This window comes from Hypanus sabinus, chromosome 16 (genome assembly GCF_030144855.1).
Source record: "Hypanus sabinus isolate sHypSab1 chromosome 16, sHypSab1.hap1, whole genome shotgun sequence".
Taxonomy (NCBI): domain Eukaryota; kingdom Metazoa; phylum Chordata; class Chondrichthyes; order Myliobatiformes; family Dasyatidae; genus Hypanus; species Hypanus sabinus.
Genome location: NC_082721.1, coordinates 25840214 through 26382071, shown reverse-complemented (window position 1 = coordinate 26382071; position 541858 = coordinate 25840214). Strand labels below are relative to the sequence as shown.

General features: G+C 43.8%; 6 protein-coding genes and 2 long non-coding RNA genes across 22 annotated transcripts; 3 read left to right on the top strand and 5 right to left on the bottom strand.

Moving 5' to 3' along the window:
- Positions 1 to 19868: 19868 nt before the first annotated feature.
- Positions 19869 to 35112, bottom strand: LOC132406128 (inositol-3-phosphate synthase 1-B-like). Of its 5 annotated transcripts, none has more exons than XM_059991365.1 (11): positions 34888 to 35112; positions 33830 to 33961; positions 28872 to 29033; positions 27670 to 27799; positions 26011 to 26204; positions 25456 to 25605; positions 24244 to 24459; positions 22843 to 23007; positions 21920 to 22033; positions 20827 to 21044; positions 19869 to 20357 (listed from the first exon to the last, which is right to left on the bottom strand). In XM_059991365.1, exons 2-11 carry the CDS (start codon positions 33944 to 33946, stop codon positions 20171 to 20173), a joined length of 1653 nt encoding a protein of 550 aa, XP_059847348.1. In that variant the 5' UTR covers positions 33947 to 33961; positions 34888 to 35112; the 3' UTR covers positions 19869 to 20170. The 5 variants fall into 5 exon arrangements, with proteins under 5 accessions (XP_059847348.1, XP_059847349.1, XP_059847352.1 ...); XM_059991366.1 differs by lacking the exon at positions 34888 to 35112 and adding an exon at positions 34397 to 34626; XM_059991369.1 differs by lacking the exon at positions 34888 to 35112 and adding an exon at positions 29725 to 29802 and having other exon boundaries at positions 33830 to 34624.
- A 59681-nt stretch (positions 35113 to 94793) lies between these two features.
- LOC132405804 (uncharacterized) lies at positions 94794 to 101331 on the top strand. 2 transcript variants are annotated; one of them, XR_009515975.1, is made up of 3 exons: positions 94794 to 94929; positions 96003 to 96119; positions 98326 to 101331. It is a non-coding gene; the product is annotated as an uncharacterized LOC132405804 (long non-coding RNA). The 2 variants fall into 2 exon arrangements; XR_009515976.1 differs by having other exon boundaries at positions 98323 to 101331.
- A 1080-nt stretch (positions 101332 to 102411) lies between these two features.
- On the bottom strand, positions 102412 to 235909 carry ell (elongation factor RNA polymerase II). Of its 2 annotated transcripts, XM_059991363.1 has the most exons (12): positions 235761 to 235909; positions 185001 to 185048; positions 149836 to 149957; positions 147082 to 147245; positions 137362 to 137612; positions 134761 to 134885; positions 122668 to 122761; positions 118910 to 119414; positions 114728 to 114794; positions 113913 to 114084; positions 110151 to 110195; positions 102412 to 109428 (listed from the first exon to the last, which is right to left on the bottom strand). In XM_059991363.1, exons 1-12 carry the CDS (start codon positions 235893 to 235895, stop codon positions 109327 to 109329), a joined length of 1830 nt encoding a protein of 609 aa, XP_059847346.1. In that variant the 5' UTR covers positions 235896 to 235909; the 3' UTR covers positions 102412 to 109326. The 2 variants fall into 2 exon arrangements, with proteins under 2 accessions (XP_059847346.1, XP_059847347.1); XM_059991364.1 differs by lacking the exons at positions 185001 to 185048; positions 235761 to 235909 and adding an exon at positions 180560 to 180618.
- Positions 235910 to 249616: 13707 nt separating this feature from the next.
- fkbp8 (FKBP prolyl isomerase 8) lies at positions 249617 to 271508 on the top strand. 3 transcript variants are annotated; one of them, XM_059991361.1, is made up of 9 exons: positions 249617 to 249729; positions 251507 to 251847; positions 253973 to 254142; positions 254236 to 254324; positions 260366 to 260586; positions 261214 to 261386; positions 269432 to 269509; positions 270680 to 270811; positions 271069 to 271508. In XM_059991361.1, the coding sequence occupies exons 2-9, from the start codon at positions 251520 to 251522 to the stop codon at positions 271153 to 271155; spliced, it is 1278 nt and encodes a 425-aa protein (XP_059847344.1). In that variant the 5' UTR covers positions 249617 to 249729; positions 251507 to 251519; the 3' UTR covers positions 271156 to 271508. The 3 variants fall into 3 exon arrangements, with proteins under 3 accessions (XP_059847344.1, XP_059847345.1, XP_059847343.1); XM_059991362.1 differs by lacking the exon at positions 249617 to 249729 and having other exon boundaries at positions 251422 to 251847; positions 270927 to 271508; XM_059991360.1 differs by lacking the exon at positions 249617 to 249729 and having other exon boundaries at positions 251425 to 251847.
- Positions 271509 to 272799: 1291 nt separating this feature from the next.
- si:zfos-588f8.1 lies at positions 272800 to 390867 on the bottom strand. Of its 5 annotated transcripts, none has more exons than XM_059991356.1 (41): positions 390766 to 390867; positions 364582 to 365486; positions 348387 to 348481; positions 347484 to 347546; positions 345923 to 346022; positions 345559 to 345662; positions 344886 to 345015; positions 343435 to 343524; positions 342406 to 342522; positions 341105 to 341239; positions 331041 to 331162; positions 329791 to 329932; positions 328914 to 329112; positions 328571 to 328646; positions 324261 to 324374; positions 323078 to 323117; positions 321859 to 321981; positions 321691 to 321771; positions 320539 to 320649; positions 313210 to 313332; positions 307002 to 307151; positions 306065 to 306231; positions 299829 to 300707; positions 298810 to 298885; positions 296581 to 296684; positions 296011 to 296147; positions 293704 to 293909; positions 293176 to 293283; positions 291927 to 292103; positions 290541 to 290582; positions 289617 to 289728; positions 285230 to 285300; positions 284603 to 284795; positions 282482 to 282610; positions 281231 to 281336; positions 280347 to 280478; positions 278021 to 278135; positions 277563 to 277610; positions 276648 to 276790; positions 273858 to 273985; positions 272800 to 273698 (listed from the first exon to the last, which is right to left on the bottom strand). In XM_059991356.1, the coding sequence occupies exons 2-41, from the start codon at positions 365416 to 365418 to the stop codon at positions 273250 to 273252; spliced, it is 6474 nt and encodes a 2157-aa protein (XP_059847339.1). In that variant the 5' UTR covers positions 365419 to 365486; positions 390766 to 390867; the 3' UTR covers positions 272800 to 273249. The 5 variants fall into 5 exon arrangements, with proteins under 5 accessions (XP_059847339.1, XP_059847338.1, XP_059847340.1 ...); XM_059991355.1 differs by lacking the exon at positions 390766 to 390867 and adding an exon at positions 390539 to 390755; XM_059991359.1 differs by lacking the exon at positions 390766 to 390867 and adding an exon at positions 390539 to 390755 and having other exon boundaries at positions 273559 to 273698; positions 273847 to 273985.
- Positions 390868 to 397913: 7046 nt separating this feature from the next.
- cpamd8 (C3 and PZP like alpha-2-macroglobulin domain containing 8) lies at positions 397914 to 501087 on the bottom strand. Of its 3 annotated transcripts, none has more exons than XM_059991354.1 (43): positions 499894 to 501081; positions 499325 to 499476; positions 499169 to 499191; positions 490547 to 490712; positions 489461 to 489513; positions 487062 to 487079; positions 486359 to 486413; positions 485285 to 485398; positions 482098 to 482182; positions 480567 to 480675; positions 479686 to 479913; positions 478482 to 478652; positions 477825 to 477953; positions 476668 to 476857; positions 476137 to 476309; positions 475449 to 475598; positions 471737 to 471895; positions 471279 to 471421; positions 470123 to 470185; positions 467361 to 467592; positions 461978 to 462131; positions 461712 to 461854; positions 461319 to 461370; positions 460110 to 460408; positions 459232 to 459457; positions 458512 to 458688; positions 457517 to 457598; positions 448336 to 448492; positions 447582 to 447656; positions 443655 to 443820; positions 441218 to 441304; positions 440451 to 440587; positions 439313 to 439468; positions 433894 to 433956; positions 431565 to 431794; positions 431377 to 431464; positions 425493 to 425567; positions 422885 to 422990; positions 420982 to 421092; positions 411435 to 411647; positions 410657 to 410728; positions 405127 to 405308; positions 397914 to 404932 (listed from the first exon to the last, which is right to left on the bottom strand). In XM_059991354.1, exons 1-42 carry the CDS (start codon positions 499971 to 499973, stop codon positions 405130 to 405132), a joined length of 5541 nt encoding a protein of 1846 aa, XP_059847337.1. In that variant the 5' UTR covers positions 499974 to 501081; the 3' UTR covers positions 397914 to 404932; positions 405127 to 405129. The 3 variants fall into 3 exon arrangements, 2 of the variants coding, with proteins under 2 accessions (XP_059847337.1, XP_059847336.1); XM_059991353.1 differs by having other exon boundaries at positions 410657 to 410731; positions 499894 to 501079; XR_009516070.1 differs by lacking the exons at positions 397914 to 404932; positions 405127 to 405308; positions 410657 to 410728; ... (3 more) ...; positions 425493 to 425567; positions 431377 to 431464 and having other exon boundaries at positions 431727 to 431794; positions 439237 to 439468; positions 499894 to 501087.
- LOC132406123 (uncharacterized) lies at positions 488889 to 494815 on the top strand. Its single transcript, XR_009516071.1, has 3 exons — positions 488889 to 489028; positions 493199 to 493278; positions 493466 to 494815. It is a non-coding gene; the product is annotated as an uncharacterized LOC132406123 (long non-coding RNA).
- An 8748-nt stretch (positions 501088 to 509835) lies between the features above and the next one.
- On the bottom strand, positions 509836 to 522119 carry sac3d1 (SAC3 domain containing 1). Its single transcript, XM_059991352.1, has 2 exons — positions 521380 to 522119; positions 509836 to 517012 (listed from the first exon to the last, which is right to left on the bottom strand). The coding sequence occupies exons 1-2, from the start codon at positions 521933 to 521935 to the stop codon at positions 516552 to 516554; spliced, it is 1017 nt and encodes a 338-aa protein (XP_059847335.1). The 5' UTR covers positions 521936 to 522119; the 3' UTR covers positions 509836 to 516551.
- Positions 522120 to 541858: the final 19739 nt, after the last annotated feature.

Sequence of the window (541858 nt, the reverse complement as noted above, 5' to 3'; positions counted from 1 at the left end):
TCAGTATCTTGGCACGTAACACTTAAGAACCCTATACTTGACTTAAGAACAACAAAATGGAAGCAAAATTGTTGGGACATTAAATTAAGCAAGATCTTGTGAAGATAAGACAATCAAAGGGACATTAGTCTTCATACAGACTCAGCAAATGAAATTGGTAAAAGTAGTTTGAAAGGAAATCATAAAATGCACTTAGAATAGTTTCCTGAAGCACTATATATTATGGAAGCAACTCAGAAAGAGGGTATATCTTGTATAATGGTGCAATTTTAATTAGCAATAGTCTTACAGAAGAGGATTATCTTCAATTAAAGCTAACTGTGTAAAGATGAGAAATTAGTTTAAATGGATTAGAACTTTAACAGATAAAAATAACAAATATCAATTGATTTTGTTTGGTTTTCAGTGAATTTACAATCCATTGAGAAGTGGAAATCCCATGAGGTGCGTGTAAATGAAAATTATTTCATGATCCAGTTCAGGTTATTTGTATGTGTAATTGCAAACAAAAGCAGTCAACACGTGTTCAAGGCCACAAGAAAACACTTTATTACAACTAGCAGAAATGCAATAAAAAAGTAAATGAAACAAATCCCTACAGCTTTAAGTGGTAGTAGTACAGAAATCAAAATAACACTTAGCATCCTCTAAGTGAGCTGGTCCAGTTCTGTCTAACTCTGATATGACATACTTATGATATGATATTTCTCTCCCTTTCTCAGTACTAGTCACCAGCTTAGACCAAGCCTCAGACAAAACTCTCCTTGCACCAGGAAGATGCCCCTTTTATACCCTTCAAAACCCCTTACACTGGTACTTTTCCATGTATTTGGTGCCTGTACTTGCACAATGACCTTGCCTTCTCATGAAGAACATGTTCACCGTTGTTCACTGTTATGACTGTAGACTTGTACTCCCTTAACTTCCTCAAAACTTTGCTGTTGACTTCTGTACTTTCCAAAACAATCCCTCTCCAAGCTAGCAGACTTACAGACTTCCATTCCATCTTCGCATTTTCCAAGGAGGAAGCACACTTAACTCTTTCCTTACAGTAGGTAATCTATTACTAGCTAACTTGGGATGTTAAGGGAAAATTAGATTATCATCTAATATGATGAAGGTAAGAAGTCTGGGATTTTTTAAGGTAATCCAAAATTTGATAGAAGAGAAGATCATTATTAGGTTTATTATCACCAGCACGTGTCATGAAATGTGTTAACTTAGCAGCAGCAGTTCAATGCAATATATAATATAGAAGAGAAAAAATAAAAGCAGTAATAATAATAATTAAGTAAATCAATTACAGTATATGTATATTGAATAGATTAAAAATCATGCAAAAAGCAGAAATTATATATATTTTTAAAAGTGGGCTAGAGTTCAAGGGTTAAATGTTTATTTAGGAATCAGAGGGCAGAGGGAAAGAAGCTGTTCTTGAATTGCTGAATGCGTGCTTTCAGGCTTTTGTACCTCCTACCTGATGGTAACAGTGAGAAAAGGGCATGCCCGGGGTGCTAGAGGTCTTTAATAAGGCCTTTCCGAGACACCGCTCCTTGAAGATGTCCTGAGTACTTTGTAGGCTAGTACCCAAGATGGAGCAGACTAAATTTACAATTCTCTTCTTTCAGTCCTGTGCAGTAGCTGCCCCCCCCCCACCCCACCCCATACCGGACAGTGATGCAGCCTGTCAGAATGCTCTCCACAGTACATCTATAGAAGTTTTTGAGTGTATCTGTTGACATACCAAATCTCTTCAAACTCCTATTGAAGTATTGTCGCTGTCTTGCCTTCTTTATAACTGCATCAATATGTTGGGACCAGGTTAGATCCTCAGAGATGTTGACACCCAGGAACTTGAAGCTGCTCACTCTCTCCACTTCTGATCCCTCTATGAGGATTGGTATGCTTTCCTTTGTCTTACCCTTCCTGAAATCCACGATCAGCTCTTTCATCTTACTGACATTCAGAACCAGGTTGTTGCTGCCACACCACTCTGCTAGTTGGCATATCCCTAGCATTAGATATAAAAATATAAATATTCAAATAATCAAATAAAACTGATTTGAATTGTTACATACCTGTGGGTATCTTGTACTTGTCACATGATAGTGGTGTTGAAGCTATACTGGACTTAAGGTAGTGGTCTTGTGATGGTGGAGTGATGTCATTTTCCCGCCAGTAGAGATCATGTGACAGGTTTTTTTTACAGGGTATAAAAGGAAGACCCCACCCTGTGAGGAGGGGCAGCTCGTGGCTGGATTTGCCATTTTGACTCCATGACACTGCGTGGTCCAATATTATGACGCAGTTTGGTTGAAAGGTGGAGTTTTATTTAATGCCTAAAGTTTAAAAGGTCATTGCCAGCAGTTTCTTTATAATATTGCCAGTTAAAAATCAGTAGAGAGTGAAGATTGGAGTTCGGGAGCTAAAAGATCGAGGAAAGTCGATTTTGATGGTGAAGCAGGTTCGACCTTGTTTGATCTTCATTTGGAAGGAATTCATTGGCTGTCTCCGTGGTACCCCTGTGAATAATAGCAGAAAGGCTTGGGTACACTCTTGTCAAGGAAAGGTCAGTGCCTTTAAGCCGTTTCATTTTCATCTTCGTAAATTCTCCTGGAAAATATAGTTCAACTGGGAACCGCAACAACACAACGTGAAAGAGAATTTAAATCGTCTAAAAAGTCTCTCCTTTAATGAACTGTAAGCATTTTGAACTTTTGCAGTACTACTTTGAAGATCTGTTTTTGCAACATCGCTTTAAGAACTGTTTCAGCTGCCGCACAGCAGCTGATTTCCGGTTGCGTTAGTTGTTTGTTTACTTTTGGGGGGGTTTGTTTCTCAGTGTTTAATAAATGTTCTATTTGTTATAAAAAAAACCCTGCCTCACTTATATATTTATTGTTACTGAATCCGTAACAGAATATTTTTTGGAAAATGCTGAAAAGGTTAGAGAGGAGAGTACAAATGTGTATGAGGGTATTAATAAGAAACATTTTGGATGCTTTACTATAAAAGAAGCAGAAATAGAGAAAAAGTAGTGGGGAAGCATGAGTCTAATGGCAAGAATAGAATCAGGAAATATGAAGCATGAATGCAGTTCAGCCCAGTCAAGGAAAAGCTACACAAATTAATCCCATCTTCTAAACATAGCTTACAGTTCGGCAGGTCATATTTCATTTCATACGAACATTTGTCTCATCATTACTGGGCAGACGCACACACTCCACATTTTCAATAGTATTGCCCTGATCTGGGGGAGATTCCACCTTCATCTACACATTAGGAGCAATTTACAGAGGCCATTTACCCTGTCAATCCTCACATCTCTGGGAGGTGGAAGGACACTGGCGCTCTCCAGAGAAAACCTACGTGGTCACAAGGAAAACACTGAAGATTCATAGAGTCAGAGTTGAACCCTATCTGCTCGGGTAATGAAGAAACAGCTCGACGAGCTTTACCACTGCTCTTCAAGTATGTATTCAATCTTGTAAATCTGATGAGGTTCTGCGTCAATCATCAAGAGCTCCCAGATGTCCTTCATCCCTTGTTGAATGACAAGATCCTCATCTCTCCTCTAATCCAGAGGATGCAGCCTCAGAATAGAGGGCTGGCCTTTTAGAAAGGAGGTGAGAAGGAATTTCTTTAGCCAGCGAGTGGTGAATCTGTGGAATTCATTGCAATGTCAGCACATTTTTTCTAAGAGGCCCAAAACTGCTCACAATACTCCAAGTGAGGCCTCACCAGTGCTTTATATAGTCTCAACATTACATCCTTGCTTTTATATTCTAGTCCTCTCGAAATGAATCCTAACATCACATTTGCCTTCCTCACCACAGCCTCAACCTGCAAATTAACCTTTAGGGAATCCTGCAGTAGGACTCCCAAGTCTCTACGCACCTCAGTTTTTGTATTTTCGCTCCATTTAGAAAATAGTCAACCCTTTAATTTCTTCTACCAAAGTGCATGACCATACATTTCCCAACATTGTATCCATCTGCCATTTCTTTGCCTGCTTTCCTATTCTGTCTAAGTCCTTCTGTAGCCTTTTTATTTCTTCAAAACTTCCTGCCCCTCCAGCTATCTTCGTATTGTCCACAAACTTTGCCACAAAGCCTTCAATTCCGTTATCCAAGTCATTGACATATAATGTAAAAAGAAGCAGTCTCAACACAGACTCCTGTGAAACAACAATAGTCACCCGCAGCCAATTAAAAAAGGCTCCCTTTATTCCCACTCTTCACATCCTGCCAATCAGCCACTGCTTTACCCTTGCTAGTATCTTTCCTGTTATAGTATTATCTCTTGTTAAGCAGCCTCATGTGTGGCACCTAGTCAAAGGCCTTCTGAAAATCCAAGTACACAACATCAACCGATTCTCCTTTGTCTATGCTACTTGTTATTTCTTCAAAGAATACCAATAGATTTTTCAGGCAAGATTTTCCCTTGAGGAAACCATGCTGATGACAGTCTATTTTATCATGAGCCTCCAAGTAGCCCAAACAATTGTCTAGTGAAGCTTTATGGATGGAAATGAGGAATAAGAGAGGTGTGATCACGTTAATGGGAATATATTATAGACCACCCAACAGTCTGTGTGACTTTGAGAAACAAATTTGTAGAGAGATTGTTGCAAGAAACATAAGGTTATCATAGTAGGTGATTTTAACTTTCCACATATTGACTGGGACTCCCATACTGCAAAAGGACTTGATGGCATAGAGTTTGTCAAAAGTTTCATGGAAGTTTTCTTATTCAGTACTTAAAAGTCCCAATGAAAGGGTGTTCGATACTTGATCCGCTATTAAGGGCCGAGATAGGAAGGGAACACTCTTCATCTGGTGACCCTAATGCCATTTAGTTTCATAGTAAATATGGAAAAGAATACGTCTGGTCCTTGGGTTGAGATTCTAAATTGGAGAAAAGCCAATTTTGATGGTATCAGAAAAGATCTCCTTCTCAAATTTCAGGGTGATTTCTATCACTTGACCCAATGGTTCTTTTACCTTAAAACAACCTTAACTTATCTGACTTTTGGTCTGAGATAAACTTGATCTCCTTTGTATTGAAGAACTTGAAGTAATTTGTATCACTGAAGCAGCAGTCTCAGCAGATTGGAAAGTAGCAAGTGGCAGCTTGTTATTCAAGAAAGGAGGGAGGGACAGAATAGCCTGGAGTCAAAGGAGTTAGGGAAACTTCTTAATAAATACATTACTTAAGTATTCATCAGCAAGAGGGGTTGATGAATGTCAGGACAGCATAAAACAGCTTGATATGCTAGAATATGTTGAAATTACAAAAGAGGATCTGCTCAAGCATTTTAAAAGCTTTAGGATAGATGAGTCCCCAGGGCCAGGTGGGATATATTCCATGTTACTTCAGAAGTGAGAGAAGAGGTTTCTGCATCTTTAGCAATAATCTTTATGTCCTCACTGGCTACAGTAGTACCAGAACGTTGCAGGGCGGCAAATGTTGTACCTTTTTTTCAATATAAGGAATAGCAATAACTCTAGGAATTATAGATTAGTCTTCCATCAGTTGTGGCCAAATTATTGGGGAAGGGTCTTGAAGACAGGATTAATGAGCATTTGGAGAAGCATAGTCTGACTAGGAATAGTCACATGGTTTTGTGAGGGACAGGTTATGCCACACGAGTCTCATTGACTTCTTTGAGGAAGTGTCAAAACAAATAGTTGAATATGTTTTTGAGCAGTGGCCAATCGGTGAATGGAAGCATGCGAAGACATGGCTCACTCAGGTTTGCCAAATAAGATCATAAGGCATTGATTCGTGGTACTTTGGTATTTAGAGCAATGGCCAGCCAGCGATTGGAAGCAATCAGCAAGAACAAATAAAAATAAGACAGGGGCAAGCAGAGGAGCCACAGACAGAGTGGTTATTTGAGGCTTGAACTCTTCGAGGGCTAAAAGAAGACATGAGGTAACTTTGGCAGTCAAGGTGAAGGATAATTCAAAGAGCTTTTACAGGTATATTAAGAGCAAAAGGATAGTAAGGGATAAAATTGGTCCTCTTGAAGATCAGAGTGGTCGGCTATGTATGGAGCCAAAAGAAATGGTGGAGATCTTAAATGTTTTTTTTGCGTCTGTATTTACTAAGGAAACTGGCATGGAGTCAATGGAATTAAGGCAAGCAAGTGGTGAGGTCATGGAACCTATACAGATTGAAGAGGAGGAGGTGTGTGCTGTCTTGAGGCAAATCAGAGTAGATAAATCCCCAGGACCTGACAGGGTGTTCCCTCGGACCTTGAAGGAGGCTAGTGTTGAAGTTGCAGGGGCCCTGGCAGATTTATTTAAAATGTCGGTATCTACGGGTGAGGTGCCGGAGGTTTGGAGGATAGCTCATGTTGTTCCGTTGTTTAAAAAAGGCTCTAAAAGTAATCTGGGAAATTATAGGCCGGTAAGTTTGACATCGGTAGTAGGTAAATTATTGGAAGGAATACTAAGAGATAGGGTCTACAGGTATTTGGATAGACAGGGACTTATTAGGGAGAGTCAACACAGCTTTGTGTGTGGTAGGTCATGTTTAACTAATCTATTAGAGTTTTTTGAGGAGGTTACCAGGAAAGTGGGTGAAGGGAAGGCAGTGGATGTTGTCTACGTGGACTTCAGTAAGGCCTTTGACAAGGTCCTGCATGGGAAGTTAGTTAGGAAGATTCAGTCGCTAGGTATACTTGGTGAGGTAGTAAACTGGATTAGACATTGGCTCAATGGGAGAAGTCAGAGAGTGGTAGTGGAGGATTGCTACTCTGAGTGGAGGCCTGTGACTAGTGGAGTGCCACAGGGATCAGTGTTGGGTCCATTGTTATTTGTCATCTATATCAATGATCTGGATGGTAATGTGGTAAATTGGATCAGCAAATTTGCTGATGATACAAAGATTGGAGGTGTAGTGGACAATGAGGAAGATTTTCAAAGCTTGCAGAGGGATCTGGACCAGCTGGAAAAATGGGCTGAAAAATGGCAGATGGAGTTTAATACAGACAAGTGTGAGGTATTGCACTTTGGAAGGGAAAACCAAGGTAGAACATACAAGGTAAATGGTAGGGCAGTGAGGAGTGCAGTAGAACAGAGGGATCTGTGAATACAGATACAAAATTCCCTCAAAGTGGCATCACAGGTAGATAGGGTAGTAAAGAGAACTTTTGGTACATTGGCCTTTATAAATCAAAGTATTGAGTGTAGCACCCACAGTGTCTACACCCTCCTACAGAAAGCCCAAGCCAGATGGGCTGGCCATGTCGTCAGGATGTCTGACAGTCGACTACCAAAACAGCTGTTGTATGGAGAGCTGAGCCAGGGCAGGCGCTCAGTTGGAGGGCAAAAGAAACATTTCAAAGACTGCCTCAAGGTGTCCCTGAAAGACCTCAACATCAATCCCAGTAGCTGGGAATCGCTTGCTCTGGACCGCCCAACCTGGTGGAGCAGGACCACTAAAGGAGCGCATGCAGCAGAAATCAGACGCACCGCAGAGGCTCAGAGGAAACGAGCCGCGCGCAAGGCTCGAGCTGCCTCCACTTCCACTGCAGCACCTACCTCGTGTGTCCCACATGTGGGAGAGCTTTCAGGGCCCGGATTGGCCTCACCAGTCACCTCCAGACCCACCACCTTCCACAAACCCTCCACCTGACAGAAGTCGTGGTTGTCTTCGATTCCGAAGGTCGAACAACAACAACAACAATGAGTATAAGAGTTGGAATGTTATGGTGAGGCCAAATTTGGAGTATTGTGTGCGGTTTTGGTCACCAAATTACAGGAAGGATATTAATAAGGTTGAAAGAGTGCAGCAAAGGTTTACAAGGATGTTGCCGGGACTCGAGAAACTGAATTACAGAAAAAGTTTGAATAGGTTAGGACTTTATTCCCTGGAGCGTAGAAGATTGAGGGGAGATTTGATAGAGGTGTATAAAATTATGATGGTTATAGATAGAGTGAATGCAAGCAGGCTTTTTCCACTGAGGTTAGGGGAGAAAAAAAAAAGAGGACATGGATTAAGGGTGAAGGGGGAAAAGTTTAAAGGGAACATTTTGGGGGGGGGGGGGCTTCTTCACAGAGAGAGTGGTAGGAGTGTGGAAATGAAACCTGCCAGATGAAGTGGTAAATGTGGGCTCACTTTTAACATTTAAGAAAAACTTGGACAGGTACATGGATGAGAGGGGTTTGGAGGGATATGGCCAGATGCAGGTCAGTGGGACTCGGCAGAAAAATGGTTCGGCACAACCAAGAAGGGCCAAAAGGCCTGTTTCTGTGCTGTAATGTTCTATGGTTCTATGATTCAGTGAGGAGAGATTTGAGTGAGGGAAGGCAAAAAAGCTGTTGGTAGATGTTTTTCTCCCTCCAGTTTATTTATTGTTTTCCTTCTTTATATTGCACAGTTAGAACAGAAGGGATGTCAGGCTGGACAGTTGACTGCTCCTCTTGCAGGATGTGGGAAGGCAGGGAGATCTCCAGTGTCCCTGACAACTTCACCTGTGAGAAGTGCATCCAGCTGCAGCTTTTAACACTCCGCGTTAGGGAGTTGGAACCGGAACTAGGTGAACTCGATCATTCAGCAGGCTGAGGTGGGTAACAGGGCATAAAGAGAGGTAGTTACACCCATGGTGCAGGACACAGAAAACTGGGGACAGTCAGGAAGGGGAAAGATGTTATACAGCCAGTGCAGAGTACTCCTGTGGCCATCCCCCTCAACAACAGGCATATCACTTTGGATACTGTTGGGGGTGGGGGTGGGATAACTGATGCACCATCAATAACTCTCGGAGACGTGAGGTGAGATATAGGCTTTTATTGGCTGGAAGAAAGAATAAGTAGCAAGTGACCACCATACTACATCCTGGAGACAGAGAGGCCGGGCTCAGGCCTCAATCGCCTTTATACCGGGGTCTGTGGGAGGAGCCACAGGAGCAGTCAGCAGGGGGGGGGTGGGGGGGGGCATGTCCAGACAGGTATATGTAGTTCACCACAATAACCAAGCAGAAGAAGCTTGCAGTGGTCAGGTCTCTGGCACTGAGTCTGACTGTGACCCAGTAGGGAAGTGGGAAGAAGAGGCGAGTTGTGGTGGTAGGGGATCCATTGGATAAGGGGACAGAAAGGAGGTCCTGTGAACGAGAGCAGAACTCCTGGATGATATGTTGCCTTCCGGGTGCCAGAGTCCAGGACATTTCAGATCAAGTCCTGAGCATACTTAAGTGGGAGGTCGTGGTCCATGAAGGTATCCATGATGTAGGTAGGAAGTGTGACGAGGTTCTGCAAAGTGAGTTCAGGGAACTAAATGCTAAGTTAAATGACAGGACCTCCAGGGATGTGATCTCAGGTCTGCTACCTATGCCATGTGTGAGTGAGGGCAGAGATAGGAAGATCGTACAGTTTAACGCATGGCTAAGGAGTTGGTGTAGGAGGGAGGGCAGCAGATTTTTGGATCACTGGGCTTTCTTTCAGGGATGGCGGGATGTAAAGAAGAGATGGTTTGGACCTGAACTGGAAGGGTACTAATATTCTAGCAGGAAGGTTTGTTAAAGCTGCATGGAGACATTTAAACTAGAGTTGCAGGTGATGGGAACCAGAGTGCCAGAACAGTTAGTGGGAAGGTTGTGGAGGCAGATGTTATTAAGACTTCAGAGAATGTCAGGAATCAAAGGGTTGATTATGGTCTGACTAATATTTTGAGCTGCATATATTTCAATGCAAGTATTGACAGATGAGTTCAGGGCGTGGATCAACACGCGGAATCATGGTATTGTAGCTATTAATGAGACCTCATTACAAGAGGGTCAGAGTGGCAATATTCCAGTGGAATGTTGCTTTATATGTGACAGAGCGGGAGGGATTAAAGGAGGAGGCGTTAGTGAGGCTTTATGGGTGAAAATGAGGAATAAGAAAGGTACGACCACATTAATGGGGCTGTATTATTGACCACCCAACAGTCCACAGGATATTGAGGAAGAAGTTTGTAGAGAGATCACAGACTATTGCAAGAAACATAAGATACCCTGCACTTTACTGCTCTGACTTCTCATTGTTTTTTTCCATAGATGCTGCCAGGCCTGCTGAGTTCTTCCAGCGTTGTGTGTAGGTTGTTACAGTAGGTGATTTTAATTTTCCACATATTGACTGGGACTCCCGTACTGTAAAAGGACTTGATGGCAGAGAGTTTGTCAGATCTGTTCAGGAAAGTTTCCTTCATCAGTACATAGAAGTCCCAACAAGAGAGCATGTGATACTTGATCTGTTATTGAAGAATGAGATAGGGCAGGTGGAAAACACTAGTTGAGATTCTAAATTGGAGAAAAGCCAATATTGACGGGATCAGTTAGGACTTGAGACATGTGGATTGGGACAGGCTGTGTTCTGACAAAGTTGTATTTGGTGAGTGAGAGGCCTTCAAAACAGGAATTCTGAGAGAACAAAGCTTGTATGTTCCTGTCAGTATAACAGGTGAAGAATGAAATGCTTTGAGCAGCTGGTCATGGAGTGCATTAAAACTTTACTCCCGGCTACATTGGACCCTTTCCAGTTTGCTTTTTGCTCAAGTCAATCTACTAACAATGCTATACCTCTGCCCTTCACTCTGTTCTGTCTCACATGGAAAATGGGGTCTCATGTGCTCAGTTGCTACTTATAGACTTCAGTTCAGTGTTCAACACCGGCATTCCACAGAAACTGGCGGGGAAACTGTCTTCGCTGGGTCACAACATCTCCCTGTACAACTGGATCCTGCGATTCTTAACAGAAAGGCCACACAGTCAGTTCATGAGGGCAGCAATGTCTGTACTCCCATTACACTGAGTACTGGCACCAACCACCCCCCACCCACGGCTGTGTGCTCAGCCCACTACTGACACACAACTGTGTCGCAGGGTTCAGCTCAAACTGTATCATCAAGTTAGTAGACGGCACAAGGATGGTTAGTCTTATCAAAAGTGAAGACGAGACAGAGTACAGAGGGGAAGTGGACTGGTATGTGAAAATAACTTAAGTCTGAACGTGAAGATCATCAAGGAGAGTCATTGTGGACTTCAGGAAGGTGCAGATACCCCTCTGTGAATACATGGCCCCTCCATAGGGAGTGTTAAGTGCACCAGCTTCCTGGGAATTCACATTGTAAGGTAACATAATTGGGAAAAACGTACATAATTCACAACCCCTGACACTGAGTTGAGGTTTCACCTTAAGAGGCTGGTCTGACGTGATGACATTGTTACGCAAAGATTTTTAGCGCAATTTTGTGTTCAGTTTGTGGAGTTCAATAAGTGTTACTATGGGTTTCGTTAAACATAAAATGTCTCACTTTGTTTTATTTGCAAAAACCTATGTTGGTGTTCTAGGATGATTCCAGAGTTATTAAACATGTTGGCCAATACGATAACTTCAAAACTGCTAGAGATTTGGGAGCAGAATGCTGTCACTTGGCTAGTTGAGGCTGATGCCCAGTTCATGCTGCGAGAAATCTCTGTTGACAACACCAGATATTTCTATGTGGTAGCCGTGGCAACTCCGCGGCTGTGAGAGTGGTGAGTCTACTGGAACACCTGCCTGAACATGACAAACATCGATTGCTGAAAACTCACCTTTTACAGGCACTTGCACTACCAGAGTCTGAGCGCGCCAAACAGCTGCTCTCCTTGCCCGGCCTCGGTGATGCTAAGCAGATGGAGCGAATGGACCACATGCCGTCTCTCCTGGGAAATCACCATCCTCGTTTTATTTTTAAAGAACTCCTCATGCAATAAATGCCTGATCAAGTTCACATAGCCCTCACTAATGCACCCATGAAAGACTATAGGGAGCTTGCTAAAATGGCTGAGAGTCTAACTTAGTTAGGCAGTGGTACAGCAGCCTCTTCCTTTCTCTACCCCAACAAGCCCAGTCAGCAAGGTCCCCAACATAATCTCAGGATTGCTACCTGTGCCACGTGCGAGTGAGGCAAGGAACAGAAAGATTATTAAGATTAATACGTGGCTGAGAGGATGGTGCAGGAGGGAGGGCTTCAGGTTTGTAGATAATTGGGCTTTGTTCTAGGGAAGGTGGGATCTGTTCCGAAGGGACGGTTTACACCTGAACTGGAGCGGTACTAACATTCTTGCAGGGAAGTTTGCTAGTGCTTCTTGGGGGGTTTAAACTAAATTTGCAGGGGGCGGGGATCCAGAATGTGGGAAAGGATAGCGAGAGGAAGAATAAAGGATAGGTGGGGACTACATGGTTCCGGAATATAAAGTGTGTAGTAGAGAAAGGTGAGGTGGAACAAGTGATAAGGAGGACACATGTACAGAGGGATGGTCTGACGGAACATGGAGTTAAATGTGTTGGAAGAATAAGTAAATTTAGGAAGGACAACAAAATTCTAGGGGCGTATAGCCTGATGGGAGTTCGGGGAGCTGGGTTAAGCACAATAGGCAGTGATTCAAACAGAGAGAGGAGAAATGGGCTAAAAATTCTATATCTGAATGCACGAAGTGTCAGAAATAAGGCAGATGAGCTTGAAGCCCAGGTGCAAATGGGTAACTATGATATTGTTGGGATAATGGAGACATGGCTGCAGGGAGATCAGACCTGGGAAATGAATGTACAAGGGTATACGTGCTATCGTAGGGACAGAAATATGGGCAGAGGGGGTGGGGGTGGCCCTGTTGGTGAGGAATGGGATTTAGTCCTTTGCAAAGGGGGATATAGGGTCAGGAGAAGTAGAGTCTGTGTGGATAGAACTGAGGAACAGTAAGGGCAAAAGGACCCAAATGGGAGTTGTCTACAGGCCACCAAACAGTAGCATGGATATTGGGTGCAAGTTGAATAGGGAGTTAACATTGGCATGTGGCAAAGGTAATGTCGCAGTAGTTGTGGGGGATTTCAACATGCAGGTGAACTGGGAGAATCAGGTTGGTGCTGGACCACAGGATAGGGAGTTTGTAGAGTGCCTACGGGATGCATTCTTGGAACAGCTTGTACGAGAGCCGACCAGGGACAAGGCTATTCTAGATTTAGTGTTATGTAATGAACAGGATTTGATAAGCGATCTTGCAGTAAAGGAGCCATTAGGAGGTAGTGATCACAATATGATAAGCTTTTATCTGCAATTTAAGAAGGATAAGGGCCTCTCGGAGGTGTCAGTGTTGCAGTTGAACAGGGGAGACTATGGAGCCATGAGGGAGGAGCTGGCCAAAGTTGACTGGACGGATATCCTAGCAGAAAAGACAGTGGAACAGCAATGGCAGGTATTCTTGGGAATAATGCACAAGGTGCAAAATGAGTTCATCCCCCAGAGAAGGAAGGATTCAAAGAGGGGAAAGGGGCCACAGTGGTTGACAAAGGAAGTCAGAGATTGCATAGCATTAAAAAAAAGGAAGTATGACAGAGCTAAGGTGAGTGGGAGGACAGATGATTGGAAAGTTTTTAAGGAACAACAGAACTTAACTAAAAAGACAATACGGGGAGAAAAAATGAGCTATGAACGCAAGCTAGCCAGGAATATAAAGGAAGATATCAAAAGCTTTTTTAGGTATGTGAAGAGAAAGAAGATAGTTAAGAACAATGTTGGGCCCTTGAAGAATGAATTGGGTGAAATTGTTATGGGAAACAGAGAAATGGCAGAAGAATTTAATGAGTACCTTAGATCTGTTTTCACTAAGGAAGACACAAGCAATCTCCCAGATGTATGGATGGGCCAAGGACATAGGGTAACAGAGGAAATGAAACAGATTGACATTAGGAAGGAAACGGTGATGAGAAGACTGATGGGACTGAAGGCTGACAAATCCCCAGGTCCAGATGGTCTGCATCCTAGGGTACTAAAGGAGGTGGCCCTGGAAATTGCGGATGCATTGGTAATCATTTTCCAATGTTCCTTAGATTCAGGATCAGTTCCTGAGGATTGGAGAATAGCTAATGTTATCCCACATTTTAAGAAAGGAGGGAGGGAGAAAACAGAGAACTATCGTCCTGTCAGCTTAACATCAGTAGTGGGGAAGATGCTAGAGTCCATTATTAAGGATGAAATAGTGGCATATCTAGGTAGCAGTGATAGGATTGGGCTGAGCCAGCATGGATTTACCAAGGGTAAATCATGCTTGACTAATCTGTTGGAGTTTTTCGAGGATGTAACCAGGAAATTAGATGGGGGAGATCCAGTGGATGTAGTGTACCTCGATTTTCAGAAGGCATTTGATAAGGTCCCACATAGGAGATTGGTGGGTAAAATCAAAGCTCAGGGCATCGGGGGGAAGACATTGACATGGATAGAAAACTGGTTGGCAGATAGAAAGCAAAGGGTAGCGGTGAATGGGTGTTTCTCGAAATGGCAGGTGGTGACTAGTGGGGTATTGGGACCACAGCTGTTTACAATTTACGTCAACGATTTGGATGAAGGCATTGAAAATAACATCAGCAAATTTGCTGATGATACTAAGCTGGGTGGCAGTGTGACATGTGATGAGGATGTTAGGAGAATTCAGGGTGACTTGGATAGGCTGGGTGAGTGGGCAGATACTTGGCAGATGATGTTTAATGTGAATAAGTGTGAGGTTATCCACTTTGGGAGGAAGAACAAGAAGGCAGATTATTATCTGAATGGTGTAGAGTTAGGTAAGGGAGAAATACAAAGAGATCTAGGAGTCCTTGTTCATCAGTCACTGAAGGTGAATGAGCAAGTGCAGCAGGCAGTGAAGAAGGCTAATGGAATGTTGGCCTTTATTACAAAGGGAATTGAATACAAGAGCAAGGAAATCCTCTTGCATTTGTACAGAGTCCTGGTGAGACCACACCTGGAGTATTGTGTACAGTTTTGGTCTCCAGGGTTAAGGAAGGACATCCTGGCTGTAGAGGAAGTGCAGCATAGATTCACGAGGTTAATTCCTGGGATGTCTGGACTGTCTTACGCAGAGAGGTTAGAGAGACTGGGCTTGTACACGCTGGAATTAAGGAGATTGAGAGGGGATCTGATTGAAACATATAAGATTATTAAGAGATTTGACAAGATAGAGGCAGGAAATATGTTCCAGATGCTGGGAGAGTCCAGTACCAGAGGACATGGTTTGAGAATAAGGGGTAGGTCATTTAGGACAGAGTTAAGGAAAAACTTCTTCTCCCAGAGAGTTGTGGGGGTCTGGAATGCACTGCCTCGGAAGGTAGTGGAGGCCAATTCTCTGGATGCTTTCAAGAAGGAGCTAGATAGGTATCTTATGGATAGGGGAATCAAGGGATATGGGGACAAAGCAGGAACTGGGTATTGATGGTAGTTGATCAGCCATGATCTCAAAATGACAGTGCAGGCTCGAGGGGCCGAATGGTCTACTTCTGCACCTATTGTCTATTGTCTATAAGGACTCCTGCAGCAGTAAAATAGACAATGAAAGGCTTGTGTGTTTTTACCACACTTACTTTGGGATGAATGCCAGGAAGAGCTGATCACCTTGCAGCTTTGACAGTGCCAGCGCCATTGGGACATCAGAGGCCCAGCTGCCAGGGTTGTCTTCTGTTCATCACAGACACCTGTGTGACACGGGTGCTCAAGTGAGGGTGCTGCCAGCATCGCCCATTAATGAGAAGGTAAAGAACACCAAAACCTTGCTGGAGGCAGCCAACAGCAGCAGGATCCAGACTTACGAGGACAATGCAGGTGATGCTCTGCTTCAGTGGGTGACATTACACGTGGGACTGCATCCTGGCTATAGTGGCTGGATCTCTGCTCGGTGCAGATTTCCTGTGTGCCCAAGGACTGTAACTTGATTTTAAGAACTGCTGGTTTTTGGATGTCAAGGACATTGGGTCGTTACCCTGCTCTCCCAGTAAGTTCCCCACAACAACTCTGTCAAGTGCGTGCACCACGGAATGTGAGTTATTCGACTGCTGGGCGAATTCCCAGACCCCACCAAGGCCACATTCCTTACTACAGTCACAAAACGTGGGGTTGAGCACCACATTCCCACAGCTGGCCCACTGGTCCATGCCCACACACGTAGACTGGACCCAGAAAAGCTGGCATCGGCGAAGGCTGAGTTTGCCAACATGGAAAGACCCTCGTCAGAGGCTAATCCAGTGGCAAATTGGCTGTTTGGATTCAGAACTGGTTTGCGCGTAGAAGACAGAGGGTGGTGGTTGAATGGAAGGTATTGGAGCTAGAGCTCTGTAATTAGTGGGGATCTGTGCTGGGATCTATGCTGTTTGTGATGTATATAAATTATCTGGATGGAAGTGTAGCTGGGTGGGTTAGTAAATTTGCAGATGGTACCAACACGAGGCGAGCGAAGGTGAAGCAAGTTCAAGGGATGAACTGAGTTAGTACATTGCCAAAACAATGCAGATGGAGTGGACCATTCGGAGAGGAGAAGTCGAGGCAGAGGATCCCAATGCCTGTACAACTGGCTTGGGTGCGAGGTTGGATCGCTCTGGGTGCCAAGCAGATTTAGAGAAATCGAGAGTGGCCTTGGGCTTGGCAGCGAAATCTGGGCCCAGAGCAAGTCGCTGGGTGCCATGTTCTACGCCCAGAGCATCTCAAGGCAGTGATGGCCAGGTTCTTTTGCGAGGTACAAAATGCTGTTTCGACAATTTAAACGACAGGGCATCCAGATCAAAGGCAAGAGCCAATTTCACTCACTCTCCAACGCTGGTGACTGCTCTCTCCATGGTGCCGAGGCTACGACGGCAGCCCCCAGCTGCTACGTTCCACGTCTGCTAATATGATGGACTGATATTGAGGCTTGGGCCTACTGCAGGCTGCTCTGGGACTGATTTTAGTTCAGAAAATGTTGTTGCTTGCTTCTTTTGTTTGCATGATTTGTGCTATTTTTTCCCTTTCTCTGCGCGTCAGGTATGGGTCTTTATTTTTTTAAATTGGGTTTTGCCCAGTTTCTTGCTTTGCGTCTGCCTGTAAGCAAACAAATCTCAAAATTGTATCATTTATGTATTCTTTTATAATAAATGTACTTCGATTTGATTTGAAGATCGGTGGAGTTGAGGATAGTGTGGTAGACCAGCAAAGAATACAGCGCGACATAGATCAGTTGCAGATATGGGCAGAGAAATGGCAGATGGAGTTTAACTCAGATAAATGTGAGGTGTTGCACCTCAGAAAGGCAAATACAAGGAGACAGTACACTGTTAGGGGCAAGATCCTTTAGCAGTGTTGCTGAGTGGAGATCTTGGTGGTAGAGACAAATACGTTAGAGGCTTCTGAGAGATGTTTGGCTAGGGGCATGGATGCGAGAAAGATGGAGGGATGTGGACGTGGGGTAGGTAGGAGGGATTAGTGTTTGGGTGTTTTTGATTCGCTTTTTAGCTGGTTCAGCACAACATTGTGGGTCGAATGGCCTGTTTCTGAGCTTATCTGTTCTATGATTCTGAGATAGAGTGGTGTGTTATGTACCCGTGTCATGTGACTGGGGTTGAAGCTATACTGGACTTGAGGTAATGGTCTTGTGATGGTGGAGTGACGTCATTTTCCCGCCAGTAGAGGTCATGTGACAAGTTTTTTTTACAGGGTATAAAAGGAGGACCCCTCCTTGTGAGGAGGGACAGTTCGTGGCTGGATTTGCCATTTTGACTCCATGCCACTGCGTGATTTAATGTGATGACGCAGTTTAGTTGAAAGATGAAGTTTTATCTAATGCCTAAAGTTTAAAAGGTCATTGCCAGCAGTTTCTTTACAATACTGCTAGTTGAGAATCAGTGGAGAGTGGAGATCGGAGTTCGGGAGTTAAAAATCGAGGAGATTCGATTTCGACAGTGAAACAGGTTTGACCTTGTTTGATCCTTATTCGGAAGGAATTCATTGACTGTTCTCGTGCTAATCCCTGCGAAATAGCAGAAAGGATTGGGAATAGTTCTGTAAAGGAAAGGTCAGTGCCTTTAAGCCATTTCATTACGTAAATTCTTCGTGGGAAAAGTTCGATTTGGGAACCGAAACAACACAACGTGAAAGAGAATTTAAATCATCTTAAAAAATCTCCCCCTTAAATGGACTGTGAGCATTTTGAACTTTTGCAAAATTACTTTGAAGAACTGTTTTGGCAACATCGCTTTAAGAACTGTTTAAGCTTCATTGCTTTAAGGACTGTTTAAGCTGCCGCACAGCAGCTGATTTCCGGTTATGTTAGTGATTTGTTTACTTTTGGTGGGTTTGTTTTCAGTGTTTAATAAACGTGTTATTTGTTATAAAAACTCCTACCTAACTCATATTTATTGTTGCCTGAATCCGTAACAGGTGGGTGTGGTGTATATGGATTTTAGTAAGGCATCTACTATGAAAGGCTCATTCAGAAGATCAGGAGGCATGGGATCCATGGAAACCAGACTACATGGATTCGGGATTGGCTTTCCCGTGGAAGGCTGGCGTTGGTGTAGATGGAGCACACTCCGCCTGGAGGCCAGTGTTCTGTGGGGATCTGTCCTGGGACCTCTGCTCTTTGTGATTTTTATTAGAAGTGGAAGTGTAAGTTTGTAGATGAAATGAAAGCTGGCGGTGCTGTGGGTAGTGTAGAACACTGTCACAGGTTACAATGGGACATTGATAGGATGCAGAGCTAGAGCTGGGCTGAGAAATGGCAGATGTAGTTCAATGTGGAAAATTGATAAGTGATTTACTTTGGAAGGTTGAACTTAAAGCCAGAACATCGTGTTAATGGCAGCATTCTTAGCTGTCAGGAGCAACGGAGGCATGTTGAAGTCCACATCCAAGCTGCCATGCCATTTGATAGGACGGCTAAGAAAGCGTATGGTGGCTTGGCCTTCATTAGCCATGGGATAATGTTGAGAAACTCCATAAAATCCTGGTTAGACCACACTTAGAATATTGTGTTCATTTCTGGTCACCTCATCAACAAGAGAGATTGGAAACTTCAGTGTGTAATAGGCAATTTACAAGGATGTTGCCTGGATTGGAGAGCATGCTTTACGAGGATAGGTGAGAAAACTAGAGCTTATTTCTCTTTGGAGCAAAAGAATATGAGAGGTGACGACATAAATGCACAAGAGGCATAGATCAAATGGACAGCCAGTCAATTTTCCCCCCCAGGACAGAAATAGCTAATACAAGGTGACTGGAGCAAAGTTAATGGGGGGGCGGTGGGGAAAGAGAAAAAGGGGTCATATCAGGCACAATTTAAAAAAAAAGGGTGGTAGGTGTATGGAACATACTGCTGGGGTTAGTGGTAGAAGCAGAGGCAGAGAACATTAGGGACATTTACTAGACCCTTAGGGCACAGGCATAAGTGGGAGGGGAAGGGAAGGGTTAGATTGACCTCAGGAGTAAGTTAAAAGGTTGCCACATCATGATGGCCCGATACAGTTGTGTATCTTCTATGTATGGTGATACAGGAGCTCTCCAGCTCTTAATAGCAGAGCAAGCTAACTGGTTTACATTTGATTAAATTTTCACTTCAAAGAATGGGTAATCAGTTAAAATGATAGTTTATAAAAGATGTAATCCACATCTTTCATCTTTACATGTTTTAAAATATTCTCCGTTAGTAGAACAAACAGCTCCAGAATTTAGTCCATGGAAAATGAAACCCTTCTGTTAGGCTGACAAACCAGTGGCCTCCCATATTATTACATGTGACAACATACATCCAGCTCCTATTAATTAGATGACTATCATACTAATAGTAGCCCAGTGATGTAAAGCAGGCATACAAAAATGACTATAACAATTCTAGGTTCTGAGGCTTCAAAAAGAAGGAATCTAATAATACAAGCCTGAATTTTAAGATTAAAAAGGATTTTAAAATGTTATTCTAAAGCAGTTTGCTTGAAATCATGAGGAACTACAGAAACCCAACTCACAAAACCAAAAATATCCATTTAGAAGACTCACTAAACACAACACAACAAAGCACTAGGCCCAAAATAAATTCACAGTAATCAAAGTCAAGATGAAGGATTTTATTTTAGAGTTCCTAGCATCTCGTTAACTCTTTAGATCATGCTCTTGGTAGAAAACAACTTGAGACAAATGGGTTATTAATACATTTAAAATTAAAACTATATCCCATATCCCGCACTTCCAACAATAAACTAGGTTTATAAACAGCCCCATATCTTGGATGGTTGTAATATGTAACAATAGTTAAGGAGAACATCAAATACAGATGTAGAATAGTTCTGATCCATTATCCAAAAGCTTAGATGATCAGAAATAACCCGACAATGTTTCAATATTATCTGTAAAGTTAATTAACACAGCCGTTTGTATAACCATTTATGATATGGTTCTTGTTGAGGATGCTGTTAAGTTTTGCAGTTTTGTGAGGTACAGGCTGAGCTGCCGAGTGGTCATTTAACCGGGTACTCATGAAACTTCTTTGCATCTTGTGTTCTAGGAGCATGTGGTTCTGAGGAGGAAGAGCCAGACAGGCCCTAGAAAAAGAAGTGAAATCCACATTACTCATTAACTCCATACCACCTTAATCCAAGGATAGCTAGTGTCTTGATGGTGCATCTTTCCAGTCCACCCCCATTCATCAGCCACTTGTGTGTAATGTAAAGGCTACAGTCCCATCCTCGTTAGCACAATCAAAGCACTTTTCCTCCTAAAGGCCTAATGCTTTGATCCAATACTGAACAAAGGATCACTGAATCACTTAGGTGGTAAAATAAATTTCTCCATTAAAACTTCAGTGAACCTTGATATTCAAGTCACCCAGTCCAATTTCTTTGATCCATAATGATGCTCTCCCTGTTCCCTACCCTCAACACCTCAGACACTACTTTTACTGACACATCTTCAAAGTGTGAACCAATTTGGAGTTCACTAGTCCATACCCCCCACCCCCAATATCCCCTTTCACTTTATCACAGAAGGAAGAAGATTGTTCCAAGCACATACCTCAAAATATTTTCAATACATGTCCTTTGCCTGAAAAGAGAATTAACAACTGGTGTTCCATTTGGCACCACTGGGGCCTTGCAGAGGTAGCTGAGAATTGAGAGAACGCTGTGGAATGTTTGAAATTCTGTGTCTGATTCAGTTCGGAATGTTATCCTTTGGCAGAGCTCAGTCAGGATTACCAGATCCAGAATAAGAGGACTGGCAAGCAGGGAATCCTGAATGGAATTTAAAAAAAAACAAACATACAATTAGGGCTCCTTTATAACATATTCAATGGTTTAAGTGAACTTCAAGTGTTTGGTCACAAAGATGGGCCTCCAACTTAAAACTGATTATAGTTAATGTATAAACCATAAACAAAAAAGCTGAAAGAAATTAGGTGGCCATGGACAAAAAAAATTAAAAAGCAAGGAAATCATTAAGGCCCAATGACCCAAATCATACAGTTTGTGGTAGCTACACACCATGGTTACACAGACCCTTGGAACTCTTGGAATTAATAGAACCTTTGGAAAACAAAAGACTAGGTGGACTCTCACAATTTGAAAGGGAAATTATGTTTTGACAAATCTGCAGTATTATGCAAGGTTTTAATCAGCAGAATTTTTAAGGGCAAACCAATCCAAGTAGTATGCATAGACTTTCAGTATGCCCTTGAACAAGGGTGCAGAAAGATCATTAAACATAGTAAGTGACTATGGTATTGGTAATATGATGTACAGTGAACAGAAGGAAGAAGAATCATTTAGGTTTGAGAACTGGTACACTGCAGAATAGTGAATAGCTGGTGTCTAGTCACCTATTTACATAATTTATACAAGGGCAATAAAAGCATTACATCCAAGTTCACCAATGATACAAAGCTATGCGGTGGTGTGGGATGTTAGGAGAATGTAGAGAGGCCAAGGGAATAAGCAAGGACTTAGTAGAAGAGATAAACACAATGGGGGGGGGGGGGGAATAATGGGGAAAATGCTCAAATTTCACAACGCTTGAAGAGGATACTTTTCATTCGTTCTTCTAATGGTATTAAAAAGAATCTACCCTCCAGCCTCTTCAAGAGCACCAATATTCGCCACTTGACACGAACCTCACAAGTGTTATGGAGGACAATGGTGTTGGTGCCTCCCATCATGATCTCAGATGTATACTCGTCCATTGCACGCTTACTATCTCCAACGTACGGGACATATTTAATTACAACCTAAAAAGGGTGGATAAACAAAAAAAAACCATGAGGATAATTAGTCCACTAATGCCCCTTTCAAGTTTATAAGCTTCACATTCAAGGATTGCCAGGTAACTTGTGTCATGTTTAGAAAATGTATTGCTATCATATCAAAATTTAAATGAAAGTTAGCTTAAATCCCCAGGTCCTAAGCCAACTTCATGTTGCAATCACAACTTTTTTTTTCACAAAATTGGGGAGGTGGGGGGAAAGGAACTTAAATTAATAAAGAGGTCCCAAGCTCAAGCTTGTTAACTTCACAACATTTCCTGCAGCTTTGAAGATGACAGTGGAATTTCCATCTCCAATCGAGGAGCTCATTTGGGGCACTGAGTCTATGGCAACCCATAACAATACCATTTCCACATTAATTTTCCCTCTAATCCAGGAGTTCCCAACCTGGGGTCCACGGACACTTTGCTCAATGGTCATGGTCCATGGCATGAAAATGGTTGGGCAACCCCTCTCTAATCTATTCTTCATGCATTTCAATCAGACTAGGGGCAATTTACAATGGCAGATTAACCCCCCAACTTCATTCCTGCAATGGGATGTGTATGGTCACCTGATCAAAGGAAACCCTGTTACCGCGATGAGTTTCCAGAGGCCAAGAGTGACCCGCATCACTGGAACTACAAGACAGTGGCTCTCCTAGCCATTTGCTGATGTCATCCTTGATTTCACAAGTGCAGTTTGATAAGCAGCAGTAACTGGCAAATTGACAGGTTTCAATTCAAAATAAACCAGCGATTTTGTGGACAGAGCAAAGCTCTTTTGGTACTTACACAATGGTCTGGCTTCTCAGATGGCCTGTACAGAATAGGATTGGATTGAACCATGTCGTCTACAACATTGCTCTTTGAGATCTCCTTTGACCTGAACTGTTCTGGGGCAGAAAGATTCTTCCCATCGTTGTTGCCCAAATGGTTATAACTGACAATTGAGACAGTCTGCAAGGAAAATAAAAGTTTAGCACTGACGTGACCAGTCAATCAGTTTTTATTCTCATCCATATTGGAAAAACCTTTGTTATTCCTGTACCAAATAACTGAAATCAGAGGCATAATCATCAGCACAATCTACTAAGCAATGAACTCAGCTAAAAACTTCCAAGAACACAATAACCATGATTTTAAGCAGCAAGGCATTGCTAATAAATGGCACAACACTTGACATTAAACTCTACACCATATGGGGCCAGTGTATAAAATATAGTCAGCCTATTTTGTCAGCCAATACATTAAGTTCCCCTTCATCTAAAATAATTCCACAACAGCCTGCCTAAATTCTGGGACCAATGCTTCCTCTAGCGATGATAGCCACCAAAAAATGCTGACACTGATAAGCTTAAATCTTTCTATAAGTAGAAGCACTATACAATTACACAGCTCAGCTACAAAACATCGGGGTTTCTGTTTTGCAGCCTAATTCCAGAACAAGTTACAGCTTCATTGTTGATTATAAATAGATCAATGTTGCTCCCACTTTCACCTTTTGTTTTAGAAGTGAAGGCTTTGTTTTTTAGATAATATATAACTCCCCAGCAGCTAATTCATACCAGTCCACTCATCACAACCAAGCCATATCCTGCTTGCACTGATAACACGCTGTATCCTGCTTGTACTGATAACACAGGTACACCCATACACAATGTAAAAAGTAAACAGAATCAAACACTTTCCTCTATGCTGCACGGGTGCGTGGCCGTGCAGTAGCTGAAATGCTCCTGTGCACATGGCCTTTGTTGCTGTGCAGCTAGAAAAGGTTTACAAGGCTGGAAACATTTTCTTTGTACTGTATTTCATTATTCCCTTTGATTAACAAATATCCAAAGTGTGTGATTTTTCAAATTTCATTCTAAATATTCACAGTAGGTAAATATTACAAAAAAAGTTTAAAGTGCCACCAAGCTGTGTAAAAATCTCCTGCTCAGGGCAATGGCTGGTCCACACAGCTGTAAAAACAAAAATATAGAGGGAATGTTGGAAACAAAGCAATTATTTCCAGTTGCCTTCCAGCTAACATGAGAACCATGCTATTCAGTTCATTTCAAATTTGTAGTATGTTAAGATTTGCTGAATCAGTACAAGTAAAATAATTTATTGCTCTTGAAGTACTGAATAGGCAAAAAAAGACAGGAGAGAGTACAGTTCACTTATTAGAAATGTCAGAACAGAGCTTCTCACCTTTAGTCCAGCACTGACCAGAAAATCCACCAGAACAGACTTGATTTTAGTCTGGCCAGATTTGAAGTCATCACCCCCAATAAACACCTTGTGTTTGATGGCAAGATCAATGACTCCTGGCACAAAGGTGTTCTGTGGTGAACCATTGATGTAGGCACAGCCCTCCAAAATGCTGGCCACAGCAAACATAGATGATGGTGATACCTCTCCTCCACACTGCAGATGACAGAAAGAAAGAAGGAAGGAACCAAGTTATAATTACCACTGCATGCTTTTAGACATTCTGACAAGCTCAGCTGATAACCTCATGACCTTGAGGCAGCTTGGCAGCCTGAACAGAAACCTATCCTGAAGGGTCTTGAATCTGAAGCATTAACTCCAGCCACTTACCATGGATGTCGGACCCATTGAGTGTTTCCAACATTCTTTTATTTGCCCATCATGAACCTTCAGCAAAATGTTTATTCATGAATCGCAAACAGTTGTCTTGTGGGAACAACAGGTTATTAAGAAGGCAAACAGAATGTTGGCCTTAATTGCTAGAGGGATTGAATTCAAGAGCAGGGAGATCATGCTGCAACTATACAGGGTACTGGTGAGGCTGCACTTGGAGTACTGTGTGCAGTTCTGGTCTCCATACTTGAGGAAGGATATACTGGCTTTGGAGGCAGTACAGAGGATGTTCACCAGGTTGATTCCAGGGATGAAGGGGTTAATCTATGAGGAGAGACTGAGTTGCCTGGGACTATACTCTCTGGAATTCAGAAGAATGAGACATACAAAATTTTGAAAGGGATAAGACAGAATTAGGAAAGTGGTTTCCATTGATAGGCTAGACTAGAACTAGGGCACATTGCCTCAAGATTCGGGGAGAAGATTGAGAACAGACGAGAAGAAACTGTTTCTCCCCCCCACCCAGAGAGTGGTGAATCTGTGGAATTCTCTGCCCAGGGAAGCTGTTGAGTCTTTCTCATTAAATATATTTAAGATACTATATAAAAACCTATCTAACTGTACAAGAATTAAGGGTTATGGGGAAAAAAGGCAGGCAGATGGAACTGAGTTTACAGACAGATCAGCTATGATCTTACTGAATGGCGGGGCAGGCTCGATGGGCCAGATAGCCTACTCCTGCCCCTATTTCTTATGTTCATGCTTTTATTCAGTTATACTAGATTTTTAAAAAAAGCACATTTTTCTAAAAGTCTTTACCTCAATTGTCTTCATTAAGTTTCCTGCTGTATCATTTACTCCACGAGAAACTTCACAGAAGCGCTCCGTATTTGCTGTCCATAGAACAATCACTTTGTTAACGCCGCTCTTTGCCTTGAAGTCCCTGATATCTTTCCTAATTTGCTCCACCTTCAGAAAACAAATTGAAAATTCCGCTGTCAAGACGCCCGATGGCCAAACTATTTTGAAACCAATTACACAAAAAATTACACAATCTCCTCTGCTACATCATTTGTTTCCAATTGAGATACGATTCAAAAGAAACAGTATTTGTTGTCGTTCCTCATCACTAGCTCTCTTGTGCTCTCAGTTTTTAAAGAATAACTTAATCAGGATATTTACCCATTAGGGGGTACAAGACCACTGCAAAGAAACCCAGCAATGCTGCCACTACTTTATTCACAGGCACTAGAGTACCATATGAACCTTGGCAGTGACAGCCAATGTTGCTTGTTCTGTAAGGATTGCCATTAAAGAATACAATCTGTGGTATTCTTCATGTCCTACCATCTTAACCAGCAAGTATTTCTGTACCTGCTCCTTTTTGGAACCGTGAAGTACATTATCTGCCCGTGCTCCCTGATTAGCAGCAATGAATTCTGGAAGGTAAACAGAAGGCCGAGGTTGGAACTTTCTCATGTGAGGCCTCAGCTGTTCTTGAAGTTGCCAGTCCAGGACCTGAGCTCTCTCCATGGCATCACAAAGATTCATTGACGAGATATCCCAGCCTAGAAAATACAGTTCAAGTTTTGTAGTGTCTGTAACAAAACTTCATAACTTCAGCATTCATATCTTCAGACCACCAAGCACGCCAGAGCCAATACATTCTATTAAACTCTTCTGAAACGGTTTAAACCCAAAACTTTTTCTGTAACTTTGATTGGATGTGATATCAGAAAGGTAGGTAGAATAGCATTCAGGAAGTTTCTAATCTGTAGATATCTGAAAAAGTGTGATCTAGGAAAATTATATTTATTAGACAACTGTTCAAAAAACATAAAACAATCATCCATAAATAAATCACAAAAATATGTTATTCCTTTTGTTTTCCATAACAAAAAGGCTTGATCAATTCTAGATGGTTGGAAAAAAGTTAGATATAATAGAGCGTGACAGGATAAATTTATTCAATCCAAAAAAATTTATGAAATTGAAACCATATTCATATTGTATGTTTAACTATTGGATTTATCATTTATTTATTCAGTTTAGTAAATACAAAGGGAAGCCCAGCTCCTAGAATAGAAGCCAACGAAAACCCCTGTACAGACTCCCGCTCGAGGTTCATCCATCGTGGAGATTGAGTTTCATCCAACACTTTGTGTCCAAAACATTAAATATCAAATATTAATACATTGAATCTGGTGTCCCATTTACATAAATCAATGCAGGTATTGATCAAGACATGCAAATAAGTTAATCATTTTAATCTTAGTGCAATGGTGAATTCTGCTTGAGACACTGAAATAAAGCCAAAATGTTTTATATCTATGCATTCAGACAGCAATCATACAGAGCTGGAAAGCTGCACAACACAAGGATAAAGCCATCAAATTCAAAGTTATATTCAAGTCCTAGGTTAATTCTATCTCCAGACACACAAGCAGATATACTATATGTACTGTTGGACAAAAATGATAAAATTCCTCACACATCACACCGTTTACTATCATCCTGCCAATATTCAAACTGAAACACATGAAAAACTAAGTTAAATCACCTTTCTCTTAGATTCCTTCTTCAGCCCTTTACCTGTGACCATCCCCTCCCAGCTTCAGTTCAAGCCCCCCCGCAGTCCAGCCCACCTTATCACCTGTCAGCTTGTACCCATTCCCCTCCTCCCACCACCTTCCGTTCCCTTCCCTTCCAGTCCCGAAGCAATATCTCAGCCTGAAACATCAACTGTGTTTTCCCCTATGCTCCCCGACTTGCTGAGTTCCTCCAGCACTGTGTGTTGCTTAAAATTTCCAGCATCTGCAGAGTCTCTTGTGTTTAAACCTATGTAGGCAGCAAACATCAAGTCTTTATTGGAATGGGACATAACAGAAATTATTCTGCCAAGCAACTCTCAATGTGTTTTGAATGTTCTGATACAACCATCAGTCTTGTCTCTGCTCCTAATGGATCTCACACCCCTACTCTGGGCAAAGTAAGCCATTCATACGATGGAAACTTATGGGAGATGGTACCCACCATCAAAAACTATATCATTTGGATTCACGGTAGGCAACAGGTCTTTGAAAGGCATGTAGATATCCCCAGCAGGACCAGCTCCGATGCATACTGTTGAGGCTTGAAACAGGGATCCATAGTAGTTAGCAACCTGTTTGTTAGCAAACAAAGGAGAGAGGAGAGAAAAAGATTAAGATGTCAAGCTAAATCAAATCAGCTTTCATAAACAAAGCACTTGAATGTGGTATCTAAATAAAAGCTTAGTACAGTGTATGAAGTAACAGCTATGTGGAATTTCTGTCAAAGCACAGCCATTTACAAGCTTTGTCACCTTGGGATTGGGGAAAAGGGGAAAGAATAGTAAAAAACCCAGGATTTCCTCCCTTATCCAAGTAGGGTCATAGTGTCAAGAGCTATTCAGGACAGAAACAGACCCAACAATGAAATCTAGGAAGCAACACTCTGAAAGCTTGACAGTATTCCACACTCAGTCCTAAACAAAGAATTGCTGCCCATTACACTGCTGGCATTTACAGCAACAACGAAGGTCCTCCATCTCTGGCGGTGCTCAGAGCCTCTTTCATCATGTCGGTAGCTTCCTCATGGTTTTCATTACTGTCAGTCATGTAGGTCCTGGGTGGAGACTCGAGGATACAACCGCACTCAGGTGTATGAGGAATCTTCATTGCTGTTTCTGTTACAATTTTGTTCGACCAATCAGGGTTGTTAGTCCTGAACCTGAAGGACTGGTGAATCACCCTTAGCCTGGCCTCTACCCTTAGACCTGCTTAGCATGGGCAACCCTACCAAAAGCCAAAGCATAAAGCCTCGACTCCAGCCAATACAGTTTTGTGTCAGAGGCATGCAAGCCTCCTAACCGCGACAAGGAGGTGGTCCACTTGGGGGCCTAAACAAAGAGCTGATGTGATATAGGATTGTGGGTTTTATATCTTGATGGCCTTAATACTTCAGGATAAAAAGTATTAACAAAATATTTATTAGTTAGTTAAACTATGACTCTTGGGATCAGTGAAGTTTACATGGTGCAATGGGAAAATGCTCAGTATATACTCTAGAACTCAAATTTGCAAGTTTACAACCTCAGAAAACAGCGTATTTGAAACATGAACACACCAAAGACGTCTCAAATATTCCCATCCCTTTAAATTCTACCTGAAATCCTAGAAGAGAAATTCAGCGAGATTAAGTGTTGCAAAACCAACCTTCTTTCCTGTTTTGGTCATCCAGTGAAGTCCCAACTTGTTGGCCAGAACTGCTGCCGTTACAGTGCTGCCATTATTACCACCCCATCCAACTAGCATCACGCCAAGCTTTGGCACATTTCTCTCCGTGCGGAAGGTGAATTTGGTTGAGCATGGCTTCACCTAGTCAGAGCCCAAACACAAACAGATCATTTAAAATAAAATCCAAACTCCATTTCCATCAAGGCAAGTAGGCTTGTCAAGCTTTGGCAATGGATTTCAGAGTCAGCATTCGCCCCTTCTGGCGACAAGTCAACTCTAAAAGCCACAACAAGGCTGGTGCAGCAGCTGTACGCAAGCTTTCCCCACTATTTGCCTTGATGAGTAAGAATGAAAATATGGCCTTGGATGAAGATGCACTCAATACTAAAATGGGGATTGAGAAATCCCAAGTTGAACTGTATTCAAGCAGGTACAAGAACAAGGCAGAGGGAGACCTGGATGAACATCTCACAAGAAAGGATTCTTTATGAAACCAGGTCCTATGGTATATTGAAGAGATTCAAAACATCTTTACATGTGTGAAAGTAAACTGCATATTCTGAGAGAGAAAGAAAACTGCATATTGTGACAGAAAGAAAGAGGAAGAAATCTAACCAACCCAGAAAAAAAAAATGTAAACCCACAAAACTAAAGTTTGATGAAATGGAGTCCTTATCAGGCCCAACCAGTATTACCCAAATTATATTTGACTTGCTAATGAAATCACAATATTTCTCTAGCAAAATGCATTCAACTGATGGAATATTGAAATGTTCTTAAAAGGGCTCCCTAGCAATGCTTAAAACTAGAAATATTGCAGAAAAAATCTCACCCATTGCTACCAAAACATAGTCAGACACGATTTATGATCTGTCACCTTAACGCTCGGGATCAAACGACTTTATTTTACCTAGAAATGTCACAAGCAGCATTAACCACAACAGGACATGTGCTTAATAAGTTAAACGTAGCCAAAGTACAACAGGAAAATAAAACAACCATATTTGGTTTGCAGATTAAGGAGAAGAAATACTGGCATTCAGGTTGCTCCAAGTAGCTGTTCACTACTGAACATTTTCTGTTTGAATGGATCCAGAATTTAGATCACTGAAAGACAGCTCATAATCTAACTGGAATCTTCTGACGGAGGAAGCAATGGTCTTTGTTTTCAAATAAAACGTAGTAACCTATAATGGTTTTGGGACTGACCAATATGGGAATTTATTTATATTTTCCTGTTTGGAAATAACACAAAAGGCTTGCAATTATACTGCATCTTTTATGATCTCAGTACATTTACAAAGTGCATATAACCAATGAACTTTTTTTTAAAAAGCGTGTATTCGCTGATGTAATATAGTTAATACAACAAGTGCCAGTATTCAATAATGACCAGATAACTTTTTATAAAAAGGCATTTGTTGAGGGATAAATATTGACCTGGATACCGGGATTAATTTCCCTGCTCTTCTTCAAAATAGCGTCGTGGGATCTTTTAATCCACCTGAGAGCAGAACAGATAAACATCAAAACAACGTGCTTTATCTATTCAGTTTGGAAGGAACCAGCTTCTCAGAGGAAAGCAATTTAACACATTGTACACAACTTCCATACACCAAGGATTAAACACATGTTTGTAGATGCAGTGTTCAGGGTTCTGCTTCAAACAGGCAACTGATACACCATCAAAACCAATGGACGCCCGAGAAGTCATTCCTAAGTGATTGAATGAAAAGGCAGCTGTGATCTGGCCATTCAAATAAAACTGTTATGAAGCAATTTCATGCATGCTATTCCTTCACTGTATAAAAGAATTAAAGCACCACGGTACATTCTAAAGGCTCAGTTAAAAATATTCAAAACACATACTTAACATGTTGGATTATTTTTGTAAAACCTTAATTACTGTATTAACCAGGGTTTCCACAGTTGTTCTGCTGTGAATTCAGTCAAAGATTAAAAATTAAGCTTTTGAAGGGTCTGACTGGCTGGTGGGCCTCCATTATACTGTCCTACAGCATGGGAAACAACTTCTGAAATAGCATGACAGAAGGTGATGGTTAATCTTTCAGCTAATTACTCTTTACAGATGCACAAGGCTGCAATATGTGAAGGCTGCATGGATAAATGAAGTTTGCAACAATTGCTATTGAGAAAACCGAGTTATTGGGAATGCACTCAAACTTTACAAACTGGGCCATTACAGCAATTACTGCTTCAAATAACACTGGACAACAAAGACTTTGCTCCCTGAATACTTCTGGATATACCTCATGAATTTTATGCTGCTAATCATGGAAAAAACCACTATGAAATTTCCCTATCAGAGACCATTTTTAAAAAATCCTACACATTTGTTATTTCAATTTATAATCCAAGTTAATTAAAACATTGCCCACAATGCAAGCTAAAAAGTTTTCTATATGTGCGTAGAATGGGCTGCCTGCAACGGTGGTGGAGGTGGATACTATAGGGTCTTTTAAAGGACTTTTAGATAGGTACATGGAGCTTAGAAAGATAGAGGGCTATGGAGAAGTCTAGTAATTTCTATGGTAGGGACATGTTTGGCACAACTTTGTGGGCCGAAGGGCCTGTATTGTGCTGTAGGTTTTCTGTGTTTGCCCTGGCATGCTTGGGCAGGGCAGATGCTCTGGGCAGGACTGGTTATAGAAAGGCTGTAAATTTCCATGAAGGATTCTGAGAAAAATCATTGAAAATTTTCTTGGCAACTAAGAGCACCAAACTACGTGCAGCTGGTTGACAACATACTTCAAGCATACAAAACCATGAAGTGCAACATAACACTGAAAATTAATTTCCAGCATTCCAATTTAGACTTCCTCCCTGCAAATCTTGGCACAGTCAGTGTCAAACACGACAAAAAGTTTCACTAGGGCATTGCGGTCACTGAGAAACTGTACCAGGGCAACTGGAATCGATCAATGCTGGCTGATCGTTGGGCACTTAAGCAAGAAAAATGAAAATAATCAACTAATCATTTAGTTTCATTGAACTATTGCAAAGCTTCAGTACTATTGTACAATTAAATGTATTACTTTCAATTAATTTCTTGTTTCTCCAAATTCATACGTGATACACAAGTAGCCAGAAATTATATTTTTGTTCAGCTTCATAAACCAAAAAAGCAACACTTTCAAAAATATTTGTTGTCCAGTGTAATTAGAAATTGAGTTTGCTTCTTTTGTGCCACTTTTTCCCTCTCAACAGAGAAACAGCTGTTGGGATCAAAAGCTCTTTTTTTTCTCTCTGCCATATTCTGAAATCAGACACTCATCCCCTGTAATAAGCCTTTTTTTTTTGACAGGGCTAAGCCACTGGGAAATGGGAACAGATAGTAATGAAGAGTCAAGCATAGGCATAATGACCTTTGCATTAAGATTCTGCTCCAAAACAGTATGTTGCTAATTGAAAACTCCAGCTAAGTAATGTTTAACACCCTCACCCAGCAACACACTGGTTTTCCAGTAATTCTTCCACTTGAGATCACCAGGATCACACTGAAAAAGAAAATCGCATCTGATCCGCAACTAATACCAGCATTCAGTGATAAACAGACAATATCCACATCACATTTCCCATGATGAATTCTTTGTCTGGTTTTAGCGCAAGCTGTCACGGTCAAATACGTATCTGATTAATGCCAAAATATTGACAGAGCCTTCTTTCCCACCACCCCCAGCATTGAGTGAGCAAATAACTATTCCATCTTTTCATTTACAAGTCAATTTAGTTTTACTAAAATGTGCACAAACAGCTTCTTCAATTCTATGGGCTGAATTTTCCACTGTTCTTGATAGTGCACAGTTTAGAGGTGTCTGTGCAGATATATAGCATTTTTATTAACTGATCATTCTTAATGTGCAAACTTCAACAATAAACAGTCTGGAGTTTCATCTGTGGGATCAGCCAACATCCACAGGGAAATTTGGGTGTGAAGTCCAGAGGATACAAGGAAAGGAAGAAGGGGAAAAAAAGAGATAATTATCCGAAGCTTGGGCTAACTTGGTTTTCCTCTGATTCATGGAGAGAGGCAGAATTCAGCAGCCAGCTGTGCCACTGGCTCAAAGCTCCAGCAACCTGACATTTGATCATGACTTTGACTACTAAATACATGGAATCTGCATGCATTTCCCATGACTACACAAATTGCACCCCGGTACTGCAGTTTCTTCCCACATTAAGATATATTAATTGCCTACTGTAAATGATCTTTAGTGTAGGTGAGTAGAATGAAAGAGTAGGTTTGTAGGGTAAAAGATGGGAAGACAGGATTGCTCTGAGAGGGCGTAGACTTACTGAGCTAAGTGACAATCTGCACTGCAAATAAATTAAGAGCTTCAATCGCTCGATTATATACATTTATAACCTGCAGTTAGGAAGACTGTGTAAAACAAGTCACTTCACAGATTGCCAACCAAAAATGACACCTATCCTTGCTGCTTGTTCAGCCAATAAAAGCAACTCTTAATATCACTCCTCACAGCATTTTAAGTAGTAGATTAGGTTTCTCAGCAAGTTAGGATGAGCAATTGGATTGAAATTCAGTAACAAAGTAGAGGTGTTTTGAAAGTAGAGACAATGAAACTCAAAACCCCAACTCCTTGGGCCAAGGAATAAAAGTCAAAAGGCAAAACACTTTTTTTAAAAAAACAAAAAGGAAAAGAATGAACAAGAAGCAGGATTCCTTCATGTCTCACACAACCAAATCTTAAGATATTGAATGCTACTGTAGCTAGACTTGTGCACAAGATGGAATGTGGTACTCAAAAGATCTAGAAACTAGTACTGCTCAGGACAAGGATCTGTTATTAATTGAATCTCATGTACAAATTTAAAGAGCCTGGGATGTCACCACAATACTCACCTTGCTGACAATCCAGCTCACAGCAACAACAGTCAGAAAACAGATGCCTTACCTTAATAGTTCCATTCTCTTCGTAGACCTGTGTGGTCTGATAGGGATATTCTGCCTCAATGTAATCCTTGGTGTAAGTCAGGTCTGGGCTATCAACAATAAATTTCTCCGCCATCATCAGTTGGTAAGGCTCCTTAAAAAGGAATTTGGAAGTCAAGAGTGGTTTTGAAAACACAGTGAAGCACCAGAATTAAACAGCAACCTATTTGTCAACTTAAGGTCATGGCTGGGAGTAGATCAAACTTTCTAAATTGTATTAAAAAGTAAGGCAGTCAGAGACAAGTCACTAACATGCAAAACAGGGATCTAAGTTGTGATGTCCTGTCAACTGGAGTACTGTAAAGAATGCCCAAATTTTAATTAAATCAATTTTGATTAAATAACTATGCCCAAGTTCCCCTGAACATGCAAATCCCTATTATTAGTATATGCTGCTAAAAGGCTCCAGATTTAGAACTTAATGGAGATTACCGAAAAGTAAGAAGATCCCCTCCCTTCCCACAACTAGCGTCTTCCTGAAAGAGAAGCGAGGTTGGAAATAAAGAAATAAAGAAAATGTTTTCCAGACCTTCCATTTTCCTCATGATCAGTTCAGACCATAGATCATTTTTCCTGCTCTTTCGTTCCTGGAGAAATGTCTTTGCACCAGTCTCTTTATTTAAAAATCAGACCTGGGTTTTATTCAATAACTATTCAAACAGAAAAACTCGCCCAGAGAGGACGAGTCCCAGTGAGGAGCACAACATGTTCAGCACAGAAGCTCAATGGAAGTCGGTACAATACCGGCTTTGAATTAGAGAATTTGCCCCCCCCCCCCCTGCAATAGGGGTGCCCTTTGTTCTATAAGCACCACACCCCATTCTCTTCCCCCCGCACCCCCCAAGATGACCGAAGGTAGTAGACCACCCCGCCCACCCGGACGTTCCAGCGTGGCTTTGACCGTCCCCACTTCTCGGGCAGCAGCTGCCGGTGCCCTCCCCTCGCCAGCGGGCCTGACCGCCATTACAGAGCTGCTGAGAGAAACTCCCCTCCCCCCACGTCCCGGGGACCAGCCATTACCGGTTCTCTCTCTCTCAGGGCGTCGACTACTGCCGCCGGCCGATGGGGACTGCTCCGCGTCACCTTGGGATCTAGATTCAGCCACCAGACTTCGTCGAGCCGACCCTCGCCTCTGACAGCCCGCTACCGCCGGCCTCCTTAATATAGAGAGTCAGCCTTCCCTTCCCCGGTTACCTCATCCAGCACAGGGCGGAGCGAGCGGGCAGGAAGACGGGCCACTGACCTCGTCCCTTTCTGCTAGGCAAGCAAATCACCCGTTCCTATCGCAACTGCTCTTTGGAAAGGAGGTCGTGGCTCACCAGAGAGTAAACAATCTTGCTTTAAAGAGCCGGGCAGAGTTTTAGTTGTATTTTTCCAAGCCCATCCTCTGTGCCTGTAATCTGATCTATGAAAACTTCTTATGTAATCTGATTGGTATTTAATCTATAACTCTTCAGGCAATGCAAAGGCTCATGCAACTTCATAGAGAAAAAATAGAACGTTCTGGAAAACTTGTATTTTTCCATGACCTGGTTTACATAATAACCATGTAACAATTACGGCACAGAAACAGGCCATCTCGGCCCTTCTAGTCCGTGCCGAACACTTACTCTCACCTAGTCCCACTGACCTGCACTCAGCCCATAACCCTCCATTCCTTTCCTCTCCATATACCTATCCATTATATTAATTTTTGAAGTAAATAATCATCGCACATCTAATTTTAGAAGTAAGAAAATGGTTACTGTTGAAACTCTTAAGTATGCTCAGAAACAAATCGGAACATTTAATATATACCATTTCCTTTGTTTTAAAATTACATGAATACGTAGCAGAGCTGTGATGGTGAATGTTTGATCAGGTGGTTAAGTATAGTAGTTAGAATTTGGTATGAAGAAGCTTTATCAATTAGGATTAGGGGTCAGAGATGGGGTTGGGGCTGGAGATGCGATTGCTGTGGCGAAAGTGCAGAAGAGATTCACCAGGATGTTGCCTGGATTGAAGGACTTTAGTTATAGAAAAGATTGAATTGGGTGCACTTGTTTTCCCTTAAAGCAAAGGAGATTCAGGCGTCACCTAAAGAAAAAAGACATATACTATGAGAAGAGGTGTTAAACAGCAAGCTTAAGGTGAGGGAAGATGCTTTAAGAGGATCTGAGGGAAAAGCTTTTCACACAGTTGCTGAAATCTATGAATGCATGGCCAGTGATAGTGGAGGCTAACACGATCACAATGTTTAAGAGGCACTTAGATGGGCATTTGAGCAGGCCAGGTTTCAGGATGTAGATCGAATGCAGGAAATGGGATCACTATAGCTAGGTACGGTGGTTGACACAGAAGGCTCTGTTTCTGTACTGTGTATTTCTTATATTCTGTGATTGTCTAGGAATTAGCTGAATTTTATTTTGGCCACCTTTAATGTCAACCATTAGAATTGATAGATAGCCTCTGTCCATTGTCACCAAAGCTACAAAATTGTCATTGAGCACGATTGTCCAGTGGTCAGTGGTGTCCAACAGAGGGGAATGAATATTGCTGACTGCTCGTCAGCAGAACTAGGTTAGGAAATTCACTGTGCAACTCATATTTAATTGAAGCTCGCACCTTATTGTCTCTGCACAAACAACAACATAACTTTGTTGATCCTGGGCCAACAGCTTAGAAGATGAATTTTACCGTTCCCTCTGTACCAACACTTACTCAGACCACTTTTCCAATTTACATCACCGAAATAGGGGATCTCCACTGGACAGGTGATCGATCCTTTCTTCTCCCATCCTGGCGTGGGGGTTCTTCCTCACGATGGTGGGTCTCAGGAGTTATTGCCGATAGCACACTCGAAGTGTTCAATTTTATACTTGTTCCTTACCAATTCAAACATTGCATTCCAGTGGCATTGGCTGTATGTCATCTGATTGACCTTTAACACCTTTTTATTGGCTCCGCTCCATTAATTGCCCTCTTCCTGTCAAGTGACAGTCAGTAATTTATGGCTGTTTGTTCTCTTCAGTAACCAGCTCAAATTGCTCCAGGCAGGCACCAACCCCAACATTCACAAACCTGCTCGTTATGTCCAACCAAAGTACATCTCACAAATAACTTCTTATTTGGAAATGATTTCTAGTCACACGGATTACCTGAGGTATCATTGAGTCTTCTTTAAAACATTGAAAGCAAAGCAGTTTCATCTCACAAAATGGAGGTAAAACCATTCCACAAAATGGCAGCCTCCATCTCCAAGCACATGGCAGAAACAAAGACAATTGATCTGTCTGCTTCCAATGTCCTTGACCCATTTGAGATCGATGTTTTCTTCTATATTTTAAATCCACCATGCCAACAGATATCTTCTAATATTACCTAATCTGACTGAAGAAATAAAGACGGATGAAGATGGGGGTAAAGTAGGGTTGTCAACTTTCTCACTCTCAAATAAGGGATAAAAGGTGGGGTGCTGCGGCGGTGTGGGTATGGTGCAGGCCCGGGGTGAAGAGACTGAGGGGGCTGGCAGCTAGCAGATGGTAACAGGGGCCTTTTTCAAAAGAGAGAGGGAGAGGGAGAGAGAGACAACAACCCTGAATAGGTAAACAAATCCAATATATGAACCATGTATACATATCTTCAGTGTTATATATGAAATGTAACACCAAATTATAACAAAGCACAATACAGAGCATAATCTGACTACCAGTCAGACATGAAATAACACCAAATAACCCTATCTGTGTTTGCCTATAGAGTAGACATATAATCACTGCAAAAGAGGAAAAGGTGGGGTGGTGGGGGACGACTCACCAAGTCTACTTTTTCCGCGATTTTGTCATTTTCTGCTGTAGATTTCACGAAGAGTGCACCAATATTGCTTGTACCTTTAGCTAGTGTGGCCTTCTTGTGCACTTCTGCGGAAGCATGCTGGGTTAGGTCATTCTCACCTACATGGCCAATTGAGAATTCCTGACGGCATAAAGTACAGAAGGCCTTCGTCGATGTCGAGTCACTGCTGATGGGCTTAACCCACGTCTTTTTTGCTTCCCATTGCTTCTTATAGCTGCACAGTCTTTCCTTTTTTGGAGATTTATCCATGTTGGCACATGCCAAACCGACCGAAAAACACCAGACGTTACTGAAACTTTGTTTTGGCAGGAATTGGCAAAATATAGCACACAACTGATGCGCATAAGGGGGCCTGTGAGCGGATGACAGGTGAGTCACTCGTGCGTGGCTCCAACAGCAGATGTAACACGGACACACGCTGTTGTATCAGATCTAGGATCTATCTGTAAGTGTGCCCTCTGGAGATTACAAAGTAGTAACAGTCAAATATGGGACAAGGGCGGTGCCATATGGGACAAACCAATTTAGCCCAATATACGGGACGTCCCAGCTAATACGGGAGAGTTGCCAACCCTAGGTGGGAGAGTAAAACACACTGACACTGATTCACAGAATTTGTAGGAATTTTGAAATAAAAGAGAATGCGGGAGATACTCAGCAGTTCATGTATCACACTATACTCTTTGGTAGTTCTTTACACTGTTTACACTACTGAAAAATGGAAATTGAGCTCATATGCACCACTAGTGCTGGCAGCCCATCCACACTCATGAGCCTCCGAGTGAAGAAGCTTCCCCTCATGTTCCCCTTAAACATTTCACCTTTCACCTTTAACACATGACCTCTGGTTCTAGTCGCACACAATCTCAGTGGAAAAAGCCTGCTTGCATTACCCAATCTATACCCCTCATAATTTTGTATACCTCCATCAAATCTCCTCTTAAACTACTACATTCCAAGGAATAAAGTCCTAACCTATTCAATTGTTCCTTATAACTCTGGTCCTCCAGCATCTGTGTAAATCTTCTCTGTACCGTTTCAACATTTGGATCTTTCCAGTAGGTAAGAGACCAAGACTGCACACAGTACTCAAAAGTGGCCTCGCCAATATCTAATACAACTTCAACATAACATCCTGTCTCCTATACTCAATACTTTGATTTATGAAGGCCAATGTGCCAAAAGCTTTCTTTACAACCCAATCTGTCTGTGACACCACTTTCAAAGACTTATGGCTGTGTATTTCCAGATCCCTTTTTTCCACTGATCTCCTCAGTTAACTACCATTCAATGTGTAAGACCTTGGTCTTATCATGGTTTGTCTTTCCCAAGCTCGACACCTTGATCTTGTCTGCACTAAATTTCATCTGCTATTTTTCAGCCCATTTTTCCTGCTGGTCCGGCTTTCACTGCAAGCTCTGATAATCTTTCTTGCTGTCTACTACATGCTCAATCTTGCTGTCATCCAGTTAACTACTTTCTCATCCAGATTGCTGATATAGATGACAAACAACAATGGACACAGCACCAATCCCTGCTGCACTCCGCTGGTCACAGGCCACCAGTAAGAGAAGGAACCATCTACTACCATTCTCTGGCTTTTCTCATAAAGCCAATGTCTAATCCAATTTACCACCTCATCTTGAATGCCAAGTGAATCTTCTTGACCAACCTCCCACAAGGGACCTTGTCAAAAGCCTTGCTAAAGTTCATATAGAAAATATCCACTGCCTTGCCTTCATCAACTTTCCTGGTAACTTTGTCAGAAAACCCTATAAGATTGGTTAGACATGACCTACCACGCACAAAGGCATACTGCAATCCTTAATCAGTCCATGTCTATCCAAATACTTAAACATCCAGTCCCTTAGAATACCTTCCAAATAATTTTCCCACTACTGACGTCAGGCTCACTGGCCTATAATTACTATTAGGGCCTTTCTTAAACAGCAGAACAACACTGGCTATTCTCCAATGCTCTGGTACCTCACCTATCACTAAGAATGATATAAGTATCTCTGCTAGGGCTCGGCAATTTCTTCACTTGCCTCCCGCAGGATCCAAGGGAACACTTTGTCAGACCCTAGGGATGATCCACCCTAATTTGCCTCAAGACAGTAAACACCTCCTCCTTTGTAATCTGAATAATGTCCATGAAGTTGACGCCACTTTGCCTCATCCCTACAGGTTCTGAGACCATTCCTGAATAAATACAGATGCCAAAAATTCATTTAAGATCTCCCCCATCACTTTTGGCTCCACGCATGGATTACCATTCTGATCTTCCGGAGGACAACCTCATGCCTTCTTTTTGCCCTCCAGATTTTTCCTTAAGTGCCCTCTTGCATTTTTTGTACTCCATAAGCACCTCACTTGTTTCTACCTGCCTATACCTGCTAAAGCACTTCCTTTTCTTCTTAAACAAGGCCTCAATACCTCTTGGAAACTAAGTTTTCCTAAACCTGTTATCTTTACCTTTTATTCTGACAAGCTTTGTACTCTCAAAATTTCACTTTTGAAGGCCTTTCACTTACCAAGTACACCTTTGACAGAAAGTAGCCTGTTCCAATTCACACTTGGCCAGATCCTTTCTGATACCATCAACATTGGCCTTTTCCCAATTTAGCATCTCAACCCGCGAATCAGACCTATCTTTTTCCATATTTATTTTGAAACTAATAGCATTATGATCACTAACTGTACAGAGTTCCCCTACTCCAAAGTCTGTCACCCGCACTGTCTCATTCCCTAATAGCAGATCAAGTATTGCCCACTCTCTTGTTGGGACTTCTATGTACCAATTAAAGAGTCTTTTCCGACAAACTGTATACCATCTAGTCTTTTACAGTATGGAAGGCCCAGTCAATATGTGGAAAATTAAAATCACCTACTAAATTTGACTAAAAACACCTATTTTTTGAGATAAGTTGTGTTAGCTCATAGCCACAAACAGTGAGGGGTTGAATGATGGTAAGGCGCATTCAGGGGATGAGCAGGAATGGTGTGTTGCAGGATCGATGCAGGTGGAGTGAGCCACTTGGAGAGGTAAAGTTGGGGCAGAGGAGATTCGATGCCTATACAACTGGCAAGGGAGCAAGGTAGGATCACTCAGGGCGCTGAGCTGATTTTGAAGAGCTTGAGAGTGTTTTTGGGCTGGGCAGCGAAATCTGGTCCCAGAGTGAGTTGTTGGGTGACACTGTTTAGGCCCCGAGCACTTTGCAGCACCTGGGTTCTCGTGTGAGGTATGATCTGCTGTTTAGACAACTTAAACACTGGGCCAGATCAAAGGTGAGAGCTGATTTTCCTTGTTCATGTCTCTCTCCAAGGCGCCAGAGCCCTTCGTTGTTCCATTGTTTAATCAATTTAAACTCCCTCGCAGATAGACTGAAAAGATGGGGTGTGGAGATCCAAGGTGAGAGTCAATTTTGCTCGCTCCCCATGATGGTTACTTCTCTATCCATGGCGCTATGGCTATGAAGATTACCCCATCTGCTGGGCCCCGTGCCCACTGACATGATAAGCTGACAAGCGAGGCCTAGGGCCTACTCTGGGTTTCGGATCTGAAGACTCAGTCTTCACGTCACTTGTTTACATGATTTGTGTTTTTTGTCCTTTCTGTTGCATTTTGGGTGTTGGTCCTTTTTGTTTTCTTTAATTAGGTTCTTTTGGGTTTCTTGCTTTGCGACTGCCTGTAAGCAGACAAATCTCAAGGTTGTATAATTTATACATTCTTTGATAATAAATGTACTTTGAATCTTTGAAGAAAAGCCTTACATTTCTTGCAACAGTCTGCAATCTCTCTACAGATTTGTTCCCCTAAATCCTGCAAACTTTTGGGTGGTTTATTAGACAGACCCATCAACGTGTTTATACATTTCCCATTCCTCAGTTCCACCCATAAAAATGTACTAGATAAATGCTCCTGACTGAGCACTGCCGTAATATTTTTCCTGACTAATAACACTCGCCTACCCCTTTAATCCCTCCTGCTCTGTCACAAATAACAAGGATACCAGGACCAATTCTTGCAGAACACCACTATTTTTGGACCTCCAACCAGAGTAACAGTCCTTCACTCCTACTCCCTGTCTTCCATGGGCAAACCAGTTCTGGGTCCAATTTTTCAATTCACCCTGGATCACAAGCATCTTTATCTTCCGAATCAACCTACCATGAAGGAACTTAGCTTGCAACAAAACCAGCCAGAAATGGGGGAAAAGGGGTTGGTTATCTGAAAAGTTTAGTCCCAAGGATTAAGTTCTACAGTTCAAAACATGAGTTGCTTTTCCTCAAGCTGACTTCTGGCTTAGAACATTTTGTTATCATTACAACTAATTTCCACACTACTGTCTCAGTCACATGATTTGATTCTTCTCTTCCTATGCTGACTTCCCTATCTTCATCTCAGGGGACAGATTAGCAATCATTAATCTTCACCAATACCCAGTCCTTTTTTTTACAGTGCCGTACCATGCAGCTGTAGGAAAAGTAAAACAATGGAGCAGACTCTGTGAGCCAAAGGACTTGTTTCCATGACTTCAATCTAAGACTCCATTCTGTCCATTTCTGAGCCCCACAGTTGAGGGAAAATATTAAGGCAGAGGAAATTAACTGGATTTCCAAGGAATTTAGTAATGCAAGGGATCCAGTCAGCTCCATTTTGAGTACTAGCCTACAAAGTACCAAGGACATCTTCAAGGAGCAGTGTCTCAGAAAGGCAGTTTCCATTGTTAATGACCTCCAGCACCCAGGGCATGCCCTTTTCTCACTGTTGCCATCAAGTAGGAGGTACAGAAGCCTGAAGGCACACACTCAGTAATTCAGGAACAGGTTCTTCCCCTCTGCCATCCAATTACTAAATAGACATTGAACCCTTGGACACTACCTCACTTTTTAATATACAGTATTTCTGTTTTTGCACGTTTTCTAAAATCTATTCAATATATGTAATTGATTTACTTGTTTATTTACTATTATTATTATTTTTATTTAACTTATTATTTTCTCTCTGCCAGATTATGTATTACATTGAACTGTTGCTGCTAAATTAACAAATAAACCTGATTCTGATTTTGAGAAACAAGAACTTTCATGATTGTGCCCTTTAGAGAAGTGAAAGGGGGATACAAGGCCATTATATAATTTCTTGGAATTAATAGACGGGCAGTGGTGCAGTAGGACCCAGACTATCCACAGTTCACTATCCACTATCCATGAGTCAATGACCATTCAATAGACAATAGGTGCAGGAGTAGGCCACTCATCCCTTTGAGCCAGCACGGCCATTCACTGTGATCATGGCTGATCATCCACAATCAGTACCCCTTCTTCGATGGCACTGAGCACCAAGAATAAATAGGAGAAACTCTTTCTTCAGGCAGATGTGATTGTGATGAGAGCCTACACATTTAAGATAATTTCCAAAAGAATCCAGGTTGTGAACGAGAGAAACATTTGACACCCAGGTATGATGATCTCAGTCCAGTGCCTGATGGAAGATTCAATAGTAGCTCAAGAAGGAATTGGATAAAAACATTTGAAACTAAATGATAAAATATGAAAAGACCCATTAAAGATTTGATGCAGGTGCCTTGGCTTCTCTTCTGTATGTTTTTTTAATTCTAATTCAGTATCTTAAAAAGAAATTCAAAATGCGTATTTGTGGTGAACTACATATACCTGTCTGGACACGCCTCCCAGCTGACTGCTCCTGTGGCTCCTCCCACAGACCCTAGTATAAAGGCAATTGGGGACACCGTCCCGGCCTCAGTCTCCAGGATGTAGCATGGTGGTCAATTGCTGCTTGTTCTTTCTTCCAGTCAATAAAAGCCAATATCTCGCCTCACGTCTCAGAGAGTTATTGATGGTGCATCAATATTTTAATAGCTGTGATAACATCAGTCTAAACTAACTGTCCTGTTTTGACTCCCAAACTAGGTTTTCCAGCATTTTCTATCTTTTTCTTTCACAATCAGTTTTAGTTGAACCCGGGATATGGATGACATGTGCCACGCAGCAGTTAATCCTGTCCAGGTGGTTCTCTGGGCATTGAGTATGAATTGATAATATAGAACTGATGTCACATGAAGCCCAGGCCAAGAACAGGTGGAAAGTTCTAGCAGTTTTCATAGTTGTTTACTGACTTTAACCCAGAAAATGACGAGAAGTTCTGAAGCGGGTTATGCAACCAGAAATATTGATCTTTAGATCTGTGGGTTGATATGAAGATATTGTTTGCATTGTGTCCTGTCTGTCACATACAAGCTAACCTCACATACAGGCTAATCTATTAAAGAGAGAGAAATTGCAAGGCCTCTTTTAAGGGCATTGCCCTTCCTTATCTGAAAATCATGAAGGTCTTAACAGAGAAGTGAAATGGTTTCAGAATGAGTTTTCCATTAAATAGATAGGTGTGCTCATGCACAATCTTTCATGGAGCTGAACCTGGTTACAGAGCCAAGCCCAATCAGAAGAGGTGTTGAAGTAAGACTTAAGTTAGAAAATGGAGAAGAAGCATGGAGAATGAGTGAATGTACTCATTGCTATACATAATCACACCTCTTTACAAAATCTGGTGCCGTCAAATGGCATGCACAAATAGGCAGGTTAAGCAGGAAACTGGTTACTTGGTTAATTGATAGAAGATAGACAGTTGTAAATCTGTCATGTTACTACTTACGAGTAGCAATTGCCTATTGGCCACTGAAGCTGAAGTTAGTACAGGTGTGTGCTTTCAGATTCACTCAAGAAAGTACACTTGATTCACACCAATGGTTTGTGCAGACGTGAGGAACAACGTTATCTCTTCAAAGTCAGATGTTTGGGTTAAATTCACAGGGAATGTCCCTGGATACTGTTCTCAGTGAACATATATTTCTTAGGTTTAGCAATAAATTTCCATAAGATATAGGAGCGGAAATGGGCCATTTGTCCCATCGAGTCTGCTCCACCATTTCATCGTACTGATTCATTTTCCCTCTCAGTCCCAATCTCCTACCTTCTCCTCATATCCCTTTATGCTCTGACTAATTGAGAATCTGCCTTTAATATACCCAGTGACTTGGCTATGAATTCTACAGATTCACCATTCTCTAGCTAAAGAGATTGTTCCTCATCTCCATTCTAAATGGATGTCTCTCTATTCTGATGCTCTGTCCTCTGGTCTTAGACTCCCCTACTATAGGAAACATCCTCTCCATATCCACTCTTATCAAGGCCTTTCAACACTTGATAGTTTTCAATGAGGTCCCCACTCATTCTTCAGAATTCCAGTGAGCAGAGGCCCAGAGTCATCAAAAGCTCCTCATATGACAATTCTTTCAATTCCAGAATCATTTTCGTGAACCTCCTTTGAATCCTTTCCAATGTCAACTCTTCCGTTCTTAGATAAGGTGCACAAAACTGTTCACAATACTCCAAGTGAGGCCTCACCAGCACTTCATAAAGTCTCAACATTACATCCTTGCTTTTATACTCAAGTCTCTTCCATTCCAATCTCTCTATGCAAAGGACGGTCAGAGTGTTATCTTCGATTTATCTGTTCGGATTTGCTTTCTCTCTCAGTTGTGAATTCCCCTGGGTCAGAAGACTGTTATGATTGTGCACCTTATGCACATCATGCAGATTGGCCCTGCACTGAAATACTGAGGGTGTACATTGTCATAGGGGCAGTACTCTGGGAATGGCAATGTTGAGAGAGAAATACACTGCGGGGGAGACATAAGCAAGAGAAAGCTGCATTATTGGAGTGGCAGTACTAACATTCTCACTTCCCTTGGGAGCTAACATTCCCGTTTCCAGGACATCTATCACTAAGACCCAAATGCATGAGGAAAGCCGCTAATACTAGAATTCACAAATCCCTTATAGTTCTACTAATTATAAGAAACCAAAATATTAAGACTGCTCTGGTGATTGAAGGGTTGAGAAAAGGTGCATAAAATACTTGCTCCACAAAATTAGCTGCATTAATGGCAGATTGCTGGAGAAAGGTAATTAATATAGAATTTCATTTTCAGTGATCTGGAAATAGGTGCCAGGGCCAGCTTTTATTTCCTGTCCCTAACTGCCCCTGGAGAAGGCGTTGGTGAGACGCTTTCTGGAAGTGTGGTAGTCTTTCTGGTGAAGGTGTAAGGACTTCCAAGATTTATACCCAACAACAATGAGGAGCCTGCGATCAAATCAAGATGATATGTGACTTGGAAGGGATAATACAGGAGGTCGTGTTCCCATGAATCAGTAGTCCTTATCCTTCTTAGTGGTAGAGGTCATGGGTAATGGAGGTGCAGGCTGAATAACCTCAGTCAATGCAGTTTGTAAGTGGTGCACAGAGCAGCCATTCTACAGAGCTACTTGCAGAGTTAAAAGTTTAGTGTGGCTAAAATGGTACCTAATCAACTCAGGTGCTTTCTCTTAAATGAAGACAATCTTCCAGAGTTGTTGGTGCTACATTCATTTGCTGTAAGTAATCAATGGAGTGTATTCCACCTCGCCCTTGATTTGTCTTGTGGGAAAGTGCTTGGAGTTTTAGATGGCAAGTCATTCCCTGCTGGCTACTCAGCCTTGGGGAGATGACATTCATTTCCCTGCTGTGGTCAAGTTTCTCGTCAACGGTGAACTGCAAGACAATGTCAGTGGAGGGCTTAGATTCAATCAAGAGTAGACGGCTAGATCATGACTTATTGGAAATGGTTAATGTCACAAATGTTACCTGCCCCTTATCAGCTTATCCCCGAATGTTGTCGAGCTCCTGTTGCATGGATTACTGTACTTCATTTGCTGAAAGTCGCAAATCATCTGTGAGTTTCTGCACTTCTGACACTAAGGTGGAAAGAAGGCCATCAATGAAATATGCAAAAATTGTCATGTTTATTGCTTCAAAAGAGTAAACTAATTCAAAAGAAGACACGGGAGTCTGAGGTGTGAGTCTAACTTTGTGTTTTACTTATGCGAGATGCGCATGTATTACATGGTAGCATGATGACGTGTACAACTCACATAGTTTTTACGCGTAACCTGTAATGAATTATTAAAATGAACAAGAATGCTTAATCAAGCAATATATATATATATGTATACACACACACACACAAGATTAATCAAATATTACTAAAATTTTAAATACACAACAAAAATTATTCAGTGAAGAACACTAGCACACATGACTTTTAGACCATAAGTCATAGGAGCAGAACTGGGCTGTTCAGTCTGTTCAGCTATTCCATCATGGCTGACATATCATTCCTATCAATGCCATTTATTTATTTAGAGATACAAAACAATAACGGGCTATTCTAGCTCAACAAACCCACGCCACCCAAGTACACACAATGACCCAGGGCCTGACAAGGTGTTGCTTCGGACTCAGTGGGAGGCAAGTGCAGAAACTTCAAGGGCCCTAGCATACATTTTTTAATCATCCTTAGCAACAGCTGAGGTACCGGAGGATTGGAGGATAGCTAACGCTGTTGTTCTGTTTAAGAAAGGTTCTAAAAATATCAGGAATAAACCAGGAGGTTATAGGCTGGTGAGTCTAACATCAGTAGTGGGAAAGTTCTTCTTCTTTCTGTTTTGCCCATTATGCCGCTGGTCCTCCATCTCTGGCAGCGTTCATGACTTCCTTCATTGCGTCAATAGTCAGTTTCCTGTCAGTCATGCAAATCCTGGGTGGAAACTCAGGTATACCATTGCACTCATTTGCAGAAGGAGGCTTCTATTACAGTTTTGTTTGACCAATCAGGGTTGTTAGCCCTGAGCTGAACCCCTGACCCTGGTGAACTGATGGACCATTCTTAGTCTAGCCTCTACCCTTCGACCTGGGTAACCCTAGTGACCCTAGTGACCCTACCAAGAGCCAAAGCATAAAGCCTTGACTCCAGACAGCATAGCTCTCCAGGTCATTGAGGCACACAAGCCTCCAAATCTTGACAAGGTTGTGGTCCTCTTGGAGGAGAGGGAAAGTTATTGGAAGGTATTCTAAGAGGCTGGATATATGAGTATTTAGATAGACAGGGACTGATTAGGGGTAGTCAGCATGGCTCTGTGTGTTGTATGTTGTGTCTAATCAATCTTGTAGAATTTTTTGCGGAAGGTGCCAAGGAAGTTGACAGTGGATGTTATCTACGTGGACTTTAGCAAAGCACTTGACAAGTTCCTGCATGTGAAGTTGGTCAAGAAGGTTCAGTCTATTGGCATTCAAGATGAGGAAGTAAATTGGATGGAATGGTAGTAGATGGTTACCTCTCTGACCGTGCTAGTGGAGTGCCACAGGGATCGGTGCTGGCTCCAATGTTTGTCACTGATATCAATAATCTGGATGGCTGTGTGCTAACTGGATCAGCAACTTTGCAGGTGACTCCAAGACTGGTGGTGTAGTGGACAACGAGGAAGGTTATCATGGCTTGCAGCGGGATCTGGACCAAATGGAAAATGGCAGCTGTGATTTATTGCAGACAAATATGAGGAGTTGCATTTCAGTAGGACCAACAAGGGTAGGTCTTACAGAGTGAACGATAGGACATTGAGTAGTGTGGTAGAAAAAAGTGTTCTAGAATACAGGTCCATAATTCATTGAAAATGGTGGCACAGATAGGTAGGGTCCGTAAAGAAAGCTTTTGGCACATTGGCCTTCATAAATCAAAGTATAGAATACAAGAGATGAGATGCTTTGTTGAAGTTGTTTATTGTGTTACTGAAGCCTAATTTGGAGTACTGCGTGCAGTTTCGGTCACCTTCCTACAGGAAAGATCTAAATAAGGTAGAAAGAGTCCAGAAAAAAATCACAAGTATGTCCCAGGACTAGAGGCCCTGAGTTACATGGAAAGATTGAATAGGTTAGGTCTTTATTCCCTGGAATGTAGAAGATTGAGGGGAGATTTGATAGAGGGGTATAGATAGGGTAAGTGCAAGCAGACTTTTTCCACTGTTGGGTGGGACTACAACTAGAGATCATAGGTTAAGGGCAAAAGGTGAAAAGTTTAAGGGGAACATGAAGGGAAACTTCTGGAGAGTATGGAATGAGCTGCCAGTGTAAGTACTACATATATGCTTGATTTCAACATTTGAGAGAAGTTTGGATAGGTACATGGATAGTAGGGGTATGGAGGGCCATGGTCTGGCTGGAGGTTGATGGGAGTTAAAATGGTTCAGCTTGGATTAGATGGGCCAGTTTATTTCTCTGCTGTACTTTTCTATGACTCTATGACCAATTAATCTAACATCTCTTATATCTTTGGAGCGTGGGAGGAAACTGGAGCACCCAGAGGAAACCCATGCAGTCATGGGGAGAACGTGCCAACTCCTTGCAGATAACGGTGGCAATTGAACCCAGGTCGCAGGCACTGGAAAGTGTTATGGGCAGGTAGTCAGAGGGGGTGGCGTGGCTCTGCTGGTAAACAAAAATAAATCAATTCCTGAGATAGAGGTGACGAAGGACTGGAAGAGGTAGAGTCCTTGAGGGCAGAGTTAAGAAAACTGTGAAGATAAAAAGACCTTAATGGGAGTTATATATAGGCCTCCAAACAGTAGCCAGGATGTGGGCTACAAATTACAATGGGAAATAGAAAAGGCTTATCAAAAAGATAATGTTACAATAGTCATGGAGGATTTCAATATGTAGGTGGATTAGAAAAGTCATGTTGGTGGTGTATCCTAAGAGAGAGAATTTGTAGAATGCCTACAGTGTGTCACTTTAGGGCAGCTTGTTGTTGAGCCCTCCAGGGGATCAACTATTCTGTCTTGGGTGTTATATAATGAATCAGATTTGATTAGGAAGCTTAAGGTAAAGGAATCCTTAGGAGACAGTTATCATAATATGATAGAATTCAACCTGAAATTTGAGGGGTAGAAGCTAAAATCATATTTATTAGTATTATAGTGGAATAAGGGGATTTATAGAGGCATGCGAGAGGAGCTGACCAAAACTGATTGGAAGGGGACACCAGCAAGGGTAACAGTAGGGCAGGAGTGGTTTGAGTTTCTGGGAGCAATTGGGAAGACCCTGGACAGATACATCATACATCCTAAAGAAGTATTTTAAAGGAAGGATGATGCAACTGTGGCTAACAAGGGAAGTTACAGTTCACATAAAAGCAAAAGAGAGAACATATAATACAGCAAAAATAATGGGAAGTTAGAGGATTGGGAGGCTTTTAAAAATCAACAGAAGGCAATTAAAATACATAAGGAGGGAAAATATGAAATATGAAGATAAGCTAGCCAATAATATCGAAGAGGATACCAAAGGTTTTTCAGTATATAAAGAGTATTAGAGCGGAGAAAGGAGATACTGAACTGCTGGATAATATCACTGGGGAGGTAGTAATGGGGAACAAGGAAATGGCAGAGTGCATCAGTCTTCACTGTGGAAGACACTAGCAGCATGCCGGAAGTTCGAGAGTGTTGGGGGCAGAAGTGACTGCAGTTGCTTTTATTAGGGAGAAGGTGCTTGGGAAGCTGAAAGGTCTGAAGATAGTTAAGTCATCTGGACTAGTTGGACTATAATGCAGGGTACTGAAAGAGGTGGCTGAAGAGATTGTAGAGATTTTGGTATTGATGTTTCAAGAATCAATAGATTCTGGCATGGTCCTGGAGGACTGTAAAATTGAAAATGTCACTCCACTCTTCAAGAAGGGAGAGAGGCAGAAGAAAGGAAACTATAGGCCAGTTAGCCTGACCTCAGTGATTGGGAAGATGTTGGAGTTGATTGTTAAGGATGAGGTTTCCAGGTACTTGGAGGCACATGATAAAATAGGCCAAGGTCAGCATAGTTTCCTTGAGGAAAGATCTTGCCTGACAAATCTGTTGGAATTAGAAACATAGAAAGCCTACAGCACAATACAGGTCTTCAGCCCACAAGCTGTGCTGAACATGTCCTCCATTTTTCTAAGCTCCATGTACCTATCAAGAAGTCTCTTAAAAGACGCTATCGTATCTGCCTCCACCACTGCCGCTGGCAGCTCATCCTTTGAGGAAATAACAATCAGGATAGGCAAAAGAGAATCGGTGAATATTTTATACTTGGATTTTCAGAAGGCCTTTAACAAGGTACCACATGAGGTTGCTTATCAAGATAAGAGCCCATGGTATTACAGGAAAAATACCTGCATAGAGCATTGACTGATTGGCAGGAGGCAAAGAGTGGGAATAAATGGAGCTTTTGGTTGGCTGCCAGAGACTAGTGGTGTTCCACAGGGGTCTCGGTGTTGGGACCACTTCTTTTTTTGTTGTACGTTAATGATTCGGATAATGAATTGATGGCTTTGTGATCGAGTTTGCATATGATACAGAGATGTAGATTGTGCTGAGGAAGCAGGGAAGCTGTAGAAGGACTGAGACAGATTAGGAGAATGGGTAAAGAAGCGGCAGTTCAAATGCAATGTTGGGAAGTGCATGGTCATGCACTTTGATAGAAGGAATAAACAGGGAGGAAATTAAAATATCCAAGATGCAAAGGGACTTGGGAGTCCTTGTGCAGAATTCCCTAAAGGTTAACTTGCAGGTTAACTGCTCCATATTGTGAGCAGTTTTAGAACATAGAACATAGATATCTACAGCACATTACAGGCCCTTCGGCCCACAGTGTTGTAACGACCATGTAGAAACCTACTAGAAACTGCCTAGAATCTCCCTAGTACATAGCCCTCCATTTCTCTAAGCTCCATTTACCTATCTAAGAGGCTCTTAAAAGACCCTATTGTATCCACTTCCACCACCACTGCTGGCAGTGCATCCCATGCACCCACCACTCCCTGTGTGAAAAAATTACCCTTGAGATCCCCTCAGTACCAATTTTCAAGCACCTTAAAACTATGTCCCATGTGTTAGCCATTTCAGTCCTGGGAAAAAGCCTTTGGCTATCCACACGATCAATGCCCCCCATCATCTTATAGTTTAGGGCCCCTTTACCTAAAAAAGAATGTGCTGACATTGGAGATGGTTCAGAGGAGGTTCATGACAATGATTCCAGGAATGAAAGGGTTACCAGATGAAGAGCATTTGATGACTCTGGGCCTGTACTCACTGGAATATAGAAGAATAAGGGAGGATCTCATAGAAACCTATCGAATGTTTAAAGCAGATGTGGAGACGATGTTTGCTTTAGTGGGGGAGTGTAGGGCCAGATGTCATAGCCTCAGAAAAGTGGAACATCCATTTAGAATGAAAACGAGGAGGAACTTCTTTAGCCACAGGGTGGTGAATCTGTGGTATTTGTTGCTACTGGCTGCTGTGCGGGGCAGGTCGTTGGGTATATTTAAGATGGAGGTTGATGGGTTTTTGATTAGCCAAAGCATGCAAAGTTATGGGGAGAAGGCATGAGAATGGGGTTCAGAGGGAAATGGTGGAGTAGACTCAATGGGCTGAATGGCCTAATTCTACCCCTGTGTCTCGTAGTCTTATAATTATTCTAAACACAGCACCTGGTTATTCTAACCTGGCTGAAGAAATTCTTCCTCATCTTCATTCTAAGTGGACAACTCTCTATTCTGAGGCTGTGCCCTCTGGTCCTAGATTTCCCTCACTATAAGAAACATCCTCTCCATGCCCACTATAACTGGTCCTTTCAATATTCGATAGCTTTCACTGAGAGCCCCTCTTATTCTTCTGAACTCCAGAGAGGGCAGGCCTCAAAGCCATCAAACTCTCCTCATATATTAACAGTTCCATTCCTGAGATCTTTCTTATGAACCTCCTCTGGACCCTCTCCAATGCCAGAACAAACTTTCTTAGGTAGAAAGTCCAAAACCGGTCGCAATAGTCCAAGTGTAGACTGACTAAGGCCTTATAAATCCTCAATATTACATCCATGCTTTTATATTCTAGTCCTCTCGAAATGAATGCTAACACTGCATTTGCCTTCCTCATCACTGACTCAACCTGCAATTTAGCCTTTAGGGAATTCTGCACGAGGACTCCCAAGTCCATTTGCACCTCTCCTTTTTGAATTTTCTCCCCGTTTAGAAAATAGTCTACGCCTTTTCTCCTTCCACCGAAGTGCAACACCATGCAATATTCCATCTGCTACTTCTTTGCCCATTCTCCTAATCCATCTAAGTCCTTCTGCAGACTCTCTGCTTGCTCAACACAGCCTGTTCCTCCACCTAGCTTTGTGGATACTTTTATGAATACCTGCAGTTGAGTTATTGATCACCAACTCAATCATTTGCAAAGTATGACTCCAATCACAGGAGTGTTTTCCCTTTGGTAACCATTGACTTTAGGATGCCTTAATGCCAAACTTGGTCAAATCCTGCTTTGACATCTGTGGACTTCTAGAATTCAGCTTTGTGGTCTACTTTTGAACCAGAAACTTGATAAGGTGAAACCGTAAATGAGCATCAGTGAACAGGTTAATTGATTCCATTTGATATCAGTGTCAATAACACTTTCCGTCACTCTGTTGATGATCTGCTGTGGACTGATTGGACAGTAATTACCAACACTGGATGTGTCCTGCTTTTTTTTAAAGAGGACGTACCAGGGAAATGTTACACCTTGCCAGGTTTGTCCTGGTGTTTCAGAAGAAATCTGGTGAATTGAAGCCCACAATCAGGAACTCTGATACAGCTGGGGGGTTTGTCAAAGCCAGATATTCTGGGGACATTGTCAGCTTTTCCAATCCCCACAGTAAAGCTGGTGGAAGAATTATGAGCCAGTGGAGCCAAGAGATAAGGGGTAGGAGAATGATGGTGAGAGTGTGGTGAATATATTTCCCATGATCTAGGATTTTAACTATGAAGGGCTTCCATTGATCTTTTCTAGTTCACAAATTACACTTAAGGAAGGAATCCAAAGCTTGCGGACTTCAGAAAAAAGTAGGGCAAAGGAAAGCAAATCATTCCTCAGAGAGGGATCACAACTGGAGAGAGTGATCAATTTCAAGTTCCCGGGTGTCAGTATCTCTGAGGATCTAAGCTGGTCCCAGTATATTGATGCAGCTATAAAGAAGGCATGACAGCAGCTATACTTCATTAGGAGTTTGAGGAGATTTGGTTTGTCACCCAAAACACTCGAAAATGTCTACAGAGGTACCATGGAGAACATTCTGATAGGTTGCATCACTGTCTGGTATGGGGGCAGGGGCTACTGCACGGGACCGAACAAAGCTATAGATAGCTGTATAATTAATTAGCTGCATAATAGGTACTAGCCTCTGTAGTATTCAACACATCTTCAAGGAGCAGTGCCTCAGAAAGATGGTGTCCATTATTATTAAGGACCTTCTTCACTCAGCACATGTCCTTTTCTCATCATTACCATCAGGAAGGAGGCACAGAAGCCCAAAGGCTTCAGTGATTCAGGAACAGCTTCTTCTCCTCTGCCAAACGATTCCTAAATGGACATTGACCCCATGAACACTAACTCACTTCTTAAAAAATTATTTCTGTTTTTGCTCAATTTTTAATTTAACTATTTAATGTACACATAAATACTTACTGTAAATGATTTGCTTCTTTATGTTTTCCTCTGTATCATCATGTATTGCGTTGTACTGCTGCTGGTAAGTTAACTAATTTCACGACATATGCCGGTGATATTAAACTTGATTCTGATTCTGAAATGTGACAACTTCACGACTTGACCTAGCCTGCATGTCAATCACCAATTTCTTTGACTTCAATTTGTTCCTTAATTCAGGGATAATCAGGACTTCGGGTGTACATCAAAGTATGGCATCCACAGTCCTTTGTAAGTTCTTATAGATAAATGCTTAACTATAAAGGACTTCTACTCACTAAACAAAGCCTTCCTTTACTCCCATGGGAAGGAGCCCTAGCAGCAGGGAACAAGAAGGCACAAGTCTCCATCAGATAAAAGCTAATAGTATAAGGAACCTCATGAGTCTCTCTGTCCACCTGACACACAGTAAACTGAGGGACTCAGATGCTGCTCTACAAACCATTACTCCTCAGGATGACACTTGCAAATGGAGTGTTGAGGCTGTTTTATCTTCATGAACTTTTAAAGGGTCCAACCTTTAGATTAGGATCCATTTTTCCTTCATTTTTAACTTATGTTATGGATACGGATATTGCTGGCAATTCCAGTATTCATTGCCCATCCCCAATTGCTCCAGAATTAGGAACAGCTGAAGGTAAGTGAAATTGGTGGAAATACAAGCCAGAGGTTCCTGAGGTTGTCCCAGCCGGGAGTAGTCGTGGGGATAAGTTCCCACTACCTACAAGGTGCTCTAAATGGCGTGCAACTCTAACAGACTCTGACAACCACGTCCAAGTCTTGGCCTTCACGTGTGGCTTTGCTACTAGGCCCGATGGAGCTGTTTCTACTGACACGAGAAGGGACAAAGACGGACCACTGGTGCTTCAAATCCAGTTGCTTCGGGCAGGTGGGGCTCATCAGCCTTGGACGGCAGCCCGCCTAGGAGAAGGAAAAATCTGATTTTAAACCTCCGCTGCCTTGTGGCCGTACCCACCCATGGGAAAGGCTTTGGGAGTAAACTCTGAGGAAGAAATCTGGAGTCGGGGTCCCCAAGGCAGTTTGATGTTGTTTACAACTTCACCGTGGCAACCTGTGCGACGACACTGGTGCCGAGCTGTATCGGTGCTTGACCTTCCCTCGGACTACATCAGTGACGTGGAGAGGGGGAGCCCGCTGCATGGGCAACAGCCGGTTCTTCAAATCATCCCACCCAGGCTTTTGCCCTGGAGAGGACACAGTCCAGCAGAGGCACAAACCCATCATCCCGAGATCGGTGGCTGCCTACTACAGGCTAGATCAAGGCAAGGAAGCATGATTAACATTTTGAAGAGGTTCCCATAGTCTTTTGAGAGTATGAGATCAGCTTTGCTAACCAAGTAGGTCTTTGCAATCATCTTGCACGTTTGTAGCCTCCATTACTGATATTAGAATTTGTTTGAAATTTGTTATTTATTTAGTTTCCATGCTGAATTCAAACTCACATCACTAGATCAATGATCCAGACCACTGGCTGTTAATCTGTAATCTCTAGCTATATCACGGCTCTACATCAAGGGTGAGCAGGTGGGTAGCTGAGCTTGAGGTCCTAGCAGGACAGTGGTGGGTGAACTATAGATAGTGTTGGTGCCCTTGTTCAAAGGTGGAATTCTCAAGTACATAGTATTGCCCAATTCTTGTCCATGACTCCCAGTTGAAAGTTTTTTTGTGCGTGTGGAGCAGGATTAGACTTTGATATATTTGAGAAAAAAATATTCTGAACTTTCTTTAATAATACTAAATAGGTAAGGTGCCTGGTCTCAGAAATGATCAGATGAAGAAGCAGGTTTGATGAGTTGAATAGAATTTCCCTGGTATGTAGAGGTCAAAATTCCATTTTGTTAATCAGAGCTTGGGACTCACTCTCCCTCAGCAGTACAAATTTTACCCCTTTGTTTTTTGATTATTTTTTGCTGTTTTTTATTTTTGAAGTTACACAATACAAACAACACAAGGGATGATTAGAATCAGTTTCGCAACAACATAAACCATTTCAGTTACCGACAGTCCTTTAACCCTCCTGGACCACGCGATATTAGACATTAGGATTGTAAGTAATGCCAGAATAGACAAACCTAAAAGCAATGCCAGAACAAGCTATGTTTAGAGTTTAGAACATTTATTTTTGCTGAAAGAAAAGGAATACAAGGAGGTGACAACAGGCCCAATCTTAAAGTCTTGGTATGAGTACATAAACTCACCCAAAAAAATTGTTGTAACTGTGATTGAAGGCACCAGAAAGATGCTGCTGGTAGATATAAACTTCTTTATTTGGGAAACACACAAGCTGATAGCCTTTGGAGAGAGGGAGGGAGGGAGGGAGAGGGAGAGGGAGAGGGAGAGGGAGAGGGAGAGGGAGAGGGAGAGGGAGAGGGAGACGGAGAGGGAGAGGGAGAGAGAGAGAGAGAGAGAGAGAGAGAGACTCCCTGACCCAACATTACAGCACATTTTTATATGTTAAAGGACAAAAGTTACAAGACATTTCTAAAGTTGCAATGCCTCCGTAATGCTTCTTTTGAGTACATGTAATTTTTCGAATTCCTGGGTTTTCCCACCAATGCTCCCAAAATGAAAGTTAATTGCTGTGGTCTTCTGAGTCATGTTCATGCAATAGGGTGTCGATTGCATTCATGCATATGCAGACATGTATCAATCAGTTGGATGTTTCCTGGTTTGCAATTTACTGTTCCGACCTACATTTTAAATTCAATCTACAATCTATATTCAGATTTAGATTTGGTTGGTTGCTGATGAGGTTAATATTTGCTGTATCTCACTTACTTGAAGAATGATATTCACTCCAAATCTCTCACCCACCCAAAGAATGTCTCAAGCAGATTTGTAACAATCAGACTCACCAGAATTCCTCACTTAAAGAGAAACATACACATTCATAATCACACAGATTTAGAATCTCTCACTTGCTCACTTAGTTAGTCTGACACATTCAGAATCTCTCTCTCTCTCACATGGAACTTCTCTGACATAATCAAAATCTCACACTCACTCAAAATTCTACATGTACCTAAACTCTCTGACATATATTCAGAATCTCTCACATTTACTCAAAGAATCTCTTATGCATACTTCGAATCTCACACCAATTCAGAATCACAAAATCCCTCACAAGCAAAATTTCTCCCACTCAAAATTTTTCCAACTCACTCAGAATATCTTGAATACTTTTGAGTCTTTCACTTACCCAGAATCCCCAACACACTCACTCAAAGTGCCACTATACTCAGAATCTCTTACATACAGTACACTCAAAACCACTTTTACCGTCCAAAATCTCACCTGAAACTGCACGTTCAAAAGCTATCTCACTCAGTCTTATACAATTAATTTTCCTATGGTTTAAAAGTCTCAGTAAAAAAATTGTTGATTCTTTTTTGGCTTATTCAGAATGTTTCTCACATTCAGAATCTCTAATACTCACTCAAAGCCCCAGACTTACAAAGTCTCACACACTGGTGTAAAATTTCTCTCAGAGTCGCTCTGAGTATCTCTGCTACTATAAATTATCTGAAATCTTTGCTTTTAATTAGGCAGCCTTCCATTCCATTGTCCATAATTTCCATGGCTGAGTAAGCATTGAATACAGACACTAAGGGCCTGTAGTAGTTAGTTTTCTATTGTAACACCCTGGTAAAGGTAAATGGGACGCACAGTAAAAGGGGGTTTCTCTGTTAATTACACTGGACAAGAAAGATTTTGCTTCCTAAATATTTTAAAGTATACCTTATGGATTTTGGGCTGCTGATCATGAAAATCACAGTGAAATTTCCCTAGCATGTACCATTTGAAAAAAAATGTCTATATTTGTTATTTAATTTCATAATTCAAGTCCATTAAAATGTTTCCCACAATGTAAGCTGAAAAGCTTTCTAATTTGTTCAAGCATGCCTAAGTATGCTTAGGCAGGGCAGGTTTTAGAAAGGCTATACATTTTTGTGATGGATTTTGATATCTGAAGCCAGATGTTTCCCAGAATAATTGGTACCATAATTGGAGCTTTTGTTGATTGACAAAGTCATCAGTGACAGGTGATTCAAAGAACTTCTGGTGGGACCAGAAAAAATTGGATGGAAGGTACTCAAGGATGTTGTTGAAAGTTTTGTTGGCAACTACAGAGCACAAAACTACGTGCAGCTGGTTGACAACATGCTTCAAGCATACAAAACAATGAAGTGCAACATGTCACTAAAGATTCACTTTCTGCATTCCCATTTAGGTTTCTTCCCTGCAGATCTTGGTGCTGTCAGTGACAAGCACGGTGAAAGGCTTCACCAGGACATTGCGGTCATGGAGAAACAGTATCAGGGCAACTGGAATCCATTGATGCTGGCTGATTATTGTTGGACACTTTGTGTGAAGCCTCGGACACTGAGTACAAACGAAGAGCTTCGGCAAAACATTTTTAGCCGAGTTGAACTATTGCAAAGCATCAGCACCATAATGCAATTAAACATATTACATTCAATAAAAATTAATTTCTTGTTTCTTCAAATTCCTCAAGAAGACCAAACTGATATTTGGGTTCCGTTTCAAGCAGTCTATCAGAAACAAAATAAAATTTCTAAGGAAGAAACACGTCAGAAAAAAATTGTAAACAGTATTATTGAATAGGGATGACTGTGGTTTCTTTTAAGTGTTGGCATTTATAATAAAGTGAGGCAAAGGCTGAATGGAATTCAAATAGTTGTAATGCTGGTACAAAGGGCTCCAGACTGTTAATGTCTTGGAGTAGGTACAGATTCTTGCCAAGTGCATCTATTTAGCAGAAGCATCATTTGAGTGTTTCAACCTGATATTTTTAAAGGTGGCAGCACTTTAGTAGGCTGACTCAGCTACTGAGTCTGTGTTTGCTGACTTGACCCATGAACCAGCTCTGAAGGGAATATCCCTTGTGAGCCTGTAGCCAGAAAAGGGCCTTGTTTTACAAGATGTGTTCATCAAGAGTGATGCTAAGATAACAGCCTGTGTGGTCTATGCTAAGAAATCAGTAGTGTGGCTTTCTTTATTTTCCAGGAGCGTACTGTAAACCAGGCAGTAACGGGGCAATCTAAGCTTTCTGAGGGGTAAAACCACACCTTTTTCTTGTGTGGTAAACAGCACTAATAGTCAATTAAAGACCCTGCTAAGACAAAACAAAATATGAAGTTGAGCAAATTGTGTTCGAGGTAGCAGAATGGTTTTTACACCCAGGATCATGCATTCAAATGATTACCCTCAGAAGCTGCTGGAACAATTTGTGAATATTGAATCACTGGAGAGGACATCAGAGCTTAAAGTGCTCTCTCACAGCAAGCATAGTACAAGTGAAGAAAATGCTGAAGGGAAATACCAGGCCAGGAGGATATATCTACTTAACTCATGCGGCTACCCAGTAATGTCTGTTAATGGTGAGCCCCAATAATGTTATGGTGGTTAACTCAGCAGTGGTAATGATATTCAATGTCACGAACAGGTGGTTAGACTTCTCTGTATTCTTGTCTGCTAGTTGCTTGGCACTCAGTAGCCTATATCTAAATGTTGTTCCGATCTTGCCGCAACCAGTCATCGACTGTTTCGTTATCTGATGAGATGTGACTGGAGCTGAAAGTTGTGCAATCGTCAGTAAACATCCCAAATCCTGACCTTATGGAGGGAGAAGGTCAATAATGGAGCAGATGTTTTAGCACATTGGGCACAGTGCAGTGTAGGCCCTTTGGCCCACAATGACGTGCCAGCCTGTTAACCTAGTCCAATACTAACCTAACTTTCCCTTCCACATGGCCATCCATTTTCTTTCATCCATGTGTCTATATAAGATCCCCTTAAATGTCCCTAATGTATTGGTTTCTACCACCACCCTGGGCAGTGCGTTCCATGCACTTATCACTCTCTGTGTAAAAAACCTGTTAAATGACAACCATATCTTCCGCCAATCACATGACTTCTCTCTGCCAAAATCCATCAAAAGCTGTCATGCTTTTAAGGAACACAACTTTCATCTCACATCTGCAAATCAACTTTCCTGATCAAAGCGCTTTAAATCTCTGTATAATTATAAATATCTTAATTAGTTGGTTTGGTTTATAAAGATACTAGAAGCTGTTAATGAGACAACTGATAGATGGGTTAATCCTTGTCTGGACTTTGTAAAGTACCCATTGTGAACCCTCACAATAGCCATATTTCGATGAATAAATATTGACTCAGAACAAAGCAACACACACAAAATGTCGGAGGAGCTCAGCGGGTCAGGCAGCATCCACTGAAACGGATAGATAGTCAACGTTCCAGGCCTGAGAAGGAAGGTGGGGGGTGGGAGACACCTGAATAAAAAGGTGGAGGGAGGGGAAAGAGACTAGCCAGAAGGTGAAAGGTGAAGCCAGGGTGGCGGGAAAGGCCAAGAAGGAATGTGATAGGAGAGGAGCGTGGACCAATGGAGAAAGGGAAGGAAGGGGGGACCGGGAGGGGAAGTAATAGGCTGGTGAGAAGAGGTAGAAGGTCAGAGTGGGGAACAGAGGAGGGGAAGGGGCAAAATTTGTTTACCAGAAGGAGAAATTGATATTCATGTCATCAGGTTGGAGGGGACCCAGATGGAAATAAGGTGTTGCTCCTCACCTTGGCCACTGGGAGGTCCTTGTGGCGGATGGAGCTATGCCCAGTTTATGATGGGTCTCAGCAATGTAGAGGAGGCTGCATCAGGAGCATCAGACACAACAGGTAGCTCAGTAGATTCGCAGGTGCAGTGTTGCCTCACCTGAATGGACAGTTTGGGGTCATGAATGGAGGTGAGGGAGGAGGTGAATGGGTAGGTGTATTACTTAGGCTGCTTGCAGGGATAAGTGCCAGGAGGGAGATTAATGGCTAAGGGAATCACGGAAGGTGTGACCCCCCCCGCAGAAAGCGGGGTGGGGGAAGAGGTAAAGCTAGGTATGGCAATGGGATCCCTTTGGAGATGGTGGAAGGTGTGTTGGATGAGGAGGCTGATGGGGTGGCAGGTAAGGACAAGAGGAACTCTATCACTATTAAGGTGGTGAGGAGAAGGCGTGCGCATGGATTACGGGAAATGGAGGAGATGTGGGTGAGAGCAGCATCAGTAGTTGAGAAAGGAAGAAGGGGGGACATCTCTGATGTCCCAAAGCGGAAATCCGTGCCCTGAGAACAAGTACAGCAGAGGCAAAGAAACTGAGAAAAAAACAGAAGTCCTTTCTCCTTAGATGCTAATTTTCCTCCTTGCCAAACATCCATAAGTAAAGCAGATGGACTTTTACTATAGCTCAACAATTTCCTGGTCACTGTTACCATGGCTGAATTTAAAACTGTTCACATTATCAGTGCACTGTAATGAGTTTTGAATTCATGTTCTTTGGATAATTATTCTGTAGCCCTAAACTTAATGGATGTGTTTGCCAATTCTAGTAATAAAAGAGTAAATTGCCAATGAAAATGTCTTTTAATCAGACTGGTTTATATACTGTCAGGCTGAACCATCCTGGGAGAGATCTGCAGAGATCTTAATCTGTAAGCCACTGAAACTTCAAGGTGTGCTACCTCAACAGTGTTAACAAACTGATGGAAGGCAGATTAGTTCCTTTATTCATGCAGACAATACTGACAATTCCAAAATGTATTGCTTGTTTTTAATAATCCGGAGCTAAGTACCTACTCCGCTGGGAGTTCTAGATTCAAATATAGGCCAGACTACCCTTTAAAATATTAGTGAACAACAGAAATTACCATCACTGGGATTTCAGTTTTTTTTTGAAATTTCAGATTGATTTAATGACTTGAATTTAAATACTATAACTATCATGATGAGATTTCAAATTCATGTCTCTGGATCCACGGTCCAGAAGATGCAAATCCTTTTCTAGTGACTTAATTAGTAGTGTATCATTAGCTTTGATAGAATGCTGTGCGACCCTTTGCACGAAGGCAAGAATCTGAGTTGTCAGTCTAGCAGTCATAGTCAACGATTTCAGCATCTCCACTAGCCGTGACTGCAACCACGTCCCAATGGTGACCAGCATTGTCGCATGCAGGTGAGGACCTGCACTTATGCTTACCCTTTTCTGGTTGTTTGAAGCTGGATTTGGTTACGTGACTCTCTGTCCTGCAGCTGAGAGGGACGTGGATCAATGAGAGTTTTGGAATATGTCCGGGCCACATCACTGTTGGGATTGAAAACTTTGCTTCATGAACACTGTAATGTGTGGGTGTGAAGATAGTAGAAGTGCTAATTATTCAGGCATTTAAACAATTATGCATCACTCTCACAAGTCAAGCTGTGGGTCAAATAGAAGTATATCTGTTCAATTGGACCTTCAACTTACGGGAGAGAGAGGCCTAACCTCCCTGCTAGTGCAATGTCATGCACAGATAGTCTGTGTTCAAAACATGGCATTCTATACACATTTAGATTCCAATACAAATGTTCAGTTGTCAATTCTTGTTCAATGCAAGATGAGAAGGTATGTATAATCAGTTGCTTCTTAACTCACCTCCTTGAATGATCATCTTATGCCAGAAAGCCTCCTACCTGTGATCAGAGACTGGTGGTGCTGTCCTAGAGCACCATTCCTTTGTTCAGCTAGGATATTAGCGGGGGACATTGGCGGGGGAATGGAACTAAAGGGGAGATTGGATCAGCTCATGATGAAATGGCGGAGCAGACTTGATGGGCCAAATGGCCGACTTCTGCTCCTTTGTCGTATGGTCTTATGGACATTGGTAATTATAACGATAAAGCCCATTATAATTACATTCTTCCAGGAGGCTAGTCTCTTGTAACACATGCTGTTTTGGTAAATCACCTCCATAAGCCAGCAAGTATCTAGCATTGGCTCCCAATGTGTCACATACATCTACATGGTTCTATCCTAACCCAGTCCTCTGCCCACTGTTGTCTCAATACATTTGTTACTCTGGTCTCGTAGGCACTCAGAGTCATCTTGCAAGTGAGCCTCCCAGTCTAGCTACATAACAAGGCATAAGCAGGCTTTTTTCCTAAATCCTAAGACATGCATTATAATAGAATGAGCATGTTAACCCTGTTTCCTAGAACTTCAGCTATGAGCACTGGTTTTGGCTGGTTGCTGGTTGTGTGGAGAATTGTGGGGTTAGGACTAAAAGTATTGTTGGTAGATAGATATGGTATTTGAATTTGCATCCACAAATTTTGACCAGATGTATGAGGTTGTTGCAGAACTCTTTCTCAGTCCACGTCTTCTGCTCATGTGGTTGCCGAGGTTCCTCTTATCCTATATCAACTGACCAAAGTTTATACTTCGCACCTTCTCAACCGATGTCTCGTAGAGTGGTGTGTAACACAGGTGTAAACTGGTCTTCATGGTCATTCTGAATAAGAATAAGTTCTTTAGAAAATAGGAAAAAAAGAAAAGCAAATTATTGGGGTGGAAAGGATCCTGCTACACATTCCTTTAATGACATGATATTGAAAAACCTCCCTTCTGACGCAGTAACTGAAAACATCTTGTTATTTCACTTTCTTACATTATAAACAATGACTATCACACAATCCTGATTGAGAAGTTGCAGAACCTGGGCCTCTGTACCTCCCTCTGCAACTGGATCCTCAACTTCCTAAGCGGAAGACCACAATCTGTGCGGATTGGTGATAATATCTCCTCCTCGCTGATGATCAACACTGGCGCACCTCAGTGGGGTGTGCTTAGCCCACTGCTCTACTCCCTGTATACCCATGACTGTGTGGCTAGGTATAGCTCAAATACCGTCTATAAATTTGCTGACAATACAACCATTGTTGGTGGAATCTCAGGTGGTGTCGAGAGGGTGTAGAGGACTGAGATATGCCAACTAGTGGAGTGGTGCCATAGCAACAACCTGGCACTCAACGTCAGTAAGACGAAAGAGCTGATCGTGGACCTTAGGAAGGGTAAGACGATTGGTATGTACAATACCAATCCTCATAATAGGATCAGAAGTGTACAGAGTGAGCAATTTCAAGTTTCTGGGTGTCAAGATCTCTGAGGATCTAACCTGGTCCCAACATATCGATGTAGTTATAAAGAAGGCAAAAAAACAGCTTCATTAGGAGTTTGAAGGGATTTGGCATGTCATCGAACAAATTTCACGTCATATGCCGGTGATAATAAACCTGATTCTGATTCTGAAATACACTCAAAAACTTCTATAGTTTTACTGTTGACAGCATTCTGACAGGCTGCATCACAGTCTGGTATGGAGGGGCTACTGCACAGGACTGAAAGAAGCTGCAGAGGGTTGTAAATCTAGTCAGCTCCATCTTGGGCACTAGCCTACAAAGTACCCAGGACATCTTTAGGGAGTGGTGTCTCGGAAAGGTAGTTTCCATTATTAACGACCTTCAGCAGCCAGGGCATGTCCTTTTCTCACTGTTACCATCAGGTAGGAGGTACAGAAGCCTGAAGGCACACATTCAGTGATTCAGGAACAGCTTCTTCCCCTCTGCCATCCGATCCCTAAATGGACATTGAATCTTTGGACACTACCTCGCTTCTTAAAAAATATACAGTATTTCTTTTTAAAATCTATTCAATATATGTATACTGTAATTGATTTACTTATTCATTTTTAAAATTTTATTTATTATTATTATTATTTTTCTCTCTTCTAGATTATGTATTGCATTGAACTGCTGCTGCTAAAGTAACAAGTTCCATGGTGATAATAAACCTGATTCTGATTCAGTATCACTGGTCTTAAAGGTACCTGTGGCTGGTTGAGATCATGAAATGCACAATAAAATGAAATTGTTCTCTTTTTAACAGTCCTGCTGTTTCTGATGACTTTAAGTGCCTGACTGAATACTCAGTTTTGAGCTGCCAGATCTGTTCTGTCTTAATCACGTTCAATGTGACAGCAGAGCACAGAATATAATGACGACAGCTTTGTGAGACTTTGTTTCCACAATGACTGCATAGTGGTCACTTTTGCTAATATCATGGACAGATATAGCTGTGATAAGCAAGATTCATGAAGTATGGTCAAATAGGCCTATTCTCCATGAAGTCTCATGGCATCAAAGAATATACTGCAGGATCCTAGATCCCAATAATTGGGAAACATCCTCCTGATTAAGGAACATAGAACACACAGTATCACAGTACAGATCCTTCATCTCAAGATAAACACAAAGTACACTGCAGATACTGGGGTCAAATCAACAGGTACAAACATGCTGGAGGAACTCAGCAGGCCGGGCAGCATCCGTGGAAACGAGCAGTCAACGTTTCAGGCCAAGACCCTTCGACTGGACTCAGGTCAGCACTTAGAGTCATCATGTCCTGACAAAGGGTCTCGGCCTGAAACGTTGACTGCTCGTTTCCACGGATGCTGCCCGGCCTGCTGAGTTCCTTCAGCGTGTTTGTACATGTTGACTTCATCTCAAGATGTTGTCCTGACCCTTAAGCCTACTCTAAGATCAAATCTAACCCTTCCCTCCCACACAGCCTTCCATTTATTTTTCATCCATATGCCTATCTAAGAGCATCTTAACAACCGTGATGTATCTGCCTTTACTACCACCCCACAGTGTATTGCTCTGCCTTCATCAGTTTGTCTCATTACTTCCTAAAAGGATTCTATTGTGCTCACAAGGCACTACCTGCTCCTTATAAAGCCATGTTGACTATGAATAACTGGACTATGCTTCCCCAAATGCTCATAAATCAAGTTTCTAAGAATCCTCTCCAATAGACTGCCCACCACTGATGTAAGGTTCACTGGTCAATAAATCCCAGGAGTATCCCTATTACTTTTCTTAAATAAAAGGAATAACATTTTCCACCCCCAATCTCCTGATACTACTGTTGTGCGCAGGACACAAAGATTATCACCAGAGGCGTAGCAATCTCTTCCTTCGCTTCCTGAAGTAACCTAGGGTATATCTCATCCAGCCCCGGGATTTATCTATTCTAATATTTTTCAAAAGTTCCAGCACATCCTTTTTCTTATTGTCAATGTGTCCCAGCGTATCACCTGTTCTACACTGACCTCACATTCATCAAGGTCCCTCACACTGGCGAATCCTCAAAGACCTGCCCTACCTCCTACAACTCCATCCATGTGTCCTTGTTTATCCATGATCAATCCTACCCTCTGTGATGTTCTTAGCTTCATTTATCTATTACAATCAGGTTTTATGTATACCTTACATTAATTATTATTAGAAAAACCTATTGAGGTGTTTGGATTTAGATCACAGATTGGCTGTTACCTCAGTGAGGAGGTTCATCTGTGTCAGTAATCTAATTGTTTGGCTAAGAATGAACTCAGTCTTGATACTTCCCATTGATATTTTGAAGTAGTTCACATGATAATGGAAAAGTACTGACTTTTTACTTTCTCATGGTTAGGCTGAGCATTCAATGCTCTGTGCCTGGGGTATTCGATGCATGGGACTCAATTCAAGAGAGTACTTGCGTGCTTGGACTGGACCCTGGAACTACAAGCTTAGAACTGGACATTAGTGTTGGCCCCCAAAGTACTTATCTTGGAGAACACTAACACTAGAAAGTCTGCAGATGCCAGAAATCCAAAGCAATACACGCAAAATGCTGGAGGAACTCAGCAGGTGAGGCAGCATCTATAGAAGAGAAACAAACAGGAGAACATACAAGGTAAATGGTAGGGCAGTGAGGAGTGCAGTAGAACAGAGGGATCTGGGAATACAGATACAAAATTCCCTCAAAGTGGCATCACAGGTAGATAGGGTAGTAAAGAGAGCTTTTGGTACATTGGCCTTTATAAATCAAAGTACTGAGTATAAGAGTTGGAATGTTATGCTGAAGTTGTATAAGGCAGTGGTGATGCCGAATTTGGAGTATTGTGTGCAGTTTTGGTCACTGAATTACAGGAAGGATATTAATAAGGTTGAAAGAGTGCAGCGAAGGTTTACAAGGATGTTGCCGGGACTCGAGAAACTGAGTTACAGAGAAAGGTTGAATAGGTTAGGACTTTATTTCCTGGAGCGTAGAAAAATGAGGGGAGATTTGATAGAGGTGTATAAAATTATGATGGGTATAGATAGAGTGAATGCAAGCAGGCTTTTTCCACTGAGGCTAGGAGGAGAAAAAAAACAGAGGACATAGGCTAAGGGTGAAGGGGGAAAAGTTTAATGGGAACATTAAGGGGGAGCTTTGTCACACAGAGTGGTGGGAGTGTGGAATGAGCTACCAGATGAAGTGGTAAATCTGGGTTCATATTTAACATTTAAGAAAAACTTGGACAGGTACATGGATGAGAGGGGTTTGGAGGGATATTGGCCAGGTGCAGGTCAGTGGGATTTGGCAGAAAAATGGTTCGGCACAGTCAAGAAGGGCCAAAGGGCCTGTTTCTGTGCTGTAATGTTCTATGGTTCTATGGTTAAAATCTGCGAGGATTTTCTGGAGAGGAAGGGGGAAGACTCCAGAATAAGAAGTTAGGGGGAGTGAGAAAAGGGGCTAAGTGATAAAGGAAGCAACCGTTTATGGGCTGCAAACCTTTCCTTTTGATTGGCTGGGTGGGTTCAGAAGTGTTTGATTAGATGACACCTGGGCATTTTTCAAGGCTGCCATAGTAAGGTCATCGTATTTGAAAAATAATGTAAGAAAGAGAGGACTGAAAGCAGGTTCTGGAATTAGGACTTCAGGAGATTTCAGTGATGAAACGGAGAAGAAATTGGTCTGAACCTGGAGACCAGTGTGGTGAACTACATATACCTGTCTGGACACGCCCCCTGCTGACTGCTCCTGTGGCTCCTCCCACAGACCCCTGTATAAAGGCGATCGAGGCCTGAACCCGGCCTCTCAGTCTCCAGGATGTAGTATGATGGTCACTCACTGCTTGTTCCTTCTTCCAGTCAATAAAAGCCGATATCTCACCTTTACATCTCAGAGTGAGTTATTGATGGTGCATCAGCTGGATTAGTCTGCATCTCAATTAGCCCTGTTTTTAGATGGGTTTGTGTCGCCTTGGGAGTTGGCCCACTGCCCTGAAGCTATTTTCTGTTTGCACAAAACAAGTTGATGAAAGACCTCATCAGGTCAGACGGCATCTTGTGCCTCTATTTTTTGTTTACCCATTCTTGCTCTCCTGTCATATTGTCTTCGTGGTGAGTACAGTTCCAGTGAAATCTAGTTCCCCAAACAGCTTAATTATTCTTAAAGTGTGGACCTAAACAATAGGCTGTTGAGTTTTTTAAAATCTGGACTGTGATGGAAATATACTGAAGCAGGCTGTTGGGTGGACTGAGAATACAAGGGGTGGAGAGGGCTGGGAGGAGTGAAGAGTGGACAGAGGGTAAGGGTCAATAGTAGAGAACGTACAGAGGTGCTGGATGTGAAAGGGGCTGAAAGGCTGGGGCTGATAAAGTGGATGAAGGGCATTATCACATTATTTAAGATAGTGAAAGGTTTTGGCTCTTTGGCTTTAGTATTTGGAGCTATGCACGCTTCTGAACAGAACCAGAGGGACAGGAATGGAAGGAGAGAAGCAGGAGGCCCTGAAGGGGAAACAGGAAATGCAGCTTCTCCTGGTCCAACGTGGGTTTGCAAAATCCACAGAAAATTCGTTAAGGACCTGTGGGTAGCACTTCCACAACTCTGGCCCACGAGGAACCCTGTGAACATCAATATCAGCTTACTGACCCAATTCCAGCGACTACTTGTAGCAGGTTGGACAATGGGAAAAGTCCCCTCCACTCTCATTTTGGCGAAGTAAGTCTGATATGGCTATCATTAAATAACCCTGTAAATTGAATAAAATACATACTTTAAGGCAGCTGAGGCAAGGTAGGTAATGTATTGCTGCCCTAGTATGTGAGAGATGATGGCTACCGCAGGAATCCATGGCAAATACATCTGCAGTAGCTATCTGTCACTCAAAGAGCTTTGTCTCAGATTTGATGGACTGGAGTCTGGATTCCCGTACGTAGGAGGAGGAGAGTCAAGAGGGAGAGGAGAGGTGAGTGAGAAGGTAGTGTTGCACTTGTCCAGCACCTGACGTTCTTCCAATAGATAAAAATCATTTCTATTTTGCGGAAGCCAAATGCCTGCTCTCATGCACACCCTCACACCACTCTATAGACTGAACATCCTGGCAGTAATGGACTTCAAACCCTCAGGAGATTGCCCTTCTACAACTTCCAGCTCCTTTATCATGTAAGAGACATCCTTGTATGTTTCTCCAGATCGTGATTCCACCACAAGATATCTGTCCAGAAAGGACTTCATTTTCATGGGAGATATTAAATCCACAGCTTGATACTTGATACTAACTTATCACAGAACCATAGAACATTACAGTACAGAAAGAGGCCTTTTGGCCTTTCTTGGCTTGCCGAACCGTTTTTCTGCCAAGTCCCACTGACCTGCACCTGGACCATGTCCCTCCAAACCCCTCTCATCCATGTACCTGTCCAAGTTTTTCTTAAATGTTAAAAAGTGAGCCTGCATTTACCACTTCATCTGGCAGCTCATTCCACACTCCCACCACTCTCTGCGTGAAGAAGCCCCCCCCAATGTTCCCTTTAAACTTTTCCCCCTTCACCCTTAACCCATGTCTTCTTTTTTTTTTCTCCCCTAGGCTCAGTGGAAAAAGCCTGCTTGCATTCACTCTATCTATAACCATCATAATTTTAAATACCTCTATCAAATCTCCCCTCATTCTTCTACACTCCAAGGAATAAAGTCCTAACCTATTCAACCTTTCTCTGTAACTAAGATCTTTCCAAGTTCTGACAGAGCATAAACACGAGAAAGTCTTCAGGAGCTGGAAATTCAAAGCAATGCATACAAAATGCAGGAGGAACTCAGCGGGTCAGGCAGCATCTGTGGAGACGAACAAATAGTTGATGTTTCAGGCTGAGACCCTCTGGCAAGACCAGAAAGGAAAAGGAAAGATACCAGAATAAAAAGATGGGGGAGAGAAAGGAGGATAGCTGGAAGGTGATAGGTGGGTGGGAAAGATAAAGGGCTGGAGAGGAAGGAATCTGATAGGTGAGGAGAGTGGACCAAGGGAGAAAGGGAAGGAGGAAGGTCACCAAGGGAGGTGATAAGCAGGTGAGAGGAGTTAAGAGGCCAGAGTGGGAAATAGAAGAGCAGAGGGGAGGGAATTTTTTTAGCAGGAGGAGAAATCGATATTTATTCCATCAGGTTGGAGGCTACCCAGATGGAGTGTAAAGTATTGCTCCTCCACTGTGAGGGTGGCCTCGTCATGGCACAGGAGGAGGCCGTGGACTGAGATGTCGGAACAGGCACGGGAATCGGAATCAAAATGTTTGGTGACCAGGAAGTTCTGCTTTAGATGGGTGGAGCGGCAGTAATCAATGAAGTGGTCCCCCAGTTTACGACAGGTGTTGTCAATGTGGAAGAGGCTGCATCAGGAGCACTGGGCACAATAGACAACCCCAGAAGATTCAGAGGTGAAGTGTTGCCTCACCTGGAAGGACTGTTTGGGGCCCTGAATGGGGGTGAGGAAGGACGTAAGTGGACAGGTGTAACACTTAGGCACTTGTAGAGATAAGCGCTGGGGGGGGGGATTAATGGGGAGGGCCAAATGGATAAGGGAATCACAGAAGGAGCAACCCCTGCAGAGAGCAGGGTGGGGGAGAGGTGAAGCTATGTTTGACAGTAGGATCCCTTTGAAGGTGGCAGAGGTTTTGGAGGATAATGTGTTGGATGAGGAGGCTGATGGGGTAGTAGTTAAGGACAAGAGGAACTCTTGTCGGGAAGATGGAGAAAATGGGGATGCTTTGGGAAATGGAGGAGATGCAGGTGAGGGCAGCGTCTGTGGCGGAGGCAGGGAATCCCCATTCTTTGAACAATAAGGACACCTCTGACATGCTGCATCTTGGGAACAGATGCGGCAGAGATGAGGGAACTGAGAAAAGGGAGTAGCACTTTTACAGGAGACAGTGTGGGAAGAGGTATAGTCAAGATAACTGTGAGAATTAGGTTTCTAAAAGATGTTGATCGATACTTTGTCTCCAGAGATGGAGGCAGAGAGATCAAGAAAGGGGAGTGAGGTGTCAAATGGACCAAGTGAATTTAAGGGCAGGGTGGAAGTTAGATGCAAAGTTGATAAAATTGACGAGCTCAGCATGGGTGCATGAAGCAGCACCAGTGCAGTCATCAGTGTAGCGGAGAAAGAGTTGGAAGCATTACTGCAAAAGGCTTGGAACATGGACTGTTGTACATAGCCAGTGAAAAGGCAGGCATAGCTGGGCCCGTGTGGACCCCCATGACTACCTCTTGAGTCTGGAGAAAGAGGGAGGAGCTAAAGGAAACATTGTTGAGGCTGAGAACCAGTCCTACCAGACAGTAGTGGAGGAGAACTGGCTGGTTCTTTTGTGGGAAAGAAACAGAGAGCTTTAAGGCCTTCTTGAATGGAGATAGAAGTGCACAGGGACTGGGCATCCATGGTGAAAATTAGGTGGTCAGGCCAAGGAATTGAGGAGACTGAGAGCATGAGAGTTGTTATGAGTGTACGTGGGAAGGGACTGAACGAAGGGGGGTAGAATGGAGTCAAGGTACGAGGTCACCAGTTGATTGGGGTAGGAGTAGGCTGAGACAATGGGCCTACCCAGGCAGTCAAACTTGAGGATCTTGGGTAGGAGGTAGAAGCAAGCAGTGTGGAGTAAGGGAGCTATGAATTTGGTGGCAGTGGATGGGAGTTCTCCAGAGCAGATGAGGCAGCGATGGTGTCGGAGTCAGTCTTCTGATGGTTTGGGTTGGGGTCCTCTTCCAGGGTTAGGTATGTGGAGCTGCCTGGCCTGAGCAAGGTAGAGGTCACTCTGTCACAATACCACAGCACCCCCTTTGCCTGCCTGCAGGTTTGATGGTAAGGTGGAGATTGGTGTGGAGAAAGTGGAGGGTGGTGCGTTCAGAGGAGGTAGGGTTCGAGGAGGAGAGAGGAGTGCTGAAGTCGAGCCGGTTGACGTTTCATTGGCAACTTGAGATGAAAAGATCCAGAGCAGTCGGAGAACCAGAGCAGTTGTCCGAGAAGATGGAGAGGGTTCTGAAAAATCATCTTTGACGTGAAACCTACTTCTATTTATCTTTGAACAGACTATGCTTGAGCTGTTGAGTACTTCCTACATTTTCTGGTTTTACAGACAGACAGACAGACTTTACTGATCCCGAGGGAAATTGGGTTTCGTTACAGTCGCACCAAGAATAGTGTAGAAATATAGCAATATAAAACCATAAATAATTAAATAATAATAAGTTAATCATGCCAAGTGGAAATAAGTCCAGGACCAGCCTATTGGCTCAGGATGTCTGACACTCCGAGGGAGGAGTTGTAAAGTTTGATGGCCACAGGCAGGAATGACTTCCTATGACGCTCAGTGTTACATCTCGGTGGAATGAGTCTCTGGCTGAATGTACCCCTGTGTCTAACCAGTACATTATGGAGTGGATGGGAGTCATTGTCCAAAATGACATGCAACTTGGACAGCATCCTCTTTTCAGACACCACCGTCAGAGAGTCCATTTCCACCCCAACAACATCACTGGCCTTACGAATGAGTTTGTTGACTCTGTTGGTGTCAGCTACCCTCAGCCTGCTGCCCCAGCACACAACAGCAAACATGATAGCACTGGCCACCAGACTTGTAGAACATCCTCAGCATCGTCCGGCAGATGTTAAAGGACCTCAGTCTCCTCAGGAAGTAGAGACGGCTCTGACCCTTCTTGTAGACAGCCTCAGTGTTCTTTGACCAGTTCAGTTTATTGTCGATTTGTATCTCCAGGTATTTGTAATCCTCCACCATGTCCATACTGACCCCTTGGATGGAAACAGGGGTCACCAGTGCCTTAGCCCTCCTCAGGTCCACCACCAGCTCCTTAGTCTTTTTCACATTAAGCTGCAGATGATTCTGCTCACACCATGTGACAAAGTTTCCCACTGTAGCCCTGTACTCAGCCTCATCTCCCTTGCTGATGCATCCAACTATGGCAGAGTCATCAGAAAACTTCTGAAGATGGCAAGACTCTGTGCAGTAATTGAAGTCCGAGTTGCAGATGGTGACGAGAAAGGGAGACAGGACAGTCCCCTGTGGAGCCCCAGTGCTGCTGACCACTCTGTCTGACACACAGTGACACATTTGAGTGTGTAGGAACAGGAGCAGAAACCTTGAGGCTGATGAGCAAACTGATCACACAGCACCACACCACTGGAGGCCATTCAAGTTGGGGGAGTGTCGAAGACTTGCTGTGGTAATAAAAAACAGTAAAATTCAGGGGGGAGAATGTTGAAAATTGTTATTTTTAACCTAATCTTAAATCCAAAAAGCTAGATTGCTCACCTGGACATCTCCTTGGGCCTGTAGGAGAAACTGGAGCAAATGATTGTGGACTTTAGGAAGGTGTAGATGAACCATCCCCCACATGGCTCCTCCGTAGAGAGAGCTAAGTGCATCAAGTTCCTGGGAGTTCATGGCACGGATTACCTCACCTGGTCGCTTAATATCACCTCCATGAATAAGAAGTCACAGCAGTGCCTCCACTTCCTAAGGGGATTGAGGCAAGTGAGGCTCCCCCCTCATCCCATCTTAACTGCGCGTTACAGGAGCACCATTGAAGGCATCCTGACAAGCTGCCTCTCCATCTGGTAGGGGGGCAACAGGGCATCAGACCTGAAGATCCTATAGTGAGAACATCTGAGAGGATCATAGGGGTCCATCTGGGTCCACCATCCATCTGGGACATTTATCAGGAGCGCTGTGTACGCAGGAACCCTTAGTATCATCAAGGATCCCACTAATCCATCCAGCGTTCTCTTTGTCTCTCTACCATCAAGCAGGAGACTCCGATACTTAAAGACAAGAATGGTCAGGGTGGGAAACAGTTCCCTCCCTCAGGCCATCAGGCTTCTGAACGCCCTGCCACTTGCCAAGAATGATCCACTTAGTATGATCCAAATGGAAACTAATGACATATAATAATAGAGGATATTGACATTATTGATGTGAAAATAAACAGTCCTGCTGGGACAAGCTTCACTTGAAGGAGGCTGGGATGAAGGTGCTAGTGAATTTAATAATTAGAATTGTAAGTAGGACATTAAGCTAAATTATGAAATGCTCAATTGTAATATTTTAATATGTTAAAATGTAATTAAAATTTTGAAGTAATTTATTTCAACTTGAAGCCAGGATCTTAAATCTGAATGAAGTAAACTATGATGCCAAAAGCCATGACTTAGTAAAGGGAGAGTGGAAAATGTTTTGAAAGACATGATCATAAGAAAAAAAAAGGCTCTCACTTAAATAATTAATATTTAGTTAATAGAGATTCTTTTAAGGCAAAACAAATTGTGAAAGTGGTCTGACGGTGTCTAGCAAGAGAAGTTAAAGACAGTAAAAGGAAAAGGAAAAGGCTTATGTTTGCCAACAAAATGAGCCCAAGATCTGGGAAATTTTAGTAAGAATGATCAACGCATTGATGAAGGGAAGTTGAAGACCAGAAAGCAAAAGACAGACTGCAAAAGTTTCTTAGCAATGTAAAGAGGAAAATATTTTTTAAAGTTTGTGTCCCCTGCAGATTGAGAGAGGAGAAACTGGGAAGTAAGAAAAGAGTCAGAAATTAAAGAAATACTTTCTGTTTCTGTCTGCGGAAGACAACACAGAAAACTCCAGGAAATAGTGAGAAACTGAGTTTAGTGTGAAATAAGGGTTCAAGAAATCAGCATTTATTTAAGAAAAATGACTTTTGAAGAAATTAACTTCAAAAGTACAAAGTAAATTTATTATCAAAGTATGCATCTGTAACCATACACTATGCTGAGATTCATTTTCCGGCAGGTACTTACAATTGAACAAAGAATACAATAGAATCAATGAAAAAATGAATGAAATTAATAGAAATGAAAGGCAAACAATCATCAGGACTTTACAAGCTGCTTTCTTGTTCTTTGAAGGTGGTGATTACGGTGATGTTGACGCTGCCAAGATTCAAATTATTCATGAGTTGGTCAAATGTCTTGAAAGGTAGCATATGTAATTCCACTACTTATGAAAGATATAAAAGAGAAATTAGGAAACCAAGACCAGTTGTTCAACGATCCATAGTAGAGGAAATGCTGGAACCTACTATTAGGGAAGTGGTAAATGGTATATATATTAATGAGATTAGCCAGAGACAACATGGGATTTATGAAAGAGCAATCATGTTTGATTAATCTATTGGAATTTTGAGTTTATAGTTTTGCAGAAGAGAATAATGCAGTTGAAATGGTGCATTTGGACTTTTACAATGCTTTGCTAATGTACCTCACCAAGGATTATCAAACAACATTAGAATGCAAGTAATGGCGTGTAGACCGAGGATTGCTGAGTGAGAATAAGTGAGTCATTTTTGAGTTGTCAAGGTGTTAACTAGTTGGATATGATAGGGATCAGTGCTGGGGCTCCAGTTCACAACTTATATCAATTTATTTGCAAAGGGGATGAAGAGTAATGTATCTACATTCTCAAAGATGGCTGACAGGTTGGACTGTGAGAAGTATTTTGAGGCTTCAGGGAGATGGAGGTTAAGTGAATGTAACAAGGTAATGTTACAGCTATACAAGACCTTGGTCAGACCCCACTTGGAGTACTGTGTTCATTTCTGGTCACCTCACTACAGGGAAGATGTAGATACTATAAAGAGAGTGCGGAGGAGATGTACAAGGATATTGCCTGGATTGGAGGGCGTACCTTATGAGAACAGGTTGTGTGAACTTAGCCTTTTCTCTTTGGAGCAATGGAGAATAAGAGGTGTATACACCTGATAGAGGTGTATAAAATGATGAGAGGCATTGATTGTGTGGATAGCCAGAGGCTTTTTCTCCAGGGTTGAAATGGCTAACACGAGGGGGCGTAGTTTTAAGGTGCTTGGAAATAGGTACCGAGGGATGTCAGGGGTAAGTTTTTCACACAGAGAGTTGTGGATGCGTGGAATGCACTGCCGGTAGCGGTGGTAGAAGGGGATACAATAGGGTCTTCTCAGAGCCTCTTGGATAGGTACATGGAACTTAGAAAAATAGAGGGCTATGCTTCAGGGAAATTCTAGGCAGTTTCTAGAGTAGGTTACATGGTCAGCACAACATTGTGGGCCAAAGGGCCTGTAATGTGCTGTAGATTTCTTTGTCCTATATTCTATGTAACATGGCAAATAAAATATAACATGGAGCATTATGAGGTCATTCACAATTTGGAAAGGAGGTGCTACTTAATATTATTAAAATTTAAAAGGGTCTTGGCCGGAAATGTCCACCGTACTCTTTTCCATGGATGCTGCTTGGCCTCCAGCATTTTGTGCGTGTTTCTTGGATTTCCAACATCTGCAGATTTTCTCTTGTTTAGGAAAGTTTGGAAGTTGCTGCTCTCCAGAAGGACACGTGTACAAATCACTATACATTTTTATGCAAGTACAGCGAGCAGCCGGGAAGACAGTGTATTTGATTTCATTGTAGGAGGATCCAAATATGAGAATAGAGCTATCTAGTTTCAGTTACATAGGGCTCTGGAAAAACCAGATCTGGACGATTGAATACCAGACAAGGCTGTACTTAACGACTGATTCCTGGGATGGCAGATTTGTTGCGCACGGGCGGGTTAAACAGTTGGAAACCTCATTAAAACATAAAACATTCTTATAAGCAACAGATTAGTTGCAATGATGATTCTCTTTTTATCTCGGGAGCCTTATAGACAATAAACAATAGGTGCAGTAGGCCATTCGGCCCTTCAAACCAGCACCGCCATTCAATGTGATCATGGCTGATCATCCACAATCAGTACCCCGTTCCTGCCTTCTCCTCATATCCTTTGACTCCACTATCTATAAGAGCTATAACTCTCTCTTGAAAGCATCCAGAGAATTGGCCTCCACTGACTTCTGAGGCAGAGCATTCCACAGATCCACAACTCTCTGGGTGAAAAAGTTTTTCCTCAACTCCATTCTAAATGGGCTACCCCTTATTCTTAAACTTTGGCCTCTGGTTCTGGACTCACCCAACATCGGGAACATGTTTCCTGCCTCTAACGTGTCTAATCATATGTTTCAATCAGATCCCCTTTCATCCTTCTAAATTCCAGTGTATACAAGCCCAATAGCTCCAATTTTTCAACATATGACAATCCCGCCATCCCTGGAATTAACTTCATGAACCTATGCTGCACTCCCTCAATAGCAAGAATGTCCTTCCTCAAATTTGGAGACCAAAACTGCACACAATACTCCAGGTGTGGTCTCACCAGGACCCTGTACAACTGCTGAAGGACCTCTTTGCTCCTATACTCAACTCCCCTTGTTATGAAGGCCAACATGCCATTAGCTTTCTTCACTGCCTGCTGTACCTGCATGCTTACTTTCAGTGACTGATGAACAAAGACACCTGAATCTCCTTGATGATAGATCAATCTTACAATTAAGGACTGGCCTTTCAAAAGGGGGTGGAGGGAGAGGAAGGAGAAGAAATTTCACCAGCAAATGGTGAATCTATGGAATTCATTATCTAAGGGGCCAGAGAAGGCATGGTTGCTGAGTATATTCAAGCCAAAGACAGATAGATAGAATAAATTTTAAGAGAATCAAGAGATTATGAAATGTGCTGGAAAATGGCATCGGGGTAGAAGATTAGCTATATTTTATTTGAATGGTATTGGAGGTACAAAGGAGATTAATGGCCCATTCTTGCTTCTATTTCTTATGTTTTCTAAGATTCTCTTCCTCCTGCTGGATTCCCCTATCAGAAAAAATGGATCCTCTGTCCTGTCCACTCCTTTATCAGCGTAGGCATCTCAATTAAATCATCCCTCAATCTAAATTAGGAGACAGTGTAATTTGTCCTAGTATGTTAACCCTTACAGCCTTAAACATTGCTAAATCTCTCCTTTCCATGTTCAGAGCCCGCAGGACAGAAATTGGTATGCTAGGTGTGGTCTTAACCTCAAACTCCTTTGACTTAAAACATTTATTTGTTTATTTCTATTTAGAGATATAGTATGGTAACAGGCCTTTCTGGCCTAATGAGCCCATGTTGTCTGTTGTTGCGTGATTGAAGTCACTGGAGAAAATTACTGGTAGATACAAAGCAGCTTCTTTATTCGACAAAGCAAGGTACAGCAGGCATCACACGGAGATGCTTTCAGTGGGAAGGTCTCCCTGGTCCAATGTGGGCTCAATATTTTATGTGCCAAATATCAAAGGACAACTCCATATTTATAATGTATGGACAATGCTTTCTTTAAAACTACGTACAACCTTCACACCTCCTGATTCACATGCACGCCACAGACCTCCAAATGAATTTTAATCAGCATTGTCACAGCTATTAGGAACCCATTGTTCAGAGCTGCACTACATTTTCAGACGTGAAGACCAGTAACCAAAGTCAATTGTTAAATGTATATGTCCCAAACCAAAAAATCACTCTAACACTGACCATTTACACCAATATGACCAATTTAACCAACTATCCTGTACGTCTTTGGGATGTGCGAGGAAACTGTAGCATCTGGGGGGGAACCCATGTGGTCACGGGGAGAACGTACAAACTCCTTACAGACTGAAGTGGAACTGAGCCTGGGCTGTGTTGGCCAGTTAATCAATCTTTTATTTATTATATCTGTCCATGTGATTTCAGGCAATTTCTGTAAATAGAGCCATATAGCTTTGCCCTATTCTATTTTCTCACCAATTCAATGGCAATATTGCACTCACTTGAGGGTTCTGTTCTTAAAGTGCTGCACTATCTCAGTATTGTTCCCTGATGGTATGGCTACTCCTTAGTTCTGTCCCCCTGACAATGCGACGGTACCAATTTGATTAAGAATGTGCAAGGCTTTGTTAGTAAATTTGTAGATGATGCTAGAAGAGGTGATATAGTGGACAGTGAAGAAGATTACCAAAATTCCAGGTGGGTCTCGGTTACTTGGGTCTGTGAACTGAGGAATGTCAAATGGAGTTTAATTCAGTCAAGCGTGATGTGTTACATTTTGGAAAGTCAAATCAAGGCAGGACTTTCACAGTGAATGGCAGGGTCCTAAGGAGTGTTGTAGTACAGAGGGCTCTTGGAGTTCAAGTATATTCAAGGAGAATCTGATCATTAAATTTGCTGATGATACCACAGTGGTGGGGCTCATCAGCAAAAATGATGAAACAATGTACAGGGAGGAGGTCAAACACCTAGAGAGCTGGTGCAGTGACAACAACTTGATGCTTAATGTCACCAAAACCAAGGAGATGATTGTCGATTTCAGACGGTCTCAGCCTGAGCACACACCCCTCAGCATCAGCGGCTCCACAGTGGAGAGAGTGGAAAACATCAAGTTCCTTGGGGTGCAGATCTCCGACAATCTCACCTGGTCCAGGAACACCACTAGGATTGTGAAACGAGCCCAGCAGAGATTGCACTTTCTGAGGAAGCTTAAACTAGCATCACTCCCCACTAACATCTTAACTACATTCTACAGAGGCGTGGTTGAGAGTGTGCTGACCTTTTGCATCACAACCTGGTACTCCAGCTGCAGTGCTGCCAACAAAAAAGCCTTGCAGAGGGTGGTTAGGGGAGCAGAGAAGGTTACTGGGGTCTCCCTGCCTTCTGTCCAAGACCTCTTTCAGAGTCGATGCCTCCAGAAGACACGGTACATCATTAAAGACCCCCCACACCCTCTCCATGAACTGTTTGTTCTTCTGCCATCAGGTAAACGTTACAGGAGCATCAAAACTAAAACCACAAGGCTACTAAACAGCTTCCTCCCACAGGCAGTCAGACTGCTAAATACCTGACTCTGCTTTGGACACTTAACTTGCGCTGGACACTTATAACTTGTTTTTAACTGACATGTGGCTGTTGTGTTTTACTATTTATTGTTATGTTTATTATTTAGTGTTGCATTTGTTATGTTATGATTGCACTGCTCCTGGGAAATGCTGTCTCATTCTGTCCTGCAGAGCTGATGTACGGTTAGAATAACAATAAAGTTTTTGAATCTTGAATATGATTCACAACCAGACAAGGGGGTGAAGAAGACTTTTGGCACACTGGCCTTCATCAGTCAGGGCATGGAGTATTGAGGCTTGGAGGTCATGTTGTGTCTGCACAAGATGTTGGTGAGGCTGCACTTGGAGTATCGTGTTCAGTTTTGATCACAATGATATAGGAAGGTGCCATTAAACTGGAAAAGGTGGAGAATATCATCGGGACTTGAGGGACTGAGTTACAGGGAGAGGATCAACAGGTTCAATACAGGTTTTCAGCTTCAAGCATAGGAGACCATGTGGTGATCTTGTATTATCCCTTGAGGGGGATTGATACGGGAATATACTCAGTCTTTTTCCTAGGTCCATGGAATCAAGAACCAGGGGAAATAGATTTAAGATGAGAGGGGAAAGATTTAATAGAAACTCAAGGGGCAACCTTTGTTTTTACACAGAGGCTGATATGTATGTGGACTGAGCTGCCAGAGGAAGTGGTTGAGTTAGGTAGGATAACAACTTAGAAAAGACAGTTGGGTAGGTGCATTGATAGGAAAGGCTTAGAAGGTTATGGGCCAAACTCAGACAAATGGGACTACTTGGAGGAGCATTTAGGTAAGCATGGGTCAGTTTTCATGTTGGATGACTCCATGAATACATTTCTCAAACAGAGCATCTCTTCCCCAGTACACTCTCAGCCCCATCTTGCTTGTAAAACTGCTCAGTATAACACTTGACATTGATGATGGTATTCCCCCTCCTGGGTACTGACTCTCTGACGGTGTGGCACTCGCCCAGTGTCGTCCCTTTACAGTTCAGCACTTCCACAGTATTGGTCCCTGATTTTGGAGCTATCCCTCAGCTTCATCTGCCCGGCAATTTAGCACTCTCCCAGTACAGTCTTTACAATCATCATTCATTCCCTGAGAATCGGACTTGTCAGACTGGATAAAAACAGAAGACCAGAGAAAATGTTCTGAGAAAGGGTATTGAGCCTGCAAATGCTAATTCCGTTTCTCTTTACTCAGAGGGATGTCTGAACTGACGAATATTTCCAGCATTTGTTATGTATTTTGTTTCATATTTCCTATATTTGCAGTTTTTAATTTCTATTCACCCATCACCCTACGTTATGTCTCAAAACTCTTGAAAATTAAAATACGTTTTAACTCCATTGAATGAAGTTTATGGGAGCAGCCCAAAGTGTCCAGCTCTCACTTTTTCGAGAACTCTCTTTACTGAGTCAAAATGATGGCCGAATTGAAGGCTGTTGGCAACCTCCCAGCACAAAGGGTAACAGCCTTATCTCAGGACCAATTAAATATTAATCAGGATAAGTCTAAGTGTCATTAAGTGCGGTAAGCTTGCAAAGTGTAAACATGAGAAGCACTGTTTTATCACTGACCCCGGTATCAGTTAACAGTCTCTGACCTCACTACGTTTACTTGAACGCTCTGAAAACATCACTGCAGTTCCAAGAAAAATATGCAAACAGCTGAGCAAGCACCAATGTTATCAGTACCACATAATCAAAGGAGACCTTAAATCAGAGGTAAACACACACATTCATGTTGGCCTGCTTGTCACAACAACCCATTCCAATCTTTTTACTTTGGGTCATCTCTCTCTCTGCAGTATTTTCCCTCTCTTTCCCTTCTTTCCTAAACATCAGAATGCACCTGTATTGCCTTTGATGAAAACTCAAAAAGGCTTACAGCAGAAACTTCCTATGTAAATAAAAACAGAAGACACTGTCAATCTGAGATAGAGAGGGAACGAGGGAATGTGAGGGATTTCATATTAAGTCAATTATTTATTGTCAGAGCTGGGAAACTTCAGAGAAAAAGACATGTTTTATATTATAGGAAAGGAAGAAGTGTGTAAGACCAAAGGAAATGTCTGAGATAAGGTGGAGACAGAGAACATGGACATCACAGAGCAGCAGGAGCAGACTTGTTAATGGCAGCTCAGCTGTTTGGAGGGGACATAAATAGAAGCAAAGCAGAGGAGAGATCAGAAACAATAGAAACATCCTGAAATGATGAGATGCAGAACGTGAAGATGGCTGGAAATCTAAAATAAAGGAGAAGGCTAAGCAAGCCCAGCAAATCAAGTAGAATTGTGGAGAGATACCAGCAAAACTAAAACCTACAGATGCTGGAATACTGCAATGAAAAGAGAAAATGCAACATAAAACAGAGAGAGAAATAGCATTGATGACCTCTCCAATCTCTATCATGAATGGTTATTGTCCTGAAATTCCAACCCTACCTCCCAACCCTGTAAATATTACTCTGTAATGCACCATTTTGTCAGTAGTGGTAGAATCACAAATTTATAAATGGCATTTTCCATAGTTAGAAAATGGTAGAAAGATACGTTAAGTTGCACGAAAGGGTAAGACTAACAATGGGGGAAATTATTCACTTTACTTTGATGGACTTTCTCCCTATCTGTCACAAAAATGAAAGAGAAAGATGGGACCTTTCACAATTTTTGTACCAATTGAGCATTAATCAGGAAAAGCGTCCTTTACAGCCAATGCATTATTTGAAAAGTTATTGTAGGAAATGTAGCTCACATTCATGCCATCTAGATACCCCACCTATCTCTTCCAAGTCTGCTCTCAAATCTGTGTTGAAAGCCAGTTTCCATTCAAGGTTCCAACATCTGCTCATCAGGGACCTTCTGTGAAATGCAATAATGCATCACTGATAAATGTGGATTGTAATTCCTTGAATTTATAACGTTGAGAAGCAACTTAAACTGATCAATAATAAAAGAGATTTGATATAGACCATTTTCCTTGGGGCAAGCCACTTTGGCAATGAAGAAGGGCTTTCTTGCAGAAAAGTAAGTGAAACTCTAGAACCCACTCCATAGATGGAAGTGATCACTGAAGGTCAGTTGGAATCTGCAAGACTGAGACTGATAGATCTCAGGAGCAGCTTCTTCCCTTCTGCCATCTGATTTCTAAATGGACATCGAGCCCATAAACACTACCTCACTATATTTATTTCTGGTTTTTTTTTTGCATGACTTATTTTAACTTAACTACTTAATAGTCATATGCAAATACTTAATGTAATTCATTTTTCCTCTATATTTATTTATCATGTATTGCATTGTACTGCTGCTGTAAAGTTAACACATTTCACACCAAATGCCGGTGACCCTAAACCTGATTCTGATTTTTTTGCCAAGTAAGGGAATTAAGAAAATGGAATTTAAAAACTAAGAGGGAGCTGAGAAACAGTCTGGTCATGATATAATTAAATAGTTCAAATATTACACACTTAAGAAATTCATTTCATAAAATTGTTAGAAATTAAAAACTCTAAAATTGGTTTAGTTGAAGCAAAACTATTAAATTACTGCCATTGATGCCGATCACCTCAGCCAACTTGTTCAACCAATTCAGAGAATTGCTGGTCTTCCCTACCTTTGTAGCATCAAGATATACATCAAGTGAATCCACATTTTTGACTTCAACTAAACTGTGAATTAGTGCCACCCATAACTTAGTTTGTACAGAAATTCGCAAAATCAAAAAAGCATTGTTTTCTAATTCAAACTCATGGTTCCCAGCTCATAGGGTTTGGTACCTGTAAACTCAGATGAGCCCCTTGGGAGAGATGGCATTACAGAAACGGTGAGGAGTTACATAGGGAAAGGAGTAGGACCTTTATCTTCCTGAGGCAGTTCAACCATTGTTTGAGACCATGGCTGATAGTTGGCCTTGCTTTGTTTAAGTGCACCAAAGATCACTGAACGATGAAAGATGAATAAAGATTGGGGATAGAGATTCAGATTTAGGGCCTCAAAGATAATAACTCCTGGATTACTTCTTTTACCACTACCAATCAATACAGGAATAGAAAGACTACACAGACAAACTCTTTTGCCTATGATATGTTTTCAAGGGAGTTGGAAGGGCAAGGGTAATTGCTACCCTTCCAATTCATTGAAATTTGACTCAATTACTATGTTACAAGGCATTTATACAACCACATCAATAGGCAAGGCATAGAAGGATGTGGTCCCGCTGCATGTTAAAATGGGGAAGGCTAATTACAACAGTGTTAGTCAGGAGCCGGGGACTGCAGATTGGGAGTAACTGTCATTTCGGTGAGAATACTTCTTACACGTGGGAGTCATTCAAAGGCTAGCAGGTCAGAAGTCAGGACTAGATGAACCTATGAGGAAGAAAGACAAGGATGGCGAGGTTTGAGAATCTTGGATGATGAGAGATGTTACAAGTCAAAAAGGGAAGATGTACAAGGTTTAGAAAGCTGAAATTGAACAGGGCTTTTGAGGAAAATCAAGGAAACAGGAGGAAATCAGGCCGTTTCTGTCGAGTAGCATTAAAGGGAATCCCGAAGTATTTTTACATACATTAAAAACAAGGTGCTAACTAAAGAGGGGGTGGGAGACATTTAAGAAAGAGAGGTAAGTTATGCCTGGAGCCAGAAGCGGTCGGCAATATGCTAAATAAATACTGCTCATCGGTATTCAGCAATCGCCTTAATAGTTTTTAAAAAATGTATTGCTCTCTATTGCTGCTGCAAAACAAATGTCATAACATATGTCAGTGATATTAAACCTGATTCTGATCCAAAGAGAAGGGCATGGGGGATAATGAGGGCGGGGAGAAGTATGCTGATATTCTAGAGCACTTTGATATCAAAAAGATGGTGGTGTTGGAGAATATTAAAATGGATTATTCCCCAAAGCCCAGGTTACTGAAAGACGCAGAAGAGGGGATGGCTGGGGCTTTAAAGAGATCTTTGTATTCTCCTTAATCACAGGTGTGGTCCCAGCAAATTAGAGAATAGCCAATGTTGTTTTTCTGTTTAAGAGTAAAAGAGACACATCAGGAAATTAAAAGTCTGTGATTCTTACACCAATGGCTGGGAAGCTATCAGAGAAGATTCCTTTTGAATACTATCTACATGCATCTGGAAAAGCAGAGACAACATTAAGGGGAGAAAGAATGCTTTGTGCAGGAGAGGTCATATAAAAAATGATAGAGTCTTTTGAGGAAATGACAAAGATGATTGATGAGGAAAGGGCAGTGGATGTTGTGTACAATAAATCTATTGATGAGATCCGTCTGCATCTGTATGCCTGGGACACTGTTTACAAGGCTTTAAAAAAAATTGGACCAGCACCTCTCTGCATTTGTGCATACGACAATAAACTTGACTTGACAGGCTGGTTCAAAACACTATAGCACAAGGGATCGCTTCGTAAATTGGATTCAAAATTGTCTTGGCCACAGAAGACAGAAGGTAGCGGTGAAGAATGTTACTCAACTTCAAGTTCATTTGACTGTACCACCAAACGAGACTTCAATGATGCCAGGGCATTCATTAGTCTCATAGACTGAGGAAAGAAGCTATTACCCAGTCAGGCATTCCTAAAAATTGCTAGATACATTGTAAATGTAAAATTGTCCTTTGACTTTTAACATATACAAACGTTTGTAAAATGTAATGTAATGTTGGATCGAACAGGTCTCTTCCTCAAAAAGGGTCTCAACATGATGCCTGCTGTGCCTCATTTTGTTGAATAAAAGACTACGTCAGATCTACAAGCTGCATCTCCCTGGTGACTTTTTTCACATTACAACATAGATGCTACTGTGCTGTCCTGGCTAATGAGGAAGTGTTGTGGGTTCAGGTTAGTGCATTTTGTGCACATCAAGGAACTTGGTGCTCTTCACTCTCCACAGCAGAGCCACTGCTGTGCAATGGAGACTGGTTGGCCTGCACCTTCCTGAAGTCCACGATCATCTCCTTTGTTTCATCCACGTTGAGACTCGGGTTGTTGTTCTCAGACCATCAGACAAGTCTCTCCAGCTCTTCTCTGTGTGCCGGCTCATCACTGTCACAGAAGAGGCCAGTCACTGTTGTATCATCAGAAAACCTGATGGTGTGGTTGGAGCTGGATCTGGCAGTGTGAACAGCAGCGGGCTGAGCACTTGGCCCTGAGAGGGTGTCATCAGTGCTCAGCGTGATAGAGCTTGAGACGTTGTTGCCCACTCAGACTGACTGGGGTCTGGTAAGTCCAAGATCCAGTTACAGAGAGGGGTGCTCAGTCCCAGTGAGCACAATTTATTCACCAGCCTCTGAGGGATGATTGAGTTAAGCACTAAGCTGAAGTGGATGAACAAATCCTGGTGTATCAGGCATTGTTTTCTAGTTGGGACAGGATGGAGTGGGGGGCCAAGGCTGAAGCATCATCAGTTTGAGCAGAAGGCAAACTGGAAAGGTCTGATGTAGCTGGAAGATAGGATCTTATACAATGCATTACCAGCCATTCAAAACACTTTGAGTTTAGTGCCACTGGTGTATTATATACAGCTCTGGTTGCAATATTATAGGCAGGATGCAGTGATTTTAGAGTGAGTGCAGAAGAGTTTGACCAGTGCCCTGGATTGGAGAGTATGGACCATGATGAGGCTTTGGATAAACCTGGATTGCTTTCTCTAGAGCACGGGAGGCAAACAGGCAACCTGACAGTAGTACTGCATATAAAATCATGAACGGCATAGACAGGGGAGTTAGATTTTTATTTCAGCCCAGGGAAATCCAAATACTAGAGTAAAGTGAGAGGGAGAAAGTTTAAAGGAGATTTGTGAGGCAAGTTATTACTTTTTAAAACAGAGTACCTCTAAACTAACCAATAAGCTTCAAGACCTTGGCTTGAATATCTCCTTTGCGCAATTGCATTCTCGGTTTCCTCACTCGGAGACCCCAGTCAGTTGGGATTGGCAACATCTCCTTCACGATCACCATCAGCACATGTGGCACATGGCCGCGTTCTTAGCCCCCTGCTCTACTCGCTTTACACTTATGACTGGGTGGCTCCAGTGCCATATTCAAGTTTGCTGACAACACCACTGTGAATCAGAGGTGTTGACAAATCAGCATATAGGTGGGAGACTGAAAATCTGGCTGAGTGGTGCCATAGCAAACTCTTGCTCAATGTTGGCAAGATCAAGCAGTTGATTATTGACTCCAGGGGGAGCAACCCAGAGGTCAATGAGTCAGTCCTCATTAGAGGATCTGCAATTTTAATTTCCTCAATGGTAGTGCTTTGGATGACCTGTCCTGGGCCCAGCACATAAGTGATATTACTAAGAAAGTATGACAGTGCCTCTACTTACACAGGAGTTTGCAAAGATATGGCATGAAATGTAAACCTTTGACAAATTTCAATAGGTGTGTGGAGGAGAGTATATTGACTGGCTGCATCACAACTTGGCATGGAAACACCAATGCCCTTGAATGGAAAATCCTATAAAAAGAAGTGGATATGCCCAGTCCATCACGGGTAAAGCTCTTCCCACCATTCATCATCAGGGACACCCTCCACCCAGGACATGCTCTCTTCTCAATGCTGCCATCAGGTAGAAGGTACAGGAGTCTCAGGACTCACATCACCAGGTTCAGGAACAGCTATTACCCCTTAACCATTAGGTTCTTGAATCAAAGAGGGTAATGTCACTCAATTTCACTTGCCCTATCATTGAAATGTTCTCAACCTCGGAACTCACTTTCAAGGACTCTTATATATTTATTATTTCTCTCTTTTGGTATTTGCACATTTTATTGTTTTCTGCAAATGGTTGAATGCCCAAGTTGCTCAGGTCTTTCCATTGATTCTGTCATTATTATTCTATTATGTTTTTTTTAAAATTGAGTATGCCCTCAAGGAAATGACTTTCAGGGTTGTGAAAGGTGACATAAATAGCACGTACAGTACTTTGATAATAAATTTTCTTTGAAATTTGAACCCGGAAAACAGTGCCACAGCAATTGTTGGACTGCTGGAGGAACAGCAAAGATCAGAAGACATTTAAACAAGCAAAAGTGAATAGGGAGGAAAATAGAGATATCTAAACCATTCAAGGTTTTGGACCCAGACCCCTCTCTCAGGCCCAAATGTCCATACTTCATTTCCCACCACTGATGCTGCCTAATCTGCTGAGCTCCTCCAGCACTTTGCTCAAGATTTCCAGTATCTGCAGAATGCTTTGTGTCTCAATTTTGAAAGCTTTTAAACAGAATCGAACTTAGAGAGTACAAGGTTGATGAAAGGGTACAGTATGTGTATGTAAATACAATAACAGTGTTAAAAAATGTTGGAAAGTTCCAGGTGCAATCAGCCACATGGGATTGTGATGTAATGGCAATAAAAAGACCCTATCTCAAAACAAAAAGGCAGGGGTGCATTCTAAATACTGTTGAATACATAACATTATTGATCACACGGATGGAAAGAAAGGGGGAGGGGTGGATTAAGGAGAATACTGCATTGCTAGAGAGAAAGAATGTCACGGAGTATTCAAGGATAGAATCTAGATGCTTAAAATTTGAAAGGCTACCAGCCAGTGAGAACAGTATATTTGCAGGGACATCGCAGTAATAGTCAGAATAGTCAGAATTACAGAATACATTCAGTGGCCACTTTGTTAGGAACAGCAGATATCAATGCAGATATCTAATCAGCCAATCACGTGACAGCAACTCAACGCTTAAAAAACGTGCAGACATGGTCGAGGTTGGGTAGTCGTTCAGACCAAACATCAGAATGGGGAAAGAAATGTGATCCAAGTAGCCTTGGCTGTGGAATGGTTGTTGATGTCAGATGGGGTGGTTTAAGTGCTGATCTCCTGGGATTTTCATGCTCAACAGATTTTGCAGAGAATGATGTGAAAAGCAAAAAAAAAATCCAGTGAGTATCAGTGGCAGTTCTGTGGGTTAAAATACCTTGTCTTGTTAATGAGAGAGGTCAGAGGAGAATAACCAGACTAGTTCTAGCTTACAGGAAAGGAACAGTAGCTTAAATAACCATCGATGTTGTGCAGAAGAGCATCCCTGAATGCACAACACATTGAATCTTGAAAGGGATAGGAGACAGCAGGAGACGACCACAGACATACATTCAGGAGCTACTTTATTGGGTTCAGGAGGTACCCAATAAAGTGGCCAGTGACGTGTAGTTGGAATGGAGGATTTCAAATATCCAGATATTTGAAATATAGGGGCAGGAGTACAAGTTGGCAGGTGATAAGTGAGGGAGAAGGTAGGTGGGAGAGGGAGAGAAAATGAAAAGGAATCATATAACCATATAACAATTACAGCACAGAAATAGGACATCTCGGCCCTTCTAGTCCATGCCGAACACTTACTCTCACCTGGTCCCACTGGCCCGCACTCAGCCCATAACCCTCCATTCCTTTCCTGTCCATATACCTATCCAATTTTACTTTAAATGACAATACCAAACCCGCCTCTACCACTTCTACTGGAAGCTCATTCCACACAGCTACCACTCTCTGAGTAAAGAAGTTCTCCCTCGTGTTACCACTAAACTTTTGCCCCTTAACTCTCAATTCATGTCCTCTTGTTTGAATCTCCCCTCCTCTCAATGGAAAAAGCCTATTCACGTCAATTCAATCTATCCCCCTCATAATTTTAAATACCTCTATCAAGTCCCCCCTCAACCTTCGATGCTCCAAAGAATAAAGACCTAACTTGTTTAGCCTTTCCCTGTAACTTAGGTGCTGAAACCCAGGTAACATTCTAGTAAGTCTTCTCTGTACTCTCCCTATTTTGTTGATATCTGTCCTATAATTTGGTGACCAGAACTGTACACAATACTCCAAATTCGGCCTCACCAATGCCTTGTACAATTTTAACATTACATCCCAACTCCTATACTCAATGCTCTGATTTATAAAGGCCAGCATACCAAATGCTTTCTTCACCACCCCATCCACATGAGATTCCACCATCAGGGAACCATGCACCATTATTCCTAGATCACTCTACTCCACTGCATTCTTCAATGCCCTACCATTTACCATGTATGTCCTATTTGGATTATTCCTACCAAAATGTAGCACCTCACACTTATCAGCATTAAACTCCATCTGCCATCTTTCAGCCCGCTCTTCTAACTGGCCTAAATCTCTCTGCAAGCTTTGAAAACCTACTTCATTATCCACAACATCGCCTACCTTAGTATCATCTGCATACTTACTAATCCAATTTACCACCCCATCATCCAGATCATTAATGTAAATGACAAACAACATTGGACCCAGGACAGTTCCCTGAGGCACACCACTAGTCACCGGCCTCCAACCTGACAAACAGTTATCCACCACTACTCTGGCACTTCCATCCAGCCACTGTTGAAGCTATTTTACTACTTCAATATCAATACCTAACGATTGAACCTTCTTAACTAACCTTCTGTGCAGAACCTTGTCAAAGGCCTTACTGAAGTCCATATAGACAACAACCACTGCTTTACCCTCGTCAACTTTCCTCATAACCTCTTCAAAAAATTCAATAGGATTTGTCAAACATGACCTTCCACCCACAAATCCATGTTGACTGTTCCTAATCAGATCCTGTCTATCCAGATAATTATATATACCATCTCTAAGAATACTTTCCATTAATTTACCCACCACTGATGTCAAACTGACAGGCCTATAATTGCCAGGTTTACTCTTAGAACCCTTTTTAAACAATGGAACCACATGAGCAATATGCTAATCCTCCGGCACCATTCCCCTTTCTAAAGACATTTGAAATATTTCTGTCAGAGCCCCTGCCATTTCTACACTAACTTCCCTCAAGTTCCTAGGGCATATCCTGTCAGGATCTGGAGATTTATCCACTTGTATATTCCTTAAAAGCGCCAGTACTTCCTCCTCTTTAATCGTCATAATTTCCATAACTTCCCTACTTGTTTCCCTTACCTTACACAATTCAATATCCTTCTTCTTAGTGAATACCAAAGACATTGTTCAAAATCTCCCCCATCTCTTTCAGCTCCACACATAGCTGTTGACTCTGATTCTCTAAGGGACCAATTTTATCACTCACTATCCTTTTGCTATTAATATAACTGTAGAAACCCTTTGGATTTATTTTCATCTTACTTGCCAAAGCAACCTTGTATCTTCTTTTAGCTTCTCTAATTTCTTTCTTAAGATTCTTTTTACATTCTTTATATTCCTTGAGCACCTTATTTACTCCATGCTGCCTATATTTATCGTAGATAACTTTTTCCTAACCAAGTTTCCAATATCCCTTGAAAACCATGGCTCTCTCAAACTTTTAACCTTTCCTTTCAACCTAAAAGGAACATAAAGATTCTGTACCCTCAAAATTTCACCTTTAAATGACCTCCATCCCTCTATTACATCCTTCCCATAAAACAAATTGTCCCAATCCACTCCTTCTAAATCCTTTTGCATCTCCTCAAAGTTAGCATTTCTCCGATCAAAAATCTCAACCCTGGGTCCAGTCCTGTCTTTCTCCATAATTATATTGAAACTAATGGTATTGGGATCACTGGACCTGAAGTGCTCCCCAACACATACCTCCGTCACCTGACCTATTTCATTCCCTAACAGAAGATCTAACACTGCCCCTTTCTAGTCAGTACCTCTATGTATTGCTGCAAAAAACTATCCTGCACACATTTTACAAACTCCAACCTATCCATCCCTTTTACAGTATGGGCTTCCCAATCTATGTGTGGAAAATTAATATCTCCCACAGCACAACCCTGTGCTTACTACAAATATCTGCTATCTCCTTGCAAATCTGCTCCTCCAATTCTCGCTCCCCATTAGGTGATCTATAATACACCCCGATAAGTGTTACTACACCTTTCCAATTCCTCAACTTCACCCAAATAGTCTCCCTAGACGAGCCCTCTAATCTATCCTGCCAGAGCACAGCTGTAATATTTTTTCTGACAAGCAATGCAAAACCTCCCCCTCTTGTCCCTCCTATTCTATCACACCTGAAGCAACGAAATCCAGGAATATTTAGTTGCCAATCACACCCCTCCTGCAACCATGTTTCACTAATAGCTACATCATCATATTTTCAGGTATCAATCCATGCTCTAAGCTAATCCACCTTTCTTACAATGCTCCTAGCATTAAAATAAATGCATTTAAGAAATTCACCACCTCCTCCTCTCTGTTTATCTCTAACAGTACAAAGAACATTACTGTCTTTTTCTTCTTTCTCCCATACATCTGTTCCTACACTCTGGTTCCCCTCCCCTCTTGTATCTAGTTTAAATCCACTGGAGCCTCTCTAGCAAACCTACCTGCAAAAGAATATTTGTCCTTCTCCAGTTCAGATGTAAACAGTCCCGCCGGAACAGGTCCCACCTTCCCTGGAAAACTGCCCAATTATCTATAAATCTGAAGCCCTCCCTCCTGCACCATGTCTTCAGCCACGTGTGATCTGCACTATCTTACTATTTCTAAACCCACTTGCATGTGGCACTGGTAGCAATCCTGAGATTGCTATCCTGGAGGTTCTGTCCTTTAACTTGGCACCTAGCTCCCTAAACTCACCTCCTCACTCTTCCTACCCACATCATTGGTCCCTACACGGACCACGACATCTGGCTGCTCACCTCCCTCTTGAGAATACTGAGAACTCGATCTGAGATATCGTGGACCCTGGCACCCGGGAGGCAACAGACCATCCGGGATTCTCGATCTCTTCCACAGAACCTCCTATCTGTCCCCTTAACTATTGAATCCCCTATCACTACTGCTCTCCTCTTTTCCCTCCTTCCCTTCTGAGCTGAGGGTCCAGTCTCGGTGTCAGAGATGCAACCGCTGCAACTTGTCCCTGGTAGGTCATCCCCACCAACAGTATCCAAAACGGTATACTTATTATTGATGGAGGCGGCCACAGGGGTGCTCTGCTCATTCTGTCTATTCCCCTTCCCTCTCCTGACAGTCACCCAACTACCTGCCTCCTGACTCCTAGGGGTGACTGTCTCCATGAAACTCCTGTCTGTTTCTGCCTCTGCCAAATGATCTGAAGTTCAGCCAGCTCCAGCTCCCTAACATGGTTTGTCAGGAGCTGCAGCTGGATGCACCTTCTGCAGGTGTTGTCATCAGGGACAGCTGTGCTCGCCCTGACTTCCCACATACTGCAAACAGAGCACTCAACCACCCTAACTGCTGCCTCCATTACCTACTCCTAAGCTAATTAGATTAATTAAAGGAGCTTACTCAGCCTTACCTCACCTGGAGTGAAGCTCATACTCAGCCTCTGCTCGCTTTTTAAATTCCCCTGCTGATCTCAGAGGCCGACTTCCACACGCTTGCATGTGAGAAGATCGGAGGTGACAGGTGTAGGAGGTAAGGGGCTGAAGAATTCCTGCCCCCACATTTTTATTTTGTTTCTGTTCCCTTCCTTTCCATTCCTGATGAAGTGACTCAGCTGAAAATGTTGATTTCCTTCCTTGGATGACTTCCTCCAGCATTTATGTGGAGTGCTCAAAATCTTGTGCCTCCGTATTAAAGTAAGGACAGGATTGACTGGAGAGGAGACAGAGGAGATTCACAAGTACATATCTAATGTGAGGGAACATGTGTTTGGAGTACAGGTCAAGAGATTGAGAGGGCCTGAGGAAGAACCCTTTCACCCAGTGGGTGATGGAATCAGGATTGCATTGTCCAAATGGCTAATGGAAGGTAGATACTTGCCCAGTGGTAAAGATCAATTACTGGATTAGTATCAGGACATATTTCATGGCTGGCATGTAAATGGTGGATTGAAGGGCCTATTTCGGTGCGGTGAGACTATATATGAAAGCAAGCAACAGATGTGTAAACAAAATAAGGATTTCAACTCCTCAATATTAACTGTATTTCCCTAGAGTGCAACACTTAGCAGTGCCGGTGCAAGACAGCCCTTCAACAGAGCTGTACCGAACCTAATCTTTGGCAATATATCCAGGTGAATAGAAATATTGACCATAATTCAGTAAGCTTTAAGCGTGTTAAGGTGAAAAGCAAGAATAAGCTCCTGAAGGGTGATTTTGATGATGACAAGACAGAGGCTGGTGAAAATGGACTGGGAGCAGGTTCTTGCAGGTGTAAATACATGCATGGCCAGTGAGAGATCAGGGCCAATATTTCCATAACAGTGAAAAGTACAGAAACCACCAAGGAATCCTGGATCTCAAAATACATCGAGGGTTGAATAAAGAAACAAAAGGTAACCATGGCAGCATAAAAACAGTCAAGAACAGGTAAGGCCTATTGGAATATTGAATTTAGGAGTGATTCTTGAAAAAAGGATTGAAGGGAGTGAAGAGGGAGCATAAAATAGCACTTGTAGACATCTCAAAGCACTTTATAAGTACACAAATAAGAGGTGTAATCAGTAATGGTCTTTAGGAACCAATGCGGTGAACATTGGTGAGGTCTTAAATGAATACAACTTAACTGTGTTAACAAGGAGATTGTAATTTCAGAATTTAGGAAGTGGGGTAGAATTCCACAATAAATTAAAATTGGAAACGTGGGTTTAAAGGTGAATAAATCCTGCATGCTTGATGAGACTCACGCTGCTATAGGAGACAAAGGGAAAGAGATTGCTGGGACTCTGACAAAAGTTTTCAAATGTTCTCTGACCGCTGAAAAGGTGAAGGATGACTGGAGGGCAACACATACAGTACTTTTATTCAAGAAGGGAAGGTGAAATAAACCAGGTCATCACAGACTCATGAATTTAACATCAGTGGCAGTGAGCATGAATTTGCAAGCGGGAACCCAGAACAATTTGGCTCCAAACCTGACTCGGTGAGGCTTGGAGGCAGTGGGTAATGGGTGAGGGCTGTTTTGGAACTGGAAGCTTGCACCCTGTGGTGCACTGCAGGGATTGGTGCTGGGACCCTTGATGTTTATTAAATACATTCATGATATGGATAAGATGGAGAGGTACGATTAGCAAGGTTGCAAACTACACAGATATTGGTGTTGTTGACAGCAAGCTAGTCTGGCTATAGAAAAATATTGGTAAGTCAGGAAAGCAATGGTACATGAAATTAGATCCTGAAAAATGTGAGGTAATGCATTTTGGGAGGCTAGGATACACAACAAACAAAGATTTTTGAAGGCAGCAGCACAAATACCTGTGGGACCCTTGCCTTCATAAATTGGAACATTATTTTTCTCAGATCAAGATCAGAGTACAACTATACATTAGTCAGGTGACAGCTGATGCATTGCATGCAGTTCTGGTAAGCAAAATTGGGATAAGTGTGATTGTATTGGAAGTTTTTATTTGGGAAGGAGTATTCCAGCTAAGGAAAGACTAGACCATATGGTTTGTTTTGCTTAAGAGCACTGAAGGATGAAAATCAACCTGATTAAGTCAAACAAAATTAACACTAGGACATCAATGGGAGTTTGGGGGAGGGAGGGACTACTTTATCCCTCTTTGCAGAGATACTAATAAGCAGAAACCATATATTTAAAGCACAGGATTGGAAAAGTAGAGGATCTGAGGAAAATCGTCAGCCAGAGACATGCACTCCCACAACACTGGGCTGAGATTTAGTTAATGGGGTAAGTACAGTTAGGTATGGAGTGGAATAAGGAGTTGACAGCTCTGACTGAGATCCTTCATCAGGACTGAAAAGAAAGACGGAAGAAGCCAGAATAAAGTTTTTTTTTGGGGGGAAGGGGGTGAAGAAGTACAAGCTGCCAGCTGATAGGTGAAACTATTCTGGCTCCCTTCTTACCTCTTCCCTTCTCATCTGCCTCTGGTGCCACTTCCCCTTTCTTTCTTCAATGGTCCACTCTCCTCTATTAGATTTCTTCTTCTTCAGCACTTTACCTCTTCGACCTATCAGCTTCCAGCTCCTCACTTCACCTCCTCCCACACAAACCCATCGTCTCTCACCTGGTTTCACCTATTACCTGCCAGCTTGCACTCCTTCCCTTCCCATCCTTCCAGTCCTAATGAAGGGTCGCAACCCAAAATATTGACTGTTCATTCCTCTCCATAGATGCAACAACATCTACTATGGAAAGTACCCGCAGTATGCCAGATATTCGAGTGTGTCAAGGGGCAGAAGTGATTGCAATTGCAATTATTAAGGAGAACCTGAAAGGTTTGAAGATAGGTAAGTTACCTGGACACTCCATGATTCTGAAAAAGGTAGCTGAAGAGATTGTGGAGGTATTAATATTGATCTTTCAAGAATCACTTGATCTAGGAATCACACTAGAAGACTGGAAAATTGCAAATGTCACTTCACTCTAAAATGGAAGGGAGGCAAAAGACAGAAAATTATAGGCCAGTTAGCTTGATTTAAGTGGTTGGGAAGATGTTGGGAGTCTATTAGATGAGGTTTTGGGATACTTGGAAGAACATATTAAAATAGTCCAAAGTCAGCGTGGTTTCCTTAACGGGAAATCTGTCCAACAAATTCGTTGGTATTTTGAGGAAATAACAGGCAGGTTGGACAAAAGGAGAGCCAATGATTGTTGTGTTCTTGGATTTTCAAGAAGGTCTTTGACATGGTGTTACGTATGACACTACTTAATAAGAGCCTATGGTATTACAATAAAGATACAAGCATGGATAGATTAGCAGGAGGAAGAGAGGGGAATAAAGGGGGCCTTTTCAAGTTAGTTGCCAATTACGTGCTGTTCTGCAGGGGTTGGTACTGGGAACATTTCTTTTCACATTATGTCAACAATTTGGTTGATGGAATTGAGGTTTTTGTGACCAAGTTTGCAGACAAACTTGAGATTGAGAGGGGATCTGATTGAAACATATAAGATTATTAAGGGATTGGACAAGATAGAGGCAGGAAATATGTTCCAGATGCTGGAAGAGTCCAGTACCAGAAGGCATGGTTTGAGAATAAAGGGTAAGTCATTTAGGACAGAGTTAAGGAAAAATTTCTTCTCTCAGAGTTGTGGGGGTCTGGAATGCATTGCCTCGGAAGGTAGTGGAGGCCAATTCTCTGGATGCTTTCAAGAAGGAGCTAGATAGGTATCTTTTGGATAGGGGAATCAAGGGATATGGGGACTATCAAGGGTATTGATAGTAGATGATCAGCCATGATCTCAGAATGACGGTGCAGGCTCAAAGGGCCGAACGGTCTACTTCTGCACCTATTGTCTATTGACAATGCAAAGATGGGGCAGATAGTGTTGAGGAAGCAGATCGTTTACAAAAGGACTTGGACAGATTGGGAGAATAGATAAAGAAGTGGCAGATGGAATACCGTGTACGGAATTGTTTGGTCATGCACTTTGGTAGAAGGAATAAATACGAAAATCATTTTCCAAACAGGTAGAAGATTTTTTAAAAATCACAGATACAAAGGGGCTTGGAAGTCCTTGTGCAGTATTCCCTAAAGGTTAATTTGCAGGTCGAGTTGGTGGCAAGGAAGGCAAATGCAATATAGGGTGTTTGATGGCTCTGGGACTATACTTGCTGGAGTTTAGAAGAATGAGGGGGTGATCTCATTGAAACTTATTAGAAAGAGTGGGCATGAAGAGGTTTCCGACAGTGGGGAAGTTTAGAATAGATGAGATTGTAGCGGTGTGCTACACGCAGCGCTAAAATTACGACACGGAGTCGGTAACTGCAGTCGAAGGAAAAACTTTATTCGAAAACTTCAGCCTCACTTTTAAGCCTCTGTCAACCGGCCCCCCATGGCGAAGAGGCTCCAAAGCTCTGTGCTCGCAAACCCCCGTAGGCTATCTAATTGTGAGTCGGTTCGGATACGCTAGGAAATGAGTCGCCACAAGATGGTATTTCTTTAGCCAGAGGGTGATGAGTCTATGGAATTCATTGCCACAGATGGCTGAAGAGGCCAAGTCTTTGGGTCTACTTACAGCAGAGGTTGATAGGATCTTGATTCATAAAGACATTAAAGGTTATGGGGAGAAGGCAAGAGAATGGGATTGAGAGGGATAATTAATGGAATGGGGGAGCATACTTGACAGGCTGAGTGGCCTAATTCTACTCCCATGTCTTTGTGTTGCTCTGGATTTTCTGCATCTGCAATATGAAATATCAGCCGGAGGCAGAAAGGTGGAGCAGATGGAATAGCCTCATGCCAGGTATGACTGCATAACGAGGTGGTGGTGGATTTTCAGAGGGTGTTTGTGGGGAGGAAGAACTGAAAGGATTAACAATGAGGATCTTGAAATTAGTGTTCTCCTGATAATGTCAAAACATTTGAAAGAAGGAGTGCACATTTTAACCTATTATTTTCAAAATGCATTCATTCCTTTGTGGGAAATTACTGGCATGTCTGCCCCCAGGGACTATCAGTATAATTTGGTGTTGCTATTTTGTTTCCAAAGCAGGTGAGCACCTTGTTTATGCATCAGATCCATTCATCTGAACGTAACAACAAACTCATGAGCTGTGATACAGTAAGATCTGAAGAAATGGCCTTTTAAGATTTCTCTATTCTGGCCAATTCAGCAAGCGGGTGTTTTTGTGGAAACGATCGTACCTTCTTCTAATCGTGCAGGGAAGTCTTGAGATAGCAAGTGAAGCATGGGCAAAAGAAATGAGACGAAAGACCTGCTAACATGAAGAAAAATGTTTTGCCTACATTAGTTTTGAGCTTTGAACTCCTCTTCAATTTTGTGCAAAGATGCATCGTACAAAAGCTGGGAGGTTTAATGTCACAACTCAAGGTAGTGATCAGAATTACCTCTGATCCTCAGAAACAAATGTGAACATTTTCATATCGCTTCTGATTAGTTTTGGGTATTCTTTGTTTTGCTTTGTTCAGATTTGGGCCCTGGACGCTACCCACTCCACATTTACAATTAAACATGTCCATCTGGAAACACTGCATATAGATAGAATTAATTTGTTTGATGTTAAGTAGCTGGCTCCTTATTCTCATCAGTGTGAATTATAGATTGCATCAGACTAAACCATTCCTTGGTCACTAGCCTTACGATATTTTCTGTATTTTCTCTGGATCAAGATTTGTTAAGTAAGTACTTCATGAAACAAAGGTGATAAAAAAGTGTTGAGGTACAGAACCAACATCATCTAACTGACCCTTCATTGATCTGAAATCTTAATTCTGTTTTATTTTACCATCTATAAATACCCAGACATGGCTTTTCGTTACGACTGAAAAACAATTTGTAAATAGTATCAAGTCTATATGCACACTCCGCCACTTCCCTTTTGTCTACTTGTTTAATAATCTAATATTTCTTCAACATATATACCATTCCATTTACTCTGTAACCACATGATTACTCCACTTAGACTGATTTCTTGTCTGGCAACATATTTTTAAAATTAAGTCTTTGCTTTCAAATGCCCAAACAGCTTTGATCCTACTCATCACCAGATTCCACCTTCACAATTATCAGGTTCCCCACTCCCTGAATTCTGGCCAGCTGCATAGTCTCAACTTCCACTGCTTAACTGACATCATCTGTTCAGCCTCTAAGCCTCAGAGACAGAGTTGTACAACTTTGGAACAGACCCTTCAGCCTACCATCATGGCTATTTACACTAATAATACTTGCCTGAATTAATTCCATGCCTTACTTATTCAAGTACTTGTCCAGATGTCTTTAAATGTTGTTACGGTTTCTGCTTTCACCACCACTTCTGGCAGCATGTTCCAGATACCAATATTTTGTGTAAAAAAAAATTACCACTCACCCATTTTAAATCTCCTTCCTCTCATCTCCATCAGGTGCCATGCCCAGTTTGAGCTTTGACTGCCATGGCCCACACTCTCCTGTTTCGGGTCAAGTGGATCAATTCATTGGTATTCATTTCCAGTTTTCTGGCTGCTGTCTCTATCATCATTTGTCTTTGCCTTCCTCTTGCTTTCTTCCATTCAATCTTTCCCATAATTACCATGCATTCTAACTCCTTTCCTAGTTACATGTCCATTGCCTTTTATTGATCTCATTCATTATTTCTCTTTTTGAGCTTACTTTGTTCATGATATCCTCGTTAGATATTCATTTCATCCATTTATATTCTTTGCATCCTCCTCAAAAACCACATCTCTGCTGCTTCAATTTGTTTCCTCATGTTACTAAATATTGTCCAACATTCTGAGCCATATAACTGGATAAACGTAACAATTCAGTACTCTGAGGTAGGTTGTCATGCCTAGCTTAATGTTGGTCAATATACTCCTTATTCTCATAAAGGTGTCTTTTGCCATACCTATTCTTCTTTTGATGTCCATGTTGCACCTGCCATCTGATGTCACCCAACTTCCTAAGTAGCAAAAGTTCTGTACTTGGTTTATGTCTTCCCCGTCTATTCTCAGCCTGCAGATAGGATTCTCCTTCTTTTTGAATATCACCATACATTGTCTTTTTGCAATTGATAGACAGACCCATTTTTGCACTTTCTTTAACAACTGTATCAATTAAGTTTTGTAGTTTTTCCTCCATACTTGCAACTAACAGTGTCATCCGCATATCTGAAATTTGTTTTCACTGCCAACTTCGATTCCCAAGATCTCTTATTTTTTTGTAATATCGCTTCACCGTACACATTAAACAAATCAGAAGAAAACATACCCGTCTAACGCCTCTCTTGATTTTCGTAAACTTACACACTTCTCCATCTATTCTTACAGCGGCAGTTTGTTCCCAGTACAGATTTCTGATTAGGCGGAGGTCTTTCGAATCTATATCTAGTTTCCTGTAATATTTCAAATAACTTATTGCTTCACTTTATCAAATGCTTTTGTGTAGTTGATAAAATAAATCTTTTTGCACTTGAATAGCTCGTTCTGATAGTATCCTTAACATATCACAGTTCTTGTACCTGTCTTTCACAAACCACATTGTTCTTTACCTATTTCAGCTTGTATCTTACTTTTAGCTTGTCGTAGAAGGATCTTGGTGATATGAATCATTAAACTTATGGTCTATGTAATTCACATTCTATTGCTCCAGGTTTCTTAGGAAGAGTGATACTGATTTTTTCATCTCTTCTGGTATTAATCCAGTCTCATAAATGTAATTGATTAAATCAGTAAGTTTTTCAATTCTATAATCTTCAATGGCGATAATTTGTTCTATTACTAATTCATCAGGACCTGCTGCCTTTCCTTTCTTCATCATCACGAACTTCAGATTTTAAAATACTTGGACCTTCAATGTTCTTCTTAATTTCTGGTTTTTCACCTCAATCGTCTTCAAACAATTCCTGAATATACTCAGTCCATCTGTTCATAATCTCATCTTTTTCCACGATAATGGTACTGTCCTTTGCTTTCAAACATCCACCTGAAGAGCAGAGGAGCTTTTTACCAGTGATATTCTTGACTAGTTGATGTAACCTTTTTGGATCAGTAATAGCCATACCCAGGACTACTTAAACCTATGCTCTCTAGTTTTAGACAGCATGGCCTGGGGAAATACTCTATCAATCTACCCTATCTAATTATCATCCTTCAGCCTTCTTCATTTTAAGAAAACAAACCAAGCCTATCCAATCTTTCCTTATCCTTCAAGATCTCTAATCCAGGCAACATTCTTGCCTTTTCTACACCTTCTCAGACATATTCACATACTTCCTACTCCAAACACAGTCTAACCAATGTTTTGTACAGCATGACATCCCAAGACTTATGCTTGTTGCTTCAACACATGGAGCCAAGCATACTACGTTTTCTTAGTCACCCTAATGTTGCCATTTCCAAGGAATTATGTACTTGTATCCCAATGTCTCTCTGTTCAACAACATTCTGCAGGGTGCTGCCATTCACTGTGCATGTCCTGACCTGGCTTAACTTCCCAAACTACTTTATTTGCACTTGCCTGTTCCTCTACCACTCCCTTGCCCACTTTCTAAGTTGACTTGACTATTTCCTGATGTAATTTTAGATAACTTTTTGACTGCCTAAAGTTTAGGTGGGCAACCTCTAATGTCCTGCTTTGTCAATCCTCACGTCATGATGATTTCAGAATCTCTAAACTAAAATTCTCTATATCTTTACCACTCAGTCCTACCTATAAACCTACATCTTGAACTGTGCAGTCACATTTTTTGATATTCTTTGTGGCCTATGTAAATTTTATTTGAATGATCTTGGGATTTACGTGTGTGTTTTTCATATTTGTTTTTGCAAAATGTACGCTATTTGGCTCACATAACTTTGGGACATGAGAGGAAACTCAAGGTCACAACAGGTGAACTCCACACTGCAGATTAGGATTGAACTTGGGTTACTGTCATTGAGAGGTATCAGCTCAGCTATACTACTGTGCTGGCATCAACATAATAGCATGTAAATTGTTGTTTTAGCCTTCCAAAAGCTCCTTCATCTTCTCAACAGGATTCTTCAATTGTATCAGTACGCCAGTTTTACTAGTGCTTGTAAGATTCAGGTTTGCAAGCATTCTATAGACAATGGAAGCTCATGGCAAAACCCATCTTGGTCGCATTTAACTTCTAGTCACCATTTACTGAATTTCAAAACAACAAAAAAAAATCACAAATCAAGTACAAACCTTATCAACAAAATCAATAGTATTAACTACTCCCTGATAGAGAGCGGTCTGATCAAAGGACATCACATTACCAGATTTATTGCACACACAAGTTTCTTGAGAGCACAGTATCTTTCAAGCACAGAGTGGCATTGGCGGGATTTAGATTAACCCCCAGTAAAAATAAAGTGCAGTTTTAGCTAACAATTCCCATTCAATTCATACTCTGTTCAAGGTAGTCATTTGGTCTGATTTTAATACCTATAACAAAAATGTAGTAACACATCCCTGTCCGTCTTTCATATGTGTAAGCGGATGACAACAGTGGAAAGAGCAAAGGATCAATGGTTGGTGTTCACATAGGGTTCTCTTTGTCCAGTAAGATCCCATACTGCCTACACTTGCCTCAAGACATTCTCAGTCCTTAATGGAAAGTGGGGGAGAGTTGTTCAGGACATCCCTAGACTGAAACCTATTTGGCTGATCCATCCCAGATAATCAACAGATGGCGCATCATGTACCAGTAGCAGGCAGGGGTGGGTGGGGACATGAATTGAATAATTAAAGGGCTGATGAAGTATCAGACTTTCACTCCAGGCCTGAAATACAGAAGACTGTAAATTAATCTAATAACCCATCTGGAGTAATTGGATCTCTGGAAGGAGATTGGCATTGGAGAAAACTCACCAGAACAACACTGGGGCCAAAAGATTTATGCTAACAGACTGCATAAACTAGACTTGTACTCATTTTGGCTCAGGGGATTAGGAGATGATCTGATTGAGAAGCTTTAGGAGGAATAAAGGAACTAAAAGGATTAGAAATAATCTATTTTTGTTGGAGAGGTGGGATGGAAGCAGGAGCTCATATACCTAAACAATCTCAAAACAGAGTCAGCCTGTTCATCAAAGATGTCAGGAAACTCTTCTTTGCACTGAGCAATGGAAGTCGTATGAAACACTATTTAGACCGCATCTGAGGTAACTGAGTTCACAGGAAATCTAGAACTCTCCCCATCAAGACTGCTACTGTGGGTAAGGGACAATTTAAACATTCTATACTGACACCAGTTATTCTTTTTTGGGAAAGGACATTGTGGGCTATGGAATCCAAACAGTTAAATGATTATTCAAGTCATTATCCAGGTGTGAGGAGCTGAATGGTCACTTCCTGCTCAGTACCACAAAGAATGTTTGAACAATTCAATCGTTATAAGCCAGGAAATAAAAACACAAGCAAGTAGTTATATTTATACATAATCATTAAATATTTGGTAATTCTACAATCTTCCTAGCTTGTCTTCCTCAATATTTACAACTTCATGATCAATTCCTTACTTATACAGGTTCACTCAAAAATATTACACAATGTAGAAACGCTTTAATCTGACATCTATAATATACTGTTCTCAAAAAATAGTTTTATTTAAACTGGAAGGTTCAAAAAAATTCAAATTCTTAAATTCGTAAGTATTTTCTCAGACCCAAGAGGGACTGGTATTGTAATACTGTGAACAAACTTGGCAACAGGTAGCAAGGCAGCAGAACAAGCTCACTACTCAAAATCTTGGAAAATTAAATAAATCAGAAAGGGATTTCATTTAAACTCTGGCATCGTGAGAGATAGAAATAATGTGGATCTGTGAAACAGAATGGACTGTGTCGCAGTTAGAAAAGTCAGCCAGTGCCCAAAAGGTAGGCTTAGTTCTTTAAATCCCCAATCTGCCAATAGTGTCTCCCCAGCACTATTGTTTCTGAACTCCAGGTAACTGCATTGTGTTAGATGAGGAACTGCAGTCACTCACTCACTGAACACATTTCCCTGGAGCTCAGGCTTTGGGGTACGGCAGTGGCATTCAGTAAGATCATGCAGGTAGTTCTTTACCACTGCATGTGCATAACAGAGGAAGGAAGAGATATAGGTTTCTACTCATCGTATTGCACATGATCAAAAGGGGATACTGTATATTTATATTGTGCCTTAATGCAAATTTCAGATTCCTGCCAAGGAATAAGTTACTTTGAAATACAAAATGTGTGCAGGCATTGATTCAATTTGTAATCCCACAAAATGAGCAAAGATGGATTGCACTGTGGGACTTTATGTACACATGGAACACCTAAATAAATCATCAACCATATGGCTGTCCTGCATGGACTAGCCAGCAACTCCACTATCTTCTAACTCAGGGACAGGTCAGAAGAACACAATGAACTGCATTGATTGATACTGGCTAGAAAAAAAAGCATCAGGCAGATTTGGGAGAAGTTGAGAGATTAAAAGAAGGGGAGGTGGTAAATGGAAATAGATAAGTAGAGAGCTTCACTGCAAAACCAGTGAAACTGAAGGGGAACACTGATTCCTAAACGTGTCTCATTTCCGCATGTCAATTGAAAAACCATACACAAGTTCACTGGTTTTATCCAGTGAACTTGAAGGAAAGGTCGTAGTAGCCATGATCTTTGTACAAGGTTCGTCAAAGGCATCATATTCAATAATATTTTGAACAAGTGAAAAGTTTGAATTGGTGACTAGGGCAGAGGAGTTAATGCAATAACATTGGAGTAGCACTCAAAAACTGGTTGGAATCCAACATGGGAGAGCACCATAATCAGGAACTCATTCTCCAACAAATATTCTATACTTAACTGTGTGAAATGCAAATATCACTCCAGTACCTCAAAGGCTTAAAGATATAGCATGTACAAATCATCAACAACACAGACCTGTGTCTTGGAACTGTCCCCTTTTCAATTCAAAATATACATTTGATTAACCAAAATTTAAGGCTTCATTTGCGTAGAACTTTAGATGTTCATGTGATATCTGGGAGTACAGTAACAACTTTAAAACAGAATAGACAAGTTTGCTGGTTCAGCTTCTTTGTTGAAATGTCCTGAAGGCTAAGACCAAAGTGAGGACTTACTCCTGGAAGGTGCTACAGAGTAATCTGGGAGACATCACAGAAAGAAGCTGGAGACAGAACATCCTCACTATCAATCAGCACTATGTGCAAAATGTAAATGGTTCCAGAACCAATTTAAAACCACCTGATACTGGGAAGTATACTGCTGGGAAAGCATTGCAATGCAAAGCATTCTGTGACTTCCCCACAAAAAGTAATGTTTACATTTTTTAAATTATTACTTACTCAGTAAGTGGTCATTTACCCATTAGAGAAAGCTGGAAATCATTTAACATTACACTAGTTAAGACTTCAGCCCCCACTATACTGAGCTTTTCAATGCTATTATCTCTGGATATAGAAGTGCCCAGTACTGCTTTCTATGTTAGAAATTTCTTGCTGCTTTCCATTTTAGATACTTTTGCACCTAAAGAATTCATTGATAGAGCTGCTAAGTTTTAAACTATATATATGTATATAAATATATGTATATGATGTTCGAATTTCCTGTGACCAAACATGCTTTGATTACTGAACATCACTAATGCAGGGCTATTGGTAACAGTGGAAAATTTTCCAAATGCAATATTAGTTTTCCTCAGTTACTGGTTGGGCCGTTCCATGCTCATTCCATTCTACCATCATCAGTTACAGTGAAAGTGGCTACATGCCAAGTTTATTTAACCTTTCCTCAAGTTGATGTTATTTAACCTTTCCTCAAGTTGATGTTAACTGCCTGGAACCAGTACGATGCAGCAGGAGGCTCATGCCAGCATGAAAGGAGGCTCCCTGAAATAGCCCTGTTCTCAGTAGCCTTCACTAGGCAATACGGTTAGTGAGATTCTGCCTCACTGATAATCTCAGAAGCAGCCAAGCTATGCCAACCAGAACCTGACTATCTAATTTGAGCCTGTGGGATTGACACCATGTTGGCTTTTGGTTTGATCATCCAAGATTAAAAAAAAAGACAATTCCTTTGGCTTGGGCTAGCTCACACCTTACTAGTCTGAAATGCATTAACCATGTTTTAGCAGGTGCACATTTGTGTGAGTTCTGTCAGATATTGTCAGTAGAGAGGAGGTACCCTGGACAATAATAATGAAGGTGATGGTCACAGCTGGTGTGGAAAATACTGGTTCTTGGGACTTGTGTCAGGTATAGTGGCCAGTTGGGTTTTAATGTTCTACCCAGATTACCAGTACCCAATACCAACATCTGTATTTGGATAATAAATATTTGGTATTTCACTGTGAATTCCTACTGCCAGCACAAAAGTTAGACCTGGTCAGTCAATCACCCCATTTATGCTGCGATTCAATGATATCATGAATTTGGAAAGCATCTTTCCAGATTCTTGGGATGGGAGAGCATGTACAGACCCTAGGGAAAAGTGACTGACAGTTTACAGTCAAAAAATATTTGCTGCAGGATTCAGTTTGTGAACTCAAACAAGTTCCTCTTCTCTACCATCAACCTTGAATATAGAATCCTATCCTATTCAAAAAATAGGACTTAAGCCTTCTTCGGTACTACTGTTTAATGAGGAGGGGCAACGTTTTCTGATTATTTCAATCGGTAGTGAAGAAATTAAAACTCAAATCTGAATATTTAACTCCTGACCATAGTCTGTGTTTAAGGAATTAACAGCTTACATTTCAAAGAATTTTTTTTTACTTAAAATAAGATTGTGGAAGAAAGGATTATAAAATCTCAAACCTCTGAGGAGAGTTCACTGTATGTAAACAACAGCCTGAACAGCTCTGTAGACACTGAGAATGAAGTGTTGGGAGAAAGGGGACAGAGGGGCAGTGAATGCAGTAGGAACTCAAGGAATCTACTTTTTCTCTGACTGACCAGAGTTCCATTCAAAACTTTTAGAAAATAGATAGCAGAATGAAATAGATGAACCCTCTTTCCTTGTTGTCTGCATGAAACCCCATCTCCTAAATACACAGACCAGCCTGAACAATATGTGGGATGAAAGCTAGTTAGCACTGAATGTATTTCCTGACTGTGACCCTCAGGTTACTCACTGTAATGAAGTATAGAGCTGGAAATTTCTTTGCTCCAATAATAAAATTGTCAACTGTAGTTCTTACACATCTCAAATACATATTCTTCAAAGGGCTTTTCTGACAAGTGTAACATGCACATATGGGCAAGTTTGGGACTCAGAGAAAAGTACAGCAATTACAAAGTAGTAGAAATTAGAAGACTTAAGAAAGAATTTTAAATTGTTGGTTAAATTGTTTGCTTACTCAATCTCTGGTACGAGACCAAGATGCTGCCAATGACCTTTGCAATCACACAAGCCTGGACTAGCTTGGGCATAAAAAGAACATATACTAAAAGGAGGAAGATATGTAAAGATCTAAGATGGGCAATTATCTAACACTTAATCCCATTTGAATCTTTTAACAGTTCTCCTAGATAATTCAAACTGTAAGAATGTTCCTAGTCTTACTGTAGAGTGCTCATTGTGATGAATAAAAAGTCTTTTCTCAGATATTTAAATTAAACCAAATGTCCCTTTGTCAATGCTTCAATCCAGCATCCATAGAAAAGCTGTTGGGTCTTCTTCTGGGATGGGGGGAAAAAACTCATATCAAGAGGAAGAGTAGGATAGATAATGGTGTTGATGCCAGTATCTATTGTATGGGACAAGAACTAAAACAGAGATATGAGACAGCAGCCATTAACTGCCCATAAAAGTATACAATGGAAATTACAACTTTGAAAAAGGTGGAAGCAGCAGAATTTTAGACTATGGTTATTATAACCACCTGCCTCACTGTGACAGATCCACGAGGAGAAAGGGGAGAAACAAACCACTAAATTCTTACTTCAGATGATGAGGATCTAAACACCAATCCATCCCTTGCATGAAATACAAGGGATTAAAATGACCCAAGTGGGCACTGATGTACTTACAGTAACTCAAAACATATTTTCTTAAAGTATGGGTCCCACTATCTATTTTTGAAGCAATGATTCATGAAAAAAATAATTATAAAACAATCACTTAATGGTAAATTCTATCAATTCCAAAAGATGGCTAGTGGGTGGGTTCAGCACCTTGAATACTGATATTGGGGGCAATAGCATTGCACTGACCCCAAGAGGTAATGCTTGAGTAGCAACCTCTTCTCCAGTGAGATTTAGAATTAGAACCAGGATCCTTTTCATTTCAGGCTTACAGACAGTCAGCAAGTAGACCCTGAAAAGCTGATGTAACTCGGGTCATTCACAGCTGATTGGTTATCTTGGGAGTGACATGTCCTGTGGACAACCCACAGGGCTCTAAGTTTAGCTGGAGCCGGCATCCTGTATAACTTGCTGAAAGTGCAGCTAACCTTCCAATTTCTTGCAAGGATTGCAGCTTCTGTGCGGCTGAGGAAAGGGGCACCCAACAACCGGGGTAAAAGGGCAATCCACAAATTGCCTCTCTGGATGGCAGTTTACAGCTGATGTTTTAACTTTGTCTTAGTACAGTGGAGGAGGCAAATAAAGAACAGCAGCAAAAATATCACATCAAGGAAAGATTCTGAAAAGTCAGGTTGTTGTGGTGGTGGTGGTGGTGGTGGGGGGAGGAGGTGGATTTTTATTGTACAGGAAGTACGAAGAGCTTGACTTATAACACGGCGGTAGGAGGGACATTCAATTAACAGCGAGTCCTGAATATTGCTTCCATTTTTTTTTAAAGCCTTGGTCTTTTTTAGAACACTAATCTCTCCTCACTATAGACACCTATTGACAGGGGCTCCCTTCCCCTCCCTCCCCTTATTCCCACATCTTATCTAATTATTAAGGTTAGTGCTGGTCTCAGTTGCTGCAGTTTCATCTTCTTGAAGCAGACACACAGGAGAAGCTGGAAACATAATTAGATGCAATTGTTTGCTGTTGCGCTCCCTCTCTCTCTCACACACAATGGTAAATAAGATGGGCTAACGCCAGGATTATTACTGCTTCTGGTCATACTCTGCTATTAGTTTCTTAATGTGAGCCAGTTTGTTGTGCAGATATTCACAGCGATACTTCTCTTGGCTGTATTTGGGATTCGTCTGCATAAAACACAAAAACATAATGCCATCAGACACAGCAATTCATTCACACAGCTTGCATTCCTATAACAATATTTCATTAACATTGCCATTTGGGAATATGAGGAGAGTGGGATGGTGGAATTAGTGTGAGATGGATACAGAGCTACAAGGAGTCAGCAAGGCAGTGGGATTTCTTTGGGATTCAGGTAGAGTGGAACAATAAGATCAATTTTGCCCAACTATAGGAAAGAATCAGTACACACATGAAGATTCAAATAATTTTCTTCTGAGGTGTAAACCCAAATGACTGCAACTCTCAGCAAAGCGCAAAAGCAGAGGATCAAAATAATTGACTCCAAGATACTTATGGATTCTATCCAAGCAACACACACAAAATACTGGAGGAACTCAGCAGGCCAGGCAGCATCTATGGAAAAGAGTACAGTTGACATTTCAGGACGAGACCAGACCTGCCGAATGGTCCCGGCCCAAAACGTTGCATGTGCACTTTTCCATCGACGCCGCCTGGCCTGTTGAGTTTCTCCAGCATTTTGTCTGCGATGCTTGGATTTCCAGCGTCTGCAGATTTTCTCTTGTTTGTGATTGGATTCTGTCCTAATGGTCAAGTAAGAAATTACCTTCACTACCCACTATGTCATTGGTTTAATCCCTGGTCTGAGAAAGGGCTTTGCAATTAACTTTGGAGCACAATCTCTGTGCTACTTTGCTCAAACTCTTACCTTTTTAATTTTACGATATTCCTGTAAAATTTGATCATGGATGCTCTGCAGGAAAGCAACACATACATAAAAATTCAGTAAACAGTTTTGTTACAAGAATATAGGCATGACATTATAGACTTTACTACGAACAAGTGACAATTCCCCTAGTCAAACAATAAGGACTTGTTCATTCAATCAGAAACCAATTGCTCTGGTACACTCTGTGCAGACAAACAAATCCATTCAGAATTCCATGAGCACTGCTCAAGTGTACCATAGCAAGGCAGAGCTAAAGAGTGATAAAATGCCAGCTCTGTCTTTCCCTAGTTTTCCCCACTCAACGATAGCTCAAATCAGAGAAAAAACAGCCACATAAATATAAAAACAGCTTTCAGCTACTGTATGCATGCCAACACACAGTGGCACTCCCTAGTTGCATTTTGATTGCTGATTTCAGTTCAGATAAATATAATCATATAACAATTACAGCACGGAAACAGGCCATCTTGGCCCTTCTAGTCTGTGCCGGCGCTTACACTCACCTAGTCCCACTGGCCTGTACGCAGCCCATAACCCTGCATTCCTTTCCTATCCAATTTTACTTTAAATGACAATATTGAACCTGCCTCTATCACTTCTACTGGAAGCTCATTCCACACAGCTACCACTCTGAGTAAAGAAATTCCCCCTTGTGTTACCCTTAAACTTTTGCCCCCAACTCTCAAATCATGTCCTCGTTTGAATCTCCCCTACTCTCAATGGAAAAAGCCTATCCATGTCAACTCGATCTATCCCCCTCACTATTTTAAATACCTCTATCAAGTCCCTCCTCAACCTTCTACGCTCCAAAGAATAAAGACCTAACTTGTTCAGCCTTTCCCTGTAACTTCAGTGCTGAAACCCAGGTAACCTAGTAAATCTTCTCTGTACTCTCTCTATTTTGTAAATTAAGGTTAGTAGGGTTTGGAAGACACATCAATACGATATGGCATTTAGTCAATCCGGATTTTAAAAAGAACAATGGATTATGTCACTCCTAAATAGACAGGCTATGCCTGACAACCAGTTCAAACTGGATGATCACATCTGACTGCTTTTAAAAAAACATGAAAGACAGTGCAAATTAACCTGACATATTTCACTCCCACAACGGATAAGAGCATATAGCACAGCTGTCAACAGCCTAGGGGATACACTTGTCCAGGATGGTCTGGGTCAAGTAAAGAGGCAATTAAAGGAGAGGGAGAATAAAGGGCTAGATAAAGCAGTGGCTGAAAAGGGTGAGAAATTGGGAGAGGGTGAATGAACTGGGACCAGAATCAAAATCAGGTTTACTGTTGTCATTATTTGAGGTAGCAAGTGAGAGAATGGCATATTGCCATTTGAAAATGGCAAGTCTCGTCAAAAGTCTTAATTGTACCAATAAAAAGAAAGAAGTTGTAAATGAAGTGGCCATTGAAGCGTTAGAGTCAGGCTTTGGCTCAATGGGCTAAACAGAGGCAAAAAGATGCTGCAGCTTAAGGTTGATTGTAGAACTTCAACTTAAGAAGTTACAGCCAAAGGCAGGTTGGTCATTAATGCAATGGAATGCTCCTCTTGTAAGATGTGGGATTGCAGGGTACTTAACTGATGACTTACACCTGCAGGAAGTGCACCCAACTTCAGCTCCTGACTGACACGATCAAGGAACTGGAGTTGGATGTACTCAGGAATATCCAGGAGGCTGAAACTTCACACGAGACTTTTACTGAGGTGGTCACAGCCAGAGAGTAGGCTTCCACCAGATAGGTGACCGCCAGAAGTAAAGGGAGTAAGCAGTTAGTGCAGGATTCCCCTGTTGACCACTCCTCTCAGTGACAAGTATGCCCTTTTGGACACTGCGGCCAAGGGAAGGGCAAAGTCAGGTAGTGTGAAAGTGATAGGAGAGTCAATAGATGGGGGACTGACAGGAGATTCTGTAGCTGTGAAAGACACCAGGATGGTATGTTGCCTCCCAGGTGATAGGGTCAAGGATGTATCAGAGCAGCTACAGAATAGTCTCAAGAGGGAGGGTGAGCAACCAGAGATTCTGGTGCACACTGGCACCAAAGACATAGGCAGAAAAGAGGGAAGAGGTCCTGCACAGTGAGTATAGGGTGTTAGGAAAGAAGCTGAAGATAAGGACCTCCAAGCTGGTAATCTCAATATTACTCCATGCTAGTCAGGGTCGGAAAAGGATGATAGTACAGATGAATGAGTGGCTGAGGATCTAGTGCAGGGAGAAGGGTTTCAGATTTCTGGATCACCAAAATCTCGTCTGGGGAAGATATTGTATGACCTATATGACAAGAACAGGTTACACCTGAAGCCAAGGAGGAAGCAATATCCTTGCAGGTAGGTTTGCTAGAGCTAAACTAACCTGGCAGGGGATGGGAACCAGAGCGATAGGGCTGAAGATGAGGCAATTGGTATACAAGTAGATGTAATGCGTAGTGAGAATGTGAGAAACCACAAACAGATGATAGGGAAGCTAGTAGGTAAAATTGAAAAGGGTGATGAATACAGGACTGAAGGTGTTATATTTGAATGCATGCAGTATATGGAATTAGGTAGATAATCTTGTGGCAGTTATATATTTTTCAACTGCGCCACAAGATCATCTACCTTATTCCGTGGCAGTGACAGTTATGACACTGTGGGCATCACTGAGTCATGGCTAAAAGATCATAGAACTTAACCTTCAAAGATACACATTGTATTGAAAGGACAGGCAGGTAGGCAGAGGGAATTCAGCAAAAATAAAAGGTGATATAGAATCGGAAGATGTAGAATCCTTGTGGGTAGAGTTAAGAAACAGCAAAAGTGAAAAGACGACATACACAAAATGCTGGAGGAACTCATCAGATTAGGCAGCATCTATGGAAATGAACAATCAGTCAACATTTCAGGCCAGGACCCTTCTTCAGGGCAAGACAAAGTAAACATGGTTTCCTTAAGGGGAAATCTTGTCTAGCACATCTGTTGGAATTTTTTGAGAAATAACAATTAGGATGGACAAGGGAGTGTCAGTGGATATTGTTTACGTGGATTTTTCAGCAAGCCTTTGACAAGATGCCACAGATGTAGCTGCTTGTGGGGAGAACATTACCCTTAGCGGGAGAGTCTAGAACAAGAGGGCACAGCCCCAGAATAGAGGAATGTCCATTTAGACAGAGATGAGGAGAGATTTCTTTAGCCAGAGAGTGGTGAATCTGTGGAATTCATTTGCACAGATGGCTGTGGAGGCCAAGTCATTGAGTACATTTAAAGCATAGGTTGATAGGTTCTTGATTAGGCAGAGGCTCAAAGTTACAAAGAGAAGGTAACAGAACGGATTAAAAGGAATAATAAATCAGCTATGATGGAATGGCAGAGCAGACTGAATGGCCCAATTCTGCTCCTATGTCTCTTGGTCTTATTATCACTCACATGTTGTGAAATATATTGTGTTTTGCGGCAGCAGTACAGTGCAATACATGAAGAGGTGAAGAGGTTGTACAGTCCGGGGGGGGGAGAGATTAAGTGACGGGATTGTTAGGGGAAGGAACCAGGATTAGGGTGAGAATGAAGGGACTGGAGAAGTTGGATAAAAGGATGAGAGTATTGAAGGAGTATATGAAGAATTCAAAGAAGAAAGGTTTGCCTACTACCTTGCTAGGTATGCAAGTACATACAAACACATGAATGAAAAGAGGCTTGCAAGGAATAGGCACTAAAGACAGTACAAGTGCTTTATAGAAAGCAATACAAATGTTCTTATACCTTGTAGTCAGCAGTCCCCGGTGAAAGTTGCTTCAGTTCAGTGTCCAACTGTGTGAACCTCCTGGTGATGCTCTCTATTCTGGAGTGCAGGTCTCTGTACTCATTATACTCTGCATTGAAATCAGTTTTATAACCTTGCCTCTGCTCCGGTGACGTAATTGCTGCATACTTCCTGAGGGAGAAACCCAAACCAGACAGCGCTTATGTGGCAAATCCAGAAGAAAAAGCATCTCCAGCTTTTACTTTATTCATAATATAAAAACAATGCAAAGGTGCTCAGATACAGAAGGTACTTTGCAACTGTTAAAATGACCATGTAATCTCTCTGAAATACTGACTGAGGAATAATTATCAGCCACATTTGAAACTAGCTTGCTCTTGGTTGGAACAGAACCATGGGATTGCTAATATTGACTTGAGAGGGCAGACATGGCCTCTTATTTAATGGTTCACCAACAATGCAGCATTACCTCAAATATCTGAATCTGTCTTTGAATAAAGACAACTGAAACAGACTTCTACTCACAGCCTTCTGACTCAGAGGCAGATATGATACCTACTAAGTCACAGCTAATAATGTTTGAGTTATTGAACCATCAGATCCCGAACATCCTATTCAATTTCCAATGTCCAGAAAATCAGCTGACTGGGACAGAAATCAAACCAATCTTGATTGTAGTGACCTGCATTGGTGAGAATGTTTTGGAGAAATCTGGACCAGTTTTTGAAACGGACAAGAATACTAATTGCAAAGCAGCATCGAAGCACCAGAGGGCAGTTGTTGCATGGGGAGCTCCTTCACAACTTTTACTTACAGTAAATAATCAGGCACATCCGATGTTGAATCCGGAACACTGGAGCTGTTGCACATCCCGTTCAAGCCTACAAGAAGACAAAGTGATGTATACAACAAAGAAAGAACAACTGAAGACATTACTAATCACAGTTAGATCCTCCAAAGTGCCTCTTCCAGACTTTTGATTATATCAGAAACATTTCACCCCTCCAAATCCCACTCTCTTTACCCCCTTAGTTGGAATTGAAGCTTCTCCTCAAACAGGGCACAAAAAGCTCCTGTAACATTTACCACTAACCCTCATATCCCAATATGGGTGATCACAGTCTTACCACAACCAGATTGTTCTAGGCCAAATTTTCTACAGAAGTGGTTTCCTATTGCCTTCTTTGGAGCAGTGTCTTTCAAAATAGGTGACCCCAGCCATTATCAATACTCTTCAGAGACTGTCCCAGCAACACACACAAAATGCTGGAGGACCCTAGCAGGCCAGGCAGCATCTGTGGAAAAGAGTAAACAGTCGATGTTTTGGGCCAAGACCCTTCATCATGCATTTTGCGTGTGTTGTTTGGATTTGCAGCATCTGCAGATTTTCTTGTTTCTGTTCAGATTGTCTGTCTGGTGCCAGTGGTCGCCACAACACTTAATGAATGAAGCTCAATACCTTCTAACTAGAGAGCAGGATTGGCATAAAATCAGAAAATGTTGCAAGTACTCCACAGGTCGGGCAGCATCTGTGGAGAGTTGAAGATCATTAACTTAAAACGTTAACTGTTTCCCTTGTCACAGATGCTGTTAACCATTGAGCATTTGCAATATTCTGTTTTTATTTTAGATTTTCAGCATTTGCAGCCTTCTTTCAAAGTAGTTTGGAGGTCCTTTCAATGGGCCATTAGTCCCCTGCAATACTACCTCATAGACCTTGATAGTCCAAAAAAGGAGCTTCCATTTTCCACCCATTTCTCCCTCTCTGTAAAGGAATCAGAACAATTCTACTGCAAAGCAAATGACAAGTTGCAGGCATGCATTTGGTTGCCATAGGGATACTAGTTTTCTCAACTACTTCTATGGTATCGGAGGTTTGTAAAACTGTTCCCAACAATAAAGGTATCAGGTGAGATTCTGGAACACGTAGAGCCATCACTCAGTGAAGGCAAACACTGATGGAATTCAGCATCCCCTTCGGTGTGCTGGCACAGCCTTTGGTATCTGACAAACTGATGGTCTACCAGAGAAATAATCCCTGCCCACCCACCTACTTCTGCGACCAAAAATACCTACAGCTGGCACAAGACACCATAAAAAAATACTGTTAATGTTCTCCAACCCACTGAAAGGGTAAGTGAACTTGCCCTAGCAAACATCACAGTATCAAGTTGTAATTACATGCATTAATCCTGTGCCCAATATAACACTCACAAACATTCTACTCTGTAACAGGAAGAGATTACCAGGACACCAGAGCAAAAGATTCTTGACAGCAAAAAAAACACACAGCACTCCCATCGAATCCTAGAAATCCGAAGTGCAGCAGCATTTGGGAAATATTGAAAATGTTGAATTGGTGCATTGGGAGCAGATGGAGCCCATGTAAACAGGAGAGCAACATCTCACAGACTATCCACCTTCTGTCCCATCCATGGAAGTATCTGCTCTCATCTATCACCTTCAAGTCAGACAAGCAGCCTGATCGAAAAATGGTAGTGGGAGTATACTGAGTAGTTTGCCAATGGTGCAAAAATCACCAAAAAAAAAATCTCTGCTCTAGCCTACAAGTGCACATCCACTGCACTATGTTCACATCTAACAGAGGACAAGATAGAGATGTTGGCTGCCGTGAAGATCTGCATCCTAGATGTGGAACCTATCGTCCCTGCTCTTTTCTAGCAATGTTTTAAGGTCCAACATCTGCCAATAGTGGAGCCAGCAAGCAAGAAGTTACTAATTAGAACTAGTAAGACCAGAGAGAATTCTACCATTTCATGCCCTTGCATTCACATACACTATCAAACTAAGTGAACAATGCAGTAATTCCCAGTTGCTGGGTTCACCAAACGGACTAGGAATCCTTGGCCTGAGAAAATACTGCAGGCAGAGCCCCCTGGTGGTGTCTTTGCATGCAGAAGACTACTAAAAGGTGAAGCCAACACCGTTGCTGGGAAAATATGGAAAGCACAATAAACAGAGAAATACTGACAAAATAAAGCAAGTCTGCCAGGCACAGGAAAGATAAAATGCAGGATCACAGTATTTCAGCATCCATGTACGACAGCTTACCCCAGCCAAAGTCAAATTTGCAGAAAACTTCCACTTCACTGCAAAAAGTATTAACGGAAGTTGCTTTCAATTTTTAATGCTAGAATTTACCAAAACTATGATGAAATGTTAAGGGAGCCTATCAATCACATCCAGCAGGTTTTCTACAAAAGCAGAAAATGTTGGAAATACTCAGCAAGCTAGGTAGCTATTTGTGGAGAAAAAGAGCAGTTAACATTGCAGTTTGAGGGCCTTTCATCAAAATTACATAATATTCAGCTTTGGTATGGACGCTTCCATGGTAGTGTCCCAACACCATAGCCCTGGCAAATTATTTTGCTCATTTCTTGTTCATTTGTTTGCCTCTTTTGAACTTCAGAGGGCTTTGGGTTATCTTGTACTGGTGTCTCATTGCTAGTCAAATTCCAGGTCAGAACTGCAAGATCCATCAGTGTTGGTATCTTGAGATTCATTTTAATTGCTGGCAACAGAGTTCACATGGCTCCCTCAGAAATAACTAAATCCAACACAATCCTAAGGAATCTTCCTCATAAGCAGCAAAAGTGTTGAAGCAAAATGGAAGATCTATTAATAGAACAACTTGATATATTCAATGCACATTAATCACATCATACAGCAACTTCTCAGATTATGTTACCACCATCCTTGTGCATCTCCTGAACTCACAGCAAGACAGAGCTACAGGTCTAGATGACAGATAGCTGATTTAGTCAGGAGGATGTGTCCTTAGTACTGACTCCAGATCCCATTAAATCGAAGGACATTGTCGAAGCATGATTTGCTTACGATACTGAAAGAGTGCTTCATGGAGAATAATTCTCAGTGAAGATGACAGATTTAAGAGAAGTTTGGAAAAGCACATGGATGGAAGAGGTATGAAGGTCACGAGGTACACTCTGAAAAGATCTGAGGTCAAAGCTGAGCATCCACGAACACTGTAGGCTATCAGAAACCCAAGAGATGTACTCCACCGAAATCTGTAACATGAAATGTCAACCAGAGTAGAACATTTACCATGAGCCCCCACCACTGACTCTGCTCTGCCAATGAACAGGATCATGACCAATCTAACAACCCTGAAGTCCATGTTCTGGCCACTGCCCCAAGTCACACCTTTTACAAATGATGTGGACTACCGCTCATAATGCAATATCTTCAGCTGCTTCAATGACATCTTTCCTCCTTTGGTATCAGATGCTGATGCTCATAGATGTTAAGTTCCATATACATCTCAGATAATGAAATAATCACTGAATCCATCACAAACATCCTTGGGTGTCTGCAATGAATAGAAGCACACTTGGACTAGCCACATAAATTCATCGATTACAAACCAGGTCAAAACCTGGTACCCTGTAGGAGTGACTCACCTTTTCTCTGCTGAAAGCAGTTCCAATATCAACTACGTTCAAGTCAGAAGAGATCAACAATCTTCCACTAATTTGAATAACAGTAGTTCCAGCAATACTGAAGAAGCTCTCTAAACCATTCAATACAAAATGTCACTTGATTCTCATTCCAGCTACCGACTAACCTGACATCGAAAGTTAAGTGCCTACATTCCATGACGGATGTTAAAAGTTTGCTAAACAACTACAAAGTTGTATTGAAGTAAAACCATAAAGGTAGACTAATGGTAGATCACATGATGATAATGGAGACAGTCATGCACATTCAAATAGACATAGCACTGCCTTCTCTATCGTCAGTAAGGCCTTAATTGTAGGGTGATACATGCGCAAGTTTTAGACGAAATACAGTGGAGTGTGGCAAAGAAAGCTCGAGAAGACAAACAAATTCAGTAAAGACAGCAATGATGTAAATCTCTGAACTGGAACGGTGGTGTCCAGTACTCTCATAACTGGAATTACTAACAAATGGAACTAACATTTTTTTTGAAAATCCTGGCCAGCACAACACCCACCTGCAGGTTTCGGTACAGAATCTTTTTTTTGCTCCCTGCAGCTTTGAAGAAAATCAGAATTTCTTTCTCGTTCTCCACTATCCTCCTCACCTCCATCCTTCTCCCTTATTCGTTCCTTATCTTTGTGCTTTTTAGATTTTTTTCTTGACCTCAGGTGAGATAAAGAAGTGCTTGACGCGCTCGAATGAGGCAAATGCGAAGGGAATGGACAACCAGGCCTCTCTGAGGCCCCTGGGCCTTCACAACCCCTGCCATTCTGGGTAGAATCATTGCTGACGTCCAAGAGAGGTTCATGAGATCGCTGAACATCCCCCAGCATCGGCAAGGTGGAAGATGAGCTTCTAGAGTCAGGAGCAGCTGATTCACCAGTGGGAGCTGCTGCCTCTTTCCCATTAGAAGGATTAAACCTGCCGTTCAAAGTTGGAGGAACTCGACTGGTCAAAAGAGATATCCTGGTTTTCTTATTGGCCAGTGGATCGATGAAATCATTAGGTACGGGCCGTTTCTAGAGAGAGGAAACACGTCAAGTTATTTTGGTACAACTCAGTTTAATAGAAACTGTTCAATGTCACATCAGTGAATGGCTTTCTTCTTCACTAGGAACAATATTATTTTGAAGACTGAGAGAAAATTCTCCAGGGAGGAGGCAGGTGCATTAAAAAGAGATATGTACAAGAAAATATGTTAGTTAATGGGATGGATAGAGAATAAACATTGCAGCTTACAGTGACAAGGTCACTAGTCCTCACAAGTTAAAATATGAGAATATATGTATTTTCCTCCCTCAGCTTGATGGGAATGTTTCATAACATAAATTGTGAGTCACCCATTGTCTTTGAGAGGATGAAGTCAGTATCTGATGAGGAACAAGGTTACAAGTTATGGAAACTACACCAGATCAACGAAACAGTACAAGACAAGATGTTTCCCTGGTCATAAATGCCCAACTTTTCAACCCATTCATCTCCCTGTGAACCATGTGGGTTTTCTCTGGGTGTTCCAGTGTCCTCCCACAGTCCACTTACTGGCTAATAGGTTAATTGCTCATTGTCAATTGACCTGTGATTAGGCTGGTGTAAAACAGGCGGCTGAGTGACGCGGCTCGCTGGGCTAGAAGGACCTGTTCCATACTGTATCTCTAAATAACGTATGAATGAGAGATGGATCTACCAGCTGCTGTGGGGCTAAATGCATCTTTTGCTGGGTGGAATGGAGCATTTCCTTTGGCCTTCTCTTCAGTGATGTCAATGGCAACACTGGGGACTGGACTGAGTTGGCAATGCTGAGCAGACTCACTGAATCAGTGAAGGCAGCTGACAGGAACTGTTTCCGTACCTACTCACTCTCCAATTACATTCTATTCACTCTGACTTACGAACAGTTTGGTTACAACAGTTCTCCAGAACTGAATCCTGTCCTAAGCCAGTGACTGCATATACGCCAAAACCAAAGCCCATAAGGTCACAACTCAAAAATTCAACCTCATCATACTTCTTTCTCATTCTGAGTTTAGCTGGAATCTGGAGCTGGGTGTCTAGAATGGAGATGAAAAGTTCAGGTCCAAATCGTTATTCTAGGATAAGCATGAGGAACTGATTCTGGCATCTTAGTGAATGATGCAACCAATCATTTGCTTAATTCAAAACTACATGGTTATTTGGATACAATTTAATTATTTGTCACTGAAATGCATGATGGAAATTGTTAGTTAACTTGTCCAGGGACCAGGACAAAGGTAGTCAGTCTCCTGTCAAGTTCACTTTTTAAAAAAATTAAACACTGGAAACCCAGGGCCAGTTATAAATTGCTGCATTCTAGGCTGGAAAAGGCAGAATTATGGGCGATTCTGATACAGATGGCTGGTGAAGCACATTACTTAACTAATTCCCAATCCTAATACCCTAATTGGATCCCATCAAGACTTAATCACAGAACACCCAGGTGCATATCCACATTAAGAATCATTGGCGAATAGTCGATGGAAGAAATATTACATCTTTCTGACAAGACTACCTCTGAGTGAGCTTGTTAACCTTAGTCAGGAGATGAGAATGTGTTTGGTATTGGCTTCACAAGACATCAGATATAAAACTTGCCAAGATAAGATCAGAATTGCCCAATTTTCAAAACTAATTGAAGAGTGCTCACTGGGTAAAAGACAGTATTTTAATCTGCTATTAATTTAGCAACTAGAAATAAAGCCTCTAAATTGTCTCATGATTTAATCAACAGGAATGCCTTTTATGAAGTTCAGATAAGTTGAAGTTAGTGGATGTAGTGTATATGGATTTCAGCAAGGCATTTGTTAAGGTATCCCATGCAAGGTTTATTGAGAAAGTAAGGAGGCATGGGAGCAAGGGGACATTGCTTTGTGGATTCAGAATTGGCTTGCCCACAGAAGGCAAAGAGTGCTTGCAGATGGGTCATTTTCTGCATGGAGGTCAGTGACCAGGGGTGAGCCTCAGGGCACTGCGACCTCTTCTCTTTGTGATTTTTATAAATGACCTGGAAGAGGGAGTGGAGGGATGGGTTAGTAAATTTGCTGATGACTCAAAGGTTTGGGGTGTTGTGGATAGTGTGGAGAGCTGTCTGAGGTTACTGAGGGATATTGATAGGATGCAAAACTGGGCTGAGAAGTGGCAGATGGAGTTCAACCCAGATAAGTGTGAGGTGGTCATTTTAGTAGGTCAAATATGATGGCAGAATATAGTATTAATGGTAAGACTCTTGGCAGTGTGGAGGATCAGCGGGATCTTGGGGTCCAAGTCCATAGGACACTCAAAACTGCTGTGCAGATTAACTCTGTGGTTAAGAAGGCATACAGTGTATCCTTCATCAACCATGGGATTAAGTTCAAGAGCCGGGAGGTAGTGTTACAGCTATATAGGCCCCTGGTCAGACCCCCACTTAGAGTACTGTGCTCAGTTCTGGTCGCCTCACTACAAGAAGGATGTGGAAACTACAGAAAGGGTGCAGAGGAGATTTACAAGGATGTTAAGCAAACACGAGGAAATCTGCAGATGCTAGAAATTCAAGCAACACACACAAAATGCTGGTGGAACACAGCAGGCCAGGCAGCATCTTCAGGGTCTCGGCCCGAAACGTTGACAGTGCTTCTTCCTATAGATATTGTCAGGACTGCTGTGCTCCACCAGCATTTCGTGTGTCTTACATGGATGTTGCCTGGAATGGGGAGCATGCCTCATCAGAATTCTGCTTGGAGCAATGGAGGATGAGAGGTGACCTGATAAAGGTGTATAAGATGATGAGAGGCATCGATCGTATGGATAGAGGCTTTGTCCCAGGGCTGAAATGGCTAACACGAGAGGGCACAGTTCTAAGGTGCTTGGAAGTAGATACAGAGGCGATATCAGGGGCAATTTTTTTAAAACGCAGAGAATGGTGAGTGCTAGAATGGGATGCCTGTGGCAGTGGTGGAGGCAGATGCAGTAGGGTCTTTTAAGAGACTCCTGAATAGGTACATGGAGCTTAGAAAAATTGAGGGCAATGGGTAACCCTAGGTGATTTCTAAAGTAAGTACATGTTCGGCACAGCATTTTGGGCAGAAGGGCCTGTATTATGCTGTAGGTTTTCTGTGCTTATATGTTTCCATGTTAATTACAACCACATTTTAGATATGATCAGTTAGTTAAATATCCACCAGGTGGCGCTATCACTGCCGTATAGAAGGGAATTTGGCTTTAACTGAAAAGCAAGACACAACAGGAAACAGCACTAAACCATTGCAGGTATCATACCTGTGGCGGGGAGGCTGAAGCTGTGCTGTCCTTTGGACTTGATGAAGGTGTCTCTCCAGAGCCCCCTCCAGAATTGTGCAGCTGAGAAGATTTCCTACACAGAGTAAATGAGTAGTTCAGGTCCAGGCAGAGGCAAAACAGTATTTTGTATGCTAACAATGCAGCAAAGATGAAGGGAAACCAGTTGCAATTAGGTTATCCTGCTGTACATTATTCATCTGATCACAACAGAATGTACATGAATCAAAGCAAAAAAACAGGAAGATCAAACCTGTCCATAAAAGGCTGACATCAAACAAATGCAAAGCTTTGATTACATGGGAATGCTGAGGGAAAACAGAAGGTCTGAACTGAATAGGTGACTCTTAACCTAAAAGATTTCAGATATGTTTATTTAAACAAATATATGCAAACTCTTCATATGAAACAAGTCACAGATCAATGGCAGAACAGAATAGAAGCATGAACTGTAAAACCAGTAATGCTAATCCTAAAACAGTGAACAGAACTGGTCCCTACTTCTTTTCCAATGTTATAACATTAACACATTGGATTCACCAGTTATATTTATAAAAAAACAGTACAGGGGTATTTGATAAATGTGACAATGATTAAAGATGTGTCTGGTCAAATTTAAGCATGATATAATATAACAATAAATAATAATTGAAACAGGCCCTTCAAGCCCATCTTGCTGATGCTGAACTATTATTCTGCCTGGTTTTCAGGGAACAGAGAAAAAACTACAGTCTTTCATGTGAAGTAACTACTCATGTCCACCCCCACCTACAGCAAGACCGTGGCAAGTGCAAAATACTTTGTCATTGAACAAAAGTTCACTTGGCAAATAGATATGAGTGAGAACTTTGTAGAAGTTTACCTCAGATTCCCTATTGGGGTTATTAATTCTCAATGCATTTAAGATCATGGTATATGGCTCTTACCTCACTCAGATTAGAAACAATTTTGCCATATTTATCCTTGTGAACCCTATGATCATATAGTACGTTTCTATCTGCTCATCCCTGTTATTGAAAATAATCATTCAAGTAAGCAAAGATGATATGCTTTTAACCTTAATTATAGGCTTGATAGAACATAACTCTCTCTAAATTTGTCCAGACTTGCACTATACTGTCTTTGCTGGATTCCTAGAGTGAAAATTCAGAAGCAAATACACTAAGTAAAAACAGTATCTAAATATATTGTCACGATATAAGGAGGATATGAGCACATTGTTGTAGTTTCCATGGTGTCCACCATAAAAATGCCATCACATCTGGTAAAAACTTCAGGTGATATATTCCCTGTTGCCTGGCAAGGAACTACAGGTCCTACTGGCTCAGCTGAACCTATTTGTGTCTATTTAAGGGAATGGCGGTCTCTAAGCCAATAGCACGGCTCATGATAAAATTTATTTCCAAGTTAGCCCATCTGAGAGCATACTGCAAACAGCAACCAATTAACTCTTGAGAATCTTAAGCTTCAAAAATACAAAACAGCAATCAAATCACACTTGAGACTGCCTTTGCTTGATTTTTACAGTAATCAGTATAAGAGAATGTAAACCTTATGCAAGTGTTGAATACAAAAAAAGGAAAAAGGATTCTATTGCAAGCAAAACACCTGCAAAAACTAATCCATATTTGTTCTAGAAGCAAAGTATTAATTTTATTTGTGAGGACTCCACTCCAATGATTTAATAAGGTTAACAGCACAGAATAACCAAGTAATCAGGTGAATATTGTAACTGTCAAATAATAGTTTCAGATTGCACACTCTTCCCAATTGCTGAAGAGCTGTTCCCTGAATAAGTGTGGATTCCACCCATCTAGAGGCACTATGTACATGAACCTCGCAATGTGGTAATTCAGAGAGTGATGCAGGGAATAACACATTAAAGGCCTTTGTTGGTTTCAACTCTGTCAATCTAGAAGCACTGTGGAGCACTTCTTCAAAAAACACCTGCAAACAAATTCTCATTTTATGACTGTTTCATAAAGCCATACAAGATGTGATTCTAACCAACAGGTGCATTATAGCACCAATCTCAATGAAGATCTATATCAAGTCTCTGCCTTGACATTTTTTCCCCAATCTTCCTCACTGCAAAATGTTATTGCTGGAGCAGTCCTATTCTACATCCGAAATGGGAATTATTCATTCAATGTCCATCTCCACTTGATGACTGACACCTTATTACAGAAAGTGAGCAGGAGATAGAGAGGAGCTACAGAGAGTTAGTCACCCCGAGGTTGTAGGAGTTAGATAAATGGGTGACTGTCAGGGAAGGGAGGAGCTCTGATAGTAGAGAGACATCCACCTCAGTAATCGTTATCTCGTTTTGGATGTGGTTGAGGGGGTGACCTGACAGAGGACAACCACAGCAATCGGGTCTCTGGCACTGAGCCCATTTCTGTGATGCAGAAAGGAAAGAGGAAGTTGACGAATGTGGTAGTCATAGGGGAATCCATAGCAAGGGGAACAGACAGGAGGTTCTGTCAGCCTGACAGAGATACCTGCATGGTGTGACACTTCCCAGATGCCAGGGTACGGGATGTCTCGGATCAGGTGCAGAGTATTCTAAAGGGAGAGGGTGAACAGTCAGAAGTCTTGGTACACATTGCTACCAATGACATAGGTAGAAAAAAGGGAGGAGGTTCTGAAGAGAGGACTCAGGGAGTTAGGTAGGAAGCTGACAAGCAGGACCTCCAGGGTAGAAATCTCAGGATTGCTGCCTGTGCCACATGCTAACAAGCTCAAGAATAACATGATCAGGCATATTAATGTGTGGCTGAGAGACTGGTATAGGGGGCAGGGCTTCAGATTCATGGATCATTGGAGCCTCTTCTGTGGGAGGTACAACCTGTACATAAAGGACGGGTTACACCTGAACCCAAAGGAGTCCAATATCCTAGCAAGCAGGTTTAGTAGAACTGTTAGGGAGGGTTTAAACTAATTTGGCAGGGGAATAGGAACCAGAGTGATAGGGCTGAGGAAGGAGGAAACATAAATAAACCAAAGATAGCGTGCAACAGAGATTTATAGAAAGGATAGGCAGGAGATGAAGCATAATCACAGGCAGGATGAGTTACTGGGCAATAGAGGCATGATGCAGTTAAAACAGAAAGCAACAAATACTGGACTAAAAGTTTTGAATGCACATAGCATAAGAAATAAAATGGATGATCTTGAAATTCAGCTACAGATTGGCAAGTATGACGTTGTGGCCATCTCTGAAACTTGGCTAAAGGATGGTTTCCATTGGGAGCTGAACGTCTAAGGATATACGGTGTATTGGAAAGATAGGTTAGTAGGCAGAGAGGGTGGTATGGCCCTGTGTTTAAGAAATAATATTAAATCATTAGAAAGGGATGACATAGGATCGGAAGGTGTAGCGTCTCTATGGATAGCTTTCCAGAACAACTTGTTGTTGAGCCCTCTAGGGGATCGGCTGTGCTGCATTGGGTTTTGTGCAATGACCCAGAGGTGATAAGAGAGCTTAAGGTTAAGGAACTCTTAGGGAACACTGATCACAGTATGACTGAGCTCACTTTGAAACTTGAGAAGGAGAAACAAAAATCCGATGCGCCGGTATTTCAGTGGAATAAAGGAAATTACAATGGCATGAGAGGGGAACTGGCCAAAGTTGAATGGAAATGGACACTAGCAGGAAGGACAGCAGAGCAGCAATGGCTGGAGTTTCTGTGAAAAATGAGGGAAGTGCAAGACAGATATATTCCAAATAAGAAGAAATTTTCAAATGTAAGAAGGACACTAAGTGGCTGACAAATGAAGCCAGAACCAAAGTAAAAGCAAAAGCAAAAGAGAGGACATACAAGGAAGCCAGAGCTAGTGGGAAGATGGAGGATTGTAAAGTTTTTAAAAACTTACAAAAGGAAACTAAGAAGGTCATTAGGAAGGAAAATGGCAGAGGAACTGAATACGTATTTTGCATCAGTCTTCACAGTGGAAGACATCTGTATTATACTGGACAATCAAGAGTATCAAGGAAGTGAAGTATGTGCAGTGAAAATTACAACTGAGAAGGTGCTCAGGAAGCTTAATGGTCTGAGAGTGGATAAATCTCCTGGACCTGATGGAATGCACTCTTGGGTACCGAAGGAAGTAGCCAGAGAGATTGTGAAGGCATTAGCAATGATCTTCCAAGAATCGAGATTCTGGCATTGTACCGGATGACTGGAAAATTGCAAATGTTACTCAACTACTTAAGAAGGGTGGGAGACAGCAGAAAGTACACTATAGACCTGTTAGCCTGACATCAGTGGTTGGGAAGTTGTTGGAATCGATTGTTAGGGATGACGCATGTGACAAGATAGGCCAAAGGTTTCCTGAAAAGGAAAATCCTGCCTGACAAACCAACTGTAATTTTTTTTGGAAATTACAAGCAGGGTAGACAAAGGAGATGCAGTAAATATGGTGTACTTGGATTTTCAGGAGGCTTTTGACAAGGTGCTGTACATGAGGCTTCTTAGCAAGATAACAGCTCATGGAATCACAGGGAAGTTACTAGCATGGGTGGAGCATTGGCTGATTGGCAGAAAACAGGAAGTGGGAATAAAGGGATCCTATTCTGGTAGGCCGCCAGTTACTAGTGGATTTTCACAGGGGTCGGTGTTGGGAAGTCTTTTTACGATGTGTGTCAATGATTTGGACTGTGGGATTAATGGATCTGTGGCCAAATTTGCCGATGATACAAAGATAGTTGGAGGAGCGGGTAGTGTTAAGGAAACAGAGCCTACAGAGAAACTTAGTTTAGGAGAATAGGCAAAGAAGTGGCAAATGAAAAACAATGTTGGAAAGTGTATGATCATGCACTTTGGTGAAAGAAATAAATGTGCAGACTATTATTTAGGTGGGAAGAGAATTCAAAATGTAGAGACACAAAGAGACTTGGGAGTCCTTGTACAGTATACCCTAACGGTTAACCTCCAGGTTGAGTCAGTGGTGAAGAAGGTGAATGCAATAGAAACATAGAAAGATAGAGAACGTACAGCACAATACAGGCCCTTCGACCCACAATGCTGTGCCGAACATGCACTTAATTTATAAAATTACCCAGGGGTACCCATAGCCCTTTATTTTTCTGAACTCCATGCACCTATCCAGGAGTCTCTTAAAAGACCCTATCATATCTGCCGCCACCACCGTTGCTGGCAGCCCATTCCACGCACTCACCCCTCTCTGCGTAAAAAACTTATGCCTGACATCTCCTTTGTACCTACTTCCAAGCACCTTATAATTGTGCTCTCTCGTGTTAGCCATTTTAGCCTTGGGAAAAAGCCTCTGACTATCCACACAATCAATACCTCTCATCATCTTATACACCTCTATCAGGTCACCTCTCATCCTCCACTACACCAAGGAGAAAAGGCTGAGTTCACTCAAACTATTCTCATAAGACAAGCTCCCCAAACCAAGCAACATCCTTGTAAATCTCCTCTGCACCCTTTCTGTGGTTTCCACATCCTTCTTGTAGTGAGGTGACCTGAACTGAGCACAGTACTCCAAGTGGGGTCTGACCAGGGTCCTATATATGTTGCATTCATTTCTGGAGGTATAGAATATAAGAGCAGGGATGTGATGTTGAGGCTCTACAAGACACTTGTGAGACCACACTTGGACTACTGTAGGCATTTTTGGACTCCTTATTTAGGAAAGGATATACTGACATTGGAGAGGGTTCAGAGAAGATTCATGTGAGTAATTCCAGGAATGAAAGGGTTACCATATGAAGAACATCTGGCAGCTCTTGGGCTGTATTCCCTGGAGTTCAGGAGAATGAGGGGGGATCTCATAGAAACATTCTGAATATTGAAAGATCTGAAAAGATTAGATATGGCAAAGTTATTTCCCATGGTAGGGGTTTCTAGGACAAAAGGGCATGACTCCAGGATTGAAGGGTGTCCATTTAGAACAGAGATGCAGAGAAATTACTTTAGTCAGAAGGTGGTAAATCTGTGGAATTTGTTGCCACAAGCAGCTGTGGAGGCCAAGTCATTGGGTGTATTTAAAGTAGAGATAGATAGGTTCTTGATTAGCCAGGGCATCAAGAGTATAGGAAGAAGGCAGGGGAGTGGGGATGACTGACAGATTTGGATCAGCCCAAGATTGAATGGTGGAGCAGAGTCAATGGGCTGAATAGCCTACTTCTGCTCCCATATCTTATGGTCTTACTCCAGAATCAAACTTACCCAACTTTAGTACTGGAGCTGCAGTAGGCAAATGACATTTGAAAGCAGAGCTGCAAGTAATCTCCAAATCAACTAAGGATGTATGCACTTTGCACTCAACATCTACAAGGTTCACTATACATTTAACATATTGCACAATACTGCCTTCCAACAGATTCAGCCCCTGATGAGACTCTGGGTGATGTACTTCACTTTAATCTTCAGTCAGCAGCAGCCTTTGGCTATCTGAGGAGAAAGGTACTTGAAATTCAAGGTACAGGAGATAGAGTAAATGTTGGAAATCTTGAGCAGTACACACAAAATGCAAGTCAATATTTTGGACTAAGACCCTTCATCAGGACAGGAAAGCAAAGGGGCAGAAGCCAGAATGAAAATAGGTAGGAGGTAGAAGAGCACAAGCTGCCAGGAAGTAGGTGAGTCCAGGTGAGTTGGATGGAGGAAGGAGGGTGAACGTGAGAAACTAGGAGTTCATGAAAAGCCGGAAACTAGATGATGTGAGGCCACCCTGCCCTCAAAATCTACTTGGCCCATCTCTGAAAGCTCTCTCTTTTTGATCTCTCTGTCCCCATCTCCAGAATAGATCATCTATACATGGTATCCACAAACCCATTGACTCCCAGTTACCTTGAATATACTATTTCCTAGCCTGTCACTAATAAGAAAGCTATTCCCTTCTCTCAGTTCCTCTGCCACTGCCACATCTGATCTCATTATGAGGCTTTTCATTCCAGAGTATTTGAGATGTCCTCTCTTTTAAAAAAAAGAACAATGGGATTTCCCTTCCATCACTATCAATGCTACTCTCAACCATTTCTCCTTCAATTCCCTCACGTCTACCCTCACCTCCAACCTAACAATGTAAGCTTCTTCTTGTTCTCACCTTTCACCTCTGTATCCAACACATCATTTTCCGCAACTTCTGCCACCAGGCACATTCACCCCCCACCCTACTGATCAATCTGCTTTCTGCAGGGATCGCTTTCTCCATGACTCCCTTTGTCCACTTGTCCCTCTGGTTCCCACCTCCTTCTCTTTATCCCATGGTCTACTGCCCTCTTCTATCAGATTCCTCTGTCTTCTATCCTTTGCCTCTTCCACATATCACCACCTAGCGTCCAACATCATTTTCTTTCATAGCTCCTCACACCTACTTGCCTTCCCCCTCTCATCTGGACTTGCCCATTTCCGGCCAGCTTGTGCTCCTCTCCCTACCGTTTTGTTCTGGCTTCTGCCACTTCCTATACAGTCCTGATCTCAGTCCAAAAAATTCCTCCATGGATGCTGTCTGATCTGTTGAGTTACTTGAATATGAAGATTTCAAACCAGACACAAAATTTAACTTATTCTGCATCAGTGATTCTGGTGCTCCTACTGGCTTGGACTACCAAGGGAGAAAAAAATGAGGTACGAACGCAAGCTAGCCAGGAATACAAAGGAGGATAGCAAAAGCTTTTTTTAGGTATGTGAAGAGAAAAAAGATAGTTAAGAACAATGTTGGGCCCTTGAAGAATGAATTGGGTGAAATTGTTATGGGAAACAGAGAAATGGCAGAAGAATTTAATAAGTACTTTAGATCTGTCTTCACTAGGGAAGACACAAGCAATCTCACAGATGTATGGATGGGCCAAGGACATAGGGTAACAGAGGAAATGAAACAGATTGACATTCGGAAGGAAATGGTGATGAGTAGACTGATGGGACTGAAGGATAACAAATCCCCAGGTCCCGATGGTCTGCATCCTAGGGTACTAAAGGAGGTGGCCCTGGAAATTGCAGATGCATTGGTAATCATTTTCTAATGTTCCTTAGATTCAGGATCAGTTCCTGAGGATTGGAGAATGGCTAATGTTATCCCACATTTTAAGAAAGGAGGGAGGGAGAAAGCAGAGAACTATCATCCTGTCAGCCTAACATCAGTAGTGGGGAAGATGCTAGAGTCCATTATTAAAGATGAAATAGTGGCATATCTGGATAGCAGTGATAGGATTGGGCCGAGCCAGCATGGATTTACCAAGGGCAAATCATGCTTGACTAATCCTATTGGAGTTTTTCGAGGATGTAACCAGGAAGTTAGACAAGGGAGATCCAGCGGATGTAGTGTACCTCGATTTTCAGAAGGCATTTGATAAGGTCCCACATAGGAGATTGGTGGATAAAATCAGAGCTCATGGCATTGGGGGGAAGATATTGACATGGATAGAAAACTGGTTGGCAGATAGAAAGCAAAGGGTAGCAGTGAATGGGTGTTTCTCGGAATGGCAGGTGCTGACTAGTGGGGTGCCACAGGACTCTGTATTGGGACCACAGCTGTCTACGATTTACATCAATGATTTAGATGAAGGCATTGAGAATAACATCAGCAAGTCTGCTGATGATACTAAGCTGGGTGGCAGTGTGACGTGATGAGGATGTTAGGAGAATTCAGGGTGATTTGGATAGGCTGGGTGAGTGGGCAGATACTTGGCAGATGACGTTTAATGTGAATAAGTGTGAGGTTATCCATTTTGGGAGTAAGAACAGGAAGGCAGATTATTATCTGAATGGTGTAGAGTTAGGTAAGGGAGAAATACAAAGAGATTTAGGAGTCCTTGTTCATCAGTCACTGAAGGTGAATGAGCAAGTGCAGCAGGCAGTGAAGAAGGCTAATGGAATGTTGGCCTTTATTACAAAGGGAATTGAGTACAAGAGCAAGGAAACCCTTTTGCATTTGTACAGGGCCCTGGTGAGACCACACCTGGAGTATTGTGTACAGTTTTGGTCTCCAGGGTTAAGGAAGGACAACCTGGCTGTAGAGGAAGTGCAGCGTAGATTCACAAGGTTAATTCCTGGGATTTCAGGACTGTCTTACACAGAGAGGTTAGAGAGACTGGGCTTGTACACGCTGGAATTAAGGAGATTGAGAAGGGATCTGATTGAAACATATAAGATTATTAAGGGATTGGACAAGATAGAGGCAGGAAATATGTTCCAGATGCTGGGAGAGTCCAGTGCCAGAGGGCATGGTTTAAGAATAAGGGGTAGGTCATTTAGGACAGAGTTAAGGAAAAACTTCTTCTCCCAGAGAGTTGTGGGGTGTGGAAGGCAGTGGAGGCCAATTCTCTGGATGCTAAAAAGAAGGAGTTAGATAGGTATCTTATGGATAGGGGAATCAAGGGATATGGGGACAAGGCAGGAACTGGGTATTGATAGTAGATGATCAGCCATGATCTCAGAATGACGGTGCAGGCTTGAAGGGCCAAATGGTCTACTTCTGCACCTATTGTTTATTGTCTATTAAAGTAGTGCAGAGATGATAATGCTGTCGCCAAAATATCCACTACCAACTGCAGTATCTTCACCCAGGCCAAATAAACTGACATCAGAATACTACTGGGCAGACAGAGGAAAAAATCCCAGAATGCTTTCAAAACCTCAACAAAAAATGCAGCAACCCCACTGACTCCTGGGAATTCCTGGTCCACGACTGCTCAAACTGAAGGAGGAACATTTGGGAGCACACACAAGCCCAGAATAAACAGGAGTGCACCACCCACCCACCACCTGCCCCATTTGCAGTAGTCTTCATCAACCACCTTGGAATCCACCATACTAGAGTGAAAGTCATTCTGACACTGAGGGATATGTGAGATGAGTAACATTTTTCAGCGTGGCAACTGATCCTATAACTACACGGAGCAACTTTTTTTTCTAGAATAATCATGATTTATCATGCAACTTTATCAGCAGAGTAAGGTTTGGTCAATATGAGATTTAGTTTGAAATTGAGAACAACTATTTATCAGGAGTTGGAAAACTGCCAAACTAAGACTTTGAAAGAGCAGCCACTGCAGGGGCCCATTTTGAATAAAATGATTGTGACTGTCATGTATTTTGTTGTCAAAAAGAACAAAACTGCAAAACTTCAGATTTAGACAGAAGTTTGGATGACACAAACTAACTGGTGATGAATACAGCAGGTGCATTAGCTAAGGCCACCATTCTGCAACAGTACATCTTACTCAAAGTGATGTGGGAACAGCATGTGGGTAGAGGGGAATGGACTGCCATTTATATGGAATTTTGAGTTTCACTCTGCTAACTAAATACTCTCAGCTTGATTATATCAAACAACCTAAAAATTCACAGGGAAAATGCAGGAGAAATAAAAATAACCAAGGAAATAATAAAAAAGAGGTTCACAAATTAAGGATCATGAATATCCTTGCATTTCAAGCTGCCAGACCATTTCTGCATGGGTGCATAATTGTTGCTGCACCTAGTAAACATCCTTTAGAAGATGAAAAACAAACATGCCAAAATGATGGTGTTAAAATGGTTGAAGTATCAGGGTAGTTTCCACAGACTGTGCTGCGTTCCACAGAGTTTAGAAAACAAAGGTGCAACTGGGAGGTAACTGGAAAAACTGCATCAGAATCTTTAACTTCAATGATCATTACATAAAGGCAATGATTTTTTAAATGGCAGTGCCATTCTTTCAGAGGTTGGAATGGAGAATCCCTGTAAATCAACATTTCCTGGGCAATATCCTGGAAGCATCAATACTTCCGTGTGAAATGGCAGTACAATACATGTCATCATCTCTAAGGGAACTTCCAGTCTTTAACTGTTTCTGGAATGGAAGGAATGGTCCCGGGGAGGGTGAGGTGAGGGGAACATTCACAGTTTGTCAATATTTCCAGGGATTTCCCCACATGCGTATTTCCTGCCCTATGACATCATTTCCTGAGTGGTATCATACAAAAGAAAATTTAAAAAGGATGGAGAAGCAAAATACCTGACTGTTATTAAACATCCAATTGTTCTTAAACCCCTCTCTTCATGAATCCAACTACGACATAATACTATTGTGCCTACACAATAGTTATTGCACTTGAAATAATTAATTGTACCTTGTGCAATTCCAATGTAACAAACAGCCGCCAGATAAAAATTCAGAAAATCCCTTTACCAACCCTTATGTATTCAAAATTTGCAAACATTTGCCAGGAGACATCTTTTACACCTCAAAACTGGAACTACAATGCTCAGGTGGATATTCCATCATATGCTAAGTGCAACATTTAAAAAAAAATCTTCTGGGTTCAAATTTGATGCTTAATATTGCTAGCGGTGGGTTCCACAATGATTCGGTGGGGCGGGGGCGGGGGGGGGGGGGAGCTTGGATATGTTAACAACACATTGCCTTGTCCTTCTACGTGCTGGGGTGTAAAGAGTTGCATTCACAGAAACTTTGATTTACTGCAGTGAATTTTACAGACAACATGCACCCATGAGCTCTGGTGGTGGAAGTGGACAGTGTGCTGTCACAAGTAGGCAGCTTGGTTCAGAATGAAGAGTTATTTTAGCATAGCCCTACAGACAGAGGGGTTTCTGAGTACCTGTCTGTTGCAGAGTGACAATAACCTATGTCTGACCTGCTGTAATGACCAAGTATTTTAAGTGGCTGATCCAATGGTGTTACAGCTCAATGTGACAATTCCTCTCCATGATTCCCTGCCTACTCCCACCATTTGGGCATTTTGTCAGTGGCAAAGTCATTGATCTTGATAACATTAAATGGAAGCAGGCCCCAAAGGTCAAGGAGAGATACCTGTGCTCTCAATCTTAATGATTAGTTCACAATTTTTTGACTTGGTCTGTGCCTGTACTTAACAGCATAGTGTAAGTGTTGATGTTCATCTGTTCAATCCTAATGGAGTGTTAACAGTGTTTCCTCACTATCATTACAAACCTAACTGAAAGCCTATCTTTTCAGAGCAACTCTGGTAATTTCAAGCTTTTATTTCCTTTATTGATTCTACGAATCCACCACCACTCAAGCTCTGTAGAACTGCTTAAGGTATTTTCTATACAAGTGCCAATTGTTAATGTAACCTACCGAACAAGAACTCTCTTTAGTAACTGCTGGTCACCATCTGAGTATCCAGGCCAGTCCCTTTGGATCTCCTTGTATGCAAAGTCTTTCAAGGTGAACGTACCATCCTTCACATTCAGGTTAGCAACCTGCAACACAGCAGAAAACAACTCAGCCATTGTCATTATCTAACCCCTGCAATATTCAAGTGCTTAGTACAGATAAAATGGAGAAAATGATTCAATATTCTCAACACTAATACTGTCCCCATGGTCAGAAAACTGCTTTGCAGTCAATTGTGGCTGTCATTTGGGTTTCAAGCAATTTCCAAGAACACTGGACTGGATCAGTTGCCCTTGAGTAACTGACCTTAACCTTGCCAACCACAAGCAAAATCTGTTACTTGTACTCTGGAGACATTTCCCAAGGTATCATTATGAACTTTATCAGAAGAGATCTCATCAGCAACAAATTCAGCACACCACATTGTGAATCTGGAACCAACATTAACTCAATGAAGAGACCAGAAATTGAGAGAGACATTGTGTTATTCACAAAAATTCCAACAAAGGATAACAGCTGAACAACAATCCCTTTTGTGGGAACTTTAATGGTTACTTCAGAAAGCTCTTGGTATCAGTGAACTTTCTAGAATGTACACAGATATGGACCTCAAATGGAAAATTGGTAGCAAAGTCACTGGTACCCAAGACAGAAATGAATGATCTATAATGCCTGGATCACGTAGGATTCAGTGTTACAAACTAATGGACAGTCTGTACTACAACAACTTTTCTCCTAATGATACCAATCTGCCTGGTTTCACTAATCCAGAGGACTGATTGATAACTGACATTTATTTTCAGGTTTGACAAGACTTTAGTTCTGGGAACTAGAAAGTGATACCAAACCAATCAACCAATCACAAGGAAAGATTTTTGATAAATAAGAAATAAGGAGATCACTGATATTAAAGGTCAGTAACCAAAGGCTAGAGATTTAAGGTAATCAGTCAAGATGTAGATCTTGTCCTCCTGACAGTATTCTTTTCCAAGAGTGAATTATTAATATTAGCCATTATTTATTGAGCAGGCTTGTTGGGCTGAGTGGCCTACAACTACACCTAATTCATATTTATATGACTACATGGAATGTCTTAGCTGAATAGTGGAAGAATTTGGTACGTAGAAGAAATAACCCAAGAACTTTTCATAACATAATACATCCCAAACAGATACATTACCAATGCAGTATTTGTAAAAGAGAAATTACTGGGATATGAGGAGAGGACAGTGGAATGGAACTGATTTAAGTGGTTCCAAAAAGCTTCTAGGCAAACAAAATGCGTGGAATAGCACTTGTCTGTACTGTATGATTCTTGGTACCAAGAACTTCTGAGTATGTACACACATGGAGTGCAGCATCCTCTCAATGTCCTTTACCCATTTTCATCAATTGCTAAATTGATTTATTATTGTCACATGTACTGGGGTGCAGTGGAAAAACATGCCTTGCGCACAGACCATACATATCAATTCATTATAACAGTACATTGAGGTAGTCATGGTGAAAGAATAACCTTGCAGAATAGAGTTACAACACAGGGAAAGTGCAGTTCAGATAGGCAACATGGTGCAAAGTCACAACGAGGTAAATTATGAGGTTAAGAGCCCATCTTAATGTACTAAGGAACCATTCAATAGTCTTCTTATAGTGGGATAGAAGCTGTCCTTGAGGCTAGTGGTGTGTGCCTTCAGGCTTCTGTATCTTCTGCTTGATAGGAGGGGAAGAAGAGAGAATGTCTGGGGAAGATGGGATATTTGATTATACTAGTTGCTTAATCATAATTGGTAATGGTGCTAATTACCAAATATGATTACGGTAGCGAGAAGTAGACAAAATACCGATGAATGAACTCTTCTCAGGCTTCCAGCTGGGTACAGGTATCGAATACATCCAACGTCTTGAAGACAAACTGCCATCTTCATCAGGGATTATTCCCAGGCATGTCTGGTCTGGTGGTACTTATACCACACTGTAGTCTGTCCCTCCTGATTGGTTAGTCCTCATCCAATCAGGTTTCCATTCTCCCACTTTGCTTACAATCAAATTCTAGTTCTTCCTTAGAGCAAGACTTCCGTTTTTGTTAAAATTCTTTTCCTTTATTTTATTTCAATGGGTTCCTTTACCAGGCAGTCCCAAAAGCCATTCATTCGTACGGCACAGTAGTTTGTGTGCCATTGAAGTCAATCCTGTGGCCATTGCGAATGCAGTGTTCTTCTCCTGGTAACCCAAATGGATAGACCACCGGTGCTCCTTGATGTCAGTTTCCACCGTGTGTCCTGTTTGGCCAATATATGCTGCTCCACATTCACAGGGAATCCTGTAAACACCAGCAGACCTGAGCTTCAGGTCATCCTTGACCCACATAAGCTGTGATTTGACACACTAATGTTCTCAACAATCCATGCTACTGTCAATGACACTGATTGTTTGAGCTGCTAAAGACAACAAGCAAGCAGATACTTTTAAAAGAAAATCTCATTGGAACACCTAGCCCTCTTTATTTTGGGTTACTTTCAGAATGGGGAAATAACTTAAGACATACTTGGAGAGGTTGATTACCTGTTGCAGGAGATTTTCCAAGGAGTCCTTGTCCTGCTGACTGACTCCGTCCTTCTGCAATCGAACAATTAGCTCTGGTTTTTTATAGGGTTTCAGAGCCAGTAAGTGGATGACTCGGTCTCGATAGGGTCGTTGGGAAACACTGTTAGTGCATTTCTTCATCACATTCGCCACGTTCACTGGTGTGGGCCGTCTCCTTTCAGGAACGGCATCAGGAATGCTGCCAGTTAGTTTGCATAGCACTCTTTTAACTGAAAGTAGAAGAGAAGCCAAAATTAAAAGTGATCACAGCAGCTACAATGAAACCCAAAAAAGCCAAATATGATAAACCAATGCCTGGAGTATTAAAACATATTCACATTTTATGCTGCATGTATCTACCAAAATTAAACACTACCTTTTCAGCAGTCATGGAAATAAAACATTAGTTAATAATTGCATAGCAGGATGCACTGGGATTGGTAATTAAAATATAGTGATAAGAGTCATGGGAAATTTATAATATGAGAAGTTACTTGGCCTATTGAGTTCACGGCAGTTGAATAAAAGTGCCCCCCAAGCTAATCCCACCATTCAGCATTGGGTCTACTCTCCTATAGATTATGGTTACCTGGAGAAGGCAAATTTCAGAGTTGTATTTGCATGCGTACTTTGACAATAAAACAAACCATTGATCTTTAAAGTGGTAGGGTTTTCACTCTGCCTGGGCCAATTGAGGGTTCTGTTAAGAATTAATCTCCATGATTTTCTGAGTCATAGAATTTTAATCTGGTAATTCTTATCTTTGTGTCCTAATAGGAGGCAGGAAGGAAAGAAAAATAGCAAGATTGATTCGAATGTTAAAAAAAAGTTACTAGAATCTTTCTTGTAAAGCTCACTGCAGAGGAGTGAGATTACTATGAACACATTGAAAGGAGTGGTGATGGTTAAACTGGAAATGTTGATTCACACATTGTCTGAGTAGAGCACAAAGAAGATGAGTCAGGCTTATCAAGATCTGGGAAATAGCTTGCACAGAAGATGCTGTTCTTTATATTGTCAGTCAATTGTTTCCCCCACTTATGATAACTGATGAAAAACTGGATCCAAAGTATTCCACATTCTCACATGGTTTGTCTAAACGGCAAGATCATTCACGGCACAAAAGAGGAGAGAATACAAACATTCCTGCTACATTTCATGGCAGTCCTACCAACCTTCTGGGGTTTACCACTGATGAGAAACTTAACTGGACTAGTCACACAGTTGCTACAAAGACTATGACAAGCAACTGACATCTTAACTCTCCAAAGGATAAATTATATCTGGAAGATGATAGAATATTCTATTAGTGGGTACATTTTAATAACACTCAGTAAGCTCAATAATATCCAGATAGGTACCAAGTTCTCCACCAATAACATTCATTCCATCTTCCACAGTCATAATGTGGCCATTGTGCACCATATACAAAATGCAGTTGTTCACCCCAAGACGATGCATATTATTTTTATTTAGAGAAATAGTATGGAACAGACCCTACTGGCCTTTCAAACCGACTGCCCAGCAACTTAGCAATTTAACCCTAGCCTAATCATGAGATAACTTACAATGACCTACTAACCGGACTCTGTACTATGGGAGGAAACCAGAACACCCAGAGGAAACCCAAGCACAGATGGGAAGGAACACACAAACTTGCTTACGGAATAGCACCTTACAATCTGTGAACTCTTATTACCAAGGCAAGATTAGAAGGCACACAGGAAAGCCACCATTGTAAGGCTCCTTTCCATGTCATACTTCATCCTGATTTAGAAATACATAAACCATTCCTACATCTTATCTGAACCATAAGCTAGCCAACAACACTGCACATAAATTCAAAGTTCAAAGTAAATTTTATTATCAAAGTACATATGTCAACCATATACAACCTTAAGATTCATTTACTTGTAGGCATACATGAAAATAAAAATAAAATCAGATCTGGAAACCTAGAACAAAAACAGAAATTGGTGGAAATACTTCGCATGTCAGGTCGCATTTGTCTTCGACCAAATTATTAACTGTTCCACTTCTCACAAACAGAGCTTCCAGCATTTTTCAGACTTTGTCTTAGAACAATATAGATTACCATTTTACACAAGCAGTCAATGGTATGGCTTTCCAAATAACAGCCCCAACCCACGAGGAAATTTTTAAAAATTTAAATGACAAGATAATCAAACTATCCCACTGTCTGTGGACACCCAAGTTTATTGAGATAATCCAGACAAAGACCTCATGGGTAATTGAAAGGTATGCACCAGTATCTCTTAGTTCAGATGTTTGAAGCCAGAAAACCCAGGAGGTCCCCAGTGTGATGGGGAGGGAAATGAGAAGGTGGCTACCAGTTATAAATTCTCCATTTCTGACTTCTGAGAGACTGCTTCTTCTGTATCCTAAACCAATTCATTGCCAATGATCACAGTCTACAGATGAAGTATCACAAGATGTACTTTGACTCTGTGGGGACGGAAGGAATAAGTAGCCAGTAGCCTTAAAATGCACTATTCTCAATTTAGCCAATTATATTGTCTCAATTGCAAACTGCACAGAGTCCACAAAAATCATCCTCAATTATATATATATTTAAAAAATGCTTTCAATTCCAAATGTCGGACCTCTGAACGTATTTTCATTTCCAGAGAAACATCAAATCTGAATGTACTGAAAATTCAGCCTCTTTCTCAATTACTTTCAGTTGAATTTCTGCTGGCTGGCTTACATTTCTGATGAATGGTGAAAGCTGTCTTCCCGTTTCACTATTTTCTGTACACTGCAGGTGTTAAGTCTTGTTGGACAATTTCTCATGCACAAACTGCTCTATTGGGTCTCACCTATGAAGCATCCAAGTTCATGTGGTACAGCCACAGTGTGAAGTCAATATGGATGATTACCTGTATATCCTAAGACAGGTTCTGCCAATACCACAGTGTTGCACTGTACAGGCTAACCCTCCATTTATCTAGTATCATGCAAACTCACTTTCCAGAAAGTGCCTGAAAACCAGGACGATCTTCTGCTAATTCAAAGCATGAAATCAACAGCAGCCTAATCAAAATAAGACTTGGAATCTGGAAATTTGGAATGAACTAGGAATATAATTACGCATTCTTTTATTGTTCAATGTTGATTAAAAATATCATCCCCGAACTGATTTACTCTGCAAAGACTTTGCCCGAGTATTTTATATTTGTTTCAGATTCTCAGCATCTGCAGCTATTTTTTTGGTAAACTTTAGCTCATTCAAAATTGCTACAAATAAACTAACTTGCACCTGGACGAAGGGTCTCGGCCCGAAACGTCGACAGCGCTTCTCCCTATATATGCTGCCTGGCCTGCTGTGTTCCACCAGCATTTTGTGTGTGTGTTGTAACTTGCACCTGGTCCCATTCTCCTATCAAATGACATTGGGTCATAAGTATGGCAAGTGTTGTATATTAGAATTCCCATTCTTGTTTTCAATATCTTCCACGTCCCTTACACACTAGAGCAACAGGTCCACAGCAGATGCCACCTCATTGGCTCTTCACTCAACCTGGAACATATGGACAGTGAAGGTCCACACATCAGGGTGCTCTTCATTGACCGCAGCCCAGCGTTCAATACTATCAACCCCTCAAAACTAACCAGTAAGTTTCAAGACCTTGGCCTCAATACATCCTTGTAACTGGGTGCTCAATTTCCTCATTTTCAGATCCCAGTCAGTGCAGATTGGAAACAGCATCTTCTGCACAATCTCCATCAGTACAGATGCACCACAAGGCTGTGTGCTTAGCCCCCGATCTACTCACTTTGCACTTGACTGTAGTTAAGCACAGCTCCAAAGACATATTCAAATTTGCTGGTGACACTATTGCCAGAGGCTGAATCAAAAGTGGTGAGGAATCAACATGTAGGAGGGAGATTAAATCTGATAGAATGGTGCTCTTACTCAACATCAAGACTAAGGGGTTGATTATTGACTTCAGGAGGAGGAACCAGAGGATCAGAAGTGGAGAAGGTCAGCAAATTTAAATTCCTAGGCGTTATTCTATCACCAGGGATGCCGCAACATGGATTAAGGGTGAAAGATGAAAAGTTTAAGGGGAACATGAGGGGAAACATCTTCACTCAAAGGGTCATGAGAGTGTGGAACGAGCTTCCAGAACAAGTGGTGCATGCGAGCTGAGTTTCAAAGCTTAAGAGATTTTTGGATAGGTACATGGATGGTAGGGGTATGGAGGGCTCTGGTCCTGGAGCAGGTTGATGGGAGTGGGCAGTTTAAATGGTTCTGCATTGACTAGATGGGTCGAATGGCCTGTTTCCCTGCTGTACATTTCTATGACTTCTATGACTTATTATTTCAGAGGACCTGTCTTAGGCACAGCACACAAGTGCAATTATGAAGAAAGCATAGCAGCGCCTCTTGAAGATTCAGCGTGACATCTAAAACTCTGACAAACTTCTACTGATATGTAGTGGAGAATATATTCACTGGCTACATCACAGCCTGGTATGGAAACACCAACGCCCTTGAATGGAAAATCCTATGAAAAGTAGTGAATATTGTCCAGTCCATCAGGGGTTTACGCTCTCCCCACATCTACACAAAATGTTATTGCAGGAAAGCAGTATCAATCATCAGAAACCCAACACCCAGGACGCATTCATCCCACTACTTCCATCAGGGAGGTGGTACAGGAGCCTCAGGATGCACACCGTCTGGTTGAGGAACAGTTATCATCCCTCAACCATTAGGCTCTTGAACCAAAGTGGATAACTTCACTAAACCTCACTCTACCCCCATCGTTGAAATGTTTCCGCAATCAATGGACTTGCTTCATCAACTCTTCATCTCATATTCAATATACTCATTGCTCATTTATTATTTGTTTATTTTTGTATTTGTACAGTTTGTCTTTTGCACACTAGTTGAACGCCCAAGTTGGCATGATCTTTCATTGATTCTATTGTTATTGTTCTATTATGGATTTATTGAGAATGCATGGAAGATAATGAATCTCAGGAGCAGTTCTTGGAGGCTTGTGTGCTGGAATGGTTTCTTGGGATATCAAAGTTCAAAGTAAATTTATTATATGGTGACCTACAGTGCCTGTAAAAAGTATTCACCCCTCCTTGGAAGTTTTCATGCTTTATTGTTTTACAACATTGAATCACAGTGGATTTAATTTGGCTTTTTTTTTTGATACTGATCAACAGAAAAACATCTTTTGTACTGAAGTGAAAGCAGCTCTCTATAAAGTGATCGAAATTAATTACAAATATAAAACACAAAAGAATTGATTGCATAAGTATTCACCCTCTTTAATATGACACACCAAATCATTACTGGTGCAGCCCATTGATATTAGAAGTCAAATAATTAGTTGAATGGAGACCTGTGTGCAATCAAGGTGGTTCAACTGATTGTAATAAAAATACCCCCTGTATCTGGAAGGTCCAATTGCTGGCGAGTCAGTATCCTGGCAAAAACTAAATCATAAAGACAAAAGAACATGCCAAGCAACTCCACAAAAAGGTTATTGAAAAGCACAAGTCAGGAGATGAATACAAGAAAATTTCCAAGTCATTGAATATCCCTTGGAGTACAGTTAAGTCAATCATCAAGAAATGGAAAGAATATGGCACAGCTGTAAATCTGCCTAGAGCAGACCATCCTCAAAAACTGAGTGACTATGCAAGAAGGGGACTAATGAGGGAGGCCACCAGGAGACCTATGATAACTCTGGAGGAGTTACAAGCTTCAGCGGCTGAGTCAGGAGAAAATGCGCATACAACTGTTGCCCGGGTGATTCACCAGTCACAGCTTTATGGGAGAGTGGAAAAGAGAAATCCGCTGTTGGAAAAAAACCTCACAAGAAATCTTGGCTAGAGTTTACCAGATGGCATGTGGGAGATTCTGAAGTCAGCTGGAAAAAGGTTGTATGGTCTGATGAAACCAAAATTAAGCTTGTTGGCCATCAGCCTAACACTATGTTTGGTGTAAGTCAAATACCGCACATCAAAAACACACCATCCCTACCGTGAAGCACGGTGGTGGCTGCATCATGCTGTGGGGATGCTTCACTACAGCAGGCCCTGGAAGACTTGCGAAGGTAGAGAGTTAAATGAATGCAGCAAAATACAGGGAAATGCTGGAGGAAATCTGATGTAGTGTGCAAGAGATCTGCCACTTGGGAGAAAATTTGTTTTCCAGCAAGACAATGACTCCAAGTGTAAAGCCAAAGCTACACAGGAATGACTTAAAAACAAAGTTAATGTCCTGGATGGGCCAAGTCAGAGTGCAGACCTCAACCCAATTGAAAATTTGTTCAGGACTTAAAAAGGGCTGTTCACTCACGATCCCCAGGCAATCTGACAGAACTTGAACAGTATTGTAAAGAAGAATGGGAAAAAAATTGCAGTGTCCAGATGTACAAAGCTAATAGAGATCTGTCTACACAGACTCAAGGCTGTAATTGCTGTCAAAGGTACATCTTATTAAATACTGACTTAAAGGGGGTTGAATACTTAATCCAATCAATTATTTCGTGTTTCATATTTGCAATTAATTTAGATCACTATGCAGAGATCTTTTATCACTTTGACATAAAAGAGTCTTTCTGTTAATCAGTGTCAAAAAAAGTCAAATTAAATCCACCGTGATTCAGTGTTGTAAATCGATAGAACATGAAAACTTCTGGGGGTGGGGGGGAGAGGTGAATACTTTTAATAGGCACTAAATATGCACTATAATAAATTAACTTTGAAATCCCAAGAAACCCTTTCAGCGTACACCCCTCAGAACTGCTTCTCCAATTCTGCCTCTCTTAGAACTGCACTACAGTCTCAGTCCAAATTTTGTAAAATTTCTGGAGAAGGGCACAAAATTCAGATATATGAGACCAAAGCTTCACCAACAAATTAATGGCTGACACACCAAACCTTTGGTCATCTGTCCTGTATGTTAGTGGCAAAATTTGTTTAATACTGCTTCAGTGAAGCACACAGCTGCAGTTTTCTACATTCAGTGTTGACCAAATATTGTTGAACAAATTGTTGGAACTCATTGTAGCTTAAATGAAAAACCTGGACATTGTACTATAAGTGAATATATAAAGTAAGAATCAAATGGCCAGGCAGCATCTAGGAGAAGAGTATGGTCGACATTTTCTAGATGCTGCCTGGCCTGCTGAGTTCCTCCAGCATTTTGTGTATGTTGCTGGGATTTCCAGCATCTGCAGATTTCCTCTTGTTTGTGATAAGAATCAAAATTTGGCTTTTGCATGTGTTGGTTTTGCTTTCATCAACATAAATGTTTAGTGCCAGTATGAACTGTAAAAAGAAAAGATCCAATGTTGTGGAAAACAGACTGTCACCACTCATCCTTGAAATGTCACCCGACATTGAGCCAATTCATTAAGAACCAGAGAATATTTGGATCCAATATATGTAAACCAGCTGTTCAACTTAAATGTTAAGTCACACCAATGGGAAGATGTTAAAAGATTGTGATGCAAGCAAGGAATTTGAAAGAAGCTGCACGTTAAAGCAATAGACAAGAGTCTGCTCCTTCCCGACATCACCAAGGTACTAAACTACCACCCACTTTCCCTAATTTGCTCTCTGGGCTTCTGCCAGATTAACCAAAGCAAAGACTTCCTTAGAAAGTGTTCATGCTTCATGCTGCAAGCTTCTTTCTTCCCTTTTGTCTATGGCCTGAATCTTTTTCTCAAAATAAACTGTGGTTACTTCCACAGAATTCAAACCTCCACACCTGAACAGCACAGCAAGTTCAAAATAAATGATTGACAATCAGGAGACTCTGATAACCTTCCTACAAGTACAGAATATTGAAGTCAATTGCAGCATCCCTACCACATTATCTTCTTCATGTCAGCAGACTGGGCTCATAGTGATGCTGATGGAAGAACTCAGCAGACTGAGCAACGTTTGTGAGGCTGGGTGGTGGGAGTGAAATCATTAATGTTTTGCATCTCAATCCAGCATCAGCAGTTGGGGTTTCAATCTAAATCATTAACAATTCATTCCCTCTCACAGATAAAGCTCGACCCACTGATTTCTTCCAAGATTATCTATTGCTCCTGATTTCATGATCTGCATCTCCATCTCCAATGGGCTGATCATGGCTATGTATGCTCATTTACACACTGTAGAATACACTCAACCGTCAAGAGCAGGGATGATCCGCTGCCCCTGTTTGACCACACATTACCCGTATGACAAAAATAACGCATCCAACATCTGCAGGGGTTCTGCTTTCTGTCAGGGTTTAATGTGGAACATCTACAAATGCAAATTAAGTATGACATGTAGAGAGTAGTCCAGTATTTCTGCATTGCTCAATCAATTACGTTTGTGTTTAAAGATGTTTAATGAGTTTAACATCTTCAAGGACATCACAGCTGGAAGCAGAGTCACCCAAGTTTGAATAACGAAACAAAGGGTACACACAAAGCTCGAACTGGCAAGACAGACTCTTCAGGTTTTAAGATTGGAATCGGAAAGCAGGAGAAAGTCCCAGCAGAGATTTGAAAACAAGAGTGGGAATTTTAATTGTGAAGCTAGAGCTTTAATCAGAATGCAGCAGTGATGTGAATAGTTATTCAAAGGCAGGAAGCAATTCCAATCTCACCATCACAGCTAGAGAAAAAGGAAATTCCAACTTCTCTCTACAAGACAAAATGGTTTCACAGCAGATATGATGCTCATACTCCCTTTTGCTTTAGCAAATGCACCAACTTACATGTCCCAGATACCAGCAGAACCCTGCTGCCACTTCCCTTCTTTACCCTATAGTAGTATTTTACTCCTAGAGAACTGCATGGTTCTAGCATGACTCATCACTACAGGGAGAATCTCTTAGCTGTCACCTTTAAGCCAAATTTTATTGTTGCAGTTACTAGTGCAAAATGCTTACGAAGTAAGCATTATTTCAAAGTAAGCATTACTAGCAAACTGTTATCCTGTTATGATGAACTTTGCGGCTTCCTCCTGACCAGCCAGAAAAAAATGAGCTTCATTCAATGAAAATCATTTATATTCGAATTGTAGGCATGTGTGATGACTGTTATGAATCAGTGATAGACTAATGTATTACAGAGATGGTTAAGCTTTGGACCAGGAGACTTGAATATATCCCTCACTTAAAATTTGCCTACATCTAAGCAAATAAACAATGTTTTACTTTAGGTGGCAGCTACTAGTTACAAGGAACTAAAATAAGCTTTCACATAAAATAAATTGCACCAATTAAAATAAAATGTTTTTTTATTGGTAATGAAATATTTTGCTTGGTAACAGCTGAGTTTTCAAAAAGAATAAAGCTCCTTCTGCACGGTTCCATCAAACACTTATTTCCAGGGTAGAGGATTAAATACATAATCAAGCTAAACCATATACCTTCCCAACAACCTGCATTATTCTAAATTCACACAATTCCCAGACTCTTAATAACTTAATACCAGGTAAAATTAATGTAATTAGCAAATATTGTCACCTCCAGGAAGTGGCAAAAGGGTGGATGTTGTTTATGTATAGCTTTCAGAAGAGTGTCTGAAAACAACAATATCCAGTAGCCACCACTTGAACTGTGAAATGTGACTGGGAGAATAGTATGAAGAAGCCTTAAAACTTGCTCAGCTCAAAACAAAGCAGTGGACAGGATTAGTGACAGATCCAGCAAATTCCTACCTCTGACTGGACCTCCGGGTTTAATAACTATTGCTCCCCGGCTTCGAGTCTCCTCTTCCGCTTGAGTCATACGTTCCCTGGTCAGTTGGTATGAGTCATCAGTTGCACAAACAGTGATTTTATCCTGTATGCCTCCAAGACAGTCCAACTGCACATTCCCAGACCTGTCAGGAAGTAAATGAAGAATAAACTCAGGGGTACTTTTAAATGCAAAAAAGCAAACACAGGATGGAGACCAAAATAATCGACAGGTCAGGGAACTGCCTGGCCATTGTACAGCCTGCTGGAACCCTGTGTGTGAAGTGGAGTACCTGAACCAGAAGAACAGAAGGAACAAGACTCGTCTCCAAGTGCAGTGAATTTGCTCAGAGCCAAAAAACAGTGAAACGTTAGGACTAGCCGTGTAGTAGGTGAATCAAGCTTTACCAGATTTCACAAGAATAACCACTTGCGCAATTGTAGAATAATTTTTTTGGGATTTTACTCCAACAATGTCTTTACCTGGGCAACGAGTACGCAGTTAACATAACTCTTACAGAATTTAAAATTCAAGCGATTAAGTATATTTTAGAAATTAGAGAATGGTACTTCTGAAAATATTAGATTGTTGTAAAACACTTGATCCACTAATATTTGCTACAATTACCTAGTTTGGTCTGTGTGCAACTGCAGGCCCACTCAATGCCACGAACTCTTAACTGCCTGGGGTTCAGGGTCAATTAAACATGCACATTAAATAGTGACATTACCAGTGACATACAAATCCCTTGAATTAATAAGTGAAAATAAGATGCCAAAGACTCGGCTGTATCTAAACCGAGACAGGGAAGATGATATTAAGTGAAATTAAAGAAATGGGGAAAACAACCAACAGGACCATATTGACCTACTGAAACCAAGAACTTGCCTTGGAAATCAGCGGTCGAGTTTTGTACCATTTTAGTTTTCAAAAACAAATTGTCCAATAACATATTGAAATAATGTGGTACTAAGCTACTAGGCAACTTATTTGTGAAAACTAGAACAATGCAAAGCTCAATACTTGATTTCCAAGATGAGTTCTTGGTTTCAATAGTCCAACGTGGTCCACTGGCACACAGAAATGGGCATCAGTCTAGGAATGCGGATCTAGAGGCATGCAAAACATTAACTTATCCAAAACCCAGAAGTAAATAGGAATCAGATAACAAAGCTCCACTGTGTCATAAAAGCTTTCTTAATATTGAGCACCACAACAATGGAGGCTACCTTAGCTATACCCTTCTCTAATGAGCATTTCTATATACGCCACCTTCTCCCTTCCCTTCTTTTCAAAATTACATAGCTTCATTGCACAATCACTTTGCAAGGGATCATTGACTCAAATTTAAATCATTCCCCCCATCATAGTCACTTAGTTAAAATAGTAAACTGAAAAATGTATGAGTGATGCGAAAGCAACACACACAAAATGCTGGTGGAACACAGCAGGCCAGGCAGCATCTATAAGGAGAAGCACTGTTGGATGTTTCGTCAAGTCTCAGCCCGAAACGTTGACAGTGCTTCTCCTTATGGATGCTGCCTGGCCTGCTGTGCTTCACCAGCATTTTGTGTGTGTTGCTTGAATTTCCAGCATCCGCAGATTCCCTCGTGTTTGCTTGAGCAATGCAAAACACTGGATTGTTGAAAAACCCAGCCCGATTATTAGTGTACTTTACAGAAGAAAACCGGCCTTCCATAAGTCGAGTCCACAGGTAAAATCAGATTTAAACCCTAAAAAACCCAGCAAGCTCCTCTGAGGCTTCAAAATCATTGTGAGAACATCTTCTAAAAATGAATGCAAAAAGGCTCAAGTTGGTGATTCACTATCACAATCTACTTAAGAAAAATTAGAGATGGACAACAACTGCTGGCAGCTAGCAGTACTCACATCACACAAATCCATCAAAAAATTCTGCAGATTGATAAACCGGCCATGGATCTGACTACTGCATTAAGGAAATACTCTTCTCTGGATGAGACACTAAACCAAGATTCTGTGGCAGAATTCATAGACCTTAGAGTAATCCCGTACAAATCAATCAATATTCTTCCTTAAATTAAGACTTTAAAAACATATCAATTATCACCAACTTCAATTGCTCTCTCAGAAAGCTGTGAAGTGCTTTATAACACCTTTGATATTCTTCACCGGATCTACATGCTAAACAAGACAAACTGAGTTTTCACTAGGGAAGTTCCAGGTGACAATAATCACACATTACTTCCGTTACAGAGTCAGTAGGTGATGGTTGGTGGAAGGTCTGAGGACAGCTTTCAAGGCTGGGTTGTATTTGAAATTCCAGCTCTGAATGTGCACCTGGGTCATTGCCAAGAAGCCTGATCATTAAAAAGAATATGATTTTTGACCTCCTCTTACTAAATTGTAAATCACTTCAATGCCACATTGCCCATCCCCATCCCTTCAAGATTTCCCCACAGTAAGACCATATTCACAAACCCAATGTCTTCTTTCCAACAGGGAATTCCATTCAAATGCGTGAAGCAGCAGCAGGGCAACAGAATAGCACACATAGAAGAGTTGGTGGCTCATGGTGATCAATTCTAACCTCTGGAGTATTCATGCAGAGTTTGTGATATAGTGAGGAATGTGAGCAATTGGCGTGAAGTGCAAACACTGCCTAAAGAAAAAGATTTGGGTTAAATTGCCTGTTCTGTGCATGTAAATTTTAATGCGCCCACTCAGAAACTGCAAGTGCAACTGAGTTAACTTACCGGGATTGGTACTGCTGAATACAGTCAAAACTGCATTGAGGATTATCCCTTCCAACACTGCAGAGGTAAAACGTGAATGTCCGCACATCATTTGGGCTACCTGCCCTTGGAATGGTGATTTGCTGCAGAATAGAAATTAAGTGTCTTTAAAAAAAACAAGCATATTCCAAACATTCAACATTCCTGAATGCAGCACAAGAGCAGAAAACAAAATTCTACAAATTTAAACCACGTGAAACTAAATCAAGATTTATCTTCTCAGCTTGAACTGCCTTCATATTACCTATTAGGAAATGTGTTTAGACCACATTTTCAAGCTCAATCTAAACTGACAATTCACGGTGAGACTGAAAGGATAGTGCTTAGTAGTAAGTGCTGTCTGATATGACATCAAAATAAAACTCATGATTAGACCTAAATGAAAAATTAAATGGCACAATAGAAAGGACAGGGATTTCTCCCTTCACCCTTAGACTAATGCCACTTATACCTGAATCATAGGCAATTCTGCTTATTATTAACAACATCTTATTATGACGGTTTGCAAATAGAGTACTGCAGTCTACAGTAAGCACCCAATAATGGTTAGGGCAACACAAACAGTAAAAATTTTATTTATACACGAGAATAAACATTTGGTACCACTCCAAGTGACCTCCTGATGTTAGATGTCAATGACTGTGCTTTCAGCATTGTGCACCACAGAACTGGTGAAATTCTAAGGTTCTTAAAATTATCCATTGATTTCTGTCCATCAAATATAACTAGGCCAGGGCTCAGCATTTAATGTGATGCCCACTATATGGATGATAAAATAGCAAAACTGAGAAACAGTGATTGCAAGGAATGGAGTGAAAAGTAAGAATTTTTTTTTAAAAAAAGTAGAAGTTGTACAACCAGAACAAAAGGAGAAACTCCTACCACAGCTTACCTATAGAACTTTGGGTTGCACACACCAAGAGTGCACTTAAGTGGAAAAAGTATTTCAGGAAATCTCTAAAAGCTATTCCAGCAGTATGGAATGTTGGAAATTCTCAGTAAAAAAAAACATGTAGCTAAATTTAGCTGCGTATTTCCATATATTTGACTTGCTGTCTGATAACACTAACAGAGAATGCATGTACTGCCTGATCCACATCTCTCAAATGCCTCCTGCCCATCACAGCAGCACCATTATGTATAATAATCTAATGGCTAACAGCCCACACACTGCAGCAGAATGCACAAGCTTTTGGTAAAATTGGTTTGGGAAGAAATACTTGAAAAAGAAGTTAGCAAGATTTACTAGCTGTAAATTTGTCTGACTAGATTTAATAATATTTGAAGTAGCAAGTAGATTGATGAAAATCACAATGTAGAAAATATTCAGTGAGCATCTGACCATGTCTGACCTTAAAAAATTAGTAAAACTGAGGACAAATCCTACAGGCAAAAAAATTTGAATTATAAATAAGTCAGTCATCCATCAGTGGTGGATCAACTATTGGAAAGGATTCTTAGGGACAGGATTTATGAGCATTTGTAGTAGTACATTCTTCGAGACAATCAACATGACTCTATGAAGGACAGGTCATGCCTCACAAATCTAATAATTTTTAAGGTGACAAAACAAATTGATGAAGGTAGAGCAGTGGATGTGGTGCATATGTATTTTAGCAAGACTCCTGCTAAGGTTCCCCATGGTAGGCTTGTCCAGAAAGTTGCAAGACATGGAGGGAGACTTAGTTGCATGGATTCTGAATTGGCTTGCCCACATAAGACAGAGAGCGATGGTAGATGAAGGCCAGAGTCGAGCAATGTTATACAGGATCTGTTCTGGGGCCCCTCCTCTTGGTGATTATTATAAATTACTTGGATGAGGAATGGATGGGCTGGTTAGTAAATTTACAGATAACATTAAGGTTGGAGGTAACAACTGAAGTAGGTTACAGGACATAGAGAGGATGCAGACTTAGATGGAGAAGTTCAATCCAGGAAAGTGTGAGGCAACACACTTTAAAAGATCAAACTTGAAGGCAGAGCACAGTGTTTATTGAATTGACTTTATTACTTATAACCTTCACACACGAGTAAAAATCTTTGTTACATCTCAATCTAAATGCGAAATTAACAGTAATTTACAATAAATAGTATGTACAACACCACAGTCAATATAACATAGAAATATAATTCCACCAGCATGAATTAAATCAGTCTGATGGCCTGGTGGAAAAAGCTGTCCTGGAGCCTGGTGGTCCTGGCTATCATGCTGTTTGCCGGATGGCAGCAGCTGGAACAATTTGTGGTTGGGGTGACTCAGGTCCTTCGGGTCCCTTCTTACACACCCGTCTCTGTAAATGTCCTGAATAGTGTGACAGTATGTGAATAGTCACATCCACAGATACGCTGGGCTGTTTGCACCACTCTACAGAGTCCTGCGATTGAGAGTCGAGCTCCCATACCAGGTAGTGATGCAACTAGTCAGGATGCTCTCAACAGTGTCCCTGTAGAAAGACCTTGGAATTTGGGGACCCATACCAAACCTCTTCAGCCGTCTGAGGTAAAAGAGGTGCTGTTGTGCTTTTTCCCACCACACAGCCGGTATGTACAGACCACATGCGATCCTTGGTATGTAATGAGTATGCCAAGGAACTTAAAGCTGCTCACCCTCTCAACCCCAGATCCACTGATGTCAATAGGGGTTAGCCCGTCTTCATTCCTCCTGTAGTCCACATCCAGCTCCTTTGTTCTTGCGACATTGAGGGAGAGGTTGTTTTCTTGACACCACTCTGTCCGGGTGATGACTTCTCTGTAGGCTGCCTTGTTATTATTTGAGATTAGGCCAATCAATGTAGTATCATCACCAAATTTAATTAGCAGATTGGAGCTGAGGGTGGTGACACAGTCATGGGTATATACAGAGCAAAGTAGCGGGCTTAGGACACAGCCATGAGGGGCGTCTGTGTTGAGAGACAGAGGGGCAGAGGTAAGGGAACCCACTCATACCACCTGCTGGTGATCTGACAGGAAGTCCAGGATCCAGCTGCACAAGGCAGGGTGAAGGTTGAGGATTCTGAGATTCTTGTCAAGCCTGGAGGGAATTATAGTGTTGAATGCTGAACCGTGGTCCAAGAACAGCATTCTCACATAAGTATCCTTCTTCTCCAGATGTGTAAGGGCAGGGTTTAGATCTGTGGCTATTACGTCATCTGTCGATCAGCTGTGTCGGTAGGTGAATTGTAAGGGATCCAGTGTGGGTGGTAGCATGCTGCAGATGTAGTCCCTGACCAACCTCTCAAAGCATTTGCTTATTGAAGTGTGTGCAACAGGGCACCAGTCGCTCCAGACATGTTACCTTGGTCTTTTTAGATACAGGGACAAGCAGGAGGGCACTCTACACTGGGAGAGGGAAAGATTAAAAATGTCTGTAAATACACCTGCCAGTTGTGCCGCGCACATCCTGAGTACCCGCCCTGGGATGACATCCGGTCTCGCAGCCTTGAGACTTTCCAGGAAACACCTGCGTACTTCAGCCTCAAGAGAAGACCAAGGTGCAGGTTGCTTCAGCGGCTCTCCTCGGGGGCTCAGTGTTGGTGACATCGAACAGAGCGTAAAAAAGATTTAGCTCATCTGGGAGTGAGGCAGCAACGTTGGCAGCACCACTGCACTTAGCTTTGAAGACTGCAATGATGTCAAAAGCTGTGTGTGTGGTTGGTGGAGAGTTGCGTCTGGATCTTGTCCCTGTACTGTCGTTTTGCTGCCTTGATGACCTTGTGCATATCATTGTTGCATTTCTTGAGCTCCTAATTCCCGGTAATAAAAGCTCTGTCTCACACGGTAAGTGCTGCCTGCACAGATCCAGGGTGTCTGGTTAGACCCTGACCAATTTCTGGGGGACAACATCCTCGATGCAGTTTTGGATGAAGCTTGTGACTCCATCTGTGAACTCTGAGACATCCCCATCATGAAAGACATTCCAGTTGATGTATTTAAAGCAATCCTGTAGCATGGAGACCGAATGGTCGGACCAACAGTGGACAGTTTGAATTATGAACAAGAGAAAATCTGCAGGTGCTGGAAATCTGAGCAACCGAGTTTTAACTTTGGCCACCTCTTGTTTCAGCTTCTGCCTGTACATCGGCAGAAGCAAGATGGAGGAGTGACCCTACTTTCCAAAGGGCAGATGGAGAAGTGCTTTCTAAGCATTGCAGAAGGGAGAATAGCACTGGTCAAGTATGCTATCTCCCCATGTGCTCATCTGAATGCGTTAACAAAACTTTGGAGAGACTTCAGATAGTGACGCAATATTAAAGTCGCCGGTGACGATGAAGGCAGCCTCTGAGTGTGCAGTCTCTAGGGTGCTGATGGTTTCAAAGCATTCCATTCATGACAGGATTCTTAGCAGTCTGGAGGAACAGAGGGATCTTGGGGGTCTTTGAGGTTGTTGAGCAATTTGATAGGGTGATCAAGAAGGCATATGGTATACCTTCGTTATTTGACAGGATTGAGTTTAAGAGCCGCAAGGTGACGTTGCAGCACTATAAAATACTGGTCAGAGCAGGAAGCTTTGAAATGGTGTAGAGGAGATTTAGCAGGATGTTGCCTGGATTAGAGGACATATCTTACATGGAAACATGGGAGTGAGCTAGAGCTTTTCCCCTTGGAGTGACAGAGGATGAGTGGTGAGTTGATAGAGGTGTATAAGATTATAAAGGGCACAACTGAGTGGACAGAACTGCAATGGCCAATACCAGAGAACGCATATTCAAGATGAATGGAGGAAAGTTTAGGGAAGTTGTGACAGGAATTTTATTTTTTTTACATTGAAAGTGGTGGTTGTCTGGAGTGCACTGCTGGTGCTGGTGGTGGTGGTAGAGACTGATACAAAGAGGATATGTAAAACTCTCAGATAAGTACATGGTTGTAAGAAGAATGGAGAGTTATGGGCTCTGGAGGAAGGATGGGTTAGATGGATTATGGAGGGGCTAAGCTGTTTAGTACTGTTTTCTGTTTAAATTGTCAGGATCTAACAGGGCCCCTCTCAGTGCCAGCCAAGCAATATCTTAGAGAGCTCTGGCAATGAGACATTCTGTCAAATGATTTTGACAGTATGCTTAGGAAGTCATCCCTTAAGGTCCATTGTATAGTTCTTCCACAAAGCCTGTAGGCTGTTCCATGTCAACCACTGCCTGATGGACATGTGGTCAAAGATGTTTCTCTGAAGGAACTTTTCTTTAATGGCAGTATAGCAAAGTCCGACTGAACGGCTTGGCAAAAAGGCTGCAGCGCACAATGACACTTGGTGATTGTACACTTGGGTTCTGTACATATCATGCTGCAGCTTCACACAAAGGTGGACATCATGATTAGAGTAGTGCTGGGTATGTTTTTTTCTCTCCACATTTTCCAGAGACCAGAGGCATTGTGACCCGCCACCTTCGATCCTCCAATGAAACAGAAGTGGCTCAGGTGATGGGCCACACCTGCAACATGTACAGCAACAGCAAGAGCACATTGTACCTGATGACAGGTTTCTTGTCTGTCTTTAGGAGTCAATGCTACCTCTATGCTTCCAATTTGTCTCACTGCTTTGCAAATTTTTTCAGTGCAATCTTGCTTCTTCAAGACAGAATTTGAGCACATTGGATAGTCAGACTGTGCTGAAAAGAAAGATGATTGATCAGGCTAATTCCCAAAGAATGCAAAGAAAGTATGTGACTCTGGCCCCCAAGGTCAGTTCAAACAGGGCACAAATGCTGTGGAATTGAGCAGAATGCAAAAACGTCATCCATGTTGAGTAAGGCTTTTGTTCCAAAAGCCCCACAATCTGGCATCATCACTCATTTTATGCCCATGCACTTGGAAAGGGATTCTACACAACGCACTAATGAAGGAGAAGGGCAACCTTTCCCACTCATTAGTTTGGACTGCACAGTGGATGACAGCGAAAATCAGCTAGATTCAATTCCTGACTTGCATCACACCCCTTTCTCAAGCACATTCTACTGACATAAGACGACCAGAAAATTCACCACAACCCTATCCCACACATAGGTGATGGTATTCCTGAGCAGCAGAGACTATGAATTACTTTCTTGCCAGATACAGCACAGGATTCCCAACTTGGGGTTCAGGGACCCCTAGCTTGATGGTATTTGTCCATGGTATAAAAAAGGTTGGGAACCCCCAGTCCAGGTAGATCACCTGCCCCTCAATAGGCTTGATTTTAATGGCAATGAACTTGGACAAGATCCTGTAATCCACATTCAATATCTTTCTTTTAGTGCTCCCTTCTCTTTTTCTCCACACTTCTTTAAAACTCTTTCAATTCTTACAATATCACCAAGACAATAACCTATCCCTCAACATCAGCAAGATGAAGGAATTGGTTGTTGACTTCAGAAGGAGTAGCGGACCGCACAACTCCATCTACGTCGATGGTGCGCAGGTGGAACAGGTCAAAAGCTTTAAGTTCCTCAGAGTGAATATCACAAATGACCTGACTTGGTCTAACCAAGCAGAGTCCACTGCCAAGAAGGCCCACCAGCGCCTTTACTTCCTGAGAAAGATTAAGAAATTTGGCCTGTCCCCTAAAACCCTCACTAATTTTTATAGGTGCACCTTAGAAAGCATTCTTCTAGGGTGCATCGTAACCTGGTATGGAAGTTGTCCTGTCCAAGACTGGAAGAAGCTGCAGAAGATCGTGAACCTAGCCCAGCACATCACACAAACCAATCTTCCATTCTTGGACTCACTTTACACTGCACGCTGTCGGAGCAGTGCTGCCAGGATAATCAAGGACATGACCCACCCAACCAACACACTTTTTGTCCCTCTTCCCTCCAGACTTTTTGTCCCTTTTCCCTCCAGGAGAAGGTTCAGGAGTTTGAAGACTCGTATGGCCAGATTTGGGAACAGCTTTTTTCCAACTGCGATAAGACTGCTGAACGGATCCTGACCCGGATCTGGGCCAAACTTTCCAAATATCCGGACCTGACTTGCACTACCTTACTTTCCCTTTTCTATTTTCTAATTATGATTTATAATTTAAATTTTTATTATACTTACTTCGATTTCTACTTCAGGGAGCACGAAGCGCAGAATCAAATATCGCTGTGATGATTGTATGCTCTAGTATCAATTGTTTGGTGACAATAAAAGTTAAGTAAGTAAGTAAGTAACTAAGTTAAATTACATCAGACAGATTCAAGCCATTCTATGATTTGCAAGTTGAATTTGTTCCGCATTGGAATGCAGTAAGATGTTGCTCCAATCAGCCAGCTGCTTTGTCATCCAATTGAACACTTCAATTCATAAAAGGAGTGGATTTTTTGAAGAATTTCCTAGAAGGTATTGGTTATATCCAATGATGTCTGAAAATTAGTTATGGACAAACAACTTGTTTTAGGCATGTTTTGAATAGCAGAGCACATTTCTTTTCTCTCCTCAAGAAGCCTGGCAATATCAATCTCTTAGCTATTATAGTGCACATTCCTTAACCTGGTTATTTGAAAAAAAAATTAGCTACACTATCTTACTCATTATTGTAACAAAATATAACATGGTAAATCAACAAAAATAACATTACATTCATGGAATGGTTTCCTGTTAAATTTCCACCTATCAAAACAAAATTGCAGAGAATATGAGTAATCCTACACAGGTTATAATATGCAATAATGTTCAGGGATAGTTGGATCATGGCTCAATTTGGCTGCCTTGCAAGATATGACGGGAAACAGCACAAACTCACCAGATGCAAGCAACCCTATCAAGTGAAACTGCAATTTTTAACCATCCACTTTATAAATACATATGAAGTGATACGACTACTGTAGGATAAAGCTGCAATTCAGTGACCCACAGTAATATTCAAATTAATTTCCAGTAATAATACAAAATAAATTGGCAAGCAACTAGATATGGTCTGATAATGACTCAAGCAAGATGGCAAAAGCCTGCTTGGGTTCACTTACAGTGCACAGCCACTGAACAAAAGGCCCTACTCAGAGCAGTACTACATCACACAGTCCCGCACATCTCAGTTTACAGCTGCAGTTAACTTTAATACTCAAGAAAACTAATATATAAACACCTATTCAAATCATAGTAAGCAATATGCAAAATAAAGTCACCAGCTTTCCTTCAATCCTGTTTCTTGACACCAGCTTTAATAAATTGTACCTTCTCCCAGAAAGTGGAAGGAGATGGGAAGACATTTCACAAGGCAGAAACTTACTATAATAAGAATGTTGTCATGTTTCCGAGTGTAAAATCAACATCAAGCGAAAATTGGAGTTTCTGCAGTTCACTTAACCTTTTGAGTACAGAACTGGCTCAAAACTCATTAAACAACTGCTCCTGAGATAATGACTTTCTAAGTGCACAATATATAGGTGAGGAAAATATACCAAATTGAAAAGCCAAAACTAAAATATGTGAAGTGTTTCTGACTTCTACTAATGAATAACATTTCCCAGCTCAGTTACTTTTAGGAAACTGATAGAAGCTCATTTCACATTTTATCAGATCTTGTCTGAACAGAGGAAACATAAGATACTGCAAATGCTGCAATCAGGACGATAAACGATCAGTCAAAAATCAGACTGGAAATCAGCCAGTCAAGCAGCATCTGTGGGAGCAAAGGAATTTTTGATATTTCGGACTGAATCCCTGTTCCAGTTCTGATGCATGGTTTTGACCTAAAGGTTAACAATTCCTTTCCTCCCTTAGATGTTACTTGATCTGCTCAGTTCCTCCAGCAGATTGTTTGGACAGAATCTCAATTCTATTATCTGTATTAGTGTTACCTAACAAATACTTCATAGCTTTAAGGGATTTTTTTTTAAGCTGCAGTATAATAGTAGGAAGAGTCATAAGCAAGGTGTATTATCTGAGGATGGCAGTGAGTATCCGGTTGAATGAGATGTCAACTCAGTGAAAATGAACACCTTTGACATCAAGGCAACATTTGACTGAATGCGGTATCTAGGGACCCTTGTAAAATTGAAGTTAATCAATAAAGGAAAAACATCCCAATGGTTATAGTGTTGTAACTAGCAAAAAGGAAAATGGCTATGACTGATGGAGTTCAATCACCCCAGCCATCGTGTCCTAGGTCCAGCCATCTTCAGCTGCTTCATCAATGACCTTCCTTCCATCACTAAATCAAAAGTAGGGACATTTGTTGACAAGCATATAACATTCAATTCCATTTGTAACTCCTCGGACATTGAAACAGTCCATGCTTACCTGTAGCAAGACTTAGACATCGTTATGGCAAGGAAATGTTTCAACACCAATCTTTGATGTTCAATGGCATTGTCACTGCTGTTGACTGCTGTCATATCCTCGTCGATTCATGGCACCCTATAGATAGTGTGGTGATTGAACTCCATCAGCCACAGCCATCTTCCTTTCTGCTAGTCACGACTCTATAACCATTGGGATATTTTTCCTTTTTTCCACACAGATATTGCTGCTGCCACAACACCACTGGCCAGCCCAGTGGCACTGAAACTCACACCATCAACATCATAGATAGTGGCATTGTCCAGAAATTCAATTGGACCAATGGAAAATACTGTGGTTTCAAGAGTTGGTCAGAGATTGGGTAACCCTTCAGTTTGACTTATCTTCTGATATCTGAAAGTAACTCTGCAGCGCAAAATATGATGGAATACCTGCCAGTTGCCTGAGGAACTGCAAGATCCAACAGAGGATAGTAAAACTCCCCCCCCCCCCCCCATTTATGTCATTTACCAGAAGCATTGCACATGAAGGGCCGGAAACATTTTTGAGGACCCCTACCACCCATAATTACAATTTCTTTGATTGACTACCATCAGGAAGGAGGTAAAGGAACATTATTTCTAGGACTGCCAAACTGGAAGCAGCTCTTCTCAGACTGTGAGACTAATGCATACCCTGCCACCACTAAGGACAGCAAGCTGTGCTATGCACTACATGCACTTTGAATCTTATTTTATTAGCGTATTTGTGGTAATAATTTGTTTTACGTGCTGTGTGCAATACATGTTTTGTGGGTGAACCATGGCCTGGAAGAGAATGCCGTTTCATTTGGTTGTATACATGTAGTCAGCTGACAAACTTGAACGGAGTTCCAAAAACACTCAGATCAGAGGAAGCAACTCCCATAACTAGTACCCATTTATTCATTCACCCATTAGTAGATCAGCGTCTGCAAGTCACTAATTACAAAATGCACTGCAGTTACTTTCCTGAGCTAACCTTCCAGCAACTCCCAACTTGTGACCCCTACCACCGAGGACAAGCACTTTAGATGTATGGGAACATCATCTGAACATTTCCTACTCAGTTACATAATCCCAGAAACAACATGTAGTGTTGGAAGTCCTGGAACTGCTGCTGCCCAGTAGGCTAATAGGACCACGTGCATATTGAGGACAACAGCAGTGTGGTGTTGTCCTCAAAAAGGTGGTGTTTTTCAATTGGCAATAAACACTGGATTTCCAGTGTCTCTCAAAATCTACCCAAAAACATTGACTTTTTAAAGTTCCATGGGTTTGGGCTGGATGACAACTTAAAAGGTCCATTGCATCTAAATAAATTTCTCAATTAATATCATCAATTTTACAGCTAAACACCTATTATTGGTCACACAAACAGTTGAAGAGCAGCAGTACCTATTAACACCTTAAAGGGACAAAATTCAAAAGCCAATCAGTCACTCTTTACAATTACCTACTGAAGGAGACATGAAGGAATAAAAATGAACCAGACATAATTAAAAGAAATTTAAACACATTTAAAGAAAAGTAATTTAAAATCTGCTGTACTGACTCCTCAGACAATTTGCTATCTCAGCTGGACACTAATAGTTCTGTTAGCTATGCTCAATTGTAATTATGTCATGGAACTCACATGGTTACTGAAATGGACTGAGTCATTCCATCTCTAATACAGGCAGAACAAAAAAGCCTCATCACTTCAGATGAAGGGTTTTGGCCCAAAATGTTTACTCTTTTCCATAGATGCTGCCTGGTCTACAGAGTTCCTCCAGCAATTTTATTTGTATGCTGCTTTCATCACTTCCATATCCAAGAAAATACACACGTGCCGATGAAGGAGCGCACTGGATCAGTCAACTACAGAACCTATCCTATTCACCAAAACAGTCTGCCAATATTTATCTCTCGCTCATTGTTAGCTTACTTGAAGTGCAGTAACACCCATTACTCCAAAGATTCGGGAGTACATATGGTAGCATTAGTTAAAATCAACAGATAATGTTGTCATTATTGCATCTGTGTTGTGGGAGCTTGCTTCTTGCAAATTGGTTGTAGTGTCTCAAACTGCAACAGTAAATAGATTTCAAAAACACTTAAATTGAATGTAAATAATCTTGAGATGTCTCTTGTTGTGAAATACTTGCAATAGAGGTAAACAACCAGTAAAATCCCAATTATAATCAAAAGAGATCCTGCAGATGCTGGAAATAACCATTATTTGAATCACTACAACTTAGTAACACGACCACCTTGACCATTTTGCACTAAATGGAATGCATTTTTATTGTTCTAATTATGTTTTCCTGTAAAAGTTATGAATAATTTTTTTTCTTGTGAATGCTGCTTATATTTAGCTATGTTCACAAGTTCATTGAATGTGGCATACAGCTCTGAGATTCATCTTCTCCAGATAGCCATGAAACAAAGGAAACCATGGAAAGTCCACGAGACACAGAAGCAGAACCAGGCCATTCAGCCCACTGAGTCTATTCTGCCATTCTGTCATGGCCAATCCTAGATCGCACTCAACCCTATACACCTGCCTTCTGGCCACATCCTTTGACACACTGCCCAATCAGGAAACTATAAACTTCTGCTTTAAATATACACACGGACTTGGCCTCCACCGCAGTCTGTGGCACACCATTCCATATATTCACTACTCTCTGGCTAAAAAAAAATTGCTCCTTACCTCTGCCCTAAAAAGTCACCCCTCAGTTTTGAGGCTGTGCCCTCTAGCTTTGGATACCCCCACCATAGGAAACATCCTCTCCACATCATCTAGTTCTTTCAACATTCAGTACGTTTCAATGAGAACCCCCCCCCCCAACACACATTCTTCTAAATTCCAGTGAGTACAGGCCCTAAGCTGCCAAATGCTCCTCAGATGTTAAACCCCTCATTCCCGGAATCATGCTCATGAACCTCCTCTGGACACTCCCCAATGACAACACATCTTTTCTGAGATATGGGGCCCATAACTGTTGACAATACTCCAAGTGTGGCTAGTGTCTTATAAAGCCTCAGTATTATCTCTTTGCTTTTATATTCTAACCCCCATGAAATTAATGCCAACATTGCATTTGCCTTCTTTATATAGACTCAACCTGTAAATTAACCTTCTGGGAGTCTGATATGAGGACTCCGAAGTCCCTCTGCACATTTGACGTTTGAATTTTCCCCGTTTAGATAATAGTCTGCATTTTTGCTTCCTTTACCAAAATGCATTATCATAATGCTCCAACACTGTATTCCGTCTGCCATATTTTCCCATTCTTCCAATTTGCCCAAGTCCTTCTGCAATCACATTGTATCCTCAGCACTACCTATCCCTCCACCTATGTTCATATCATCTGCAAACTTTGCCACAAAGTCATCAATTCCATTGTCTAAATCATTGCCAAACAATGTAAAAAAAAATAGAGGTCCCAATACTGACCCCTCAGGACCACCACTAGTCACTGGCAGCCAACCAGAAAATTCCCACTCATGCCTCCTGCCTGTCAGCCATTCCTCCATCCATGCCAGTATCCTTCCTGCAACACCAGTCAGTCAAAGAGAAACGGCACGCCCCGGTCAAAAAACTAACAAAACACAAAAAGAACACTGACTCTCAACAACCCCCCCACACACAAAATTATAAGAAAGAACAGGCGAAAATGTAGAATATAAAAATCATAAGACTGAAAAAGTAGCTGGGATGTGTTGGCAAATAAGCTTTTCATTGCTCCTGTGCATAGAACAAGCTTGACTTTGAATTTCATGAAGGTTCACCATAGTGACACGAGATAGCAGAACTGTCATCTGAGGATAGGCCTGCATTCACATAATTAGAAAAAAATTAATTGAAACAAATTGCACCTCGTTCCTCACTCATACAAACTGTGACATAGCTTTGGGGACAAACAGTCTGGTAACATATACTGCAAATTCAAGGAAATCTGCAGATGCTGGAAATTCAAGCAACACACACTGCTGGAAAGGTGATTGGCAAAAGGGATACAGAGCTGGAGAAGGGAAAGGATCATGGGACAGGAGGCCTAGGGAGAAAGAAAGGGGGAGGGGAGCACCAGAGGGAGATGGAGAACAGGCAGAGTGATGGACAGAGAGAGAGAGAAAAAAAAAGGGGGGGGAACTAAATATATCAGGGATGGGGTAAGAAGGGGTGGGGGGGCATTAACAGAAGTTAGAGAAGTCAATGTTCATGCCATCAGGTTGGAGGCTACCCAGACGGTATATAAGGTGTTGTTCCTCCAACCTGAGTGTGGCTTCATCTTGATAGTAGAGGAGGCCATGGACAGACATATCAGAATGGGAATGGGACGTGGAATTAAAACCTGTGGCCACTGGGAGATCCTGCTTTCTCTGGCGGTCAGAGCGTAGGTGTTCAGTGAAAGTCTCCCAGTACACGTCGGGTCTCACCAATATATAAAAGGCCACACCAGGAGCACTGGACGCAGTATACCACACCAACCGAGTCATAGGTGAAGTGTCGCCTCACCTGGAAGGACTGTCTGGGGCTCTGAATGGTGGTGAGGGAGTAAGTGTAAGGGCAGGTGTAGCATTTGTTCCGCTTACAAGGATAACTGCCAGGAGGGCGATCTCCCCTCCCCTTCTTACCCCATCCCTGATATATTTAGTTTTCCCCTCCTGTATCCCTTTTACCAATCACCTTTCCAGCTCTCAGCTTCACCCCATCCCCTCTGGTCTTCTCCTATTATTTCGCATTTCCCCTTTCCCCTCTTACTTTCAAATCTCTTACTATCTTTCCTATCAGTTAGTCCTGACAAAGGGTTTCGGCCCGAAACATCGACAGTGCTTCTTCCTATACATGCTGCCTGGTCTGCTGTGTTCCACCAGTATTTGTGTGTGTTGGTAACATATACTGACTGAGTGACATACAAACAATAACTTGTACCCAAAGAGAAAACATCCAGCATTAATACCTCTTCACAGAGTCTGTTAGGTGCTACACTAATGTATGGAACTTAATAAAGGCATTCATTGAACACACATTCAAGTTGAAAATGTTCTTTTAAAATATGTAAATCACAAAGAGCTTTCGAAGATCCAGATAACGACTCTGGTCTTTCTGGTAAATGCTAGCAGGGTACTTGGTCAAATTTATTACACAAATAACCTCCTGAAACTGCACATCGAAAGATCTCCGGGGAATGCAAATGAACAGGGGGGATTTTCTTTGTGCCATGTTTAGAATATACAAGGTAAGCAATTGTTTCCGATTTTATATCTGCTGTTCATCACCTTGAAACTTAAACCCTAATGAAATTAAATCTTTTGCTGCCTTTTTGATTTCACATGTGGTGATGATTTCAAGCTTAATACTTCAGAGTATGCAGTCAAGCAACCAAAAATGGCTTCATTGCAACCAATGGTTTAGTTTGAAAATATGGATTTCATTCAGGTCTACAGCAAAGCCCTTTCTAATAAGCATACTGTATCAATCTGCTAGCCATCTTTTTCAAAGCCATGCATACACAATTTGGAACATGAAAAATATGCAAATGCCAGAAATCCAAAGCAACACACACAAAATGCTGGAGGTACTCAGTAGGTCAGGCAGAATCTATGGAATGACGTTTCAGGCCGAGACCCTTCTTCAGGACTGTTGCAATACATAATCTAATTTCATTCCATGAGTTCTGCTGGAACAAAATATGTTATATACCATATTTGAGTAGAGAAATGTAGTATGTGGGAAAGTGCAGTAGCCTAGCTTCCCATAAAGGCATCTAATCAACTGACATTTTTCCTCTCTAGTCCACAAGCGCAAGCTGTTGATAGTCCTCGCAATCTATAAATATTTCTGCAAAACTTCCAATATGCCTGGATGGAGTGATAACAACTTCAATTCACTATTCAACAACACTTGCCAATACTTGCCAATATGCGTAATGTATGAGGCACTAATAGTTGTCCAATTGTCAACATCAGGATTTAGTGGAACCACTATGGATCACTATTATAAAATGGTGAAGCAAAAGTGTTGGCACCAATTCTACAAACCAATGTGTCTTTTAAAAGGAAAGCAGATATAAAATAATCACTATCTTCTCATGAACCTCAACCTCTGTAATTGAACCAAATTCCAAACCTTTTCACAAATTACAAAGAGCAAATAAAAATCTATATCATCCCTATGTTCACCAGCTCATTGTTTGCCCATTCCAACTACCATCACATCCACCCCAAATACCCAGACCTTCAAAAAGCTCCCGTTTAACTGAAAAACCTAAATATCTGGGAAACCACTGAAATGAAGCTGACTGAAACATTGAGATCAGGGATTCCCGAAATGAGGTTCACAAATCCCTTAATGGTATTGGTCCATTGCATAAAAAGGCTGGGAACCCTCGATCTAGATGATAGCTGGGCATAAAGCTGACTTTGATGCAAGTAACTCATCTCATGACATCAAAGCGGTCTTCAGGAATTAAATTTGAAGCATGCTGTAACATTCATTAATTGCGACATCTATGCAACCAAACATCACCTGCACACTTTCAGCAGCAGGACATATGAACAGGATGTACTGTTGCAAAACACCACAGTTAATTCAACGTAATTTCCTTCCAGGCATCTCTACTGCTGGGAATACCAAATCACACATGATCCAGATTTGGGCATACAGTACATGCTTGTTTGCATTGTCGTTGTTATTGTTCCTTTTCATCCCTTGTGGCATATCAGGAAGTACTTCTGCTGTTTCCTTAGCATTTGCCTGTTTTCTTCTTAAACAAGGCTGAGTTGCTTGCTCCACACTCAACTTGGCATGCATGGAAAGTGTGCCAGCCAGAGTTGAACCCAGGACTATTTGCCTTGAAGTCCAGCACTGATTCTTTATATTGAGTGATCTAATAACCTAAAACCCACAGACACAACTGTCTACCACATTCATGGCTTACAAGAACGTGCAAAAACAAGAACTGGTGTTTGATTTGTAGAAAACATGAGCAGAAACTGGGCTGATTTCGTCCTGTAATCCAGATATTCTCATATTGCTCTGGTTTACATGAGCACAGACCACAGAATAAATCTGGGAAACTGCAGTTATAGCTCAGATTTCACTATTACAGGAAAAAGTAAACCTGCTTCAAATTACTCTAGATTGAAAAGTTACAAGGACAACCAGTGGCCAAGACTGTATCCCATTTGAAAGTACAATACCCAATAGAAGCTGCAAACCTACAGTCAACAAAAAGAACATAGAGCAATTCAGCAGATAATTAGGCCCTTCAGCCCACAATATTTGATGCCAATTTAAATTAATCCCATCTGCCTGTATGAGTTGTATATCCCTTTATGAATGGTGGGCCATTCAGCCGTTCAAGACTTCACTGACCATTTAATACAAACATAACAGATGTTTCACCTGAATGTCGTATTTCTAACATTTGTTCCATTAATATTTTACTGAGAAGCTGGGCATGTACCTGAAGAGAAAGGTTATGGCAATGTAAGAGAGCAGAGGAATAGAACTAGTTGGACCGGTCTTTAACTGCAAAGACTTGATGGGACGAATGTTTTTTTTTCTATGCTTCATCCGTTTTGTGATTTGACCTCCTAAAAAAATATTGCTATAGATTTTGAATCTTGTTTAAAAAGCAGTTTCCATATGAAATTGTAAACAATTTAGAAAAATCACCAGTCTCCAAGGAAACAGCAATTGATTCTCCAGGTTACTGAGCAAATCAGCCAGTTAGTTTATACTTTTGCCTAGCATTCTTACAATAGTTTGCATGGAGTCTACATATAAATAACCCATCAAATCAGCAAAGGGCCATTTCAGGTGACAGAACCTGCATATTGGAGTTCGATACAAACAAAAGAATAATAGCCCTGCCTTTATCAACAAGCCATATGCAAAATCTTTCAATGTTAGTTACTGGGGTCTCAACCCTGAACTTGCTAATTAGTAGAGAATATACTGTAATCAGATCACAATACAAAATGTCACAGCACTTGTGACAGTGATCGTAAGAGCTGCTGAGTAGAGAGAAACATGTTATGTCTATCTGAACTGTCCATTAAGTATCATGTTTGTTTATTGCCCAGCAAATATTTACTATGGTATACTACTGTGTTTATATAATTGGAACTGCCTATGCAAATTCTTCTGTCTAAACAGTATGTTGGGATTGAGGATGACATGCTTCCCCTCAATTACTGTGGTTTTCAAGTGACTTGAGGCCAATGTGGTAACTGCAAACTCTTCAACGGATGGGTCAGGAAATGCCCGATGGTGGGTGAGTAGTTTATGAGGTGGTGCCATCCATCTGTTGTTTATGCTGGGTTTCTCTCTCTGTGTGCCTGAAGCATGGACTCAGGTTTTCAGTATGATCCTGAATGCGCCTGCTCCAACAAGCACCAGGAGACAGGGTTGACATTGCATTATCTTCCAAAGAAGCTCTGAAAACAATTCTCTAATTTCTCTTTTCTCTCCTGGGTTGGGATTGAGTGCCTGTTTCAGTAATCTAGCATAGTAAATGACGTCGCCTGTCCAACAAACTGATTGAATGCCATTAGGATATCAAAAATGAGAACGCTATCCTGGGAGACAACACTAATACAGGTTCGTTTATGTGTGCAGATTATTCTTCCAGCAGATTTGCAGAATTTTGTGTTGACAGTGCACCATCTTTCCAGTGCCTAGAAATGCAATTTGGAGGAAATCTTAGTCTCACAGGTTTGAACCACAAGTCTTCTGTGATCAAACACCCTGTTCCTTAGTCAAACAAAGGATTGGTCGACCCACAGTATTAATGGTGAATTTGATCACTGATATATCTCTGCCTTTGCAAGGGTCTAACTCCCAAGACTGGGAAGTGGTGCATTTCTTGTGTCTGTTGTGAGGTCGAAGGTCAGTATCTGCAGGCTGAGTCGGAGTCCAATGGAGGCCTGCCCTGGGGTTAAAGGACTCTGTGAGTACATGGATGGGAGGGAGGAACAGGGCTTGAGTTTTCTGCTTTGTTGCTTGTGTTCTGTGCTGTTCTGCCAAGCATTGTGGCCACGCTAGGTTGGCACCAGAAAGTGTGGCACTTGTGGGGTGCCTCTAGGTTGGTTGTTAAAGCAAACGACACACTTCACTGTATGCTTCAGTGTACATGTGACAGATAAATTTGAATCTTGAACTGTGGATGTTGGTGGAGGACATTATTGTACAGCAGGAGCAGCTTGATGGAAAACTTTACCTTGCAGAAATTCAACATAAGGCCCATCCTTTGTATGCTTTAGTGAGCAAGTTAGCTACATCTTAGAGCTTGTCCTCTGACCTTGGGCAAATACAAGTGTCAGTGTCATTTCATACTGCTGATCAACTACTGACATTGAACCTAAGAACATTAGTCCAATAGAGTAGTTCTAAAACCGGAACTTTTTTTAGGGGGGAGTTGAAGTGATGATGCATTGCAGTGAGAAAGATAGAAGGAAAAATGTTTGGCTACAACTACATTATTTGATATTAATCTTCACTGAGATTAACTCTGTTGTTAACCAGTTAGTTAGGACCAGGGTGTGCTTAATCAGACACACCAATGTGATTATTAAGTGCTGTTGAAGTAGGCCATCAAACCAGAATTTTCAAGGATATTTAGGAATAAATATTGGTCATTAATTCTTTCACCCTTAGGCAGTGAGCTTCTTAGCTTAATTCCTGAAGATTCCAGAAAAACCATTGTGTTTTGACTGCATTCCAAGCACTGAAAGGTTTGTCTCAAAGAACTAATGCTGCACTGAAGGAGAAAGGAAAACACGATAGTCTTGTAAGTCACAACTCAGGCCCCTCAGAACTTTCAAACTTAACTATTATTAGGTTTCAGAAGATGAGACAGATTTAGAAATATTGAGCAAGATTAATGAGGAGCCAATTCCACTAGCAATGCTCAGCATAGTTAAATGTTAACATAGCTAGACTGCATTTAGTTTAAGTACTTTCTAATGAAGCCCAAGGCTGCATGACATAAGCACTTGAATAGATTCATCCAAAACCTGTCAGTTGCATCAATAATTAATAAACTGAATGGTGAAAGCTGCAGCCCCACTAATCATCTAACATTCATGCCCTTTTCGACTTTTAAATTTTAAAAAGACATTTGATTTTAAAATTGTCAACCTAAGTTGCCATCCTAAATTCAATTTTTCAGAAACTAAACATTAAAAAGAAAATATTGCACGTTTCCGAAGCCTCATTCTGTAGATACTGGCCCTGATACATATTTTACAAGTAAGAGAACCCTGGGAAAGTTACAATCACCAGAGAAGTGGCACTGAGCAAATGCTGAGATTTGCAGACTAAAAAGTCCTTTTATCCTAAGGTCTTTGGGAGCTATTTAGAGAGGTGATTGGTTGGAGAGGTAGTTAATGCCTTGACAATAAGTTCCATTAAATTAAGAAGGGTATGGAACAACTTCTTTCAAAAAATGGAAGCCAGACACAAAAATGTAACTACAGTTACCTTACAGCTTAGGGAATAAGATAGAAGTGGTTAGAACATAATAACATCTAACATTACAGCACAGCTCTTCCACCCTTAAGGTTATGTTGAACTAATAATGCATACTCCATATCACTTTATTCTCTACACATGCATGTGTGTATTGAATGAACTATCATAGCTGGCACCTCCACCACCTCTGGCAGTATATTCCAAGCACATACCATTCTCTGTGTAAAATAAACTGGCTCCACATGTATCCTTTGAACATCACCCTTTCATCTTAAATGCATGGCCTACAGTATTATTGACATTTCAACCTTGGTAAAAAGATATTGGTTGTCTACTCTATCCATGTGCTGGCTGGTGGTGTAGTGGCACCAGTACTGAATGGTCCTGGATTCAAATCCAACTGGCTCCTTGCAAGCTTTCCACCCGTGCTGGGTTGAGTGTTGAGCTAGCAACTCGGCCTCGTAAAAAAAGGACAGACAAATGCTAAAGAAACAGCAAGGCTGCCACCCGATGCGCACAAGGTGCAGAGAGAAACAACAACAAGCAACAGCTCGATCTATGCCTCTCAGTGTTATGAACCTCTATCAGGTCTTCCCTCATCCTCCTCTGCTCCACAGAAAATAACCCTAGTTTGTCTAACATCTCCTTACAGGATATGTTTTCTTGTCCAGACAGCATCCTGGTAGACTTCTTCAGGGTCCCTCTCCATATTCTCCACATCATTCTTCTAATGGAGTGACCAGAAGTTTATGCAATACTCTAGATGCAACCTAGCCAGAGTTTTATATAACTGTAACATACCTTCCTAACTCTTGAACCCAGTGCCTTCATTGCCACTCTATCAACTTGTGCAGACATCACAGCATGGCACTCAGAAATATTCAAGATTATCAAATAAAGTCCACGTTGCTTTGTGAAAGGGAAAGCGTGTTTGACCAATTTACTAGAGAGCTCTTTAAAGAAACACAAGATGTACAGTATATGATGGGAAAATCTATCGATGGACTCCACTTAGATATCCAGAAGATATTTGATAAGGTGCAGCTGCATTAAAGGTAAATGCAGAAAATACAAACTTTGTTATAGGACATAATATATTGGCTTGAATAGAAGTTTGGTTGCTAACAGGAAATAATAGGTTGAAACAGGTCAGTTATGCCTTGCAAGATGTAAGAACTGATAAATAGAGATTGTTGTATGAAGTCACCAAAGTTATGGTTGCAAATTTGATAATGGGATAAAGGTAGATACCAAAATGAGTTGGGAAGAGAACAAAGAGAATACAAAAGAATAGATAGGTTAAATGAGGGGTAACTGACTATAATATTGAAAAGTGTAAAACAGTCCATTTTAGAAAAAAATAAGAATCATCTAAATGGTATGAGTCAGCAGAGCTCTGAGATGCAACAGAATCTAGTTGATCTAGTATACAATTCAAAAAGCTATTATGCATATACATCAAGATGCAAGATTTTCACAAAGAGAACTGATGCAAAAGCAGAGAGATTACAGTTGTCCTAGGAAGATCAGATCCTTTTTAAACAACGATAAAAAGTGTTGGAAGCAGTTTACCAGACTGATTTCCCAGATTCGTGAATGGCTCCATGAGATTCGTAAGTACCACACAATTTCTATATTCAAAACCCGAGGTTAGACACAAAACAGGAAACTACAGACGAGCAACACATACAAAATGTTGGAGGAACTCAGCACGTCAGGCAACATCCATGGAAGTGAATAAACAGTCGGCATTTCGGGCTAAGACTCTTCTTTAGGACTGAAATGGAAGGGGAAGATGCTAGAATTAAAAGGTGGGAAAAGGGAAAGACAACAAGCTAGGTGATAGGTGAAGCAAAGCAGATAGGAAAGCTAAAAGTCTGTAGAAGGGGAATCTGGTAAGAAAATAGAGTGGACCATAGGAGAAAGGAAAGGAGGAGTGGACTCCAAGAAGTGACTAACAGGTGAGAAGAGGTAAAAGGCCAGAGTGGGGGGAAAGAAGAGGGCAAGGGGGGATTTTTTTTCTTAAACAGAAGGAGAAATCATGCCATCAGATTGGAGGCTCCCTCTTCAGAATATAAGGTGTTGCTCCTCTACCCTGAGTGTAGCCTCATCTTGGAGGCCATGGACTGACATGTCAAAACGGGAATGGGAACTGGAATTAAAATTAAAATGTTTGACCGCAGAGAAGTTCTGCTTTTAGCACATGAAATGGAGTTGCTTGAGAAAGTAGTCCTGCAATTTACAACTGGTCTCACCAATGTAAACCAGGCCACATCGAGAACACCGGACACAATAGATGACCCCAGGAGATTCACAGGTGAAGTCTTGCTTCACCTGGAAGGGCTGTTTCAGGCCTTGAATGGAGATGTGGAGGAGGTGAATGGGCAGCTGTAACACTTGGGCCACTTGCAGGGATAAGTACCAGGAGGGATGAATGGTCAAGGGAATCACAGAGGGAGCAATTCCTGCGGATGGGAGGGTGGGGGTTAAAGATACGTTTAGTGATAGGGTCCCTTTGGAGATGGCAGAAGTTGTGGAAGATGATGCATTAGCTTAAGACTTAAGAATAAAGTTAGCAGTTACTGAAGTTGATACAGCAGGGTACTGAGAAAATTTCAAGATAATCCTATACAGTCAATGGGCAGGTCATATTATGCTCAACATACTAGGCTTGTGTACAAACTCTCGTAAAGTAAGATGGAACCTTTCTGAAAACAGTCTCGTGAGCGGATCAGTGGATCAGTTTAAGTGGATGCCAAAGATGAATGATTTTTTGTTAGGTCCTGAATCTTTGCAATTCTGGAAGCAAAGATTTAGAATTTTATCTTAAAGGCAATGTTATATAGATTTTTGATAAAGGAGATCCGGTTCTCGAGGATAGTCAAATGAGTGCAGTTAAGATGATGGTTAAATCAGCCTTGACTTTATTGAATAGCTGAACAGACTTAAGGAGCTTTGCACTTAACAGCCGTTATGGTTATATTAGCATGGATTTCAAACAGGTTCCCAAAGTGACTATTTTGCTGCGCTTCTATTGATAGTTTCTGATGGTCCTAATTAGCCATCACAATGTCTCAGGAGACAAAGGCCAAATGAGCAACAATTTGATATGAGCAGGAAACAGAACGTCAAATATCCAGCTTCTTTCACAGCTCAGCAGTTTTGTCTCATGACAATCTAAACCACACAGAGCACAGCACGTTCAACCTAAAGTTGTGCTAAATTAGCAGAATGAAGTGATGAGGGAAAAATTGTCATGATTCCTAGCTCCTGATCACTGTCCACAGGCGCATGGCTGCCATATCTACATTCCATTGTATTTACGTTACTGGACCAGTGGATCAGAAGGCCAAAAAAGCTTTGCAAAAGTGACTAGGAAATTTAAAGTATTTAAGATATATCTGGAATTTTTAAAAGTTAGTATGGGTAATGGTGATCACAGAAGTACCACACTGTTGTAAAAATTTGTTTGTAACTCATTCCCTTCAGTGAGGAAAAGCAGTCAATCATACCCAATCCTTTAGACTCACTAACATCAGCAACTCGATTGTTCAAGGCAATTTCAAACGTTGGTCACTACAGCAAAGTCCGCATCCCAGATTAAAATAAAAAATGTGAATGGCAGACAAGGATTAGCCCTAAATAGTGAAGTTGGTTCTCGGTGTCAAGAATCACAACAAAATGATCAGCAATTTAAATTTTGCAATAGCTTGCAGTGATACCCACATCCCATGGAAGTGCACTGTGTGCAAAAACAAAACTGCTGCGCAGTTGAGGAATGATAAACTAAGTGTGCTTCAGAACACATTCTGTGCAGAATATAAAGTTTTGTGCAAATGGCAACTGGACAAGTGGCTAAAGATATTAAAGATAGTAAAAGTATTGAAGCTAGAAATAACATGCGTAACACATTTCAGCATGCATTTCATCAGAGACACAAGAAACTGCAGATAAAAACAAGGAAGTGAGTCATGTAAAAAAAACTTAGAAAGAAATTGTCAACATTTCAAGTTGAGATCCTGTATCACAACTGAGAGTATGTAGCAAGGATAGATAATATAAAGGAAAGGGGAGAAGGAATGAGACAGGCACTATTAGGTGATTGGAGGACATAGGTAAAGAGAGGGATGATGGGCAGATAAAGTCAGACCTAGGGTATTAGATGGAACCAGACAAATAACTAATGGGTAAAGACAGAAACTGAAGATGAAGAGTAAGAGATGGAGGCACACAGGGCTTGAATCCGATTAGTAAGGAAGATGGCAATAACCAGACAAAAAAAGGTTGGTGGACAGCTGGAATCAAATGGAGGAGATAGGAGACAAGCTCAAGCGAATGGAACCAGATTGGGGAGAGAAGCTGTGGGGGTGGGAGTGGGGTTATGGTGGAAAGAAAAAGATGATTCTTCACATCTCAGTTATTGAGGAGTAAGAATATAATTCAGAGTTCCCTAAATCTAATAATGTACCATCAAGGCAGTAATTGGGTCTCCAGAATGTGAATGGATTTTTTAATATTATACTTTAATCCTTTCAAAAATTAAAGGCCACGTAGTTGGGAACAGCCTGTTTTTAAGCAGTGAGGAGCAATAATACACTCCCAAACCAGAAATTAAACTGCAAACATGTCCCAATACTCTCAAAACTACTGCAACTCACAGAACAGTTTGGATTCTAGAAATACATTAAATTTTGTTCCAAACTTGCATGTTACCACCTGTAAATTTTGTACCAGTTAAAAGGCATATCTACCCTTTGTAAACGCAACGTAGAAGTGTAAATTTTGAGAGCAGCTCCCTGCGAATGCAAGCATCAGGGAACACAGGCCTGAGCTGAAGTTTCACTCATACATTGCCAACACAATCACCAGATTGCTCTTTTCTTTCTGACAGCAACAAATTTAAAGTACTTGAAGTAGTTGAGAGAAAAATGTTTTAAAATTGCTCTACATTGACTCCAATCAATTGAAGTGAAAAACAAATCCACCACTAAATTTTTAAATCACAGACACTGTCGCATGGAGTCTTTAGCCCTCATCAGTTTATTTCATCTATGCACTATCTGTCTTAGTCATTCACTGAAAAAGCTCAACCCATCTCAATTTAGAAAAACAGGTCAGATCTACAAAAGAGCAAAAGATGAATGTTCCTCTGTCATCGCTGCATCTGCTCTCAGGATGAGGCTTTTCATTCTAGAATGAAGATGTCCTCCTTTTCCAAAGAAAGGGGTTTCCCTTCCTCTACCATCAACGTTGCTCTTTATTCAACCTCAATCTCATGGTCTAGATAACTGCCAAATATCTTATTAACAGGATTGGAAGTTTGTATATTATGTAGTGGTGGGTCCTATTCTCTTCAATAGAAGGGAAAGTAAACATCCAAGTACTATGGAAAGCAGAAGAAGTGAGAGTCGATTCCTTGTACAAGACTGAACAAGATGGAGATCTTAGAACAGGAAAGACTAGATAACAAACCTGAAAAGTGATCTTTAGATAATGACTTGGCTTGTTAAAATGGACATTTTGTAGCGGTGTGCTACACGCAGCGCTGAAATAACGACATGTAGTCGGTGAGCTGCAATTGCAAAAAGAGGTTTATTCAAACTTCACGGCCTCACTTTAAAGCCTTCCTGTTCCCGCCCTCCCCGGGTGGGAATACTGTAGGGGGCGCATATTCACAGTCCTGTCCCGTGCGCAGGCTTTTCCCCTTGCTGGTGAAGCAGGCTTGGCGCCCTCTTTGGGACCGGCCTCAATGCCGGCGCGCGCCACTTTGTGAGCCGGTTTGAGCGCGCAGGGAAGTGGGTCGCCACAACGTATCTAGTTGGGGGATCTCTAGAATAGAGTTATTAGTACAAGACAACTGCAAATAAATGCAATATGGAATTCAAGAGGAACCACTTTACTCAAAACCAATGGGAACAGGAGTTTGGATGTTGTGTTGAACATGAGTAAGACATTGGCGAGGCCTAATTTTCTTTGAACTATGAAGTTATATGCATTAAAATACCATAGTTATTTCGGCTCCCATTATTGAAGACCAATCATTGACAGAATAAAGGATGCGAACTTTCCCCTATTCAGTACATTTACAATGACAGGCGTGTAAAAAGGGCCACGAAGGATCATTGGAGACCCAAGTCACCCCAACCATAAACTGTTCCAGCTGCTACCATCCAGGAAACGGTACCGCAGCATAAAAGAATCAGAATCAGGTTTATTATCACCGGCATGTGTCTTGAAATTTGTTAACTTAGCAGCAGCAGTTCAATGTAATACATAACATAGAAGAAAACATAAAATAAGTAAATCAATTACAGCATACGTATATTGAATAGAATAAAAAATGTGCAAAAAAAAATGCGCAAAAAAAATGCATTTTAAAAGTGAGGTAGTGTTAAAGAATTCAATGTCCATTTAAGAATCGGATGGCACAGGGAAGAAGCTGTTCCTGAATCACTGATTCATGTGCCTTCAGGCTTCTGTACCTCTTACCTGATGGTAACAGTGAGAAAAGGGCATGCCCTGGGTGCTGGAGGTCCTTAATAATGGATGATGCCTTTCTCAGACACCAGTCCATGAAGGTGTCCTGGGTATTTTGTAGACAAGTATCCAAGATAGAGCTGACTAAATTTCCAACCCTCTGCAGTTTCTTTCGGTCCTATGCAGTAGCACCCCCCCCCCCCCCCACCGCCCCACGCCCCATACCAGACAGATGCAGCCTGTCAGAATGCTCTCCATGGTAATCTATAGAAGTTTTTGAGTGTATTTGTTTCATACCAAATCTCTGGACCAGGACCAACAGGCTCCAGGACAGCTTCTTCCATCAGGCCATCACAGTGCTTAATGCATGCTGACACAACTGTATTTCTATGTTATATTGACTATCTTGTTGTACATAATATTTATTATAAATTACTATAATTGCATACTGCACATTTAGATGGAGACATAACATAAAGATTTTTACCTCTCGTATATGAAGGATGTAAGTAATAAAGTCAATTCAATTCAAACACTTTCATTTGAGTTAAAATTTCCCTTCATATGGTCAGAAAGTGATTGACTATCCAAAATAGTCTGCCCTATGAAAAGAAAATGCTGGCTAGCAGACATCTACCAACAAGTAACCAAATGATCAGGAACAGAAATTGCAATTGTTTAATTTTGTCCCTATTTGAGACACTGCTGACCTGAGGTTATGTCATTCAGCACCAATTAAGGAATGAAGTACATAAACAACTCCTAAACACTGATTTGTGTATCTTTCTGATTAAGGGGAAACTAGAAATTCTAACCATGGTAAAGATATAACTAGACAGGAAAATTCTTTTAGCTGTTGAAGGTTTCCAAGGCATCTGCAATTATAAATGGATTTGAAATGGAAAATTTAGGGTTTGGGAGGTCTATTACATGCTGTTACCTATAATTCTTACTCATGTGTTAACTGCCAACAATGTAATCTCACTCCCTTTGTACTATTATAACTGTTACGTATGTTCTTGAAAAATTCAATAAAAAGATTGAAAAAGAAAGAAAGAAATGGAAAATGGTGATAAACTAATACAGCCCAGTTGAACTATTTGAGAAAATAAGGATCTCTGCCCTGATGACCACTACTCATAACAAGTTGGGAGGATATGAAAATAACTCTCTTTCTGGGTACCTGTAGCTTTAGTTCTGCTGAATGCTGTATGATAAACAACATGCGGCTCAGATTAAAAAATATATATCAAAGTTTGCAACCCTAGGGTCCATAGACAGTCTTTCAAGAGGAAAAAGTTCAGCCCATTAGAATCACAATGGCCCATGGTCTGGATGATGGAGGGAGGGAGGGAGGGTGGGTGGGTGGGTAGGTAGGTAAGTAGATAGATAGAGCTAATAAAAAAGCAAAAATATGGCTTTTACAATTAAGGATGATGTTTGGATTAATTTACTTCTATTGAAACAGTACATTACATTTCTGGTAATGATATACTGATATAAGCATATCAAGAAGGCAAGAGGGGTTGAGAGACAGCAATGACTACAAGAGAAAGTACCAGTAGCAGTTGGCTTTAGGAGAGCCAAACCCTAGGTCAAGCTCCATACAATAAAGAATTGATAGATTTTAAGGATTGTCTTGAGGATTTTGGGAGTCAGCCTGCTCACCAATAAGAGGTGCTTGGTGGTCAGTGATCTCTTTCCTCAGGGCTGTTATCGAACCACCTGCTAAAACAAGCCTTCTTGGATCTAAGTGTGAAAGTGATGGAAGGGTACCAAGCACCAACCCACTTATTAGCCGCACCCTGGCCATCAGTGCCAAGCGTTGTCTAGTCCTTCCATAGAAAATAGGTGCAGGAGTAGGCCATTTGGCCCTTCAAGCCTGCTCCACCATTCAGTATGATCATGGCTGATCATCCAACTCAGAACCCTGTACCTGCTTTCTCTCCATATCCCCTGATCCCTTTAGCCACAAGGGCCATATCTTCTTAAATATAGCCAATGAACTGGCCTCAACTGTTTCCTGTGGCAGAGAATTCCACAGATTCACCACTCTCTGTGTGAAGAAGTTTTTCCTCATCTCGGTCCTAAAAGGCTTCTCCTTTATCCTTAAACTGTGACCCCTCGTTCTGGACTTCCCCAACATCGGAAACAATCTTCCTGCATCTAGCCTGTCCAATCCCTTTAGAATTTTACACGTTTCCATAAGATCCCCCCTCAATCTTCTAAATTCCAGTGAGTATAAGCCTAGTCGATCCAGTCTTACTTCATATGAAAGTCCTGCCATCCCAGGAATCAATCTGGTGAACCTTCTCTGTACTCCCTCTAAGGCAAGAATGTCTTTCCTCAGATTAGGGGACCAAAACTGCACACAATATTCTAGGTGCAGTCTCACCAAGGCCTTGTACAACTGCAGTAGAACCTCCCTGCTCCTGTACTCAAATCCTTTTGCTATGAATGCCAACATACCATTTGCCTTTTTCACCGCCTGCTGTACCTGCATGCCCACCTTCAATGACCGGTGTACAATGACACACAGGTCTCTTTGCATCTCCCCTTTTCCTAATCGGCCACCGTTCAGAAAATAATCTGTTTTCCTGTTCTTGTAACCAAAGTGAATAACCTCACATTTATCCACATTAAATTGCATCTGCCATGAATTTCCCAGGTGAGGCAACATTTCACTTGTGAATCTGTTGGGGTAATCTATTGCATCCAGTGCTCCCGGTGTGGCATCCTCTACATCGGTGAGACCCAACGCAGGTTGGGGGACCGCTTCATCCGCCACAACAGACAGGATCTCCCGGTTGCCACTCACTGCAACTCTGCTTCGCATTCTCATTCAGATATGTGCATACATGGCCTCCTCTACTGCCATGATGAGGCCAAACTCCGGTTGGAGGAGCAACACCTCATTTACCATCTGGGTAGTCTCCAGCCCCTTGGTATGAACATCGAATTCTCCAAATTCTGGTAATTCCTTCCCTCTCCCTTCCCCCATCCCACTTTCAGTCTGCCTCCTCTTCTAGCTGCCTATCACCTCTCTCATGATTCTGCCTCCTTCTACAACCCATAGTGCTTTCCCCTAACATTCCTTCTTCACCTCTCCAGCCTATCCCCTCCCTGCTTCCCCTCCCCCACCCCTTGATCTTTCCTCTGATTGGTTTTTCACTTGCACCTTCTCCCTCCCCCCACCTTCTTTATTGGGCCCCTGCCCCCTCCTTCTTCAGTCCTGACGAAGGGTCTTGGCCCAAAACGTTGACTGCTCATTTCAAAGGATGCTGCCCGATCTGCTGAGTTCCGACCTGCTTGTTTGTTTGTGTTGATTTGACCACAGCATCTGCAGTGTACTTTGTGTTTACATCACTGAGAAATGATACCTAGAGACCAAGTGAGGATAGTAAATGGTTAATGAAGGAGCTGCAACACCATTAAGTGGTATTTTTTCTTTTAAAACTAAAGTACTGAAAGCAGAAAAGCTTTATCTACCTTTACCCATCAATATGCCAACTGACTTTTGCAAATCACAACAATTAAACAATCAATATTACTTATCTGCAATTTTGCATCCCTTGTTGCTAGCTTGGTATGATGTTCAGAAGCTTAATCAGGGAGAACTTTAGCCATCTATGTTGTGTAATTAATCTCCAACAGAACACTTCATTCTATGCAAGCAGTCAATTCAGAATTGGGGAGAAAAGCAAGTTCAGAACCATTTACTCCTGGGCAAAGGATTAAATGAACTGTAGTCTGACAGTTCAGGTAGATACTAAAGACCTCATAGCAATATTCAGCAAACAGAAAAGTCAGCCAGAATTCTAATCACCATTCTCCTTCGAGTAATGCCACCAAATGAACTGCTTATTAGGTGCATTGCTGCTTGAAAAATTGCATAGCACTTACTAACACCAATACTCTATTCGCTGCATAGTCCTTAGTTGTATGAAATACTTAAGCCATTTCTAAAAGATGTCATAGTGTTATGCATAAATGTCCCTCTTTAGTCAGTTTGTTTCTGTTGCTCACTTTCTGAAGTAACTGGCTGCAGAATGTAGAAGCTACAGGTAATAGATTGCCTTTAAAGTTTTGCTCTGCTGGACAAGTTCTGTACATGGCGTGTACCTCTCCTGAAAGTACTGATTTCCATAGTCACTCTCCGGTACCTCATCTTAATGAACGTGTACAAAGACGCAGTATTGAGCATCAATAGAATAATCAACTGCAAATAGAAGTGCAGGTGCTAAATCTGCATTCACACAGTAGGCAAGCTTGTGTGCTGCTCATCCGGATCACTGAGTGGAATCTGGAGGACGATTTCAGGAAAATTTCAACCAATCAAACTCTATATTACTTTCATATTTGCAACTTAATAATGCAACAAATGCTGAATTCCACACAGTTATGAAACAATTTTCTATTACTAAAAATCATCCTGAAGAAACGTGGCAAGCTGTGACTACATTACACTAAATTGTATCTGAATCGTGTCATTTGCAATGGCAGAAATATAAATTTACGGTAATCTGCTCACCCATAGATCAAACGTGAGAGCTGCAGACATAGTGCCAGAAGATGCAGTGGCAGTTTCAGTCTATGAATAGCTTTGTGTCAGGTTTCAGATTTCTATAAAAGTGTATGAGATTTTTTTTAAAAATAAGAACAGAAACCTAGAACAGGCCTACTAACTTGTACATATAATGCAAGTATCTCCATGGTACTGATAGCACTGTGGCAATCAATCTGATATAATTCCATGCCATTGCTGTGCAACTGAACTTGATCCAAATTTACTTTTTTCTTGAAATTTTAAATGGTTACCTTGAAAGCACTCATTCAAAAGTCACAAGACTGTGATTGCAAATATCGATCAACATAGTGTTAAATCTGATACTGCTGGGGCACGGAAGTGTAATAGTCAGGAAAGATCCATATCATTATTTACTTCTGAATAATGTTTGGAAGAGAGCACATACTGGTGAAGTAGGTACAAGGCAGCTCGTAACAACTTGGACAAGGAAGGCTTTTATATTGTTTTGATCTGATAAGTTTCTGGAACTGCATTCAGACGTATCCCAACATTGCAAATAATGTGATGCTATTGTCAGGGAACATTTGCACTGATGAGAGTTGTAGCTTTGGTTTGAAGTCACGATGAATACAAGCTCCAGCTCCAAAGTGGGCAGAATTACTGTCTCAGCAATAGGGACGTGCTATATTCCAGGGTCATCCAGTGAATGGAAAGACGAAAACAGCCAATTTGTTTTATCCATGGCAACACCCTGTGGGCCGTTGATGAGTGTGTTAGCATATATCATGATGAGGACTGGATTAGGTCCTACATAGTTGGATGTTCAGATTCACACATCAGTAATGGACGGAGGCAAGATCCCAGAGGATGGAAGCTCTGGGACTTTGCCTCTTACTCCACTATTGGAATGTAAATTTGAGTATAATAATGAGAAATCTCTCCAATTAGATACTCTGATTTTACAATTGTTGCAAATTATAATTGCAGCAAGTTATAAATTCAAATTTATTAAGTTCAGGTCCTGTTAACAAGATTTTTAAGAATCTGTTTATTGAGATACAGCATGGAATAGGCTTTTCTGGCCTTTGAGCTGCCCACCCAGCAACCCCTGAAATAACCCTAGCTTAATCATGGGATAATTTACAATGACCAATTAACCTACCAGCCAGTACATTTTGGACTGTGGGAGGAAACTGGAATACCCAGAGGAAACCCACACAGCTATGAGGTAAAGGTACAAACTCTTTACATACAGCGGCAGGAATTGAACTTAGGTTGCTGGTTGTAAAGCACTGCACTAACCACTATGCTACCATGCTGCCCCATTATATTAGAATAGTTCCAATCACAAACCTATGGAGAACTTACAACATTCTGTAGCTTTGCATTTATTAGAAACAACAGTGCAAATATCAAGAGCCCAAAGGCGTTGGTGGAGCCTATTTGTCATTGGGAATTGCTTCCAGATGCACAGCAATCATCACCACCTACCCAACAATAATTATACTCAAAAAAACATTAATCATGACATTTACAATGTTGGGATAGAGATGGGGTGGCCAGATGCCTCACAATCTCAAGACCCATCAAAACAATTTTTAAATCAGTGATGGAATTTTGAGGGGAAATCAAGCCTGTAACACAGGAAACAGTGCAACCAATTTGCATAGAGCCAACTGTCAAAAGTAACTTTGAAATAACAATGAGATAATATTGACATAAATACTGGCCCTGGATCATGAGAATTGGATAAGTAAAGTAGAAAAATACTGTAGCGGGAGCAGGAATAACTGAACTGTGGAAGGGTATGGGATCACAAAACTAGAGGACGTAGGTTTAAGTGAGAAGGGAAAGATTATGGGGAACTTTTTCCACAGAGGACAGTGAGTGAAACCCCCTTTTAGCAGGCATCTCTAGAGATGCGACTCATTAGCCTCCAACTAACAGCCACTGGACAGCGGTGAGAAAGCCACCTTTCTCAAACTCTGTATATCTATGACTTGGGTCCCACCAAAACGGGAAGTTGGGATGTCTTGACCATCCAAACCCCAATCTGTGCGAATACTTCCCTTGTGCAATTAGCTGTCGGCAAGAAATAATATATTGTACACTGCATACAATTATAAAGAAAACGTATTTACTAATGTCAGCTTTAGGTCAAACAGTTAGCAGGAAAAAAAGGAAAAAAAAGAAAAAGAGCCCATTACAGTAACCCAGCCCCAAGTGTGCACGTAATTGGAGCTCATCTTGAAGTTGTCTTTAACTCATGTGCTGGATCCACAGTCTGCATGAAAGAACACACCATCTTCCGAATGAAGCTCAAAGTCCATCTCGAACAAACAGGTTCCCCCACGGGAGTATTGGTCCTTCCTCCTTGAAGCCATTCATCTGCACAAAGCACCTTGTGCAACAGGGACGGGATCCTCGGGCATCTTCCCTCCTGTCTTCCTCCAGCTCCCACCAAAAAGATCTCGACCCACACCAGAGTCCGTCACAAAAGCCTTTCCACCCAGCATTCTCTAAAACCTTCTCCCAGTTCCACCATCCTGACTGGCTGACACAACAGTTCTAAGTTGAACAACATAGCTCGTTATCTTTAGCTCAAACCCAAACATGCTCAAAGCAGAACAGATTGCTCTTACAGAACTGCCAAAATTAAACATCTACCACATAGCAGTAAAAAAAATCTTAACCAGGGTGTTACATGAGTATATGGAGTAAACTGCCAGAGGATGCTGTACATGCAGGTATGATTACAACACTTTAAAAAAGGACATTTGCTTAGGTACATGGATAGGAAAAGTTTAGAGGGATATAGGCCAAATGACACTTGCTCATATAGTTTATTTTTATTAGCATGGGCAAGTTGGGTCAAAGGGTCATTTCCTTGCTGATAGCAATGACTTTTCTCCTTGATACTCAGTACATACCCTGATGGGATGAATGGTCTCCTTTGCTACTAGATGAAATAGGTTAACCTTCTTGCATTTCTCATTGTGTCATGGGAATTTTCAGTCCAGAAGGAAGTTGATGTACATCTTATAATTAGTGTAGCAAAATCAGATGCATTATGTCCTGTAGTTTTTTTTTCTCTTTAATGGACTACATTTTTAAGCTACAGCACTGAGAACCTCAGAATTAATATGGGTTCAAGCTGCTAAAAAAATGATTAACTCAATAGAAACAGGTAACAACTTTGAGTCACAGATAATAACTTTCTCACAGCTTAGAGATTGCCTTTGCTCAAACATCTCACCGACACTGAAGGGCGTTAACTGTGAACTCAAGTATCAGCAGTCATTCAACACAGAAAAATTCCACAAGTGATGATCAAACCTACTTACTCCTCCCCTAACCAAATAAAGTATAGCATTTGCAACAATCAGTACAGACTCTTTTCAACAGTACAGATTGAACCAAAAGCAAGAATGGCCCTTGAAAGGATACAGTTGATAGCTAACATCTTGTAAATATTAAGTTCCCTTGTTTGTTCATGGTTCAAGTGGAGTTAGCTAATCCAGTTTTGGGGTGCTGACACAGAAATGGAAACTTCCCAAAAACATCTGCTGCTAACTGGTGATAAGCAATTTTATACAAAATATACAAGGATTAGAAAATTACATTAAATTACCTTTATCTCAAGGAGACTAAAATGGTAACAGAGTCTGGTTGGATTCCAAATTGCATTGTTTCAGGTTTGGACCCAACATTGGAGTATCTGGCTTAGTCATAAGTACAGCACTGGGATTGCTGGGCCTGATTTTGGTCACAACTCTAAGAAAGAGGGGTTCACAAATATGGGCAACAGTATCTTAGAAAAACCTTGAGAGAGCAAAATTCACCAAAAAGATGAAAGGTCCAAAAGTCTTGCAGCAATCTCTGTAGATCAGATGTGCAATCCATTCAATATAGATCTAATTTAGTTATTTAGGATTATTAAAGCTGACAAGAAACAGAGAAAATACGTTATCAGAAGGAGATTTTTGATTTAAGCCGGGCCATTTAGAGTAAAACCTGAAGTTGTGTTCTCACATGTAAACAAATGACAAGGGATAGAGTACAATAGATAAACTTTTACCAGGCAAATGAGTTAAGGGTTATGAATCAAGTAAGATGAATAGAACTAAAGTACAAATCAGCACTGAGTGGCACAACAGAATCTACAACTCGAAGGTCTGTTACTATTTCTAAGAGTTGTTATTGCAACAAAACAGATGCTTTCCCTCACCATTGCACAAGATTAAATAACAATCATCTACTCAATCTGAAGGCTGAAATATGAATCATGGCTACTTGGAGACAGTTCAATCACCACATGCCCAAGGAAGATTACCCAGAAATACGTCAATGGCTCCATAAAGAGGGAAGGGAAAAAAATCTGACAAATTTGAAACATGCTGTTCCTCAAGTTTTGGAAAAACAGAGCAAGATTCTAGAGACTTACCCCTTGATTTCCTTCAAAGCGTATAGCTGGCTGGCAGGAAAGTTTACCCTAAAGAGACAACAGAAACAAAGTTAAGCATACTCAATAACTTGCAATAAAATACGAATGCTCATTTTCCATAAAGAGCACTAGAGAGTGTGGCAAACTTGAAGACTCACAATTCAAAGTACTGCCTATATACCTAGGGAGCAACATTGTCAGTTAAATCATATTAGGCAGGAAGAACAGAATCAGAATGAGATCTTATCACTAATCTTTACCTCATAACCTTCTGAAGCATAAAATGGAGAAAAGACCAAGGAATCCCTTGAACCTGCTTCACTATTCAATAAGATCATGACGGACAACGTATTGCAGCTTGATCCCCACATATTCCGATGTAAAGACATTTTTAAAAAAAATTGTAATGATTAATAGTTTATTTTTGAATTTTTGAATTTGAATTTTAGGAATAATTACCTATTGATCCAACTTCTAAAAACTATTTACCACCCCTTTCCTTTGTAGGAAATTTCAAAGATTTCAGACAACACCTGAAGGGTCATTTGTCGAGCTTTAGTTGGGGTCGAATTAACATAAAGAAATGTCTCTCCAGCATCCTAAGCAGCTGTTCCCTTATCTGGGGCCTTATCCTGGCCCACAAGTTCTAATCTTATCAGTCAGATAAAACAACTTTTCAGCATTCACCTTAAAGGCAATCCTTTATCTCAGAAATCAATCAAGCTATTCCAAGGAAAATGTAACTGCACAGAATGGGCACATGCACACACACAAACAATACCTCTGTCCCAATGCAGCAAGTCCCATTAATGTAAAACCACAAGGAATTATGCTATTTGTCAGTAAAGATTCACAGCAGTTCATTCAATACATTTTCCAATTAGTCTCACTCCTCTACTTTTTTCATAGTCCTCCAATCATTTTTTCAAGTAATCATCCAATACATTTTAAATTTACTTTTTTGTACTTCTAGATCATAATTTTTTGCATTAAAAATGACCTCCTCCCTTTTTTGGCCATCTATTTCAAATGTCTTTTCTAGTTACTGATTTATTCAGTCAAAACAGTTTACTGGTATCTACATAGGACACCGGGTTGCATGATGCCACAACAACCTAAATGAACTGATTGTTGACTTCAGAAAGGAGAAGAGCATGAAACTGTACCAATCTATTGGTAGGCTGGCAGTAGCTTTAAAATTCTTGGCATTAACATATTGGATGGTCTGTCCAGGGCCAGGCATGACGATACCATCAAAAGGAAGGCATGCCAACGTCTTTACAGGTATGTTACCAAAAGGTATGAACAAACTTCTACAGATCTACCTTTGAAAGTATTCTGACTGGTTGCATCATGGTCAGGCACAAGAATGCAAGAAACTGCAGAGAGTCATGGATTCAGCCAAATAAAACACAGGACATCCCTCCCCACTATCAAAACATCAACATTAGACACTGACTCAAGAAGGCAGCATCCATCATCAAAGGTCACCGCTATGCTATTGACCACAGCATCTGCAGTGTACTGTGTGTTTACTATGCCATTGTTTTGCAGCTATCATCATGCGGGAGGTACAGAAACCTGAGCCCTACACCACCAGGTTCAATGACAGCTATTTCCCTTCATTTAGTTCTTGAAGAAATCTGCATAACTCTAATCTCAGTATAGCAACACAATGACCACTTTGCCCCAAAAAGAATTTTGTTTTCTTTTGTTTTGTGTTCTTTTTTTTAACTTATGAATGTTTTGCATCTAATGCTATGTGCCCATGTTGTTGCTGCATGTTTTTAAAAGCACACTTCTGTAATATACTTTATGAACATATGACAATAAGCTTGACTTTAACCACTTTGATTTTTACTCTCTTGTAACATTTCATAAAAAATCATAGAAACTACTGAAAGATGACCCAATCAGTTTCCTATCCCACCACCTCATCCACATTCCCATCAAATACTTACACACTAACAGCAGTTTACAGTGACCAATTAAACTACCAAACTACAAGTTTTTGGGTTGTGGAAAGAAAGCAAAACACTCAGGAAACCCACAAAGATAGCACAAGAGTTCAAAATTGAGCATAGGTCAATGAAGCTGTAAGGCAGCTAGTCTATGAACTATGAGAGGGTTGATTAGATGGGAGAGAGGCAGCAAATTAGGAAGTCAATGGTTTTTAAATAACACAGCAAGGCTTTTCACTCCAACAGGCTTATATTTCACCTGAACCATATATTTTTACATTGTTCCTATATTTCATCCTAATAAATCTCTATTCGTTTCTCTGTGATGTATGCTTAATAGTTTAAATACATTTCTACTGAACCACTCCCCAACAGAAAGCACCACACATCACTACAAAAAAAGAAAGTCATCCTCCGAAATTCTATATTAGATTCATTATTAAGAATTATGAAGGTTATATCATTAACCTTTGACATCCAACAATAGGAACAGTGACTGCATGTGCAACTCTGGACAGAGTCAGTAGTTATATGCTGAAAATAAAGACAGATTAGAGAATCAGCACCCAGATTTCAGACTGCTCCCCTGAAGTACTGATGGTGCGATGTGAGCAGGAGTCAGACAGGGTTCCGCGAGCAATGGAAAGCCACCTTTACTGCTGCACAGATTTAGAAGGCCTTTTTGGTAGACGCTGGCAAGTTGCCCCTATCTACAAATGCAAAACTCAGTTATATCTGAAAGTCAGTTTATTGCAGCTACTTTGAAACCTGCTTTATTTTTGCAAATATTAAAGTACACTCTTAATTTAATCTATGTACATATGCCTTTTAAAATCTACCCACATCTCTTTATCTGCTCTGTCATATCCCATCATAAAGCAAGGAACAAATTCAATGTTCTCTAAAGGGTCATTCCATAACCTCAAAGTTGTTACGTCCTGAGTACCTACCAATCATAATTCTGAAATATAAAATTGGCCCTCAGCTGCAACTGCATTTTAATTGTTTCAGACCTCCACCTTGTTCTGTTGAAGTGTTTTGACCACACCTAAATAGCTTCGATCAAATGTTAATGCTGTGGCGACCCATTTCCTATCGTATCCGAACCGACTCACAATTAGATAGCCTACGGGGGTTTGCGAGCACAGAGCTTTGGAGCCTCTGCGCCATACGAGGGGCCGTTTATGGTGCTCCGGAACAACGGGTCCACGTTCGTGCTGGACGTTGGGGGGAAAGAGGAGGTTTTCATGGTGGACCGCCTCAAACCGGCCCATGTGGACCTGGTGCAACCGGCCGAGTTTCCGGCGCCTCGGCGCAGAGGCCGACCTCCCAAGCAGGTTCTGGCCCAGACTGTGGACATTGGGGGGTGTATCGCCGGTTCTGGGGGGGGGGGGGGTTATGTGGCGACCCATTTCCTAGCGTATCCGAACCGACTCACAATTAGATAGCCTACGGGGGTTTGCGAGCACAGAGCTTTGGAGCCTCTGCGCCATGGGGGGCCGGTTGACAGAGGCTTAAAAGTGAGGCTGAAGTTTTCGAATAAAGTTTTTTCCTTCGACTGCAGTTACCGACTCCGTGTCGTAATTTTAGCGCTGTGTGTAGCACACCGCTACAATGCCTCCTTTATTCAAAACCTGCTACGACTAGCTGCTTTTCAGTGACCCCTTCTCTCCATTCCTCTCAATAAACCTAGAAGAAATGGTTTTCATCTACCTACAATGTTAAATGTTTCAATCCCGTTGAGCATCTCCAAAATATCACCCACTTATCACATATTCTTGAAAGAGTACAAACATTCATTCATTCATTCCTGAGGCAAGATACCTTTTCTATGATTATGCCCTAGAACAAAATATTACAAATGTGACCTGGAAAATTATAGTATAATTCTCAGCTCTTGGAATAAAGCCCATAATTCCATTAAACTTTTGAATGACTTTGTACCTATTCATGAACATCTCTACAAGAATTTCTAAATTTATTTTAATTTGGCGATACAGCGAGGTCTGCCACGCAGCCCCAGCAAACCCATAATCCCAATGAACTGGACCTAATCACGGACAACTCACAATGACCATTTAATCTACCAGGTACGTCTTTGGACTGGGAAAGGAAACTGGAGTACCTGGGAAAATCCCATGCATTCCACAGGGTCACCGGATAGAGGTTCTTTACAAAACAACGTCAGAATTGAACTCTGAACTCCAGAACACCCCGAGCTGTAACAGCGCTGCACTAACAGCTACACCCTGTATCATTATCTTAAATATGCTGGCCATCTTCCTTCCTATCAAAGCAAATATTGTGGCTTTATAATAGATATATAGTGAACAAAAGGATGTCATGCCAAACCTTTACCAAACACTGGTTGGTTTCAAACAAGTGTACTGTATCCAATTCTAAAGATCACTATTTAGGAAGTATTTTGAGCCTTAAAAGCAAGGGTTTGCTTTTTTAAAAAAGAAAATTCTCTAAAATATTCTACTTCTTTTGAAGTAAAGATCTGAATTTAAAAAAAAACGGTTTTTAAACAGGAATTCAGGGATGATTTATTGGATAGAAAGCAGCAACAATTGAGCAAAAAAAAAGAACAGATTTGTGACAGGTCTTCAAAATCATGAAAGGTTTTGATTGTATAAATAACAAAAACGATAGCAGACTTAAAATATTTGGCCAAAGAAATATAGGATTTACTCGTGATGCTATGGTGGAAACAACTTTCAAAAGCGAAATGAACAAATACTCAAAAATGTATATGGTTATGGGGAAAGGACAGGAAATAGAATGAAGAACCAGCAATAGAATTATTTCTAAAAGGGTTCTTTATCCTGATTCTATAATTAGCCACCTGTTCAGCTTCTCAACATACTTGCTTGGAAGTCTATACCAAGATGCATCAAGAAGTGTGCAAACACTGAGGAAGGATAATTCCTTTACACTTTCCATCTAAAACAAGAGCCACAAGGGATTTTGTTTTCAGCAATTCAGTGTCCCCCAATATCCCCAGTGACTCATGATTTTATACAGTATACCTTACCTGTTTTTGCAAAGATTGAACCCTCAACAGAAATGTCAGTTACAAACAAGCCCCACTGAAAATAGACTAAAAGACTATAAATGAAACTGAAATGCTCAGAGGAAAACAGTTAAACAGTTTTTAACCATTTGCCCTCCTGAGGTCTGAATGAAGGTGCATAAAACACTCCCTAGTTCTTTCTAATGTTTCCAACATCCTAATATTGCAGAGTTTACTCTTTAATTAAAAGCATTTAAATCTCCTGTCTGATTTGGTGAAATCTGAACTGTCTTTATGTCATTAGTACAGTCTTCCAAGTTACAAGTGTAATAGCTTAATCACCATGTTCTCTGAACACCTAGAGTGGCAAACACTGAAACACTTGAGTGTTTTTCTGTTGTGCTTCTTCAACAGAACTGTTAAAATCTCAACCACCTGAAAAAAAATCTAAGGTTGGGCTTACAATATTCTCCTGCAATTGTAATCTTGTGTTGTAGATGGAAATTGCATTCCTGAAGCACAAGACAAGAGATATTGAGCAGACATCTGAATCAGAAATAATAATATAGGCGAGCCTTGACTTGTGAGGACTACTTGTTCAAGCAGGTGGTTAAAGGCTTGATTCACAAGCTAAAACACATTATGAAACATTTGGTGTAACTTGAACAAAAGTCAAAAAATGTACTTTCAGTGGAAGGTACATAAATAAATTGGCATGTAACATAAAGTTTTGTTGAAAAATCATTTTGTTGCAAACTTTATTAATCCCATCCTATAAAACTACTACTAATTCCACAAACACTACCTGGATATTCTATATTCTGACCAGGTGATTTTGATCAATACTCAAGCATATACCTGCCAGCAGGAGCCTTTGGATTGCCACAAGGGAAACCGGGAGAGAGAAACATAAATTGTCAGGTTCTTCCTGTGTTGAAATCACTATCTCTGTACAATCTGCAACAAGTAATGTCTTTTAATAGAGAATAAAGTCTCAAAGTACTTGATTCACACCCAGGGAAATGTAGGCAGTAACTGACAAAGCCAGAGTGGACAGGAACAGAGTCAATGAAAAGTCTGATCTAAGAGATCAGTTTTAAAATAGGAAGATGGAAGTTGGGAGGAGGGAGGGTATCCTAGAGGTACGTAGAATAGTGAGCTTGGGTAAGAAATTCCAGAACTTAGTCTAGATAGTTGTAGATCTGAAGGAAGTTACAAGGATAAGGCTTCTAACATGCAAATGCAAATTTTAAATCAAAGGTGTTGAAGCCAATGGAAGTCTTAAGTATACAAATGATAGATAAACAGGAAATGGTACATGATCCAGTATACAGTTAGAAGTTCTTTGGATAAGCCAAATTTAAATTAAACATTGCAACAGTTAATTATAAAGTGAAGAATGTGATTGCTGGATGTTGAAACACAAGCCAAGTGATGTGATGAAGGACATAATAGCCAAACGCAGTTCAAGATTAAATACAGCACTAAAATTGTGACACTAACCAGTCTTCAAGTTGGGATGTTGGCCAAGGAAGATACTAATTAAAGGGCATATGGGAATTGTGGAAGTGTCCTTGGAAGATGGGTTTGGTCTCCTTCCTTAGTTGTTGAAAATCTTCAGCTTACCTTGTTTTGGGCATCAGTGAAGATGCAATGCAGATGCTGAGAAAAGCTTTCAGAATTATGTAGCTGGATGCCTTTAATATATTGTGAAGAAATCTGAAGATGTGGTGTCAAGAGTAAACATGCTGGCATAGACGGAGAGATCCTTAAGTGACTCCAATGGGAATAGCAACACAAATTTAAATAAATGTAGATAAACCATTTGCAATGTTCTGGCAATATCTGCTTTAATGGGAAAGGATTGAGATGCAGTCACTCAACTGCAGAACAAGTGATATGTACGAGAGGAATGCATAGCCAACCATGCCAAACACATAAAAAAACTTCACAAGTTCACATTGATATACAGAAATTTAACTTAGAACATGGAATGTAGAACAATATAGCACCAGAACAGGCACTTCAGCCAAATACTGTGGCAAACTAATAAAATTAGTAATCAAATACCCAAGTAATTCCTTCTGCATACATAGTATCTATACCCTTCCATTTCCTGCACATTTACATCCTATATCTAACAATCTTTCGAATCTCTAATTCCTATTCGTCTCCAATACAACCCCTGGCAGCATATGACAGACACCCATTCACAGAATAAAAAATGTTGCCCCACACATGTCATTTGAACTCACTCCTCTCACCTTAAATACATGCCCTCTGCTATTAGACATTTTAATCCTGGGAATACTGATACTGGCTGTCTAAACTATCCTTGCCTTTCATAATATGGACTGATGAAGGGTCTTGGCCTGAAACATTGATTGCTTATTCCTCTCCATAGATGCTGTCTGACTTGTTCCTCCAGCCCAAGTCTGTCCAACCTCTCCTTACAGCACATGCTCTCTAATACAAGCAATATCCTGGTAAAGCCCCTTCTGCAGACACTTTCTTCCTTCCTGTAATGGAGCAACCAGAACTGAATGGTCTGGAGTATTACACAGTATTATAAAGCTCAACATAACCGACTCTTGAACTCATTTCCTCCATTAATCAAGGTAAGCATACCGCATGCCTTCTTTACCACCTAATCAATGTGTAGCCACTTTCAGCAAGCCATTGATTTGGACGTCAAGATCCCTCTACACATCAGCAGAGGTCCCAATATGGATCCCTCTAGAACAACATAAGATCACCAGCCAGAATAAATCCCATCGACCAGTTCCTCTGTCTTCTCTGGGTAAGCTGATTCTAGTTCCAAATGGCCAATTCACTATGGATCTTAATCTTCTGCATGAGCCTCCAATGAAGGACCATGTCAAATGCCTTTTCTCTCATCCTCGAAAAACTCAATCAAGCTTGTAGGATGCAAATTCCCCCACACAAAGCTATACTGACTGCCCCTAACTAGGCCATGGTTTTCCAATTGCTTGTAAATCCTATCCCTAAGAATCCATTCCAATAACTTCCCTGCAAATGACATAGGACTCACTGGTCTAGGGTTTCCAGGATTATCTTTATTTCTATTTTTGAATAAAGAAACAGCAATAGCTACTCACTAGTCTTCCGGGACCTCACCTGTGGCTAGGGAAGACACAAAGACAGTGGCCAAACCCCAGTGATCTCATCTCTTACCTCCAATCACCTGGGGTGTATCCAATCAGGCCCCGAAGACTAATTCACCTTCTTTAACACTACCTCCTTCCCAATTTCAAAATGCCTTAGGAAATTAGCATTCTAATTTTAAACTGAAGTGGTGCTGTTTTGAGGCAGGAATTCCAACATATAGTCAAAGCCACAAACACTTGGTGAAATGACAAAAATAACCCAGGCGAGAAAAATGAGCCTTCAGGTGGAATTTGTGAAGTCTAAGACCCATGGCTAGTGTTGAGAAGTGGGAGGCACAGGAGACTGATAGCAGAATTTCTGGAAAGGGCAGCGATTAGAAACATGATTTGTGATGCATTGGGATGGCTTTATCCATTTTGCCCAAAGGAAGATATGAGTGTTATCTTTGGATTAAGTGTACCCATCTTGTGTTATCCAGATACAAAAACAGAAAGAAATTATTAGAAACATCCAGGAAGTCAGGGCTCGTATTCTATGCTCAGAATTTAATTTGTCCACAGGTATCTCCAGAGTGTATCTGCTGCTCAAATCTGTGCTTCAGCAAATTAGAAAAAGAAATTTAGTGATAATACCACAAATACTACTGACCTACTCAATTTATCCAACATTTTCCAATGCTCGATATATGCATTTTTTTAAATTAAGATTTCACTATGAACATTGCTATGTACCCACCTTTCCTACAAATACACATCTGAAAATATCTAAATCAATATGGGACAGAAATTCGTCCATCTGCTTACAATGTTACTTTCCATTGCACTGAGTTCTATTTTAAGCGTGAAACTTACATCTCTTTTGCTGTTGGTGTAATCTAACCACTTCCTGCTAGTTTTTGGCCTTTGACCCCTCATATGGATTTCTCAAAAACAAATTGATAAGAGATGGCAAAACCACACAAGAGCTTCAGCTAATCCTATAACAAGAAACAAGCTCCAACCTATATCCCAAAAATCCACTGAAGCATCCAGAGGCTCTAGGCTTCACAAGAACATTTACAACTTTTGTTTAAAATAAGCTGAATATGCAGTTAGCAATTGCATGACAAGATACTGAGTGAGAAATCTGCTCAATTAGCAGCACTACATTGTAACTCCCAGTAATCTTCCATTTTACAGCCTCAACAGTTTTGCAGACTGGTGACCAGTGTACACTAGAGTTCTTTTCAAGAACAAAACAAAATGTGCAAGAAGTCAGCAGCTAAGTTATCCATGAAGTATAAGGTCAACCAAGGTAATGTAGTTGAAAGCTTTTACATCAGGCATATTAATCAGACATTAATCAAACATGTAATCATTGAATATCAAAATGAGTCACTTCCAACACTTAATTCAACCAAGAGTTACACGAACCAAGATCATCATTGGAGAAGGAACTGAAAACCCTGATAATCAAAGGATATAGCCCCAAATCTGCATTTTGGCTTAACAGCACTGACTTACATAAAAAAAAGTTAGGTGCCCATTCCAATTACTTTTCAGAGATTGGCGCTCATGTACTTCAATGTGCAGCAATAGGATTTTATCCACGATAATGTTCTGAACTGCAACACACTGCAACTTCCCAAATCAAATCAAAAATGGTAAGGTAGTGGGTGACTGATCTCAACTGTGAGGCTGTATCCTGTATGTCAGTGCCAGTTGGAGAATGCAAGATCAATAGCATCAATGCAACAACTGTAGGTTCCAGACATGAGATGTCTAGGAACGACCCTGACACTTATGCAACGGTGCCATTTTTAGCCTGAATTCAACAAAATAAGCATACTTCTATTGGTCTATAAAGCCAACCCAACTTGTTTATCTTGAAAACAGGCTTAGGAAAGCTGGCTTGGTTTGATTTTTTTCACCTTTCTATTGCAATGAAGCAGATGGCCGTGTACACAGATGTTGGTTCTTAGAAACATTTCATTTGCACTCTGGAAGAGGAAAGCAATCTGTGCAGAGCTGTTGGGAATTGTGAGTACACAGAGTACAAACCAGATTAATCCCTAATCTTAGTATGAATAAAATTCAGTAATATTCTCTCTTTATTCAGGTGATAAGAAGGAATTTCATAGCTGAGCAATGCACAGCAAAAGAAGTAGCTTTAATTTCTGGGTTCTACTTACTGATCTCGAGGGGTGGAGAGCTACAATTGGATTTCAACATTGTCAGATTGATGGTGAGATGAATTAGAAGGGATTCCTCTCTAACAGCTACAGTTATTCAGTGATTACTGTTAAGACACACATGTGTCAGCAGTGGGTTACTCAGCATGAAGACACAAGAGATGGCAGATGATGCATACTGGAGTAAAAAGATCCCAACATTTCTAACCTGTGTGCCCCCACTCACTTTACAGCCTGTCTCCACCTTTATCCTCCACATCTACCACCCCTCCCATGTGTATTGTTTATTTCCCCTTATCTGATTTCATCTATGACCCATTTGCCTGTCTCCCAATTCCCACCTCTCCTGGGTCCATCTGCCCAACATTCCTCCTCCTTGCTCCTCGCTATTCTGGCTGCCTTCCCTCCCCACTCTTAGTCCCAAGGCATGGTTTCAAGCTGAAATATTGACAATTCCTATCCTTGCATAGATGGCACTCAATTCACTGAGTTCCTCCAGAAGTGTGTTTTTCATTTGTTGGTATACTGCAAATGGCTCCTTGATTTGGCTGTCAGTAATATCTCCTCCTCTGATAATCAACGCAGTGCATCACAAGGATGCATAACTGGCCCACTATTCCATCCTCTCTGTACCCATGGCTGCATGGCTACAGACAACTCAAATGCTACCAATGTTGTTGACAGGATCCCAGATGTCATAAGGAAGCCTACAGAAGTGAGATAGTTTAGCTGGTTGAGTGATGTTGCAGTAACAACCTCACACTCAACATCAGCAAGATCAAGGAATTCATTGTAGTCTTCAGGAATGGGAACTTGAGAGAACATACACTAATCTTCACTGAGGGGTCAATGGTGGAAAGGGTGAACAGCTTCAAGTCCCTTGGCATTAACATCTCTCCGAGACCCAACACAGTAATGCAATCACAAAGACGGTGCACTAGAGCTCTACTTCATTAGGAGTTTGTGGAGATTTGATATATTGTAGATATTTACAAATTTCTATAGAAGTGCAGTAGAGAGTATTCTGACTGGTTGCAAACCAGTATGGAGACTCCGATGCAGAGGACCACAAGAGGCTGCAGAGTGTTGTAGTTAGCCAGCTCCATCACAAGCACAAACCTCCAACCACTGAGGACATCTTCAAGAAGTAGTGCCTCATCGTAGTGGCATCCAACAGTCAAGGACCCTCATCATCTTTATTACCTTCAGAGGGGTGGTACAGGTGCCTGAAGACCCCCTCTCAATAATTCAGAAACAGCATCTTCCCCACCACTGTCAGATTCATGAACACTACATGAAAACTACCAGAATTTATTTTATTTTACACACTGCATTTTTCTAATTTATAGTAACTTTATGCCTTTGCAATGTACTGCAGACACAAAACAAATTTCATGTCATATATTAGTGATAATAAATCTGATCCTGAGTCCTTTTTGTAAAAAAAAAACTGCTCTTCAAATTCCTATTAAAACCTGCCCAACCCCTCCCCACTTTAAACCTATGCCTTATAATGCTCATTTCCCCAACTCTGGAAAAGATTACAGCACATTCATTTTATTTATGTCCTTCATGATTTAATGCCCTTCTATAATATCACCTCTCACTCTCCTACTCTCCAAGAAAATTCCTAGCCTGTCCCAACAATTCAGTTCCTCTAGTCCTGGCAACATCCTTATAAAGCCTTTCTGCACTTGTTCCAGTTTAATAACATCTTTCCTATAGTAGGCTGACCAAAACTGAACACAATAAACCAACTGCAACTTCAAGTGAACAATGACCTCTCAATTTTCTTAATACCCTGACTGATAAAGGCCACCATACTAAAAGCCTCTTCACTACCCTGTCCACCTGTGACTCCACTTTCATGGACCATGTACTTGAAACTTGTTCAGCAACAAGGGCCCTACAGCTCACTGTGACATTGCTACACGAACTTGACTTTCCAAAGTGTAACGCCTCAATTATCTGAATTAAACTCCATCTTCCAATCCTCAGCCTACTTACTAGATCCTCCTGTAATTTTTGAATACCTTCTTCACTGTCCACTATACCATTATTTATTGTCATCGCCTTGTACATTCTTATCCAAATCACTGATATAGGCACCAAAGAATAAAGGGCTCAGCACTGTTCCCCAAAGCACACCACTGGTCACGGTGGTTCTCCAGTCTGAGAAGTTACCTTCACCATCACCCTCTGCTTCCTACCTTCAAGCCAACTGTGCATCAAATCAGCCAGCAACTGAACCTCTCACAGCAACCTACAGAGCAATAAGAACCACAACAATCTTATCAAAAGCTTCACGGAAGTCCATGCACATCATGTTTACACCCTGCCCTCATCAACTTTCTTGATCACATTAAAAAACAAGTTTGTTAAAAAGGGCCAACAACCTTTTTTGCACCACGGACCAGTTTAATATTGACAATATTCTTGTGGACCGGCTGATGGGGTGGGTGGGGGGGGGGGGTGGAGGAGTGTTAATCATGCCGGTATACAGCAATACTCAAAGGGGTTCCTTATGTCCAGTCTATTCCACAATTTAGTTTTCATGGCTCACAGCACTTGCTTCTGTCCCGTTTGCTCACACTTTTTCCGCTCAAAAAACTCAATGGGTTTGTCTTTAAGTGCAAGGTGTTTGGACTCAAGGTACTGAAGTAGTTTTGAGGGCTTCATCACCTCATTAGAAGCCTCCCGCCTGCCGGCCGCCAGACGCCTCGGCCAGGTGCGGCTGGTCATGGGTGGGGTGAGAGGACAAGGTAAGGACTGGAGGTCCCCGTACCAGAGCCACGATGGTCCAGTCCGGAGAGAGCAACCAACAGAGTGAGGAGTGCGACAGGGCGCGTGCACGCCCGCCCCCCTCATAGGTAGGTAGGATCTATCGACCGACAAAAGTTTAGCTCAAGGGATGACTTTTAGTAGACCATAGCGAGGTAGCTGCTCTGCTACTTATGAAACCCTGAGCCCGAATTAGCACCGGGTTTTCCACGAACATTCGGTGTGCTAAACAGGTTTAGAGATGGCGCTGATCTGTCCACGTTCCAGGCCAGTAACAACAGCACTTCTCGGTGGCGCGTGAGGAAGCCAGTTACACAAGGCCAACCAGTAATCCCTGGCACTAGGGTAGCAGTGTGTTTAGGCAACTGATGACCTTGCGTGCGTTCAAGTTCAACAGTGGGCGTGACAGGGAATGAGGACAGGTGCAGCTGACTCATATCGTTTCATATCGCTTCCTCGCGGCCCGGTAGCACATGCTTTGCGGCCCGGTACTGGTCCACGGCCCAGTGGTCGGGGACCACTGCTGTAAGACATGATCTCCCACGCAAAACTGTGCTGTCTACCCCTAAACAACCAGTCATGTACATCTTAGTCAAGTCATAACTATGCAGCTTATCCCTCTAAATCCTTGCCAGTAACTTGAAACAGTGACTAATGATGAAGAAACAGAAAATACTCAAGCCAGGAAGCAAATCAGAGAGAAAAACAGCCAAAATCCCAAGTCAACAAGACCGCACATTGAATGATTGTTGATCTGAAGTGCTTAAGCCAGAAGCCAACACACAAACCACCCTTTTGAGTGTTTCCAGCATTTTTAAAAAATTATTTCTGCTTCAGATCAGTACTTGCGGTTTTTGTTTTTCAAACTTTGGCCAACACTCATGCATGGTAATCAACCTGTAGAAAAAAAAACCTGCTGGAAAAATTCAGTAGGACAAGCAGCAACTAAAGAGGCAAAAGGACAGTTGATGCTTCAAGTCAAGATCCTGCATCAAAACAGAGTATCAAGAGAAGATAGCCAGTACAAAGAAGTAAGAAGAGATGACACCAAGGCTGACAGGTGAAACAAATTGGGGCTGAATGGAGCAATAGAAAAGGTGAAGAAAGAGAAAAATATGGATGGACTGGTAGGAGTGGAAGTGGTAAGGAATCAGGGAGCAGGCAATCTGAAGTAGGAAAATTTAATGCTTATGTCACCAGGCTGTATGCTACTCAAGCATAATATTTCTAATTTACATTTCACCTCACCATGCCAGTGGAGATGAAGACGGACAGGTCAGTGTGGGAACAGGAAAGAAAATTGAAATGACATGCAATTGGAAATTCAAGATGGCCGTTTTGAACATATTATAGATGCTCAGCAAAACAGTCACGTAGATGACACTTGATCTCACCAGTGTGGTGGCACACCATGTGTACTGAATGCAACAGACCAGATTGTAGGTTGTGTACATGAATCTCTGTCTCACACAGAAGGACAATTTAGGTCCTCGGATGATAGTAAGGGACAACGTGCAGAGGTTAAGTGTTGCATCACCTTCCAGTGCAGGGGAAAATACAATGGGAGGGAGATGGATTAGGATAGATGAATGGATTGGAGAATCATAGAGAGAATGGTTCGTACAGAAATTGAAAGATGGTGGAATTGGGTTGGGGAGAGAGGAGAAGTGGGTGGTGGAGGGATCCCATTGTACCTTGCAGAAGTTGCATAGGATGACTCCCTGTAGTGGAAACCCAGTTTCATTTTTCACAGATGCTGCTTCATCTGCTTGGATTTGCCAGCATTCTTCTTAATTTCAGTTTTTCAGCAATTACCATGTTCTGCAAATTACAATTCTAGCATTTTTCCTTTTAATGTTCTTTTTTCCTCCTCCCTTACTCTGCCCTGTTCTCAATATCTTCCTCTATTCATACCTTTGCCACAGAGTAGTTTTTCACCATCCTTTCTCAGCCAACGCCAATCTTTATTACAAACAAAAGAAAATCTGTAGATGCTGGAAATATAAGCAACGTACACAAAATGCTGGAGGAGCTCAGCGAGCCAGGTAGCATCTATCGAAAAAAGCACAGTTGATGTTTCGGGCCAAAATCCTTCAGCAGGACCATATTATCTACATTCAGACATTCCCTTTGGTCTCTCCATCTCTCTACCTTCTCTGCAACTTTAAAACATCTGTTTTCTAATTTTTTTCTAGTCCTGATGAAAAGTCTTCAGTTTGAAACATTCATTCTGTTCTACCCTTAGCTGACAAGGAGGGTGAGGACAAACGAGCTAGGGGACACAAGTAGAAAAAAAAACAAAATTTCAACTTTTTTTCCCCACAGTTTATCAAGAGAAAAAACTACTTATGCATTTGTCTGCACCAGTTGAAAACTGACCAGATTTCCAAAGATACTTTGGAAGGTTGGGGATCATTCTGGAGTTATAAATTTATCAATAGCATAATTAAGGATTAACTAAAATGAGAACCAGTCCTCAGGAAATAAAACATGTACACAATTCCAACTGAAACTTTGAGGCTTATGAAACCATCATTGTGTGTGAGAGACATTTTCCGTTCCATTGAAAATACTTAGGGGAAGACAGTACGTGAATATTCCTATTAGCACATTATTAAAGGTGTATCCCTGTCATTTAAGGCATGGTTCAGAACAGATCTATTTTGTCACCTTCTGGCTAGTTATCTATTCATGGCACCATCCCTGACACGATAACAAATGAGGTACATTTTGCATGCCTGCAGTTTGTACATGGAGACTTTCACAACAGACGCCAGTTTGCATATTCAAAGCCGTTCTGCTAATTGGGATGTGCTGCCATTGTAAATATATAATCCTGTAAATTTACTTGATCATATTCCAAATGTTAAAGTATGTGATCGTAGCAAATGAAACTAATTAATTATTTAGTGTTACATTTGTGGTGAAAAAGTATAAAACATCATGTTAGGAGATTCTCCTGGAGGATTGCTGTATGAATGAAAACTTTTATATTTCCCAGTTACAGCTTTTGGGTGGCTCAGTTTTAGCCAGTCACAACACAGAAATCTGCTATACGAGCAACCATATTTCAACAAATTCAGACCACACACATCCATAAACCTACATATTTACTAATTAGTCTAGTGCCCAACTTCTGAAATTACTATTATCATCAGCAAATGAAGTAATTTTTACTCTGTCAATCTTCATGTCCCTTCATTATAAAATTAATATTCACTTTCAACTGAGAAACACTAAAAAAGCCTATGGTTCATCGTATACTGCACAAAGGAAATGAATGTTTAAAGGTGTAGGACTGGTTAGGCAGGATGTGGAATGGAATGGATGGTTTTAAAAATGTGTATATTGCCAACGTGAGTGGACACTTAGAAAGGTGATGAAAACTAGCTTGAAGATCCTTGGATTAAGGAGATGTGAAACGATTCTCTGTCTAATTTGCCCCTCTAACCAGGGGCACTTAATTTGAACTTACATCCTTTATACTTCAATTGCAAATCTTGCAAACTATTCTGACATACCATACTCTCACAATATAGTGGTTCTAATATTTTTTAGAATGTTCAAATGTTCAGAGAAAGACCCAGAAGCCTGAGCTCAAATTGCATCATGCCAAATGGAGAATTTGGAAATTCAAATAATTTTTTTTGAAAAATCAGGCAAAAAAACTAGATAGTAGTTACAATGATTATGAAACTACCAGAACTTCATAAAAGTCTTATCTGACTCACTAATGTCTTTTAAGGAAGGAAACCTTCTGGTATCTATGACTCCTGGCACACAGCAATACGGTTGATGCAACCCTTTTCTAAAATGGCCAGTTAAAGCAGTTGAAGTCAAAGTCAAAAAATGTTAGTCTTAACAGCAACATTCACATTCCATTCACTACTTAAAATTAAAAGTCTGTATAGTCAAGACTATGGCAAGAGAACACCACCACAAAGTTGTCCTAGATTGGTCAAACATCATTCCGACAGAGAAGCATAAAATAAAAGCCGTTACTTTATCAGTGCTGGCTATTGAAGAATTTCTTACCCAATAACAGCAATATTGAACAGTTCAACCTGATACCAACTATTAGAGGCCAATAACTTAAAACTTAAACAGCTGGATCAGTGTTTTAAATCATCTGCTTCTCTAGCACTTACAATGCTAAAATATAAATCAACCCATTACCCCAAGGTAGCCACAGTAGTGTAGTGGTTACTCCCCTTGACAGCATGGGTTTCCTCCTATGGTCCAAAGACCTACTGGTTGGTATGTTAATTGGTTACTGTAAATTGTCCTGTGATTAGGCTAGGTTAAACTGTGGGTGAGTGGGCGGCATGGCTCGAAGGGACGGAACTGCTTATTCCGCTTTATATCTCAAGAATAAATAAGTAACTTCCTTTCTCCCAGGAAATGGGAGAAAGTGTTGAAGTAAGCAAATTGATTTCCCACATGGTTACCATGTGAGGATTTACCTCATCATTATTTTATTCTCCAGCTAAGCCTCCATCAGTACAGCTGCAGTTACAGAGAACAACATCAATAATGCATTATGTTCTTCAGTAGCATTAAATACCAAACATTAGACCTGTCCAATGAAGAGAAAGCATCCACCTGAACTACAATGCAAAGATAAGCTGAGTTACTGGTACTAATACAATACAGTGACCTGACATTTATAGCTTAGGATAAGTCAGCAATTTGAAAAGTAAAAAAAACTGGACCTTTAAACAACACACAAAATACTGAAGGAACTCAGCAGGCCAGGCACCATTAATGGAAAAGAGTACAGTCAACGCTGCAGGCCGAGACCCTTCAACAGGACTGGAAAAAAAATAAAGCTTTTAAACAGCTGGTTATCATTTAGTATTTTCAATTCATAAAACAAAAGTACATGAGCTGATGTACTGCCCTATAGTTGTGACTTTTAAATGCAATCCTCAATTCTAGCATTTACTACATCATCAATTTAGTATGGATATACTGTTATGTGACTGGTTAAATGAATGTGAGACAAATAACAGCTGCTCAAATCCCACTGGATTTTGACTTCAGTCTTAAAATATGTAGAATGAAAAGCTAGTATCAATAGCCATAAAGGTTGGATTAATAACCCAACTGGCTCAATAATATCGCATTTGAAAGTGAGTCTACAAGCTTGCCTGGGACTTTAGTCCCACATTAACTGTCAAACACACAAAGTTATTTCAAACTTGCAACCATAGATTCAAAGAGGAAGTAACCAAACACCATCATCTCTGGACAGTTAGGAATGGACAATAAAAAGTGGCCTTCTAAACACTGCTCACATTTAGAATTTTTCAGTAAGTTTTATTGTATTAAAAGAATGTCTAATTGTTCCTATATTAGTTTATCAAAATTCTTCATTGAAAAGGCTATTCATTCAGTCCAGTCCACTTGATCCCACATCAACTGAAGAGTTCACAGTCCAGTCTTAATTCCAGTTTCCACCTCTTGATCTGGAATAGCTTACCTCATGCCATTTCCATGGCCTGAGCAACTGTAAACTTTATTTCCTATCTCCCTGTTGTAAACTCCTTAATTATATCTTTTTTGTGTTGCTTTAATTTTTGTTTCATGTGGGTTTAGCTAGCTAAATGAAGTCATGGCTCCATCAATTTTGGTCATTAGAATAATAAAAATCGGCCACGCACCAAACTCCATCCCCCCTCCTCCACCTGCCAGCTAGTACTCCCTGCCCTCCACTCACGTTCCTATTCTGGCTTCTGCCCGCTTTCTCTCCTGTTTATTTGCCTCCATAGGTGCTGCCTGACTTGCCAAGTTCCTCCAGCATATTGTGTGTGTGTGAGCTCTTAAACCTGTGTCACCATTCAAAATGGTAATGGCTTATTTGCCCAGGTCTCATCTTCAGTGCCAGATATTCTCTGAATATAGTAATTCAACTGAGGTTCAACAGCGTTGTTGCCTCCAAGCTTCACAGGTGTGCAGCCACGCAGTAACTGAAACACTCTCACACACAAAGCCTTATTGCCACGCAGCTGAAATTAAAAAAAAATATCTATACAGTATGTTGATATTAAAGTGCCATGCAGTTTTTAGGCCATGTAAAAAATATTAGAGGGAATGTTGCTCAACAATGATGTCCTCATCATTAATCAAATGGGTGCAGGTATGAATTTTCAGAGGTCACAACCTTCGGGTAAAACACATCAAGATGTATTCCTTTGATGGACTTTAAATGCATGACACCAGTCAGACAATTATGGGAGTTCCTTGATATTATAGGTCTCTTAAACAACACCAAAACACTGGCTGAGTTTCACATCCTCTGCGTGGACCTGGTAGTTAAGACTGACTACTGTACTTCAAAATTCAAAGTAAATTTATTATAAAAGTACGTATGCATTATCATATACTACCCTGAGATTCATTTTCTTGCATTCACAGTAAACACTAAAAAACACAATAGAATCAATGAAAAACTGAACATGTAGAAACAATTGATGTACAAAAGACAGAAGTTGTGCAAAAATTAATAATAAGCAAGTAATATTGAGCATACAAATTGCAGAGCCCTTGAATCAATTCAGTGAGTGGATGAGTGAAGTTTTCTACTCTGGTTCAGGAGCCTGATGGGTGATAGGTAATAATTGTTCCTGAACATGGGTGGTGTGGAACGGAAGGCTCCTTGATAATGGATGCTACTTTCCTGCGACAACTCTCCTTGTAGACATGTTCAACAGTGGGGAGAGCTCTATCTGTGATGGACTGGGCTGTATCCACTATTTTTTGAAGGCTTTTCCATCCAAGGCATTGGTTTTTCTACACCAGGCTATGAAACAACTTGTCAGTATTCTATCCACCATGTAGCTATAGAAGTTTGCCAAAACCTTAGATGACACAAATATTCACACAAACTTCTAAGAAGGAAGAGGTGCTGCCATGCCTTCCTTGTAATGGCACTTATGTTGTAAACCTACTAAATAACAATAACTGCAAAACAAAGGCAACTTATTGGTTGTAAAGGGCTTTGGGAAATAGTTGAAAGGTACGGAGTGAATAATTCCCGTCATCCCACAGATGCTGATGATTCACTGAGCTTCTCCTGCATTTTTTTCCTCCAGATTCCAGCATCTGCAGTCTCTTATGACCCCACTAAATGAACATTTGTTTGTATAAGTTGTTCTTGCTGTAATAATCTATACATCAAGTATAAGCACGAGATTTAAATTTAGAACGTTAAGCAATTCTTGCTTGTACCCAAAATGTATCGAACTGATTCAGATTTACTTTAGCTTTGCTGCTCAATGACAAATGCTATTGTTGATTCTTACCATTCTCTCAGAAAACCACTACAACCCCCCCCCCCCCCAATCAATTTAGCCACATCCCTGGGTTACAAATGTCTGGCACTTATACATACTATTTATAGAAACTCATTCACAAGTGCAACAGGGGAAATAGAAAATCTGTTTATGTGAAACTTCCCCACAGTAATCAGACACTGTTGTCTCTTAAGAACAGGCTGAAAGAGAAAATTGCTTTGGATATTGACAAGGTAATTGCTTCTACTGACACTTCTGATTCTAGCTCAAAGCCATCCATTGAGTATGGGACATCCTGATTCTGTACCACCATAAATAGTAACAAATTTTGCATCTAAAAGGAATACAGAACAAATTAGAGCACCAACAGTATCACTGTATTATAAATGGAATAATTAATCATTCTTTTGATTGACTATAAATGAACAAAATCAGCACAATTAATGCAGATAATGATCTACCTTCACTGTCATCCTGAATAGAGTCGAAATAAAAAACAAAATGATCAAATATCACTGCTCTTTGAATCAACGTCCACCATCTCTTAACTTAACGTAAGTACACGCAACTGACACTATTTAAAATGTTCACTCTATAATATCTAATAGCCATTTCTGTCATCTCCAAGCCTGAATGCTTGAAACCAGAGCGAGCAAAACTCTGAACTGTCTTACTGCTTATTTCTCTCCAACTATCATGACAAAAAAAAATCACTGCTTTTTCAACACAAACACATGAAGCTACTTAAAAACCTTTAAGAATGGTGTGGGGTCCAGCAGACACACAAGTGCACATAAGAAACATTAGTCAGACTCAGGCCAACATTTTCTGTCCCAATTAAGTGGTATAGCGTCCCAAATAAACACAGAGAATCCCAGCTACTTCTGTCAGTATTTTTTTCCTTTTAAGAGTTTTCCCAAATAAGCAGCTGTTCCAATCAACCAGAATCCTCTGTATATGCTCATACTAACTGCAGCCCATCAACACCATTTATTAGTACTATGGAGGTAATGACTACTGTATCGTATGGTTTTATGTTTCTTTTGGCTTATAGACAAAATCATATGGATGCCTGCAAAAATCAAACTTGTTCATAATGCAGGGACAGCCTGTATAGATGTACAAGTCCTGGAATTCCACACAGCTGATTCCCACTATTACTTCTGTTGCACAAGGGAAATGGTGTCTACAAATGCCTATAATTTCCCAGCAGTTCAACTGGTAAAACAGTCAACAGGTTAGACCTGCCAGGGGCTCAGTGACTTCATTCATCTCAAAGATGAGGAACAATGTGACAGAGATGTGTTGCCTGCAATTGCCAAAACTTTTTTAAATATTCAGTTAATTTAAACAATTATTTTGCAGTATTTTCTTTTTAAAATTGTACTAGTATTACAATTAAATGTTCTTGAATGTATTTGAATGAGAATGAATACCAGTCATACTTCAATGGCAGGTTCACATGGTGTATGGTTTTGCTGATTTCATTTTTTTGCACCTGATGTAGGATGCCATTCAGGCCTTCAAGTTTGCGCCAATCCCATTCCCCTACTTAGCGTTTTACAGTCTGTTCTCTCCCATATGCTGAACTCTATCCTGATTCTCTTAATATCCACCTATTTTTGAAGTAATTTACAGTGGCTAATTAACCGACTTTGGGATGTGGGAAAATACTGAAGCACCTCAAAGGAAGCCCATTTCAAACTTCAAACAGACAGCTGAAGATCAGAATCAACTCTGGATCTCTAAAACTATTAAGCAACAGCAACACCACTTTACTACCTGGCAGCTGGGTGACCAAAGGTATGACCACCATTATGATCTTGAATTGTGCATCGCTTCTCAATCAAGCTAGAACCATATTCTCTATTGCGACACTCACTGAAGGAAAAAGTTGGTCCAGTAGGTAGACTACCAGCAAGAGGCTTTGCAGAAATATCAGGCTCAGATCCCTACAGTCTACATGAGGAAATCTGCAGTGCTGGAAATTCAAACAACACACACAAACAAAATGCTGGTGGAACACAGCAGGCCAGGCAGCATCTATAGGGAGAAGCACTGTCAACGTTTCGGGCCGAGACCCTTCGTCAGGACTAACTGAAAGGAGATAACTCTTAGTATCTTTCCTGTCTACCTTTAATTTCTAAAGCAAGCAGATGGACTCACAAAGTGATACCTTCACTGATGTAACATTGACTCAATAACTCATGCATTTAACTGGTAACTTAAGCAACACACTCATAGTTTAGTATGCAAACACTGGATTTACGAAAAGTTCTGACTTAACCAGCAATATTGCTGACTGATCTAACAAACTCAAGTAGCCATCACTCATTGGTTAACTCCCAATCGAGGATTAAATAGCTTCTCCCCAAGAATGTTGAATGTATTCATCTAACATTAAACACGAGGAAATCTGCAGATGCTGGAAATTCAAACAACACACACAAAATGCTGGTGGAACACAGCAGGCCAAGCAGCATCTATAGGGAGAAGCACTGTCGACGTTTCGGGCCGAGACCCTTCGTCAGGACTAACTGAAAGGAGATATCTCTTAGTATCTTTCCTTTCAGTTAGTCCTGACGAAGGGTCTCAGCCGAAACGTCGACAGTGCTTCTCCCTATACATGCTGCCTGGTCTGTTGTGTTCCACCAGCATTTTGTGTGTGTCATTTAACATTATCTTGCCCATCCTGACCGTACATGCCTAACTAAATGAATTTGTACCGTTCTAAAAGTAATGGTTTACTACATGCTGGTAGACACACCCTGTATTTAAATCAAGTCTTCAAAATCTCTAGTACTCCGATTCAAGTGTGTTTGGATGCTTCTCTTTAAAGGTGAGCATCTGGTTTAACAAAAGACAAGACAGAGCCATCATTAAATGTCGTATTCAAATAAAAACAAATTTATATTTTGCATAGTTGAAAGCTATCTTTCAAACTTAATACACATATCACTTTCTGTTCCACAGGTTGAGCACCTCTTATCCGAAGCATTTGTGGCCAGAAGTGTTAAAGATTGTATTTGTGGGATTTTAGAATATATTATGAGATAGCGTGGGATCGTCATTACTTGAGCTGCCAGTAAGCAGTCTTTGTCTTTCAACTGTTCATCACACATGTATTTAAAAACAAAGATTATATATTCTTAATATAATGAAAACTTAATGAGCACAGAATAACAAAATCAACACAGCAGCATCAGAATATTTGAATCAGCTGCTGAACAACAACAGGCTTTCAATCTGCACCTACGATACTGTGTTTTGATTAAAATATTACAATACACCGTTACTTTATTTTAATTTTTAAGCCTTTATGCAAGGTATAAAAAAAGGCATTGTAGACTTGTTCTGGTGTTAGATGCTAATTGCTGACGATCTTCGCAAATTTATCAACACTTAGTGAACATTAAATTTTTTTTAAGTCTTTAATGCTGAGCCTTTTCTTACATTTCTGCAACCAGCCTGCAGAATATTCAAAATTACCTTCAATTTTCAGATTGTTGTGAGATCTTTGCTTGTTTCATAACCAGAATACCATTAAGCGACGACTGCTGATGAATGCATTCTTCCAATACGGATCAAGATCTTCGTTTTTCACGTTATGCAGCATTTTTCTATTTTTCCATTAACCTCTGTTCATTATATAAGTGAGGTCACTGTCACTTCTCAGAACAGTCTGTGATGCACAAAGACCTGTGCATCATCTGGGAACCTTTCCAGCAGCGTGGAATTTTCCATTTGTGACATCACATCAGCACTCGGGGGGGGGGGGGGAATGGATTTTGGAGGTTTTCAGATATGGGGTACTCAACCTGTACCACTAAACTAATTAATCCCCCCCCCCAAACCTGGGTTTTTCTCCAAACCAATATCAGTTACATATTAAAATGTGCAACTGCTCCACAATGAAAACAATTTGAACATTACAGCTGTATTGTGAAATGGTGTTAGTAATGTTAACACAATGCAATTGGCACAGTTAAAATGAGCAACTGTACTGTAACAAAGCCAAAGAGCCTTAGCCGTTGCACAACAGTCTGCACACGTTCCATTCCTGCAGTTCAAGTTGGATAGAGTTATTGTACTGATGTAACCCTGGCGTAAATTCCTTAAAATAACAGTCTTATTCATCATCAGGCAAAAAGAATTATTTTGGAAGTGAGTATGACACCCATAGTTAATATCCAAGGATTCTGGCTTCTCTATTACTGGATACATGCAGGTCCAAGACTCACTTCTACTTTAAAATGGCAAATCTCAGGTTTCCACAATTAGACTCAGTGTTTCTGAAGTAGGTCTTGGAAAATCATCTGGAACACTGGTCCCAATTATTCTCCAGTGACACTGTTGACCTGCACATATAGATAACTTATAGATATAGACGTGTTTAGATGAGCCTCGGATGTTTCCAGACCTAAGTTCATGGACAATCTTTACTTGCATACAAGGAAGATTGCTGGCTCGTGGTTGCAGAAACACTCAGTAGGTCCCACTTATTTGTGGATTGAAAACTTAACATTTCAGGTTGAAGAATTTCGCCAAGATTCTCAGCAGGATATGGCACTACTGTTATCGCCATGTTTACTGCCCCAAGATGATGATGTTTGGGCTTTTCAGCGACCAGCTGCAGTCCAAAACATAGGTGTCCCCTGCTTTATGCCACTTCGCTTTTACGAAAGGCCTACATTAGTACCCGTTTTCACTAACCGAAAGAAATCTGAAGAGGATTTTTGCTTTTACGAGAAAAGGCGCCAGTTTTAAACTTGTGTTTATCCCGAGAAAGACTACCGTGACTGTGAAGCCTTGCATGGGCAGGTGTGTGCACATGCGTGTGCGTGCCGATTTTTTTCTACAAATCAGTTTTGGCTAAATCTTCCCGATTCTGGTTAAGTGAAACTACACTGTACTTATATTATTTCTACCTTATATAGGCTGTGTATTTATCATATCATTCCTGCTTTTACTATACTTTAGTGTTATTTTAGGTTTTATGTGCTATTTGGTACGATTTGGTAGGTTATTTTTTGGGTCTGGGAACGCTCAAAAAATTTTCCCATATAAATTAATGGTAATTGCTTCTTCACTTTACGACATTTCAGCTTACAAACTGTTTCATAGGAACGCTCTACTTTCAGATAGCAAGGGAAATCTGTATTTAATTTAGTGTAAATCCTACAAACAGCTTACAGTTTATTACCCAGTGTGGTAATTGATTTATGAAGATAATTCACAAGAGAGTTCCAAATATACAATCGCTGACACTGAGATAAAAACTACATTTACTGAAAATCTGCAAAATAATTATCAAAGTATCCTTCAATCTCTCTTCCAAAATTTTATTGTCTGGGAATCACAATCTGTTTTAAAACTAGACACACATTTGTCAGGCACGGACACATTAGAAATGCGGATGACGTGAACTTAAGATACATATCTGTCATATTGTTTTTCCTGTTTCAAGATGCAAAACTGTTCTATTGCAGGTGTAGCATCAACTCTGCCTCAGGTTAAGTACTCCCAGGAGCAACCCATAATCTGCACATAGCTACAATTCTTGTATTGCTTGTGAAGAACTGGGTGTACTACAATTTAAAGTGTCTGGAGGTCAGATATGATTTCTAGTGTCCTCTCCACTGGTAAACAAAATGCACAGAGGAAAGAGATAAAGCCAGTTTTCTTCTTTAGGGTACTGGAGCAAATTAGAAAACCTCAGCTAGAATAAAAAGCAATGTACCCTAAGTCGATAAATAAGACAGCATCAGCCAAGGCACTACATCAAAGACAAGTGAGACAACAGATGACGAAATATAGAACACAGAACAAAAATACTGGAAGATTTCAAAGTCAAGCAGCACCTAGCTTGATAAAAGTTGAATATGGATGTTTCAGGTTGAGACTGGACAGAAAGACTGGACTGGACAGAAAGAATGCAGCACAAGGAATGACTGCGACAAAGCTGGTGGGTAAGCAGCTGAAGAGGGAATTGTGGACAGGTGGAACCAGGTGGGGGAGGAAGAGGGGCTGGGAAAGGTAAACAAAGGAGGAAGAAACCTGGGTGCATATGGGAGGAGAACACTGGGAATGTAGATTTCTTAAAAATGAAAAACTGTAAGTTCGAGCTTTTGGGTTGTAAACTGCTCGCGCAGAGTAGAACATGATGTTCTTCCAAGTTGAGTTTGGCTCACAACAGCAATGGAGAAGGCAGAGAACATTTTAATATGGGACTACAAAGGAGAGTTAAAATGACATGCAAACAGAAGCTTGAGAAAGCTGTTGTGAGCAGAATAAAAATTCTGCATATAATATTCTGTTAGCTTGGTTTCTTCAAAGTAGACAAGATAATATTGTCAGCAGTGAACGCAGCAGGCCATGTTGGCAGAAGCGCAGGTGAATCTCTGCCTTACTTAGATGCTGTTTAGATCCCAGATGGTGGTGTGGGAGAAGCTGAAAGAACAGGTTTATGCTATAATTGCAGAGGTAAGAGAGAAGGGTTTAGCAGATCAGAGAGTCATGAAGAGAGTGGTCCTTGCAGAAAGCATAAATAAGGCAAGATGTTACAAGCAGTGGGATCACACTGAAAATGATGGAAATGGCAAAGGGTGATATACTGGATGTAGAGATTAGTGGGGTGAAAGCTGAAAACCGAGGGAAACTTATCACCACTATTCTGTCAGAGTGGTGGACTCTCACTCCAGCTGGAAGCAAACTAGTGTGATTTCTGGAGAACTGAAAAAGGCTCAAAGATGTTATTTCCATGGCCAAGCATCACACCAACACACTGGTATTATGACTACAGATCTACATGGAATCACACCAACGTATGTTTGTAGCTGTGATATCTCATCCTGGTCTAGCTATGACTGATTTTGGTTTCAATATTATTAGCTGCAATCATGCCTCCTGCTAAATAACACAAGCCAAAGAAAGTTTGAATATATCTGCAACTTTCGTAAAACTGACAGCATTACCGTAAATCTCTAAATTCATATGTATAAAAGAATTGCAGGGGAAAAGTGAACATCCATAACTCTTGAAGCTAAAGGCAAAAATCAATACTTTTAGCAACAAATTCAGATTTTAAAATGTTCTCTTAAAACAAGATCTTGGCAGAAACAGGTTTGCTGATAAACAGAGCAATAGCATTGCTTGGGACACACTGATGACGTTCAGTGAAAGCACAGATTTACCTACAATCATTTTCACTTCATCAGATTTTCTGAACATAGGGCAATTCCTGTCTTAAATGGCCTTCCAAAAATATATGTAAATTTGAAAAGCAAACAGAAATAGCAGACAAGAGTTGGCAAAAAGACCCTTGAGCAGATTGCAACCAAGCTCATACTTCAGGTACACTTTCCTGCTCTATCCCCATATCCAAATCTCTATTGATACCATTTCCACATACCTAACTGACCATCCACAATGAGCAGAGAACACCAAAGATTTATAACTTCTAAAGAAATTCCCCTTTTCCTCTGAGTAAAAGGCTAAGCCCATCACCTAATCCTATGCCTTTTATAAAATCACCTAACAGCCACTTGGCAATTACTCTATCAGAACAAGATTTCAACAACTTTTGATTCTCTCAACCTATTTAGTTTCTCTCTGTAGGCCAACATCCTCATTTCAGGAATATGCAAGAGACAAGAAAGACAAATAAATCGTTCCTAAAATAAAGGGCTGTCAAACAAGATGCAATAGAGTTAATTAAAAACAGTCCAAGAGAAACAAAATTTGGCAAGAAAACAGGTTTAACTGAGAACACAAAACTGGAAGAGCTTTACTCTACAGGTTGTGCAACTGTATTTGCATAAGGCTCTACAATCAAAATTGCATTAATAGCTGTTAGTCCACATGCCTAAACCCAACTTTCCAGGGGCATAGCAAGGACAAATATGGAGTAAAAAGATTAATGAATATTAATCTGTTGTATCTTTGGTGTTGACCGAAAGAAGATGCACAATCTGGGTATCAGCAAAGGTCCATCCATTCTAAAGAGTGTGCTGGAATGTTGATGCCAATCAGAACCACTACAAACAAATAAGACACTTGGCTTCACAACTCTCTGAGTGGTATCATACAGTCAAGGTTGGTGGAGATGGGTATCTGAAGTTGGAAAATAAAAATGCCCACATATCCTTACAATCAATAATTGGTCTAAAAGTATTCAGTTTCCAAAACTGGAATTGTTTTCCATTTATTTCCTTTTAGTTTTCAGTGCCGTGGAAATTAATGATGACACAAAGGTTGGGTGTGTTGTGGATAGCATGGAGAGCAGTCAGAGATTACAGCAGAACATTGATAGGATGCAAAACTGGGCTGAGTTCAACCCAGAAGTGGTTCATTTTGGTAAGTCAAATATGGTGGCAGTATATAGTATTAATGGTAAGACTCTCGGCAGTGTGGAGGATCAGAGGGATCTTGGGGTGTTTGTCGATAAGACACTCAAAGCTGCTGCGCAGTTTGGCTGTATGGTTAAGAAGGCATACGGTGTTTTGGCCTTCATCAATTGTGGGATTGAGTTTAGGAGCCAAGAAGTAATATTGCAGCTTTATAGGACCCTGGTCAGACCCCACTTGGGAGTACTGTGCTCAGTTCTGGTCACCTCACTACAGAAGGATGTGGAACCCGTAGAAAAGGTACAGTAGAGATTTACAAGGATGTTGCCTGGTTTGGGGAGCATGCCTTATGAGAATAGGTTGAGTGAACGCGGCCTTTTTTCCTTGGAGCGATGAAGAATGAGAGATGACCTGATAGAGGTGTATTAAGATGAGAGGCACTGGGCTGAAATGGCTAGCACGAGAGGACACAGTTTAAGGTACTTGGAAGCAGGTACAGAAGAGATGTCAGGGGTAAGTTTTTCTTAGAAAACAGTGAGGCAAGTGCATGGAATTGGCTGCTGGTAACGGTGGTGGAGGCGGATACGATAGGGTCTTTTTAGAGACTCCTGGATAGGTACATGGAGTTCAGAAAAATAGAGGGCTATGGGTAACCCTAGGTAACTTCTAAGGTAAGAACATGCTCTGTATGGCTTTGTGGGCCAAAGGCCCTGTAGTGTGCTGTAGGCTTTCTATGTTTCTACGATATCTTCAAATACAATGCACTTAAGTCTCAGCAAAAAAAATTGCTCAATAAAACGTTACAGAGGATATCATGAAATATAAATCTTCCCTAACGAATGTACTGATTGGAACTATAGTTTTCAAAAAGCAACAGGAGTATATTCTTCAACAAAAAAAATCAGTCAGTGAGACTGACTGAATAAACAGATTCTTCAACACAAGCACAACTAAAGCAAATGATATCCTTCTGTGAGCTTAACTAATCAGGCACTAAACTTTCACCTGTCTGAAGCTTTTTCTTACAAATACACTCAGGCCCAACTTAACACTGAGGATTCCTTCATCAGAGGTGATGTGCTATGTAAATCAGCACTACGCGGGGTCATTATAACATAGAAAACCTACAGCACAATACAGGCCCACAAAGTTGAACTGAACATGTCCCTACCTTAGAAATTACTAGGCTTAAAGAATAAATATAAAGTATCAAACAACACTCTTTTTTGTTACTTTCAACTAAGGGCTTATTTAAGAGAAAAATTAGGTCAAACAATGTTATTGCCAAAATCTAATGAAATAGAAACTTTAATTCAAAAAGAATAAAAAATTCATTTCTTGTATGTATAATTTGATTCAAAAACAGGCAATTAAACAAGGAGTCCATAAGTCAAGACAAAAATGGAAAAGTGACTTGAATATTAAAATTGAAGAAAAAAATTGGTCAAGACTATGTCTTGAGTATGACAAATACAATAAATGTCCGGTTAAGATTAGTGCAGTATAACTTTTTACATCAATTATATATTACACCACAAAAAATAAATAAATTAAACCCAAATTTATCCGATCAATGTTTCCGATGTAACCAAGAAATTGGTACTTTTTTATGTTCTACTTGATCTTGTTCTAAAATTCAACCTTTTTGGGCAAATTTAAGAGTTTTATTGGAACAAATTATTGGAATACAACTTCCACATAATCCAATATTATTTTTATTAGGTGATATTGAAGGGATAAAACCGATACCCAAATTGAATAAATATCAGAAAGAATTCATAAAAATTGCACTGGCAGTAGCCAAAAAGGCTATTGCAGTTACTTGGAAATCAGATACATATTTAAGTATAGATCGTTGGAAGAAAGAAATTTATAGCTGTATTCCACTTGAAAAAATTACTTATAATTTAAGAGATAAATATGAAACATTTTTGAAAATTTGGCGCCCTTATTTACAAAAGACAGGATTAAATATATAGGTGCTCCGAAGATGAAATAATTGGTTATTTGGGGAAAGAAATAAATATATATACTAAAGTTATTACGAACTCCATGGAGCATGTGGAGATCTCCCGATATCCAGGCACTCTTGCTTTCTTTTTTTTTCTTTCTTTCTCTTTTTTTTCTATAGGGATGCTAAGGGAGAGGGGTTAAGGGGAGGGGGGGGATGGGTAATATACATTTTTTTTCCCACTTTTATTTTGTAACTACTTGAAATACAATAAAAAAAAGTTTAAAAAAAAAGAAATTATTAGGCATACCTATAGCCCTCTATTTTTCTAAGCTCCATGTATCTATCCAAAAGTTTCTTAAAAGACCCTATCGTATCCACCTCCACCACCATTGCTGGCAGCCCATTCCACTCACTCACCACTCTGCATAAAAAACTTACCCCTGGCAACTTACGCCACTTTCAACAGGACCCCACCACTAAGGACACTCTCTACCCCTCTCTGCCTTTCTCAGGGATCGTTCCCTCTGCGACTGCCTGGTCCACACGTCCCTCCCCACAGATCTCCCACCTGGTACTTATCCCTGTAAGCACAAGCGTTACCACCATTCAGGGCCCCAAACAGTCCTTCCAAGTGAGGCAACACTTCACTTCTGAGTCTGTTGGGGTAATCTATTGCATCCGGTGCTCCCGGTGCGGCCTCCTCTACATCGGCAAGACCCTACGCAGACTGGGGAACTGCTTCGTCGAGCACCTCCGCTCCGTCCGCAATAACAGACAGGATCTCCCGGTTGCCACCCACTTCAACTCTACTTCACATTCCCATTCGGTTATGTTCTCACATGGCCTCCTCTACTGCCATGATGAGGCCAAACTCAGTTTGGAGGAGCAACACCTCATATACCGTCTGGGTAGTCTCCAACCCCTTGGTATGAACATCGAATTCTCCAACTTCCGGTAATTCCTTCCCTCTCCCTTCACCAATCCCACTTTCATTCTGCCTCCTCTTCTAGCTGCCTATCACCTCTCTCATGACTCTGCCTTCTTCTACTACCCATAGTGCTTTCCCCTTAGATTCCTTCTTCACCTCTCCTGCCTATCCCCTCCCTGCTTCCCCTCCCCCATCCCTTGATCTTGCCTCTGATTGGTTTTCCACCCTCCCCCACCTTCTATATGGGGCCCCTGCCCCCTCCTTCTTCAGTCCTGACGAAGGGTCTTGGCCCAAAACGTTGACTGCTCGTTTCAAAGGATGCTGCCCTCCACTTCAACCCTCATTTCAACAGGACCTGCTGAGTTCATCCAGCTTGTTTGTACGTGTTGATTTGACCACAGCATCTGCAGTATACTTTGTGTTTACTCCTGATATCTCCTCTGTACCTACTCCCCAGCACCTTAAACCTGTGTCCTCTTGTGGCAACCATTTCATCCCTGGGAAAAAGCCTCTGACTATCCACACAATCAATGCTTCTCATCATCTTATACACCTCTATCAGGTCACCTCTCATCCTCCTTCACTCCAAGGAGAAAAGGCACAGTTCACTCAACCTATTCTCATAAGGCATGCTCCCCAATCCAGGAAACATCCTTGTAAATCTCCTCTGCACTCTTTCTATGGGTCCCACGTCCTTGCTGTAGTGAGGCAACCAGAACTGAGCACAGAACCAAGAGGGGTCTGACCAAGGTCCGATTTAGCTGCAACATTACCTCTCGGCTCCTAAATTCAATTCCACGATTGATGAAGGCCAATACACCTTACGCCTTCTTAACCACAGAGTCAACCTGCACAGCTGCTTAGAGTGTTCTATGGACTCGGACCCCAAGATCCCTCTGATCCTCCACACTGTCAAGAGTCTTACCATTAATACTATATTCTGCCATCATATTTGACCTACCAAAATGAACCACTTCACACTTATCTGGGTTGAACTCCATCTGCCACTTCTCGGCCCAGTTTTGCATCCTATCAATGTCCTGGTGTAACCTCTAACAGCCCTCCACACTATCCACAACACCTCCAACCTTTGTGTTATCAGCAAACTTACTAACCCATCCCTCCACTTCCTCATCCAGGTCATTTATAAAAATCACAAAGAGTAAGGTCCCAGAACAGATCCCTGAGGCACTCCACCGGTGTCCGACCTCCATGCAGAATATGACCCATCTACAACCACTCTTTGCCTTCTGTGGGCAAGCCAGTTCTGGATCCACAAAGCAATGTCCCCTTGGATCCCATGCCTCCTTACTTTCTCAATAAGCCCTGTATGGGGTACGTAAATGGACATGTGTGTCTCATAGAAAAAAATCAAACCCGAGATGTATTTTATTTTCTGTATACACAGTAATTGGTGGAGTAACAAACACACAAACAGGCCTAATATCAGTGGAGCAACAACACATCGCAGCAGCAGCAGAGGGAAGTGGGTGGTGGTTACATCTTACAGGAGGGCCCAGGTTGTGGGTTCTCCTTCTTCAAGTAGGCATTGAGATTTGACTGCCTTTTCTTAAGTTTCTTCTCATGAAGCAGTTCTCAGTTGCAGGAAATTACATTGAGAACTCCTCTCTTTGTCTTATTGCTTCACTCCCAGTCAGGGTAATTATCGATGAACTGGTCCATGATTTGTGTCATCATTGACGCAGCCAATTTCAAAGAGGCGCCAACATCAACTTAATGCTCACCAGCTTCCCAATGTCATATCACTTGTAGTTTCACATCCCAGCTAATGCTTTTCCCAGACATCTGAGGCATACTACCCTCATGGAAATTGCAGGGCATTTTCCAGACATTATAGGTGTAAAAAAATTTGAATAAATTGGCATGGGAGCAAGAATGTTTACACATGCAGGGGAGGCAATGTCATTGGCTGTGAGTGACTCAGCGCATACGTAAAGTGCTCTCATTGGCTGACTGAATGTTTACTGTAATGGCAGCTGCTCTTGAGAAATTTTAAGTGTTGTTTAGAATGAATTTTTGTCATTTTAAAAAATTTCAATAATTAATTGAATAACTGCATTGTAACAAATCAGCACTATGCCGGGTCTGAGTGTACTTGTTTGTGGTTTCAGTGTCAAGTATTCAATTACCCGACTGCAACCATAACCGATGCTCCCCACCTTCCTAAAACTATCCCCATTCAGACAGAACACAAATTATTCCCTGGCTATCTGCACCTCCATACAAACACAGCTGGCCTCTCACATCAACAACAGCCCTTTTACCATTACCTTGTAAACAATAAATAACCTTTGTTGGTGGGAAAGACTTAATCAGATCTCTGCAAAATTTAATTTCATACACTCTCAGGTAGCCTAAGGATACAAGGAATACAGATTCAAATCTACAGTTGCAATTAGCATGAGATAATGAAAACTTGTAACCTTGTCTCAAAAAAAATTTTAAGCAAGACTCCCTACTCAACATCAGGATTCCACTATTTAAAGAAAACATTATAGCCATACAACACAGAAAAAGGCTATTCAGCCCAGCAAATCCACACACACCAGTGAATAACCACCCACATTAATTCTATCTTCCAGCACTTGGCTCATTGCCTTTGAATCTGAGACAAATTAAGAGCCCACACATTTCTTAAATGGTATAAGCAATTTTGTGCATGCCTGGACTCCCCATGCTGTCCTAATAAAAATTCTCATCAGAACCCCTCTAGGGCTCTTACACATGACTCTAAATCTATGTCCTCAAGTTTTATTCACCATTGATAAAGGGAAATGTTCAGTGTAATCTATCCTGCTTATATCCCTCTCTCTGCATGTACTAAATATTGACCTCCTTCTCCACCCCTCCCTCCTCACTCTTCATCCTCTTGGCACTTATGCCTGCAAGAAAGACCTGTGCATACACCTACCAGTACAGCTCCTCCCTCACCATCATTCAGGACCCCAAACAGTCCTTCCAGGTGAGGTAATATTTCACCTGCGAGTCTGTAAGGGTCACCTATTGCATCCAGTGTTCCCAGTGTTGCCTCTGCCATGTTCATGGGCTCCAATGTAGATTGGGGGAACTGCTTCATCAAGCTCCTTTGCTCCATCAACTGTAAAAGGTGGGATTTTTCCAATGGCCATCATTTCAACGCGACTTCCCATTCAGACTACTGTCATGACAAGGCCACACTCATTTTGGAGGAGCAACACCTCATATTCCATCTGGATAGCCTGCAATATGATGGCATTCTCCCCCTCCCCTTCTCTCTTTTATCATTCCCCATTTTAGCTCCCATCTTATCCTTTCTCTTCTCCTCAACCAGACATGATCAAGAGATTCAGTTGTTCAGACCAAACATCACAATAGGAAGAAATATGATCTAAGTGACCTATGTCCCAGCATCCATAATCAATAAATCTTTCAAATGACACATTGAAGGATCATGATGACATCTGAGAAGGTTCAGGACTGTAACAGCTAAACTAATTAAAGTGTCACACAATAAGAAAGTGAGGTATGTACTGGGTTCAATTCAAAGTTAGCACTGTTTAAGAGAATACCTATTCTCTTCAAATATACAACAAACACAAAATGCTGGAGGAACTCAGCAAGCCAGGCAGTGTCTATGGAAAAGAGTAAACAGTCAACATTTCGGGCTGAGACCCTTCATTGGGACTTTAAAGAAAGAGAAGTCAGAGTAAGAAGGTGGGGGAAGGGAAGGGAAGGAAGAAGTACAAGGAGGTAGGTGAAACAAACCAGGAGCAGGGGAGGGGTGAAGTCCATTGGTGAAAGAGATAAAGGGCTGGAGAAGGTAGAATCTGATAGGATAGGGCAGAAAACCATGGAACAAAGGTGAGGAGCACCACCAGAGGGAGGTGATAGGCATGTAAGGAGATAAGGTGAGAGAGGGAAATGGTAAAGATGGGGGATGAAATTACTAGAGGTTTGAGAAATTGCTGTTCATGCCATCAGTTTAGAGGCTACCCAGACGGAATATATGGTGCTCCTCCTTCAACCTGAGCGTGACCTTATTGCAGCAATAGAGGAGGCCATGGACTGACATGTCAGGATGGGATTGGGAAGTAGAATTGAAATGGGTGGCTACCAGATCCTGCTATAGATGCAAATATTCTGGCAGATGGAGCGCAAGTGCTTGGCAAAGCGGCCTCCCAGTCTTACATCAGGTCTCACCAATATACAAGAGGCCGCACCAGCAGAACCAGACACAGTAGATGGCCCTGAAGGACCTGTAGCTGAAGTGTCAGCTCACCTAGAAAGACTGTTTGGGGGCCCTGTATAGTATTGAGAAAGGAGGTGTAGGGGCAGGTGTGGCACTTGTTCTACTCCAAAAAATAAATATCAAGAAGGAGATCAATTGGGAGGGGCGAGTGGACAAGGGAGTCACATAGGGAGTGATCCCTGCAGAAAGTGGGGGAGGAAGAGAAAGATATGCTTGATGGTGGGATCCTGTTGGGGATGGTGGCCGTTACGTAGAATTATGCGCTGGACACGGAGGTTAGTGGGGTGAAGGCAGACGTGTGCGAAATGGAAGAGATGTGGGTGGGTGAGGCAGCACTGATGATGGAAGAAGAAAAGCCCCTTTCTTTGAAGAAGGACATCTTAGTAGTTCTGGAATGAAAAGCCTCATCTTGAGTGTAGAAGCAGCAGAGACGGAGGAACTGAGAGAAAGGGATGGGATTTTCACAAGTGACATGGCAGAAAGAGGTATAGTCCAGGTAGCTGTGAGAATCAGTGGATTTATCTCAATGTTAGAATAACAATAGCTAGAAATAAACAAAGAACAGGTTTTTTTAAGTTTAAATATTTATTAATCATTTGGACTGAAATCAGATCCTCCCATCACCCATGCTTTCACTCCCCAGCCCAAATAACCTCATTTTACCCTTTTACTTTTTGAAAATGTTTTAAAATGAAAACCCAAAAGTAAAGGTCAAATACCTCTTATCCAAAATCCGAAAAACTCCAAAGACAAATTTTTTGAGTGCTGATATAACAACAAATGGAAAATTCCACATGGCACTGGGATGGTTCCCAGGCAATGTGCAGGTCTCTGCACACTGCAGACAGTTCTGAGAAGTATATAATGACAGAAGTTAATGAAAATACTACATAAAGCAAGAAATGAAGATTTAGATCGTGTATTGAAAGGCAGCGTCAGAGTGAACATATGCTGCTTAATGATTTGCTAATCATGAAACAAAGATCTATCATGACAAACTGAAAATTGAAGTTAATTGCTTCTTGCATAAAATTATTAAAAATCCTTTGTAAAACTACCACCCCTCCCATCATAGTTGCTGTGGTACGGGCAGCCGATTGAAATGGATAGTGGATATAAAGGCAATCACAACACTGGAACCTGATAATAGATGCAGTTGGAGGCTGCCATTCAACTCCAATAGTCTGTGGAGAACCCAGCCCCATCACCTCAGATTGCGCTCCGACTGCAAACTCTGTGGTGCTCACGTCAGCCACACATAAACAGAATATGTAGTATAAATGGATTTTGTGTTTAGACTTAGGTCCATCTCCAAGGTATCTCATTATATAGATGCAAATATTCCAAAGTCCAAAAAAATCTGAAATCCAAAACACTGCTGACCCCAAGATTTCAGATAAGGGATGTTCAACCCGTACCATTTTAATCAATTTCTTGTACTTCAGCATAATTTTCCTATTCCCTTCACTGCCAAATTTACATTGCAAATACATTATATATTTGGAGGGAAGATTTCATAATTGGACAGAATGCACATCTGAAATTGTGGACTGAATTACACTTACATATTTGTTCTTAATATCCTCTGACCTCTAATCTGGCCAACTAATCATAATATAAATGCAATCTAGGGGAATTTAACTACCATAAAGTAATTGCATTTTGATCTTAAATTTATCACATGGGAGTTCTATGATTAGGATGTTAAACATTAATTTAACTAATTAATTTAATGAGTTCTGCAGACCCATGAGAATTCCCATTATAAAATGATCAGCTGCAGCCCAAGGCCCTGTACAAATCAAACAAGAGACAAACATGAGTCAGTATTCTCATTTGAAAATGAAATCAATAAACAATACAACTTCTATCAGTAAATATCTTCAACTTAGAAAAGAGTTCAATATTACAAAGATTTAAAGAAAGAACTGATTCATAGAAGATTCTATGGATTATGAGGAAAATGACATTTTTCGGCTTAGGCAAATAAATGCACAAATGTCAGTAGCTGGATGACCACAAAGGAATTTAAACAATAGGACTCAACATAGATTAACAAGTATGGGGCAATGAATGTAAGCAGAACACAAGACAAGATTTTACAAAAGCTCTTTAAAACTGGAAGCCAGACTGGAGAACAGCCTTGGTGAAGGAGCAACAGGGAAGGGTTACTGCAACCAAAGGAGGTACTCAGGTACCATTAATGTAGTTCTACAGATGAAGGGGACTTCAGGTTTCATTAGATAAAGTTTGCTACAGACTAGTTCAACCACTGACAACGTGACCTGTAGATGCTGAGGAACCAAAATAATGGTTTTGATGCTGGCTTCAAGAACTAAATATTAATAACTCCTGCTAATTATGGAAGCTGCAGGTCCACTACAGCAGTGGTCCCCAACCATCAGGCCGTGAGGAAACGATATGATTTGGTGGTATGAAACGATATGAGCCGACCAGAAAAGGGTGGGGGAGGTGGGGTCAGGGTGAATCTTCCTAAGAAAAATTTAAGTCAAATACAAAGTTACACACTCAACACAGTGTCAACAGCAACGACTTAAAATGGCAGACAGCGTCGTGATTCGACAAAATGGCAGACGGCATTCACCTTCCTCGGGTCGTAAGTACGAGTTGTTCGTAAGTCAGACGTTCGTAACTCGGGGACTACCTGTATATTTCAAGACGATGTGCATGAGGATACGTTGTGAGCACTGCCGCTGCCAACTAACACAGTTGGAGCAGAACTATTCAAGTCTTTGAATGACTACATGTCAGGCAAACTGGACTGGTCATTCTGTGTTGGAATATGCACAGATGGAGCTGCAGCAATGACTGGACGGCGGTCTGGTTTCACTACCCGAGTCAAAGAGGTTGCTCCTGAATACCAGTTTACACACTGTGTCATACACAGGGAAATTGGGTCGAACAACATTGTGGGCCGAAGGCCCTGTATTGTGCTGTACTGTTCTATGTTAAATAATGGCTAGCCGAAAAATGTCACCTGATCTTAACAGCATATTGAGTGACGTTGTTGAAGTTATCAATCACAAAGCAAAAGCCCTTAACTCACGTCTGTTTGAGCAGCTTTGCGAGGAAATGGATGCAGAGCACAAACGCCTTCTCTGACACACTGAAGTCAGATGGCTATCAAGGGGGAGAGCCCTGGCCAGGGTTTTTGAGTTAAGAGAGCTGCTACAGAGATTTCTTTCAGGAAAACAGTCACCACTGGCAGCACACTTCAGTGATGAGGAGTGGACAGCAAAACTCACTTATCTGTGTGACATATTCAACCTGCTCAATGAACTCAATTTGTCACTTCAGGGGAGAATGACAACTGTCTTCAAATTAGCAGATAAAGTGTCTGCTTTCAAAGTCAAACTAGATCTGTGGGGACAGCGAGTAGACGGGCATATTTGACATGTTCCCAACATTAGCTGGGATTTTGGGAGAGACTGAGGCTACACCATCCTTCTCACAGCTGGTGCGCAGTCACCTATCTTTGCTGTCGACAGAATTTGAGCGTTACTTCCCAACCGCAAGTGACCCAAGATGTGCAAAGGAATGGGTCCGTGACCCATTTGTGAATGTCCCCGGTGAATCATCCATGTCAGCGCGGGAAGATCAACTCCTCGAGCTTGCAAATGACGGTAGGCTGAAAAATATGTTTGACATAACATCTCTGCCTGCCTTCTGGATCAAAGTCAAGGCTGAATATCCTGAGAAAGCCACAAAAGCACTGAAAACGTTGCTTCCATTTCCAACATCATATCTCTGCAAAGTGGAGGTTTCTGCAATGAAAACTAAATTGCGGAATAGACTGGACATAAGGAACCTCACTCGAGTATCGCTGTCTCCCATCACCCCTCAATGGGACCATCTTGTTGCAGGGAAACAAGCCCAGGGCTCCCACTGATTCAGCGATATTGGTGTGTTGCAATGATTTAATATGTTCATGCGAGGAAAATATGTGCTATGTGTTTAATATCCAAACGTTACTTAAAATGTTATGATGCTATTGACTTATAAGTGACTTATAATTCACTTAACACTATATTCATGTGAAGAAAATGTGCGCTGTGTGTTTAATACTAAATTCGTCAGATAAAACCTTTTAGAAACCAAATTGAGTGTATTAGCCACTTATAAGTGACTTATAGTTGACTTATCACCTATATTCCGGTTGTGATTAACACCGCCCCTTCCATCAGCCGGTCCGCAAGAATAGTCAATATTAAACCGGTCTGCGATGCAAAAAAGGTTGGTGACCCTGTACTAGAGTAACCGGTGTCTGTTGAATTAAGGATTGCAGTGGCACAGCTGGTTAGATATGCCTCGTGGCATCAGAGAACCAGTTTAAACCTGATATCAAGTGCTGTGTGGTGTTTGCATATCCTCTCTCTGACCGCCAAGGTTTCTTCCAAGTGCTCCAGTTCCCAAGCCCTGAAGATCAGTGGTTTAGTAGGCAATGGGCCACTGTGACTCGTGTACGTAAGTGGTGAAACCTGGATGAATTAATAAATGTGAGAATATAAACAAAATCTGTGTAAGATTAGTGTAAATGGGTGGCATATGGTTGATCCGATCTTGGTGGACTAAAGGGCCCATTTCCATCCAGCATGTCACAACAAACTTATCAGCAGTGAAGAGACGAGAGAGATGAGGCAGAATTGGAAATCACTACTGTGAATGTGGAAGCTGACTTTTTATAATGGTATAAACAATACAAGCACACAGATGATAAACAGAATTATGGGTGAAAGCCAGGGCCAAAGATAAAATTGTGACTGCCCATCCCACTGTCTACTGGAAAGAACCAAATTGAGATCAACAATGTTTTTTTACTCTGAACTTGAGAGAGCCAAAAAATTTCTGGTTTTGGAGTCAGTTAGAGGAGGGCAGAAAAACATACATTTAGGAAGATGCGACACACAAAAAGATCTGTAAAAGTCAATCTCAGGATACAGATAATCCCAAGGGACATTACCTTGATGCCAACTCACACAAAACCTAGTTCAGCAGCAAGCCAATCGTATTTCAAACTGCACAGTGCAGATACAGGAATTTCCAAACCGGTTTCAGTTAAAATTTAAGCTGTTATTTTTTTCTCAAGCCCACAAGCTGAGAATGGAGCCGTGATGTCTATGGCAAGTTGGCCAGATTGTTTGATCTTCTACTTCAGCATTTAATAGGAAACCATATTTGTATAAAGAGGCAGCCAATACATACATCAGCACAAACATTCCCTGGATATCACCACAAGTTAGTATGGAAATTCAAGCTTCCCTTCATTTTGTTTTAGCTCAATATTGACAAAATAGCTCAGTCCATTCATGGCCTGGTTTCTGAAGCTCAGTTCAATTAGACAAGGAGAAGTTTTTTTTAGATAATTTGTAATATGAACACACTATCCATAAGAATGGTGGAATCCAATACAACTATGACTTTCAAAAGAGATTAGACAAAATGAAGGGTATATATAGCACGTTATGAGGAAGTCAAGATGGATAAATCTTTCATTGATCTGGCACAGAATGGTTTTATTTAGTCCTACAATTGTAGGAGTCATGCTTAGAACACTGCAGTGGGACCACTGTGGTAAATCTGTCTGCTTACATAAAACTAGTTCAAGCAACTCAGAGTTCCAAGTGTGGTTTGAGAATTAAGCCATTTTAAGCCACATTCCTTAGGCACTGATTATTTTTTGACCCAATTGATCAAGATTGGATTCTCAATTAGATTAGGAAGATACATTTTTCAGCCCATTATATTTCCAAATGTAACAACATACACCAGAGCACGATAAACACAAGCCCAAGTTCAGTTTGTACAGGCTATGGTGTTACATAGAGAAGGGTTTCCCCCCTATTTAATAGAATTGCAGCAGGTTCAAACTCATTTCTACTCAGCCTAGAAAATCAGAACAAGGAAATCCAAACCTCAGTAGTTATAAAGTACACAGCCATTGAGGCATCACATCCTGCACCAACTATATCATAGGACACGGCACTGATGCAGCAACCATCACCTTAGCCTTGTTGCTGGTGGAAGATGCTGTGCCACAGGTTTCAAAACTTGACTGTACCTCTCATTGTACAAAATCTAGATAATACTCACAGAAACCAGGAGGAGGATAAGACTATATCATAGACTATATTCCAGATCACTCATTAAATTCTTATCACTAGTTCATACAGGGAATTTGTGATGGTGAACAAGAAAATTGAAAGATGGAGAATTAGAATTAAAATATAAAATAAATAGCAGCAGACTCCTAGGTAAGCAACTATGACTTCTATTTACACTTTTGATGTTGCCACTAGAAAACATGTTTCAAATATAATGAATTATGTAGCAGGATAACTGACTCAATTGGAGCAAACAGAGCACCCAATTTGCTTCCAATAGCCCCACAAACAGCAGAAGGATAATCTGGCTTATTTCTTGCACAGAGGCTGAGGGTGGAAATCTGCCCAGGATGATGAGGAAACAAGTCTTAACCCAAAACGTTGACAGCGCATACCCCTCTATGGATGCTGCCTGGCCTGAGGTTTCTCCAGCATTTGTGCACATTGCTCTGCATCTGCAGAATCTGTGTTTATGATGGGAAAACTTGCTGCATTTTTTGCAACAATGCTCTGAGCTCTTTAAAATCCACATGAACAGGTCCTCAGTGTTATAACTCATCCAAAGCTAATAATGCAGCATTTAATTTCTATTCATACAGCACTAATACAATAAAATGTATCAAGTTCTGTAAAATGAGGGTTATCAAAGAAAATTTAATGACTAAGTTCAAAAGGTACAAATGAGAAGAGTTCTAAGTAGTTTTTACTGAGCATCTTAGAGGAGTGAGGTTTAAGGGAGCATCCAATATATAAAGCCTTAACTCCCACAATGTCAGCTAAAATTATGCACTAAGTGCTCAATTGTGGACCAAAATATAGCAATTAAATTTAGCTTGAGGGAGGAGGGAATTCACAACAGGCATTAACGTGACATATTAACAGCCATGGACTAATAATTTATAAAAACACAATGAGCTGAAGCACAACTATTATTCAAAGGAACGCATAGACCAATTACAGGAAGGCACTTATCTAGTTTGGTGACAACTAAACAAAGATTTTGAGTTACTGGGCTGACAGGTTAATGTTCACAGATGGCTGAGTTAGAATACTGGACAGTCAATGCTTTCAAGCTGTTCTTAGACAACAGAATCTTTAAACTGAATTTAGGCCATATCCTTACCTCCAACCCTTGCGTCCCTAATACAAAAACCTTGCATGTCCTACCAGGAGACAAAAGACTTCGCATCTGCCCAGATTCAATTCATGCAGCGTGTTAGCTACGCAGGGCAAACCATCCTGCATCTAACTGAAGGTGACCTGTCACATATCTACAACCACTTTTGCATAAGACCCCAAGAATAATAAATGTAAAAATGCAAAAATCATGTTAGGAGAATAGTCAAGTTTAAATAACTGCACTAATGATCAAGAATAACACCAATGTGTTGTGTAGAAATAATGCAAGTGAAAACAGATTTTTATCCAAAAACATTTGCAAAACACCTTTCACAAAATTAGAAAATCTTAAATCAATGAGCTATTTCTGAAATATAGTAACTACCATAATATACTTGCTGGAACAGCTAATTTGCAGACAATATCATCCACAAGGAGATGGCGGCTAATGTTTTAATGAAATAAAAGTTAAAAATGGCTGATCGGTGCAGACAATTACAGACTTTGAAAACACAGCTAACATTAAATGTTCAAAATTCTTCTCCACAAATACAGGATGACTTACTAAGTGTTATCAGCATTTTCTGCTTCTATTTCTGATTTCCATTAATTCAGTAGTTCATTTTTATATAGTCTGTCTTTAGCAATATTGGCTGAACCATTAAACCAGACATGAGTAATAATCTGTCAAGTTAAGAAATCTCAGCATTTAATGCAAAGACTTCTTCAATGTCGACTAGCATTAAGCACTCATTCTTGAGCGCAAACCAATAAATAGCATGTAGATTTGTCTTGCAGGAGGAAGGAATCTACACCAGTCCTCGATTGATAGGGAGACATTAAAATTTATGTGTCTACTATTTAAGTGCAAAAGATGTCACACTGCATTGGAGAGAATCAAATTTAGGCTCTGGAAAGGAACAGTGCCAGGTTTGATTCTGCTGACTATGTTGGTCTCAATTAAGCCACCATCAACATACCACTTCATATCACTGGCTACAGAAGAACCATCCATGATTCCACTGCCAGCTCCCTGATTATAACCCTCAACCGTTTTGGAATGTTTTCTGGTATTCAGAATCAGGTTTAATATCACTGGCATATGTCATGACATTTGTTAACTTAGTGGCAGCAGTAAAAATCAAGACATAATAATACAGAAAAATATGGAAATCAATTAAAGTATATATAAAAAACGTTAATTTAAAAATAGTTCAAAAGCAGAAATAACAAAAGTGAGGTGGTGTTCATGAGTTTAATGTCCTTTTAAGAATCAGATGGCAGAGGGAAAAAAGCTGTTCCTGAATTGATGAGTGTGCGCCTTCAGGCTTCTGTACCCCCTTCCTGACAATAGCAACGAGAAGGGAGCATGTGCTGGGTGATAGGGATCCTTAATAATGAGCACCCCATTTCTGAGGCACTGCTCCTCGACAATGCCTTGGATAGTGCAGAGGCTAGCACCCAAGGTGAGCTTCAAGGCACATTCGAGGCATTGCATCATTGCAAATTACAGCTGTTCCAAGTGCAAATAAGAAATTGAGACTAGGATACATACAACATTACTATTCTCAGGAAAGCAGCAAGTGCACCATAGGAACAGGATGTGATGAAAGGTACTGACTGCAATTTACAGAACATTCACTAAGTGTACTAGTTCAACCATCCATCTGAAATGTTTTGGATGTCCAATTCTCCTTCCTTAATTTCAAATACTTCCAACCACTATCATCTTTGTAAACCGTTTTTTTTGCACTACTCCAAATCTGGTCTTACAATTCCCACGTTCCACCACTCCAGCATTGACAAGCATGGTTTCTGAGGTTGAAAACTCTGAAATTCTCTAACCAAAACTCAGTTTGTTTATTTCTCTTATCACCTTTTAAGACATTCTGTCTACTCCTTAAACAAAATGTGGTGGCTCTGGTCAAAATTTGGCACAATCACTCTCAAGAAGTACCTTCCAATATTTTACAAATTACAACATTTATAATATATAAGGTAAAAATTATAAGCCCGGAATAAGATGGATTGAAGGAGACTATTGTGACATTGTAGAACATGAAACAATTCAGAGATATTAATACAATAAGGCACACTTATCCATCCTAAAGTGAAAATGGAAGGAATGTGAATAAATTCAATATGGATTACTGAAAAGAAAATCAAGTTTAACTAATCTACTGAAATGATTTAAGAAAATGGTGCATTTAGATTTGGATTTCCAGATTTTTAAAAATATACTGTATGATGCTGCACAGGATCAGTCAACACAGCTATAGCACATTGGGGGTAATTTACTGGCATATATTGAAAAACAGTACTCACACACACACACACACACACACACACACACACACACTGAACGAGTATCATGAGAATCAGAGTTTGAATTCCACAAATTAACTAAATTATTAAGAAGATTGTTAATGCTAGAAAACTAGATGGGATTCTCAATACAGTGGGTATACAGAAAAGCTTCAAGGGGATGGTCAAAATAGCAACGAGACAAAAACCTGGCAAACTGGATATATGGAAAAATGTGAGGTCAACAGTGCACTGAACAAAAACTTTTCAGTTAAAAATGGTAATAGATTGAGAAAAGTTGATGGCCAATGTTTTTGTGCATAAGCCACTGAAAGGTTCAATAAGCAGGACGACATCAAATGATACATTAGCTCATGAGAATTGAGTTCAAAAATAAAGTTGCCCTATGATCCCTGAAAACTTGTGTACAGCTTAGGGTTCCAGAACTAAGAAAACGGGTGTCATTGTTTTTCAGGGAATGCAAATATTCAATAGACTGGCTCCTAGGACGATGATTTTGTGGTATATGGTTTGTTAAGCGTCAGCTTCTACTCTCTGAAGTTCAGAAGAATGCCATGACCTCACAGATGACCTTCCCAATTTTTATATACATAAGACTTCACAGGGTAGATGTAGCATAAAGGTATCCAATGGTTAAGGAATCTAGAAGTAGTGCACAATCTCAAAATAAAGGGTACTCATTTAGAACTGAGATAAGGCAGCACTTCTTCACCTGGAAGACTGGACAGGTTTAGTCATTGAATTTATTCAAAAGCAGAGATCAACAGATTTCCGGATAGTAAAGAAATCAGGTGATATAGGAACCTGCAGAAAAACAAAGGTGATATAGAAGGAACAATAACACAGGCTCCAAGATTCAGAAGGCCTCTAGGGTCATGTGAAATTGCACTGGGGCTCCTCGGGGAAGTAACTTTTGTCCAGCTACTTCATAAATGACATTCACTCATCTTTCCATTGGGTACCTTATAGATTTGAACTGCCAAACTGTTTTCACACATTTATTATTCTGGATGAGAGCCTCTGTGACAACGCCAGCACTCATGTGGCAAATAGGCATGGATAATAGGTGCAGCAGGTAACATTGTTTATTGCTAAATAACAATTAGATGACAGAACCTGGACAAAGATAACAGACCAGTATTTGCACAAATACAGTTCAAAATCTGAAGGAAGTGCCCTGTAGACAACCTTCAAAAACTCCATTCAGTGTGCTCTACAGTAGAATGTTCCGGAGTTTAAAAAAATCCTTCTTGAAAATACACTCTATATTCAATAATTTTACTGCAGTCCCAGGAATAGGTATACTGATAATAGGCAAGCTGCTTAATAAATGAAACCTACTGTAGGTATTCAATAGACTCCTCCTCTTACACTCAGGAACTCCCTCCCTAAATTTACACATCAGCCCGAGAAACCCTTTTTTAAATTTAATACCATTCATGTTAAGTCCATTAGGACAATTTACTACAGTAGAGATTTATGCATCTCTAATGTATAAATGCACCGTTTGACCAGGAATACATAGTCATGCATGTACCCATTTCAAACAGTGCATGTGGAAAATTGAATTCACTCTCAGAATTTTAAGATCAGTGTTACAGCATCAACCCTTTAATCCAAGGAGGATCAAACCTGAGGTATTGCTGCCACAAATTCACAGACTGCTAATTGACAAACACATTTAAGGCCAGCTTCCAATCAAATTGCTGAAAACATTTCACAATGTCACACTGATTGCTGAACTTGTGTATTATTTGGTGTAACTGGTACACTCTCTTCCCCAATTTCCCTTCAACATATTAACCACTTTCCACTTTGAATATAGTTGAGGGTGAAGGCATTTCTAATACAAAATAAAATGTGAGCTACTGCTGAAATCCCAAACACTCTGATTACACAACACAGTGGAAGTTAAATCAAATGAGTGAAATGCATATTCCACACTCCAGCTAGGTAGGATTCAGCCAATTTATAACTGACAAGCATCTTCCAGTAAAACCCCAAACTACTATTTCATCTTCTTTTCCAGAATAAAAGTATTCAGAAGAGAATGGCAGATTTCCAACTATGCAAGATTTGGCAATATTTATGAAAGTGATTTACATTTGCAAGATTCTCACATGAGTGTCAGTAAAGGATATTTCACTTTTTTCAGGAAGTTTCTGAATGCATCACATCCTTTCATTTGTATGGAAATTTACATCTCGAAGCATTCAGGGATCTTTTAAGGAGCATGGACCCAATAGCCTCGTCCACTGTTTATTCTTAATTGTTTTTTAACTTCCAAATTCCACAATAAACCCAGCTGCTACATGCCATCAATTATAATCCCAATCAGATTTATGTCACACTATCAGCCCATCCTTCTCCTTTCTCCCTTATAGATTGGTTGTTTTAAAACAAATTTCAGCTATACACCTCAACCACTCCTTGCAGTAGTAATTTTATCATTTACACCAGTCACTGGGAAAGAAGCCATTCCTGAACTTGTTATGGAATTTTCAGTGGCAACCTTGAGTTTATTAGTAATTACAACTGATGGTTGAGCTGTGGCCTAAACTGTAAGCACAATGCCTCCTGTACACTCTATGCTATCCCTTCATAAGTTTTACGGCCACCAATCAGATTTGGCTTCCAGATTCTGCAGAAGTTTAATCACAGTATTTAAAAACCAGGTGGCAAGTAATAGACCAACACAGTGAAATAACTATCTGAATCCTTGAGTTCAGCATGTCTGTAGCTACTGCCAGGGCATTTAAACACAACGTCATTGAAGGCAATGGCAGAGAGCTGAATTACATGAGCTGTGTTACTGCTGCAGTGTTATTTTAAAACCTATTCTCCAAATCCTTGAAATAAATGTTGCAGAAATTTTTAGAACGTTATGGGGTTTGGGGGAATTACAGAGGTGTGATGGGGATGGAGGGGGCAGTTCAAGGAAAGCTCTAGTTAGGAATTCAGGGCTAAGGAGGGGGGAAATCAAAGGGAAGAAGGGAGATAGCAATTAGTAGAACAGTACAGCACAATACAGGCCCTTCTGTCCACAATGTTGTACAAATCTTTTAACCTACTCCAAGAACAATCAAACCCTTCCTTCTCACACAGCCCTCCATTTTTCAGAAAAAAAGCTACCTCTGACATCTCCCCTATACTTTACTCCAATCATATTAAAATTATGCCCTCATATTAGCTACTTCCACCCTTGGGGAAAAAAATGCTGACTATCCACTCCATTAATGCCTCTTATGATCTTATACACCTCTGTCAACACGTCTCCTCTCATCTTCCTTCACTCCAAAGGGAAAAGCCCTAGCTCACTCAAACTTTCCTTATAGACAAACACACAAAACGCTGGAGGAACTCAGCAGGACTGCTGAAGGGTCTCACCCTGAAACGTCGACATATTCTTTTCCATAGATGCTACCTGACCTGCTGAGTTCCTCCAGCATTTTGTGTGTTGCTCAGATTTTCAGCATCTTCAGATTTCTCTTGTTTGTGATTGCTTTCCTTATAAAACATGCTTTCTAATCCAGGCAGCATCCTGGTAAATCAACTCTGGCCCTCTCTAAAACATTCTCCCTATAATGAGGCCACCCAAACTAAACACGATAATCTAAGTGTGGTCTAAGCAGAGATTTATAGAGCTGCAACATTACCTTGTGGCACATGAACTCAACCCCCACCACCCCCCACAACTAACAAAGGCCAAGAATGTTGGTGCCAGAAGTGTGGCAACACTTGCCAGCTGTCCCTAGCAAAATCCTCAGACTGTGCTGATGCATAACAATGGATTATCATGCATATTTCAATGTACATGTGACAAATAAAGTTCATCTTTAAACTGTTATCTATAAACACACTTAACCACCCTATCAACTTTCGCAGCAGCTCTGAAGGATCTGTGGACGTGGACCCAGGATCCCTTGTTCTTCCAGTCTGCTAAGAATCCTGCCATTAATCCTGTACCCCGGCCTTCAATTATGACCTTCCAAAATGTGTCACTTCACACTTTTGCGTACTGAACTCCATCCGTCACTTCTCAGCCGAGCCCTGCATTCGATCAATATCCTGTTATAACGTACGACAGCCTTCTGCATAATCCACACTACCAGCAACCTTGTGTCATCTGCAAATTTACTAATGCACCCTTCAATTTCCTCATCCAAGCCAATTTTTATCATTTTATTTTTTTTTTAATTACGAAGTTTCTGCAGAAGACTACTGGTCGCTGACCTACAGGCAGAATAAATGCCATCTATTACAACCCTCTGCTTTCTGTGTGCATCAATTCTGAATCCATGAAGCCATTGCCCTAGAGGCCATGTGTCCTGAATAAGCCTGGGGAATCTTGTCGAACACCTATCTAAAATCCATACACCACCTCCACTGCTCTACCTTCTCCAATATATTTTGTCACTTCCTCAAAAAATTCAGACTCATGAGGCACGATCTGCCCTTCACAAAACCATGCTGACTATCCCTAATCAGACTACGCTTCTCCAAATGCTTGTAAATCCAGTCTCTTAAGAATCCTCTCCAATAGTTTGCCCACCACTGATGTAAAACTCACTGGTTCATAAATCCCAGAATTATCCCTTTCTTGCCACCCTCCAATCTTCTAGTACTACTATGTGGCCAATGAGGACACAAAGATCATTGCCAAAGGTGCAACAATCTCTTCCTTCAGTTTCGGTAGTAACCTGGAGTATATCGCATTCATTCTTGGGAAGTAATCTATTCTATTCTAATGTTTTTCAGAAACATTACCTTATTCTTATTTCTTCATCCTTCAGAATTGATGGAGTGTGTCCAATAGAAGTCAGGGGAAATGGGTGTTTAGTGAGAGCCCAGGAAGGGTTAATCGGAGGGAAGTCTGGTTTGTGGGAAGCAAAGGGGTTCGGAAAAATTCCAGATGAGGCTGGGATCCCGAGGAAGCAACGGGTTGGTGGGGGAGGGTTCAGATGGATTCAGACGTAGAGTTCGTTGGGGTGGTGTGCTTCAATGGGGAATCCCGGTTGGGGGGGTATATGGGCCCGGGAGGGAACTCAAAGAGACACTAGTTCGGATTTTTGCGTCACTGAAGGCTTGATCAACTAAGTATACGAAGCAACCTACCATTAATTTCGCTTCTAGCTATTACTCCCAGAACAGATAGCCACAGGGAAAGGACTACACCACGGAGACCGAGGGAAGGAAGGGGGTTAACTCGGCATTACCATAGCAACAGTCCCCAGGATAGAGGCCTTAAAGTACGGGGCTCAAGTGGACATAGTGGCTGTAAATCCGGCCCTGGACACAGACGGGGAGGCATTCGGACCGCTGACCACCTCTTTCCATGTCCCCATCCGCCACTCTCCTAACCTCACCTTACAGTTCTGGTAGGCCTCGAGGGCACGCAGTGCAGTGTCTGTGAGCTTCACGTGAAACACCGATACATTGCTACCCGAGCTGAGTTTGCCACAGGAGAGCCCATAGCTCTGCTCCTCCTTCAGCGTCGCCATCTTCCCTCGCGCTGTTTCCCACTCCCCTCCCCTCCCCCCTCCCGTGCAAACTGAGCCTGGCCACCGGGACAGCCCGCCAGCAACAAAGATGGCACCCAGCCAATCAGGGCATCGAGCGCCCCTCCGCCCGTCACAAAGATGGTGCTGTCGGGCTGGGCTGGCCTGGGGCGGAGATAGCGCAAGCGAGCCAACCTGCTACAAAGATGGTGCCCGTCAAATTAGACCACGTCCACCAGCAATAGCTTCAGATTAGCCCATATTAAAGATGGCGAATAGGGGAAGCAATTAAATACGGTGTGAGAATAGCTTCTCAAAATGCTGGTTGAGGTTGTCAGTGTTAACCATCAGTTTTTAACTGTAGGGAATACTTTGTTCATTGAAAACAGCAGGTAGTGTTAAAAATAAAATAACAAATAGGATTGAATTACCTTTGTTGGCATAAATAAGCCAATACTGCTTATAATTGTACTTTGCTTTAAGAACAGTACACAGGCCTCTACCTGGACGAGCCTCTACCACTCAAAATGTTATTTATACTACTTCTGTTAAATTTGAGAAGAGGTTAATTGAAAGACTTTAATAGAACTGGCCGGAGCACTAGCATTATCAGTTTTAACTTCCCAAAAACAAATGCATTAACTCCCTGTGTGCTTTACGGCAGATTCTTGTTTAAATCCTGTCGGGAAAGTTTTCAAAACGTTAATCAGAACTAACTCATCGATGCAACAAGCATGTTCTTGGCAGTAACGTGATCGTTTTTAAATGGAACGGTTCAAGGATAATCAACTGATCTGAAGCATAAAGTGTTGATATCCTGCCATCTATAGGTGTACAGTGAGAATTACACTTGAGCTTCAAACGTTTGGACATTACAGTACTGTATTATATTAAAAACAATCAACGGTGTATTTCCTGTAATTTTCTACCTGCATATTTACTAAGGAAATTATGTTGATTAGACATTTACATCCTATGTTACTAAAAAGCCATAACCAAAAGACAGATTAATGTTCATATGCATTTTTTATGTGTGACAAGGGCATTTGTCTTCAGTTGCAGCAATGAAGGCCTGCCTTTAAAATATGAAGTCAGTAACATACACAAAATATTGGAGGAATTTTGTGCAAGTCAGTCAGCATCCATGGAAATATACAACAAGTTGACGCTTTAGGCTGAGACACTTCTTCAGGACTGGAAAGGAAGGGGGATGACGTCAGAATAAAATGGTGGGACGAAGGGAAGAAGGATAGCTAAAGGGTGATAGGTGAAGCCAGGTGGTTAGGAAAGGTAAAGGACTGGAGAGGAAGGAATCTGACAGGAGAGGAGAGTGGACCATGGGAGAAGGAGGATGGGCACCAGTGGGAGGTGATAGGCAGGTGAGGAAATAGAAGAAGAGGGGAGAGGGGAGGATTTTTTTTACTGGGAGCACAAATCAATATTCATACCATCAGGCTGCATCACCACCCTGAGGGTGGCCTCATCGTGGCACGAGAGGAGACCAACCACTGGCATGTCGGAACAGCAATGGGAATCCGAATGAAAACATTGAGCCACCGGGATGTTCGGCTTTTGGCAGATGGAGTGGAGGTATTAGATGAAGCAGTTCCCCAGTTTACAACAGGGCTCACCAACGTTGAGGAGGCTGCATTGGACACAATGGGCGGCCCAAACAGATTCGCAGTTGAAGTGTTGCATCACCTGGAAGGACTGTTTGCGACCCTGAATGGAGGTGAGGGAGAAGATTAATGAGTAGGGGTAAGTGGTGGGAGGGACGAATGAACATTGAGGGACAGATGTGTAAACAGATTAAGGAAATGTGTAAAAATGATAAGATTGTTGTCACGGGTGGGTGTTTCAACTTCCCAAATATAAACTGAGACCTTCATTGAGCAAGGGGATTAGATGGGGCAGAATTTGTTAAGTTTTTCCAGGAGGGTTTATTAAATCAATATGTAGACGGTCCAACGAGACGAGGGGCTGTACTGGACCTCATGGTGCAATGAGCCTGGCCAGTTGACTGACCTATCAGCAGGTGAGCAGTTAGGGAACAGTGACCACAACTCTTTAACATTCAGGATTGCTATAGATAAGGGATAAGGGATATTCCTTATGGAATAGTTTTCATTTGGAGTAGGACAAATTATGAAGGCATTAGGCAGCAACTAAGGAGAGTTAATTGGGAACAGCTTTTTTCCTGGCAAGTCAACATCAGACATGTGGAGGGTGTTTAGAGATCAATTGCACAGAATACAGGATAACGAGGGAGGGGTTAGGACCACTCAAGAGTAAAGGGAGGAACATTTGCTTGGATGTGGAGAATGTGAGTGAGGTACTTAATGAATACTTTGCTTCAGTATTTACCAAGGAAAAGGACAGGGGGATCTAGGAGATGGGAGCTGAGTGTATAAATATGTTAGGGCATATAAAGGTAAAGGAGAAGGAGGTGTTGGGCTTCCTAATGAATAAGTCCCAGGGCCTGATGGGATTTACCCCTGGTTATTGTGGCAAGAGATGAGACTGCCGAGGTCTTGCCCTCTACCTTTGTGTCCTCTCTAGGCACAGGCAAGGTCCCAAATGACTGGTGTGTGGCTAATGTCACAGCTTGTCATGGCTTAATGTCATTAAGTAGGGAAAAAGGGAAAATCCTGGGAAATATACACTGGTGAGTCTCATGTCAGTTGGAGGTAAATTGCTGGAGAAAATTCTTAGGGATAGGATATATGAGCATCTGGAAACTCATGGCCTAATTCGGGAGAGCCAGCATGGCTTTGTGTCGGGCAGATCATGAATTATCAACTTGATAGGTTTTTAACAAGATGATGAGAGAGATTGATGAAGGTAGGGCAATGGATGTTGTCCACGTGGATAAGGCATTTGAGAATGGTCCCTCATGGAGGCTAATCTAGAAAATTAAGATGCATGGGGTCTGCAGCAAATTGGCTGTTTGGATTCAGAACTGGCTTGTGTATCGAAGACAGATGGTAGTGGTTGAAGGGACTAACTTGAGCTGGAGGTCTGTGATTAGTGGTGTTCCGCAGGGATCTGGGCTGGGACCTCTGCTGCTTGTGATGCGTATAGATGACCTGAATGAAAATGTAGATAGATTGGTCAGTAAGTTTGCAGATGATACCAAGATTGGTGGAGTTCTGGACTGTGTAGAAGACTGGCAAAGAATACAGTGTGACATAGACCAGTCACAGGTATGGGCAGAGAAATGGCAGATGGAGTTTAACCCAGCCAAATGTGAGGTGTTGCACCTTGGTAGGACAAATGCAAGGAGACGGTACACTGTTAAGGGCACAACCTTAACCTTAACAGTATTGCTGAGCAGAGATCTTGCGGTCCAAGTTCATAGTTCCATGAAAGTGGTCATACAGGTCAATAAGATGGTTCAGAAAGCTCATGGAATGCTTGCTGTTATTAGTCCAGGCATTGAGTTCAAAAGTCAAGAGGTTATGTTGCCACTTTATAAAACTCTGGTTCGGCGACATCTGGAGTATTGCATACAGTTCTGGATGCCCCACTAGGAACAACGTTGAGGCTTTGGAGAGGGTGCAGAAGAGGTTTACCAGGATGCTGCCTGGTTTAGAGGGCATGAGCTAGCATGAGAGACTGGACAGACAGACAGACATACTTTATTGATCCTGAGGGAAAATGGGTTTCATTACAGTCGCACCAACCAAGAATAGTGTAGAAATATAGCAATATAAACCATAAATAATTAAATAATAATAAGTGAACCATGCCAAGTGGAAATAAGTCCAGGACCAGCCTATTGGCTCAGTGTGTCTGACACTCCGAGGGAGGAGTTGTAAAGTTTGATGGCCACATGCAGGAATGACTTCCTATGATGCTCAGTGCTGCATCTCGGTGGAATGAGCCAAACTTGGTTTGTTTTCTTTGGAGCGGTGGGAGGCTGTGGGGAGATTTGAAAGGTTTATAAGATTAGGAGGAATATAGATAGAGTAGGCAAGAAGTATCGTTTAACCAGGATTGAAATGTCTAATACCAGAGGGCATGCATTAAAGGTGAGGGGGTAGGTTCAAGGGGGATGAGAGGGTAAGTTTTTACTCAGAGTGTCATGGATGCCTGGAATGTGCAGCCTGGTATGGTGGTAGAGACAAATACATTGGAGGCTTCAAAGAGATATTTAGATAGGCAGATAAATGTAAGGAAGATGGAGGGATATGGGTGTGGTAGGTAGGAGGGATTAGTTCTTTGGGGGTTTAGATTTACTTTTTAGCTGGTATGGCACAACATGGTGGGCTTGGTTGTGTACTGTTCTATGTTCTATGACCAGGGAATTACAGAGGGAGTGACTTCTGCGGAGAGTGGGTGCAGGAGGTGGGGTGGGGGGGTAGTTGTGTCTGGTGGCCGGATCCCTTTGGAGATGGCAATTAGTGTACCTTGGTCTACAGTTATTGCACTTTTCTGACTACTTCATTAACGCCATTGCTGCAGGAAGGCCATCAATTTGATGAAAGAAGCTCTTTAGTGTGTCCAAAACTTGTCTTCCAGTACAAATGGATGTCTATAAATTCCCACCAATCACATCCCAGGCTGCAGTAGTACATGCCAAGGGATGCACTGAAGCTTGATGCAGCCAACGCAAAGACTTTTTGGGGCAAGTCAGCAGATTAAGTTCCTGCTTCAACTAGGTATTTTCTAATCCCTGTATAAAAGCACTTGAAGTTTATATCATCCAAGGAGGCTACATGAGTGGCAATGGTGCCTTGTGCATAGAATATGCAAACACCATAAACGTACAGACCCAATAACACTCTGAATATCTAGACTGACTGACACAATGAATGGAATCAAAATATAAGCACAGTTTTTGTATTTATTCAGTTTTATGAATTAAGTTGGTTTGATAGAAAAATGGCTATGTAGGAGGAAAGAATTAGAATAATCTTAAAGTAGGTTAAAAGGTTGGCACAACATTGTGGGTGAAAGGTTCTGTACTGTGCTGTAATGTTCTATGTTCTATATTCTATAATAAAACAGTGACTCCCTTTGAGTATTCCATGACTCTAACGTCCAGAACTATGTGCTGATGGACACACAAAGATTGGCCCCACTGCTCCAAGGTTCTATGGTTACATGCCAAATTTCAATAGAGGTCAAACACGAGGAAATCTGCAGATGCTGGAAATTCAAGCAACAACACACACAAAATGCTGGTGGAACACAGCAGGCCAGGCAGCATCTATAGGGAGAAGCGCTGTCGACGTTTCAGGACAAAGGGTCTCAGCCCGAAACGTCGACAGTGCTTCTCCCTATAAATGCTGCCTTGCCTGCTGTGTTCCACCAGCATTTTGTGTGTGTTGTTGTTTCAACAGAGGAGTTCCCCCCCCCAATTTACAAAGGTACAGCATTCCTATGAAACCTTTCTTGAGCCAAAATGGCGTAAAGTGAAGAACCATTAATTTATTTGGGAAAAATTTTCATAAAAGCGAAAATCCTTTTTGTACTGTGAAAACGGGTTACTAATGTAGGTCTCTTGTAAGAGCGAAGCGGCGTAAAGCGAACATTCGTAAAGCGGGGGGGGGGGGTCACTTGTAGTGTGTGAGAAAATGGCAGCTCTGGTGAGCTTTCTTGGCCGTGGAGTCAAAGTGGTTGGACCAGGATAGGCTAAGGGTATTGCTCTAAGATTCCACGGAAAAAGGGTTGCTGGGCATTGAAACTAGGAAAGTGAGAGGGAAGAGGTGGTGGTTGTGGTTGATTGGAAAAGATGATACCACCATGGTGGGCTATATCTCAAATAGTGATGAGTCAGAGTACAGGAAGAAGATTAGAGAGTCTACTGACACAGTGTCACAGCAATAGCCATTCCCTTGATGTCAGCAAAACAATAGGCCTGGTCATTGACTTCAGAAAGGGTAAAGTTTCTGTTTGCATCAACAGTGCTGAGGCAAAGAGGGTTGAGAGTTTCAGGTTCCTAGGAGTGAACAACATCAGCAGCCTGCTCCAAACATGGTGATTTCCCAGCCAGGAAAGCTCACTGCTGCTGCTTCTTTCTCAGCAGACTAATGCAACCTGGAGGCGGGGCGAAGTTAAGAGGGCACTAAACGGTGACTCCTTTGCTTGCATCTTCAGAAACAGCTCTATTTCCATCTTTAATATCTTTATTTTCCCCTTTCAGGGTTCTTTTGAAGACCCTGGCCTGGAGTTACACTCTGACTTCAGTTCTTTGCAGGAATGGGACCCCGCTCTCGGGGTTCCATAACTGGCTGTTGTTCGGCCTGAGAATCCGGCTCGAATTCATAAGTCTAAGATCTCAGGGCTCTGGAGATGGGCGGATCGAGGGTCGGTGTCACAGCAGGAAACCCGTGTGTCATCGGGGGAGTCAGGATATCTGCTGTGGGTCCAAAGACCCGAGATCTTTGCAACCTTCGGGCACAGAGCTCGGAAAAAGCGATGTAACGGACTTTTAACATTATAAACCAGCGAGTTGTTTGTCATGTGGTGAAAAATAGAGACACCTTTTTCTCCCTCATTAGGGAGAAATAGAATCTGCGGTATGTCATATGCCAGACGAAACGCAAAGTCTTTGGGTTAATTGCAAGTCTGTGTCTTTGCTGTCACTGGGTGCTGATGCTTTTTTTTGCCGGTGGGGGGAAGGGGGGATTTTTACTTGTTGCCACTTACACACAGGAGGGAGGGGAGCTGGGGGGCACTTTGGGGTTCTTACGTTTATCTCTTCTTCATTCTTTGGGACACTTCTCTGTTTTTGTGGATGTTTGTGAAGAAAAAAACATTTCAGGATGTATATTGTATACATTTCTCTGACATTGAATTCGACCTTTGGACCTTTGAATTTGGCATGTCCCCCCTTAATGCACCATAGAAAGCGTCCTACCCCGCATCACAGCCTGGCATGGTAACTGCTCTAATGAAGTCTTGATGATGTGCTTTGAGAGTTTGGTCATGGCCAGAATCAACTCCTGAATAATCAAAGACCTGGACTCATTGCAGTCTGCCTATCGCTACAATAGGTCTACAGCAAATGCGATCTCACTGGCCTTGTATCACCTGGACAACAGCAATACCAACGTCAGACACTGTTTATTCCTCATTGCGAGACCACAGGAGATTGGACATAACATATCCTCCTTGCTGACAATCCATACTCGCATACATGCTCAAGGATGTGTGTTTAGCCCACTGCCTTACTTTCTTTACACCCACGACTGCCTGGCTAGGCACAGCTCAAACACATCTATAGCTGATGACACAAATATTGTAGTGGAATTTCAGATGGTGACAAGGAGACATGAGACAGATCAGCTGGTTGAGTGGTGTTGCAACAACAACCTTGCACTCAACATTAGAAAGACCAAGGACTTATCTCCAGAGGATCGTGGATTTCAGGATGGGTAAGTCAAAGGAACACGCATACCAGTACTCATTGAGGTTTCAGCAGTGGAAGTGATGAGCAGTTTCAAATTCCTGGTGGTCAACATCGCTGAAGAACTACCCTGGGCCCAACATATTGATACAGTTACAAAAAGACATGACAGTGGCTATATTTCATTAGGAGTTTGGGGAAATGTTGTATGTTACCAAAGGTACTTGTGAATTTATACCGTGAAGAGCATTGTAACTGGTTGCATCACCATCTAGTATGGAGGGGCCACTGCACAAGTTCGGAAAAGGCTGCAGAATGTTGTAAACTCAGCCAGCTCCATCACGGGGCACTAGACTTCCTGGCATCCAGGACATCTTCAAAAGATGATGCCCAAAAAGGCGGCATCCGTCATTAAGGACCCCCAGGACATGGCCTCTTCTCATCGGTCTCATCAAGGAGGAGGTACAGGAGCATGAAGACTCAGCATTTCAGGAACAGCTTCTTCACCTCCACCATCTGAATGGACAATAAACCCATAAGCACTACCTCAGCATTTTCCCCTCTTTTGCACTGATTATATATACACTTCAGTAATTTATAGTTTGATTATTCTGGATTGTAATGCACGGCTGCTGCCAAATAACAAATTTCATGACACTTGCCAGTGATATTAAAACTGATTCTGATTCAGATTCTAACACGACCACAAGAGATGACACAGAGTAGTGAATATTGAACACCACATCATGGAAATTGGCTCCCTTCCATGAACTCTGTCTATACTTCTCACTGCCTCAGGAAAACAAACACCAGAATCAAATGTCAGTCATTTTCCACACACCCCAGTTATTCTCCCCTTTCCCCTTTCCCATCAAGCAGAAGATACACACACCTGAAAACAAATATCACCAGGCTTGAGGACAGTCCTATCCTGCCGTTAGAGGACTATTGAATGCTTTCCTGATGTTCAGATGGACTTATTACCCCTCAATCTACTTCATTGTGACCTTGTACCTGATGCACCATCAATAACTCACTCTGAGACGTAAAGGTGAGATATCGGCTTTTATTGACTGGAAGAAGGAACAAGCAGTGAGTGACCACCATACTACATCCGGAGACTGAGAGGCTGGGCTCAGGCCTTGATCGTCTTTATACAGGGGTCTGTGGGAGGAGCCACAGGAGCAGTCAGCAGGGGGCGCGTCCAGACAGGTATATGTAGTTCACCACAGTACTTTACTGTCTAGCTGCAGTGCACTCTCTCGGTAACTGTAACACTTTATTCTGCACTGTTACTGTTCTCCCTCGTCCTACCTTGATGCAGAATTGTAATGAATTGATCTGTATGGGCAGTAGGCAAGACAAGTTTTTCCACTGTACCAATAATAAACCAATTTACAATTTACTGAGAAGTTTGACAATGGACAAGTGATGTCTAGCATTTGAAAAAAAAACTGTATACCTTTAGGGTTCAGAAACCCAAAAAGACAAGTTATTCATCCATGACTGACCAGAGAAATGAAAGATATTGTTACATAGAAAAAGGCTTATAGAATTCCAGAAATAGCAGTAAGCCTGGGGATTGGAAGCACATTCAAACTTAGCAAAAGGGGCCCAAGAAATTGATCTCAAAAAGGGAAGGAAGAATATAAAGTAGTGAAAAATGTACAAACAGGATTTGAGAGCTTCTATGTAAAAGGGAAAATATTAGTTTGGGCAAAGCTGGGTCCTTAAAAAAATGAGAGTAGTTATTTAAAAAAATGGAAAGCAGACAACTGTGGTGGCATCCGTCAGTCTCAAGAGACCATGGATCTGTGCCTGGAGTTTCCAGGGTGCAGGCCTGGGCAGGGTTGTATGGGAGACTGGCAGTTGCCCAAGCTGCAGGCCTTCCCCTCTCCACGCCACCGATGTTGTCCAAGGGAAGGGCATTAGGACCCATGCAGCTTGGCACTGGTGACGTTGCAGAGCAATGTGTTGTTGAGTGCCTTGCTCAAGGACACAAACACGCTGCCTCAGCTGAGGCTCAAACCAGTGACCTTCAGGTTACTAGTCTGATGCCCACTAGGCCAAGCGCCAACACAGCAGACAAACTTAAGCTATATTTTACATTTGTCTTCATGGAAAAAGACACATTATTTTATATTAATAAACCAGGGTTCTAACAACAATAAAGAATTGAAGGAAATTGATATAGTCAAAGAAAGCACAAGGATTGGTAAACTCAAAGCTGATAAATCCTAAGGACTCACATTCCAGAATTTTGAAAGCAGTAGCTACAGAGATCACGGTCACTCTGGTTATCATCCAAAAAAATGCTATGTCCATGAGGGAGGCATTTTAAAAAAAGTATGTATCAAAAGCTTTGATAAGAAAACTAGTGGCCTAATGTCAATGCATGTGAAAATGCTGGAATTTTTAATGAGATAGGTAATAAATGTAAAAGAACACCTTGAAAGCAATAACAGGGTCGAAGAGAGTCAGCAATGGATTTTTGATTTGGCAAACCAACTGGAATTCTTTGAGATGGAACAAATAAAATAGGGGAAACCACTGGAAGTGATGAACTTGGATTTTCATAAGCTTTTGATATGACGATGGTGAAACACTGACACGGATTGAGAGTCTGTAACCAGACAGAAAACAAATAAATGGGAATAAGTGGATCCTCCTCAGTTTAACAAGCTGTGACTAGTACCAGCATTAGGGTTGATGCTTTACACAATCTACATCAATACTTCAGTTCTAAATTTGCTGCTGACAATAAACTATTCAGGATTGTAAACAATGAAGGATGTAGCGAGGCTTTAAGAGCGATTAGGAACAATATGGAAGATGGAAAATGTGAAAACATCTCTTTGGCACAGAACAGAAAATCAGTTTTTTTGAGAAATGGGAAGGAGATACAGAAGCCTGAAGGCACACATTCAGAAATTCAGGAACAGCTTCTTCTCCTCAACCATACAATTCCTAAACGGACGTTGAACCCATGAACACTACCTCACTTTTTAAATATATATTATTTCTGTTTTTGCACTATTTTAATCTAACTATTGATTTACTTATTTTTCTTTCTGTATTACCATGTATTGCATTGTACTGCTGCTGCTTAGTTAACAAATTTCACAACACATTAAACCTGACTCTGATTCTGCTTATGATCTTGTGCTTGCACACAAGAGCCAACATGCAGGCACAAAACAAAATGGCAAAGGAATATGAGCTTGAAAAGTAGGATACAGATATATCATTGTGATTTTACTGGAATGCAGTGAGATCGCCCTGCAGTACTGGATCTCCTTACTTCAGGAAGGCTGAACTTGCCGTAGAAGAAGTGCAGCGAAAATTCACTAGGTCAGTGCCAGGGATGATGGAGAGAATGGGAAAGGTTGATGAAAATGTGAGTGGAATAGACTACAGGGAAAATGGTTATGGAAAAATGAGTTTGTGGAGTAAATTGGCATAGAATTGATCATCTGAATGGCCTCCTATGTTGTAATGAAATATCCAGAGACACGTGGTAATGGTGCAGCTCTATAAAACTCTGGTTAGACCACACTTTTGGAGTTCTGGTCACCTCATTTTAGGAAGGGTGTGGAAGCTTTAGAGAGGGCGTGGAAGAAGATTTACCAAAAATCTGTATTAGGTTTTCCTCCAGAATTTCCCTGTATTTTGCTGCATTCATTTTACCCTCCACCTTCACAAGCCTTCCAGGGCCTGGTGCAGTGAAGTAGATACAGTAGGGATGGTGTGATTCCGATGTTGTGCAGTGTTTGGCTTATGCCAAACATAGCACATAGTCTGATGGCCAAAAAGTTCAATTTTAGTTTCATCAGACCATAGAACCTTCCAGCTGACTGATAGCGGAGTCAAGGGATATGGGGAGAAGACAGGAACGGGTTACTGATAGTGGATGATCAGCCATGATCACATTGAATGGCGGTGCTGGCTTGTAGGGCCAATTGGCCTACTCCTGCACCTATTGTCTACTTCAGAGTCTCCTACATGCCTTCCAGCAAACTCCAGCTGAGATTTCATGTGAGTCTTTTTCAATAGTGGCCACTCTCCCATAAAGCTGCGACTGGTGAAGCACCTGGTCAACAGTTGTATGTAGTTTGTCCCATCTCAGCCATTGAAGCTTGAAACTTCTCCAGAGATGTCATGGGTCTCTTGGTGGTCTCCCTCACTAGTCCTCCCTCTTGTATGGTCACTCAGTTTTTGAAGACAGCCTCTTCTTGGCAGATTTACAGCTGTGCCATATTCTTTCCATTTCCTGATGACTGACTTAAGGGATATTAAGTGTCTTGGAAATGTTCTTGTATCCATCTCCCAACTTGTGCTTTTCAGTAACCTTTTTGTGGAGTTGCTTTAAGTGTTCTTTTGTCTTCATGGTGTAGTTTTTGCCAGGATACTGTCTCACCAGCAGTTGGACCTTCCAGATACAGGTGTATTTTTTACTACAATCAATTGAAACACCTTGACTGCACACAGTGATCTCCATTTAACTAATTATGTGACTTCTAAAATCAAACGGCTGCACCAGTGATGATTTGATGTGTCACATTAAAGGGGGTGAAAATTTACGCAATCAATTATTTTGTGTTTTATATTTATAATTAATTTAGATTTGTTTTCATAGAAACATTGAAAACCTACAGCACAATACAGGCCCTTCGGCCCACAAAGTTGTGCCGAACATGTCCCTACCTTAGAAATTACTAGGCTTACCCATAGCCCTCTATTTTTCTAAGCTCCATGTACATATCCAAAAGTCTCTTAAAAGACCCTATCGTATCCGCCTCCACCACTGTTGCCAGCAGACGTTCCACGCACTCATCACTCTCTGAGTTTAAAAACTTACCCCTGACATCTCCTCTGTACCTACTTCCCAGCACCTTAAACCTGTGTCCTCTTGTGGCAGCCATTTCAGCCCTGGGAAAAAGCCTCTGACTATCCACATGATCAATGCCTCTCATCATCGTATACTCCTCTATCAGGTCACTTCTCATCCTCCTTTACTCCAAGGAGAAAAGGCCGAATTCACTCAACCTTTTCTCATAAGGCATGCTTCCCAATCCAGGCAACATCCTTGTAAATCTCCTCTGCACCCTTTCTATGGCTTCCACATCCTTCCTGTAGTGAGGCGACCAGAACTGAGCACAGTACTCCAAGTGGGGTCTGACCAGGATCCTATATAGCTGCAACATTACCTCTCGGCTCCTAAATTCAATTCCACGATTGATGAAGGCCAATACACCACAGAGTTAACCTGTGCAGCTGCTTAGAGTGTTCTATGGACTTAGACTCCAAGATCCCTCTGATTCTCCACACTATCAAGAGTCTTACAATTAATATTATATTCTGCCATCATATTTGACCTACCAAAATGAACCACTTCACACTTATCTGGCTTGAACTCCATCTGCCACTTCTCAGCCCAGTTTTGCATCCTACCGATGTCCCGCTGTAACCTCTAACAGCCCTCCACACTATCCACAACACCTCCAACCTTTGTGTCATCAGCAAACTTACTAACCCATCCCTCCACTTCCTTATCCAGGTCATTTATAAAAATCATAAAGAGTAAGGGTCCCAGAACAGATCCCTGAGGCACTCCACCGGTGTCCGACCTCCATGCAGAGTATGACTCCTCTACAACCACTCTTTGCCTCCTGTGGGCAACCTTGTCTGGATCCACAAAGCAAGGTCCTCTTGGATCCCATGCCTCCTTACTTTCTCAATCTCACTTTGACATGAAAATCTTCTTCTGTTGATCAGTGAAAAAAAAAGCCAAATTAAATCCACTGTGGTTCAATGTTCTAAAACAATAAAATCTGATAACCCCGACCCGGGGGGTGAATACTTTTTATAGGCACTGTAGATAGGCACATAGAGAGTTATGAGGGAGGGAAGGGTTAGATTGATCTTGCATGATTTTAAACTGTGCTGTTATGTTCTATGTGGATGAGCAGGCTCAGACTCTCCTACTTTATACTGATGTTTAACTTTAAAACTTCTTGACTTGAGGTTGCTATTTCATTGTAGGACTGCCGTTGGTTTGTACCCGAGGGGTATGTTTCAGGAGTATGTAATAAGTGATACTTGGAGATAACGTTTGGGTGTTAATGGGGGAGGGGCTTGTTGCTATTTGCACAATGATGTCTGGGTGCTGATGAGTGGAAAACAGATGATACTGAAATACTGGGTTCGAATCCGATGATAAACGTGCACATTTGATGTGTATCTCATGCTGAGGGTTTTTCACTGGGTGCCTGAGCAATGTGAGTACGGAAACAGGCGCTAGGTCTCCGCCGGCCGGTTCCACGCTAACTGCGGTTCTCTTGCAGGGGAACCTGAATGGCGGATGAAGCGGAAAAACGTCTGATTGACAAAGAGCAAAGCCAATCGACACAAGGGACGCTCAACTCCGCACCTTTGACCCAGTAGAAAGGCGGGGCTTTTCAGTCAGAAGCGGAAACTGGGAAGGTGAGGAATGGACGCGATGAGCGGGGTGGAAAACAGAGGGCTGGGGGCAAAGGCAGATAAGAGGAGAGGAAATGGAAAGAGGGAAAGACGAAAAAGAGGAAAAGAGATGGGGAGAGAGAAGAAAACAGGAGGCAGATGCAGGGAGAGAGTGTGAAATGGAAGCTTAGAGGGAGATTGGAAAGATGGATAAATGTAGAGGGAAGATGAATGGAAGAAGAGGGACAGACATAGATGAAGGAAAAGAAGTGAACCGTTGGAAGTAGGGAGGGTGGGAAAAACGAGCAATGATAGGGAGGGAGGAGGGATAGATGAATGGAGGGGAAGGGAGAGTCGGATGGAGGTGGAGAAGATGTAGATGGACAGAGGAAGGGAGCAATAGATGGAGGTGGGGAGGAGGGAGAGACACGCAAGGAGGAAGGTGGGGAGAAGAGATGGATAGATAAATGGAGGGGGAAGGGAGAGACGGAGGTGGGAAGATGAGAGGAGTTGGACCGAGGTAGGGGGGAGGAAGGGAGAGATGGAGTGGGGAGGGAGGGAGGAAGGGGAAGCAGACGGAGTGGGGAGGGAGAGACGGAAGGAGTGGGGAGGGAGGGAGGAAGGGGAAGCAGACGGAGTGGGGAGGGAGAGACGGAAGGAGTGGGGAGGGAGTAAGGGGGAGGCAGATGGAGTGGGGAGGGAGGAAGAGGAGGCAGACAGAGTGGGGAGGAAGGGGAGATAGTGGGGAGGGAGTAAGGGGGAGGCAGATAGAGTGGGGAGGGAGTAAGGGGAGGCGGAGTGAGGAGGGAAGCAGACGGAGTGGGGAGGGAGTAAGGGGAGGCAGATGGAATGGGGAGGAAGTAAGGGGAGGCGGAGTGGGGAGGGAGTAAGGGGGAGGTGGAGTGGGGAGGGAGGGAGTAAGGGGAGGCGGATGGAGTGGGGAAGGAGGGAGGAAGGGGAAGCAGACGGAGCAGGGAGGAAGAGGCGGACAGAGTGGGGAGGGAGAGGCGGAGGGAGTAGGGGGAGGCAGACAGAGTGGGGAGGGAGTAAGGGGAGGCAGACAGAGTGGGGAGGGAGTAAGGGGAGGCAGACAGAGTGGGGAGGGAGTAAGGGGAGGCAGAGAGTGGGGAGGGAGTAAGGGGAGGCAGATGGAGTGGGGAGGGAGGAAGGAGAGGCAGACAGAGTGGGAAGGAAGGGGAGACAGACAGTAGGGAGGGAGTGAGGGGGAGGCAGACGGAGTGGGGAGGGAGGAAGGGGAGGCAGACAGAGTGGGAAGGGAGACAGACAGTAGGGGAGGGAGTAAGGGGGAGGCAGGCGGAGTGGGGAGGGAGGGGGAAACAGACAGAGTGGGGATGGAGGAAAGGGAGGCAGACGGAGTGGGGAGGAAGGGAGAGAGAGAGATGGAGTGGGAAGGGAGAAATGGGGTAGGCAGAGGGATGGAGTCAGAGTAATGGAATGGATTGGAAGTGAGGAGAAGAGGCAGGAGGAGGGTTGGAGGAAGAAACAGTATGGAGTTTGGTGAAGGAAAATGGGAAAGGAATGAATGGGAGAGGTGAAAAGGGAACAGATAAATGGGGAGTGGTTTTGAGGGAAGGACTGGGGGGTGAGGGCAGAGGAAGAGACAAAGACACATTGTAGTTTAAAGAGTGAGGAATGGCACAGAGAAACTGAAGGTGAGAGAGAGAGATGCACTTTTGAGGTGGGTAGTGGGTGTGGGAGTGAGTGAGCTAGTAACTGTTGGGCACGGGAGGAGTCTGAGATATGATCACGAAGAGAGACTTGGTTAATTTTTCACTTGCAGTTTTTGATTCACAATGGATGAGAAGAGCCTGGAATCCCAGGAAGCCGCTGGTGATGCGAATTCACAAAATGTAGGAATCAAACAGGATGACACGCCACTAAACACTTCCCTCTTAGCAAGTGGTGATAACATCGATAGCACCAATAGCGGCACAGATGAGGATGGTTCTGATGACCCTCCATCTCTGGAAGATATTGGCTTCTTGGAGGAGCCTGATGTCCAGAGCGTGAATCAGGAAAATTCAGCACCCAGCACCAGGGAGATCAGTGCTGAGCCTCAAAGCGGAGCAGGAAACCTGGATAACATCCCCAAGCCAGATGATGAATGGCTACAGGTCCTTGGTATGATTCATCTGTCCTTACCCATAATGTTCTCTCACATCTAGCCTTTTTGAAGTATTTATGCTGCTCTGTTGATAAGATTATCAGCAAGCTCCACTATCAGGCGTAGTTCTTAAACTGAGGCTGTTTCTGGCTTTCATTCACAGTATAAGCACAAAGTTTGAAGTTTTCTGTTATCAATCCTGACTTAAGATGTTTTTACTAGCTTTCTCCTCTCAACAGATAAGGGAAATCCTCTGGTTTTTAGTTTTATTATGAATTCTCAACACTGTCAAACCATACAGTGGATTCTGGTTAATTGGGACTCATCAGGACCAATAAGTTTTAGCCCAATTAAGTGCCTGTCCCAATTAGCTGAAGTTTCATAGAAGTAGTTAAAAAGGTATTAAAAAAAGACAAACTGTTTAATTGAGTAAAAAATTCTGTATTTAAATGAAATACAGAACAAATTAGAACACTATAAATACTACTTCAGTACTATAAAATAGTTCCTATAGTTACCGATGGAGGAATTAATTCAGTGAAATGCTACCGCATTCTTTTGATTTTTTTGTCAATGAGCAAAATTAGCTCAGACCCCCAGTGTAGATAATGGACTGCTTAATACAATGCTTTTGACATTTGTGTCCTCCACATCTTCATTTTCATTATAACATTCAAGATGATTGTCGTTACCTGCAAATTCTTTGTAATTCCTAACTTGTTGAAGTAGTGAAATCATTTCATTTTCACTCTTGGTCATTTCTGACTTCACCAAGCCTGAATGCTTGAAATTACAAAACATGGTCTGAATTGTCTTATTGCTTATTTCTCGCCAACTACCAGTGAGAAAAATCATAACTTTTTGAACACAGTTGCACCCAACTGACACTATTTAAGAACTGTTTGCTCTAATGGTACAGTGTCGAACGGTCACACATGCATCTGACATCATTAAGAAACTGGCACCAGACTAATTAAGCAGTCCAAATATGCAAAGGGAATTTAGCCAGAGGGCGGTGAATCTATGGAATTTGTTGCCACGGGCGGCAGTGGAGGCCAAGTCATTGGGTGTATTAAGGCAGAGATTGATAGGTATCTGAGTAGTCAGGGCATCAAAGGTTATGGTGAGAAGGTGGGAGAATGGGATTAAAGGGGAGATTGGATCAGTTCATGATGAAATGGCAGAGTAGATTCGATGGGCTGAATGGCCAGCGTCTGCTCCTTTGATTTATGGGAATCCTGGCTATTTTTTTGATTAGTCTCTGTTCCGTAAGAGTTGTCCCAAATAAGCAGCTGCCTCAATTAACTGGAATCCACTGTATTTCCCTTTGTACATTATGTGCATCCTGGCTTTGAGCACCAAGCATTGTAGCTGTGTCCTCGTTGTGGGAAAGCGAACAGAGAGAAGTTTACTGCTTATATGGACAGCCTCAGCCAGTGTTCAAGAAATTGACTAGTGGAGGACAATGTGAGGAGTAGGGTGGGCAAATTATTAGGCAGAACTGCAAAAAGAATATATTTTTAATATTGTGAAAAACTAGTAAATAGCGCATAGAGAGGCAGGGAAGGAACACAGTAAAATAATATGTAATATAAAGCTGTTCAGAGAGCAAATAGTGTTGCCTTTTATTGCAAAGCAGCGGAGTGCAAGGGAAGGAGTCTTTACTGAGATCTCACTGAACTTTTTGAGATCACAGGGAGTGAATGAGGGCAGTGTTCTTTATTATTGATCCTTACAATGATGGGATGGTGTTTTTAAGTTGAGAATGAGAGATGGTGTACATGACCTTGAGAAAGATGGGCATAAGGGGCTGTTTCTTCTTTAGAGAATCTGGAAACAAGTGGGCATACTGTCATGTTTAGAACTGAGAAGACAGAAGTTTCTTTCCACAGTGTGTAAATTCTTGATTCCAGAAGAGTGTAGATGCTCAGTATCTCTCAAGACTAAGATGATAGACTTTTGGCTATTTAGGGGTACCAGTGGATATGAAGAAAAGCAGGAAAAATGAATTTGAGACAGAGCATCAGTCATAAATGATAAAAATCAAAAGGCCAAATACTCAACTCTCTCAAATTTTTGCTATTAATCCAATGTGTTTGGCAATATAGATATGTCGGGACTCATTAATGCACTTTCCTTTAGGAAATGAGCTGCTGAGGAAGAAGATTCTGGTAGCAGGTCGGAATGATGAGCCAAAACCACAAAAAGGTCAGAATGTAACTGTGGGGCTGAAGATGACACTGGAGGATGGAACCGACGTAGAGGAAGATCCCTCCCTCACTTTCACCGTGGGAGACGGGGATGTTATCCAGGTTGGTGCTGGTAAGCAGTTGGTATCTTAGTGTGTTTGCAGGTGCAGGTTGTGTGACGAATTTGTTTCAGTGTCTGTTTCCGTCTCTCTGCAGGCATTGGATCTTTGCATCCAGCTGATGGAGCCAGGGGAAGTGGCTTTGATTGTCTCTGATGCTAAATATGCCTATGGCTCTCTGGGCAGGTAGGTGCTTAGAGGCTCTCAGTAAAGCTGAGCCACTGGAAACAATAGACGTAATGGTTGTTCACTGTGCTTCTTCACTTCCATTTCTCCCGTGGGTGCAGATCCCATGGAACCATCAGCACCACCTAGCCAGTAAAGTTCTTCTACATCATCCCATCAAAGAGGAATGGTGTTGCAGTTGTTAAGTGGCTAAACTAAAAATCCTGAGGGACAAATTTGATCTCTTGCATGGGGCAATTCTTGGACTGCTGATAAATATCAAGTAGTGTTCCTGTGAAGAATAGGACAATGACCAACTTTAACATTATAGTCTAATCATTTACCATGATATGTTTGCCAATGGCCAGAAAATTGACAAAAGCTGCCAAATAGCTGGTCAGTGGGTATACTATAGCTGATAACCCACTACCTGACTTCTCAAAGCTTTATCATTAGTTATGTAGTGCTTATCAGGAGTGTGATAGAATATTGTTCTTGACTGGGTGAGCACGCAGGAGCCTTTACAGCATCCAAAACAGAACAGCCTGCCTGATTGGCATTCTAAATCACTTTAAACATTCACGCCATCCACCATTTGTACTACCTTGACAGAATCTTGCAAAAACATGACTATCACCACCAAGGAAAAGGACATTGGGTGCATAGGAACACAGCCATCTGAAGTTTCCTGCCAATCACATACCATCCTGACTTAGAAGTACAGTGGATTCCAGTTAATTGGGACACAACAGGACCAATACATTTTAGCCTAATTAAGCGGCTTTCCCAGTTCATTGAAGTTTCATGGAAATAGATAAAAAGATATTAAAAAAAGTCAAACTGAGTAACAAATTATGTATTTAAAATATATACAGAACAAATTACACTACCAATAGTACTACAATGCTATAAAACTATTAGGTCCTAATGGTTATCAACGGAGTTCATCCAGTGTATGTAATGACCAAAATCAGCGCAGGCACCTAGAGCAGGTAGTAGACTGCCTTCATACAACGCTATTGACAATTACATCCTCCAAATCTTCATCTTCATTGCAACATTCAAGAGGATTATCAATGCCTTCAAATTCTTCGACGTTCCTAATTTGAAGTAGTGAAATCACTCCCAGTTTCTGACATCTCTAAGTCTAAATGCTTGAAGCCACAGTGTGCGAAACAGGAATTGTCCTACTGCTCATTTCTTGCCAACTATCAGTGACAAGATTACTGCTTTTGAACATAAGCATGGGCAATTGATACTACTTAAAAAACTTTGCTCCAAGCATGGTACAGCAGCTAATGGCCACACAAGTGCATGTGATTGACGATAATTTGACAACAGTCTTCTGCTCCAATTAAGTGGTATACTGTCTCAAAAAAACTGTGGTAATCCCAGCAATTTTCTTATTTAGCTTTCGTTCTTTAAGAGTTGCCACAATTAACCAATGGTCCGACTAACTGGAATCCACTGTATATACAGACAGTCTGTGGCGACCCATTTCCTGGCACATTCGAACCGGCTCACAATTAGATAGCCTACGGGGGTTTGCGAGCACAGAGCTTTGGAGCCTCTGCGCCACGGGGGGCAGGTTGAGGGAGGCTTAAAAGTGAGGCTGAGGATTTCGAATAAAGTTTTTTCCTTCGACTGCAGTTACCGACTCCTTGTTGTAATTTTAGCACTGTGTGTAGCACACCGCTACAATTGGTGACTCTGACGGTCCAAACGATTTTTGGACCAGAAATGACCGACGCTGCCTCTGTTCATGCGGTTTCGTTGAAACTGCCGGGTTTCTGGACACAGCGACCGAACCTATTGTTCCAGCAAGCCGAAGCCCAATTCCACGTTCGCCAGATCACCTCAGAAGACACCCGCTACTACTATGTGGTGAGCTCCCTTGACCAGGACACAGCGGCCCAGGTCGCGGAGTTCGTACAGTCGCCCCCGGCAGACGGCAAGTACACGGAATTCAAAGCCCTGCTCCTCAGGACTTTCGGACTATCATGGCGCGAGCAGGCTGCCCGTTTACTGCACCTGGATGGCTTGGGCGACAGACCTCCAACGGCTTTAATGAATGAGATGTTGTCTCTAGCCGACGGACACACACCCTGCCTCATGTTTGAGCAGGCATTCCTGGAGCAGCTGCCCGAGGACATACGCCTGCTGCTGTCCGACGCGGATTTCAGTGACCCCTGGAAGGTGGCAGCTCGGGTGGACTTGCTGTGGAATGCCGAAAAGGTGAGCGGGGCGTCCGTCGCACAGATCTCCCAGCCACGCTCCCAGCAGCAAACCAGTCCAGGCCCGGCCGCAGAGCCCGCCAACCCCCGGCCCAAGGAACACTGGTGCTTTTACCACCAGAGGTGGGGCGCAGAAGCCCGCCATTGTCGCCCGCCCTGCGAGTTCCCGGGAAACGCCAGGGCCAGCCGCCGCTGATGGCTACGGCGGCTGGCCATCGGGATAGCCTCCTGTATGTGTGGGATAAAAGGTCGGGACGCCGGTTTTTGGTTGATACTGGTGCCGAGATCAGCGTTTTACCTCCGACGAGTTACGACACCCACAGCAGGGCACCGGGTCCCCCCCTGAGGGCCGTGAACGGCAGCACAGTAAGGACCTATGGCACCCGTCAGGTGCAGCTACAGTTCGGCTCCAGCCTGTTCATGTGGGACTTTACACTGGCTGCCGTAGCCCAACCGCTTCTGGGTGCGGATTTTTTGCGGGCTCACAGCCTACTGGTGACCTGCCCAGGAAGAGACTGGTACACGCCGAGACCTTTCAGACGTTCTCCCTGGGTGCAGCCCAGTTGCCAGCCCCTCACCTCGGCTCCATTACGCTGTCCGACAACGACTTCACCAGGGTCCTGGCGGATTTCCCATCGGTTCTGGCACCGCAGTTCACAGCGGCCATGCCCCGACACGGCGTACAGCACCACATCCCGACCCAGGGACCACCCCTCCACGCCCGCGCTCGGCGGCTTCCCCCGGACAAGCTCCAACTGGCGAAGGACGAGTTCCAGAGGATGGAGGAATTGGGGATCATCCAGCGGTCCGACAGCCCATGGGCCTCCCCCCTGCACATGGTGCCCAAAGCGACGGGAGGCTGGAGACCGTGCGGCGACTACCGCAGGCTGAACGAGGCTACCACACCAGACCGCTACCCTGTGCCGCACATTCAGGACTTTGCAGCAAACCTGCACGGCGCACGGATCTTCTCCAAGGTAGACCTCGTCCGAGGGTACCATCAAATCCCGATGCATCCTGACGACGTCCCCAAAACGGCTCTCATCACCCCGTTCGGCCTTTTCGAGTTCCTCCGCATGCCGTTCGGCCTGAAGAATGCCGCACAGACGTTCCAGCGGTTAATGGACGCAGTGGGATGGGACCTGGACTTCGCGTTCATCTATTTGGACGACATCCTCATAGCCAGCAGCAGTCGTCAGGAGCATCTGTCCCACCTCCGTCAACTCTGCGCCCGACTGAGTGAGTACGGTCTTACAATCAACCCCGCCAAATGCCAGTTCGGACTCGATACCGTTGACTTCCTGGGCCACAGGATTACTAAAGACGGGGCAACCCCTCTGCCCGCTAAGGTAGATGCGGTCTGCCACTTCCCCTGACCCACCACGATCAAAGACCTTCAGGAATTCGTAGGTATGGTCAATTTCTACCACCGCTTCCTCCCTTCAGCTGCCCGGATCATGCGCCCCCTGTTCGCCCTAATGTCGGGTCCAAGCAAGGACATTACCTGGGACGAGGAGTCCGCCGCCGCTTTCGTTCAAACGAAGGAAGCTTTGGCTGACGCCGCAATGCTAGTACATCCCAGAATGGACACCCCTACCGCCCTCACAGTGGACGCATCAAACACGGCAGTCGGTGGGGTGCTGGAGCAACTCATCGCAGGTCGCTGGCAACCCCTGGTGTTTTTCAGCAAGCACCTGCAGCCACCCGAGCTCAAGTACAGTGCTTTCGACCGGGAACTGTTGGCGCTCTACCTGGCAATCCGGCATTTCAGGTACTTCCTAGAAGGTCGGCCCTTCACCGCGTTCACGGACCACAAACTGCTTACCTTTGCGTTTACGAAAGCGTCCAACCCCTGGTCGTCCCGCCAGCAACGCCACCTGTCCTACATCTCTGAATACACGACGGATGTCCGGCACGTCTCGGGTAAGGACAATGTCGTGGCGGATGCGCTCCCTCGCCCTACCGTTCATGCCCTTTCCCAAGGGGTAGACTTTGAGGAACTGGCAGAGGCGCAGCAGGCAGATGAGGAGATTCCGAGTTACAGAACCGCAGTCTCTGGTTTGCAGCTCCAGGGCCTCCCCGTAGGCCCAGGTGAGAGGACCCTACTCTGTGACGTCACCACCGGCCAGCCCCGTCCCGTTGTCCCGACAGCCTGGCGGCGCCGTGTTTTCGTCTCCATTCATAACTTGGCGCATCCCTCCATCTGGACAACTGTCCGGATGGTTTCCAGCAGGTTCATTTGGCACGGACTCCGCTAACAGGTCAGTGAATGGGCCAAAACGTGCATGCACTGCCAGACGGCCAAGGTGCAGCGGCACACCAAAGCCCCACCGCAGCAGTTCCATCCTGCCCACCGGCGTTTTGACCACATTCATGTGGATATCGTGGGCCCCCTTCCAGTGTCGCGCGGAGCACGGCACCTCCTGACTATCGTGGACCGGTTCACAAGATGGCCATAGGCGATCCCGCTCACCGACACCACCTCCGAATCTTGCGCCCGAGCCCTGATCACCACCTGGATATCTCGCTTTGGTGTCCCGGCCCACATTACCTCCGACAGAGGCGCCCAGTTCACCTCCAGCCTGTGGTCAGCTATGGCCAGCCTTTTGGGGACTCAGCTGCACCGCACAACTGCCTACCACCCACAGTCGAACGGGCTAGTGGAGCGTTTCCACCGTCACCTGAAGTCGACCCTCATGGCCCTCCTGCGAGGAGCCAACTGGGCGGATGAGCTTCCCTGGGTCCTACTCGGCATCTGCACAGCGCCCAAGGACGACCTGCACGCCTCGTCGGCCGAGTTGGTATGCAGCGCGCCCCTGGTCGTCCCCGGGGTGTTCCTACCAGCCCCACGGGGGCAAGAGGAAGATCCCGCAGCAGTCCTGGGCAGACTACGCGAGAAGCTCGGTAACCTGGCCCCCATACCCACTTCACAGCACGGGCAGAACCCGACCTGCATACCCAAAGACCTGCAGAACTGTAAGTTTGTGTTTGTACGCAGGGGCGGGCATCGGCCACCGCTGCAGCGGCCATACGAGGTGCTCCGGAACAACGGGTCCACGTTCGTGCTGGACGTTGGGGGGACCGAGGAGATTTTCACGGTGGACCGCCTCAAACCGGCTCATGTGGACCTGGCACAACCGGCCGAGTTTCCGGCACCTCGGTGCAGAGGCCGACCTCCCAAGCAGGTTCTGGCCCAGACTGTGGACATTGGGGGGTGTATCGCCGGTTCTGGGGGGGGGGGTTATGTGGCGACCCATTTCCTGGCACATCCGAACCAGCTCACAATTAGATAGCCTACGGGGGTTTGCGAGCACAGAGCTTTGGAGCCTCTGCGCCACGGGGGGCAGGTTGAGGGAGGCTTAGAAGTGAGGCTGAGGATTTCGAATAAAGTTTTTTCCTTCAACTGCAGTTACCGACTCCGTGTTGTAATTTTAGCGCTGCGTGTAGCACACCGCTACAAGTCCTTCATTTCTGCTGAGAATAGATCCTGGAATTCCCTTCCCAAAACCAAAAATACTTCAGTAGTTCAATGCTACATTTCAAGGGCAAGTTATGTGTACTAAATAAAAGCTAGACCCACCCAGAGTGGTTTCTCTCCATAAATAATTTAATCTAAAAGAGACACCACTCAACTGATTTTCCTTGGTCTGGGGGAATTTTTTATTGATTTATCTAGTTTGTGTCATTGAGGTAGCCAGCACATTTGTGCTTTCATGTTTCTTTTAAAGCAAGTGACCCAGTATACCTCTTACAAAGGACCTGTGGCAAGGCTGGAGGTGCAGAGGTTGTGCAGTCTTTTTTAACATGCTGTATCTCGTCCCCTGCCAGCATCCAGCCCACAGTACCTTCAAATGCCACCGTGCACATTGAGGTTCAGCTTCTCTCGGTGAAGGACGCCCCAGATATCGAACTCCTGTCGGGGAAGGAGCGCTTACTGCTGGCCAACAAGAAAAGGGAGCGGGGGAATGCCTACTTTCTACGGAACGAGTATGTCTTCGCAATCAACTCATATGACATCGCCCTCGATATTGCAAACTCGAGCTCCAAAGGTACGTTTAGGTATTTTGAATTGTAGTGGTAGGTAATAGCTAACAGGAGGTGACCAATCAGTGGCTTTAGACCCTCCAGTATTCCATCATTTCAGTAAAACTTCAGGCAGCATGGTGGCAGAGCAGTTACCGTAACACTATTATCGTGCCAACAATAGCAATACTATCCCTGTCTGTAAGGAATTTGTACGTTCTCCCCATGACCGTGAGGGTTTCCTCTGGGTGCTCCGGTTTCCTCCCACACTCAAAGAAACATTTGGATTAATAGGTTAATTGGTCACAAAGGTGTTAATGAGCAGCGTGGGCTTGTTGAGCTGGTAGGGCCTGTACTGTGCTGTATAAATCGATAAAGTAAGTAAATACTTCGGTCAGTTCACCTTTGGTCCAAAATCAATAACTCACGATTACTGGTATTGATCTCCATTTGCTGAATAGTCCTTCTGTCCTACACAAAGTGCTGTTCACTCATCCTTGTATCGTTGGCAATCTTGGATCGAACTTGTAGGTTCCTTCCCCTCTCTGGATTGCTCACTCTCGGGTTCCTGTCCCTTTTTCATTGTTTCAAGCAATTCCCCTTGTACCTACTGTTGCTGTCAGGTGTCTTTCTCTGTGTCCAATTCCTTGCAGTTGAATTTTCACTGGAGGAAGAGCAGGAGTTGTTGGATGTGAAGGTGAAGTGTCTGAATAATCTGGCGGCAGCCCAGCTGAAGTTGGAACATTTCGAGGCTGCACTTAAATCCTCCAATGCTGCGCTCGAGCATCAACCCAACAACATCAAAGCACTTTTCAGGAAAGGGAAGGTAGGCACTGGCCCACCGGTGGAAAACCTCAATCTTCCAAATTTTCTTAAATTAATCTCTCTATGTACATTACTAACAGATTTAATTATTATTACATCCGTGTGTTTGATGGGAAGTGCCAAATAAACTCTGCACAGCACAGCCAGTGGTGGAATGCTAACATTATAATGTAATATTCTTATGAGGAATTTCAAATACACACAGAAATTTACAACGAATTGTTAAAAAGGCAGAACATGGACCAGTTTACCTCTGTGCACTAATTCAATTATCTGTGTTATTTCAGTCCGTATCTAATTTTAAATTGGCCATGATAGGTATAATGGTGCACATTGCAGTCGAAGTTTACTTCCTGTCAGCTACAGGAGTAGGAACAAGTCCATGATACATGGCAGAATTAGACCATTCAGACCCTGGAGTCTGCTCTCCATTTCATCATGACTGATCCATTTCCCTCTCAACTCCATTCTCCCGCCTTCTCACCTTAACTTTTCACACCCTGACTAATCAAGAACCTGTCAACCTCCACCTTAAATGCACTCAATGATCTTGCCTTCATAGCTGCCTGTGGCAACAAATTCCACAGATGCACCACCCTCTGGCAAAAGAAATTCCTCCTCATCTCAGTTCTAAGTGGACATCCCTCTATTCTGAGTCTGTACCTTCTGGTCCTAAACTCCCTCATGGTAGGAATCATCCTCTCCACGTCCACTCTCTGTATACCTTTCAACACTCGATAAGTTTCAGTGTGATTCCCCTCTCAGTCGGCTAAAGTCCAGCCAAGAGCCATCAATCACTTCTCATACGATAAGCCTTTCATTCCAGAATCATTCTTATGAACCTCCTCTCAAACCTCTCCAATATCAGCACATCCTTTCTTAGATTAGGGGCCCAAAACTGCTCACAATACTCCAAGTGAGGCCTCACCAGTGCCTTATAAAGCCTCAGCATTACTTCCTTGCTTTTATATTCTAGTCCTCTCGAAATGAATGCTAACATTGCATTTGCCTTCCTCGCCACCAACTCAACCTGCAAGTTAATCTTTAGGGAATCATGCACAAGAACTCCCAAATCTCTCTGCACCTTGGATTTTTGAATTTTCTGCCAGTTTAGAAGATAGTCCATGCTTTTGTTCCTTCTACCGAACTCTGTGACTTTACACTTCACAACACTATTCCATCTGCCCCTTCATTCCCCGTTATCCTAATCTGTCTTAAGTTCGTCTGCAGCCTCCCCACTTCCTCTACACTACCTGCCCCTCTACCTGTACTCATATTTTCAACAAACTTGGCCACAAAGACATCAATTCCGTCATCCAAATCATTGACATACAACATAAAAAGAAGCAGTCCTAACACTGTACCTGCTGAACACCGCTAGTCACCAGCAGCCAACTAGAAAAGTCTCCCTTTATTCCTACTCTTTGCCTCCTGCCAGCCAGCCAATGCTGTATCCATACTACATTCTTTCCTGCAATACCATGGGCTCTTGTTAAGCAACCTCATGTGGGGCAGCTTGTCAAAGGCGTTCTGACAAACTTAACTACGCAACAACCACTGACTCTCCTTTGTCTGTCCTGCTTGTTATTTCCTCAAAGAAATATTTCCTAAAAGGTTTGTCAGGCAAGATATTCCTTTAAGGAAACCATGCTGACTTTGACCTATTTTATCACCTACCTCCAAGTACCCCAAAACCTAATTCTTAATCAACTCCAACATCTGAGGTCAGGCGAACTGGCCTATAATTTCCTTCCTTCTACCTCCCTTGCCTATTGAAGAGTGCAGTGACATTTGCAATTTTCCATTCCTCTGGAACCATTCCATAATCTAGTGATTCTTGAAAGATCGTTACTAATCCCTCCACAATCTTTTCAGCTACCTCTTTTAGAACCTGGGGTGTAGTCCATCTGGTTCAGACCTTTCAGTTTCTGAAGCACCTTCTCCCTAGCAATAGCAACTTTACTCACATCTGCCCCATGACACTCTCAAACTTCCAGCTTATTGCTAGTCTCTTCCAGAGTGAAGACTGATGCAAAATACTTCATTCAGTTCATCCACCTTTTCCTCTTTCCCCTTTGATTACCTCTCCTCCGTCATTTTCCAGCAGTCCCAATATCTTCTCTTGCTTCTTTATTTTACTCCTTTTAAATTCCAGTGTCCTTGTTGATATTGTTGGCTTGCTTACCTTCTTGTTTCATTTTCTCCCCACCCCCATGGTTTTTTTAACTTGCCTTGTGTTATTTTTTTAAAATTTCCCAATTCTCTATCTTACCACTATTTTTGTTCTTTTATATGCCTCCTCTTCTTCTTGACTTCCCTTGTAAGACCACAGTTGTGTCATCCTGTATTTAGAATACTTCTTCCTCCTTGAGGTATATCTGTCCTGCGCTTTCTGAATTGCTTCCAGAAACTCCAGCCATTGCTGCTCCGCCATCAACCCTGCTAGTGTCCCCTTCCATTCAACTTTGGCCAGCCTCCCTCATGCCTTTGTGATTCCCTTTACTCCAAGGTAATACTGATACATCTGACTTTAGCTTCTCCCTCTCAAATTGAAGGATGAATTCTGTCATGTTATGTTCACTGTTCCTTAAGGGTTCCTTTACCTTAAGCTCTCTAATCAATACTGGTTCATTGCACGATTAATCCAGAATAGCTGATCCTCTAGTGGGCTCAACCAAAGCTGCTCTAAAAAGCCATCTTGTAAGAATTCTATGAACTCAGGATTCAGTACCATCCTGATTTTCCAAATCTGCCTCCATATTGAAATCCCCCATGGCTATCGTAACATTGCCCTTTTGACATGTGTTTTCTACCTCCTATTGTAATTTGTAGCTGACATCCTGGCTACTGTTTGAAGGCCTGTATATACAGTGCCTATAAAAAAAAATATTCACCCCTCCCTCTTGGAAGTTTTCATATTGATTTACAACATTGGATCACAATGGATTTAATTTGGCTTTTTTGACACTGATCAACTGAGAAAGACTTTCGTGTCAAAGTGAAAACAGATCTCTACAAAATAATCTAAATTGATTACAAATATAAAACAAGATAGTTGATTGCATAAGTATTCATCCCCTTCAAGTCAGTATTTAGTAGATGCACCTTTGGCAGCAATTATAGTCTTGAGTGAGTCTGTGTAGATAACCATATAACAATTACAGCACGGAAATAGGCCATCTTGGCCCTTCTAGTCCTTGCCAAACGCTTACTCTCAACTAGTCCTATGGCCCGCACTCAACCCATAACCCTCCATTCCTTTCCTGTTCATATACCTATCCAATTTTACTTTAAATGACAATATCGAACCTGCCTCTACCACTTCTACTGGAAGCTCGTTCCACACAGCTACCACTCTCTAAGTAAAGAAGTTCCCCCTCGTGTTACCCCTAAACTTTTGCCCCTTAACTCTCAACTCATGTCCTCGTGTTTGAATCTCCCCTACTCTCAATGGAAAAAGCCTATCCATGTCAACTCTATCTATCCCCCTCATAATTTTAAATACCTCTATCAAGTCCCCCCTCAACCTTCTACGCTCCAAGGAATAAAGACGTAACTTGTTCAACCTTTCCCTGTAACTTAGGTGCTGAAACCCAGGTAACATTCTAGTAAATCTTCTCTGTACTCTCTCTATTCTGTTGATATCTGTCCTATAATTTGGTGACCAGAACTGTATACAATACTCCAAATTCGGCCTTACCAATGCCTTGTACAATTTTAACATTACATCCCAATTCCTATACTCAATGTTCTGATTTATAAAGGCCAGCATACCAAAAGCTTTCTTCACCACCCTATCCACATGAGATTCCATCTTCAGGGAACCATGCACCATTATTCCTAGATCACTCTATTCTACTGCATTCTTCAATGCCCTACCATTTACCATGTATGTCCTATTTGGACTATTCCTACCAAAATGTAGCACCTCACACTTATCAGCATTAAACTCTATCTGCCATCGTTCAGCCCACTCTTCTAACTGGCCTAAATCTCTCTGCAAGCTTTGAAAACCTGCTTCATTATCCACAACGCAACCTACGTTAGTATCATCTGCTTTCATTATCCACAACGCCACCTACCTTAGTATCATCTGCATACTTACTAATTCAATTTACCACCTCATTATCCAGATCATTAATGTATATGACAAACAACATTGGACCCAGTACAGATCCCTGAGACACACCACTAGTCACAGGCCTCCAACCTGACAAACAGTTATCCACCACTACTCTCTGGCATCTCCCATCCAGCCAGTGTTGAATCCATTTTACTACTTCAATACTAATACCTAATGATTGAACCTTCCCAACTAACCTTCCGTGCAGAACCTTGTCAATGGCATTACTGAAGTCCATATAGACAACATCCACTGCTTTACCCTCGTCAACTTTCCTCGTAACCTCTTCAAAAACTTCAATAAGGTTTGTCAAACATGACCTTCCACGCACAAATCCATGCTGACTGTTTCTAATCAGACCCTGTCTATCCAGATAATTATTTATACCATCTCTAAGAATACTTTCTATTAATTTACCCACCACTGACATCAAACTGACAGGCCTATAATTGCTAGATTTACTTTTAGAACCCTTTTTAAACAATGGAACCACATGAGCAATATGCCAATCCTCCAGCACCATACCCATCTCTAATGACATTTGAAATATTTCTGTCAGAGCCCCTGCTATTTCTACACTAACTTCTCTCAAGGTCCTAGGGAATATCCTGTCAGGACCCGGAGATTTATCCATTTTTATATTCCTTAAAAGTGCCAGTACTTCCTCCTCTTATGAGGTCTCTTGCATATCTGGACGCTGCAATTTTTCCCCATTCTTCTTTGCAAAACCGCTCGAGCATAGTTGCATGGAAATTATGAGTGAACAGCCCTTTTCTAGTTCAGCCACAAATTCTCAATTGGATTGGGGTCTGACACTTTGATAGGAAAGAATCTTTTTCAGTTGATCAGAGCCCCTTATGCCTCCCTGCCTGTCCTTTTGATACAACATCCTTGGATGTTAAGCTCCCAGCTATAATCTGCTTTCAGCTGTGACTCAGTGATGTCCACAATGTCTTGCCTGCCAACCTCTGACTATGCTACAAGATCATCTAATTTATTCCATATAGAGTGTACAGTGCCATGCAAAAGTTTGGGCACCCCTGGTCAAAATTTTTGTTACTGTGAATAGTTAAGTGAGTAGAAGATAAACTGATCTCCAAAAGTCATGAAGTTAAAGATGCAACATTCTTTTCAACATTTTAAGCAAGATTAGTGTATTATTTTTGTTTTGTACAATTTTAGAGTGGGGGAAAAAGGAAAGGAGCACCATGCGAAAGTTTGGGCACCCCAAGAGATTTGAGGTCTCAGACTTTAACTAGCTTGTTAGGGCTATGGCTTGTTCACAATCATTATTAGGAAAGGCCAAATGATCCAAATTTCAAAGCTTTATGAATACCCTGACTCCTCAAACCTTGTCCCAACAATCAGCAGCCATGGGCTCCTCTAAGCAGCTGCCTAGCAGTCTGAAAATTAAAATAAATGATGCCCACAAAGCAGGAGAAGGCTGTAAGAAGATAGCAAAGGGTTTTCAGGTAGCTGTTTCCTCAGTTCGTAATGTAATTAAGAAACAGCAGTTAACAGGAACAGTGAAAGTCAAGTTGATGTCTGGAAGACCAAGAAAATCTTCTGAGAGAACTGCTCGTAGGATTGCTAGAAAGGCAAATCAAAACCACTGTTTGACTGCAAAAGATCTTCAGGAAGATTTAGCAGACTCTGGTGTGGTGGTGCACTGGTCTACTGTGCAGTGACACCTGCACAAATGTGACCTTCATGGAAGAGTCATCAGAAGAAGACTTTTTGTATGTTCTCACCACAAAATTCGGCGCCAGGTTTGCAAAGGAACATCTAAACAAGCCTGGTGTATTTTGGAAACAAGTCCTGCGGACTGGTGAAGTTAAAATAATACTTTTTGGCCACAATGAGCAAAGGTATGTTTGGGGAAAAAAAGGGTGCAGAATTTCATGAAAAGAACACCTCTCCAACTGTTAAGCACGGGGGTGAATCGATCATGCTTTGGGCTTGTGTTGCAGCCAGTGGCATGGGGAACATTTCTCTGGTAGAGGGGAAAATTAATTCAATTGAATACTAGCAAACATCACAGCATCTGTGAAAAAGCTGAAGATGAAAAAAGGATAGATTTTACAGCAGGATAATGATCCTAAACACACCTCAAAATCCACAATGGATTATCTCAAGAGGCGCAAGCTGAAGGTTTTGCCATGACCCTCAGAGTCACCTGACCTAAACATCATTGAAAATCTGTGGCTAGACCTCAAAAGAACAGTGCATTCAAGACAACCCAAGAATCTCACTGAACTAGAAGCCTTTTGTAAGGAAGAATGGGTAAAAATTCCCCAAACATGAATTGAAAGACTCTTAGCTGGCTACAGAAAGCGTTTACAAGCTGTGATACTTGCCAAGGGGGGTATTACTAAGTACTGACCATGCAGGGTGCCCAAACTTTTGCTTCGGGCCCTTTCCTTTTCTTTGTTATTTTGAAACTGTAAAAGATGGAAATAAAGTAACCTTGCTTAAAATACGTCCTTGACCATGGTACCTGGGAGGTAACATAGCATCTGGGTGAATCTATCGTGTCCACTGAATCTCGTGTCTGCTCCTTTAACTATAGACTCCCTCCTCTCTACTGCATTCCTCTTTCCTTCCTTCCCTTCTGTGTTCAGTGCCAGTGATGTGGTCGCTGAAGCTCCCATCCACATCCTCCCCCCATTCCCCTGAATTCCCACATTGCAACCAACACAGCCTCTGAAGCCATTCTCTTTGCTACAACTATGCACTAATGAACGATGAACAAGAAAAATGTAGATGAAACTTACCAGATACGTACCTCACCAAACCATGATGAGCCAGCCTCCCCGCTTTAACACTGATCCACTCCAACAATGACCGCTCTGCTCATTCCTGTCTTATTTTTAATTTGCCATTGCTAATGTGTGAGGCCTTGTGCAGCAGTTTGACTGCAACTATGCCGCCCATAAAAGCCCACCCCCCCCCCCGTTTCCCCTGCAGGTATGATAGGAATAGAGGCATGAAAGCTCGGACTGAGTTATCTAGTCTAGCACTATTTCTAATCCTTTAACTCAGAATTCAACCTATCCTTTGGTTGTGTGATATTCACTGAGGAGGCTATGTCTGATCCAGGACATTGGTGATCAATTAGTTTTACTCTTTATTCACCTGCAAGATTTGGGTGATGCTGACATTGTCATCTGTGTATGTCTTACTGATGGTGTGGCAGTGAGTCCCCACCTTGGAACAGCTGCGGTCCTTCTGATAAATCTATCCCACAGCTCAAAGGGGATTCCAGAATCTGTACCCCGGGGAAATAAAAGAACCACATTATATTTCCCAGTTGGGATGGGGTGTGACTTGGAGGCAATTTGCAGGAAATATGCTTCTCTGTTTCAAATGTCAATTTCACAAGTTTGAAATTTGAGCAACATGCACAAAATGCTTAAGGAACTCGGCAGGTCAGGCAGCATATATAGAGTGGAATAAACAGTTTGTATTTTGGGTTGAGACCCTTCATGAGAACTCAGAACAGTGTTGGTGTGTGTCTGGAGTCCTTCATGTAGATGTTACGTATTGCAGCCTTGTTGAAGGAAATGATTGTTCAGATGGGTTCTGTCGACCTTTAAGTATTACTAGAGCTGTACCTATCCAGAATGTTGAAGAGTATTTCTTTGTGTTCTTTTTTGTGTCAGGGCTAATCCATTCTCCCTGGGTACCCAGCTCAGTCATGCCAGTGCGTGAGGTTAGTCCAGTTGAGTCACTGGTCAATAGTGGTCCTAGGATAGTAACTGATCTGTGAGAGAATCGCATGTACTTGCCTGTCCATTAACAAGTGCCACAAGGTTCTGTGGTCCTTCACATGAGTGGACCATTGGAAGTTGCCATTCTGGAAGTTTAATCAACAGGATGAGGAGCCATTACCTGACCCCTCCTGGTTAATTCTCTGTTATCAGGTTCTGGCCTTGCAGGGTGAATATGCAGAAGCTATACCAGTCCTGAAACAAGCTGCAAGACTGGAGCCATCAAACAAGGTGAGTAGGAAGCCAGCAGAGTACAAGTGGACTTGGTCTTTGTTAACTGTAATTGATAGGGAGCATTGGGAACATCTCCATCAATGTAAGCATACTTTGCATGTGATTCAAAGTACATTTTGTACTTTGTGTCTTTTGGCCTTAATTTGTGTGGATGAGGTATACTTTAGATTTGTGTGTGTCTATGGTACATGAGAACTGGGCTGTGTTTTAAGTGCCTGATATGTCACTGCATTTTCACATTCACAGATACTTTCATAGCATCATTGAAAGTTTATGACACGGGAGAAGGCCGTTTGGCTCATTGTGCCCATACCAGCCAAAAAAAAGTGATGTGTAGCCAAATCTCTGGCTTTCAACACTTTGTATATAGCCCTACAGATCATGGCTTTTTAAATACACACCAATGCTGTTTAGAATATGATGAGAGTTTCTACCTCTACCTCCATTTTAGGCAGGGAGTTCCACTCGGTTTAAAACACTTCTCCTCATCTTCCTCCGATCCTTCTACCTATTACTTTAATCACACTAGTTTTGATACCTCTGCAAAAATAAATAGACCCTTCTTACTTATTCTAAAAAGGGTTCTTTTAATTGTCTACACTCTTAGGTCTCTTAGCCTTCTTTGTTCCAAAGAAAACAACCACAATCTGTCCAGCTTTCCAAACTCTGGTTGCCTGTTGCCTTGATTCTGCCCTTTCTCCCATTATTGGACCCAGACCTACTGAGGTTGCAGCCCATCTGACAAGAATGTAAGGCCAGTTATCCTTCCCTTAGCATCTCAGCAATTCATTTACTGACATTACCTGGAGCTTATGTCCTTTTAAGTTTGTGATTTTTAATCCCTTTAGTGACTCCTTTATTGGTAATGATATGCACCATAATCTCTGGCTAGTCACCCTTTCCCTCTGCAATTGCTCAATATCGTTGAACCTCACACAGAGTCAACTGGAATCGTATCTGCTCCCCTAACAATGCAACCCTCTCTAACTTGATTGAGTGACCTTGCTCCTCCCTCTGTGTAACTGAGCCTCCTGCGAGTCTTGGCTCTGGTTTAGGTTGCCATGTCCTTAAAGATGTCCAGGGTCTTTTTTGTTAGATGGAATCATGTTCTTGCAGAGTGCTGCTGATAATTGTGTGCGATTTTTGATCGCTGCTGCTGCTATGTAGGCGATTCACGCTGAACTCTCCCAGCTACTGAAGAAGCAGTCTAAGCAGAGGACCTTAGAGCAGGCGATGTACCGGAAGATGCTCGGAGATATGGCTACGCCCCCGCTCTCCTCGCCATCTCGATTCTCCTGGGTATGTGAATTAAAGGCTTTGTTTATGTTTTCCAAGAATCAGGAAAGTAAAGGGTACAGTAATGGATTGAGACGGTAGAGGGAATTTTACTCTTCGTAACCTATGCTCCTTCCAGGTGGGAGGAATTGAAGGAATATCTGGAAGGAGCTTTAGCCTGCATCTAACTCCTGCTCTCCGGCCCCTGGGAAGCTGATGAGGGAGCCAGCAGTTGGGGAAGTGATGATGTGCGAGTGGTCTGCTGTTCTCTACTTTTGCAGAATATTCCATGGAAGTGGCTGTTAGGAGCGACCATGGTAGCAGTCGGCGGCGTGGCTGTGTCTGTCATTGTTGCTGCAAGAACCTGACACTCGGAGAGTGGACTGAATATCCTCACAGGGATTGTGTCCACGCCAAAACTCTTAACAGGGCCTCACCGGTGCTGAATTTAGTTACCTGTCCCCTCCCCTCACCCAGAACATTCTGAGCCTCAGACTGCTTCAGGTACTATACATAAAGTTACTGGACAACGGCCACCCCTTCCTTTAACACCCCAGTACAGAAATGACCACAATGGAGCATGTAGTGATTGATGATCAGTTCTCATTATAACACTGATTGGATTTAATTTATTTCTTGGGGGTGGCTTAGAGCTTCCTGATGAATGAAATTTATGCAAAATGTTTATATAATTATAATAAAATGTTTATATTGAATTCCATGTTGCTGAGTGTTGCTATCAATATTAATGGAGAGGGAGCTAGGTGTCCTGAGGGGTGGGAAGAGATCATTTCCTTCCTCTAGAGATTCTAGGACTAGTATAGGGGTTGACAGTGTACGACTGATGTGAAGAGAAATTACTCAAAGGGCTGTGAACCTTTCACATTCTCTGCCCCATGAGTTCTAAATACTTAATTCCTGAGCAGATTTCAAAGCTGAGATCCAGTAGAATTTTTGAGGGAATGGGGAGATCGGGCCAGGAAATGGAACTACAACCTTAATAAAGACTGAATTGCATGCTGCATGTCCTTGCCAGGGTACCAACGCCCCACTTCGGATGGGCTATACATATGGACAAGCATTTGGAAGACTGGCAGAATAGATTTGCCAGCTGTTCGGGGCTGCAGGCAGCTTCTCCTGTCTGGGACTACCTGCCGCTGACTGTAAGGAGTTTGTATGTTCTTCTGACCACACGGGTTTCCTCCCAAGGTCCAAAGACAGCTTATGGCTGAACTCCCGACTTGTTCACAGCTGTATTCATGGAGGACCTAGATTCATTTTAAAGGTCATGGATGAATGAGAGCTCTGATGTTGGCTTCATCTAATAAGCACACCTTATTAAAGAGAATGGCTTTGGAAGCAGAGATTCAAATGATTTTTGATAGACTAACCTAACTTCCAGGACTTGTGTGTCTGAACATTTCCTGGCTAGAAAACATCTAAACACAGCAACATCACCATCTACTGGTAAATGGAGCAGAAGTTTAAAATATTTAGATAGAAAAATCTCTGTTGGCCCTCTGCCCCACTTTATCCCTGTGCTAGAAACTGGAACTCTAATATTTTTGATTTTACAAACATGGGTATTATTGGGACTTCATCCTGTCTATGAAAACAACATTTTTAACCTGAGCATTAGTTTCTGTTCATTACCTCTCACTACCTACTCTTGCCACTTGTTCAAAAGGTGATGTTGGCGTGTTGTGTTGCACTGGTAGAGATTATTCTTGCAGCTGTTCTTTAACTGAAACTCCTTAGGTCTAAAATGGATTGTAGATTCTCTTAACAACTGCTTTGAAGTGCCTTCCTGAAGTCAGGCACATAAACCCAGTCATAGAAACCACCAGATAACCACTGATTACTGCCAAAAATCTGCAAGAAATAATCACCTCCTTCTGCTATTGCTCCTCTTTCACACTCTTCCCTACTGCTCAAAGATACTCTGGACTAAGAACCAATTCAACCCATTGTTGTATCTGAGTTAGCAAATATTTTACATTTACTCCATCATGACAAGTAAAAAACAAATGACAACATTTATTTATATAAAAACTGTACTTTTTCACAAGTAGGGAAAAATGGTTACAGGAGGGCAAGGGAGGAGAATGACCTTCTCACAATACCAGGCGGGACCGCACAGTGCAACTGAGAAAGTAATCCCTGGTCAGCCGAGGGAATGTACTAACAGAGCAAAGTGTCAGAGAAGGTCACTCAAGTCACTCAGACATTTGGTCCACATGGTCATTCATTCATTCTCCTGATCACATTCAGCCCAGGCATCACTCATTCACTCTTCACATTCAGATCCCAATTTCTCTCACTCTTGGTCCCGAGCAGTCACTGCTCCCCCTTGGTTCCAGAGCATGAAGCCAGAGAGAGAGAGAGTAGTTCAAACTGCCTTGGTGAGGTAAGTATATAAATGGGGATAATCCACTGCCTTCTTCAGTAGGTGGTGGGCAATGTTACAGGGCAGATTCGTCACCTCCATGGGGTAGGTCAGCTAGTGGGTCAGAAAACCTCCTCTGGACCTTGGCTGGGATGGGATTCGTCTCACCAGTGTTCGGTAGCGGCAGGAAGTCCTGCACATACATGGAGTGGATGTTGTCAGATCGCTGGGAGGGGAGGTTGCGTCGTCGCATAGTGACTGCCAGTGGGTGGGGCTCTCCATCCTTGGTGCCAGGACTGTTGGGGACACTGCCCACAGCGCTGACGATGCCGGGGGGAAGCTTGATGTTCCGCGTGGGCAGCACGGCTTTCCGACAGGGCAGCTTAATGCTGGTGAGCATGGAGAACGCCCGTCGCTGCGCGATAGGAGGGCGAGTTGGCAGCACGGGTTTAGTTGGGGTGACAGTGCCCTCTGGAGTGGCAGGAAGAGGCTCGTGGCGTCCTGTGAACTGGAACACTGCAGAACCTGGAGGGAGAAAAGTTTACACCTTACATCAGTTTTGCAGCTGTCTATCTTCTCGCCTCTTGTGCAGACTACAGATTCACGCTGTCTAACACACTTGCCATATTGAACAAATGAAGGAGCCTCAGAAGTACACAAGATGGCAACCTACTTTTTACTGACCTCCGGACTCCACTTGTGCTGGTCGGTCATCAAGGAGGCTCTCCATACTCCATGAAGCCTCAGAATCCATGTTTTCCTCATCAGACCCTCTCTGCTCCAATTGTGGGAGCTCAAGTGTCAGCTGATCCCTGCGGGGGAGCAGCAGACAGACAAAGGTATGGTTATCACGTAACAAGAACCCAATTTTCTCCTTAATGCATCGGCCATGTACAGCTACTTTTAGAAGTATCGAGCAATAAATTGGGCTCTCTTAGGTAGTCTCTGGGCTAGCAAGAGACCAAATGCTATCCAGTGACAGGTGATGCATACTGGGTAGGGAGAGGATTGGGGGAGCAATATTAGACTGTAACATAGGAACAGAAGTAGGCCATTTGACCCATTAGGTCTGCTCTGACATTAAGTCTTGGCCAATTTACTCTCACTCTCAACCCCATTCTCCTCATAAATCTCTAAGCCCTGACTAGCCAAGAACCAATTAAAACTCTGCTTATACACGATTACTTGGGTTCCACAGCCATCCATGGCAAAGAATTCCACAGATTCACCACCCTCTGGCTAAATAAATTCCTTTTCATCTGTTCTAAATGGACGTCCCTCTATTCTGAGGCTGTGCCCTCTGGTTCTTTGACTCCCTTACAATAGGAAACATCCATTCTGTCTAGGCCTTCTAATATTTTTGGTTTCGCTGAGATCTCCCCTCATTCTTCTAAACTCTAGTGACGGGGGAAAAAAAAGAGCCATCAAATGCTCCTCATATATTGGCCCTTTCATTCCTGGAATCATTTTCATAAACCTCTGGATCCTCTTCAATGCCAGCACACCTTAGATAAGGGGCTTAAAACCACCAACAATACTCCACTGCAGTCTGACCAATACCGTATAAAGCCTCAACATCACACCCTTGCTTTTATTCTAGTCCTCTCAAAATGAATGCTAACGTTGCATTTGCCTTCCTTACCCCCAATTTAACCTGCAAGTTAACTTTCAGGGAATCCTGCACAAAAACTCCCAAATTCCTTTGAATCTTGGATTTTTGATTTTTTTTCCCCCTCATTTAGAAAATAGTCTGAACCTTTATTCCTTCTACCAAACTGCATGACCATATACTTCCCTACACTATATTCCATCCACCCCATCTATTAAAGTCCTTCTGCAGATGCCCTGCTTACTCTCGTGTCTGTTCTGCCTGTTGTTTCCTCAAAGAATTCCAACAGTTTTGTCAGGCAAGATTTCCCCTAAAGGAGACCATGTTGACTTTGGTCTACCTTATCGTGTACCTCCAAGTATCCCAAAACCTCAACCTTAATTATCGATTCCACCATCTTCCCAGCCACTGGAGTCAGGCTAACTGACCTATGATTTCCTTTCTCCTGCCTCTCTCCCTTCTTAAAGAGTAATGTGACATTTGGAATTTTCCAGTCCTCCGGAACCGTTTCAGCATCTAGAGATTCTTGAAGGATCTTTACTAATGCCTCCACAATCTCTTCAGTTACCTCTTTCAAAACCCTCAGTAGTAGTCCATCTGGTCCAAGTGGCTAACCTACCTTCAGACCTTTACATTTCCCAACCATCTTCTCCTTAGTAACAGCAGCTATGCTCACTTCTGCCTCCGATACTCCCAGATTTTTGGCATATTGCTAGTGTCTTCCACAGTGAAGATGAAGCAAAATACTTTCTTTGTCCTCTATTACTACCTCTCCAGTGCCATTTTCTAATAGTCTATTATCCACTCTCACCTCACTTTTTATATCTGGATAAAAAACTTTTGGCATCCTCTTTGATATTTTTAGTTAGCTTACCCTCAAATTTAATCTTTTCTCCTCATGCTTTTTTTTGTTGTTTTCTGCTGGTTTTGAAAAGCTTCCCAATCCTCCAACTCCCCTAATTTTCCCCACTATATTATATGCCCTTTCTTTTGCTTTTATGCTGTCTTTGACTTCCCTTGTCACTCACATTGCTTCATCCTCCCTTTAGAACTCTTCTTCATCTTTGGGACATATCTGTCCTGCACCTTCTGGATTGCCTGCAGAAACACCAACCATTGCTGTTCTTCCATCATGCCTGCTAGTGTCTCTTTCAACAATCATCTTTGGGACATATCTGTCCTGCACCTTCTGGATTGCCTGCAGAAACACCAACCATTGCTGTTCTTCCATCATGCCTGCTAGTGTCTCTTTCAACAATCATCTTTGGACAGCTCCTCTCTCAAGCCTCTGTAATTTCCTGTACTCTATTGTATTATTGATACATCTGATTTCATCTTCTCCCTCTCTAACTGCAATTCTATCACATTATGATCACTACCTCCCAAGTGTTCCTTTATCCTAAGCTCCCTAATCAAATCTAGTTAATTACACAACACCCAATCCAGAATTGCTTTTCCCTTCATGGGCTTAACCACAAGCTGCCATAAAAAGCCATCTTGTAGGTATTCTACAAATTCCTTCTCTTGAGATCCAGCATTTCCCCAATCTACCTGCATATTTAAATCCCCCTATGATAATCATTTCTTTGCCCATTTTACCTGCTTTGCCTATCTCCATTGTAATTTGTATCCCACATCTTGGCTACTGTTTGGAGGTCTGTCTATAAATCTCATTGGGTTTTTTTTTTAAACACTTGCAGAATCTCACAAGGATTCTACACCTTCTGATACTATGTCACCTCTTTCTAAGGGTATTGGTGTCTCTTGCAATAACCCTGGAACAGTGATTTCATTCCTCAGTGAGAATTGATACCTAAAGCCCCAGGCAGTGTAGTATTTCATGATGGCGTTCTTCCCTCACTGACCTCTCCTCCTTTATTGACTGGATCTGCTCTATCAGGATCTCCTCCTCGTGTTCCATGTCACTGTCCGATGGCTCCTCTTCTTCCAGGCTCACTAGGCTTGGCGGGTTCTCCTCGGTAGGCTTTGGGGTTCTAGGCACTTTGCTCTAAAATGGAAGTGGGGAAGAAGATGATCATTGTTACAGAGGTCCTCCTTGGTGCCTTGGATCCAACCAGAACACAGTCAGGGTGACAGCTGTGGGGGTGGCAAAAGTGGGATCAGCCAGTAATCCTCCTAACCCAGTGACTTCACTGTGGTAGGAGCGAATGGAGCAAAACCATGACAACTCTCAGACGGCAGGGAGCCCATGAACCTGCACCATATTGGAGTTGGATTGACGGAAAAGGGTGGAAGAACTTATTACAGTCCCAGAGATCTCAACTGCGGGCTGTAATGATGTCTTTCACGCTACAATGGTTTGCCGTGGGGTTGACCTGGAGGAGCGAATGAAGGCGCAACAGGAGGGAGGTGAGGTAACCTCCGATCTGATGCTGCTACCTTCAACCATATTTAGCTAAAAATAACTCCCCCCCCCCCCCTTAAAATTTTACAGCTGAAATCTGCGGACAATAAGTTTATTACATTTGGAGACACCACATAGCCGCTCGCGGGGCAGGCACAGCAACGCCTGGGTAGTGGACGTTGCCGGTGTGAAGTGGAAAGGGATACTTGGAGTGAAGGAACACTTCAATACAGAGAACACAGTGAGCAGAGTGAGGGTTCAGGTGGTAGGATGATCCAAAGTGAGGTGGCATGCACAAAACACATGCTTCGCAATGGGTGCATGCCAGTGATGGCGATCAGGGAACATGCATGAACTGTGGAATGAAAGCAGACATGCAGAGTGAGGAGATCATCCAAACTAGCCCAGTACCTACCAGTACCCCATCATACGGAGCAGAAAACCCGACTTCAAGAGGCCAAAGCTGGAGAACAAGAGTAAGAGTGAGGAGGAGTAGCAAAGAAGAGAAAAAATAATCACCAAACAGTCCCAAACTAATCAGATACAGAAATATAAACAGAGCAATTGTTCCAACGATTCTCAGAGCAAGAGGGAAGCCCAGATCCCACAATAGGGCTGGGGTAGTTTGCAAACTGATTTCTATTTGCAGAGGTTGAAATGACTCCTCCTCGCCGACTCCTAAGCCACATTGTCAGTCAACTTGTGCCTTCATCACCGTAATCTTGCTTCCTTGCAGATGACACACAGTCCTCCATAGAGAAACAAAATTAAAAAGGGGGGAGGGGAATGGCCTCCCAGTCGTGTGCCACAGATACCAGGACCAAAAGGCCTTCAGTTTCTCAAAACCCCGTTACAGTGCGTTTACCAACTCACACGTAGGAACGAGAGGCGGCGGACTGCAAGCTGTTCTGCTGTCTCCAGTTGGGTGATTTCATCCATTTTCAGTTTGTATTTCCGCATCTGCTCAGTGATCAGCAGCTCCACACACCTGCAAAAGGAGTAACTCAATAAGACATAGTGTCAATCATCAGCCTTCTTCCCTCTGCTCATCACAGCCAGGAAAGTAAATTTCATCTGTTGGAGCAATGCAGCACAATGGCACAAAAAAGTTTGATTTGTATATAAAATGTTGGATGAACTCCTTTACTCTTCTTTAAAATAATGGGCACTCCCACTTGGGAGTATTCTAACTGGTTGCATCACCGCATGGTAAAGGAGGGGCCACTGCATTGGATTGGAAAAAATTCCATCGAGTTGTAACACAGCTCCATCATGGGCAGTAGCCACCCCACCATCAAGGGCATCTTCAAAAGGCGCTGCCCCAGAAAGGTAGCTTCCGTCATTAAGGACCCCCCCCCCCCCCCACCACATGTGCTCTTCTCACTTGTACCATCAAAGAAGAGGTACAGGAGCCTGAAGACACACTCAACATTTTTCAGAACGGCTTCTTCACTCCATCATCGGATTTCCAAATAGCCTATGAACATTACCTCACAATTTTGCTCTTTTTTTGCACCACTGATTTCTTTTTTATATATAATTTTATTTATTGTAATTTATCATTTATTTTGAATTGCACGGTACTGCTTCTGCAAAACAACACATTTCATGACATTTGTCAATGATAATAAACCTGATTCCGAGTTTAATATTTCATCTGACTACGGAGGATTTCCCCCAGTAAGACAGTCTGGAGTATCTCCTTAACAAGAGCCAAACATCTTTCCTAAAGTGGTTCATAGTTGTACCTCTCCTCCAGTTGAACTCTTATCAATGATTATAATAAAGGTACTTTATTATATAGAGAATTTTTGTAAAGAAATCAAGCCTTTGCAGCACACAAGGAGATAGCTCAATCTTGTTGCTTGATAGGGCAAAGAAAACACATTCTCTACTGACATTGATAGATCCATAGAGATGTTTTCAGTGAGACTTCAATGAAGTCATGACCAGTTTGTAGCCCAACCCCGTTTTATTAAAATTTATCCATCTCACAATTAGAATACAACACTGACCTGTTAGCAGTTGTTATTCATAGATCTTCCTGTTCTCCTATACTTCAATCCCCACAGCTCGCTAAACAGATTCTCTCCATCTACTCTCATATCCCCTTCAATCAGTTTGTGTCATACATCTGCTGTGGAATTACAGCCCTAGTCCACAAATCTTAAACTCGAAGCATTAATCTGATCGTCCCTGGGCAATATATAAACTGTTGGGATCTTTTAAAGTGAATTTTGTAAAGAAGAAAAAAAAGGTCTGGGAAAAGAGCCGCAGTAGAGCAGTATGAGGTTAGCAAAACTAATTGGAGAGTACTTGGAGCTGGCACAGGGTCAGTGATCCAAATAGCCTCCCGCTGTGTTGCAAGATTCCAAGATCTCACTGGGGATATTTACTCCTGGACAACAGCCCAGTAATTCCTTGTTTGAGTGTGCAGAGGGGTGGTTTGGGCTTGGATTAGGTTAATGCCAATGAATATTCTGCTCTCTTCGATCTGCAAGTGGGTACATGATGATTAAGCAGTTAAGTAAGGCCCCAGGGTGATTGATGCTGTTGGATTGCTAAACCATTTGGGGAAAGACAGAGGAAATGCCATTAACTCAAGGACGGCATTTTTATTCCCTTAAGGTCTTGTGTTCACAATGAATTACTTCACTTATGTTCAGAAAGGATCCCACGGGGTGTAATCAGTCCAGTCACAGTGAGACAGGGTGGTGCTGCTCGAGGAAGTGCTGGCACACAACTGCTGTGTCACAGCCTCTTTCAAAGGTTCAGTGCCACTATTTTGATCAGATTTTGAGCAAAATAAACACCAAGGTATGATGCCTCCAAGGGGGACCTGAAATATTAACTTGTTTCTCGCTCCATGGATGCTGCCTGTCTCTTCACAGGCTGGTTTTCAAGCGTTCAGCAAAGCCTCACTAAAGACACAGACTTGCAGTACCCCAACGGTACCCCATGCCGTTCACCCGGTATTCGACATACCACAGGCGCTCGCTCTCCCTAATAAAGGAAAAAGAGACGTCCCAATTTCATACAACAGGTAAATTCAGGCAGTGGGTCCCTGAGAACCTGTGTTACACACACACACACACACACGCACACGCACACACACACCCCTACCTGCTGAGGCTCTCAATCCCCTACACACAACCAGTAGAATTAATTCCTGATGGATTTAAAGAGAATAAAGACTCACATGGTTGTCTTGGAGACGTCTTTCATGCTCATCAGTGGGTCACAGCTGTCTGGAGACCGGAGGATACAAGGAGCAAAGACGATCGCTAGAGCATTGGGAGACATTCGATTCATCTCTTCTAACACCGCTACCCTGAAAACAAGAACATCATCATCCCATAGGAACTGCATTCCCAACAAAACACCACCACTGAGCCTAACCAGGAGTAACTTAAGTTATGGGTATTCTGTACAATCACCACCTCTATACATATGGTCTCTCCTACAGAGAAAACTTGCTAAGTCGCCCCATCAGCCTGTCAGAATGGTGGAGCCGGGTCTGGATATCCTTCATCGATTGAGTTACGACCACACATCTCCCAAATAAATATTCAAGTAACAACCCCAGCCCCTGGTAATTCTTACCTTTCTGGTCGGGCAATGAGCAGAATCTAGGACCCGTGCAGTGTCCATTGAGTGTTCCAGAGAGCCAGTCGTACAAGAACATTTGAATAGAGCTCTCTCCATCACGGAGAAGGTAAACTTTTCCCTCAATAATACAAACCACTGCTCCCACCCAAGAATACATCCCACCCCACCCCAAATTCATCTGCCTTCCATTCCTTCCCAACCCAGATGGTTCTCTATCCTAATTACACAAATCTCATTGAGCCTACCCTCACCACAGGCTCTCTTAGCAAGAAGAGCTTCACTGTACCCTCTTCTACTTCCCACCCCTTTTCCTACCTCGCCCTTCTCTTCCCTTTGGGAACCAGAAGGCAAACTCAGCTTGTGCCATGATTCTGCATTTGCAAGATAACATCTCTAAGGACAGTGGTTTAAAACATCTGTAACTGTACCTACCAGACCTTCCCCCTTCACCCACTTTTCAAGTGACTCACTTACTTGACCAGGTGGAAGATGAGGCGTTCAAGAGTGTGGAAGATGCCGCTGGGTAGTTGCTCAAGGACACTGTAAACTGCTTGTACCTGCTCTTGCCTCCCCGGGTGTTCTAAAAGAAAGCAATGTCCATGTACAGAGATGGTTCACTTATGTGTGAAGGATAAAGAGTTAAACTAAATTCAAAGCTTGGAACAAGGCTGAAGACATGGGTGTGGGATGGTTAATGAAGTAATTACACAAATCATTTAAGATGTAAGGAGAAATTAAAAAGGCCATTGAAGAAATACAGGGATAAACAGGAACATAGGACTATAAAACAATTGTTTACACAAGTCACTGCTGAGGTCCCAGGAAGTTTGGAGTTCTGGCCACCTTATTGTTGGTGGAATGCAAAGGCATGGGAAAGGCTGTGGATATGTACTGGAACAAGTCCGGGGGCAAGTAATGATCACTATGTGGTAGAACAAACTCAAAGGCATGGGTTTCCTCTGGGTACACCAACCTCCACAGTCCAAAGATGTGGGTTAATTGGTCATTGTCAATTGTCCCAGGACTAGGCTGGGATTAAACTGAGGGATTGCTGGTCGGCATGACTCAAAGGGCCAGAAGGGCCTATTCCACACTGTATGTCAATAAAAGACCCTTCTGTTCTTAGGCAAGTCACTTTGAAATTATGATCCACACCCCTTCTAGTAAAGAACAATGGATTGAATGACCACTTTGTGTGCTAGATAACACTATGAGCCAATGAAACTAAACCTGTGCAAACCATTCCCTACAGTCCTTCTGGGGTTAAGGCAAATTTAGAGCCCAACACTCTGGTCATGAAACAATAGACAATAGATTAAGTGAAACAATGGGGTGAGTAACATCAATTTTGCAGCAAGACTGAAGAAACTGGGATTGTTCTTGGAGCTCAGGAAGATACGAGGAGATTTAATCAGGTTCTGTGGCAGGATTGATGAGCAGTGGGACATAGACTGACAAAGGGACGGGGTAGGAGGAAATATTTTCTTCCGCATCCAGTCATTATAAGTTGGAACAATGCCTTAAAAATGTGTGGAAATGATTTTTTGAAAGGGGAAAAGAAACATACTTGAAAAGAAAGATTTAAAAAAGCAGGAAAGAGGAGAGTGGGAATAATTAGAGGGTTCTTTCCAAAAGCCAGCAGAACTATTTTGTGCCAAATGTTCCCCTTCAATGATTCATGTCTCAAAGCTATGAAATGCCCAAAGATCAACTGGTGTAACTCACCAATAGCACGCAGGAAGTCACCGTACAGATCAAAGGTCATCAGTGGGACTGGGAGTTCCCGCAGCCACTGTTTAAGCACTCCTGTAATGGCGTGAATGTGGTAATTCTCCAGGTGAACCGAATCTGGATCTGAGAAACACATTTAACAAATATTTCATTTGGAGATAGCTGTCTGCATGGGTTAATTGTATAAGTCTCCCTCCATAGTGTCTATCAAATAAGTCCCATGAAATACTCCTAAGGTTAAGGACAGCTCCCTTACTGAGATGCATGAGCTCAGCTGGGCTGTTTCCTTGCTGTATGACTGGTTATAGGATACCCTCATAGGTCTGCTCCTAAACCTGGCAGATCTGGCAGTGGACTGCCAAGAATTATCTCAATTGCTTGTAGCTTTTGAGTTTGCATCCATGCCTGGGTATTCCTGGAGACGGAGAGTGCAGTGTGGTCTGACTCTTCGAAGGCCTTGATCCACTGGTGGTCACCGCAGTGGCGGAATATATCCTGCACACTTGGGAAAATATTTAAAATGTTCATTACTCTGCTTCATAAACTTATTTTCAAACAAAATAACCTTTACAAAAGGGTAAAAAAAATAGTGGTCTAGACATGAAAGTTTAAAAATAACACTCCCAGGGCACAGAAAGCACAAAAAGAGCTCTAATCCTCTCCGTTTAATCTTGCATAACATCCCAAGACTTTCTTAGGAATGTTATCTAAAATAAACTGAATAGCTTTAGGACATTCTAGAGCAGCTGACCAGCACTTGGTGTTAAAGGGAGAGGGAGCGAGGCAGAGAACATTCTGTAAGGGAATTCCAAAGTTAAGGGTACAGACAGCTAAAGGCACACCTACCATGTTGTTATAATATTTATGGTTGATCAAGGTAACGCTGTTAAATAGAGTAAACACAAGCAAGTCTGCAGGTGCTTGAAATCCAAAGCTACTCACACAAAATGCTGGAGGAACTCAGCAGGTCAGGCAGCACCTATGGAAATGAATAGATGGTCGACGTTTTGGGCGAAGATCTTTCTTTGGGACTGAGGAGGAAGGGGGAAGACCCCAGAATAAAAAGGTTGGGGGAGACGGAGAAGGAGGGCAGCTGGAAAGTGACAGGAGAAGCCAGGTGGGAGGGAAAGGTCAAGGGCTGGAGAAGAAGGAATCTGCTAGGGGAAGAGAGTGGACCATAGGAGAAAAGGAAGGAGAATTGTGTTCAATTCTGGTCACCTCATTATAGGAAGAATGTGGAAGCTATGGAGAGGGTGCAGAGGAGATTTACCAGGATGTTGCCTGGTTTGGAGAACAAGTCATATGAAGCAAGGTTAGCAGAGCTGGGGCTTTTCTCTTTGGAGCATAGAAGAATGAGAGGGGACTTAATAGAAGCCTACAAGATTATGAGAGGCATAGATAGGGTGGATAGTCAGTACCTGTTTCCCAGGGCACCAATAGCAAACACCAGAGGGCATATGTACGAAATTAAGGGAGGGAAGTTTAGGGGAGACATCAAGGGTAAGTTTTTTTTTACACAGAGGGTTGTGAATGACTTGCCAGGGATGGTGGTGGAGGTATTAGGGGTATTTAAGAGCCTCTTGGTCAGGCACATAGATGAAAGAAAAATAGAGGGTTATGGGGTAGTGTGGGCTTAGTACTTTTTTAAAGGATTATATGGGTCAGCACAACATGGGGGTCTGAAGGGCCTGTACTGTGCTGTAGTGTTCTATGGTTCTATGAGGAGGGGACCCAGGTGAAAGCAATAGTCAAGTGAGGAGAGGTAAAGCGAGAAGCAGAGGAAGTGGGGGTGGGGACTTATTTTACGGAAGAAGTCGATATGCTATCAGGAGGCTACCAAGACGGAATATGAGGTGTTGCTCCTCCGCCCTGAGGCACAAAAGGAAGCCGTGGACTGACACGTCAGAATGGGAATGGAAATCGGAATTAAAATATTTGGTCACGGGGGGGGTCCTCCAGCATTTGGTGTGTGTTGCATTGGAGTAGTTTCCTTCTACACTACACCTCAGGTTCACGCCCGGACCCACGGTGTCGGTGCCTCACAGGGACGGCTGTCACACTCTATTCTCACATAGCTATGTGGACAGAGGCAACAATCTGAGGACCTGGACCCACCCTCTTCCAGCTGCTGCCGCAAATCCTTCATCTTGTTGGCTGCTCCCGACTTGCGGTAAATTCCTTCAGTGTACAGTCCATGCATTTCCACGTACTCCAGCAGCTTCTCCATCACCATGGGCAGCGTCTGGTTCTCATCCATCAGAGCAATAACCTGCACCCCAAAGTGTCGCGACACCACGTCTGCATCGTTCTGTCCACGGAGAGAAAACCATGGGTGAGATGGGTGCAACCAGAGCACGCCGTGGATTGCTGCGCAGTAAAATGGCGTCTGAACACCGACAGAGCCCTTTCAGGGTCGGAGAACCTGGCAAGGGACAGCATCTTGAACAAGTGGGACGGTGGGGAAACAGCTGGGAACCAGAGAGACATGCAAGGGTTGATGTGTGTTAATGGAGTGTGAAGTACCACGTGCAGAGCAGACTTGGGGTCAAAGAGCCTAATTCTGCTCTATTGACATGAGGCCTTATGGTATGCGCAGGAGGGGTCTGTATTCCCAGTGGTGACCAGAAAAGGATGTGTAGTTCTGCATGTAATAGTACAGTATTTGCATGCTATCTGAATGCAGAGCAGCAGGGGATCCTGCAATCTCCATTGGCCTAACAAATTCATGCTGGAACTGCTCACCTTGTTACAGCCAGATTGACAGGGATGTTGAATCTTTGTCAGGCATCTCTTGTGACAAGTCATCCTGCAGGCTGTGAACAGAAAGGAAACAGGTAGTTTAGCATCTTCTGGCCCTGTTATCCATCAAGTAAATTCCATCTGGTTCCTCCAAATCAAAATCTAACCAGAAAATGTGCACGGCTTAAGAGAGAAGAGATCTTTGTCAATCACCTTGATTAAATCTTCTATCAAACGAAGATGCAATACTAATGGACAGTGACACCACAGGCAGTTAATGAGTATGTAGAATTGTGAAAGAGGTTGACACCCAAAACTTTTACTGTTTTCTTTCCACCACTGCTGCCTAACTTGTTGAGTTTTTCCAGCACTTCCTGCTTGGTTTCAGATTCCCAGCATCTGTGGTTTTTTGTTCAATTGTTAGTGGGAGATTCTGTCATAACCTTTACAGGAGAATTCCAAGAGATACAAAAGACTAACAACATGTGGAAAATTATCTCCAGTTTACTCAAACCAATGACTGAGCAAGGAAATTAATCAGCTCCGTTTCATTCAGTCTAGGTTGACACCCAATGTTGACCCAACCAATCAACTTCCCAGCTCTTTACTTCACTCCCCCCCCACTCCCAATTTCACCCATCACCTACTACCACCTTGTACTTCTCCCCCCACCCAACCTTTTTGGTCTAGCTTCTCATCTTTTTTTCTCAGTTCTGATGAAGAGTCTGGGCCCGAAATGTTGACCGTTTACTCTTTTCCATAGATGCTGCCTGGCCTGCTGAGTTCCTCCAACATTTTGTGTGTGTTGCTTGGATTTCCAGCATCTGCAGATCTTCTCATCTTCAAGTTAAAGATGTGCCATTCCCCCACATCCTGCTCAGTAGAGTAGTGAATGGCAGAACTACCCATCTCCCCTGTAGCTGGGATCCTCCATATATTTAGAAGGATGATGCCATTAGATGGCTCTTTGCGTGCAGTTCCAATGGGAATCATACATTATTCCTATTTAGGACTATGACAGCTGAAATCCACAGTCACAGCCACGGGTACTTTAGTAAAGCACCATTGTCTTAAGATGTTTAAAAAATCTGTTGATACTCAAAATCGATGAACCTTGGACAGCAGGTTCGGCTCGCGAGTGCAGCTTCCCTCTAAGAAAGCGCAGCAGTGATGCCGCACTGATTTAAAGTTACGATTGAAGTGGAGAGGATTTAGACCCTCCCCCACCATTCCTGACTATCCGGCTGGGAAATGTATAGTCTCTGGAAAATAAAGTTGAAGACCTGACAGCAAGATTGCTGCACCAGAGGAACATCAGGGACTGCTGTGTACAGTGCTTCCCCACCATTTCAGATGCCAGGCTGTAGCTCGGTGGCTTCACTATTCTCTGCAAAGGCAGGACAGCTCAGTCCCTCAAAGGCAGAGGAATTGGAGTATGCATCAGGGTGCACAGATTCTGTCTCATTCCTGCTCACCTGCCTTGGAACACCTAGTGATTAAATGTCATCCATTTTATCTTCTGAGGGAGCTTTCCACCATTATCCTGGTAGTGGTGTACATTCCACCTCAGACCAGCGTCAGACAGACACTGGAGAAGCTGAGCAATGTAATCAGCAAGCACAAAACTGTGCACCCTTATGCCTTCCATATCATTGCAATTGATCTCCAACACACCAGCTTGAACAACTACCACCAGTACACCACCTGTTGAGCTAGAGGAACCAACACACTTGGCCACTGTTATACCACCATCAAGAATGTCCCGTGCCATCCCAAGCCCACTCTTTGAAAAGTGCAATCATCTGGCTGCACTTCTACTCCCAGAGTATAGGCAAAGACTAATGACTGTAGTACCAGTGATGAGGACCAAAAAGGTATGGTTCAGGGAGGTAGAGGAGCACTTACAGGACTGTTTTGAGTCAGTGGAATGGATAATATTCAAGGATTTATCTTCAAGTCTGAGTGAATAGTTGTCACCGACTTCGTCAAGGCCTGTGTGGATGAGTGTGTGCCTTCGAGAACATGCCACACATACCCAAACCAAAAGCCATGGATGAACCAGGAGATTCGTTGTCAGCGAGTGCTTGATCTGTGGCATTCAAGACTAATGATCCAGAACTATACAAGGAGTCCAGGTATGACCTATGGAAGCCTATTCTAAAGAGTATGAAAACAATTCTGATTGAGGTTAGAAGCAGAATCGCGTGCACACCAGCTCTGGCAGGGATTGCAGGCCACTACTTCCAAGAAAGCAAAACCTAACATCATGAATTGCTGTGATGTTCCACTCCCAGGTGAGCTCAATGCCTTTTATGCTCACTTTGAAAGGGAGAATAAAACCACACCTGTGTGGATCCCTAGAGCAACTGGTGACTCCTGTGATCTCTGGCTTGGAGGCCAATGTCAGAACACATTCCAAGAGGGTGAACCCTCACAAGGCATCAGGCCCTGGTAGGGCTCTGAAAACCTGTGCCAACCAACTGGCAGGAGAGTTCAAGGACACCTTCAATTTCTCAGTGCTGCAGTTAGGAGTTCCCATCTGCTTCGAAAGGATGATGATCCAAGAAGAGCAGGGTGAGCTTCCTTAACAACTATTGTCCAGCGGCACTCACATCTACAGTGGTGAAGTGCTTTAGGAGGTTGATCATGGCTAGAATCGACTCCTGCCTAAGCAAGGACCTGGACCCACTGCAATTTGGCTGTGACCACAATAGATCTACAGTAGAGGCAATCTCACTGGCTGTCCGCTTGGCCTTGGATCACGTGGACAATAGTAGAACCTATGTTAGGCTGCTGTTTATTGATTGCAATTCAGCATTCAAGATCCTCAGGTCTAATCAATAAGCTCTAAAACCTGGGCCTCTGCAGCTGGGTCCTTGACTTCCTCACTAGGAGACCAACCACAGTCTATGTGGATTGGAAATAACATCTCCTCCTCGCTGACAATCAACACTGGGGCACCTCAAGGACATGCCTTACACCCACTGCTCTAGTCTTTCTACACCCACGAATGAGTGGCTAAACTCAGCTCAAACACCATCTAAAAATTCTCTGACAACACAACTATTGTTGTCAGAACTTCAGATGGTGATGTGGAAGTGAACGGGTGAGATAGATCAGCTGGATGATAGATGTCGCAGCAACAACTCGACATCAGTAAGACCAAGGAATTGATCGTAGACTTCAGGAAGAAGTCAAGGGAACGCACACCAGTCTTCATCGAGGAATTGGAAGTGGAAAGGGTGAGAAGTTGCATGTTCCTGGGTGTCACCACCTCTGAGATCTATCCTGGGCCAACTTGTTGCAATTGTTAAGCAGGCATGATGGTGGCTATATTCATAAGGAGTTTGTGGCCTGTTGTATGTCACAAAGACATTCGCAAATTTCTACAAATGTACCGTGAAGACCATTCTAACTGGCTGCATCACGGTCTGGAATAGAGGAGGCACGATTCAAGATCAGAGAAAAAAAAGCAGAATATTTCAGCTTCAGCCGGCTTCCTCATGGGCTGTAGCCACTCCACCATCTAGGACACCTTCAAAAGGTGATGCCTCAAAAAGGAAGCATCCATCATTAAGGACCCCCATCAACAAGACATGCCCTCTCCTCATTACCACCATCAAAAAAATAGAACAGGATCCTGAAGGCACATGAAGTTTCAGAAACAGCTTCTTCCTTTCCGCCACTGGATTTCTGAATGGACAATGAACCCACGAACACCACATCAGTATTTTTCCCTCTCTTTTTGCACTCCTTACTTTACTTTATTTTTTTTAAATATACAGTACTTATTGTAATTTATAGCTTTTATTTTTATGTATTGCAATGTACTGTTGCCTCAAATCAACAAATTTCATGACATACAGAACAGTACAAAAATATTATGTGTATATATCTAGGGCGGCTAAGATGTTTGCCCAGTACGGCATTCGTCAATGTGGATCTGACAGCGAGTTTGTAAATCTGTTGGGAGTAATGGATGTCAGGAATGGCGAGGGTGGTGGGACAGGTGGCAGAGAAGGAGTGACAGGGGTGGGGGGGTGGCGCACCCAATCCTGAGACTCCTGGCAAGGTCATTTGATTCCAAACAATTGGTTTACTGATCATTACAGAATGTCTCTCTGGTGCATACTCTCTCCCTGTCCCCTTCCCACTCTCAGTCCACAATAGAGACCCATACCAGAATCAGGTTTATCATCACTCACATATGGCATGAATTTTTTGTGTGGCAACAGTACAGTGCAATATGTAAAATAGTTACAGTCCCGTGCCAAAGATTTAGGCACCCTAGATATATATATCTCTAAGAATTTTGCACAGTGCTGTGTGTCAGATCAAATCTGATTCTGATTCTGGGCCCAAAGCCAACCTTGATCCTTTGGGAACTTACAGCAGCATAAAAGAGCCTTCTCCATGGGCCAGATGTAGGATGAGCACTGTTCACACGACTGCCCAATGTTCACTTGGTAACTGCGGAACATGTGCCCACAAACCTCCTCTTTCTGAAAGATTAAATTCAGCAAGTCATGATCCCCTGGTGGCACACATCCAAATGGTATCCCCTATAGAAACCCGCCAGGGCACCCCCCCCCCCCACCACGGTGCCCACAGGAACCCACCCACCAAAGCAGCAGCCACGTTGGCATCTCCAGACCACCCCCCCCCCACCACGGTGCCCACAGGAACCCACTCCTTCCACCCACCAAAGCAGCAGCCACGTTGGCATCTCCAGACCACCCCCCCCCCCCACACAACTACCCTGCACATGCGGGAGTGTGGGCCACATTCCCCCACAGAGCTATAATGCAGAGATATTGCATGATTTGGAACGCGAGAGGAAACCCACACGGTCAGAGAGAAAACGTGAAAGCTCCTTACAGACAGTGCCAGAATTGAACCCACATTACTATATAACAACTGTGTTATGCTAGCCATTATGCTACCATGCCATCCATTTGTGTGCCCCTCCACTATGACAAGAGATTCCAAGTGACTATGGCCAATGCCTCCCCCCCCATCCCCTCCCCCATCCCTTCTCAATGACCAAATGCAGGATGTCCAGAATGACTGCACAAATAGACCCACCAAAACCATTAGATTAAGATCTTTCTGCTACTGTGGGCGTTTGTTCTGTGAAAACTAAGTACTGACGTCACTGCTACACTGAACACTCCAGAACAGAGGCTAACCATTCTCTGAGGTCCCAGGCTAACACATCATTAAGAACCAAGTACTGGACTAGAGCTCTTGGTTGATGCAGGTCAACAGTCTCAAAGCAGATGAGAAAAAGAGGGAACGTTGACCCTAAACTTACAATTCGATTGCGTTTCCGCCTCTTCTTCTGGGATTTTGTAGGCTGAGAGAAAGGAAAAAAACAGGCCAATGATGTAAAATAGCTTATCACCTCCCACTCTTTGTGCCCAGCTCAACCCAATGAGTGGCACAGCTCCTTCACTCCTTCTCTCCATTCCACCCCCCCCCCCCCCCCCGCAACTCCAACAAAATATCCACCTGTGTCCAATCCTTTAAGATCCCACTGATCTCAAACATCCAGGGAAAGAGTTTGAAGTTCAGAATTAGCTCTGTGTGCAGAGGATCTTTCCAGCCCGAGCACTCATTTCAAGATTCTCCCTTCTTATTTTAGAATCTCGAAAGGAAACAGTTTCTGCCCACTCTGACCAATTTTGTTTTCAATTATATACAGACCACTCCTCAATCAAACTAAGGTGAACAACTAGAGAGGTTTTCATTTCCTTGTTCAGTTTTGTTTACTTCCAGCTGGAAGCGGTGTTGATCTGCCTCTTTGAAGTGCTGCTGTTCTGTTGTTTTTCAAGATTTGGATCTAATGACAATGAACACCACCAAGTCAGTGTGGTGTACAAATTGGAAGGCAACCTGGAGGCTGCAGATGGAATGTACTCTCCTTGTCTTTGTGGAACATATTGTACACTGGGGAAGAACAGAGTAATCACAGTGAGTAACTACATGTATTTTAAAATGATATGTGTAACATTTATGTTGGGGGTCCAAATGGACAGTGGTTGTTGAGATACCAGTTAAGAGGACAGTATTGTCCTGGACGTTCCTGAGTGCTGTTAGAATTACACTCATCCTTGCAGATCAAGAATATTTCATCATACTCTTGGATGTGCCTTGTTTATGGTAGAGATGAAAAGTTTCTGGCTGGAGATGGTTATTGATTGCCACTTGTTGGGATGGATATAGCAAGTAGTCAGTGAGAACTGTGCCTCAGAAATACCAGACAATGACAATCCCAAACAAGGATCTAGAAACTTTGCCTTGGTTTTCAACAGAATTTCATCACTAAGTCCGCTCGCATCAACCTCTTGGAAGCTGGGCTAGTATTCGCTTAGAACTACTGAAGATGTCACCAAATGAAACTTTTTCCATCTCACTGTCAAATTCCAAATCGCAACAATATAGTGTTATCTACAATTGATATTATCTGGTTACCGTTGCTTCTGTGTCACTAGAGTCAATTTTACCTTTTGTGTGCAATGCCTGTGAGGTAAACTTTTGTCATCTTGCTTGAACACATTTTCCTAATTTTAAACATCTCAGCAGAATTATCTCTAAACCTTTCACCTAGAATAGTTGCATCTTTTAATATTTCCCTGCCCTAGGGAACTGTTCTATCCCCTCCCTCCCCCCTTCAACCAGATATGATGCCCATATTTACCTTCAGTGTCTCTGTCTCCTCTTTCCTGGAATAGCCACGGGCAAACTCATCCAGGAGTGACTGGAAGAGATTCAGCACAAACTGAACCTCAGTTTTCTGCCTCTCGCCCACCAGCTTGGCCAGTAGCATCTGGTAATTCTGTATCAGGTCCCTGTAGCCCACTTGGGTTTGTCCATTCTGGAGACAAGCAGCAAGGCATGATGGACAGTGAGAGAAAAAAACCCAGCAAAACTAATCTGTTGCTTTAAACTGGGTTCACGGACTACCTGCTGGGAAACAAACGTCCGCTGTACCTATCTGTGCTGATCCCACATTCACTACCAGGCTGGAGAGTACAGGAAGAACAGCACAGAATGGATTGAGATGACGAGTAACATACACTCTCCGGCAATTCATCGGTGATGGTAAACCTGTATCTCAGCATCATTAAGGACCCTCATCACCTGGGACAAACCCTCTTCTCATTAATATCATCTGGAAGGTGGTACAGGAGCCTGAAGACACACACTCAATGTTTAGGAATGGCTTCTTCCCCTCTGACATCAGATTTCTAAATGGACCATGAATACTAGGTCACTAGGACTACAAGGTCATAGAGTTGAGGTTTTTCTTTGAACTGCTTCCACAGTTTTCTTTGTTTCATGGTTGTCTGGAAAAGATCTCAGAGTTGAATACTACATGCTTACTTTGATAATAAATGTACCTTGAACCTTGAATACTACCCTGCTACTCCTCTTTTGTACTAGTTTATTGTATGTTGTAGTCATTTTTTATGTCTTCCTCTCTATTGCTCCCACAGAACAAATTCCATGATGTACGTCAGTGATAATAAACCTGATTGAGATTCTGAGCCCCTGTAACAGGGCTGGCCAGTGAAATTGATGGCTGAAACTCGCGTACTGCATACAAGGAACTTCTAGAATCTGATAGGAGTTGATGGAAACAAGGGGGGAAATAAAATAGGAATTGTGTAGATTAGTGTAAATGGCTATTGCTGACTGGGGCTACTTTTGGTGTATTATTATGATCTGCACGGATCACCACCCAAACACCATTGAGTCAGTGTTTGTTGGCCCAAATTGGTTCAGTTTGAGAATTACTAATCTATATCCCAGCAAGATAAGGGTTATCTGCACACCATAAACCTTTGTGGTTAAGTTCTCTGGGAATGTTTACCCTCCATTTGAATGGTAACTTCACTCTGGTGAATGAGACTGCAGATCAATGACAGGTTACTGACAATACTCACGTGGACAGGATACATGCTTTTGAGTGTGCACCGGAATTTCTCAGTCACCCTGATGAATAAAGCCTCGATGTTTGACTCCTGGGAAACTCGGGAACTGAGGTCATTTACCTGGCAACAGAGTATTTTAGTCATCACGGAGTTCGAGGCATTTTGCATCGTGACTGAGAAGAAGAGGGCAGAGAGAAAGGGAGACAAACTGAGAGGAGGCAGAATGGAGACCAGGAGGAAGACTGGAGAGGAAAAGAAGACAGAGACAGAAATCGTAGCGATAAATAGGACGTTTGGGAACAGAGAGCAGGTGCGAGGGGGAGAGACGTGAAGTGGGCAAAAGCACGCAGAGCAAGACGGTGAGAGAGAGAGAGAGGGAGAAGTTGGCGTGGAGGGGGAGATTGGGGGGGTGGGCGGTGTGACGGGCTATCACAGATACAAGGAGAGTGTGGGTTAGAAAGCCCCAGGTGGAGAGGCTGACGATGGAACACGAGAGCAAAGCACCTGTGGTAGACCAGCCATCAAAAGCTGCCAGCTCACCTTGTTCAGCAGGAACTCGTCCAGATGTTTCAGCTCATTGGCGTTGGTGATACGGCCTGCGTGCGCGCCCCACTGCTCGGACACAGTGCTGATTTTGATGCTGCGGCTCCGCTTGACTTTACCGGACTGGTCTTTGGCTGCGTCTACGTACGGGTGTTGCGTGGAGTGCGCCATCGGCAAAGTAGCAGATTTCCTCGCCTCTGGTTCTGCAAAGAAAAGATCAGCTTTATTCCTCACACATACACTGAAGCAGCGAGATGTGCATCGTTTGTGCCAAAGACCAATGCAATCTGAATATGTGCTGGGGGCAGCGCCCAAGTGTAGCCGTGTTTCTGGCACCAATATAGCATGCACACAACCTACTAAACCATCCGTCTTTGGAATACAGGAGGAAACCGGAGCATCTGGAGGAAACTCATGCGGTTACGGGGAGAACGTACAAACGCCTTACAGACAGCGGCAGGAGTTAAATCTTGTTCACTGGTGCTATAAAGCACCGTGCCGGCTACTAGGTGCCAAGTTTCATCAACGTCACAATCTCCAGGGTTGAATTTGCAACTTGTTCCAAAGGGCGACCTTGCTGTTGCATGGTGCAGTCAAAAGAGCCCAGAGCTGTCCTGAGGGCAGGAGGCAATGAGAGTGGGTGCCTGCCCTCTTGCTAATTCCACACTCTCTGACCAGTCAACTAGTGCCAAGTCTTGTACCCCACACCCCCACACTTATCAGAGATACCCGTGGCAAACACGAGGAAATCTGCAGATGCTGGAAATTCAAGCAACACACACAAAATGCTGGTGGAACACAGCAGGCCAAGCAGCATCTATAGGGAGAAGCGCTGTCGACGTTTTGGGCCGAGACCCTTCGTCAGGACTAACTGAAGGGAAAGACAGTAAGAGATTTGAAAGTAGTGGGGGGAGGGGGAAATGCAAAATGATAGGAGAAGACCGGAGGGGGTGGGGTGAAGCAGAGAGCTGGAAAGGTGATTGGCGAAAGTGATACAGAGCTGGAGAAGGGAAAGGATCATGGGACGGGAGGCCTCAGGAGAAAAAAAGGAGGAGGGGGGAGCACCAGAGAGAGATGGGGAACAGGCAGGGTGATGGGCAGAGAGAGAGAGAAAAAAAAACAACTAAATATGTCAGGGATGGGGTAAGAAGAGGAGGGGGGCATTTACGGAAGTTAGAGAAGTCAATGTTCATGCCATCAGGTTGTATCACCAGCTCTGTATCACTTTTGCCAATCACCTTTCCAGCTCTTAGCTTCATCCCCCCCCCCCCCCCCCCCGGTCTTTTCCTATCATTTCGCATTTCCCCCTCCCCCCACTACTTTCAAATCTCTTAGTATCTCCCCTTTCAGTTAGTCCTGACGAAGGGTCTTGGCCCGAAACGTCGACAGCGCTTCTCCCTATAGATGCTGCCTGGCCTGCTGTGTTCCACCAGCATTTTGTGTGTGTTACCCGTGGCAAGGTGGGTGGGGTCAGGGGTGTCGAGGAAGTGGTTGTAAATGTTTCCGTGTTCTTGTGAAGGTTTGGGAGTTTCACTACCTTTGTGCATTTTATGTCCCTGGCTGGAGCACTTCCTTAGGAAATAAGAGCAGATTCAGAAGGCAGTGGAAGCAAATCTGCTGAAGAGGAGGGAGATTCTAATGAGAGAGGGAGAGAGAGAAATGGAAACAGAGTGGTCTAACATCAGAATAGTTAGATTTAGAACAGAAAGCAAAATGTCGAAGGAATTCAATGGGTAAGAGGGAAAAGGACAGTCGATATCTCAAATCAAGAACCTTCATCTCATTGAGTTCCTTCAACAGTTTGTGTTTTGCTCTAGGATCCAGCATCCTGCAGTCTCCTTGTGCATCTCCTAGTGGAGTCTGGGTGCAGGGGTACTGGTTGGAAAGGTGATGCAAATAAAGATGACTCCTTTCAAACTGAGGCAGTGACTAAAGCAAGGGTGCTACACAAAACCACCGCCAGTCCCAGCTGAGGTTTTGTGCACAGTTCTGAGCACAAATGTTGTCAAGGCGTTGAAGAATGTGGAGAAGAGATTTATCAGGATGATAAATGCAGGTGTTTGTTCAGGCCAGCAGTGGTATTGGCAAAACTAGTTGGGAATAATAGGCAAGTAGATCACTGGTCAGAAATTTTTAAAGTTGCTGGAATTAGTGAGGAAACATGGAGAGGGATTGATGATTCGTTTTACCATAGTCACATGATAAGGTCTGGAATAGTTGATAGAATGGGGTTGATGGGCTGAATGGACTTTGTTTGTTACATTCTCCAGGGATGCTCCTGACCACACAAGTGAAGATACTCACTGTCACCGAAGTTCTTCATTGCTTCATTGGTCAAGGTGAGAGCAACGTCCTCCAGAGTGGGCGTCCCCTCCTTGGAGAACTTTTTATCGGCTTGCCGCTTCCCCAGGAGCCTCCGCAATGGAATGCGGAACTGGGACCTGGGCGGGGACAGATAACGAAACTCAGCAGGCACAAGAACAAAAGCAGCAACACTGCCTGGAACCAGCACGTCACAGGGACCACCCAATTAGATCTGCCTCCAATTCCCTGCATAAACCACTCCCCTTCATCTCTACCAGGATAACCATCCCGTAGCCCCACCCAAAACCGTCCAGTGGGAACAGTCTAGTGCTGATCTCGTTTTCCGACTTCCACTCCTCCTACTTGTAGTGGCCTTCAAATTCATCTCCCCTTCCCAAAGATCTTCAGCCTTACAGGATAGAATCAGGAGCCAAGTGCCACCCCAAAGGAGGTGGAAAGCAATCCAGGGAAGAATTATGCTTGAAGTAATGTTGTAGCTTAGGAAAGTTATAATTTCCCAAGACTGCTAGGGCTAGCACCCAGGGCAGCCCTTGTATGTTTTGAACGTACTTGGGAGATTCAAGGTGTTGGTTAAGATTCAGCTCTTGGGAAGTCTTCTTCTGCACTGCTAGTTTTGTTGGCGTTCTGTCACCGTCCTGTGATTCATTCAGAGTCTAAATGGATGGGTCAAGAGAGGAGGAGTGGGAAAAGGGGACAGAAGCAACAAGAGAGAGGAAATAAAATCATTGATTAGTGAAAACAGTATTTTATTTCAATCAAAATTTAATAAGGATACTTTGTAACCTGGTTGGGTGAGGGTGGAAGGGATGACCCTCAGCATCCAATACGGTAACAGAATCCAACAGACTGCTTGCTTCAGCATCTCACCCTCGTTCGGGGTGGGAGCGTTAATAGTAAGTGACCTTCCACAACTTTATCCCCAGGCTCTTCCCAATGCTTCCATCCCACTCTCTACAAACACAACTTTCCAAAGCTTTTAAACCAAATGTGCTGTGAGGTTGATAATTACTTTATTCTCAGGCACACCTGAGAAGAACCCACCTGGACAAAAAAGACACGTATGTTCGGATGCTGTTCATAGACTTCAGTTCAGCATTCAACACAATCATCCCTCAGAAACTGATTGGAAAGCTGAGCCTACTGGGCCTGAACACCTCCCTCTGCAACTGGATCCTAGACTTCCTGACTGGGAGACCTCAGTCAGTCTGGATCGGGAGCAGCATCTCCAACACCATCACACTGAGCACGGGGGCTCCCCAAGGTTGCGTGTTCAGTCCACTGCTGTTCACTCTGCTGACCCACGACTGTGCTGCAACACACAGCTCGAACCACATCATCAAGTTCACCCATGAAACAACCGTGGTGGGTCTCATCAGCAAGAACAATGAGTCAGCATACAGAGAGGAGGTGCAGTGGCTAACGGACTGGTGCGGAGCCAACAACCTGTCTCTTAATGTGAACAAAAGAGATGGTTGTTGACTTCAGGAGGGCACGGAGCGACCACTCCCCGCTGAACATCGATGGCTCCTCGGTAGAGATCGTAAAGAGCATCAAATTTCTTGGTGTTCACCTGACGGAGAATCTCACCTGGTCCCTCAACACCAGCTCCATAGCAAAGAAAACCCAGCAGTGTTTCTACTTTTTGCGGAGGCTGAGGAAAGTCCATCTCCCACCCCACATCCTCATCACTTTCTACAGGGGTTGTATTGAGAGCATCCTTAGCAGCTGCATCACTGCCTGGTTCAGAAATTGCACCATCTCGGATCGCGAGACCCTGCAGTGGATAGTGAGGACAGCTGAGAAGATCATCAGGGTCTCTCTTCCTGCCATCACAGACATTTACACTACACACCGCATCCACAAAGGAAACAGCATTATGAAGGACCCCATGCACCCCTCGTACAATCTCTTCTCCCTCCTGCAATCTGGGAAAAGGCTCCGAAGCATTCGGGCTCTCACGACCAGACTATGTAACAGTTTCTTCCTCCAAACTATCAGACTCCTCAATACCCGAAGCCTGGACTGACACCTTGCCCTGCTGTCCTGTTTATTATTTATTGTAATGCCTGCACTGTTTTTGTGCACTTTATGCAGTCCATTGTAGGTCTGTAGTCTAGTGTAGCTTTCTCTGTGTTGTTTTTTTTAATATGTAGTCAGTCTAGTTTTTGGTACTGTGTCATGTAAACCATGGTCCTGAAAAACGTTGTCTCATTTTTACTATGCACTGTACCAGCAGTTATGGTCGAAATGACAACAAAAGTTGACTTGACAAATCCTACATTACTCCGACAGGGAATAGGGTTGGAGCCTGACTCACATCCTGTCAGGAACTGGGAAGCCACTCAGTGATTTAGGCAGAAAGATGTTCCAGCATTGGGCCTCTCCTCCCATGAAGCTCTGAAGAAGACCATGGGAGTGAGAACCTAATTGGGATCTCACCTACTAATCCCAGGGTATCTGAAACGCAGTGGGACAGGTTGGTCTCGGTTCTCCACCAGGGCACTGAAGCCAACTCCCCACTCAGTTTTCATGCGTTATCCTTCATCTCTCTCCCTGTGAACACCTCCCGTGCTTTCCAACTGATCAGGTGAGAAACCAAGAGTAGACTCCCTGCCTAAGTGTGTAAAATACTTGGCGGGTGTTACTGAGCACAGTGGAACAGACAACACTCGTACCATGTGGGAAGGCAGAAGAGGAGTGGGAATCCACATACTCACACCCTCCCTCCACTCTGAACCTCGGCTCCCCAAACTCGAGAGTTACCAGGATCATACCTACCTCAGACACATATCCCGTGGGAGAGGGCAAAGTTGGCAGCAAGCCCTCATCCTGAGGAAGCAAAATCTCTTTGTTCCTGTTTGGAAATGGGGTGGGCAGGGAGGGACGGGGACAGGTGAGTGGTTCACCAGAGAAATGAGGAGGCATGAGTGAAAGGAAGTATGGGGGGGGTGGGGGGTGGGAAAGAGAAGTGGGATGGGCAAGGTGAAGGGACAGGGGAAAAGAAAAGAGAAAACTGATCAGATACTTTTGACAGCAGCCTCCAAACCTCACCCTTCCCCACCTCAGTTCACAACACCGGACCGTCATGAGGTTGTAAAGCAGCCAGAGACCTCCTCTTCATTGCTTCACCAAAGGACACCATAGCTCCAAAGCAAGACTCACAAGACACTGGAGGAACTCAGAAGGCCAGGCAGCATCTATAGAAAAGCGTAAACAGTTGACGTTTTGAGCCAACGCACTTCATCAGGACCGTCTCGGCCCAAAACGATTTCCGGATCTGCAGATGTTCTCCTGTCTGGGACACCACAGCCCCAGTTCAGGAGGGCCACATCAGGATATCGGTCACCCGACTGCCACTAAAAGCGGGCAATATCGTATTCACAATCTCTGACCCAACTCAATCCTGGGGCTGGACCGCTTCGGACCAATTGAGAGAATGCAGCATGTGTACGTGCAGCCAATTGACCAGGAACTGATTGTAATGGGTGACTAGTCTGGGGAATCAGTGTAACCAGTCCTCGTGGGGCTTCTTTTAAGGCTTTGATTCTGTGCTCCAGCAATACCCCTTTATAGGAGAGGGGGGCGGAGGGATGAACCAGCAGGAGGCACGGGCTTTCAAATGGGCAGGTTTTTCTGTCTCAGCTGGCCTGGTTCATCGGTCCTGCATTGTAAGGTACCCAGCAATTACCGTGACTAAACTGTAAAAACATTTAATCCTGTTATTCTGTTGTTCTTGCTCCATACATTCATAACAGGAACTACATCACTGACCCCAGGAAGTAGAACTCAATTCATACTTTGTGCTTTTTGACGGAGACTGGTTTTCCTTCTTCTCTACTGGTGGACTGGACTGCTCATAGTTATGCTTGTCCTTCCACTTCTCCGCCTTATCCTTCAGCTTCTTGTAGTCATGGTAACGGTGAATGGCCCCCGATGAGGATCCAGGACTCTGCGGAACTTTCTTAGCTGCTTGCCCGCTCTGTATCTCATTCCCATTGGCGCAGGCGTCCTCTTCTGAAGCATCGCCGGCCGGTAGAGAGTCACCAGTGTGAAGTTGCAGAGATGTCGGTCGCTGCAGTGCTGCTGGTGGCTGCTGGTTTTCTACCTCAGCACTTGGACCTTTCCCTACTTCACTGTTACGGGCCAATCCCACATCCAGCTGCTTGTCACGGTCTCCACCGTCTGGCCACTCGAACCGAGAGTCACCTGGCACCATGGGTACCGGCTGCTCCTCTGCCAGAGGCTGGAGATCGTCCTGCTGCCCCGCACTCTGCACCACCCTTTCGATATTCTCCCGGGTCTCAAACGTCGGAGGGGCGGTGGGATTGTCCTGAGGAGTGGGCGACACCAACTGTCGCTGGAGCTTGTCGTGTTCCAAGCCACGCATCCGCCGAGTCTCTCGTTTCTCACGGGCGTTTGACTTCTCTCCGCCCTCTGGCTGTGTTTTCCGGTACAGGACCATAATGTTCTCCTGAGGTTTTGGTGACTCTTCTGGGCTAACAGTATCCGTGGATGTCTGCTTTTCTGGACAGATCGCAACCTCCGATGGAACCTTAGTGTCTTGGTCTGCGATTGTGGGCTGCGATTGTTTGGAAACTTGTTTCCTCTCTTCAGCCTGTATTGCACTCTCCCCTGTGTCTTGCACACCCTCTTGTACCTGCCGCAGTAAACGGACCCTGTAAGGGAGCAAAACACTTTAATTGAGCATTCAGAAACAGGAGCGAGTTAAAATAATTTACAACTTGACAACAGGAGCAAACAATTTGTCAGAGTTCAAAATAAATTTACTATTCAAGTATGTAGGTCTATGTCATTTTCTTGCAGGCATTTACAGGAAAATAAAGAAATACAATAGACTTAGCCAAAAACTATACATAAATAAAGACCGACAAATAATGAATGTGCAAAAGAAGACAACTTGTGAAAAGACAGACAGATAATACCGAGAACATGAGTTGTAGAGTTCCTGAAAATGTGTCCATAAGATGGGGAATCAGTTCAGAGCTGGGGTGAGAGAAGTATTTTCATTTTTATGTATTTTATTCAATTCTTTAATTTATTTAATTTCATTTTATGCGGTGCCCAGAAAAAGTATTCATCCCAACCACCCTTGGAAGTTTTCATATTGTTTTACAGCATTGAATTACAGTGGATTTAATTTGGCTTCTTTTGACACTGATCAACAGAAAAAGACTCTTTTGTGTCAAAGTGAAAACAGATCTCTACAAAGTGATCTAAATTAATTACAAATATAAAACATAATTCACCCCTTTTAATATGACACCCCCAAATCATCACTGGTGTAGACAGTTGGTTTTAGAAGTCACGTAATTAGTTAAATGGATCATCTGTGTGCAGTCAAGGTGTTTCAATTGAATGTAGTAAAAATATATCTGTATCAGGAAGGTCCAACTGCTGGTGAGTCGGTATCCTGGAAAAAAATCACACCATGAAGACTAAAGAACACTCCAAGCAACTCTGCAGAAAGGTTATTAAAAAGGTCAGGAGATGGATACAAGAAAATTTCCAAGTCACTGAATATCCCTTGGAGTACGGTTAAGTCAGTCATCAAGAAATGGAAGGAATATGGCACAGCTGTAAATCTGCCTAGAGCAGGCTTTCCTCAAAAACTGAGTGACTGCGCAAGAAGGGGACTAGTGAAGAAAGTCAGCAAGAAACCCATGACAGCTCTGAAGGAGTTGAAAGATTCAGTGGCTGGGATGGGAGAGATTGCGCACACAACAACTGTTGCCTGGGTGTTTCACCAGTCGCAACTTTACTGGAAGCGGCAAAGAGAAAGCCACTATTGAAAATAACTCACATGAAATCTCAGCTAGACTTTGCCAGAAGGCATGCGGGAGACTCTGAAGTCAGCTGAAAGAAGATTCTGTGGTCTGATGAAAACAAAATTGAGCTTTTTGGCCATTAGACTAAACACTATGTTTGGCATAATCCAAACACCACACATCATCAAAAACACACCATCCCTACCGTGAAGCATAGTGGTGACAGCATCAGACTGTGGGGACGCTTCACTGCACCAGGCCCTGGAAGGCTTGTGCAGGTAGAGGGTAAAATGAATGCAGCAAAATAGAGGGAAATCCTGGAGGAAAACCTGATGCAGTCTGCAAGAGAACTGTGACCTGGGAGAAGGTTTGTTTTCCACTGAGACAATGACACCAGGCAAAAAGCCAAAGCTACACAGGAATGGGAATGGCTTAAAAACAACAAAGTTAATGTCCTGGAGTGGTCAAGTCTGATCCAGACCTCAATCCAATTGAGAATTTGTGGCTGGACTTGAAAAGGGCTGGTCACTCACAATCTCTATGCAATGTGTCAGAGTATGAACAGTTTTGTAAAGAAGAATGGGGAAAAATTGCAGTGTCCAGATGTGCAAAGCTGATAGATACCTATCCATAGACTCAAGGCTGTAATTGCTGCCAAAGGTGCATCTACTAAATACTGACTTGAAGGAGGTAATTATATAATCAATTATTTTGTTTAATAATTATAATACATTTAGACCAATTTGTGGAAATTTGGTTTTAGACATGAAAGAGTCTTTTTCTTTTGATCATGTTAAAAAAAGCAAATTAAATCCATTGTGATTCAAGCAAAAAAACATGAAAACTTACAAGAAGGCTGAATCCTTTTTATAGGCACTGTATGTGTTTTAATTCCTTCATAAAAGGTGAACCTCCTATCCTCTTCCAACATTGCTGCTCTCCAGTGTTTGCTCCCAAGTAGACAAGCTGGATTGCATTTGCAAGAAATGAGGAACTGCTGCGACTTGTTCTTGCAGAAACGTGGCTCCTGGGTAACATCTATGCACCATCAATCTATAGGCTGTGATACTCGAGGACTTGGGCTATACTATTTTTTTATACATTATTTCTTGTAACTCTATTTTGCTATCATAATTATAAGTGTTGTGTGTGTGTTAGTACTGTGATTTACACCGTGGCCCCAGAGGAACGCCGTTTTATTTGGCTGCATTCCTGTGTATGGTTGAATGACAATTAAACTTCAACTTAAGGACATCACTGGCATTCACTGCCCATTGCTGTGGAGGCAGCTTGAAGCCAACCACAATGGTAAATCAGGGGACCAGGTAGGAATGGCAGCTTTTCTTCATTCAGGTACCTCGGCTGAGCAGGTGTGGTCTTGCATTCATCTGGTGGCTCCACGATCACCATTAATGAGAGACAGAAGAGCCGAACACTGCAAGAGGGGATGCTGCCTCACAGATCCAGCCTGGGCTCGACTTATACCTCTGCTGTTGACGGTGCAGAATCTGCACATTCTCCTTGCGATCCTGTGGATTTCCTCCAGGTGCTCTGGGTTCCTCCGACATCGCACAGGCTCGCTGGTTGGTAGCTTTATTGACTACTGTAAATTTCTCCTGGGGTAGGCAGCTGGTGGGAGAGTCAGGGTGAAGTTGACCGGCATGTGTGGATGGGTGGGAATAGGTTAAAGGAAAATACAGTCGATACTCTGCATGACTTGATGGGCTAAACAGCAATAAGGAAATACAATAAATTACTTTTTAACTGCAGATTTATTTAATTACAGCGCCGATAAAAAGCATTCACCCCCCCACCTCACCCACCCACTTGGAAATATTTCATGTTTTACTTTTTAAAAACATTAAATCACAGTGGATATAATTTGGCTTTTTGACAGTGATCAACAGAAAAAGACTCTTTCAAGTCAAAGTGAAAACATATCTCTACAAAGCAATCTAAATTTTAATTACAAATGTAAAACATAAAATAATTGGTTGCATAAGTATTCACCCTCTTTAATATAACACACCAATTCATCACTGATGCAGCTAATTGCTTTTAGAAGTCACACAATTAGTTAAATGGAGATCTGTTTTTGGAGACCTGTGTGCAGTCAAGGTGTTTCAACTGATTGTAGTAAAAATACACCTGTATCTGGAAAGTCCGACTGCTGGTGAGTCAGTATCCTGGCAAAAACTACACCATGAAGACAAAAGAACACTCCAAGCAGCTCTGTGAAAAGGTTATTGAAAAGCTCAAGGCAGGAGATGGATACAAGAAAATTTCCAAGTCACTGAATATCCCTTTGTGTACAGTTAAACCAAACATCAAGAAATGGAAATAATATGGCACAGCTGTAAATCTGTCTAGAGCAGGCTATCTTGACCGTGCAAGAAGGGGACCAGTGAGGGAGGCCAGCAAGAGACCTAGGACAATTCTGGAGAAGTTACGAGCTTCCGTGGCTGAGATTGGAGAGACTGGAGTAAAACAACTGCAATCGCAGCTTCATGGGAGAGTGGCAAAGAGAAAGCCACTGCTTGAAACAAAACTCACTTGAAACCTTGGCTAGAGTTGGCCAGAAGGCATGTGGGAAACTGTGACATCAGCTGGAAGAAAGTTCTATGGTCTAATGAAGCCAAAATCGAGTTTTTTGGCTATCAGACTAACCACAATGTTTGGTGTAAGCCAATCACCACACATCAAAAACAGACCATCGCTATTGTGAAGCGTGAAGTTGGCTGCATCATGCTGTGGGGATGCTTCACTGCAACAGGCCCTGGAAGGCTCGAAGGTAGAGGGTAAAATGAATGCAGCAAAATCCTGGAAGAAAACCTGATGCAGTCTTGGGAACTGCAACTTGGGAAAAGGTTGGTTTTCCAACAAAGCAATAATCTTGGCATAAAGCCAAAGCTACACAGGAATTGCTTAAAAACTAAATTAATGTCCTGGAGGGGCCAAGTCAGAGTCCAGACCTCAATCCAATTGAGAATTTGTGGCTGGACTTGAAAAGGGCTGCTCACTCACGATCCCCGTGCAATCTGACAGAACCAGAGTAGTTTTGTAAAGAAGAATGGGGAAAATTGCAGTGTCCAGATGTGCACAGCTGATAGAGACCTATCCACACCGAAAGTCTGTAATTGTTGCTAAAGGTGTATCTACTAAATACTGACTTGAAGGGGGTGAATACTAATGCAATCAATTATTGTATTTTATATTTGTAATTAAGTTAGTTCACTTTGTAGAGATCTGTTTTCACTTTGACACTGAAGAGTCTTTTTTCTGTTGATCAGTGTCTAAAAGCCATTTTAAAACAATATGTAAACTTCCAGGTTGGGGGTGGGGTGAATACTTTTTATAGGCACTGTACCTGAATTGGAATTTTCCTGCAAAATTTTTAATTGGTTCAGTAACCAAACATCAGTTCAGAACAGCCTCTACCGATTAAACACAATTGCTGCTACAATGTAGGAAACACAGTGGCCAATTCACAAATAGGCAGGCCCCACAAACAACTAAGTGACAATGGCCAAGTAATGACTTGTGGTGTTGACAGAGGAATTAAATATAACATTGGGAACACGGATAAGCTCCCTGTGTTTCTATACAATGGTGGGATGAGACCCCACCTGGACCTTTGACAGTGCAGTGATCTCAGTACTAAACCAGAGCATCAGCTTAAAATGCCACATCACATCCTGGACTTGGAACTTGAGTGTGGGGAGAGGCTTTGGACTGCTGGAGGAGAATCGCTTGCCAGCTAACACTCAGCCTTTTATTTGCTCTCGAAACTACACGGTTGGTCCAGTTAAATTTCAGGTCAAGGGCAACAGCCAGAATTTTGAAAGTGGCTGTTGCTTTTAAATGTTAGGGCGAAGTGTTAATCTTTCTTGTTGGAGGTGGGCATTGCCTGGCACTTTTGTAATGCGAATGCTGTTTCCCAGTTATCAACCTACTGTTCCAGTCCTGCTGATCGAGGAACAAAGAGTTTCATTGTGTAGTTCAGCAATATATTCTTTCTATCTTAGTCAGAACTGGAGAAATTTGCTGATTATTGCACAGTCTCCAATTACATTGTAAATCCTCGGATACAGAAAAACTGAGCCTCATCATGTTCCACAAAGACTCGGTATCAATTTACACTTCTATTCCTTTTGTGAGCCACAGAACATCTGGATTAAAGGCCTTGGGTGAATGCATGGGCTGCTCTTGTAGAACTTGGAACAACTTTACGCATGGGTCTCCTTTACCTTTTGCGTGCCAGGTAGCCACGGCACACAGCCTGGCAGAACTTGATTTCACGGACTTGCTTCAGATATGCACATCTCTGCACGTAGCCTCGCCACACCAGCTGGATCAGTTTCGCTGCATTCAGCCTCTGCAGAGCCAAGCGAACCAATAAAGATCGAAAATGGGCCTGGAGAGAGAGAGGGGAGAGTGACTTCACACTGATTACCAGCCTGTGACACCGCACCCCCCCACCTCAAACCATCCTGAACAGCTCCCACCCTGAACAAACAGCAAGTGATGCTTACTTTGACTAAACAAGATATTGACCCCAATGCCTCTGATTAAACAGCAACCGTCATGCAGGATAAAAAGCGGGATTAGTGATTTCTGTTCTAAACAAACAGCAAGTGACGCCCACCCTGCATAAACAGTGGCTCTGTGCAGTTGCACGGTGAGTGACCCTGTAATGTTTACAGTTTCACATGCTGATTTAATTTTAGATGCGGTGATGGTTATCATGCAAACATCAGCTGCTACTGGAAGACTGTCAATTCAGTGAAAGGTACTCTGTGGGCTACCCAAAGCTCTTCAAACATCCAGTGCGAGGACAGGACTGTAACCTGCTGCTGCTGGGGTGTAGGAGTACATGATAAAGCACAAACTGAGCTCAGTGCTGTCTGTGGACACCGAGCTGCTGGACCCTGTGTAATAACCTACTGCTGACGGAATGTTCAGAACTAAAAAAAGCTGAATTGTTGACATATTTTGACCAAATATAACAATGCATTTGATACTGTGAAGGAGGACAATGTAATTTCTGCATTGAACATTTAAATATTTTATGAGCAAAGTTGGGTTTTTTTGGGGGGAGGTGGGGGAGGAAGTAAAACCTAGCATGCAGGCACTGCCTCATGGCGAGGACTGAGAGCTTTTGTTGGGCCGGCCACCTCCACCCACCTGTATGGTGATCACTGCCCTCCTCATCTTCAAAAACCGCTTCCTTTCCAGGACAGTCCGGAACCAGTTCTGCAGGAGCAGGATCTTCCGCATCACTTCCCGGTGCAAGACATCCTGGAGCTTCTGACGTTCTGACTCCTTCATAAAAACCTGGCAAGGATAGGGAGAGAAAGGAGGGGATGATGAGCCTCCAGAAGCATGAAACGCACAGACCATCAACCCAACACTAGTGTCGAGGTGCAAGGCCAGGCTGAACCCCAAGATTTCCACAGCTGAAACCAGTATTTGCTCCAAAAACAGTCTGACCTTAGCTGGAATACAATTCCTTCCAGTGTTAAAGGATAAAGTTAAAGATTGGCTTTATTTATTTATTTGTTGAGATACAACGCAGAGTAGAGTAGGCCTGAGATAAAACACAGAGTAGAGTAGGCCTGAGATACAAAGCAGAGTAGAGTAGGCCTGAGATACAACGCAGAGTAGAGTAGGCCTGAGATACAACGCAGAGTAGAGTAGGCCTGAGATACAGCACAGAGTAGAGTAGGCCTGAGATAAAACACAGAGTAGAGTAGGCCTGAGATAAAACACAGAGTAGAGTAGGCCTGAGATACAACGCAGAGTAGAGTAGGCCTGAGATACAACGCAGAGTAGAGTAGGCCTGAGATACAACGCAGAGTAGAGTAGGCCTGAGATATAACGCAGAGTAGAGTAGGCCTGAGATAAAACACAGAGTAGAGTAGGCCTGAGATACAACGCAGAGTAGAGTAGGCCTGAGATAAAACACAGAGTAGAGTAGGCCTGAGATACAACGCAGAGTAGAGTAGGCCTGAGATACAGCGCAGAGTAGAGTAGGCCTGAGATACAGCACAGAGTAGAGTAGGCCTTTCTGGCCCTTCAAACCACACTGCCCAGCAACCCTCCCCCACCCCCCAATGTAATCCTACCCTAATCATGGGACTAATTACAATGACCGACTAACCTGCCGCCCAGCAGGTCTTTGGACCGTGGGAGAAAGCTGAGCACCCAGAGGAGACCTGCACGGTCATGGGGAGAGCGTACAAACTCCTTACAGGCAGTGGCAGGAATTGAACCCAGATCACCTGCACCGTAAACTGATGTGCAAACCACTATGCTACCTTGTCCCAAGCAGAATGAAATATAAAGTGAAATGTGTCATTTGCACAAAATCAAATCCGGGAGGATCAGGAAGCAAATACCACCAAGCTTCCAGCACCAGCATCGCATGCCCACAACTCACTAACCCGGAGCATACATCTGTGGGAGGAAACTGGAACATCTGAAGAATAGACATGTGGTCACGAGGAGGACATGCAAATTCTTTCAGGACGAGCCTCAGCACAAAACATCCACTCTTTATTCCCTTCTATAGATGCTGCCTGATCTGCTGAGTTCCTCCAGAATTTTGAGCGTGTTGCAAACCCTTTACAGGGCAGCAGCGGGAATTTAACCCCGATCTGGCACTGTAAGCGCTACACTACCACGCAGCCCACACTTGCTGTCTGCACCTTTCCTTAGCGGAGAATGAACACTGGTTACTAAGCCGAGGATCATGACAGTGTTAATCAACACAAAGGCTGCGAGGCAGAGATGGCTCACACAGATCCCTTGCTCTCACTGGTGCGATGGTGGAGGAAACACGGACAATGGGTTCAGATACAAGAAGGGTGTAGCGATCAATAAGGTGAAGGGGGGCGGGGAAGGAGGTGCGGAGCAAGGGTGGAGCACGGTAGAAATCAAGGCACTTTCTCCTGAGGCCACGTGTGTGAGAGAGAGGAGGAACAAGAGCAAGTCAGCACTAGTTTTACAATGTATGCCCCTAGCATTAAAAACTTTTACAAACTTGGCTTCAACAATGAGGATTCTCATCCAATTCTGCCTTTGCCTGGACCTCCCCTCAAGTGCTTCTGAGCTGCGGGCTTAACAGCTCCCTATGGGGCCCAGGGAGTGGTTGGCATTCTCAACGTTCTCTGGGTGATGAATCTGTTTTTTCCAAATTCCCTGCTGGATTTCTTGTAGCTATGCTTTTCTCCAAAATGGAAACATTTCATCTGCATCCCCTCTTGTACAACCATCATAATTTTAAAGCTTTTGTGTAGGCCACTCGTGTCTTCTTTACCCAAGAGATTGTCTGTTTTTCCCTTCCTAATATCTACATCTTTGTATTACTAATATCTAATGCCCTTCCCTTGGACAACATCGGTGGTGTGGAGAGGGGAGACTTGTAGCTTGGGCGACTGCCGGTCTTCCATTAAAAAAAACCCTGCCCAGGCTTGCGTCCTGGAAACTTTCCAAGGTGCAAATCCATGGTCTATCGAGACTAACGGAGGCCTACATTACTAATATCCTCCCCATCTGTGCAGTACCTTTTATCTATACTAACAGTATTCACAGTAAGGTTCAATACAACATCAGCATAATGTCCCTACTTTTTAAATTATATTTTTTCAGAAATAAGCCGACACTTTTTTTTTGAGTAAGTCTTGTAAGCTTTTTTTAAAATGATCACAAGTCATTGCTGGATACTGAGAACATCCAAGTACCGCAGGACTATCCCGTCAGCGAGTTGGTCGGTATCGATGGAGTTAGATATTTCACACGGTCGCTGTGCTGTCGCCTAGACTTTTTGTGTATCGTTAGACAGTTTGCAGTGCGAGTGATTGCCTTTCCATTTTCATTGTGGTTGCAAGACTCTTTTGGACATTGGTAACTTAGAATACTGCAAGTCCAGTTCATAGGTTTAATCGGTGAGACCGATGGAGGGGGAGCTGCGTCACCTCAGTTACGGCAAGGATTAGTCCGAGGCCACGGAGTCGTCTGCTGCAGCCACCCAGGCAGCGTGGGTGGGGGCTGGCTCCTCCCATCTGTGCTGTCCTCCGGTATTCAGTAGAACCAGCTGGACCAGGACAACTTGCCATCAATTCTACAGACACTCAGGCACTTGGGCTATTTTGTGGGTATGTTTTTTTCTGAAATCTTAACCGTATGTGCTATTTGAGCTATGTGCAGTTTGCTGTTGGTAGTGTGTTTTGCATCTTCTTTTGTGTACTGTTCAAGACATTTGTTTCATTTGGCTAGATTCATCTATGGTTTAATGATAATCAAACTTGAAATTGAAGTGTTTGTCTTGTGGTCAAACTATTGGTTCAACTTTTAGAGACTGGTATATTTAAGCTTCATTCCACTTCCCCACCTTGATTCATGCTCTCCAAGCATTACATCACCTTCCTACTAAAACATGGTATCAGTGTGCACTTTGAGAGATACATTCTTGGTTTATCAATGTCTGTCACTTGTTGCTATCTTCTATAGATATTGATGATAAATCAAACATTCAGGCCCTTTGGCCCATGATGTTGTGCCAACCTTTCAAACTACCCTTAACCCCCCCCCCCCCCATATTTATATCATCCACAAACTCTGAAATCATTTTCTTTCGACTCCGGTGTCCGAAGTGCAAATGTAAGTTGTGAACAGCAGTAGTTCTAGCACGGATCCTTGTGGATCACCATTACACAGCTTACTCGACAGCAGACACATTTGCTTGCAGTCCCCAAGTCTGCTGCAACCCATTCCACTACATGTCCCCTGAATCTGCTCTCTGACCTTATTTCATCAGTCTATCATGTACCACCTTATTAAAGTCTTTTTGAACATCTAGATAATTTATACCTACTCTACCGCCTTTGTTAATTTTCTGTGGCATCTTCTTAAAAGCTTTGTAAAGTAGGTGATGCAAGATATTCCCTCTTGCAATCCATGCTGACTATTCTGTAAAGATGTCATATTTCCTAGAACTAATATTAAGCTGATTGGTATATAATGCCATATTCAACCCCTCCCCCCTTTTAAAACATTGGCTTATTAATTATCTTATTCCTAAAATAATATTAAACATGCATAGTAATGTGTCTGCTCTCTCTTCCAGGATAGTTTTATAATGTGTTGTTGCTATCTCTCTGGATCAGTGTTCTATCCTCTACGTTCATATACAGTATGTAAAGAATATTTTGTTTATTAAAAAATAAACATATTAATTTCATTAATCATCTCATCACTCACTCAACATTCTATCTTCCTGGAAAACACTGAAATAAAATATATTTTTAATAGCTCCACCACCTTATGGTTGACTTTGGCCTGTTTATCCCTTAATGGCCCTATCCCCGCCTCAATATGTTTGTTATGTGTTTGTAAAATATTTTATTGTTTTATATTCCTTTACAATTTAATTTCATCTTTCTTCTTTGCCAGACTGTCTTTCCCTTGGTGAGTTTCTTCCCAGAAACTCCTTCATATTCTCCCTTACCGTGCACTCCTCCACTGCCTAATCAACTAATTTGTGCCCCTTGTATTTTCCCATTTTTCTTCCAGAGTAGATCAGGGGTCACCCTCTTGTGTCTGCTTCAGCATTACATTACTTGGCCTGAATCCCCATGGGGCTGCTGTAATCCTGTTCTGAATGGAACCCATCATTCAATGATGTCAATGAAAGTAAGCATGCAGGTACAGCAGGCAGTGAAGAAAGCTAATGGCATGCTGGCCTTTATAACAAGAGAAATTGAGTATAGGAGTAAAGAGATCCTTCTGCAGCTGTACAGGGCCCTGGTGAGACCCCACCTGGAGTATTGTGTGCAGTTTTGGTCTCCAAATTTGAGGAAGGACATTCTTGCTATTGAGGGAGTGCAGCATAGGTTCACGAGGTTAATTCCCGGGATGGAGGGACTGTCATGTGTTGAAAGATTGGAGCGACTGGGCTTGTATACACTGGAATTTAGAAGGATGAGAGGGGATCTGATTGAAACATATAAGATTATTAAGGGATTGGACACACTGGAGGCAGGAAGCATGTTCCCGCTGATGGGTGAGTCCAGAACTAGAGGCCACAGTTTAAGAATAAGGGGTAGGCCATTTAGAACTGAGATGTGGAAAAACTTTTTCACCCAGAGAGTGGTGAATATGTGGAATACTCTGTCCCAGAGGCAGTGGAGGTCAAGTCTTTGGATGCATTCAAGAGAGAGTTAGACAGAGCTCTTATAGATAGCGGGGTCAATGGATATGGGGAGAGGGCAGGAACGGAGTACTGATTGTGTATGATCAGAGTGAATGGCGGTGCTGGCTAGAAGGGCCGAAGGGCCTACTCCTGCACCTACTGTCTATTGTCTATAACCCATCTAAAAACAAGCGCAGACTGTACCCTCAGATAGTGAGTGGGGTGCTGAGGAATTACCCTTCAACCTTCAGGATTCTGAACCAATGTGGTTAGCTTCACACACCATAACACTGAACCAATTACACAACCCATGGACCCCACCTTCAACGACTCTGCAATTCACATTCTCAGTGTTATTTATTATTAACATTTTTTTTGTATTTGTCTACTTCTACATAGTGGTTGTTCATCAGACTTTGTGTGTAGTTTTTTGTTGATTCTATTATATTTCACACGCTCAGCGATTCTGCCATCCGATTCCTAAATGGACATTGAATCTTTGGACACTACCTCGCTTTTTTTTTTAAACATATTTTTAAAAAAATCTATTCAATATACATATACTGTAATTGATTTACTTAATTATGTTTTTATTTTATTTACGTTTTTTTCCTCTCTGCTAGATTATGTATTGCATTGAACTGCTGCTGCTAAGTTAACAAATTTCACATCACATGCTGGTGATAATAAACCTGATTCTGATTCTTAATTCTACTGTGAATGCCTGCAAGAGATGTATCTCAGGGTAGCACACGCATATCTCCGCTGGTTAATCTGTTCCATACCTTACAATATTTAATATTAATGCATTTTAATTTATTATTTATGTGCGATTCATCTGTAGATTTCATTCTTACCATCAATAATTATAATGTGTTATGTGCTTTACACCCCAGTTTGAAGAAACGGAATCTCCTTTCTATATACATTGTATGGTTAGATACATATATGTAGCTAAGTGACAATAAACATCATTTAACTTAATAAATTGACTTTGAACTTTGAAATAGGAAATGCTTCACTTCTCTCTTCCACCACTAGATGGAGCACATTGCAGAGCTAGGCCCCCTAGTGGTCCAAGCTGCCAGTGCACATCCATCCAACACAAGGATGTAGGCAGGTCCTGGCTTTGGCACATCATGATTCTCGGCTGTTCCTGGACATTTTGCCAAAACGCTGGCAACTCTTAGCTGGTCTTACCTTCGTTTTTCCAATCTGACAGTTATCCCTGACCAACTCCAGCCTGTTGAACAAGGCAGCAATAGCTTCCTGTAGTGGCTCGGCGTTCCTGGGGAGTAGCACCTGGAACTGGTTCCTGAATTCCTGGAACAACAAACATCCAGAGGTGAGGCTAAGGTTGACCTCACAGAGGGCAACTCTGGGGAATGAGCCCCACAACGCTCATGAAATTGGGAGAAAGGTCTCAGCACGGATGAGTATAGGAGAAGAGATTGAAACAACACATACAAAATGCTGGTAGAACACAGCAGGCCAGGCAGCATCTATAGGAGAAGCACTGTCGACGTTTCGGGACGAGACCCTTCATCAGGACTAACTGAAAGGAGAGATACTAAGAGATTTGAAAGTAGTGGGGGAAGGGGGAAATGCAAAATGATAGGAGAAGACCGGAGGGGGTGGGATGAAGCTAAGAGCTGGAAAGGTGATTGGCGAAAGTGATACGGAGCTGGAGAAGGGAAAGGATCATGGGATAGGAGGGCTTGGGAGAAAGAAAGGGTGGGGGAGCACCAGAGGGAGATAGAGAACAGGCAGAGTGGTGGGCAGAGAGTGAGAGAAAAAAAACTAAACATATCAGGGATGGGGTAAGAAGGGGAGGAGGGGCATTAACAGAAGTTAGAGAAGTCAATGTTCATGCCATCAGGTTGGAGGCTACCCAGCCGGTATATAAGGTGTTGTTCCTCCAACCTGAGTGTGGATTCACCTTGACAGTAGAGGAGGCCATGGACAGACATATCAGAATGGCAATGGGACATGGAATTAAAATGTGCGGCTGTGTCGACCCACTTTCTGCGCAGGGGAACCAGCTCACAAATAGCCAGCGCGCGGGGGGAGACTTCGGTAATGCACCCCTGACATCATTTCCGCCCGGAGAGGGCGGGCACTAGGGATTAAATGCCAGCGCCGCGAAGTTTGAATAAACTAGTCTCGAAACGACTTACTGACTGCGTGTTGTCTCTAGCTCTGTATGTAGTAGATTGCTACATTGGTGACCCCGACGGTCCAAATGGGATTTGGACCAAAGATGACCAATTCTTCATCTGTTCACGCAGTTTCGCTAAAACTGCCAACTTTCTGGACGCTGCGACCACGCGTGTGGTTTAGCCAAGCAGAAGCCCAGTTCCAGTTTCGGCAGATATCCTCTGATTCCACGCGTTACTACCACGTGGTGAGCGCCCTTGACCAGGAGACGGCCGCCCAGGTTGCTGATTTCATACAGTCGCCCCCGGAAGAAGGCAAATATGAAGCATTCAAAGCACTGCTCATTGGGACCTTTGGCCTCTCACAGCGTGAGTGAGGTGCCCGCCTGCTTCACCTGGACGGTTTGGGAGACAGGCTGCTGTCAGCATTGATGAACGAGATGCTGGCCCTGGCTGACGGACACAAGCCTTGCCTCATGTTCGAGCAAGCATTCCTAGAGCGACTGCCCGAGGACATACATCTGCTGCTGGCCAACGCAGATTTCAGCGACCCCCGGAAGGTGGCGGCCCGGGCAGACGTGCTGTGGAAAGCCAAGAGGGAGAGTGTGGCGTCTGTCGGTCAGATTACCAGGCCACGCGCCCAACAGCGGACCCGACCAGGCCCGGCAGGGGGGCACACACAATACAGAGGCAGGAGTGAGGAGGCCAGTGAACAGTGGTGTTTCTACCACCAGCGGTGGGGCACAAAAGCCCGCCGTTGTTGCCCGCCCAGCAAGGGCCAGGGCCAGTAGCCGCTAATGACTATGGCGGCTGTCCACCAGAACAGCCTCTTGTACATCTGGGACAAACAATCGGGACGCCGCTTCTTGGTTGACACCAGAGCGGAAATCAGCGTCTGGCCCCCGACGGGGTACTACACCTGCAACAGGAAGCCAGGACCCACCCTGAGGGCTGCAAACGGCAGCACGATACAGACCTACGGCACCCGCATAGTGCAGCTGCAGTTCGGCACCAGCCGGTTCACGTGGGACTTCACACTGGCCGCCGTGGCCCAACCACTCCTGGGGGCGGACTTCTTGCGAGCTCACAGCCTGCTGGTCGACTTGCAAGGGAAAAGACTGGTACATGCCGAGACTTTCCAGACGTTCTCCCTGGGTGAAGCCAAGTTGCCGGCCCCACACCTGGACTCCATCACACTGTTGGACAACGAATTCACCAGAATCCTGGCGGACTTCCCATCGATTCTGGCACCGCAGTTCACAGCAGCCAATTCCCAGACATGGGGTACAGCACCACATTCCGACCCAGAGACCACCCCTCCACGCCCATGCACGAAGGCTCCCCCTGGAAAAGCTCCGCCTGGCGAAGGAGGAGTTCAAGAGGATGGAGGAATTGGGGATCATACGGAGGTCTGACAGCCCATGGGCCTCCCCCCTGCACATGGTGCCCAAAGCAGCTGGGGGTTGGAGACCATGCGGCGACTACTGCAGACTGAACAAGGCTACAACTCCAGACCGCTACCCCGTGCCGCACATATAGGACTTTGCAGCAAACCAGCACAGGGCAAGAATATTTTCCAAAGTAGACCTCGTCCGGGGATACCATCAAGTCCCGGTGCACCCTGAAGACCACCCCAAAACAGCACTCATCACCCCGTTCAGCCTGTTCGAGTTCCTCCGCATGCCGTTCGGCCTGAAGAATGCTGCACAGACATTCCAGCGGCTAATGGACGCAGTGGGACGTGACCTGGACTTTGCGCTCATCTATTTGGACGACAGGAGCAGCTGTTCCACCTCCGCCAGCTCTACTCCCGCCTGAGTGATTTTGGCCTCACGATCAACCCGGCCAAATGCCAGTTCGGTCTCGATACCATCGACTTCCTGGGTCACAGGATTACCAAACACCTCTGCTCACCAAGGTAGACGCGATCTGCCACTTTGCCTGGCCCAACACAGTCAAAAGCCTACAGGAGTTTGTTGGTATGGTGAACTTCTACCACCATTTCCTCCCCTCAGCAGCCCGTATCATGCGCCCTTTGTACACCCTGATGTCGGGTAAAGACAAGGACATTACTTGGGATGAGGAGACCGCGGCCGCTTTCATTAAAGCCAAGAAAGCCTTGGCAGATGCCGCGATGCTGGTGCACCCCAGAATGGACGTTCCGACCGCACTCACAGTGGACACATCCGACACAGCAGTCGGTGGGGTGCTGGAGCAGCTCATTGAGGGGCGCTGGCAACCCCTGGCGTTCTTCAGCAAGCACCTACAACCACCCGAACTCAAGTACAGTGCTTTCGACCGGGAGCTGTTGGCACTGTACCTGGCAATCCGGCATTTCAGGTACTTCTTAGAAGTTCACGCATTCCCGGACCACAAACAGTTGACCTTTGTGTTCACGAAGGTGTCTGATCCCTGGTCGGCTCGCCAGCAGCGACATCTGTCCTACATCTCCGAGTATACGACAGACATCCAGCATGTCTCGGGAAAGGACAACATCATGGCGGACGCACTCTCCAGACCAGCTGTCCAGGCCCTGTCCCTGGGGGTAGACTATGCAGCACTGGCGGAGGCGCAGCAGGCAGACAACGAGATGCCCAGCTACAGGACCGCAGTCTTGGGTTTGCAGCTGCAGGACTTTCTTGTAGGCCCAGGTGAGAGGACCCTCCTGTGCGACGTGGCTACCGGCCAACCTCGCCCCATCGTCCTGGCAGCCTGGAGGCGGCGAGTTTTCGACTCCATACACGGTTTGGCGCACCCATCTATCAGGACAACCATCTGGCTGGTCTCCAGCAAGTTCTCGTGGCACGGACTTCGCAAGCAGGTCAGTGAATGGGCCAGAACATGCACGCAGTGCCAAACAGCCAAGGTGCAGCGGCACACTAACACCCTGCTGCAGCAGTTCAAACCCACCCACTGGAGGTTCGACCACATTCAAGTGGATTTTGTGGGCCCCATACCTGTGTCCCGAGGAGCGCGGTACCTCCTAACTATGGTAGACCGGTTCACGAGATGGCCAGAGGTGGTCCCACTCACCAACACATCTGCCGATTCCTGCGTCCGAGCACTGATTGCAACCTGGGTAGCACGCTTCAGGGTACCGGCCCACATTACCTCCGACAGAGGCGCCCAGTTCACCTCCAGCCTGTGGTCGGCTGTGGCCAGCCTGTTGGGAACGCAGCTACACCACACAACTGCCTACCACCCACAGTCGAATGGACTGGTGGAACGCTTCCACCGTCACTTGAAGTCCACTCTCATGGCCCGCCTGATAGGACCTAACTGGGTGGACGAGCTTCCCTGGGTCCTGCTTGGAATTCGCACAATGCCCAAGGAGGATCTGCGTGCCTCGTCGGCCGATTTGGTGTACGGCGCACCCCTGGCTGTCCCGGGAGAGTTCATACCAGCCCCAAGGGGGCAAGAGGAAGAACCCGCAGCAATCCTGGACAGGCTACGCGAAAGGGTCGGCAACCTGGCTCCCGTACCAACTTCACAGCACAGACTGACCCCAACCCATGTACCCAAAGAACTGCAAAACTGTAAGTTTGTGTTTGTACGAAGGGGCGGACACCGGGCGCCGCTACAGCAGCCGTACGAGGGGCCATTCAAGGTGATCAACAACAATGTGTCCACGTACGTTCTGGACATTGGGGGGAAAGAGGAGGTTTTCACGGTGGACCGACTCAAACCAGCCCATGTGGACTTGGCGCAGCTGGTTGAGGTTCAGGCCCCGCGGCACAGAGGCTGATCCAGACAGTAGACATTGGGGGGTGTATCGCTGGTTCTGGGGGGGGGGGGGGGGGTTATGTGGCGACCCACTTTCTGCACTGGCGAACCGGCTCACAAATAGCCAGCGCGCGGGGAGAGACTTCGGTAATGCACCTCTGATGTCATTTCCGCCCGGAGAGGGCGGGCGCTAAGGATTAAATGCCAGCGCCGCGAGGTTTGAATAAACTAGTCTCGAAACGACTAGTATGTAGTACATCGCTACATGGCCACTGGGAGATCCTGCTTTCTCTGGCGGACCGAGCGTAGGTGTTCAGTGAAACGGTCTCCCAGTCTGCGTCGGGTCTCACCAATATATAAAAGGCCACACCGGGAGCACCGGACGCAGTCTACCACACCAGCCGACTCACAGGTGAAGTGTCGCCTCACCTGGAAGGACTGTCTGGGGCCCTGAATGGTGGTGAGGGAGGAAGTGTAAGGGCTGGTGTAGCACTTGTTCCGCTTACAAGGATAAGTGCTGAGAGGGAGATCAGTGGGAAGGGATGGGGGGGACGAGTGGACAAAGGAGTCGCGTAGGGAGCGATCCCTGCGAAAAGCAGAAAGGTGGGGGGAGGGAAAGATGTGCTTGGTAGTGGGATCCCGTTGGAGGTGGCGGAATTTACGGAGAATTATACATTGGACCTGGAGGCTGGTGGGGTGGTAGGTGAGGACAGGGGGAACTCTATCCCGAGTGGGTTGAGGGCAGATGTGCGGGAAAAGGGAAAATGAGAAGAGATTGAGTGTTGGTCAACAAGCAGGAGGATCAATCGTGCCCTCCTTGGGTAGTCAGGTTGTAATTAATAGGGCACAACGGAGCTCTTGTTCTCAAGCCCCAGCTATTCACAACCTACCTCAAAGAATTTGTCGACAGAATCAAATCTAACATCTTCAGGTCTGGTGATAATGAGAAACTAAATGGGAACACGTGTGGTAAAAGGGGGCTTCCAGACGATGGAGAGAAGTTCAGTGAGAGAGTAACCACATGAGAGATACAATGTGACAATACCCACTTACATACAAAAATCCCAGAAATGCCAAATAATCATTCAAAATGGTGATAGATTGGAAATGTTCATATTCAAAAAGCGAATGTCATCGTACACAAATAACTGTAAGCAGTTATAGCAAGTAGATTGGAAAGTATTTTGGACCTTCCTTACAAGAGGATGTGAGTACAAAAATAAAGATGTCTGCACTACTTTAGAAGTCTTGCTGTTAAAAGAACTGCAGCAAAGCTTTATCAGATTAGCAGCCGCAAAGCAACATGAACACATCTATGTCATTGTCGTGATAATAATCTAATTCTGGTTCTGAGGACAGATCTGTCATGAGGTGAGACTAAAGAGACAACTATCCTGCTTAAGAGTTTCCCCAGTGAAGTGTACAAAATTGTTCGAGGAGTCAGCAAGGTGCTTCTGGCTGAGGAGTCAGAACAGCGGATCCTGGTCTCAGAGTGGAGGTTGGCAGCTGAACTGCAGCAGCTGCACTCAGAGAGCTGCAAACCTTCCAAAAGTTCTCTTCCTCTGGAACCGTGCAGGCTCAGTCAATGACTCCATTTGACACCAAGACTGACAGATGTCCTTGATATTTGATGATTCGAGCGATTATGGGATGAAGTAGAAAAAGCCACCATCATACTGAAGGGCAGAGCATGTTCAAGGGGCTGAATGGCCTATTCCCCACAGCAGAGGAGGTGAAAGTCATGGACCAGAAGGTTCAATGTAGCTGCTGTCAAATTAAAAAGAAACCCAGAGGAGGGAGTGACTCTGGAATTCACCGCCTGAAAGGACGGTGGAGACAGAGACCCTCATCACATGGAAATAATGCGAGTGTGCACATCTAGAGCTGCTGGAAGGAGGGACTAAGTCCTTTTGCTCATAGTCAAAGCAGACATGATACACCAAGTGGCCTTCTTCCTTGTAACAAATATCATTGGATACGGATCCCGTGCACACCGGTCCTTGCCGGGGCACGGACCCCAGGGATGAGAAGTTGGGAAAAGAATCATGTGACAGGCAGAAACTGGATGAACAAATCAGATACAGGTGGCCCCTGTTTTTCGAACGTTCGCTTTACGACAGCTCGCTGTTACGAAAGACTTACATTGGTACCTGTTTTCGCTAACCAAAGGGGATTTTCGCTTTTACAAGAAAAAAAGACGCCCACTTTATTTGTGTGTTTACCCCGAGAAAGATTACCATGACCGTGAAGCCTTGTGTGGGCAGTTGTGTGTGCATGCGTGTACGTGTGTAGGCATGTACGTGCCGATTTTTTTTTTCTCCAAATTGATTTTGGGTTGCTGTCTTCGCGATTTTGGTAAGTGAAACTACACCATACATACATTATTTCTACTTTATATAGGCTGTATATTTATCATATCATTCGTGCTTTCACTATACATCCATGTTATTTTAGGTTTTATGTGTTATTTGGTATGATTTGGTAGGTTATTTTTTGGGTCTGGGAATAAACTTTTCCCATTTAAATTAATGGAAATTGCTTCTTCACTTTACAACATTTCGGCTTTCAAACGGTTTCACAGGAACACTCTCCCTTCGGATAGCGGGGGGAGACCTGTATCCTGTTTCACGCCCCTTCCCCGACTCCGTACCTGCAAGGTGTATTTGGCACTGTATCCGGAGCGCCGGATGCGGACGGTCTCCAGCATCCCGGTGTACTTAAGCTGCTGCAGTACGAGGTCGTCGTCGAAACAGAGTTCCATCTGCAGAGAGACAAGCAGGAAGATCATCAGCAGACAGAAGCCAGGCCTGAGCCCGTGGGAGCGGCGTCTATGTACAGTTCAGAGCCAACAGAGGCCATTAATTCCCCAGTAGAAAAAGTTTCTGACTCACAACAGTATAGAGTTCAGCATCAGGCCATCACAGACCCCAGATTACAGCATAAAAGTGGGGTACAATGTGGGTACCCCAGGTTCCTTGCTGCACAGGGACTGTCACCATATCACAGGATAAGACTGGGGTACTAAACTGGTAGGGAAAGGATCGTCACTATACAAAACCAGAGAGACCTGTCAGTGACACCTGTGGGTACAGCTCCATTGGGATATAGAAACATAGAAATCTACAACACAGTACAGGCCCTTCAGCCCACAATGTTGTGCCGACCCTCGGTGAGGTTTGCAGTGGAGTGTGCGGCCTAGAGGCCTGGAAGCCTGGAGACAGACGCAAGCCCAGGATTGGATCCATTGCTTCTCTCCATTTGAGGCATCAAGCAAGGTTGAAGTCAAAGAGGACGAGAGCGGGGCATAGGCGGGTGTTTGGTGCCTGTATCTGACCAGTGCTCCTCTCCCTCTCCCTAGCTCCTTTCGGAGGAAAGTGCAGGAGTCTTGGGATCCAGATTGTAAAGACTGATTAGCGAGGCTCATGGCTGTGGACTTTGAGGTTCGTGTTGCATGTGTTTCTGGTAACATAGACCACCTAGCCATTACACCTTTTTGAGAACAGGCCACTAACGTTTTTGATCAGCTGCAAGTAAACCCCATTACTATTTAATTGAATGTGAGGACCTTTGGAATTGGGAAGTGTTTTCTGGAAAGTTATGGCTTGCTCTGAAGCATTTTGTGATCTCTGGAAGCCCACGTTCCGAGTTCTCCGAGGAAGATCTCAATTAGAAGGCTCAGGTTGAGGAGCCCCCAATCCTTCAGCAACTTCCTTCTGGTGCACAGACACCGGATAATCACAGTAAAAGCAGTAAGGTCTTACCAAGCCCAGTCTGTCACACTCTTCCCAACATCTCGCCTCACCTTTTTGGCGTTTGAGCGAATACACCGAATGAAGAAAGGCTCAGCTTTGCCCAGGGCTTCCATCAGTTTATTCAGGGAGGCCTGAAAAATCAAACCCAGTCACTGTAAAGAATCTAAGAAGCACGCTGAACCACCGGTCGGGTCAGAGAGAGCGCCCGCCGTACCCACCTGGAACTGTGCACTGATGCTGGGCGGCTTCTTCTTCTTGTGCAAGTGCAGCAAGGATTTGGTGGTGCGATCGTGGAGAGTCATGCCCATAATGTGCTTTAAGGAACTCGAGTCAATGAGGTTCTGGAGGGAGGAGAGAAACAATTTGTCACATGTATGGTTCACAACACAACCGACGTTTACATAGACAGCAATAGTTGATGGGGTAGAGTCTGTTTGCATAGTTATTGGCCTAGTCCACTCCCAATCAGTTATTCAGCTACCACCAGGGAACGATGGGAAATTGTCCCATTATTCCAGAATGATTAAATTATTCCAACATTAGAAACCTGACTGCAAGGTTGTCAAATCCTGCAGGGTTCTCAATCTACCTGCTGAAAGCTTGCCTGCTTAACCATCGGCACGGGTAACAAGGCGGGCATGGACTGAGCTCACTGGCCTCTGGAGAAGGAGGGTTCTCCTACCCACAACCCACAACCGTCACGCTGCCAGTTTACCCATCTTGGCCTTGGACAGTTTCTATGACTTGGCCTCTTCCAGTTCTTTCGGGCAGAGAAGTCTAAGTATTCACAAGCTTAGAGAAGTAACTCATCCTCATTCACCCTAAATGGGCCACTTCTATTTGGGAGCTGAGTAAACATCAGGGGACTCCACTCTTTGAGGGGGTGGGAGTCTGGGATTCACTGTCTAAACCCAACTGGGGACTGAAAAGGTCTCCTTTGTTCTAGATTTCTCCACAAGGAGAAACTTTGCCCCAGTCATCCACATAATTCTGGAAGTTGTAGTGAGGCCACCTCCCATTCTTCTCAATTCCATTGAGTAGAGGCCTAAATTACTGAACCTTTCCTTGTGAAACAACTATTCACCCAGGAATCAATCTAATGAACCTTCTCTAATGCCTTCTGCCATCTTAAATGTATTAATTATGAGTATAATTTACATCTTCAACCTCTTCAGCAAAAGCTAGCAGCAACATTAAATATCTACTCACATTGCACCCAAATATTTAGAGTTAATGCAAGGGGTATTTCTTTCTCAGCTTTGTTACTGGCTTGTCAGCACAACCAATGACAGGCCTCTAATCTGTTTATCCAATTAGAAGAGCTGATGCTGAAGGGGTCCCATTGGGCAATATCTTGTGAATTTTACCACTTGTGTTCTGACCAAAATGTCAAACAGGGAAAAAAACATGAATCAGCTATTCAAAGGAACCACTTACCTTAGGAATTACCAGCTTTTGTTTCAAACCTTTATTTTTCCTGTTGAGATACCAAAATGTTTCCTTTTTTAAGTTCTTTTTACAAGTGACAGTGGTAAAGGTTAGTCCAATCAACAAGCAGCAGAAGGCAGGCAGAAAGGGGCAGCAAGTGGCGGAAAGTGGCAATTCCGAGAGTGCAGAGATTAGTTGAATTAAATAATAAGGTCAAAGAGTGGCGTCTGGTTTTAAAGATCAGCTGAAGGCCCAAAGAGGTAACTCAGTGGGTGAGGGCCTGCAAGGCTGAGGTTGGCTGCTGTGAGAAGTACATCTCATGTGGCTCTGTCTTGGGGCTACTTCTTCAGAAATCTCTGCACTCTTGGTCAGCCACCAGCATTCCTCCTATTATTTGGTCAGCTTTCACCCGTCTCGTTTCCCTGGGAGTAGCTGCATCTAACTGGTCTCTTTCCTTCCCCTCAACCACACCACGGAGGCCTAGCGGTCAGCGAGACTCCATGACAGCTCTGAGCTCCAGAGTCCAATGCGGTCGGTCGTACGTTTGCGCGTCCTTCCCGTGAGCATGTGGGCTTCGCACGGTCCACAGGCATACGGGCTAGTAGGTCAATCGTCCTGTGATGGGATGGGGTGAGATAGATAGGGTTGCCAGGCAGTGAGCCAGATGGGCCTGTCACACCCCTTCCTGAAGCCACACATCCTCTCCCTCTCTTCATACTCTTCGTTCTTCCTTCCCCACCCACCAGCCTCCCTCTCTGATTCATCACACCCCTGCACCTCATCCTGCCTCATCCCCCACTGTCATTCTACTTCCCTGTCCTGTTCTCTCCCCTTATTCCCCTTCTCCTCACAGCCCCCCTCTCCTTCTCCTGCTGCTCAACTGTCTCCCTCTCAAATCAACCGTCTCCAATTCACCCCATCCCACCCTCCTTCCCCTCCCTCATTCTCTCTGCCCAATCTGCCTACCATCGTGGCAAGGGGGGGGGGTTCGGTTTCTTTTGGCCGATCGAACAAGGCAGAGCAGAGCTTCAAGCAGGTAGGACAGAGCATCCAGGACACTTTCAGCACCCTGATACCTCTTGCTGTTCCCATTATACCCAGACGAAAGACCCAAGGAAACTGACCTATGGGGCAGAGAGGCAGGAAATTGACCTAAGAGGCAAGGAGGCAGCACATCTGAAAGGAAACTCACAAAAAGTAGCTGTGAGGTCTCTCAAAGCGTCTCAGTGGTTTGAGGAGGCTGTGAGGATTGTCAAGGGACTGAGCCCTTCCCCGGATACTGTTCATCAGCTGGGCATGCAAGTCACTAGCAAATCATTCCAGGGAAAGAGGGAGAGAGCAAAGGAAAGGTTGAGAGAGGACCAATCACCGAAGAGTGCACCCAACCACCGCAGCAAGAGGCCCGATTATTGCCTTGCGATCCCACACCATGCAGTTAAACGGAATTCCTCCAGCAGCTAACACCAAACGGGACCGACCCAAATGCTGGGCCACCAGCCCAACACAAGTCACCAGTTCAACTCCTGGCACAGCTTGTGGAGGGAGTTAAGTCAATGAATTTTCCCTAAAGGTCCCGTTGCAAACTGTCAGAATGCAGTCCGATCCAAAGTGAGTCACGGATCCCCTTTGGATCGACATTCCAATCCATTCCTTCAGTCACAAAGGGACTGGCACATCCCATAAAATCATTAACAAACACCACATTTCTCAGTTAATCTATTAATGGAGAAGATTAATTCATTCAACATTATTCTGCAAGAGGATTAAACATTGAAATGGAAACCCTTGGCTCTAAGACAATTTGCAGACTGGAACTTGACTGTGGCAGCTCTAGACTGAGGCATGGTACCCCCCGACCAAGGCAAAGTAAGCCCAGCCCATGCTAGTGTCACTCACCTCAGCCCTTGTTTCCACGGAGGCATCAGACAAAGAGAAAATCCAAAGGTGTGAAATTCCATCTCCTTACCCAAGAGGGAATAAAAACACCAATACCCTCCCCCTCACTGCCACCCACTTATCACCACCCCTCTCAGGGGGCAGCAATCACCTCGAACTTGAACCAAAGTCTCCAGCGAGCATATGGACCCGCATCTCCGGGTAGGGTCAAGAAGATTGGGAGGGTTACCAAGCATTGGGCCAACAGAGCCAATTACATCTGATCAGCGTCCACCAGTTTTACCTGTGTCAGTGTGGAGCATTCTGACCTCCCACAGTCCAGACACAGGTGTTGGCTCAGGTGTAATCCTCAGATCAAGGGGCCTGGAATACCAGGACATAACGTGGCTGTATGGCTGGAAGGAGCTTCTGGGGATGACAGTACTCAACACTGTCCTTGAAAAACATCACAAACATATTAAACAGGCTAAATTGGGAGGGTAGGGTGTGTAGGCCAAGTTCCAGTTCTCTTGTGCTTTAAATATTGCCGTCAATCTTTCAAAAGTTAAAAGGATTTAATAGGGTAAAAAGGAAAGGACCGTGGGGAGGACTGAAAGAAACTCTACACAAAGAGAGTAAGTGGATGGGGCTTGGTGAATATTTAACCCTGGTCAACAAAAATAAACAGGAACAGCTCCAGACCAATGAAATCTTTGGCTTGGATCTCAACATGGTTCAGCTCTGGTTGACTGAATGATCACGAGGTAGTCGATGCTAAGGTCACGCAGAGTGTGGAGGACGTTTGCCTGGGCTCATGCCTCCACTGAAGAGGAATTACCTCTTAGTTACTTCTTGCTGACGTCCTCAAAGGGCTCAACATTGAAATCTTCACAAGTACTTTCAAATGGATAACCGAGCACTGAAAACACACTGGGACACAAGGCCGGACGGAGCACTAAAGATCCTAGCGATTCCCCTTTTGCCTATCGCATGCAAAAACACTTGGTAAAGGCCACAGGCCCAAGAGCGGCAAGGTACACTCAGTGGCCACTTTATTAGGTACACCTGTACACCGGCTCATTAGTGCAAATATCTAATCAGCCAATCGTGTGGCAGCAACTCAATGTGTAAAAGCATGCAGACATGGTCAAGAGGTTCAGTTGTTCAGACCAAACAGAATGGGGAAGAAATGTGATCTAAGTGACTTTGACAGTGGAATGATTGTTGGTGCCAGATGGGGTGGTTTGAGGATCTCAGACACTGCTAATCTTCATGCACAACAGTCTCTAGAGTTTACAGAGAATGGTGCGATAAACAACCAACAACATCCAGTGAGGGGTATTCTCTAGATGAAAATGCCTTTTCATGAGAATTCAGAGGAGAATGGCCAGACTAGTTCAAGATGACAGGAAGGTGACAATAACTCATATAACCATGCATTACAACAGTGGTGTGCAGAAGAGCATCTCTGGATGTATGACATCTGAACCTTGAAGTGGAAGGGCCACAGCAGCAGAAGACCCTGAGCATACACTCAGTGGCCACTTTATTAGATACACCCCTGTCTCGAATAAAGTGGCCACAGAGTGTATTTCACCACTGGTTTTTGACAGAATAAAATGTAAATGCAATGGTAGCATTACTGTTCCAAATCTGAAATAACCTGCATTCCCCCAACAGCACAGATGTACAGATGAATAATTTCCCCCAACAAGCACAGATTTACAGATGAATAATTTGCCTGGGGTCACCTCAAGACTTGTGGAACCAAGAGTATGATCCTGAAGTAGTAATCTAAAGGTTGCAAGTTCAATCCCATCAGCTCAGTTTAAAGAGCTAAATCAAAATTTAAAAGTACGGAGGTACAGTAAAAACGATAATTTTCCAACCAGGCTGCTGGAAAAACCCATCATGTTCACTCATGTCCTTCAGAGGTGGAAACTTTGTGTATTTACCAGGTCTTTCCTAAACCTCTTTCTGCTCTTAAGGCCCCGGAAACCTATCGTTCTGATCAAGCTTCACTTTTCTTAACAGCCCCTTAAATGGGTCTATGCTAAACTTCTTCCATTACATTCCCAGAACATGGTTTAGTGGGCTTTCCTGGATTAAAGTTATGTGCTATTCTAGTTCTAGGTCAATGTGACGGACAGTGCCCTTCGAAGTGGTGGGACAAGGCCAGCAGTGGATACCTTCCTGGGTTTCAGTCATTGCCTGTGGTAAATAAATAGCGCTGCTGGCAAGCTATGGTCTGCCACTAGAGGGGGTGCCAGAAAATTGGCCCCACACCAGTAAAAACCAGGCATTCTAAACCAAGCAAAGCGTACACACCCGAATCATGAGCTTGTCTTTCCAGACTGTGTACTTAAAATACTAGAATACAGAAACGCACAAGAAAAGCATATGGCTCCTCCAAATGCACCCACCAATCAATAACTCTCAAGGCTGACCCTCAGAACCATTGTGTGTCCATTCCCTCAGTGCAGGAAAAAGCCCTCAGAGGCTGCCCTAATCAGCTGCACATCAGGTTTTGGGGATAGAGCACTTCAAGGATTCGTAACCACAAACATAACTTCTAACCCAGCCCAACCCACTTTGGGGGAAAATACATCTTGGAATTAGATACAGACAAGTTTCATTAACAGTAACTGTGAAACCAGCACGTTCGTGCAAAAAAATTCTTAAATTCACTCACTCTTTTGGGATGAATATCTGCCATCCTTATCTGATCTACTTGCCTATCCAGACTCACCAATGCAATTGTCCCTTCACTACCTCCTCACTTTTGGGGCAATAAATATCAGCGCAGTCAGTGACATCCAGACATGGTCAAGAGGTTCAGTTGCTGTTCAGATGGACAATAAATGCCAGTATTGCCATTGGCGTCCATGTCTTTCAAATGAATAGCGGCCATATTATTAGGTACCAGCTCGTTAATACAAATATCTAGTCAGCTAGTCATGTGGCAGCAACTCAACGCATAAAAGCATGCAGACATGGTCAAGAGGTTCAGTTGTTATTCAGACCAATAGAACGGGGAAGAAATGTGATCTAAGTGACTTTGATTGTTGGTGCCAGATGGGGTGGTTTGAGTATCTCAGAAACTGCCGATCTCCTGGGATTTTCAGACACAAAAGCCTCTAGAGTTTACAGAAAAGGGGGATTAAAAACATCCAGTGAGCAGCAGTTCTGTGGGCGAAAGTGCCTTGCTGATGAGAGGGGTCAGAGGAGAATGGCCAGACTGGTTCAAACTGACAGGAAAGGCAACAGTAACTCAAATAACTACAGTGGTTATTTATCAGTGCAAATCAGCATGTCTGAATGCATAACATGTCAAATGCTGAAGTGGATGCAACAGGAGCCTGCAAACATACACTCAGTGGCCAACTTTATTAGGTACAGGAGGTACTTAATAAAGTGATCTCTGAGTGTCTAACAAGGGATCCCTTCTCAGGGATCAAAAAAAAAATCCCAAGATTGTGGCCCCATTTGTCAGAGGAACCTTTGCGCCATGCCAAACAGTCTTGCTACATTAAAACGTTACCACTGGTGGTGGTTGCACTATCACATGGCCATCACTTTAACGATTAACCAGTTTCCACCCTCACACAGTCCGCCCAGCATCCTTACCGGTAGACCTTTTCTATTGGAGTGTTTGGCCACTGCATCTCGCTGAGTGGAACGCGGGGTGTGGGGCGTATTATCCCTGTGAGGGAAGGAGGCAAGGTCAGAATAGCCAACACACATCCAATCCCGACCTCTGTCTTCCAAAGCAGCCTCTAATTCCGTACCATTGCGCCTCCATCCATAAACACCACGCGTAATAATACCTCTCACGGTGCCATTATCCACCTGTACACCAGCCCGTTACCCAAAGCTAGCACCCCATAATACCCCTCGTGCTGTTACCCACCCACATACCAACCCATTTCCCAAACCTCTCTCCTCCTTGGCAACCTCGCCCGGTGCGTACCCATTTTGTTTTTCTTTGCCCGCAGTCGCGCAGCCTCATTGAAGGCGGCCACCGCTCGGATTGCAGCCCGGAGGGTGGCCCAGCGGAACACAGACACGGGATCCATCCCGATTAGCTCACGGATGAACGCACTGTCACTGCCCCTCAGGAGTGCCACGATATCCGGCCGCATGTAGTCCGTGTTCTTCTCCCGAAAGTCCTGTGGTGGAGGAAACTCAGTTTAGTTCACAAGAAGTTTAAGAGTGTCAAATACCAACCAGAGGGGCTTTTGGGGGCTGGGGGTGGGAGGGTTGCAATTGGGAGAAGTAGTGCGGGAGAGGAGTGGTTGGGAGTAAGAAGCGAGACTTAGAATGAAAGACAAAAATAAAAGAGTGGCGCGTGGCCAAGTGGTTAAGGCATTAGACTAGCAACCTGAAGGTCGTGAGTTCGAGCCCCAGCTGAGGCAGTGTGTTATTTCCTTGAGCAAGGCACTTAACCACACATTGCTCCAGCTGAAAATGGGTACTGGCAAAATGCTGGGGGTTAAACTCACGATAGACTGGCATCCTAGTCTTATACTCTCAGTTGCTTCACGCCACAGAAACCAGCATAAGCACCTATAAGGCTCGGGACAGACTTTAACTTTAACAAAATAAAAACAGAGTAGGAACAGGGCTAAAAGATGAGAGCTTCCGAGCTGAATTTCAACATTTCAGGCCAAATGTGGTCAGCAAAACGTGGGTTCTGGGTGGGTACACGAAGGAAATGGAGTCAATATAGGTTGAGGAGTTTAGTAAAGATGGGACAAAGGACCTGATTCTATACAACTCTATGACTCAGTGTTCTGCCAAAGAACTTGCCCAGAGGGAGGGAGAGAAGCTGAGGAATAAAGGGACACCTTGATCTGGTACTTGACTCTGCCAGCAAAGTGCTGGATGATGAAGGCTGGCTCCAAAACTGGCGTCCCCACGAAATACCGATTGTCCTCGTGCTGCTGCTTCAGCTTGGCCAGCAGGGTCTTATTGGTGGCACGCGGGAAACTGCAGCCGGGAGAGGAGAAGCCAGTCAGTGTGGCACACGGGCAACAAGCACACCCCCAAAACACACAGAGACACGGACACACACAAAGAGACACGCACGCAGATAGAAACAGAGACTTGTGCACACAGACACAGAAATAGAGACAAGTACACCCACCCACCCACACACACACACGTATAAAGACAAATATGCACAAACATACAGTTACCAACACAGACAAGCACACACTCACACAGAAACAGAGACATAGAGACAAGCATGCACTCACATACACACAGAAACAGACAAGAGTGCATGGCCACACACACACACACAGATATAGAGACAAATCCACACTCACATACACAAGACTGCACGGACATACAAACAGACACAAGTACACACACAGCCGAGCGTGCACTCACATACACACAGAAACAGACAAGAGTGCATGGCCACACACACACACACAGATATAGAGACAAATCCACGCTCACATACACAAGACTGCACGGACATACAAACAGACACAAGTACACACACAGCCGAGCGTGCACTCACATACACACAGAAACAGACAAGAGTGCATGGCCACACACACACACACAGATATAGAGACAAATCCACACTCACATACACAAGACTGCACGGACATACAAACAGACACAAGTACACACACAGCCGAGCGTGCACTCACATACACACAGAAACAGACAAGACTGCATGGACATACACACAGAGACAAGCATGTGTGCACACACACACCAAGAAACAGGGACAAGGACATACACAAAGAGACACACACAGATAGAAGCAGAGACTCGTGCACACAGACATACAGACACAGAAATAGAGACAAATACACCCACCCACACAAAGACAAGCGTTTACGGACATACAGTTACAAAAACAGACAAGTACACACACACACACACAGACAAGCGTGCACTCGCACAGAGAGAAGCAGACGAGTGCATGGATGGACACAAACACACACAGATACAGAGACAAATGCACACTCACGTACGCACAGACACAAGCACACAGAGGCAGAAACACGCCCCTACACAGATACACTGAAATGCACCTTACACCCACCACCCCTGCCCCTGTACTGGTCTGACGTACTTGCTTTCCTCGTCCAGGAGGTGGAAGAGTCCCGTTGGCTTCTTGCTGATGAGGTGGATGCAGCCTACGTTGTCGGTGTAATCGATGTTGTGCCAGGTGATGCCTTCGCTCTGATACTCCTCCTGCAGCGAGGCAAGGTCACACCGTCAGACACGCTCGCAGCCGAGCTTCGAACAAACCCCGGGATTCCTGGATATACCTGCCACAGTGCACGGAAATTCCTCCCCAAAATTCATCTAAACTCCGTTGCTACATTTCCTGCGACCCAAGAGATCACAATGCTGACTGGCTCCACATTTCACACCGCGACCCCTGTATTCATTACCAGATCCCACATAGGAGACTGGTCCAAAAGATTGAGCCTGTGGGGCCGCGTCAAGTGGTGAACCAGTCCAAAATCAACTTGGCAGTAGGAGGGAGATGGTGAGTTAGTGAAAGGTTGTCCTCGTGATTGGAAGACTGCAACCAGTGGGGTGTCACAGGGTTTGGTGCTGGGGCTCGTACTGTTAGTCATATACGTTAATGATCTGGTTATGAATTACAGGAGATATGATTGGTGAATCTACAGCTGATATGAAGATTTGGGATATTGTTGATACCGATAGGTTACAGGATGACATTGTTGTCCCTTTTCGCACCTTGCGGCACAAAATGCCGTTTCCTTAGCATTTGTCTGTTTTTCTTTACGAGGCCAAGTCAACCCAGCACGGAGGGGAGGCGTGTGAGGGGTCAGCCGGATTCAAAACCGGGACCATCACCGGCCAGCCCAACTGGATGACATTGCTCAGTTAGCAAGATGGGGAGAGCTACGGAAGGGGAATTTAATCCTGGTGTGTGTGTGACATGGTGTACTCTGAGACTAATAAGGGTAGAACGTACACAGTGAATGGTCGCAGGGGAATGTTGAGCAATAGAAGGACCTCAGTTTATATGCAAGGATCCCCAGAATTGGCCTCACAACCAAAGCAGTGGAGATGTCATATGGTATATTTGCCATCATTGGCCAGGACATAGGATATAAGAGCAGGGAAGTGATGCATTGGTATTGTTATACCTTATTCTACATCAGTGCAGTGTGTAATGATCTGATCTGTATGAACAGTATGAAAGACAAGCTTCTCACTGTATCTTCATACACGTGACAGTAATTAACCCAAGCAACAAGGTTTATAATTGCCACATTTACCAAGGCTCAGGTCACTACTGGGGGTCTGGTCGCCGCACTATAGGGAGGGTGTGATTGCGCTGGACAGGGTGAGGAGGAGATTCACCAGGGGTGGGGCAATGAGAAGAAACTGAGTTGGATGGAGCAGAGGAGGCTGAAGGGGGACCTGACTGAGGTCTACAAAAAGATGAGGGGCATAAATAAGGTAAATTTCGCCTATAGCTAAAATGAGAGGGTAGAGGATTAGAATAAGGATTAAAGGGTTTTAGAGAGAATCTAAAGATTAGAGACAGAGCTCGCTCAATTTTGACCCCAGGTGGGGGTAGTGCTCCCTCAGTAATACCCCCCAAATGGAGGGGTAGCGATCTCTCACTATGCCCCCCAAATGAAGGTAGTGCTCCCTCACTATGCCCCCCAAATGAGGGTAATGCTCCCTCACTATTGCCCAAATGGGGGTAGCACTGCCTCAGTACTTGCCTTCTGACAGGGGTAGTGCTCCCTCACTATGCCCACCAAATGCGATTAGTGTTCCTTCAATATTGCCCCTGAAATGGGAAAAGTGCTCCCTCAGTACCAGACGAGGATGTCAGAGGGATTGTACTGAGGGAGTGCTGTGACGTCAGAGGGGTTGTACTGAGGGAGTGCTGTGATGTCAGAGGGGTTGTATTGAGGGAGTGCTGTGATGTCAGAGGGGTTGTGTTGAGGGAGTGCTGTGATGTCAGAGGGGTTGTATTGAGGGAGCGCTGTGACATCAGAGGGGTTGTGTTGAGGGAGTGCTGTGATGTCAGAGGGGTTGTGTTGAGGGAGTGCTGTGACTTCAGAGGGGTTGTGTTGAGGGAGTGCTGTGACATCAGAGGGGTTGTGTTGAGGGAGTGCTGTGACATCAGAGGGGTTGTACTGAGGGAGTGCTGTGACATCAGAGGGGTTGTGTTGAGGGAGCGCTGTGACGTCAGAGGGGTTGTGTTGAGGGAGTGCTGTGACATCAGAGGGGTTGTATTGAGGGAGCGCGGTGATGTCAGAGGGGTTGTATTGAGGGAGTGCTGTGACCAGAGGGGTTGAGTTGAGGGAGCACTGTGATGTCAGAGGGGTTGTGTTGAGGGAGTGCTGTGACATCAGAGGGGTTGTATTGAGGGAGTGCTGTGACGTCAGAGGGGTTGTATTGAGGGAGTGCTGTGATGTCAGAGGGGTTGTATTGAGGGAGCGCTGTGACTTCAGAGGGGTTGTGTTGAGGGAGTGCTGTGACGTCAGAGGGGTTGTGTTGAGGGAGTGCTGTGACGTCAGAGGGGTTGTATTGACGGAGTGCTGTGACGTCAGAGGGGTTGTAATGAGGGAGTGCTGTGACTTCAGAGGGGTTGTGTTGAGGGAGTGCTGTGACGTCAGAGGGGTTGTATTGAGGGAGTGCTGTGACGTCAGAGGGGTTGTATTGAGGGAGTGCTGTGACGTCAGAGGGGTTGTACTGAGGGAGTGCTGTGACGTCAGAGGGGTTGTACTGAGGGAGCGCAGTGACGTCAGAGGGGTTGTATTGAGGGAGTGCTGTGACGTCAGAGGGGTTGTACTGAGGGAGTGCTGTGACGTCAGAGGGGTTGTACTGAGGGAGTGCTGTGACGTCAGAGGGGTTGTACTGAGGGAGTGCTGTGACGTCAGAGGGGTTGTACTGAGGGAGCGCTGTGACGTCAGAGGGGTTGTACTGAGGGAGTGCTGTGACGTCAGAGGGGTTGTATTGAGGGAGCGCTGATGTCAGAGGGGTTGTACTGAGGGAGTGCTGTGACGTCAGAGGGGTTGTGTTGAGGGAGTGCTGTGACGTCAGAGGGGTTGTATTGAGGGAGTGCTGTGACGTCAGAGGGGTATTGAGGGAGTGCTGTGACGTCAGAGGGGTTGTATTGAGGGAGTGCTGTGACGTCAGAGGGGTTGTATTGAGGGAGTGCTGTGACGTCAGAGGGGTTGTATTGAGGGAGTGCTGTGATGTCAGAGGGGTTGTATTGAGGGAGTGCTGTGATGTCAGAGGGGTTGTATTGAGGGAGTGCTGTGACGTCAGAGGGGTTGTACTGAGGGAGTGCTGTGACGTCAGAGGGGTTGTATTGACGGAGTGCTGTGACGTCAGAGGGGTTGTACTGAGGGAGCGCTGTGATGTCAGAGGGGTTGTTCTGAGGGAGTGCTGTGACGTCAGAGGGGTTGTACTGAGGGAGTGCTGTGACGTCAGAGGAGTTGTACTGAGGGAGTGCTGTGACGTCAGAGGGGTTGTACTGAGGGAGCGCTGTGACGTCACAGGGGTTGTATTGAGGGAGCTCTGTGACATCAGAGGGGTTGTGTTGAGGGAGTGCTGTGATGTCAGAGGGGTTGTATTGAGGGAGCGCTGTGACATCAGAGGGGTTGTGTTGAGGGAGTGCTGTGACATCAGAGGGGTTGTGTTGAGGGAGTGCTGTGACTTCAGAGGGGTTGTGTTGAGGGAGTGCTGTGACATCAGAGGGGTTGTGTTGAGGGAGTGCTGTGACATCAGAGGGGTTGTACTGAGGGAGTGCTGTGACATCAGAGGGGTTGTGTTGAGGGAGTGCTGTGACGTCAGAGGGGTTGTACTGAGGGAGTGCTGTGACGTCAGAGGGGTTGTACTGAGGGAGCGCAGTGAAGTCAGAGGGGTTGTATTGAGGGAGTGCTGTGACGTCAGAGGGGTTGTACTGAGGGAGTGCTGTGACGTCAGAGGGGTTGTACTGAGGGAGTGCTGTGACGTCAGAGGGGTTGTACTGAGGGAGTGCTGTGACGTCAGAGGGGTTGTACTGAGGGAGCGCTGTGACGTCAGAGGGGTTGTACTGAGGGAGTGCTGTGACGTCAGAGGGGTTGTATTGAGGGAGCGCTGATGTCAGAGGGGTTGTACTGAGGGAGTGCTGTGACGTCAGAGGGGCTGTACTGAGGGAGTGCTGTGACGTCAGAGGGGTTGTATTGAGGGAGTGCTGTGACGTCAGAGGGGTATTGAGGGAGTGCTGTGACGTCAGAGGGGTTGTATTGAGGGAGTGCTGTGACGTCAGAGGGGTTGTATTGAGGGAGTGCTGTGACGTCAGAGGGGTTGTATTGAGGGAGTGCTGTGACGTCAGAGGGGTTGTATTGAGGGAGTGCTGTGATGTCAGAGGGGTTGTATTGAGGGAGTGCTGTGACGTCAGAGGGGTTGTACTGAGGGAGTGCTGTGACGTCAGAGGGGTTGTATTGACGGAGTGCTGTGACGTCAGAGGGGTTGTACTGAGGGAGCGCTGTGATGTCAGAGGGGTTGTTCTGAGGGAGTGCTGTGACGTCAGAGGGGTTGTACTGAGGGAGTGCTGTGACGTCAGAGGAGTTGTACTGAGGGAGTGCTGTGACGTCAGAGGGGTTGTACTGAGGGAGCGCTGTGACGTCACAGGGGTTGTACTGAGGGAGCGCTGTGACACCAGAGGGGTTGTACTGAGGGAGTGCTGTGACGTCAGAGGGGTTGTATTGACTGAGTGCTGTGACGTCAGAGGGGTTGTATTGAGGGAGTGCTGTGACGTCAGAGGGGTTGTATTGAGGGAGTGCTGTGATGTCAGAGGGGTTGTATTGAGGGAGTGCTGTGCCGTCAGAGGGGTTGTATTGAGGGAGTGCTGTGATGTCAGAGGGGTTGTACTGAGGGAGTGCTGTGATGTCAGAGGGGTTGTATTGAGGGAGTGCTGCGACGTCAGAGGGGTTGTATTGAGGGAGTGCTGTGACGTCAGAGGGGTTGTATTGAGGGAGTGCTGTGACGTCAGAGGGGTTGTACTGAGGGAGTGCTGTGACGTCAGAGGGGTTGTATTGAGGGAGCGCTGTGATGTCAGAGGGGTTGTATTGAGGGAGTGCTGTGACGTCAGAGGGGTTGTGTTGAGGGAGTGCTGTGACTTCAGAGGGGTTGTGTTGAGGGAGTGCTGTGATGTCAGAGGGGTTGTATTGAGGGAGCGCTGTGACTTCAGAGGGGTTGTGTTGAGGGAGTGCTGTGACGTCAGAGGGGTTGTATTGAGGGAGTGCTGTGACGTCAGAGGGGTTGTATTGACGGAGTGCTGTGACGTCAGAGGGGTTGTACTGAGGGAGTGCTGTGACATCAGAGGGGTTGTGTTGAGGGAGTGCTGTGACTTCAGAGGGGTTGTGTTGAGGGAGTGCTGTGACGTCAGAGGGGTTGTGTTGAGGGAGTGCTGTGACGTCAGAGGGGTTGTATTGAGGGAGTGCTGTGACGTCAGAGGGGTTGTATTGAGGGAGTGCTGTGACGTCAGAGGGGTTGTACTGAGGGAGTGCTGTGACGTCAGAGGGGTTGTACTGAGGGAGCGCAGTGACGTCAGAGGGGTTGTATTGAGGGAGTGCTGTGACGTCAGAGGGGTTGTACTGAGGGAGTGCTGTGACGTCAGAGGGGTTGTACTGAGGGAGTGCTGTGACGTCAGAGGGGTTGTACTGAGGGAGTGCTGTGACGTCAGAGGGGTTGTATTGAGGGAGCGCTGTGACGTCAGAGGGGTTGTACTGAGGGAGTGCTGTGACGTCAGAGGGGTTGTATTGAGGGAGCGCTGATGTCAGAGGGGTTGTACTGAGGGAGTGCTGTGACGTCAGAGGGGCTGTACTGAGGGAGTGCTGTGACGTCAGAGGGGTTGTATTGAGGGAGTGCTGTGACGTCAGAGGGGTATTGAGGGAGTGCTGTGACGTCAGAGGGGTTGTATTGAGGGAGTGCTGTGACGTCAGAGGGGTTGTATTGAGGGAGTGCTGTGACGTCAGAGGGGTTGTATTGAGGGAGTGCTGTGATGTCAGAGGGGTTGTATTGAGGGAGTGCTGTGATGTCAGAGGGGTTGTATTGAGGGAGTGCTGTGACGTCAGAGGGGTTGTACTGAGGGAGTGCTGTGACGTCAGAGGGGTTGTATTGACGGAGTGCTGTGACGTCAGAGGGGTTGTACTGAGGGAGCGCTGTGATGTCAGAGGGGTTGTTCTGAGGGAGTGCTGTGACGTCAGAGGGGTTGTACTGAGGGAGTGCTGTGACGTCAGAGGAGTTGTACTGAGGGAGTGCTGTGACGTCAGAGGGGTTGTACTGAGGGAGTGCTGTGACGTCACAGGGGTTGTACTGAGGGAGCGCTGTGACACCAGAGGGGTTGTACTGAGGGAGTGCTGTGACGTCAGAGGGGTTGTATTGACTGAGTGCTGTGACGTCAGAGTGGTTGTATTGAGGGAGTGCTGTGACGTCAGAGGGGTTGTATTGAGGGAGTGCTGTGATGTCAGAGGGGTTGTATTGAGGGAGTGCTGTGCCGTCAGAGGGGTTGTATTGAGGGAGTGCTGTGATGTCAGAGGGGTTGTACTGAGGGAGTGCTGTGATGTCAGAGGGGTTGTATTGAGGGAGCGCTGCGACGTCAGAGGGGTTGTATTGAGGGAGTGCTGTGACGTCAGAGGGGTTGTATTGAGGGAGTGCTGTGACGTCAGAGGGGTTGTACTGAGGGAGTGCTGTGACGTCAGAGGGGTTGTATTGAGGGAGCGCTGTGATGTCAGAGGGGTTGTATTGAGGGAGTGCTGTGACGTCAGAGGGGTTGTGTTGAGGGAGTGCTGTGACTTCAGAGGGGTTGTGTTGAGGGAGTGCTGTGACATCAGAGGGGTTGTATTGAGGGAGCGCTGTGATGTCAGAGGGGTTTTATTGAGGGAGTGCTGTGACCAGAGGGGTTGTGTTGAGGGAGCACTGTGATGTCAGAGGGGTTGTATTGAGGGAGCTCTGTGACATCAGAGGGGTTGTCTTGAGGGAGTGCTGTGACGTCAGAGGGGTTGTATTGAGGGAGCGCTGTGACCAGAGGGGTTGTGTTGAGGGAGCACTGTGATGTCAGAGGGGTTGTGTTGAGGGAGTGCTGTGACGTCAGAGGGGTTGTGTTGAGGGAGTGCTGTGACATCAGAGGGGTTGTACTGAGGGAGTGCTGTGACATCAGAGGGGTTGTGTTGAGGGTGTGCTGTGACTTCAGAGGGGTTGTGTTGAGGGAGTGCTGTGACGTCAGAGGGGTTGTATTGAGGGAGTGCTGTGACGTCAGAGGTTTTGTATTGAGGGAGTGCTGTGATGTCAGAGGGGTTGTATTGAGGGAGCGCTGTGACTTCAGAGGGGTTGTGTTGAGGGAGTGCTGTGACGTCAGAGGGGTTGTATTGAGGGAGTGCTGTGACGTCAGAGGGGTTGTATTGACGGAGTGCTGTGACGTCAGAGGGGTTGTACTGAGGGAGTGCTGTGACGTCAGAGGGGTTGTATTGAGGGAGTGCTGTGACGTCAGAGGGGTTGTGTTGAGGGAGTGCTGTGACGTCAGAGGGGTTGTATTGAGGGAGTGCTGTGACGTCAGAGGGGTTGTACTGAGGGAGTGCTGTGACGTCAGAGGGGTTGTACTGAGGGAGCGCAGTGACGTCAGAGGGGTTGTATTGAGGGAGTGCTGTGACGTCAGAGGGGTTGTACTGAGGGAGTGCTGTGACGTCAGAGGGGTTGAACTGAGGGAGTGCTGTGACGTCAGAGGGGTTGTACTGAGGGAGTGCTGTGACGTCAGAGGGGTTGTATTGAGGGAGCGCTGTGACGTCAGAGGGGTTGTACTGAGGGAGTGCTGTGACGTCAGAGGGGCTGTACTGAGGGAGTGCTGTGACGTCAGAGGGGTTGTACTGAGGGAGTGCTGTGACATCAGAGGGGTTGTGTTGAGGGAGTGCTGTGACATCAGAGGGGTTGTGTTGAGGGAGTGCTGTGACTTCAGAGGGGTTGTGTTGAGGGAGTGCTGTGACGTCAGAGGGGTTGTATTGAGGGAGTGCTGTGACGTCAGAGGGGTTGTACTGAGGGAGTGCTGTGACGTCAGAGGGGTTGTATTGAGGGAGCGCTGACGTCAGAGGGGCTGTACTGAGGGAGTGCTGTGATGTCAGAGGGGCTGTACTGAGGGAGTGCTGTGACATCAGAGGGGTTGTACTGAGGGAGTGCTGTGACATCAGAGGGGTTGTACTGAGGGAGTGCTGTGACGTCAGAGGGGTTGTATTGAGGGAGCGCTGACGTCAGAGGGGCTGTACTGAGGGAGTGCTGTGACGTCAGAGGGGTTGTACTGAGGGAGTGCTGTGACGTCAGAGGGGCTGTACTGAGGGAGTGCTGTGACATCAGAGGGGTTGTATTGAGGGAGTGCTGTGACGTCAGAGGGGTTGTATTGTGGGAGTGCTGTGACGTCAGAGGGGTTGTGTTGAGGGAGCGCTGTGACACCAGAAGGGTTGTACTGAGGGAGCGCTGTGACACCACAGGGGTTGTACTGAGGGAGCGCTGTGACACCAGAGGGGTTGTATTGAGGGAGCGCGGTGACGTCAGAGGGGTTGTATTGAGGGAGCGCTGTGACGTCAGAGGGGTTGTACTGAGTGCTGTGACGTCAGAGGGGTTGTACTGAGGGTGCTGTGACGTCAGAGCGGTTGTATTGAGGGAGCGCTGTGACGTCAGAGGGGTTGTACTGAGGGAGTGCTGTGACGTCAGGGTTGTACTGAGGGAGCGCGGTGACGTCAGAGGGGTTGTACTGAGGGAGTGCTGTGACGTCAGAGGGGTTGTATTGAGGGAGCGCTGTGACGTCAGAGGGGTTGTACTGAGTGCTGTGACGTCAGAGGGGTTGTATTGAGGGAGCGCTGTGACATCAGAGGGGTTGTATTGAGGGAGCGCTGTGACGTCAGAGGGGTTGTATTGAGGGAGCGCTGTGACGTCAGAGGGGTTGTATTGAGGGAGTGCTGTGACATCAGAGGGGTTGTACTGAGGGAGTGCTGTGACGTCAGAGGGGTTTGTGTTGAGGGAGCGCTGTGACGTCAGAGGGGTTTGTGTTGAGGGAGAGCTGTGACATCAGGGGTTGTATTGAGGGAGCACTGTGACGTCAGAGGGGTTGTATTGAGGGAGCTCTGTGACGTCGGAGGGGTTGTACTGAGGGAGTGCTGTGACGTCAGAGGGGTTGTACTGAGGGAGCGCGGTGACGTCAGAGGGGTTGTACTGAGGGAGTGCTGTGACGTCAGAGGGGTTGTACTGAGGGAGCGCGGTGACGTCAGAGGGGTTGTATTGAGGGAGCGCGGTGACATCAGAGGGGTTGTACTGAGGGAGCGCTGTGACATCAGTGGTTGTATTGAGGGAGCACTGTGACGTCAGAGGGGTTGTATTGAGGGAGCTCTGTGACGTCAGAGGGGTTGTACTGAGGGAGTGCTGTGACGTCAGAGGGGTTGTACTGAGGGAGCGCGGTGACGTCAGAGGGGTTGTACTGAGGGAGTGCTGTGACGTCAGAGGGGTTGTACTGAGGGAGTGCTGTGATGTCAGAGGGGTTGTACTGAGGGAGTGCTGTGACGTCAGAGGGGTTGTACTGAGGGAGTGCTGTGACGTCAGAGGGGTTGTACTGAGGGAGTGCTGTGACGTCAGAGGGGTTGTATTGAGGGAGCGCTGTGACATCAGAGTGGGCACACGTGATGAGACCATCCAACCAAAATGTATAGAAGCAGAATTAGGACATCTGGCTCATCTAGTCTGCTCCACCAGTCAATCATGGCTGAATATTGTTAAACCCCTTTCCCTATTACCCTTACAAATCAAGAACCTATTCATCTCTGCCTTAAACACACCCAACGACTTGACTTCCATAACCCTCTGTGGCAAAAGGAAGCGAGGATCGGGTCTCCAAGTTGAAAGCAGAATATCACACAGCCACCCAAAGCAATGAAGAGTACAGTCCTCCCCTTCCTTCAGCATGACCAACAACAGGTGACTTGTTCATTGCCATGGTGATGATTGTTGGGTCTTGCTGTGCCGGGGCAGCCTGCCCTGTGTTGTGGACTGACCACAAGCAGCGGACCTTGATTAGGAGACTCTGTGTTATTTCCTTACAACAGTTTAATTCCTTTTTTTCAGTAAAACCCCCAGGTAGAGTGGGGTGAAAAGTTCACTCCTCACCTGCTCCAGTTTGAAGATGTGTTGGTTGAAGTAATACTGAAGCTGCTCGTTTGCATAATTTATGCAAAACTGCTCAAAACTGTTATTTGCAAAATCCTCAAAACCGAATATATCCAGGACTCCGATCGACAAGCACTGTGGGCACAGGTGGGGAGCGGGTACAAAATGACAGGAAGGGTGGGAGGGTGCAAAGAGGATGGGGAGGGGGATGAGGGGAAGGGAAGGATTGGGAGAGAGGAGGAGTGGGAGAGGAGGGGTGAGGGGAGAGTGAGAGAATGATGGATCAGGTGACGGGAGGTAGGGAAGAAGAAACACTTCAGATGATAAGCAACACCATATTGCGAAATATCTTTCATGTAAACCTCCTCCCCCCACCCCCCTCGCCCTGTCTGTCGTCGTCATGTCCCCACGTGCTCAGCCATACTGAAAGTCAAAGGAGGCCGTCGTTGTACCCTAGGGTAACTGGATCTCCACTCTACTGCTCTGTGCTTGCAACAGGGTGCCTGAATATGATGCAGGGAAGATTTGCACATTGAAACACACGCCATAGAAATTCCCAATTTGTTCAGAAATTTAGCCAGCTCCTCTTTAGATATACTCAGCAGCCTGGTCTCAAGTATCCTGAGACCAAGAGCCTCAGTTCTAGTTACCCCTCTTTGCCCCCCCGTGCAAGGGGCCCCTGCATTCTGTCGAACCCTTTCAGAACTTTATGCACCTGAATGTATTCATCCATGAGAAGCCGGAGTCTGGTTACAGAAGAGAGGAAGCCACGCAGTGCAGTAAACCTGCATCATCATGTAATTACCTCAAGGCTGATCAGTATCTGAACTCCCTTTAGCTGCCTGGGCTTCATTATATGCATTAGTCCATCCAGAAGCGATCGAGCAGTGCAGATAAATACCCAGCCGATGCCCGTCCTCTGCAGCTCTCTGTAAGAGAGAGCTGCAGCTGCCTACTGCCCCCTCTGTGAACAGCGGCTTATGCATATCTGCCTTGAATGGCCTTCAGCTCTCCCCCTCCCGAGCACTTACTGGATTCCACACTTACCCCTCCCATCAGCAAGGAGGCTATCTCTCCATCTAATGCATCACCGTCGCTTTTTTTTAAAAAGGCACTCCATTTTCTGAACTCAAGTAAGAATTTAACTCTTTCAGCCCCAATCCCATTGCAGATTTTCAGCTTAGACCCTTTCTCCTGCCTGGTACACTGCCCAAGGCTCCACACAGCTGAATGCAACTCTCGACCTCCCTCCATATCGTAACCCGGCCAGAGCGCGGAGACTCTGATGGGTGTGGCCTTACCATGACAGACTCCTCCATGTCCTTTTTATTGAGGAGAGCGTGATTAATCCGAAGGACAATCCAATCAAAAAGTGCAGCGTAGAGAGATTTGGCCATGGAGTCTCGTGTGGTCACAGCCTGTGAAAAGGACAATCAACAGTAGTTCAGAGCGCAGAAGGACCCAAGTTCCCAGCTGGGCCAGCCCAGTTGCCGGGGACTATAGCTGGTTCTTTGACCTAGCTAATCCGGACTAGTGCCCAGCTACCAGAACGGGACTGTACTGACCTCTGAGCAAGCATCCATTGCAAATCCAAGATCACGTCCATCACCATGACACACCCACATCGACAGCCAAACATTCCTGATCCAATCAGCGTCAGGAGAATGACTTTCACCCCCAAGTGCAAGGCTACCTTAGGAACCCACAGCTCCACCCCTGCCCCCCCCCAATGAAGAGCGAGACTGGTGTGGCAACTCAAGCTATTGATGCTGCTTCAGAACCTTCTAGAGTCTCTCCACCACCAGTTACTATGGCCCTGGTGGCCAAGTTGACATTTCCTAATTTGGAGAGGCAAGAATGGCCATCATTTTGTTTGGGTGAAGGGGAACAAGTACTCTCTCTGGACTGGTATGTATGCACTGGATCAGTACAGCAGTTCACCCACGCCAGACCAGTAACCCACCCGCCAGCCCGAACCCTCGCTGCCTCTAACACAGCTACAAAATGCACTGCCGTTACTCACGGACAGCACCCTCAGATGAACAAGCTCCACCGCCAGTAAGGATAAAGGCAGCGGACCTGTGGGAACACCATGACCCCAATCCCCCCTTCAAGTTGCACAGGTTTGACTTGGACATTGCTGCAGAATTGGAACTCCCTCGCCTGAGGGAGCAACAGGAGCTGTCTGAGGCAGTGGCTCACCGCCACCTGCCCATGACAATAATACTGGCCTTGCTGGCGATCTCCACATCCCGGAAAAACAAATTATCAAATTGAGCCAGACTACTTCACTGTGGGCCGGAGAGAAGGCACACTGTGGAATAACCAACCTCATTGAGGCTATATGGCAAAATCAACTTCTCGCCAACTGTCACAGTCTTCCTCTTTGTTAATGCCTCGACCAACATGTCTCGTTTCACCTGAGAAACACACAGAGAGTACAATTAGCTCACCTAGGGTACAGTTCTCATATGACTGTATGGCAGAGGGAGCAAAATTAGGCCACTTGGCCCAAGGAACCTGCTCTCCCATTCAGTCAAGCCCGATTTATTATCCCTCTCAACCCCTTGATCCTGCCTTCTCCTTCATCTTTGATGTCCTTATTAATCACTCTGTTTTAAATATACCCAATGACTGTGGTGTGGTGAACTACATATACCTGTCTGGACACGCCCCTTTGCTGACTGCTCCTGTGGCTCCTCCCACAGACCCCTGTATAAAGGCGATTGGAGGCACTGCTCCTCCCTCAGTTTCCAGGATGTTGTGCGGTGGTCTCTTGCTGCTAATCGTGGTCTCTTGCAGCTAATAAAAGCCTATCGTTTGCCTCCCGTCTCAGAGAGTTATTGATGGTGCATCACTTGGCCTTCCAGATTCGCTACCCTCTAGTTAAAGAAATCCCTCCTCATCTCTGTCCTAAAGAGACATCCCTCTATTCTGAGGCCACCTCTGATTATACAACTCACAAAGGCATTGCAGAAGATGACAATGGACCAGTGGGTGATACACAAACTGAGGGTTTGCAGCTTTCAGGAAAGATTGTTCAAACTGGGGTGTTCTTTTGCCTTGGAAATAAATTCAGGAGGTGGTTGAAAATGCTATCGCTCTATCTCTCTAGAAAGAAATGCCTCCTGAATTCCCAACTGAATTAGTGAGGGATTAGTTTGCACTGATAACCAAGTTTTGGTCTCCTTTGCGAGAGTTGCTGTCTTTTCCAGAAGTACAAAAATGTATTAATTCAGTTGCGAATACAGGAGGCATTTCTTGCTCCAGAGATCAGTGAAAACATGGAACTCACTCCCACAAGGAATGAATGAGGTGTGAAGGGTGGAGGTAGATCCAAGGGACCTGTTGAAGCACAGGAAGGGAAAAAATCTGCAATGGTGATCAGAGAGATTCAGGGCTTGCTAGAGAAGTTGGCGATTGTAGGTTTTCACTTATAAAGCAAACTAGATCTCAAGGTATCTCCTGTGAAACCCAGCAAGGACCCAGAAGACTCATGTGGGGGGGAGAAACAGCAGAGTGGACCAGATGAACCATACACTCGATGTGACATCTAAGTCGATGTTCAGGGAGAAAGAAGATGAAAAGACCTGACATGAAATCTCTGACGAATTGGACGTGTTCTGCTTTCCCTGTGGAATGGAGATGAACATTTCCCTATGAAGATGCTGAGTCCCTTTTTCCCTCCCAAGCTCAATGTAAGGATCATCTTTGTCCTGTGATGGAGAGGACTGGTGAGGGAGGGGGAGAGGCGGGGAGAATGCCCTTGGCAGTCACTTGCCTTCAACAGCTCCGACAGGGTGTCCAGCACCTCGGGAGGTCCCACCTCCAATCCCTCCTCTCTTCCCGTTGCTTTCTTTATGTAGGCAACGTTCCCCAGATAGAGGATTGCAGAGAGCACAAAAAATATCCTGCAGAAGCAAACAGAGCCGTCAGAAGCTCGGGCAAGGACTGTGTCTGAGATCCTGCCCATTCCAAAAACTTCACAGACCGGTCCGTAGTTAACAGGGTCGTCTGCTCCGTCACAGCCCACCCGCGGACAGTTCTGCTTCTCCATGGGGCTCAATACTGAGCAAAGGAAAGGCAGAGACTGGAATTTGCACCCAACATCCGCTGGGACTGACTGCCCACAGGACAAGCTCACACAACGCGCTGCTGGGACAGTCCCCCCATTTCCTCCAAAACCTATAGAACCCTTTCCACCCACAACGTATGTCCAGCAGAGGCACAGCTCACACCTAGACATCACCAGGAGGAGGCAGTACATAGGCCGTTGATAAACACTTCAATAGAAAGCAACGACCAGTGGTTGAAGAGCCACAGTGGAACCCAGTGCCTTGCTGGACTAACAAATTTTCCAGATGATTGTACCGTAGAGCGACCGGGTAAAAATTGCCTTTGGAAGCTCTAAGCAACGGAACCAAGAGAAAGAAATGAAAAGATGAGCATCTCACTGATTCTTGGTGACATGGAGGAAGCCCACCATGTCCATGGCCTGCTTCAAACGCTCAAAGTCATGCTTGAGGTCCTCGCCATCGTCGATACAAAAGTTTTCCTTCTGGAAGAGCGGGAACAGACAGACAATATTACAAGAGGGTGGGGAGAGAGAGAGTAGGGGTCAGGCAGAGTGTGGGAGGGGGTCACAGATTCTGGCGGGAGTGCGGGGTGCAGGGAGCCCATGGGCAAGCAACAGGAGAGAGCCCGCGGGGTGGCAGAGGCAGGGAGAATGGGATAAGAGCAGAGGAGAAAGAGACTGGCAGAGAGACGACTATCCCAATGGTCCGTCACTGGGCTGCCTCTCTGGCGTCGTGACCCCACCTGGTTGAGGTAGTGATAATGCTGTGGCGGCTGCAGCTGGAAGTCCCTGCGCTCCTCCTCACTGGCCCCCAGCAACAGGTAGTAGAAGACGTGGTAGTTCCTGCGCAGAGAGAGGGACGGCAGAAATCAAGAAGGGGAAAGCAAAAAGGCAAATAACTAAGGCCGTTAATCACGTCACGGCAACGATGGGTTACGGCAACAAACCTCAGCTCCTGGTGAGGGCTCCTGGTGCTGGAGACGAGAGGGTCGGGGTACACATGGGACGATGGATAGTGCTTACATAGAACAGTTCAGCACAGTACAGGCCTTTTGGCCCACAACGATGTGCTGACCTTTTAACCTACTCCAAGATCACTCCAACCATCCCCCCCACCCCCAGTCCTTCATTTTTCACTCATGCACCTATCTAAGAGTTTTTAAAAACATCCCCAGGTAATCAGCCTCTACCTCCACCCATGGCGGCTCATTCTGTTTTTTATTTTCCGTATAGAAAAAGGTATTTTCTGACTCCACCAGCCCAACGTTCTTTCCTCCAATTACTAAAAAACTATGCTTTTTTGTATTAGCCATTGCCACCCTGGGATAAAGGCCCTGGTTGTCCCCTCTATCTACATCTTTCATCACCTTACACACCTCAAACAAGTCACCTTCTCATCCTCTTCCACTCCAAAGAAGCTGACTCAACTTTTCCTCACAAGACACACTCTCTGCTCTAGGCAGCACCCTGGTAAATCTCCTCAGCACTTCCACATCCTTCCGATAGTGAGGTGACCAGCACTGAATTAGCTCCAAGTACGGTGCAACTACAGTTTTATACAGTGCAACATTACCACGGCCACTGAGTCGAAGAGCCACAACGAATGAAGGCCGACACACCACAATGACTTCTTAACCACCCTATCAACAGGTGTGGCAACTTCGAGGGGTCTTTGAACGGGGACCCCAAGATCCCTCTGTTCCTCCACGTGGCTGTCCAGATCTCTCAGGCTTTGTCCACAGGACTAGGCCGAGATGTGATGCTTCTCGCCGTGGAGTGGCCTGTCAGTCCTGTTTGTGGGTGCAGGCCCACTCTAGGAAGGTAAAAGGCTGAACCGTGGCGAGCAATCGTACAACACTGAAACAGGCCCTTTGGCCAAATTGCTCCATGGGGGGGGGGGAGGTGGGAAAAGAGCCGGCCCTCCTCCCACCCCAAACAACACCCCCCCCCCCACCCTGTGGTAGGCTGGGCCAAAAGGCAGGGATAGTCAACGTTTCAGGAATCTGTCCCACTCAGGGTCGCACAGCTGTCACACCAGAAGGCAGCCACACTGTGACCAGCTGAGACACACCGAGAAACAAAGAGGCCCAGCCCCCGCCAAGACCCCAGTCCTGGCCCTCTCTCTGTCAACCTTTTGGCAGCTCGTAAACCAACACTTTGACACAAAGCTCTGCACTTTGATCTCCGGCTTCTGCTCTGGAGAGAGCCTGCCCTGCCCACCGATCAAACTGCCTCCTGACAGGAGGTCATCTCAGGTTACCCTGCGCAGGTCATGGGGTCAACGGCCACCTCAGTGCCTCTTACCTCTCGTCAGCCTCTTGCGACACCAGACGGGATTTCTCCAGGAGGTATTTTTCCACTACAGCACTGAAAAAGGAGGAAAGGTTCATCTCAAGCATGGAACAGAGAGATCTGAATGAACGTCATTGGAAGGGCAAATGCAACATTTGCAAAAACACAAGAAGGGTAAAAATGACAGTGGGGAAATCAAAAATCAATCTGACATCAGAGAAACACAAGGACACCGAGCAACACACACAAGATGCTGGAGGAGCTCAGCAGGCCAGGCAGCATCTATGGATAGGAATAAGTAGTCAATGTTTTGGGCCGAGTCCCTTCAGCAGGGACAGGACAGGAGGGGTGAATAAGAAGGTGGAGGGAGGGGAGGAAGAAGTATGAGGTGGCAGGTGATAAGTGAAAGAGGAAGAAGGGGAGAGGATGACGTAAAGAGCTGTGAAGTTGATTGCTGGAAGAGATAAAGGGCTGGAGGAATCTGACAGGAGAGGGTAGAAGAACATGGAGGAAAGGGAAGGAGAGGAGCACCAGAGGGAGGTGATGGGCAGGTAGGGAGAGAAGGTGTGAGGGGACAGTGAACTCAATCAAAATGTGCTGGTGATGCAGAAGTTGGGGACAGGAAGGGGACGGGGGGGACCATGGTGGCTGGCAGTGAGAGGGGAGGCGTGCGGTGGAGGACTGGGGGGTTGATGGAGAAAGGCAAGCTGAGGAGAAAAGCAGGCAGCAATAAAGGAAGGGCAAGTGGGAGGCAGAACAAGGGTAGGTGAACGAGGGAACATTTGCCGTGCAAGGGGGGGGGACAAACAGAGCACCTTTCCTGGGAAGTGAATCCTTCCACAGGTAGGGCCAATGTACGTTGGCGCATTGTCACTACAACCATCTCTCAACAGCTCCACTGAAGGTCACACTCACCCTCGGACTAGCCCGTTCTCCAGGTAATTGACTTGGATGAATTTGCCGAACCTGCTCGAGTTGTTGTTGTGAGCAGTTTTTGCATTTCCAAAGGCCTGCCGAAACAGAGCAAGGAGTTACTCCAGAAGAGAGCTGATCCCATCAGCATGACTCCCACTTTCTCCTTCACCATCCCCCCCCCCGTACTAGGATCCTTAACAAGGCTCCCAGTTCTCAGCTGGGAGTTTCAAAGGAGACCTTGGTGGGCAGGCACTCTGTTCCGCTCCAGAGGGCAATTGTTCGGTTTGGGTCAATATTCATCTGGGGTGCGGTGAGGTTTTTGCCCAGATTAAGGCTCCCACTTTATACAGTTAAATAGATTATAGCACAAATAAATTATAACTGAAGTAAAAATTAAGATGGAAATTTATTTAATTCAGATAATAAGACTATAAGATACTGGAGCAGAATTAGGCCATTTCGTCCATCGAGTCTGCTCCGCCATTTTGCCACGGCTGATCCGATTTTCCCCTCTGCCCCAATCTCCTGCCTTCTTCCTGTATCCATTCATGCCCTGACGAATCAACATTAATAAAGACTTGGCCTCTACAACTGTCCGTGGCAAAGAATTCCACAGATTCGCCACTCTCTGGCTAAAGAAATTCCTTCTCATTCCGTTCTAAAAGTAGGCCCTTCTATTCTGAGGCCATGTCCTCTGGTTTTAGACGCTCCCACTATAGGAAACATCCTCTCCACATCCACTCTATCAAGTCCTTCCAGCACTTGATAGGATTCAGTTAGGTCACCCTTCATTCTTCTGAATTAAAGTGATGAGCAGCCCAGAACCATCAAACATTCTTATATGACAAGACATGGAATCATTTTCTTGAACCTCCTTTGAACCCTCTCCAGTTTCAGCACATTCTTTCTAAGATAAGGGGCGCGAAACTGCTCACAATACTCCAAGTGAGGCCTCACCATCACTTAATAAAGTCTCAACATTTCATCATTAAATAAATCTCCATTAAGATAACCAGGAATGGACGTGATTGTCGTTAAAACCCGTCTGGTTTGCCCATGTCTTTCGGGGAAGGGAATCGGCCTTCTTTACCCAGTCCGGCCTCGACATGACAAAAGAGCAGAACACAACCAGCAAGGGCAGTTGGGTATGGTGGGCATAACCTGAGAATGAGGTAATTAGAGGATGAAGAGGCAATTGGTAAATTGCCCCAGGGTAAAGGCACCAGGATGACTTCCCCATGAAAACATTAGATTTTTCCAGCAGTCGCAAGCTTCATGGTCACTTTGTATTTAATGGATTCCTCTACCTAAACTGGAGCAGAATTTGAAGACATGATTTCTGGATTTGATGAACAGTACGCGATGTCATGTTGCTGCAGCCGGAAACTGTACACAGCCCACGCAAGGGACTCTGGATCGCAGACTGTGTGGGCCACGGCAATGATGCGCACAGGACGCTGAGCAAAACCAACACGTGGAAGTGACCTCAGATGAAGAGGGAATCAGGAGGATTTATAATTAACTCGAAAAGATCTAAACGGTGATCTCATTTCCATATTTGAGTTCATTCACTTCTCCCTGACTCCCTCCTCCTTTCAGACAGGGTTCAGACGCAAGGCCTGCAGAGGGGAAGCTACCAGCAGGTGCCGTGTTCAGATGTGCAAAGAGGGATGGAGGAGGAGAGGAGTGGGTGAGGAGAAGGAAGGGGGGGCTGAGGAATGGAGGTAAGGAAGAGAGAGGGTTGAGGATGGGGATGGGGTTGAGAGGAGGGAAAGGTGGGAAGAGGGAGGGGGGATGATGGAGGGAGGGGGATGGCGGAGGAGGGAGGGGGAGGGCCAGAGAGGGGGGAGAGTGGGGTCAGGGATATGGAAGGAGTAGTGGGGAGAGGGTGGAGCTAGGGTAAATGAGGAGAATGTGAAGAATGGGGGAATTGGGGGGAGTGGGGGAACGAAGGATCAAAAGAGGGAATAGAATGGTTTCGATGAGCTCAGGGATTCTGTGGCTGCTCAGTCAGAGAGTTCTCTAATTAGTCTTGTTCCCCTGCAAAATATTCTCTCCTGTTCACCCTATCTGCCTGTGTGTTCCACATTACAACTGTCTATAAAAAGTAACTTGCTACAAGTATAGAGAAACCACACAGCAAAAACTGGGTGAAGGAACTGAGACATTTTCAGTCCTCAGCCTGACTCAAAGTCACACAGTGAATGAATCATTTTTAAAGAATGATCACTGAAGAAATGTAGGAAAAATGAGCAATATCTCACTCATGAAACACCGAGTTGATAGGTCAGTTTAGTCTATTTTTGGAGCTTGGTGCTTGGTGAAGGAGTGCTGACCAGGTCATCAGAAAAATATCCCCACTCTCATTAGCAAAGCATCTACCATCCTCTCCACACCAGCCCAGACTCTTCCATCCCATTCCTGCACTACATCCTCTATCCATCTCCAACAATTCTTTCCACCCATCCTGGACTTCTTCCCTCACCCTTCCACTCAGCCCTGGATGCTGCCCCATCACCAAAAATTGTTTGCACAATGTTCTAGGCACGTCCTCAATTCCTCCTAACCCTACACTCAGCCCTGGATGCTATCCTTCAATTGTTTCTGGCATGTTCTGGACCAAACTCCCTCTTCACCATCCCATCCTAGAACCCACACCCTCCTCTACACCCCATACCCGCTACCCGATCCTTCCCAATGACCTCACCCTGAGACCATTCCCCCTTTGTCTCCCGCTCTCTACCCTCTACCCAGTCCCCTCCCCATCTAAAGTGTGGCATTCTCCCTCTACCCTACCCTGCACCATTCCCCACCACCACTCTAATACCCCAAGCCCAGTCCAGCAAATGCTCAGAAACACTCGCACATCACGTAACCAGGTTCAGAAACTCTCCACACAGGGAACTGAGTTCATTCACTGGAGTCAGCAACACAGAGAGTCGTCACGTAAACAAGCATTGCACAAATCTAAACACTCAATGGCCAAACGCCCGGGAATGCTTGAACCCAAGACGCAAGAGATCCCGCAGATGATGGAAACCCTGGACAACACAAACCAAATACTGGGGGAGCTCCAGCAAGACAGGCAACAACAAGGAGGGATGAAGGGTCTCGGCCTGAAACGTCGACAGTTCATTCCCTTCCATGGATGCTGCCTGACTTGCTGAGTTCCTCCAGCATTTTCTGCGTGATGCTTCAGTATGACTTCCTGCTAAGTTTGCTGCAGTTCCCAGTTTGAATAAATTGTACTTTCCCTCCAAGCGAAGGCAGCTAATGCCCCCCCCCAACTTGTTCCTACTCTGTCAGCCACTTTTAAATTTAGACGCTTTTTAAATCATCATGCAGCCTCTGTAATAACAGCCCAGTACAAATAAAGACCAAGTAAAATGAGTACTCTGGATGTATTAAATTATAGGCTGCACACGGAGCCCAATCCACAAGAGGCCTGTCGGTGTCCTCACTTAAACTCCTGCTCCAGCAGAGGCCTCGAAAGGAGGGGAAGATCCCAGGAGCGTGGGGAAGCAGCATGCAGGCTGCACACCTCCCCCAGCCACGCAGGTCGCCCTATTAGTCAGCACAGGAAATTGAGACACCAAGAGCTGAGCAGCAAGCTAGAAGAGTTTAAGCCTTCTGCTTCCTCCCCCCCAACCCCCGGTTACGCGTTCCCACAGCCACCCTGTCTCTAATTAATCCTGCCATCAAGTTCGACTCCAGGTTTAATCCCCGTCCCTGGAGATGTCCATACTGAACCAATAGAGTTAATGTCCATTAATCCTTTGAGCCTCAGCAAGGATCCCTGCCAAAGGAAACACAGACAGGAAGCTGTTCTGGTGGCTTGGTCGGTCCAGGCTATGTACTCGTGATTGCCACAGAGCCCCGTCTGATCCTTGGACCAGATAGCTAAGGCAGGAGCGATCAGCTCACATCAACCCGGTTCGCACTCCGGAAAATAAATCCATTGCCTTCTTCATTTCAGCAGCCACCCCCCCCCCCCGCCCCCCGCCGTCCTCTCCTGAAAAGACAGGCCTGTGCGCACACACGTGGAGGTTTGAGCATGCACACGGGTGTGATTACGTGTGTCAGGACTCACTCTAAGCGAGGGGGCAACAAAAATTGGGATGCCTTTCGAGGTGAAGTTCACGGGTGGCACTCCGTGCCGGGCCAACTCTGTGGAGGGATACTGTGGCTGACAGGGTAAGCAGCTTGTGGGTTTGCTCACAAGGAAAGCAAAGTGCTCATGACACCAAATAGACGTGCTTCAGATGTCCTGTCTGAGGGGTAGGGCTGAGGGTAGCACGTATTATCTGACTCAGCCGTGTGTCATGGCAGAGCGTCAGGTCTGCCACCCAAGACTCTCACTCAGACATTCTTAGCTGCATCACCCAGCCCAGAACCGCTTGCTTTCCAATTTCTGCAAAAATGACATATTTGGAGTTATTTCTGACCAGTTTCCAAAGCTTCCCCCTCAGCAGATTCTATAAAAGGTCACCCAATAACTCGAGGAAGCACCAAAGTCTGAATTCCGAATTCTCATTTAACACTGAGAGCAGCCACGTTTCTCAGTGAGCAAGACCTCAGACTCAATTACACAGATTAAAAATACATTTCAGTAACTGGGTGGGGGTGCAGGAGGCAATCTTTCCCTACTTCCAAATTGGAGGAAAGAGTGAGACAGAGCAAGGCAGATGTACAGATCTGGAGAGACAGGCTGATGCATAGACAAACAGGAAAAGAAAGGACTTAAATTTCTACAAGTCCTTTCATGCGTCTAACAGCCAACAAACGCTTTGAAGTTTCCCTACTGTTGTAATGTAAGAACTGTGACAGCCGATGTGAAATTAGTCACTGTAGCTGGTAATGTGGTACTAATCTGAACAAAGCTAGATCCCACAAAGATGTAGGAATAGGGGACAAAGCTGGAAAGGAACAGGCCAATCCTCCCCTCGAGCCCATTCAACCACAAGCTCATGGCTAATCTGGTTTTTCTCAAATTCGATTTCCCTGTAACTTTTACAGATTGGGAGTTTATCTTAGTCTTAATCTTAGTTATAGCTTGGGGTGGTAATGGCGACAAGCACCTTTTAAATGCCTATTAAATGCTCCCATTGACACACACCTCAAGTAGCCTCTGACAAGCAAGCCTAGCGTGTGGCTTAGCTCCTAAACCTGGTGGAACCGTTTCTACTGACAGGAGAAGGGGGAGAAAGGTGGGTCACTGGCGCCTTAAAAGCAGTTGCTTCAGGCAGATGGGGCTCATCATCGGTGGCTGGCAGCTTGTGTAGAAGGAAAACTCTGATCTCAAACCTCCGCTGCCTTGCACTCAAGGGGAAGGCTTTGGGAGTAAACTGCGAGGGCAAAATCCAGAGCTGGAATCCTCTAAGGCAGTTCTACATTGAGTTCAATGCTGACTGGCAACTCCTGCGACACTGTTGGAAACAAACTGTGTTGGTCTCTGCCGTTCCTTTGGGTTCATCAGATGCATGGAGAGTGGGAGCTTGCTACATGGGCAACAGCTTGCTCTCCATGTTGCACTGCCCAGGCCTGCCTATCTAGACAGCTGGGATGCAATCTCCAGGGTCAGCTCGGACCAAAGGGGGCCTCAGAAACATGCACAAAGAATATGTCCCAAAGAAGGGTCTCAGTGCGAAGTATTGACTCTTCATTTCTTTCCATAAATGCTGCCTGACCTCCTGAATCCCTCCAGCAATTTGTGCGCATAACACAAGGGACATTGTGAGAAATTCAAGGCAGAAAAGCCTTCCTCATCTCCATCACAAAAGGGCATCTCTCTCCCTACAATAAGTCCATGCCCTTTGGTTCTGAACTCTCCCACATTCGACAAAACATCCACCCAGAACTTACCCCTACCTAGCTCCCCAAGAATCAGAATCAGAATCGGGTTTGTTCTCACCAGCATGTGTTGTGAAATTTGTCAACTTAGCAGCAGCAGCTCAATGCAATACGTAATACAGAAGAAAAAACAAAACAATAGGTAAATAAATTACAGTATGCGTATATTGAATAGATTAAAACCATGCAAAAAATATATATATATTTTTAAAGTGAGGTAGTGTTCATGGGTTCAATGTCCGTTTAAGAATCGGATGGCAGAAGGGAAGAAGCTGTTCCTGAATCACTGAGTGTGTGCCTTCAGGCTTCTGTACCTCCTACCTGATGGTAACAGTGAGAAAAGGGCATGCCCTGGGTGTTGGAAGTCCTTAATAATGGACACTGCCTTTCTGAGACACCGCTCCCTAAAGGAGTCCTGGATACTTTGTAGGCTAGTACCCAAGATGGAGCAGACTAGATTTACAACCTTCTGCAGCTTCTTTCAGTCCTGTACAGTAGCCCCTCCATACCAGACAGTGATGCAGCCTGTCAGAATGCTCTCCATGGTACAACTATAGAAGTTTTTGAGTGTACTTGTTGACATACCAAATCGCTCCAAACTCTTAATAAAGTATAGCTGCTGTCTTGCCTTCTTTATAACTACATCAATATGTTGGGACCAGTTTAGGTCCTCAGAGATCTTGACACCCAGGAACTTGAAGCTGCTCACTCTCTCCACTTCTGATCCCTCTTTGGAGATTGGTATGTGTTCCTTCATCTTACCCTTCCTGAAATCCACAATCAGCTCTTTCATCTTACTGACGTTGAGTGCCAGGTTGTTGCTGCGACACCACTCCACTAGTTGGTATATCTCACCCCTGTACGCCCTCTCATCACCACCTGAGATTCTACCAACAATCATTGTATCATCAGCAAATTTATAGATGGTATTTGAGCTATGCCTAGCCACACAGTCATGGGTATAGAGAGAGCAGAGCAGTGGACTAAGCAATCACCCCTGAGGTGCACCAGTGTTGATCATCAGCGAGGAGGAGATATTATCACCAGTCTGCAGAGATTGTGGTCTTCCAGTTAGGAAGTCGAGGATCCAATTACAGAGGGAGGTACAGAGGCCCAGGTTCTGCAACTTCTCAATCAGAATTGTGAGAATGATGGTATTAAATTCCAAGCTATAGTCGATGAACAACATCCTGACATTGGTGTTTGTGTTGTCCAGGTGGTCTAAAGCCGTGTGGAGAGCCATTGAGATTGCATCTGCCATTGACCTATTGTGGTGATAGGCAAATGGTAATGGGTCCAGTAGAAGATTTAGTGGCATCACAACCTAGCATCTCTACTTCCTTAGGAGTTTGAGGAGATTTGGCATGATATCTAAAACTTTGACATACTTCTATAGACATGTAGAGGATAGTATATTGACTGGCTATGTCGCAGCCTGGTATGGATACACCAATGCCTTTGAATGGAAAATCCTATTAAAAGTATTGGATTTGGCCCAGTACATCGCGGGTAAATCCCTCCCAAACTTTGAGCACATCTGCATGAAGTGCTTGCTGGCATAAGAAAGTAGCATCCATCATCAGAGATCCTCACCACCCAGGCCATGCTCTTTTCTCACTGCTGCCATCAGCTAGAAGGTACAAGAGCCTCAGGGCTTGTACCCCCAGGTTCAGGAACAGTTACTACCCCTCAACCATCAGGTTCTTGAATTAGAGGGGATAACTAATAACTTGCCCATGTTCCTACAACCAACTCTTTATCTCATGTTCTCATTATTTATTGCTATTTATTTATATTTGTATTTGCACAGTTTGTTGTCTTTTGCACTCTAGTCGATGTTTCATTGATTCTGTTAGAGTTACTATTCTATAGATTTGCTGATCATGCCCATAAGGAAGTGAATCTTAAGGTTGTATATGGTGACGTATATTTACTTTGCTAATAAAATTTACTTTTCCTTTTCCTTAATCTTTTCTCTGAGGACAATTCTTTCACCCCGTGACGATCCTCATGAAACTTCCTAGAGACATTTCTGATTAAGGATTCCTGTCCTTAAGTAGTGGAACCAAAACTGTTCTTGCTGCTTTGACGAGCTGTCACCAGAGCACTGTAGAATTTCAGCAAACTTCCCTTTTGTATTTGAGAGCAACAGAAAAATGACCAGATAATCTACCTCACTGTTGCTGGTTGATCTGATTATGAACAAATTTTGTCAACATCGCTGCCTCTGTGGGATCTTGCTCTGTGTATACTGGTTGCAACACGCCGAATGATCTTTGAAAACACAAGTTATTGCAAGTGCTTCCTTCTTTTCACTATAGAAGGTCACATTCTATCTTTAGACTACGAACAGTAATCGCAGACAGGAAAACAATTTCCCAGGTGCAGTGGAGTCCTTTTGCTTACAAAGCTGGAGGGAGTCGAGCCCTGGGGAGTACCGACGACAAGAGCAATCACAGCACAGGCACCCCCACCCCTCAGCAACTTGAGGGTCAGGGGGAAGGGGCATGCGAGGCGAAAGGTAATATTTCCTCACTCACTTTGAATCTTAAGGATTCATAATTGGAATTAACAATAATTTTTTTTCTCTTTAAGAAGAGTCAAAAATGTGCCAGAATCGACATCAGTGCTTGGGAATGCTCAGCTCCGGGAATGTGCTACAGCAACTTCCTGCTCAGCATTGCCCAGGGGAATAACCAAGTCAGAGAGACACACGAAGAGGGCGGCATGATCCAAGCTTATGCCTCATAGTCCTGTCGTCTGCCTACTCCAGCAGCACAATAGAATATGCACCAATGGTTCAAACCACAACACTCGGTTGCTAACTACTCAGTCTACACCGGTCGGGGGTGGTGGTGTTCAGACGGGGAGGGGTAAGAGGGCAAGGGACGGTGACAGGGATTGGGGGGGGGTGTGTAAAAGGTCCAGTAGGGAAGAAGGGTCTGGGGAGGATGTGAAGGGGACCGGGTGCTGAGAAACCCAAGTATGGGGCCAAGGGGCTGTGAGGCTGGGAGACCTGATGAGGGAGGGACAAGGGGCCCAAGGCCCAAGGATGGGGTCAAAGGGACCGGGGAAGTTGGGTGGCCGGTGGGGAAGGGGACCAGGGGAGCCATAAGGCCAGAGAGGGATTGGAAAGGAGAACAGGAGGACAAGGTCTGAGAGCCTAGTTATGGGGCCAAGGGGCCAGCAAAGCTGGAGGGGGGGGTGCAAAGGGGCCGGAGGAGCAGGGAGCTGGGGGGGAGCAAAGGGGCCAGGGGGCCAAGAGGCCGTAGAGGGGAAGGGGGAAGGAACCCGAACTTGGGGGGGGGGGTTTGGGAGAGAAGGAGGGGGAGATTAGGGGCCAGTGTTGCCTTTAGCACGCCAGTTTCCATCCGCATTTCAAAATCACACAGACTGTGGGCTGTCGCATAACCTAATAATGAGAAGCAAAGGCGCCCACTTACTACTGCTGCTCCCCTACTGTCTACTCATTTTTGCTGTCGGTTTGCAGCGCGTTATCAGATTGAAAGGAGAAGGAATGAAGGCCCTCGCGCACCTCACTGCAGGATCGCAGTCGGCCAGCCCATCATTAGGCCTCTGGCAAAAGCAAAACAGGAAGGAACTTTTCTTTCTTCCTCTGAGCCAACAGGGAATGGTGTGTGGTCGGTCAACGCAGTCCCTCACAACAGCAAACCACCAACCACATCTTCTCTATTCTCTCTTTGTAAAGGAGGTTCAGAGAGAGCAAAGTTGCAGCAACAGCTTGTGGTCCAGCGACGGGGAGGAGCGAAACCTCTACACTGTCCAAAAAGATCATTATTTATCCCCAAGATACCAATGGAGAAAGCAGGGCAGGAAATAGTCTAGTAATGTGTGGGCTTTATAAAAAGTTCTTTCCTTCTATTTCTTCTGTGAACCAGATGTAAGAATCGGGCTCAGATCGATGACTACTAACAAACAGAAACCATTCCATGTGGTAATGCAGAATCCAGCTGGCTGTGGGAAGGCCAATTGTGACATGAATAGGCAGCTTGGATAGCCAATGGCAGAGCTGTGGGGGCAGGACCAATGAAAGTAGGCAGTCAAGCAGGGAAAACTTCATGGCAAGTTCGTTGGGTTCCTTGAAACTCCATACCAACCCTTTTTGGGGCAAGGGAAAGGGAAGGGCTGAGCTGGAATCGGACACTCCAGTGGAAAAAGGTGACGGAGATGGGTGGGTAAAAGGTTATTGGATTAGTGGGGCAGAGGGAGCTGGGGGAGAGATATATGGAAACCATGAGTGAGGCAGGAAGAGAGAGGGGGCTGGGGAAGATCCAAGCAAAGCAGGAGAATGGAGCAGAGGGTGGACAAGAGAAGAGAGAGCACTGGAGGAGGGTTGAGGATCAGGGAGAGTTCAGTTGCCACTTGCTAAACTGAGAGTGATCCGCTTATCCTGACTCTGTTTCCTGCATGTCAGAAATTCTCTTGTCTATGCCAATATATTGCCAACCCTCTGCACTCCTGCCTTATACCTTTACACATGGCAGCTCATTGAATACCACCAGGAAATTTAAATACCCTACACCTTCTGGTTACCCTTTATCCACCTGGTTTGTTGCATCCTCAGGTGCGTTCTGGTACAATTACCCCTTAATAAAATCATGCAGACTCCAGTTGATAAATACAATATTTTTTATGTTGCCTGTTATTACTTCTTCAACAATGGATTCTCCAGTGGCAGGTCTTTGCTCATGGATTATGGATTTCTCTTTCCCTCCTTTCTTGAATAGTGGCAATGCTTCCACTGCTTTCCAATTGTCTCAGACTTCTCCTGAATCCAGGGAATCTTGGCAAATTATAGCTAGTAGCTTTAACCAAAAGTCCTGGATGACTACCATCCAGTGACCCATGAAGACCCTACAGAAACTGGCCCTGGCTCACCCCAACCCCTGGTCAGATCAGCCCTCGATCCCCCTCGTTTGCCTACCAGGAGAACGTTAAGAGTCGATGATGCCATCATCTACCTGCTGCACAGAGCCTACTCTCATTTGGGTAAGCTGGGCAGCACTGTGACAATCATGTTTTTTGATTTTTCAAATGCCTTAATACCATAGAGCCCTCATTGCCGGGGGGGAAGCTCCATTCAGTGCAGACTGGCACTTTCATTATATCCTGGATAATGGACTACCCGACTGGCAGACCACACGCTGTGTGTCAGACATGGTAATAATCAGCACTGGGGCCCCACAGGGGACTGTATTGGCTCTCTTCCTGTTTACCCCGTATACCTCAGATTTAGATAACACTGAGTCATGTCATCTGCAGAAATTCTCTGACAACTCAGCAACAGTTGGGTGTATAAAGGGAGGACAGGAGGATGAATACTCCTGGTGGAGGACTTCGTCGAATGGTGCAAGCTGAATCATCTGCAGCTCAACATCAGTAAGACAAAGGAGATGGTGATGGCCTTTAGGAAGACCAAGCCTGCACTGCTCCCTGTTACTATTGATGGTGAGGATGTGGATGTGGTGAGGACCCACAAGTACCTGGGGGTGTATCTGGATGACAGACTTGTGTGAAGCTGTGTACAAGAAGGGCCAGAGTTGCCTCTACTTCTTGAGGAGACTTAGGTCCTTTGGAGTATGCAGGCCTCTCCTTCACATGTCCTACCAATCTGTTGTCACCAGGACAATCTTCTATGTGGTGGTGTGCTGGGGCAAAGCCAACAGGCTCAATAAACTGATTAGAAAGCCTGGCTCTGATATAGGAGGCAAACTGCACACACTGGAGGCTGTCGTAGAACAAAGGACCCTAAGGAAAATCGTGACAATTCTGGACAATGTTTCTCACCCTCTGCATGCCACCTTGGCTGAAGAGAGGAGCACTTTTAGTAATAGACTGAGACAACTGCACTGCTCCAAAGACCGATAAATGAGGTCATTCTTACCCTCAGCCATTAAGTTCAATAATGAGTCAACCTATGGCCGGGGAAGTAATGTTAGACTGTTTGAGGTAACTTATTTTATATTCTTCCTCACTTCTAATATTTGTATATCTGTGCACTTATAATGCTATTGTGACACTGTAATTTCCTTGGGGATCTATAAAGTATCTATAAAGTGTCTAATGAATCTATTAATTCTGCAGCCCAGTCATTTAAGACCCAAGGATGCAGGCCATCAGGTGAGGGACTTGTCAGGCATTTGCCCCTTGGACCTTTATTTTCTGCTGGTCCTGATAAGCCCTGGAAGATGTATGCTGGTGTCTGACAGACCACAAACACTGCCTTCCCCTGCTCAGGGCTGCCTGCTGAACTCAGTCTCAAGCTTGTTCTTGCTCAGTTTACGTGATGCCACAAATCAGGAAGTGGAATCCAAGACAAAAATCACTCTCACATAAACAACATCCCCTTCCGACACAAAAGTAAAAAGCTCTCAGAAATCTTCCTCTTAGTGACATACTTTCACTGACACTAGTAAATGAACACTGCTTCCCAACTCCCAAAGGTTTACCTCCTGCCCTCAGAGGCCACCATCATTTCCAGTGGTAGCTTTGTTGCCGCAATTAAATGTAGAAGGAAATGATTTTGCAAAGGATTTCCTCATCCAATAACATTATTATCCTTAAACATGGAAAATATTATCCATAAACATCGTTCTCAGGACAAGGATACCTTGGATTAGGCAGAGAGTAAAGCTTCTGCACAGTCTCATCGAATAGTCTTGGGTGAGGTCAGCTCAGGCTAGTTTACTGAATGCAGTCAATGTAAAACTGAAGAATGTAAACAGCGGAAGGAGTTTCCCGTCTATACTTACTGGCCAGAAGAAGGGAAGAGACTTCAGCCTTGCTTTCTGCTTTCTCTAGGCTTCGTTGGCATGCACAGGAAAATTGTTTGAGTGGGAGGGGTGTGGTGGGAAAGAAAAATACTTCACATCGTGGAGTGGGGTGTTGGATTTCCACAGGAATTTTAGCAAAGGTAAACCTCCCCTTCAGGCAGAAGCTGCCTGAGTGAGGCAAGTTTATTCCTGAAACTTGAATGATCTTAGCAATTTTCAGACAGATGATGGCTTCTGCACACAGAAACACAAAACGTAAAGCCATGGTCTACAGCCTTCCCCTCACTTTCTCAATTCCATTCAACCTAACCTCATATTTTGGTATTATCCTTTCAACCAAGAGTGGGCAGGCCCTTGGGCCCGGAAGGGCATTCCATCTTCTGTGATAACAAGGCATCAAGAAGGGAGATGACTCTATCTTTTAAAAAAAACAGCATCCCACTGTGTCTCCTCCTCTTCCCACCATTTTTTCACTGGTGAAGGAGGACTTTGATGGAACTTTCAGTGTCTTGTCTCTGGGGGTCTGCCTAGAGCATCTTCTGGATTTGGACAGGCCGCAGAGTTATGCGTACACCATGGTACAAGGTGGGTCACCTTTGGTAGGAGGGCTGTAGGGTGGAGGAAGGGAGAGTCATTCCCTCTCTCCCAGGACCTGGATCCAGCTGGATTTCTGGGATTCTGACCACTGTTTGGCCTGATGCCCTGGGTGGAGATGGATCTTGGCTACTGCCTGGGGATCTACATTTCTTGGCAAAGCCCAAAGAAGGCTATTCCATCATCAATCCTGAAGCATCTGAAATGCTTAGCATAAACCTTTTGGGTGGGTTCAATGCTCTTGGCAACTGCCCGTGGAGTAATGGTACTCAATGTGGGGCATTCAGAAGGATTTAGTGTCCGTCAAGGTCCATCATGCCCCCAACCAAATTTCCCCTCATCCCCACAGGGAATTCCTGAAAAAGGCTGTGAGTTGCCGCAATGAAGTCTGACTGGCCATTGACCGGTAGTTGGAATTGGTGCTATTCCCAACATCTGTGCCAGCTTCAAAAAGATGGAGAAGGGGCATAACCCCACTTGAGAACCATCAGTTCATGGTGTTCTTCACTGGCTGAAGGAACAAGTGGCTCTACTCCCTCCCGAAGCAAGGTGGATGTGATAGCGTAAACAATTCCTAACACTAGGAAAACTAGAACCATTCTCAGCATCAGTAAGAAATCTTCCCAAACATTTATCAATCTTCAGGAAGGGAGATCTGAGGATGTCCCGGTCCCTGACGATGCCCCTTCGTGTTGAGAGGGCAGTGTGCCTGGACTGCCCCATGACCAGCCGAATGCATTCTAGAAACTCATCTGCGGTAGTCTACAGCAGAGGTTGATAGTTTGGCCCTTCTGGGCTGGACCCAGGGGTTGTTCTCTCAGCTTCTGCTGACAATTCACTCCTCACATTCACAGATTCCATCAACCTACAGGGGATGAACAGGCCTTTGGTGCTGTTTTTTCTGCCTGAATCAATTGGGAGAAGTGTCCTGGTCTCTCAGTAGGTCAGTAGTGGATAGGCTCCCTTCCAGTGGAAATGGGACAACTTGCACAAAACGCTTCCTCTCTCCGGGGCTACCTAAGCACCATTGAGGAGACGTCTGGCCAACAAACGGGCATCCGGAAGATGTCATTACTCAGTTAGGGACTGCTCTACACAGTGGGATTTCCTGTTCGGGCTGCCACCTTTCCACTTTCTTGCCTTCAGCGCACACTATGATGGCCTGTTCCCTTATCCAGTCGGGAGGTGGGTCCCCAGTGGAATCCTGTGCAACAGGTTTCTAAGTTCGTTCACAGACTTCTAGACCCTCTTTTTGCCCTTTGCTCCATACATGCAAGAGGAATGTTTGAGGCTGCGAGGCGTCTTTGAGTGCTTTAAGGGGCTGCTTCCAAAATCCTGGCTGACGTCCACCTCAGCCCCACATTACTGCTCTTTGGCCATGAATTGATCAGGGACACCCCCTCACCCCAGCCTCCAAGCCCGGCCAAAGCGGGCATTCACAGATACATGCAGTGCTCTTGCTTGTCCCTCTCCTGAGATTATTTTTATACCTAGATATCCCTGGAGAGGGAGCACATAGCTTCTGCAGGTTTCTGAAGGACATTTATTTATTTCTGCAATAGGCCCCTTCCGGGCCTTCGAGTCACACCACCCAAATCCCCCGATTTAAACCCGGCCTAATCATAGGACAATTTACAATGACCAATTAACCTACGAACCAGTACGTCTTTGGACAATGGGAGGAAACCAGAGCACCCGGAGGAAACCCACGCGGTCACGGGAAGAACATACAAACTCCTTTACAGGCAGCAGCAGGAATTGAACCCGGGTCGCCTGTACCGTACACCGTTGTGCTAACCATACTGCCCACTTGTGAGACTGGTGGGAGCAACGGTGGATACTGAGAACAATATATTAATTTTTGCCTCTTTTGTTGATGTTTGAATAAACTTATTGTGAAACAAAAGCATTCAAAATGGAGGTCGTCCGTACAGTGCTGGGTGAGATACTCCTTTTATTCTCCTTTAATTCTCTCCCATCAAATATCCCCGGATAATGACAGCAAATATTCAAACCAGAAGAGCCTGTTCCTCCGACGACTTACTGGATCCCAATGTTAAAAACTACAAACCTAGTGCAGTTCTAACATTTTCTGTCAGAAATTCAGTATCAACAGTCAGCACCACCCCACCAAAAGCAGTGAAAAACTTCCACTGAGTTAAATTTTTAAAAACATTCCCTGTGGCAAAAGCGTGAGGGACCAGGGTGCGGAGATCAGAGAGGATTGACAGAAGCAGATCTGCTGTGGGCGAATGGCCTCTTCCTGGGCTGGGCCACATCCAGAGTAATCAGCCCAGTTTGTAAGCAGCGCACACAGAAAGCTGGAGGAACTCAGCAAGCCAGGCAGTATCTTTGGGGGAGGAGCGCACGGTTGACATTTTGAGCCCAGATCCTTCACCATGATGGGTGTCAGCCTGAAATGTTGCTCCCTTCCACAAACCCTGCCCGGCTTGCTGAGATCCCCCCCGCAGTTTGCGTCTGTTGCTCAAGACTTCCAGCGTCTGCAGAATCTAGGATTAGCATTAGTTTTAATTTGTCACATGTATGTCGAAACATAAAGTGCGCCAATTTGCGTCAAACCAAATCAGCGAGGATTGTGTTGGGCAGCCCGCAAGTGTCTGGAGTCAATTCACTTGCCCTAACTGTATGTCTTTGGAGCACGGGAGGAAACCAGAGCACCCGGAGGAAACCCGTGTGTCACGGGGAGACGTACAAATTCCTTACAGACAGTGGTGGGAATTGAACTGTGATCTTACAGTTGTTACTGTAAAGTGATTGCACGAACGGCTGCAGTAACGCGCCACCCTGGTACGGTAGAACCTCTTGTGCTTATGATTGGCAGCCTGGTTTCTGCTGAGCTTTTACAAGTGACAGACTAATTAGTGATTACTTAGAAGGGTTTTGAATGCTGGGAGATGCTGATTTCTAACCGGGTCGAAGGGATGTGACAGTCTTACCTCTAATACTGGTCCAGCGCCCAGGATGGTTCTCTCAACACCGCTGGCGTACCCCTTCTGACTGAGAGCGGTCAGGCAGTGGATGAGGAAGTTGGTGCTTTGGGTCTTACCGGAGCCACTCTCCCCCGAGATCACGATGCACTGGTTCACCTGCTTCTTCAGCATGGTGTGGTAGGCGACGTCAGCCACGGCGAAGATATGAGGCTCCAACTTGCCCAACTGGTGGTTCTCGTACATCTTCACGTACTTGGGGTTATAAATGGGCAGGAACTTGAAGGGGTTGATGGCAATGAGGATGCTGCCGGCGTACGTGTAGATCTTGTGTTTCAAGAAGCGGGTCTTGAAGGTCTGGAGGATGGTTTCCTCGGTCAGGGTCGGCAGCTTGCACAGATCATTATACAGGTGGGGCTCGGGCGGCAGGAAGCCGCGTTCCACCAGGCTGTGCTTCTCCCGCTCCTTGGCCACGACCTGCAGGTTGATGTAGCGGATAGTGCCGTCGTTGTTCCTCTCCTGGAGGAGGAAGTAGTAGCCTTCGCTCTGCGAGTGCTTCTCCTGCGCCCGCCGGGGCCACAGCAGCACCCGCTGGACGGGCAGGTCATTGGCGTCAAGAATCCACTCCTCGCCCCCGGACTCCTTCACCTCGGCCAGCACGTAGCACTTGGAGTTGTCCAGGTTCAGCTTGCCCGTGAGCTCGCGGATAACCTCGGCCGCCGTCACATCCTTGGTGGCCGGTAGACAGTAGCACACCGAGTCCTCGCTGTAGAGGCTTGGGCAGATCTGGAGGGTGTAGATCTTGCCCTCTCGGTTGTCTGATCCATGTGTAGCTTTAGTACTCATGGTTCCACAACGGCAACAGTGTCGTCCCTCACCATTCCACACACTGCTCAGGGCACAACTCCATCAACCTGGGGGCAACGGGGGTGAGAAAGAAGGGAGAGGGAATGTTTGGTTGGGGGGAAAAGAGAAAGAAGGGGTTAACAAACATTTTTCAACCCATCCTGTTGTTAACCCTCTCTGTGCCCTGTGGTGCATCGGGCAGCAACCTTGCCATTTCTTTAGCATTATTGTCTGTTTTTTTTTACGAGGCCGAGTTGCTAGCTCGACGCTCAACTCAGCGCGGATGGAAAGCGTGCGAGCAGCGGGCGGATTCGAACCCAGGGCCACTCGCCTCGGAGTCCGGTGCCGATACCGCTCGACCACCAGCCAGCTAACCCATCTTGTGTTTGTGAGTAAAAGAACGTGCATGTTTTGGGCACCACCAAAAAAAAACATCGGTTTTGCTGAGCAAAGACATGAATTCACTATTCGGCACGCAAGTTCTTAAGCTGCCACAGTAGGAAATACTGTCAACAACTTTGCAAAAATAGACCTCCACCATGTTGTCCTGTGAGTAGTCAGGAGGGAAGAGGAGATCCTGCTCTCTCGACCTTGAGGTCTGGCCCTGGCTTGATTCCTTCAGTTGTGAAACGAGGTTCCACACGAGGTTGCACTCACATGTCCAATTAACCTACTCATCCGCAGGTCTTTGGATTGTGGGTAGAAACCGAAGTAGCTGGAGGGAGCTGGGCAGTCACAGGCCAGGAGGGTGAAGTAAAGAGCTGGGACGTTGATTGGTGAAAGAGATACAGGGCTGGAGAAGGGGGAATCTGATAGGAGAGGACAGAAGGTCATGGAAGAAAGAGAAGGTGAGAGGGGGAATGGGGAAGGAGAGATGAGAGGGCATTACCAGAAACTGATAGTCATGCTGTCAGGTTGGCGGCTACCTACTCAGGATATAAGGTGTTGTTCCTTCAACCTCAGCGTGGCCTCTTCACAACAGCGGAGAAAGCCATGGATAGACACAGTGTAGGTGCTCAGCGAAGCAGTCTTCCAACCTATGTCCGGTCTCACTGATATACAGGAACATCGGACACAGTATACAACCCCAAGAGTCTCGGGCAAAGTGTCGCCTCACCTGGAAGGACTGTTTAGGGCCCCGGATGGTAGTGAGTGAGGAGGCGTAGGAACGGGTGGAGCACTTGTTCCACCTGCAAGGATAAACGCCAGGAGGGAGAGCAGTGGGGAGGGACAAATGGACAAGGGAGGCGTGTAGGGAGTGATCTCTGCAGAAAGCAGAAAGTGGAGGAGAGGTGAAGATGTGCTTGGTCGTGGGCTCCCATTGGAGATGGCAGAAGTTTCGGAGAATTATGTGCTGGACGAGGAGACTGGTGAGCTGGTAGGTGAGGACAAGAGGAACCCTATCCCTGGTAGGGTGGCGGGAGGATGGGTGGGGGCAGAATTGCGTGAAGTGGGAGATGTGTGGTTTTGGGTATCATTGATAGTGAAGGAAGCCCCTTTCTTTGTTCTAGAATGAAAAGCCTCTTCCTGAGAGCAGATGCGGTGGAGATGGAGGGATTGAGAGAAGGGGATGGCGTTTTTACAAGTAACAGGGTGGAAAGAGTCCAGGTAGCTGTGAGAGTCTGTGAGCTTATAACAGACATCAGTAGGTAAGCGGTCTCCAGGATCGAGACAGAGATCGAGAAAGGAGAAGGGGGTGTCAGTAATGGACCAGGTAAATTTGAGGGCAGGGTGGAAGTTGGAGGCAAAGTAGATGAAGTCAACGAGTTCCACATGGGTGCAGGAAACAGTACTGATGCAGTCATCGATTCAGCGTAGGAAAAGTGGGGGACGGCCACCAGTGTAGGCTTGGACCAACACACGTCTGGAGAGACCAACACCAACAACCCTTCAGACGCTCAATGCCACCGAAGGCAGAGCAGTGCACCTAACTGACATCCAAAGCAATCGTTCCCTCGGATAACCTCGTTCTTCACCCCATCACCAATATTCCTTAAGGCTAGGAGCAAAAGATGCCATTTGGTTTGTCAGATCTAACCTGCCATTCAAACATGGCTGCATTTTTTTCCAACCTCATTCCCCTGCCTTCTCCCTGTAACCTTTAATGCCTTTACCAATCAAGAACATATTAACCTCTGTCTAAAATACACCCCATCACTTGGCCTCCACAGCTCTCTATAGGAACAAATTCCTCAGATTCATCGCTGTCTGGCTGAAGAATCTCGACTCATTCCAGTTTTAGAGGGATGACTGTGTATTGAGGCTGTGCCCTCAGATTTTAGACCATCCTATTAATTGCCTTTATTCTCTCCACCCCCCTCGGTCTCTCGCCAATTTAAAACACGCTTGAGTTTTCGTTTTTCGGGTTCTGGTGGTCAATGAACCAAAACATCCACTGTTTTTCTCTCCACAGATGACCGTATGACCAGATGGGATGTTTTGAGCACATTCTGTTTTTATTCCCCAGGGAAAATCCATCTGTTTTCATTCCCCAGGGTGACCAGTGACCTTCTCGTTGCACAGAGCAGCCATTATCCTGCTGCCAAAATGGGGAAGGTCGCTCCCTTTCATAAGAAGTGGCACCGTCTCCCTCAGCACCAAAACTCTGCTCAAGTCCATACTCACTTGCCCGGGAACTGTGCTGGTCCACTCTGACCAGCCCTGTACAGTACACAGGCCTATACGATACTTTTAAACAACACCCATCTTGTCCTGCGTTTGATCTGCTTGTCCTGGAGGGCTGGTTTGTTGGTCATCTTTCACTCCCTTGGTCAGGAGAAGCTGTTCAATAGGGTGAATTGTAAGTCCCTCTCTGGGACACTGCACATACTTGGACTTGAGCCACATCATGTGGCTTGGGTCCAATTTCTATACACTGCTGCAGAATATCTGTTAAAGTTACCGTACCCTCGAAGCATCCTCTCGCATACATCATGGTCCTCTCACAGTCCACTGGTCATCTTCGGAGGGGATTGACAGCTTTGGCTCTTTGCCTACTGAACTCAAGGGGATCTGCCCCTCTCAGCTTGTCTGTGGCAAGGATCAAACGGGCAGCCCGATTGTCCTGACACTGCCCAGTGACATGAGTCAGAGGGGGTGAGAACTTTGGCAGAAGACTACAGACTTCCTCAATCTGGGGGTTTACCCAGACACAGCCAGCAAACTCACAGGAGTTGGTGCCAGGGCGCTGAGCAGGACATTCCAAGTACTTTCCCACAAGGGCAAAGCACTGGTCACAAAACCAGATATAAACAGTAACTAATCATTTTCGTTTTGATCCAGAAGATGCTTGTTGACTTACTTTGGGCCAAGACTAAACTCTGCGTCTCTGCCATTGCTCTGAACAATGGGACCATCCATAGCCAGAGTACTTCAATACTCAAGTTGCAACAGACCTCCTTTTGTTCGAAGGTAGGTCCCTGCACCTACAGCTTCCTGCCAGATGGTGTGTGCTGGTGATGGATGTCCAGATGACATACAGTCCCCAGTGAAAAAGCACTCACTCCACCCCTCAGGAAGAGAAGCTGATTTTTTTTTAAACTGGGCCGTTTTTTTGAACTTGAGACGTGTCCATCTTCAGTCAGTTTGCACCAGAGCTGGCAGGGGAAAGGATACTGGATCGAGAGGACTGGACTGGAGAGTCATAGGTACTTTCCCAAACAGCATCCCTTTAGAACAGAGGTGAGGAGGAACTTCTTTAGGCAGAGGGTGGTGAATCTGTGGAATTCATTGCCCAGACATTTACAGAGGTCAAGTTACTGGGTATATTTAAAGCAAAGGTTGATATTTTCTTGATTACTATGGGGAAAAGGCAGAATGGGTTTGAGAGGGAAAAGGAATCAGCCATGATTGAATGGTGGAGCGAAGTTGATGGGTTTAATGGCCTAATTCTGTTCCCATGATTTGCAGGTAGATTCATTGATGGGAGTAATCTTGTATCTGAAGACCCTCAAGACCTCATCACTCTGAGTGTCAAGTGAGGATTTGATGCTCGTTCGGATATCCGCTCAGGAGGTGCTGCCCATTAGACCCATGCTCAGAGACAGGAGCCAGTCACACACAACTGAGTTCCTTCCAAGTTCTCCCATCGTGCACAAGACACTTTCCAGTACAGGTTGTTCTTACACACTCCAATTCCACACCCCACACCCTTGTCTGCTGGTCTGTTCTTCCTTGTTCTCTGTTCTGCTTTCTAGTGAAAAAGGACACACACCCACAGCAGAGAGAGTCTCTCTCGCTCTCTCTCTCTCTCTCTCTCTCTCTTTCACACTCTCTCACTCTCACATATATATATAGAGCCTTTGTTTTGTTTGGGGACCTGCCTGTATTGCACAGACATGGTCTATTAAACAAGTGCATGGACTACCAGGTCATCGGTGATTTCTGCAGCATAGACAGTTCCGTATTTCAAATATATAAAGAATGTGAGAAGTTGCACCAGCTCTGTGAATACTTAAGGTGATGTCTCCTCACTGAAATGCATCCCATATGCAAAAGGCAACATTTAAATTTCTAGAGGAATAGAGTATAGGAGCAGGGATGTGATGTTGAGGCTCTATAAGGCACTGGTAAGACCTCACTTGGAATACTGTGTGCAGTTTTGGGATCCTTATTTAAGAAATGATGTGCTGACATTGGAGAGAGTTCAGAGAAGATTCACTAGAATGATTCCGGGAATGAGAGGGTTAACATATGAGGAACGTTTGACCACTCTTGGACTGTACTCCTTGGTGTTTAGAAGAATGAGGGGGGACCTCATAGAAACATTTTGAATGTTGAAGGGCATGGACAAAGTGGATGTGGCAAAGTTGTTTCCCATGGTGGGGGAGTCTAGTACGAGAGGACATGACTTGAGGATTGCAGGGCACCCATTCAGAACAGAGATGCAAAAAAATATCTTTTTAGCCAGAGGGTGGTGAATCTATGGAATTTGTTGCCACGGGCAGCAGTGGAGGCCAGGTCATTGGGTGTATTTAAAGGAGAGATTGATAGGTATCTGAGTAGTCAGGACATCAAAGGTCATGGTGAGAAGGTGGGGGAATGGGACTAAAGGGGAGATTGGATCAGCTCATGATGAAATGGCAGAGTAGACTCGATGGGCTGAATGGCCGGCTTCTGCTCCTTTGTCTTATGGTCTAAATTTAATTTTTGTTTCTCTTAACAAAATTCTTTTAGAACAAAAACTAAAGGAAAACATTAAATGATTCTGGGATTGTAAGGACTGTCATATGAAGAGTGTTTGATGGCTGTAGGTCAGGGTCTTTACTCGTTGGAATTCAGAAGAATGGGGGGTGGGGGGGAGATCAACTCAAGTCAAGTCACTTTTTATTGTCATTTCGACCATAACTGCTGGTACAGTACACAGTAAAAATGAGACAACGTTTTTCAGGACCATGGTATTAAATGAAACAGTACAAAAACTACACTGAACTATGTAAAAACAATACAGAAAAAAAACTACACTAGACTACAGACCTACCCAGGACTGCATAAAGTGCACAAAACAGTGCAGGCATTACAATAAATAATAAACAGGAAAATAGGCACAGTAGAGGGCAGTAAGCTGATGTCAGTCCAGACTCTGGGTATTGAGGAGTCTGATAGCTTGGGGGAAGAAACTGTTACATAGTCTGGTCGTGAGAGCCCGAATGCTTTGATGCCTTTTCCCAGACGGCAGGAGGGAGAAGAGTTTGTATGAGGGGTGTGTGGGGTCCTTCAAAATGCTGTTGCTTTGCGGATGCAGCGTGTAGTGTAAATGTCTGTAATGGTGGGAAGAGAGACCCCGATGATCTTCTCAGCTGACCTCACTGTCCACTGAAGGGTCTTGCAATCAGTGATGATGCAATTTCTGTACCAGGCAGTGATGCAGCTGCTCTGGATGCTCTCAAAATAACCTCTGTAGAATGTGATGAGGATGGGGGGGGGGGGGGGGGGGGTGGGAGATGGACTTTCCTCAGCCTTTGCAGAGAGTAGAGACGCTGCTGGACTTTCTTTGCTATGGAGCTGGTGTTGAGGGACCAGGTGAGATTCCCCGCCAGGTGAACACCAAGAAATTTAGTGCTCTTAATTACCTCAACCGAGGAGCCGTTGATGTTCAATGCAGATGTGGAGAGGATGCTTCCTATAGTGGGGGAGTCAAAGACCAGAGGACACTGCCACAGAATAGTGGGACGTCCATTTAGAATGGAGTTGAGGAAGAATTCCTTTGGCCAGAGAGTGGTGAATTTGTGGAATTTGTTGCCAGAAGTCACTGGGTATATTTAAGGTAGAGGTTGACAGGTTCCTGATGAGTCAGAGCATGAAGGGATATGGAGAGAAGACAGGAGATTGGGGCTGAGAGGGAAATGGATCAGCCATGATGAAATGATGGCGCAGACTCAATGGCCCAATTCTGCTCCTATATCTTATGGACTTAAATAATTGGGGCCAAGGAACAAAGGGAAGAAATGATTGGACAGAAAGATAAACTCTCATTAACCTGTTCCTTCAAATCCTCCCAAGTGCGGAAACTCTGATTTTCCACGTCAGCACTGCATCCATTAACCCCCACCGCCCCTCCAGCCTTCCCTGCTTCATTGGGCTCAGATCTGAATCTGTCTCTTGCTGCCCACTCTTCCCACCAGCGTGTCAACACATGGACTCACACCCTTCCTCCCCAACTTGTTTAACATCGACATTCCACTAATTGGTATCTGAACATGGAGATAAGGGATCAGTCCCATTTACTTAAACATGCAACCACACCTCCTGTCCTCTCTCCCATCAGATAATTAATACACTTTGCTGCAGTGTCACCCTCCCACCACACACAGCACTGTGGGACCTCAGCTTTCCCTCCCAGATCATGGGACAGTGAAACTTCAATGAATCAACTGATTTATTTTTCTCTTTCGTCATCATTGCCCTCTGTCCGCAGATGGAGCTCAAGAGACAGAGTTCCCATCTCTACTGTTGTCCACAAGTCTACAAACAGTGGGCACCAGGAAGAGACAGGAATAAGCTCATATGTGCTTCTCCCACCCTCCCCCCACAGCCTGCTCACTATTACAGCAGTGGGATCAAACTCCAGTAGATCTGCTGGTAAATATCGGGCAATAGCTGCTAAACTTATACAGACTCCAAACGTCAGGAGGAGGCAAGCTTCCAGGACAAACCCCAGCTCAATAGGAAACTATCCCAGGATACAAACCCCTGACATACGGACACCTTGGGCGTCCGAACGAGAGTCTGGGAGGCCAGCAGGTTGGACGTGGACGGATCTGCCAGCTGCCGCGAAACCGTGGGCGCCTTCTGCTGGGGCATTTTAGCGCGCCTCGTCTCCGTGTCCCCCGCAAGCCGCGGCAAGCGGGAGCGAGCCGTGCTGAGGGGGCCTGCCCGCTCCAGGAGATCCCTCTTCCTGTGCCTGCCCACTCTCCTGTCCTTCAGCGAATCTGCCCCATACATTGTTTGTGTTCATAATAGTTCAGGATATGAACACTTTTCACTAACAGAACCCTGTTGCAACCTGGGCACTCCCTGCATATGGAAAAGCTTGCTATCGTGCACTCGCTCGGTATTAACAACTGGCCACTGTTTACTTTCATTATTTGTAGATTTTCTTGTCTGCTCTTTCCTGCTTTACACTGCCCACATGGATTCTGTCTGAGTAAGATCACTTCATACAGTGTCCACCAGTTCCCTCACACGTGGCTAAGCTTTCTGAAATTTTTACCGCGTTCCACTTATTTTCAATGTACATGAAATTTCTATTGTCCCAAAATACACACTCAATGGCTGCTTTATGACGTACATCTGCTCGATAATGCAAATATCTAATCAGCCAATCATGTGGCAGCAACTCAAAGCATAAAAGCATGCAGACATGGTCAAGAGGTTCAGTTGTTGTTCACACCAAACATCAGATTGGGGTAGAAATGTGATCTGAGTGACTTTGGCCGTGAAGTAACTGTGACAGACAGATGGTTTGAGTATATCAGAAACTAATCTGTTGGGGTTTTGTGTACAAAACGGTCTCTAGAGTTTACAGCGAAAAGCACCCAGTGAGGGGCAGTTCTGTGGGTGAAAATGCCCTGTTAATGAGAGAGGTCAGAGGAGAACAGCCAGATTGGGTCAAGCCGCCGGGAAGGTGACAGTGACTCAGATAACCACGCATTGTGACAATGGTGTGCAGAAGAGCGTCTCTGAACCCAACACATCGAACCTTGAACCAATGGGGGTAAGGCAGCAGAAGAGCACACCAGGCTCCACTCCTGTACCTAATAAAGTGGCCACTGAGTGCACATCCAACAGATTGTGTTAGACTTAACAGGACAATTAAAATAACACACTGAACTTGATTTACTGGTCTCCTAATATTGTCATTCACGCTAATCTGGGATCCGACCAGCATACATCTGCCTGGAACCAGGACTTGCAGACCAGAGTATGCGTGCGTGCTCAATTTAAGAATTGGCATCGTTCGCCAAATTATACATTTCTTTGGCTTTTTGCAAACTTCCTGGCTTCCCACAAATTAAAACAAGTTTGGATTTTGAAAGTTTTAATTTTGCTGGTGTTTTTTTTAATGCTTTGAGAAGGCACGATAGCACAGCGATGAGCTAATTGCTTTACTGTGAAGCTGCAAGATCAGGGCCGCTGTCTGTAATGATTCTGCCCGTTCTCCCCTTGACTGCGTGGATCTCCAAGGGTGCTCCGATTCCCTCCCACATCCCAAAGGCGTATGGTAAGGGTTAGTGAGTTGTGGGCATGTTGTGTTGGTGTCAGAAGCCTACCCAACACAATTTGACTGGATACAAATGACACATTTTACTGTATGTTTCGTAGTACGTGTGATAAGTAAAACTAATCTAATCTAAGGCTGGGGGTGGGGGGATGGTGGTGATGGTAGAACAAAGGAGTGTAAAGAAATGGTTACAAAACATTACAATCAAGTTTTGCAAATGTTCTTTTAGATACCAGAACACTCCTGCCAAAAACCACATACCAACCCACTCCCCGATGCAGACAGTCCACAGTCCTACTCTACAGGAGAAAAGGCATGGCCTGAAAAGTAACCCCAGGACCTTCAGAAGAATAGTTCAGAGACGTAGCTGAACTCGGGAGAGTGTCAGAACTTTGAACTCTCTTTCATGAGCAGAAATTGATTCTGAGTCTTTTTTGCTAATTTTAAATCGAAAATTAATAGACCTTTGGTAACCAAAAGTACCTAGGAATTTGACGCTCAGGAGTAAACGGAGTTATGGTACAAATCAGTCTGAATGGCTTCCTACCATTGCAATCTTTGTCTCTACAATACTGACAAATGAGAGCCCAACAGAGTAACTCACTTGTCACACATAAGCACGGACATGTGAATTAGAGAGAGTAGGCTGCTTCACCCCTGGAGCCTGCTCTGTCACTAATTCCACAACCCCACTTGGCCTCTGGCAAACTTTCTCCCTCTTATTTATCAAGAATATATCTAACTCTGCTGTGAAAGAAACCAAAGACTTGCTTCTAATGGTCTTTGAGGAGCAGCACTCCAAAGTCTCATTGTTGTCTAGTCTAGCCTCATCTCTGCCTTTAGCGACTGTCAAAGTAGAGGAGGTCTGGTTTTCCAGGTGTGGCCTCCTCTGACACAGACTGGGCAACCGTTTTGTCGAGCACCTTCGCTCCATCTGCTGCAAAAGGCAGGATCTCCTGGTGGCCACCCATTTCAATTTGTCTTCACATTCCCATTCTGACAGGTTTGTCCGTGGCCCCCTCTACTACCACAATCAGACCAAACTCAGTCTCCTCCCACACTCAAAGACGTACGGTTAGGGTTAGTGATTTCTGTCCCTGCTACGCTGGCGCCGGACGCATGGAGCACTTACAGCTTCCTAGCGCCATCCTCACTGATTTAATGCAAAACAACGCATTTCACTGCATGTGACAAATAAAGCTCATCTTTAAATTTACGATACCATGCTGAATAGAAAAGGTTTAGAGGGATAAGGGCCAAACGCAGACAGATGGGACTCTATCAGAGAGACAGCTTGGTTGGCGTGGACGAGTTGGGCCAAGGGCCTGTATAACTCTCAGTCATGCTACCCGACCACAGGAAAACACTAAACTGAAGAGAACCTCTCCCCTTCATCCCATCCCCAACTAGTCAACCATTCGATCCTCCCTTCAGTGTGACCAACCTCCAATCATTGCCAGTGGAAGGGCATTTAAACCCCGCACCATTCTCAGCTCCAACCAATGCTCCTGCCACCCTCTCTTCACCACATCCACAGTTATTATGGATTCAGCCCATTATAGTCTCCACCGAATGGGGAGTATAATTATAGTGGGATAAATTAATGCAATGTGCTCCCAAAATAATTGTATGCAAGTGAAATTAATCTTAATCTATAAATGGCAGGATGCACAATTTTAAAAATGGAAGCTAGACCAATGCAAGCACTCTGGTCTAATTATTCCCAGGTTTACTGCCCTTCACATCAAGGTGATACTTCGTTCTGATGTCCCTGACACAACGTGCATGAAGGTTGACTATTTATTCCCATTTTCAGAACACAACCCTGGAGGCTGTGTTCACCAAGCTGATTTCCCTTGGTGCTTTAATCCATGCCAACAAGTTGACTAACCCTGCTTCACACTCAGATACTGCTTCATTTGGCAGAAGAACACAAATTAACACAGATTTTCAGCCACAAAGGACGTGCTTCAACAGACGTTCACTACAGGGTTCTTTTTAAATTAAAAAAACATCTAAGCACGGTCCTGCATCAGCCACGCTTCCTGTCACATGACACCATCTGACCTGCTTTTACCCCGCTGGATCATCAGACTGCCTAATATATCAGTGAAAGACGTCTCGACTCCATTCAGCCGATCTTGCTCACGTAGACAGCAATGGGAGGTGCTAGAACCTGCCTTACTGTCAACCATGACACAATGGGTAATGTCATGCCTCAAAGTCAGCAGGATGTGGGTTCGAGCTCCACTCCAGAAATTTCAGCAGAAAATTCATAAGACACAAGGCCATTAGACATGGGCATAGAATTAGGCTGTATGGTCATCGAGCCTACTCTGCCATTCCATCACGGCTGATTTATTATCCCTCTCAGCTCCATTCTCCTGCCTCCTCCCCATAACCTTAGATAGCCTTGCTGTTCAAGAATCTATCAGCCTCTGCTTTAAACTGTCCCAATGACTTGTCTCCATGTCCGTCTGAGGTAATGAATTCCACACTCACCACCCTCTAGCTAAGGAAATTCCTCCTCATCTCTGTTCCAAAGGGGCATTCTTCTGTTCTGAGATCATCTCTAGTTATACAACAGCACACAGAGGCACTGGAGAAGGTGACAGAACACTTACACTGGGTGATACACGAACTAAGAGGGTGTACCTCTTGGGAAAGATTGTTCCAGCTGGGTTCCTTCCTCTTGGAAGAAATGCACCAAGCCTATCTCATTAGCTGTAATAATATGTTGGGCAGGATAATGCAAGAGGTTCCTGCTTTTTTCACAAATAATTCCCTGGGATCTTCATGTCACCAGTCTTGCTCACGATGCTCCCTCATCTTACTGCCCCTCCATCTGCTCCTTCAGTTCTGATGAGTGCTTGGAAGGAGATCAAAGCCCACGGCATTCCGACCCGGAGGGAAGAATGCCATCGGCTGGACCACGCGGACACTGCCCACTGACCTAGTAGAGAAGATGCGGCCTTCTTTTCACATTTGCACTGAGCTCCCATTTATAAATAGACCAGAATAAATTCTTTAAATAGCGTTTGGTAGCCAGGCATGTGTAGCTCTCTGTTGAGAGTCGCAGGACAACGCAATTCCTGCCAGGGTAGCCCATTCACCCGCCTCTGCTCCATTCATAACCATGGAAGGGTCATTTGACACCAACCAACTGAAATGAAAGAGCTCGATTGTCATACAACCCTGGACCTCAACAGAGACAAAGAAGCAGGGGTAATTGGAGGAACCTAGCACAACCTCTGGAGTTTTAAGTAACACCAGGTTACTTCAGAACAATGCAGTCAACACTTATCTAGACATCTGATTCCCCAGCCTACAGAATGCCACATAATCTATCTGCAGCTGCATTACCAACAAGACCCTCCCCTGGGCTAACCCAGAAGTATTCAGACACTGCAGCAAGTGACCCCAGTGGAAGAGACAAGGGGCAATCAGTTTTTTCCCCAATAATGTCTGTTGAACACATTTTAACTGTGTGAAGTTTGGGCAATGGATCTGATCACTCAACCAAAAGAAAACTTCAACACTGCATAGGAAATTGTCGTCAGTGAGAATCTAAGAAAACGTGTGAGAAGATTTTTTTTATGATCTAAGCATTTCCTCATTCTCCAAAACTCCCTGCAGAGTCATTGAAAGGGGTTTTACAGCAAACCAGATTCAGGACACACCCACACTTGAAATCTCCTCCTGCTGGTTCAGAGACTGATCTTGAGTCTACACTATTTTTCACACTGGAATATGACACCACTATAAAAATAGGGCCTCCAGGCTTGGTTCAAGGTAAAACATGGAGTGAATACTACTGGCTACGGCTCTGTCAGTCCATTACTGGTGGGTTCAGGTCAGTCATACAATGCTGGAGTACTCTGCTGATGGGACAGGCTTGTCACTGTATAACACTGGGGTACTGCTTGGCAAGTACTTGTCTGTCACATTATAACATTCAGAACAATGCTAAAGGCTGGTAAGACAAGGGAACACAAACCAGTCCTCATAGGGGGATCAGAAGCAGAGAGAGTGAGCAGCTTCAACTTCCTGGGTGTCAAGATCTCTGAGGATCTAACCTGGTCCCAACATATCGACGTAGTTATAAAGAAGGCAAGACAGCAGCTATACTTTATTAGGAGTTTGAAAAGATTTGGCATGTCAACGAGTACACTCAAAAACTTCTATAGTTGTACCGTGGAGAGAATTCGGACAGGCTGCATCACAGTCTGGTATGGAGGGGCTACTGCACAGGACTGAAAGAAGCTGCAGAAGGTTGTAAATCTAGTCAGCTCCATCTTGGGTACTAGCCCACAAAGTACCCAGGACATCTTTAGGGAGCGGTGTCTCAGAAAGGCAGCGTCCATTATTAAGGACCTCAAGCCCCCAGGCCATGCCCTTTTCTCACTGTACAGGAGCCTGAAGGCACACACTCAGCGGTTCAGGAACAGCTTCTTCCCCTCCACCATCCGATTCCTAAATGGACATTGAAGCTTTGGACATTACCTCACTTTTTTTAAAAAAATGTACAGTATTTGTTTTTGCACTTTATAAAATCTATTCTATACACACACACACAGTAATTGATTTACTTATTACTTTTTAAATTCTATTTTTATTATTATTTTTCTCTCTGCTAGATTGTGTATTGCATTGACCTGCTGCTGCTAAGTTAACAAATTTCACGTGGCATGCCAGTGATAATCGCCAGTGATAATCAGTGTTTACTGATGGTATAGGAGTGTGTGACTCTGTCACTGAATAACAATGGGGTATGGGTCCTACTCTGCATAACAATGGTGTACAGTATTGGGGATGTAAGTCAGTCTGGGAGACATTATTGGTGGGTTCTCATCAGTCTCTCTAGCTGATCAATTCTACGAGTTGCAGCCAGCATTGTGCCAAGCTGCAGTCCTGGTACCGCCTGTTAGCGGATAAAGAGGGTCAACCTATTGATGAGAAATGGAAGTGTGGCTTTGCATGGTGAGGATACGCTACAAAGCCAGGCACCCTTCTTTTGGCAGGCTTTGGAAGCTAGTTCCAACACAAATCCAACCATTCCTTTGGAGAGCACACCCATTATTCTCCAAGGAAGTAAATTCTCCCGGTAAACATCACTCAAACTTTTCTCCCACCCCAGACAAATGGCTCCCAGTTCCCTTGGGGAATGTTCCCAAATACGTTCAAGTCGCAGCAGGCTGACGGGAGCTTCAGAACCAGGCCAACAACTAAAATGCACGAGTAGCCGAATGTCATGGCTCAGATCCAAGCAGCGTGCTTCCCTCTAACCACTGCCAACACACCCACCCTCAAGCATCACCTTCCCTCCTCGAGGGAATGACCATGGGAAAACGGCAATAGAATTAGTATTCGTCAGGAAGTCCACATGGGAGAACCAAATTAAGCATATTCCAACAATGCTTCATTCCTGCATGTAAGAACCAGTTAATGAGCATTGCCTCTCTGACATGTAGATACTTGTAGTGTATCCTTCTATAACATCTTTGCCATCATCAAACATTTCCAAGAAATTTACTAAATATTATGTAATGTGGTGACGCAAGAGACTGTAGATGGTGGAACTACAGGAGAAAACTCAACTGTTAGAGGTCAAGCAGCATCTGAGGAGACAAAGGGATAGTCAATGTTTTGACTGAATGTGCGCATCAGGATTACAAGTGTAGAGGGGAGATAGCAGTAAAGAAAAAGTGAAAGAGAGGGGTGAGGCAGGGGCTGGTGGGGAATAGGTGGCAAAGGGCAAAACAACAGCAGAAACAGAGAGAGGGAGAGAGACAGAGATAGAGATTAGTAGGGGAACCCAACTCCGCAAAGCAGACTCTGCAGAGTGAAGGATCTGGCAGACTGGGGTGTGCTGATGCCCAACCGGTGGAATGCAAAGCTGCCAGAGTCAAGCAATAATAATAATAAATATTAAATTTAATTATAATAAAAAAGGGCAGAATCAAACCTAGGAGTAGAAGATAGCAGGGATCAGGAGATTACAAGGAAAGGGATGAGATCGTGGAGAGGACTGAAGATAAGAATGGGAATTTTAACAGCAAAGTGTTGCAGAACTGAGATCCAGTCCAGGCCAACGGGTGAACAAGGCTCAAGCACGGAGAAATCTGCAGATGCTGGAAATTCAAACAACACACACAAAATGCTGGTGGAACACAGCAGGCCAGGCAGCATCTATAGGGAGAGGCGCTGTCGACGTTTCGGGCCGAGACCCTTCGTCAGGACTAGATGAAGGGTCTCGGCCCGAAACGTCGACAGCGCTTCTCCCTATGGATGCTGCCCGGCCTGCTGTGTTCCACCAGCATTTTGTGTGTGTTGTTGGGTGAACAAGGCTCTTTAGTTTGGAAACTGCGGCAGTTCAAGTTAATGGAATTTGCTTCAAGTACAGCCAGGGGACCGTTAGAATGGTCAAAAAGAGTCACATAACACTACAGTAACAGGAACATTTACACATCCAGTTAAGCCGACCCAAACTTCTGCTTAGTTCCACCTACCTGTCCAACCAAATTGCTCTCATCCATATAAATATCCAAAACTGTCCATCTGAACCCCCACCTACCACATTCATTCTTCACACACACACTCCCTGAGTGAAAAAGTTTCCCTTCAGATACCTCTGGAATATTTCAGAATATCTATAACTTCCAGTTCTGGTCTCGCACAATCTGAGGGGAGAAAACCTGCGGGCATTCACCCAATCTATTCTGCTCTGTACAATCCCCCCCTCATTCTCCTGCACTCAGGGAATGAATTCCCCTCTTACTCGACGGTTCCCTATTACTCAGGCCCCCAGGTCCTGGCAAATATCCCTGCCAATTTTCTCTGTGCTCTTTCAGGCTTATTGTCAGATTTCCCGGAGGTGATCAGAATGCCAGGGGATGGAGCCTTTTGAACGAGGAGGAGAAAGCAGATGGGTGGCTGAAGCCGAGCACCCAGACGTGAGCAGTTCAGTGGAAACCTTCTGACACCCAAAGCTTGGCCAAAGAGGCAGCTTCCAAGAAGATGAAGGCACGGCAGACATCTTCGGTAGAGGGAACTGCTGAGCTATGGGGTCTCAGTAGATGAAGACTGGACCATCAACGGCGGAGCACTTAAATTCAGAGATCTACATCTACAGATTACACCAGGAACCCTGCCTCTGCTGAGTTCACTGGTTTGTCAAGGGCCCCTCCCAACCGTCCCACAACCTCATCAAGTAGAAGGCACCACAGTATCAAGGGTTGCTCAGCTGGGTAAACCATTTTCTGCTCATGGACTGTTAGACTTCTCAACACCTTGCAACCACCCGGGGCACACATGGTAGTGCCAGTACAGTGGCATATTTAACTAAATGCCCTATATGCACTTTATGTCAACTTGTTCATCTATAGAATACTTTTAAAATCTATTCATGTTATTTTATGAGGTGGATTTGTGTTTTTGCACCTTGGTGCCCAAGGAACCTTTTTGTTTAGCAGTGTTCATGTGAACAGTTGAATGACAATAAACTTGAACCTGATTTGCAACGAGATGGAGTAGATGTTCCAAAATCTCAGAGGGCTGTGGGGTTGGAAGGCATGAGAGACTGAGGGTGCAGTTGACATCTGTAACCACCTGGGGATAAGAAGTTTCTCAGTTTGACACACTTGGTTCTGTTCCGGGACTTGTCAAGCAGAGAGACGAGGTCCCCTGACAAAATTGGGTCCAACTTTAGCTGAGTGGCTGGCTGCAAGGTAAAGGATAAGAACGGCGAGTGATTTTATCAGCTACTGCAGGGCTGAATCAATCGGCTTCTGTAGTGCATGATAACGATTAAGACTAAAGTGTGATTGCAAATGGTGTCAAAATGAGCTGAGGGTCAACAACAACGAGGGAGGCTGATACGGAGAGTCCGGTCACTTAGGCTGACAAGTAGCAACAGGTGCGTAAAGAAATGAATTTGAGTGGATGTAACAAGGCAAGGGAATTGTTCATAAATGGGAGGATTGGGTGTTCTGGAGGAAGGCAAGGACCTCAAAGTGTTACTTGAGATATTTAAAAGTAGAGGACAGGTCAATGCAGTGGCTAAAAAAAAAGGCAAAGTGTGCAATGTTTAATTAACCGAACTATAGAAAATAAGAGCAACGTACACAAAATGCTGGAGGAACTCGGCAGGTCAGGCAGCATCTGTGGAAAAGAATAAACTGAGACCCTTCTTCAGGACTGGAGAGGAAGGGGTAAAATGCCGGAATATAAGTTCATCCAGCATCCGGATGAGCGGTGACCTGACAGAGGTGTACAAGATGCTGAGAGGCATTGATTGTGCGGAGAGTCAGAGGCTTTTCCCCAGGGCTGACATGGCTAACACGAGGGAGCACAGTTTTAAGGTGCTTGGGAGTAGGTACAGGGGAGATGTCGGGGCAAGTTTTATACGCAGTGAGTGGTGAGTGTGTGGAATGGGCTGCTGGCAACAGTGGTGGAGGCGAATACGATAGGGTCTTTTAAGAGATCCTGAATGGGTACATGGAGCTTTGAAAACTAGAGGGCTACGGGTAAGCCAAGCAATTTCTAAGACAGGGACACCTTCAGCACAGCTTTGTGGGCCGAAGGGCCTGTATTGTGCTGTAGGTTCTCTATGTTTCTAAAATGGTGGGGGGAGGGGAAGGGGGACTAGCAAGAGAGTGATAGGTGAGAAAGGTAAAGAGCTGGAGAAGAAGGAAGCTAAAAGGAGAGGAGAGTGGACCATGGGAGAAAGGGAGGAAGGAGGGACACCAGGGGCAGGTGAGGCAAAGAGGTAAGAGGTCAGAGTGGGGAATAGAAGAGGGAAAGAAAAATAAATTACCTGAAGAAATCATTGTTCATCCCATTAAGTTAGAGGGTCAGAGCAAGAGGTTCTGGCCAGAGCATTTAATGTCTAACTCAGCCCTTTACCTAGAATATCACAATGTTCTCCTTCAGTTCTTTTCTTTCTTTCATCCTGTGTCACGTTAAGAATCTGCTGATTTTTCAGATAGTCAGTCTAAAGTACAATCGTACATGTTCTCCTCTCCTTCCAGCGCCAGATTCAGCTGCTGGAATGAAACATCACTCCCCTCCCCCTTTGCATCACTCCTGCCCAGAAAATAGCCTTTCCTCATCCTGTTGCTCCCTCCCACAAGAAAACACCTCGAGAAGTTTTACTGCAGGCACCCGGCACAGTTTGGCGTCGCCTTAACAGCTCAGAGGAACTGGATCACACCTAGTGTTAACAAGTCATACCGTAACTGTTGCTGAACGGCAGCAGTGGAAAGCAGGGAGCTGAGGAAACGGGTTTACGGAGGAGCCCACATTCACCGAAGTTTTCCAAAAGACTTTCGTATAAGAATCCTTATTCAATCCAGTAAGAAATACTTTAATAAGATGGTGCTTAGTCTCATACGGAGCACAGTGCATAATTCTAGTTACTTAACCTAAAGGTTCAGCCTGAGTGATAGAAATGTTATCATGCGAGGTTTCAGCTACGAGAAACCTCTTGTGGGTTGTTCTCAATGGAACAAAGCAAGGCCTGGTTTAGATTGGTGTCTCATTCAGGACTGGTTCAAGAATCAGGGGACAATTTAAAATCTACCAAAGAAAACATAAAAGGGCTGTACAAGGAAAAACAAATATTTTGAGAAAATATAAAGGCAGCTACAATTTGGAGCTCTGGCTGAAGATGAAGTGGAAGAAGAATTTGTGAAGCGTTTCATCAAGGGACAGTCAAGCAGCAAGGAGAAAAACTTCACAGGGTAATAGGACAGATGGCACAGCTTTTCTGGGAGCGAGCATAGTCTTGATGGGTAAATGGCCTCCTTCTATGCATTAATGCTTGGTTTAAAAAGAGCCTATAGTGACTTTCCCAACCCCAGGACACTTTACAGCACACAGAGTATTTTCAGCATCTAACCCACACCCTGTAAGACTGCAGTGACCTGATGGTACTGGTTGAACGTTGACCTAGGATGGAACATCTCTACTCTTCAATCGATCCTCTTACTTCCACCTGTGAGGACAGATGGTGCCTTAGTTTAATCTCTTATCAGAAAGACAGCACCTTCAACAATGCAGTGCCCCCTCAATATTGGAGAACTCTATTGTTTAATACCAACCTAGTTAAGTTCAATTCACTGGAGTGAGAGTTTAATTTACAGCCTTCTAATCTAGTCACTAAAGCACAGTTCAATGTGGTACTCTTCAAATTACTGCATTCAGTCAACCAGCAATGAAATTGGAACTTGCACATACTCCGCAAGGCCCCTGGCCAGAATCCTTTTCCATTATAGAAAAGGAATGTCAAAGACTCAGAGAGGAGATTTTACTGGAAAGAGCTCTCGATTACTCATCAGCAATACGGAGAAGTTGGAGAAAGTGGAGTGACATCCTTGAAGAACATTACAAGGAGAACAAAGGGTTGAAATAGAATTCGGTAAAATAAGTAAGGAGAAATGGTTTGCTGTGGCAGGAGGATCGTTAACCAGTGGGCAGAGATGCCATAGGTGTCAAACTCAAGGCCCGCGGGCCATATCCGGCCCGCGAGATCATTTTAGATAGATCTATTATTTTAATTATTAATGGCCCGGCGAAATGAAGCCCATGATTGTAAGTTAATACCAATCATAAAAATAATGCTTGCTCAGCAGTCTTCTTCATAAGAAAAGGAATTTGTGAAGTGAAACACTTTGTAGTTATAGCAGAGACTGAGACACATGAGAACAGGCTGAAAAAACAGAGGCAATGAAAGCTGCGTTCGCACGCGTCCGACTGATCCAGCCCGCATGAAGCTGCACTTTGCCCAATTCGGCCCGTGACCTAAAATGAGTTTGACACCCCTGCCCTAAACAAACCAATGAGGAGACAGTGAATTGTAATCAGTAATGTGCAACTGGCAAGCAGAGTGGAGACAAATAAATGTTTTTGGGGAAAGATTGAGATTATTTCTGCAAATATCCACAGGCAAAATAGGCTGCGCGGATGATTGGCCTATTTTGGCTACTTTAACCCAAATTGGCCAAAAGTTTCTGATTTCAGCCTTGGCACTTTGTTTTCCAACGGCTGGTGAACGGCTGAATCCTCCAAGGAACTACGTGCACTTTAACGGTCACAGTTCTGCAAATTCTAACTCTCAATAATGACAAGATCACTCAAACAGAGAAGTGAATGTCTCATCTGCAAGGGGCCACCAGCTCCATCGTTTGTCCTTCTCTGTTTGACCCTCCGCCCCCATCTCTCAATGTCCTGCGTACTCAAGGCAAACACACAAGTTCTTCAAAAGCACAAAATCTGATAAGCAACGTCTCCTCATCAACAGCATCCAATTACATGATATCCTATTCTTTGATATTAGAACACTTTTCTCACTTCTCCCTCCGAATTCCCACTACATGTCCAAGGCATTCTCTTCACTTCTTTGGAATCCCAGCTCCATACAAAAATACTAGAATAGGAAGAGACTCAATGAGCCTTCTCCACCATTTAACAGAACCTCATTTCATCCTCCACCTGAAATATATCTGCTATAATCCTGAGATTCCTTTTTGCACCAATTATCTCCCAATAACAGGGGCAACACAAAAGCTTAGAGGTTAACGTAACATTATTACAACACTAGTGACCCAAGTTCAATTCCACTGCTGTCTGCAAGAAGTTTGTACGTTCTCCCTACAATCGCGTGGGTTTCCACCTGGTGCTCCAGTTTCCTCCCACAGTCCAAAGACGTACGGTTTAGTAGGTTAACTGGTCACATGGGTACATTTGAGCAGTGTGGACTCATTGGGCAAGAGAACCTAGTTACCATGTTGTGTCTATAAATCTAAATCTTCAATATACCCAACTTACTCAAAACAAAATGACCACCGGTCTCCTCAATTGCTTGCTCTGTGCTAATTCAGTGAAGCTGCACGAGTCTTCTTCTCAACATCACTTACTAGTTTTCAGCATTTACCGAAAGCTTCTGCTCCTATTCTTCCTACCAAGGTGAATAACTTCACATTTTTCCACAGATACTGCATGAGGACATGGCATCATAGAGCTACAGAGCATGGAGAACAGGCCCTCGACCATGGTGTTCATGCTGGCCACCTGCTCGAGGGGCAGAGAGACAGAACACTCCAAATCTGCAGAAAGTCACCAAGATAGAGAAGGACCAAATGATTAAAGAACTGAAATACATCTAAGCATTAATTTGTTGAGCTATTACAGTAATATGTCAACACACAGTTTACATATACCGTAAGACCATAAAACATAGGAGCATTCATCCACTCCACCATTTCATCATGGCTGATCCCAGATCCCATTCACTTTCCCTCTCACTGCACCCCTTGATGCCCCGGCCAATCAGGAATCTATCAACTTCCACTTTAAATACACCCACAGACTTGGCCTCCACTGCTGTCTGTGGCAAGCATTCTACAGACTCAGCATTCTTTGGCTAAAAAAAAAAAGTCCTCCTTACTTCTGCCTAAAAGGTTTTGAGGCTGTGCCCTCTAGTTCTAGATACCTCCACCAGAGGAAACATCTTCTCCACATCCGTCTTATCTAATCCTTTTAATATTTGGTAGTTTTCAATGAGATCCCGGCCCCCCCCCACCCATATTCTTCTAAATTCCAGTGAGTACGGGCCCAAAGCTGCCAAACATTCCTCACATGTTAACCCCTTCATTCCTGGAATGGTGAACCTCTTCTGGCCCCTCTCCAATGACAACACATCCTTTCTGAGACAAGAGGCCCAAAACTGTTGACAATACTCCAAGTGTGGCCTGACTAGTGTCTTAAAAAGCCTCAGCATTATCTCCTTGCTTTTATATTTTATTCCCCATGAAATTAATGCCAACATTGCATTTGTCTTCTTTACATAGACTCAACCTGTAAATTAACCTTCTGGGTGTCTTGCACGAAGATTCCCAAGTCCCTCTGCACCTCTGATGTTTGAATTTTCTCCCTGTCTAGATAACAGTCTGCACTATTGTTCCTTTCACCAAAATGCATTATCATACATTTCCCAACACTGTATTCCATTTGTCACTTCTTTGCCCATTCTTCCAACTGGTCTAAATCGTGCTGCAATCGCATTGCTTCCTCAGCACTACCTACCCCTCCACCTATCTTCATATCGTCTGCAAACTTTGCCACAAAGCCATCAATTCCACAAATTGACGAACAATGTGAACAGCAGCGGTCCCAATACTGACCCGCTGAGGAACACTACTAGTCACGGGCAGCCAACCAGAAAAGGCCCCCTTTATTCCCACTTACTGCCTCCTGTCTGTCAGCCCATGCCAGTATATTTTCTGTATAACACCATAAGATTTTATCTTGTTAAGCAGCCTCATGTGAGGCACCTTATCAAATGTCTTCTCAGGGCAAAGAAAACAACATATTAAAATAATGGTTAGATAAACACTGAAATAAAACCAGCAAGAGCCAGAAATACTCAGCTAGCCAGTCAGTGTCTGCAGAGAGAACAACAGAGGTAATGTTTCAGGTGAAGTAACATTTTCAGTTTTGTTCTTCCCACACAACATGAAACTAGAAAGCAATTAGTCATGAATTTCAGTAACTGTTAAACACATCAATCCAGCTTTGCTGAAGAACAAAGAGACAACAGAAAATAGCTAAGCCAAGCTTTAAAAAAAATGTGTTTTTGTCCCCTCCCTTTGCAGTCCTTATGAAGAGTTTAGGTCTGAAATGTCAGCTGTTCATTCCCTCCATAAATGATGCCCGACTTGCTGAGCTCCTCCAGCATTTTGTGTGTCTTGCTTAAAAAAAGTGATATGGCAGACTTCAGCACATTCCTTACTTTGCTATTGTAACAGATTCAACATCCACTTAGCAAAGGCAGAAACTAGGGAGTGGTGTACAGCTTGAGATTCTATTCTGCCGTGATGTTAGATCAAGCTTATGTACACATTTCACAATAACCCAAGCCTTGTGAAGAGTGGGGACTTCTCCCAGGCTCTGGGTCAACATACCACAAAAACATACCTACCACTCACTTCTTGAATTGGCCATTTTATCTTTATGATTTTACCTGAATGCTAACTGAGAGATAAGGAAACCTAGTCTCAGGCCTACTCTGGAGAACCAAACGACAAGATGAGAGACATTATGCAAATCCAGCTACAGTGCTCTGCAAGAAACACATTACTAATGGCCCATTGAGTTTCCTTGAGGAGGCATCAAGGGTGAATGATGAGGTGGGGGCTGTGGATGTTTGGGAAGGCATTTGACAAGGTTCCTCATGGTAGGCTGATCCAGAAGATTAAATGCATCGGATCCAAGGTTGTGTGGTAGCTTGGTTCCCTCAGAGAAGACAATGGGCTGTAGTGGCAAGAAGTTATTTTGGCTGGAGGTCTGGACCAGTCGTGTTCCACAGGGATCAGTGCAGTGGCCTTTGTTGTTTTGTGATATACCAAAATGACTAGGATGTCAGTGGAGTCGGGCTAGGGTTACTAAGTTTGCAGATGACATGAAGATTGGCGGAGTTGTGTAGAGGGCTGTCAAAGGATACGTCAGAATATGAATCAATTACTGATACGGGTGGAGAAACGGCAAAAGTAAGTGATGTGCTGTACTTTGGGAGGGGGAATAGAAAGGATACAGTTAACAGCAGGAGTCTTAACAGAATTGACGTAGTGGGGTGACAGCAGGGAGAGCAATGCTATTACATCTCAGGGTGTCAGAGTTCAGAGTTCATTTCCAGCACCATCAATAAGGAGTCTGCACGCTCTCCCCATGGGCTCTGGTTTCCTCCCACAGTCCAAAGACGTAGCTGTCAGTAGGTGAATCAGTCACTGGAAATTGCTCAGTGATTAGACTAGAGCTAACTTGTGAGTTGGAGACTCACTCTACTGAGCCGGAAAGGCCCGTCGCACGCAATATCTCTAAGTAAGTGTATACAGCAGGGTCCAAGCCCAGAGCTCACTCAAGGTGGCCAGGCAAATAATTAGAGTCATTTAGAAGGCATTTGATGTGCAGGCCCTCATTGATCAGGGGACTGAATACAAAGATGAGAAAGTCATGTTACAGTTATATGAAACTTTGATCTAGCCACATTTAGTCAGTTCTGATCACCCCATTACAACAAGAATATGGCAGGGGTCCTGCCTCGATTGGAGGGTATGAGTTATAAGGACAAACTTGGGAGTATCAGAGGCTGAGGGTTTGTAAAATTATGAGCAGTATAATTAGGATAGACAGTCAGGGTAGAAATGTCATACACCAGGGAACATGCATTTATGATGAGAAGTGGAAAGTTTAAAGGGGATGTACCAGATAAAGTTTTTTTTAAACACAGAGATTGGTAGGTGCCCAGAATGGACTGAAGCGGTTGTGGCAGAAACAGATACAAGAGTAGTAATTTAGGAGTTTGTTAGATATATGAATATGCAGGGCATAAAGGGATATGGATCATGTACAGGCATCGTGTTCACATACATGTCATGGGGCCAAAGAGCCTTTTCCTATGCTATGTTTTTAACCCCACTCGGGCACCCCCGGGGCCGAACTATTGAGGGAAGAAACACTAATAGAATTTGGAAATTGGTTACATTATGGATAGAGCAATGGAAAAATGTGGGTAATTTGTAGGGGAGGGGGAGAAGGGAGGGTGAGGGGGCGAGGGGAGCAAGGGGTTGGTGGGTGAGAGAGTGGTGGATGGGGGGGTTAATAGGGCACATAGAGGGAGTGGATTGGGGTGCCCAGGGGGAGGGAAGGAAGGAGGAGTGGACAAAGGGAAAGGAAGGGACACAAATGAGGGAGGAGTGGAGGGTGGTGAGAAAAGGATAAGGAAGGAGTGCGGAGGGGGAAAGAGTCAAGTGTGAAAGGGGAAAGGCAGGGGACAGGAGGCCAAGGGAGGGGGCAGGGTGGGCCATCATTAGACGCTTTCGTTCAAAGAAACAGGAAACTTCCAAATGTCATCAAAAACATAGTTTTAAACTTAGGTTGGATTTTTAGTCGGTTTCATCCCTTTCACAGGGAGTGTAATGCTCTAACAGATGGGCATAAAAATGAACATTCTGCTTCCTCACTACAGACATAAATTTTCCCCACACGGGGTGAAAAGTAAAAAAAACTTATTCGGTTTTGAGAATCGCTGGGCACCGCTCATTTGTTGGTAGCCCTGTAGCCGAGCTCTCTTCTGAAAAAAGACACATTTGAAATCATTTTCACATTTGCAACGCCCTATGTGGTCGGAAGCGGCCCGGACTCTTGATTAATGCAGGGAGCTGATAAATGGCTCCTTAAGAGTCTTTGAGCGTCAGTCACCGACAGGCTCTAAGACCCCGCGGAGTCCCCGGGCGTTCAAAAAGCTGGAACTCGAACACGGATACATTGTGACTGTTGCCGGAAACCGGCTAAAAACTCGCAACAAAAGTGCAACATTGTAGCCAAAGCGGAATTCCTCACCGGCCCACTGATGTTCCTTCAGCCCGGCGCTAGACTCCGGGTCCAGGCGCTCCTCTCCAGCCCGCCTTGCGAAAGCCGCTCGGCCCGTCTCAGCCCGTTTGAATTTCAGACATCCCGCGGCCCGGGCGCCAGTTCCACCCCAGATCGCTGCTACCGTGTGAAGACAATCAGCCCGACCCCTCCCGGCACCTCCCCGTCCAGTTCAAGCACCACTCAGCCTCACTCACCCGCAGCTTCCGGCTGCAGCAACTAAACTACTAAAGGCTGACCCGTTTTCCTGTCTTGGCTCGGCTTCTTTCTTTCTCTCGCTGCCGGTTTCCGATGGCCAGCCAGCTCCAGACTCGAACCAGTGGCGCCTTCTGATGGGCGCAGGCTGAATCTTCATCCTGTCTCCCCGAAGTTCAGAGGCATCGCCGATCTCTCTGCGATAACGGGACCTTTTCCCTCTTCCTCAAACAAGCAACCGAGTCTGCGGTGGGACGGGTCACTCGACCTTGTGAGGAGGCACTTTGCATCTGGGGAACGCTTTAGACTTTAGTTACGCGAGATGACAGTGCTCCAAGTTTTATAGAGGAAGAATTGATTTCTTTTGCTGCCACAGGATTTTTAGTCTTAAGTGTAGAAAGGGAAGTCTGCAAATTGGGGAATAATACTCACAGCATAAAGACACGAGGAGGAGATGTATCTGCCCCTTGGGCCCGGTCCGAATGCCCATCGGTCCCTGTAAATCTTGATTCCCACTGACAGTAGCTAGTACAAGGATTGTTGCAGGGGGCCCAGAACAACCCCCCAAAATGAACGTTGTGGGATATTTTGCAAATGTCTGTGAGGGGCGGGTACGTTATTACTTTCAACGGATCCGTTGGAACACGGTACCTGGAATATTGTACCTCGCCCCCTCACATAGCAACCCGACCCCGGCGACAGTGCGGCGCTCCCTCGGCAAATTGCTTCCGGCTGCCCAGCGCTCCCTCAGAGCTGCAGCGACGACAGTGTGGCTCTCCCTCCAGACCTGCGGTCCTCCTTTATCAGTACTATTCCTCTGACAGCAGGTACTCTCCCCACAAGTCATGCAGCGTGATCATTGGTGTCATTTTGGGGTGGGAGGGGGTGGATTTCATTCCAAAGTGATGCAGTTGTAAGTATTTGTTAGATAGACTCATAGAGTTATACAGCTGTGAAACAGGCCCTTGGGCTCAGCTTTAAATTCCTTGGTGTTATCATATCAGACGATCTGTTCTGGGACCAGCACATGAAGTGCCATCACAAAGAAGGCAGGGCAGAGCCTCTACATTGTTAGAAGTCTGCGCAGATTCAGGGGTCTCCTCTCTCTGCCGTGCCAAGCCTGTGAGAATGCCCCACTCCCAGCTGCTGTGCATCATGTCTGCAACTTGCCCCCACTGGTGTGATGAACTGCATCCCGAGGTTTTAGGCCTATAGCAGGCTGCTCCGGGGATTTGGATGTAAGGACTCAGTTTGGTTGGGAATACTGTTGTTGATCCTTCTGTTGTTTTGACTTCAAGAAGGATGAGAGGAACAAGCGCATTCCAATCCTCATAGAGGGATCAGAAGTGGAGAGAGTGAGCAGCTTCAAGTTCCTGGGTGTCAAGATCTCTGAGGATCTAACCAGGTCGATGTAGTTATAAAGAAGGCAAGACAACAACTAAACTTCATTGGGAGTTTGAAGAGATTTGGCATGTCAACAAATACACTCAAAAACTTCTATAGATGTACCGTGGAGAGCATTCTGACAGGCTGCATCACTGTCTGGTATGGAGGGGCTACAGCACAGGACTGAAAGAAGCTGCAGAAGGTTGTAAATCTAGTCAGCTCCATCTTGGGCACTAGCCTACAAAGTACCCAGGACATCTTCAGCGAGCAGTGTCTCAGAAAGGCAGCGTCCATTATTAAGGACCCCCAGCACCCAGGGCATGCCCTTTTCTCACTGTTACCATCAGGTAGGAGGTACAGAAGCCTGAAGACACACACTCAGCGATTCAGGAACAGCTTCTTCCCCTCTGCCATCCGATCCCTAAATGGACATTGAATCTTTGGACACTACCTCACTTTTTTTAATATACAGTATTTCTGTTTTTGCACATTAAAAAAAATCTATTCAATATATGTAATTGATTTACTTGTTTATTTATTATTATGTTTTATTTTTTTCTCTCTCTGTTAGATTATGTATTGTATTGAACTGCTGCTGCTAAGTTAACAAATTTCATGTCACATGTTGGTGATAATAAACCTGATTCGGATTCTGATTTGTTTCTTTTCTCTATCTTTCTCTGTGTGCCTTGGGGGGTTGGGCTTTACTTTTAATTGGGTTCTTTCAGGTTTCTTGCTTTGTGGCTGCCTGTAAGCAAACAAATCTCAAGGTTGTATAATTTATAGTCCTTTGATATTAAGTGTACTTTGAATTTGCATAAAACTTTGACAAACTTATACTGATGCACAGTGGAGAGATTTAAACCTCTGGTTTATTTTTGGCCTGGCATGAAAACACCAATGCCCAAGAACAGAAAATGCCCACAAAAACCCAGTCCACCACAGGAAAAACCTGCCATGCCATGAAGCACATTTACAAGATGCACTGCCACAAGAAAGCAACAGCCATCATCATGGGCGCCAGCTAATCCGGACCATGCTCTCTTCACAGTCCTAGGAGGCACAGGAACCTTAGGTACTACAGCACCAGGTTCAGGAACAGCTATTAGCCTTCAACCATCCTGACCCTGAATGAGATATTAGTTACACTCACCTCAACACTGAAATAATTTCACAACCAATGAACTCACTTTCAAAGACTCCAGAACTCATGTTCACAATATTATTTGTTTGTTTGTTTCTTATTTGTTACCATTTGCAACATTTGTCTTTGCTCAGTGGACTCACCTTCAGGCACTCTACAACTCATCTTCTCAATATCATTTGTTTCTCTTATTTATTTATTATTGTTATTTTAATTGTTTTCTCCGCTCCAGCTGAGTTACGGGCATAGACAAGCACACTCATTTCTCAATTGTTTTGGGCTACTCTGGTGGTGTTTAGTATTGTGGCTTTCTGAAGATTTATATACAAACATTTGTACATATTTCTGTGTAGGCCTAATTGTTTAATGCTATTGTGTAGTGACTTTGAGATGATACCAGTTGTAGACATTACTATTGGGACAATGTTCATGTTCCATAGTCTTCCAATTTCCTCTTCTAATTCAGCATATTTCTGCTATGTGTGTCTGGAATAGTTATATCTATTAAGTAAACTGGTCTTGCTTGTTTATCCTGTAATATTATATCCAGATAATTATTATGGATTGTTCTACTAGTCGTAATGGATTGGTTGGAATATAATTTGTAGGACTCTGACTCTAAACTGGATCAAACTTGTATTTACAGAAACGTATGGTGTTGTTTATGAGTTTGTATTTTAATGCAAGGTTTTGGTGAATGATTTGTGCCTGTGTAAGTGATCAGATTGAGTTAAGCTGCTGCAGGATCCTGGAATGTGTTGGATCATTTCCGGTTTCTCTTGGCATTTTCTGCATTTATCATCTTGAATTTATTGATCTATTATGCATTTTTGATTTTTTTGTATGTTGACCACCTGGTCCTATATTGCCAAAGGAACCCTTCTGTTTCTGGGAAGAGGTCTCCATCTCTGAGCTGGGCGTTCGATGCTTCCTTGCCAACATCCAGCCTGCTCAGACCATGGGATGTCTTCTGTGGAGGATCGTGCTCTTTCATTGGTTAATTTTTTCTCCTATGGTGATAATGTCTTCATTTTTCTGTGTTGTGCTTTTATTTAGTGGTTTAGTGGTGTGTACTTCTTATCAGAATTATATATGCTCGTCTGGACTGCCGAATCCTGTTTCCGTTGATGAAAATAAGTCCCTAGACATTTTATCTGACTATTGTGTCATTTTTTTCATGTCTCCTATTCCTCTTCCTCCTTCTGTTCCAGGTGGAGTTAATCGAAGTGCATTTAAGAGTTTTCCCAAAATTTGTCATTTCAGTTCTTCATTTTCTTTGTAAATTTTCCAGGTTGGTTTCAGACTGATACTTTATGCCAAAAGAATACATTAATATGGATATAGAAAAAATGTCTTTGAGCATTTGAGCTCTGATTGGCAGATTTTCTTAAGTCTTGAAGTAAATTCTGTTGTAAGTTTTCACTCTTTCACACTCTGATCTATTTCTTTGCCTGTTGATATTCCAGATATGTAAATGTTTCATATTCATCCATTGGTCCTAATGTATCCTGCTGCTCTGTGTTATGTTCTTCTAGCTCTATTGCACATTTCTATATGTTTAATATTCTGCACCTATCCTATCCACTATCTTTAGAAAATAGTTCTGCTATTTGAATTAATTGCTTTAGCTTTACTGATGAAGTCTAGAAGGTGTGTCAAGATATAACTCATTTGGTTGTCTCTGATTTAATACCCTATTTTCATCTGATTTAGTAAATCAAAGAGTGGGTTTAAAGTTGGACAAAACCATAGTGAGCTTAGAGAGTCTCCCTGGAAAGTTTATTTTGAAATGGTGGTTATTCATTTTTTGGCTGTTAATAGAAAGGGTGATTATAGTACTCCATTGCTTCATCAGAGATTATAGGAATTTAACAAGTATTGGGTATAGTTTGTAGTATATATATAAATTTCTATTAACAGAATCAAATGTTTCTTTAATTTAATTGACTTTATTACTTACATTCTTAAAGTACATGAGTAAAAATCTTTATCTTACATTTCTGTTCAAATGTGCAATGTGTAGTTATAGTAATTTATAACAGAATAGTCAATATAACATAGAAATACAGTTGTATCAGCATGAATTAATCAGTCTGATGGCCTGGTGGAAGGAGTTGTCCCGGAACCTGTTGGTCCTGCCCTTCACGCTGTGGTACCATTTCCCGGACGGTAGTAGCTGGAACAGTTTGTGGTTGGGGTGATTTGGGACCCAGTGATCCTTCGGGCCCTTTTTACACACCTGTCTTTGTAAATGTCCTGAATAGTGGGAAGTTCACATCTACAGATGCACTCTCTACAGAGTCCTACAATTGAGGGAAGTACAGTTCCCATACCAGCCAGTCAGGATGCTCTCAATTGTGCCCCTGTAGAAATTTCTTAGAATTTGGGGTGGGGGCCCATAACAAACTTCTTCAACTGTCTGAGGTGAAAGAGGCACTGTTGTGCGTTTTTCACCACATAGTCGATATAACCACATGAAAAATTTCTGCTTATTGTTGTTATTATTCATATTTTCACAGTTTGTCTTTTTCACATTGGTTGTTTGTTAGTCTTTATGTGTAGCTTTTCATTGATTTTATTGTAGTTCTTTATCATGAAATGCTTGCAAGAAAATGAATCTCAGGTAGTATATGCTGACACTTGATGGCCACTTTCTTAGTCCCACCAGTACACCTGCTCATTAATGCATATATCTAATCAGCTAATCATGCGAAAGAACCACAATGCATAAAAGCACGCAGACATGATCAACAGATCAAACATCGGAATGGGGAACAACTGTCATCGAATTGACTTTGACCATGGAATGATTCCAGGATGGTTCCAGATGGGGTGGTTCGAGTGTCTGAAAACTACGTATCTCCTGGGGTTTTCACACACACCGATCTCTAGAGTTTTTAAGAGAATTATACAAAAAAACAAAGATTATCCAGTGACCAGCAGTTCTGTGGGGTAATGAGAGAGGTCAGAGGAGAGTGATCAGATTGGTTCAGGTTGTCGGGAAGGCAAGAGCAACACAAATAACCAAGCATTATAACAGCTGCGTGCAGAAGAGCTGCTATGAATACACTGCACTTTGAGCCATGAAATGGATGGGCCACAGCAGCAGAAGACCACACCGGGTCCCACTATTACAGTGGCCACTGAGTGTATGTGCTTTAATAATAAATTTACCTAAAACTTTCCAAGAGCAGTTAGATCCTGTCCTCCAATAACTTCCCCACCTCCACTGGTGGGCTCATTGGCCTCTGGTTCCTTGCAGCCCTTCTGACATGAAGGCATGATGTCGTCCATCCTCCAGACTTCCAGTATCTTACCCATGGCAAATGATGTAGTGTAGGCCTCCGTTAGTCTCAATAGACCGTGGATTTGTACCTTGGAAAGTTTCCAGGACGCAAGCCTGGGCAAGGTTTTTTTTATGGAAGACCGGTAGTTGCCCAAGCTGCAAGTCTCCCCTGTCCACGCCACCAATGTTGTCCAAGGGAAGGGCATTAGGACCCATACAGCTTGGCACCGGTGTCGTCGCAGAGCAAAGTGTGGTTAAGTGCTTTGCTCAAGGACACAACACACTGCCTCAGCCAAAGCTCAAATTAGCAACCTTCAGATAACGAGACGAATGCTTAACCACTTGGCCACGCGCCAACACAGCAAATGATACAAATATCTCCAATGGGCCCCTTGCAACTTCTTACCGAGCTTACCTACAATGTTCTAGGATATGCTTGATCTGACCCAAGGGATTTATCCTTCTGAATATGCCTCGTCTTCTAGCACCTCCTCCATTGTAGCCATGTTCCCATACATCACTATCCTCCATTGTAGCCATGTTCCCATACATCACTATCCTCCATTGTAGCCATGTTCCCATACATCACTATCCTCCATTGTAGCTATGTTCCCATACATCACTATCCTCCATTGTAGCCATGTTCCCATACATCACTATCCTCCATTGTAGCTATGTTCCCATACATCACTATCCTCCATTGTAGCCATGTTCCCATACATCACTATCCTCCATTGTAGCTATGTTCCCATACATCACTATCCAGAGACAATTGAAGACAGGCCTCAGACACCTCCTTACCCACCATTACCTCTCATTCCAGTTTCCCAACTCTCACCCATCTAGGACTTTGGTGTTCAGACATGGATCTGCCACTTTTTCCCTGACCATCCGATCTGTGTTGGAACTGCAACAGAATCTTTCCCAAAACCCATCAGACAGTGTGTACAGGGGAAACATCAGCAACTTTAGGTCACTGAACTCTCTCAGTGGGTGTCAACAGCTGGACAGGTAATGAGGAACAGCCTCCCAGTGAGATCAGAATCTGAGGGAGATGAGGGAACTTGGCGCAACCCAAAGCACAAGGACACAGGGAAAAGGGAGCATGAGTTCGCCACCAACTCTTTTAAACCTGTTCCGCCTTTCAATATGATTATGACTGATCAATGCTGGTCTCAACTCCTGTTCCAGCAGTCCATAGTCCTCAATTCCTTAATCTTTATTTATCTCCTCCTTTAATGTACAGTGCCTATAAAAATATTCACCACCTTGGAAGTTTTCATATTTTATTGTTTTACAACATTGAATCACAGTGGATTTAATTTGACTTTTTAGATACTGATCAACAGAAAAAGAATCCTTCGTGTCAAAGTGAAAACAGATCTCTACAAAGTGATCTAAATTAATTACAAATATAAAACACAAAATAATTGATTGTATAAGTTTTCACCCCCTTCAAGTCAGTATTTAATAGATGCACCTTTAGCAACAATTACAGACTTGAGTCTGTGTGGATAGGTCTCTATCAGATTTGCACATCTGGACATGCAACTATCCCCCATTCTCCTTTACAAAACTGCTCAAGCTCTGTCAAATTGCACGGGGATCATAAGTGAACCAGAGGTCATTTCCAAGTCCAGCCACACATTTTAAATTGGACTGAGGTCTGGACTGACAGCCACTCCAGGACATTAATTTGGTGTTTTCAAGCCATTCCAGTGTCAGCTTTGGCTTCCTGCTTGGGGTTATTGTCTTGCTGGAAAACAATTCTTCTCCCAAGTCGCAATTCTGTTGCAGACTGCATCAGGTTTTCCTCCAGGATTTCCCTGTATTTTGCTGCATTCGTTTTACCCTCTAATCAATCCTCTATCCATGCTAATACATCACCTCCAACTCTTGGCATCCTTATCTTACGGATAAGTCTTTTATGTGGCACCTTATTGAATGCCTTCTGGAAATCCAAGTAAATAACATCCATCTGTTCCCCTCTATCCACTGTGTTGTTATATCCTCAAAGAACTCTATTTTATATTATTACTTATTTGAAACTTCTATGGATGTACCGTGGAGAGCATTCTGACAGGCTGCATCACTGTCTGGTGGGTGGTGTTACTGTACAGGACTGAAAGAAGCTTCAGAGGGTTGTAAATTTAGTCAGCTTCGTCTTGGGTACAAGCCTACAAAATACCCAGGACGTCTTCAGAGAGCGGTGTCTCAGAAAGGTACCGTCCATTATTAAGGACCTCCAGCACCCAGGGCATGCCCTTTTCTCACTGTTACCATCAGGTAGGAGGAAGGCACACACTCAGCGATTCAGGAACAGCTTCTTCCCCTCTGCCATCTGATTCCTAAATGGACGTTGAATCTTTGGACACCACCTCATTTTTAAAAATATATATTATTTCTGTTTTTTGCACAATTTTTAATCTACTCAATATATGTATACTGTAATTGACTTTTTCTTCTATATTATGTATTGCATTGAACTGCTGCTGCTAAGTTAACAAATTTCATGACACATGCCGGTGATAATAAACCTAATTCTGACTCTGAGATTCTCATGACTGAAAACATCATCTACCTTATCAGACTCCCTTAGGACTTTATATTTTTGGTTAAGGTCATCCCTCAAATGAGAACACAAAACACAGAGCCTAAACGTTCGGCCTCTGTGGTAGGACAACTCTCTCAACCCAGGAATTAAACTGCTGAATTTCCTTTGAAGAAGTTTCACTTTTTCACATATACATCAAAGTGCACAGTTTGCATCTCAATTCAAAACAGAGCAAAAAGTCTGCAGGCATCATCAGTACAGCATGCCCACAACTCACTAACCCTAACAGTGTGGAAACCCATGCAGTTAAAGGGAACGTACAAACTCCTTATAGACAGCAGCAGCAAGTAAACTCAGTCTTGTAGCTGGTGATGTAATAATGTTACGCTAACCACTACACTACCATGCTATACTTTTTTGCATTGCTTCCAACTTTACTATATCCCTTTCTTATGTGAGGGGAACAAAACTTATGTACATTATTCCAGGTGAATACCAACTGTAACAAAACCTCTCTATTCTTAAACCCCAACCCCTCACAACGAAGGCAAATGTATTTGCCTTCTCCACTGTTGGACCTGTTTGTGATACATCCGCGGCCCGGTGGTTGGGGACACCGAGATCCCTCTGTACTTCAGTCTCTTGTACACCTTGTGAATCCTCTGCGAGTGCCCAGCCTCACACGTCCCCACATAAAACTCCATTGCCGTTGTGGTCAGTCACTCAGTCTACCCGTATCCTGTTGCAGAACGACAATATCCTCCCCACAACAGGCCCTTCCACTGATTTTCATATCATCAGGAAACCTTACATTTCATTCTCTCCTGCAGGTCATAAATAGCTGAAGACCAAGAGCAGTTCCCTGGGCACTCTGGTAATTATACCCATTGGCATGAAAAAGATCCATTTATTCCAACTGTTTTCTATATGACAGCTAGTTTTCAGTCTGTGTCAACACACTTCCTCCAATACCTCAGGCTCTTTAATTCAGCAGCCCAGGTCAGCATCCTGGGGGAGACGAAGGAACTTGTACCTCGGAGACTGCCTGCATCATGGGAAGTGGATGGGAATCCTGGGATCATGTGGAGCTGATTCTGTGATTGTGCAAACTAACGGGCCACTGCAAATCATTGTCCTCTTGGACAGGTTTTCTGAGATGCCTCTGTTAGTGCGTCTATTCCAGGCCTCCCTCATGCCGGCAGTTTGGTGACTGTCAGCTTTTGTCCCTTGTGCTGGCAAGATACCGTTTGACTAATCAGCCGACAGAGGGAGTATCCCTGTTACTCTAATAGTAGGTTAGGAGGTGAGTACATCAGCCCAGTCTAGATTTCCCCACAAGGATTCAATCAAGCCAGGGACAGAAACATTCCTGGGTTCATCCCATATACACAGGGTTCTGGGATATGAAAAGAATAACTGATGTTGCGCTGACAAAGCATAAACTCTGTCTGCAATTGGAATGATGTGCCATATTCTTTAAGGGCAGTGGAATATGTGCTAGGAGAGTTAGTTAAGAGGGAGATGAGCTGCGTGAGGATGAGGTGAAGTTATATATCAGCGTTCTACAGCAGTTGGTACAGGGATCACTGGTCCCTTTGGTGCCCATGATAACCAGGATGTGGGAAACAGATTTCAAAGTTTGCAAGTGATGCAAAAGTTTGAAATGTTGTAAACATCTGGAAGTATGCAAATAGGGTTCAGGAGAACAGGACAGTGGAATGGGAAAACACTTGGTGGATAAAAATTCAATGCACAGAAAAATGAATAATTCATTTTGGTGGGCAGAATGTGAGACTAATTGAGGCATTTCTGAGGGGACCATTGGATTGGAGACAGAGTTGGAGAGGGTTATATATACAGCAAAACAAAATTAGATTCAGATTTAGATTATTTATCACATGTACATCAAATCAGTGAAATTTGTTATTTGTGCTAATAGCCAACTCACCCGAGGATGTGCTGGGGACACATTCTGGTGCCAATATAGCATGCGCGCGATGCTCAGTAAAACACAGAACACAACAAGCAACTGAGCAAGCCCCTTTCCTCCCTCCTATCTACCCACACGCAAGGAAATGCCTCCATACTTCAGCCTTTGGGTATCAACTCCTGGACGTATCAATGTTGGTACCCTGAATGCTGGGTCATGCCAGGCGTGAACCTCTGAACCCTGGGCCCACTCAACAGTCATGGATGTTCTTCATCACCCATGCACCTCACTGGACGTTGAATGCACAACACATAGTGGAGGTCGAGAGTCCAGCCTGACCTTCAACTCTCCACATCCCTATCCTTAACCCCAATCTGACCCCTGACTCCCCTTTGTCCCCAGAACCATACAGCTAGGTCTGAGCCACAACCTGAACAGAGACTGCAGCACAGTGGCACCTTGACCGGAAGCCTGCGGTCGCTGAAGTTTTGATTTTTCACAGTGGTCCTGTGGATCACCTGTAGCTCTCATATTGTTAGATCAGCCACACCTACACAATATTCCCATATTCCCACTCTCTGTTTTCTGCCAACCAGCCAATGCTCCACCCACGCTAGTAACTTCCCTGTAATTCCATGGGCTCTTATCTTGCTAAGCAGCCTCATGAGCGGCACCTTGTCAAAAGCCTTCTGAAAATCCAAGTACACCATGTCTACTGCATCTCCTTTGTCGACCCTGCTTGCAATTTCCTCAAATAATTACAGTAGGTTAGTCAGGCAGGATTTTACTTTCAGAAAACCATGCTGGCTTTGGCCTATCTTGTCATGTGCCTCCTGGTACTCCGTAATCTCATCCCTAACAATCGATTCCAACAACTTCACAACCACTGATGTCAGGCAAACAGGTCTATAGCTTCCTTTCTGCTGCCTCCCACCCTTCTTAAATAGCGGAGTAACGTTTGGAATTTTCCAGTCATGCCAAGATCTACCAATTCTTGAAAGATCATTGTTAATGCCTCTGCAATCTCTCTAGCTACTTCCTTCAGAACCCAAGGGTGCATTCCTTCAGGCACAGGAGATTTATCCACCCTCAGACCATTAAACTTACTGAGCACCTTCTCAGTCATAATTTTCACTGCACATACTTCACTTCCCTGACACTCTTGAATGTCTGGTATACTGCAGACATCTTCCACTGTGAAGACAGATGCAAAATACACATTCAGTTCCTCTGCCATCTCTCATTACAATATCTCCAGTGTCATTTTCTATTGGTCCTATATCTACCCTCAACTCTCCTTTACCCTTTTATATACTTAAAAAAGCTTTTAGTATCTTCTTTGATATTAGTCACCAGCTTCCTTTCATAATTCATCTTTTCCTTTCTAATGACCTTCTTAGTTTCCTTATGCAAGTTTTTAAAAGCTTCCCAATCCTCCATCTTCACACTAGCTCTGGCTTCCTTGTATGCTCTCACTTTTGCTTTTACTTTGGCTCTGACTTCACTTGTCAGCCACGGTAGTATTCTTCTTCCATTGGAAAATTTCTTATTTGGAATATATCTGTCTTGCACTTCCCTCATTTTTTGCAGAAACTTCAAACATTGCTGTTTTGCTGTCCTTCCTGCAAATGTCCCTTTCCAGTCAATGTTGGCCAGTTCCCCTTTCATGCCATTGTAATTTCTTTTATTCCACTGAAATACCGACACATTGGAATTTAGTTCCTCCTTCTCAAATTTCAAAGTGAATTTGATCATATTGTGATCACTATTCCTTAACCTTAAGCTCTCTTATCCCTTCTTGCAGAACACCCAATCCAGCACAGCCAATCCCCTAGTGGGCTCAACAACAAGCTGTTCTAAAAAGCCATCCCTTAGACATTCTACAAGTTCTTTCTCGAGGTCCAGTACAGGCCTGGTTTTCCCAATCCACTTTCATGTTAAAATCCCCGACGATTATCATGATGTTGCCCTTCTGACACGCCTTTTCTATCTCCTGCTGTAACTTGTAATCAACATCCCAACTGCTGTTTGGAGGCCTGTATACAACTGCCAGTAGGGTTCTTTTACCCTTGCCATTTCATAACTCAACCCATAGAGACTCTACACCTGATCCTATGTCACCTCTTTCCAATGATTTAATATTGTTTCTTATACACAGAACCACACCAACCCCTCTGCCTACCAATCCATCTTTCCAATACACCATATATCCTTGGATGTTCAGCTCCCAATGGAAACCATCCTTTAGCCAAGTTCAGAGATGGCCACAACGTCATACTTGCCAATCTGTAGCAGAATTTCAAGATTGTCCTTTTTATTTCTTATGCTGCATGTTTCAACAGAGTAAATAAACCAGAGAGACAATTTTAACGTGGAAAATAAATAACTGGGAGAAGTTGTGATCTAATGGCAAGTTGTAATAAGCAACCTGATGCCTGAGAGGAAGGTAAAAACAGATTCAAGAGGAGCCTTCAAAATGAAATTGGATCGATACTAATATGGAAAAAGTCTGCCGGGTTGTGGAAGAAGAGCAGGAAAGCATTTCAAAGAGATGGCCCAAGAACGAGGATCGTGGCCTCCTCCTGCACTGTATCACATCATGGTGTATCGTTGAGCTCAGGAAATGAAATGCTTGGGTAAAGCTGGAGTCAAAATGGAGATCAGCTGCGATCTAATCTAATCTCCAACAGCACTGGACTTTGCGGCCAATGATCCTGGATTCGAATCCGGCTGGCTCCTTTGCACGCTTTCCGTTCGTGCTGGATTGAGCGGCGAGCTAGCAACTCAGCCTTGTAAAAAAAAACCAGACAAATGCTATGGAAACGGCAAAAAATACCACCGGATGCGCAACATGGCGCAAAAAGGAACAACATTCTAATCTCATATTGCGAGTTCCTCAGGGTGAATGGAATCTTCCAATCTACAAGTGCTCCCGAGAAAATGTGTTTTCTGCTCCCGAGGCAGATTCAAGATGATGTGATAGAAACCACAAATTAAGAGTCAGGATAAACAATTTTAAGAGATTGTCACTTTTATTTTTGGAAGGTCTGACTTATCACCTGCACCTCACCTGGCCACGTCTTGTCCACTGGTTACCAGTCCTCTTAACCCCTGCAGGTAGCCAGTGACACCACAGTGCATCACCTCACAGTCCCCTTCTGAGGTAGGCCACAGTATCCAGAGCAGTGGCAAGGGACAGAGCCACCACTTGGGGAGTGAGGTGCAATGGGGGAGCTGGAGATTCAGGGGTAGAACAACTTTTATACATTGCAGGATGGGTTAAATTTCAGGGTGGCTGTAAATTAGAGAACCCATGAGGAAAAATCAGTGACCAATCTCTTTCGGCTTGGACATTACTCCTGAATGGATGCAGGGGTAAAAGAGATGGGGAGGAGGCAGAAGGCAAGATGAAGGGATGAGGAAAAGGGGATTTCCTGTCAATCCCTTCTTCTCTACTCTCAGCATGTTTAACTGCCCTGTTTAAGGGTTCAGGAAGGAGGAGAAAAATCGTAAATTAAAAAAATTTAAATAATGAAAGCTAGGAAGTTGACCAGTAACCTTTGACCCAGCTCTGGAAGGGAGAGCCATGAAAGAATCTTTAACTAAAATCACAATTATAAATATCAGAGAGGTGAAGATCAGAACACATAATTACAAAATATAAATACCAGCTTCCTCTAACGTGCCTGTGTGGTTACAACACATTACTAAAGGATAGATATGCCTAGTCTATGTATTAGTTGGGCGTGGATATATAGTGCTGTCTTCAGCAACAGTGCTTGGTCCTTGTAACATATAAACACACATGTACAGGTTAGAACATCCATGTTCTTTGATTCATCCTCTTCCCACGGCTGAGAATCCATATTCTGTGAGGAAGGAAACAGAACGAGGTTTATCAGAACGTCAAGATTCACACACTGTACACATTTGCAAGTGCTCACTCTCAAATATGTGGTTAATGTGCGCAAATCCACACACTCAAGAATCAACGGCAAATAACACCGGCGGTTTGGTCAATCAGCACAGCCCTGTCACATGAGTGCTATTTACTGGCGATTACCGTTCATTTTTTCCCTGATGCCCTCTTCTGTTCTCCTTTGGCTCCCTGGCTCAGTCTCTCCACCTGATCTTCGTTCATCTGAAAAGCATCGTCCACGTCGCTCTCAAACAGCTCCGGGTCATACTCGTAGCTCGTTCCATAGGAGTAATAGGAAAGTTCTGACTGGGCCACCGTGACATCACCTGTGTGAGGGGAGGGAGAGGTGAGGAAAAGAAATGGGCAGGTTAGGAGGTAGAGGAGAGAGAAAAGAGAGGGTTAAAGAGGGAGGGGGAGAGAGGAAGATATATTGTAATGGGGGGAACAGAGGGACAGTAAAAGATTGAAAAGTTAAAGTGGGGTATTTGAGGGAGAGGGTGGTAAACAAAAGGAATGACAGAGGGAAGAAGAGAAGAATAGAATAGAAACAGAAGAGAGCAAGTAATAGAGAGACAATGGCACAATATGCTGTGGGTTAACCAACAGACCATTAATAATCTGAGAGCTCCCAAATACAGCTCACACACATTTTAAAATATATATTTAGGGCTTGAATTTTTAGCTCAATTCAAGTGTACTTGCTCTTTGTCTGTCAGTTGGGCACTTTGGGTACAAAATATTCATTCGTGAAGTATAGCAACTTCTGGTCTCCGTGGAGTGCAGTTAATTTGAAATTAATAATAGTAATAGCAGTTTCTTAATTATAGTGTGGACAGCTTTCTTTTCACATCACCATGAATTTATTTCATGCTCCCCCTCCCCATTTCTTTCCTGCTTGTGACTTTCCCACCACTGTCAGAGGATTACGGCAAATGGTAGAGGGAGACGGCAGAGGTGGAATTCATTGCCTGAAGGGCTGAGAGTGGTAAAAACCACGAAATGTAAACACCGGTGAGAAATTGTCATCTACAGACCAGTTGTTGGAAGACACAGTAGGAGAGGAACATAAAAATGTAATTCGGTACCCTCAAGCGTGCTCCCTCAGGTAATTCTGAGGAAGCAGTAGTCTGCAGAAAGACTAGGGGAACGGGCAAAGAAGTGACAGGTGGAAGAGAGTGTGGGGAAGTGTGTGGCCGTGCACTCGAGTAGAAGGAATAAAGGCGTAGACTGTTTTTTTTCTGCATGGGGGAAGAACATTCAGAAATCAGATGTACAACGGGAGTTGGGAGTCCCCAAACAAGAGAGAATCTGCAGATGCTGGAAATCTGAGCAACACACACAGAATGCTGGAGGAACTCAGCCGGGTTTCTAAGGAGTTGTGCCACAATCTCAAAATAAGAGATTGCCCGCCTAAGGCTAAATGAGAATAAATGTGTCCTACTGAAGGGTTTTGGCCCAAAGCATCGACTGTACTGTTTTCCACAGATGCTGCCGGGCCTGCTGAGTTCCAGCACAACACAACATTTTGTGTTGGGAGTCCTCGTGTAGGTTTCCCTAAAGGTTAACTTGCAGGTTGAGTTGATGGTACGGAAAGCAAGTGCAATGTTAACATTCATTTCGGGAGGACTAGAACATAAAAGCAAGGGTGTAATGCTGAGGTATTGATCAGACCTTATTTGGAGTTTTGCAAGTAGTTATGGGTCCTGAACCTAAAAAACTATGTACAAGCATTAGGGAGGGTCCAGAGGAGATTCACAAGAATGACAGGTTCACATACGAGGCAGCGTTTGGTGGCTCTGGGCCTGTGCTCGCTGGAGTTTAGAAGAACGAAAGGCATTCTCATTGAAACTGATTGGATGTTGTAAAGACCTAGACAGAGTGGATGTGGAGAAGATGTTGCCTACAGTGGGGGAGTCTAGGACCTGAAGGCACAGTTTCAGAATAAAAGGCTGTCCCTTTAGAACAGAGATGAGGAGGAACTTCCTCAGCTAGATGGTGGTAAATCTGTGGAATTCATTGCCACAGATGGATGTGGAGGCCAAATCATTGGGCGTGTTTAAAGCAGAGGTTGGTAGGTTCTTGATTTGCAAAGGCATCAAAGGCAATGGGGAGGAGGTAGGAGAAAGGGGTTGAGAGGGTTAATAAGTCAGCCATGATTGAATGGTGGAGCAAACTTGATGGGCTGAATGGCCTAATTCTGCTTCTGTTTCCAAGATCATAACTGATTTTCTATACTTTTTACCGTTATATCCCCATATCCCTTGAAATCCAGAAGCATATCAGTCTGTGGTTTGATTGCAACCAGTGACTAATGTGCCGCAGTTCCCAGGGGTGGAGAATTCTAAAGATTCACCATCCTCTACGGGAACAGATTTATCATCATTCAGCCCTAGGTTGGGAGACTCTCATTTTGAGACTGTGGCTCAAGTCCTTAGCCTCAACGTTAAAGCGTCTGAATGTTTCAGCAAGAAGCAAAAAAAAAACTGCTGGAGAAATTCAGCAGCTGGAGCAGCATCCAAAGAGGCGAGGGTAATTGTCAATGTTCTGGGTTGAGACCCTGCCTCTTTTGTGCTCCAAATTGCAGCATCTGTAGTCTCTGGTGTCTCCACTTCAATGAGCAGGTCTAACCTGAGCAGTCTCCTTTCATGTGAGAACTCACCACCAATTGTGAGGAATTACCCCCTACAGTAGATATCGTTAGCTTGGGCCGTTCAGCACTAACATATACAAGCAGTGAAACTGTCAGTATTTTTCCAAGCTTCATCAGATGACTGACCAGCACACAAGAAATGGCATCAGTCAGCAGTGTACAACATCATCTTGGAAGCAATGTGCAGTATTCTTAAAGCAAAATGAATGAAAATATATATTCTGTATGACTGACACTGTTAGCACAGAGCTTTGTCAGTTTAAAATTTTTCAAGTTGGCCTTCTTCAAATTTTGCTAAATTCAAAACCACAAGGCATAGGAGCAGAATTTGGTCAATTCAGCCCATAGAATCAGCTCTGAAATATTTGCCCTGAAGACCCAAATGTATTTAATATTGAAAGCTAACACCAAAAAACACAACTGTAGAACAATTTTCTAGCATCATTGTGGAAGATGCCCCAAGAAAGTGTGGTTGTGATGGAATGCAGGAAGAGGTGAATCCAGATTTGCTTCTGACGCCTATTGATTCCTATTTGTTTGGAGCTGCAGTATGTGTCCCTGACCGCCAGGTGGTGCTGCTGCTCCAGCTCAGGAGAACATTCCCTCAACAGCCTCAGTGGAAACTTGGTACAAGGACAAAATTGGGAATTCCTGTAAAACACTCAACCGGATGAGATTCAGCCTCTTGGAACTCTGAGCAAACAAGACATCCATTTCCATCTGAGACTCTCTGCATAAATTTTGCCTATTTTAATGCATTTTATTTATGAACTCTCTGTCCAAAACGTTACTGGAATATTTTCAATGCATCAATATAAATCTCAAACATTCTTCAGCAATGACATTTAAACAAGGAGTTAGTATTCCGATGGTCACTAATCAAGAGCTTGCCCCTGCGCCAAGTTGGCTGATGGTGGTTCAGGCATTGCTGGGTCTCAATATTGATTGCATGTTGAGGCCATTCAGCCCCTCATATCTGCTGCTCCATTCTATTAGGCTGTGGCTGATTGTTCGCTCAACTCTGACAGCTCACCTTAACCCCAGATCTCTCGATCCTCTTACCAGACACAAATGTAAGTGATATAATTTGGGGAAACTCCCTTTCTGTCAGAGAAAGTTCCAGATTTTTGGCCCTCTGAAGATGCACTTTCTGATTTCACTCCTACACAAGGCCTGGCCCTATTTTAGAGTCACAGAGGTGATTCAATTTGCGCATCAAATCAAAGTCAGGTTTAGATCGCCTGTCTGAAACCTCTGCCTGCAGAGTTCAAACAACCTGGTTTTGCAGTTTAACTTCTTCAGCCTCAGAATTGTGCAGCCCAGTCCACACCGAACCCACTCCCCACACATCCTTGGGCACTATGTCCTCTCCCTTGTGTGGGGCCAGATGAACTCACAGGCACTCCCAGATAGGATATCAGCAAGGTTCCTTTCAATTGAGGAGTAGCTCTCCCCCCTCCCGCCCCCACCATGTTCACGTAAGTGGACACCCAATCTCTCTTTATCCACATGTTCTTCATGAAAATATTACAATTTATTTTCTCGTTTTTAAGGATTTCACACTACCACTCAATAATGCAAACTTTGAAGAGGGGTGTGACTTCTTTACTCATCCCCACCGCTTTCGTCCAGTTGTTGGTCACTGGTCAATGTTCCAGTGCCCTGACTTTTCACATCCTGGGAGATGGGCACTCGGATCAGTAGTTGTTCTGAGGATGGCTGGTGACACCAGGACCTCCCTGCTCTGTGACCTGGTCAAATGCCGCATCACCAAGCGGCTGGTTCCACATCTGGATAACAAACAACTGCTTGATTGCTGAGCAAACATGAGGAAATCTGCAGATGCTGGAAATTCAAGCAACACACACAAAATGCAGGTGGAACCCAGCAGGCCAGGCAGCATCTATAGGGAGAAGCGCTGTCGACGTTTCGGGCCGAGACCCTTCGTCAGGACTTGATTCCTGAGCTGGACAAGCATTTGTTTCAACTTTTGCACAGACACTCAGAGAATGTCTCTGGCTGCCAGTGCCAACCCTCAAAGCCCTTATTAAACATCACAGTTTTGTCTGTTGGATAAAGTAGTTTACAGTCTGACTGCTTCTGCTGAGGTGTAATCACCCAAAAATTGAAATGTAAAAAGATGAAAGCAGCTCTAAATTAGCAATCACTTCCTTTTCACCTGCCCAGAACTAAAATCACTAACACCTTTAAATTGGCAGGGATAGGTTCAAAGAATGTCTGGTTCTCACTGGGTGGAGGCAGATGAACAAGTGAGGAAGGAGCGCAGATAAGAGGCTCGACTGTTGTGGGCTGGAACATTCAGGCACATAATGATTATTATCCTGATGTGGGGCAGCAGCTACTGAGCACAGCTGGACCCGGACATCCTGTGCACAGCTGGATGGACCTCCAGCACCACTTCCCAATCCCGGAACTTGGCTGGGCTCGGACCCCACACTCAGCTTGAGGTCGTGCGGAAGCAACCCTTTTGCTACCGAGCCCTGATGAGTGCAAGTGAATGTCCAGGCTGCACTGTTAACTGATTATGGGACAGGGAGTGGCCATGTGGCCCATCGAGCTCGTACCAGCTTTTTTGAAATCAGTCCCATTTCCCAGCCCTTCCTCCACAACCCTGCGTGTATTTCTCCTTTGAGTATTTATAAATTTTATGTTCCATTGAATCTGACTCCACCCCAACTTTGGGTGGGGTGGAGAGCTTGAAATTGTAACCATGTTCCCCTTCTCCCCTCCCCCCACCAGTGGTTTCTTCCAGCAAGCGTCTCGGTCACTGAAAACAGTTCCCCTCCACTGAAAGCCTTCTGTTAAAAGTCCCCTCCTCTGCTCTTAGGTGAACAAATCCCAGAATCACTCCTTCCACCCGCTGGGCTGTTTCATACATTCCAAGATTTCGGAATCGCTCATGCAGTTTACTGGACTGATTTTGCCTACAAGGAGACCATCCAAGGACAAAAGACATGCTCCAGTGAGAACGTTGGGGTCTGGACCATCAGGAGGTTGACCTACCTGACTGGTTCCGCTCTGTCATCTCTGGGTCTATGGGCGATGTCACAGGCTCTCTCTCTTCAGGGGCTGCTCCTGCTGCAGGACGGAGGCAGAGTTGGAGGTCAGAAGTTATTGGGCCAGAGGGATGTCCCAAAATAAAAGAAATGCACCCCTCATGCCAACCTCATTCCCAGAATTAGACCCGTCCTTCCAAATGTAATAACCACGCCAATGAAGGAGAAAGCAAGAAAAGAGAAGGGCAGATCGGTGGAGAGATGCCCAAATGCCCGAACCAGAGGGGAGAAACATGGCATGAAAGACAGAGATAGAGAAAGACTGAGAGGGGTAGACACAGAGTGAAGTGAAGGGGAAGAAGGCAAGAGATCCAAATGGACCAGCAGTGTAACAAATGGAAACACACAAATCGAGTGACAGAGACTCTCAAACACATAAGCCCCAGCCTATAAAAGTCAAAAGTGTGCAAATACTAGAAACCTAAAATCAAGATAGAAACTAGCAGGAACACTGAGAAGGTCGCACAGCTTGTGTGGAATAAATCAAGCTAAGTTTCTGATCTGCACCATACTTCTGACCAAGGGTGATAGAGTGCACTGTTAACTTGGTTTTAAATTGCACTGACTGCTTATTTCCATCATTTTCTGTTTTTATCCCATCCTAGGAGGTTGTTCTGAAATTTCTGAGGCAGGGAAGGGGAGAAGGATGCCCCTCCATCTGACGGTGACCTTTACCCCTCCTCTGGGCTCTGAGAAGGTGCCGTGCTGGTAGAGTAGGGTCTCACCGGAAGGGCAGTGTGACAGGGGGACTTGGTCGATTCGCGTGTTGTTGCGGCAGGCAGCCACCTCCATTTGACACTGGTTCTGGTACAGGACTCCATCGGAGCCGCACACTGGCATCCCGTCAAAGCCACAGTCACGGTAACAGGCGCACAGCTCGTAGCGTTCTTCCTCCAGGCAGTCGTACACGTTCTTGCAGGTGGCAGGCTGGACAAACCCTATTGCAAACACACAAAGTATCAAACTTGGTCTAAACCTTCACCATTCTAGAGAACTTAGCTCTCACCCCCTGTCGACAAGGGGAATCCACGACAGAACATTTATATAGCAGCCTAAATGAATAAAATAGTTCACGGTGTTTCACTGGAGCCAACAGAAACTGACTCTGATCCAAAACCTGGATGACACAAGATCACTTCTTAGGGATCCCATAAAGCGAGAGAGAGGAATGGAGAGGACAGGGGTTTGGGGAGGGATTTCTGGAGCTAAGGGCACGGCTGTCAATAACACGTTAGAGCACAGATACCTCAGCGTACTGGAGATAACAGAAATAGGGAGGAGTGGGAACAAGCAAAGTACACAAAAAGCTAGAGAAACTCAGCAGGCCAGGCAGCATCTGTGGAAAAAAGTAGTTGACGTTTCGGGGCAAAATCCTTCAGAGGACTGGAGAAAAAACTGAGTATTTCAACGCTTGAGGTATTGCTTAACCAGGAGCCAGTGTGGGTTAGTGGTGATGGCTGGTGGGGGGGGGGGGGTAACAGCTGGACAGAATGGTCAACTTGAGGTTACTGAGAGAAAAGCATTGGATAAATTGGGCCAGGAGCCGAGTGATATTAATTGAGAGCCTACAGAAGAGGCCAAGAGAAGTGTCATTCAGCTGACATGGAAACTAAAGCAGATGCTGAGGGCCAGGGCATGGTCAACAATTCAGAGAGAGTCCGTAAACACCTTCCAACACCAACACAGCTGCCTTCACTATTTGGCCATTACCCCAAACAGCAAGGAAAAGTAACAGAATGAACAGAAGACTGACATTTTGGACAGATGCAATTTCAACCCAAGTTGGTCATTTGGCAGAGAGGAGGAGGAGAGAAAGGACAGGGTTAATGGCACAGCTACACAGGGTGTTTATGTGCAGAAGTCTTTTAAGGCAGCAAGGCAGAGACTGTGTTTACTAAAGTGTTCAGGATCTGAGATTTGTAAACAGAAGCGCAAAGTACAGAAACAACAAGGTTATGATGGACCTTTGTAAAACACTGGTTAGACTCCAGCTGGAGCACTGCATCCAATTCCCCCTGCAGTAAACTTGGAGAGGAGATTTGATAGAGCTGTGAGCAACACACACACACACACAAACAAACAAGATGCTGGGGGTTCTCAGCCCAAAACATTAATTGTACTGTTTTCCATGGATGCTGCCTGGCCTGCTGAGTTCCTCCAGCATCGCGTGTGTGTGTTGCTCTGGACTTCCAGCTTCATTGCTCTTGTTTTACAAGATTGCGTCAGGTTTACAGAGGGTAGCTTTTCCCATTAGCAGATGGTTTAAGGACACTGAGTGTGGATTTGGTGAAAGATCTACGGATAAAATGTCTTTTAAGGACAGAGAGTGTGATAAACTGGAACCTTCAGCCTGTGCAATTGTAGAAACAGTGAATTGGAGCTTTAAAGAGTGGAGCAGACAGACATTTGAGAGGGAGTAATTTGTACAGCTAACAGCAAAGAGAGGAATGGGATGGATGGGATTTCTCTACAAAATGATGGGATGGACAAGAGGCTGAATAACTTCCTCCAATGGTGGAAAATTCCTATCAAAAAGCATTACCCTCAATCTTAAATGTTCAAGAATATAAATTACTTTATGGATTTGATGGAACCTTTTACAACATAAGCACATTTCACAGATGAAGTAGTATTTTGGAAGTATAGCTATGTTGTAATGAAAACAAAAATAACGGATAGTTTGTTCACATGAACAAACGACCATGCAATAAATGAGCAGACAGTTTGTTTTAGACTGGTAACTTTGTATGATCAGAAATTATGCCATTTGGAAGAGATGCTGAACAGAGGTGGACATGCAAGATCATATAATTCAGTCCATGAATTGGCTAACATTTATCCTTCACACGGATTATCATATTGCTAATTGTCAGAGCTTGTTTGCAAACTGGATGCTTGGTTTTTGAGACAGTAACTGCACTTGAACTCTTTGGCTTACTGGCTGTAAATGGCTTTGGGGACATCCTTAGGATGTGAAAACTGCTATGAAAATGCAAGACAAATTTTTAAATGAAACTTGAGCCCATTCTGTGCAAAGTGTGTGTCCTTTTAGTTTAATCCTTCAGCGCCAAAATCACTCCTTTTCGAAACCCGTCCTTGTTCTCTGAATGCCCAACATCGTGGGGAAATCCCCAACATTATTAATAATTGATGATGGAAGGATAGAGGAAACATGGGAATATTTGTTTGTAGTTTTATTATGAGTGGTATGGTTACCCTGGCGATGGAAACTGCTGGATTATGCCCAAGGTGTGTTTCCAAAGCAACAGGAGTGTCTTGGTTACATCACTGGGGCAGCTGCAGTCTGCACTGCCCAGCCGCTCTCAGCTGTGACTCCACGCTCCAGGAGAGATTAAGGTGCTTGACAGCTCATTTACCAAGGAATGTGCTTACAACCTCCAGTCCTCTCACTCTTCCTGTGATAGCTGAGTTCCAGTCATCCATCACCCCTGTGCTCACTGACCTGCACAGGCTCCTGATTAAGCCATCTTTTTAATTTAATTTTCAAATCCTTCCACGGCACCACCCCTCCCCTATGTAATCGCCTTCAAGTCCCATAGTCCTCCAAAATCTCTGTGATCCACAGAGTGGATAGTGAAACCCTTCATTTTTTTCCATCATCGTCACTTCATCGGTGCTGTGTAAATGTCATGTGTTGCTCAAGGTGCAGGAGTGGTGGAAGGGGATAACAAGTGACAGCGTGGGTTTCTCTGCACCCTTGACCTGTTATTGAGTCTAGATACATTCAGCAAAGGTGGGAGTGGGAGGTAGGGTTAGGCAGAAGCTTGGCATATCCATGCAGTAGCACCTCTCCTGGTCTGTGGCTTGCTCATCCTGACAGTGACCACGGGGTGCACCCAGTACTCATCCTCCCCCGATCGGCAAAGCTGAGGGCATTTCATGAGGGTGAAAGGTGGAACATCTTCATTTCCACAGCACTCATTGCAACTTGGACATCCCAAATGTTTCACAGCCAAAGCAGCACTTCTGAAAGTTCATCATTACCGTAATGTAGGAAGCAAGATAGGCAATTTGTGCTCGGACATCTCCCGCACACAATGACACAGTTACAGTAATGGACAGTTATAGGAATATACAACTCCCGGGACCGCAGGAAGAATTTCTCTGCTCTTGTTCAATATAGTAGCAGGGGCTCAATTAGAAAGGGGTGCAATTGCTCAGTTTTTAAGGACAGAAAATGACCATTTATTGCCTTCAACTTGCTGTAACTTTCAGTGAGATTGTAGCTGATCTGAAACTCCAGGTTTCTGCCTTTTCCCCTGATCTGATAATGCACTTGGTGAATAAAAAAAATCAGCTTCACCTGTAAAACCTGTAGATCTGGTTATCAGTTACTGTTTATAGAAGAAATACAAATATCTAGACTTCCTGTATTTAGAAGCATCTCTGAACTTCACTCCTAAATATTTTGCCTCTAATTTTAAAATCTTTGCTTATCAATAGAAATAGTTTCTCTATCGACCTTATCAAATCACAATAATATCTTGATAATGTTGATAAATATCAGCTGTGAGAACTTTAAAAGAAAAGTACTAGATGAAAGACTTGAGGCAAAAATGTTATTTTTATATAATAAAAATGACTCAGGTAATTTATCGACAAAAGGAAAGGAGAAAGGAATGGATGTCAGGTGCAAAGAGAAACATGATTGTAAACTATAGAACAGTGGGATTGCTCGTGGTGCGTGACACTGAAAGTGATTCTTTCCACAAACACACAGGGAACAACTGATGAACTGAAGATGTCAATTCTACTCAGAGTATTTAATATGGTAATCGTTGTTAAAATATGTTTATAATGCAGTCAGTACTGGAAACTACATGCAGCAGGTTATAAGATCAGCAGGAAAAACAAGAAACGCGACAAATCAGGGGGAGTATTGTCAGTGATGAAAGCCAACATGAGAAATGAATAGGTGGCGAAGACATTGTGGGTACAATTAAGAATCAGAAAATGCTTCAAGTTTTTAATGTTAGTTGAGCACAACCTTCCTCAAAGTTCAAAGTAAATTTTATTATCATAAAAAAAATATATATATAATAAATATATATATATATATATATAATATCACCGTACAAAACCTTGAGATTCATTTGCCTGTGGGCATACTCAGCAAATCTATAGAATAGTAACTATAACAGGATCAATGAAAGATCAACCAGCGTGCAGAAGGCAACAAATACAAGTATAAATAAATAGCAATAAATAACAAGAACATGAGATAATGAGATAAAGAGTCCTTAAAGTAAGATCATTGCTTGTGGGAACATTTCATTGATGGGCGAGTGAGTGTAGTTATCTCCTTTAGTGCCTGATGGTTGAGGGGTAGGAACTTTGTTGAACCTGGTGGTGAGAGTCCTGAAGCTCTTGTACCCTCTACCTGATGGCAGCAGCGAGAAAAGAGCATGGACCGGGTGGTGAGGGTCTTTGATGATGGATGCTGCTTTCCTATGACAGCGTTTCATGTAGATGGGCTCTGTGGTTGGGAGAACTTTACCTGTGATGCACTGGGCCGAATCCACTACTTGTAGGATTTTCCATTCAAAGGCACTGGAGTTCCCATACCAGGCTGTGATCCAGCCACTCTCCACTACTCATCTATAGAAGTTTGTCGCAGTTTTAGATGTCATGCCAAATTTCCACATACTCCTAAGGAAGTAGAGCTGCTGCCATGCTTTCTTTGCAATTGCACTTACGTGCTGGGCCCAGGAATTTAAAGTCGCTAACCCTGGTTAGCAACCAGGTTCCTGGTAGTGGTTGTGAAATTGTAGAATGGATAAGTGCAGAGAATAGGGAAGCACATCGCAAAGGCACAATGTGTATGGGGTATTTTAAATTTCAAACAGATTGAGGTAAACAGACCAGCTCAAGTATGAAAGGTAATGTTCAAGATAGTTTCTGGCAATGATATGCTCCAGAACCAACAAGCGATTAAAGCATTTTGGATTTAGCAATCAGTGAAAAGATAGATTTAGCTAATAGTCTGATGGTGCATGTGGCCGATCAACTCTCAACAGAGCTGAACATAATGCTTGTGAAGGAGAAGAATAAAGTAGTTGTTATGACGACATTTGGTTGAGGTTGATCTTGTTTTGATGTTTGTGGAGAAGTGGGAAAACTTATTCGTGGTTAAGATGACGGTAGATCGTGGGAGTGTCCCAGAAAGGGTTTATGGATTAGTTGATAGCCCAAGGAGCAAAAGGTCTGCTCAAAACAAGATGACTGAAGGCACATGTGGTTCCTCAAAATTATCAAAAAGCAGGCAATAAGGCCAAAAATCAGCAGATCCTGGTGACTGGGAGAAACAAAATAATTTGTTCTTAAGGATGCCACCCCTGTCATTGCCTCACTTTCCCAGATTGACATGGGGAAGGTCAACCCAGATAGCGTTCCCAAGTCTCAACGTGGCTCACTACAATTGTTTGCATGATTTTTGTTTTATCCCCCCTTTCTCTTACACAATGGGTGTTGCTCTCTTATTTTTATTTATTATTATTTTTTGTTTCTGGTTTCATGCTTTGTGGCTACCTGTGAGCAAACAAATCTCAGGGATGTATAATTTATACATTCTTTGATAATAAATGTACTTTGAATCTTAGAGAGTGAGCACGGCTGACACTTCGATTTGAGGGCTTTCGAGTGTAAATATTGGGGCGAGGAAATCAGCTGCAGCATGGAAACTGCAGGCAGGCAAGGTTCAGTACCCTCAGACCTATTCTAGGGGGTTTGCAGAAGGGGTGGAGGATGGGAAGGAAGGGGGGGAGGGGGAGTAAAGCTACTTGTTCCAGTAAATTTTATGAGCTTGCTCCAAATGAAGGCTCCTTTCATTACTCAACAATGTCCCGTTCTAATCAAAGGGAATAAAGCCACTGCTGGCAAGAGCCAAGTGTCCAGCCATATCTCTCCAACGTTACACAGGACTGTGTTTCATTAGCTCCCAGTTGACAGCTATGAGGTAAGTTTAAAACAAGCCAGAATGCTGGAATGGTGGAGCAGGCTGGGGCCATAAACTACCTGTAATGAGGAGGTCCAACTTTGGCAAGCCTGCCTTGTAAATTAATACCTCAGCGAGGAGTCTGCCCCAGGGCTGTGACATGCTGAGGAAAGGCCTGGTTTGGCAGCTTGCCTTTGCATCAGGAGACTGGCTGTAAATTGTCAATGGGTTTAGGGGACAGGTCTCGACAGGAGCAGATTGACTCGTTTACAGTGATCTTCAGACATTGGTGCTGGTCAGAGAGTAGGGGGAGGGAGAGAGGAAGCAGGGGAGAATTGGGAAGAATTATACGAACTTCCCTTGGGCTCAGTTATAAACTTGCAGCAACCAATCTCAGGCCTTATGAGTGACCCACATTAATGGCCAGGAGCTTGGCCTAGCTGGCTGTGAGTTATCCATTGGTGCTTTGTTCCACAGCAATCAGCCAACCACAATTGCCTCAGTTACTTGCATCATTAAACAATTATTAGAGAAAGAAACCATTTGTTTGAGAGGAACTCGCAATCAGCTATCTGACAGGCGGCAGCATTTATCAATAAATGTAATTTCTTCAAGTACTAAATCCTTTACAATAGATCTTTAAATCTACACGGAGGTAGATTTTGCCTCTTTGTCATTGTTTACCAAACAAGTCATACTTGCAGTTACACCCTCTGGCCAGCAGAGGGGCAGCTGCTGTAATGAACAGCTTATGTAGGGAAATCCATTGTAAATGTGCTTGATCTGCACTGCCAACAGGGCATTTTAAATGGTTTAGGTGGTCAGTAGATCCCAACCCCCCCCCCCCCCCCCCACTGCACTTGTGTTTCCCACCTTGCTCCATCACCCACACCATGACATCGGAATGATCGTACGCCGCCGCAGCTGTTAATTGCCAGAGTGTGTCCAGCAGGACGCGCTAGAGCCTTCCCTGGTAATGCTCCCCACAACTCTTTCATGCTACATTGACGACTGCATTGGTGCTGCTTCATGCACCCTTGCTGAGCTCGTCAATTTCATCAACTTTGCCTCCAACTTCCACATTCCCTTAACTTCGTCCATTTCTCACGCCTACTTCCCCTTTCTCGATCTCTGGGTTTCCATCTCTGGATCCAAATTGTCTACTGTTACCTTTTACAAACCTATCAATTCCCACAGCCATCTTGACTATACCTCTTCCCACCCTGTCTCCTACAAAAATGCTAAATTCCATTTTCTCAAGGAACCTTCATCTCTGCTGCATCTGTTCCCAGGATGAGGCTTTCCTTTTCAGGACACCAGAGATGTCCTCCTCCTTCAAAGACTGAGGCTTCCCTTCCTGCACCTCCTCCATTTCCCAGACATCAACACTCACCCTATCTCCCCGCCACCTTAACATTGAGTTCATCTTGTCCTCACACCTCACGTCCCCAAGCCTCTGAATTCAACACAGCAAACTCCACAACCTCTGCCACCTTCAGTGGGGCCTACCACCAAGGTATCCTTACCTTCCCCCTACTTTCTGCAATGATCATTCCCTCCATGATTCCCTTGTACATTTGTCCCTCCCCACTAATCTTCCTCCAGGCATGTATCCCTGCAACCAACAGATGTGCTATATCTGCCCTTTCACCCTCTCCATTCGGGGCCCCAAAGTCTATCCAGGCGTGGCAACACTTCACCTAGGAATCTGTTGTGATTGTCTATCGTATCCTGTGCTCCCGATGAAGCCTCCTCTATGTTGGCGAGACCCGACGTAGTCTGGGGGACTTGTTTTGTCAAACACCTCCACTCCATCCACAAAAAGTGGAGTTACCCGGTGGCCAATTATTTTAATTCCCATCCCCATTCTCGTTTCGACACACCAGTTCACGGCCCCCTCTTTTGCCATGATGAGATCATTCTCAGGATGAAGGAGCAACACCTCATATTCCGCCTGGGTAGCCCCCAATCTGATGGCATGAACATCGATCTCTCCAACTTCCAGTAATTCCCTCCCCCTTCTTCTTCATTTCCCCACTCCAATCTCTTATTTCTTTTCCTCTCCTGCCTATCACCTCCCCCTGGGTCCCCTCCTCCTTCCCTTTCTCACATGGTCCACTCTCATCTCCTGTCAGATTCCTTCTTCTCCAGTCCTTTGGATTTTCCACATATCACCTCCCAGTTTTTTACTTCATCTCCCTCCCCTCTTCTTATTCTGGCACCTACTCCCTTCCTTTCCAGTCCTGCTGAAGGACCTTGGCCCGAAATATCGACAGTTTATTCACTTCCATCAGCGTTGCCTGACCTGCTGAGTTCCTGCAACATTTTGTGCGTGTGGTGGTAGAGCCGTTTCAGGAATGCATCTGAGAATGTCATTCTTTCCCTGAGGCACACGCACAGGTCTGGAGCTGCAGCTTTCCACAAAGGGGATGCTAAACATTTCACTGTGAACAAATTACTTTTTAAAATTTGGAGACTGGAAACGGGTCAGCCAAACCGTGCACAGAAAGATGCCAAATGGATCAATACTGACTAATGTTTTCTGTTTGGTGAATAACCCTGCCAGTCTCGTCAGAAAGTTGACACCTACGGCTGTGCTGGTGAACAGTAACTTTGCAGCTTTATCATCAACAGCAGCGACTTCAGTAACACCGTCCCAGGCCACTGTTGGCTGCTGAACCAAATCAGTGATATTATCACCAGAGGGTTTCTGTAAAGTGACTCATCTCCTGATCTCTCAACAACCCCACTCCCTCTGCAACCTCCAGGTTTCAGGGTCAGAGCGTGACAGGTACTGACCACTCACCTGCACTGCTTTAGCCCAGCAATACTCTCATTCAAGTATTGGCACGTGGCCTAGTGGATAAGGCATCAGTCTAGTGATCTGAAGGTCACTGGTTCGAGGCTCAGTGTGTTGTGTCCTTGAGCAAGGCACTTCACCACACTTTGCTCTGCGACGACGCCGGTGCTAAATGCATGGGTCCTAGTGCCCTTCCCTTGGACAACATCAGTGGCATGGAGAGGGGAAGGCCTGCAGCTTGGGCAACTGCCTGTCTCCCATACAACCCTGCCCAGGCCTGCACCCTGGAAAAACCTTCCAAGTCACAAATCCATGGTCTCACGAGACTAACAGATGCCTATACTCTCATTCAACCACAAGCACCCTTGGGGCCGCGTCATCCCGCCACTGGCACACCGGTCAGCTGCACGATATTCCAACTGCAGTACGATACAGCATCTCCTCGTACCGGTCTCTCAGGTGGCCAGTGGTTTTATTAGAAACAAAGTTATTAATGCATGGTCAGGTGATTACATACCGACCCACTGATTGGCTGAGCTCTCGACCTCATTGCATGTAGTCCCATCGCACAGCTCGCGGGCCAAAGGGCTGGTCTCACTTACGTTGTAGAACCTTGTTGCTTCGAAAGCTGCACGGGCAAGAAGGTCACGTTGCATTATGCCAGTACAGAGACATTGCTCATTGCATTACACACGGTATTAACACTGGAATCCTTTACTGAGCAAATGATAATCAGGCACTCACAGACATGCTTAAGGCAGAGTCAGCATGCTTTAACAAAAGGAAAATTATCTAGACCAAATTTATGAGAGTTCTTTAAGAATGTAGCTACCACAAAAATTAAAAAGAAAGCCTGTGGATTTGTATATTTATATTTCCAAAAGATGGCTGATAAAATGCCAGATTAAAGGTTACTTTACAGGTACAAATAACAAAGGTCTAATAGGCTTAAAGATAATTACCAATATGGACCCTAACTTACAGGAAATACAGGGTAAGAATAGACATGTAATTTTCAAGCTGGCAGACTGTAAGTAATTGATGTGAAGGGTGGGGTCTCAGCCTTTACAATCTATAATCAGCTTAGATGAATGGAGTGACTTCAACTTGTCTGACTTTGCTGACAAGACAACAATAAGTGGGGAGGATGCAAAATGCCTGTATAGGAGGTTGCGTGGAAGCTGGAGCAAAATGGGCAAAATACGAGGTTATCCACCTTGTCTGGAATGGTACGACACCATTAAATGGTATGACACATGGTAGTGTAGTGGTTAGCACAATGCTTTACAGTGCTAGTGACTGGTTGTGACTGGAACAGTTCTCACAATTGTGTATAACCTTCAAAAGGTCATTTATCAACAGAGAAATTAAGTATCCCTGGGCCAAGAGTAGTCTAGTTTTTCTGCCTGCCCCCCCTACAAATGCATGGGTGTGTCAATGGCTGTATCATATATAACCATATAACAATTACGGCATGGAAACAGGCCATCTCGGCCCTTCTAGTCCATGCCAACACGTACTCTCACCTAGTCCCATTGGCCCGCACTCAGCCCATAACCCTCCATTCCTTTCCTGTCCATGTACCTATCCAATTTTACTTTGAATGACATTGAATTTGCTGATTGGCTGAGAGACAGGACAGAGAAGTTGAAGCTCTTCCTTGCCCTTAGAATCAACCATAACTGCAGGTAGCACTCTGTGGAATCCCGAGAAGGAAGGGGAGGAAACTGAGCTTCTTGGAGTGAGTCCATCCAAGCCTCAGCTTAACACCTTGATGCTAACCTATTGCAAGCTGCCCCACTGCTAGTTAGTGCTTTGTTCTGTCTGTTAGCAGTTCTACTTGTTTAACTTTTGATATTGTATACTAATATTTACAGCAACTGTTAGATTAATAATTCAAATAAGCCACTTCAATGACAATCCTTTAGATAATCTCCAATCCTTGAATACAACAAAACAAGAAGATTTCACTGGTAACACCATCTACAATGTTTAGTCTTTCTTGGTCTCCAATAGAATATCAACCTCTCCATCTCTCCTCCTCCTCTGCAACTTAAAACATTGTTTACTTGTCTGTTGAAAGGTTTTCAACCTGAAATGTTAGAGCAACACACACAAAATGCTAGAGGAACTCAGCGGGTCAGGCAGTATCTATGGAAAGGAATAAGGAGTCAGCGTTTCAGGCTGAGATCCTTCATCAGGACCTAATAAGTTAATTATGTTTCTCTGTTTATTGTTGAGTACTTCCAGACTTTTTTTTTAAACCTTAGAACGTACTTTCTGCATCTGCATTTTTTACAAGTTTTTCTAGACAATAATTAATTCATAATTAACCCTGCTATTGCTTCCTGGTGCTTCTGGTCCCAGGTGCGTCTGAGAAATGAACCTTCACCAAAGGACCCCCCTCTGTTCACACTTACCAGGTTCGTAGTAGTCATACACCTTGACTGGGACTGGAGCAGTTTTGCCAATGATGTACTCCCGGTACGCGTAGAACTTGACACAGGTCATGCACTGGCTGGGAATCTGAGCAACAGCAAGAGGGAAGATGGAATTCAGGACATTTATATTTCACTCAGTTAATATTTAAAAGACTCAGATTGGTCCAGCCCATCTCACAGTCCTTCTGCAGACAGGAAGTACCTTGGAAGCGGAGTCATTGCTATAAAGCAAGAAATTCAGCAGACAAATTGTGCTCAAGATTCTGAAAATAGCAATGAGATTATGTTGGTGAAATTGTAAGTACTGAGCCTGGGCACTATCGTGCTGTAGTGGCCATGAGATCTTACATATCCACCCAAAGGAGAGACCAGCATCTTGGATTAGGATCCCATTCAACTGATATTATCCGTCGAGAAAGAAGACACACACTCAACTTTTTAAGAACAGCTTCTTCCCGTCCGCCATCAAATTTCCAAACAGTCATTGAGCCAACACATGAACACTATCTCACTACTTTTGCTTTCTTTTTGCACTAATTTAAATGTTTAATATATATTTATGATAGTTTATAGTATTTGTATGTATTGCACTCTACTGCTGCCGCAGAACAACACTTTTCACAACAAACCCGATTCTGATTCTAACAATGGAGACCTCCCTCGGGGTATCAGCCTGATTAGACACTCAGAACTCTCGACTTCAACTTGAACTCAAGATTTTCTGTTCAGAGACGAGCACGCTCCCCACAGATGCACACTTAAGGAAAGTATTTTTCCCTCCCTCTTCTCCCCAGTCTTCTCCACGTCTCCTGCAACTGTTGGCACCCCCTCCTTCAAAATAAGGGGTCAGAAAATAAGGATAGATATGAAGTGAAATTTCTTCAGTGTGACAGTAGTGGATTGTTGGAGTTCTCTACCAAGAGAGCTATGGACACTCAGTCATTTTGTATATTCAAGACAGAGATAGATTTTTGTATATTAAGAGATCCAAGAAAAGTACAGGGAAGTGGCAATAGTCATAATCTTATTGAAACAGAGCAAGCAGAATGGGCTGAGTGGCCTCCCCATTGTTCTATTTCCGATGAGAGTCCAGAGAGCTTTGTGTTGGATCCACTGAGTGATCAAGGCTGTTGATCAACGTGAGATTAAAGAGAATGGAAAGCTGCAGCCTCGGTATCTATGGCAGCATATTATTGAATGAAAAAGGATTGAAAGAGATCTACAAAGAAAGCATTTACACAAGTTTATCAGAATGATCGTGTGGGGAACAATACCGCCAAAAGCAGACAGAATCAGTGTTCGCCCCTAATGAGATCACCTCACTCTGTACAGGCACATAAAGAGTGTAGTTACTCAGGTTCTAAGTCTAGATAAAGTAGAGATAATTTCTAATCCCCCTGACAGTTATGTTTGGTAACTAACTGAGTTCAATTTAAGCATAGCTATCTTGCACTGAACTGAGTATTTCTGAGAAAAGCAGCCTGTTTTTACTGGGAGGAGTTGGTGTAATTTCTGTTTCCTTTGCAGATAGAATCTGTTTTGTTTTTGAACAAATTGAATCTGCTTACAGGACAATAGGTTGTCGCTATGAGTCACATCACATGTTCCACCTCCACGGCACTGGCTGATGACATGTTAGACTCATACAGCGCAGAAACAGGCTCTTCGGCCCATCATGCCCATGCTGTCAATCAAGTGCCTATCTGCAAGAATCCCATATGTCAGCATTTGGTCCCATAACCTTGGTTGCTGAAGTATTTGAATGCTTAAATGTTGTTGGAATATCTACCGTCAGAACCTTCTTAGGTCATGAATCATAAACACAAGGAATTCGGCAGATGCTGGAACTCCAAACCAACACACACAAAATGCTGGAGGAACTCAGCAGGTCAGGCAGAAATGAATAGATAGTCGACATTTCTGGCCAAGCCCCTTCTTTAGGACAGAGAAGGGGGAAGGTGCCAGAATAAAAAGACGGAGGGGAGGGCAAGGAGGCTAGCTGGAAGGTGATAGGTGAAGGCAGGTGGGTGGGAAAGGTCAAGAGCTGGAGAAAAGGGAATCTGATTGGAGAAGGAAGTGGACCATAGGAGAAACGGATGGAGGAGAGGACCCAGGGGAAGGAATCAGCAGGTGAGAAGAGGTAAAGAGGTAAAAAGTCAGAGTGGGGAAATAGAAGGTTGGAGGGTGGGAGTTTGTTTACTGGAAGGAATCAATATTCATGCCATCCAGATTGGAGGGTACCCAGATGGGATACAAGGTGTTGTTCCTCCACCTTGAGGATGGCTTCATCGTGGCACAAGAGGGCATGGACTGACATGTCAGAGGGAGCTTCAGAGTGCAAACCACCCTCTTACATGCCACCTTAAATCTATGCCTGTTGGTCTCAAGATACCTCTACCATGGGAAAAGTTTTTTTTTAAAAAACCATGTACCCTATCTGTGCCTCTCATAATTTTGTTTAATTCTAACAGGTTCCCCTCAGCCTGCTCTGCTCCAAGTAAAACAAACCCAGTCTCTCCTCATATCTGAAAGATCCCATCAAATATAATTTCTTATTATTTCACTGCATCTTTAGTTTCTCTCTTACCTCATCAAAATAAAACAGAATTTTTCTTCCATCCATTTCGTATCGTTTGAGTTCAATCTGTTTGCCCAGGAGCAGCTGTGGGAGGAAGAATGTTGTGTTGAGTGTGTTACTTTCAAACATGCAGAGTAAACCCAATTTAGGTTCATTGTTAATTTTCACTATATTTTGGGATCCTAATTGAATAGATTAGCTATCAAAATAACCAGTTGGGCACTGGGAGTTTGGGCCTTGTCTCCAGATGAGTGGGCTGGCACTAACTTTCCTATACAGCATCAGCCACTTATTGTTTAGCTTGGCCTTCCACAGTCCTTCACTATTCACAGGGTGTAACTACAGTGTGACTTGAGTATATGGGCAATTCCTACTTAAAATGAGACCAGAGAGGTTGAGACTGTTAGCTGTAAGTGTAATATAAACTTTATCTGCTTAGTTCAACATGGCACAGCTATGCTTTGTAAACGGGTACGCGCAGTTTTTCCTTTGAGTCCGGTGAAGCAGAGTTTTCTCCAGGATGCCACAATAGCTCAGGGCATCAGAGATTAGAGTACTATTCCGGTGCCGTCTGTAAGGAGTTTGTGCATTCTCCCTGTAACCTTGTGGGTCTCCAGTTTCTTCCCACAGTCCAAATTGTCCGTACTCCCTCAGGACAATTTACAATGGCCAATTAACCTACTTGACTGTAAACTATCCTGCGACTAGGCCAGGGCTAGATATGTGGGTTGCGGGCTCATAGAGCCAAAAGGGCCTGTTCTGCACCATATCTTGAAATAAAACACAAACAAATAAATAAAAGGCTGCCAACTGACAAGTGGTTCCTTTCTCCATTGAATCACAGTACGATTGGAAAGAGGCTGCTCAGCCCAATGTGTCTAGACCTGCTCCATGAAAGAGCTCGCGTCTTACCCCCCACTTCCCTGCTCTTTCTTCATACTTCTGGAAGTCTGTCTTTTTCAAGAGTATACACAGTTCCTTGCTGAAAATTCCTGCTTTCACCTCCCTTATGTGGAGCATTCCAGATTACAACAATTCACTGTGTAAAGCAAATCCTTGTGTCATTTTGCTTTATCTTTAATCTGTATTTACCAGTCCTCTGGTCACTCTAAATGGTTTAGTTTTACTTTTATCAATTCTTTCTCAACCTTCTCTGCTCCAAGAAGAACGATTTCAATCCCTCCTAAAATTGCTCATTTCTGGAACCACTCTGCATCCATTTCCAATGTCCTGACATTTTCCTCAAGTGAGGATACTAGAAGTTGTCATGAAATTCCAGTAGGTGCCTATATGGTGTTTTCTCCCCCAAAGTTTTAGCCTCAAATAGCTCTCATTGAGAAGCCAGAGGGCTGAATCTGGGACTTTTGATTCCAGTTGCCGGTCTGCATTCACCAATGAAAGCCTTTGCAGGCATTAATGAGTTAACCTAATCCCAGTGTTAAGAGATGGTTGATCTAACAGATAAGTGGGCTGTGATCCAGGCAGTCCCTGTGAATGGGAGGCCTACGCTCCACCCCGGAAAGTCAGTCTGCCAAAAATGTTTAATATATTAAAAGAAAGTTATTAAAATGAACCCTCCCCCAACTCCCCAAAGTTGTGAAAGACCTTTGTTTTAATATCAGGGGGTTCTTTACCAAGACCCCCACTGTGATACTAAAATCACGAGGCTCCGCTAGCCGATATAAAGTTACATACATACTCTGTATACACAATGTACACATGGAAACACGTACATACACAGATATAGAAGCAGATAGATATATATATAGAGAGAGATGTACATCTGCACACACACACGCATGCACTGAACCACATTTGCACAGATACACATGGTATCTGAAGGCCGAAGCAGATACACACACACACACACGAGAGGTGGTGGGACGAGCTCATCGGCTCCGAGGCAAGGGCAGTGTGGGTCTCACAGGCAGACACACAGAGTAACAAAGGGGAAGTTTGTTGGAGCTGATCGCAGCTTCTCACATTGTGCCACATAACAGTTCTATCACGAGAAGTTTTGCTGTCCTCGGGGGACGTTTCATAAAAGAGCAAACTGCAGTGAAAGCTGCATCTATTCAAGCCCATGATAAGCGCGAGTGGCCTCAGCTTCCAGCCGAGGCCAGTAAAGAGCCACACTTAATTTAGTGTTGGGTTTTACAGGGCCTGAAGGCTGTTGTTAATATTTCATAGATGGAAGGGCAGTAACTGGCCGCAGACAGACAGTTTACGACATTCTTTTGCACTCTGGCGCCAGGGAGAATTGTGCTCCCCAGTGAGAGCCGAGTTTTACAGGCTGGCCTGATGGAAGTCCCAGCTCCAGGTCCTGCCCACTGCTCAGGCAGACTCCTCAGGCTGGCAGCGAGGTAGGTTCAGGTAGCACACAAGGCAGCAAACTGCTGGTGCCTTCCATCCCTTCACATGTGCCCCTCCCTGCTGCTACCTCCATCTCTCGCTCTCTGCCACTATCCTCTCACCTCTCTCCCTCTGCTATCTCTCCCTCACAAACCACCCCCCGCCATCCACAAACATGCTCTTCACTCCCCATGCAAAGTGTTGGGTTTGGGAAAGTTTCAGGAAAGTGCCCAGCTCTGAAGATACTTGGGGATTTGTGTCACACAGTGGTGATGGGCATGCTGTGGGAGGAGGTGGTCTCGAAATTTGTGGGCTGAAGAGGAGAGGTGCAATGAAGGGGTCAATAGATACAAGGAGAGGATATGGCGCTCGGGTGCAGTGAAGAGATTTGTGAGGAGTGTAACAACGGTATGGGCTGAATGGCCTGTATTTGTAACGTCTGCTCTGGGTACCTGCGGGAGTGATAGACTCAGATGTCGAGAAGCAATGAGCAGATGGAGCAAAGAAACGAAATATTGTAATTACATTGGCATGACAGAAGCCCTTGCATGTTCTTACAACAGCATTTATTTAAACGGAATGCCCCTCTAAGTGACCTTTGGCTGCCCCCTGGATATCCTTGTTTCACAGTCTTTGGGAGGTTACTGGTTAACGACTCAGAAGTAACGCAGTGATTCTTTGTCACCTTTGGCCTGTGGCCCTCTTCTGCTGACCCCACAGCTTTGGCTCCTTTGAAGTTCCTTTTATTGCGCACACACGTACCGCGTGCTTTCTCTTCTGCTGCGCCTGCCAGGCAATTCACACTCGTGCCCACCCTTCAGTGAGAATCTGCAGGCCGGTGAGCCACAGACAGCATCACCCAGCCAGATTCTGACATCTCTCCCCCCCCCCCCCAAAAAAAAACACACATATGTACAGACATGCCCACACACGTCTGTGTGCTTGCACAAGGATATGTGTGTGCGCACACACAGAAATGGACACACCTGTGTGTACGTGGGCACTCATGGACTGACATATGTACACACACTCACAGAAACTTTAATACTGATAACAGATAATACTGATACAGATAATACTGATAACACCAATAGGTGGACATCCTGTCAAAACTCCTTCCTGAGGTGGACTCCCCAGGCATGGACAATAGATGCAGCCCAGTGCTTCAACTCAAATATGCAAAAGACAATGAAGAGCAAAGATAACGTAAGATTTTATTTTTCTAAAACAAATTTTGCTTAAAGGTCTCAGCCCCACTTATACACAAACACTTGTAAATGTATTTGGTCAATGATCTTTCCCTTGCTATTTCGAGTTATAAAATCACTGGATAAATCTTCTGGTTTCCGTGACTTTTTGGGTCTCTGGGGCTCCATAATTTTTTCTTTACAAATAAATAGAATTCCAGTCCTGCTGACAGTACCTGAGCCCACAGCTGCTCCCCCCTCCTACTCCTGTGGGCTGTGGTGACACCAAACAAGTTCCAGGTCACACAGTGTGCACAAACTCTGACCTTAGACCAGTGTCAATGGCTGTAAGAGATTCCCAGCACAGGGTTGCCTCACATCCATCCTGGTCCAAGAGTCACTAGAGCGCAGCTGAAACATTGTAACCTTCTGCCCTTTCCCCAACCTCATGGATTGCCTGACATCCAGAACTGAAAAGTAGGTCTCCTTCAACTAAACAGTGGGAAGACTAGAGTCACTGCCTGAGTCTCCATCACAAATTCCGTTCCCTGGTCACCGACACCATTCCTCTCCTGCAAACGTCTAAAACGTAACCAAGCTGTTCACAACCCTGATGTCAAATTTAACCCCAGAATGAGTTTTAGAACATATATCTCACTGAAACCACTAAGATCCAAGTAACTCTCCCAGCTCCTGGAATGCCACTCCTGGATCGGTACTCTTACACCTCTGGATGCAATCCATCATTCTGCTCACCGTGAACTGGAAGCATCCAAATCTTTACTCCTTACGCCCCAACTCACAGCGATTTCTGTTAACTTAGGAATGTGCAAAGGAGAATTGTAACACCAAGAGCACAATGGGGACAAAGGGCAAGGCCAGGAGGTCACTGGGGACAAAGGGCAGGGCCAAGAGGAAGTTGTTAGCTGAGAGAGTACATGCACCTCAAGAGAAAAGGGTCAAAGTGGTGTCACTGCATTAAGGGCAGCAGGAAGAGTGAATTACAGGTAAATGTTAATTGTATGTAGCTGAAATGAGATCACGTAAGTCCTTAACAGAAAAGTAGAAAGCTTTCTTTTGTTAAAATATATACATTTTAATTAATTACGTAAAACAAGTTCGATAGCAGTGGAAGACTGTAATATATATCTGTAGCATGTGGGAGTCTGCGGAGAGCAATAAATTCTTGGATAACCACAGCTGCAGAAAGGTTTAAGGTCTCGTGGCTCGAGGTCACTGGAGTCCGAGTGCACACGTTGCAGGGGACCAGAACTAAGCTGAGCCCTTTACTCCAGGAGGCTGCCAAACTCTCCGGGTAGTGGAGCCACCGGGCACATATTCTGGGTGGGAATCCTGACCCAACTCCCTTGACGGGAAGCAGAAGAGCCGGGACTGAGTTTAACACTGTCCCTTCCCAATCCCAGGAAGCCCAACAATTCTGCCTGGTCCGGAGATGAAAGCAAGGAGCTCCGCAGCTTCAGAATCTCGTTATTTTAAGAGAAACTTTATTGCGTGGGAGGTGGGGGGGGGGGGAAGGTTGGAGGGCGATTGAGGATTAAATATGCAATTCATTAAAACTGTCATCTCCCAGGGAAACTATTATGAGGAGCATTTCAGGGCCACTGGAACTAGAGGGAGCACAGCTCCGGAAGACTGAAAGTCACAGAGCAGACCAGCTCATGGCCTGGTTCTGAGGGACTAAGGGACCCTCTGTCCCCAGAGGGTGGAACCTAAAATGTGAGATGCTCACAGCACCAAACAGATTCATTCCAATACAGAGTCTCCACCAAAATGAACTCCAGATGTTGCAGGGATCACTCCCAATAAACAGCTGCAAACTCCAATTACAGAGGCACCAAGATCAACACCCCCATCCCCACCCCCAAAGGAACCCCAAACAAGGACAGAGCCTCACATTGCTGTCAGGCTCTGGCTCACAGCCCAAGTCAATCCCACTCCTCCCCCTTTGCACAGTTTCGGTCCCATATCCCATACACAATCCCCAAGCGCTCAACTGCGGCTACCCAGGTCCGTGCCGTCAGCAGGAAGTTGGAGAGAAATGGTTTCAATTAAATCTGACAGAGGGAGAGAGACGGAGTGGGGTGAGTGGCAGGAGGCAGAGAGAGGGGTGAGGAGGCAGCTGAGGAGCAGAGAGAACTTTAGAAGTGGGGAGAGAACATGAATATATTGAGGGGGACGAATAGTGAAGCGTGTGCGGGTGAGAGAGATTGAGTGTGTCCTCTCCATTGGCATACAATCACAGGGTCATCTTTAAATGTAAATTTTAAGGGCTTGGAGACTCCAGGGATCCAACATAGAGCCTTGATTTTTTAAAAAAGTGTCTGAAACGTCACCTGTTCGAGACTCTCCACATCTGCTCGGAAGCCTGACAGGAGAGGGACCTCCAGGACTGCCATATTCGAAGAGCCAGAATGTAACCACCTAGGGAAGAATAATCAGTAAAGTACAGTTTAGAGAGAGGGAAGAGTGATGGGGTGGACTCCAACAAAGGGCAGGCACAGTGAAACTGAAGGCTGTATACCTGGCACAGGCCTCCACAGTGAGTTTGTACTCCTGATGATCCTGGTCAGAAGCCGGGTCATCATCGTGGTGCAGTGCCCGCTCCTGGCGTGACCTCTTTGACCGGTTGTCGCTCCTGGAGGCGGGCCTGGCGAGGTGCCGGTGCCGCTCGCGGCTTGGTTCCTTCAGATTCACCGACAGCTGGAAGGCTGGTTTGGCCACCGGATCTGGCACGTTGTAGCTCACGTCAATCTATGAAGATGGAGACTAATTTACAGTCAGCATAGACTTTTGTCAGCACTCCTTCTGACTGAACCGCAACACGAGTTTCCCAACCCAGCTGCTCTCAAGCCCCAATGACTGGGCTTCCACAAAATATACATTTGTTCCAATTCCTTGAAACTATATTTTCTTAGTTTAGATTTTAAGGATCTTGGAGCTTGCTTTTCATTCATCAATGACCCTTAATGTGGCACAGATCCCAGAGATACCATCTTTCACTGGGATACAGTTTGTCAGATTAAGGTTTGAGTCCCCCACATACTGACACCCACAACAGACTGAAGCCCACAGACACCCCCTCTCTGGGATATATGTCCCACTGGACTAGGTCCTATAGTCACTGACTCAGGAGTGCAAATCTAACTGATGTTGACCACTCAATTGAACCCTTTTTTCCCCCTGCTATCTATTTACAGACTTGTTCCAGTAAGAGTCAGTGGAGTGTGAGCTTAGATGTGGTTTCATTCTCTACCCCTGCACCCCCCTCCACTCCTGGCCCAGTAACTGTCCCTGGATGCTGATGTGACCACAGTCAATAAAGACAAGGATTACATCAGTCTTTTCACATGCAAGGTGTCAGCTGCAAGTTACTGGCCGAGCGTCAAGCTCGTCACAATAATGTGGTATCTCAAGTAAACTGTACGTGTAGATTCTGAGAGAACTTTCAAAATGGAAATGGATCGAACTGGTCAAACCAGTTCAGGGGAAGATAAAGACCTGGCTAGAAGGGACCACCTCAGCATTACAGGGCTGCTTTGAAAATACAGACCAGAATATGTTCAGGGAGACAGCTACTTATGACCATCACGATGAATATGCGGGATCTGTGACTGGCTACATAGAGAAGTGCATTGAGGATGTCCCTGTTATTAAACATAACTCTGTGAGGGCAAATCAGAAGCCATGGTTGGCTTCTAACAGACTGTTCTCACTGTCCCTGCAGGCTTCAAGGCAGCCATCATTAACCTGCTACCCAAGAAGGTGATAGTAAGCAGCCTTAACAACTACTGTCCAACAAAAATGAATTGCTTTGAGCAACTGGTTATAGATTGCATTAAATCCCATCTTCCTACTACATTGGACCCTTTCACTCAAATTGGTCCACTGGCAAAGCCATCGTCTCTGCCCTCCAATCCGTGCTGTTTCTCTGAGAAAACTGTGCCTCACACACCAGGATGCTGTTAATCTACTTCAGCTGATCATCCCCCAGAAGCCAGTGAGTAAATTGTCCTCATTGGATCTCAACGCCTCTCTCTGTAACTAGATCTTGGACTTCTTGACAGAAAGACCACAGTCGTGTTGGCAGCACTTGCCCACTTATCATCAGGCAAGAGGTACTGTAGCATTAGGACAAGGACCGTTAGGATAGGAAACAGCCTCTTTCTCCAGGCTGTGAGACCACTGAACTCCCTGCCACCACTCAGATCTCATCACATATAAAGCACCAGTAGCACTATACCACTTACTTTTTAAACTTGTGCCGTAAATGCACCCTGTGTTAAACGTTACAAGAACATGTTTTACAAAGAAAATTTGAGCAAGCTGGTCTTTTCTCCTTAGAGCAAAGGAGGATGCGGAGCGACTTGATAGAGGCGTAAAGATTATGAGTGGCATAGATGGGGTGGACAATTAGTGCCTCTTTTCCCCCAAAGCAGCAAATGCTAATACCGCAGAACATCCATTTAAGGTGAGGGGAGATGTCAAAGGCAGTTTCTTGCTTTTTTTCTTTAAACACGGAGAATGGTACGTGCCTGGAAAGTACTGCTGGGGTAGAGGTAGAGACTGATATCAGCAAAGATATTTAAGAGACTTAGATAGGAACATGGATGTAAGAAAAATGGAGGGTTACAGGCTGTGTAGGAGGAAGAGTTAGATTGATTGTTGAGTAGGTTTGTACAGGTCAGCAGAGCATCATGGACTAACGGGTCTGCACTGTGCTGTACTGTTTTATGATCTATAATGGAGCACGTGACCTCCTTCTCCACTGATTCAACTAGTATTTGGCATTCAGGATCTCAGGCAGAAGAAGCAGAGGACTCAAAAATGACAGGGCCATTTTTCATCCTTACCTGCATCAAACAGCAGCCTTCTCCCTTGGCACTAACAAAGAGACCAGTCGGAACACTTGGAATCTAGAACGGCAGGGAGCAGACAGAGAAATATCAGAACATCTTCAATGGTTTTTACTGTAGCAGTTGAGAGAATTCAACAAAATCCAAGCCTTGCAAGATTCAGTCCTCAGGCAGACCCTGCCCTGTTTTAGTACAATTTATTTTGGGTGTAACAAGATTCCCAGATTCTCATTTATCCCAAGATCAGGCTTTCTTTTTTCTCCCCACTGCTGCTATGAATCCATTAAAACATCTGCCACTGGTTCATGACAACCTTTTCCTCAGCATCTCACTGAAAACTACTGTTGCAAAGCCGATCAGCATTACATCATTGCCCCTTGACTACTCCTCACTCTGCCTACAAAATATCTTCTCCAGAGGAATGACTGCATCTTCTACCCCAATCTTTAAAATCCTTCCAACTTTACTACATAAGAAACAGAACCGGGAGTAGGTTGTTTTGTCCCTAGTACCTGTTCTGTCATTCAGTTGGATCGTGGGTGATATTCTCCCTCAGTGCCATCTTCTTGCCTAATCACATAATCTTTTATTCCTTTAATATCTAAAAACCTGCCAGTCTCAATGCCTTGAATGCATTCACAGCTGTGCCTCCGCAGCCCTCTCGGGCTGGGAATTCCAATCACTCACCATTCTGTGTTGTGTTGTGCACAACTACATATATATTAAATAAAAGCATGCACACGCGAGATGGCTTTAACGACTGCATTCACATTGCAATGAAAGAGAGCAATGTTAATGTGTAGACAACAGATCAATACGAAGTGTTTGGGGGGGGGGGTCATTGCTCTAAAAGAAATAGATCCAAACTTTACACTTCCTCCCCCTTTAGATTAGTGCAACATATAACTATATATGTACAAAACATTCAATTTCCCTTTCGTAAGCCCATATTCCAAATTCGCATAACACTCCATAACTAGCTTCACAGTTCTAAAGGTTCAATCCTTTGGGTGGTGCTCTGTTTCTTTCGGGATAGTGTCTCTGTACCTGTGGAGTGGCATCAGTTTTGAGAGGTGTCTTGGCTAAGATAACATTCTCTGTTTCCAGTGTCACATTGCTGTCAGTGACATCATCACTGAGAGGCAAGTCCGAAGGCTGTAGTCTGTCTGTTTTATTGGAGGCAATCAACTCGGGTGTGTTCTTCGGTTGAGTATCCATTAGCTGGTCCACATGATGTCTTCATGTCTGATCTCCAACATCCACTGTGTATATCAGTGGTCCAGTTACTGTAGCTATCCTATCAGGTGTCCACTTGCCTTCTTAGTAATCACACATTGGGATTTCCTGTCCAACCTCGAAGTTTCTCGCTGCTTCACTTGGCAACTGGCTGAACTGTTTATTCTGCACTTCCCTCTGTAGATCTGGGTTCAGGTCAATGCGAGATCCCAGAAACCTGTTCATGAACAGCACTGCAGATGTTTGATTTGCCGTTGCATGAACGGAGTTCCGATACACGTCTGCCTTGTGCTGTACAGAAATGTTCTCCTTGTCCAACACTTTAATGGACTTCTTGAAGGTTTGAATAAATCTTTCAGCTAACCCATTCGTTGCTGAGTGGTGAGAAGCTGGCTTGAAATGTCTGATGCCATTTTTCTTCATGAACAATCGGAATTCTTCTGACATGTATTGTGGTCCGTTGTCACTCACAATTTCTTCTGTTATGCCATTTCTGGCAAAAGATTGTCCTCAGAGCAGAGACAGGCTTTGCTGAGCTGGTTGACTTCATTTGTATAACCTCTGGCCACTTCGAATGAGCATCCACAGCAATCATAAATGTAATCCCTGTTTAAGATTTTTACTGCTATGTTGTAGGTATTTCATTTTAGCAGTTCTGTAAGAGCAATCTGCTCTGCTTTCAGCCTCTTTGGGTTTGAGCAGAGATGAGAGCCTTTGGTGTTCAGCTTAGGAATGCGATGTCATCCAATCAGGATGGTGGAATTGGGAGAAGGTTCTGGAGAACGCTGGGTGGAAAAGTTTTGTGAGGGCTACAGGTATGAGTTGAGGTCTTTTTGGTGGGAGCTGTGAGAAGAGGGGAGGGAAGATGACTGAGGATCCCGTCCCTGTTGCACAAGGTGCTTTGTGCAGATGAATGGCTTCATGGAGGAAGGACCAAAACTCCCGTGGGAGACCTGGATTTCGAGTGACATTCGGAAGGTGGTATGAGCTTTCACACAGACCAAGGTTCCAGCGCACGAGTAACAGACAAGTTCAATATGTGCTCCAACTTAAGTGCACATTTGACTGTTTAAGAATAATGGGCCCTATTTGCTTCCCCCCCCCTTCTTTCTTTTAATAACTTTGCTCAAGTTAACACTCTTAAATATAATTCTTTATAATTGTATGCAGCATACGATCTGTTATTTCTTGCCGATGGGCGATTGCCGGGAGTAGTAAATCACACTGCATTCACACAAACCGGGGTTTGGGTGGGAGAGGCAACCCAACCTCAGGGATTTGGCAGGACCAAAGTCCAAAGCACCCGAGACATATGTATGGAGTCTGAGAAAGGTGTGTTTCTTGCCACGGAGTCCAATGGCTGTTAGCGAGGGTCTAACAAGCAGCATTTCCAGAGACACCCAGTAAAAAGGGATTGCAGAAACATGGAGTTCATGAATAGCTCAGTAAAGTCAAAATGTACTCATTGCCATGGTGAAGACAGCCACTCCCACGGGTGTAACAGTGCCTTGGGGTACATTTTAAACTTTTTGGCACCCTAAGCAGCTTTTGGCCAAGCCTTCGATTGATCTGTTTATCTATTCCCTTCTCAAACACCTTCTCATCAGCATCAAGCAGCTGTGACAGTCTCTGGTTAGTGCTATCATTTGGGCTGCCGTTGCCCATTGATGTTACACTGAGACCTTTGACTCAGTGCCAGTCTAGTTGGATTTTTTGCAAACATTCATTTCCGAAAAGTGCTGGCCCTTCACTTTTCAAAACATAAAGCTCTACCTGTTGTGTTTGGCCTCCGCACATCCCATTTACTTTCAGTTTGCCTTTGGGAGACACTTTCTCACCTGTGCAAGTCTTGGATATCACTGAGGTCTTCTCCAATGGTACCTTAGCAAATGGTCTGTTGTAGTCAGCCTCTGGAATTATGGGCAAAGCTGGCCCTGTATCCAACTCCATTTTCAGTTTTACGCCAGCCACATCTATTGTGATCCAAATGATTTTGTTATCTGCTTCAATACTATGCAGTTCTAGGCATGACAGTTCAGCTTTGTCAGACTCTATGTTGTCTGATTCTGTTTTACATTTGGTCACCTTATGCATTTGTTTAGTTTTGTGTTTGAGCCTTTTCTCTCGGTTGTGCTTTTTGTCTGCATTGCACACTCTCTCTATGTGAGGCTCTCTGGGACACTCTGAAGACTTTTTCTTTGAACCAACAGTCATTTGCATCATGGAGGATTTGCCACATCGATAACATCTTTGTCTTTTTGCACCATTCAGGGACATTTTGTGCATTTCACATTCTAACCTTTACTGTAGTTTGCTGCATCCTTTGCTGTGGTCTCTAATGATATTGCAATGGTCAATGCCTGTTCTAAGGTTAGGACTCTTTCTGCCAGGAGCTTCATTTGAGTGCTTTGACTATATATGCCACATACAATCCTGTCCCTTAATGCATCAGAAAGTCCATCTCTAAAGTAACAGTACTGGGAAAGTTTGTGCCATTCTGCAACATATTCAGAAATGCTTTCATCCTCTGACTGGTTCCTTCTGTAAAATCTAAATCTTTCCACTAATACCAGTGGTTTAGGGCTCAGGTGGTTTTGTAAAATTGCAACAACTTCATCGAACATCTTGCTTGCGGTCTTTTCAGAGTTACTGGGTTGCATAAGAGACTGTATGCTCTTGGGCCCATTAAGCTAAGAAGTCTAGGGGTTTTCTTTTGCTCCTCCAAGTTGTTCACATTACAACAGAGTTCCACACTCTCAATATATGACTCCTAACCTTCATCAGTGCTATCAAATTCATCAACTTTCCCGACTGAAACCACCACCACTTTATTTTCACTTCAAATTCAAACTGGATTTCACTAACATTCACGCGTCCTTTGGCTTTCTTGTGCTGTTTAACTCTTGCTGTTTCGTCCTGTAACTGCTGGTGCCATTCATGATATTTTCTGACGTTCAAGTTCTCACTCGTCGCCAATTTGTTGTGTCTGTGCACAACTGCGTGTCAATTAAATAAAAGTATGCATGTGGGAGATGGCTTTAATTGGTGTATTCACATTGCAACGAGAGAGAGAGAGAGAGAGAGAAAGCAATGCACATGCATAGACAACAGATCAATACGTAGTGTTGCTCTAAAAGAAATAGAGTCATACATTATACTCTGCATGTAAAAATGTCTTTTCAATCTATCTTGAATGGCTTACTTTGAGACTATGATCCCTGGCTGTAGACACTCCTGCCAGGGGAAACCCAAATTCTGCACAAGCTTCGTAGGCCCTGTTAGCCTTTGGCACATTTCAATGAGATCACCCCTCATTCTTCTAGTGAACCTTCACTGCACTTCTGTATCTTTCCTTGGGCCATGAGCCCATACTTGTACACAACGCTCTCACTGTGCTTTAGATACTGCAACAACATTCTTTAGGATTGAATCCCCATGACAACTTGGCCACACCAGTTTAATTGCCCCACCTTAATCTTCAAAATGCCATTGGCATTTCAGCACCAGAGAATTCTCCCTCCGCTCTTCCAGCTTGTTGCTTTTCCTCATTCACAGTTGCAACCTGATGGTCAAACACTGCATCTGACAACCTAGCATCCCTCTCCAAGGATTCTTCCACCTCCCAAGCTCTGCTCTCTGGCTGCTAAACTCCAGACTTAACTCAAACTGTTCTTTACTCTCATCACTTGATCTCCACCTACCATTAGACAATATTTTCTCGACCCACTAACTCTCACATACCTGCCCTACTCTCCAGGGTTTGCTATAGACAGAGACACCAAGGAGAATTTTGGTGGCAAGATTGACCAATTTTCCCTGAAATCACTACAGTGAGTGATTGGGACTGATTTTATACAAATTATTTATGCTCCAGAGCTCCCTTCATTCCATGTAATTTTCTCAATAATCCTGCCTTTTCTATAGATTTCCTCAGGAGTTTTGTTTACTGTATTTTATAAGAATACAGTTTAAGTAAACTCTTCTCTCTACTCGGCATTGGTCTCTCTCTCTAACTTGTTGACTAATGAACCCTTCCCACCTAGACGACTTCACGTACATTTACACCACTTCCTTTGCACAGATTTAGCCAGTCTACACACTCACACGCTTTACTCTTTCACGTGTAGAAGTGTGAAATTGAAACGTGTGCTTTCACAACAGGAGACTGACTGCTTCTCACCGCCGCTGTCTGCAGAATCTTCTTGTTGTCCCTGTTGAGCTCAAAGGATTCCTGGAAGTCCAGATTCGTTGATGCAAGTGAGATAGTGAGATTGACCCCTCCAACATAGGAGAGGATGGCATACTCCGACAGTGCCTGCAGGGCTACACAGGTATCCTGGAAAGAGATTAAATGGTAATAGTTCCACAAACTCTGGGCCACACATTCAACTCACACACTCCACCAAATGAAACTAAACAGGCAAGAGAGGGAGGGGCCTGTGTGCATCTACCACGGGGATGTGTGTCTATACATGTCCTGATGAAGACTCTCAGCCCGAAATGTCAACTTTTTATTCCTCTTCATAGATGCTGCCTTATCTGCTATGCTCCTCCAATATTCTGTGTGTTGCTCTGTATTTAGAGCATCAGCAGAACCTTTGTGTCTATGCGTGTATTGTTTGTGCAAATACCAGTGTACCAACCATCAGTTTAAGGAAGCTTTCCCATGCAAAACTGAGGGGTTGCATGTTTCCCTGTTATTGGCCTGCAACTTGCTTACATGTATAGTGTCCAATGGCTTAGTATTTTTACACACTGTTAGGGCGTTTTGTGGTTAGCACATATAGCAAATAATTTCAGCTGCCAATCTTCAAATCTGAATATGGACTGTAGGTTAAATTGAAAGTGCAGCTCTGAACAATGGGTTCCCAAGGGTCATGAATTACAGTTAATGGGAAGACCAAACAGTGCTGATTAAAATTAATTTGGGTGTCTGTGGTGTGGGTGCAAAGAGGGAGGTGAGCAGGTTGTGTGTAGTTCAAAGGAGGCATTGTAGATGCATTGTAAATATGGAATTGTCCTTTGATCTTTAGCATCTAAAATGTCATGTAGCACTGGATCGAACAGGCCTCTTCCTCCAAAAGGGGTTTCAATATGATGCCAGCTGTATCTCATTTTATCAAATACCGAGACTACTTCATACCTACCAGTATTATTGGTCTGCAGTTTGTTTACATGTATAATGTCCAATGGTTTTGCATTTTTACCCATTACAAACTGATACAATGCAAATTTACCCAAACATGAGCTCGTACACCCATGTACTGACCTGCAGTGTGTACATTCACCTGTGAATTGCAAGCGATGGGTGAGTTTACCTGTGTGGACGAGAATCCTCCCAGTGCATTGCGTTGCTGTGAGAGCCATTTCACGACGGGAAGGGCTGATGCCACGTCCCCAAGGGAGGTGTAGGTGAGGAGGGCATAGGCTGTCATCTCCACCTCTGCTGACACGACTGTGAATAGGAGACATGAGAGGCAGATTCACAGAACAATCACAATCACTTAATCAGCTTCCTGCCTTGCACTCCTGCTTGTGAAGTGACTGCGGAGCTACACAGAGTGATCAAAATTATTGCAAACCCCTCCTCCATCAACATTGGAGCCTTAACCTTGAGAGAAAACCCTTCTCTCGTATAGTAACACAGTTTCCGTTACTCCTCCACATAATGTGAATACTTCAGTGCAAGCTCCATCCTCATTACACACAACCCACAGTATAGATCCCTGCCCCATGGTGTGAGATACCTCTTAGTGCACAATTCCCAATTCTTCAATAAAAAAAAATACAGAAAATGCTCAGCAGCTCAAGCCCCATCTCTGGGGAGAGAAAAAAAAACGAGAGAAACATCTTCCTACAGATACAACCTACTATATTTCAGGCATTTTTCTATTTTCATTTCTGATTCCTATGGTGTCTACAGCTTTTGCCCCCCACCCCCGTTCCTGAGCAGTGTTTGAGCCCCTCTGGTTGTGACTGATGATAGGGACTTCCCCTGCATGGACAGAGGACATGATTGAAAACCTGTGTACCAACTACAGATTTAACAGGTGGGCCGCGCCGGCGTCCCAAAGTCGTGCCTTACCTGACTGCGAGAGGCCATCATTGAAACCCATAAATGTATCCTCATCCGTGACTGTGGTGCCCATCAGACTCCAGTGTGTGAAACCATCTACAATTCAGACAGTAAATGAATGCATTCACAAAAAAGGGAGAGATTCCTCCCCCACCCCCACACCTTACTTATGATAGTTACGATCTGAGATACCTCCTGAAAGGTCAGATTCCATAAAAGATTTCACAAAGTAATCAAATACAATATGTCAATTAAGTGATCTAATTTACATGGTTATACGAAAACAGTTTGAGGCCAGTACAAGTACATTGGAATAAATGGCCTTTCCTGTGCTGTGGGATTCCAAAACCACCCCTGTGTTTGGCGGGTTATTCATTTTGGAAACAACCGTGTGTATCGCACCTTCATTTAAGTGCGTCTGAGACAAAATCCAGGCCAATTTGATGCACATTACAGATTCTCCCAATTGCTCAGCCATTCGAACCAATCCAGTGTTTTCCTGGCTGAGCTGGTGTCAGGGAAGGGGGAAGCTCCTGATTCTCTAGTCTATCCAGTTCTCCATCACACCATCACTAAACTAGATGACTCTCTTTCAGCATAATACTCACAAGACCTGCACTGTTGTTATTTAAAGAAATCTCACACAGCAGTCCCAGTCCACGAAATCTAGTTCTGGGAACCTATTTTGGACCCTTCAGGGAAGAAGCCAGAATAAGGTGGAGGGAAGGGAAGGAATGCAAGCTGGCAGGTGATAGATGAAACCAGGTGAGGGAGAAGGTGGGTGGGTGGGTGGGGATGGGGGATGAAGTTCGAAGCTGGGAGGCAATGGGTGGAAGAGGTAAAGGGCTGAAGAGGAAGGACAGGACAGGACAGGACAGTGGGACGTGGAAGAAAGGAAAGGAAGACAGGCACCAGAGGGAAGTGATAGGCAGGTGAGGAGAAGAGAAGGTAAGAGGGGACTCGCGCTCGGAAATGCGAAAAGACTGAAGGGGTAGGGGGTGGATTTGGTATACTGCGTCCGGTGCTCCCCGTGTGGCCTTTCATATATTGGTGATACCCGATGCAGACTGGGAGACTGTTTCACTGAACACCTACGCTCTGTCTGCCAGAGAAAGCAGGATCTCCCAGTGGCCACACATTTTAATTCCGCATCCCATTCCCATTCTGATATGTCTATCCATGGCCTCCTCTACTGTCAAGATGAGGCCACACTCAGGTTGGAGGGACAACACCTCATATACCGGCTGGGTAGCCTCCAACCTGATGGCATGAACATTGACTTCTCTAACTTCCGTTAATGCCCCTCCTCCCCTTCTTACTCCATCCCTGATATATTTAGTTTTATCCCCCCCCTCTTTTTTTCTCTCTCTCTGCCCATCACTCTGCCTGTTCTCCATCTCCCTCTGGTGCTCCTCTCCACCTTTCTTTCTCCCTAGGCCTCCCGTCCCATGATCCTTTCCCTTCTCCAGCTCTGTATCACTTTTGCCAATCACCTTTCCAGCTCCCAGCTTCATCCCACCCCCTCCGGTCTTCTCCTATCATTTTGCATTTCCCCCTCCCCCCTCCTACTTTCAAATCTCTTACTATCTTTCCTTTCTGTTAGTCCTGACGAAGGGTCTCAGCCCGAAACATTGACAGCGCTTCTCCCTATAGATGCTGCCTGGCCTGCTGTGTTCCACCAGCATTTTGTGTGTGTTGTAGAGAAATTAATGTTCATTTTCATATCATCTGTAAACTTACTAATCCATGCATATACATTTTCATCCAGGTAACATAAACTCTATCACAAAGAGGGGACACCATCATCATTTAAGGTGGATTCTTGCCAATACTCCATCCCTCTGCCTGCAACTGAACCAGACTGCTAGCAAATCTGGTGTCATCTCAGTTGCAAACCTGATATTTGCACCTCTTCCTCTGCCGCAAAACTAACAACTTCACCCCAGCTCACCAGCTTCCTTGCCCTCAGTGTCTTTACACTTCATCAATCTAAAGTTCTTCTGCCTGGCCTATCTTGCCCTTCTCTCCACAAGTTTCAAATCACACAAAACCTTGCTGCCTGTGTCAAAACTTGCCTCAAGTCCCATCACTGTGTGCTGACTAACCAACACCTCACTTCCACAGCCTCAACCCTCCCTATCTACTTGAAGTCCTACAACTCCCCTGACACCTAAGCTTCTTGGATTCTACCTCTTCATTACCCTTTTAATCGTTTCACCACAGTGGCATCATTTTCCGGGCTCTATGTTCCTGAATTCTCACATTAAATCTCTTAGTTTCTCTCCCTTTCTCCAATCCTTTAAAACACATCTCAAAGCTCTCACTCACATGCCCAAATATCTCCGTAGGTAACTTTGAATTAATATATTTGATGGAGATTTTGAAAACCTCATTCTGATACGTTGCTGTGGTTGTATACATCCAGGCAGCACGGGCTTGGACGCACCTTGCATAATTGCCATGTTGTTGAGTTTTCTCAGTGCGGCTGGCGCGTGCTTGCTCCGGAGCAGGGTCAGTGCATAGGCAGAGAGGGCTGTGGTGTATGGATCATCTGCTGAGTACATGTTTGCTTCCAGGAAATGTTTAGCCTTTCCAACTGCAGCTTTTTCCTCCTAAAACAACAAAATATAGAGGAGAAAGCAACAACTAAAAATGTACAATCTTCATTCAGGACAGGTTTTCCTGTCCTGATAGACATCATTCTTCTCCCAGACCAAAGGACATTCAATACCTTCAACCTCCCCCTCTCTTGTCTCTGTCGATCAGGCACACAACACTCTTGTTTTCATTATGTTGTGTACACGGTGCTTTTTATTTTTCCGAACTGCCTGTTAGGAACCCAGCACACTATTTTCTCTAGTTCTTCTCTTTCAGTCAGCTGGCAGGTGCACTCTCTCTTTCTTTTGGGTATTTGGCTTCCCACCCATTTCTCTCTCTCTCATGCAATGACTTCCCACCATTGCTCCCTTTAATCTGCGTGGTGCGTGGCCATACGGTAACCGAAATGCTTCCGGGCACATAGCCTTTGTTGCCACGCAGCTGGAGTTTTCTTAACATTTAAAGTGCCGCACAGTTTGCAGGTCATGTAAAAATTGCCTGTTCAGAGCAATGGCTGGTCCATGTAGCTGTTTAAAAAAAAATTAGAGGGAACAATGCCTCTCACCCATCTCTTTCTTTTGTACACGTGCCTTCTCACCTATCTATCTACCTATCCCCCCTCTCTCTGCCTGTCATGCACAAGTAACTTTGCCTGTCTATTAGATCACCATCTCTATACATCTCTCTCTTTACCATTCTTATAAACTAACAGCAAGCTCTTTCTCTCTGTCTATGAGGTAACTGCTGTGAAGCTGTTTCTCCGTATCAGACACTTGGTGTCCTCTGCTTCCTCACTCAGTCTGACTGCATGCTTGCTATCTTACCGTCTATTGAGTACATGATGTGTGCTTTCTTCCCCTCCACCCACCCCATCACCTCTCTCTCTCCCTCCATTTATCAGGCACATTGTCGTCTCTCTCATTCTCTCGAACTGCACTAATCTTTTGAACGAGCACTAGTTTCTCAGCCTGAGCCCACAGTTGCTTGCAGGGAGTAGCAACAATTTCATTTAATCACAAATACGCCAAAGATGGGCAGGTTTGGGAAAGACAGGCTATATCAGTGTTCAGTCTCTGGTTTGAGGCATGTGAGGTTGGACTGTACAAGCAGGTGAATCTTGCTGTTCCTCTGATTATTGCCAGCTCCCTGTATCCTGCTGGTGAGGACACAGATTTAAGAGCTTTAGTTGCTTCCTGTTTCCTGACCCCTTGAGAGCTGATGTGGAGAGGGAGAGAGAGCAGCAAGTGCCTGAGAAATTAGGAATTCAAGGAATTCATACTTTCTTCCAGTTCCCTGTTTAACAAACCCATGGAATCCCCTCCGGCCCTTGTTAACCTGTGTCCATCCCCATTGCAAACCTCTTCAAATTACAATCAGTGACTGAAACAGGATTAACTCTACCTAATTAGTGTTCATCTGTCAGATCCTATTGACCCTTTCATTCCACTTACCCTAATGACAACTGAACAGAGTTGTTTAGAACTATGTGATCAAACATCTGGATCAGAACATTTTAGGGTGTTCCTGCCTTGACAGGATTTAACGGGACAATGTTAAGCAAGCTTCCATGTTTAAACTGTTCTCCTTTCACTGGTTTTGATGTCACAGTGTGCATATATCCTCTTTGCCCAAAACAAATCTCTCTAGTACACTCCACATTAGAAATGTTAAATGCTATGTAAATAATATGTTCCACTGGGTGACCACACCACCAGGTTCAGGAACAGTAATTACCTTATTACCATTAAGCTCCTGAACAAATATTGATAATTTCGCTCACCTTAACTCTGAACTGATTAACGACCCACAGAATCACTTTTTATTTTCTAAGATACACACACACACACACACACACAATATCTATTGTACAGATATTGTATAGATACAGTGTCTATAAAAAGTATTCACCCCCTCTAGGAAGTTTTCATGTTTTATTGTTTTACAACAATCACAGTGGATTTAAATTGGCTTTTCTGATACTGATGGCCAAAAAGCTCTATTTTGGTTTCATCAGACTGCAGTACCTGATTTCAAAATCTCCCACATGCCTGTGGCAGACACTTCCTGAGATTTCGTCTGACTTTTTTCCCCCTCAACAGTGGCTTTCTCTTTGCTACTCTCCCATAAAACTGTGTCTGGTGAAGCACTCGGGCAACAGTTGTCGTATGCACAGTCTCTCCCATCTCAGCCACTGAAGCTTGCAAGTCCTCCGGAGTTATCACAGGTCTCTCGGTGGCCTCCCTCACTAGTCCCTTCCTGCACGGTCACTCAGTTTTTGAGGATGACCTGCTCTAGACAGATTTATAGCTGTGTCATATTCTTTCCATTTCTTGATGATAGCTGTATTCCAAGGGGTATTCAGTGACTTGGAGATTTCCTTGCATCCATCTCCTGACTTGTGCTTTTCAATAACCTTTTCTGCAGAGTTGCTTGGAGTGTTCTTTTGTTTTCATGGTGTAATTCTTGCTAGGATACTGACTCACCAGCAATTGCACCTTCCAGATACAGGTTTACTACATTCAATTGAAACACCTTGACTGCACACTGGTGATCCATTTAACTAATTATGTGACCTCTAAAACCAATTGGCTGCACCAGTGATGATTTGGTGCAGCATATTAAAGGGGGTGAAAACTTAACGCAATCAACTATTTTGTGTTTTATATTTGTAATTAATTTAGATCACTTTGTCTTTATTGTTCTGTTAGTGCCTGTATTACAATGAATCTCAGGATAGTTTACAGCGACATACACATACTTTTATACTAAGTTTACCTTGACTTTGATTTTGACAGTAGAGACAAGTAATGTGGATATTAAGACATATTCTGGTTTTATCATTTTCCTTATTAAACCTGCTGTTCATTCCATTGTATTGGGAAGAGTCACTGAACTCCCCAAAACATTGGGAGCCCATCAGAGAGCATGTTGGATTTGGGTAACTCGAGGGACCTTCAGTCCAGAACTTTGCAGGACAATGTCAATCAGGCCAACATAGCCTTTCACGGGATTGTTCTGCTTCTAAAGACACAGGTTGTATCCAGAGAGCCATGCCTGTCACGTGACAGCACTGCTCCACCCGGTCGGAAGTCACACTACCTGGCAGTCAACATTTCACCCCTCCCAACTTAATACTTAACCACTGGCCACCTTAATTGGATTAACCCATCTAGCACCAAGCCGTTGGCCCCCTGGTGAATCACCTGGGCTGGACCCTCCAGCCCCCTGACCTATAAAGGGTGCTACATGTGCTTGGCTCGCTCTCTTTTTGCCATCCTCGAGGGAGCACCCTGCTTCACCCCAGGCTGAAGACTGCAGAACAGCGCTGGAGGTGTGTGGTGAGCTGTGCATTGAACAGGGTTGTGGGAACGTTTATTGTTGTCTCTTTAGCAAAGAGCCGTGCCTGCTGATAGTCAAGGGATGGCAGGTATTGTAGTTACTTTTCCCTTGATTGTATGTGTACCTGTACTCTGTCCCCACACCGTTTTCCCGTGTATTGTACTGCCGACCAGACTTTTCCCACGCACGTCTGTTCTAAACGTGTTTGTGCGAATATTGTAGCTGCTTGTGTTGGTCCCAAGCTTTTTCTCCCCTTGTAAAAAAACTCCTTATTGTTAACACTGTGTGTCCAGAGCTCTTGCCTGTGAGACCCAAAGAATCTTTCTCATTTCCATCACAACACAGGTCATGTCTGTTGAGGGTCTTCCCATTCCATCCACACTTCAACCAATTACCAGAAAAAACAAAAAAAGCTGTGTGAGAAACTCAACCATACCTCAGAGGCGATGCCAGTCTCCAGAAGTGCAGTAACAACATAGGCAGTCAATGAGATCTTCCCATGGACTCCACCCTATATATATATAAATATCAGAATAAGGAAATCATTGCTGATGTCAAGTTTGGCCCTGGAACTTAGAGGTCAACAGTACAAACAGGCAATCACACACAGAAAGATCCCACAAACAGCAATCTGATCACTGACCAGCCAAACTGCTTTGGTTGTGTTGGTGGAGGGAGAAATGTCGGCCAAGACACCCGAAGGACTCCCCTGCTCTTCATCGATTAGTTGCCGTGGGATCTTTAACATCCACCTGAACAGGGAGATGGACCTTGTTGTAACGCAGTGTTGGCCAACAGAAATCACTGACCAGCCACAGCTGGGGGCAATGGTGACTGTTTTAGCCAGATGCACTAATATTAGTAGATCCTATTTGACACGCAGTCACACAACGCAGATAAAACATAATTCACTTGTGCACATTTATGTAACAACTGTCACCCTTTGGTATCCAAATATGTAATCACTCATCCACCCTACTTGTTGTCGATGATTTTACCAAAAAGATGTACAAATCGGTTGAAGTTCACCAATACACAAAGGCATTTATAAATCGCATCCCAACGGAGTCCAATCCCTTCACGTTCCCCATCTACACTTACCCTCTCCCTCTATCCTTCTGCCTCTCCCAAGTGCATTGTTTTGGTGAACGTGGTGATATTCTTGTGGGAGAGGCCACCCATGGAATTACCTGGATGTCCTTGTTCAGAATGCGCCCAACCGCAGGGAATGAGCCATCTTCCTGCTGATGCTGTATAATCCATTCCTTGGCCGTGGCGAGTTCCTTCAGGTCAATGTAAATAAACCCACGGGACTGTGCGAAGGATTTCAGTACAAACGCCGTCAGCCTAGGAGAAATAAGAGATACGCAGGAAGGAGACATTAACTTTGCTTGCTCTGACTCCAAACACAACACACCGGCAGAGTTAAAAATTATTGAGTTTTAAGTCAGGAGATACTGTAGCATTAGAACAAGAACTGTTAGGGGTCGAAATAGCTTCTTCCCCCAGGCCATGAGACTGCTAAACTCCCTGCCACTACCCAGGTCTCATCACACATGAAGTGCCAGTAGCATTGTACTGTTTACTTTTTTACTTGTGTCATAAATGCACCTAATGCTGGAAACTATTACTTGTGGTGATATCATTTTATGTGTTGTGTGTGGAACATATGTACACAGGCCCGTGCACATGTGCACGCTGACCCAGAGGAACATTTTTTCAGTTGGCTATATGTATACATGTTGAATGACAATAAACTTGAACTTGAAGTGATGCCCTTAACACTTGATCACTGATTCATTAAAGGGGAGTATGGATATTAGCTAGGTAATAGAGAGGGGGCCAGGGATACAGGAATTTACCTTGACCGCTTTTCAAAGACAGTTTAAATGTGTACACGTACACACACACACACTCAACATGTTGAATGATTATCCAGAAGAGGGAATGTCCCTGCTGCTCCACTCAATCCCAGGAAGTGCTGATGTTGATGGAAGTTGAGTGGGCAAGTTGGGAATAGGGCAGTAAAAACCTTTCTGCTGACCAACTCAAGGCATCAGCGAACTCTGCAAATCGTTGGTGTGGCTGAGTCAATCCGAATGGAAGCTCAGATTCAGGCTAAGATTAAACTCTCTGAAAATAAGCTATGTGTGAGTTTTTTTTTTGTAAATGACGTCAACATAATGAGTGATTAGAAAGACTTGTTTAGGGAAAGAGAACTTTCACAACTAAACTGGCATCTCGGGTTAAATGTTAAAATTGCAAGATTGGGTCTGTGCTTTAAAACTCCCCTGAGGCCCCAATACCTATTAAGAAAACTGCTGCTAATGACTCCTAGGCCTTTGCAGCTCACAGCAGATTCGCCAGAGAGAGAGAGAGAGAGAGGGAGGGAAAGGGAGCGCGCAGTCTCTCAACTACTGAATCATGCTATTATTACCCCCTGCCCTTAACGCAGTGGGAGGGACTCGCCGTTTAACCAACAGCCCGCAGTGAATTTTTCAAGTGTTAAGTAACGGCCTGTCACAATCTTTCACGGTGAGGGACTGAATCGCGCCAGGCATTGTGCAAGGGGTTGCTACCTCTCTCAAATGACTTACTCTGGTATTTTACATAGACTTGGCTGTGGGGGGCAGGAAAGGTCAGTGGCTCTGCAACAGAACTGAGAGTGTGTCTCCACAATAGCTGTTTACATCTGGTTTTGTGTGCTGTGTTGGTTAACGCACTAAAGCAGTTGATTCCATTTCAGCGACTAAAGAGAATTGTCAAATGTTTATTGAATGGACTAGATTCCAACGATGAAGATCTATTGTACCCTTTCCTGCAACTCAGAGTTGAAGATTTGCACTGTACCATTGTTTTAGTTCATGTCATGTTAAACATGGAAGCAGGAGATAGCAATTCAACCCCTTGAGCCTGGTTACTTAATCAACAGCACCATGAGTCCTCTGTATTTCAGCTGCACCTACCTGACTCAGTTCTATAACCAATAAAATATCTTTGGCTGAATGAAGGGAAACTTAAAAGTTACCCAAACTCTTTCAATATCAATTCCCAGGAGCTCATGGAACAAGCCAGTTCACCCTTGCTTAAAAAAAATTCCATCACAAAGGGGCTACCCCGTGCCCAAATCAGATGCTACGATTCCCTTGTGTCCATCTTCAAAGGCACTGACCTCCCATCAAGTGACTGTGAGGTCATTGGCTTCTTTGGGATACATGCGTCGGAACAAAAAACAGCCCAACAGCTTTGCCACTGGGACTCAACCCTGCCCATTGATCTAACTGTTTGGGGTTTGGCTGTTCTGTGTTCCTCTGATCCATTCCAATACCTCGAAGGGGGCCACAATTCGGCCCACGCTATATATAAAATAAAACTGCAAGTGCTGGCCTGAGGTGCTCTGGGAGACCAAGCCTGGCAGATGCCTCACCTTAGAGACCAAACCACCAGCAAAATCAGACAATAAACGTTCAACAGTGGATGGCACCGCAGCAAATTCGACACTGCTTTCTCCTGAACCACACGTGCTCAATTCGCCCACCTATACCAATCCTATTTGCCTAAGCGACACACACAAGATGCTGGAGGAACTCAGCAGGCCAGGCAGCATCGACGGAGAGAAGTAAACAGTCGACGTTTTAGGCCGAGACCCTACATCAAGACTGAAGAAAAAGAATGAGAAGTCAGAGTGAGAAGATGGCAGGAGGGGAGGAAGATATACAAGGTAGTAGTTGATAGAAGGAACTGGGAGAGGGGGAGCGGTGAAGTAAAGAGCTGGAGAAGGGGGCATGTGACAGGAGTCCATGGAAGAAAGGGAAGGGAGAGGAGCACCAGAGGGAGGTGATGGGCAGGTAAGGAGATAATGTAAGGGAGGGAAATTGGAATGGGTATTGGAGATGGAGAAGGAAGGTGGGGGAAGGACAATTACCAGAAATTTGAGAAATTGACCTTCGTGCCATGAGGATTAGAACTGTATCCTTCTACGCCTTGTCTAAATGATTGTATCGGGTTTTAGAATTTTAATTAAAGATTCAAAGATTTAAAGTACATTTACTGTCAAAGAATGTGTGAAGTATATACCACACTGAGATTCATCTTCCCACAGACAGCCACGAAACAAAGAAATTCATGGATCCTGTTGAAAGGAAAACATCAAATTCCCAACACTCAAAAAATAAATTGCACAAATGGCAAAAATTGAGTGAAAAACAAGGATACAAAACACCTAATCACAAAGCCATTGAAAGAGTTCAGTTACATTCAGTTCAGTTCAATCCAGCACCGTGTCACTCGCTATCGGCAGGCAGCAGCGCCAGTCCACCCCGATCAAACTCGCACAAAACAGGAGCAGAAGGATCGACCAGAAACTAGAAGCACATCATAACCTGAACTACAGAGTCCAACACAGAATTTCCATTGATTGAAACCTTGCCCAAGACTCTTGACTCCAGCCCCATCCTCCAGCAGCATCAGATGAGAACGAGAGAGACACCATTCGTACACAGGCACCTTCCTCCGGGGGCAGCAAGAGAGGGGGGGGGGAGGGAGAGACTGGTCACACGCAGCACACCTGCCCGTCTTCTTCTCTTTCTTGATTTCAGTCTTCCTTAATGCTTTAATCAATGGGATCAGCGGGAAATGGAGTCCATCGTGGGCTCAGGCTCAAGCTCCGCCACCAGGCTGCTCACTCTGCTCGAAACCTTGCCGAACACCCTCAGAAACAGCAAAGTGCTAATTGATCTATCGGCCCGAGGAAACACCAAAATGTAGATCACAGGACCCAACAGCAGCAGAACCACATTTGAAAGAAAAAGATGAAGTAAACAAAGCGAATCTAGTTGTTTTGTGAACTGACTGAGGGATGTCACACTTGGTCGTGTAGCTTGCTGGTGCCATCTTAATCAGAAGAATATCTTTCTATCATCTCCCCCACTCTGCTGCCTATCATAGCAATTTTGGATTGAATTAGCCAGCTTGCCTTGGATCTCATGTACCTTAACTTGCTTTGAACTTCCAGTAAGGTGGCAGCATGCATGGTCACAACAGTCACTCAGTATCCAACCAAAGGTGAAATTGTTCATCCTTTACATCTTTTTTCACGATCACACAATAGTGCTGATTATTAAGAAGATAGAGTACTGCTGGTCTACCCCTCTAGTGAGTTGCTCGATAGTGGAGGAGCTGGACTTGGTGCGGATCGTGTTGCCGCCTGCTACTTAAAAGGCATTGCAGTCGGCACGCGGACATGGCGTGCAGTCTAACAAACTGTGTGAGTGATTGTCTAGGGATGTGGCCGACTGATGTTTTTCCTGGAATAGCAAGACCCTGTTAACACACTGTAATGCAGAATACTGGCAGTTCACCAGTTTATTGATGAGACTGACGGCAGCGGAGTTACTTGGCCTTGGTTGTAGTGCAGCCTAGGCTCTCGTGCCCATGGGTCAGCCGTTGCAGCCACACAGAGGAGAGATGCCAGAGGTGGTCTGGGGTCCATGCTGCGTGGAGACTGACCCCTTTCATTGGTGCTGCCCTCCAGTATGCGCTCGGTGGAAGACAAGCTGGATCGCGTTTGTCTACGGACTGCTGCAGGCTTGTTCTTGGACAACAGCATCCATGCACCATCAATCTACAGGACACGAAGCTCAAGGATTTGCACATTTTTTTGTCTGTGACTGTTCACTACTGCCTTATCAGGTTTAATATCACCAGCATATGTTGTGAAACGTGTGCTATATATGCCTTGTGTGTACTACGATTTGCATCTTGGCCCTGGAGGAACGCCATTCCGTTTGCCTGTATTCATGGATATTCATGTATGGCTGAATGACAATGAAACCTGATCTTGAACTTAAACCCTTTGGACCAGCATATAATGTGGGACCTCAAATTCGATACAGACAGCACCTATTGACCTTCCTTCATCAATCTGCTCAAATTAGTAAGATGGGATTTTGCCCACTCAAAGCTATGCTGACTACCTTTTATCAGCCCCAGTCTTTCCAAATGTACATAAATCCTATCCCTGAGAATTTTCTCCAATAATTTTCCTGCCTCCGACATAAGGATCAACTTTATCTGCCATATACGTTTACAAACTCGTATTAGGAATAAGACTCACTGGCTTGTAACTGCCTGGTGTGTTCCTATCGGCCTTCTGAAATAAAGAAACATTAGCTGACTTTCAGTCTTCTGGCACCTCATTGTGTCTAGTGAAGATGGAAAGATCTCCGACAGGGTTCAGTTATTTCTTCCCTTGCTTCCCATGGCAACCTTGGGATAGATCTCTCCTGGCCTGGATTTCAACCCTTGTACCAGCATAAGCCTAGTGGGGTGCAATTGCAGTTGATAGAGCAAAAATCTGAAAAAGGAACCGGGGAGGGTGAAGTCCAGGTAGCCTATTCTTCCCTTGGGACTCACTGCTTTGCCATGGGAAAATTCCAGCTGGGCAGAGGCTTCCCATAAACCAAGACTCACTCGCTGCCCAGGCAACACTCTATGGGGCTCACTTACACTCTGGATGGGGTATACCTTCCCCACCAACCTTCTTGAGCAATATAATGCCATCAATTGATAATAAAAAAGTCACTAAGGGGAGAAAAGCAAGCTTTGGGTCTCAAGGGAGATGAGATTGTAAAAAGTCAACTGCAGCTGTTCCCAATGTTCACCTGTAATCCAAAGACATTTCACCATGAATGTCCTGGCAAAAAAAAAGCCCAGGCTAAATCTCTGAATGGAATTCTGTCTGGGCCATAAGCCAAGATTTAAAAATTGTTAGCTTTTCTCTCCTTCTCATTGATCGAACCATGAAATGTCTTGGCAAACGTTGGGTTTCCCCGTACAGCACTACAGTTTCATGTGTGCAGGGATGGGGCTTTGACAATGAGCCACAGCACTGTTTGGTGATTGTATCTTGCGATCTGCTCCAGTCAATTTGCTCCGTTATTCATGCCCTCAGGAAAAGGTGGAGCTTTGGCACAGAGCCAATGACATCATCCAAACAAGAGACATTTCAGCATCACACTAATCACAGACCAGCCGATTACCCAGGCCAGAATTATACCCTCAAGATATTGACAGTGGAATACAGGCTAGTTTCCTAACATCGTGGAATCATTCCTGATTGAAAGGTTATGGGGGTTAACAGATGAAGCTGAATCTTATAGATGCAATTAAGAAAACATTACCTTTCTTAAAGTCATACTAAGAAAATTAAAAGTAGCATACATGAATCAGAAGTCCCTTTCCCATCTCTAGACTCCAACCCTTCTACAAATCCTTCACCACTCACTCACTTACTCTTCTTTGCCTCTCCTCCCCATCTGAGACTTCCCAACCACCCTCCATACCTGGACTTGGGAGTCCTTCTGCAGGATTCCCTAAAGGTTAACTTGCAGTTTAAGTTGGTAGTAAGGAAGGCAGATGCAATGTTAACATTCATTTCAAGAGGACCAAAATATAAAAGTGAGGATGTAATGTTGAGGCTTTACAAGGAATTGATCAGACCACATTTGGAGTATTGTGAGGAGTTCTGGGTCCCATATCAAAGAAAGGATGTGCTGGCATTGGAGAGGGACCTAAGGAAGTTTACAGGAATGATCCTGGGAATGAAGGGGTTAATGTAATGATGACTCTGGATCTTACTTGCTGGAGTTTAGAATAATGGGGGGGCGGGATCACATTGAAACCTACCGAATATTGATAAAGTGGACAAGCAGAGGATGATTCAAATTGTGGAAGAGTCTTTGAAGTACTTTTAGAACAGTAATGAGGAGGCATTTCTTTAGGCAGGGATGCAATTATTTGCCATATACAACTGTGGAGGTTAAGTATATTTAAAGTAGAGGTTGATAGGTTCTAGATTAACAAGAGTGTCAAGTAAGGGTGAATCATTATCCCTCTTTCCTGATGCCTCTGAAAAGTGGAGACCAGAACTATTCATGGTGTTTGAGTAAGTCCAAACAGATTTTGGTAAGAGGTTGACAGTTTCTCTGCTTGTGAATCCTGCGTACAGCTTGCTCTCATGGTGATCTGAACTTCACATCCTCATTCCTGTGATTGTTAACACCTTCATTCTGTCTCTCAGCATTCTCTCACCAATTAAATAGCTGGAGAGAGATAAAGTATCAAGTTCCAATAGGGAAACATTGGAATTTGGAAAGCTGGGGTAGAGAGATAGATATTTTATTGATCCCAAAGGAAATTAAGAGTGTCACAACAGCATTCCAAGTTCACAGGTTTACAAATATTAGAAGGGAACAAAGAAAGAATAAAAAACAAGTTACCTCAGGAGGGGGTCACCACTTCCCTGGCTATAGGTTGACTCATTATAGAGCCTAATGGTCGAGCGTAAAAATGACCTCGGAAAAACACAGTTGATTTGTAAGATGCTAAGATGGCAGCATGTTCAAACTCAACAGCCTCTTGGGGGCCAACCAAAGGTGCATTTGTCTAATTGTATTTTTTATGGTTGTCAGACTATACTGTACTCCAAGATCAATGAGTACAGCAGGCCTACTGCACCAGTGATCTGTTCGCTGTTCGGAGCTGCCGGCTGGATTGTCGAAGGAGAAGCCGGCGCTCGGCCGGGAAAGGGTCGGATGAGCTGACCATGCTGCTGCCTGCTACTGGAAGACACTGGAGTTGGTGTGCAAAAGCAGCGTGCAGTGTAACTGTGAGTGACTGTCTTGGAAAGTTCTCCTGCAATCGCAAGACCCTGTTGGATAATGCGAGATGCCGCAGGCCTGCTTCCCTTGTTTGATGGTGAGACTGGCGACAAGTCAGCAGTGTGGCCTCAGTTGTAGCAAGGAATCTGTGCTTGGCTGAGAGCTGGCCTCTCCCGAGAGTGCTGCCCTCTAGTGCCAGACTGGCAGAAGGACAGCTGGATTGCCAGGAGCTGTACCATCACGTTACTCAGGGACTTGGACTATACACGTGTTCTCTTGTGTAACAATGTGTGTTTGTTTTTTTTTCCTCTCTATTTTGAATGTATGCCATGCCTCTGGACCCCAGAGGAACACTGGCTCGTTTGACTGTATCCCAGTACGGTCTGAATGATAATTAAACTTGATTTGATTAGATTGAAACACAGACAAAGAAGCCCAATTTGTTGCTCCTTAAAACCTGTCCTAGTGAACCTCACTGACCTACACAATGCTAACCATCACCATTTTATAAAGGGATATAGGACTGATCGTGGTAACGATTAATGCATTGTCAGCCTCTTCATCACTGCGAAGATTCTTGTTAGAACCCAACTAAATTAAACACTTCCTTTTGCAGACGACATTCTCCCAAGTCCCAGTGTGGCTTCAGAGCATCACAAGGCACTTTGCTATGACCTTTGCAGTTAGACAAATCCAGGAAGAGGATCAAGAACAACACCTGGAATTATGAATGGCCTTCAATAGATCGAATTTTCAATTGCGGGGTTCTGCACATTCAAAGGAGGCTCCTACCCATTTCTCTGCTGTTAACAGCCCAGTATTAGCAACGAACATGAGCGAGCAGGACAGAAGGTTTTCACCAGCCTGTCTCCAGTCAGCCATCAGACCCAGCAAAGACCTACAGAGGCAGTGAGGAACTGGAAAACATCCAGCACTTTGTCAGCTGCCTCTCTGAGGCAAACTTCATTCCTGGGATCAGAGCTCCAAAACTTCTCTGAGTTAGTTCTAAGTTGTTTATTGCTGGCTTCAACAATAAATAACAGGGAAACATAGCATGGGAAATCATTGGAAGCTCAGAAGGATGAGACTGTCAACCCAAAACAAGATCAATACATGGTGGATAGAGCAGAAAGCTTCACCCCGTGATCTGACCCTGTGAATACATAACCTTCCCCAAACAGCACACACACAAGATGCAAAGTGAAGATGCTTCCCTTCTCTACTCGTTCCTCCCCACTGATTTCCCTCCTGGCATTTATCTATCAGATTCCTCCTCCTTTGGCCATTTACCTCTTCCACCTATCACTTGCCAGCTTCTTATTCCATCTACCCTCCCCAACAAACTCTTCTCATCTGGTTTCACCTCTCCTCTGCCAACTTGCACTCCTTTCCCTCCCTCCCATCTTCTTAATCTGGCTTCCTGCCTCTTCTCCTCCAGTCCTAATGAAGGGCCTTGGTCTGAAATGTCAACTGTTCATTCCCCTCCATAGAACGCGCCCAACCTGCTGAGTTCCTCCAGCATTTTGTGTGCATTGTAGTAGAACAATTTCAGGAATGCATCTGAGAATTTAATTCTGTCCTTGAGGCACATCACATGTCTGGAGCTGCGTTTACACTTTCCCAACCCTCTACTCCCCATGAGGAAATATATAATTCTTCCCCAAAATGTTCTTGATCCTTGTATTGGTAGAGACTGAATAAATTCACGCACCACATACTCCCAGAAGAATCCCTCTCACCGAATGCGCTGTATGATCCATCCTCCCGTTTGTACGTCAGCTGACGCTGATATCCTGCAGGAGAGAAAATGCAGGGGAGAGTCTGCCAATAGTTCCATTTTTGTTTCCTGTCAGTTATCACTTTAGTGGAAAATATTTTTCAAATGAACAGCAGCAAAGAGGTTTACCAACTCTTGAGGTTTTGGAAGCAGGGGGCTGTCCTCATTGGAGGAGGAGGAAGAGGTTAACCTTGTGTGCAAAGGATGAGGCAATGAATTCAATTCAATCCTTGCTCTCACTATATTGGTGAGCTTGACTATGACTTCAAAGTTCACTCCAACCTTGCAATGACTTTTAACTGACATCTGAAGTAGCTCAGCTTTAGTTACAGTGACATATTATAAGACAACAGAACTAAAGAAGGATACTCAATTCCTTAGGATACTCCAATACAAAACAATGAATAATTAAATAATTCCAGCTGGGCAGAATGGATAAAACCTCCTCACTTTTGCTGATCTCAGAAACAGTAATGTTTGCTCCTGTCCCAAGTTTCCCCGTTGACTTCATGAAGTATATACACAGCTATGCAACCCACTGGGACAGAAAACAGAGAAGGTCCCTTCCTGATAGGACCACATTCCAGTGGTCATGGGTGAATGATGTGATAGGCATATTCCGGCCACTCTTGTAAGCCCTTGGTTCATTTTTAGAGGTCACAAGGTAGTTCTTTTGTTCCTCTTCTCCCCAAGGAGGGGAGACAAGATTCCAGGTTCCCCTTTGAGGCCACAAGAGTTCTGGTTGTGGGGTCTGTGTGTGTCTCTCTGACTGTGTGTTTGTGCACACACGTCTGTGTCCATTGGGGTTTGGGTTCTGAATAAAGCTTTGTCTGCAGCAGACATGGGGCAGAAGGAGCCCCTCTCAGGGTCCCGGTGAAGAAACTCTTTGCTGGAATGAGCCACCCAAGGATGCTGAGACAGGGACTCACCTTGCAGTAGGTAGTCGGTGGCCTCGGTCTCCACCTCGGCGAACAGCTGCTTGGTCTTCTGTAGGTATCTCAGCACAAAGACATTCGGGGCAAAATGGATCATGTTCTGTTCTCCACAGCCAAATGGAAGACGCAGAAGGTTGTCCAGATTATTAAGGGTGGGTCCCATCACATCACCTGATGGAAAACAGACAACAATGAGGGTTAGCAAATGCAGAAAGGTCACAGAATCCCAATGAGAGGAGGGTCCTCGAACCCCACTGAGTGTAGGTAGCCTGGGAGAGGTGGGTCTCAGAGGCATGGTATCTGCACCCTGGGGAGAGCAGGGAACCCAGAACTAGTGGATATCAGCATCCCAGGGAGCGATAGAACTTCTACCTCACTGATTGGACAATAAACAAGAGCACTCAATCTGTCTTGAGTGTGGGGGAAAAGACCTAGTGGGAAGACGCGAAGCCACCCTAAGTGATGGTTTCACAAGTCACCTTAACAAAATTAGTTCCCTCTCTCACCCTGAATACATTGTCCAAGAGGAGCTACCAACTGTTGAGATCTGGTTCTGTGAGAACTGGCTGTTCCTAGTAACTCAGAGCCACTCAAAGTAATCACAAACCTCTTTCCAACATACCACACCCAGTCCAAGCCTTCTATCTGTCACCAGTATTTCATGATGAAATGGTAGTGGATCCTGCATTGCACGGGACCTGACTGTGCTGTTACCTATCATGGAAGCCGTGGCTCTCTCGGATCCAGGGACCACGTTGTGCGGCACACCAAGAGTAAAGGCCTCATTGTGGTTCTCCTCCGATTCCTCTTTCCTCCAGATTTTGAACTCGCCCACCGAGCCCCAGCCCGTTGAGAAGCCAATGTATTTGACGTCTGGAACTTTGGTCAGTGCCCACTCAACAATCAGCGACTCATTGCTGGGCACCGCGCCATGGCCCACCTAGAAACATAACAAGAGAACAGCTAAACCTTTGTTGATTAAAGATTCTTAAAGATTAATTCTATTTATCACACGTACATCAAAATATACAGCAAAATGCGTCATCTTATCAAATCAAATTATGCTGGGCTGCCCACAAGCGTCTCCATGCTTCAGATGCCAACATAACATGCCCACAACTCACCAACTTTTTGGAATGGGAGAAGAAACTTCTATTACCATCAGGTAGGAGGTACTGAAGCCTGAAGGCACCACCCAGCAATTCAGGAACAGCTTCTTCCCCTCTCCCATTCAATTTCTGAATGGACATTCAACCCATGAACACTACCTCACTACTTTTTTTAATATCTGTTTTTGCACTACTTATATAATTTAACCATTATAGTGTTACATTAACTGCTACTTAATCATATTGCCCACTACTATAACTGCACCAGATTGTACCTTAGCTATTAAAGACAACATGAAAGATGATGACCTAGTGAGATCGGGGAAATCCCAGCTGCTGACTAATGCCAAAGTGAATACAAAGCAAAAACGCCCCAGACTTAGAAACTGAAGGAGCATCAATCCCATGGAGGGTCCCTCTCATGTGAAAGGTAAAGACCAAAGGTAGCTGTTTCCTGTGCATACCACGGAAACTGCCCCTTACCTGGACTATGCCAGCCTTCCAACGGATCCAGAAGTTTCGGAACTCATCCCAGGACAGGATGTGAGGTGTGCTGGCGCTGACCACCGGCTCACCCATCTTGCTCACTGTGATCCACGTCCTCGTGTTCTGCTGCCCTCCAATCACAATCTCTACCATTTCCGCTGTGTCACGAGGACCCGTCGATAAGGCAAAGTGGGCATCATTGTGCGCTTTTACAGCCACGTCAAAGTGTGTCATCCAGGCCGGTTTCTGGATGTACTGGTACTCGTACTTGTTGGGGGTGGAGATGTGAATCTTTTCTGAGAAGACAAAGGGAATAATTTGGCCAAAGTATTGGAAGAATGTCAAAGCATTGGAGAGGAGTGGGTAGAAAGGTGGTTAAATGGGAAGACACTGACGTTGAGGATTATATAACAGGGGAGCTTCAACAAATTATACTCATGTAGATTTTTAGGAGGCATTGGATGAAGTCCTTCATCACAATCTGTTGGCTATTACTGAGGTTCATGAAATTGGAGGTAAATTGGTTGGAAAGGAAGTTGGGAAAAAAAAACAGCTCTCCAAAAATTCACTGTGTTTATAAATGATTTAGAAAATGTAATATCCAAGACTACATATCCAAGGTTGCAGCATTGTAATCAATATGAATAAAAACATAAATGGATATCAATAGGCAAAACTGTGGAAAATGAGGAAACTGTGTAAAACTTTATGAGAAAATGAGAAATAATTCCTTTTGGACCTAAAAAGATCAGAAAACTGTACTGTCCAAATAGTGAAAATTTGTAAACTGTGGACCCAAAGAAATGATTAACATGCGATGAGCAGGAACAATCAAGTCTGATAGAACGTTTACCGTTATCTCCAGAGTACTGGTAAACAAGGACTTGGGTTAGGGTTATACCAGACCTGGTGTGGTCTGGACTTCACACTAACAGTAATGCGTGCATTTCATAGAAGAAGCTGAGGTAGGGAAACGTATTATAGTGTTACTATATGTATTATAGTTAACCCTTCATTCAGAAACTTGACCAAGTTGGGAAATAAATACACACAATTGACAATTTGAAAGGTAGAGAATTTAGTTAACAAATATAATGGAGTTGGTACGATTTGGATGTGCGATTGTGGGCACCTATAAGGAATGTACTCTCCACCATCCAGACAGAAATGCTGTTCTATCACGTCGACCTGTCTAATTACACATACCGTTAGGGCAGAAGAAGATGCTGTAGGTGTACTCCCTGGGCAGTCCTTCAGGCTGTGGAACACCAAGAGAGAAAGACAGGGTAAGACAATGATCAGTACAAAGTCCACAGAGCCAATTACCCCTCCACATTACTGAGTTTGCAGATACCTCCCCAGCAACTAGGAAAACTTCAGCTTCTGAAAACACACCAATCATCTTGTATACCGTTTGCTGAACTGATGAAACCTCACTGACCTGAGACACTAACCATATTTCTCTCTCCACAGATGCTGCCCGACCTGCACATGTAGCATTTTCTGATTACATTTTGGTCTTCAAGTCTCTAACATTTTGCTTTTGTACTACACTCTTAAGTCCCGGAACAGAATACACAGCAGAAGGGGCTCTCTCACCTCCACCAGGACACGTCTCTTCACATAGTCTATGCCAGCCGGGTTCCTCCTGTCCAGGTAACTTTCATCCAGGTACTTGCCATTCTTCAGTGTCTGGAGCCCACCCTGGCAGCAGCTGCTCCCACTGTAAGCAAAGCCTTTGGCTGTCAAGGTAAAGTGACAGGACTGTCAACGCACTCTGATACGAACGTAATACGTGAACACAGCACTGGGAAAAGATGCTGGAAACAATCCAGAACTCTGGGAGCTCAGAATAAACCCCTTACCTGTGATGTTTGCAGGACCCAGCTCACTGAACAAGAGGACGATGGACGTGGGCTTGGCTTCATCCGAGCTGATGCACATCTTTCGAGTCAGGTGTCTCTTTCCTGGGTGCCCAATAAATTTAATTCCTTTTGGAACTGTAACTTTAACATGAACCTGGAACATTTGAGGAGACTGATCTTAACACCGTGCAATCACAAATGCTGACAGAAGCATCCAGTCCATTGTCATCCCCACTCACAATAGAAGGAGTCTGTTGAACCTAATGTCACATTCTGGTTTATATAAATGTATTCCCATTCTCCTGGTACCCTTACTCAACCAAAATCCATCAGTAAAAATGAAAAAAAAAACTTCAGATGCCCAAAAATGGAAATAAAAACAGAAAATGCTATTAATATTTTTAGATCAAATACACTTCATCGGAACAATGGGATAATGACTGAAAAGTTAACTTTGTGCTTCTTTTCACAGGCACTGCCTAACCTGTTGACTGCTTCCATCATTTTTCTTTTGTTTCTATTTCAAAAATCCTTCTGCCTTGAGAGCTCAGATTAATTCCCAATATCAATGGCCTTTTATGGAGTGTTATACAGAGTTCCATTGCCTTTGTGTGAGGATATGCTTCTTGACATCACCTTTGAGGTATTCTCAGAATATTTCAGTAGATAGATGAGAACTTGACCTGCCAAGAGATAGAAAGATACAGTCTAACTGCTGACATATAGAATCAGTGTGGACAGATAATTCATGAACGTAGAATGGAAGGCTTATTTTTGTGTTTTGAGACTATGAATAGAATGGCTCCAATTTCAGGACTTTGCATCATGTTCTAGACACCACCAGCAGAGGGAAGAGTTTCTCTCTCCACCCCATCAGCTTTGATGCTCTTCAATTTCTTGATTACATCACTCTTCCGTCTTTTAAATGAATGGATGCAAACCAAATCCATGCAATCATCCTTTTAACTTAACCCTTCAAGTCTAAGTATTAGTCCAGTGAATCGACGATGCAGTCCTCCTAAAGGAGTCTCTTTCTTGCAGCGTTCCCCAGAATATAACACAAGTACTACAGATGAAGTTGGACTATATCTTTATGGAACTGAAGCAAGGCTTCCTTTGCATTTGAGTTCTTGGAATCCAGGGTTGTACAGAGCAAGTGGGTACAGTCCATGACCTATTCCAGGATCCTGCTGATACTTTTATCCCTTCATGATACAGAGGGGTCACAGCGAGACCACAACTGCCTTCAGAAATGGTGTGGTGGCAATCAGCCTTCTTCAGTCACTGGAGTCTGTATAATGGACGTACGCTTTTTAGTACTTTTAGAGAGGAATTCAGGATATTACACAGTGATGAAAGAATAACAAAGTGTGTGTGTGTTTTGGAACACGCCATAGGAATCCTGTTTTCAAATAATGTAATGGACCTGTCCTCTTAGGTGGTAGAGCTTACTGTTTTAGGTATTGTCAGAGTAGTTTAGGTGAGTAGCTAATGTATTATGCAGACTACAACATGCCAGCTGTGGAGGGAATGGGTCAAAGTCAAAAGTAAAAGCAAATTTATTATCCAAGTACATAAATATCACCATATACAACCTTGTGATTCATTTTCTTGTGGGCATTCATAGCAATTACAAAAAACACAATGGAATACGTAAATGGAAAAAATGCATCCAACAGGACAGATAAACAACCAATGTGCAAAAAACAACAAAGTGTGCAAATACAAAAAGAAAAACAATAACAATAATAATAATAAATAACAATAAGTATTGAAAACATGAGATGAAGAGTCCTTGAAAGTGAGTCCAGAGGTTGTGAGAACAGTTTAGTGATGGGTTGAGTGAAGTTATCCCCTCTGATTCAGGAGCCTGATGGTTGTGGGGCAATAACAGTTCCTGAACTCGATGGTGAGGATCCTGAGGCTCCTGTACCTTCTTCCTGATAGCAGCGACGAGAAGACAGCATGTCCTGGGTGGTGGGGTTCCTTGATGATGGATGCTGCTTTCCTGCGACAGTGCTCAGTGTAGATGTGCTCAACGAAGGGGAGGGTTTGACCAGTAATGAACTGTGCTGTATCCACTACTTGTTGTAGGTATTTCCATTCAAGGACATTGGTGTTTCCATACCAAACCATGATGCAACCAGTCAATATACTCTCCACAGCACAGCTATAGAGGTTTATCAAAGTTTTAGATGATATGCCAAATCTTTGAGTCAAGTTTAACTATATACGTGTATATAATATGTAGAACCATATAATGTATATAGAAACGAGATGTTTCTTCAAATTAGGATGTAAAGCACAGTAGTACACATAACACAGTAGTACGATAACTTCTGAAGGTACGAATAAAATCGACAGATAATCACACACAAATAACAAACTAAAGTGCATTAATTTTAAATATTGGAAGATATGGAACAGATTAATCAGTGACACTTTAAATATGATGCAGCCAGGAGTTCAGAAGCCTAATGGCCTAGGGGAAGAAACTGTTTCTCACCCTGACTGTTTTTGTTTATATGCCTCAGTCTCCTGCCTGATGGTAGAGAGTCAAAGAGGTTGCTGGATGAATGGGTGGGATCTTTAATAAGTATGCAGCGCTCCTGATAAATGTCCCTTATGATCCTCTCAGCTGTTCGCTCAGTCTTTTGTATGGACTTTTTGTTCGATGCTCAACTGTTCCTATACCAAATGGAGATGCAACTTGCCAGGACGGTCTCAATGGCGTTTCTGTAAAACACAGTTAAGATGGTGGGTGGGAACCTAGCTTGCCTCAATCTTCTTAGGAAGTGGAGGCACTGCTGTGCCTTCTTGTTCAGGGAGGAGATTTGAAGGAACCAGGTGAGGTCATTTGTGATGTGAACTGCCAGGGACTCTCTCTACGGAGGAGCCATGTATTCGCAGAGGGAGATGGTTTGTCTGCAGCTTCCTGAGGTCTACAATGATTTCCTTTGTCTTCCTCACATTCAGGCTTAGGTTGTTGTTCTCGCACTAATCCACCAGCTGCTCCACTTCATCTCTATACTCCATCTTGTCACCGTTCTTGATAAGGCCAACCACTTAACGACATGCTTTGAGCTGGGTCTGTGGCACAGTCATGTGTCAGCAGTGAGGACAGCAGCGGGTGAGTACACAACAGCCAGTGCTCAACATAATGGGACAAGAGACTGACATGGACTGACTGCGGCCTTACTGTTAAGAAGTCCAATATCCAATTACAGAGGGAGTGTTGAGACCCAGCAAAGCCAGTCTCCCCACCAGTTTCAGGACTATGATGATGTTGAATGCTGAACTGAAGTCCACAAACAGCAGACTGACATACGAGACCCCATTTTCCCGGTGGGACAGGGCAGAATGGAGGGCAGAGGCTATTGCATTATCAGTGGATCGATTTGAGCGATAAGCGAACTGTAGAGGGTTCAGTGTAGCCAGGAGAAAGGCTTTAATGTACTCAAAGCATTTCATAATGGTTGATGTTAATGCCATCAGATGATAGTCATTGAGGCAGGTTACTGACATCTTCTTTGGAAAATTCTGAAAAAAAATTGAGGTACTGCTGTTGTTCCTTCGTAATGACACTTACACACTAGACCCAGGACAGATCCTCTGCACTAATACCACCAAAAAATTTAAAGTTGCTGACCCTCTCCATCTCTGATGCCCTGAAGAGGACTGGCTCATGGCCCTCTGGTTTCCTGAAGTCAATAATCAGCTCCATTGCCTTGCTGATATCGAGTGAGAGATTGTTGTAGCACCATTCAGCCAGATTTTCAATGAGCAGTCTTTTGGGCAATTTTAACTCAACTGGGCAGTCTTTTTCTTAAGCTTGCAGCTGGTGCTGCATTAATTCAACCAAGTGGAAAATATTCTATCACAGTCCCGACATAAAACCTTGTGAAGAGGCTTTTGATGTTAAGAGGAAAGTCACTTACTACTGAACATACCAACTCTGTAGCCATAGCATTTATGTGTCTGGTCCAGCTGGGTTTCTGGCCAACAGTAAATCTCAGGATATCGAGGGCAAGAGACTTGGTGTTGTTAATGCCTTTGCATGTCAAGGGAAAGTTAGTGGTCCCTCCCTTGGAGGTCAAGTGTGGTATAAATGTTATTTTCCACATATCAGTTGGTGTTGAATTAAATCTAGGTCTTCATGTATGGAGGCATTCTCTGATAAACTGCAATTGCAAGTAATCAACAGTGCACATCCCCTTGGTTGAACTTCCGAGGAAAGGAAAATTGCTGAAGATGATTGAACCTTGAAAAGGGACTCCTATAATAATGTCCTGGAGCAGAACGATTGACCTCCCAACAAGATCAACCATCTTCTTTTGTGTAAGGTGCCATTGGAGTGTATTCCTTTGAAGTCCATTGATGTCAGATTTATAAGAGCCTCTAGCTACAGAATTAGGTCAAATCCTGCCATGATATAAACGACAGTAACTTTTCCTTTGCAATTTACCTCTTTGCCGTTATGTCCATAAGAAGGTCTGGTGCCCAGTGGCTCAATCAAAACCCAAACTAGGTGTTAATGTCAATGACATCTTCCGTCTCTTTGCTGACTATTGAGACTAGACCACTCTGGTAGGAACTAATCAGACTGGACTTGCTCTGCAGCTTCTAGACACAACTTATCTAGGCAATTTTCCACCTTGTTGGGTAGATGGGGGCGGAACAGCGGTAGTTAGCACAATGCTTTACAGAACAGGGTTCAATTCCCATCGCTTCCTGTAAGGAGTTTGTGTGTTCTGCCAGTGTCTGCATGGGTTTCCTCTGGGTGCTCCGGTTTCCTCCCACAGTCTAAAGATGTACTGGTTTGTAGGTTAATTGGTGATTGTAAATTGTCCTGTGATTCGGCTAGGATCGAATTGGGGGATTGTTGGGCGGCAGGGCTGGAAGGACATATTCCGCACTGTATCTCAGTAAACAAATATATATACTGTATGTAACTATACTAGTGCACGCCATTAACCCCAACCCATATGCTTACCCCAAAAATGCCCTCACCCCTCATCTCCAGCCGGCAGCACAGCGGCATAACACTTTACATTGCCAATGATGAAGGGTCAATTCCCATTGTCTGTAAAAAGTTTGTACATTATCCCCATAACTGTGTAGGATTCTTACAGGTGCTCCGGTTTCCTTCCACGTTTCAAAGGCATGGGGATTAGTAAATCGTGGGCATGCTATGCTAGCCCCTGAAGCACAGCGACACTTATGGGCTGCTCTGCCACATCCTCAGACTGTGTTGGTCATTGATGCAAATGATGCATTTCAATATGTTTTGATGTTCATGTAACAAATAATGTTAATCTTCATCTTTTCCTTCTCCATTCCCTTCCCCTCTCCCTCTTTCCCGATACAGCAGCTTTGGTCGTACCTCAGCACAAGTCGGCAGATAGTTGTGGACCATGAGCGGGATCTTGGTTTGCTCGCCGCGGATCACGAAGCTGGGCAGGGTGAAGTCCACAAAGAAAGCTTTGAACGTGTGGAGCTCAGTGGGCTGTGCAAGTCCGAGACCGCTCTCCCACGACAGGCTGACTGCTTCGGTTACCCACGTGGTGATCGAGTCCGGAACCTCCACACGTAACCGAGCCTCGCCTGCAGAATCACTATCAGAGGTAATGGCAATTACAGAACAACCAGTGAGACCGCTGGCAGGCAATTCACAATGAACTTTGTAACTGAATGACAGAGCTGAATACAGGTGTTCCCCCCCCCCCCCCTTTACAAAGGTAGAGTGTTCCTATGAAACCTTTCTTAAGCCAAAATGGCGTAAAGTAAAAACAGGTTATTAATGTAGGTCTTTTGTAAAAGTGAAGTGGCATAAAGTGAACATTCATAAAGCAGGGGACACCTGTAATTGTTGTGGGATTGATACAGGAGTCCATATTGAACAGCTTTCATACAGTTTAACAGTGCAATACATCAGGAGCTGTGGGTATTGAATAACATGTTATAAAGGCAGTTGTGTACTGGATGAAGTATTACACAGGATGAAGGGTCAAATGGTCAGTGCATTACACAAGAAGTTGTACCAGGCACCTGCACATATTGATACAGAATATGGTGTGTAACAAAGGATGATGTGTATAGGAGTCCCTGGATCAGATAAGCATTCCTGTGTTTTTGACAATGTGCTACATAGAAATATGTGCTTATCTGATGGTATGTTGCATAGCAATTTCGATCTTGAATCATGTACTGCAGTGGAATCCAGTTAATTGGGCCACCAGTTAATCAGGGCAGCTGTTTATTTGGGATACTAAGCCACTTAGTTTGGGCAAGAGACTGTTACCAAACAGTTTCTAACTAGCATCAGTGCATTTGCTTGGCCATCAGACACTACACTGTGCTTAAAGCAAACTGTTTTTAAATAGTCTCAGTTCTGTGTGTTTGTGTTCAAAAAGCAGCGATTTTTGTCACTCATAGTTGTTGAGAAATAAGCAGTAAGACAATTCAGCATTGTTGTGCTCACTGCGGTTTCAACCATTCAGGCCAGAAACGGCCGGGAGTGAAAGTGAAACAATTTCACTACTTCAACAAGTTAGGAATTATGGAGAATTTGAAGGTATGACAGTCATCTTAACTGTTACAATGGAAATGAAGATTTGGAGGATGCAGCCACTTAAATCATTGTATGAAGGCAGTCCATTATCTGCACTAGACATATGGCTGTGCTGACTTTGTTCTTTTACAGTCAATCAAAAGAACATGGCAGATGAATTCCTCCGTCAGTAACTATTAGGATCTAGTCTCAGTTTTATAGTGCTGTAGAGGCATTGGTAGTATTCTAACTTATTCTGTATTTCAGTTGATGGTTTCGTTTTAACACATTAATTGTTACTCAGTTAAACTGCAGTTTGTCCCTTTTATATCTTTTAAATATTTCCATGAAACTTTGGCTAATTTGGCTGCTTAATTGGGTCAAATTGTACTGATGCGTCCCCATTAACCAGAATCCACTCTATAATCGGGAACTGTGTTTATTGGCAAGTCTGTTACAGCAAACTGTGTGTACTGGGCGGCATGTTGTATATTGAACAGTGTGTTACACAAGGAGCTGTGCATCTTGGATGATCGGATAGTATGAGATAAGTAGCTGTGTGTATTGGATAATGTGTTAAACATGGAATTGTGTGTATTAAACAGTTACAGAGAATTAGGGACTTAGCATGGGTTACAAGGGAGTTGTGTATATTGCATAGTTCAGCATAGCGAGCTGTGTTAATCATATGGTGTGTTAAACACGGAGCTGTCTATCAGACACAGTATCACTTGAAGAGCTGTGTTTACTGGGCAATGTGTTATCCAGGCCCTTGTGTATTGGGCAATGTGTTAAACTGGAAGTTCTGTGTATTGAATAGTGACCGTAACTTGACAGAATATCAAACGAAAGCTTTGCAGTGCTGATTGTCAGGGTGCACAGGTGTACGAGTCTGACTCCTCATTGAGCCCATTGCCCTCGTTCCTTCCCTCCCCTTATTCAAGGCTGTGAAATGCCGTTCCACTCCGACGCAAGCTGTGCTCTCCACCGTTTGGGAGCTTTGGAAGTAAATAAACTCAAAATTCCTTTCATCCTTTGGCCCAAAAGCTGGTAATGTTTTAAATTCTCACATGGGAACACTTAGCTGAGGAATGCAGTAATGGAAAAGCATTGGAAGATATTCTGGCAATGTGTTAAGTACTTTGAAACAATATCTTTTGGAAGATACAGGCTCCACTAAATACTTCATTTTTTTTTGCACTGGCAGCCACAGTGATAACATCCTTCTTTTATTAAGCTACATTCTGCATAGCTTCCAATATTTCCTGCTCATCCACTTGTTCTGATTTAATGGGAAATAAATCGATCTGTGATATTCACAGACACAGAATTTCTAATCTTCTCAGTTCCTATCCCTTATACCCACATTTGGGTCAGCCCAGTCGGTGGACCTTAGTATCCTTGGGGTCTTTAAATTTGACATTCAGCTAACTCTTGGCAGTAGCCTCCAATATTCTGTGGAGAAGCTGGATGTTTGTCTTATCGGGAGCCGGAAATCATATTGCCACTTTAGGGATTGTCAATAGGAATGGGATTGGCATCTATCCTGACCCACTGTTGCACTCTTGAATAAATCCAGTTTTTAATGCTTCTACCTGATGTTGAGACAATGCCAGATCCAGGTTTCTGGAAAAAACGTCCTTTTCCTCTTCTCAGCTCTGGGCAGAAAGAAATCAGCTACATGTTAGAGGAGAGCAGAACATCAATGGCATCTCGCAGGACGACGTTTCTCCCAGCCACCCCAACTATAACACCTAGTCTGCCTGCATTATGGCCAGCGCCAACCCTCCCTGCACTCTCTACTTCCCTGGCAGCTGCATAATGTACTTTCCCTGAGTTGTTCGTCCTGCCCCAGAACCACCAGCCAGACTGAGGTTCAGGAGGCTGTGGAAAAGCTCTCTGGCTAATTTTCAAGTGCAGTTCTGAGTGAGTGCAGCACAACCAGAAGTGCCAGATATTTAAGGAGATGTCTGACTGACGTTACTGCAGAAAGGCACGATTGTAAAATTACGCAGCAAATTGGACCATTGACCCACGATATTTATATTAGATCTTTGAGAAAGCCCTTCACTTACTGGATCCTCTAAGTCTTGATCCCCTTTACCCCATCCCTAACTTCTTCATTTTAGGTACAGTAAATAAGAAATTCTTCCGCTGAGGCTCTAAGTATTTCCACAATTATCAGCTGCCTCCTGTATTCACCACTGTATTACTGGAACCATGCATGCAGATGACATATCATTCAGATGAAACATGCACAATTCCATATTTCCATGCAACATGGAGGGAAACCATTCATCCCATTCAGTCTCTGACAATTCAGAGAGCAAGTCCATACCTTCACTAATTTTCTCTGTAATCCTGCATTCCCACCAATTCTACCACCCACCTATGTGAAGGGCAGTTTAGAGTGGCCAGTTAACTGACCAACCCATGCATATTTGGGGTATGGGAGGGTACCCACATGATCACCAGGAGAACGCGCAAACTTCACTCAGGTAGCTCTGGAGGTCACAACTGAACCTAAGGCATCACATCTGTGTTAGATGTGCTGCATAATATTGATAGCAGCAACCAAAAACGTCTTGCTAATGCCTCTGTCCCAATGAGTCTGAAACTTAGTTACACCAAGAAGCCGTGGAGAAAACTACGGTCGACACTGCTTCTTTGAACCTCAAAGGAGACCCTACAGTTTTACAGTGAAGGATTAACCCATTCCAGTTAGTGTAAAACATAAAGATCTCCTCTTACCTAGGGCTGATCCTTGGTTGTAGGGCTGCCACCAGGGTGCCAGTGTGAGGCTGGAAGCCTGGCATGGCCTCGTCAGTGTACATCCCCCCATTCTGTCTGTGGTTCAGACTCACCACGTCTGTCATGACCACCAGGCCTGTCTCCTATGTAACCGGGGAAGCAGACACAGATCAAAGAATTGGTCTTGGGTAGAAGAGCAAAACAGTATCCACGAGCAAATCTGGGGACCTGTGCCCCTATGAGAGTCGGGGTCTCAGGAATCTGTATTGTATTAGGGCTGGTGCTTGCGGGACAATTATCAAGATTCAATACCTAGAGAACCTATCCCAGTAAGAGTTGATCCAACCCAATCAGATTCAGTGTCTGGGGCACCCTTGTCTGAATGAGGGCAGGACGTGGGCTGAAAACAGGTCATGGGCGAGCTGAGATGGGGGAGGTTGCCGTGACGCGGTGCTTACGCTGAAGGCGAAGTGAGCATCCTTGGTGATATCCCAGTGCCAAGGGAACACGGATGATCTCCGTCTTCGTGAAGACAGCCCCGGCCACCAAAAGTGACCGTCCTCCTTCGGAATTCCAAAAGCATCAGAGACATCGTAATCAGCCAGTTCCTGAAAGATCTGGAGAAATGAGTGGACAGAGTTAAAGGCCAGCTGATGGTCGGTACACCCTGGTTTTGCCTGCAGATAAACACTACACGGAAGTAAGATAGCTGTGCTCCCTGGTCCAGCACAGATCACAGTGTCTGCACACCAGGCATGTCCCATCTGCAACATCCATCACCAAAGCCCCTTGCTACCAGAGTGAACCACTGGACACCATGTGTTCAGACTCCTTGAGAATGACTCTGAATTAATCAGAATTATACCACTCAGAGCAGTCCTGGGCACAACACCTTAGAAGGTATGCACTATACCTGAAGAGGTATACCTTCAAATGACCAAAATGAGACTGGGTCTCATGAAATAGGCATCACTGACAAAGATAACATTTATTATACATCTTTAATTGCCCTCAAACTGAATTACTTGGTAGGACAATTCAGAAAGAAATTAAGACACAACCACTTTGCTGGTTGAGACAACATATGGATCACAATAAATACGGACAAAAGGTTTCCTCCCCAAAAGGGCATTAAAGAATAAATAGATTTTGATGATAATCCAGCAGTCAACATTACTAAACTTTAAATTTTTACTGTTGGCTATTTCATTGAGATTTAAACTCCATGTCCTATTGCGTGGGATTTGAACACTAAAGTCCAGAACAGGGCGCCGTGGTAGTGCAGCAGTTAGCGCAACACTATTACGCTCAGGCTGTTCCTGAGTTCAATTCCAGCACCATTCTATAAGAAGTCTGCACATCCTCTTTGTGGAATGTGTGGGTTTTCCCCAGACATTCCTGTTTCCACCCAAGGACATTGTAAGTTGTCCCGCGGTGAGGTTAGGGTTAATCAGGTTTGTCAGTGGTTGCACGATGTGGCTCAAAGGACCGGTAGAGTCTACTTTGTGCTTTCTATATAAATAAAATTAACAACAGTTCAGAGCTCTGATGCTGGCCACTGTGCAGCAGACCTGGTGCTATATTCCCAGGAATTGGTATGGATAGGGAAGAATTTAATTACAGCCTTCAAGACAGTAAGGGTGAAAGGTAGCATAGACTAAGATACAGAGAGCTGAATTAGCTCCTGGTTCTTTGTGTAGCCTTAGAGCAGGAGCTCCCAACCTGTTTTTTAAAAAAAAAGGCCATGGACCTTTACCATTAACCAAGGGGTCGTTGGGAACCCCTGCTTTACAGGCAAGACTCTTCTCTCACATGTATGCACACTTGTAGAACTCAGGAGAGGGAAGCCAGACGTCCATAAGCCAGCAACCATTGGAAGGAGAGTTGGAGAGGGTCAGTAACTTTAAATTCCTGGATGTCACAATCTCAGAGGACCTGCCCTGGACCAATCATATTAATTATTATTGCAAAGCAAGCACAACGGCACTCCTACTTCCTGGAGAGTCTGCAGAGGTTCAGCGTGTCATTGAGAACTTTCGAAAACTTCTATAGAAGTGAGGTGGAAAGTGTGCTGACTGGCTGCATTACAGCCTGGTATGGGAACACCAATGCCTTTGAGTGGAAAATCCTACAAAAGCTTGTGGATTCGGCCTAGTGCATCATGAGTAAAGCCCTCACAACCAGTGAGCACACCTACATGAAATGTTGCATAGGAAAGCATTACCCATCATCAAAGATCCTCACCACCCAGGCAATGCTCTTTTCTTGCTGCTGCCATCAGGTAGAAGATACAGCAGCCTCAGGATCCCCACCACCAGGTTCAAGATCGGTTACTATCCCTCAACCATCAGGCTCTTGAACAAAAGGGGATAGCTACACTCATTTAAGGACATTGCTATTTCAAGTTCATTATTTATTGCTATTTATTTATATCTGCATTTGCACAGTTCCTGATGTTTACCGTTTACAATTACTCTTCTATAGATTTGCTAGGTGTGCCCGCAGAAAAAGAAAACAACCTCAGGGTTGTATGTGGTGACGTACTCTGAGTTTACTTTTGAACCCTCACCAGCACACTTACTGGATGTCCCTCAAACAACACCAGGCTGACTCACAGCAGTGACAGCAGCCAAGAGTAGCAGAGCAGAAAAGAAGTTTTTTGCTGGGAACTGGAAAGCAAGAGATGACTGGTCCCCCTAGTCACAGTAATCTGAACAAAGGGGAACCAAATCAACCAACATTCCCACTTCTGAACTCCTGTAATGAATCCAGCAACAGAAACAAAACTGCTAAGAACGGATAAGGAGATTGGGGCCAATGTCGAACCTTTCATGGTCACCCTGAGGGAAGTGCAGGAAATGATGTAAATGGTGGATTAAAAGAACACAAGTCTTTATTTTATCCCATTCCCATGAATAGAGACTTCCAAGAGCTTGGCGATTTGGGAATCTTGTTTAACAAAATCAAGGATAAAGTCTGATCAGATCTCATCCAGTGGCATGGTGTTCGGTCCTGGAGATGATGTCAGAGTTTTGTAAGGACTACAGCCCAACATTGTCAGAATCCCAGTCGGGTGGAGGGGATTCAAACAGACAAGTTGCACACACTGGGCTTGAATTTGTGTCTTCCGTCAATGACTGAGGAAATCTAATCAAGGACTTTAAAATGACTAAAGGTGTTAATGAAGTAGATGAAGTATGGAGTGCCGCCGTAGTGGTTAGCACGACAATATTGCAGCTCCAAGCGTTGGAGTTCGGAGTTCAATTCCAGCACAGTCTGTAAGGAGTTTGCACGTTCTCCCTGTGATCACGTGGGCTTCCTTTGGGTGTTCCAGTTCCTCCCCCCACAGCCCAAAGACGCAGCGCTAAGTAGACAAACTGATCAATGTAAACTATCCTGGGATTAGGCTAGTGTTAAACAGCTGGGTTGCTGGCAACGTGGCTCATTGAGCCAAAAGGGCCTGTTCTACACTGTATCTCTAAGAAAATAAATCTTCCCACTGGTGGATGTGTACAGAAGAAAATAGTAACAGCCATAATAGTAGAGCCAGACTATTCAGGGGTGATATTAATTGTGATCAACTTCCAGGATTTTGAATATCATTCAAAGCTCAGCATTCATTGCCCATTCCTAACTGCCTTTCAAAAAGGTACCTTTGGGAACTGCCACATTTATTGTGGTGAAGATATTACCAATATAGATGATAGATTTCCAAATCAGAATGGTATCACACCAGAAGTTGGTTCCTTTCGCCCACTTCCCTTGACCTGGTGGTAGAGATCACATGTTTGTGAGGTGCCATTGGAGAAGCCCAGGCGAGCATTTTATAGACAGTGTACACTGTACAAGTCTTGCACTAATGGTGGAGGAAAGGGATGCTTAGGATAGCAAACAGGTGCCAGTCAAATGGTCTGCTTTGTCTGGATGGGCGTGGAAATCCAAAGCTCCCTCCCCAAGTAAGATTGTTAAGGCTGGGGGTCAACTGAAGGTTCCACACGGGGGTTTAAATAGGTTTTTAAAGTTGGGAGATTTAAGTTAATAGAACTGAAGGAAGTAAGAGCATTTACAATGCAGAATACCCTGGCCTAAATAAATAATAAATCAGTCTGAACGATGGAATGACCATCATACCAAGGAAGAGTGTCGGTGAGAGGGGTAAGCTGTGATTACCTTGTCAGTTGTGAGCTGGAAGCCAGGTTTCAGCAGGTACACACTCTTATCCACAGATGCAATGCAAACGCACGACTGTGCCTTGCCCTTCACCGTCACACTGATGGGGTCACCAGGCATCGTTTTGTTGGAGGAGAGTGAAATCGATACCTGGATATTTCAAACAGAAACAAGTCCAGCTGTCATGAATCCAGCACATTTAATGAACACAAACAGGCCCCCCACCAATTCAAACTTCATTGCACCCCCAAAACAAATCTGGCACTGTTCTGGGGCAGCAGTGGGCTGATCTTGAAATTCTGATTCATGCTTCCAAATCCCCCAAAGCTTCCGACTCAGCTTCCCATTTCTAAAATCCCTGCTATCTAAACAACTGTCCTCCAACCGATTCTGGACATTACTGAGTCTCCACTGACAGCCATGTCTTCAGCTATTTGGATCCTAAACTGGGGAATTTCCCTTCCTAAACCTCTACTTACTCCACTTTGCTTCTCCTTTAAAACCGTCCTTTGACCCAGCCCCCTAACTCAGTCATTCATCAAGCATGGTTTAGCCAGAAACAGGCCCTAGTGCTCGCTCCATAAAGTGCAACTCAATGTCCAATTTTGTCTGGTGACACACTGAAGCCTCCCCTTTGTTACAGGTGATACATACCTGTAAACAGTGACCCATGTTGTTGCTCACCCACCTTGTTTTCATAGGATGGCTGTACTGGAATCTGGATGCTGTCGGTGATGCCCTCGCCATTTTCTCGCACGTAGTACAGGAGCAGACGACTGAGTGGGCTCATGTCATGCGTGACCCTGAAGTGGAGGTAGGTTGTGCACACACCAACTTCACCGGCTGGAGACATGGCCCGCTCTGAGGGGAAAGCAGGGTGTTTAATTCTGTCCGTCTCCCTCTGTTTGACCACATTGTCCAACCACCCTGGCCTTCCACATTGTATCAGTCCAGTTTCAACTCCGTCTATCTGTCCATATCTCTAGCTCTCCAGTTAACCCTTTCCCTCTCACTGTCCTGCCTCCTATCAACTGCTCATTCACTCGGACTCTCCCCCACTCCATCTATCCAACCTCACCTTCTCTGATCCTCTCTCCCTCCTCATCTGGTCTTTTAACCATCCATCCATCCAGCACTCTCTCTGTCCTCTATGTCAACCTTCCAACCCTCCCTCCATCCAGCGGACCGTACTCTCCGCCTGGCTCTCCCTCTGACTTACGGTTCTGTGGGGTCTGTGATGACTGCTTTTTCTTGTCAAAGATGACAGTGGCCCTCCTACTGCGCAGCCGGGTGATGCTGGCCGGCTGTAGCCCGGTTCGCACGATGTTGCCCCGTGAGGCGATCTCAAAGTGTAATGCAAAGTCACAAGGACAGGTGGATTTCACTGGAATCCAGGCCTCCTCGCCCACCTGGAGCAGTCAGAGACGAAAGAGCATCCTCAGCAACAGAGTACCAATGAGCCCACCCCCACAGGGCACGTAGCCTCCTGCAGATAATTCAGCAGCAAGAAAGGCCACAATTGGCCTTAGCACATTGGGCTCCATAGGGGACAGAGATTTAAGGTGATCAGATAAGAGACCTAGAGGGTTGCTGTGATCATGCATCATCTAAAAGAGTAGAGGAACTTTCAAAGGGAGCTAGATAAGTACTTGAATTACCCAGTAATGAAAGGCTGAGGGAGGACTTCATTAGAACGTTCCGAATATTGTAAGGCGTAGATAGAGTAGACGCGGAGAGCAAGTTTCTAATAGTGGGAGAGTCTAAGACTACTGGGTGCTTCAAGGGTCCACAGGCTCCTTAGTTAATGGCATAAAAAAGGTTGGAAACCTCTGCTTTAGATGGACATCCCTTTAGAAATGAGATGAGGAGGAATTTCTTTACCCAGAACGTGGTGAATCTGTCCAGTTCATTGCCACAGATGGCTATGGAAGCCAAGTCATTGGGAATACTTAAAGCAAAGGTTAATAGACTCTTGATCATTAAGGGCATCAAAGGTTATAAGGAGAAGGTGGGAGAATGGGGTTGAGAGGGAAACTAAGTCTGCCATGATGGAATGGCAAAGCAGACCTAATGGGCCAAATGGCCTGATTCTGCTCCCCTGCCTTATGGTCTTGACAGGAAAAAGTCCTCAGAGCTCAAGAAAAAGAACAAGGAAGTGGGACGATGAGAAAAACTCCTTCAGAGGGGCAGCACAGATTCAATGGGATGAATAGATCTCCTGCAGGATGTGTATTACAATGATCGCATTCGCAAATGTTAATCGGTGGGTGAATGTTAGTTGAGGAGACAGGCTGTAGTTTCCAGAGTCACTGCAATGTTCTTCGACTCTGGCAGTGAGAAAGGGAAACCACAATGCTACAGGGCATAATACCTCACCTGCAGCACCCGCTCTGGTCCCTGCATCTGAATATGGCACTTGCTTGGTGAATACCAGCTGCTAATGGACAGGTAGCTAGGCAGGTACTGCTCACCAGCTGGCGTTCCATTGATGGCTGTCACCTTAGTCTGAAGAGAAGTAAGAATATAATTAGCAATGAAGCCCATGCCCTTTATCATTGGTTGTCTTAGGTGAAAGGAATGAGAGGTGATGAGAAACATTTCCACTTGCTGTCTATCGCCCATGGTCCATTGTGTCAAGTCTGAGTGAGCAACTATGTGTATGGGCATCCTTTCCAGGAACACATATTCATGTTTTCACATAAATTCAATGTATTTGTACAAGCACGGATGTGTATACACATTATTGTGTCTAAATACGTCTGTGTGAAAGGGAGAACACAAGGAAGTATGAATGTGTATGCAAGTTTGTGAGGGTACACATGCACGTGTATGTGCGATAAACATGTGCATGAGTAAATGAAAATTTACTTTAAATTCCTAGGTGTTATTATCTCGGATGACCGGCAGATTTGAGTATTAATCTACGTGTGTCTGTGTATGCACGCTCGTGTATGTGTGCATGCACAGATGCACATACCCATGTATTTGTGAGGATAAGGTTTCTCTCACCACGTGGCATCTTTCCCTCCTCACCTCCAGCCAGACATACTGGGCAGCAGTGGGGATAGATGGAATCTCAAACTCCACTTTGCTGTCCTCAGACACCAGTTCACTCGTGTAGACATTGTCCTTTGGAGTGAGCTCAGCTTTGATCCGCACAGTGATGCCATTTGCAGGACTTCCATCGGGGTACGTCACCTCCACCTACAAGAACAACAAGGAGGAATTTCTTTAGCCAGAGGGTGATGAATCTGTGCAATTTATTGCCACAGATGGCTATGGAGGACAAGATATTGGTTATACTTAAAGTGGAGGTTGATAGGCTCTTGATTATTAAAGGCCCCAAAAGTTACAGGAAGGTGGGAGAATGGGGTTGAGAGAGAAAATAAGTCAGCCACGGCTGAGCAGAGCAGACCCAAGGAAGATATTTCTGGGATTCGGCTCTCACTCCTGCAGCACCTTTTACAAAGCTCTTCACCAGAGAGATTTTCAAATAAAGAGTGACTCTGGGCCCTAGTAGACGATATTACAGTAGTGACCAGAAGCATGGTCAAAGGGCTTGGGTGAAAATCTTAAAGGAGAGAAGCAGAAGGAGAGGGTGGTGTGTCAGACCCAGGACTACCCGGTCTTCTATGACCAAGACACCTTGCCAGGCCAGGGATGCACTGTGTTCCAGAGCCAACATAGTGTGCCAGGGCCCAGAGAGCCTTGGGTACCCATTTCACCATGTACTATGGGTGGCATGGTAGCGTAGTGGTTAGCGTTACATTATTACAACACCAGTTCAATTCCCTCCACTGTCTGTAAGGAGTTCTCCTCATGACCACATGGGTCTTCTCCAGCTGCCCTGGCTTCCTTCCCACTTTCCAGACACATGATAGGGTTAGAGAGCTATGCTAGTGGCAGAAGCACGGTGAGACCTGTGGGCTGCCCAGCACACTCCCTGCTGATTTGATTTAATTTGATTTGACACATTTCAATGTATGTTTTGATGCACATGTGACAAATAAAGCTGATCTTTAGATTTTCTTTCATCTCTTTTCCAGGCTCAGGACTTGCACCAGGCCAAGGATAATTAGCACCCTAGGGAGTAGTGAGTCAGCACTCAGTAAGAGTGAGGGTGGTGGGGTGTCTCTTTATGGAGTTGAGCTGGTGATGGATTAGGATTACACTGTAATGTCCTGAGATTTGGGAGGCTTAATTCCAAGGGTCCCTTGCTTCATGAGCTCGAGGTTACCTTTCCTTTGTAAGGAAGGCCTGGTTTGAACTGCTTGCGAGTGTCCTTGGAATACTTGATGTCGATGAGCTGCTTGTGAACCGGGGTCGAATCGTCAAAGGTGATCTGTGTGCTGCCGTCGCCACTCAGCACCGAGGCCCAGATGTTGAGCGAGCCTCGGAAATGTTCCGGGACATCCACGGGCATCATTTCCTTGACGCAGATGGGGAAGGAGGCCGAGCCGTCAATCTGTAGGGTTAAAAAGAGGGTCATTTTCAGTGGAAGAATGAGAGAGGCAACAGGAACACACAAATTGCTGGAGGAACTCAGCAGGTCAAGCAGCATCTACAAAGTGAGTGGACCATTCCATAAATGTGTGAACTTGGCAAGACACATCAGAAGACATTGGGAGATCGACCGTCATCAGAGTGGAGAATAAATTCAGCTGTTTGCATGCCTTGGAAGTGTTAATCAGGGCAACAAAGGGAACTGTTTTCTGAATCCAACCCATGCTTATCTACCCTGCAAATGTTTGACAGAGGGAGAATTACAATGTACTTAGCCTGACTGCCCTTGCCCTGGGAGTGACAGCACAAGGAGAGCTTCAATCTCTATCCTTCCCTGTATGTCAGCAGTACAGACTACCTGTAAAACCCATGTTGTCCCCTCCCTGGGAGTGTCTGTATCTAACCTATACTATTATCATCTCAATATAAATGGAGTTTTGTAGTGCTGATCCCAAACTGGGAACATTTGATGGGACAATGCAAAGAGAGATTAACTTTTTATCTGTTGTCCCCGTTTACATGTTTACTTATTGCTGAAATGAAAATTCATTCCTTCTATAAGATTAATGCTTCCTCGGTTCAAGAAATTGATCTTGGTAGGCAGAGATTCCATACCTCCATGATCTTCACCACAGGGTGTCCCAGTTCGTGCCTGTAATAACCCACTCCATTCACCGTCATGTTCACCGTCAGTCTCCCCAGCACCGGTTTACCAAACGTGTACCTCAAGAGAAAGAGAGAGTGCACAAGGAGGAAGAAGTGAGAGAGTCTATTGCTTTTCCTGTAGTGAGCGTACATTCCCACCCAACACCATGAATGAACATCTCCAAATCAATGTTGTGTAGCAAGGCTTTGATGGAGAATTAACCCACTGCCACATCCCAACATTCAGTGAACACCGTTACCAGTTTACTTTTTGTTAAAATCTCGAAGCCTTCACTCCAACCATTTTAGTAGGGCACAGAGGGTCCGAGGAAGTCTTCTCTTAATTTGTTCCCAGACACTTCCTCTGATGGATCAGTTCAAGGACCTTACTGTCCAGACCGATCCTTATTAAATCCAACCTCTTAAAATTCTTCTGTGGGAAAAGCAATGAATGTGGAGGCAGAATTTTGAAATCAGGCCATTCAGTCCAACATCAGGAAGCACCTCTTCAAAGGCCAATGGAAATCTGGAGCTCTCTCTCCAGAAGATTGTGCAAGCCAAGCTCAATCGGTGATTTCAAGACAATGGTAGATCTTATTTTGTTGTGTGTTGAAAACCAAAGAATGTGGAACACGGGTGGACAAATGGATTAGTGATAGATCGGCTGGGATTTACTGAGGCTGAATACAGGCTCTGGCTGTAACAGTCTGCTCTGGAAAACAGTTGGCATCTGAACTTGATGAAGGAGTAAGAGATAGATTGGACCGAGATGTTCCAATTTATCGAAATCCACAGTGAATCCATTCCACAATCCTAGACTGGGCACTAATATGTGGGTTTCGTCCACTGGAATCGACTGGGAAATTTACCAAGTCCTTATATCAGACACAAATAGTTAAATAGAGGCCAACTAGTAATGAAATAGTTGCACATTCAGATGTGCAAATCTGGGTTGAAGAAATAGATGTTTATGTATCAGCAGAACATTTACTTCTTGAAAAATGTTGTTCACTCCCAAACCCTTCTCCCTTTCTACCACCTCCTAAGCTGCTAGTTGGTTATATTAGTAGTGCTATAGCCTCCCTGTGATAACCAGGCTTCGAGCTGCAAGGGCAGTTTAAAATTAATACAGTCCATCTGCAGTCAGGTTCCGCTCTGTGGTGTTGTGTGGGGTGGGGACTGATCTTTCAACATACCCTGTTCTAAATGTACAGGCTCAGCCTCATACATCAGAGGGCAGCCGTGGCGGTCAGACTGAAGATGAGAAAAAGTTGCAAGGTTGTTATAACTTTTAGGACTTTAGCGACTGGTGTTGAGACGTTCAGGTTCTGGATGGTCTGTGTCTGTGTGGTCTGAGCTACTGGCAGAGAAGTAAAGTTTAGTGAGACACTGACTAAACTCCTTGATGTTTCGAGTCAAAGGTCCTGAAGGCCCTTACCTCGGGCTGTGTGCTGAGAGGCTCCGTTAGTCAGCTTTCTCCCCAGGAGTAAGAGTAGCTTACCTGGCATGGACTGTTCCCTCCTCGCACTTGTTCAGGTCCTGGATGTACTTGGGAGGATCAATAGTGAGCTCAAACTTTGGTAACACTGTATGGAAGAATAAAGGGAATATTCTCACTCCAGTAAAACATTATGTCGTCTGGGTGAAGAAGCCACAAGGTGGAATGAAACATTTAGTAGAAATCACAGAGTGGTATAGCATGGAGGGCCATTTTTCCTCTTCAAATATTTACCCAACTCCCTGTTAATAGCTCTAACTGAAACTATATCCACCACTCTTTTAGACAGTGCATTTCAGATCATAACAACTGACTGCAAAAATATTTCTCCTCGTCTTCTCTGATCTTCTGCCAATTTTAAATGTGTGTACTTTGGTTATCAACCTCCTGCTAGTGGAAAACATATTGCGTTTTTTACTCTGCCAGAAAACTTTAAAAATTGCGAACACCATGGATGCGTGATGCAGGGAGGTATGTCGTAACCAATCACTTTTGGCACATAGAACCTGACGCCAGCCCACGATGACACTTTGCCAGTTGCTAAATCTTTGGGAGGCAAGTTTGCCGAGTCTTTGCCAAGAGCCATGTGACAAGTCCCCAGAGTGGTCCAGATCCGTTAGAAGCTGATAACCTTGCTCACCCTCAGGAGGTTAGTGCTTAAGGGGACCAAGTAGAAGCAGCTTTACATTCTATGTAACCGGTGCTTTTCCTGTACTAGCAGTGTGTGCGGGGGGTGGGGGAAGGGGAGGTTTACTCTGTATCTGACCTGTGGGCTCCAAGAGTTTTTGATGGGACAGGGTAAAGGCAAGTTAACGCTTCATCTAAATCATGCTATCCCTGCCTTGGAAGTGTGCGATAGGAAAGTGGAGAGGGAGCTTTACCCTTTATCTAACATGTGCTGTCCCTGTTCTGCAGTAATGGAAAACAGATAAAACTGCAGATGTGAAATCTGAAACAAAAACAGAAACACTGGTAAGAACTTCAGCCAGATTTAGCGTGTCATATCTTCCTCTTTCAGCATTTTGCAGGGACTCTCTGGTTCACTCTCTGTCCTCATCCACCACTCCCAGCTTCATAGCGCCTCCCTGTGCAACTGGCGCAGATGCAAAGCTCTTCTTCCCCACTACCCAGCACCCTAAACAATCAAGCGAGGTGAAGCAGCAATACACTTGCACTTCATCCAATACAGTGTATCGCACTCAAGTATCTGCTTTATCAACAGAGGCCATCCTAAACTTTCTGTTGCATGCCCCTTTAATTCTGAATCCCACTGTCACTTTGACCTTTAGTCTGTGACTTTCTGCACTGCTACAGCAAGGCCCAAGGTATCTGAAGAATAACACCATACTTCATCTTGGCATTTTGCAACCTTCTGGAACGAACATTGAAATTTCACACGTCTGGGTAAAGGACCTGAAAAACTGACTGTCCGTTCCCTCTACAATTGCTGCCTGATTCACTGAGTTCCTTCAGCTAATTGTTCGTCGCAGTAACACACGCCTTTTGTTACTGTATTTGGTTACTGTTACAGTATTTGGTGTTGACTTCAGATCCCGTGTTCTATCAGCCCAAAAACAGGGTCATCGGTAGTTATTATGAAAAGGGATCAGTATTTCCCCACGCTCCCTCCTCCAAGACACACCATAGTGTTCATCTCTGGGCAAGCTTTAGGTCACCAGCTGTAGTAATGTTCCTCACTCTCAATTTTTTGACATTTACCACTGGGAAGCAGCGTTGAAAACCAGCGGGTCATAGGATCATGGGTTACAGAGACAGGAAGGGTAGAAGCTAAAAAGGGGATCTGGAAAAAGAGCAAAGCAAAATTTTAAAAATCTAGGTGTTAGCAGGCAGGGAGCCAGGGTAGGTCAGGAAGGAAGGAGTGCCAAGTGAGTCAGACTCGGTGCGTGCTGATGGCAGAAAGCTGCACAGGAGATGGAACGTCAGGCAGCAGTGGCCTGGTTTGGGGTTGTACAGGGATGAAGAGGAGAGGAGAACAAGCACCCTGAACCAAACAGCTTTCTTCAGCAGTCCTCGTCCAAACCATTCCCAGATGGATATGAGAGAAGGGCTTAAAACTCCTCCCCCACCTCACTGCAACCACCCACTAAATCTGGAATCATTCCTCAAGGAATCTTTTCAACTCCCTGACCCAAATTCCTGACATAACTTGCATACCATGTGTGAGAGAGAGAAAGAGAGAGGGAGGAAGGGAAAGAGAGGGGGAGAAAGAAAGATAAAGAGAGATACAAGTCAGCGAGAGAAAGGGAAAGAGAGACAGACAGACAGAAAGGGCGCAGAGGCAGAGAGCACATGAGAAAGACCAAAAAGGAGTTGGTGGCAGAGGAATAAAAGAATAGAAAAAGAGAAAGAGAAAAAAATGGAGAGAATGAGAGGAAAGAGAGAGAAATGAAAAGCCAAACAGAGAGAGTGGTGTTTGGTGAATTCAAAGGTACTTTCAATAGCGAAGTGATTAAATTTGGGGGAGCCAGGTATCTGTGGGTGGAAGAGACATTATGTAAAGGGACAGGTGAAGTATATGGAAGGTTTCTGCACAAGGACGATAACTTTTAAAATGGATGTTGCAGCAAGGCATAGCCAGATGGATCTGGGCAGAAAACCAAGGGTCACCTGTGTCACACAAGCAGCAAAATCTGTGACCAATAACAGAGCAGCTGACCTGGTGCTCAGAAGCAGTAGGTCAGAACTCGAAAACTCTGCTCTTCATGACAGCCCTGAAGCTGGTATCTCGCTTCTGGTATCTTGCCCAGGTAAGAGCCAGTCTTCCTCCTTTACTCAACAGTATCTGGTTTCACCGGAGCAACATAGAATTAATGCTTTTAATTTTGGTGAATTAAAAACAGACCCTACCCCTTGGTTAAAATTCCAGCCAAGGTAACTAGAATCTGATAGAAACCCAGTCCAGCAAGGGTCTGTTAGTGATCCCCGGCTCCAAGCACCAGCTGCACATTGGCAGCCCACATATGGGGCTGTGCAAGTACAGGCAGTACACGCGCAGGACAGTGTAAGTTCTGGCACTCCATGTGCATGCCTGAGCAAGTCCAGCCAGTCCACGTACTGGGCTGTACTTGTGTGTAAGCCTGTAATCTCCACGGTCTGTGTTGCCGGCTGCTTGGTTCCTGGTGAAGTGTAAAGCCAACAGACTGTATTTGAGGTAAGGTGCCACACTCACCGTATTTCTGCACTTCAAACGTTTTGTTGTAAGTGTATCCTTGAAGCTCCACGAAGATTAACCACTCTCCAATCACTGGCTGATCCGAAAGCGGGAAGCTCATATTTACAACCCCTGAAATGAAACAAAGATGAATGATTTGCCATAAAGCAGCAGGAGTTTGCTTATTCAATTCTTTGCGGATCTGGGCAGTGCAGGCCTGAGGATCCTACAGATCTGAGTACCAGCCAGCAATCCCATTGACAAGCACTGAATCCTACTCTCCTCTCTTCACCCAACTATTCACCTCATTGTATTTCCCATACTTACCTCAGTCCAGCGGCCCATACCCACCTACACCTCCAAACCCCACATCATTCCATTCCGCCAACACCTTGCCTCCACATCATCCATGAGTTGAAGGGAAATGGGAACATGACTGAGGGGTGGCTAACAGGCAGAGCTAGTCGCACTCACTTGGTGAGTTAATGACAAAACAGTGGCCCAAGTTCCTCTAGAAGAGGGGATCCCAACCTGGGGTCAATGGACTCTTTGCTTAATGGTATTGGTCCATGGCATAAAAAAGGTTGGAAATCCCTGCAGGGTGAACTCATCCTTCATTGTAGTGAACTGGATGGCACTGAGAAACACTCAGAACCAGTCATATGTCCATGACGTTTCTCAGTCATCCAGGTCATTGTATATCAAGCAGTAGTAAATCAAGGCAATTGGACTTGCTGTGTTGTCTAGACGATATTTCACCACTCTTCTGAGAGGCTTCTTCAGTTCTGATCCATGGTGGGTAGTTTTCCGGTTTATAAACCTTCTCAGGCCCTCTCATTACCACTTAACTCTTAACGACACTCACGTATCTGCTATACCTTTAAACAACTCACTGAGTTTGCGAACCGGAAAACTTCCCACCATGAATTATGGGGCCTGTGAAATGGAAAAGGGGGACTTTCTACAGAGTTTAGTTTCTGTTAGTGAGTTGAATGATGCCTGGAACTTGTGGGAAATCAACTTTCAACTTAACATGAACAGCCATTGGGGTTAATTTTATGGGAATTTCATAGAAGCAATTACATGACTTACCACAGCAGATTGGCTTTAGGTCAGTCCACTGGATCATCCGAGAGCCCCGGGGATCCTGAGGAAAAGACCAGCAATGAGGCAAAGGGAACCATACACCATGGCAGATATTGCCCTTCACATTCTGAAGGGATAAGAATCTGTAATTCCCCAACAAGGTGATGGGACGGGATCTCTGATTATCCAACACAAACGTGTCTGCAATCTCTCCCCCACCTTATTTACTTCTGATTCAATCACACATGATCCCATTTTCTGTTATTAATCTTAAGCATGCATTTCCTCACAAAGATGGGATGGGGTGGGGGGTGGTGCTGTGACTGCAACCCACGGATGTCCACCACATGGAACAGGCCCCGTTGTGTGCAGAGTTCCCGATTTACGCTACTGCTGTGGTTGGGGAGAACACGGTGCAAAGCACCAGTTCTCAGAAGCGGCAGCAACACTGCTAGAGTCATTTAGAATATTTGAGTCTGGTATAGAGAAAAGATGGGAAAGCAGGAGAGAGATTCAGAGTGACAGATAACACGGAGAGAGGAAAATTGGAGAAACTGACGGGCAACATGCAGAATAAAGACGGGTCTCGCTCTGTGTCAAACTGTCAGACAGATAAAATGACGGATGCCCAAAGGATAACAGGGTGCTTTTAACATCCCAGTTGTGGCCATGCATGCTTCTGGTTGGATGGCATCTCCCTGGCACTCACCACGATATAGGCTTCAACCTGCAAGAGAATAATGTTTGAATGAGGAATCAATGATTCACTTCAATAGCATTCTTGAATTACTGAAAGTTTAGCCCCTGGTGTATGTGCAGGCAACATCAATATCCATAGTGCCAAGGAGCCATTCTGCAGAACTCAGCAGTCGTACCCAATTTTCTCATTTATTCTTATGACAAATCCCAAGCTTCCTTCAACTCAGAAGCAAATAACACACAAAATGCAAAGAGGAGGCACCAGTAAATGACAGCAATTTTATTAATATGGATTTTTATTCACATCTAAACCTCCTCTTCAGACTTATGGAGACCAGTGACCAGAATGAAGTGGAATTGCAAAAATAAAACATTTGTCTCACTAAGCCCTTTAGGGCAGGAAACTTCCCATCTTTTTCCTGGCTGTGGAACAGGGAAACCTGTTTCCTGTACCAGCTGAACCAGCCTGACGACAACTTGGCATTAAAAATGCCTTGCAAAGAGGCTTTGCAAACACTGATCTGTTTCGCAACAGCTCCACGGATTACCACACACACAATGGGGGACAAAGACAGCTCACCATCACTTCGTCAGGATAGCTGAGAAGCGGAAAAGCAGTTTGACCTTACCAGCTGTGCCCAGAGGCAGAGAATGAGAGAGGAAAATAAAACACACTGGTGCCTTTTTGAACTTTGACAGCAAATCAACACAACTATTGAGGTCCAAGAACAATTCTTTTTCATACACAGGATGAGAACATCACTGAGGACACCAGCAATTATTCTGTGTCCCTAATTACTCCTAAACTGAGGAAACAGCTAAAGAGTCAATGACATTAGCAGATCTGGAACCACACTGAAGCCAGATTTGGTAAGGATCACAGATTTCCTCCTCTGAAGGAAGACATTATTGAACCAGATTGCTTTACAACAGTCTGCTCATTTCATGGTTGCCTTTACCAAGACTGGCAACTGGCATCATTGTTTTTTTCCAAATTTAGTTTATTATTGAGATACAGTGCAGAATAGGCCCTTCCAGCCCTTCAAACTGTGCCACCTGGATAAATCCAATTTAACCCTAGCCTAACCACAGGGCAGTTTACAATCTCCAAATTAACCTCTTTGACTGTGGGGGGAAGCCCAAACAGTCACGGGGAGAACGTACCAGCGCCTTACAGACAGTGGTAGGAATTGAACTGGGTCTGAGTCCCTGGTTCTGTAAAGCATTGTGCTAACTGCTACACTACCTTAATGTTACATTCCCCAGCTGCCTCGGTGGGATTCAGACTCATGAGTCTGGAACAACGATCCAGAACTCTGGCTGCTTGTCCACTAGCAGGGCGAAAATGACTAATACAAGGGAACACAACTTTAAGGTTATTGCAGCAAGTATAGGGGGATATCAGAGGCAAGTTTCTTATTATTTAAAAAACACAGAGAGTGGTAGGTGCATGGAATGTGCTGCCGGGGGTGGAGGTAGAGGCTGATACACTAGGGACATAGATAGGCACATGTATGAAAGAAAAATGAAGGGTTACGTGGGAGAGAAAGATTAGATTAATTTTGGAGTAGGTTAAAATGTCAGCACCACATTGTGGGACAAAGGTTCGGTACTATTCAATGTTCTGCATGCTGTTAACCATTTTGCTACCATGCTAACCTGTGTACTTAGAAACATCATTAACCAAGACAGGGATGTTCAAACCATCTCCAAAACTAATATCCTGTAAGAAGCTTGATGATGGGCCGGAACATAGCCAATGGCTTCATGCTGGACACGGCATTAATGTGGATTTGCAGTGTTTCAGTCCAAATCTCTGACCCATTCTCAATGGATCCAGAACTTCAATATGACTGCTGAGAGTCTGAGTGTCAGCCTGAGGTGAACCCAGCTATCCTCTGCCCTCCTGCTACCCACTGGGTTTGGAAGTAGGATGGACCAGAAGGCCTGCTGCTATTGTCACTAACATTTCATTGGGTAAGTCAGTCTTTCTGTATATTCTTTCTTTATCAATCTTTTTATTAGTTGAATAAAAAGTACATATATATATAAACAAGAGGAGAATTATCACAAATATCTATATTATTAACAGTTTGAATAAAAGAAAAACTAAACATTATCAAGATCAAAGTATTAATCTAATAGTATATAATAGAGGGAAAGGTAATTGATTCTCCTCTTATCCATAAAAAGATAAAGAAACTTTTATAATTGACATATACAGAAAAAACCCCAAACATAAAAAAAACAACAAAAAAAAACAACTGGACTGCTCAAACTGAGAGTGAAAGCCAAAAAAAAAACAAGGAAAAACTTTCTGATCAAATCCAAAACTTCAAAAAGGTAACTGGGTGTATATTCAATTTATACACAAAACTGGAGACTGGCAGGGACAGTGACAAATCCTACCTTCTGATTGGTGGGTCGGAGGTCAGGGGTGACAGTGAACACATTAATCAGCACTGTGAAGGAAAGAGGGAGAAAGGCACTGGTGAAAAAGTAGCACAAATTATGTCATTACTAAACACATATTGCGTGCTTCCCCAATTCTGGATGGAGCTCCAAGTCTCTGGTACCTGTGTCCCTCTGATTCTAACTGTTGAATTATCCCCAAATTTAATCGCCTTACAACCAATTACCATGCTCTCAGTGGTCTTGCCCATAAGCTCTGCAATTTCCTCTCTAAATCTCTCTTGCCTCCCTTAAGCACTCCTTAAAATAAATCCTTCAAACCAACCCTTTGGTTACCTCTACAAACATCTCTTTAAGTGACGCAATCTGTGAAGTCAATAGGTTTCAATAGGTGCATTTAATATCACTTGATTAAGCTAAAGGGCAACTTAAGTTAAATGAAACTAGTTTTGATCGTGCCACATAAACCGGCTGCAAGTAAAATGGGGGCACAAATTGTGTGGATACTGGCCAGTACATTTTCCCAATTAATTTAAAAAGTGGGACACAAATTATGTGGATGCTGACCAGTACACTTCACCAATTAATTTAAAGCTCTTCCCTCCAGTTACCCTCAAAGAGAAAGAAGACAGAAGAAAAATAAGATAAAGAAATGCAGAAGAGAGAAAGAGAAAGAAAGGATGTCATTAAATGGAAGAGAGAAAAGGAAAAAAGTGAATAACAGAGAGAAAGAAGGGAAGAATAAGACAGATATTGAGGGTGAAAAGGAGAACTCACAGATGCAAGGCAGGTGCACGTAGGGATTTAATCTCTATGGATTGAACCAACAGAACACCAAATTGAATGGTGCAGTTCTTGCTCAGTATGTTCCCTCTAAGGACTTGAATCATGACTTTGATCTGAAAAATTAGCTAAATTGAAATATTTGGGTAATGAGGATATTCTGTCTCTCCTTCCTTTCATCTCCACCCCCCTCCCTTACCCTCCTTTTCTTTCGCTCAGTCTCTCAGCATTTAATACAAGTTGATACATTCTGAGACTCGGGCCATGGGGAATGCAGAGAGGGGGGTAAGGAAGGGTCACCTCTCTGCTTCGGTTTATAGACGGGTTTGTCTGTCTGGATAAACACCGATGATCCTTTAGAGTCGATAGTGACGGTTGTAAAGTTGTGGAATATGTGTCCATCATCGGTGAGATATCGATTGCCCCACACTTTTAACTGAGCCTGTCCACTGAATCCTTGCGGCACCTGGAAAATAAAGAAGAGGTTAAATAGGAGGAAAATGGATAAGAAGGACTGGAGGCCACTTTTCAGCTGCTCATTTACTCATTCTTCAAGATTGGGACAATGCTGGAAAAAGCCAGCATTTATTGTTCATCACTAACATCTCATGACAAGGTGGTACCTGATGTAAGTACTCCCACAATTGTGATGGGAAAAGCGCATAGGGGCTCTGCAGGTTATGGATAACCCAACTAACGAAATACAACTTTACGTAACTTTCCATTACATTTTTTAAAGTATTTTTCAAGCTAACATCAATAATGCTTCATGGGTCTCATTAATGAATTAATACAACAGATACAGTGGACTCCAGTTAATTGGGCCATCAATTAACCAGGGCAGCAACTTATTTGGGGCAACTCTTTATTTATTTATTGAGATTCAGTACAGAATAGGCCATCAGCAATCCCTGATTTAGTCCGAGCCTAATCACGGGACAATTTACAATGACCAATTAACATACCAACCAGTAGGTCTTTGCACTGTGGGAGGAAACCCACGCGGTCTCAGGGAGAACGTACAAACTCTTTACAGCAGCGACGGGAATTGAACCTGGGTTACAGGTGTTAAAAACCGTTGTGCTAACCACTGCACTACTGTGCCGCCCCACTAACTGTTAGAGAATAAAAACTAAACTCCTGCAATGGGCTGACTGCTTCGGTTATCCACGTGGTGATCAAGTCCGGAACCTTGACACGTAGCCGAGTCTTGCCTGCAGAATCACTATCAGAGGTAATGGCAATCACAGAACAACCAGTGAGACCACTGACAGGCAATTCACAATGAACTTTGTAAGTGAATGACAGAGCTGGATAATTGTTGTGGGATTGACACAGGAATCCATATTGAACAGCTTTCATACAGTTTAACAGTGCAATACATCAGGAGCTGTGGGTATTGGATAACATGTTATAAAGGCAGTTGTGTACTGGATGAAGTATTACACAGGAAGAAGGGTCAATTGGTCAGTGCATTACACAAGAAGCTGCACTAGGCACCTGCGCATACTGATACAGTATACAATGTGTACCATAGGATGGTGTGTATATTAAACACTGGATCAGATAAGCATATCTGTGTTTTTTAACCCAGGCTGTTACATAGAAATGCATGCATATATGATGGTATGTTATATAGCAATTTCAATTCAGAATAGTGTACTGCAGTGGAATCCAGTTAATTGGGCCATCAGTTGGTCAGAGCAGACATTTATTTGGGACAATTCTTAAGAACAAAAACTAAATCAAGAAATTAGCTGAGATTCTTTTCATTTATTTGGGACAGTGAAGCTTAAATGGGCCAGAGGACTATTGCCAAACAGCTTCTAACTAACATCAGTCACGTGTACTTGCTGTGACCACTACACTGTGCTGAGAGCAAACAGTTTTTAAATAGCATCGGTTGTGTGTGTTTGCATTCAAAAAGCAGTGATTTTTGTCACTGATAGTTGGTGGGAAATAAGCAGCCATTCCAAAAGGAGGGAAAATTAAACAATTGCACTACTTCGGCAAGTTAGGAATTAGAGAATTTGAAGGCATCAACTATAATCTTGAACATTATAATGAAAATGAAGATTTGGAGGATGCAATCTGCTTAAGTATTGTATAAAGGCAGTCCATTATCTGCACTGATTTTGTTCATTTACAATCAAACAACATGGCATTGTACAGTGGATAAATTCCTGTGTTGATAACTATTAGGAACTTGGTAATGTTCTAATTTGTTCTGTATTTCCATTTAAATACAAAATTTGTTACTCAGTTAAATGGTCGTTTGCCTTTTTTTAATAGTTTTTTATCTATTTCCATGAAACTTCAGCTAGTTGGGGCAGCCGCTCAATCGAGCCAAAATGTACTGGTCCCACTGTGTCCCAATTAACCACAATACAATGCATTCCATTTGTTTAATTATAGGTAATGTTAGGGTAATTGTTCAATGAAATACAAGACTTACAGTAAATACATGCAGAGCAATACATTATGGGATACTGTAAAAAATGGACATCTCTGATTTAGGGAGAAATGGGTTTATAGAGTGTTCTCAGGAATGGAAACCTTGTGTAACCCAGGGACCGCTGTACCAGGATTTACACACAGTGATATATTTCCTAGTAAGGATGGTGCACAACTTGAACAGTAACGTGTAAATGGTGATGTTCCCATGGGCTTGAAGCCCTCGTCAATCTCAGGGAAAGTGGTCCTGAACGGTGTCGCTGGGAGTAACCAGAAGAGTAACCGCAGTTTTTTTTTGTGAATATTCTTGGCCACCGGTGTGCGACTGATGGAGGAAATTAATTTTTTGGCACATGGCGGGTGATGGAGAGCCTAATGCTTTTTGCTGGAATAAGTGGGGGGAGGGTTAATTGATGTCTTGCTGCTGCTTGTGCGTGGGAAGGTGGGGAAGAGGGGGATTTGCAGTTCTAACATCTTTTGCTATCATTCACTCTTTAGGGTTGTTCTTCTGGATGCCCATAAGACATAGGAGCAAAATTAGGCCATTTGGCCCATCAAGTCTGCTCCGGCTGCACAGAGTAAGAGTTTCAGGCTGTATATTGTATACATTCTCTGACATAAAATTGAACCATTGAACATGGGACAGATTTCTTAATGGATAATGAGCACTACCCTACTATTTCTGCTCTTTTTGTAATATGTAACTAACATATTTGTAATAATATACACAAGTACAATAATTATATTTCTTATTGTAATTTATAGCGCATTTTATCTATTGGACTCTACCGCTGCCACAAAACAACAAATTTCACCACATGGAACAGTGATATTGGACCTGATTCTGACATAGATGGGAGTTTCAGTAAAACTAGCAACTTTATCCCAGATGGCTTATTGAAGTGTTGGAGCTGTATTCATCCAGGCAAGCAGCGTATTCCATCGTATTCCTAGCTTGTGCATTGTGGATGGTGTTCATCCTATCAGATGCTAGGAAGTGGCTCACTCACTCCAGGACACCCGGTCTCCTGCTTGGTCTTGTAGTAATAGTATGTGGTTTGTTTGGGTGAAAGCTCCATGCTGATGGTGAGTTGTCTCAGTGATGTTAATGCAATAGGTACTAATGATCTCTGAAACAGTCCTGACAAGGTCACCCAAACTCCACGATAACCATCATATTTACATGAGCAATTCCTATTACAAACACCCCTACAGAAATTTACAAATAAGCTAAAATCAGAGCAAGTGTATCTACACACAAGAAAGTAATCCATTTACAGAGACAGGTGTGTAAAAAGGACCCGAAGGATCACTGGGGACCCAAGTCACCCCATCTACAACTGTTCCAGCTGCTACCATCCAGGAAACAATACTGCAACATAAAAGCCAGGACCAACAGGCTTCTTCCACCTGGCCATCAGACTGCTTAATTCATGCTGACACAACTGAATTTCTATTATATTGACTATCCTGTCGTATATACTATTTATTAAAAATGACTATAAATTGCACATTTAGAAGGAGACGTAACGTAAGGTCTATCACTCCTCATGCGTATGAAGGAAGTACTAAAGTCAATGGAATTCAATTCAGTCCAGCCGCAGGGCAAATCTTATTTTCTCTGGACATCCACATTGGCCTGTGCCCATACCGCAATGGTTCTATTTTGCCTTTCACCGCCTCACTGGGAACCCCTATTGACAGAAACTAGAACTGCAGGCCATTTTCACCAACGCACCAGCTTAGCTCCCATCTGTTCCCGCGTCAGGAATACTGTTCAGGGTTTCACCTGAAATTATTTATTTTCCTTATTCAGAATAACCCTCTTATTAAATACAAGCTAATGATGCCAAACTATTTGTAACTTTGTATCAGCTCCAGATTGCTTGCAGATTTATAGAACCACTGGAATTGTTCCATAGTATCCATGTGACCCACAAATCTAAGTTAATCACACTTCTTAGTTCTTGGTCTGTAGGCTGGCTCTTCAACGATAGTTCTTCAACATCATTTGAAGTATCTCATTTCAGTACCCCACTGACTGAAGTAGTTTTTCCCTCTCATCTTTCCATCAATTAACAAGCCTATGCCTCCGAGTTATTTATTTCTCTGCTAAGTGAAATGCCCTGACTGACTACCCTGTCGAATCCTCTTAATATTTTATACAACCTTTCGTCACATGGTGACCAGGACTACAAAACTGCCCTAGCTGTTTCCAAACTAGCTTTAGACAATTAAAGCAAGGCCTTCCCAGTCTAGCATTATATTCCTCAACCAATATGGCAAGTACTTTCGTAACAACCCACTGACCCATCCTGCCCCTTCAACAGTTTGTTTTTGCATTTCATGATCAGCATGTTCCTTTACTTAGTATCTACCAATAATTATGTATTCTTTGCTTTGTTTGCCCTCCCTGAACACATCACCTCATATTTCCCCCTTACTGTATTCCATCTGATTCTTTCTGGACCACCTATCGAGTTCATCATTGCCTTCCTGGGGCTTTAAACTTTCTTCCCATCATCCACACCACTAGCCTTTTTTCATCTGTATCAATCTTCGTCATAGTGGCTTTTAAGTTTACATACAACTAGTTTCATATTCTCAATCACTCAGGATTGGAGATGACCTGCTTATTTTCCAATTTGAGGTAGTCGGTGTGGTAACATGTACAAAGTCACCGGAGAGACAGAGCTGGTAGTTATGAAGTAGTCTCTTTATTCAAGAAAATGAGACACGGCAGCATCATATTCAAGGAAGAGGGCTGCTCGACCCAACACTACATGACATTTTATGTGCTAAAGATCAAAGTACAATTTTATATTTACAATGTATCTACAATGCTTCCTTTGTATCACACATAACCCTCACACCTCTCCCTTCCTTTGCACCTACCCTCCAAAGAACGTTAATCAACATTGTCTGGTCCTTCAATCAGTTGCTCTTATCACAGCTCTACAATCCCATTGCCCAGAGCTGCATTTTAAATCTAATCTACAGTCCATATTCAGATCTGAAGATTGGTGGCTGAAGATAGTTGCTGAAGTTATTTGCTATATGTCTTAACCACAAGGACACCCTAAAAGTTGGGAATTACAGACCCCAGACATGCCTGTCGCGGTTGGTCTGTGTCTCAGATTCAGGAGACAGGGATCACGACTGCTCTCCAGGCCACACGAGTAGTGCCAGCTTTAACTCTTGGTCTTTGAGCACTCTTTTCTTCAGTTGACCAATAGCTGTGCCTGTGCACTAAAGGTGGTGGTGAATTCCATCATCAGTATCTACCTTTGCTGTTAGGTTTCTCCAAAGACATAGAAAGTGATCCATGTTTGAAGACTCATCTTGGACCTTGACCGATAGGGCAGCATGTGGGAGAGTGAGAAGGTAATGTTGCCTGGTGGGTCTGTCTGGCAGAGGACCTTTGTCTTCCAGTCGTTTAATATAACTCCCACTCTCTTTTACGCTTCATAGGAGGAGTCAGTAATAACAAGAAGCTAGGTCTCTGAATAAGCACGTACACAAGCATCATCTGCATATTGTAAATCAATGACTGAAAATGAAGATTGAACGGCTCTTGTTCCTCTGTAGATGAACTGCACTTGAGCATCAAACAATAATGCACACCAAGCAAAGTAAAGTACTCGGTCCCATAGAGCTCCACTGAACTCCCATCAACTATAACCCTGTACTTTGTTACTAAGTCAATTTTTAATAAATGATGCAATCTTTCCCCTTGGACCCCTTTGGATTTTTTTTTTTACTTTATAGATCAATCTGTCAAATAGAAAAGGACAAGCAAATTACCAAGTTGCTTTATCAGCATCTCCCAGTGTCTTGGTCAGTTCTATCCTCAACAAACTCTGAGGGTTACAATAGTGTTTCCACTGCAGAAAATTACAGGCCATTCCATCAAATCTTCAGCAGGAGTACGCTCCTCCACAGTAAAGCTTAGACACTGAAGTCATTGCCTGTCAACTGGTCCCTGACAGCAGAATAACTCCTTCAGATATTAGATGGGAAGCTTCAGTCGCCCTCATCATCAACTGCAACTCTGCAACACAACAGACCCAGACCCACTGGAGAATGGATGGGACGCCATGATCACAGCTTGAATGCAGCAACTTACCACGGGAAGGACTCCAATAACGCACCACCTAATGGCAAGGAAGAGAACTATGGAGATTTCGGTGGAAAAACACCTCGCAAACAAACGCTTCGTCTCCAACCCTTCTGAGTCAATACCTGAGCCAATCTCACAGCCAGTCCAAAACTGGACAAAGAAAATGTGGCCCTCATTTACAGTAGTGGAAACACCAGTCTCCCCCTCACTACAGCAGTGAAAGTCAAACGCTAAAACATCGTCAAAACTGTTCACTACAATCTTTTCCAGGGCATAGGCCTGGCATTCCCACAGCCACACCACACATTATAACTACATCACAGGAAGCTGACTGGCTGGGAAGAATTTTTTTTTGCATAAACCTGACTCAATGGAAAGTGAAAAAGAAAAGACAAGGTCATTCTTTTCCCGAGTTGTGGGTGGTTTCAAGTGATCTTAATGAAAACACTTGTGTACAGAATCTGAAGATCACAACATCAAGATGAAAAGGAATAGCAAGCACAGAATACAACAGGGTTGCCACTACCATCAGGACCTGAAATGAAGTTGCTCAGGGCCATGCTACATCTGAAAAGACCAAGCTTCGATTGTACATAGACTGGTGCACAAAAACAGGTTCGAGCATCTATCATCGGGGTCCCCCACTCCCACCCATCCAGGTACTCTTTTCACTGTTGCCTTTGGGAAGGAGGTACAGATGCCTTGGGTCCCACAACACCAGGTTCAGGAGCAGTTATTACCATTTAACCATCAGGCCCCTGAACCAGCGTGGATAACTTTACTCACCTCAATAAACTAACTCCATAACCCACGAGCTCACTTTCAAGGGCTCTGTGACTCATGTTTTTAATATTATTTATTTATTTGTTATGGGGGTGGGGTTGTATTTACACAGTTTGATTTATTTTACACACTGGTTGCGTGTTTATCTTTGTGTGTAGTTTTTCACTGATTCCATTGTGTTTCTCTGCACCTACTATGAATGCCTGTAATAAAATGAATCTCAGGATAGAATATGGTGACTTTGAGAATAAACTCACATTGAAACTTTGAATTTTGGAGTTTGCCTCTTGCAGTTGAACGTGAATGTCAAGAAGCCCTGATAATATCCATTTGGGACATTCACCGTCTCAGGCCTTGGATGCAATCAGCCAGATACAGGACTCATTAGCCATTGATGCTTCCCAGGGTACAGGGTACGCATGCATCAACTCTCCCTCAGGCACATAACACTAGCTCTCTCTGAGCATGGGTTCCACACTAACTCCATCTACATTTCATTGTTGACTATCAGTGTGGGATGAAGAAGAATTTTTCCCGGCCCTGTGACATCTATGATGATTCAGGCTTGGCAGCTAAGAGTCGCTGCGCAAATAGAGTCTATTGAAGACTTGAGCTAATATGATTGCTGCCATACCTCATACAACTGCTGTACAGATGGCCAAGGACTCTCAGTCCCAGCTGTCCTGCTCTTCCTCCTCACTTTCTGATGTTAAACTGCCTGCCTTTGCTCCACCTGTTCCTAAAGCTGTGGGATCAGAGAAACAGGGCTCCCAGACCTCAGAACATCGTTGAAATCACGGGCAAAGAAAGAATAATGAGGACAAGAATTGAAGAGTTTGCTGAAGTTTTGCCTTTAGCTGTCTTCTCTAGAGGTGCTGAAGCCTCTAGTGCGGCCAACACCCTCAAACCTGCATAAGCTGGAGGAATAAATATTCACACAGGCGGCCCCATGCGTATGTCAGAGTCCATCTCAAAGCCCCAAGCCAGCAGTGGGAGGAAGGGTTGGAGGTCTTATGTCATCAGGGGTCAGAACCTGACAGAGGAGAGGAGGTGCATATCGGGAGGGGAGTCAGCAGCAGGTACTGGGTGACACTTTTTGGCCAAAGCCAGAATAGGGAAACAAACGGAAGCTAGAGTAATGAGCTGGACAAAATGTCAGAATGAGAGAACAATAGGGAAGCAGAGAGAGCAAGGGTGGAGGTAGAGAACAAAACTGCGCAAGAACATCTGACAAGAAAGTGAGGAGAAGTTGAGCAACAGGTACAAATGAATGAAATAAATGAGAAAGATGCAGAATGTTAGACAGGACAGATAAAGACATCAGAGTTACAGGGACAGCTGGAAGGAGATGGTGGTAAAGGGATAACACAAGGGTGAGATGGTGTATCTTTTTGAAGGAGAGAGACAAAACAATATTTTTAAGGGGGGGAGAGAGGGAGAAACAAAAACATGCAGAGAGTCTGAATGGGATCTACATTCTTGTCAAGTTCACCATTAAAACATTCGCTGGGTCTTTATACTCCCTTTCCCAAACTTTATCTGACAGGAAATAATTGCCACCTTACCTTTAATGTGACTGTTCCCTTTTCTGCAAAATAAAACAAATACCATATATATCGATTACTAAAACGCTCCACAAACACAGAAACGTCTTTCATTAAAGCTGAGATGAAGCAAATGTTTACAGCAATCTTTCTGAAGCTCAAACCATGAGAACTCACCAAAGACAGAGCCCTGACTATGAGCCACAGTCTCTCCTTTCACCACCAGCTGGACATGGACTTTGGTTTCTGATAGTGGCTTGAATATTGTAAAGCTGATGACTGCATCAACCCCTGCCCTGAGAACTGAAGGAGCTGTTACCAGGTAACCCCTAGAACATAGCAAAGGGTAGACAGATAAAGAGGCTGCAATGGATAGTGGCACTCTAACTCACAATCTATATCCTCAGATGCCAGTATATGCCCTAATATGCTCCCCTTTAAACAGAACACATCCTCTTGCTCTCTCTTACATACACTCACTCCACACACATTTTCTTTCTTAGATGCACATTTTCTCTCACTCTTGTGCAAACACGCTTTCACATGCACTTTCTCTCACACTCACACTTTCCTAAACACATTCACACTCGCACATTCACGCTTTCTCCAACACTCAGTCACCCTGCTGCACACAATCTCTATCACGCCCATTCACACTCACTTTCACACACGCGCGCTCACGTTCTCAAACACGCACAACATTCTCACACATACACTTTCTCGCACACTCACTCACAAACACTTACTGTCTTTGTTGGCACCGAGAGAGGCAACAGTAGCCCACGAGATTGGCCAAAATCCACCAGCAGCGACTGAACTGCCTCATTTCCAGAGTCCGTTGAACGGCGCGGGTGGGAATGAAACCGGTTTAAAATGCCGCCAGGCTGCCGTGTGCTCAGAGGGGACTTGGGGCCATCGAGAGCTGTGAACCCGTAGCCCCGAGCACCTCCACTTGGTCTACCCTCACAGGGAATAACTCCTTCTTCCGTGGATCAAAGCTGAGGGAGGTTTTACACTCACGGTCCCGGCCTGGCCGGCTGTTGCTCCCTCACATTTGCTTCCGGCACTCGCGGTGGGGACAAGGCATTCCTGCCTGGAAGTTGCAGGCTCCGCACTGCTTTGATGGAGAAGCTTTTGTTTCTACCGATGTCTCTCTGGTTCCGTGCGGTTGGCTGTGCCCGGGACCGATCCCTATGCCCAGCGAGACCCAGCATTGGCTGACTTGGCATTAGTCACAACTCTCCTCACCAATGACATCCCTGGGCTGTAAATACCGGCCCGCCCCCGCCCCAGACCCGCCAACTTTACACAACACAAAATTAACAGCCGCTCAGTAAATGACAGCGCCGGGAATTTCCTGTGGCTTCGCGGCGCCACGGGACACCCTGAGCGCAGCGGCGTACATGACTTCAGTCCTTTCGCCAGGGGCGGATCAAACATGGAATTTCCTTAGCAGATCACTGACAGGTCGGGAGGTGGGGGCAGGGACACATTGTTCAGGGGAGGGGACCCACCCCGCCCAATTCCGCTTGGTCCCTGGGTTAATCCACATCTCTCCACCCCTCCCCAGATCACTGGATCAAGTGGAGAATCTCCAGTACTGCGCTTTCAGACACTCTCCCTTCTCATGACGGCCTGACCCAGAATGCAGGAAGACAACTCCCCACTTCGTCTCCCAGCTGAGCCCTAAAAAATCAAGTCAGCTTCGCCCCGGCTGAAGATAACACACAGCAGAACCGCGGAAATTTATGGCGCTCTAAGAAGCTATTCGGCCCATCCTGTCCCTATCAACCAAAAATGGGCGGCAGTTTAGGTTACAGCTGGAGTCGACCATTCCATTCTGAAATGCTCGGCAATTGTAATGAACCGATATCCACAAGTCAGACAGAGACTGATGACTGGCGGGTAACATGCACCCCCCCCCCCCCAAAGCTAACTGAGCATCGTTAACAAAAGAAAATCTAGCTATCTCCCTTGGCATTCAAATGCATGTGCAGCCTCATCCACTATTAATATCCCGGGGGAACCACATGTCCAGAAACTTAAATTGACCTTATAAAATAAAAGAGCAGAACGGGGACAGAGTGTCCACAGAGTGACCAACACCCAGAAACCTTTCTGTCATCTCCATAGTACAAACAGTCACACTTTTGATTTAAATGTGCCCTTAGTCTAATAAATGTATCTACCAGATAAATCCCTATACAACCTTATATTCTTTCTCATTTACCAGCCCCCCCCCCTTTACTGAGATATGGTAATCTTATTCATTTGCGTGCCTATATAATCTGATATTCCTACACTGCCTATTCTGATATATCTCTGGTCCACACCTTTATTTCTTTTCCTATCTTCCTTCTCTACAATCTCTGTTACATTCTATCATCTTTTCAATTTCTTCACATCACCTTTCACTTCTCCCTTCTCAGAACCCAAGCCCTACTCAATCTAGCTTGCACAGGATTCTGCAGGCCTAAAGCTTTGGTGCTGATCGGCTCCTTAAGGCCTGTCCCAGTCCCTGACCAACCTTTCACCATTGTCCCTCTGCCAAGGTATCAACAATCTTTTCATTAGTGCAATGTAGGCTATTGGAAAGAGAAGCATCAGCAATCTCTTTCTAGACAGTCCCTCCCAGCTTCTCACATTATTCCCTCCCCTGCCCCACCCATCTGGATTCATATATCACCTGCCAGTTTGTTCTCCTCACCTCCCCTAGTATTTATTCTTGCTTCTGGCCCCTTCCTTTCAAATTCTTATAAAACCATATGACCATAAGATATAGGAGCAGAATTAGGCCATTTGACCAATCAAGTCTGCTCTGCCATTTCATCATGGCTGATCCATTTTCTCTTTCAGCCCCAATCTCCTGCCTTCTTGCCCTGACCAATCAAGAATCTATCAACCTCTACTTTAAATATATGTGAAGACCTGGCCTCCACAGCTGCCTGTGGCAATGAATTCCACAGATTCACCACTCTCTGGCTAAAGAAATTCCTCCTCATCTCCTTTCTAAAAGGATGCCCCTCTACTCTGACGCTGTGTCCTCTGATCCTAAACTCTCCCATCATCCTCTCTACATCCACTCTATTGAGGCCTTTAAACTTTTGATAGGTTTCATGTAGGTCACCCCTCATCCTTCTGAACTCTAGTTGATACAGGCCCAGAACTATCACTCTTCATATGACAAGCTGTTCAATCTTGTAATCATTTTCATGAACCCCCTTTGAACCCTCTCCAGTGTCAGCACATCTTTTTTAGATAAGGGGCCAAAACTGCTCACAGTACTCCAAGTGATGCCTCACCAGTGCTTTATAAAGTCTCAACATTACATCCTTGCTTTCATATTCCAATCCTCTTGGAATGAATGCTAACATCGCAGTTGCCTTCCTTACTATCAACTCAAACTGCAAATTAATCTTTAGGGAATCCTGCACAAGGACAAGTCCCTTTGCACCTCAGATTTTTTTTAAATTCTCACTTTATTTAGAAAACAGACTACCCTTCTATCTCTTCTACAAAAGTGCATGGCCATACACTTCCCAACACTGTATTCTACCTGCCATTTTTTTTGCCCATTCTTCTAATCTGTCTAAGCCTTTCTGTAGCTTCTCTACTTCTCCAAAACTACTTGCCCATCTACCTATCTTAATATAATCTGCAAACTTTGCAACAAAGCCAGCAATTCTGTCATTCAAGTCATTGACATATAATGTAAAAAGAAACAGTCCCAACACAGATCCCTGTGGAATACTAACAACAGCAGCCAATCAGAAAAGGTTTTCTTTATTCCCACTCTCTGCCTCTTGCCAATGCGCCACTGCTTTATCCATGCTAGAATCTTTCTTATAATACCATAAGCTCTTAACTTGTTAAACGGACTCATTTGTGGCCCTTGTCAAACACCTTCTGAAAATCCAAGAACATCCACTGATTCTCCTTTGTTTATCCTGCTTGTTATATCTTCAAAGAACTTCAAAGAATTTGTCAGGCAAGACCTTCCCTTGACAAAACCATGCTGACTACAGCCTACTTTATCATGTATCTCTAAGAACTGCAAAACCACATTCTTAGCAATCAACTCCAACATCTTCCCCATACCCTTATGAAGGATCTTGGCCCAAAACATTGTTCATTTTCAACAGATGCTGCCTGACCACTTAACTCACCCAGCATTTTATGTCTGTTGTTCCAATTTTACATCATCTGCATTCTCCCTTCTCTGACTCGGATGCTTCCATTTTTCAGGCCATGCCATTCGCATGCCCAATGCCAGATCCCAAAACAGACACTTTATCCCACTCTCTGATACGGGAAGGGATTACCAGATTGACAGAAGTAAGGATTAGAGGATGTGTGCAAAATCTTCTTGAAAACAAGCAGCAATCTCATTGATTCCAGTGATTCTCTGCTTCATGACTGCTCAAAAATGAAGGAACATCAGTGATGGCACTGAAAATCTTGAGATCATGCTTCAGGGAACACAGAATGCCACTGTAAATGGTAGGAGTGCACCATGACAAAAACTACCCATCAGATCCCTCCTGCCTTATCTGTAAAACAGTCTGCTTCTCTCACAATGGGCTCAGAACTCACCTTAAAACCCCAAAAGAACTCGAGTGGAAGTAAATCATAATCACAAGAGATTCAGCTGATGCAGGAAATCCAGAGCAACACACACAATCATCCTCAATTCCAACAGACTGCTAAATAATAATAATGATAAGAAGACAACAATTTCTTCTCAACCTCCTGGTGCTATGGCGCAGTGTGTTTATTGCCCCTTTCAAATGTTCCACTAATCCCATCAAATACCATCTAGAGCATCTTCAGTAAGACCTTAGCTTCTCACTTGCCCTAACAATCACTCTGAACACAACACCCACCCTCAGCCCATGATCTATGTTGCCTACAGCAGCATTTTATTTCAACTCCACTGCCCTGTATAAAAGTTGAACATCTAACCTAAGCTTTGAATTCCAGGCTCTGGCGTAATCACCCACGTGTGGCAGTCTCCCCCTGCTGCTCAACTACAGAAACAGCAAGCCACACACTGCCCTACAGGGAAGCAGGCCCTCTGCTCTGTTCTGGCCTTGAGACTACGCACAGCCACCACCAACCATTCCCACCCACCACTCATTCCCCCTTCATGTTTATGCAGCATTGCTTTAAATGTGTCTCTACTGTGGCAACCTCTCCCCGTGGCAGTGAATCCACATTTTCCCCACTCTCATCCTAATACCCTCCTGGATTTTTTTGGTGATATTGATGGCACTGGGTCCATCTATTTAATCTATTCAACCCCAAGGCATCGATATACTGGCAATCTTATGCACTCACTAACAAGAAGTCAGCTAAGAGTCAAACACATTGGCCAGACTGGAGTAAGGTAATAGATTTCCTTCTCTTAACACTTGGCCCAGATGGGATTTGTGACGGTTCAGTAGGTTCATGGCCATTACTTGATTTTTATGCCAGATAAGCTGAATTTAAATTCCAAGCTGCAGTGGTGGAATAGCCTTGTAGGTTTGTCTTTAAACTGCTGCATCCCAGGTCCCATGCAACAGTAACTGGCCTTTCTAGAGGATATAGGAAGTTAACAGGAGTAGATCATTCAACAGCCTGTGAATGTGCCAACATTCAATGAGATCTTGGCTGATCTATTACCTCAGCACCAACTTCACACAGCCAAGCCAGACACTAGGCCGATTCAGAGACAGCGTAGTAGTTAGGTCTGGTCAGAGATTGCTTGAAGAAAGAGAAGCAGAAAGGAGGGATTTCCATAGCTTATGACTTTGTGCCTGAAGGAATGACTGATGCAAATTGGTGATGAGGGTCAGTGGTTGAGGCCAAAACTGGAGGACACAGTGATCTTTGGTAGATGGAGCCCTGAATGAGATTATAGAGATAGGGAAGGAACATTGCACATGGATAGACTCAAATATATACATGAGGATTTTGGAAATGAGACATGGCTTTAACAGGAGCCAACGTGTCAATGAGCACGAGTGTAAAGGGCAATCAGGACTTGGTGGTAGCTAAGTAAGACACAGGCAGCAGAAATAATGAAGTTGAGAAATAAATGGAGAACTGGCCAGGAGTGAGAGTACTGTATGACGTCCCATTTCAATGTGTTGCATGTAGGGCAGCTACCGTCACTGCGTAGAATAACACAGACTAACACAAAATTGACTGAATCTAGCTAATTTATTTTGATGGTGTTTGTTAGGGAAAGAAGATTGGCCTCAGAACCTGCTACAAGCAGATCTGCCAACTAGCTCAGCCCTAAGGTTGGCATTGTTGAGGTAGTGATTGACCACAGTTTGAGACATTACCTCTGTGTCAGGTCTTTGCAAGAGCACCCTAGTTAGTCCTACTCACCTAATTTGTCCCTGTAACACTGCACATGTTTCCCTGTAAGTAGATACCCAATTCTCCTGTGAAAATTCCCATTTTATTTTAATCATAACAGCTGACACTGTTCATCTGTAAAAATGAAACAAAATACTAAATTCCTCCTTCCTGCACTCGGTTCATTGATTGTTCATTCAGAATGTGGTGGGGGTTTCAACATCCACAAGCCTTTCTGGGATTGAGGTCTAAACCTACCCAACCCACTGAATGGAAAGATATTTTTCTCATCTAGTTTGTCTATCAATTATTTTAAGGATGTGATTATGCTGGAGAGGGTGCAGAGGACATTCAATAAAATGTTCTGTGAACCGGAGTATTTCAGTTTGAGATGAGAGCAGTTGGTTGGTTTTCCTTGGATTGCTGAAAAGCTGTTTGTATTCTTTGGAATGGATAAAACTAAGGCATGACATGATATAAAATTATGAAGGGGATAGACAGAGTCCTCTATAAAAAATTTTATCTCTAAGAAGGCATAGATTTAAGGTGAAATTTTTTTTATCTACTCAGTCTATGCTTCTTCCCAATTTTATTACCTCAGCCTCATTTGCTCCTGGCAAAACAAACCCAGTCTATTCACTCTCTGCCCATGAATTAAACTCTTTCAATCCAATCAACACAATGAATCTCCCCAACACTCTCTTCAGTGCAATTACATTTTTCCTTTTGTGTGGTGATCAGACAGTACATAATACTCCAAGTGCAGTCTAACTTCTGTAATATAAAGTTCCAACATAAAGTCCCAACTCTCATAGCCCAAGCTATGAATCGTATGCCTTCTGGGTTAAATTAAGAAATGGCAAGGGTAAAAGGACCCTAATGGCAGTTGTATAAAGGCCTCCAAACAGCAGACAGAATATGGATTATGAATTACAGCAGGAGATAGAAAAGGTGTGTCAGAAGGGCAATGTCATGATAATTGTTGGCGATTTTAATATGAAAATGGATTGGGAAAACCAGCTCAGTACTGGACCTCAAAAGAGAGAATTTGCTGAATGTCTAAGGGATGGCTTTTTAGAACAGCTTGTTGTTGAGCCTAATAGGGGATTGGCTATGCTTGATTGGGTGTTGTGCAATGATCCAGAGGTGATAAGAGAGTTTAAGGTTAAGGAACCCTTGAGGAACAGTGATCACAATATGATTGAATTCACTTTGAAATTTGAGAAGGAGAAACTAAATTCCAATGTGTCAGTATTTCAGTGACATAAAGGAAATTACAATAGCATGAGAGGGGAACTGGCCAAGGTTGACTGGAAAGGAACACTAGAAGAAAGGACTGCAGAACAGCAATGGTTGGAGTTTCTGTGAAAATTGAGGGAAGCGCAAGACAACTATGTTCCAAATAAGAAGAAATTTTCAAATGGAAGAAGGCTACTACCATGGCTGACAAGTGAAGTCAGAGCCAAAGTAAAAGCAAAAGAGAGAGCATACAAGGAAGCTAACACTAGTGTGAGGATGGAGGATTGGGAAGATTTTAAACATTTGCATAAGGAAACTAAGAAGGTTATTAGATAGGAAAAGATAAATTATGAAAGGAAGCTGGTGACTAGTATCAAAGAAGACACTGAAAGCTTTTTTATATAAAGGGTAAAAGAGAGTCGAGGGTAGATATAGGACCAATACAAAATGACACTGTAATGAGAGATGCAGACACAGCAGAGGAACGGAATGTGTATTTTGCATCAGTCTTCACAGTGGAAGACATCTGCAGTATACCGGACACTCAAGAGTGTCAGGGAAGTGAAGTATGTGCAGTGAAAATTACGACTGAGAAGGTGGTCAGGAAGCTTAATGATCTGAGGGTGGATATCTCTCCTGAACCTGAAGGAATGCATCCTCAGGTTCTGAAGAAGGTAGCTGGAGAGATTGCAGAGGCATTAACAATAATCTTTCAAGAATCAATATATTCCGGCATTGTACCGGATGACTAGAAGATTGCAAATGTTACTCTGCTATTTAAGAAGGGTGGGAGGCAGCAGAAAGGAAACTATAGACCTGTTAGCCTGTCATCAGTGGTTGGAAAGTTGTTGGGATTGATTGTTAGGGATGAGATTACGGAGTACCTGGAGGCACATGACAAGATAGGCCAAAGCCAACATAGTTTCCTGAAAGGAAAATCCCGCCTGACTAACCTACTGCAATTTTTTGAGGAAATTACAAGCAGAGTAGGCAAAGGAGATACAGCAGACGTGGTGTACTTGGATTTTCAGAAGGCCTTTGACAAGATGCCACACATGAAGCTGCTTAGCAAGATAAGATACCATGGAATAAAAAGAGAGTTACTAGCATGTGTGGAGCATTGGCTGATGAGCAGTAGACAGAGAGTGGGAATAAAGAGATCCTATTATGGCTGGCTGCTGGTTACCAGTGGAGTTCCACAGGGGTCGGTGTTGGGACGTTGCTTTTTACGATGTATGTCAATGATTTGGACTATGGGATTAATGGATTTGTGGCTAAATTTGCCAATGATACAAAGACAGATGGAGGAGCGGGTAGTGTTGAGGAAACAGAGCCTGCCGAGAGACTTAGATAGTTTAGGGGAATGATCAAATAAGTGGCAAATGAAATACAATGTTGGAAACTGTATGGTTATGCACTTTGGTGGAAGAAATAAATGGGCAAACTATTATTTAGATGGAGAAAATTCAAAATGCAGGCAAGCAAAGGGACTTGGGAGTCCTTGTGCAGGATACCCTGAAGGTTCACCTCCAGGTTGAGTCGGTTGTGAAGAAGGTGACTGCAATGTTGGCATTCATTTCTAGAGGTATAGAATATAAGAGCAGGGATGTGATATTGAGGCTCTATAAAGCACTCGTGAGACCACACTTGGGAGTACTGTATGCAGTTTTGGGCTCCTTATTTGAGAAAGGATGTACTAACTTTGGAGAGGGTTCAGAGAAGATTCACAAGAATGATTCCAGGAATGAAAGGGTTACTGTATGAGGAACGTCTGGCAACTCTTGGACTGTATTCCCTGGAGTTCAGGAGCATGAGGAGGGATCTCATAGAAACATTCCAAATGTTATCAGGCCTGAACAGATTAGATATGGCAAAGTTATTTCCCATGGTAGGGGAGACTAGGACAAGAGGGCATGACTTCAGGATTGAAGGACGTCCATTTAGAACAGAGATGCGGATAAATTACTTTAGTCAGAGAGTGGCAAATCTGTGGAATTTGTTGCCACAAGCAGCTGTGGAGGCCAAGTCATTGGGTGCACTTAAGGCAGAGCTAGATAGGTTCTTGATTAGCTAGGGTATCAAAGGGTATGGGAAGAAGGCAGGTGAAGTGGGAATGACTGGAAGAATTTGATCAGCCCATGATTAAATGGCTAAGCAGACTTGATGGGCCAAATGGCCTACTTCTGCTCTTATATCTTATGGTTTTTAACCACTCCATCTACCTCTGTTGCTACTTTCAGGGCTCTATGGACCTGAACACCAAGGTCCCTCAGTCTATCAACATCCCTCAACAACCTATCATTTACTGCATATGCCCTACCCATATTTAACTTTACAAAATACGTTGCCTTAGACCTGTTGGGTTAAATTCCATCTGGCCAACATTCCATCTGATTTATCTCCTGCTGTAGCCTTAGACTACATGTCATCTATATACATAATAATCACACCTTCTTGATTCACATCCCAGTTTTAACAATGAAGGGTGCACCACCAATCACAGTGATAGAGTACGGATCACAGACTTACAAGTAAAAATGTATCCTTCCACCACAAGCCTGTCTCCTTTCATCAACCCAGTTTGGGATCCAATTAGATAGCTTACCTCGGATCCTTTGTAACTTCTGTAACAGCCTACCAGATTCCAGAACAAATTTCACAAATGGCAATTTAATAGACATGTAATCACATGGTTTAAGAACCCAGAGTGAGAGGAAACAGGGAACTACTGACCAGTGAGCCTGACATCAGCAGTAGGGGTGAGGTGTATTTAGACTTTCAGAAGGATACGTTAATTAAATAAAACTCGTGCACATAGAGTAGGGGATAGAATACTGGTGCGGATTGAGGACTCACTGATGGACAGAAAACGACAGACAGTAGGGTCATTTTCCAGCTGGGAAGCTGCGATTAGGTGGGTAGGGGGTCAAGGCAATTGGTGATGGAGCCTCTGGTGCTCATAATATAAATCAATGATTTGGATAAGGGGACTAACTATAATAGATCCACATTTTCTTATGAGACGAAGCTGAACGTGAGAAGGCTGAAAGACTTCAGATGCATATGACCAGGGACGTGGCAGATGGAATATCAGGAGTTTCCTTCATTGTGAGAGATTTAAAGCGACCTGTGTGCACTTGAATATCTGAAAAGTAATGTGTAGTTACTGGAAGCTGTTAGGAAGGAAAATTGTACATTAGCCTTTATTACAAGAGGAGTTGAGTACATGAGTAAAGCTTTCCTGTTGCAATTATACAAGGCCCTGTTGAGACAACAATTGGAATATTACATACAGGTTGTTTGCTCTGTATGATGGACCTGTGATAGAATATAACAGATCTTCAGAGAGCATGGGGGTTTGATAAGGACTCTCTGGTTTTCAAAGAATGTGAGATGATCTCATTGAAACCTATAAAATTCCTATGGCACTTAATAGGGTGAGGACAGTAATGATAATCCAACAAGTATAAGAACAGGAGAAGACCAGAGCCTCCTCTACTGTGCAACACCATTTTCTTGCTTCATCCCTATTTTCCTCAATTCTTCTAATACCCTGAAATCTACTGACCTTCACTTTGAATGAAATAAATGACTGAGCCGCTGGCTTACTCTGGGTAGGGAAGTCCACAGCCCTTTGAATGAATATATTTCAATAGTCTTGCTGTTAATGTGAGACTACAACCGGGATCTGTCTCAGCAGCTGGGAGAAGCATCTTCCGCATATCCACCCTGTCAAGCTGTCTCAGAATTTAATGAGTTTCAATGAGGTCATCTCTCATTCTTCTAAACTCCAGAGAACAGACACCTGGCCTACTCAATCTTTTCTCGTATGTCAGACCTGCCATCTCAGGAACTAGCCTGTGCATCTTCCACAGCAAGTACACAATACTCCAGGTGTGGTCCTATGTTTACTCAAATACTCGTACAATAAAGCTTAGGATCTCTAGAATCAGGCTTCAAGTCACAGAATAAAAAGTCAGGCATTCAGGACAAAAAAAGGGTTATGTATCAGTGGAATTCTCTACTAATTCCAAGCTCAGAAAATGAGCTTATTAAGGCTTTCGAATACAAAGGAATTCAAGGGATATGGGGTTAGTGGAGAAAAGCAGGGGTAAAACATCAGCCATAATCTTATTGAACAAAATAGCTAGCACAAGCCTCCTCCTGTCTGTTTTACAGATCCTGGAGAAACAGCCCACCAACTAGTAACCACAAGAACAGTGTGTCAGTGGTGAAAGCAGTTATTGGAACCTTCTGCTTAGGAAACTTCTGCTCTGCTACTGGACCCACCTGTTACATTTAAATGGTGATCTCATTCTTTTGAATGTGGTTCCCACTCCTGTGGAAAGCTAGAGGTGCTTGAATGATCACTTTATTTGAATGATTTAATGTTTTAACCGTTTATATCCAAATGTGTTTTAATTACATTTGTATACTTGTTATTTAATTATTTAAATATCATTGACTTAAAGGTTATTGGGAAGGTTTTGATAAAAGCTGGTTATTCCCGGGGATGGGGCTTGCCTGAACTCAATTTGTTGCAGTTTTCTGGTTCTTAGGTGCGAAGGGTTAGCTCTCTACATCCAGGAAAAAGTTCAGGTGATGGGGACTGCAGGCACCAAATTCAGGATGACCGATATATCAAGAGTGCTTGCATATGAATTTGCTGAAAGGAATAAAAGTACAAGTATGAATTTCATATTAAGATATTGATAAGTCATTTCTTATACTTGCTTATCTAACAATACTAATACAGCAAAGAAAGACCACGGGTCAAAAGTACTTTCATCCCTCGTGATTGTTCTATCATTCAGTTATTTTCTTTCCGGTTACTTTAACTCCATGTTAAAAGCAAAACAAAGTAGCAAAGGGAAGTTGTTGCAGGTTTACAGGGACACAGGAGAAAGGAAGGGGCCACCAGGATCGCCATCATGGGAAATGACATGGACCCAATGGATCATTATAATGATACATGGACCCTGTATCATTATAACAGCAGAGGCATTCTGCAAAGTGATTTATTTTTTCCAGTATAGAGGACACCACATGATGAGTACAAATGCAATATAATGCAAATGGAAGAAGTGCAAGTGAATTATTGCTTTGGTTGGAAGGAGAGTTTGGGTCCCTGTAAAGTGTGAAGGGAAGAGATAAAATGGCACATGTTGCTTCTCTTGCAATTGTATGGGGAAATATCACATTGGTGAAGATGAAAGTGTGAAGCAAGGAACTGGAGAGGAATTGTCCCTGGAAAGAGGAACACATGTCTGCTGCTGGTACCTCATTGAATGTGGAGGAAATTATGGAGCATGGTATAATGAATGTGGAGGCTTATGAGATAGGAGAGGACAAGAAAGACCCTATCCTTTCTCTGGGTAGGAGAACGGGGCTGAAAGCTTATGTGTGGAAAAAGACTAGGCTGGTGACTATCCTTGGGATTCAGTGCTGAATTCAAAATTTCACGAATTTCTTGATCTATTTTACTTTCCAGATCAGGGCATCACTAATAGGATCAGCATTTGTGATCCATCTGTAACCTACCTTTAGACGGCGCCAGTGAACCATCTACGTGAACTGTGGAGATAGTCTTGCCAACAGGCAGAAAGTTCTTTGCTAAACTTCTCCCAGTAATGATGGGGACCAGCAATAACCAGTCCTTACTTTCTGTGGCAGAACTGGCCAGGCCTGAAGTAAAGGCATCAACTTGTTATACAGTTTGCTTCATTCCACAGATGCTGCCTTGGCTCTTCACCATTCTCATTTCTTTCAAAATTTCCAAGGAAAGGTGTATTCTATATTCCATTGTTCTAGCCTTGTCTTCTTCTGTTTACACCTCCCAAGGTCCAGCTGCCTTTACCGCCCTCCCTTGGTCCAGGTGTCACTGTTATCTGATGGGGTTTACCATACCACATTCTCTTTGTTCCCTCCACTAAATTCTTGATTCATGTAGCAATTTTGATGCAATTGATTAGCTTGCTGAAGCTGGTTAACCATCAACTACACTCAGTGGCCACTGTATTATGTATTGGAGTGGATCCTGGTGTATTCTTCTGCTGCTGTAGCCTACCCACTTCAAGGTTTGGCGTACTGTGCATTGAGTTGTAACACGTGATTAAGTTACTGTTGGCTTTCCTGTCAGTTTGGAGCAGTCTGACCATTTTCCTCTGACCTCTCATTAATAAGGCATTTTCGTCTATAGAACTGTCACTCACTGGATGTTTTTTGCACCAGATTCTGTAAACTCTAGAGACTGCTGTGCGTGAAAACCCCTGGAGTCCAGCAGACTCTGAGAGACTCAAACCACCCTGCCTGGCACCAACAATCATTCCATGGTTCAAATCACTTAGATCACATTTCTTCCCTATTCTGCTGTTTGGACTCTTGACCATGTTGGCATGCTTTCATGCATTGAGTTGCTGCCATGTGATTGGTTGATCAGATATTTGCATAAATGAACTGGTGTACCTAATAAGGTGGCCACTGAGTGTATATTGCTACCAATTTGAAAGCATATAAAGCAGATGGGCAAACACAGCAGATTTCCAACCTTCTTAAAGATTTAGTAACCATTAATGAGAATATTCTGATTTATTCCATGGTTATTCAGTGTAACTTCTACAACAATCATTGTGCAATTTGATTATCTACCAAGAGCTTTGGATTACTAGTCCATAATTTAACCACAACTCTGCTGTTCCTTACTAGGTATAAAGCCAAACCAAGATGCCCCAGTCACAGGTCCAGAGAACATGCATCAAATTTGTAAATGAATCAATTTCTTCCAAGAAACTGGTTTGTCATTTATCTTCTTCTCCCTAAATAAGAGGTTATTAACGAGATGAACTTGAAACCAGTTTTAGAACTCAAGTTGCATCAAGAGGTCCTCAGAGGGGTGGGACAGTAGCATAATGGTTAGCATAACACTATTACTTACCCGTCGTTCTCTGTAAGGAGCTTGTACGTTCTCCCTGTGGCTGCATGGGTTTCCTCCAGGTGCTCTGGTTTCCAAAGATATGCACGTTAGTAGGTTAATTGGGCGATGTAGTCTCGGTGGGATAGAAAGGCCTGTTGGCATGCTGTATCTCTAAATCTGCATTGAGGTGCAGAGGTATTTTGTTACCTGGATTTAATTTCTGTAATAATTAAAAGCAAAATGACTGCAGCTGCTGGAAATCAGCAATTAAAAGATATTGTTGGAAACACTCTGCAAGACACACAGCATTTGTGGAGCTGAAGAATATCCTGGAATGCTGGTTCAGCTTGTTTCTTTATTTCCTGCATTGTCTGTTCATAATTCTATTTCTGTACATTCTCACATTTTGGCAGTTTTCCATTGTTGTTTAGCAGCAGTACAGTACAATTCATTAACAATTACCTTAAGTTAGAATGATAAAAAATAAGTAGTGAAAAAAATGAGAACAATACAGTGAGGTCGTGTTCACAGACAGTTCAGTAATCTGATGGCAGAGAGGGGAAGCTATTCTTAAAATGTTGAGTGTGTATCTTCAGGCTCCTGTACTCCTCTCTGATTGTAGTAATGAGAAAAGGGTCCGTCCTGGATGGCGCCTTGTTGAGACATTGCCTTTTGAAGGCATCCTCGATGGTGGCCATGTTGGAACTGGCTTAGTTTACAACCCTATACAATTTTTTTTTCTGATCCTGCGCACGGGAGCCTCCGTATCAGGCAGTCATGCAGCCAGCCAGACAGAATGCTCTCCATGGCGCATCAGTAGAAATTTGCACGTGTCTTTGGTGACATAACAAATCTCCTCAAACTCCAAATGAAATGTACCTGCTGCTGTGCCTACCTCATAATTGCATTAGTGTGGCCCCGGATAGATCCTCAGAGATGCGGGCACCCAGAAACCTGAAGCTGTTCACCCTTTCCATTGCAGACCTTGATGAGGGCTAGTATGTTGTTCTCCCATCTTCCCCTTCTGAAAATCCACAATCAATTCCTTGCTCTTACTGACATTGAGTGTTCTTAATGAGAACCCCAGGGTTTATGCATCCATATCTTTAAAATTAGCAGGACAGGTCAATAACATAACTGAAAAAGAAACTTCTTATTAGCAAGGAGGAGATGCTGGAACTGCATACAACACGAAGCTTTACTTCTGCATATGCCATCGCAGAAAATTGCTCTGGAGAATTTGTAGTGGAGATTTATGAAGATGTTGCCAGGACAGAAACAATGCAGCTTTGTTGGAAAGAGGCAGACTGACTTTCTGTGCAACAGTGATGGCCAAGGTATTGAAAATTAATAAGGGCCTAGGCATAGTGAATAGAAAGGATCTATTTTCAATAGCAGAGGGGTGTAAAAGCAAGAGCTACAGATTTAAAGTAATTGGTATGTTGAGAGGGGAGATGAGTAAACATCCTATCATTCAGAGTGTGGTATGTGTCTGACAGTTACTGCCTGAAAAGGTGGTACAGGCAGAAAATAAACTTTTGAACAGTACCATGATGTGGCCTGCAGAGCTACGGACATAGTGTCTAAAGATGGTTATGCTGAACCAGCTCTTTTTGACCAGCACATTTACTATGTTGCACCTGGCGGCCTACAGTAGAAATTTTCTATGATTCTAGTCTATGAAAAGTTAGTGTATTTTATAGATTTCAACAAGGACTGCACTAGTAAAGTACGTCATTGGTTATCAAATACACAGCTGTCCCTGGGATGTAAGAGTTTTTCATTTAGGAGATAGAGCACAGGAACAGGGTCTTTGGCTCATCGAATCTATGCAAATCACCAGGCATCCATTGTTGCATTAATCCTAACCTAACCCATCTTATCACCACACACTCCCATAAACCAGCCCTACTACATTGATTCTCCCATTCACCTACACACGAGGGATAACCTTTTGACACCAATTAACCTACCAACCCACACATTTTCAGAACACAGGAGAAAATCTGAATGCCCAAACGAAACCCAAGCAATTGCAAGTAGATGTAAACGCCACACAACACTGGAGATCAGAATTTTACCTGGGCTGCTACAGCCATAAGGAAGTGTATCTACTAGTGTCCCACACATTTATATTTTTCAATAGTTGTCTTTTCCAGGTCAAGATTTAAGAGACAGCTCATCAAGCAGAGGAGTTGGTTTTCACCATTAACATCACAGAGTACAGCAAAGGAAACAAATGTTAACTGTAAATATTTTTAATCTACAGCTCCTTATAAAGAAAAGGATGACACAGAAAGCTCAGAGAGGTAGGAATTATGGGGAGATAGAGAGTGGCTTGGGGAGAGATAAGGCAATACACACATAGCAACCAGTGTGCTTCACTTCTCAATGGAGCTGCAAACTCAGATAATGGGTCCAAGTCAATAAAAGTCCACATCCCACAAAAGCAAGTAAACGTCCTGGCACTGCAGGGAAAAACGGCACAACCCATTTCAGCCAGCATCGAACACTCCCAGAACAGATATCGAACAGTTTGGATGGACAGTCAAATACCCCCAGTAAGGGTCAACTTGAGTCAGACATGGAGGAAAACTATGTATTGTCCCATCAAACATCTCCCAAACAGGACTGGACATAAACTAAAGTTCCACCTAAAATGTGCCTTCAAACACCCCAGCAGACGGATAGCACAAATTAGATTCAGAGCAAGTTTCCTTAGCGGGGGCATCCCCTTGGTCTCGTCAGTCTGGGTTTAGCACAGTTCATCTGATTGTAATATCCTCCCTTACCACACCTATCACAGTGAAAGAGTGGAGGGAAACAGGTAAGAACCATCCCTGTCTAGGGCTGATCGAAAGGCCAGCAGATGACAAGCCCTGCTTACTCAGAGCTCAGCTGCTGTCACTCTGTGGCTTGGATAATACTTGACCTTGTCCTGTTTCCTCGCTTTCTGGTTACCAGCTCCAGCTCCTCAAGTCCAGGATTGGTGTCAGGGTCCCTGTAGCTGCTCTTCTGGAAACAGACCGAGTCACCTGTCACCTGCTGACCGTGTCGTTGGCAGAGGTCAGCAGCAATGTCCTGAGAGTCCACGGCCAGCAGTTCCACCAGAGTCCGGAGAGGGTAGCGACAGTTGCGGCAACTATAACCGTGGCTAAATGCACGAAGCAATCGGTGTCGGAGCATCGAGATGTGTCGATAGATGGCACAACTCTCCAGGAAGGGGAGGCGACGCACCATACGCAGGCAGCGCACATAGTTCCCCTCGGCCAAGGCGCGGTTAATGGAAAACGCCACTTTCATCTCAGGCGAGTCTTGGATGCGGGCAGGCAACTGCAAGGCATGATGCAAAGCTTTATCCGATCCTGGGGACGCAAGACAGAGTCTGTGCACACAGTGCCAGAGTGGGTCTAAACTCACATCTCTCCCAAAAACCCCTCCCTAAACCACTCCTCCCCTCCCAATTGTCTCCTTCTTCTCCATTCCCCCCCGGGCATCTGGGCTCACGTCTCTCCCACTGACCCTTCCCCACCACCTCCTTCCTCTCAATCCCTCCCACAGGGCCTGGGCTCACGTCTCTCCCATTGACCCTTCCCCACCACCTCCTTCCTCTCAATCCCTCCACAACATCTGCTTCTACTCACCCTACCACGCTGGGGAAAGGTCTTTGGCCTGAAATGTTAACTGTTTCTCTCTCCATAGATGCTGCCTGACCTGCTGAGTGTTTGCAGAATTTTCTGGATTTATTTTAGATTGCCAGCATATGAAATATTTTATTTGATTTTCCATTCTCCCTTCCTCACCACGCCCTCCCCATGACTCACATCTGAAATACCCCTCCATCTCCATTCCTCACACACACCCTCCTCAGCACCAATCCCCTACTACCCTCCCCATACTGTCAACCCCCTCCCTCTCCACAACTTCCACCAACCTCCACGCTGTTTATCACACCCTCACCCATCTCCCCTCCCCACCCTCCTTTCTATATACGTAGCACTGCACCCCTCACCCCTCTACAACCATTCACCCACTGCCCGCTCCCTACCCTCAACATTTTTGCTTAAGGGGAACATCACTGCAGTAGAGAGAGATGAAATTATTGAAGGATCATCCAGTGAGGCTTTATGATGGAGCTGAGAAATAAGAAGGGGTTGGTCACCGTGATGTGGTTGTACTATGGGCCGCAATTAGTCAATGGGAATTCAAGAAACAAACATGCAGGGAGATTGTGCAGACAGGCTTGTCATAGTAGGGGATTTTAAATTTCCTACCATTGGCTGGGACTGCTATGAAGTTCAGGGCAGAGATAGGTGGAATGTAAGTGCGCTCTGGAAAGTTTCCCTAGGCAATATGCACTCAATCACCATTTTATTAGGTATAGCTGTACACGAGGCTTATTAATGCAAAAATCTAATCAGCAAATCATATTTATTTATTTAACAATATGGAGCAGAATGGGCCCTTTGAGCCAACTGTCCCAGCAACCCCAATGATCAGTTAATCTACCCGGTATGTCTCTGGACTGTGGGAGGAAACCAGAACATGGGGGGGGGGGGGGGGAGACGCACACAGTTCACAGGAAGCACGTAGTCTCCCTACAGAATAGTGTTGGAATTAAACTCGGGAATGCCCTGAGCTGCGATAGCGTTGTGCTAACTGCTACACTACCGCAACGACAACTCAATGCATAAAAGCATGCAGACGTGGTCTAGAGATTCAGTTGTTCAGACCACACATCAGAATGGAGAACAAATGCGATCTAAGTGACTTTGACCGTGGAGTGATTGTTGGTGCCAGACGGGGTGCTTTGAGTATCTCAGAAACTGCTGATCTCCTAGAATTTTCACACACAACAGTCTCTAGAGTTTACAGAGAACGGTGCAAAAATTTTAAAAAAACATCCAGTGAGCAGCAGTTTTGTGGGCAAAAAGGCCTTGTTATTGAGAGGTCAGAGGAGAATGGCCAGACAGGTTCAATTTGACAGAAAGGTGACACTAACTCAAATAACCACACTTTACAGCATTGGTGTGCAGAAGAGCATCGCTGAACTCACACTACATCAAACCTAAACGTAAATGGGCTACAGCAGCAGAAGACCACAAACATATACTCAGAGGCCACTTATTACATACAGAAGATACCTAATAAAATGGCCACTGAGATTATAGAGGATCCCACCAGAGAGGGGCAAAGCTTGGATAATAGGGTGGGGCAAGTGACTGAGATGACCAATGAGGGATTACTGATCAGTTTTAAAGTAGCTATGGAAAGACCAGAGACATAGGAGCAGAATTATGCCATTAAGCTGTGAAAGGGACAGAACTCTTTCACATGTTCATGGTCTAATCTGGGACAACAGGAATTTGGAAGGTATGAAAAAGTAGCTTGCCAAGGTTGATTGGAGCAGTATGTTTGTGGGCAAAGAGACCACAGGCAAGTGGGAGCTTTCTAAAAATGAGGAAGTGAGAACTCAAGGCCTGCAGGTTCCTCTTAAGAGTGAAGAGCCACAAGCAAGGAACCCTGGACCATACAAGATATTGAAGCCCTGGCCAGGATAAAGGAGGCAAGGGTCAGGTACAGGTGGCTGGGATCATGCAAATCCATGGAGAAGAATAGGGGCTGCAGGAGTAAACTCAAAAAAGTAAATCAGAAGACCAAAAAGGGGGCATGAGACAGCTTTGGCAGAGAAGACTACAAAAATTCAAAGATATTTTATAGTATATTTAAAGAAAAATAGTTACCAGGAAGAGAATGGGACCCTCAAAAAAAAACAAAGAGGACATCCATGTTTGCAACGACACAAGATGGCAAGGTCTTCAATGTATGTTCCTCCTCTGTTTTTACCCTGGAGAAAAGATGTGAAGACCTGGGAATTAGGTAAAGTTAACGGGCATTGGGCATGGACCACATTACAGGAGTTGCTGACATTTTAACATGTAGGAAGATCGACAAACCTCTGAAGCCTGACAACATACTGGGAGACTTGAAAAGAAATTGTTGAAGCCTGGCTGAGATATTTGCATTGTTGTTAACCACTGGTGAGGTGCCAGAAGACTGGAGGGTAGTAGAAGATGAGTCTTCAATTAAGGAACTGCAAAGAGAAACCTGAGGATTATAGACCAGTAAGCCCAACATCTGTGGTAAGTTAGTTACTGGAGAGGATTCTGAGGGATAAGGTACATATGCATCTGGAAAGATAGGGATTAATTTAGAGTAGTCAGCACAGCAGTCTGCATGGTAGATCATGTCTTATGAATTTGATTTTTGATGTGTGACCAAGAAGGTCGATGAGAACAGGTTCTACAAGGACTTCAGTAAGGCCTTTGATAAGATTCCAGGTGATCAATCGGCTGCTCTGAAAGGTTAGATCACGTGGAATCTGGGGACAACTGGCTTGATAGTACAAAGCAAAGGGAGATGTTGGCTGATCGTTTCTTGGGCTGTCCTTTCTGACATGCTGCCATTCATCAGTCAAGGCAGTGAGTACTGCTATGACGACAGAATATAGTATTAATGATAAGACTCTTGGCAGTGTGGAGGATCAGATCGGGATCTGAGTACATAGGACTCTCAAAGCAGCCGCACAGGTTGATTCTGTGATTAAGAAGGCATACTGTGCATTTGCCTTCATCAAACGTGGGGCTGAGTTTAGGAGCCGAGAGGTAAAGTTGCAGCTGTACAGGATCCTGCTCAGACTCCATGGAGTACTGTGCTCAGTTCTGGTCACCTCACTATAGGAAGGATGTGGAAACCATAGAAAGGGTGCAGAGGAGATTTACAAGGATGTTGCCTGGATTGGGGAGCAAGTCTTATGAGAATAGGTTGAGTGAGCTCGGCCTTTTTTCCTTGGAGTGACGGAGGATAAGAGTGACCTGATAGAGGTGTATAAGATGATGAGAGGCATTGATCGTATAGTCAGAGGCTTTTTCCCAGGGCTGAAATAGCTAGCACGAGAGGGCACAGTGCTTGGAAGTAGGTACAGAGGCTGTATCAGAGTAAGTTGTTTTCTTTTTTACACAGAGAGTGGTGAGTGCGTGGAATGGGTTGCCAGGGACGGTGGTGGAGATATGATAGCGTCTTTTAAGAGACTCCTGGACAGGCATATGGAGCTCAGAAAAAAATAGAGGACTATGGATAACCCTAGGTAATTTCGCAGGTAAGGACATGTTCGGCACAGCTTTGTGGGCTAAAGGGCCTGTACTATGCTGTAGGCTTTCTATGTTTCTACGCTATAGGGAAGACGTTATTAAACTGGAAAGAGTGCAGAAAAGATTTACAAGGATGCTGCTAGCTAGGACAGGAGAGTTTTGACAGGCTAAGACCTTTTTCCTGGAGCAGAGGAGACTAAAGTGATCCAGCAGAGGTATATGAAATCATGAAGGACACAAGATGAAAGCACTCAGTTTTTTTCCTAGTGTTTGGAAACTGGAGGATGTCAGTTTAAAGTGAGAGGGGGCAGATTTAATAGGAGCTTGAGGGGCAACTTTTTGTTTCAGAGTCAGGGTAATGCACTGTCAGCAGTTGTTGTTAAGGTAGGCACACTTTAACAACTTTTAAAAGACAGTTGGACAGGTACACCAATAGGAAAGGTTAAGGAGATTATGAACCAAATGCTTGAATAGGCATCTTGGTCGGCATCAAGGAGATGGGCTGAAGGGCCTGGGTACCGTGCTATGCGACTCTAGACCACCACCACCCCTTCCCCTCTTTCCTCCAACCCTCCACGTACCGAGGTCGTACAGCAGTGCTAGGGCCTCGAACTCCGCCTGGTTTTTATGCTCGCCCTCGCTGTACGTGGCGAGTAGGCGGCTGAAGCACTCGCGCACCTGGGCATCGATGGAGCCGGGCTCCCTCGGCCGGGGGTGGTAGGGCGGCGGGCCGACGAGCAGGAAGCGGAGACTCGGCTCCAGGATGGCGGCGGCCGCGCCTCCCCCGAGCCGCTGGGCGGCCAGGTCCTGGCGGACGCTGCGAAGCCGGTCCATCACGAAGTCGTGGACCACGGGCCAGGGCTCGGGGCCCAGCTCAGCCCGCGGCACCACCTTCTCCATCAGGTGCCTCACCGTCTGTAGCAGCACGGCGGGCGGCCGCAGATCCCCCGGGGCCACCGCCTCGCAACCTGCCGCCGGCCGCCTCCACTCCTTCACCGCCGCTCCCGTCACCAGCTCCAGCCGGTGCAGCCGACCCTGCTTCTGGCGCTCGGACCGCTCCCGCTCCGGGCACATCCCGAGGCAGCAGGCAGGTCTCATCGTGTCTGAGCAAGGTTTCGGGTTGGGCGGTGAGGGCATTCCCTGCGCTGGACACGGGCTGCTTCCCTACGATACTTCAGGCTTCAGCGGAGACCCAAGGCCCATTGCCCGTTCCCGCCCCCCAGTGGCGATGGCAGGAAGGGCAGCCTCATCTCATCCGCTCCTGACAGACTTTACTGATCCCGAGGGAAATTGGGTTCGTTACAGCCGCACCAACCAAGAATAGTGAAGAAATATAGCAATATAAACCATAAATAATAATAAGTTAATCATGCCCAGTGGAAATAAGTCCAGGACCAGCCTATTGACTCGGTGTCTGACACTCCGAGGAAGGAGTTGTAAAGTTTGATGGCCACAGGCAGGAATGACTTCCTATGACGCTCAGTGTTACATCTCGGTGGAATGAGTCTCTGGTTGAATGTACTCCTGTGCCTAACCAGTACATTATGGAGTAGATGGCAGTCATTGTCCAAGATGGCGTGAAACCTGGACAGCATCCTCTTCAGACACCACCGTCAGAGAGTCCAGTGCATCACTGGCCTTATGAGTTTGTTGATTCTGTTGGTGTCTGCTACCCTCGGCCTGCTGCCCCAGCACACAACAGCAAACATGATAGCACTGGCCACCACAGCCTCGTAGAACATCCTCAGCATCGTCCGGCAGATGGTAAAGGACCTCAGTCTCCTCAGGAAGTAGAGACAGCTCTGACCCTTCTTGTAGACAGCCTCAGTGTTCTTTGACCAGTTCAGTTTATTGTCCATTCGTATCCCCAGGTATTTGTAATCCTCCACCATGTACACACTGACCCCTTGGATGGAAACAGGGGTCACCGGTGCCTTAGCCCTCCTCAGGTCCACCACCAGCTCCTTAGTCTTTTTCATATCAAGCTGCAGATGATTCTGCTCACACCATATGACAAAGTTGCCCACCTAAATGCCTATTGCCCACTCCCTCAATCTTCATTCCCATTACCTCTCCCTCTATTCCAATTTCCATCTCAATTCCCATCGCACCCTCCCTCTATTCCAATTTCCATTACCTTCTCCCTCAATTCTCATTTTTATGTTAATTCCCATCGCTCCTCCCTCCATTTCATTTTCCATCCAAATTCTCATTGCCTGCTCCCTCAGTTCCCAATCCTACTTCACTTCTCATTTCCCCCTCCTGGAATACTTATTCCTACTTCTCTCCATTCCCCCTCAATCCCATGTGGGTCCTTTATTCAATCACCCATCTACTGCCCAGTACTTCCTTAATCCCAGTTTTCCCACTCCTTTAATCTCTCACCATTCCCTCAATTATCTTGTTACTTCGTTATCGAATTCTGAACTCCCTTTGCTCACTATTTCCCCTTGCATTGATTTCCCCCAATCGGGTAATCTTTCGTGGTGAGAATTCTCCATCTCCCCCTATTTCACATGTTCATTTATACCTTTCCTAAATATTTCAGGGGATTCATGGGAGCGATTAGGAAACCAAGGCACCATATATCAGACCATGCGGTAAACAATGATCGAATTTGTGGGGTTTGAGAGGGGTCCAAAAGGAGAGACAGATGTACGGAAGTAGGACAGACTCTTCGAACTTAGGACCCGGACAGTTTGGGATCACCAGTTGTGAGAAATTAAATTCAGAGAGCTTTAGATTGAAATTGTCGAAATTCTTGGGTTAGAAGGGATTACAGATTTAGAGAGAGATTGAAACGATGGAGTTTGTTACCTACGTAAATTTTGCAAACTCTGTTACGGTTCTTTTGAACAGGAAAGGTCAGTACCTGTGCCGAAAGTACACTCCCCTTTAACAGATCATCTTTACTTCGTTTATAGAAATTGTCTGATCTGCTAATTCCCCAACTTTCAGATTTTATTCCTTCAAGGTTTTTTGATCGTCGGCATGAGAAACCGTGAGCGTTAAATGTGCACACGTCCTCTACCCTGGCCATCGTTGTGAACAATGAAAGACAGACTCCTGGCACTTGGTATTTATTTAAGGTGTTTATTCCAAGTGATGGTTTAATGTTAAACTTGCGCCGCTATCTTTAGAAAGGAATAAAGAACTAAGAGAGAGTCACCTTTGCTCTAAATCCCTCCCCAGTTGCAATTCTGTGACGGATAGACACTCTCGTATTGCAGAAGGGGGTTTGGCGGACACTCATCGGAGGCGCTGTCCTCACACTTCAGGGTCTCGCCGTTGCTACTCCCCGGGTTGTCTATCATTATGCCGACTGGTGACTCAAGCCAGTCCTCCCCTGAATAGAGATCGCTCCCACTATAGTCACTGCGTGAAAGTTCATCGAAAAAGACCTCTGCATACTCTGACCTAGGCCACTCTTCTTCCTGGATGTCAATTAGTGCGTCTGCTTCATTCTGACAGATGGCGCCTGATATAATCTTTCTGATCTGGTAGCCACGATAGGCGGCTTGGATCCTGGTGGCGGCCTCTGCCAGCTTCCGGATGTGTGCCCGGATCACATGACCTCTCCAGGCAGCTTGAATAGTCACAGCGGCGTTCATTTCCTCCTGGTAGCGCTTTCGAGTCTGCAATACCCTCTTTTGAGGTTTCTGATGCTGGTCCTTGAAGTGGCCAGTTTGCGGCTGAATCACCTCCGCTCCGTACCGTGAAGTTTCAATCAGGTCGTTCCCGGATTCCGACTCTGTACGGCTCGGGATATCTACGCGCACCGTGCTATCGGCTAATGTCATTCCCAGAGACGGCTTCGCTCTATGGCGCAAGGACGGATTTGAGTGGGTGGAAGCCTGATGGGCGCCCTCCGCCGGGGTCTTCTCGCGTTCGCGGCCAGTGTCTCCATAGGGAAGGTCTCCCTGTTTTTCTCCGCTCAACCTATCCAGCAAGTTGGCGGCGCTTAATTCCACGTGAAGCCCGGGGTCAGGGGACTTGGGGGTTAAAGCGGTGTCACCGAAGTGCAGGCCATCGGGACGGTTCTGTTGTTGCTCTTTGGTTGGACTAGCCGAGCACAAGAAACACGACATGTTTGGTGACCCGTGGGCGCCTGTCGAGTGCATCGATGTGGCGATTTCAAACTGTTTGTCTTTGTTGGTGAAGTTGGAAAGAGATGACGGTTGTTTCCCTAGAGAGTTGGTAATTTTAACCATTTTCCTGTTGACTTCAGGACAAATTGATGAGGAAGACACCATATATTCCGACTTGGTAATTCTACACACAGAATCAGTCGGCCTCTGAGAACAAGAACTTATACTTTTGTTCAATGGATGGAAGTTTTCGTCTTGCATATCTATATTTGTAGCATACCTGTACCTGGGCCTTCTCGAATGGTGTGGCCGACTTCCTTGATTTTTCTCCTTTCTCTCGGCCTCGGGAAACCTGTGTTTTTCCACGGTATGAATCTCTGGTGAGAAGACCCCGTCTCCCCAGTTCTTCAAACTCTTTGGTCCTCCAGGTTTGACGATGCCGCCCTCGCCATATCCATCGCCATTATTCACGGCAGCTCTCCCAGATTCTTGACCATTGCAGGACTCGGGAGTGTTGACAGACACCGTGTTCTTTCCCCTGGAACTTTTCCGCGTTTTTTTCGGAGACAGCGGTACGTCCCCGAGTCCGCTCGGCATCGTCTCCGCTGCCACGGCGGATTTCGACTGTGTACTTGACGTGGTGAGTTCGGCGGCCATACTCTGCTCCGGCTGAATTTCCCTTCGTTCCTTCGCGGCAGCCTCGCCTCTCAGCTGACTCTTGGAGAAACTCTTGTGCTTCACATGTTTCCGCCCGACTTCGGGGCTTACGATGTCGGCCAATGCCGGGTAGTCCATTGTCTGTGAAGTTCTCAGGTTGGGTTCGGCGGGCACACAACAGGGGCCTGAATATTTCTCGGGGTCGCCCTCGATCTCCACTTCTTCCTCGCTGGCTTGGGAGCTGTGCTTGGGGCAGGGATCGTCGCAGCTGTCCCTCGTCCCCGAGACTCTCCTGTGGCTGTCCGACCCTCCTTGACTGTGATCTGGGTGCGCCCCGGGCTGAGAAGCCGTCTCACCTCCCGCCTTACTGTCTCTTTCTCCCCCGTAACCGCGGTAATACTTGCCTCCTCGCGACTTTTCCTTCGAACCAGCCTCTGTTGGCGTCTCTCTGGGGGTCTCGGAGATGATTTTCTGTTTGTCATCGTCCCGCGCATTCAGGGTCTCCTGGTCAGCGCGGACCGTGTGCGTGCAGTCGCAGGTCCCGGTGTCTTGCTTGGAGCTCCTCCGGGACCTCCTCTTGCTCCGTTCGGACGACGCAGGGGTGCCCGCCTGTGGGCTTGGGTTTGAGCTCTTGGTCTGCGAGTGAGGAGCCAACTCGGACATGTAAAGTTGGAAACTGGAGCTCTGGCGGCTTTTTGAGTGCTTCCTGTGCGAATCCTTGCCTTCGAGCCGCGCCGCTTTGTCTGGGCTGCGGTGCCTGGTCTGTTTTACCTTCGGCTCCGGGCTGCTGAGGTTCGTGTGTATGATGTGGGCGATTGGATAGTCCGGACCCCTGGCGGTCTCCGGCGAGGGGCAGTTCTGCCTCTCGTGATGGTGTCGGAAGTTCTCCTCATCCTTTTCCACGTTATCCCAGTAGGTGTACTTCGGGCCGTCAGACAAGGAGCAGATGCAGGGATCCATCCACTTTTCCAGCTTCTCCGAGGCGGCTCTGAGGATTTCCGAGCTTCCCTTTCTCGGCTCTGGAAAAGGAACCTGCTCCGGCAGGCCGAGGATCCTCTCTCCACCGCCCTTGCTGTCTCTCTCACCCCTGGAGCGCCTGTGACGGCTGCCATGCTTAACATCCCGCGACTTCCCCTTTGACCCGGAGTCGCCCGTTTCCCCTCTGCTGTGAGCAGATTTAACGCACTTCTCAGGTTTCTCCTCCTGAACGATCAAGTAGTCCTCCTGGCAATTCAGTAGAATTTGGGCGAGGTTCTCCGAATTCCCGTAGTCCATTATTTGTCCTGAAAACACACAGAATTTTCCGTTAGGAAATGTTTAACACTTCCCAGGGCCTCACAGCAATGCGGAAGGCTCTTTATTCAAATAGGATAACAGATTAAGAGATTGATTTGATGAATTACTAATATTAATGTAATTTCTTGCCTACGATAAGAATTTTGCTAAAGCTAAAGTGATCATTGGTCTCTTATAGCAAGTTTCATAATACAAGTGAGCAGTCAACGGCGCTTTGATAAGAATCTGTCAAAGAATGGAGAGTTCTGGATGCAGTAAATGTCACGACAGAGTCAGTAACTCCCTCTGCGAGATTTATGGGTAAACTATTAGATGGTACAGAAAAAGGTTACGGGAAATGGGCACGAGATAGTGTTCATTCTTCATATGTTAAAAAGAATGGGGAATCAGGAACTTTAAAACTGGGTAACTCTAGAAGAAACGGATAAGAGTCAGAGACCCTCATCCCATGAGGCTACTGTGGGGACATCGTGTTTCTTTTGATTGCAGCCATCCCAGACCCTGTGTCGGTTCTGTCTGCCCCTGATAATCACTTGCAACCATTTTGAACAATTTTCTCACCTCTTTGCGTAATACGTCATTCCCCCGTGTCAGCATGTGTATCGCCTTTGGATTAGAAGGTTGTAAATTCAACCTCCTGAGCCCAGGCTGATTTTCCATAAGACGATACTGTAAGATGTAGGAGGAGAATCAGTCTATTCGGCCTATCGTGTCTGTTCTGCCATTTCATCATGGCTGATTTGTTATGCATCTCAACCCCATTCTCCTGCCTTCTCCCCATAACACTCCATGCCCTTTCTCATCAAGAACCTCTCAACATCTACTTTAAATATACCCAATGACTGGGCCGTCTGTTCCCGAGAGAGTTATGGAGAGAGCGCTAAATGTGGATTTCAGATGAAGTCCTGTCTGCTTGCTGAAGCGGACGTTAATTTTTTTTAAAAAGTAGCCCCTATTTTGATGATGAACCGAATAGATATTTACCCCTCAACTATCATCACTGAAGATGACCATATTACAGTCTGTGCAGTCTTGCTATACACCAAATTAGCAGCAGTGCAGCCTACAATAAAAGAACCAGCACCTTTTAAAAAGCACTTCATTGACTCCGGAGAGCTTTGGTCATCCTCATGTGATGGAGGTAGAACACAGAATAGTACAGCACAGTAAGGCCCTTCGGCCCACAATATTGTGCCGACCCTTAAACCCTGCCTCGCATATAACCCTCCCCCACCTTAAATTCCTCCAATTACCTGTCTAGTAGTCTCTTAAATTTCACTAGTGTATCTGCCTCCACCACTGACTCAGGCAGTGCATTCCACGCACCAACCACTCTCTGAGTAAAAAACCTTCCTCTAATATCCCCCTTGAACTTTCCTCCCCTTACCTTAAAGCCATGTCCTCTTGTACTGAGCAGTGGTGCCCTGGGGAAGAGGTGCTGGCTGTCCACTCTATTCCTCTTAATATCTTGTATACCTCTATCATGTCTCCTCTCATCCTCCTTCTCTCCAGAGAGTAAGGGGCCTAGCTCCTTTAATCCCTGATCATAATCCATACTCTCTAAACCAGGCAGCATCCTGGTAAATCTCCTCTGTACCCTTTCCAATGCTTCCACATCCTTCCTATAGTGAGGCGACCAGAACTGGACACAGTACTCCGTGTGGCCTAACCAGAGTTTTATAGAGCTGCATCGTTACATCACAACTCTTAAACTCTATCCCTCAACTTATGAATGCTAACACCCCATAAGCTTTCTTAATTACGCTATCTACCTGTGAGGCAACTTTCAGGGATCTGTGGACATGTACCCCCAGATCTCTCTGCTCCTCCACGCTACCAAGTATCCTGCCATTTACTTTGTATTCTGCCTTGGAGTTTGTCCTTCCAAAGTGTACCACCTCACACTTCTCCGGGTTGAACTCCATCTGCCACTTCTCAGCCCACTTCTGCATCCTATCAATGTCTCTCTGCAATCTTCAACAATCCTCTACACTATCCACAACACCACCAACCTTTGTGTCATCTGCAAACTTGCCAGCCCACCCTTCTACCCCCAGATCCAGGTCGTTAATAAAAATTATGAAAAGTAGATGTCCTAGAACCGATCCTTGTGGGACACCACTAGTCACAACCCTCCAATCCGAATGTACTCCCTCCACCACGACCCTCTGCCTTCTGCAGGCAAGCCAATGCTGAATCCACCTGGCCAAACTTCCCTGGATCCCGTGCCTTCTGATTTTCTGAATAAGCCTACGTAGTGGAACCTTGCCAAATGCCTTACTAAAATCTATGTAGATCACATCCACTGCACTACCCTCATCTATATGCTTGGTCACCTCCTCAAAGAACTCTATCTATTAGTCTTGTTAGACACGATCTGCCCTTCACAAAGCCATGCTGACTGTCCCTGATCAGACCATGATTCTGGAAATGCCCATAGATCCTATCTCTAAGAATCTTTTCCAACAGCTTTCCCACCACAGACGTAAGGCTCACTGGTCTGTAATTACCTGGACTATCCCTACTACCTTTTTCGAACAAGGGGACAACATTCGCCTCCCTCCAATCCTCCGGTACCATTCCTGTGGACAACGAGGACATAAAGATCCCAACCAGAGGCTCAGCAATCTCTTCCCTCACCTCGTGGAGCAAACTGGGGGAATATTCCGTCAGGCCCCGGGGACTTATCCATCCTAATGTATTTTAACAACTGCAATACCTCCTCTCCCTTAATATCAACATGCTCCAGAACATCAACCTCACTCATCTGATCCTTGCTTCCTAAACCTTATGTATGCTACCTTCTTCCACCTGACTAGATTTTCCACTTCACTTCCTTCACCCTGCCATTCTTTATCTTCCTCACTGGGACAAATTTATCCCTAACATCCTGCAAGAGATCCCTAAACATCAACCACATGTCCATAGCACATTTCCCTGCAAAAACATCATCCCAATTCACACCCGCAAGTTCTAGCCTTATAGCCTCATAATTTGCCCTTCCCCAATTAAAAACTTTCCTGTCCTCTCTGATTCTATCCTTTTCCGTGATAATGCTAAAGGTCAGGGAGCAGTGATCACTGTCCCTCAGATGCTCACCCACTGAGAGATCTGTGACCTGACCGGGTTCGTTACCTAATACTAGATCTAGTATGGCATTCCCCCTAGTCGGCCTGTCAATATACTGTGACAGGAATCCATCCTGGACACACTTAACAAACTCTGCCCCATCTAAACCATTGGAACTAATCAGATGTCAATTAATATTAGGGAAGTTAAAGTCACTCATGCTAACAACCCCGTTATTTTTGCACCTTTCCAAAATCTGCTTCCCAATCAGCTCCTCGGTATCTCTGCTGCTACCAGGGGGCCTATAGAATACCCCCAATAGAGTAACTGTTCCCTTCCTGTTCCTGTCTTCCACCCATACTGACTCAAAAGAGGATCCTGCTACATTACCCACCCTTTCTGCAGCTGCAATAGTATCCCTGACCAGTAATGCCACCCCTCCTCCCCTTCCCCACCATCCCTTTTAAAGCACTAAAATCCAGGAATATTGAGAATCCATTCCTGCCCTGGTGCCAGCCAAGTCTCCGTAATGGCCACTACATCATAATTCCATGTATGTATCCAAGCTCTCAGTTCATCACCTTTGTAATAATAAATTATAAATTCTTCCAATAGAACCTTTCATTGAAAGGTTCATATTCATAATAGTATCTAACAAGTCAGCCTCCAATATGTAAGGAAAATTACTTAAATATTTTTGTAAAAAATGTCTAACTTGAAGGTATTGTAAAAAGTGTGAATATGAGCGAGAATATTTATCAACTAATTGTTCAAAAGACATCAACCTGCCTTCTTTAAATAAATCCAAAAAATAATTAATACCTTTATTTTTCCAAAGTAAAAAAATTGGATCACTCCAGGAAGGTTTAAAAAAGTAATTACGATAAATTGTACTACAAGGTTTAAATATTTTATACTACAAAGTTTAAATATAAAGCTCCTGTTGCTACTGTTGTCACTATTAATTGTAGGTCTCCCTTTTTCCAGCTATCACGGGGACAAGACAAGGTTGTCCATTAAGTCCTTTGTTATTTAATTTAATATTAGAACCCCTTGCTATTGCTCTTCGTGAAGCCAAAAATATTCATGGGATTTTTGTGAATTAGACCATGCACAAGATCTCTCTTTACGCTGATGATTTATTGGTATATATATCTAAGTCTGAAGAATCTATTCCTGCTTTGCTAAAATTATTTGACAAATTTGGAGATTTTTCAGGATATAAAATAAATTTTAGTAAAAGTGAATTACTTCCTTTAAATGAATCTGTCTCTATATATGATAAAGTTATATGTTGAAAGTTACGGATTCTTTTACATGTTTAGGTGTCATAATTACTAAAAAATATAAGTTCATCACCTTTGATCTTGATGCTTCTTGCATTGAAGTACACGCACTTTAGCCCTTCTACCTTACTACCTTTACACCCTTCATTCTGCTTCTCTTTCCTCAAAGCCTCTTTATATGTTAGACAATAGACAATAGGTGCAGGAGTAGGCCATTCGGCCCTTCTAGCCAGCACCGCCATTCACTGTGATCATGGCTGATCATACACAATCAGTACCCTGTTCCTGCCCTCTCCCCATATCCCTTGACCCCCCTATCTATAAGAGCTCTATCTAACTCTCTCTTGAATGCATCCAGAGACTTGGCCTCCACTGCCTTCTGGGGCAGTGCATTCCACATATCCACCACTCTCTGGGTGAAAATGTTTTTCTGCATCTCTGTTCTAAATGGCCTATCTCTTATTCTTAAACTGTGGCCTCTAGTTTTGGACTCACCCATCAGCGGGAACATGCTTCCTGCCTCCAGCATGTCCAATCCCTTAATAATCTTATATGTTTCAATCAGATCCCCTCTCATCCTTCTAAATTCCAGTGTATACAAGCCCAGTTGCTCCAATCTTTCAACATATGACAGTCCCGCCATTCCGGGAATTAACCTTGTGAACCTACGCTGCACTCCCTGATCTGGCTTTACTCCATGCACTAACTTACAGTTCTCGCATGACCTTTATCCTCTTTCACCTCACTATCTGCTCTAACACTCTGCTTTCCCTCCCCCTGCAAATCTAGGTTCTTTCTTTATGTTGGTCTGAACAGGTTACCCTGACCCAATTTATCAATCCTTTTCATCATTTTGACAGCTTTAATCACATCCCATTGAAAGCTGTAATCTGTACAAGTTCTTTAAAACCTCCCCGGAATGGGGATTCCCAGGTCTATCTAACCTGTGAGTTGATTCCTTTGCCATCCTCTTTCACTCTTCACCACATCATGGCCACACACTGACTATTTATAACAAGAAACAGTGCAACCACCTACTTAGACACTAAATAACATTACCCTCAGCAAGTCCCTACTATTAAAGTTCAAGTGCTGTGACCAGAAGCGAGTCAGCGGCAAGATATAGTGATGCGCCGCGTGGCCTTTCTGCCACAACTGTGATGGAATACCTCTATCAATACATCAATATTGGCTGAGTGCAGCTCCAACTGCTCTGAAGAAGCTTGATGTCACCCAGAAGAAGACATCCTATTTGATCATCCATTCTAACCATTCCTCACCTCACCTCTGAGCTCCATGCCCTCCTGCATCCCAAACTTAGATTAATTGTCCTTTAACGTAGGTAAGTGGTGAAAAGGTATCAAAGGAGGAAGACACTGGGGATGTGCAAAATTAAGTTGCAGGGCTATAATCACAAACAGGAGAAAACACACACAAAATTCTGGAGGAACTCAGCGGGCCAGGCAGCGTCTGTAGAAAAGAGTACAGTCGACATTTCAGGCCGAGACCTTTCATCAGGACTTTGCATGGAATCAATGGATTGAACAGGATCATTTTTGTCATAATGTATATGTGAGTCAGACAGCATCACAAATGAAAATACTAGAATCTCCACAGAATGCAGCTCTCTAAAGAGTGCTTCCCAGTTTGTTCTTTAGACACATTGTTAGCTACATGTCAGAAGGGGCAGGTATCAAAGAGCAGAGAGAACGGTGGGGGTGATTGAACCGCCTGGGGAGGTGTGGGAAAGTCAGCCCCTGCTGCTGGTGAGGAGCAGAGCCTTGGTTGGTGGAACTAACCCCATTTCAGGATTGAGCTGAATGCTGGGGCAGTTCATCCCCGGTCTAATGAGAGGGAGCAAAGCAACCCCACCCTTCAGTACGGACTGCCACCACTTCACTCCCCAATCACGCACAGAGGTTGATGGCCGACATCTGAGGAAGGATAACCAGTCATTTTCAGCAGGAGACAAAATTATTAGCTCATATGGAATATTGTTTGAAAGTTAAAATTTGTTTATCCAGATTAAACTGTTTGCAGCCTAGAATAAAGTACGAACTTTTGCAAATTATTCTAAAGAATAGAAATGAAGCATAACTTTTTTTGAGAACAAAAGACTCAAGCAATAATTGTAGAGGTAAAATGTCTATGCTGCCACTTTGGATCAAGACCTTGCATCAAGTCTGAGATGGGAGAGGGAAGAATGCCAGTATATAACAGTACAAGGAATGGGTGGGGCAGAGGGTTGTGGGTGAAAGGAGGAACTGGGTGGGGACAGAATGATGGGCAGACAGAACCAAGTACAGGGAAAGGGAGAGAGTGTTTCAATAAAGTTCATCCTACAGCTAAGGCTGGTTCTTACAGATCTGTGTTGGCAGCAATCCAAGAAAATGAAGGATTCATTCACCTCACTGGATCCTAACTATTAAACCGTTCATTCCCATATATCTTTTATTCTGTGCATTATTTCTTTTAACTTCTACAATAACTTGCAGCCTGTAACCCACCTCCACGTATCTGTTCTTCATTCTGTTAAACAACTCTGAAACTGTTGTTAAATTTAGGTTCCTAACTTATATGTATTTTCTAAAAAAATGGAATTTATTTAACAACTTAGGAACCAACACTGCCAATGTATTATGGAACTGAAATGCCAACCCTTTCTCTCTGTGCACAGATGCTACCTGACCTGTCGTATATCTGAAGTTTTCAGTATCTGTATTCATGTTTTGATTTTCTACATTAGATTCCGGCTTGAACTCATTTTTAGAAATCAATTACTTTATAAACTCACTGAACCCCTTCATTGAATTCTAACTTGTTATTTACTAGTGGTATCATTACTTCTCTATATAAACCCAGGACCACTCAGTAATACTCCTGCCCGTAATGCACCCCTGGATATCTGTAATCTAGAATGTAAACTCACACTGAAATCGCTACTCAGTTCCCTGCCTTTATTGCATTCCCAGCTATCTATTAATCCATAAGTAAAACCAACAAACTTCTCAAATAGATCCCAGGCTAGAACTTACACCAGTTATTGTATATACAAAGCTCCCAAACCCGAATTTAGATTCAAACTTTTAACTTACTGCCAGATAATCAGATTTATCTAGAGGTAGCCCCTTAAACCACTTAATCTGATCCCAATATAACTCAGTCAGTACCTGTGATAACTCTTCACATGTCTATGCAGATTTCAGAGCAACCTTATGTTAGGAAAAGTTACCTTCGTAGTCATTATTTATTGATTCCTCTTCATTCTTATCTATTCTGACTTCCTCTCCTGTTTCTCGTTTCTGGATATTCTCCTCTTCCTCCCTGCTCTCTCTTTTTTCAGCTCTCCTGTTCTCTTTGTGTTTGCTTCTACGGTTTTCTCTCTCTTTTCCTCTTTTTCGTTCCTTTTCTTCATTTACTTTATCATCTATTTTCTCGAGCCACAGACCAACACACTGCTGTTCTTCCATCCTGCTTTGCAAAGATTTCTTGTCCACAGTGAGGAGAAATTCAGATAACAGAGTTGTATACAACAGCTGAATTAGTCAGTCTTAACGCGCTATTTCATACCACTAGCTTATAGAGTTTCCAGGAAAGCCCAAAGAGTGAACAATGAATCTGGGAAAGACAGCTCAAATGGTCCTTGCATGGTTCTTGGCAAGGTTTTGGAAAGTAACACCAGAGACAATAAACAACAATAATTACATCACACTTTTAACACTGTAGTTTCCTAAGGCCAAGAAGGAGGCATTAGAGCAGATACAGGCCATTCAGCACATTCAGTCTGTCCTGCCTTTTCATCATTATTAACCCTCTCAAGAACATTCTCCTTGCCATCTCCTCATAACCTTTGATGTCCTTGCTAATCAAGATCCTATCAACCTCTGCTTTAAATATACCCAATGGTACCATCTGGCTAAATAAATTCCTCAGCTCTATTTTAAAGGGATGTACTTCTATTCTGAGGCTGCGCTTGCTGGTCCTGGACTCTCCCACTACTGGAAACATCTCTCTCCATGTCCATTCTATCTCAACTTTAAATATTCATTAGGTTTCAATGAGATCCTACACCTCCCCACCCCCTACCCCCCCCCCCCCCCCACCTCCCCACCGCCTGCCATTCTTCCAAACTACAGTGAGTTCAGGCTCAGGGTCATCAAATGTTCCTCATATGTTAACCCTTTCATTCCTGGATCATTCTCATGAACCTCCTCTGGAGTCTCTTTAATGCCAGCACATCTTTTCTTAGATAAGGGACTCAAAACTGCTCACAATACTCCAAGTGTGGCCTTATAAAGCCCCAGCATCACATCCCTGCTTTTATATTCTATTCCTCTTGAAATTAATTCTAACATTACATTTGCCTTCCTTATCATCGACTTAATCTGCAAGTTAACCTTTAGGGTTTCCTGCACAAGGACTACCAAGTCCCTTTGCACCTCTGATTTCTGAATCTTCTCCCCTTTTAGAAAATAGTCCATGCCTTTATTCCTTCCATCAAAGTGCATGATCATACACTTATCGTACCTACACTGTATTCCATCTGCCACTTCTTTGCTCATTCCCCCAATCTCCCAATCTGCCTAAATCCTGCAGACTCTCTGCTTCCTCAGCACTATCTTTGCAAACTTGGCCACAAAGCCCTCAATTCTGTCCTCCAAATCATTGACATATAATCCAAAAAGAAGCAGTACAAGCATTGACCCCATGCCAGCATCCTTTTGTGTAAACCATGGGCTCTTATCTTGTTTAGCAGCTTACTGTGTGGCACCTTGTCAAAGACCTTCTGCAAAACCAAGTGACTGACGTCCACTGATTCTCCTCTGTCTCTTCTGCCCGTTATTTCATCAAATAATTCCAACAGGTTTGTCAGGCAGGATTTCCCTTTAAGGAAACCATGCTGACTTTGGCCTATTTTATCACATGCCTAAGTACCACAAAACCTCATTCTAATCTTACATTTTACCAACCATTGAAGCCAGGCCAACTGGCCTATAATTTCCTGTTGTTTGGCTCCCTCATTTCTTAGAGACTGGAGTGACATTTGCAATTTTCCAGTCCTCTGGAACCACTCCAGAGTCTAGTGATTCTTGAAAGATAGTTACAAGGGCAATGAAGATACAGTAGTGGGAAGCAGAGCAGCTATTGCTGGTGTGGACCAGTGGAAGAGTAGGGAGGCTTTTGCTCAAAGGACAGGTGAGAGCAGGCTTTGGCAAGGCAAGTTTCTGGTAAATTCCTTCATCTTCATTGTTCATGTTAGTGCACAGTTAGGGCAGTAGGAATGGCCCCAGGGGCTGTGTTGTGTTCTTTGTGTGAGATGTGGGACCTCCAGCCTCCTGGGATAACCACAGCTGCAGCTCCAGGAACTGCTTAATGGCCTTCAGCTCAAGCGGAAGAAAGAAGAGGTGATAGATAGGAGCTAGCCTCCCTAAGCTGCAGGAGGCAGATACCTGGGAGACTCTCAGGAGAGGGAATTGAAATGGGCAGGCAGTGCAGGGCGCTCCTGTAGCCATTCCCCTCAATAATAATGATACCTCTTTGCAAATTGCTGAGTTGGATGACCCACAGGGGAGCTGCAGTAGCTGGGCCTCTGGCACATACTCTGACGCTGTGGCTCAGAAAGGAAGAGTGGGGGGTGAGAAGAGGACTAGTGATACAGGATTCCATAGTTAGAGGAGTACACACAAGATTCTGTGGAAGTGAAAGAGACACTCAGATGGGATGTTACCTCCCAGGTGCCAGGGCCATGGATGTCTCAGGTCGGGTCCATGGCACTCTAAAGGGGGAGGGTGACCGGCCAGACGCCTTGGAACCTATTGGCAACAATGACATAAGTAGGAAAAGGGATGAGGTCCTGAAGAGAGAATTTACAGAGTTAGGTAGAAAACTGACAAGCAGGACCTCCAGGGTAGTAACCTCTGGACTGCTGCCCGTGCCACGTGCCAGTGAGGGTAAGCATAGGATGATTTGGCGGATGAGTGCATGGCTGAGGAACTGGTGCGGGGGGGGGGGGGCAGAGCTTCAGATCAATGGGATCCCGTCTGGGAAAGGTATGACCTGTAAAAAAGGGGCAGGTTACACCTGAACCCGAGTGGGACCAACATCCCTGTGGGCAGGTTTGCGAGAGCTGTTGAGGAGGGTTTAAACCAATTTGGCAGGGGGATGGGAAAGCTCATCTTTAAGGTCATTTATCACTGAGTGGTAAAGGAAAAATGCCATTCAGTCTGTCAAGTCCATACATATCAGACTTTTTTAGTAAGAGCAATAAGGCTAGTCCCATCACCCACCTTCTACCCAAAATTTCTAAGCATTTGGTCACCTGCCCTAATGCTTTCTTGTTGCTGTTAATTTCAAGACTAGTCTTTTAGTACATTTTCAATGTTAACAGCACATTGTAAACACAAGTGAGTTTGCAGATAGATTTGAATGCTAAAGAGTTAATTGAGGAGTGATGAATCACAATTTTACGTTCCGCTATTAGGCAACCTGCTGTTACTGATAGGTGTGTTTGGTGAAGCCACAGTTATCCAGAAAGAGTTTCTGCTTCTAATAATTTGCAATTACCTTCAGTTGTCGAGTCTCTGACCTCTGTGTTCAGATTCGGGGTTTATCTACCAACGGCACAGAGAACAGACCTTTCCAAACCTCGTGAGTCAAATGAGCAAGGACTATGAATACAAACAGGACCAAGTTGACTGAGTCTGGAGCTGCATAGGGTCTGGATTGGATGGCTGCCTATTGGCTCAAAGCATATCCTCCTTGAGGTCCTTTCTGAAGAAAGCAGTCGAAGTCTTTCCGTGAGATTGTGTCAGAACGTTAAACTAGTGTGCATAACTCTATATTCTTGTCTTCCTCTCTCAAAATAACCTGCAGTTTGCTGGGTGTAAACAGCATGATATCACCAGGTGACGAGCTGCCACATTTGATGAGATCACAAAGACCAGGATAAGTGTCATTTTAACCTTTATAAGAGGTCAGCACAGCCACAGGTCGCTGATCTCAACAAGTCCTTATTATTGCATGGTTGGTACAGACTGCGTCCTGGGTGGAACCCAGCTAGTATATTGTCATCAATAGTTTCTTCCCCATGGGTGGAAGTATGTTACACCATGCTGCTTTCACACCACCAGTGGCCACGATTTGGAATGACCAAGCTGTTTCCTCTTTGACAATCACTGAGACTAATTGGGGCCCTCTGCACTGATATTCAATTCATCATCAAGACATCAAATCAAATTTGCCAGGATCCAGTCCTCTCCTGTTGATACCTAGACAGATGTCAGACCAGACTGTTTAACCTACCAAACATTAAAAGGGCTAGATAGAATGGATGTGGAGGGGATGTTCCCTATATTGGGAGAATCTAGGATCAGAGGGCACAGCATCTGAGTACAAAGATGTCCCTTTAGAACAGAGATGAGGAGAAAATTTCTTTAGCCAGAGGGTGGTGGACGAGTGGAATTCATTGCCACAGGTGGCTGTGGAGGCCAAGTCAGTGGGTATATAAATCAGAGATTGATAGGTTGTTGACTCGTAAGGGCATCAAGGGTTATAGGAAGTTCCTAAACCTTGTGGTGTTATATTTATTGGTATTCCCAAGGGGGGTGTTATTTTTTGCCTCTTTTATTAAATACATGCCATATTAAAAAAAACTTTCGTTCTTTTCGTAACTTGTCTTCAATGTTGGTGTGAGAAATCACTATTTGAATATTTTCTTTTAGACAGTAAAGCTGGGGTGTCCCCTAGATCGTTCTATTTCGACAATCTCATTCTTCATTTTTTATGCCAAATATACACATTTTTGAGTCACACCAATGACAACTGGTGAAAGATGTGCTTAACTTCATCGAAGTTCTTAAGTGTAACAACAATTCAAAGGGAACATGTGGAGAATGAAAGGTAATGGGATTTATAAAGGATCAGTGTAAATGACACAGGCTCAGTGAACTGAAGTGCCTGTTTCTGTGCTGCAACTTTCTATGACTCTATGACAAGTACAAGAACTTGCATTGTATATTATTGCATTGTATATTGTATATTATACATTGTATGACCCAAGACGTGGGGGATCAGCCTCAGACAGGTATGGTTCCTTGTGTGCTCTTGAATCCCAAGCATAGAGTCTTCCCTTTTGAACATTGTTCCCATGGTCTCTGTGATCCCTGATTCTCGAGTTGTTCAAGGTTTCAGTGAGTAAGTAGTTATATTTAGTTTCCAGGATCCATCTCCCTCCTGTCCCTTCTGCTTTCCTCTAATGAGAAGACACCGCACAAGTTCTTCAGTCCAGGTCTGATCCATTTGGGCCACCTTTGCCCCCATTGCAATTGGACTGTTCATTGCCACACTAACACCACCAATTGTCTTTGTTCCTGAGCCAATCAGGTTGCAGAGGAGAGTACATTGATTGCTCCTGACAATACCTACAAGAACCTTATTCTCCACTTGGAACTGATGAGGTCTCATGACATTCCTGTGTGTTAATATAATCCTCTAGATATCTATCACCATAGTAATAGCCAGCTCTCTGCCTGCTTTTGAAGGCCTGGGTGCCGTTGAAAATAACATTATTTCTCCTGCTGACCACAGTTCCATTTGGCCTTTGAGATCTGAAATATTAGTAAAGTCAGCTTGCTTCCCAGGATGTTCCCATTGCTGTGTGAATCTGAGGGAATGTTACAGTGTGATATGGTCCCTTATCTCACGCCAATCCCGTTCCAATTTAATTTGGTTTATTTCGTAGTGCCTTAATTGCCACCAGTGGCTTCTCAAGACAGTCCCAGATTCTAAGTCATGTGACTGATTGATTCGATTAAGTCATTGACAATTTATTTCCTTTCATTTCTTTTACATTCTCAGAGAAAGTCAGTAGCTATTAATCACCTTCAGATGTCGGTTATGTACTGTCCATTCTGCCTTAGGAGGGACACTTTGACCTTCTGTTGACCTACATAGGAATATAGGAAGAGGAAGAGGCCATCCAGCCAAACACTTATTGAGTCATACGGCATGGAAACATGCCCTTCAGCCCATTAGGACCAGGCCAACCAGTGGGAAATCCATCTGTAATTAATCTCCCTCTTCCAGCACTTGTCCTCTAACCTTCTATTCCTCGTCTACTCCCGTCTCAAATTCCCTCAGTATCTCGGCTTCCACCACTCTTTCTTACCATTTCTGCATTCCCAGAATTCACCCGTCTCTGGATAAGTAAGGGCCCTCCTCAGATCTGGATCCCCAAATGTCTAATGATATTTAGGGGCTTAATGGTCAGGCAAAAAAAGCCTTTGGTAGGAAGATAACTAGAGGACTAGGTTAAGAGACAGAAATGCCTAAGCGATGAGACCTTTTCATCGGACCCAAGTTGAGAATGAAGTTCTTGTATGAGTTGTCAGGATTAATTAATTGCATCTTCCTCTGTTCCCTGTTCTATCCCTGGCTAATATTTATCTTCCCTCCATGTCCCTAACTTTACTGCACATTACAGTCCTTATATTCCAAAAAATCCATCAAGGTCAGTCTTGAACATTTCAATTGAACACTGAACTTTTGAAGGAGAGAGCTCCAGACTTTCGATAGCAAATTCACTTCACCCTCAAATTGCCTGGCAGAATTTAAAAAATTATGCTGTCTTGTTCATTTTTCATCCACCATCTGAATCATGTAATTAATGATTAGAAGAACATCGAACAGTACAACACACTACAGGCCCTTCGGTCCACAATGCTGTGCTGCCCCTTAAACCTATTCTAAGATCAATCTAATCCTTTCCTCATACACAGCCCTACCTTTTTCTTTCATTCATGTGTCTATATGAGTCTCTTAAATATCCCTGGTGTATCTGCCTCTACCACCAACCCTGGTAGTGCATTCCAGACACTTAGCACTGTGTTAAAAATCTACCTCCGACATTTCCCCACTTAGACTGGGGGACCACTTTGCCGAGCTCTATCCATCAGATCTCTCAGTGGCCACCCAATCCCATTCCAATATGTCAGTCCATAGCCTCTTCTACAGCTGAAATGAGCCCACACTCAGGTTGGAGGAGCAACACCTTATATTCCATCTGGGTAGCCTCCAGCCTGGTGGCATGAACATCGATATCTCAAACTTCAGGTAATTGCCCCCATTTCATCATTCCCCATTTCCATTTCCCTCTCTCACCTTATCTCCTTACCTGCCCATCACCTCCCTCTGGTGGTCCTCCCCCTTCCCTTTCTACTGATCTTCTATCAGATTCCTCCTTCTCCAGACCTTTACCTCTGTCACCAATCAACTTTCTGGCTCTTTACTTCACCTCTTCCTGGCATCCAGTTTCACCTCCCACCTTGTACTTCTTTCTCCCCTCCCCCTACCTTCTTACTCTGGCTTCTTGTCTTTTTTTCCAGTCCTGATGAAGGGTCTCGGCTCAAAATGCCGACTGTTTACTCTTTTCCATAGGTACTGCCTGGCCTGCTGAGTTCCTCCAGCATTTTGTGTGTGTGGCTCTGACATTTCCCCTATACTTTCCTCCAATCACCTTAAAAATATGTCCCCTTGTATTAGCTGTATCACCCACCCCCTGACCTCCCTGGGAAAAAGATGCTGTCTGTCTACTCTATCAATGCCCCTCATAATTCTATACATCACTTACAAGTCGGCTCTCATCCTCTAAAGAGAAAAGCACTAGC

Excerpts from the sequence above, each read along its gene's own strand:
- LOC132406128 (XM_059991365.1), bottom strand. The coding sequence starts at position 33,946 with ATGATGGCGGAGAAATTTATTGTTGATAGCCCAGACCTGACTTACACC. Across the intron at positions 26,205-27,669 it reads AAATGATATAGTTTTTGATG|GCTGGGATATCTCGTCAATG; the intron begins GTGGGTACCATC and ends TGTATTTTCTAG. Across the intron at positions 23,008-24,243 it reads TGGTCAGTGCTGGACTAAAG|ACTGTCTCAATTGTCAGTTA; the intron begins GTGAGAAGCTCT and ends TTTTCCTTGCAG.
- ell (XM_059991363.1), bottom strand. The coding sequence starts at position 235,895 with ATGGCGACGCTGAAGGAGGAGCAGAGCTATGGGCTCTCCTGTGGCAAA. Across the intron at positions 114,795-118,909 it reads TTCTGTACCGAAACCTGCAG|GCTTGAACGGGATGTGCAAC; the intron begins GTGGGTGTTGTG and ends GTCTTCTTGTAG. Across the intron at positions 110,196-113,912 it reads CGGGGACTGCTGACTACAAG|AGCATCCATGATCAAATTTT; the intron begins GTATAAGAACAT and ends GCTTTCCTGCAG.
- fkbp8 (XM_059991361.1), top strand. The coding sequence starts at position 251,520 with ATGGATGAGAAGAGCCTGGAATCCCAGGAAGCCGCTGGTGATGCGAAT. Across the intron at positions 254,325-260,365 it reads GCCTATGGCTCTCTGGGCAG|CATCCAGCCCACAGTACCTT; the intron begins GTAGGTGCTTAG and ends GTCCCCTGCCAG. Across the intron at positions 260,587-261,213 it reads TGCAAACTCGAGCTCCAAAG|TTGAATTTTCACTGGAGGAA; the intron begins GTACGTTTAGGT and ends AATTCCTTGCAG.
- si:zfos-588f8.1 (XM_059991356.1), bottom strand. The coding sequence starts at position 365,418 with ATGAGTACTAAAGCTACACATGGATCAGACAACCGAGAGGGCAAGATC. Across the intron at positions 329,113-329,790 it reads GAGTCAAGTACCAGATCAAG|GACTTTCGGGAGAAGAACAC; the intron begins GTGTCCCTTTAT and ends CCTCCACCACAG. Across the intron at positions 321,982-323,077 it reads AAAAGCTGGTAATTCCTAAG|AACCTCATTGACTCGAGTTC; the intron begins GTAAGTGGTTCC and ends TCCTCCCTCCAG.
- cpamd8 (XM_059991353.1), bottom strand. The coding sequence starts at position 499,973 with ATGAGGCAGTTCAGTCGCTGCTGGTGGATTTTGGCCAATCTCGTGGGC. Across the intron at positions 485,399-486,358 it reads CCTAAAGCCAATCTGCTGTG|GGGTTGTAAATATGAGCTTC; the intron begins GTAAGTCATGTA and ends GTTTCATTTCAG. Across the intron at positions 471,896-475,448 it reads TCCAGCTCACAACTGACAAG|ATCTTTCAGGAACTGGCTGA; the intron begins GTAATCACAGCT and ends TCATTTCTCCAG.
- sac3d1 (XM_059991352.1), bottom strand. The coding sequence starts at position 521,935 with ATGCCCTCACCGCCCAACCCGAAACCTTGCTCAGACACGATGAGACCT. Across the intron at positions 517,013-521,379 it reads AGCACTGCTGTACGACCTCG|GATCGGATAAAGCTTTGCAT; the intron begins GTACGTGGAGGG and ends TTGCGTCCCCAG.